The following is a 485759-nucleotide window of genomic DNA, read 5'->3' as shown; positions in this document are numbered from 1 at the left end:
CAGAAGACTCATGGGCCCTTTGAAGAGCTGTGTTCCTTGTGGAGGAGATGGGCAGCCATTGGAAGGTTGTGGGTGGAGGAAGAGCTGGCCTCTGTTCTTTCTGGACTGCTCTGGCTGCTGCATGGAGGAGACTGCTGGGGTCCCGGCGTGGGGAGGCACAGCAATGCAGGCGGAGATTGGGAGGCTACATCTGGAAAGTGAACTGATGAGGCTTGCTGGTGGATCGGATGTAGGGGCGAGGGACAGGAGTCAAGGATGGCCGCAAGGTTTCTGGTAAGACATGTTGTAGATGCTGCTCACAGGACGGTGCAGGGAGCAGGTGCCTGGAGGAAAGTCCCATGCATCGCGGGTCAGGCTGAGTTTGAGGTGTGACAGGCAGCCATGTAAGAAATGCCCGGTAAATAGCCCCCAGTAAATAGCCAGACATGTGGATTTGGCTTCGGGAGAAAAGTCAGGACCAGGGAGGGATACTCAAGACTTATTAGCTTATAGCATGGTATTAAGGGGATGAGAGTGGACAAGATTACCCAGAGAGTGAACAGAGATGAAGAAAAATCCAGACATTCAGAGGCCAGAGAGAGGAGGAGAGGCCAGCAGGAGGTGGGAAGGAACGGGCCCCATCTAGCTCACCCCACGGTTCCTCATCTCATCTGTGCCAGTTAGCATTCTCTGGCTACAACGGACAGACTTCAACCCCAGCCAACTTCAGTTAAACAGGAGGAGGAACACTACTGAATGGGTACAAGCTGAGTCAAAAGGAGAAGAAATCACACAGGTGTGGTGAGGCCAGGAGGCCAGGCAGTACTGGATTAAAGGATGGTCTCCTTAGGTTGCTGCCATTGGAACAGATCAGCCCCCCATTTCCCCTCCTTACATGAATCTGCTCAACGGTCTGTCAGCCACGCTGGTGTGGAGGAAGGTGACCACCGTCACTAGCATCACCATCATCATCCCTGTCATCATCATCGTCATCCCCTCAGCCACCTCCCGCACCACTGTTCCCACTGCCCTTGCATGTCGCCACCACCACCATCACCTTCACCTCCACCAACACACCCTCATGGTTCATAACCATGCCAACACTACCCCCGCCCTGCCATCGCCATCACGACTGTCACCAACACTCCAGACACCATCACTGAGCGAGGTTTGAGTGTCCACTACGTGACTGGCAGAAGGTTGGATTTTGTTGACACCACGATGAGCAAAGATCGCTCCTACCTTCAAGTGGGTTACAGTCTAGTGAAGGAAATAGATTTGACTCAAATAGTCACAACAAAAGTTGGGAAACTATTACTCAAATGTGCACCACAGGATGCAGAGGGGAAGATGAGCAGAATTGCCCTGAGAACAAGCTGTCAAGATCTGAAAGGGAGCAGGGGTGATCCCGGAGAGGAGCATGTGGCAGGCAGAGGGTCTGCACCTGTACAGTCCCCACAGCAGGAGGGACAGGTGATGCCAGGGCTGGAGAAGGCCACTGTGGCTGGCAGGTGGTGGTGGGTGCTGGGCTGTCAGGGACCAGATGGTGCAGGGGCTGTAGGAGTATTGTCACCTGGATGCTAAGAGCAATGGGAAATTACAGACGGGTTTGAAGCAAGGTGGTACTATCGGATTTGCACTGTGAAAAGATCATTCCAGCAGCCATGTGGAGAAAGGATGACAAGGCCAGCATGGCAGCAGGGACCAGTTAGGAGGAGTCCCATTCATGCAGGAAGGTGGCTGTGGGGGAGACAGACAGAAGAGGATGGACTCAACACTTCTTTGGGAAGTGAGATCCCAAAGGTTGTGGTGATGGGTCAGAATCTGACTAAAAGGAAGGGACAGTTGAGGCAGACCGCCAGGTGTTTGGCCCAAGCATCAGAATGAATAGTGGGGCCCTCCACTGAGACAGGGAAGGAGGAAAAGGACTGTGTTTGGAGAAAGAGCATGAGCTCAGATTTGGACCTGCTAGGAACGAGGTGCCATTGAGACCCCCACTATATTTCAATAGTTGGTTGGAGCATGGGTCTGGACTCAGAGAGGTGCTCAGGTTTGAGAACACGTTTCAGAGTCATTTGCACATAAGGAGTCAGTGAGAGCTGGAGTGGACAAAGGCACTCAGGAATAGCCAGGCAACAGGGCCGGGAATTCTGTCCTTACTGCCCAGCTGGGGAGGAGAGCCCTTCAGAGGAGACAGAGCAGGGGTCTCTGGAGGGAGGGACTGAGGGGAAGAAAACTGGCTTGGGGGGTACCTGGGAGCCAGGAGGGGAGGGTATTTCAAGAAGAAGGGAGTGTTAAACCACGCTGACCACTGCAAAGAGGGTCAAGAGTGACAAATGAGGCCTCAAGAACATTAGTTGGTTCTGGCAACAGAGAGGACATTGTTGACCTTTGTGGAAGCTGCTTCTATGGAGTGAGGGGGCAGCAATCAGACTGGGCTGGGAGTGGGGGCCAAGAGAATGGGACTGCAAACATGGACAGCACTGTCCAAATGCTGGGAGAGGGAGCCGAGAAGTGCGGACAGGCGGACCAGAAGAGGCCATGGCACCAGTCGGGCTGAGCTGAGCTGTGCTGTGGTACCAGCCTTGGGCCACACAGTCCTCTGTGCCCTTCACTTTCTGTGGACACAGAGGCTCGATTCGATTCAGGTGTGAGGCCTTGGCAAGAACCTGCATAGGTGGGTGTGCCTCCCATGGCGGCACTCAGGGATGCCTTGGGTCCACCCGCTCCTTTTTGGTTGGGTCAAGACTGACCAGTGGTTCAGGGCTTCCCAGCCCGGCCCATCTGTGATAAAGTCCCCATCAGCTTCTCACCCATGATTTCGGTGGTCAATGGTTATCATGCCTAGTTCATTATGACAGGCTGTGACGTGGTGACATCATCCCTCCTTTCTTTTTTATACATGAGCTGACATTTTCCTAAAGAGAGCTTCCCTTCTCAACTAGTTACCCTGAGAAATAGTTCATACAGGAAATGCATGACCGCTGGCCATTCTTTCCTTTTGTTTTAATATTTCTGGAATGATGAGGTGGTTTCCAGTATACTCATTGTTGACCAATGAGGTCTGAGCTCCATTGGGAACACATGGGTTTTTAGCATCTTTTCTCTCTTTCCATCTATTGAAATTTTCTGACATTCAAGGTATCTGCTCTCTGGCCTGAGTGGGAGCCCCTGCAAGCAGCTCCCATATTTTGTTTTTGTGGCTCTATGGTCTCTGATGGCTGCCCTTGTGTCTATAAGATGCTCCAGGCTCATGTTGAATATGCCCTGACTCAGACCTGGTGCCTTTGAATGGGACATGGTATTTAGAGACCATGGGAGCAGAGAACTGAGAGGAGCCTGGGAATGGAGAGGAGGAAAAGGAAGATGTGAACACTGCCGTCTGCTACAGGAGTCTGGAGAAAGCAGTCGAAGAATAACGAGGCCTAGGGCACTGTGGGTCCACTGGGAAGAACACTGTTGTGTGGAAGAGGAGGGCTATGTGTGGGAGAGAGAAGGGGCATTCATCATGTAAGGTCCTCGGAAAGGAGAGGGGCTGGGGCCACACACAGGTGAGTTCAGTCTTGGCGGAAGCAGCAATCAATTCCTCTCGCAACAGCAGGGAGGAAAGAGAGAGAGATGTGTGCTTGTTGCTTGGTCACAGGAAGATGAAGGACTTCCTGAAGCTTCTAGTTTTTCTGTAAAATTGGAGGTGAGGTCATTTCCTGAGAATAAAGTGACAGGAGAGCAGGGGAGAGGCTAGAGATTTGGGGAGGGAGACGTTTCTTAATGTCTCTTTAGAAAGTGGGAGGATTGGGCCAGGTGCAGTGGCTCATGCCTGTAATCCCAGCACTTTGTGGGGGTCGAGGCAGGAGGATCATGAGGTCAGGAGTTCAAGACCAGCCTGAACAACATGGCGAAACCCTGTCTCTACTAAAAATACAAAAATTAGCCGGGCATGGTGGCACACACCTGTAATCCCAGCTACTCTGGAGGCTGAGGCAGGAGAATTGCTTGAACCTGGGAGGAAGAGGTTGCAGTGAACAGAGATCATGCCATTGTACTCTAGCCTGGGTGACAGAGTGAGACTCCATCTCAAAAAAAAAAGAGTGGGAGGATAGGCTGGCCCTAGAAGCACAGAAGCACAGGCTGCTGGGCCTTGGGGAGGAACCGTGCAACCATCCTTAGGAATTCACCCTGAAACCAATCGTCCCTTGGGGGTTGCTTTCTCTGGGCTAAGCTGCTCTGGTGCAGGCAGAAGAAGGCAGCGGCCTCCTGGTGTCTATGCCCTGTAGAGCCCCTGCCCATACTATGTGGGGTGGACATAGATAACCAACAAGATGTTTTGGAAATGACAGACTGTGACTTCTGAAGCTCAGTCATCAAAGACACTGTGGGTTTCACTTTCTGCTCACTTGGGTTATTCGCTCTGGGGAAGGCAGCTGCCATGTCATGAGGACACTAAAATGGCTCTGTGGAGATGTCCCTGTGGTGAGGAACCAAGTCTCCTGTCAATAGCCAGCATCAGCTTGCCAGCCCCCTGTGTACACCATCTTGGAAGCAGGTCCCCATCCCCAGTCAAGCCTTCAGATGATGATAGTCAACATCTTGACTGAGTCAGAACCACCCAACCACGCTGCTCTGAGATTCCCCACCCACAAAAGTGGCATGAGACCATAGTGTCTGCTGTTGTTGAAACTGCTAACTTTTGGGATAATCTGTTACACAGCAATAGGTAACTAACACTGATTGTGACCACAGAAAGACAGTGGTGCATGCAGTGCAGGGTGCTAGCAAGCATGCTATTGCAATGCAGTCTCCATGCTATTGCAACGCAGACTCCACAGGCTCTGACTGGTGAGGTTGGGGGACTGAAGGAAGTGAGGAGGCTGATGGACTGAGGGAAGCAGAGGGGTGCACTGCAGGAGGGAGCCAGTGAAGGGGAGAGAGGCCAAACCAGGGGATGGCTGAACAAGGCAAGCTGGGCAGAGACAGAGGTTAGGATGTGGGGAGAAGGGTATCTGAGAGCACAGCAGGAGAAGGTCACTGAGGATGAGCCAGTCAGGAAAACAAAAGGCCAGGCATTGGACAGATTGTCCGAGTGGACATGAAACTCCTCCAGGAAGATGGGAGAGCTGGGATCAATGGGGAAGCCTGTGAGTCTCTTCAAATTCTTCAGTGAATGAGGAAGAGTGGCTAGGAGGTCAGGAGATGCAGCAACAAGAGTGGGAGTGGTGGGATGGCCTACTGGTGTGAGCCTCAGAGGGGAAGGCTGGACTTAGGGAGTTTGTTTTTGCATAAGGAGGAAGAGGACAAGTCTGAAAGAAAATTAAAGAACAAGTAGACTGATCCAATTTCCTGACTCTGGGATAAGGAGGATGGAGAAATTAAAGCCATTGTCAGCACCGTTGCCACCGCCACCACCATGCCCATTGCCATTACCGCTAATGTTACTGTGTTAGGCCGTTCTGGTGTTGCTATGAAGAAATACCTGAGGCTGGGTAATTTATAAATAAAAGAGGTTTAATTGGGTCACGGTTCTGCAGGCTGTACAAGCATGGTACCAACATCCGCTCGGTTTTCAGGGAGGCCTCAGGAAGCTTACAATCATAGCAGAAAGCGAAGTGGGAGCAGGCATATCACATGGTGAAAGCAGGAATGAGAGTGTGTGGGGGAGGTGCCACACACTTTTTAAACACGAGATCTTGTGGGAATTCTTTTACTATTACCAGGACAGCACCAAGTGGATGGTGCTAAGCCATTCATGAGAAATCTGCTCCCGTGATCCAATCACCTTCCACCAGGCCCCACCTCCAATACTGAGAATTACATTTCAACACAAGATTTGGAGGAACAAATATCCAAATTATATCAGTTACCATCACCATTACAGCCATAACACATTATATTGGTGTCAGCAAAATCATTACCCTTACCATGAACATCAGCATTACCACTAGTGCAAGCACTACCAGCACCACCACTACCACCACCATCACCAAAACCATGACTCCCACCGTCACCATCATCACCATGACCACCACCTCCATCATCATTACCACCACCATCGCCACCACCATGCCCACCACTATCACCATCACCATCACCACCTCCATCACCACCACCTCCGCCACCTCCATCACCACCACCTCCATCACCACCACCTCCGCCACCACCACCTCCATCACCACCACCTCCATCACCACCACCACCATCACCACCACCTCCATCACCACCACCACCATCACCACCACCACCTCCATCACCACCACCTCCATCACCACCACCACCATCACCACCACCTCCATCACCACCACCTCCATCACCACCACCTCCGCCACCACCACCTCCGCCACCTCCATCACCACCACCTCCATCACCACCACCTCCATCACCACCACCTCTGCCACCACCATCACCACCACCTCCATCACCACCACCTCCATCACCACCACCTCCATCACCACCACCATCACCACCACCACCATCACCACCACCTCCATCACCACCACCTCCATCACCACCACCTCTGCCACCACCATCACCACCACCTCCATCACCACCACCTCCATCACCACCACCTCCATCACCACCACCTCCGCCACCTCCGTCACCATCACCACCACCACCACTATCACCACCATGACCATCACCTTCACCACCACCACTGTCACCATAAACACCACCACCTCCATCATCACCGTCCCCACCACCTCCATCACCACCACCTCCATCACCACCACCTCCGCCACCTCCATCACCATCACCAGCACCACCACTATCACCACCATGACCAACACAACCACCATGACTATCACCTTCACCACCACCACTGTCACCATAAACACCACCACCTCCATCATCACCATCCCCACCACCTCTAGCACCACCACCACCATCATCGCTGCCATCACCACCACCACCAGCACCACGATCATCATTACCACCACCACTATCATCACCATCCCCACCACCACCATCACCATCACCACCACCACTATCATCATCACCACTACCACCAACATCATCACCATTGCTACTATCACCATCACCACCACCATCACCATCCCCACCACCATCATCACCACCAACACCACCATTATCTTCATACCACAACCACCACCTCCATCACCATCCCCACCACCTCCGGCATCACCACCACCACCATCATCACCATCATCATCCCTACCACCTCCAGCACCACCAACAGCACCACCACCACCATCATTGCCATCACCACCATCATCATTACCACCGCCACCATCATCACCATCCCCACCACCACTATCACGACCACCACCACCATCACCACCATCACCATCCCCATCACCTCCAGCACCACCACTACTGCCACCATCACCACCACCACCATCAGCAGCAGCACCACCATCATCATCACCACCACCATCACCATCATCACCATCTCCACCACCACCATCATCACTATCCCCACCATTATCACCATCACCACCACCACCACTATCATTATCATCACCACTACCACCACCACCATCATCACCATCAACACAAATATCAGCCTCACCACCATCATTATCACCTTTAGTGTTAGCAACAGAGGACAGCAGGGGAGAGGTTAGAGATTTGGGGAGGGAGACATTTCTTAATGTCTCTTTAGAGAGTGGGAGGATTGGGCCGGGCGCAGTGGCTCACGCCTGTAATCCCAGCACTTTGGGGGGCCGAGGCGGGAAGACCATGAGGTCAGGAGTTCAAGACCAGCCTGAACAACATGGCAAAACCCTGTCTCTACTAAAAATACAAAAATTAGCCGGGCGTGGTGGTGCGCATCTGTAATCCCAGATACTCAGGGATTATCACCTTTAGTGTTAGCAACATCATCACCACGTTATTATCACCTTTAGTGTTATTATCACCTTTTGTGTTAGCAACATCATCACCACTGCTACAGGCATCACTATCATTACTAACAGAAACCCATCACGGCCACTGCTACTGTCACCTTCTGTATCGGCAAGATCAATATTGTTGCCTTACACATCAGTATCATCAGCATCACCTCAAACATCACCATGACCATGATCATCACCATCAATGAGACACTACCATCACCTCCGCCACCACCACCTTCTCTATCACCTCACATGCACCACCAGTACTTGGACCCCCGCCTTGCCAGCCATCATTGCTCCCACCTTCAGGAAGCCTCCATGGCCACCACAAACATCCTCATTGCCACCCCTAGTGCCAGCTTACCACCTCACGCTTGCCACCTCACGCTTGCCACCTCACGCTTACCACCACCTAATACCTAACCTCTACCACTTCCAGCCTCATTGGCACCATCACCACTACCAAGTCTGAATCACGGTGGCAGATTGTCAACTGCACCTCAACCAAGTGGGGGAAAAATTATGGCATATCCATGAAAAAATAAAAGAAAATGAAATCACACTGGCAGAGCTGCTAGATGTCTGCTGCGATATCCATCCCCCTTTTCTTCCTTAGAAACAGAATGCCAGAGTCTTCCATGGCACAGGGGTGCTGGGAATAGAGATCACATTTCTTAGGCTCCCTTGCGGTTAGGTGTGGCCATGGGACTAAGTTCTAGCTGAAGGGCTCTAAGTGAGAGTGTGAGGGACTTGCAAGAAATCTTAAGGAGGGCAGCCCCTTCCCTGCTGCGGCCCAGGCAGCCACCCCCTCTTGCCCACGTTACCACGATCACCTCCTAGCGGGTCTTTCTGTTTCCTCCTTTGCCTCCTGACTCTATGCAGCAGCCAGTGTTCTGTGAAAATGTCGATTAGACCAGTTACTGCCTTACTCAAAACCGTCCAGCCAAGAATGAAATCCAAACCCCTTATCCTAGCCACAACGTTCTGCCACCTCTTCATTCCCATCTCCCACCAGACTCCCTCTTGCTTGCTAAGCCCTATGTGGCACCACTTTTGAAGCCCCTAATGAACGACTCTCCTGCTCACCACAGGGCCCTTGCACATGCTGTTCCCTCTGCCCAGAATGTTCTTCAACCCCTAACTTCTATGGATTCTTTCAGCTTCTGCTAAAATATTCTTTGTTCCAGGAGCCCTGCCCTGACTCCCCAGCCAGGTGAGCATCTTGTATACTCTTGCTTCAAGGCCCTGTCCTTGTTTGTAACAATAAATCTGTGTGTTTCCATGTTGCATGCATCCTCCCTACCAGGTGGGGCTGCCCTGGGGGCAGGGTATGTTGGGGGACGGTTGGTGCCTTCTGTTTTCTCAGTACCAGAAACAGCACCAGGCACATGGAAATATTTGTTGAAAACAATGCAAGGGTGAGGGAATTAATGCTGACCCTATGTCTAGATCTAGACTCCTGCCTCAGTTTCCTTCAGGGAAGTATTAAAGTTTTCCTTGCCTCAGTTTCCACATTTGTAAAATGGGAATAACTATAGACCCTACTTATTGCGGTTGTTTGGAAGATATGAATAACGGTTTAGAGCGCTGTATGGCTGAAGGATCACATAAGTGCCTTCGATACTGTTTTTGTTTCCCTGCCCACTGGGTCTGTTTTAATGACACTGGGGCCTCTCTTGCCTCCAGCCTGCTGGAATAGACATCGTCCCTGTCTCATCCTGTCAGCCTCTTTCCTGGGGTCTGGACCTGCTCCTGACTTCTTAGCTCCTGAAAGGTCCGGACGGTTTCCAACACCCTCCCTAGCAGATCATGCCCCTTGATGTGAACCTGGGCCTGGAGCACAGCCAGGTTTGCCTTCAGTCCACCTCCAGGGGAGCCTCCAGTCCATCTCCAGGACAGCCTCCCACCCACCTCCAGGGGAGCCTCCAGCCCACCTCCACGGGAGCCCGGCTTCTCACTCCCCCACTGTTCTCTTAGGTCACCCCTGGTTCCCATCTAAACTCACCTGACTCCAGCATTTTGGCTGAAATGATACATTCAGCAATTTTTACTGAATGTTTAAATGTTATTTAATCACAACTAAATTTGCGTACTCTAAAACTTAAACAATACAGACAAATTAAAAAACAAAATTAAATAATCACTCCCAAACCCCACTACCCAAAATAATCATCATGAACCTGAATGAGTGTAATTCCACATCCCTCTGGACCCCTAGATACCCAAGACCAAGAGAGACCAAAAAATATGTAGCTGGAATCACCGGTGTAATAATGCATCATAGCATATGTGCAGTTTAGCAGTGTGAAAAGGTTACATTGAATCAGAGTTAAAAAAGCTTAATGTGCCATAGGAGGAACTAATGTGCCATGGAATGTCGTGCTAGTCCACTCTGCTGCTGAAGCCGTGCTAAGGAGGCCTGGGAAGCAGTGTGGCATGCACCCTGGTTATCTTGGTAAGATGCATGGGGCTTGCTGTATCTGTGGGGACCTGAGGAATCCCAAGCTCTGGGGCAGGCTGTGAAATCTCTTTTGGGGAAAAGGAGAAGCTATTGCCCCTCACATCTCTTACCACAAAGAAAGAGGCACAGCATTTAGTGGGCCTTCTGGGACTGGGATGCAGCAGCTATCAGCCTTGGGGACACTGCTCTGCATTCATCAGGTGGCTCAAAGGCTACAAGTTTTGAGTGGGGCCCAGAGCAAGACAGGTCCCGGCAGAAGGCTCTGACTGTGGTTGATCTGCCCTGAGGCCTGGCCACACAATGTAATGGCAACAGACACGCCTTCGTGTGGGATCTCCGGCCAGTTCTGGTAGGAAGTTGCTTAGAGTCCCGCAGCGAGGGCGTGCTGTCCTAGAAGGAGCTCCTGGAATGCTGCTGGGCCCTGCAGAGCCTGGGACATCCAGTGACCCTGTGACAGCAGCTGGCTGTGATCAGATCCACCGAGTCGTGAGGTGGCTGGATGGCTGGCACAGTGGCCACCCATTGTGTGACAGAAGGCGGAGGCGCTCAGGTTCAGACCTGAGCAGGTCTGCGGAGAAGGCCCAGACTCCCTGTCACCCATCTCTGTTGTGCTGACAACTATTCCTGGGCTCACCTATGGCTTCATGGGAGGGTCCCCTAAGGCCACCTGATAGAAGTAAAAATGAAGGCCTGGCCCACAGAGGGGTCTGCAACCAAATATGGACCCCCATGCTGTTCTACAGTTCCCAGGAGTGCCCCTGCAGAAGAGCAGTGCTTCTGGCAGCCCTGTAAGCAGTGCCCTCGATGGCTCTGAGGAGGGAGTGGCATGAACTTGTGCGGCCAGGCTGGCTGGCCATGGACCCAGAAGGAGCGAGCTTGGGAGATCTGAGGCCAGGAGGTCTGGGGTTAAAGGACAGGTTGGGCACAAAGTGTGTACATCTACCACAGACAGATGTGACAACCAGGGGAGAGCCTGACCTGGTCAGTGGCTGCCAGTCAGCCTGTGTCCTTGGCCACTCCAGCGCTTGCACAAGCAGTTTATGAACAGAGGCACCAGGAGGGCAAGAGTGGAGCCATCGGTCTCTGCTACTGTTGCTGGGAAATAAGCAATCGCAGCGGCAGAGACAGATGCTGAGTCAGTGATTGGAGACGTTCCTTGAGACTGACAGCTACTCGATGGTAGGTTGGTTACTTTGGACCCTGCCCCCCATGGAGGGGCAGCAGCTCACATGTGCACCCACCCTGGTTTGCCTTCTGGCTGCAGAGCCTCCACTGACATCCCCATCCCAGGGCTCATGGGGATCTGGTGGCAACATTTCTCCAGCAGGGCAGGAGGCTTCTCAATCAGTTTCCCATCAGAACTGAACACACAGAAAATGATTCGAGTGATGACTTTCTCAGTGTGCCCCAGGATGATACAGAATTGGTACCATTCTAGATACCCAGGAGAGAAGTTAATCCACTATGTACAATGCAATCCTTAAGTTTAAAAGCTTACTTCTCAGGGAACCCTGGCATCCTGCACAATTGCCTTGGACTAGGGGACTGAGCTGCTCTAAGGAGGTGACAACAGGAATGTAAGAATGGGTGTCCTGACCTCACTTTATTTCACATCACTCAGAAGCGGCTGGTCTAAGAGGAGTGGCCCATGGGAGACTCAGCTCAGGTGCCCGCCTGACTAGCAGCCCAAGGGCTGGGGTCTTGTCCTGCGGGCGGCAGTGCATGCAATGAGCCCAGGCTGGGCCCTGGAACCGGAATACACACCCGGAGTTTGGGGAGGAGGCCCACTCACCATCATTCCCTTTTGCAGAACACAGACTTCCTGCCCCACAATGTTTGGCTCTGCCAAATTAGCAGTCCTGGCTTGGTGGTGGAATGGGACACATGACAAATATGCCACTGAACCTGAAGCCACAACCACAGCCCAGCAGTGAGCCTGCTGGTGAGGGTGATCAACTTGGCGACTGTGAGATGACTACTGCTGCTGCCCAGGGCGGAGAGGAGACATCTAAAACTCAGGGAAGGCTCTGGGGCTTCCCCTGGTCCTTCTGTACCTGGGGATAATGACCAGTGGGCAGCTGCAGCAACCTCGGCTGGACAAGGGCAAGCCAACCGAGGTCTCAGACCCCCTGAGGAAGACCCGGCCATCCCACCAGGAAAATGTCCCAGAGCAGCTGACACGCGGACCGCAGGTGGGGGCTTCCAGAAGAGGTGGTGAGGTGGGGGTACTGCTGAGCATGGGTTCCAGCACTGAGACCAGGTGCAGTAGGAGGGACTGTGACCCATCCAATACTTGTGTATTAACATTGAACAAAGATCCAGGCTGGCCGCCACCTTGATTTAAGCTCTGGACACACAGGACTCAGTGATACCACAAGCAGGGCCGAGCTGGTCAGGGGTGGCGTGTGGCCTTCAGCAGCTACCTCCTTCAGTGTCTGTGTTTTGATGCTTTGACACCTGGGGCCTTGCTGAGCCTGGAGGGACCACCTCTCTCAGGGTCGGTCAATCCATAGTGATAAGACATGACTCGCTCTGAGCTCACCTTTCAAATGCAAAACCACCCAACCCCATGTCCACACCCCAGCTACCTTCTTTTTTGGAATCTCACACTCCAGACCACCATCCCTCTGCCCTATTCCCGCAAGGGCCAGGACCAGACAACCAGGGGCAGCCCTGCACCCCAGAGCCCCGAAATTATTCAAACAAATCAGCCCTACACCTGCTTACCCACCTCACTGATAATTCCATGATGGAGGCTCCTGCCCTCTGGTCCGCTCTCCCTCTGCCTTCTGACCCCCCCAGTGCCTCCCAGGTGGCCTCCTGCTCTAAGGAACTGTGAGTAATAAACTATCTTTTCAGTGGCAGTCGCTGCGTGATCTGTTGGCCTTGCTATACTTCAGATTTTCTGTTTCACATCCATTATTTTTAACCGTGGACTGCATCAGACACCTCTGTGCCCACTTCACATCAGCTTGACCTGCTTGTCCCAGCCACAGTGCTGTCATTGTCTCTTCCATGTGGTCTTTGCATAGCTTTGCAACTCGCTTCTTGCCAGAGCTGGCATCCTGTGAGGACCGCCTGTGGGAACTGCTTGGCACTCACACTGTGCAACCCAGAAGCACGAGATCACTGGATGGCCCGATGGATGGATGGGAGCCTATAGCTGTGTGCCCCTCTGCCATCCCTGGGCTAGACAACGTTCAGAACCTCCCACAGGTTTCCACAGATGGTCCCTTGGGGTGGAGCGCAGAACCCCACAGAAGCGGCCGGGTTGGCAGTGCTTCCTGCTGCTTTTCCTCCTTCCCTGCCTGGCTCCCCTGTGGCTTACTCATTCCTATCCCCTGGCATTGCTTCCCACCAAAACTTCCTGCACACAGACTCCTTTCTTCCAGGCAGTCCTTTCAGGGGAGCTCAGGCTAAGGTGAGCCTTGGGTTGCCTTTCCCAAGGTCTGTGCTGAGAATGAAGGGAGATGGTGACAAGGGGAGCTAAGGGCTCCTTCCACCGGCATCCCTAGCTGGGGGTAGAGGGGGGCTCCTCCCTTGGTGAAGGGGAGAGGCATCTATAGGAAGAGAACTGAAGGCTGGCCACTGCCGGCTGTCTTCTATCCCTGGCCCAAATATTGGAGCATCCCTGGGACAGGGGAGCGAGATCCCCCGTGTGGATTGGAGACACCCACTCCCTGCCGCTGCCCCTGCTGGAGGTGTGACCTGAGGCTGAAGTGAGGAGGCAGGGCCAAGGGCAAGCCTCCAGTCTCCTCCCGCCCCACAGAGGCCTCATGCCCATTCTGGAGGCCAGAGCCCAGATGTGGAGACACCTGCTCCCCACCCGCCTGCAGTGCTCCAGGCACACAGCTGCAATCCTCTTAGCCTCTAGGGGGCTCTAGACTCCCTACCACCCCTTCCCCAATACTTCCATGAGGCTGAGGGGCTTTCTTCAGGGTGGAACAGCAGATCCAGTTAGGAAGGGCCCAAGTTTCAGTCCAGAACCACTGCTCCTGAGTGCTGATCTGTGCCTCAGTTTCCCCACCTGAAGAATGGAAATGACAAGGAGCAATTCACAGGATGGGAAGGATGGCAGCAGAGAGGATAAGCTGGCTCCCGGGATGGGGCCTGGAACCTGTCCCCTGGCCAGGGGTGTCTCCCTGCAGACGACAGAGAATGGGCTGCCTTTCCTTGCATGGAAGTCAGCACTGGGGTCAGGCTGGGCTGCAGCTGGGGGAACCCGGATGCCCCTGGGCACTGAGGGGGCACTTCAACTCTGAGCTGGGCCCAGGTCTGGGCCAGAGGCCTGCAGCAGGCCCCATGGTGGCCCAAATGCCAGGCTTTTTGGGGAGGTCATTTGTGGTTCAGCTCTTGGGTCCCATAAAGGAGGGCCCAGTGGTGAAGCGAGTTCTCTCTGAGCCTCAGTTCCTTTCTTTTCTTTTCTTTTTCTTTTTTTATTTTATTTTTAAATTTTTTTTATTTCAATAGGTTTTTGGGGAACAGGTGGTGTTTGGTTACATTAACAAGTTCTTTAGCAGTGATTTCTGAGATTTTGGTGCGCCCATCACCTGAGCAGTGTACACTGTACCCAATGTGTAATCTTTTATCCCTCACCACCCACCCTTTCCCCTGAGTCACCAAAGTCCAATGAATGGATCATTCTTATGCCTTTGTGTCCTCATAGCTTAGCACCCACACATGAGTGAGAACATACGATGTTTGGTTTTCCATTGCTGAGTGGCTTCACTTAGAATAATGGTCTCCAATTCCACCCAGGTTGCTGCGAATGTCATTATTTCGTTACTTTTTATGGCTGAGTAGTAGTCCATGGTATATATACACCACATTTTCTTTATCCACTTGTTGATTGATGGGCATTTAGATTGGTTCCATATTTTTGCAATTACAAATTGTGCTGTTATAAACATGTGTGTGCAAGTATATTTTTTGTATAATGACTTCTTTTCCTCTGTGTAGATACCTAGGAGTGGGATTGCTGGATCAAATGGTAGATCTACTTATAGTTCCATTCATGTCCTTAGCCCACTTTTTGATGGGATTGTTTGTTTTTTCTTGCTGATTTGTTTGAGTTCTTTGTAGATTCTGGATGTTAGTCCTTTGTCAGATATATAGATTGTAAAGATTTTCTCCTACTGTATGGTTGTCTTAAAAGACTCTGTTGATTATTTCTTTTTTGTCTTTTTGAGAAGGAGTCTCGCGCTGTCGCCCAGGCTGGAGTGCAGTGGTGCGATCTAGGCTCACTACAAGCTCCGCCTCCTGGGTTCATGCCATTCTCCTGCCTCAGCCTCCCGAGTAGCTGGGATTACAGGTGCACACCACCACGCCTGTCTAATTTTTGTTGTATTTTTCAGTAAAGACAGGGTTTCACCATGTTAGCCAGGATGGTCTTGATCGCCTGACCTTGTGATCCACCCGCCTTGGCCTCCCAAAATGTTGGGATTACAGGCGTGAGCCATCGCGTCCAGCCTGATTATTTCTTTTGCTGTGCAGAAGCTTTTTAGTTTGATTAAGTCCCATCTATTTATCTTTGTTTTCGTTGCATTTGCTTTTGGGTTCTTGGTCATGAAGTCTTTGCCTAAGCCAATGTCTAGAAGGGTTTTTCCGATGTTATCTTCTGGAATCTTTATGGTTTCAGGTCTTAGATTTAAGTATTTGAGCCATCTTGAGTTGATTTTTATATAAGGTGAGAGATGAGGATCCAGTTTCATTCTACATGTGGCTTGCCAATTATCCCAGCACCATTTATTGAATAGGGTTTCCTTTCTCCACTTTATGTTTTTGTTTGTTTTGTCAAAGATCAATTGGCTGTAAGTATTTGGCTTTATTTCTGGGTTCTTTATTCTGTTCCATTGGTCTATGTGACTATTTTTATACCAGCACCATGCTGTTTTGGTGACTATGACCTTATAGTATAGTTTGAAGTTGAGAAATGTGATGGCTCCGGATTTGTTGTTTTTGATTCTGAGTCAGTTTCTTCATCTGTAAATGGGATGGCTCCAGCTGCCCTAGGGCTGTGAGAGTCCTGAGGTTTACTGACCCGATCCTGGCGGGAGACATAGTCTGCAAACTAGGGGAAAGGGCTTAATGAGCCGACCACTTACCGGTGCTGCTGCGTAGGGGATGGTGACAGTACAGAGAGCAGGAGGCTGCCATTCACGCCTCTGGGGAGTCGGAGCAGGGCTGTCACTGGAGGTCTCCCAAGCTGCAGCCCAGGAGAGGGCCACCCTCCCACCACAGTGGGGGCTGTGGCTGTTTGTTAGTCAGGACATGGCCAGCCTCAACCCAGGAGGAGCTGGATGAGTAATTCTGGCCACTCTCTCCTTCCACCCTTCCAGTCTTCAGCTGGTGTCCTCACTGGTGACCCAGACCAGAGGCAAGGGCAAGGGGACTGTGGCGGCAGAGCACACAGGGCATGGAGAGGGAGGGCTGTGGTGATGGAGGAGGAAACAGAGTGTTCAGTAAAGAAAGTGAATTGCTGGCAGCCTGGGAGGCTGAGTTGTGCTCTGCCCTGGGTCCCTGGGGCTACAGCACCTACGAGAGAGACTTGCTCTCTGAACCCCTGGCCTGAGGCTGGCAGGAACCACCAGGCAGAGGGCACCCCACTGATGAGGGACGGAGGTGGTATAGGCCTGAGGCTGTACTAAGGGCTGGCAGCATGGCTTTTGTGACTGGGTCTGTGAGAACCAAGCCCATGAAGGGAGCTGGCCCAGTCAGGCCCTGGGAGCTTCTGGAATGTCAGACAGAGACAGAGAAACCAAGACGGTGCCTACCTGCAATCCAGAATCCTGAACAACCTCACACCCAGGCAGCCCCAGGTCATGCTGTCTCTGGGCTTTAGAGCCTCATCAGGGGCTGGTAAAAACTCTTCCTTGCAGCCCCACCCAGTGCTGGGCCACCTCGGACCTGTACCACCTCTCCCCAGGATCACCTCTTTCTGTGCCACCTCACTGCAGGCAGTGAAGGGAGGTTCCGAGAGGACACCTGGGTGCCTGGCCTCCAAAAGCTGGTGACAGAGGCTGGGACAAGACAGGGGCAGGTCCTAACCCCACCTGTGAATCAGGCTGGGCCAGGGCTATCCTGTCTTTGTCCCGCTTAGGTCTCCTGCCCAGCCTGGCCAATCTGCACAGACCTTATCTCAGCCATCCATCCAGGCCACCTGGACTAACCAGTCCTGCCAGAAACTGGATCTGGCCACAAATGCCCCTCCCTGGGGGAGAGGGCAGTGAGACAAGCCCCCCACCTTCCACTGGCCTTTCCTGCTGGCTGAGCCAGAGGGGCAGGGCCCAGGGGTAGAGGAGTTGGGCCTCTGGGCTCTTCTCCCCTCCCCCGCCCTCTCCTGTGACAGGCAAGGCTGGGTCTAAGCTGAGACTGACGCATGTCCCAACAGACAGACTGAGCCGTGTCCCTCTCCTACCCAGCTGCTCAGCTGCCAGGGAGTCGCAGCCAGGGCCAGGAAGGGAGGGATTGCTGCAGAGAGTCGAGGAGCCACCTAGTGAGCTCCCAAGACAAATTTTTCTTTGTTCAAGAGGGAAACTGAGGCCCAGAGAGGCTCTTCTTTATTTGTAAAGCTGTTTAATAATCCATCATATGGGACCACCAACTTTTTCCTTTATATAAATATATTGTCTCTTGTGTGCCTAAAGGTAAGCATTCTACCCATACAGCCTTATGTCTTCCTCAGACGGCCCTGGGCGGGGGTTGGGTATTGCCATTATTCCCACCTTATGGATGAGGAAACTGAAGTTCAGAGAGGTTAGGACAGTTGCCCAGAATCACACAGCTGGGCTGAGATTGGAACTCTCATCCACTTGCAAAGCTGTGCTCTTGGGGTGGCTTCCAGGTTTCCCCATGGCACAACTGGGTCTTCTTTGTCCACTCATCTTATTCGTGCCCTTTAAAGGTAAATTCAGCCTGGGCAACATAGTGAGACCCCGTCTTTCCAAAAAAAATTTAAAAAGTAGCTGAGTGTGTTGGTGCATGCCTGTGGTTGCACTATTTGAGGGAGGCTGAGGCAGGAGGATTGCTTGAGCCCAGAGGTCAAGGCTGCAGTGAGCTGCGATCGTGCTACTGCACTCCAGCCTGGGTGGCAGAGCGAGACCCTGTCTCAATAAATACATAAATTTTTAAAAATGAAGATAAATTATTCGAGGTAAGTCACTGGATCAAAGCTTCCGCAGAATTTTGAGTGTCATATTGACAAACTGCATTCCAGAAGCAGGGTCCATGGGAGCTCCGCCTGTCCCACAGCTGCCCGGCACTGCTTGTTGTCAGTATTCTTGCCTTTTACTCCAGAAATGAGGAATGATACCATGTGATTCCGTACGCATAACCTAGACTTGAGGCATCTCGTCTGTGTTGGCCATTTCTGTACCTTCTCGCGTGAATCCCAATCCTCCGTTCTTTGCAGAAGACAAGGGTTGGGAGGCCACAGGTTCCTACTGCTCTCTGGCCTCAGGCTGCTCACCTGCAAAATAAGGAGAGACGGTGCTCCTGGGATGATACTAGCAGGTGACCCTGGCAGGGGACACCAGCTCCTCCGGCCTGATTCCAGCTGCAGGAATGTTTCTCCTCCCAGGTCTCGCCCCAGGCCTGACTCCTGACACTAGGCAGTAAATAACTTTCCATTTGATCACCCCTGTTTTGGAGAATCTTTTGCTCTGGGGAAAGTGGGCGTGTGCGCCAGTCAAGCCCCACCCCAGTTACCTAGGAGGAGACAGGACCTTAGGGTTGGATCAGGATGGGTGGGAGAGGGCTGGTCTGGGAGGGTGGGGATCCTGGCATCCTAAGCATGAGTGTCATTGCCCACGAGGGCCCTGAGCTGCGGGCATCCATATCCCGGGGCCACATCCCTGCATGTGAGGCCAGACATATCATCCCAAGGCCAGCATGCCAGATGGCTGCAAGGCCGGTGGGACAAACCTGGCTCCTGCCTCCTCCTAAGCCCACCAGTCCTCTCTGCCCTGGAGCAGCCCTCATAGTACAGATGGGAAGACTGAGGCAGGAATGGGCAGCGATTGGGTCCCAGCCACCCACAGTGGGCACAGAGGTCTGGCTGGCCTAGGACCAGTTGGGAGGGATGGGGCTGCCCCCCACGTGTGCCCCACATGTGCCCCACACCCTTGGCAGCGGCAAATCCCAGCCCCTGCCCCAGGGCTCCACGTGTGTGGACAGCAGGTTCCTTTGCACGGAGTGCGAGCAAGAACACAGGCCAAGGACGCCCAGCGACTGGAGTGGGTCACCTGGCGCCGGGGGAGGGAGAAGCGGGTCCCAGGGCAAGGACGACGCGGTCTTCACGGGAGCCTCGGCATGATGTGGGAGCGGAGTTGTCCCCCACCCCCCAGGTCAGCTGCCCGAGCGCCGCGGAGCGAGGCCGGCCGCCAGCGGGCCATCTGCATGACAAAGGCGCGCCCCGGCGGTGCGAGCGGGAGAGGGGCGCCCCGAGCTCCGCCCGCCCGCAGGCCCGCAGCTGCCCTGCTAAGCCTCCACCCCGCGGCCCGGAGATTTGGGGGGCGGGGGCGGCACGCGAGCCTGGGCGCTCAGCTGTGTTTGCTCGGGGGGAGCCACGCGGGGCGGCGGGGCTGGGGCGCGGGACAAAGGCCCGGATCTGACCGACCCCGCAGGTGGCGCGGGGGAGGGGGCGGACGCTCCGGGAGAGGGCGATGGGGGAGGGGCGGCCTCCCGGCTGCCCAACGCCAGTGCCCAGAAGCTGAGACCCCCTCGGGCGGCCGCAGTCCCCGAAACCTGGCCTGGGGATCACCTGGGTCCTCCTCCTCCAGGTCCCCCGCCCTTTCCTGGAATTCCAAATGTTCAGCAAATGCGGCCACCGTCGGGGCGGGCTGCTTGATTTGTCCTCAGCTCCAACAACACTTTCTCCCTGGTGCCTCCTCCAGTGCCAGCAGGAGTGCCCAACGCCATGTCCCCGGACCACCCTCTCCTGGGAGCCTCTCTCTTCACTTTCCCACATGTCCAGGGGGCCAGCTGGCCTTCCCAGCCCCACATTCACCGCAACCAGCCCCTTCGCCTTTCCCGCTCCAGGAAACAGTCCCTCCACACTCCCTCTGCCCAGGGTTTTGCTGCCCAGGCCAAACCCGCAGGCACCGGCCTCCACGCCTCTCTTTCTCTCCGCTAGCTCCACCTTGGACGTCTCCCCAGAGATGTCTCCCCCTCCCAGTTCCAGCCGCTGGTCCCGCCGCCATCGTGCTCACCTGGACCAGTGAGCACCCTCCTTCCTGTACCCGGCTCTATCCCGCTGCAGCCCATTCTCCTGTAGCAGCCGGAGGGTCTGTTAAAGCCAAGTCAGAGATCTCCCTTCTCTGCTGCACACTGTCCCGTGGCTCCCACCTCACTCACAGGAAAAGCTCACCCCGCAGCGGGCTCCAGGCCCACCTGATCTCACGACTGCCACCTCCCCCATCTCTGGCCTGTCTTTCCACTCAGCCTCCCCAGTCTCCTTGGTTTCTCCTTGGGCAACCAGGCCTCCGGCCTTTGCGTGGCCACTACCTCTGCTTGGAACACGCTTCACGGGACATCTGTGTGCCTCACTCCCGCGCTTCCTTCAGGCCTTTACTGAAATGCCGCCTCTTCAGTGAGGCCCTCCTTGGTTTAAAATGTCAGCACGCCTTCTTCAACTCCTCTTGCCTTGCTCTCTGCCCTAGTTTTTCTCCTCGGCACTTCTTGCTATTGGCATTTCTGCACGTGGTACTCATTCCCGTTGCTCACTTTGTTTTTTGTCTTTCCCATTGACTGTAAGATGCACCAGGGCAGAGACTGTCTCCTGTTGGCTGTTGTGACCCCCAAACCTAGCATGGTCCCTGGAACACAGTAGATGCTCAGTAAATATGTGCTGGATAAATGAGTAAATTAAATTCTTTACTCCTCCACAGCACCCTTTACCCTACCTTACAGGTAGGCCCTCTGTAAGGTAGACACCCTCCTCCCCATTCTGCAGATGACAGTGCTGAGGCACAGAGAGTAAGTCACTTGCCCAGGTCTCATGGCTAGAAAGTGTGGGAGGCAGGATTTGAATCCAGGACCTCACTTCCCAGTAAGGTCTCAAACTAGTGGCCCACACACTGTTTTTGGCTCTCAGAAAGGTTTTGTGTGGCTCGAACGTTTCAGAAAAAACTGAATCAACTGTGGCCATTTAAAAATCAGGAGGCCAGGCATGGTGGCTTATGCCTGCAATCCCAGCACTTTGAGAAGCTGAGGCAGGAGGATTGCTTGAAGCCAGGAGTTTGAAACCTGGGCAACATAATGAGACGTCCCCCACCCCCATCTCTACAAGAAATAAATACAAGTCTGGCATGATGGTACATGTCTGTAGTCTCAGCTATTTGGGAGGCTGAGGCAGGAGGATCACTTGGGCCCAGGAGTTTGAGGCTGCACTGAGCTAAGATTGCACCACTGTACTCCAGCCTGGGCAACAGAGTGAGACTTCATTTGTAAAACACAACAAAACAAAAAAATCAGGATGCTTTGTGCAAAATTCCAGACCTCCAGCTTTCCTTGCAAAATCGGAACCTCTGGCCACACCGTGTCCCCAATCCCACAAGGCAGCCACTGGCAGGGGCTGAGTGGCACTGCTCCTCAGGACTGGCATGGACTTCCCCCATGCCCAGTCTCCACCCCACTGCTCCTGCCCCTGCCCCAGGCCTCCCTCCCGTGAGCATGAGCATTCTGTGCCTTTGCTCTTGCTGTTCCCTCCGCCTGGAATCCTCTCCCCACAGTTCTTGGCCTGGCTGTCCCCTTCTTGTCACTCAAGGCTTAGCCCCTCAGGAAGCCCTCCATACCCACTCTGGCTAAGGATCATGATCTGAAGTCACTTCACGAATGTATCTGATGCCTGCAAACTGTCTGTCTCCCCAAGGAGGATGGCAGCTCCAGTTGGCAGGAGCCAGTTCAGCCCATTGCTCCCATCCAGGGCAGCACCTGTGCCCACACCAGGCTGCATGCTTGTTGACTGACGGAATGAATGAGCAGATGAATGAATGAAGGACTTGCGGGTGGCAGCCGCTGTTCTGAGCACTTCCCATGCATGGAGCACTGTCCTCTGTGCACAGCAGGCTTCTGTGCGAGCTGGGGCTGGGTCACACACAGATCCCTTGCTGGGGATTCAAGCTGCAGTGGCTTCTGTCTTCCCAGCCAGGGCCTCAGGCTCTGTGACAACCTTGAGAGGCATGGGCAACCCTATCCCCCACTCCAGTGCCCAGTTCCCTGGGGGCTCGCTGCAGATCTGGGGCTCTGAGTCTTCCGGGTCAGCTGAGCTGGGCCACATGAGGGTTGCCTTCCTGGTGTTGCGGGGGCAGCCCTGCCCCCTACTTGCCCAGAACTTCCCCCAGGTTTCAGAAGGAGATAGCTATGTGAACTGGCTGTGTGCAGGCTGATTTCAGGCCCAGCTCCTTCTGTTTCTTGCTGTGTGACCTTGATCAATTTATCTGACCTCTTTGAGACAGTTTCCCCTTCTATACAGCGGGACCACTGCCCCTGCTTGAGACTTACTGTGAGAGCTCCTGTGCACAATCCCCAGTGCCAGTGCCCAGCAGGCACTCAGCACACAGGACACGGTCTGGCCTCCCCTCTGGCTGCCCAGGTGGAAGGCCCCCCCATGACGTCACTCCTGCACAGGGGCACCAGCAGCCAAGGGGCCTGGGGTCTGTACCAGCCGGCTGGTGGCGGCCCTGTGTGCGCACTCGTGTGCATGGTCTTGGGTGAGTGTATGACCATGTGGATTGTGTGTGTGCGTGTGGCTACTTGTGACTGTGTGTGAGTGCCCACACGTAGGATCATGTGTGTTGTGTGAGCCTGTGGTTGGGGATGGCTGCTGCCCGGGCATTGGCTCTGTGTCACGGCTTGTCCGTGACTCTGTGTCCCGGTGTGTGATGGTGATGGTGTAGTTGTGGGTGAGACACTGGGCGAGGGCAGGGCCAGGTACCCAAGTGGTCCAGCCAGTCCTCGGCAGCTGGGTGGGCTGGGTGGGAACAGGCTTGCCCGGCTCTCCAGGCAGCCCTTGGGTGGGGAGTGCACTGGGCCCCAGCTGACCCGGGCTGGCTGGGCAGTCTGAGCCAGAAGGGGCCGGTTGACGGGGTTTCGGGAGGCCACTGCACCCCGGGCCATCTGTTCTCAGGACCTGCTCTGCTGGTCATGCTCTGGGTCCCAGGACCCAGGATGGGGGCAGGAGGCTGCCTTGCTTATTGCAGCCCTGGGAGCCCCTCCTCTGACTATGTGTCACATACGGCCTCCTGCATGTGGCGTCCTCGCTCACCCTGACTCTACCGCATGCCCTCACTGTCTGCCCAGCCTCCTCCCAGTAGCACTATGTTCTGCACCCATCTGGCTGTGAGATGACGGCAGGGACCCCCTCACCACCCATACCATGTGGACATAGGGCCCAATATGTTCATCCAGCACAGATCCAGCTCCCTGGGGTTTGTTGATGGAACGAGTCAACTGGAGGTGGTGGCTGCTTCCACCCCTGGCCGGGTCGGCCTCACTGCTGGCCCCTGCCACCGGGGGAATTGACAGCTCCCTGTCCCCAGCTTTCCAAGGACCTCAGGGAGATGAACAGCCCCTCCCAGCAACCTCCACTTTTCCCTGCCAAGACTCCAGGCTCTGTGGTGGGTCTGGCTTGTACCCCCTCCCACACAGTTCCCCAAGGCCTCAGGTCCCCCAAGTGGAGAGACACCTGGCAACCTGGACCTGTCGGAGAAAACTAAGCCTCCGTAGGGACTCAGTTTCCCTGCTGGGCTGGCTGGGGCTGCTTGCCTGAGGAAGCTTCCCTCAGTCTATCTCGGGTTCAGAGGAGGGCTTGGCTTGCCAGGGCAGGGGCAAGGCAGAAGTCCCCAGGACCCCTGCCTGCTCCTCAGGTCCAGGAGGAAACATACGAGTGAAAGCAGACTCAGTGGGGAAACACACCCAGCCCCAGGAGGCTGCCCGCCTGGCGGGCCTCGGGGTCCTGAGCCTGGGACAGAGGTGCAGAGACAGAACCAACAGGTTAGGACAGGGAGAGAGAGAAGCAACAGACACACACATCACACACTCTGGGGCAGGGGTCATGCACCGAGGCCAGGCAGCTCCCCAGGTTTCTTGGATCTGGACTTAGAATGCCAATTGTTTATGCCAAGCCCAGAATGGCTCTGGTTGTCAATTCCCAAATGGTGTATATGTGACTGTGACTTTGTGTGTGTGCACATGTTTGCGTGAAGGTGTGTGAGGCTCATGGGTCTGGTGGGCATGTTTGCAGAGCCTCGCCGGTGTGTGTTATAGACGAGGGATGAGGATTGCCACCTGCCTCTAGCGTGTGTCCGTATGCATGGGAGGCAGCCTGCCGGCCTCTGTGACCATGCCCCAGTGTCCCTGGGCAAAAGTGTGTGTGATGTGTGGCTTCCCTCAGTGGCACTGCCAGAGCCAGGCTGGGAGCTTCAGTGGAGGACCTGCCCTCAGGGCCCCTCAGTACCCCTGACCCTGGCCCTGGCCTCAGACCTGGACCCCGAGTGGGAGCCCTGGCTGGCCCACATGGGGGCTTTTGTCCATTTCTGAAGTGACAAGAGACACACAAAAGGGCTTTTAATTAAATCAAAGGAGGGGGAAACAGGCCAGCCGGGCCGCTATTATGTTACCAAACGTGAAAATGAAAACTTATTTTTAAAGCTCTGGTATTAATTTGAGATTATTCAGATAGTTAATTAAAAGTGCAGCATGTGTTAAATATTATTTCAACAAAGATTATCATCAGGCCTCCATGTAATGTGATCCTCGGGCTTGGGAGCTTTATGCAAATGGCTGCAGCCAGGAGGAAGGGCCCTCAGCAGCAGGGTGGCAGGCAGGCGCAGGGAGGGCAGGAGCTCCGCGTAGGCCCACTCACTCGCCTCGGGTCTGGCTCCCTCAGACACAGATGGAGTCTCAGCCAGGGTCCCCTTTCCAAGCCCTAGGTGAGTAGGGGCCTGACTGTCTGGTGGGTCTCGAGCCCACCAGCCAGTCAGCAGCAGGGCCCCATACAGTCTTCTGGATGGCACTGTGGGCCATGGGGGAGGCTGGCCACACTGCCTGCCTTGAAGACCAGCACACCTGTAGGTGTGTGTGCATGGGCGTGAGCAGGGGGTCTGGGAACAGCAGTGTGGATGTGTGTGCTCCTGACACCGTCACAAGACTGGGTGTGCACAGGTGACGCTTGTGCATGAGCTGGTAGGCTGGCAGCGTGTTTGTGTTCAGGGCCTCTCCATCTTACACGTGGACTCTGGCACTGACAGTCTGGGCCCCTGCATGTGTTATGAATATTTGTGTGTAGTACACATGGGCATGGGGTGGGCACTGCTGGGTGTGTGCCCATAACCCACCCTGAGCAAGTCACGTCACTGCTCAGAGCCTCAGTTTCCCCATCTGTAGAATGGGATGGGTAATAACAGTAAACGCCTCATTGGGAGAGTTGGACAGGATTACATGGGATAACACAGGCAACCAACTTAGGCACTGTCCTGTAGAGACAGGACGCAAGCGGCAGGTGAGAGCCATCTACCTAATTTTATATCTTAGCCACAATTTTAAAAAGAAAAAATGAAATTAATTTTCATATTTTATTTAACCCAGTATATCCAAAATATTACTATTTCAGCTCAATACAAAAGGGGATGTGTGATTGTTTAGTCTCTGTCACAGAAGGCCTTTGGAAGCTGGGGTGTACTGGGCCCTGGGTACATCTCATCTTGGACGGCCACATCACCGGTGCTCAGAGCCACGTGGGGACATGGCGGCCTTTGAACCTAAGGCCCTGCCCCCCAGGCCGGCTCTCCGCAAACCCGGGGCCAGCGCTCTTCTGGAGAGACTCCCGGGGCACCTCGCGGGGTGGCGGGACTGGCGGGGTAGGGGTGGGGTAGCCCGGAGGCGGGTGGGCCCAGGATCCCTCGCTAACCCCCTCCCCTACACCGTGCACTGGGTCCGTGTCCCTAGGTCGTGCGTCCCAGACAGTCCGACAGGTGTTTGCCGCCGTCCTGAAACCACATTCGGGCTCCCGCCCGCGCTGCGCCTCGCCGGGGCCGCCCCTGCCCGCCCCGCCGTGCGCTCTCGGCCGCTGGGCGCGGGCCGCTCCTGCCCTCTGTCGGCGCCTGGCGGCAGCGCAGTACCGCGGCGGGCCGGGGAGGGGGCCTGGCTGGCTGCGGCCCTTCGGGGCGGAATGGGTGCGTGCCCACCCCACCGTGCCAGCGCCCCACCGTTCCAGGACATTTTCACACCTCATCCCACAGGATGCTTACGGCGGGCTGCGAGGCCAGCAGCGCCAGCCCGGTTTTACAGATGGGAAAGCGGAAGCTCAGAGAGGATCTGTGACCTGCCCAGGGCCACACAGCAGGACTGCAGGGCAGGGATTCGAGCTGAGGTGGGAATCTAGGTGTTCAGCGCACTTCCATGAGTCCCGCCGGGTTCAAGTGCTGGCTCTGCCCCGCGTGGCCTGTGCAGCGAGACAGGTGACAACCTCTCTGAACCTGAGTGGCTCTGCTGTAAGCTGGGGGCGACAGTAGCCCCTCCTGCGTAGGACTGCTGTGAGGATTGAACAGGGGATGACTCTAAGGTTTCTAGTAGGTCCCTGGAACTCAGTAGTCATCCAAAAAGTCGCTGAGTCACAGCATAATAACACGATTCGCCTACCTCGGGGCCTTGGCACCTGCTGGGCCCCCGCCTGGAAACCTTTCCCCCGGATCTTGGATGGGATGGCCCCTCCGCCTTAATCTCGGTTCAAACCCACCTCAGCAAGGCCCACCCCAGTCACCCTGTTAGCATCGCCCTAATTCATGCCCTTGGAGCCCTTGCCAACAGCCGGATGGTCCCGCGTGTCCCCAGGCTGCCTGGTTTCTTACCTGCTGCCCACAGGACAGGCGGGCCCAGGAGGGCAGAGCTCGTTCATCCTGGCCATTTCCGTCGCTGAGAGAACCGCGCCTGGCCTGGGTGGGTGCCCGATAGGAATATGTTGAGTGAAAGGTAAAATGCCCAGTCAGGTGGGAATTCAGACAGCAGCTGGGGTGGGAAACCGCGTGGCAGTAAAACACACGCCACACAACACAGACCTTCCACGGTGAGATGTTTACTTATGGGAGAGAAGCACCAATGCTCACACAAAACCCCACAGAGTGTTCGGAGCAGCTTTAGTCACAGTCATCCCAAACTGGAAGCAGCCCGAGTGTCCTTCCGCAGGTGAATCCATCCGCTCGTTCACAGCCACACCTCGGGGCCCTGTTCAGTGACCCAAGGAGCTGCTGGGACGTGCAGCCACAAGCATGAATCCCAAGGCCAGGAGGCCTTGCTGCAAAGGCCACACACAGTGTGATCCCACTCATGTGACATTCTAGAAAGTGTAAAACAACAGTGATGGAAAAGAGATGAGTGAATGCTGGGGCCGGGCGTGCGAGGGGGTCTTACACAGGGGCGTGAAGCGTGGGGGCGCACCTGTTCTCTCTTTTGACTCAGGTAGGGGTTACACAACTCAATGTGTTTTTCAAAACGCACAGAGCTACATGTTTAAAGGGGTGATTTTTACTGTATGTGACAAACAACAATTTTAAAAACCAGTCACAGAGTCGCAGACTCTCAGAATCATGGAGTTGACCAGTCCTGCTTGGTGAGAGGCCCTGACCACCCCGCCACTACCTCCCTGAGAAGGGCCACTTCCGCTGCAGTCCCCACCTTATACTGAACGAGCTTTAGAACTGGCCCACAGAAAATGAGAGGAGTGGGGGAGGAGATTGGGATGGGGCGGGAGACCCGGTCCTGGAGGTTGTTACTTCCATCCACTTTGTTGCGTGCGTCAGTAGTTTGTTGTGGTGGGTATGGACACATGGGGTTCACTGTATTATACTCCGCACACTTTTCGTATGTTTGAACTATTTCTTTAATAAAAATGATAAATGGCTGGGTGCCGTGGCTCATGCCTGTAATCCCAGCACTTTGAGAGGCCAAGGCAGGAAGATCACTTGAGGACAGGAGTTCACAAGCAGCCTGGGGAAGATAGTGAGACCATGTCTCTACCAACAAAGAAAAAATAGGCAGTATGATGGTGCATGCTTGTGTAGTCTTAGCTACTCAGGAGGCTGAGGCAGGAGGATCATGAGAGCCCAGGAGTTCGAGGCTGCAGTGAGCCATGATCACACCACTGCACTCCAACCTGGGTGACAGAGTGAGACTGCCTAAAACAAAACAAAACAAAACAAAAACCCAAAACACCCCCAAACCAGATAAGTAATACAATAATTTAAAAACAACAATAAAGTGAATTCCATCATAGAACCCCACTGGCCTCTTCTGCAGCCCTGGGAAGCAGGTTACTTTCTGCCCATTGAGGAGAAGAGCAGACAGGCTTGGGGAGGCACCCAGCCTGCTGGTGTAGGGAGCAGCCAGCAGCAGAAGCCAGGAGGCTGGTGGGTGCTTCCTGCAGCCTGCCAGAGGTGACTCTTGGGGCCAGGTGTCTTTGGGAATGGCTGCATTTCATCCCCCAGGAAGTGTGCGTGTGTGCACGTGCATGCATAGTGTGTGTGCATGTGTGGTGTTTCTGGGTGTCGTTTCTGTGTCTCCCGCAGCTCCAGGTCACATTCTCCCCATCACCCCCCAGGCAAAGGGCCTCTGTTCCCTACCCACCAAGGCTCTGGTGCAGAACCACCCGCTGCAAGGGTTGCCCCCAGGCATTGGCTGCAGGGCAGAGAGAATGGCCATGGAGCATTGACCAGTTTTTAAAAACAATTTTACTGAGCTATAACTTACATGCTATAAAGCTCCCCCACTTAAAGTGTACAATTCCAAACTTCTGTATGTTTACAGAGTTGTAGAACCATCACTACAATCTAAGTTTAGAACACCCTGTCCCCTGAAAAGAAACTGTCTCCACTGGCAGTCACTCCCCACTTCCTGCTCCCCCAGGCCTTGGCGAATCTACTTTCTGCATCTATAGGTTTGCCTCTTCTGGACATTTCACATAAATGGAATCACACACGATGTGGCCTTTCACGATTGGTTTCTTTCACTTAGCACAATGCCTTCACGGTCCATCCATGCTGCAGTGCATAGCAGTACTTCATTCCTCTTATTTATTTATTTATTTATTTATTTATTTATTGAGACAGGGTCTTGCTCTGTCACCCAGGCTGGAGTGCAGTGGTGCAATCACAGCTCACTGGGGCCTCTAGCTCCTGGCCTCAGGCGATCCTTTCACCTCAGCTTCCTATGGTGCTAGGATTTCAGACGTGAGCCACTGCACCTGGCCTTCATTCCTTTTTAATTTTTATTAGATTATTGCCAAATAATATTCCATTGCATGGGTAGATAGATATTTTGTGTATCCATTCATCAGTTGATAAACAGGGTTGCTTCCACTTTTTGGCAGTAACTTTATGTTAAACTTTTAAAGAAACACCCAAGCTGTTTTCCCGTGACTGCCGTGAAGCATTTAATGAGCACCTGCTGTGTGCCCGTTTCCCTCTGACTGCTACCCAGAGAAGGTGGTCCTAATATTAATTTCATTTTGCTGAGGCACAGACAGGGTGAGACCCTTCCTGCAGGTCTCACTGGATCCCAGATCTGTTTGTGCTGCTAAAAGCAAAGCTGCCATGGTTGGTGTGGGCCTGGGAAAGGTCCTCTTGGTCACATGACCTCTGGGGGGCTAGTAGCCTGCAGGTGGGGGCAGCATGATCTCCTCATTACCCAGTGCTCCCAGCAGGTCAGGCAGGCACACAAGGGGGACCTGAAGGAAGGCTCTGGTGACCTGTCCGGGGCCAGCCTGGGCTGGCTGTCCCTGGGGTAGGCAGGGACATCTGGGCCTCTGGTCTGAGTGGCAACTCTCCCACCCTCTTGGGCACCTCCTTGTTAGGGGACGGGATGTTTCAAGCTCCCTTTGGGCCCTGGCCTGGATCTGGCCCAAGCAAGGGTTCAGGAAACTTTGGTCCAATGATTGGTCAAGGGGATCAATAAACTAATGGGCCAGGGCCAGCTACTGAGAGCAGCCAGGGGGCCTCAAGGCCCGAGGAATGAGAACGAGGTTCTCAGGGTCTGGCCCGTGTCTGAGGCGTGGCCCTGCACACTTCCCTGCCTTCCTCTCAGGACCTCAACCCCCAGTACAAGGGCCCATCTGGGAAACCATCCCCCAGAAGGCCAGGACCTGTGGCATTTCTAGCTGCCCTCGAGCCTTTCTGGACAGAAACACTGCCCTCCATCCCTCTGACCCCGGGGAGCCACGATCCCCCTGACAGAGCAGTGGGGCTCTTCAGAGAAACTGAGGCTCCATTCACTCCTGAATGTATGCAGGAGCCGCCCCATGCCAGGCTACCCAAGGCCTGTGCCCAGCTTTCTGGAGGTGACAGTCCTGCCCTGTTGGCACTGCTAGAGTTCTAGGGAGCCAGGGCTGGGGCTGAGATGCCAGCCTCGGAGCACTGGCCCAGGCTCTGCAGTTGCCCCAGGGCCATAGGGGCAGGCAGATCTGTAGGTCTGGAGGCTGAACTGGGACCCCCCAGAGGGTTCAGAGATGGCTCTGGCTGAGCGCCCAGCACTGTGCTGGGCTTCACGACTTGGTCTTCACGGCTGTGCTGGGCTTCACGACTTGGTCTTCACGACTGCCCCAGAGCTGCTGTTTTTTTCCACAAACCATCTGTATGACAGAATTCTTGCGCCATCTGAAATGGAGGTATCAGTCGGCCGGGCGAGTGCGGAGGGAGCTCCCTGTCCCTGGAGGAGTAAGCGGAGGCTGCACTAGAGACACATGGCAGCCACTGGGCCCAGCCCAGCTCCAGGGTAACCCGGGCTGAGACCCTAATGTAGTCCCCTGGTCCTGGGCTTCCTGGTGCCCACAGGTCAGCCAGGCCAGAGGTGGGCCGAGGCTCGGGGGGCCCCTCAGTCCTGTGGCAATGGTGAGATAGGCCCAGGCCACCAGGCTGCCTGGAGGAATGTGCCCCCCCCCCCCACCCCGCTCATAAACCTGCTCTTCCTCCTCCCTGTGTGCACCGGGAGGTCGTCCAGAGGTCACCCTCAGGAAAAGTCGGCACAAGAGGCTGAATGGGCAGCTCCAGGCATTCACAACTGTGGGGCTGTGGCACCGGCAGCTGACCTGGGAGGGCCACAGGTGCAGGGGTGCAGGGACAGACCCAGAGTCAGGTCCCGGAGACTGTGCACAGCCCAGAGCCCAAATCCCGGTTCCTGGGACCCCCTGAAGGCCCCACTCTGAGCTTGCACAGGCAAGATCTGAGGAGACTGCAGACGGAGGTGCCGCTTCCTCCTGACCCCCCTGTTCACACCTGACCCCCCCGTTCACACTGGGACACCAGAGCAAGTGCAGGGTCGCCCCAACTGGAGAGGCAGAGCCTCTGCTGCTGCGGGCAGGTCCAGCTTGCTCAGAGGTTGTGCAGGCTCCAGGCCTCTGAGCCCGGACTGGTAACCCTGCCCTGCCAGGGCCTCAGCAGAGTGTGGGCCTGGAGGGGTGGCTGGTAAGGGGCCTTTGGCACACCTTGCTGGGGACAAGGCCCCGGGGACAAGGTGGGTGGCTAGAAATGCCACAGGACAAAGCCTGCCACGTTGGCTCCTGGGGCCCAGGAGAGGGTGGGCTCATGGTCCCTCCTGGCCCTGGCCAGCCCTATGATGCTCCCAGGCTGGGCAAGGCCTCTGTGAGGCCTGAGAGCCTCCTTGTCCCGAGAGGTGGTGGGTCCGGATGGCAGGTCCCGGGCAGGTGCCGGGGCCGCCACTTCCGGAACCTGCATATGTTTCCGAGCCTAAGGCACCCCCAGAGGAGGGGGCACAGCAGGGCCTGGGCTGGAGGGGAGCACCCTGCTAGACTCCAGTGTGTACGTCCCAGCTCAGGGAGCCCAGCCAAGGTGGCAGGAGCAGGGGGCCCTGGAGGGAGGGAAGGGAAGTATTGGGGCCCCCACTTCTCCCCTCCGGTACTGTCCTGTCATCTTCCACTGGGGCTCTGCATCTCAGACTCTGCGTCGGGAACTGGGGAGTCCTTCCCAGGAAAAGGAGCTGATGAGGCCTGCAAGCAAAGAAGGATATGGAGGGCTCGTCAAAGGTGGTAGAGGCCTGATGGGCCCGGCGTCTCGCAGTCCCATCCAACTGCAGGGACCCCAGGCGTGGAGGCCCGTGTCTGAGCAGGGTGCCCGCACCTCTGTGCCAGCCAAGGAGGTGGGTGGTCCAGGCCATGCCCTCTCCTGGGAGGCTGTGGGCTCAGGCCCTGAGGGCGCCCCCCCTGCCCCCAGCCCACCTGCCAGGGTTGAGCTTTCTTCCCAGCAGGGACCGTTCTCACATGTGCAGTGAGGAAGGAAATTGCAAATTAATCTTTATTTCCATCTTGGAAGAAAACCTTAATTCTCTGCATTGAAATGATCCTCGTCATCCGAGGGAATCAATTATGGGCTTTAATTGCAGGCAGTTCTGACCAATCCAAGCAGGCGGAGCCACGCGGATGTGCAACAGCCTCCCTCTCCTGCTCTGCGCGGGGCCTCTCTGACTCTCTGTGTCTGTTTTCTCTTTGTTACTCCCCCTCTACTTCTTTTTCTCTCTGTCTCTCTGTGTCTGTCCCTTTCACTCTTTCTTCCCGTCTCCATGTCTCTGCCCCTCTCACTGTCTCTGTCTTTCTCGGCCTTTCTCTGTGTTTCTGTTGCTCTCCCTTTCTCTCACTGTCTCTGGGTCTTGGCTGTCCCCCCTCCCGCTGCGGCCATCACAGGGCTCAGGAGTGAACTCCTAGGCATGACAAACCCCATGGGGGTGTCTGAACCACAGGCCTCCTCCTGCAATCTGTCTCTGGCCCCAGAGCTACGGCTTTTGAGGGTGGGATCGAGGGCAGCCACAGAGATGTGTTGGGGCCTCACCACACAGGGCTAGTCTTTCTTTAACTGACTAGAGACCTGGTCTCCAGGAAACAAGGGCTGGGTGGCTATGAGCAAGGAGGTGCCGGTGTGGCTCTTATTCCTGCACACCTCTGGGCTGCACAGAACTTTTCCTCGCTCACCTCTAGTCTGTGAATAATGCACAGATACAGTCTCTGAACAAAATGAAAACATAAGGCTGGAGTGCCCTTTTCCCACCATTGCCCTTCCTAACCCCCCTTGCTGGCAGCTCCTGGTGGTCAGTTTGAAGCACATCCTTGCACGCCTTTCTCCATGTGGTTAAATATCCATGCCTGCATTCACAGAGCACACAGTATCACTTTGTGGAGTTTCCGTTCAATGTAAACAGCATCATTCTGTATGTATCCTTTTGCAACTTTTTTCACCTGTTTTCAGGATTTATCCACAGGACACTCAGACTTCATTCCTTTACCTATTGTTGAGTATTTCACTCTATGGCCACACAGCACTGTTTCAGTGTCCACACCACTACTGAAGAATATTGCCATTTTTTTCTGTTTCAGGCAGGACTGCCACCAGCAGCCCTGCTCCGCTTCTTTGTGCACACATGTGAGTGAGTGCTTGTGCTCATGGTGCCCATGCATTTTTAATTTAATAGACGTGGCAGCTGGCCCTCCAGAGTGGTTGTGTGAAGTCCACTCCTAATAGCATCAAATTCCCACTGCCCTTGCTCTTCACCAACACTTGATATTATCAATCTTTAAAAATGTTTACCAGTTTGACCAATGCAAAATGGCACCTCCTTGTTGCTTTAATTTGTATGGGAATGAAGAGCATTACTGACTGGGATGGAGTCAGGGAGGGACATGTGATGTCCCCTAGTCTTGATGGGATGGCACAGAGGGGCCCAGAGAGCAGGGGCAGAGGCAGAGGTCCAGAGACAGGGTGAGGAATAGCAACTGCTAAGTTGAGGGGTGACCAACCCCAACTCAGTCCCTGCATGTGCCTCATTCCAAATCGTGGTAGCAGTGTTAGTCAGAGGTGCTAGGCATAGTCAGGGTGCTAGGCAGAGTCAGGGCACCCCTGGCCACAGGGGTGCTGGGCAGTATCAGGGATGCTGAGCACAGTCAAGGGTGCTGGGCAAAGTTGGGGGGTGCTGGGCAGAGTCGGGGTGTGAGCAGAGTAGGGGGTGCTGGGCAGAGTGGGGGCAGGGAATGGCCATCACTGACAGGCTACCTGTGGCTGTAGGTGGACAGTCTGTGGGGCACGGGGGATGCTAAGGTGTGATCCCAGGGAGTAGCCTGGCCTGGGGTGGTGCAGCAGAATGGGGGAAGGTCAGATTGGGATGTGTTGGAAGAAGGCCTGGGCCTTGCTGGTGTGGGTATGGGGTGGTGGGGGCAGGAGAGGAGTCGGGCAGAGCCGCCTGCTGTTGGGAGCACAGAGGAGGCACAGGTGGGTGCGTGGGGTCCTGGGGAAACAGCCAGGCTGGAAAGGCAGATTTGAGCCTTGGCAGAGACACTGCATCTGGGCTGTAGATTTGGAGCAGGAGGTGAAAACTGCACTTCCTGAGGGGCCGTGAGCTGGGTCATGAGAGGGTGCAGACAGGTGAGGAGGGGGTGCTGAGGGAGCAGGACGGGACGAGGGCACAGCGTAGGCAGAGGGAGGCGCAGGCCCAACTGGTCTGGGGACCCCAGTGGTGGGCACATGGTGGGTTTGGGAGGTTCCGGCCACATCCTAGAGTCCTGGAATGCCGAGGTAAGGGCTTGGATTTCACCCTTTGGGGAGCAGAGGAGTGACCCAATCAGATGGGAAGGCCCCTGGGGCCATAGGGTAGGCTGGCAAGGCTGGGGAAGGTTGGGAAGGCCTCCGGGGCCTGGCTGGGGGCTGAGATGGGAGTGCTGGCTCTGTTAGGTCAGCAGGGAGCACCGGGCACAGGAACTGGGGTGCAGCCTGGCACCTCAGCACGTGTGAACCGGAGTGCACATGCCCTGTCACTGTTGATGAAGGTCACCGTGGCCTGCAGGCCAGGACAGTGTGGCCAGTAACAGTGATGGCAATAATGAGACCAGCTCCATTTATGGGGACCCTGCATGGACCAACTCACTTAATCCCCACTGGCCCAAGTGCTCCTGTGTGTGGAGCGCCAGGCATGTGCTGGGTGCTCTGCCTAGCACTGGGACACAGCAGTGAGCAAAAGGACAGAAACCCCTGTCCCTAGAGCCCCCTTCCCATGGGAACACTGGCAGTAAATGAGGTCGACAGGCAGAATGCTGAGAGTGGGAGAGCCCAGCTAGAAAGAAGGATGAAACAGAGGAGGGTAGGAATGTGGATTTTTACTGTGGGGCTGGGGGCAATGGGGCTGCTCAATGAATAATGGGTGGGGAGCAAGCTGGGGGCAGCGGGAGCTGCGTGTAGAGGCCCTGAGGCGGGAGGGAGTACCTGGGACATCCAGGAGCAGGGGCTCCCTCTCCTGAGGCTGGAGACCTGGGAGGAGTGGGGAGATGGCAGAGGAGGTCAGGGAGGTCGTGCAGGGCCTGGGGGTCATGGTGAGGACTCTGGCAATTGCCCTGAGGAAGGTGCGGGCGAGATGGTTTACAACAGAGAGGAGGGGCCCTGACATGTTTCAACAGGATTCTCTGGCTGCAGCCGGCAGAGCAGGAGACCAGGGTGAGGCAATTGTGATGGTCCAAGCAGGAGGTGATTGGGTCTGGCTGGGCTGGCGGCCGTGGGGTGGGGGCTGACTGATTCGGGACAGGCTTTGAAGGTGAAGCAACAGGACCTGCTGCTGGTCAGGAACCCTGCTGGGACAGTGAGAGGCACGGCTGACCGCACCCACCACGATCGCTCTGAGTCACAAAGCAGGAACCCGCGGCACCAGGCTTCTGCAACAGAGGGAATGTGTGGCCTCCCATGACATGGGGGTGAGCTCCAGGCATAGCTGGATCCAGGGCTCATATGGGGCCAGCAGGAACCCATCTCTTCATTTCTCCATTGGCCTTTCTCGGCACGGCTGTCACCCCTTTGTGCTGTGGACCTCATTCCCTTCGTGGGGACAGGATGGCTGCAGTGGCTTCAAGTTCATGCTGTCCAGCTCTGCAACCCTGGCAAGAAGAGAGAGCCCCAGGGTCTCCAGCAAAAGAACCCCATGACATGCTAGGCCCCTTCCACAAGGACACACCCACCTGTCCTGTGTGTCCCCTGCCACCCCACTCCCACTCTGTCACAGCCCCAACTTCCCAGAACCCTCTCTCCTCGCCAGCAGTTCATTCTTTCAGGAACAAGCTGCTGTGCCTGGAAGAAGGGTCGGGAGATGGGCATGGCGTGGGGGTGCTCCAGGCAGAGGCATGGCCGAGCAGAGGCGGAGGGGGACAGGGCCTGGTGTGTGAGGGAACCCTGAGGAGACTGCGTTTGGAGCTGGGCAGGGCTGAGGTGGGATTGGAGCTGGCCAGGGCCGCTGTGGGGAGATCCTGCAGGGGGGGCCAGGCCGGGGCCCTGCTGCACTGTGTCGGCAGCTGCCCAGATGCCTTGGGGAGGGCTGTTGTGCCCCGGGGGGCAGGGTGGGCCCTGCCCAGAACCAGCAGCCTCTGTGTTCCCACCCGAGATGTGGGTGCTTCCCCTGTGGGCCCCTCCCCCACCTTCCGGCCACCGGGAGATGCTTGTCTGTCTTATCATTGGGGCCTGGTGACTCTGCAACCGTTTCTCCTTATCGGCAGCCCACCCAGCTGTCCATGGTGGGAGGCAGGGGTGGGCTGCAGCCTGGTCAGCGTGTCCACACAGGCACCCAGACCCCGGTCCCCAAGGCCTGCCCTGTGCCAGGACCTGGCAGGCTTGGGCTAGTCCTTCCCACAGGCATCAGCTGGCAGCAGCCACTTGCCCCCAAAGGTTCCCTGTGCTGGGGGGCTGGGCAGAGGACCAACCCCTCCCCTGCCTCAGTTTCCCCTCTGTGAGGAACTCCAGGAAGCAGGGGTCCCAAAACCGCTCCTCTCCTTCCCACCCATCCATAAGAGGCCGGCCAGGAGACCTTCCTCGGAGCAGCACTGTCCTTCGGGCGGCACAGGGCCCAGAACCTGCTTCTCTTCCTCCCACTCTGGCCATCAAGAGCCATCTGTGCGAGAGCCCCGAGGTTGAGGGAGAAGCGGGCTTGAGTGGAGCATGGGCCCTGGCGGGGAGGGCAGCATCACCAGCAAAGGCCTGGAGACAGAGCAGGGCAAGGTGGCAGGGAGACCCGGGGAGGCCTGGCCAGCGCGGGAGTGGATCCCTCCCCGGTGAGCACTGGGGCAGTGAGGCGCTGCTGACTGTTGGCTATCTTCCACCCTATCATCCGCTCTGCATCTGATTAGGAAGCAGGTTGCCTCATCTCACGCCACACCCATTACACAACTTCCACCCAGAAGTGCCCTGCTCACTTCCTTGGGAAGCCTGCCTGAGGCACCACCCCACCACCCTCTTCCCTGGGCCTGGCACCCATGGCCCATGGGCATCTCAAGCAATGCCTACCTTCCCCGGCCCTGCATGTCCCCTTGTGCCCTGCCACCGCAGAGCGCTCCCTGGGCCCGTCTCTTCTCTAGTTCTATCCCTCCCCATGGCCTCAGGATCCCATAGCCTTGCTGTGCCTGTGTGCCAATGACCCATCTCTGTGTCCACCCAGACCCAAGACACAGCTGTCCAGGGAGAGGCTTTCCAAGCCAAATTCCCCAAGGGTATCTGAGTTTTGGATTCAGGAATTCTGCAGCGAAGCTTGCCAAGGCGTCTTGCCCACCCCCTCCTCTGCAGGGTTCCCATCTCTTGTGCCCAGCAACTCTGGGCAGAGGCTGGTCAGGGACCCTGGATCCCATAAGTCTGGCAACCAGTCAGTGCCAAGGCCAGCTGATGTAGCTTTGGGATCATCTTCAAATCTCCCTCCTTCTCCTCCTCTTTACTGACTCCAGCCATGGCCCCACTCGCACCCCATTCCCTCTTGCCTGAGCCTGGGCATGACGTCTCCCTCCTGGCAAACTGTGTCATGCTCCTGCCTATTGGCCTCCAGACATGTCTTCCCCAAACCAATCTGAGCAGGTTGCTGGTGATGCTGATGATGATGGTGGTGAAGTTAGTTACGCTATGAGGTGATGATGGCATTGACGTTAGTAGTGACGTTAAATGATGGAGTGATGGTGAGGTTAGTGATGGTGGTGGTGCTGATGACAGTCTGGGGACAGTGTGGGTAACTGGCTTGGGAGAGTCTTTCTTGGTAATTAACTGGGAAGGGATGGGGAAGGGTCAGGAACTTGGCCTCTGTAGCCTGGTCTGAGCCCCAGCTCTGGAGTCCTTGGTGAATTTCCAGGGCCTCTCCCTGGGCCTCTGAGGAAGGCCTGGCTCCGCTCCCCCCTTGCCTTTCTCTACCCCCATCTCGAGGTCCTCTGGGTCCCTGGGTCCTCAGGTCCCCTAGAAGGAGCTGAAGAGCCGGGAGCAGGGAGGGCTCTGCAGAGAGTGGCTGCCACGGGGGCAGGCCCAGGGTGGAAGCTTGGGAGGGAGGGAGTGGGAGGAGAAAGCTAAAGAGAGCCCCAGGGTCCATTTGTAGGTAACCACACCCCACAGACCCTCCAGCCTGCCTCTACCTTGGTAGGTTGCCCGGGGGTCCCTGATAGACATCACTCAAGGGCTGGGGCCCCAAGCCTCAGGGCGTGGACAGGGAAGAGGTGAACTAGACGTTGGCAGGAGGCAGGGTTGTCTGTGAAGGACCAGAGAGAGGCAGAGGAAGTGATGGGAGATGGCAGTGAAGACAGGCGGGTCGGAGCTGGAGGACCAAGCGGCTGACTGGAGACTCTGCCTTGGGCCCAGCGGCCCCTCGGCGGCCCCTTTGCTGGGACACACTGTGCTGGCCACAGCTCTGTTGCCTCTGTGCCTCTTCAGGTGGCTCCACAGGACTGGCCCTGCCAACGGGGTCTCCTCCCACAGGTGATGTTGGGCTGTGCAAGCCTTGCAGGGGAGACGGATGCTGGGGCCCGCCAGGTGGTGGCTATGTGGGATGCTGGAGGCTCGGGGCCGAGTCTATGGAGTGACCTTGGGGGGGTGAGGCCTGGCTGCACCTGGCACCATGCCCCAGGGCCAGGTCAGCCTGGGCTCCCAGCCAGGCCTTGACCTAGAGGCCAGTTGTGGCTGTGGGATGTGGCCGTTTCTCTCTGCTGCACTGTCTCCCTCATGGGGGCCAGTGATAACGTGGGGGGAGCACGTGGGGACTGAGCAACACCTCAGTCAGGGCTCCAGGGGTGTGGCCATGTGACCTACAACCTGCTGGCCTGGGTGGGCCAGGGGTGCAGGGCCGGCCCGACAGCCTCCTTTGCAGAGGGGGCTGCAGGCCACACTGCGAGGTGGGAGGTAGTGATCTAGGGTCCATGCTGTCCCTCCCAGCGCCCTCTGAGGTCCCTGCACTGGTCTTGCCCCAGGGAGCACAAGGCTGGGATGCGGGCAGGGTCTCTGTCTCCCCCACTGGTGCCCCAGCACGGTGGCAGGGCCTGTACACAGGAGGCCTCATAAATATTCGAGCACTCAACTTGGGGCCTTTTCCCAAACGTACCTCTCCTCTCAAGTTTCACCTCCCTGTTTGCAATCCCTGAGCCTTCCCAAACGTCCTCTTCCTCCCAGGCCTCAGCTCGGACTGTCCCCTCCCCTCGGCTGCCACATCCAATCACCAACCACTGGTCGCAGGTCCTCTCCAACCCACATGGTCTCTGCCCCCTGTTTGTGTTGGGGGTGGGGGAGCCCTGACCTCCAGGCCCTGCCATTGGCTCCCTCAGGAGGCCAGAGGGGTCTCTTGAAACCCCAACTGGACACCATGCTCCACCCCCCTGCCTGTGCCCTTGTGGGGCTCCAAGGCCTCCCACACCCAGCAGACAGCCTTCTAGGCCTCCCTGGCTGCCCGAGGTCCGGCCACATTGTTCATAGCGCCCCCATCACCTCCCCCAGCATCACCAGTGCTCAGCAACGGGAATGGAGCCCCTGTAGAGCCTTGCGAGCCCCACTCCCAGCACGCCCTGCTGCCTCCGCCCCAACTCCCAGCAGCCAAGCCTGGTGCCGGCTGAGCAGGCTAATTAATGGCTCAACCCCGTTATCAGTCAAATGCTAATTACTCTTTTTAATCTGGGCTGCCTGTGTGGAGGCTCCTGGAGGTGCAGCTGGGGCTGGGGGGTCTGGAGCCATGACCTCATCCCTCCTTAGCAAGCAGGCACACGGGCCCCAGCGAGCACTCCCTCGCCACAGCCTTCACTCTGCTGTTCCCTCTGGCAGGTGCCACTATTCCTTGCCCTGGCAAACTCCTACTCTCCCTTCAAGACCTTGCCCATGCAGCCCCTTGGCAGGAGGCCTCCCCAGTCCCTGCCTCAGACGACAGACAAGGCTGAACTAGGAGCTGGGAGGCTGTCAGTGGGGCTGGCCTTGGTCTCCGGAAGGGAATCTGGAGATGCTAACCCCCACATGGAGGCTGCTCGGCAGAGGAGGCCAGGGCCCGGACCAACTCCAGAGTGAGCTCGGACTGACAGGCTCCTGCGCTCCCCAGACAGGGGTCTGGCCCTGGTATGCTTCCTGTAGAATAGAGTGATAAGCCTCCCTCGAATCCCACCCAGTCCTGGAGAAGAGGCCCTTTGCCCATGGGGCAAACTAGCACTGGATACACAGGAACTGAGGCACATTTTACACATGGGGACACTGAGGCATGAGGTTAGGGAACTTGCCACCACCCTGTGTACACTGGACTCGATCCTCCTTCACCCCACTCCCACACCCAAAGAGATACACACACTGACACACCAACACTCCCAAAACACACACGGAGCACACGCAGACACGTCTGAGACATCGTGGATCCATGTGCACAGACGCACACCTGACGTCAGCACAGGCCTGGAGATGCCTGGTGCACCGATGCCCGGGTGTGCACATGCACATGCATGGCCAGGGCAGGAGGCCTGGGAGCACAGAAGCTGCCCCTTCTCCTGCCCCAGGCCCTCAGGGCTTCCCGTTTACGAGACGTTATCTATCGAAAATATATTAACCCAGAAGCCTGTTTCCATCAGAGTCTCGATTCCAGGGACATTTCCAGATAAGCCTTATCTCTTCGTTTGTGCATTAGCCCTGCTGGTCGGGGGCCTGCCAATCACCGCTGCCCCTCCTGCCCCAGCCCATGGCAGGATGTCGGTCCATGACCTCACTCCATGTGGGCAGGCAGGTGAGGGGGCCCAGGGCACTGCTGCCCCATGCCCCACCTCACCCATCAGCCCACAGAGGGCCCCAGAGGGCACCTCTTTTCCAAGGACATGCCTGAAGCACTGGTGGGCAAGAGACTCTGGAAGCACCTGGAGCCTGGACTCAAACTCCAGCTCTATCTGGGGCAGCTGCAGGCAGCCAAGCCCTGCCCTGCCTGCACCCCTGGGAAACTGGCATACCACTGTGGGTAGACGAGCAGATTCAGTGAGTTTACCTGTGTCGGTGGCTGCAGTGAGCTTGAACCACTGGAACCCTCTCCTATATAAAACATGTGGGCCTGGGGTTGCCCAAGGCACCCTGGGGGACGGGGGAGCCAGGGAAGGGGACGTGCATGCCCACACCTTGGCCTCAGCCAGAACCGGGTGCTGGCTCCAGCTCCTGCCCACCGTCCCGGCTAGGCTGCACCTTCAAAGGCTGCGTGCCCTGGCCCGACCCCACTAATGGACGCTCGGGTTTCCACCGATGCCGGGCCCGATAGAGGCCTCTCCTGGGGCAGTCGGCTGGGCGTTTTCAGGCCACACAGAGCAGGTCCGCCTCATTACACACTCAGGGCTCTCAGAGGCTCCTGGGAGTCGCCCTGGGCTGCCCCTCCTCCCTTCTGTGCCTCTGTGCCTCAGTTCTTCCACCCGAGCCCCCTCCTTCCCGGGGCTTTGAGGAGCACGGTCTTCAGACCAGTGGGGAGGTGAGAGGTGGGGTGGAGGTGGACACCTGCACAGAGTTCCTGGAAAAATGGCTTATTTGGGGCTGGTGTCACTTCCTGAGGGGTTCTGGGCCTTTTGCCTCTCAGTGGGAGATGTGTGGGGCCCACCCTGGGGCCGCAGGGTCAGCAATGTGCCTGGCAAGTCTCCCATCACCAGGGCAGCCCTCTGGCATGGCTGCTTTTCTTCTTCCATTTTATACATGGGGACACTGAGGCATGAGGTTAGGGAACTTGCCCAAGCTCATACTGCAGGCAGGGAGAGGCCTGAATCTGTGCCCTGGTGGCGGCAGCCACGTTCGCCCTGTGTGCTCATCTTTCCTCCACACCTGATCTGGCCCCAGAGCCAGCTTCCCATGGCTCCCATGGGAGCCAGCTTCCCATAGAAGCTCCCATGGACAGCTTCCATGGAACCCCATGTCTGGCACAGTGGTTCCACTGGGTCACATGACCCCTCATTTAGAAAGGGACAGTGACACACCCAAGGTCGCCCTGCCCATGCAGGCCAGGACCTGGGGCTGAGCTCAGCTTTCTGTCCCAATGTGCAGGGACTTTGAGGGGGCTGGGGAGGGAGGGGTCAGGGAGGGTGTGGCCTGGCTCCCAGCTCAGCCCCACACTGAGGACGAGGGAGGTTTCCTCGCCTAAGAGGTGAGTTCCTGGAGCTGGGTTCGGACCCAGTGCTGGCCCTCACCAGCAGCTCCCAGATCTGTGCTAGGAGGTGACCAGCCTGGACAGCACAGGCAAGTGCTCAGAGGGGCCTCTCCTGCCCCCAGAGACTGACAGGCTGGGGGCTGTGAGTCCAGCTCGGTGCTGACTGAAAGCCCTCCCGGAGGTCTGCTCCCTTCTTGGGCTGCCCTCCCCTGGGGGACCAGCAGGCTAGCAGGGAGCCTGGTGTGGGCTCAAAGCTGCTGCCAGTTTCCTGGGCGGAGTGGCCTCAGTGAAGTGGCACTGCCTTCCTGGTGAAACAGTCTGCAGGGCCAGGTAGGGTGAGGAGGCCGTGGGGCACAGCACACAGGCCCCAGGGAGAGGGGCCACTGCAGTCCCAGGAGGTGTCTGCTCAGGCAGTGGCAGTGGAGGGGGAGCCGGCTCCTAGGCAGAGGGCTGTTCTGATTCACAGTGCAGACAAGCCGCCCTGGCACGCGCAGCCTGCAGCAGCCGCGGAGGCCACGCTCACCGGGGCCACACTCTCTCTCACGTTCCTCCAGGGCCAATCCCCTCAGGGGACTGAACTGGGAACCCCACTTCCCCATGGCTCTCAGCTGTTGCCCTTGCTGCCTGGGTCTGGGCCAAGGTTGACCAAGGGTGGCTGGGCCAGTCGCCATCGCTGGCATCCTTGCAGCTCAGGGGCTTTGCTCTGCTGCTGGTGTATTTAATTAACTGCCTGCTCCCCACCCACCACGTGCACACGGGACACACACACACACACGGCTCTGGGGCTTAATAGGCCCAAGTCATTTGATCGAAACCTGCCCCTGTTAATATTTTTAATGCCATTTGCAAATTAAAGCATAATGCACCGATTACTGGGATAAAAGGGAGGCCTCTGCGTCTGTCTGGAGACCAAATAAAGGAACGTTTGAACATCTGTTCATCCTACAAATGTCTCTAAAAGCTTTGATTTCCCCTCAGTCTGTTGACTCCACCATTCACCCTTTCCTGAGTATCCCACAGCCTGGGGCTACAAGGCAGGGTGGTCTGTGGGTGCAGGGGATGGCAGATGGCTCTGCAGGGTGCCCTCACCATGCTAGCCTCCACTTTCTGGGAAGTATGTGGTTCTCAAACTTGAGGGCAGGGGCTGAGGGACTCCTCATGTTGGGGTGGAGGAGCAAGCCTCCACCTGCTCTGCCTGACGCTCTGGCCAGGCACCCTGCTATTCCCCAACTCCCCTGTGGGTGCCCTCCCTGGACCCAGCTGCCCAGAGAATCCCCATTCTCCCTCAAGGCCCAGAGCACCCCAGGAGCCACCCAGTGGGGTTGAGAAGCACAGACACTCTGCAGACTCCCACAGCCTACAGACTCTGAGTTTGGGTCCCTTCCCTGGCCCCGACCTGGGCAGGAACTCTGGGCAGATTCCCCTTGGAACACAGCTGGGGAGGGCGGGGGCCCTAGTGAAGTCACAGAGAGAGAGACACTGGTAGAGTGGGCTGGGGCCACGGGACATTTATTTGTAGCTGTCAAGTGCCTGCCTACCTGGGGGAGGTTTGAGACTGGCCTGCAGGTGGCCAACAGATGGGGCAGTGGAAGATACTGGCTACCAGCCCTCTGCCCATGGCCCTTTCCTAGTTGGGCTGGGGGCTGTCCTGGGTGAGAGTGTGCAGGCACTGGAGGATAGACCCTCCTGGCCCTGGCAACCCATCCCCCTCAGCTCCTCACCAGGGCTCAGCACCAAGCCTGGGGGTGGGGGCTGCTGCTGCAGGACTGCGGGGAGAGACTGGGAGAGGCTGAGGCATGGCTGGTTGGGATTTGGCACAGCAGCCTGGACGGGGCCGGGCAAGGAGGCCCTGGGGGAGGTCACCGGACACTCAGGGAGACTGAACCATGCGCTTGTGGGTGTCGAAGACGTAACGCTTGAAAGTCAGGCTGAGCGCCACGTGCTGTGAGGGCTCGCTCCGCTCGGCGCTCTCCTCCTGCCTGGTGGCCTCCCCACGGCCAGCCCGGGCCCGCTTCTTGAGGGCGGGTGTCAGGATCTTCTTGGACTCGGGGCTGAGGCCACCTGCAAGGCACAGAAGAGAGCCTGTCACTCTGCCGTACCCCAAGCACCCGTGGGCTCCCTGCCCACCCACCTGCTGCCTAGACTCACCCCTCTTCTGCCTCCCTCCCTAGCCAATCAGCCCTGAGGCCTGTGGTCCATTCTGACATTTTGGTCCCTCCGGCGCCCATCTGATAGGTGTACAGCAGGGCACTGTGCCTCTTGGGGCCTCGGCTCACCACGCCCGTGCTCAGGCCCTGGAGGGACTGCTGCCCTGTGGCGAGTGTTCCATTGCTTTCCAGTGCACTCATGCCAAGTCCATGTCTGGAAACTCGGTATCTGAGGCTCCCTGGGTGGGGTGCTCCCTGATTGCCTCTGGAGACCCATTCTCTACTTCTCCACCCTCTTGTGTGCCTGGGAGGCTGACCCCTGCAGACAGCATGACCAGGTTTAGCAGTGGAAGCCCCAACAGGCCAGACTGTGGGAAGAGAGGGCAGTCAGGGTGTGTATCCCTGGCTCCCTTTGGCAGGCAGGACCTGGGCTGCCTTCAACCCCACCTGCCCTCAGTGGGATATGCAGGCTGCACACCCAGCTGCCCCAGTAGCAGTCCCAGGAACCACCACCCGCTGGGGCTCCCTGCCCCACGCCATTCTCACAGTGCCCCCCTCGGCTCAGTTTGCCACAGCCCTGAGAGCTTGCTCCCATCAGGACACCCCAGTGGGGACATGGGGCTCACAGAGTCAGTGGCTCATCCCGGGATCCTCTGCCAGGGGTATATGCTGCCCCGCCCCCAGACTTGGGTGGGTGCAGCCCCCACCGCTTTCCAGCTACCTCTATGAGTTGCTTTAACCAGCCCATGCCTCACTAAAGACCTTTTGTTCAACTCCCTCCAGCTGAACGCCTGAGTGGAAATTTGTTTTCTGCTGATGCCCCGACACGCACCCACTCCAACACCTCCATCTTCACCACTCTCTGCCTTTGTGCGCCGTCTCTGCAGCCCTGCTGATCACGGTCCATTCCTGGGCTCCTCATTGCACATGCAAGCCTCTCACGTTGCTGTTCCCTCTGCCTGGAACACCCTTCCCATCCTAGGCAATAGAAGGCCCACTCATCCTTAAACATGCTGCTGCAACTGCGCTTTCTCTGGGGCTTGTCTTTTTTATTTTTAAATTGACAAATGACAAACTGTATATTTATAGTGTTATATATATACATTACACTATATATAATATATACAGTGTGTATATATATGTAAAATATATATATATATATACATATATATATATATATACATATATATATATTTTTTTTGTGACAGGGTCTCACTCTGTTGCCTAGGCTGGAGTGCAGTGGTGTAATCCTGGCTCACTACAACCTCTGCCCCTGGGCTCAAGTGATCCTCCCACCTCAGCCTCCTGAGTAGTGGGGACCACAGGCTCGTGCCACCACGCCTAGCTGATTTTTTGCATTTTTTTGTGGAGATGGGGTTTTGCCATGTTGCCCAGTCTAACATGATGTTTTAATATATATATACATTTTGGAATGATTAAATCAGACTAATTAACATATTCATCACCTCATATACTTATTTTGGTGATGAGAACATTTAAAATCTATTCCCTTAGCAAATTTCATTGAATATTATACATTGTTATTAATTACAGTCACCATTCTGCACAGTGGATCTCCTGAATCGATTTCTCTGGTCTAACTGAAACTGTGAACCCTTTGACCAAGATCTCCCCATTCCCGCCCCAGCCTGCACCCCCAGGCTCCCGCAACCACCCTTCTACCCTCTGCTTCTATGAGTTTGGGTTTTGAGATACCACATATAAGTGAGATCATCAGCATTTGTCTTTCTGTGCTGTGGGGTTTGTATTCATGAGGAATCTCCTGGTGGCAGCATGGTGCAGCCTCCATGTGGGCCACTGGCCAGGGTGAGACCACTCAGCAGGCTCCTCTGCATCTGTGGGAGTGGGTGGGCCCAGGGCTCGGAGCAATTCCACCCCTGGCAGAGCACCTCAGTGTGAGCACTCACTCTGTGAGCCTCATAGCCCCACTGGGGGGTCCTGGTAGGAGTAAGCTCATGGGGCATTGTGAGAGTGGCATGGGACAGGGAGCCCCAGTGGGTGATGGCTCCTGAGACTGCTGCTAGGGGCAGGTGGGTATGAAGGCACTGAGGGCAGGTGGGGGTGAAGGCAGCCCATACCCTGCCTGCCAAGGAGGTGTCCCACCAGGATCCCCTCCCCATGTGCACAAAGGGCCTGTACAGGCTGGGAACCTAGAGGACCAGAGCGGGGAGGAAGCTGGGCAGAGGCACAGGCAGAGGGCCCAGCTTCCTATATGCCGTTGGCACCTGTGCCACTGCACCTGCTGGCATCTGAAGAATTTTCCTCCTTTTCCCAGTCCTGCCCAGTACTAGCTTTGTCCCTGAGAAGACAAGGCAGCCATAAGGCTCGCATATCAAGCTTCAGTCCGGAGGGCCCTGGCCTGTCGTCTCAGACTGGGAGCACTGGCTGGCGGGGCTGTGTGGGTTATTTCTGGCTCAGTTTCCTGAAGATGTTGGCCACCCCTTCTTTATACGGATGAGAAAATGAAGGTCTAAGAGGGCAGTGACTTACTAGAAGTCCCACAGTGAGTTCAGAAGAGCCAGGATTTGAGCTCCAGCCCTTACCCAATGGCAAAGCCAGCTTCTGCTCTCCACTCAGAGTGATGGGTGGGGGATACACCTTTCAGTGGGCTTCTGACAATGGTTCTCAAGGCTGTGAGAACATCGTGCACTGGCCCTGCAGCTCTAGATGTTTAAAAAGGTGACAAGGGCTCATGCCTGGAATCCTAGCACTTTGGGAGGCCGAGGTGGGTGGATCATGAGTTCAGGAGATCAAGATCATCCTGGCTAACACGGTGAAACCCCGTCTGCATTAAAAATACAAAAAATTAGCCGGGCGTGGTGGCGGGCGCCTATAGACCCAGCTACTCGAGAGGCTGAGGTAGGAGAATGGTGTGAACTGGGGAGGTGGAGCTTGCAGTGAGCCGAGATTGCACTACTGCACTCCAGCCTGGGCAACAGAGCGAGACTCAGTCTTTAAAAAAAAAAAAAAAAAAAAAAAGTGACAAGGGTGCTGGATAAAGAGGCCATCTGTACAGTCAGCCAGGGACAGCCTGCCTCACTGCACAAAGGGTCCAGTCTCCCTCTGGCAGGCGGAAGTGAGATTACTGGCCATGTAAAGCCTGAGTCCCCTGGGAAGACTGAGGACATGCAGCTGATATGAACGGGGCTCCAGGAGCCAGGCCCTTGCACGCCTGCCTGAGGGACATGTGACACTATGGCCTTGGGGACCTGCATTAAGGAAGTGCTCCCTGTGAGCAGCATACCTTACTTGGAGCCTGAGTGGTGTCTGCTCTGCAGGTTCCACACCTAGGTGGTCTGCCCCCGGCTTGGGATGGGGCGCAGAGTGTGCACATGAGGAGGACCCTGGCCAGTCCCCTCAAGTGAGTGCCTGACCTGTAGGTATCTGAATCCCTGAATCAGAGCCTGGCCTTCCTTCTGCAAACAGAGCAGGTAGCTGGCAGCAGACCCCGACAAATGGCATGGGCAGCCCGTCTCCCTCTGGTGCCAGGAGGTCTGGAGGCTAAGAAGGCGTGGGGCTCCCCGGCGTCTGTGCTGGGCTGGGGAGACAGGCGTGGCCCAATCGGCAGTCCATCTCGCCCGCGATGGCTCTCATTACACACAATGCATACCTCGCACTGCCCGGAGCAGGCAGAGCCGGAAAGTCTATCTGGCACTGGTGAAGATGTGGCCATTTAATTGCTCTTCTGAGATGGTCAGGCTCGTTTACCTCTGCTCTGTTATGGACTGGCCGGGAAGCCACACCTGGAAAGCCTGACCAAAGGGAGACCTGGACATGGGGCAGCATGGATTTGTGGCAAATGTCACCAGGAGCTGCTTTGTTTTCCCAGTGGCCTTTTTTTTCCTTTCTTAGCCATGTGGCGAACATAGGGAAGTGAAGAGTACCCCAGGGTGTCATGTGGTGAGAGCTGCTACCCACCCAGCCAGACTCTGCGGGTCCCGCTTTGTGCTTCTCCCAACCTGCCTCTGTGCCTTTTCACTTAAAAATATTCAGGGAGCACGCCAGGACAGGAGATAAATGGTGGTGAACGCACAGACCAGGGCCAGGCCCCCATGCAGTTTACTCATCTAAGAAGGCACAGCCAGTGAACAAGGCAGCCAGATCTCCAGACAGCAGAAGGGTGGCCAAGGAAACAGCACCGTGGTCACTGTGTGGGGACAGGGCTGCTTCAGCATGTTCCAAGGGAGGAGGAGGAGGAGGAGGAGGAAGAATGCTGGACCGAACACCAGATGACAGGGAGCAGCCATAGATATTGCTGTCACGGATCCACAGGCAAAGGGTTGAGTGACAATTCCTGGGGGTGGGTATACGAGAGGCGCTGAGGGCAGATGAAGGCGTGTGCCATGCGTGGTGCGGTACGAGGGCCTGGCTCCAGGGTGACCACAGCTCACCATGTCCACACGGTGCCTGGTGTGCCAGGCTCCCCATTCTGACTTGGGATCAGAGTGTGCGGGAAGGCGGTGACAAGGCCACGTGCTGAGTGCCAACTGCCCATCTGCCTGGTGTCTACCTCCTGCAAGCCCTGTGTCTCCAAGGCAGGCAGGACAGGGCCTGCTCTGCCACCGCTCTGCTAGGACCTACGCTGTCAGGGAGGTGCAGTCCTGCCGCCATCTTCCTCCCTGCACTGGGGGCTGCTCTGGACCTCTGGCCACTGCTTGCCCCCGGCTCACAGCCCCACCCTTGTGTCAGCCTCCTCGCTGCCCTCCTGCACACCTGGCCTGTCTCTGCCCCAGGGTTGCTGTCATTGCCAATCCCTCTGCCTGGAGACCCACCTGGGAGGCACACCTGGCCCGTCTCTGCCTCAGGGCCCCTGTCTTTGCCAATCCCTCCGCCTGGAGACTTGGGAGCTCTGGCAGCTGCAAGTTCACTTTCTTCGAGTCACTGTACAACTGTCACCTCTTGGTGAGGCCTTTGTGACCACATTGTTTAAAACTACAACCCCCTCATGCTCCCAACCCCCTCTCACCGCACTATTTTTCCTATAGCTCTTATCACCTTCTAATGTCCTCTATGATGTCCTTGTTTTGGGTTTGTTGTCTGCCTCTGCTGAAATGACAAGCTCCACCCTAGCAGAGAGTTTTGTCTATTCACTGTTGTAACCCTAACACCTGGAGTGATTGCTGGTGAGTGGCGGATACTCAGAGAACACTCTCCAAATAAGTGTTGGAGGAGACCCTGCTGGGGCTGAGGGGCAAACTGCTCTGGTTTTCCAAAAACCTGAAGGGCAGCTGTTTAAGCACTGGCTGGTGACAACCTGGGAGGGACAAGGTCCTAGATGGTCACAGTGTGAACTAAGAAAGGCACTTCCAGGAATTCACTCCAAACAAGTGGTCTGAGATACGGTAGAAGATTTCTACACAAAGATGTCACCACAGCATGGAGGTACTTAATCCTCATAACACCGTGTTGAGGAAACAGGCACAGAAGAGTTAGTAGCTTGCCCAAGGTCACACAGCTATTTAGAGGCAGAGCGGGAATGCCAGGCTATCTGATTCCCAAGCCCGTGTGCTTACTCACTAAGGGAGCGGCACGTTTTTGAGAACTACAAAGGGCCTCTAAGACCAAGGGAGGCTAGTCCAGACCCATCCAGCATCTATTTGCTGCAGCAAAATGTTCTGTGGGACTAAAAGTGATACCTGAGAAGAGTTTAAAGTTACACAAAGAAAGACCTATGTTATAATGCTGATTCAAGAAAAATGCAGCAATCAAAATTTTTGGAAGAGTTCTGCTGCAGCCCTGGGATGAAGGGAAAAGAGACCGGAAGACTGTCCATTTGGCTGTCAGGGGTCGGGAGTGGGTTGCAAGCACTGTTCCTTCTTTCTTCTTTTATGTATTTCCCAAGGCTTGTACTGTGACCCTGGGTTACTCACAGGGAGACGTCTATTACAGGCCCCCCATCACTGTGGCCTCCAGCATCCAGCTGGGAGCCCAGAGAAGGCATGGTGCCTAACGGTGCAATCTGGCTGGAACCTGCCCAATCCATGGCACACAGGAGCCGGTGGGGGTGGGGGGGAGGGAGGGCCAGGAAGCTCGCTGACATCTCTAGGCCCATGGTGCTGTCTCTGCCATGCTCCGAGTCTGCCCAGGAAGGACAGGGACAAGAGGTACGGTAGGGGTGGTGATGCTCATGACTCCTCCATGGCTGCTGGAAGTTCAAGGTCCCCACACCGCTGCTCTGCTGCTTGCATCAAGGGCAACGACTGGAAGGTGTGGGCACAGGAGTCCACTGTCCTCCAGCCCTGCCTCGCTGCCTCCTCCCTCATCCCACCTGGCTGTCCCAAGGATTGCTCTAGGGCCCGGGTCAGACATCTAGACCTGGCTCCACCAACAGAAGCGTCTATTCTCTTTCTGGCCTCTCTTTCAGCCTCACCCCTCCTCCCTCTCTGACCCCATCATGTACCACGCTTCAGCTATGAGAAGCCAAGCAGGGCCTTGGAATGTGCGGTTCCCTCTGCCTGCCATGCTCACACTCTGCTGCTGCCCCTTGGGAAGGCGCCCCTCAGCTGCCCAGCCAAGTGAGATCCTCCTGGGCGCCCTGCCCAGCACCACTGTGGCTGTCATTGCCTTATGTGCCTGCCTCCCACAGTGGCCTGTGAGGGGGTACCTCTCCAGGATTGTGTGCAGGGCCTAGCACACGGGGCTCAGGGAGGTTTGATGAAAACAAAGGGAATGAGTATGGATTCATCCTCACAAGCACTCACAGCAGGGGTGCAGGACAGCGGAGGGAAGAAAAATGCCCCAGCATGGCAGGACCCCTGCCTCCAGCACCAGAAAACACCTGTCTGCCCTTGAGTGACCCAAGGGAGAAAGAAGTCCAGGCTCAGGTCCCAGGCTGACCTGGCCCCCTGGTCCCTCTCCCATGTGCTGGAGGGTGGCTCTCTACCTGGCAGGGCGGGCTAGGGGATGTGTGTGTGCTACACGTACGTCTGTCATTCAGTAGGGCCTCTTTTTTCCCAAACCTCAGGATTCTCGGAGCCTATGGCCCTGCTCCACCCCCTGACGAACCCAAACCCCAGGATGCAGTGGGGGCAGGCGGCCATGACCCTGGGGGCAACACTGCTCCTCATGGCTTCCCGTGGGGACACTCTCCCAGGGCCAGGCTGGCCCTTTCTCACCAAGCGCCAGCTCCACACAAAGGCACAATGGGCTGCAGGCTGCTGGGTCCTGGCTCGGGCTGGGGTAATCAGGGAAGAATGCGGGAAGCACAACTGTTTCCCAAGCCCTAGCCATGGTGCCGCCCTGACATGGCCATCAAAGGCCGGCAAATTGCCTCCAATTGCTGGCGTCGCTTTCATGTTGGGGGCCAGACTGGAAGAGGGGTCTCCACGCTGGTGGGTGGCTTGCATGCCCCAGTGGGAACTGAACCCTTGCAAGCAGCTTGGGGTCACTGGCCCCCTTTGTGGCCCTGTGGGGCTGGGGCTGCTCTAGTCACTCCAGCACTACCCACTGCTGTAAACAAGCAGCTTTGGAGAGGGTTGGAAGAGAGCCAGAGCCAGGGGCAGGGGATCTCTTTGGGGTCAGCATCCTGGTGATGACTGACAGCTGGGAGCCTAAATGGCAGGTGGGGCTGATATATGGGATGGCCAGGCTGGACAGCCATAGAGGGCCTTGGATTCAGCCAGGCTCCAGTCTGGACTGGATACTGGGCCTTAGGAACAGGAGGGGCTGCCTAGCAAGGCCACCCCCCTCAGCAGGGGCCACAGGGCAGCTGGGGTGGAGATCTGTCCCTCAACAGGGTGCTGGTGGGCTCCAATGTCAAGTTCCCCGCCACCCCCCTTAGCAGTGGCCACGGGGCAGCTGGGGTGGAGCCCTGTCCCTCAACAGGGTGCTGGTGGGCTCCAATGTCAAGTTCCCCTCCACCCCAAGGTAGGAAGCTGCCCTGCACAGGCCACAGGTGGTCACGGAGGTGTATGGGTGGCACAGCGCTCCAATGAGACCTCTAAGTCAGGGCGCGGCTGGAGGCAGGCCTGGCCAAGAGGGAGCTGCCCCCCAGGCCAGGGGTGGGGAGACAGAAAGAAGGGGGAACCTGGCAAGGGCAGAAGTGGCCCTAATGTGGGGCCTGGCAGTCATGTCTGAAACGCATGGAGGCTATGGTTGACATCAACACCCCCATCTATCGGCGGCCAGCCAGGCTCATGGAGCTGCAATGACTTGCCCTGGCTTCCTGGCAGTTGTGGTGCAGCTGAGTCTGAATGCAGACCCCTCTGCCTGCTGGCAGGGCAGGGCAGCCTGGGCCCGGAGGACAGGCAGAGGCGATGAGGGCTTAGCTCTAACACAGACCCGGCTGGGGACAGAGAGGCCCAGGAGGACAGGCCTGGCAGGGCTGGGGAGGGCTAGGTGGGCAGAGAGAGCCAGTGTGAGTTCTCCCTGAGAGGGGACAGCCCTGACACCAGTCACCTCTGTGAGCAGTGACAGCGACTCTGGAATCCTCCAGCCACCTCTTTGTCAGGCTGGGCTCTTCTGTTTTCCTGGGGAGCTAAAGCCTTTAACGTCGCTGGCTAGGGCGGGCTGGCTCCTTGGTTTTCTCTCCTTCCCTCCCTGCTATGGATCCCGTATGTAAACAAAGATGCAATTTGCTTTAAAAAGATAAGGTGATTAAGTTTTTATCAGACCTGTACTCTGCTGTCCCTGCAACAAAAGGAATTAGGGGGAGGCGGGCGGCGGAGCGGGCCCTTCGCTGGAGCCTCGCTCTTTCTGAGGCTCTCAAGCGCACACTCGACGGGCTCATGCGCCCCTTTGATTGGGCGGAAGCGGAGGCAACCAGCGCCCCGCACCCCCATTTTGATGTCTTAATGTTGCCTAATTCCTCCTTTAATTTATATTAAGCTTCTTAGCAGCAATGATGAATTCTTCAAAAACAAAAAAGGGCCCTTTGCAGAAATCTTTCCCACACCATGTAAATTGAAATTATAATGCAGTCAAAGCTGTGGAGATTGGGGTGCGTGGGGAGGGAACACCGGTGCATTATGCGGACGGAAGGTTTTTTTTTTTTTTAAGGCAAAAAACAAATCCATTCTGAAATAGGCAGAAAATGACTTGGCCCTGAGTCTCAATTATACAGGGAGGGGCAGCCTCTGCGGAGGAAAGTTTGTTGTCCTAAATTCTCAGTCCCTCTGGGACCAGCTGGACTAGCTGCCTCCTGAAGGGGCTGCTGCAGGGATAGCCCCCATCCCTCATCAGCGGAGTCTCAGCCTACCCCTCTGGAATGGGATCCCCCACCCTGTGGAGTGGCTGTGAGGCCTCCGTGAGGTGCATTCATAGTGCAGCCAGCCCTGCCCCAAAGGTTACCCTCCTTGCTGTGCAGGCTAGAAGCTCAGGCTGGGGCTCACAGAGCTGCGAGTGGGGCGCCTGCCCAGCCTCTCGGGACAGCTCAGAAGGTGGTTTGCCACAGGCTCCTTGGAGGCTCCTGCTCTAGGTGTCCCTGCAGGCCCGGCAGGAGCAGGTCCCTGCCCCAGGGCACGGGCACAGGGCTCCTGCACATGAGTGGCCAGGACCCTCTCCCACCGGCCTGTCCTTAGTGCTGTTGCCAGAGATTCTTCTAGGACAAAACCCCATCATTCCTCTCAGTTCAGCTGCTCACTGAAGACCTCTTCAGCCCCTCACAACCACTCAGAAAGGGTCCCAATTCCTCTAAGGAGTCCCTCAGAAGCTGCCTCTACAGCCCTGCACATCCTTACCACACACTCCTCTTCCATCTCAGCACTGCCCCAGCCTCGGGACTGGCGCTCCCTCGGCCTGGGGAACCCATGACACTTGTCTACCTTGCCTGCTTCTGTCTCCCTTGGCTCCCTCGGCTCAAGGCTCTGTAGCATCTTGGCTTGGCCTTCTCTGATGCCTGCCCAGCCTTCCCCTAGGGCCAAGGCCCCCCACACTCTGCCGTGAGTACAAATCCAATGCCCCCAGAGATAGGGCCTGCACAGCCCAGCAATGCCAGGAAGGGGCAGTATTGGTGACCTCAGCCCGTGTGCACCCCACCTCATCTGCCAATGGGGTCAGAGCTCCCCCACCCACCTTCTGGGCTCCTCATCACCCTCCTCCAGCCTGACAGCCTCCACAAGGTCCTGTCAGTGCACAGAGGCTGGGGGCTGAGCAGGTCTGCCGACCACCTACCAGCTGGGCTGGTGGCAGAGGTGGGAGAACTGGACTACACAGACTTTCCTGTCATCCCTGCAGACAGTGAGCCTGCCCGCCCAGAACTAGGAGGAGGAATCAGTGGGGAGGCCTGGGCCTGGCCCCTTCCCTTGGGGCTCATGCCCCCCATCCATGGGCCAGGGCAGCTGGGTGGATGCCCGACTCCTCCGTCCAGAGAGAATAAGACATGCACTTGATGAGTAGGGGCCAGCTGGGCCAGAGCTGAGCTGCTTCAGTGGCAGAGTTTCCGGAAGGTGAGCCTGGGCATCTGTGCTTCTGGGGACCCTTTTGGCTGGCCCTGGGTGGGGCTGAGGTTTGACAAGTGTCTGGATGGGAAGGACACTGGACTGCAGCCCTGGGCAAGCTGGGCTCTGCAGGTCGGCAGCTGGGATGCAGCTTGGCCAGAGGTCCCCTCTGCTGCTACCTTTGCCACCCTCATAGTGATTGCCTTTCTAGCAGCATCCTCCAAATGCCTCCCACTCAGCAGTCAGGGGCTGCACAGACATCATTTTATTCCAGCCTCAGGACATCGTATAAGTCACTTTACAGGCAGGCCCAGTGGCTGCCTGGGGTCACACAGCTGGGAAGCCAGGGAGCAGCGATTCCCATCCAGGCCCCAGCTTCACAAAGCTGTCCACCCTGCCACAGGCCTGGGAGTCTGGCTGCAGGGAATACAGCAGCCTGGATGGCAGTGCCATGGGTGGGGGGCGGCAGGGGGCTGCAGCCATCTCCTGTGGAAAGAGGGAAGATGGCAAGAGACAAGGGTGTGGGATCACCTGGGGACTCCCCCCGACCAAAATGATGTTTCTTCTTACCCAGCATCTCCCAGGCCCAGGGCAGTGGGGCTGGGCCAGGTGGGGCCTTGTCTCCAGACACTTCCAGGGCGGAGGCCCAGGGTGCCTCTGTGTTGTGGGTACCAGTCGGGGGACCACTGGCAACCAGGACTGTGGGCTGCGGGGCCTTGCCACTGTGGAGACTGGCACTGAAAGCAACCCAGATGGCCAAGAGGGGGCCTGACAGAGAAAAGACCATCTTGTGTAAGGGAGGTCTGGCCCAAAATGCCCAAAAATGGGCACCAGCCAGTTCTCAACAATCACAGAAAGAACCCCAGTAGCAATCACAGCTAATGTTCGCTGCACCTTTACGGACTAGGCACCATTCCATATGCTCCACAGACAACAGCAAACCTCAGTTCACAATCATGCTATTCACACACACCAGGAAACTGAGGCACAGAGCACTCAGGAACTTGCCCAAGGTAACACAGCAAGAACGTGGTGGGCCTGAGCTCAAACCCTTCACAGCACCACAGCCTCATGCCCAGTAGGCCATCCACCCTCAGGAACCAGTCCCAACTCTCAGTAGCTCTGTGTCCAACTCCCGCATGGATGGGGGCTTCGAGAGGGCAGAGACTGGATCTCATTTGACAGCGTGTCCCAGTGCCTGGCACAGGGCTTGGGGTAGGAAGGATCAGAAAAGTGCTTTCTGTGCCTCAACTCATGTGAGGAGGGTACATTATCCACTCCACCATTCACAGGTAGAAATGGAGGCCCAGGGACACAAATTGATGTGCCCAAGATCACATAGTCAGTGGCAGAGAAGTGATCATATGTCCTCGCCAGTAGTTGGAGAAGCCCAGGTTCTTCTCCAGGTAGCTGGAGCTAGAGGAAGGGGCTGTCTCTCTTCTCCACTAGCCCCGCCAGCTGCCACCCTCTGCCTGTACTGTTGGTAAGCCAGGCCTGGTCCATGACATACATACACACACAAACCACACATAGATACACATGTGCCTCTAGAATGAGGGACCCCCTAGAGGGCAGGGCCATTCCTTCAGCAGGACAGAATGGTGGCTGTCCAGGCCATCTCAGGTCCTGAAGGCAGGCCTCGACACCTGCAGGGCAGGCAGGGATGACAGTGGTGCTGTCAGAACCTGAGCTCTGTGCTCATGGCTGGGGTTTGGACACCAGGCTTGGTGACACAGCAGCTTCATTGGCCTGCTCTGAGCTTTGGTTTCTCCCTTGGTTGGGGTGAGGGATGGTGGGAATAAGACACATGGCCCGGCTCTCTCCAGGAAGCACTTGGTAAAGAGAGGCCACTGCCATTCTGATCACGGTCGTGGCTGAGGGTGCTGTATCATTGTGTCTCCGTCAGTTCGGGGCTAACTAAGCTACAACTGAGGCTCAGCCCTCTGCTGGGCCCTGTTCCTGGCTGCTGACTGGCCTGGGTGTGCTGGGCCGTGCGCTGGACAGACACCGCCTCATTGCACGGCCATGATCTCCTGTGAGGGAGGCCCAGCAGGAGTTCCACTCTGCTGGGAGGAAGCTGGGCCCGACGAAGAACAGGGAAATGCAGAGCTAGTTTTCTCCTCTTTTTGTTCTCTCACAGGCATCTTGAGACAGAGGGAGACTTGGATGCAAACCACCCGTGACAGCAGTGAGAAGCCCTGGGAAGAAAGGGAAGGAGCTGCAGATAGTTGCACCCGGGCATTCAGAGGAGGAGGAGGAGGAAGGAAGCTGGGGTCAGGAAGACTGTGGTGGAAAAGGTGACATTTCCCTGGGCAGGTCTCAGTGAGGCAGCATGGCCTCAATGGAGCAGTGGGTCAGGCAGGAATGGGCCACTGATGGCTGCCCTGCTGAGGCCCTGGCTGAGGGCCTGCGAGCTGACCCACTCCCTATGGCTCCCATTCTGCCTTCTGGCCCGGAGGCCTCACACACATGCTGAAACCTCCTGTCTGCTTGTGACGCACGGATAACAGGCGCCTGACCTCCTGATGCTGTGAGGATGCTGGGGACGTGTCTAATGAGGGGGACAGGGCCTGCCCGGGGACACAGATGCTCTAGGGACATAAGGCCCCATGCTGCCAGCAGCACAGGGAGGACACTCCCCCCGCTCAGGGCCGTGGAGACCAACGCTGCATGCAGAAGTCCTGGCACACAGTGTGCTCGGTTAGTGGCCCTTTCCCTCTGTCCTTCCTTTGTGCCCAAAACCCAACGGCTGGCCAAGGGCAAGGGTCTGCTTCAACCAAGGGTGCAGAGGCCAGGCCAGGATGCCCTTCTGACCACACAGCCACATGCTCTCAGGCTGTCCTCTGCTCCCCTGTGGGGCTAGGACTCACCCCGGCCTGCCCCTTCCAATGAAAGAAAATGCCTTCTGCAGGCAGCCCTCCTCCTCAGACAGCCCCCCAAGGCTGCCATTGGGGGAGCACGGTTCCTGGTGGCCTCCCGTGGAGCTCCATCCCCACCAAGGGAGCTGAATTTTAATACTCCAAACACTCACTCCCTAAATGTGTATACTCTTTAACAGCAGTTAATCTTCAATTAAAATACCTAGAGCAGAAACTAAGATAACTGGTTTAAAAGGTAGAGCTTATTGACAATAAAAGTCTTCTTCCTATTGCTTTTCTTTAAAAAAATTCACATATTAAAAATGTCATTTTTATGACTTGGTGGGGGAAAAAATGTCTAGAATAATGAAGGCGAACAAAGGCCTGGGGAGCAGTCATTTTCCAGAGCCCATATGTAGCACCCTGATTACTGTATCAGCCCTGTTCCCAGAGCAGAGCGAGAGGCCGTGGGCAGGCGGCAGCGCTGGCTGTCCTCTCGCTGACAGGGGAAGGGCAGGGGTGGCGTGGCATCTCTGGTCCCCACCCACACTCCTGATTTGAAAGCTGCAGACTCCAACAGTCTATCCCTCCCTGACCTGCAGGGGCTGAGGCCCAGGGTGAGCGTGGGTACAGGGGCTGGGGCCTGGCACCCTGTGTCTGTGCTAATGGCCATGTGCCCACACACTGTCCCTTGGAGGCAGATCCCAGAGGTGGCCTGTGGCTGCAAGGCCCAGGGGAGGCAGATATGCCCATGGGCTGCCCCCTCTACCGCCCCAATGGAATGCCCACATGCTTTCTGATGCTGGGTGCACTCCTGCTGCACACGTGTCACCTCACACCTCACACATGGCCAGGCTGCACACTGGCCATGTGTCCACCTCAGCTCTCAGGCCTATGTGACCAAATGGGTCCCCAATGCCCACGACAGGGCCAGGCACAAAGCAGGTGCCCATAAGTGGCCACATCCTGGTCCCTGGCCCTGCACCTACCTCACAGCCCTCAGTACCTCCTACTGCAACTGCCTCTTGGCTCACCGGCCATGGCCTTGGGCTCTCTGCAGTAGCCCCCTGGCCCAGTACTGTCCAGCATTGCTGCTGAGGGGCTGGAGGGCCTTGTCTAGTGGCACTGTGCGTCCTTTCTTCCAAAACACAGTCTGTGCCTCTGCCCTGGGCAGGTTGCATCTCTTAGTGGCCATGGGCTCAGATCTTGCATTGTGGCTGGGTGGGGGCTGTTTTACACCTGGGAGATGCTGTCCCCAGGTCTTGGAGTGCATAGGCCTCAGCTTGGAGCACCTCCAGCCAGGTGTCCCTCTACCCTAAGAAGCCTGGGCTCCAAGGGCTGGTAAGGATGGGTCTTGGGGACATGGCCAACACCAGTGAAACAGAGCTGGTGTTTGTGTTTCTGCAGCAGCGTGAACGCCAGGACTCCCATCTGGGACATACCAGCATGTGTACCAAAAGGACAGCTGTCATCATGGCCTCTTTCCCAGGTCTGTCCCTGTAGCAGCCAGGCCAGTACCCTGGGAAGGTGCTCGGCTCTGCAGGTGCCTGGGGGGTGGTGCACTGAACTTCAGTTTCCTTATCTGTGAAATGGGTCCTGCTGTTATGATGGGGAAGGGGGAAGCCCTCAGAGAGGGCCTGAGATAGGGAGGGCCCCACAGAGGGCTCTGGAAAGAAAGCCTCTTCTTTGTTTTTTAAATAAAGTATGTGGAAGCCTTAAAGGCCAGGTGCCTGGGCACTGGGAAAAGCTGCCACCTCCTGCTCCTTCCCATGGACACGTGGCTGCCACATGTGGGCCTCTGACAGCAGGGCTGGGCTCAGAGGAAGCCCCCTGTCTTCTGAAGACCCTGAAAGCCAAGGGAAACCAGGGCCACAGGAGACAGCAAACACTGGAGGAGGTCTGGGGAGGGGGCTAGAGCCACCACCCCCTTCCCCGCTCGTGGTGCCCCACATCAGCTCGAGGGCACGTGGAGCCAGCAGACAGCGAGCCTAGGGCAGCACCTGAGCAGCCTGTGTGTGCCACGCCCAGCCTCTGTCATCTCCCCACACTCTCTCAGGTGGGCACAAGTAGGCTCAGGGGTGAGGTGGGAGCCGATGTGCACGGTGGTCTGGGCAGCATGCTGGGAAGGGAGCTTGGCATGAGGGGCAGCCTCCTGTCACTTGCTTGGCTCTGTGTGGGGCCAGGGATGCTCTGGGTCAGGGCAGCAGCAATGGCAATGAGTGCCCATGGCAGCTGGGCCCTAAGCGAGATGCCGCGTGCCTCGGCCCATGGAGGCAGACCCTGTCCAGAATACAGGTGGATGGCAGGTTCTGTCACGGGTGAGCTGAGGCACCCTGGGTCCCCTCGCCTATTACAAGGGGACAATGACCCTGCCTCCCTGGGCAGGCCCCATCTGTGCAAGACTGCATGCCTGGTGGGCAGGGCCCACACGTGGAACCCTGCTCCCCGGTGAGAAGCAACCAGCTGACACAGCGTGAATGACTTGCCTCAGTTCCCACAGCCAGGACATGGGGGGCCTGGCTTTGAACCTAGGCAGCTGGCTCCAGAACCTGCATCTGCAATGTCTGCTGCCCTCACGGGGGGCTGGTGTGGGTCTCTTCTGCCTGACTCCCACTCTGGGTCCCGCATGCCCTGGCTCAGAGCCAACAGAGGCTAGCACTGGGCATGAGGGCTGCCAGCAGGCTGTTAGGAGCTGCAGATCCCTACCCCAGAACACACAGCTCTGCCCTCAGCTGGCTACCTCACTCTTGCAAACTGGGTGAGGAGGAGCAAAGGATCACCACACTCTTCACAAAGACAGGACCCAGGGAAGCCACGGCTGGGGCACACTCAGGCACTCGCCCTTTTGGAAGTGCTTGCAGACTCCCTCCCGTGGCCTCCACAGGGCGTCCATGGTGCTGGGCACCTCCCTCTGGCACAGCACAAGCAGAAGCTCACTCCTGCATTCATTGCTTGTCTTTCTGCCCATGATTGCCCTCAGAGCACCCGCTGGGCACCAGGCACTGTCCCAGGCTCTGAGGACTGCCTGACTGGGCCAGGTGGGGCTGCTGTACTGCTGGAGTCCACAGTCCAGGGGGTGCAAGACCCACATACACGTGTAGAGAAATGTGCAAAGGAATGAGAGAGCACCTGATAGGAATGGATGCCAGGAACCAAACTTTAAAAATGTGCCGAGAGAGAAGAGCCCGTCGGTGAGGGTCAGGGAACTGGGAGCATTGGCTTGCTTCAAAGCGCTTGCTCTATCACTCACTCCTGCCATGCCTGGGCTCCCCCACACCCTGAGCAGGCCTGGAGGGCACCACCACGACAGTCGTGGCCATGTCCTCCCTGCCTTCCCCAGATGGGCTTCCCCACTTGGTCACCAGCCAGGGCCCAGAACCTCGAGGTTGGAAACACCTTTGGTGGTCATCTGGGAGGCCACCCCAAACCAGGAGGTGTGGGGATCTTCTGCCTCTGGGGAGACAAATGGGAGGCTGCTGTCCGGAAGAGCTCTCCATAGCTCGGGGCAGGAGACCATTTCATTTTTTGCCTTTTGGAATTAATGAGCACAGCACCAGCCACTGCTTTAGAGGGCAAGGAACTGTGGTTTGGAGAATGCCGTGGCTGACCCAGGCCAGGGAGTCTGTGCATTCATTTAATCAAGAATGCTAGCAAGCACCTATTCTGTGCAGGCATGCACCAGGGGCGGGGCTGCAGAGCTGAGGGAATCATGCAGGCCCAGTGTGGGCGTTCTGGTGGGAGACAGGCGATGCTAACACATCCATGTGTCATATGACAGGTGGTGCCAGCTGCTCGGGAGAGGGGAGTGTCAAGAGGGCGTTTTGCTCCTTTAGACAGTGATCAGCAAAGGGCCCAGGGTGGGATGACATCTGAACAGGGACTTGTGAGGGATGAGGACACTGGGAGCGAAGAACACCCAGCCTGAGGGCACCAAGCAAAGGCCCCAAGGGCCAGCACTGGGGCCAGCGTGTGGGGAGAGCAGGAGATGGAGCCGGGGTGATCATGGGGTATGAGGGTGTGTTTGTGTGGGTGCCTGAGTGGTACAGAAAGTGGGGTCCCCTGCTAGATCTGCAGAGGGGCTGGGTCTGGCTCCTGAGGGCAGGGGCCCTCTGGCTGCCTCGGGCCCTGGGTGCGGACCACAGCATGGAGCAGGGAGAAGAGGTAGATTGTGGCCGCTGTGTCCTGTGTAGCTTCCAGCGCAGGCCTGCAGGGCCCACTCCAGCATGACCGTCTGTGGAGAACAGCAAGCAAGGGCCTCCCTCTTTCAGACACAGAAGCCCAAAGCAACTAACATTCTGGGTTAGGTTTTTTCACTTGGCGAAGGTGATTCACATCTGTTTCACCCCCTTCTGTGGTGTTCAAAGCTCTAACCCCCTCTACCTCCCAAAATACAGTGGCAAAGAGGCGAAAAGGTCCCTTTCCCACATGCACCCCTCCTGAGCCTGGCTGTGCTTGTTCCTGGGCCCATGCCCATCTCACAGCCAGCTCTCCCCAGCAAATGCCACCTCCTCTAGAGAGTACACGTTAATGGAGCGGACAGGTGAGAGGATGAATGGGGAGAAGTGACTGCACAGATCACTCCACTGAGTGACCCCAAGTCCCACTTTTGTGTTAATCATGACTTTGAGTTGTCACAACAATGTAAATTATATCTAGGAGAAACAGTCCCAACTATGGGACTGTTCATGAGGCAAAGCACTTTCACAAGATGCAGATAAATGTGACGATATGAGAAAAATTTAGGGCCAGCGTCTTCTATTTTAAAGTAAGTTGTGTGGTGATAGCATACCCATGACACTGGGCCTCCCTGCCTCCAGGACCCAAATCCAAATCCACAGCATCTTACGGGTGCTGCCAACTCAGCCACCCCTGCAACCGGACTCCCAGCTTCTGCTACCAACATGGAAAGAAGGTGGGACTGGATCCACATGGGCTAGGCTTGACTGGCTAGGTGCTCTCTCAAGCTAGTTAGTTCACATCTGGGGCCTGCCCTGCCCATTCTGCTGGAGCAGCCTCGGTCCACACCATGTCACTCTGCTGGCAGATGAGGCTCTCGGGGTTAAGCCAAGGCCTCCCTTTCCCAAGGTCAAACATGCCATGCTCCCTGTTGGGGTGGGTCCGTGAAACAACCACGTCCAGTGAAAACCAAAAACCCTCCCGATCTTCCTGTAACCGGACTTGTTTATAAACCAGGCTTCCTGCAGCGAGGCAGCCAGCCTCACCCAGCAGTGTGGGCTCAAGGATGGTCGGGGGATGTTCCCAAGTGCCCAAGGTGGGCCTCTTCCAGGGGATAGCCAGAAACCTGGGCTCTAGGCCTGGCTTTACCACCAACCACTGTGTGACTTAGGAGGCCATGTAGGCCCTCTGGGTAGAGTCCTCATCTGGCAACCAAGGCTGAACAGAAAATCTGCCTGGGATGGCTGAGACGGTGCCAGGCAGGACCACGCTGTGCGGGGGAATGTGGACATCGGATGACCTCCTGTGTCCTGTTATGCCCGCCCATCCCCAACCAAAATGCCTGCCAGAGTGGTGGGCGGCCTGGCTTGTCTTCCTCCTCTGCAGGGCTGTGACGTCCTCGGGTGAATGTCAGCACCCTTGCTGCTCCAGGTGTCTGCACTCCCTCCTTAGCTGGGTTAAGATGCCTCGCTGCAGCACCTCTGCCTGCCTGCCTCTCTCCAGCCTCCATCCCCATGGCTCCGGCCACAGGACACCGCAGGCTGCCTTGGCCCAGGGCACACCGGCTCCCTTGCCTGGAACTCCTGCCCCACAGACTGCCCTTCAGGTGGCAGCCCCAGCTGACTACCTCTTGTGGCTCCTGGGTCCCAGCACTGCATGAGGCACAGGGACAGTCCAGGCAGTTCCTCAGGCTCCTGACCCAGAAATCAAGAGTGGGTGTCAGGTGGACTGGAGAGGCCCTGAAGAACCAATAGCAGACCTGCAGCTTGGGGACCCTCTACCTCTAGTCAGGAAAGCAAGACAGACAGCCCTCCTCCATTTCACATCTTCTGGACCGACTTTCAAAGAACACCCCTGCAAGGGCTCAGGGGCTAGAGGCAGCAGTCAGCCTCTCTGCTGGACGCTCTGGCCGGCACCACTGAAAGCACACAGTTGACCAGGAGAAGGCCTCGAAGAGGCAAAGGGATGAGGGGCGCAAGCAGACTACACCAGGGAATGGGCCTCACACAGCAGTGGCCTCACTCAGCAAACTCAGGAGGCCCGGGCCAGGCCAGTCCCTCACTGGAGAGCAGTAGGTGCTGCAGTGGAGACACAGCCCACCTGGGCAGACATGTCACAGGCAGCCGGGGGCTCAGACCCCACCTAAATGGCAGTTACAGAGCGTGGACCCTGGCCAAGCCCGCTGCTGGTGGCTGCGGACTCGTGGCAGGCAGATTGTTCCCTGTTCCCCACCCTGGAGGAGCTCGAAGGCAGAGATGGACTGTAGATAAATTGAGGGGTCCAAGAAGGGGTATCGGGAAGCACTGGAGGGGGACTTGGCATGCAGGCAGCTAGAGGAGGTGGCGCTGGAGGCGAGGTATGGAGGTGGGGGCAAGAGGCCGCCAACAGGGCTGGACCCCTTCTGTGGCTGTCCCCAAGGAAGGCGACCAAACTGGATATTAAAAAAAGGAAGATGCTAAGAGCAGGAGCAATGGAAAGAGGAACAGAACTCAGAGAAAGGACTTTTTTCCTCAAGTCGTGGTTCTGCACTGCCAGTTCAGAGTGGGGACCTGGTGGGTGTAGGCTCTGGACAGGGCACCCCAGGGGCTGGCTGGGCCGCTAGGCCTCCTTCTCCCGGCACCCTAATAGCTGCACCTTACTTGAGCTTCCAGGTGTCTGCTCGTGGCACCCTCATGCCTTAATAGCCATCCAGTGCCTGTCTGCGCCCATCCAGAAAAGGCTGGCTGAGACCTACTTCCTCCAGGAGGCGCTCCATGCTGCCTGAGGCAGGCACATCAGGTGGCGGCTGCCAGGGCTCCAAACATGCAAGCGGGGCTCCATACACTTGCAGGGCTTGAGTGGGCCTCCATATGCGCGCAGGACTCCATAGGTGTGCATTCCTTTCCCCAGCCCCAGTGGAGCCTGTAGGGAGGGGTCTTGGTGGCGCCACAGGGGCCGGCCTAGCCTGGCCTTGCCATCCGATGCTAAGCACACGTGACAAAGATCCTTCTTCCTGCCAGTCCATAGCCTCCTCTCCCATTCTGGGCTGAGCTGAGGAGAGGCCAGCAGCCGACTCAATCCAGGCTGGTATCTGTTCTCCCTGGGGTAGATTTCTTGCACCCTCAGAAGGCCCATCCGAGCCCCACTTCACGCATCGAAACTCTTCAGCGCCCCCCAGAGTCCCCAGATCTTTCTCAACATCACGACTTTTGCCAGCCTGGACTCACGCGCCTTTGTGTCTTGCCACACAGCACCTTCATTTCTGAACTTTGAAGAAGGTGTATACTTATCTTTCCTAAATAATCAGAACTATTCAGAACTGCCAGGACATGTGGATATTTTTATGAAAGCAAAACTCAAGCATATGCCGGGCAGATGGGTCTGACCAGAAGGGACAGAACACTTCCTCTGTCCTCAGGAGCCAGCTCTTGAGCCAAAGCCCTCCAGTCCATGGCTCCCATACCCCTGTGACCCCTGCAGCCCCTGCAGCCAGGTGCAGTACCAGTGGAGGAGCACAGGGCCGAGGAGGGTGGCTGGTGTTGCCAGCCCTGAGGGAGCTGCCCACGTGCCACCAGGCAAGTTGTCCATCCTCCTTACCTGGGCCCTGTGGCAATTCACAGAGCCAGGCCTATGAAGGGTGAGCACCTGGCAGCCCTACCTGGGAGGAGGCTGCAGAGGCCAGCATAAGATGTGGTTTGGATGTCTGTCCCCTCCAAATGTCATGTTGAAATGTGACCCCCAGTGCTGGAGGTGGGCCTTGGGGGAGGTGTTAGGTCATGGGCACGGATCCCTCATGAGTGGCTTGGTGCCCTCACCACAGTGATGAGTGAGTTCTTGCTCTGTGAGTCCATGTGAGAGCTGGTTGTTTAAAGGAGCCTGGCACCTCCTCCTCGCTCTCTTGCTCCTTCTCTTGTCATGTGATGCACCTGCTCCCCCTTTGCCTTCCACAATGATTGTAAGCTTCCGGAGGCCTCACCAGAAGCAGATACGGGTGCCATACTTCCTGTACAGCCTTTTTTTTTTTTTTTAAATTTTAAATAAGTTATCCAGTCTTAGGTGTTCCTTTATAGCAATGCAGACTCACACAGCAGCCATGGGGCCCGGCTGTGCCACCATGAAGGCCTGGCCTCACTACCCTCAGCTGTGGTGTCACCTGTCACTGCATCCCCCCCACCGCCTGTCTCAGCTGATACCATACCCCACAGGGCTGGGGGCCCTGGGGAACTGGAGGGGACGTGCTCAGCATGGACAGAACACCCCGCTTTTCAAGAGAAACTAGAAATCTGGATTTTTACATGAAAATTCCTGATTTTTGAGAACATTTTCAGGGCACAGGTAGCCTGCAGCCTGCTAGGGTATGGCCCCAGCTTGTAGGTCATTCTTTCTCTCCCTGGGGTAGATTTCGTGCACCCTTGGAAGGTCCACCTGAACCCTACTTCACCCATCAGAACTCTCAAATCTCCCCCAGGACTTCCCAAATCTTTCTCAGCGTCACTAGTTCTGCCATACCCATTGCCACCACTTCGACTACTTACTAAAGATTTCTTTAGTCAACTCATCTAACTCAATTAGAGAACATTCTATGCTGCCATAAGTGGAAATCCAGTCTCCCTTGTCACAAATAGAGTACCTGTTAAAATCAACATGTAACTGTGAACATTCTTTGTGGGCTTGTTTGTGGATTACCTAGAGTCATGCTGCACATGCCCAGGATGGATGTGAGCAGCCCACTTGGGGAACTGCTGCCCATGTTCCACCGTGGGATGTTCCCTCCCTTAGAACCAGACCTCCTTGGACTATTCTGGGCTGACCTGCTTATTGGTGTCGTGCCCCAGGCCTCAGCCTCCTGCCTCTTGTTCCTCTGCCCAGACTCAGGCTAGGGAGCTGAGGGCTGTGGGCAGAGGGCCAGCCTCATGAGCCAGATCGTGAGTCTGGGTGAGGCGCTTGCGCTCTCCAAGCTTAGCCAGTGAGTGGTGGAATGGAACTCATAAGTCAATGAGGTAACTCATATAAAACAGTCAGCACGTGCTGGGCACGTAGTAAATGTTAGTGGCCACTGTTGTTCTCATCAGGGCTGGTGCATGGCACAGCTCACTGAGCTGTGTGTGGGAGGACACCCTGCAAGCCACAGCCGCACTCACAATCTGCTGCCTGTGGGTCAAAGTTGACCCTTAGGTATGTTTGCTTTGGCCTCTTCATGTGCTTTAAAAATTGTGGACTAGTTGTCAACATTTTAAAATGTGGGCCTGCATTCCCAGGGCAGCAGGCGGCTTGAGGTGAGCACAGGCTGCCCCTTCAGACAGGACATGTGGTCCCCGTACACCACACTCCCCGCTCCCCACTGCAGTCCCCCAGTCGGGCTACTCTCCTGCGCTGCCTGCCTGGCCCGTGCGGCCAGCTCTGAAACCTACAGGGTTGGGTCTTATCGTGGGTCTGAGCTATAGCAGCTGCTGGGACTGCTCTGGAGAGCCTGGAGGTGTCCAGACTGCATGCCACACCTTGGGGTGGCCTGGGGACTTTCTCTGGAGGAGGAGGGAGCTGGGTTAGGACAAGGTGCCTGGCAGCTATGCCTCTGCCATTCCTTGTCCTGGGCCAGGAAGCCTGACACCTATGGGGTTTGGTAAAATCATAATGGTAGGATGGTCTGCCTGTATTGCTTTTCCCCACATTCAAACAAAACCCCATATGGGCTTCCAGGGAGATAGCAGGCGGCAACTGGGGGGTCTGGGACCTGTCCCACTACTGCTGCTTTTGTGTGGGCAAACTGGGGACAGCCCTACACCACTTTGGCTCTCAGTAATTTCCTCTGTGGAAGGGGGATAGATAATACCACCTCTCTTGGCAGACAGTGAGGAGGAGTCAGTGAGGAAACCCCCGTGCACTAGCCCAGCAAATGCTTGGGAAACAGCGGCTGAATGAAGTTAAAGCTCTGTTCCTCTGATGTGGTCCCTCAACGAGTTCTTGACCTTGGATGTGTTCCCTCTCCAGCCTCAGTTGCATTCCCTAGGGGCTCAGGGGTACAGCCGCCTCAGGCCTTGTACCCTCCACTCCATCCCCAGCAACTGGCGTGCTTGTGCATGCGTGCACGTGGGAATGCTGGGAGAGACGGGTGCCTGCCTACAGGGCTTTGGTAAGGCCCCCACAAGCTAGCAATGCCACCTGCGTATGCTGGGTCCTGAGCACTTCACCCCCACACCCACTCTGCTCTGGTCTGCTCATCTCCATCCTGGGTCACCCTATTCTCCTGGAAGCTGGACCCCACAAATCACCTCTGAACCAGTCCACTCACAACATGGCCCATGAGGTCTTCTGGAGGCTCCATCAGGCTGCTGCAGGGGAAACCCCAACCTCTTCCAGCATTTAGGTATCCGGTTCTCTTGTGTAGCCCTCCACAGCCCAGCCACTCTGGGTAGCAGTGGTACCTTCTCTCCTGGGCAGAGCCACGGACCCTTCTGCCTGGAAGAGCTCTTCCCCAGGCTGTCTCTCCACCCTCCTCCAAGATGGAACTCAGTACTGCCTCCTCTAAGAAGGCCTCCTCCTTAGCTAGGCTCTGTGCCTGGGCTTCCTGGGGCTCACCACTTTCACAAGAGATCAAAAAGAACTATATTAGCTTGGGAGTAGAATCTAGCCTCCATGGCATTTTTGAAATATTTGAACTACTAACTCACCTTTTAAATCAAGACATTTGACATACAGTTCTGAACTTCTAGTTTGTCTTGAAAAGCTAGAAGACCTCTCTTTGCATTCCTACCCTGCCACAGTGGGCTGGCATGGGCCTGTGCTGGGCCCTGGGCACGCCAGCTACTCTCTGTCACCGCTCATGTGCTGCCTCTTTTACCCGAGACTGGCTCCCCTCATTTCTGTCACCTGCCTGTCCCTTGAAGGCATCTGTATCTGAGTCTGAGCTCCTCCTGTCCCAGCCTTATGGCCCCAGCACCTCTGACTCAGGGCCTGGCACGAGGCCAGGAAGGGGGTGGTGCCTGCCAAGTGCTGGCTGATGCCTGCCAGGCCAGGGCACAGCCACCTGGCTCTCCTCCTCCAGGAAACCCAGTGTAACACACAGCCAGGAGCTCAGGCTCTGTACCCAGACAGCCAAGATCCCGACCCCAGTCCAGGCGCAGATCAGCTGCATGCCTTCACAAAAGACATGTGACCTCTCTGCGCCTTAGTCTCCTCATCTGAAACATGGGAACAGGTTTGGTGTAAGGCCCAAGCGAGTTCATATAACACAAAGTGCTTAGAACAGAGGCCGGCACAAAGCGAGGTCTAAAGAATGTTCACTATTTTTATTCCTTACCCAAATCACCCCACCCCATTCACTGAGCACACCTTCCCCATATTCACGGAGCACTTATTGTGCCCTGGGCCCTGTTCCAGGGGTGGAGGTCCAGCATGGTGTGAGTTATTTCTGCAACGGGGACAGGCTTGTAACCAATAGATGAATACAGGAAAAAGTTTCCGATAGTGCTAGATGCTAGGAAGGCAGTACAGCAAAGAGACAGAGGGATGGTGCTGGGTTCAGGGGTGCTCTTTTGGAAGGGGTGATCAGAGGGGCCCGAGGAGGCAGTGTGGGAAGTGGGGCCTCAGAGGCAATGAGATCTGAGGAACAGGGGGCAGGGATCCACTCAGGTCTTCCAGGAGGCAGGGAGGGGCTAGGGGAATGGGGGCGCCTCCAGCCAAGGCAGCCTGCCATCTCAGGGAGGCAGCAGGTGACTGCCCAGCACAGACTCCTCCGCCCACTCCCTTGTGTGGACAAATGAGCTGGGTTGAATTTCCCTCCAGGGTCGGGGGAGTTGGGAAACCTGGAGGGAGAAGAGCAGGGGTTGTTTTTTCTTCTCTCTCTCCCTCTTTTTTTTTGGGCTCATCCTAGTATGGCTCTGAGACTACGGAGGGAAAAAGGGCAAGAGTTGAGAGTGGCAGGAATTTATGAGCTCAGAGTTCAGGCTGCCTTTGGCAGGGGTGGGGGGAAGAGGGCTCCTTTTGCCAAAACAATATTTAATTTTTTTAAGGCAGCTACAAAGCCATGATTAAGCTTGGGGTCCTAAAACAAGCCCATAAAATCGAAAAATATTTATCTGGAAGGGTGGCAAGTCCAATAAAAGTTTTATGAATGTTTTACAACTGCCCTGTCAGGAAGCTGGCCTCTCACTCACCTCCCCCCTGTCAAAAACACACCACACACACAAAAGCGTGTGCATGCACACACATACATGGACACACACAGACGCAGGCACACCTTCATGGAGCTGAGCCCACACAGCTCCTGTTGGTGCCGCATCCGCTGGGTGCACATAGCCTGCTCTGAGACGAGGGCATGGGGCTGCCTCTCCCTGCACGCTCCCTGCTCTGCTGAATCCTGGCACAGCGTGTCTGCCCTGGGCTGGCTGGCACCCAATTTCCCATGACACTTGCCTCAAGGCCCAGGAGTCTGAAGGAAGCGTTTCTGATTTGAGGCCTTGGATTTCTCTCCACAAGCAGCCCAGCGGGGCTTACAGAGAGGTCATGATGGGCCGTGCTTTCTTCTTCCTAACAACGCCAGGAGCTGGCCGTCACAGCCCCCATTCTAGAGAGCAGGAGACTCAGAGAGGAGAGGGCCTTGCCTGGGGCCACCTGGGAAGTGGCTTCATAGAACCACATTCGGGCCTGTCTCTAGTGTCTCCTCCCGTCCCGAGGTAGTGGATGGCGTCCTCACGTGGCCCAGCGTACTTGCGCTCCACTGTTCTTCCACCTGCTCCCTGCTGCCCCAGCCACAGGCCCTTCTGCTCTTTCCTTTTCCGCCTCAGGGAAAGGAACATCTTTGTGCAGATCCCTCCCAGAATGCCCTCCCTGCTACCCTGTAGACTCTGAACCCCAGGCCAGGTCTCCTGGGTGCTGCTTCCTTAGAAGTGCCCTGCATTTCCTGCAGGTCCCACGAAGATGCCCCTTCCATGTCAGACCTGCCCTCTTCCTCCATGGCACGCAGCTGCACAGAAGCTTATGCTCCTGGGCCTGACCAACTACCCCTTCTGTGGAAGCTCCAGGAAGCAGGCCCAAAGCTGTCTCTCTTGCCACTGAGTCCTAGCCTGAGCTGAGGGTTGGCACGCAGAGGTGATTGACGCATGAATGCACAGACCTGGGGCTCCAGAGCCTGGTGCTGCAGATGGCCACTCTGGTGCTGTTCAGGCCTAATGGAACTCATCCTGGCCTTGACCCAAAGCCTGTTCTTGCCTCATGAGACATCATCCCACTGCATGGGGCAAGGCCCAGCCCCCAAAGCCAGTTTCCAAATCTTTGACCTGATCATTTATTTCTAGCAATCGGCAATCATCCCTTTCCAACAATAAAGATGACCACTCAGGGAGAAGGCCAACTACACACCAGCCGCACAACCCATTCATCTCCACTTGCTTCCCATTTCCTCTTTACAAGCTGCAGAGCTGTGAACCAACTGCCTGGGGCCACTTAACCCATGGTCCATTCAAACCCAAGGGTGTCTGACTCCAAGTCATGGATAGGAGGTGGTCTCTAGCAGGAAATCACATGGAGCAAGCCAGGGGCCTGGCTTTCCAACTAAATGCCCAGGTTTCCCTTCACCCCACAGCAAGAGCCAATCAGAAATCCCAGCTCCACTCTGCTCAGGGGAGGCCCAAAGATTCCCTGTCAAGGCCTAATATTTTGGGTTGATCCTAGGCCTCCAAGAAACCAGGCTGAGCATGAACTTCTGGGGAGAAAGAGGCTCTGATAATCAGATGGCTGCCATCGATCACCCAGCGGGAACGGTGAGTCAGATAACACAGTGCGGTGGAGGAGAGGCCGGCACCATCGCGGCCCCCTCCACCCACAGGTGCACATGTCCCAGCACCAGGTGACCCTACTTGCCTAGAGAAACCCTCTTATTCTGCTCTGCATTGTGGAGACGTGGACACAACTCACCCAACAGGTCACAGGTGTACAAATTGGTTAATTCGGACTATGGGATAACATATAGCAGTCAAATGTTGTCAACCAGAACCGCTGACCAGAACACCAAGTTCCACAAAGAAAATAGCAGCGTTCTAATAACACCTGGGTCAGTGTGAAACCAAGTATGTAAAACGTAAAGCACGTACGAACTCTCCAGGCTGCTTGGGAGGCCACCCTGTGCAGGAAAAGTGTGAAAGCTGCACATGCGTGTGAGGCTACCAGCCGAGGAGAGCATGGTGGAGGGCTTGAGCTGTACATTTCACTTCCCCCAAACAAGATAGGGGAAGGGTGTGAAGAGAGGTGACGAGAGATTGATGGATGTGACAAAAAGTTCACATCTGTTTGATCTTGCTGGTTACAGGGCTGTCTACTGTACTCTGTATGGTGAAAGTTTTTCACAGTTCAAAACAAATTTTATTTTTATTTTTAGAAAATCAAATAGTGATGAAGAGGGGATGGGAGAACAGAGGAGTAAGATACAAAAGCCCCAGGTATGCTCCTGGGCAGTCTCTGTCTAAGCATGAGGCTCTCGGGGCCTCGGCTCTTGTCCAGTGGGGATCGGGGTGCCCGCCTCAGGCAGTCATCACGAGAATTGGCACCAAGCACCTTGCACCCAAAGCACCTAGAGTCCAGCCAGAGCTCTGTGGTCAGGCCCTGCTGTAGACACCCACTAATGACACGAGACCAATAATCGCACCTTGCTCCCTATACCTTACATGCCAGCCTCAGAAGCCATAGGTCAGTCACCCAACACACAGGGGCTGAGGCCCTACTATGTGCCGACACAAGGTAGAGCATGTGTGGGCCCAGAGAGGCTGGCCACATGACTTGTTCTTGGGAGTCCCTGGGCATTCATCCACCTCTGTGATGGAAAAGCACTGGGTGTGTGGGGACAGCTGACGGGACCCAACCTCATCTGGGGTGAGGGAGGGGCTCCTGGAGAAAGCTCTGTGACCCCACAAAGACACTCCTTCTTGGAAAGTCCTCAATTTCCCTTTTGTTTCTGTACTTCCTTCTCAATCATTCCCAGATCACAGGGCCTCTGATTGCCGCAAGGAAACATACCCCTAGACAGCCTCTTCCTAGGGGCCCCAGAGACATGACAGCCACAGTGAAGGCCCTGGCACCGCCCCGTGTGACATGGGACCATGCCCAGGGAGAGGCCAGCCAGCAGATGGTTTCTGTCCACTAGGTTGTGTTTATGTTAATTGCAGATATTTTTAACGTATTGTGTTACTCCATCCATCTTTGTGAACGGTCCGTCTTGTAAAATTCTTTTAATTATGTTATTTTTTCTTGCCTATCTTCATCATCTACAATTATTTATAATATCATTGTCTTTGTTTCAAATGCTGGGTATAAACATTGTTGTAACAGTTCTTCGATGGGGTTCATATAATTTTTACAATTGCTTTGAAATGCTTCAATGGCCAAAGGGGGAGGAGGCTGGCTGTTCGTTTGGGGAAAAAAGGACACCCCAAAGTGCTCTCTGCGCTTGGTAAAGGTGCTCCTCCGTCAGGACGGCTTCCAGGAGAGGCTGGCCCTGTCAGGGCATTCCTGTACTAGGTGGGGGTTGGCAGCAGCTAGCTGGCTGCTGGATTAGGTTTCAGAGCTGCCGTCCCTACAGACATTGGGGCAAGATCCACAAAGGGCAGTGGCGGGCTAAGACGCCCAGGAGAAAGATGGATGGTTTGTTTTCATTTTTACAGGGATTTTCTGAAACCTCAACTTTCACCCCTCACCTCTCTTCAACTCTTTTCTCCCAACCAAGCTGTTTTCCACAGTCTCCCTGGCCGACCAGTCAGCTGTGTGGGACAGAACCCAGTGGAATGCCCAGGATTGCCTGTGGAGAGTTTGCCCTCACCTCGGGGGTCACAAGTACATCCAGGCTGCCCTGACAAAGCTGGCTTCAGGCCTCCCTGTGGGACAGGAGTGGGATGAGCTGTCTGGGAACAGCCAGCAACTTGGAGAAGTCAGCTGTCAGAGTCAGGCTGGCCTGCAGCTGGGGCCAGCAGCCAGCCTGGGGGTGTCAGGCACAGGAGAGAGGGCTGCCTGAGTCCTGTGCTGGCTTTCCCACACTTGCCATGAACTCTCAGGGGCTCCTACGAGCAGCTCACCAGGCCCCCATACCACTAGTACCACCACTGTCCACAAACACTCCTCCATCCTAGTTCCTCTGCCCAAACACCCTCAGTGGCTCCCTGCTGCCTGGAGGTGGGCTCATCTCCCTCCTTGGTCAGTGTGCTAGGCCCTGGGGATGCAGTGGTGCACAGATCCAACATGATTCCTGTCCCAGGCAGGAGGTCACAGGCTGTCCTTGGATTGATCAAAGACTGACTCTTCTTTTAAGGCTCTGAGAAACTTCCCCTACTCTTCTGGGTGGTGGCTCCATCCTGAAGGGCCTCAGATGGAGGAGGACTGTTGGAGTGCCCACATATGACAGGCCCTGGGTCTGGGCTCTGGGTTCATGACTCAGCACGGGGCCAGGCACAAAGGGCATTTGGATGAGAGATGCAGGTGCTGTGAAGGACAAAAGCCATCTTGGTAGAGGGGCCTCTGGATTGCACAGGGTTGGGGTGACAAGTATACACTGTAGAGATCTGCAGGTCAGAATCCAAGAGGTACTCTAGTCCCCAGTGTAGGAGGCTAAAGTGGGAAATTTTGACAGTCATAAAGATGCCAGGCTGTGAACTGCACCCTTTTCTCCACTTATCTTCTTCTTCTGAATCTCTTTAAAGAAACTTGGATATGGCAAAATGGTTGACTTTACTAGTTATCAAAGAAATGCAAATTAAAGACACTGAGATGTCATTTGCCATGTAGGAAATTAGCAAAGATAAATAACACAGGGGAGCCTGTGCTCGTGAGGGGTAGAGAACAGACACCTTCACCCACTGCTGACGGAAGTATAAAATGGCACTGTACTTTTGGGAATCACTTTGCCAGGAACTCTTAAGAACTTTTTAAATGTCTGTGATGTTTTCATTTTACAAATTAGAACAGTTCAGCTTCTGAGGCTCCATCTTAAGAAAATACCCTACATATTAAAAAGATTTATAGACAGAGATATTTCCAGCTATGTTATTTACAAAAGATGGAACGTCCACAGATGCTTAGGTAGCCCTTTAAGGCCTTGGCAAGGTTGGTTACTGTTACGCTGCATTGAAAACAATGGCCACATGACTGAACACAGCTCTTGCTATGTGCTGAGTATTGCATGTGCTTTTACATTTTACTGGACATTTATATCTTGGAGCATCCCCACCTAGGGCACATTCGGTATCCATTTTACAGGTGAGAAAACTAAGACTCAGCGAGGCCTGCTTGGTTATCTGGGTTGTAGACTTGGTAAGTAATGGTGCTGGGATTTAGACCAAGCTCTGTCTGAGCCCGGAGCCCAGGCTCTTAATCACTACATGGTTCAACTTCCCTTGAAGACCACAGAGTAAAACAGTAAAAGAAAAAAAAAAAGTTTGTATAATAAATATTAATTGAAAAGAATCAGACACAAAATTGTATACACCATATAATCTCAATTACATAAAATGAAGGCTTTGCAGAGAAAAGATGGAAGAAACTAAGTCAAAATATTAATAATAGGACTATGGGAGACTTCTTTTTATTTTTCTTTAACACGCAAATCTCCTTGAATGAGTATTACTATTATACTTCTAGGTTATTAAGAAAACAGTTTGTGAGGTTTTTTTCAAACCAGTTTGGATGGAAACAAAAGTCTGGGGCCAGGCCCTGACCCCTGAGTGGGAGATTGTGCCGCTGCTGGGCACGAAGAAGCCATGGGGCCTTCTGAGGCCAGGGGCCTTCTTCCCCCAGGTGACAGAGGGAAATTAGCCCACAGGGTGAGGGTTCCCCAAACCCTTGGGTGCAGAACAATCACCTATTCCTGCCCTAGGTTCTGACATTAAATCTTTCCTCTTTCACAAGGATCATGAGATACTGCTGACTCTGCTGAGACTTCTGAGTCCCAGTTAGGCACTAGTGAATCCTGATATGCTCACTGTTTGGCCAGAAGGATCATCTTTCCACCACACAAGTCAGTGTGCCAAGGCTAATGAGGATGAATGATGTATTTGCAACTGGGATGGTCACTGTTACTGGGGAGAGCAACAGTTTTCAATGGCTGAAGGGACAGAGATCCTTCAAATCCCACCATGAACATACCTGACAAAACACAGCTTACCCAGGGCCTGCCAGCTGATGGGTGGGACCCTGGAGACACTGGGAGACTCAATCCAGTCCTCAGCCTAGAGAAGCTCACCTCTGGGGAAGAAGCCCCAGCAGTCCAGAGGGCTCAGGGAGTGAAGCTGGCCCAGAATGCTGTGGGGCCCTGGGAAGGGCTATGGCTGTGCAGGTTAGGGTGATGATGATGGTAAGGCCATGCCAGTGGTGAGGAAAACCCAAGCACAGTGGGCATTCCTGCTTGCAGCAAACACCTGCTGTTTCCGCCTACTTCTAGTAACAGCCCCTGGTTTTCCTTGGGGATGCAGGGTTGCAAAAGGGTGCATCCTTGGTGCCAAGAGGAGCACGTGACCCAGGCTGGCCAGAGAACTGTGAATGCCCCAGGCTCCCGTGCTGGTTTGGGGATGGTGTGGGGCTCTAGCACTTTGGTGGGGTTACTGGGAAAGAGGCGCCCTACTCCACTGGACTTGCAGCTGGAAGACCACCTATGGAGAAGCCTGCCTGGGACAGCTGCCTGAAGGAGGGCAGGGCTGAGTCCTGGGATCAAGCACCACCTCTGAACTTTTTCAGGCACATGGGTCAATTGAGGTAAGGTTCTGTCACCTGCATCTGAGGCTTCAACTACCCCATTTCTCAGCCCCATCTAGCTTAAATAAAGGGTGGTGTTTATATAAAGGGTGTGTGGTGGAGATCACAGGGGTTTGCCCACTCACTCACTCACTCATCCAACAGTGAGCAGTGAGCATGTGCAGGCCACAGACTAACACAGCAAAGACCTTCCACTTGGGAGCACCTCCCAGCCCAGTCGTGGAATGAGTGTGGAGCCACCTGGGATTCAGAGCTCTCTGTGCAGGGAGTGGAGAAGCCGATGTGGCACTGGAAGAGATGTGCAGAGGAGGAGAACGTTGAGGACCTGCTCTGTTTGAGAAGGGCAGGGAGCCTTCCTAGAGGTGGCATCTGAGCTGAGGCCAGAGCACCCAGCGCAAGTGGCAGAATGAAGGAAAGCTGCTATGGGCTGCTGCAGGGCTAGGGCTGGAGGGTGGCCTGCGGTCCAGAGGGACAGACGGAGGGGAGGCAGAGAAGGCTGGCGGGAGACCGACTGCGAAGCATGCCAAATGCTATACTAAGAGGGCACTGTCATGGCAGCTTCTGAGCATAGTGCCTGGCGTGGATTTGTGCCCATGGCGAGGGTGGGCAGGAGGTAAGGGGCTAGCAATCAACAGCCACAAGAAGTGAAATGCTCACCAGACAGACAGGTGCTGGAAGATGGCACGTGAAGAGGCAGTGCCTTTACCAATCCCCAGACAGACACAAATCCTCTCCACCAAAACTTAGCCTACACCTGATCCCCCAGGGACTGTCTGCAGCCCCTGTGAAGAGGAAGAGAAACACACTCGAACTCATAGGACAGTTCCAAGGGTCCAGGCACTTGGTACACATTTTCTTATTCCTCTATTACAATCCTGAAGGCAGGGACCTCTTCTTTTTTTATATATGACAAGGAAACTGCAGTTTAGAGTATTTCTTTAACCACCCCAAAGGCTGGGCCAAACCAAAATGGGAACTTCTGGAATTCATGTTGGGCCCTTAGCTCAGGGCCAGGTGGAACAGATGGACAAAAATGAGAATAGTCAGAGGCAGAGAACACAGGGCTAAGAGCATGAGCTCCAGTGCCAGATGACCTGGGCTCAAGTCCCAGCTCTGGGGCTCAAGAGCTGTGTGACTTGGGGCACCTTCCTTTACCTCTCTGTGCTTCTGTTTCCTCATTTGCAAAATGGCAATTTCAATAATTATAATTCCTTCAGGTTTGTTGTGAAGAGTAAATTATATTATTATATACACTATGCTTAGAAAAGTATATGGCATATAGTGAGAAATATATTATTTTCATTTTTTTTTAACAATTTCTAACTCTGATCACTGAATCAGAAACATGGAGGAAAATCACATCTCAGTGAAACTTCTGACATTCTTTTATTCAGTGTGCGTTTACTGAGCCACAATTAGTGCCAGGAACTGGGATGGGGTCCCCAGTAGAAAGCTCCCTAGGGCTTTCTACTCACCCCACTCACCCACTGAGGCAAACTAAAGAAATCTGAGAGTGAGTGAGTGTGTGCTGATCAAATGGCCCACACTCAAAGGTTGATGGTGAGAAAAGCTCCGGGATGACTCTGAATGTTGGCCATAATGACGAAAAACAGCGGGAAAAATTGTAGGTACCTGACCAGTAGGAGATGGTGAGGTAAGCACGGTCCGCTTACACAAGTCTACAAGCACAGCCCTTGGAGGCAAGGGGAAAACGTGAACAGCAGCCTCTGAGGAAGCCCCAGGGAAAGCAGCAGTATGACCTGGGGGTCTGGTGTGGTGTCACGCCCAAAAGAGCCACACAGTCGATGACAGCATCTTCAGGCGCTGGACCCTGGGTGGGCACTTCATACTCATGGTTTCCAACTGCACCCTCCAGAGCTAATGATAGTTATCAGCACTGCCCTCGCATGCTGCAGAGGGGAGTGCAGCTCAGGGAGGCAGCGGGGCTGGTCCAGGTCTCATGGCCAGTGAAGGAGGTGGGCCTTCAACTCTCACTCCCAACCATGAGCCCTTCCCAGCCTGGCCAAGTGACATGTGGAAAGTGCTGGAAGGAAATGGAACCAAAAATCCCTTGGGATGCTACTGAGGTGAGGAGACTGTGGGTGGCTTTTTCCCCAGATTTTTAAGCTTTCTCTCTAATGGGACTGTGAAATTTTATGGGTGAGAATTGGCTTAAGATATGCACATGATACCTGGATCTTTCTGGTTAGCCCCCTCCAGAGCTGACCCACCCCAAGGACAGGAGACTGGATGAATAGAGCCCTGCTGGGAAGGGCTTGGTATAGGCACTAGCCTGTATCTGTGAGGAGGTTGTGTGTGGATAGCAGAGCTCCCTGGACATGCATGTGGTGATCCCAACCTTCGAACACTAAATAAACACCAGGTCACAGGAGCCCCAGCTAGGGGTTGCTCACCAACCAAAGGCTCGCTGCTGCTGTAGATCCCTGGCTAACTACCCAGCAGCAGTGAAACACTCTGGCCCAGGGTTAGGTCCTGTGCGGGCCACAGAGGCTCCCTGGAGACAGGTTCCAGGAGTGGCCCTGGGTGCCTGAGCAATCCAATGGTTACCTGTAGTTCATCAAGCGCCATTCTAAACTCAGCTAGCTCTGTGGCCAGGTGAGAGAGCCCAGGTGGAGGAGGCAGGCAAGAGCAAGGTGGGCCCAACATCCACACAATGGGTGCCAGGTTCTCTCAATCGTCCCTGCCTGCCTGGCTCCACATTGCACGGAACTCCACACTCCACTGGCTCCCAGTTCTCTTTCAGCGTAAAGTGCTGGGGCTCTGCAGTCAGACAAAATGGGGTAAAATCCTGGCTCCTCCTCCCTTTCTCAGCTGTGTGACCTCGTGCAAGTCATTCTGCTTCTCAGGGCCTCATCTTGACATTTGTACAGGGCAGATCAGTGAGATGCTCTTCAGGAAACACTCAGCCTTGGGACTCCTCTGTACATGTTTCCTATAGGTACAATTACAGGTGTTATTGTTATTATTACTCCCCTGCCTCCTCCTCAGACAGGAAGGAAGCCAGCAACAACTCAGAGGTTTCACGGAGGTGACATCTACAGCAGCAGTGGCTGGTGAGCACCGACCCTCGCTAGGTGCAGCTCTAAGCACTGCCATGAATACCTTGTTTACATACGGTCAGGGGCCTAGCACCCTTCACCCTAACCTGTTTGTCCTGGAGAGGGCTGCTGCGCTGTGGTCACTAAAGGCAGTGTGGTCTGTCAGACCTTGGGTGAGTGACGACCTACTAATAGTGCCCACCTCAGGGGGTGCTGAAGGAACAAAACAGTGGATTTCTACACTGTAGTGGATTTCAACAAAGCATGTCAGGTAGTCTGGCACACAGCAGCAGCTAAATGAACATCAGCAACAACAGTGGTAGTAGTGGCAGAGCATGCTGGAGCACCCTGTCCTGCCCCAGGCACTCTGCACCCCCAGCGCCTAGCCAGGAAGGGGTTTTCCTCCCCTTGCTAGTGACTGTGATGACCAAGCGTCTCTGAACACATGGTAAGTGTTGTGGTGAATCCAAATCATGGGGGAATTTGGGGCAGGGAGTTTCCTGCTGCTGGCACATGTATTTGAAGGCTTCAGGGTTTTAGGCCCCTTGACCAGCTGCCATGGCAGTCCAGGGCATGGAGTATCAGACACAAGATCCACAGAGCTGCCCAAGCCAAGATCATCCATGATAGAACATGGGCCAGCCTCTGATTTCTGGAACTTTCTCTCAGGTATCTAAGATTGCTGGTGGTTTGCTAAATCAAGACTTTCTGGAGAGACACTCCAGAGACAGCCAATCACAAGTTCCACTTTCCACTGCCTAAAATGTTAATTATTTTATCACTTTACTCTGCTGACTTTATTTAGGTAGGATAACTGCATACGGAAAAATACAAATTTTCCCTAAAACTACAAACTGCCAAATCTGGAAAGTTTTAGAGAGTCCTAAGCAAAGAGAAATAATTCCCAAAGAAAAGTTGCATTCACTGTGTAAGGGCCAGTAAAGATCCTGCACCCCTGGTCCACGCCAGGCTGGACAGAGCCTCCCTCCTCTCAAGGCCACTGGGCCCAGAGCTCAGGGCCCCCCACCACCAAGCACCCAGAGACCTCAGGATGGATGAGGCACTGCCGCTGGGCCCCAGCCCCTGCAGGACCATTCTGTCCTCTCCTTCCCCATGGCCCTGTAGGGCCCCTACCATGGGGCTGGGACTCTGGGGGCATGCCTAGGCCCTCCTTGCTGGCCAGAGGCTGCCCACGAGGCCTGAGGTAGAATCTATTCTGGACATCACCCTCCTCATTCTGCACCCCAACAGGCTATGGGGTGCATCCTGCCCCTCTGCCCTCCTCCCCATGTGCCCACTGCCCAGCCTCAGGCCTCGGCTTGCCCCCTCCAACCAGCTGCCAGACAGAGCTTTCTGACTGTTTCTCCCTGCACACCAACCACCAGTTCCTCCTGCCACTTGCTTAGACCAGTGGTTCTCAACTGGGGAATATTTTGGTCCCCAGGGGACATTTGGGAACATCTAGAGAAGTTTTTCATTGCTGCAACTTGGGCTAGGCTGTACCTAGTAAGAAGAAGCCAAGGATACCCACAAACACCCTGCAGGGCACAAGGCAGCCCCACAGTAGAGGATGGTCCAGCCCCAGTGTCAGTAGTGTCGATGAGAACCCTGTCTAGACAAAGGCCAGATACAAGTGTGGAGGCCAAGGCCTTTCGGGAGTAAGCTCCTCCTCCCTCCTCCCCATCCATCCAAGGATGAGCCTCAGGGCTGGAATTGAGGTGAACAGCAAGGAGGCTCCCCAGGGCCTCAATTGGACTTCGGGTGAAAAAACAAAGAATTCCATTGCTTTAAAAAAAAAAAAACTGCTCCAAAACCATCATTTTAAATACATCAAAGGAGTTAATAACATATACAACACTTAGAACAATGTCCTACTCATTTTAACAAGCAATGAATATTAGTTTCTATTCCATATTCCCAGAATATGCCACTCTTGCCATCCTCTGTACCCTAGCACACTCTGTTCCTTCTGTCCTGAACACCCTTCCTCCCTTTTCTCCCTGAGGAAATCTCCTCACCTTCAAGACAAGCTCAAGCCTCACTGCATCAGTGAAACTTCCCACCTTCACTCTGGAAGGGAGCAGTCACTCCATCCTCTTTCTCCAAAGCCCTGCAGGGCCCCTACTATAGTGCTTGCTCCTTTCTGTAACATCTCCACCTAAACGGTGCCCCCTGGGATCGGCCTAGAGCCAGTCCTCTGTGCTCAGGTCTGATGCTGGTCACAGGGAGAGGGGCAATGGCTGAAACAGAGCTGGGCTGGGGAGAGAGGGTGGGTGGTCAGGGAGAGGGAGAAAGAGAAGGCTCTGGGGGAAGTAGCAGCTCCTCTCCTCCCTCCACAGGCCCTGGCTTAGCCCCGTAGGGATATGGGAGAGGCGTAGGATATCCCTAGATCTGGCTCCAGAGAGTCAGCTCTGCCTCACTGCTGCCAGACCGGGGCCTTTACTGTAACTTCCCAAGGGACCTGCTGGTGCCCCTCCTCCCAGGCCACAGAGGCATCCTACATGGGGCACAGCTGCTGAGCTATGATACGGGTGGTGAGTGTGGGCCGCTGCACTCCCTCCACACAGCTATCTCTGGGCCTGGGCTCTGTCTTCATCGCCTCATTGAACCTCCTAACAACCACCTTCACTAGTGGTCAAACCTAGCATTGCCTATGACGGGCAGACATCTGGATAGGACACACTAAGGCCCCAAAATCACCTCTGTAGAATTCCTTCCAAAAATGCACAGCCTGAACCCAGTCATGAAGAAATATCAGACAGACCCAAAGAATTCACTGGGAAACAACCAACCTGGGCTCTTCAAAAACATCAGTGTTGTAAAACTTTTGGTGACAGCACTGAGCGCAGGTGCCACCTTTCACTGACTCCCCAATCATGGAAAACTTCCTAAGACACTATTGGGACAGTGGGGAATCTGAAAATGGACTGTATCCTAGACAACGTGGCATCAATGTCACATTTCTCCAGTGGTAACTGTGTTGTGGTTCTGCAGGAGAATGTCCTTGTTCCTCGGGGACATGTGCTGAGGGTGCAGGCACAGCAGCAGCACCAGGAGGAACCCTTAGCCGGCTCAGCGCACACACAAAGCAGACAAGACAACACAGAGCAATTGTTGAAGCCAAGGGAGCAACACTGCTCAATAAGCTTTCCACTCTTCAGTATGTTTGAAATTATTTAAAAAGCTGGGAGGGAAAATCCTCAAGATAACCCATCTTACTGATGAGGAAACTGGGATTCAGAAAGGGTAGCATTCTAGCCAGGATTCCAACACAGGTCTGGCTGCCTCCAAAGCTCTTGTTCTTTGAAGGTACCCTGCTTCCCACATCCCAGTGTGGGCTGAAAATGCCAAGTGTGCACAATACCAGCCCTGCCAATGTCTCTCAGTAAAAGTTAATTTGGTCCTGGCAGGGGCTACTTTCCAGGCAGCTGGCTGGTGGTGCTAATGAAATCCCAAGGACAGGTTATTGGGGTTGCCCCAGAATCTGCTCCAAACAGAGCCTCTAGTCGCAGCTGGATGGTTGGAGACAGCACATTTTAAACGAGAAGAAAACCAGTTTCATTTCAAACCCCAGAGGAACACACAGCCTCACAGCCCATTGTCTGAGGGCCTGTTATTTATGGGAACATAACAATACCCACAACCTCAGGGCTCATCGTGTCCCGTCCCTTTGGCACCAGGATGCGTTTTCACTTTTGCTCTATACTGAGTTTCCAGAAGCCTCCCAGCTAAGTGGAACCATGGGTGATGTCCACTTCCATCGGGGACTCCAGGGTCTGGTGGGCCAGTCATCTAGCTCCTCTGAGCCTCACAGTGCCTTTGGGAGAAACAGGGTGATGGCCTCCTCTTGAAGGCTGCAGCAGGAGGAAGAGATGTCACATTAAGGACCTGGTGCCAACACAGAGACCACACATTGTAGCTCAACTGAGAATGGGAAGATTTCATGTAAAAGTACAGATATCCAGGCTTTCTTGAAAAACTGGAAGTGGTAATGCCACCGTGGCTGTGCTACAGCCCAGCAATACGGGCGTGGAGTCCAGCGGGCCCATCCCCTTGGGTTTTCAGGCCTGGACTCTGGAATGTGTCAGGCTCACGCGGTGCAGGCAGATGAGGGAAGGGGCTGGCAGCCCACTCCCAGCGCCTGCAACATGCTGGGCATCCTTGCACACTGGTTTACTCCTCACAGTCCTTCAAGACAGGATTGTTACCCCCATTTTATCAGATGAAAACCGAGGGCTCCAAAGGCAGTGAGCTGACCCAGGCCTTTCAGAAGGATTAGCAACAGTGAGAAAGCTTCCGGGAAGGTGGCCCTGACCAGCAAGGCTCTCGGCTGAGCTACCACATCCAGGGAGTGATTTTAACATGCGCAGTTGTCATTGTTGTTTATTGTTTTTTAAAACTCCTCTTTCTTAAAACACAGAAAACTTCATTTCTTGTTTGTGTTGTGGACTGTACTTCTTTTTTTGTTTTTTGTTTTTTGGAGATGGAGTCTCGCTCTGTCACCCAGGCTGGAGTGCAGTGGCGCAATCTCCTGGCTCACTGTAACCTCCATCTCCCAGGTTCAAGCAATTCTCCTGCCTCAGCCTCCCGAGTAGCTGGGACTACAGGCGTGTAACCACTATGCCCAACTAATTTTAAAATTTTTATTAGAGATGGGGTTTTGCCACATTGGCCAGTCTGGTCTCCAACTACTGACCTCAGGTGATCCGCTTGCCTCAGCCTCCCCAAGTGTAGGGATTACATGTGTGAGCCACCGTACCCAGCCTGTGGACTGTACTTCTGTGCCAAATGCAACCATCATCTGCTGTGACCGGCTGTAGCTGGAGACAGGACACACTCCAGCTGACCTTGTGCAAGGGGCTATACCCAGGATCTAGGCTGTGGCAGTACCATCCTGGCCCAGCCCAAGGGCATCAGGCCATGTGGCTGGCCCCATGGAAGTCCTGAGGCACGACTCTCCCAGTGGGTGGTGGGAGGAAGAACCATTAGGCAAGTGATCGCAGGAGGCAGCTTTTCAGCAGAGCCTTAACCTGAGATGGAGTCAGCATGCATCACCAGTGAAGAACTGCTTGGCATTCCAGATGAAATGGGTGACAGGAAAAGGGAGTCTTATTGTAGAGCTGGCTTCTTTGGAGGCCTGATGGAGCCAGTGATATGGCCAGGCAGGCAATGGGGCCACAGCACCAACTGTGGTGCTTCACTCATCTCTGGGTCTGGTTTCAAGGCTGTCTCCCTCCCTGTAAGGTAGGAAGGGGACATAGGTCTATAATCGGCAGCCTAAGTACAGGTGCAGTAATGTTGCAGTCTCATGGCATCCCTGAGGTAGGCCTTGTGGAAACAGGATGTGGCTCTTGCTTACAGGCACAGGAGTCCACACAGCAGGTGGCTGGTTCGATGCGGAGGTGATACTCAGGGCCAGCAGGAATAGCCTGAGCAGCACCGCTGTGGCACCCTCACCTCCAGGGGCACCGAGACTCCAATTCGTCCTCAGACCCCAGTGCAATGCCACTTCCGAGGGAAGCCTTCCCAAGCCCAGACTCGGTTGGGGTCCTACTGTAAGATCTCATGGCATTGTGCACCTTCTGTGCACAGCATGCATGTGGCTGCCAATACACAAATGCTCAGGAGAAAGTCTGCCAGTGCCAGCATCCTAACTGTTACAGGCTGAACTGTGTCCCTTCAAATTCATATACTGGAGTCCCAACCCCCAGACCTTAGAATGGGACTGTATTTGGAGGCAGGGCCTTTAAAGGTGTAATTAAGATGAAATGAGGTCTTTAGGTTGGGTTCTAAACCAATCTGACTAATGTCCTTCAAAATAGAGGTTAGGACACAGACACACACAGAGGGACAGCCATGTGAGGACACAGGGAGAAGGCAGCCATCTGCAAGCCAAGAGAGAGGCTGCAGGAGAAACCTACCCTGCAGACACCTTGATCTTGGACTTCCAGGCTCCAGAACTGACAGGAAATGAATGCCTACTGTTTAAGCCACTGCGTCTGTGGTATTCTGTTATGATAGCCTGAGTTGACTAGTACACCAACCCAACAGCCCCATGAGCACAGGGGTCATGTGGGCTGTGGCTCGCTGTGGTCTTTCTAGAACCCAACACAAGGATGACACATAACAGGGGCTCAAAAGCACACTGTTGAACAGAGGAGTGATTAGCTGTGAATTCCCGGGGTGCAGGGACTGTGTCTTGTTTGAGCCATGTGCCCAGAACCCAACACTACGTCTGATACCAGAAAAACACTTTCCACACACAAGAGTTGGTGCTTGGTAAAGAAGAGCTAGCTAAAGTCAGGGTGACTGTGTGAGGCCAGAGCCCTCCTGTCTCTGACCCTGAAAATCAGGACCCCAGCTCCTGCTCCTCCTCCTCTTCTGTGCCCTCAGGCTGGCTGCCAGGGCACTGGGGTTGGTCTGATTTCCTCCTCTGCAGAACTGGGGTGATGACAGCCTGGCTTCCCTGGGCTGCTGGCAGGATTGAGTGGTCAGACTACACATGGGCATGCTGCCTGGCACAGGGCATGGGCTCAGGGGCAGCAGCTGATTGTACTGCTGACATTGTCTCAGCCTCAGGCCCTGCCTGCTACCCTCCGGATGGCTGTAGGCCCTCATGCTACAAGTCACCCAGGCCAATTCCATTCCTTCTGGTTGCCAGCCCATATGGACCAATGCCCCTGGCCGTTTCTTAGAACCAGAGTTTCTATTCCTAGAGTTACTTGCCTGGGACCTCACCAACACACTGGTCCCCCAAAACCACTGAAGGGGTGTGTCCCCAACTCCTGCAGACCTGGCCCAGTCCATACTAAATGACCCATATTTCTAGCAAATAGAGCTTCTGGGACTTAGGCCCTGACAAATCTGCCACCTCGTGAACCTGGGTCTGAGAGCCCCTGACAATCTGTTGCCTGGTCAGCAGAGAGGTGCATCAGCTTCTGGGCTGAGCTGAAGCACTTGCTGCTCTGCCCTGTACCGGTCCCGGGAGAGAAGTTGGCCATCCAACGGCTGAGGCAAAGCGGGGCATCTAGGGGATGCCTCTACAATTTGGCTTCTGTTTTCAATCAGGAGGGAAAGGTATAATCCTTGTTTCTGACCAAATGCAAAATGCTTTCCAGGGTTAATAAATTGGAGGGGTCCTTGTGGCACAGGCAATCCCTGCTTGAAAGGTGGCTGGTTAATCTCCTGTGAAGCAGCCTGGTGTGAATGCAGCACTGGGGCTCCTACAGGCATCGTTTCCCAGTGCTCTGTGGTAGGGACAGGGCATGGGTGGGAGGATAAAGTGGGGCCCTCAGTGGACATGTGAGCTACCCCACCAAGAGGAAGGGCTGGCAGGTGAGGGGTGGGTGCACACAGCACACAATTCCAGCCACCACTTAGGGAGCCCCTGTCATAAGTGGATACCATAGGCAGTCCTCTCCAGGGATTCTATGATTAAATTTTCAGGCTTCCTGGAAATCAGAATGACTAGCTCTGGGTTAGCACTGAAGAAGCTGAAGTGCAGACTGGAAAGTGGCTGGTCCCAATCAGAAGGGAGCCTCGGATGCCCCAGAAGACCCTCCAGGTAACTGGCCCAGCGGCCCCTGCAACCTTGGCCTTGTCTGGCCTGTCCCTCTCCTAAATCAGAGAGTGGTTCACAGGAGTGTTGTCCCACTGGGTGTTGGCCCAGGGCTCTCCATCCACTCAGGGAGCCCCCTCCCCACCCAGGCCCTGTTTCACCTCTGACCTCCTCCAGCACCTAGACAGGTCTGTAAACGGAGGGCCCAATAAATTGTGATGAGGGACAGAGGAGGATGGGATGGGATACCATGCTGAGCCCTGAGACATCTGATTCAGCACAGGGGCCACGGGCTACCAGCTGGAACCCCAGAGTCCTGGGAGAAGGCTTCAGGGCTAAGGGAGCAGAGCCAGTTGGCAGGGCTGGCACTGCCCTCAGCAGCAGGTGTGCTGTGCCCACTTACTCCTGCTGGCCCCTCTGCTCGATCTCCCTGGGGCAAACAGAGAACTCTGGCCCATTCACTTACTAGCAGTGTAGATGTGAGCAGAGGGCCTGTTTCCTGACCTGTGGGTTGGGGCCATGCTGCCATGCAGGCTGTGGAGGGCTAGACTAAATGGCAGCTCCGGACCAGGGTTTGGGAGGTGCTCTTGGCCTTCCCAGCCCCTGCTTCCTGCCAGTGCGTCCCCACAGCAGTGCTGCAGGGCCTGGGGGTCAGATGCACTCCACAGAGGAGTGGTTTGAGCACTGGCAGAGTCAGCAGGAGATGAATGAGGCTGGAAGAGGCCCTGGTGGGGCAGTCTGAGAATCCACATGCCCACTGTATAGGCGAAGGAACTGGAGCTCAGGGCAGGTACGAGGGCCAGGTTCCCGACTCCCCATCCCATGGTCTTTCCACTGTCCTGGCCTTTTCCTGACCCTGGCCATGAGGCTGGACCGACCACTGGCCACAGGGTTCTGGCGAACATCACACAGCTGATTCTAGCTCTCTACACAGCCTTCTGCTCCCCGCTCACCCTTCTGCTCAGAAGGCTACTCCTCCAGGAAGCTTGCTCTGGCTCTCCCCTCAGGATGGCCACTTTCCCCCATTCCCGGCCACACGTCCCAGTGGCCACTTGCCATGCTGACTGTGAATGGCTGCTCATGTCTCTGCCTGTCCCACAGGGTAAGCACCTTGGGACAGGACTCTGAGAAGGATCTCAGTATCCCCCGCCCGAGCCCTAAGCCTCAACTAGGTTTGCCGAGCTAAATGGACTGGCAAACCCTGGATTGATTAATTTATTTACATTTTTGTAGGGATGGGGTCTCGCTTTGCTGCCCAGGCTGGTCTTAAACTCCTGGCTTCAAGCAATTCTCTTGCCTTGGCCTCCCAGAATGCTGAGATTACAGGGGTGAGCCACTGTGCCTGGCCCCCTTGTTTTAAAGACCAGGAAACTCGAGCCCTCCCCCCAAGCTCTGTTCCTAGGCAGCAGCTTCTGAGGGAGTCTGATGAGGTTGGTGTCTGCCCGCACTGCTGAGGTTCTGGGGAAGCCTGTGGCACACAAAGCACCAGGCTGTTTGGCCTCCACTGTGAGGCTGCAGAAAACAGAGCTGAGAGTGGCCCTCGTGGGCCTGGGTACATTCATTTGTTCATTCCAGTCCAGTCTATTCCACCAAACTCCTTCATTTATTCATTCATGCAAGCAACACTTCCTATTCCATGTAAATCCATCCCCTTCTGTATGGCACACTGATGGGCATAATTCAGAGTCACAGCCCCTGCAGCCCTGGGGGTGGGCACAGGGGCAGCATTGGGTGCAGGATGGCCCAGAAGCCCTCCTCAGGACCCCCTTCAGAGGTGAGCAGCAGTGGCTTTCCTGACTCCCTCTTCCCAGGGGCCACATGGTAGTCATTTCAGGCCCTCTGTCCAAGGGCCCACTGAGCTGAATGACCAACCCTTCCCTTCTCCCGCACACCCTGAGGGAGGGAGATGCACTTCAGTGCCTCACCCCCAACCCTGCCTATAAGGCATCATGGTGTGGGAAGTCTTGAGCAGAATGGTTGAGAGTGAGGTGCTCTGGGTTCGAATCTCAGGTGCGGATGTTTTCTACCTTTGCCCAAGTGTCTGCTTTGGTCTGGCTTTCTTGCGCTGAGTGCCCACCTCTGTGGCACACCTCCCTGGACACAGACTATCCTTGCCCTGGCATGCAGCAAAGCAGTTTGAAATGGTCTGCTTGTGCAGTGAAACGAGGTGCTTGTTGCAATGGGAACACCAGCAACTGCACTGCCCATCCTGCCAGCCCCAGTCTCCTCAGCTGTACAGTGGGCAGCCCAACTGCTATACATCATAGCCCATATTTTGGGGGCTGTTTCTCCTCCTCCTGAGTGCTGGCTCCCCCTGATAATCAGTAAATAGAAGCTCCTTCTGGGGTCTTAACTGTAAGTATGGTTCTACAAATTTTTTTTCTTTTTCTCATCTGGAGTACATTAATCTGTGATTAGTAATAATCAAAAGGTTATTAAAGATCACCAAAAGTAAGATCTCTATTTTAGGGTTTGAATGAGAATTCTGGCTACTCACAAGACCAAGTGCCTGAGATATGAGTACCCTTTTGAGCTCCCGGCACGTGAGCAGCACCCACTGCTAGGATGAGGCCGCGGCTGTGGCCTTGAGTGGGCTATGTTCTCAATCACGGCTCTCTGGCTAGTATGAGGTAAGCACTTGCAGCTCTGTTCCATGGTCAGTTGTTACCTGGTGAGAATCAGTGACACACGGACACGCGAGTGGTAATAGGTGCCTGGGGCTTTCCAGTAACAAGGCTTTAAGCTCCGTGTGCCCCCCAATGCTAAAGCAGACACACACATGAGCTGTCCCAAATCAGCTGGTTCAGGAGCACCCTATGGGAGAGGGGCCACCTATCACGAATTTGGGCCATTCAAAAAGCTTGCCACATCTTGGCAGGTACACAAAACAACAGCCCTGGGAGATTTTAGATTTACAGAGCATTGTTTCAGGAGATAAGATCACGGGCACATGTGTGCCCTTTTCTGTCCTAGAGTAAATGCCCAGTGACTCAGAGCTGTCATTAGGAACAAGTCTATTCAGCTTCTCACATGATTCTTCTCTAGTTGGGAGTCATCAAGGTGTTCTTTTCTCCCTGCAAAGTGGGAACAGGAGGGGCTGCGGAAGCTGTTGTCCCACCCGCCATCCAGCCTGCCTCTGTGAGTGAGTGCTGATGCCTGGCACACTGAGGCAGAGGGGAGGGTGGCAGCGGTGGGACAGACGGCTTGCCAAGATGAGATTTGGGAGCGCAGCCTCCCAGGCACAGTGCTTCTCTAAGCACCACATGGGCCTCCCAGCTCCAGACTCTTTGAAGACATGACTGCTCTCTAGGGGCATCAACAGGGCTGATGGAGAGGTGCGGGGTGACACAGACAGACCGTGGGCAAAGCCCTCAGGCTCTCTGCTACCCGGCTCCCACCTGTGAGATGGAGATAAAAAGACCCACTCCACCCTACAACCCTTGGGAATTACAAGTGATGCTATGACTTGGACAGGAACCTCCTCCATGTTCAGCTCCTTCCTCCAACTACTCTCTCTCCACCAGCAGAACTCCCCAGTAGGTTCCTACTGGCAGCTTGCCAGGCCTCCTATCCTCCCATGAAGTACAATTCTGCAAATGGCAAGGTCTTTGAAGGGAGATGTTTTGTAAATATGGGGCTTTCCAAACTTGAGATCCCCCAAGACTCTCTGGGAAGGCTCCTTGGGTATCAGGAAGGATGGGGCCGTCCCCCAGCCCTCTGATTTCCCATAGCACATTCTGGGAGTCAACAGCCCTAGCATCAGGACCCTTGTCTCTGAGGCAAGAGTCTGTGGCTCCTTAAAACATACTGTTTGTATATTACGGTTCAGCTTCACCTCGTGAACCTGAGGGCCAAGTGTCCTTTCTAAAATTCGAACAGGAGTTACGAGTTGCTAGGGGTCAAACCAGGCCAAAGGCATGCTTTGTTTAGCACAGACAGTTGTAGTTTTTAATCAGGAGATATTACATAAAAATAAAATTAGATAAAATGAGACCCCAGGCCTACATTCCCATATAGTAAAGAGTTGGCAGGACCCACACAGCAGCTCTCCAGGTCACCATAGTCCCCACCGCTCCCTATCACCTGCCACCTGGCCTCTTCAACACCTGCTTGGCCTTCCTGGCATCTGACCTTGCAACCCAAGGTGACAGGCTGATGGGAGGAAACCCAGGGGACTCTTCATTCTGCCTTTCCCAACCCAGATGCCCTGTAGAGCCGGCAGCGAGGCCCATGAAGTGCATCTGAACCCAGCCCTGTCCAGGAGCTGCAGGCTGGGAGCCTTACCTCGCACGGCACCAAAACCCAGGCTTCCCCACCCTGCGTGTCCAGGCTGCAGCTAGCAATGCACTCTCTCTCCCTTCACCTGGCACTGGATGGCTCAGGCTTCCTGAAGATTCCTTCACAATTAAGGCACTTCAAAAAGGTTAAAAGGGAGGAATCAGCAGGGAGTGGGGGTGGGAGGGATGGAAGGTGGTGGGTGGGATGGAGGAATCTGACCAGTGATATTTAATAAAAAGCTTAAAAGCCACAAACAGGAAGCAGGCAGACTAAAAAGTCAACATTGACCTGATGAAGGAATGTGAACTCTAGTGGACTGAGGCAGTGTCCCTACACCCCTCCTCCCTCCACTCCCACCCCAGCACCCCAAACAAGACTCCTCTTGGTTCTTGCCTGCCCTGGGAATACCCCAGCCCTGAGTTTGCCTTGGGCTACAGGAAGGGAGCTCAGGGGAAGTCAGCATGATCCTAGCAGTTCCCAAAGGAGAAGACCATAAGCTCTTCCCTCTGCCTGGTCCAGCAGGGCCCCAGAGCTGTTTAGGGGAAGGATCAGTGCTCTACAGTATGGCCCCCGACCCAGCTGGAGGCATCCCGGGATCCTTCCCTCCCAGAAAGCTCACAATAGCCCGGGCAGGCATAGGCACGAGGCCCTCGGGGACTGAGGTCTGGACGCTGGCCTGTCTGGCTCATGCCCCCTGCATGCTCCCTGGAGTCCAGAGAGGGGCCCTGTGGGCTCCAGTCTCTGAGGACAACCCACAGCCAAACTGAAGCGATGCACAAAGACTCCTGTTTGGCTGAGGTGAGGACTCAGAGCCACTATGGAGAAGTGGGGAGGACAGGACAGAATTTTAGAGCTTCACCGCTGGAGGCCTCCCATGGCTGGGTGCCTCTGCCTCCCTTGCCCCAGCCCCACCTTGACAGAGGCCTTAGGGGCTGCAAACAGGGAGCACAGTGCCCTGGAGAAGCAATGCCTCTGTGACCATTGCCCTTGCTCATGAGAAGGCAGATGCTATCTCTGGGCAGTGGAAGGACTTTGAAAGGAAAGGGTTCCCTGGCAAGGCTGTCAGGAGAGGGAAGGGTGCTCATGCCACCTGTGAACACCGAGGCAGCTGGGGTCTCTGTTTTCCAGCTGGAGCCAGGGCACCACCTTCTCTTTAGGAGATTTGACACAAGAAGCCATAAACTAACCTTGGTTGTTCCCCTGATCCAAACCTCCCTACAGCTTTCCATCCTCACAGGATTAACCTTGAGTCCTGGAGTTATGTAGAGGACAGTAACATGTCAATATAAAATCAGGAGTGGGTAAAGGTGTTCCCTGTAAAATTCTTCAACTTTGCTGCATGTTTGAAAATTTTCATAATTTTTACTGTATTATGAAATACAACAGAATTGTACTGGATTGGTTGTATCTGGTACAATTGTACAGGAGATAAAAGACAGTGGGGAGCTGGGGATGGTGGCACACAAACTGAGTCCCAGCTATTCAGGAGGCTGAAGCAGGAGGATGGTTTGAGCCTGGGAGGTCAAGGCTTTAGTGAGCCTTGATTGCATCACCGCATTCTATTCCACAGACAGAGTAAGACCCTGTCTCTAAAAAAAAGATAGTGGCTCATGGCCCATTCATATGAACACAGGCTTTAGTCCTTCCCACGGTCCCCAGTGCACAGTATGAGCCCTGGCCTGTGTCCTGCACACCTCTCTGCTCAGCACGCTTCTGCCAAACAACTGACCTGCAAATGCACTTGAAGCTCACTGTCACCTCAGGACCTTTACATTCACTTCCCCCTCGCTGTGGCATGCTCTCCCTGACTACCCATGTGGCTCCTTCCCTCCCTCTGTCCTTCCCTGATCATCCTATCCAAAGCAGCATGCTCAGCAATTCCAGCCCGTCCCTGCTTTATCTTTCTACGTGGTGCCTACTGCCATCTGACAGGGCTTTCTTTAGTATGTTTATTGTTTGTACCTTCCTACAACTGTAAGCTCCATATCCCCAGCACCAAGCACAATGCTTGCGACGCAGAAGAACATGATGCAGTGTAGGCTGAATAAATGCACAAGTGATTGAAGGATGAGTTCACTGACAAAATCCAAGGGCTCTCCAGCAGCAAACACACACCCTCTGACCCAGCCCATGGACAGGCCCCAGCACAAACTCAGCAGGTGGTGCTGAGCCTGGGGGTCTGTGCTGGGCAAAAGAGGGTGATAACTCACATCCCTGGAAACCCTACCACGTGCCAGGATGGTATGCCAGGACCCCAGCAGTCTCCCTCACCTGCTCTTCTCCAAACTGCCTGTAAGCTCAATCTTAGTCCCGCCTCCACAGAGAAACCAAGGGGCGGGCCCAAGGCCCCCTCAGATGGTAAATGGTACAGTGGGAACTCAGACTCCAATCTTGACCCTGCTCAGACCAGATCTTCACTCCACATCCAGGCTCTTCCTAGAACCCATACTGGCTTCCCAGCCAGAGGCCATGCTGCCATGCAGGCCAAATCACCCCGTGTCTCGGCAAAGGCAGGATAGGAACCTGAGCCAAGGAGCGACACCTTGGCACCGCCTCTGCCATCTCTCTGTGCCCTGCACGGTGTCCCTAAACTGGGAGGAAGTGACTGCACTTACCTGGGATGTGGATCTTGAACTTGCCGCTCTGGCCGAAGGCACTGTTGATGATGCCCAGTTCCCCAGTGGACAGGTGCACCTTGAGCCCCACGAAGAGCTGGATGTTGGTCTCCTTTTTGAACAGGGAGCGGCCGATCACACTGTAGTCATCCATAGCCTGTCCCCACACACCCAGCCACAGAGAGAGGGCATTAGTGGTGCACACTGAAAGAGCTGTGACTGTGTGCCTAGCCCCGGCTCTCCCGGGCCCTAGGCATGGCTGGCTGCTGCCCGCTCTAGGAACCCTGGGGGTAGCACGGCGATGAGCCCACCTAACAGATAACGAAATGCATGGGAGCTGGGCAGAAACCTGAGACTGGCAACTGCCACTGTAACAACGGGCCCTTCAAAACAGGCATGCTGTGAGCACTTTCCACAGATAGCACCTCAGTCCCCACAGCAGCTCTGTGGCGCCACTTTACAGATGAGGAAATGGAGGCACGGCAGACTTCTGTCATCTATTCAAGGTCACAGAGCACAGGGGGTAGAAGTAGCTTTGAATTCAAGCCCCTGTTGCAGGCCCCCTCCCACCCCTGGGGGGCCACAATGACCCAGCCTGTCCCAAGGGCACCTGCCCAGAGCACTCTCCTTGAAGCTGTCACAGTCACCCAGGCCACTCCTGAGCCTGCATCCAAGGCCTTCTAGAACTGGCCTCCTCACTCTGGTTTCCCTCCCACAGGAGCCCCTGAGAGCCTGGCCTTTGTCTCCCACCCGCGGCACACACCCCTATGTATGGTGGCCCAAGGCTTTACTCTTGCTCACTCTAGCTGTGCCTGGAAGCCTGTCTTGGCCTGGCCCACTTTTCCTCCACAGCCCTACCTCCCTTCCTCCATGACGCCCTCCCTCAGTCCAGGCAGAATTGCTCGTTTCCCTGGCCCCTGTTGGCCATGGCCAGGCCTTTGCAGAGCTCATACCTCCTGCTGGCCACGTTGGCCACTGCTGTCTCTTTGTGGGTGCCTAGGCTGAGAGGAGGGACACACACATCTGTGAAAAAGTCAGCTTGGTGCAGCCCTGATTTCACCATGAGCAATGTTCATCCTGAACCTTCTCCCTAGAGGCTTGATCAGCAACTGAAAGTGTCACTCCCTCCCTTCTGAGTCTCTGGCAGCTCCAGCCCAGGTACTGCTTTTGGGATGGCAGCATGGCCAGGTGGCCTTGCCTGCCCCACCCAACTCCTCACCCCACCCCTGCTCTGTAGATCCTGCCTCCAGTAGCAAACTTGGGCCCCATGATAAGAAGTGCCCACCAGTCTGGCAGCTGTTATGGAAATGAGCAATGCACATACCATCTGGACCATCAATTTCACTTCTAGGAATGCATCCCGCTGATGTGCTTGCTGGAGAAGATGTCAGGAGAGGATGGGAGATCCACCCAAGGTCACTCACTGCAGCAGCAAAAGCTGACAATGATTTAGAAGTCCAGCCTGAGTTCAAGAAGTGGAGCACGGCCTCCAGAGATGACGATGTGACCATAGAGGAGAGTAGGCAGTGTGTATGGACAGATACAAAAACTAGAGTATTGTGTTTCACGTTAAAAAGCAGAGTGCGAGGCAAAGGGCATGTTGCAGGCTGTGTATGGATGGGGGCAGGGCAGGGGTGGATACACAGAAGGAATCAGGAGAAACTGATGCCTCCAGGAAAGGGAGCAGGGTGCCTGGGGACTTTTCACCGTACACCTTTTCTATCTTTGGCTACTGAAATACATGAATGCATCACCTGTTTACAAATAAGTTAATAGAATTTAAAAATGTAAAAACAAACCAAGAAGTGCATTTTTTCTACCCACACACCAGGCGGACCTCCCATCCTCTCCTGACATCTTCTCCAAAGACAGAACATTTTCCTTTGATGGCTTCTGGTCCAGCAAGGGTGACAATTGCAGCCCCCTGTCCCCACCCAGGCAGCTTTCATCAGCTCTCATGCATTGTGGTCACCCCAAAGAGCTACTACTCAGGCCTCTGCATAGCTAGGCCCTGGGGTTACATCTGACTGAGATATAAGACCTGTCCTCCAGCATTGCAGTGGCCAAGAAACAAAAAAGGCACAGTCCCTGGACTAACAGCTTACAACTTTCTCAGAGAAACAGCTTGTAAGAGGCCCCACCAGGACCAAAGGGATAATACAGGCAGGTGTCCTTAGCAGAGCAGAAAGTTCTCAACATGTTGATATTAATATTCTTGTTTTATTCCTATAAGAGCCTACCATGAAACAGGCCTGTAGCTGTGAACAATCACATGTACTAGAGGAAAATAACAGAATTCTCCCTCCACCCCACAGCCCACAGCCTTTGCACTTCTCAGCAACAGATCCTATGAGCTCCCCATCTCTGTGCAGCCCCTGGTGCCCAGCAGGGCCTGGCCCAGAGCAGGCTCAAATCAAGGCCTGGTGCCTACAGCGTCCCCTGTGGCCCATGGTTCCCTCTTCCTGTACTCCAGCCCCTACTCCTCTCCAATCTTCATCCTGCCCTGTCTCTCTTCAAAGCACTGATCGCCACCTGACGTTATACCTTTAACCTTATCTGTTTACTTGTTTATTGCTTCCAACCAGGCACAAGCTCCAGGCAGAAACATGTCCCTCTCCTCCATAGCTACATTCCCTGCACATAAAACAGGCGCTTACTATCTATTCCTTGAATGTGTGAGTAAATGTTGCAAGAATACGTGGTTGTAGTTGTTGGTACATTTGCAAGGCTCACTCATGCCTGTAGGCTTTTTTTTTTTTTTTTTTAACAGCTTCATTCAGCTATAACTGATACACAATAACACGAACATATTAAAAGTAAATAATTGGATAAGTCTAAGTATGTGTATACATATACATGTATATGATGCCTGTGAAACCATCACCATGATCAAGCTAATGAACATATCTATCATCCCCAGGGTCCTCATGCCCCTCTGTTATGCCTCCCTCCCTGCCTGTGTGGTGCTCCTGTAATGCTAGTCCCAGCTTGTGCACCGGGGACTCTACCCCCACCCAAGGCCCACCTTGGGCATTTCTTCCTTCAGACAGCTTCCCCGACATTGCAGGCACCTCCTCTCCCCTTGGCCCCCAGGACTGAGGCCAAGATCCCTCTGTTCTGAGAGCCTGGCCACTATGTCTTATCCCTGACAGCTGACCTATCTGTCTCCCTCCTTGGACTGGGAGTTCTGCGAGGAAAGGGTTCTGTGCACCTCCCATGGCCCTGACCCACCACAGGCCTGGTGAACGGGTGCTCACTGAGTGTGAGGAGGCCAACTGCACTAGTCCCACACATGGCATCAAGGGGAAGATGCCAGCGGGTAGAAATACATTACTCAAGTGGATATGTCCTTGGGAGACACGATTCATCTGAGAGTGAGCCAACAGCCCAGCCTGGGCTAGTTTCCTCCTGTCTACCTGGGAGAACACACTGACAGATCAATTCACGTCCCCAGTGCTGGTTCCCTCATGCTAAACACAGCAGGCCCATCACCCAGCCTCCCAGTGGGCCTGGAGGCCTGGCTCCAGGGTAATCAGAGCCTGGGATGGCAGGCATGCTACCTATTAGCCTTCCAGAACACGTTTACTGCATCTTCTCCCCTGCCCCCTCCTTTCTTTTGGTTATAAAATATTAACTTTAAAAAGCTAAATGCCACAAAGACAGCAGAGGATCCATCTTTCCCCAAGCCAGGGTCTTGCAATGAGGGCAGACTAATTTTATTAACTTCAGGGGAACTTCAAAAAGCTCCAGGGCTTTCATGCCAGACAGAGACGACTCCAAAGTTAGTTTAAGTGCTACATAAACAAAGGACTAGGGCCAGGGGAAGCTGAGGGCTCCCAGTGTTCCTTGTTTATGTTCTCATCTGACCTAGTGGGCCAGCACACAGGCTGGTTGGCCCCCAGAATCCTGCTGGTGTGTGGTGCAGCTCGGTTCACTGACCTACATTCCCACAATATTGTTTTAAGCATCCGGGATAAGGTGAGGAGTGAGTGGGCTTTTTTTGACCTTCTGAGGAGGGCCTCTGGGGCTGGAGTGGCAGTTTAGAAAGGATTTCAAGTTCAAAGGGAGTGTCTCTGTCACTCCTGCTCTCTTGTTTTATGGCTTGGCCAGAAGACACAATAGCGCTGAGTGGGTGAAGCATACTCTCCTGCAAACTTCTGTGTCTGCAGTTCCATTTGTGGGGGAGGCGCCGTGAGGGCAGGAGCTGGACGTCTGCACACATTCAGGAACCCCGTGTGGTCTCAAGAGTGCTGGCGTCTTCTGCCTGCTAGTGGTCCCACACTGTCATTTCACAGCAGCTGGGTGGGTCTTTGCATTTGTGTCGGTCCCACAGAGGACACTGGCACTCTGGGCATGGCTGCCCCAGGGGAGGGGAGGCTGGAGCAGCAGAGAGAAGTCAGCAGGTAAATCCCATCTCCCTCCAACTTTCCCAATCCTTGGCACTCTGCTCTCTCACCCCTTTCCCTGCAGCAGGTGAGCAGCAGTGTCCTCAGCCATGTCATGGGTGAGGTGTCCCCACATCATTATTTAATCTTTAGGAAAGCCCTGTCGGGAACAGGGGGCTCAGTAAAGTGAAATGATTTGCTCAAAGTCACGCAGCTAGTGAGTGTGGCAATGCCCCATTCCAACTCAGACTGTCTGGATCCAGAGGCTGGTGCTTTTCCTGCTGCAGGAAGGGCTGGGCCCTGTCTGCCAGGAGGTGCCACAGCAGCAAATGAGCCCAGACAACTTTCTCCATCCTTTGGGCTCACCAGAGCCATGTCATGACTGGCTGGACACAAATGGGCCTAGAAGTCCGGCCCAGGGGCACTGGGCAGCCCCATCCCTGCTAGTCCCAGCTGTGGGAAACCCCGTCATTGCAGAAGACAATCCCCAAGTTCAGGGACCCCAGACCCCACACCAGGTTATTTGGAAGGGAGGAGGAGAGGAGGGAAAGAGGGCAGATCCTGGCCCTCAAGATGCAGCACTTATAGTAGGGCCCAAACGCTTCACCATCACAGGAAGATGTTCCAGCCCAGTCAGCCCCTGCCACACTGAGAAGGACTGCACTGCTGTTGGAGGGAGGCTAAACTTTCCCCACCTATGGTTATAGGGGCCAAGAGGCAAACTACCCTTCCCATGAATTCCAAATACTCAATTTCCAGTAAAGTCTTTACTTCATGTCATCATAAGTTCTTAGAAACTGTTACTTTAAACAAAATAATGTACAGCAGGCCCTTAAATAATGTTGCTTCATTCAAAGTTATTTGAATATACATCAAAGTTATTTTGTTATAACATGAATGAAAAAAATAGATAGGTTTTGTTATACATCCTTTCCCTTAAACTCGTGGTTTCCAAGAAGCTAGTGACAATGTTAAGTGAGGATTTACTGTACAGGTCTCCATAACTGGAAAAAAATGGGCACACTGGAGACAACAGAAGAAGAGAAAAGGCACAGCACTGTTTACATCACAGATTAGAACTTGGACTCTGGAGCCAGACCACTGCATTCAAATCCCAAGTCTGGGTGCCTAGGGACCTGGCCAGAGGCCTAACCTCTGTGGGTGCAGGCATCTCTCCATCTATGATATGGGGAAACAGAGTTGTTGGAGGTTTAAATGGGTGCAGGGGAGCACTTGTAAACAGTTGTTGTTGGTCTGGCCTCTGCCTGCCCCCTCCCTGGGCAGACCACTCTCCCTCCCTTAGGACTCTCTCAGACACACCACACAGGACTACAGGAGCAGCAGATGCAGGGCCTGTGCACCCCCGAGACTCAATGGCTGCCACCTGCAGATCTGAGAAGACATCGCTGACTAATGGAAGGCCCCCTCTAAGAGACTGCCGGCCTCAGAACTGGGCAGAGGGTTGCACTGGGAATTGGCTACAGAGAAGCCTGTGTGCCTGTCTCTCAGCACAGCAGTGGCTTGTCTATGCCAGCCTCACCAGCTGGATGGGGGGAGGAGAGGAAGGCAGTCCTGGAAGGCAGGAGCTGGTCTGAGCACATTTTTGCATCTCCAAAACCTACACCTCCAGAAATTACCGCTGTGTGTACTGGGGGCGAGGACTCAGTGATTGTCAGCTGCATGAAACCTCATTTAATCAGAAGGAAGTCTGGCTAGAAAGAGGGAGACAGCTCCTACATTCCTAAAGGATGCTGTGAGGCCTACATCTCTGGAGAACTTCAGGAAGACCAGGGGTCATGATCTGTCCTGGGTGTCAGGAGGTGAGGATGGGGGAACATGGCTTTGCTTTATCCTGTCCATCACTAGAAGGTGTGTGCATGCGTGTGTGATGGTTGGGTTCTTCACCAAATTATAGATTCTTCCAGCTAAAGGAAAGAGACCTCAGAGATCAGACACAAGCACATCCAATGAGGAAAGACCTTCAGAGAACAGTTGGAGGGTTTTCATTTTGAAATCAATCATTGTGACGTCAAACCAAAGGCAATGCATGTGGGATCTGCTCAACAGGCCTTGCTTCTAGGGAACAATGCTGAATCCAGGCCAGCACAGTTACAACAATGGCTCTAAGTGGGGATTCTCACTGTTTGCATGAATAATTTGCTCTATTTATTAGCCTTCAGTCACTGGAGGGACTGAGCTCCTGAGGAGCAGTCACTGTGCACATGGAAGTCCAGGCGCTTGCTTACACGCCAGGTGGGTCCCCATTGTCCCTGGCCTTTGAGCAGGGACTTGGCTGCTGGTGCACATAATTATGTCATTACACGTGTGTGTCTCTCTCTTTCAGGGCTTGGCTCCTATGATGAGGCTTGGAAATTGCCCAAGCTGTGAAGTGACCATTCTAATTCAAATTGTAGAAGTGATACGAAGGAAGGCAGGCAAACATGCCATGAAATGGAGCCCTGTGCCGACTCCAGGTCTGTGGCGAGGAGAACCATGTGCGCAGGACAGGAAGGGCTTGGGAGGCCTGACTTCTGACTCTGCCTCTTACAGCTCTATGACCCTGAGTGAGGGACTTCTCTGAAACTCAGTTTCCTCCTTGAAAAAGGCTGTTGTTAGGATCAGGGGTGTTGATGTTGATGATAACACCTAAGACTTGACAGAGAATGATGACCCAGAGGAAAGAATCTCAATTAGTGGATGTCAAATTGTGGGAGAAGCAGAAGAATAAGACAGCATTTGGTGCAGGAGATCTCAGATGCACAGAAATCACAAGATCCAGTTATCTAATCTGCCCAAGAGAAGCCAGAAGAACAGAACATGTACTCAACACCAACCACATGCTTGGAGCTGCCCACAGCTCTCTGCTTCTCTCCCTCTTACCCACCCCACTAGCAAAGTCTTCTCAGAGGACAGAAGCCAGCAGTCCTTGGATCCAATGAGGAATGGGAAGAACTCAGAGGCTGCCTGATCATGGATGAGTCCCTTAAAAATGAGGTGTTAACTCTTCTAGGCCACTTGAAAGCCACCAGGATTGACAAATTCTGGAAGGGGCCCTAGGATGATGGTGTTGTTCCAGTATCATCAGAAAACTTTCCCCACGGACAGTGTCTCCTCCTCAGTGCAGGCCATGGTCTGGTGTGGTGGGAAGAGCAGAGGCCCTGAAGTAGCCCAGGTCTCATCAACGCCTGACCAGCTTTTAAAGAAGAAACAGGTTCTGGGGGAGAGTGACTTGCCCATGGCCACATCGAGCTTGTGCCCAGCTCAGTCCATCAGTTTCCAGAACTGGCTCTTTCTAGCATGTCAAGCTGTCCTGACTCCGTGTCTCTATACGGGCAAAAAAAGCAATTTTCAAAGGAAGGTGAACAAGGACTCCAGCAGCCAAGCAAGACACTTAGCTATCACACCCTGACACTGGAAGTCAGAAGAAAGGCTGAGGATTTGGGCTGGGACCAGAATACGAGGGCAGCCATTTGATCATCTCCCTGGGCAAAGAACTTCTCAACCTCTGTTTCAGGGGAACCTCTGTTTTCTCAAGTAGCCTGGGAGCCAATGTGGCCTTCAACCCTCTGGCAGGGACCCAGGGGAGTGAGGGCCAGCAGAACAGGCTCAGTGGCCAGCTAGACCACAGCATGGCTTCCTGCAAGGGCGAGGGGCCCTGCAGCTGACCCGCTAGGGCCCACCAAGCCTGCCAGACCATCCTTGCTGAGAATGATGGGGCCCAAGCTGTGCCAGAGGCAGGTCATGAGCCAGCCTGCACCCCAGGCCAGCATGCTCCCTGGTGCCCTGGGCACATTTAACAAGCCATTGGCAGTGGAGTGGGTCAGAGCCAGGAGCCAGGAGGCAGCACCGCTTCAGACTTCAAAGCTGGCGAGTGCTCCTGATGGCGTCTGCGTGTTTACACTTGGTTGGGCCGATGCTGCCAGCTCCTGTGGCCCAGCCCTGAGGCCTTCCCTGACCGGCGCCAGTGGGTGCCAGACCCAGGATGGCTGGCACGCCTGGCCTTATCCCACCACTGTGGGAGGGGGATGGCGTCTGCTATCACCCTAGCTGGGAACCCAGGCATCTGCATTTCCAGAGGAAAGTCCAAATAAATAGTACCGATGATACCCACTGTTTACCCAGGGCCCATTCTGTGCCAGGTGGAGTACTCAGCATGTTACATATAGCACATATACCTGCCATGTCCTGGGACCCAACTGCCAGCCAGCTAACATGCTAAGGTTGGGTATTGTCTTTGTCCTACAGGTGGTGTGGACCTAAAAGAGATTTCTGAGTAAGAGCTGGCAGGACCCCCTTTGTTTTGCAGAAAATTACTGGGGTGGAGCTGTGCATGCTGCCAGGGGCAAAGAGGGCTGTGGTGAGACCCATGAGAAGGTGGTGCCTTGGTGAGGTGAGGATGGCATCCTGGGGTGTGGTAACAGTGAGAAGTCTGCTGTGGAAGCCAGCAGGTATTGCAGAGCACTCACTGTCCTAAGCTCCAGACCCTCACCTCCTCCTTCATGTTCACACAGTCCTGAAAAGTCGTGATTTGTTACTAGTGGAGACGCCTGGCTCCATAGGGTGAGTGGCTGCCAGACCATTGAGCTCTGCGGCTCCAGACAGACCAGGTGACCAGAGCCTCACGGCGAGACTGGGATACAAAAGGGTAGGTGAGTGAGGCTGAGCCTCCCCTCTCTAGGCTGCCTGGGCTGGCCCTGCTCCAAGGGTTTCTCTAGCACAGGTGACCTAGAACACCCCCCATAGCCCCCAACCTGCATTACTTCCCCTGCAGAGTGAAGGGCCTAGCTTCGATGGCTGGCCCTGCCTGCCTCTTTAAGCTCCCTGCCCCTGCCCTCCCAGATGCCCAGGGCCAGGCATTGCTTGGCCTCTATGCTTTACAGAAGCAGTCCTTGGACCTGGAATGCCCCTCCTCCTCCTTCCTGTTTCCCCACACGGCCCCCAGTGTCTGAGCAGTGAACCTTCCAGTCTTACAAGATACACTTAAAAGGTCACCACTTTGTGCTTTTCCCTCACCAGCCTACTTCCTCCCACCTTGGCAGAGTTCCTTGTTTCCTCTCCTAGCCCTCTGCATATTCCTCTGATGCAGGCATGAGTCTCTGTCCTCTACTAGAAAGACCCAGTTTTCTATGAGGCTTTGGATCACTAAAGGAGGAGCAGCTGGTCTGAATCTGCATTTGGCTGAGATGCAGGTAACCTCCTGGGGACAGGAGCCAGTGGTTCCAAGCCTCAGCTTTTACATATCCTTCACCCCACATCATTTTTGCCAGATCTTTGCATACCTGACCTACTATTTACCTAATATATTTCTTTACATCTGCCTGGAAAAGAGACTTTATATAGCATCCTAAAGAAAAGAGTCACTAACCATAAACAGAGGAAGCTAATCGTAAAAGTACATACAATGCAAAAAAACCCCAAAGAATAATCGTAGTTACATACTATTGCTACTAGAAGGCTCTGGAATCTTGGCCTTGTTTTCCATTTGTTAAAAAGCAGGTTAGAATGTAATAGAGGACTGTTAAAGACACCTTTGAACAAATCTAAAGCTTTCTCTGCAAAGTAATCAAAAGATTGAAAGAACACTGAAAAAGAGAAAAATTTTATTACTAAGAGATTCAACATTCTATGATAGTATGAGAAACAGCCTTAACCAAATGAGGAGCAATTTACTAGAATATGTGAAAGAATGAACACGCACACACACACACACACACACACACACACACACGCACACTTTGTATCTCTCTCTCTCTCTCTCCATATCTGCCTATATCTATATATAACTGCTTTATTTCTCATTTTAGTGGTTCATGATTTTACTTTTTAAAATCTATTAGGGTTTTCTCTCTGTGGCCACAAATACAACTACAACCTAAGGTCCATGTGGGCAGAATTTTGTCTTTTTTATTCACTGTTACTTCCCTAGCCCTTAAGACAACACACAGTAGATGTTCTACAAATATTTGTTTAATGTCAACTGCTGAATATTTAGTTTTGTAAATGTTCCACAGGCATAGAAAAAAAACCGTATACTCTATTTAAGGAGTGTAAGAGTTTACATTTATCTAAAAATCAAGCTTATTGATTATATTCTGCCTCGTTGTCCTTATGTCTAGTAGGCCTGATTTTAAAATATGGACTCTGAAGTGCCACCTTATCATTATAATTCCATTTTTTATCAGGCTGTCCCTAGGTTTCTACTGTTTTGTTTTTATGTTTGGTGTGTACAAGTTTATAACCGAGCCTTTTATCGTTATATGATGTCCTTCTTTACCTTTGTCAGTATTTTTAGTCTTAAATGTCACCTTGTCTGAATTTAATATTACCATTCATACTTACTTTTTGCCCATCTTCTTATTCTTAACCTTTGCTTTCCGCTTTAAGTGTATTTCTTATAAACAGCATTAACTAGATTTTGCACTTTAACCCAATCTCTCTGCCTTAGCATTTAAATAGAATTTGGCCATTCACATTTAGTGTAATGACTGATACTTAATGTTGTTCCTTCTGTTATTATTTATTAACATTGTTCTTTTTTCCTTATTTTTGTTGGTTTAATCAAATTCATTCCAGTTTCTCCTCTGAGAATGTGAAAGTGCTATTACATTTTCACTGCATTCATATAGTTTCCTTCCCTTTCTCTGTACTCAAAATCTTGCACATATTTCTATATTTTTACTTTGAAACAGGATACCAGCTACTTACCACTATATGTTCTAGTAGTCTTTCCTAAACCCTCTCCCCAGAAAAATTAGCCATTTAGAACACTTTCACTTCTTTTCTTCTCCCACTCAGGTGAGACCTCTGGATGTCTCTACCAATCTAAGCTCCCTCTTCTTTTTTTTTTCTTCATTAACCCTTTATTACAAGTCACACTCTTATAGAAGTACACGTGGACTTATGTGAAAAAATCAAATGTATCCAATAATAAAAAATACAGCACATAAAGTAGTATATGCATCCCAGTGTTAGCACAGAGACAGTGGGCACCCAAGAAAAAGCCCAATTCCTAAGGACTGCTGAGAGAGTTTAATGCTTTCAGCTGCAGATAATTATTAGCATTTTCCTCGCAGGATGCTCATTCTAAGAGCCCTATTAACCATTTATATCAGGCGTTGGAAAACTATAGCCAAAGGGTCAAATTCTTCCTGCTACGTTTCTGTATGGCCTGTGAGCTAAGAAATGTTTTTATATTTTCTAATGGGTTGGAGAATATCAAAAGAATATTATTTTGTTACATGTGAAAACTATATAAAATTTAAATTTCAATGTTCATAACAAAAGGTTTTATGGGAACACAGTCATGCCCATTTGTTTACATATTGTCTATGGCTGCCTTTGCGTCACAGTGGCAGAGTTGAGTAGCTGAGTCTGAGACCTGATGAGGTGCTCAGTAAACTACAGATGGTGGTAACATAGTTACAACTTGCAGTACCTCACCCAGTGACACATTTTATTTATTTATTACTGGTGCATACCCATCACATGAAAACAAGAAAAGTGGACTTCAAATGTCACACTTTTAAGGCGCAGTGGGTATGGATTATTATTTTATCAAATTACATGGCAAAGTACTGAGTTTGTTATTAGTTGTGTTAACAGAATACGAGATACACTGACATCACAATATTCCCAACTCACAGAAAAACAATGTCAAAAAAGAGAAAACTTAAAACAGTATATTTCATCATAGCAGACACGCAAAACAATAAAAAATGGGAATGAGGATGCAACCGAAGTAGGTTTCCGGGTGGCTCATTTGTTAGCCAAGCAAGGAAAGCCATTTACCAATGGTAAGTTAATTAAATTGTGTTTGATCGAAGCAGCTGAAAGAAGAATCCAGAGAAAATAAGCTTGTTTAAGATTATTAGATTTGGGGCAAGAGCAGTTGCTTAGGTTTGGCCCATGGGCCATAGTTTGCTCAATGTAATACTAATGAGTTAAGCCACAACTGGTAGGGTACCTGACCAGCTTCCAGTGTGAGCCAGTGATGCAGAGCACAGGAAATAAAAACAGTCTGGACAGGCTTGGAAATTAGCATCTTCTGTATTCCAATAACTGTCCTCAGCATCACATATTTACATCACGCTGTTATTTTCTTTCTAGACCTTATTATAACCTGAAAATGTCTAATTTACCGTTCACTACTAGCCTCCCCTACGAAGACAAGAACTTTGTCTATCTTGTTGTATGCACAGTGCCTGGCACAAACGTAGGAGCTCAGTAAACATCTGAATATATGAATGAAGGATGCCTTTATAGGAAATGGGATCAGAAGGCCTATATGCCTTAAGCCCCCCTGGCGGAAAGTTCTCACTCAACACATAGGTATAGTGCCAGGGTCTCCCTTCGTGATGAACTGAGATAGCTCAGAGGCCCAAGCCCAGGTTCTCAGAAGGCTAACTGTGCTTGCAGAGTAGATGTGCTGGCCTTGCCCGGAATCACAGAGCAAAGGCTGGGTGCTGGCTCACCATGGTGGTGGAGATTCTGCCCAAGAGACTGGATTTCACCTTTTCAAGATTCTCTGATCTCCCAGAAACTTCTTTGAATAGACATGTCCAGAAAGCTGACTAGTAGCTGTGATGTGCCCAGGAATTTTTAGAGTCAGCCAAGCACAGCGGGGAAAGAAGAGCACAGGGCACTTCTCTGGCTCCTGCGCTGGATAACGACACCCATGAGCCTACCTGACTCTTAGCCCCTCCCTCTTCAACCAAAACTGAGTGGCTCCTGATAGGGACCAGGGGGATTGGCTCCTGTGCTTCAAAGAGAAATAATGGAGTCCCAGGGAAAAGAGTGGACTCACGCTCTAGGCATTATTATTTTGACTCTAAGAGCTTAAACATTAATAATGATAAAACAATAAGGATGCAGTAGGAGACAAGCACTGATCTCAGAACCTTATGTGCAATCCCCCATCTCACCTTCATCTAACCCTGGTGCAGCACTGTGAAAATTCCCACTGAACATGGAAGTCTCATGGTCTGCTCAACTTTTCACACTAGCAGGTGGTAAGGCTGGGAGTAAAGCCCAGGCTTGCACATTGGACCAGTCTGTCGGATGGCCAAGCCCCTGGTCAAGCAAGATGATCTGAAAAATCTCTGGGTGATCTGGGGCCTACTCAAAGCAAACAGGGCTGCCCCTTTGGAACAAACTCAGCCAATCACTCACGAGCTGCAATAGGAACACTACCTTCTTGCTTCACCTGATGAGAGTTGGCTCTTACATGTGAAGCCACAAGCTATGATGGCTCTTTCAAAACAACCTGATGAGGTCAAGACCATCCTTCAAAGGAATGAACAATTGAGATTAAATGGCTGCCCAAGGCGTACAGCTGTTTTGTGGTACAGCAAGGGCTTGAGCCTACTCTGCATGATCTCCAAGTTCCACCTTACCAGGAAGGAAAGTCTCCCACCAAGGAGATTCGAGCTTTTCAAGAGAACGCAGACTCTTTTGACACACTGGGCAAGAATCTGTCTGACAAAGTGGAAATTTCATGACTCAAAAGAGACCAGCTAGTCCTGAGTTCAAACTCCAGCTTTACTACCCTGTGACTTTGGGCAGGTCACTTCACATTTCTTGGGCTGGTTTCCAGTCTGGCTGCCTTTAGGGAGGGGACCTGGGTTCGTAGGAAGAAAACTTCCTTACACTGAATAATTATTGTCTTGTTTGAAATTTTTTACCATGTGCACGTATTACTTTTCCTAAATATTTGCACATAATTTGATTGATTTAATTGGGGAAAAATGTACATAGGAAAAATAATGACCTCTTCCTCAGGGTTATTAAAAGGTTTCAAAATAAAGTATGTAGCTAGTAAAGGCGCATAGTATATGCTTAATCAATAGAGTGGTGACAGAGTGGAGGGAGGCAGGAGGCAGGCTCATTCCTGCCCTGGGGCCCAGAGGAGAGCATGTGGCACAGAAGCCCCAGCCTACAGCCAGCCCCTAGCATTAAGGCAGGTGCCCATTCAGCTAGAGCCTCAGGGGGTTGCGAGTTGGGGAAGCTGCTCCTAGCCTGGGCACCCATGCCCTCTCCTCTCTTGTGGAGCCTCAGGAAGCCCCTCTTCCTCGACCAAAGCCCTGGGCTCATAGGATCTCACCTCTGCACACATCCACAGTCACCCTGTGCGGCTGTCCCTGGTTGGAGACAGCCTGTCTCTCCTCTGGGTTGTCTATATGGGATTTGGACTCAGCTTCTGTGGACTGCCTACAGTTCTTGTGCTTCCACTTCCAGCCTCCCTGGACTGAGCAGGAAAATGCTGGTGGCCCCAGGGATGCCCCAGGTTGGTGGCAGGACATAGGCCAGGCATGTCTCCTGGCCCCTCCCTCAGCTCTTCGGAGGCATGAGTCATTGCGGCCATATGTTTACTTGCTCCTCACAGACCCTCCCTCCCAGTTCTCAAAGGAAGTGACTGCTGCACCGCTGTTGACAGGCCTGAGTGGGAGCAATTAGACCCAGGAGCCACACCAATTGGGATATTACTCTCTCATAGATATTTTACTATAGAATAATTATACTCCAAACACTGCTAATAAATCAGGCTAGACAAATGAGTGACACACACTTCATCAACTTCATCTTCAATCAGCATCTTGGGGCTAGCCTAACCTAAGGCTGATGGAGCCCTGAGATCAGGCCCCAGCAGCCCCCCGGAGCTAAGGGTCCAAGCTCTGGGTCTGGGGAAGGGAGAGGAAGGGGTTGCTCCTCAGTCCCCCACTTGAGGGCAGGTCTAGGTACAGGGGCAGGAAAAGAAGAGTGCCAGGGTGGAGCACCCAGGAAGAACCTAAGACAAGGAGAAAGGGAGGGGAAGGGGCTGCAGTGACAGAGAATCCCAGACGAGAAAACCAGTGGATTTTCTCCCAGAGGAGAAAACCTGTGGACGGAGATCTGGAGCGGAGGGTGGGCGATGGAAGCCCACCACATGTGACACCGTGGATGGGCCAGATGTTGTGCTGGCACCTGCACTAAGCCCAGGGGACCTCATCAGGCTCCTGTGAGGAACTGAGGCCCTTGTTGAAAGCCTCAGGGCAGAACCCTCCTGCTAGGAGCCTGAGCCCCCGACAGTGGGGTTGCCAGCACTCCGTGCTTTTTAAGCCAGTCAAAGCCCAGTCATGTCCCGGTACAGCTACTGCTGATCTGCTTGGACCCACAGCCAGGGAGCCAGCCACAAGAGACGGCGAGGTTTGGCTGTCCATCCATCCTGCCTTCAAGGCCCGATGGGCATGGATTCCCACTCAGCACTGTGTGGACAGCTGCTGGGGATGGATGCCCCATGGGAGGAGGTGATTCCACTACTTTGGGGGAGACCACCATGTTCTGTCCACCCTAGTGGCAGGCCTATCCCACCCAGCACTGGGCCCAGGTGCTGATGCACCACAGGACCAGCCGAGGGAGGCCCAGGGCCCAGTCAGAGTTTCCTGGGACAGAGCAGGCACCACCCTGAAAGCACAAGGCCAAGGGCCGCACAGCAAGGCACAGCCAGGGCCTCATCCTACTTCAACTAGACTGGCTCACCTACATGACTAAGGCCTGCATCCAGCGATGGTGAACTTCCGGCATCCTAGGTAGCCAGGGGCTGGACCTCCCACTGTGTCAGCTTCCTGTACCTTCCTTCCTCTTGCTCTCTGGCACCCTTAGCCCCTTCTCCTCAGTCCACAGGCGAGGAAAGACCTGGCCTGGCACCACTGATGGGCAGTGATTCCCTCTGGACATGAGCAGCTTGCAGGGGCACGTGGGCAGATCCCAGCTGGATGGAGGTACAGTGCCCACCAAGGGCAAGAGTGTGGGGCCTGGTCAGGGCAGCAGGCCAGGGAAGCCAGTGCTAACTGCTGCCATCTGACACTGGCTGTGGGGGAGCCCAGACCTGCTCAGACCCATGGGGGCCACATCTACCATGTAAATAAGCGGGGGTGGGATAGCCGGGTGTGGTTGGGTACAGTGGGGGTCCCCCTGCCCAGGTGCTGGCCCTGGCTCTGTGACTGACCAGCTGAGAGAACTGTGGCCACCTGACCACTCTGGGCATCACATGCCTTGTCCAGAAACTACAGAGGTTGGCACCAGAAGGTCTCTGAGGGCCTTTCTGGCTCTCATCACAGATGTCAGGCCATGGATCCTGGCTGCCTGAGAAAGAGGGGAAGGGGTGTGGGGCCAGGTCAGGGCATGCTCACCCGCTCCACGAGGCCATGCTTGTGCTTCAGCTTGTACACCTTCAGCCTGGGCAGGAAGCTGTCGGCGTAGTTCCTGTCCTCTAGCCCGTGGAGCAGGATGCCATGGAAGGCTAGCCGGCACGTGTTGGTGTGAATGTCCACATCTAGCCTGGAGCCAATCACCAGGCACAGCCGAGGGCAGGTGACGGGCTTCTCAAACTCCACCAGGGCCCACTGCTGCCGAGGACAATGGCCCTCTGTGGCCTGGCCAGCCTTCTTGTCAGCCTCATCACTGTCTGTCACTGCTGGTGTCAAATCCTTGGACAGGTACTGCTCCTGGAAGAGGTATTCTTGAGAGAAGTCGAAGGAGTCCAGTATAGGCTCCTGGTCAAAATTATCCAGAGCAGGGCTGAAGAACATCAACCGGCCCATGACTGTTTCATGGCCCACTGTAATGTGGAACTTGGCCTTGGTTTGCAGGGGCCCCCGGAAATACGGTATCTTTTCCACAGAGATGAGGGCCGCATGGACAGTGTGCAGGGACTCGGGGGCACACACCAACCCGCGCTCCAGCAGCTTAGGGTCAAACTGGGTGACGCAGATGCCCAGCCGATCTCCTTGCATGGCTGAAGTGATGGGCATGTGGAACATCTGCATGGACTTCACCTTCTTTACCACCTGATGGGGAGTAAGCAAGAGAGCACATGAAACCAACAAGCCTCGGGGCTGTGGGGAGGAGAGGGGAGCTGCAGCTAGAGAATCCTGTGCTTACCACCACCTGCAGGCACCGTGAGGACCAGCCAAGGGGGGTCTGGGGCCCAGGCACACTCTCCTGGACCAGAGCAGGTACCACACTGAAAGCACAAGGCCAAGGGTTGCCAGCAAAGCAGGGCCAGGGCCCCACTCTCCAAGTCTCACTGTTCTGTGGGGAAGGCAGGGGTCATAGCAGCCAAATCCCTGACTACCTTAGTTGCCTTCACCCCTGCTCTAATCCAGCCTCCAGTCCCTCCAAGTTCTTCCCTTCCATCAATCATGCTAGCATTTTTCAGCCCTCTGTCCAGGTTTGCCTGCCTCCTCCCCCCAGAATGCCCTCCCCAGCTGCTCAGCTGGCCAAGCGGTGCCCATTTGCCCTCTAAAGCCTGGGACAAACACCACTGCTCTGGAAAGCCTGTCCCAACTCCCAGTGGCAGAACTTGTCCCTGACTCCTTAGTGGTAACCCAGCCCCTCTGAATCCCACAGCCTGCTGCATGGTCACTGTCTATTGTGTATCTGCTGCCTGCTGGCTTGTTGGTAGCCTAGGGCAGGATCTCTCTTCATTCATTCAACACATATTCCCAGAGTGCCTATTGTGTGCCAGGCACTGTTCTAGGGGAAGAAATACAGTGACCTCTGTTTCCAAAGAGCTTAATATCTAGAAACAACAGCAACAACAAAATTACCTATATAGGAAAAATTATATATATTAATTCAATTCATATCAATATAAAATTAATATATAAATTACATGCATGCAAATATATATTAATATAATTTTATATACATATATTTGCAGACAACGTATGCTATAAAGAAAACAAGGCCGGTTGATGTGATAGAGAAGGTCTGGGTGGGGTGAAGTTCTCGCAGAAGTGAATTTGAGCTAAGACCTTAGCATAAGAAGCAGGCAGCTGTGTGAAGACCCAAAGAAAGACAGCTCTAAATGGGGGAACTGATAAGTGCAAGCCCTAAGAGGGCAGTAGCTTGGTGAGTCTGGGAATACACCGAGGCAGGAGGGCTGCAGCAAGGGTGGGGAGGGAGACAGCAGGGAGGGAGGCTGATATGGTTTGGCTGTGTCCCCACCCAAATCTCATCTTGAATTGTAGCTTCCTTAATTCCCATGTGTTGTGGGAGGGACCTGGTGGGAGATAATTGAATTGTAGGGGTGCTTTCCCCAATACTGGTAGTGAATGAGTCTCACTAGATCTGATGGTTTTATAAGGGGAAACCCCTTTAACTTGGCTCTCATTCTCTTTTGCCTGGTGCCATGTAAGTTGTGCCTTTTGCCTTCCACCATGATTGTGAAGCCTCCTCAGCCACGTGGAACTGTGAGTCCATTAAACCTCTTTTTTTAAAAAAATAAATTACCCAGTCTTGGGTATGTCTTTATCAGCAGCGTGAAAACGGACTAATACAGAGGTCAAGGCTCGGGCCCCACAGTAGAGTGCAAGGCCCGGAAGTCACTGGAGGAGTTTAGGCAAAGGAGTAACCTGATCTTATCTCTGTTTCTAAAATACCACTGACTACTATACTGGGCAGATTTCTGCATTCACAGTTTGTAAATCAGGAACAGACATAGAAAAGTCTCCAATAAAAGTTCCTGAAATGAACGAACATTCCTACCTATGATCCACTGTCTCTGAGATGAGAGGAAACTGTGTTCATGGATTTGAAGCAGAGAAATATGTAACATATTTCAGAAAACCTGCCATCAAAAATAGTTAAACTAAAGAGAATTTTGACACTTAGGTTGCGAGCATCCCTGTCTACAGAGTCAGGGTGTACGAACACTCATTTTCTCCCTGGATAAAGGGAGAGTGTGTTGCTAATGGCCCATGAGCCCAGGACCTTTCCTGGAGAGCCATAATACTCAAGTGTTTGTTTAAAGATCATTAACTACCTAACCAGAGGTCAGGGGGCAGAGAAAGTGAGACGCACAGTGTCAAAAGCCACAGCCAAGATCAATCACAAAGAAACAGAAAACATCTCTGAAATGGTCTGAAAAGGCAATAGGAGAATGAGATTTTTGGGAACATTACTCAGAGTCACTGGAGAGTATCACCTTACACTAAGCGTCGTCTGCCCAGTGAGGTGGGGCCCAGGTCACAACTCTTCCCTCCCAGGCGCCTGCAGCAGCCTGTGCGGCTTTCTAAAACGTTTCTCTGATAAAGCAATTATTTGTCACCACCTCCTATGTGGGCTCCCATCGTCTACCTCATGGCTTTCAAAGCTTGTCATGGTCCTGCCATGAGCAGGAAGATCCTCTGGTCAGCTGGAATTCTATGGGGACTCCCTGTGATGGGTGGGGGTCTCCTGGTACCCCCTCCACCGCCCCACAAGGCAATCTGCTGAAAAGCCTCACTCACAGGGCTAAGCCCCCACTCCTTAGCTCAGCCACCAGGAAGCCTCCACCACGCAGCCCAACTCCACAGCCTTTTCGGCCCCACATTCTCCCCAACCCTGAAAACGTAGCCAAGTGACTCTTGAATTATTCCTTGTAAACGCTGTGCTTCTGAATGTCTCTGTGCTTTGCCCCTGAGGCTGCTCCCTGGGATTTCTTCCACTGGCAAATTCCCATTCATCCCTAACCCCTGCTCCCACGGACCTCCTAGAAGGGCTTCCCTGATAACTCCAGACACAGCTGACCACCGGAACCTGACTCACTGTTTGGTTACCACTGCTTTACAGGTCAGCCCCTGCCTCTGTGTGCTGACAGATTTAAATTATATACGAAACACCCATGAGCTCATTGCCCCCTCCGCCCCTGAACTACATTATCGATAACTCATACCTACCTGTGTGGTCCTCCCCACTCAGCATTCCCACCTGCCCCAGCGGGAGGGTGCCACTGCCTTGAATTTGGCGCACAGCATTCCCTTTCTTTTTATACACAAGTGTGTATGATTGTGTAGAGGCTCACTACATATGTAGTACACATTCCTAATCACTAATTTGCTTTGTTGTATAAGTTTCTGAACTGTATGAATGAGGCATCGTGCCAGTTATGATACTAAAAATCTGTGCACATAGTGTGTGCACCTGCAGCTCATTTGCTGCCGATGCCATCTGCTGCACCTTGTGTATTTAGCACAAGCTGGACTCCTATTGATGTGCACTGAGGGTGTTTCCAGTTCTTTGCTGGAAAATGCTGCAATGAATTTCTTCTGTCACAAGGATCATGCATGGGCACATGTGCAAGGGCTTCTCAAGGACACAGTTCCGGGAGTTGAACTGCTGGATTGCAGGGTGAATGGGTGTTCAACTTTGCTAGGTAGATAAATCAACTTCTACCAATAAGGCCCAAGACACCCTATTGATACACGTCTGCTCCAACATTTGGCACTGCCGGATTTCTTAATTTTGGCCTATCAAATGTGCATCTCTTCCCTTCTAAATCCCCAGACAAGGACTGTGCTCTCCCTATGCTGCATCCTCAGTGCCCAGCACAGGAGCTGCTGAGAAACCTGGTTGTGACAGGTCTAGATAAATGCACAGCCCCTCTGAAGAGAGTGACTGCATCAGGTTCTGGAAGAGAAATGCCCCTTGTGGCAAAATCATACCTGGCAAAGCACCGAGCTGAGATTCCAGACCTGCCGGGGCTTGAGTGAGATCCTTGTGTTTATGAGCCTTCCTGTGAGAGAGGGTGGCCAGGGGCCTCATGCTGCCCTGATGCCCCATCCCCCTCCTCCTCCCCATCAAGCCGAACGTCAAGCAGGCTTTATTCAAAGCATGTTCTCTTTTCAACAGGGCTTGTGTTCTCAGGACTGAAATCATAAAGAATGCCTTACCCAGGGCACCATGAAGAGCACAAAGATAAATAACTGTGCAAATCAAGATTTTAAGGGCCTAGACAGGAAATTGTGAAGCAGATAAAGATGGGGACAGGGCAGCGTGGCACTCCCGTGTGTTCTCACAGGCGCATGCAGACAGCATTGCCACACGGGGTGGTCAGTGAGCCCACGCTCACTGAGGGATGCTTCAGAACAGAAGACCCATTTAGAACACCAGAGATAAAGAAAAGTAGATAATTTTACCAACCTAAGAATGAGAAAAACAGGCTTTCCTTTCAGTCATTTATGTTCTAGCCAACTTTGAGGGCCTCTCTCCCTCTACTGAGTAACTCACTCCTCAAACATTCGCTAATGTCCACGGGGCGCAGCTGAGGTGGCACAGGCACATTCTCTCAACACGTGGGTAGCAACCTTCTCTCAGGACCAGGCCCAGGCTCTGGAATGCCAGCAGGACGAGCAAAACAGATAGTTTTAGACAGTTGGGTTCTATAAAGTCTGCTGTCTTCTAGAGAAGAAAGATGTTAATTAGATCACCACTGAATACATAAGGAATTATGAAACTGTGGGAGGTACTGTGAGAAAAAAGGATGAGGCTCTATGAGAGTGAACAACTGGAAGACCTAATTCATTGTGGGTAGTCAGGGAGGACTTCCCTGAGGAGGTGGCATTGGAGCCAAGACCAGATCGGTAACAAACCACCCACAGGGATTCCAGGCAGAGGGAAAAGCAGAGCAGGCCTAAGGCCCTGGGCAGGGGAAGAACCAGGCCCCCAATGGAACTGCAGGTGGCAGGGCTGGCTGAGGTGGGGTGGTCCAGGGAGACAGCAGGTTGGAGACATGGGCCAGCCACCATTGCCAGGGGACAAAGCACCAGGAAACCACCAGTGGTGGGGCACAGGGGATGGCAGAGGAATGACACTGCCAGTTTGTGGTTTTAAAAGATGCAAACTAGCTACACAGTTTGGAGAATAGATTCAGGGGAGGTAGAGAAATAAGAAAGGAAACATGGAAATTAGCAAGGAAGATACTCAGAGTTCAAGACATATTTTGGTGGTGACAGACTAGATGTGGGGACAAGAAGAGACTGGTGTGTAAAGAACAGCTGATGTGTAAAGAACAGCTCCCAGGTTTCTAGTTTGAGGATCTGCCTCATGCTAGGTGGGAGCAGGGAGGAGCCAGCTTCAGGGGAGGGGAGCTGGGAGTTCTGCAAGTAGGAGCTGTCTCTGAGGCTGCCAGAGAGACACAGACATCTGAGTTCCAGGGGAGGTGGAGACTAGAGCTGGGAGCATACAGACTTACACCCAACTGCCTCTTTGAATGGCTGACAGGCATCCCAGCTTACTACGCCCAGAACCTAGTCTCCTTCAGCCTTCTGCTTCTCCAGGGCAACGCTCCGATGTTAGGGGAAAAGCCGGGGCTTCCACCCACCCGGACTCTCCTTGTCCTCTTGTAGCCATAACCAGCCATCAGGAGACAGGGTCGGCTCTACCTTCCAAGTAGGTCCAGTGCCTGACCCCTTCCTGTCCCTGCACTGCTTGCCCTGGTCCCAGCCTCACCTGGCTTGGATTGTTGCCCTCTCCCCCGCAGCCTGTGCTTCCAAGAGCCTGTTCCCCCTGCAGCCTATTCTTCCTGTTCTTGGAAAAACACAGATGATGTGACCCTGGGGTTTGCCTCCAGGCTCTCCATTGGTCTCCCATCTCACTCTGTAAAAGCTGAAGTCCTTTCCAGGACTCACAATGCCACACAGCCCCCGTGATGTCTCTGACTTTATTTGCTGTGACCCCGACCCACTGTTCACATCCCTTCAGTCATGTGGGCCTTGCTTCCCATTCCCTGAATGTGCCAGGCATGCTCCCACCTCAGGGCCTCTGCACCTGCAGTTCCTCTCTTCCTCACTTCCTTCCCATACCTGCTTGGATGCCACTGTATCAGAGCCCCTCCTCAGCCACCCAGCAAGAGACAGGCACTGGCCTATCCCTGTCACTCTCTAGAACCTTGCCCACTTGGTTTTTCATCATAGAGCTTCCCACCACTTGGCATCCCTTTGTTCACTGGCTGTCACTCCCGCACTGGAATGGAACCTCCATGAGGACCAGGCTTTGCTTTGTTTTTTTCCATTTCTATCTGCAGTGCCCAGCACCATGCCTGGAATGTGGGAGGCCTCAATGCAAGTGGGAAGAGTAACTGAAAGGAGCCAAGTCACATAGGCCCTCTTTTGGGGAGCTCCTCCTGGGCCCAAGCTCCACATCCACAGCTGCAGGAATAGGGTGGTCCTGGGGCTGGCTAGGCCCTCAGAGGATCCATAAAACCCCAAGGGTAAAGAGTCTACCAAATGGGAGGATAGGGCTGGGGCCTGCTGCCCAGGGGCCCCCAGTGTCCCAGGCGGGGTACGCAGTGAGAAGGTCAGCAGCAAAGGCTGGGAAGTGGAATGGGGAGAGGTGCTGCTGCCCTATACCACCATGGTGGCCTCTGGGAGGTCCGTTCCCTCAGCCCAGCTCCCCAGAGGGCATGGGTGGTTGCAGAGGCTCTCCCTCACATCCTTCCCATCCCTCCAGCACCAAGCACTTCTGGGGAAGGAGGGAGGGAGGAACACATCAAACAAGCAAACACTTTTTAAAACTCAAGTTCATGCTTGCTAAGCAGTTTGGTCCTTTCTGATTAACAAAGAAGCTTTGCCATCCTCTGGGTCAGTTATTCTTCATAAAAAACCCCACAGGCAGGTCAATATTTTGACATTCAATTTTATGGATGAAGAAACAGAGGTTTTTGATGTCTCCAAGGTCACAAAACAAATAGGCTGAGACTTGGGACGATAAACACTGGGACTGCAAGGCAGGCCTGATGTTCCATGGCCTCAGCTCTGACAGTCGAGCAGAACCACACCCTGCCCTGCCAGGCTCGGGGCTCAGCCAGTCAGGGTGCTGGCAGCAGGCAGCAGGCAGCTGTGGCTCCTGAGTGATTGAACATGTAGGGCCCACACAGCCTGAGCCCAAAAAGATGGCTCCTGGGGCAGAAGCAGAGAGGGAAGACTCAAGACGGGATTCCACGCCACCACTGTGACTCTCACATCAATGCCAATGGGCAAATAAGATGAGTCCCCTTTCTCAGGTGAGAAAGCAAAGCCCAGGACAGTCAGGCCTGCCTCGAGACTCAGATGTGGCAGAGGCAGGTTCAGTCCAGGCTGTCTCACCTGGAAGCTCATGCCGGCAGCTACCCTGGGGAAGGTCAGCAGCAGCCCTCTCCCTGCTTGACTAGCCCATGGAGTTTTCAGGGCTAACTCTCAGCTGCATCCCTCCCTCCCAACCTCCCATGTTTCCTGTTTTTGGGTAGCACAATATGCCCTGTTTGCTGATCAAGTGGATGAGAGAACAAATGAACACCCCCTTCTGACTGCTCCCAGGCCTGATGAGCTTGATACTCCTTCTGGCTTTTTGACTGTCTTTCAACTTAGCTTTCTGGTGTTTTGAGGATTCTGCATGGTAGTGTGCCCAGCATGATCTGGTTTCCCTTTACCATGCACTTTCTGAGGCTACTGAAAACGTCCAGCAGGAACAGTTTGAGGTGGAGTCATCCTGTGCTTATCTCTGTTCTCCACAGCATCTTGCATGAAATAGTAGGCACTCAACTGACGTGCACACGAGCTGCATTATGTTACCACGGGGCCGATACAGAAGATGGAGAAAGAGCTGGATACCTATGATGGGGAAAATCTTTACACACCTGATTCCATTCACTTCTAATGATAGTGGCTAATGATGATCTCACTTTACAGACAAGGAAATTGAAGCCCCCAGAGGTTAAGACATTTATTCAAAGCATGCAATCTGCCTGTCATTAAAGCACATATTCTCTTACTACATCACACCAGAAAAACACACTCCACCACAGAAGTCCAAGATGAAACACAATTCAGCACAGCGATGTCACTAACATGGGCACTCCTTCTGTCAGGTAAGAAATGGACAACCCACACCATCACAACAAACTGTAAAGGAACAGCAGTGTTGGGGGTTCCCTCCAGCATTTTGCAGAATCAACAGATGCTTGAATGAAGCAGGTAACAGACTTGTGCTTAGCAGCCTTTCTAATGTGCAGAGATTTTGTAATAATGTACCAGCTATAATAAGATTGGACCTCTATTATCCATTTTGTTCCACTAATGAGCCTGGAAGCTCCTGGTTGTGCCAAGGGCTAGGGTTGGGACCTTGCAACTTCATCATTACTTAATAAAATGTAAATCGGAGAGGAAAAGAAACACACAAGGTTTGACACTAATAAGCTTACAGCAGGATCAGTTACTTTAATTCAAAGAGGTTCAGACTGGAGGGGAAAAATGAAATAAGCTTTTAAAGATCAGTCTAGGTTTGGCTCCATCAGACCTAACCAATTTTGTTTAATAAGGTTCAATTTGGCTGCTCTTATTTCTCCCTCTTCTTCGACCTAGGCTGGGTACAGATAAGACATTTTCCCCCACCTAATGCATTTAATCACATCTCACACACAAGAAGTCAAACCTAGGGCTGTGCATTAGGACAGAGCAGTATGGGCCCTGGAGACCGCCAGCACTGCCCCTGCGGATTGAGATCCCAGCTCCCCAGCACCACCTCTGGGGCTGCGAGAGGGAACCTCAGGTCACCTGTTCAAGACCAGCCTGGCCAACATGGTGAAACCCCAACTCTACAAAAGTATAAAAATTAGCCAGGCATTATGGTGGGTGCCTGTAATCCCAGCTACTCAGGATGCTGGGGTGGGAGAACCACTTGAACCCAGGAGGTGGAGGTTGTAGTGACCCGATATTGCGCCACTGCACTCCCGCCTGGGCGACAGAGCAAGACTCCGTCTCAAAAATAAAAAATGCTCAATAGAGCACTTTGGATTTTGGATTTCTGGATTTCAGATACTCAACCCGTTAAGTATATCATGCTAATATTCCAAAATCCGAAACAATCTGAAATCGAAACACTTCCGGTCCCAAGCATTTTGGATAAGGGACATTCAACTTGTATAGACTTATTAGTGTATACAGTGGCACCATGTTTGTAGTTAATTTACTACTTGCCTCCCTCCTGCAGCAATATATTGGTGACATCTATTCATATTTGTGTGTGTGTATATACATATATATACTACCATACACATGTATGTGTATATAACATGTGTATATATATACACACATATATGCAGCTGTCAAAAGACATACAATAATACCATAAATATATATGGTATTATTTTTTGACAGCTGTATAGTATTTCTTTATATGTCATTTATCCATACCCTTAATGGACATGTGAGTTGCTATTTATACTACTAGAATGATTTCACAGTGGCCATTTCTTTATATATCAAATTGTATATATACATAGGGTTTTTCTAGCATAGATATCTGGATGAGAAACTGTGGTGTTGTGGGACACAGTTTCGGTTTTACTAGATCTTGTAGACTTTTCTCTAAAGTGGCTGGTTACACTTCCACCAGCAGTACAAGAAATAACCTCTTCCTCACACCCTCCCCAGCACTTGAGGCTGCAGGCTTTTAAATTTTTGCAGTCTAATAGATAAGGTGTGCTGACCCATTGCTATCTTAGTGTGCAGTTTCCAATTACCAGGAACAAGTCCCTCCTAGAAGGGGTCTCTGGGGTCTCTCCAACATCTAGTGTCCCATCCACAACTCCTAGGGGTGGCAAAGTGCATGTACCTCAGCCACTATGTGAGCCAGGTGCTCAGTGACACACACAACTCTTTAGGAAGGGGAGATGCGTGGAGGAGAAGGGGAGAAAGGAAGGGGGATGCATTGAGTAAGGAGAGGGAAGAGGGGAGATGCACCGAGGAAGTGGGAAAGAGGGGAGATGCACTGAAGAAGGGGAGGGAAGAGGGGAGATGCACTGAGGAAGGGGAGGGAAGAGGGGAGATGCATTTAGGAAGGGGGGAAGAGGGGAGATGCATTTAGGAAGGGGGGAAGATGGGAGATGCATTGGGGAAGGGGTGGAAGAGGGGAGATGCACTGAGGAAGGGGGAAGAGGGGAGATGCACTGAGGAAGGGGGAAAGAGAGGAGATGAATTGAGGAAGAGGGGAAGAGGGGAGATGCATTGAGGAAGGAGGGAAGAGGGGAGATGCATTGAGGAAGGGGGAAGAGGGGAGATGCACTGAGGAAGGGGGAAAGAGAGGAGATGTATTGAGGAAGAGGGGAAGAGGGGAGATGCATTGAGGAAGGGGGAAAGAGAGGAGATGCATTGAGGAAGGGGGGAAGAGGGGAGATGCATTGAGGAAGGGGAAAGAGGGGAGATGTATTGAGGAAGGAGAAAGAGAGGAGATGCATTGAGGAAGGGGGAAGAGGGGAGATGCACTGAGGAAGGGGGGAAGAGGGGAGATGCAATGAGGAAGGGGGAAGAGAGGAGATGCATTGAGGAAGAGGGGAAGAGGGGAGATGCATTGAGGAAGGGGGGAAGAGGGGAGATGCAATGAGGAAGGGGGAAGAGAGGAGATGTATTGGGGAAGGGGGGAAGAGGGGAGATGCATTGAGGAAGGGGGGAAGAGGGGAGATGCACTGAAGAAGGAGGGAAGAGGGGAGATGCACTGAGGAAGGGGGGAAGAGGGGAGATGCACTGAGGAAGTGGGGAAGAGGGGAGATGCACTGAGGAAGTGGGGAAGAGGGGAGATGCACTGAGGAAGTGGGGAAGAGGGGAGATGCCCTGAGGAAGGGGGAAGAGGGGAGATGCATTGAAGAAGGAGGGAAGAGGGGAGATGCAGTGAGGAAGTGGGGAAGAGGGGAGATGTATTGGGGAAGGAGGGAAGCGGGGAGATGTACTGGGGAAGGAGGGAAGAGGGGAGATGCACTGAGGAAGGGGGAAGAGGGGAGATGCACTGAGGAAGAGGGAAGAGGGGAGATGCACTGAGGAAGAGGGAAGAGGGGAGATGCACTGAGGAAGGGGGGAAGAGGGGAGATGCACTGAGGAAGTGGGGAAGAGGGGAGATGTATTGGGGAAGGGGGGAAGAGGGGAGATGCATTGGGGAAGGGGGGAAGAGGGGAGATGCATTGGGGAAGGGGGAAGAGGGGTGATGTATTGGGGAAGGGGGGAAGAGGGGAGATGCACTGAGGAAGGGGGGAAGAGGGGAGATGCATTGAGGAAGGGGGAAAAGGTGAGATGCACTGAGGAAGGGGGGAAGAGGGGAGATGCATTGAGGAAGGGGGAAGAGGGGAGATGCACTGAGGAAGGGGGGAAGACGGGAGATGCATTGAGGAAGGGGGAAGAGGGGAGATGCACTGAGGAAGGGGAGAAGAGGGGAGATGCATTGAGGAAGGGGGAAGAGGGGAGATGCATTGAGGAAGGGGGGAAGAGGGGAGATGCATTGAGGAAGGGGGAAGAGGGGAGATGCATTGAGGAAGGGGGAAAAGGTGAGATGCACTGAGGAAGGGGGGAAGAGGGGAGATGCATTGAGGAAGGGGGAAGAGGGGAGATGCACTGAGGAAGGGGGAAGAGGGGAGATGCAATGAGGAAGTGGGGAAGAGGGGAGAAGTATTGGGGAAGGGGGAAGAGGGAAGATGTATTAGGGAAGGGAGGAAGAGGGGAGATGCATTGGGGAAGGGGGAAGAGGGGAGATGCATTGGGGAAGGGGGAAGAGGGGTGATGTATTGGGGAAGGGGGGAAGAGGGGAGATGCACTGAGGAAGGGGGGAAGAGAGGAGATGCATTGAGGAAGTGGGGAAGAGGGGAGATGCACTGAGGAAGGGGGAAGAGGGGAGATGCACTGAGGCAGGGGGGAAGAAGGGAGATGCACTGAGGAAGGGGGAAGAGGGGAGATGCACTGGGGAAGGGGGAAGAGGGGAGATGCACTGAGGAAGGGGGGAAGAGGTGGAGGAGGTCTAGGCACCATGCTATCCTGCACATCGGGCTCTCCTCCTGGGCTCTGCTGCCTTTGGGAACCCTTCCAGACATGGGTTCCTGGCAGCCCCTGAGACACTGCTCTGCCCACCTGGCCTGGTCCTTTAGGGCCCCTCCACATGATGGGGAGTTGTGCTGGGCAGGAGTCTCTTCTATCCAAAAATCCCATGAGGCCTCAGACAAAATACCAACTGTCCACTGGGGAAGGCACCAGGAAGACCAGTGCTCAGGGATTCCTGCATAGCCATGAGAAAGGCTGCTGGGCGCAGTCACCCACAGGTCAGAGATGGGGAGGAGCTCTGACTGTCTGTCCATCTGATCCCTGCCCCTGCCCCCTTGTGCCCAGGCTGGGTTCGGATTCCCAAGCGTCAGTAAGGCCCTTGCACACAGCATGGCTAGTGTTACCTAGAGCCCCACGGGAACACTGCTGCCCTGCCCAGCTCTCCTCACCCCTGTGGCACCCTGTACCCAGCTGAATCCCACTCACTCTGAGACCTCAGGGGTCCCCCGACCAGCTCACAAAACCTGCTCTGAGTCTCCAGGCAGACTAGGACTCTCCTTAAGTCCCGTAACCTGTTAGCATCTGTCCAGTGTGTGCCTGTGTGCTCTGTTGTTTCCTGGATGGGGCAGACAGCCCCAGGTAGACAGGCTGGGTTTATTTTGCTCACCACCGATCCTCAGCACAGTGCCTGCCACATGGGGCACACTCTGGGAGGAAGGGAATGATCTGGCTTTCTACCATGTGGCCCAGCAAAGGCCCCTGCCCATCTGTGGCGACCTTACAAACAAACCCTCGTGATTAACCTCCCAGTCACTGCAACAATGGAAAACCATAAAAGTGACAAGGGGCCTACCAGGGAGCTTCACCAGGGAGCTTTACGCTCCTCCTCCCAGCCACCCCAAGTATTTGTCATCCCATAAAACTTTAAATGAATTACACCAATGCTGGATTCTTCTGTTTTCTATACAACTGGGACTTTGTTTTTAATGACATCCCTGGGCTTTTTAGAGGGTAAGGAATCCTTGGGAGGTAAGCCAAGGGATCCAACTCTGTTTTCAGGGCTGAGCCAGAAAAGCCATCACCGCCATGGAGCAGCGAACAGGACCTCACCTGTGGGCCCTGGGCCTGAGCAAAGAGCCCAGGTGGGTCTGGGTCTTAAAGGAATGGATCCAAGGTGGACAGAAAGATCCCCACAGTTCCAGGGCTACCCTGTCCTTCAGCCAGGTTTATGAAAGCCCAGCACTGGCCATGTTCCTCCTATGTGTGGCTCCCACAGCTCCCACCCCTCAGGGCAGGCTGCTGGATGGGCACACAGGCCTGTGGCCATCTGGCTGGCTCCTGAGCACTCCTCAGCACTGCCCTCAGCACCTTATGCTTGGGCCAAGTCCAACTCATGGCCTAGATGCCAGATGGTGCCTCCCAGCCCTGTGCCTGGGCAGAGCTGGCTTCCTGACTGCCAGGCCCCTCCTCGTCCTTCCAGCCTTACTCCAGTTAGAGCAGGCCATGCTGCCTGCCCACCTTGGCCCCCACAGCCCCCGCCACTTGACCCCCACTTTATCTCCAACACTTGCTATGTAGCCATCTCTTTAGCTCCTGCCTCCTGTCCAGACTGAGAGCATCAGCAGGGGTGGGGGGGTGGGGCTGGGTGGCACTAATCTCCATCCTTGGCACAGAGGAGCATGCTCAGGAACGTCCGTCAGAGTCAACTGATGATCCCCTGCACCCCAGTGCAGCTGTGCAGGGGCAACATCACTTGGATTCACACCCTGCAGGAGCACCGGCCTGTGGCTGCTGGCACCAGAGCATCAGCAAGGCCAGACAAGGGTATGACCAGCAAGCCAAGGGGAGAGACAGGGGCCCCAGGGAAGCTGCCCAGCAGCTGAGCCTGGGCCTTGCTCTCCCTCCGTGGGTGCTGGAGGGGGAGTGGTTGAAGGCATTTGGGTCCATGACAGTAATGATAAGAAGAAATAGGGAAGAAGAAAAGAGAATGATCACTGTGACAGTGAGCGAGGAGGGTGAGAGCGGGGTGCCAAGGATCACACTGGGACTCAGTCATCCAATTGAGCTGCCATTGCGAGCCTCCTGAGACACAGGGTATCCCATTCCAAACCCAAATCCCAGGGACTGAGGTGGCTGCAAAAGGGGGCTGCTAGGTCTGGGATGTATTTTCAAATTCAACCTGCCACTATTTCTTGAGGTGGATCAAAGAAAAAGGAATGCCATCTACATTGTTAATCCCTGTAAAATGGCGAGGCACTCTCACCTGGCATGGTGCTGTGGGGCCTCAGTGGACACTGGATACAAGGCTCGGAGCCCCAAGAGGCCAGCCCCACCCCCTGAGGGGCAGTTCCCTACGTGTCACCAATATGGCATAAAAGCCCTTGTAATCCAAGGGATGTAAAGCAGTGGTGACCCTAAGAACTGACTTTCTCTCTAGGTTTATTCTTTTGCTCATAATTTTTGTTTATTACAACTTTAGCCTTACAGACAAGAAACTACAACAGCTTGATGACATTCCATTGTTATCCTTATAACTTGCTGGAAGGGCAGGCATGCAATGGGCTTACGGCCCACTCCTTGGTCCTGGGGTGCACCAGGGCATCTAATTTGCACACCACACCACATCCCATGGCCTGGACCTTGCCCACCTACATTCTGAGATCTGGACGGCGCATGTGGCTTGAGGCATGGGCTCCTTCTATTCCACAAGATGGCTGTTAGACTGTGATTCTGTTTAGAGCCAGAATCACCCCTGCACTCACCTCCCATCCCACTTAGGCCTGGCCCACTTCTGTGGGTGCCCACTGTCAGCAGTGAGCATGCTGGACTTGGGGCCAGATTCACTGAGATTGGAGCTGTGGCTCCAGCTCTGAGCTGTGGGCAAGTTCTGTAACTTCTAGACTTCAGTGACCTCACCAGTAGACTAAGGGTACCAGGTCCTAGCCACAGGGATTCTGTGAAAATTGAAGGAGGCAGCATGTGCCTAGGGTCTCCCTGAGCCCTTGTAAGTACCAGGTCCTCAGTGAACTGTGGTGGCCCCCAGCCCTTGTTCACAGTTCAAGCCTCAGCCTTTGGCTCCTTCCTCATGGGCCCCATTGCTGTGGCCCACGAGCCAACAAATCCCGGAGTTCGCCTGCCTCACACCCACAGTCTCTTTCTGGTCACTGGGCCTCACTTCTTGCTCAGACACCCATAGCAGCCGCCCCCTCCTCCACGTACTGCCAGGCCACTTCCCTAGTATAGAGCCCGGGTCAGGCTAGGTCCTTAATGAAACCTGCCAGGGCTCCAGGTGCCCTGGTGCTCACGCTTGGCCTTCCTCCTTCATCTGTGCAGTGCTCTCCAGAGCTCTCGGCTGGTCTCCCAGCACACTCCCTGCCTCTCCCCTGCTGTTTATCCATGTGGAATGCCCTCCTGCACATCTTTCCCAGCACTCATTTTTCAAGGCCCATCTCCCTTATTCCTTCCACTGGCTTTAATTCAACATGCTCATGTAGCACCTACTCCATGGCAGGCCATGTGCTGGCCTTGGGATGTGGGGGAAGCCATGGCCCTTGTCCTCCAAACTCCAGACTCACTGGGGAGACAGATATATAAAGTATATTTAGAATACGATGTGTTGAGTACTGTGAGGGAGGCAGCAGAGAGGAGGACATCTGAATTGGGTCTGGAATGACAATGACATACAAATGAGATCAGGAGAGAGGGGGACAACCTTGAGGGGGGAATGGGAAAAGTGCAGGGAGGTGCCAGGGCAGGTCTGAGGCAAAGTTCTTGATACCTCCCAGGAGAGCACTGTGCAGGTGTACACAAGAAGATGGTCAGTGCAGCACAGGGAATAATCACAAAGACAGGGCAGCAGTCTGAAAGTCCATCAGTGGGGACATAGCGATGTGTGACATGAGGTGTCCACACTGACGAGCACATGTGGGGGGCAGGCAGTGTGGTAGCTCTGTGTGTAGTGATGAGGCAAGGTCTCTGAGAATCCACGTGGGGCATGGCCAGAAAAGTGCAAACACTGCTCAGAATATGACGCCACACATTTACACAACAGTGCTGTGCATTTCTGTGAGCACAGTGCATAGAAAAGGGTTTGGAAGGTTAAACCCAAAAGAATTAACAGGATCTCCTCTAGATGAGAGGCCAGGATGGGGTGTGATGCAACAGGCCTCCTTTTCCCTTAACAGAAAGGTTTCAGTTTTGCTACAGGAAATTCATGAATTGGTTGTGTGATTAAAACTTAACTATTTAAGAATAGAAAGACAGATTTTCTAGTCAATTAAATGTAAGAGAATCCAGTTCCAATCAGTTTACTTAATATAGACTGACAGTCTACTCTGAGGCAGACTCTGGGGGAGGCCAGCCCTGGGCTGAGAGGAGGAAATGGAGGGGTCCGGTGCTGGGAGGAAGACAAGCACTTCTGAGCCTCCTGGCTGGGTCTGTCACACTGCTGGCTTGAGTCTCGCCTTCCCCAGCAACACCTGGAAGCCACCACCATAGGATGAGGAGCCAGAATGCCCAACCCACACGAGAAAATTGAGGTGCCCTTTGCTGAGGTAACTGGCCCAGGATGGGAGACTATCTTTTCCCTCCACCTACAGAAACAGCTGTACCACCTGCCAAGATGGGGTAGGCAAAAGAGATGGTGGGAGTCTCTCAGTTCTCCACAAAATAACAAGGGCAATGCAGTAAAGTGTGAGGTGCAATCCAAGCTTCACGCAGTGCCTGGCCCAGCAGCCAGAGAGCAGGAGGGCACCCCAGGCTGGGCCCAGGAGCCAGGCACTCTGAAGACACCAATATATTTTGTACTAAACTTGAGCACACCAGCCCTAACTCTGAGGTGCCTGGGGGCAAGCATCTGTTCCTCACTGCAGTTGTCTGGAGACAGTGACAAACCCCTCATGCTTCTATCCCTCAACACCCCCTCCAGATGCTCCCCCAACACTACACAAGATCACACTGGTCCAGCCTTTCTGGAATGCTCGCATCATTCCTACATTTCTTGTCCAAGAATTCCACCTCTGGGAAACTCTCCAAAAGTCAAAGGTGGATCACTGGAAATATTCACCTTAGTATGATAAAATATTCACCTTATTTAGGATAGGCAAAAGATGGAGACAATCTAGCTGCCCAACAATAGAGGAATGGCTAAATAAAACAGCAGGCAAGGTGTTACATAATAAAATATATGAAGTACTTTTATCAGCATGGAAAATGCTTTCTCTGTAATATTGAACCAATAATCAAGGTATAAAAAATGTATTTAAAATACAGTCTTAACTATAGTTAAGGGGGAGATTTTTTTTCAGTTTCTTTATACTCCACAAAAATGTCTAAAGTAATCATACATTGCTTTCATACATGAAGAAAAGGTTCAAAAAGAAATATCTAAACTAAAAGAGAAAGACTATCCCACCAGGTTGTAGCTTGGTGTGCCTGGCTCCTGAGGCTGCAAAGACTCTTAGGAATTCCTCCCCATGCAAACATCCTTCCTGGAGAGCCTGTTGCAGAACAGGCCTTCTACAGGGCACCTGAGACCACCCTCTCCAACCCTCACCACCACCTGACACCTGAGGAAACTGAGAGTCGATAGCCTGCCCAAGGCCCCTCAGCTGGCAAATGGTGAAACTCGGACTCAAGCCTAGCAAGGCCTGACTGAAGTGGGAGCTCATTTGGCCACAGCACTGGCTGGGCCTGAGGCACAGAGGCTTGGGTCCAAATCTGGAGCAAAGTGAGGAAGCTGTCACAAAAGACAACTTGGATGTCCTCAGCAAGGCTCAACAAGGAGATCACTTCCCCCTTCCCCAGGAACAAAAGCCTGGCTGGGTCTGCACAGACTGTATGGCACGAGGAGCAGTGACAGCTCTGGGCTCCACGTCCACTCTGGGATGATGCATCCCACCTTCAGGCAGACAGTAGGCCAGCGAGGGATGCTGGGGGCCTGCCCTGCCTGTGTGAAGAACAAGTGCACGGACTGGCCGTTATCTCTCTTTGTTATGAAGCTTCTTTCTAACCATGAAATAGAGGTCAAGGTACAGTCTGTCTGGGACGGACAGGCAGCTTTGAGTTTGAGGTCTGGAAACAGCAACAGGAAGGTTACCCTGTGCTAAGGATGTTTTTCTCCTCTCTATTTTTCTATTTCTTCTTCTTCATTTTCCAAGTTTAGCCTTTAATATTAGCATATTTAAAACTTAAAGGAAACATTCAGTGTCTCAATCTTAAACTCAAACAAATCACCTGGAATTAACTGCACCAAAAAGAATTGAGGGCCTGGTACATCCAGACCATGCAAAGCCCTAGGCCTACAGCTGTGCCCCACAGGCGGGCAGAGCAGCTGGTAGAAAGTGCACTCTTCTGTCGTGCAGGATGGAATGGGTTGGAAGTTGGCTATCAGAAAATAAAAGAGCAACTTTCCCCTCCTGGATCTCTCTCCCTCCTCCCTGGGATCTCTCAGGGAAAGCGCTTAGTTACTCCATGGAGTAACGCACTCAGTGAACCACATGAAATCTGTATTTTCCATGGGACCTGGAATCCTCAAGTGCAAACAGTGTGCTGACACCCCAACACATGGAGGGCCAGGAAGTCCTGAAAGACAGCATGATGTGTTTCTCTTTCCCACAGAGAAGCCCCCCACTCCATGGCAGAGGAGAATAAATCCCTGAAGCTGACTGCTAGAAGCACAGAAATTCTTTGAAATACCAAGTTTTGGACTTTAAGATTCATGGAAACTTTGCATTCTATGCCATAATAGATTCATGTTTGTTTTAACATAAAAGTGAAGTTTGGAATTAACTGCCCTTGGGAAAACTGACACTGTAGAAAACTCATCTGCTGGCCCTTCGGCATTCAGTCCTGGGGCACATGATAGCATTCACCCCACTCGCAGACCCAGACCAAAGAGTATGCAAAGTGAGGATGAATTCAGCTGAAGGGACCCAGGCCGTGAGAGGTCCGTGTCCATGGCTACACGTGCCTCCTTCCCCAGAGCGGATGGAGGCCAGTGGGGAGCCCACCGCCCCTTCAACGGTCTGGTTTCTGCAGCAAGCCTCAGCTGAGGGAGCCCCTGCCACAGGGAGGGAGGTGCTCAGACTCAGAGATATGCCTGTACCTTCTGATCCTGCATCCTCACTCTGCTGAAGGAACACCAGGCTGCTCCAACACAGGCTGACCCTACGGAGAGGATGGGCTGGTATTCAACATGGCAGCCGCCCAAGTGATTTTCCAGGGTCATGTTTACTTTCCATGATCTGCCCTGGGGGCTGGCTCCTTCAGGGGAGGAAGTGCTCCAGCTCTGGAACGAATCATGCTGGCTGGTTCTACTGCCTCCTGGCTGGCCAACTTTGGGCTCTTTACTCCTGAGTCTCAGTTTCCTTGTTAGTAAAAAGGGGATAATAACACCCGTGGGGCTATGGCGAGAAGTCAAGGCCAAGCACAGCACCTAACACTCAGGTAAGAGTAATTCTTGTTAGGATTGACAGAGTGAAATTAAAAGACTAGGGCTGGAAGGGCAGCGAAGCACTGCACCTGCAAGGTGAGGTGTGCTGTTTCCAGCACTTCAAATAACAAAGGTCAGTTCCGGGCCAAAGCCAACAGAATGGCATGGCTCCACCACAGCCCAAGGAGGATCCCTTCGTTCCACTGTGTCTGACCCTCAAGGAATCCGCCTGGAGAAGATGGCTCCAAGAACTTGGGTGACCAGATGGACTCAAAAGGAGGCTTGGCTTCTGCCAGCAGTTCCCATTTCCCATATACAAGAGATCCCTCCAAAGGTACAAGCAAAGCTCAGGGCTGACAAGTGTTTTCTTGGTTATCTGAAGAGATTTAGCTAACTAAGTATGTGAACTACCCCTAAGTGCAGAAACCAGTATACAACACTTATGTGACAGCTCTTCCCAAAAGCTGTCATGCATTTAGAAAGTCATTACCCTGAGGTTGGGGTGTCAATATTAAATATCTTAAAACTTTATCAGTTGTAGCTAAGGTTAATGGAAATACTTTAAACATGTTAAGCAAACACTCTGAATGGGAAAATGCCAGGAAATACTCTGCCCCGGGGTGGGGTGGAAAAGCAGCCCCCACCAATCTGTAGAGTCAGAGGGTACTTCCCATCAAAGTGACAGCTGGATGTCAGTCAAGCAAAGAAAGACCAGAGGATCAGCAGGGGCAAAGGTGGGGACGGGGTGGCAGCAAGGTCCAAACCACCCCTGTGCTTCAGGCTGCAGACCCCAGCTCTCCCACAGCTCTCACTGCCCCTGTGGCACCTCCTGCTCCGGATCTAAAGCCTTAAAGGGCTCAGGGAAGGTGACCAACCATTAAGGGCCACTCTGAGTCTCTGCCCCATCAGCTCAGCCACTGCTCTCATGTCTGAACGGCTCACAGTCTCACATGTTCTGGCAATGCATTAACGGATGGGACTTTTGGCCAAGGTGGGCCCATTCAGGCCACGGATGCCACAGGAAGCTGATGAGTGGCCTTTAGTGTCTTTAGGTTCTCAAGGCCCAAGAGTAAAGCCTCAAAACCCCACCAGGCTGTCAGCCTTGCTTCCTTTGGGAGCAACACTTTCCCTGGAGGGAGTTGGTGACAATTGTGATGACCGTGATGATGATGTCAGCAGCAGTAATGACAGCAACTAACATTGACTGAGCACTTGCCCCATGTGGGCACCACACTGAGGGGCTCCCAGGTAGGGACACGGTCCCTCCACAAGCTGCAGGGCAAGTGGGCGCAGCCATGCTGGCTTCAGTCACTTGCCTGCCGTCACCCAGCCAGCAGGTGGCAGAGCTGGGATTTGAACCTGGACCGGCCGTCATGGCAACAGCCCCAGGAGAGAAGAATGCAAGCTCCTTCCCTGACACATGTGCCCCAAGCTAGGCACTGGGGATTCTCAATTCATGGGGAAACTGCTCCTGCTATAGAGGGGTACCAGTCTGGGGAAAGGCAAAGTAGCCCTAGAGTACCAGGACGGAAACTCAGTGAGGGGACAGAGAGGAGTGGTGCTGCTGTGTGAACGAGCACTGCCACTCCCCGGCGCTGGCCCTCACTCACTGCTTCTCCCCTCACTGCCAATCTGGACATCTTCAGCTCCCAGCTCACTGCCTTGGGAGGCTCCCCGGTCTCCTCTAAACCCCTGCTGTCTTCTCACAGAGGCTGCTCCTCAGGTCAGCCTCACCACTTGTGGTGACAGGGCCCACTGTTGTTTAAAGTCTGTCTTCCACATGGCACTGGACATTCCATCAGGGCAAGGACGGGCCACCAGTGCAGACCCAGCAGGCAGCCCAGTGCTGGCACCTTATCTTACTGAATGGAATACATGCTCCTGGGAAGGCCTTTCCTGGGTGGAAGGTGGACGAGTGGCACAGTAGGCAGGGGAAAGCCAGTGCAGGGACAGGCGGGGGCCCATAGTGAAAGGCTAGGAGTGCCATTGCCTGGGGAGGCAGCAGGGGCCCCTCCAGCCTGTCAGGACAGTGTCCTAGCTAGCAGGATGTACCCCATGTGGTCTGCCCAGAGACTATCCTGGGGGAGTGAAGCCTGGGACAGAGGCCTGAACAGGAAGGGAGAGGGACAGGTCATAGAATCCTTGCCTGGGTCCTTCCCCCTCTGCACCCACTGTGGCTGCCCCCTGAGGGCCAGCTCATGGAGACAGAACTTGGCAGCAGCTGGGGCAGCTCTTCTTCCCTCTCAGAAAATGTGAGCCTGGCACATGAGAGCAATTATAAATCCGAAAACACACAAGCAGAAAGCCAGTTCCAAGCCAGCTCTGCCAGGGCCCTGGCTCAGCTCCTTGCCCCAGCCCATCCCAGGAGCACAGCACTCTCCCCGAGAGCTTCCCACCTGTCTCCCACCTTGGCCTGCCTGACCCTGCCTCTCCCAGTCTGTCTGAAGCTCCACTGCCTCTCAGCAGCCTTCCAAGGCTGCCTGGCACCCCCAGGGCCTCCCACACACATTTGTGCCATCCCTGCCCTTGTTGCCACCTCCACTCAGGTCATCAGCACTGGGCAGTGTTCTATAAGCTCACATGGATTAACCTACTCAATCCTCGCAGCAAGCCTAAGAGGTAGGTCCCGTTATGTCCTGCATTGTACAGGTGACCAAACTGGGGCCCAGAGTTTGGGTGAATAGCCAGAGGCCACTAGTCCAGCAGTGACAGAGTGGGGCATGAGCCCAGGAAGCTCCCGTCCAGGAGTCTGCAAACCTCCCATCTTCCTCATAGGGCCAAGCCAGTTCTAACACTTATATACTGGTGGAGTGGCTACCGCCTTGCTTGTTTGTCCTACAGGGACCTCCTCGAGAGAATGGTCACTCTAATTCATCTTTGCATCTGCCATACCCAGAAGAGGGCCTGGTACGCTGCCAGTGCTAACAACAGTTCAGTAAATGAGCAATTGATGGCAAGCAACCTTTTCTCCTCATAACACAGTGGTTAGGAAGGCAGGTTTTCAAGTCAGACTTCTTGGGTTCAAATCCTTCATATTAGCTATGTGACCCCAGGCCAGGGATGTCACCTCTCTAAGTTCCCTTAAATGGAAAATGTAGCTAACTAATTGGGCATTTGTGAGGTTATACTGAGATAATCCACATGAAATGATTAGCATGGTATCTTTAAAAATTAGAAGTTGTTCAATATAAATTAGTGATTAAAACTACTACTGCTACTATTTTATTATCAATAAAACAGAGATGAGCATCCCAACTTCATTTGGATTACGGTGACAATGAAAGTAAAAGAGATAAGCTGTGTGCTGCACTGGCATCAAGAAAAGACTCAGAGGAGTGGCGCTCTGCCCCAGTGCCCTTGAAGCCTACACGCCAGGGGGCAACAAGCTCTCCTGGAGAAGGTGACAGTAAGCAGTTTAGGCTTTGGAGGCCACACAGACTCTGTTGCAACTACTTGACTCTGCCATTGCAGCGCTTTATTTATCAAAACAGGTGGCAGGCTGCAGTGCGCTGACTCCTGCTGTGCACCGAGGCAGGACACTGTAAACAGTGTCCTATGAACAGGAACACTGACCTGCCCCTGTTGGAGCCAGACACCCAGACAATCAGCAGGGCCAAACCTGTGCTGCCAGCAGCGGGTGCTGTGCACACGCCAGGGGCCAGCGGCAGAACTGAGTGTGTCTGCAGAGCAGGCCTGCAAGAGGGGCTACCCCCCTGATAGCCATTTCCTGAGCACCTATTATGTTCTGGGCACACAGGACAGAATGAGACACCATCCCTGCAGTTGAGAGGATGGCAGCACAGTGCGGGGACAGCCACATAAACAGAACATGGTGTGGCATTCAGATCCTCTCCTCCTCTGTGACCTGGACCTAAGAATAGTGCCCACAGCTTGTAAGGCAGAGAGAGGAGTGCATGGAAACCCCTGGTTGGTCACTGGTGTGCTTATTATTCTGACCTGTCTCCTAGGAGGCAGAAGGCGAGTGGCAATCCACTTGAGATGACTTTCAGAAGCTTAAGGGCATACGCTTTGTGCAAAGTCTGTTTAGGGTAGAACCTGTAACACACAGGCCAACGTGAGTCATATTATATCGCAAATAAAAATCGGCCCATGAATATACATAATCCCCCAGGTAATTCTCTCAATCTCAGAATGGTAATGGAGCCACCCTCGTTCACTGAGGCATGAATATTTACTGTCCTCTGGCTTTACTGCTCTCGATCTGGCTTCAATTTTGCAAATTAAAATGAGAGCTGTGCGGATAGAGAGATTACAGGAGAGCCTCTGAAGCCTGCTGTCCCCTGGTGAGGCAGCAGGCAGGGTAAGCTGGCTCCTGCCCGCTGGCCTGCTACTTCTGCCTTGAGGGTCAGGAGCCACAGAAAATGGGACAAGGGGTTGTAGGGGGGTCAGGACCTCGGAAAAACACAGTGGGGAAAGGAATGGCACTTAACATGACACACGTTCCAGGTGGGACAGGTGTTAAAATCCCCAGGCTTTTTCTTTCTGATGGTTGAGAAGAATTCCCGAGGAGCCAAAAGGGCAGAAACTTCATTGTTGCACCCTGTCTGAACCTAGATTCAGACCCTGTCCAGGACTTGAACACTGGCAAGTCATTTCTCTTCTCTGGGCCTCTGAGTCTTCATGGTACAATGGGGTAAGAACCGCCTTACTCCCGCAGGTGATGTGAGGATAAGGAGCTGCTGTACATGCAGATGCCTGGCCCAAGTGCTCCCTCGGTGGCGAAGCCAGGCATCAACCGCTGCTTGTCTACACATCTGCCATCTGTTACCTGTTAGTACACAGCCACTCAGGAAGAGGAGTGGGATACTGTCTGTGACACTCCAGGCAAGACCAGAATGGCTTGCTAGGGGCAGCCATGCTGGCAAATAGGTGATGCTGACTTTGTTACAAAGGGAGCTGCTTGCAACCAGGGCCACTGGGGACAGCAGTCCGCAGTCTCGCTGGACTTACAAATGGCTGTGGAGAGGTTAGGGAGGGGCCTGCCATTTCTAACTGGGTCTCTGCCATTAATTAGAAGGAGAGAGAACCAAGTGTCCTGTACCTTCTGCTGTCCTGGGTGAAGGGTGCAGGGAGAAGAGCATCACGTGCTGGAGCAGGAACGGGTGGGACAGGGAGCTAATGGCTACTGCCTGCTGGCAGCTGGCAGACCAGGACATCTGTCCCCACTGCACGACCTGGCTCTCTGGAAACCAAAAGCCAGAGACGGAAAACAGTCACTCAGTCCACCTCAGTTAAAAAACCAGCTGGAACACAGTCTATGAGAAAGTTGTCCCAGCAAACCTTTGCAAAGGACAGCACTTGCCACTAGTCGAGCAACAACTATGTTCCGGGCATTGGCTGAACCCTTGCTAACCCCCCTTGCCTCGCAGCAGTCCATCACGGGAGGGCGCCATGCCAGCTTCATGCAGTCTCACCGCCAGCAAGTGCTGGGCCAGGGCAGGCGGACAGCCTGGCTCTCCCCACTGTGCCAGATGGGCTCCTGTCCATGGAGCCTGTTGTATGCCTTGCACTATGCCATGTCTAGAGAAACAGGGAACCAGGCACAACTCCATCCTGCCTCTGCCTGGAGTGCACACTCACCTAACAACCAGTTCCCGTGGCCCACATGGCAAGGGCTGCCCCGGTGTGGCAAGGAGGGTGGGGGAGCCCTGAGAAAGGAACCATGGTTACCACCTGGCAGGGAACTGGTAGGAAACCTCAGAAAGGAGGGGACATCTGTGCCAGGCCTGTGGATGCATGGAGCAGATCGAGCAGAAGGCTGAAGGGGGCAAAGGCCCTGAGGCCTGCCGAGTGCCCAACTGGTCAGCAGCCGGTGAGAGTATGGTGCGTGAGCACAAATGGCTGCAGCTGAGGCAGGACCAGGCCGTGCAAAGCCCGAGGGTCAGGCCAAGGAGCTAAACTCTCCTCTGCCAGCAGATGAATACCGTGAGATGCCACACAGGGGTGAGGAGTGATGAAGTGCAAAAGTCAGAACGACTCTAGTGGTAGCCCAGGTGGAAAGAGGACTGATGGGGAAAAAGACTCTGGGCACAGAGCAAATCAGAGCAAACTGTAATGACAGGAAGAGGACGCCAGCCCCAGAGGGGCCCTTGTGCTGATCCCTGAGCATGTCCACAGTTCTCACAGTGTGCCTGGCATGCAGCAGCACCAAGCACACGCTGAGGGAAGGAAAGGCCAGAGTGAGCGTCTGAGCTCCAGCAGCGGGGCGGAGAACAGACCAGGCTACAAGTCTGGGGACGCACTGCATGTGAGCACACCATGTGTATGAAAGAAGAAAACGCACGGTTTCTCCTGGCCTGGCAGCAGACAGCCACAGACCTCCTGGGAATGCTAGCTGTCGTCCCCCAGACAGCGGCACACACTGCTTCTGCGGGGCCCTTGCTGCCCTGTCGAGGCCTGGTACCAAAGGGTTACTGGCTCTGCTTGGAAAACTCTAACCCCCAGCCTGCCAGAACGTCTTCTATTTTTCTTTCTGCTTTCTTTAAGACCCCAGATGTGCTCTTGCACATCAAAAGAGAGCAACTTATAAAGTTAAACTAAATCAAGGGCTTTTGTTCTGAGGCATCGCGGCTGAACTAATTATTCCTGTATGTTGTTTAATGAAATAGTGGTGCCATATATTAAACCAGTTAACAGGATGAGCACATGAGTTACAAGGAAGGTCGGGGCTGGGATTATAAATTTAACTTTTTCTTAAGAAGAGATGAAACAAACCACTCAACTCCCTGCTGTCGTATGTCATGGGAGGGGAAAATGATGGCACTGAGCAGCACAGAGGGAGGGCTGTGCCCCGGTTCACGGTGCTGGCGGCACCGAGCTGGGCGGTAACTCCATGCTGCTGGCTCACTGCCCCAGGTCCTCTGTGCTGAGCTCCAGGCAGGCTCAGGGCTCGCTCCTCATCCCCCACGTGCCCTTGGTCCCCAGACCTTCAGCCCACGTGACAGTCCTCTGGAAATTCAGAAACAGCCCTAAACCACGTCACACATGCTGAGATGCTGTGCAGCACACTTTCCCATAGCCAAAAACACTGGAAACCACATGCCTGTCGATCATAAGGGGATGGGGCAAGAGTGCAGGAGCGCCCTTCTGTAGACCAGGATGCAGTAAGTGAAGAGAGGGGGAGAGCGGTAGGCATCGGTATGAGACCGATGCCTGCTACATGCTAAGTGAAAACACTGACATAACAAACAATGCCTATGACAGAAGCCTGTTGTGCTTTTTATTCCTAAGTGTGTATATTAGGGTGTGGTGCATTTGTGTGCATTAAAAAAGGGTGAAAGGACACAGAGCATGCTCTTAACACTGGCTTTCTCTGGGAAGTAGAATTTTAGGAAACTTTAACTTTACCTGATAGTGAATTAATTATTCACAACAAGCATGTATTTCTGTTATAACTGAATAAATATCATACTCTTTGAAAAATAAATCCACAAACAAGCAGCAATACCTCTGCGCCACAGACTAGAACTAGAAGGGTGATCAAAAAGGACTTGGTCTTTTCTGGGAATGCATAAAGTATCACAATAAAAATATATTTCAAGTACTACTTGCATAATAATTAAGAAAACATTTAATATTATGCAACCAATAAAATGGCAACAAGCTAAGAACTTTTGAAGATATGAGGACATATGAAACAGTGGTACCAGAATGCATCAGAAATAGTGACATTATATTTAGAGCAATTAAACATAATGATCTCCACTATACAAATATATAACATACAGTATAGGAAGGTGAAATAAAGGAAATTCATATAAAAGTTATCACTAGAATTATGGTCAATTTCTTTCCTTATAAACCCTGCCAAGGTGACACCACTGGCCCTGACGAGTATGCAGGTTTCAAGAAATGGAGCTTCACACTCCATACCACTGACAGTGTGCAGGGACTTCAAGCCCAAGGACGGCTTCTGACAAATAACTAATTGGCTACAACACAAGGTACCAATGGTAGACTCCCTCCCTCCCTCCTGGGCCTCCCCAGGAGCTCAGGCCCTGGCTTCTGGTAGAGGCCATAGCAGCCTCAGCATGGCCCTCGGGGACAGGCTCTGCTCAATACATCTTACTGGCCGTGTGGCCTTGAGCAAGGGCATTACTCTCTCTGAGCCTCTATTTCCTAAGTATAAAGGCATGGAGAGTCCTACTGCCCATGATTACAAGCAAACTCAATCGTGGTCATCAATTCGAAGATCCTGGCCCACACAGAGGGCTCAGCAGTCATTTTATTTTTCTGCTGATAATAATAGTGATATCTGACATGCATGGAGCACATACCACATACCTCACCCTGGGCCTAAGTGCTTACATGCATTAACCCATTAATCTCCACTACCAATGAGGCAGGTACTCTTATTATCCCCCACTTTACTGCTGAGAAAAGTAAGTTCCAGCAGACATAAATATCTTACCCCAAGTCACATAGCAAGGAAGTGGTAGCATTGATAAGTCTGGCTTCACAACCCAGCCATAATACACCACACTATATTGCCTCTTTGATGTAAGTGTGGGCTCCTGTGTGTGCGTTAGGGAGAGACATCGGCTTCCCAAAGGCACACTAGGAAGCAGCCCTGAAGGGCAGGTGGTGTGGATGTTGATGGCTCCAGGCGACCCCCATCCCTGCCTTCTCAGCCACAGGTCTGCCCCAGGACTAAACTCCAGAGCTACACATTTGTGCACAGCACTGCTCAGCTCTTCCAAATCCCACTGGAGTAGTGGTTCTCAACCTGGGGTGATTCCCCCACCTCTGGGAAAGTTGGCAATGTCTGGACCCGGACACATTTTTGGTTGTCACATGGTGGGTGGGGGTGTTATTAACATCTACTGGGTATAGACAGGGATGTTTCTAAACATCCTACAATGCCCAGGACAGCCTTCATAGCAAAAAATTATCAGGTAGAAAAATGTCAACAGGCTGGGTGCAATGGCCGATACCTGTAATACCAACACTTTGGGAGGCACAGGTGGAAGGATCACTTGAGGCCACGAGTTCAAGACCAGCCTGGCCAACATGGCAAAACCCTATCTCTACAAAAACGACAAAAATGAGCCAGGTGTGGTGGTGCACACCTGTAATTCCAGCTAATCAGGAGGCTTGGGCACAAGAATAGCTTGAACCTAGGAGGCAGAGGTTGCAGTGAGCAGAGATTGCACCATGGCACTCCAGCCTGGGTGATGGAGTAAGACTCTGTCTCAAAAAATAAAATAAAATAAATATAAATAAAAAATAAAATGTCAACAATGTTGAGCTTCAGAAATCCTGCACCAGAGGGAAAAAAGAGTTTCTTATTTGGTAAACATTTTCTGGATAACTCCCTAAAAACTGCTCTCAAGGACACTGAGCCATTGAAACCTCAAAGCAGACAGGATACACACAGCTGTTCTTACCAACAGTTGGTTAACGTGCTCTCCAAACAACTACTCTATGCCTCAATGGGAGGGAGAGAGAGAGCAGCATGTCCTTGCAGTAGATTCCTAGGCAGAGGCTCAACAGACATCCACACGTACAGATGTAGAACTATCTTGCAATTAGAGTGGAGGAGATAAAAGCAAGGGGTAGCACACTGGGTAGGGGCTAGTGTAAGAAAGACGGGGAGATACATAAGCTCCCACATGCAGAGGTATCACCAGAATGGCAGCAGCAGTGGCTGCCTAGGAGGGAGAGACCAGGGACCCAAGACAGGGGGGTGTCAGGGAAACTTAACTCTAATCACTGCATAACTTTGGCATCTTTTGCCTTTTTAACCATCTGCCAGTATTACCTTTTCAAAGTAAACTAACAAAAATGTGCTACATTCATATACGTCCACATGAGGGGACTTCTCACACAGCATCTCATGAGAGCCTGGGAACAGTTCTCTGCTGTGCTCATGAGGATGTTCTGGTTACAAGTGCCCTGTTAAAAATGGAGACGCCAAGAGCCTGACTTGCCAAAGCCCCGTTACCAGGCAGCGGTGAAGTCAGGTTCCCAAAGTGGACCTCCTCATGCCTGAGTCCTGGGTGGCATCTATAGACTCTGGGAGTGGGAGACCTACCTGCCAGACCTGGCTGGCTGACCAACTAGGTTAGATGGTGACAGGGATGCCTGGGCTCTGAAGATGCAGCCTGGTCACTAACTGAATGCAACATGCCACCTGTGGCTCCCACATGGCATGGAAAGGCAAGAAGCACAAAGCTTCATCGACCAGAAACATGAGTGCAACCCTGTTGCCAGGAGGATAAACCCTTCCTTGCATCTCCATTTTGCCCTGTCCTTGGCTTTCACAAATGGTTACCCAGACAACTGCCCTTTTCCTGGACTCCCCCAACTGGATGTTGGCAGGAGACATCAATTTCTCTTTCAGGGAGAGGCACACTATCAACTGGCTGGGAAAGCCAGGATGTAGCCTTTTCCAAGAGCTGGCAGGAATAGGAAAAACCAGTTTCTACCCAGGTTCTACAACATCCCAGGTGCTTCCCATGGTCATCCTCATCACAATGCTATGGCATGGAAATAACTTACAGACAAGGGGGCTGAGACCTACGGAGGCTACTTGACTTGACCAAGTTCACACGGCCAAGAAATGGTAACCCTAGATTTTAACCAAGGGCTGTATGAGTCCAAAGTTAATGCTCACCCTCAAACCAGACCATCTTCCCAGGGAACTCTTTCCAGAAGTTTAGAATTTTCTACATATGGTAATGCAGAAAAACTGTCTTCTGGGTATTCTTTTACTAAAAGATACAGCTAAATGGTTAAGGAAGAGAAAAGGGAAGAGAAAAGAAAAATTGCAGAGGGCCTTCTCCCTCCTCCCCACAGCCTGGCCCAGGTCCCTTTGCCAATCCAGCTAGAGGAAGCCACACCTGCTATAGCCCTGCCTGTCATCTGTACCTTGACAAGCAGGTCAGGACACAGGGCCTCCCACAAGGATGGTGGCCCACCCATCTCTCAACTGTTTCTCATTAGCTGGAACATTCCGCTTTTCAACAACCATGGACGCCTCTGTCCTTCCTTGGAGGGTAAAGGCGGAGCCTCTTCTAAACACTGGTATTCTGAACCCTGGTGGGTGCTCACACCAAACAAAGGCTCCCCTATTCCAGCGCAGTCTGCTGACACAAAGGCGGTGGGATCCCGCTACTCCATCCTCTGCGCATGGAAGTAGCCAGCAGTTGGACAGGACCAAAACTCTAGGAGAGAGAGCTGGCCTAGGTCCAGGTGCTTGGGGCAGCAGGGGGGACCCTGCCTGTCTGAGGCCCAGCACTGCCCACTTCTGTGTAACTCAGGAGCTCTGGTTCTCTCATCTCAGAGAGAGATAGCAGTCCCTACTTCACAGGGTTGTCTAGGGTTAAATCAGAAGAAAAGGCATGTAAAATGCTTGGCTTTGTATCTGCCACACAGTGGGGTCTTTCCCTTTCTCAAGTTCTGTCTCAGAATCTTCTCAACATGGAACTCTTGATGGTACAGCCAATCCATCAGAGGTGGAAATGGGATGAAGCTTTTCTTATCCCTCATGTGAATTCAGGGACAAATCAGCATTGATGAGCACTGACTGTGGGCCAGGCACGGTACTAGGTGCTGGGGATTCCAACATAGAGACGTTGGGAGCCTTCTCTTAAGCAGCACAGAGTCAAGCGGGAAGAGGGGTAACTGGGCTATGATAAGGAGCAGAGCTCAACTCCATCCTCAGGACAGACGCAGCTCCCAGGAAGAGGTGGGACGTAAGAGCTGGATTTTGAAATATTTCTAAGAGTGTTTCAAATGGTCAGGGCTGGAAAGGGCGTCCCTTGCAAAACAACAAGGAACACTCCTGAGTGCCCACTCCAAGCACATGAATAATCAATGTATGCTCAGAAACACTCTGAAAAGAGATGGAGGCACAGAAAGGTGAAGTCCTTGGCCCCAGGTCATAAAAGAAAGAGTGCTACTGAAGCCTGAAAGGACAAGGCAGCTGCTGGACAGGGAACCAAACTAGCTCCGTGGGCCTGAAGCTCCCCATGCATGGCTGCAGAGGAAGACAGGCTGCCAGCCACACACTTCAGGTTTGGAGCTGTGCCCTGAAGGTCATGGGATCATGCAGGCTTTTAGTGGGATGTAGAGGGCTAGCCCCATCAGCTGGCACTCAGAACACAACTGTGGAGCTAAAATCCTTCCCTCCTTCCCTACAGGAATCTGGTTTCCAAACCTTTAACGTGTCCATGCTGCTTCTGACCACCTTTCAAATTCTCTCCTCTGTAGTAAAATGGCAGACCCAGAATGGGGCTCAGCATTACTGAAGAGGAAGGTGAACGCTATGAAAGGATAATTAGTTACACTTCACATGGGTCCACAGTTGAAAATTGCAGAAAGGTCAAATTTCTGTAAAAATAACTACATTTTCAATGAATGAGGAGACCATGCAATTAGAGGGAATCTCATGGTTAGTCCTTTTCTAAAACACATTGGTCTAAATCTGAATTTTAATTTTAAAAATTTTCTTAGAAGGATATCACCTGCATTATCTTTTCTTACTTTTCCAGTTCATTCACATTGTTGTGTAGTTTGTTTCCTCACCTACACTCCTTTTAAGTAAAACCAAACAGTTTCATCAAGTGGGGCTTTCCCCACACAGAATGTTGCATCAATAGAAGGCCTCCCCAGCCACTGCCACTGTAATAGTCACCTGCAGCCAGTACTGCTGAGACCAGCTGAGGGGCAGAGGCCTCCAGACCTGCTCGCCAGGTTGGCAGGGTGGGGCAGCAGAGCACAGGGGCCTGACCTCCAGAGCCTGAGCACTATTGCAGGTTTCCAAACTGAGGTGGCAATGCAGTGCATTAAGACCAGTAGTTTTCAAGTGAAAAGGAAAATAAAAAATTGGAGTAGAATGCAATGCAATGGAAGTCAGGAGGTAAAGATACTGTTTCGTAAAGCCTTTCACTTTCTCCACCTGCATGTGCATTGGGTCGTGATATAGTCTATCTGTACAGTGATTATGAGGAAAAGGTTGGAAAACACTGTTCTGTTGCGTGCCTACAAAGAAAACAGCAGCATGACTCTCTCTGTGGGCCTCCTGCAAGTGTAGGAGACCAGGGGATAGGCGCAAGGCCACTGGCACGAGGTTGCTGAGAGGCAATCTCTTGGCTATGACCTTGTACAATTTTAGAAACTCTCAAGAAGCCAAACTAAAAGGGTGAGTAAAAGCCACAACCTCCAGGAGTCAAGATTACAGGGCAGGAGCAGCCCTGCCAGTGGTCTCCAGGGCAGGCCTAGCATCTGCAAGCACAGGCGGAGCTGTCAAAGCTGAAAGATGCGGAGATGGTTGTATGTGGCCCCTTGCTTCCAGCGGGAAAGGAGAGAAAAAGGAAATCCTGTGACTTTCTCCCTACCCTGAATTAAATACACAACTACGGTGAGTTCTAATTTCCTAACCTTGCCAAAAGGCTCATCACTAAGCCACAGGAATATTCTTGGTGGTGCCTCAGATGGTCTAAAAATGCTGTGGCCAAAGGGCATCCAGATGATAATGGTGACAACCTGCTTTTCTCCCTGAAAAGCACAGATACCGCACCTGTCTTTGGTTCTGTTATGACTTCATTAAGCTGCACAAGGTGTATGAGATTGGAAAAGCAACTGCTCCTTTGTTTTGCTTTTTGATTTCCTCCTCCAAGTGTGTCTATTTTAAATGGGTCATTGAATGTTAATACTAGGAAAAGCTGACATTTGAATAAGATCACAGAGTGTGGCATCCAGCACCTCAGCAGGCCAAGCCAGGCTAGGTCAGGAGAGTGGGGAACTCTGAGGCCCCAGAGGGGGTGCCAAGAATTGGTGTGTCCAGGCCCTTCCTGCGAAGCACCTCTGCCCTTCTTGAGTAGAGAAGGGTTTCCAGAAGCTCCACACCTGAAGGAGTAGGGGTTTCTCTGGCTGGGCACAAAACTCCCAAGTGATTCGACTTATGCCTCACTCCCTCGGCATTAGCCTTTCTCAGCTTGCTTTCACCCTCTGCCAGCATCCTCTAATTTGAATCTTCACAGCTAAAGTCACTATGACTTATGGCCAGAACCAATGGTCTTTTACTTACTGGTAAAAGTTTCTCCTTTGAACCTCAGTTTCCCCATCTGAAAATAAAGGCTTAGGTCCTACTCAGTGGGTACACTGGTTATGTACATGGCCCCAGTAAGCGTTCAGCAGACAGCAGCAGGGTCCTCTCTCTTCTCTCCAGCCTCTGTGCGTTGACTCCTCTCATCCAGAAAGGACATTATCCTTGATTTTCCTGCTCTAGGCTTCCTCCTTTCCCATTTCTTCCTCTAACTCCAAACTCCAGCTGGCCCTCTCTCAGCTATCGCCTCCCCTCTGTCCTCTTTGCACCTGCTCAGTCTCCTCCAGGTGCTGACAGCTGTTCAGGGCAGAGTCTCTGTCAGCTCTTCCTCTCCACTTCCACAGCCACCCACCGGAATTCAGGTCCTCTCCAAGCCGTGTGCCAGGACTACACTTACAGTTTGTGACAAGCTGTTCCATCACCCTCTCATGAACAAATAAACCTTCACTTTCACACTCTTGCTCATGGGCAAAGGCAGTCTTTCCGAATGAGATCATGTGTACAAGCATCTAGTTGACTATCTGGCAGCCAGTAGGTTCTCAACCAATACTATTATTAGTTGAAACACCTCAATTTTCAGCTCAAAAGAACACAACACAAAACAAAACAAACACACCTCACGGACTCTCTTTAGCAGCCTGCAAGACATGGATCAGCAGCTCCATTTCATAGATGGGGAAGCTAAAGCTCCGGCTCTATGCACCTGCAGACAGCAGGGGCGGTGTCTTGAGCTCTCCCATCCATGGTTCTAGGGCACAGGACCCATTTCCAAACTGGATTCCAAGGAGCCTTGTGTTCCCAGGGAGTCCTGGGGCTGCCATAGGTGTGAGGAGGGGCAGGAACAGAAGGGCCCAAGTCACCCATTTGCATTTCAGCCAGACTGGCTCCCTTTCTATAGGTTGTATTTGTGAGGGTTCTTCATAAAATTTGATATTCAAGTTCTTTAGCTAAAAATGTTTAAAAGCTATTGGCATGAGGGGTAAAGCTTAGGTTTTGGGGGACTGGCTTACTGGTTCTCACACTCAATAGCTGTGCGATTAAATGGCATTTGGCTTCAGTTTTTCCAGCTGCAAAGAGGGGATAAGAGTCCCAGCTTTGGAAGATTCCTGAGAGGATCAGAAATTAGTACTTGGAGAGCCTAGCTCAGCACATGGCACAGAGTAGGTACTTAAGGAAAGCTATGTCTTCTCCCAATTCTTCCTCCCCCGACACATCCAATCCAGCCTGGCACACACACTAAGCTGGCACCAAGAAGGACTGAGGTCAGAGCCTTGGCCCCTGCCAGGATGACTTGGCTCTTCCAGTCTGAGTGGTCAGGAACCTGGGCCACTGGGCACCATATAATAAGAGCAGAGCTATGACCAAGCTTAGCCTCCAGCCTCTTCTGAGGCCTGCTCCTGGGTTTGAATGACAGAGACTGAGGTCACTGTTGAGAGCACCACTTTTCCAACTATACTTATCTGTGGGTGCAGAGCATGTGTGCAAGTTGCCATCAGTTCCAACTACTTAGTCTTTCACCCTTAGCCACACAGTTCAACTGACAAGATGGGCACTGTTATGCCCAGGGGACCCCAGGGAACCATGCACTGCCTGGGCCTCACAGAGCTCCAACAAGCATGTGTTCTCACCTGCCACAAAGCCCAGGAGAGGCCTACAGGGAGAGGGCACAATCAAAACCATCTTCATCATCCTTGAAAATGGCACAAGGTCAGGGCCAACTCCACAGTCAGCATCATCTCCACTTTACAGAGAAGACCCTAGGAGACTTAGTGATGGCCCCACTCACACAGTTGAAAGTGTTGCAGCTGGACTGATACCCTGCCCAATGTGTGCACAGGCTGAGCACTATTTCTCTTAATGCCCAGTGCCAGATGCTGCAGGAGTCAGTCTAAATACACTTTCCTGTCTGTTCTTGTTGCGAATAAAGCAGCTCAGTCAATACTTTGCCCAGTTCATCCAGCCAATATTCGCTGAACCCCTACTGGAACCACAGGCCTGGAGGAACAGAGACCAAGTGGACATAGGGTATGCCTCTAGATATTTTATAAAGGCTCATCAGGCACCCTGTGGGAGCCAGGCCTTAACTTCCAGGAAGTTTTCATGCTAGCTGGGCCCCCCGGGTCCCTCTTCCTCACTGATACCTAGACATAATCACCACAGGGAGAGGGTACAAGAAAAGCCCCTGCTAATCTCCACCCCCAACAATAAACCAAGCCCTTTCCTCCACATTCAACACTGGGGTCTGGGCCCCAGGAAACATGGACTCTGAACTGGGTGTCATTTTTCTCCAAGTCTTTGGCTCCATCTGCTGTCTCTGACTGTCACATGGAGCTGAGGCTAGAAACAGTGCTCAGAGGGTGCCTGCCAGCCTTTGGAAAAGCTTGGAGAGGGCAGGGGCAGGCAAGGCTCCATGTGTGGCCAGGCCCCACACCCAGCAGCAGAGCTGCTCTCATTCTGGGAAGGTGGGGCAGGTGGGAGGTACTGGTGAGAAGACTGCTAGCCTGACCCTTGAGCCCCCTGCAGTCTGGTTCCAATGAAGTCCAAAAGTGAGCCTAGTTACCAGGTTACCCTGCTTGCTACAACTTGTCTTAAAAGCTAGGAATCATTTCACGCAGGGTGACCTGGGGTTTCACCCATGGTGCGATGCTGCTGTATGGGCTAAGTAGAAAGATTTTAGAATTTAGAAAGCCTTGGATTGGGGATGAATCACAGCTCAACCAATTAGCAATTGAGTGACCTTGGAAAAGTCACCTTCCTAAGTCAGTTTTCTCATCTGACAAAAAATATAAGAAGTACCTTGAAAGGATAGCTTTATGTGAATTAAATGAGAAAATGTATGTAGTGAGTAGCACAAATCTTGTCTTATCCAATAGGTACTTTCAACTACCCATTTTACAGATGGGGAAACTGAGGTTCAAAGAGTTTTCTTAGAACTTTAAAAAATGATTTTGATTTTAAAAAGCTACGATATATTGTAAACAAGAATCACATCTAAAACAAAATGACTCAGAAAGGTGAAAAGTAAAAAAAAAAAGATAGATTACGTTAACAAATAGAAAACTGGATTGCCAAATTTAAATCTAACAAGCCTGAATTCTAGGCAGAGGAGGTTAAATGAGTCAGAGGCTGCTAATGGTTAATGAAGGGCTTAATTTACAGTGAGGATATGAATAGTAAATATTTATATATCAAAAGGCAGAGCAACAAAATATGTAAAGCGCAAATTGTAGCCAATGCAAAAACAAACAATTTATAAAATAAGTGATTAGTTTGAACTAAGACCTATAGTATAAGGTGGGGGGTTTATCTCAAACTTTATATTCTTATAACAGAATAACTCTTCTTTTTAAAAGCCATTGGATCATTTACAAAATCATATATTAGGTCACAAGGAAAACTCAATAAACTCCAAACAGCTGACATGACACAGACCATATTCTCCCCTCACAGTGCAATAAAAACTTTAAATGCATGACAAAACAAAGAGGGGAAAAAAACCAAACAACTTGGAAATGAGAAGATTTTCTCATTAAATAACTTGAGTGAAAGAAGGACGCAAAAGAGAAGTTGCAGGATATCTAGAAAGTAACATATAGTGGAATGCAACTAAAACGGTGCTCAAAGGACATTCACAACCTCAAAGGACATTCACACAACCTTAAACACCTAGGTAACTATTATATGATCAATGCATTTAGTCTTTAAGTCAAGGAACTAGCAAAAAGACAAATTACCCAATGAAAGAAATACATAGCAAATATAAAAGCACAAATTATTCTATTAGAAAATATGGAATAATAGAATTGATAGATAAATGCAATTGCAAGTTCTTAAAAACCAGTAAAGCCCACATCTAAAACAAAATGACTCAGAAAGTTAGAAATTTTAAAAAAGAAAATTACTACATATAAAAAAGTTTACTTCGCAAAACTCGATACAAATGAATTTGAAGATATAACTTAATAGATAATTTTCTAGGAAAATGTTATGTCAAAATTATCCCTGGCAGAGACTGAAACAAAAAAGACTAATAATACAAAGGAAAACAGTTTAAGTTATTAAAGTGCTACCCCTAAAAAGTATCAAATTCAGATGGTTTGAGAGACAAATTTCTTCAATCTTCTAAGGAATAGATAACTATTTTAACTGTTTAAAAAGAATAAAGGAGAAAACCTTCCAAATCCTTTTTGTGAGGCTGGCATACTAATACCAAGATTTGACATGACAAAAATTGCCAACCAGACATTTCAATTATGACATAAATATTACTGAAAGAGTAATATAAATATTATTGAAAGACTAGAATACAACTAAGTAGGATACCTTCCAGAATGCAATACTAGAAAACATATTAATATAAACACAGCATAGTAAAAGGTCAAAAGACAAAAACCATAAATCACTCCAAAATATGCCATGAAGGTTTTTCCAAAATTAAAAATAATTCTTGATTAAAAAAATAAAAATAAATGAGTATTTCCTTATGATGAGAGAAAAGATAAATGAGATCGAAAAGCCATCACCTTACTTAATGATAAAACATTCGCCACGTTCTCATTAAAATTACAAACAACAGGCTGGCATGGTGGCTCACGCCTGCAATCCCAGCACTTTTGGAGGTCAAGCCAGGTGGGTCACTTGAGCTCAGGAGTTCGAGACCAGCTTGGGCAACATGGTGAAACCTTGTTTCTACAAAAAAATACAAAAATTAGCCAGGTGCGGTGGTACATGCCTGTGGCCCCAGCTACTTGAGAAGCTGAGGTGGGAGGATCATCTGAGCCTGGGAGGTCAAGGCTTCAGTGAGCCCTGATCGCACCATTGCACTCCAGTCTGAGTGACAGAGTGAGACCCTGTCTTGAGGAAAAAAAAAAAATTACAAACAACGAAAAGATGCCTGCCATTTAACATTGTTCTGGAACTACTAAGCAATGTAATAAGATAAGCAAATAAAATTGAAGGTCTAAACATTTAAAAGGAAGAATGGAAATTGTCACTGTTTGCCAATGATATAATTATATACCTAGAAAACTCAAGAGAATCAATGGAAGAGAATAAAAACAATACTGAAGTCTGTTTTGGGAAGGTGGCGGGTTACAGGATTATATTTTAAAATCAACAGCTATTCTAAACAAAGAAAAATTTTAAATTATAATGAAAATAAAAATCACATTAATAATAGCAACCAAAATGCCTAAATATAAACTTAAGAAATGTACAGGATCTATTTTGAAAAAACTCAGAAACTCTTCAGTAAGTGGAAAGAAAGACAATCCTCTCAGGAAAATTAGATATTATAATGATGTAAACTCTCTTTATATTACATCTATATTCAACTCAATTCCAATTATAATACCAGAAATTATTTTTTGGCAATTAAAAGTAATATTAAAGTTCATCTGAAAAATGCACCAGTAGCTACAAAGACACTCAGAAAAAACAAAAGGAGAAATAGGGAGGGTTGAGAGGCAGGGACTAGCCTTTCCAGAAAAAAAAAAAGAACCTATTATGAAACTATAATAATCAAAAAGAAAGAAACACTGGCATGGAAGAAAAAATCTGGACAGATCAATAAGACAACAATAAAAAAAGCTCAGAGATGGACTTAAATTCTTAACAAAGGTAGCATTTTAAATCGGGAGTAAAAGAAGGATTACCAACAAGTGGTGCTGGTGCTACTGGTTAACATGGGAAAATAAAGTTAGATACCGTGCTTTCTCCTTGTGTCAAAATAAAGGTAGGCTACATGCAAAAGAATGAAAGAATGAAAACAATTTCAGAAGAACATATGGGTGAATTTATAATCTTGGAGGCCAGTTTAAGCAGGACAGAAAACACAGAGGTCATAAAAGAATGACAAATTAGTCTCTGTAAGTATGTAAAACTTCTGAATGGATTAAAAAAAAACCAAGTCAAAAGTTTAATGAGAGAAGGTACAGTAGTTATTTACCACACAACTGACACAGAGCTCATTTCCTCACTCACAGAATTTATATTAATTAATGAGAAAGAAACAGCCTAGTATAAAAATGGGCAAAGACCATAAAGAGGTAATTTATAGACAATGAAATGCAAATGGACAATAAACATATGCAAAGATAACCTCATTCAAAAATTAAATGCAAATGGAGTAGCAAGGAAATACTACCTTGTTTCACCTGTCACGTCAGGTAAAAATTGAAATGACTGATAATCCTTAATTTGGGAAGAAGTCTGGGGACATGGGCCATCTCACATATTGTTGTAGGAATGTAACTGGACACCACCTTTCTGGAGGGAGATTAGGCAATATTTATCAACATTATAAATGCAAAGCAGTCAGGCGCAGTGGGTCATGCCTATAATCCCAACACTTTGGTAGGCGGGAGGATTGCTCCTGCTGTCCAGGAGTTTGAGACTAGCCTGGACAAAAAAGTGAGACCTCCGTCTCTACAAAATAATAATAGTAATAATAATAATAATGTTTAAAAAAATGCAAAGCAATAGATCATTTGATGCAGTAATCACAATTGCTAAGGATTTACCCATGGATATACTCACACAAGTCCATCAAGTTACATACAATGGGATGTTTATGCAGCATCAACTGTAATTTTTTTAAAAAGCCAACAGTCCATCAATGGCACTAAAATACTGGTTAAATAATATGGTACAGCCATATAACAGGGTACTTATGAAACACTGAAGTGAGACAGATGTAAATATACATGCTAAGAAATATTTGTAAGATCACAATAATAAAACAACCATTTCTTGTGAGTATAATTTTTAAAATAGCTTTATATAGTTATATACATGAGTATATGCATAAAATTGTTTCTGGGAAAATTCAGAAAAACTGTTAATAATGGTTATAAAGAATGGGTTTGGGGTAGAGGAGGAGAGGCTCCTACTCTTCATTTTGTAACTTTCGTGCTGTTAGAATTTCCCAACCATATATATGATTTACCTCCTTAAAAAAAAAACAAAACATGATTATCTGATTATTTTTTCTTCTTCTGTATAAAAATTAGAAATGTTTTTAAATATTTTGCTTATAAGCCAAACTTTTTTAAAAAAATAATTGTTTTAGGATATTTATTTCTAACACTTTATGACTGGATATGAAACCTAAGCTGGAAATCAGGGCATTAAATCAGTCTGCCTGCAGGATCAACCTCTCCTACCATCTGAAGCACCAGACAAGGGGCACTAACCCAGCTCTTCCCTTCGCCCTCCTTTATTAATATGGCCACGGGTTTTGTCCTGCTTTGAAACCAGGCGCAGTTACAGCAAAATGTACACTAATATTATAAGTGATAATAAAAATTAAACATTATTAAAATAGCATATTTCTACCACAAAAAGAATAGGCGTATCACTGTATGCATTACATTCCTGCCCTCTTCCCAGCCCCACGCCCCCGACTGCCTTTGGACCAAGATGATAAATGTCATGCCAAGAAAGTTATCATTATAACCAATCCACTAGGAAGTGGAGGAAAATGATTTAATTTTGACAACTAAATGAGCTTTGACAAATGGTTTAACTAACACTCTAACCAACTTGCCCTGATAAAAATCAGCAGTTTTTCCACTTCAATGAGAAAAATTCATCTTCACTCCATTAGGTAACTTTGAGTAGCCCCCCAGGTCCCTTCTGCGTGGCCTGACCACACTGGTCTGTCTGCCAGCTTCCCAGTAGGGTCTTCCACTGAGCCTCATTTTCTGCCCCCCATGAGAGTTCTTTCTCCCAGGAACTGCTGCTCTACCCCTCCTCATTAAATGTTGGGACATGTGTAAGTCCCTTCTGCACACCAGTCTCTTTCCTCCTGCCCCATTCCCAGGCTCACCCCTCAGGACTTCTCCCCTCCAGTCTGTTAAAAGTAACTCCACAGCTCCAGGAGAGAAACAAAGTTGCTACTAGGGAAAAGGAGAGAAGGAAGAGGACACTGGACAGGTAGAGGGTGAACAGGATGGAGGGAGGAAGTTCTGAGTCTCTCAGAGTATGTTTAGCAGGTCTGGAGTCCAACACCCGCCTCCCCTTGACATCCTGATGGCCTCCTGGGAACCACTTCCTGAGGGCCAGTTGGACTTTCTGTGACTTGCACCAGTAAAGTCCCTGACCAGTTCACACCACATTTCAATTCTGCAGCCCACCCTGTGTCCCGCCCATGTGCACAGCCCCAGGCCCAGGAGAGATTCACAGCCTAGGCATGATCAGGCTTCACAGGGGAAGTGAGATGTACACCAAGCCTTTTTACATATGGGTAGGAGCTGCCCAGGTAGATGGAAGAGCTGGAACAAGCGTGCACACTGGAGGAGCTGCGTGGGTGCAGCTAGGGGGCCTCCCAGCTATGTAACCTTTCACCACCACTGGCAAGTCTCCACGGCTCCCCTGGCTGCTTCAACTCAGCAAAGACCCCTTTAAAGCATGACCCCCCCCCCAGGGACGGAACGTTGCACATATCACATGCTGTAGCCTGGGGCTGGAGAGTGCAAATAACCACATTACCACTTGTGCTGATAGGTTCTTCTCCATCGATGGAGCTTGTTTGAGGATAAAGGATTTTACATTTATCCCTATTTAACTATAATGATCAAGTGCAAAAACCTGAAATCAGCTTAAATAGACAATAAGAGAAAATAATTTAGGCGTATGTAGGAAACATGCAAAAAAAAATACCCAAGCATAGAACAATAAGCACAGTATAGTCCTACTTGTTTAAAAAACACTATGTATCTATTTATGCTTATATATGCACAGGAGTTATCTGGAAGAGTAAATTTTCAAATTGTCAAACTTCTTGGAAAAAGGTACTGAAAGGTATGAAAGTTTTATTTTTCATATTGCATTAGGATTATTTCTTCAATGCACATAGTCTATACATATGTATGCGCTGTTTTAAGCTACTAAATTAGTGGTACCAAAAACTTAGTGGTAATTTATTGTAGAAGCCATGGGAACAGAAATAAAAATAGAAAACTAACATGATTGCCATTAATAATATATTAATAGTATATTTCATCGCATTGGCTTTTTTTTTTTTTTTTTTTTTGAGACAGAGTCTTGCTCTGTCACCAAGCTGGAGTGATTCTCCTGCCTCAGCCTCCTGAGTAGCTGGGACTACAGGCACGTGCCACCACGCCTAGCTAGTTTTAGTAGAGACAGGGCTTCACCATATTGGCCTCGATCTCTTGACCTTGTGATCCACCCACCTCAGCCTCCCTTAAGTGCTGGGATTACAGGCGTGAGCCACCGCGCCTGGCCCGCATTGGCTTTTTACCATCATTCCAGCCTATCAAGATCCAAGAATGAGATAAAAGGCCAGATTCCTGCTTACAGTGTTGGAGTCAAGAATGGGAGATGAAAGAAAGAAGTTAAGATGGGGGAAATTCTGGGACAAAGAGAAAGGCAGCTGGGGAGGTGGCCAGAACAGCTGTTCCAGAATCTCTAGGCCAGTTCTAGCACACCCAGACTTGGGGAGAACACACTCTCCTTTTCCAAGCTGGGGGTCTGCTCTGCCGGGGAGCTGACTACCACCAGTGAGCATCACCTGGGGAAGAAAACCCCTGCCCAGGCCTAGACCCCAGCCAAAGAAAGCCACAGGGCTTACCTGCTGGGAAAGGGGCAGAGCCAAAGTCAGGGCCACAATCAGGACACACAGGAACCACCCCAGGACTTGGATCACACCTCAAAAGTGCACGAGGTGCTCCTGACATTTTTGCCTTTTCTGATTTAATTCTCACAGTAACTCTATGAAAGCAAGGAAGAAGAAGGCTAAGGTTTATGAAATACGTGGTCATCTCTGAGGAGCAGGTATTACTTATAATCCTTATGTTAGGGCTGAGGGAAGTAAAGCTCATAGAGCTGAACAGGACCAAGAACACATAAGTGAGTCAGCTGTTGGCCTGGACCTGAACCCAGGTCTGTGCTCTGGGTTTCCCATGCCTTCCTCCAGGCCTCCCCCATGTGTCAGGTGGTCATGGACATCAAAATATTTTTGTCTTCACAGAGCACTCAACAAGTAGTTCCTGAGCACATGCTATGAGCCAGAAAACAGTGGTGACTAGAAAATATTTGCAGGCTATCCATCTGACAAGGGATTAATAACCAGACTATATAAGGAACTCAACTTAATAGCAAAAAAAAAAACAAACAAAAAAAAAACAAAAAAAAAAAACACACACAAATAATCTGATGAATAATGGGCAAAACACCTGAATAAATTTCTTTAAAGGAAGCACACAAATGGCCATCAGGTATATGAAAAAATGCTCAACTTTACGAATCATCAGGGAAATGCAAATCCAAACCGCAATGAGTTACCACCTCACCCTAGTTAAAATGGCTTTAATCAAAAAGACAAAAAGTAATGGATACTGGTGAGGATGTGGAGAAAGGGGAATGCTAGTACACTGTTGGTGGGAATTTAGATTGATACGGCCCCTATGGAAAACAGTATGGAGGTTCCTCAAAAAAGTAAAAATAGAAGTACTATATGACCCAGCAATCCCACTGCTGGGTATATACCCAAAAGAAAGGAAATCAGTATATCAAACAGATATCTGCACTTCCATGTTTACTGCAGCACTATTCAGAACAGCCAAGATATGGAATCAACCTAAGTACCCATTGAGAGATAAATGAATAAAGAAAATGTGCTATATGTACTCAATGGAATACTATTCAGCCATAAAAAAGAAAGAAATCTTGTCATCTGCAGCATCATAGATGGAACTAGAGGCCATTATGTTAAGTGAAATTAGCCAAGCACCAGAAGACAAATACCATATGTTCTCACTCAAATGTGGGGAAGTGGGTCTCATAGAGGTAGAGAGTTGATTGGTGGTTACCAAAGGCTGGTGGGCAGGGGGATGGGATAAAGAGAGGTTGGTTAATGGTTACAGAGTTAGACAGAAGGAATAAGATCTAGTGTTCTAACGTACAGTAGGCTGACTATATAGTTAACAATAATGTATTGTATAGTTCAAAGTAGCTAGAAGAATTGGAATGCTCCTAATATAAAGAAAAGACAAATTTGAGGTGATAGATACCCCAACTACCTTAATTTGATCATTACACACTGCATGAATGTATCAAAATATCATACGTGCCCCCAAATATGTACAACTATTATGTATCTATTTAAAAAAATGGCCAGGTGTGGTAGCTCATGCCTGTAATCCTAGCACTTTGGGAGGCTGAGGCAGGATTGCTTGAGCCCAAGAGTTTGAGACCAGCCTGGGCAACCCATGCAGACCCCATCTCTATAAAAAACTTTAAAATTAGCTGGGCATGGTGGTGCATGCCTGCGGTTCCAGCTACTCAGGAGGCTGAGGTAGGAAGATCGCTTGAGCTGGGGAGGTTGAGGCTGATGGCGCCTCTGTATTCCAATCTGAGTGTCAGAGACCCTCAGAAAAGCAAAAAAACAAAAAACAGTGGTGTCATAGACTGGCACAAGGGAGTAAGAGAAGGTGATCCAGGTATATGCCCCCATTTGTTCCAAGGGGAAAAGGTGACTTCTTGAAGCCTGTGTCAGCTTATCCAGCAAAACATTGCTATAAACTGGGAGGATTCCCACTCCCTGCCTGAAGGCACATGTGATGCACCCTCCTTGGCTGTCCCAGGGCCTACTGACTGGCTTCAGCTCCTGGACTGCAGCAATGTGTGCCCCAGAGGCATCCAGGAAGTACTTGGAGAAGTCAGCAGAATTGGCCAGGAGCCAATGGACTATTTCAGCAAAATTGAGACAACTACCTAGTTTGAACCTAAGATTTAGGAGTGTGGTGAGAGTAGCTTAGGCAAAAAAGTGCCTAATTTTATAACTTAACATGTTGATATTTTCAATTTTTCAAAAAATGTCTAATTTTTAGCATGGGAGAGCCACTGGGAACAAGGCATGCAACTGGAGCCCAGAATCAAGGGCAGGCTGCACAAGACTCAAAGCTCTGCTGGAGCCCTCCCATGAGGCTATCCGAGACATCAGAATGAGGCAGGAAGCTCTGGGACATGTGGAGTAATGCAGAACTCAGCATGATCGTGGGGTCCACAGAAGGGTGCGTGCCAGAGTTCCACAACCAGACACTGCTCTCATAGCTGGGATTGGGCTGGGCTTTCCCACACCAGCTCCTTTCCTCCTGATGGCATCTTGACCCACAGGAAGTCTGGAAGGTTCTTTAATCTCTCCTTCCACAAAGGAAACTACAGCAGTGAGGTTCAGGGGCTCAATCCACAAATAAAGAAAGGGGCACTGGTAGAGCCAGTTCTCCAAAAGTTATCATCACACTTGATGGTAATCAAGAGAAGGGTAAGCATAAATCCTCAGCTAGACTTCTCCTGTGTTCCTTCGGTGAGCCCTCACAAGCTGTCCTCCCTTGGGGGACCGGGGCCTTCACTTGGTGTTCCCTGTACACATCTCCCTGACCACCCCTCCCTCTCAGGCCCAAGTTGGCACCCCTGATTCTTACATGCTGTTCATCCCTGGTATGTGCCTATGGTCTCCCAGGAGGACAGAGGCCAGCTCTATGCTACTAACTCATCAGTGGGTACTCACCACCTCAGATATCATGCTTCTTTATTTACTCTTAACAGAAAGACTGCAGGGAGCTTTGCCAAACCTCTGGGACTCCAGGAGGTCCCTCCCTGTGTGATGCAGAGCATGAGGTACAGCTTTGGTGTTGGCTAGCATTGGAGTAGCATTGGCTACAATTCCTCTACCCCACTCCAAGGTCACAACCGTCTGACCGCCACTGGGGGCCTTCTGGCCAACACATGCAGAGTACTGACTGTAAGCCACACCTATGCCAACTGGGACAAATCCAAACCGTGTCTTTCAGGCCATCTCAGGGGCACAAAGGCCAATGGATAGTTGCAGCAAGGTCACAGTGGTAGTCACATGCCAGAGAGACAGACGGCGGGGCATATGTGTGTAGCGTGGAGGGGCAGGAAGGTCAGTGAGGAGGTGACCTTCGAGCTGCTTCCTGAGGTGCCCACATGGATACACCCCTGTGCGGATGACGAGGAGACACAGGCCCTGCAGGTCTGTGCATGGCCATGAAGGTGAGTATGCTGAGAAAACAGGAGAACTACAGTTTGCTTTATCAGTGGAAGAATGAGAAAAGCTGAGGCTACAGAGGAAAGCAAGGGCCAGCATCAGGATGGCTTGCAAATGCTGGACTTGGTAGGAAGGGAAAGAGGAGATAAGAAAGGCTTATGGGTGGCTAGGACGAGGACAGAGTGGCATTGGACTGTGTTAGCTACACGGGATGGCCAGCTCAGACACCGTCCTTCCTCCTGCCTCCACTCACCCTTTCTGCATACGAGGGGCAGGAAGCCCCATCCTGCTGGTCATATTTCAAGATCCTACGTGGATTACATTTTCCAAGAGAAGAGCTTTTAGGGTATTCCAACATCGGGACATCCCAGTGTGGGCTCAGGATGATGAAATCTCATGCTCTGCCAGGGCCCTCTCCCACCAAAGGCAGCCAGGCAAGCTCAGCTCTCAGTACCAGGGCCTGGATAATCTCTCACTCTCTATCCTTCCATCTCTTCTGGGATAAGCAGGTGATTTCTGGACCATGGTAACATGTGCTTTCTCAGGGGAAAGGTTAAAGCTGCCCTATAGGTCACTCAGTTACAAGAGCTGAGGCTGGGGCTGGGGACCAAACCCACCACATCATGCTGGAAAAGCATTCCTTTTTTGCTTTTCTGCTAGTGCCTATGCACATACTTCCCATGGGGACTCTGGGCAGGAGGATGAATGGGCTGAGGAAGGTTCAAGAATTTCCTGGGTTCCCACCACCCCACTGAGACCCTCACATAAATGAGGAAAGCAGGGTCCAGGCCATGCTGGGGTGTCTGCCACCCCAGCTGACTGCTGGGTCACCTGCTTGGGACTCTGGCAGGAAGCAGGCATGGAACCACGTGACTTCTCCCAAACTTGAGTCCTTCTCCATCTTCCCACCACAGTTCCAGCCCCAAGGAAGATTAAAAAAAAAAAAAAAAAAAAAAAGAGCCTCAACTGTTGGAAGGCCCTGGAATTGTTTATTTTGTAAACAAACCAATGGCAATAAATTATGCTGAACTTTTAATAAGGCACACATATCATACTAGGTCTGTATATTTGCCAGCAAAAAAAAAGTAGGGGGAAGTACAGAGAGAAAAATGCCTTGAAGTAAAGATCACAAAAGGGGTTTCCTGTTATGAGATACGGATGCATTTCCTTGACCAAAAACAGACTGATCAAAATGCCAAATCAAAAATTATGAAAACTACAAACAGGTGACAGATTTGAACTTGCTTCCTTTGCTTCCCAGGCCCCAAGAGGCAGCCAGAGGGCCATCCCAGCTCCTGTAGTTGGACACCACCAAAGGCAGGGCTGAGGGGACATCGCACTGCTGCCAGTGTTGAGTAGAAAACATTTTGGGGGTGCCTGGAATCAGTTGCAGCTTTTTGCATTGGCCTCTTTTTGTTTCACCTGAGCCTGGATGACCAAATGAAATAACTCCCCTCAACTGAGCACATTCCAGCGACGGACAAACACTACACATGGTGCAGCCAGCGAAATGTCCCATGCTGGTCTGTGGCTGGCAGAGACATAGCCATTTTCCCAGGCATCATGGGGACAGCCCTCCCTGACAGGCACAGCAGAGGCCTGGAGGTACATGCAAGAAAGAGATTGATACTTCATCAAAATGGCAGCAACACACATTGGAGGTATAATGTGTTTCTGTTTTTTTTTCATGAAAATTATAATTCAAACAAAAATGTCAAATATCAGAACAGTCTGCCATTCCAACTGTCTGGAATGGCATCTTCCAATCCTTGCATATGCTGTTTCCTCTGATGGGAATACCATCCCCTTACCTTTTCCACTTAGTAAATCTGTTTCTTTCTTCTCAGAGCCCTCCATGTCTCCAAGAAAGCCAACCAGACCCTCCCTTGGGGTCCCTCCCTATCTCAAGTGCCCCCAGCGTACAGATGCTCTACTTCCTTGGCTCTCTCTGTCCCACAAGATCACAAGTTCTGATGGTGGAGTCAGTGTCTGACTTAGGTCTGGGGCCCTGCTGCTTAGTCCAGAGGGGGCACTTGGCACAACTTCTGAAACTCTCCTTTACCTGTTGTGCCTAGCAGAGAATTTATGTGTCATTTCTAGAGGCTCAATAGCTGACATTTTAAAAACACTCAGATATGATAGAACTTAATTCACTTTTCCCCTCTAAATTCCCCTTCCCAGAACAAACTTTCAGGAAGAGGCAGGTCTTCCTGTATGTACTTCAACTGTCAGCCCCTAACAGGGTCAGCAAACTCTATTCCTGGCAATCTTCAGGGCTAGGAAGACAGAAGGTCCTCCACCCTAGCCCTAGGGGACCCTATGGGAAGGAGGGATATCTGGGCCTCACCAGGTATCTGGCCTAAGGCACCCCAGCGAGGAACCCTAATGGCTCCCACCCACAATACCCCTACAAGAGCACCAGCATGCCAGTCTACAGAAGTGCTGGCTCTGAGCTGGCTGTCTCCTCTGGATCTCTGAGGGGCCAAGGGCACAGCAGTAGGTAGGGAGCAGCCTTCTTACCAAGAGTAGAACAAGTGCCTCTGACTACCGTCCAAAGGGGGAGAAGCAGCCACCTTTGTGTGTAAGCTTCCCTAACTTCTTTGAGTACTGCTACCACTAAAAATATTTACCATTTACAAAGCCAAGAACTGTGAAAGGCATTTTGTAAAATTTCATTTAATTCTCCCAACAACTCCACAGGGAAGATATTCCCGTTACCCTTTTAGAAAAATTAACTAAGGGTCAGAAAGGTAAAGTCATTTGCCCAAGGTCACCAGCCAGAAAGTGACAGAGGGCATTCTAAGGCAGCACTTTCTGACTCTGCAGCTCGGGTTATTAATGTGATCCTGTAGGGTAAGGTTTCTTTTTTTTTTTTTTTTTTTTTTTTGAGATAGAGTCTTGCTTTGTTGCCCAGGCTGGAGTGCAGTGGCGTGATCTCAGCTCACTGCATCCTCCACCTCCTGGGTTCAAGTGATTCTCCTGCCTCAGCCTCCCAAGTAGCTGGGACTACAGGCACATGCCACCATGCCTGGCTAATTTTTTGTATTTTTAGTAGAGATGAGGTTTCACTGTGTTAGCGAGGATGGTCTCGATCTCCTGAACTTGTGATCTACCTGCCTCGGCCTCCCAAGGGAAGTTTTTAAAGGCATTAGCAAATATAAATATCTACTAGGAGAGACAGACAGAAAATTAGCAAAAGAAGGAGAGGATGTCCTTATAGGAAGCTTCTCTACTCTGAACTGATTCTCTATGCATCCACAACTGCCTTCACCTAGGCCAACACCTGCTATCATCTGCCTATACACATTTTCAGAGTCATCCTATAGGTCTGTATTTTTGCCAAAATCCATAGGCTACACCATAAAATAATTATCAACAAACTTCACAGGACAGAAAACATGAAATGTGTATTCTCTGACCACAGTGGAATAAAAGTATAAATTAACAACAAGTTAACTGGAAAATCCTCAAACATTTGCAAAGTAAGAAGAACACTTATAAATAACCCATGGGTCAAAGGAGAAACTCTATAAAAATTTTTGAAATACTTTTAACCAAATGATTAAAAAATGGCACATCATTGAAATAAAGCTAAAGCAGTACTTATAGAAAAATTTATAGTTCTAAATATTATATTAGAAAAGAAGGTTGATAATTAAGGATCTCAGCTTTCATCTTAGAAGCTAAAGAGCAGCAGAGTAAACCCAAAGAAAGTAGAAAAAAGGAAATAATAAAGAGGAGAAATCAATGGAATAGAAAACAAGAAACAAAAGAAAAAAAATCAACAAAGCCGAAAGCTGGCTATTTGGAAAGATTAATAAAATAAACAAACATCTAGCAAGACTGATCAAAATAAAGAGAGAAATTACAAATTACAAATATTAGAAATAAAATGAAGATATCACTACAGATTCAAAAAAACATTAAAAGATAACAAGAGTATATTACAATTAACTTTATGTCAATAAATAGACAAAAATAGGCTAATTCCTTATAGAAACACAACAACACACACACAAGAATAAAAATCTGAATCATATATAATATATATCATATATATATTTAAATACATAATTAAAAGACTTCTCTTAAAGAAAACTATATGCCCTCATAGCTTCATTGGTGAATTATTCCAAACTTTAAAGCAAGAAGTGATACCAACTTTAAACATATTATTTCAGATAAAAAAAAAAGAGCAAAAACTTCTTCTGTTTTTATGAGGCCAGAATAATGTTGATACTAAAACATGACATAGACATTATAAGAAAGGACAATTAAGAGCAATATACCTCATGAATTCAAAAATGCTAAAATGTTAAATCAAAATCCAGCAATATATAAAAAGAATAATATTTCATAACAAAATAGGATTAACCCTAGGAACGTAAAGTGGGTCTGACATTCAAAAATCAATATATGTAACTTACTTAACAATAAATGTAACCTACTTAGCAGTAAGTGTAACTTAATTCACAGAATAAAGGAGAAAAACTATATAATAATTTAATAGAAGCAGAACAAGCATTTCAAAAAATTCAACGCCCATTTATGATAAAAGCTTTCAGCAAATCAGAAACAGAAAGGAACTTCTTCAATCTGATAAACGATATGTACAAAAAATCCACAGCTAACATATTTAATAGTGAAATAGTAAAGATTTTGCCCCAACATCAGCAACAAGGTAAAGATATCTGTTCTTACCACTTATATTGAACATTGTACTGTACTTCCTGGCAAGTGAATTAAAGCAAGGGGGAAAAAAGGCAAAAAGTTTAGAAAGGGATTATTTCCAGATATCATAACTGTTTGCAAAGAAAGTACTCAGAAATTCACAAAATAACTACTAACTCTAGTGAGAAATTTTAGCAAGGATCTAGTGAGCAATTTAGCAGGAAAAGATTTTGCAGCATATATGTCTTAGTCCACTTTGTGCTGCTATAACAGAATACTTGAGACTGGGTAATTTAAAATGAGCAGAAATTTATTGTCTCACAACTGTGGAGGCTGAGAATTCCAATATCAAGGTGCTGGCATCTTGCAAGGGCCTTCTTGCTGTGTCAGAACCTAGCAGAAGGCTTCAAGTGGCAGAAAGGCAAAGAAAAGATGAAAGAAAGAGCAAGAAAGGGATAACAGTATTAGTTTATTCATGAGGGTGGAGCCCTCAAGACCTAAACATCTCTTAAAGGTTGTACCTCTTAATATTGTTACAATGGCAACTAAATTTAAACATGAGTTTTGAAAGGGACAAACATTCAAACCATAGACAGCAACATGTGCTCAAAATATATAAATCAATTGTATTTCTGTATACTAGCAGTAAATAATTGGAAAATAAAAAATATTTTCAATAGTGTCAAATAATAAAATATATAGCCTGGGTGACAGAGCAAGCCTCTGTCTCAAAAAAGTAAAATAAAATACTTAGAAATACCTAGAAATAGGTTTATAAAAGAAGTATAAAACTGCACTTAAAATTATAAAACAGGCCGGGCACGGTAGTTCATGCCTGTAATCCCAGCACTTTGGGAGGCTGAGGCAGGCAGATCACTTGAGGTCAGGAGTTCGAGACCAGCCATGGCCAATATGGCGAAACCTCATCTCTACTAAAAATACAAAAAAATAGCCAGGTGTGGTGGTGGGCACCTGTAATCCTGGCTTCTTGGGAGGCTGAGGCAGGAGAATTGCTTAAACCTGGGAGGTAGAGGTTGCAGTGAGCCGAGGTCACAACCATTGCACTCCAGCCTGGGCAACAGAGTGAAACTCTGTTAAAAAACAAACAAACAAACAAAACAACCCCAAAAAACAATAAAACATCACTGAGAAAAACTAAAGACCTAAATCAATAGGAAGATATACCATGTTCATGGAATGAAATACTCAATACTGATATCAATTGTTCCCAATTGCAGTCTACAGATTCCATGCAATGCCAACCAAATTCCAATACTTAAAAAAAAAAAAAAATTAAGTTAGTTGACTTGGAAATTTATATAGATGCAAAGGACCTAGAAGAGCTGAAATAAAAGAACAAAGTTGAAAGATTCATATTACCTCATTTCAAAATTATAAAACTACAGCAATCAAGATAGCATGAGAAGATAATAAAAGTAAACAGGGCACTGGCACAGAAGTAGACCCACACATATTCAGTCACTTGATTTTTTTTAAGAGATGCTAAGGCAATTCCAATGGGAAAGACAAATTTTTTCAATAAGTAGTGCTGAAACAATGCATACATATATGAGAAAAAAAAACCTTCAATCCTTTCTTCACACCATACAAAAAAATTAATTTGGAATTGAACACAGACCTAAACATAAAAGCTAAAACTTTAAAGCTTCCAGAAGAAAACATTAGAGACTATCTTCACAATTCTGGGATAGGCAAAGGCAAAGATTTCCTAGAGAGGACACAAAAGGCATAAGCCATAAAAGAAAAAATAATAAATTGAAGTTCATCAAAATTAAAAGCCTTCAAAAGACACCATTAACAAAATGAAAAGGCAATTTACAGATCGGGAGAAATCATCTCAGTATGTGTTATCTGACAAAGGACATGTGCCCTAAATATATAAGAACTCTTACAAATCAACAATAAGACAAACAACCTAATATAAAAATGTGTAAAAGAATTTAGCAGTCATTTCACAAAAGAAGATTATGGGACGGCCAATCCACACATTAAAAGGTGAGCAACATATTTCCATTCTACCATATTGGTGGCCCCCACAGCAATGAGACAGATGTCTGCCACTCTGCCTAAAGGAAAACCCTCAAACATGACAGCAAGCCTCTGCAGAAAGATGGCTGGAAGGGCAGTGCAGAGAAGTGAGCAAAGGTCCCAAAGGTAGCACAAAGGCAGGATCCAGGCTGCAGACATGTTTTGTTCAACCCATACTGTGTGAAAAAAACCTCAAGCCTATATTTTAAAATGGGACATTTCACTTGAAAATCCAGATTTCCAGCTTCTCCTTAAAAATGACAAAAATCTAGGTATTCCAGTTTTGCATTCCCATGCACAGTTGGGATGAGTGGTGGGTCTTCAGTGTGCCCAGGTCTACTCACACAGTGTAAAGAAGTACAATTCTTCCCATGTGCTGCTTCCCTCCAACTGCCTCCTGCCAGGCCCTAAAAGGCACCTGAATTTGTGATATGGCTCTAGAGCCTGCATCTTGGCAAGAGTCTGGAAGGTACTGAGAATGTGCAGGATGCAGAAAGAAAGGCATGAGACATAGTGGTGGCCTGCAGGTCTTGGTAAACTGGTTCCTATAAAGCGGGGGTGGGGAACCTATACTTGGAACTGTCCCAGGAATCAGCATTTAGGCCACCGGGGAGAAGTTCCACAGAGCTGAGTGGTGGTGTCGCTCTGTATTAGCAGTATTTCTCAGAGTGGCCCAACTGGCTAAGGCACAGCTGCCTCAGGTGGGAAAATGTGCAGATACGAATTGAAAAGCGTGTTCCCTATGCTGGGCGAGGAAGCTGGCACATATCCCTGTAGCTCCTTAGCAATGCCAGACTCTGATCAGAGACAGCGATACTCTAACTTCTGCAGAACATTACTCCAACTGCAAAGACCACCATTTCAAGGACAATCACAATAACCTCTGAATAGCCCTATACCTCCAGGCACCAACGGACCCATGAGGAGCTGCAAATGTTTTCAAATAGGAAATGCCTTGACCAAAAATAACTTAACTGAAACTGGAAAATGCCTGTGCTGTCTTCATTGGCCCAGTCCAATAGCACAGGCCTTTGGGTCTGGCATCCAAGTTATTCTTCTTAAAGGAATACCACTTAAACTACAGTGATTGGGCAAGACATTTCCATTTGGAGACTTCTGGTGGTTAAGGCAACATGTTCACCTGCGAAGTATAAAGTATAGGTCCTCTACTCCAACCAATGTACCAGCAGCTTGCCGTATCCTAGGAGAACTCCCTGAAGTCAATGGCCACAGTGAGCCCCAAATCTCAGGGCCCAGGGTGCACATTTGTTCAACAAGGGATTCCTGACTCCTGCTCTGGGCCTGGCCCTATCTTGGGGTCCCAGAGACAAGTCACAACAAGGAAAACCCCACTCAACAGACCCTGATTTGCAGATCACTGGTAAAGAAAGGCAGGAACTCAGTCTTTTGCTGTGGCACATACGACTTATATGTGGATTTATATATTCTTTCTTCTTCTGGTCTAGAATACAGTGAAAAGGACACTGGAAGTGGAGTAAGGAGACCTAAACTCAAGTTCCCATTTGGCAACTCTATTACCTTGACCAAAACACATCATCCCTCAGAGCTGAGTTTTGTCTGCCAAAGCCATCTCCTAGGGATCCTGTGAAAACAAAAATCGCTTACTCGAAATAACTGAAAAAAGCACCTGTGCCAAACATTTACACTTTAAAAGAAGAAATACAGAAGTCAAGCAAAAGACTAGATGCAGCAGAAGTGTTCGTCACTGGAAGACCAGTACAAATGAATGATGGCGTACCTTTATTATCACTAATGCAGCAGTGAAAAAGAAAGAAAAGCAGGTCTATCTGTTCTCATACCAGAGTATCTTCTAAGACAGAGTTTTTTTGGAGGGATGAGTGGGGGAACGAGGTACAAAACAATGTGTATACTATGTTATCATTAATATACAGGAAAAAAGGGGATAACGATATACACGAATATGCTTGAATGCACATAGACTATTTCTAGAAAGAAACCAGAAATGGTAATAGGGTAGGAACTACACATCTTTTACAGTTTGAATTTTTTCTCCCTATCTTGAGATTCCATTACCTATTTTTTTTTAACAATTAAAAATTTAAGTTAAAGATAAATGCTGTAGTTATTGCATCCCCAACTGATGATAACCCAAGGGGAACCCTATTCTTACCGGCACTTTGATGTCTCTGGCCTATGGGCTTTCCCAAAGAGCAAGTCTCCCAGTCTAACTCCAGGAGACTCAGTCTCTGGGGTTTTCTCAAACTACAGCTCATCACATCACCACCTCATTCTTTCCTCCTTTTGTCTACAGCTAGCCTTGCTTTGCATATTTAGAATCCAGTGCATGTTAAGGCCTTAAGGAAGCCAAGGCTAGTAGGAAGAAAAGTGTAGCTGTTAAATGATTTCCATCCCCTCCCCAGCCTCCTCACTCTCTCCCATTTAGTACAGTTTGTCATGCTGGGACTCCAACTTCCCAGGGCCCCCAGATTCCATTCTTGATCTCATTCCTTCCTCCCCCCATGGCTGCACAAACCCGCCTGCCCCCTCGGAGCTGCATCACTGTGAGTTCTTTCTGAGCCCATCTCCACCTCAGCCTGACAGCAGGAAGGGCTTCACGCTTCAAGACAAAGGGGGACATTTCACCACTTTATTTGCCAAATTGGCCCTAAGGGTTCACTCTTCCAAATAATCTGTCTGAACACCAACATTCTTGCTTCCATAGATCAGGGGCTCAGGGACCTGTGGACAACCACAGTAAAAAACCACCCTTGTTCACAGGCTTCACAATCTTGTGTCAGTGGTAAGGGTGAACTGTGATGGAACAAATAAGTGAGTGAATGCTGGTGACAGGAGCCAAATATCATATTGTTGGAGGGAGGTCACAGACAAGCAAGGAGGCAAGCCTAGAATGAGCCATGTGTTCTTGATTAGAGTCAGAGACAGAGCATGAGCTCATGTTCAGCTTGATGTAAATGCAGATAGCTAGATGCCTCTGTATCTATAATGGTAGATATGCACATATGTGTTGCTATATATACATTTCTTTCCTAGCTTTATCTGCTAAAAGGACCTAGAAGCAATGATGCCCCAGCAGCAAGGAGCACACACCCTGTCTCTAATACCATTCTCCTATAGAAGGCGTCAGGCTCCTTGGAGAAGTAGCTGATTCCAGGTCTGGGGCAGGAAACAGGATGAGCCTGGGACACCTTATAGTGCCAGAAAGTGCTCAGAAAACAAAAGGATGGGCCATGTCAAGAGGACACAGGAGCTGGCCTCATAGAGCTCCATGGTAAGGCTGGAACCATTTGAGTAGCACTGGATTATAACCCAAAGTATAAAATACATATCCAAAGTCTACCCTGATAAAAACACATGACTGAGTTAATAAATTGGGAGAAGAGACGAGTCTCCTGTAAGGAAGAATTCCAAATAATTACACAGATACTCTTTTCTCAAGGAGGTAGAGTTTAACTCCCTCCTGCTTCCCACCTGGATCAAGCTCTGTGTGCAAGGAGACTCCAGTGAGGGAGGGGCAGTGGAGACAGACACTAAATAGATGACCAGTATGTGTGCCAGAGCCACAAAGGGAAGGGTGCAAAATGCTCTGGGAATGTCCCTCATGAACTATAGTCAAGTCATGTAATAGGACCCCATACAGCAGTAAAAATTCATGAACTGAGACTGTACATATCAGCAAAGAGAAACCTGAAAATCATAGTGCTGAATGCGAAGAGCAAGCTTGGCATAGGGTACACACAGAGTGTCACCATTTATCTACAAGACGGAGCAAACAATGCTGTACACACATGCATGACTACAAACCCATGTGGGAGATGTACTTATATCAAATTCCAGATAGAAAAAATATAACTAGCAGAGCAAACTCTTGAGTTCACAGATATTATCAAGTTCTCTTTTCACATAAATTTGAAAATGTTTTAAAGAATGATGGCTAAACGCCTAAGGTGAAGCACACACAGCGCAGGTAAAGCACAAGAGTGCAGCGTAGACATGGGGATGGCTGTGAAGGGGGAGTGAGTGGCAGGGTGCTGGCGGCTCCAGGAACGTGGGACTGGCCTGATGCTGGACAGGAATGGGCTAAGGGAGCGTGGGCCAGGGTAGCTGGGTTGGTGTCCATGATGGCTGTGTGAGGGAGGAAACCATGGCTAAATTTTTGAAAACAACTACAGATTGGGGATGAGTAGGGAAGCACAAGAGGGTAGACCCAAACACAGAGAATCCTGCAGGTTGGACAGAGGAAGTGGACATGCTACAGGTGGTGAGGAGGAGGGGACACGGCAGTGCTCCAGCCCTGGCCCTCCTCACTCCCCTCTACCTCTCAGGCCCGGCCATCTCTTTCACAGGCCTGTCCCTGCTGCCCAGCCATTACGTGCTACAGTTCTCCAAAAGCAAGGCCTTCTCCCAAGCTGATTTCCCCAGCCCCACAGTGTCAGCACCCAGGGGGCCACTCTCGACTCTGGCTCTGACAGCACTGGGCTCTCTACCCCATGCCTCCCAGGCTCTGCAGCACCATGGCTCCCACGCCAGAGGCACCTTCTTCCCCACCCATGATTTTCTGCATCCACAGCACCATCACCCATCTCATCATGTGAGCCAGAAACCCAGAAGTACCCATGGCCCCGCCTCTTCATCTTGCCCTGTGCTCAAGGCATCATGAAGACTTGAGGCACCCTAGGTACCTCTTAAGCCCAGCCTGTTCTCTCCCACTCTCCCAATAACTCCCTAGACCAAGCCGTCATCAACCCTCACCTGGACCCAGCCAGCTTCCCACACCCACTCTGGACCCCTCCAACCAGACTCCCATCTGGCCAGGGGTCCTTATTCCCTACCCTCTTCCCCTGCTTAAAATCCTTCAGTGGCTTCTCCTTACACATTGCATTAAAAAAAAACTGTTAAAGCATGCTGGTTAAACGCTTAAGGTTAAGCACACATAGCTCAAGTAAAGCATAGGAGTGCAGTGCAGACATGGGAACAGCCGTGTAGACATGGGGGAGTGGCAGGGTGCTGGCGGCTCCAGGAGCCTCCCCTGTGACATGTACAATCTTAGTTCATGAATTTGTACAGCTGCATGGGGTCCTATCAAATGACTCAACTATACTCCATGATGGACATTCCCAGAGGATTTTGTACCCTTCCCTTTGTGGCTTTTGCACATACCCTGGTCATTTGTTTAGTGTCTCTCAGGGGAAAGGCAAGTGGGCAGAGGCTTTCCCCTCATCAGGTAACCCTGAGTGCCCAAAAGCCTGCTCCGACCCTCTGCTTGCATCTTAGCCTCTCTGAGGCTCCAGTAACTGAGGAAGAAGCCTTGGTGGCCTGCACAGTGCCAGGAGCCCCATCCCCCACCCCCAGCACTGGGCAGGCCCCCAAGGCCCTCCAGCTTGCAAGAAGCCATTTAGTGGAGAAGCAAACAGATCATGCATTTCTATAGCTCCAATCCTATAAAATCAACTGGTTCATCAAGCAAGCTTTAGTCATCAAGAAAAGATGGAATTATATGCAGTATTCTAGGAAGAATTGTGTAGTTCGAGGAAAGGGGGGAGTATGAAATACATTTTAGAGGAAAGGGGGGAGTATGAAATACGTTTTAGAAAGATTCCCAAACTCAGATAAAACATAATTACTTTTGTGTTTTACAGTCAGCTTCATGACTATAGGATCTTCATTATTGAAAGAGGAGAGACGTCCAGGTTGTGTGGGGGGTGGAGGGCTGGAGGTGCCACAGCAGCACAGTGGTATGACTCTGCCAAGGCTCATGCCATGGTGTAGCCGTGTATGTTACTCACAGGAACTGCTGGAGGGAGGCTGATACATGGCAGCGTCCGTGCTCTCCAGCAAATGGGGAAGGGTACATATACCTCCTTCTTAGTAGTGTTGAAGTTTAAAGGGGAAGTATTTATCATTTTTAAAATCTGAAGATAATGTTAAGATATTAGATCTCCCTCTCTCATTTGGGCGGGGGCAGATTTAGCTTCCCCCAATCCCCCTTTGTGGATGCCTTTGTTGGTCTAAGACTGGAAACAGAACAGGGGTTCTTCCTGCAGGCCAGGGGTGAGGGCAGCCTCACACAAATGTCACCAGCCACAAAGACACCCAGTTCTGCCAAGGTGTGGACTGCCCTATGAGCCAGCAGGGCTGGGGCTTGCACCTGCCAGGGCACTAACGGTGACACTTGACTCCTAGGGGAGACAGTGCTTGAGTGTCTATACCAATTCGGCCCCAGGACAAGGCTAGATCTCAGCACTTGTGCAGCATTGCTGGGCAGGAGGAACTGGATGGAAGCACAGAGGCCAGTCTGGAGCTGCCTAGGGTTCCACAGGAGGTGGGCTGCGTGGGGGTTAGAGCCACACATAACAAAGTAAGTGCATGGAAGGAGACAGTCCTGAATGCTTCCAAGCCCCAGACTATCATACTTGGAGCACGAGTACCCTGACTTTTCAATTGTGGAAGCAAGTAAATTTCCTTTCCTTCCTTATGCTCATCTGAGTTGGTTACTATCACTAGTAATAATCAAACGAACGAACATAGCCACCCCTCTGGACACAGTGTCCTCCCTTCAATGAGACCTGGAGCTGAATCAGTACCCTCAAGCTTTCTGCTGGGCTGTCCTGGGATGGGAAAGAGGGCAAGCCTTAACCGCCTAGTCCTTCTGTGTGTTTCCAGGCACCACAGGGCCCCAAAGGGGCAAGGGAGCAAGGCCCAAAGCCAGTGCCTGAAAGGGTTCCTCTGAGCAGCCTGCTTATACACAGCAGGTCCTGATGGGGAGAAAGAGCTGTGTTTTCAGAAGAAATCCACTGCAGGCCTCCTGGCAGGAAGCACCCAACCGTGTTCCCAAGAAAAGGCCACTCACTTAAAAGGGAGGCACAGCTGTATGGAGCCCAGTGCTCTAGTCCCTCGCACTGGCTGACTTCCGGCCAGCCCTGCTTGCTTCCCGAAGGCCGTCGGCCACAGCCTGGCACGAAGCCTGTGAAGTCGGGAGATCAGTCACAGAGAAGGAAGCCAGGCCAGAGCAGGGAAGGATGACAGGCAACCAGCGGCAGAGCCAGCCTAGCCCCAGGGTACTCAGACTCACCAGGTTGCCTCTCCCAGGAGGTAATACTCCCTAGTTTTTCCCCACCTGAAGTCTGTCAGTGCTGGCACCTAGATGACGAATCTTCACATACCAAGTCCCTGGTGAAATGGGTGGCTTCTCCAGTCCCCCTTCCTAAGCTGTGTACACTCTAGGGCTCACGATGAGATGCCTGCCACATATTCTGCATGTGCGCGTGTGCACATGTGCGCGTGCCCTGGCAAGCAGCTCCAGTGCGTGTCAACATGTGGGTCTGCTTTCAATTGCGCTGGAACAATTCTACCTGATAAACAAAAACAGATCCAAAATAACCTTTGGCAAGCAGCATATTTTTAAAAGAAAGAGAAGGTCCGAATGAACTGGCAAGAGCAATGCTTAAGCAAACAAATTTGGTCAAGCCAAACATCCATGGTGCACATCAAAAAGCCCCTCAAAGGGCTCCCTGTGAACCGAGGCCGGCAGGGGGAAAGAGGCTGGAGCTGATGCACTCCTGGCCTGGAAGAGACCAGCCACCCACTTCCCACCACTAGTGGCTGGCATTTCATGTGGGTCACAGGGTTAGACCAAGTCGGGGTCAGGAGGTCAGAACTCTGCTCACAGCAGGGGAAGACAGAGGCCCAGGCCAGGCACCCTTGCTCCAGGTAGCTCCTCCTCTGGGCCCTGGTGGGCAGGTAACTGTAAGGGCATGTGGGGAGCACGGGACCTATGGGAGAGTCTCAGAGCTCCCACTTGGTGAAGCAGCCAAGTTCCCAAGGCAGGCTGGACAGCCTCAGCTTCTCCTGTCAGAAATTCATTCAGGCTCCAGAGCCAAAGCAGGATCAGGTCTGCAACTGCCTGCTCAGATCCCACGACCACCACTAACTCAGGGGAACGCCCCAGCTTCCCACACACTGTCAACTACAAAACAGCTGAGAACCAGAGAGTGCAAGTCGCCAGGCCCCCATCAGCCATAAGGCTCAAAACCCCTGCACAGGGCCCAGAGGAGGACCCCTGAGTGCCTGCCTCAGAGGTTCCTCCCCTAACTGTCCTTAGGACAGACATGCTTGAACCAGCCAGGCCCTGGAGCGGATCCCAGAGGTGGCATGCTGGTTCTGTCCTCCCTGGTCCATCCAGGAAGACAGTGAGACCCAGCCAAACCCCATCCTGGTGAAACTCTCCAGGAACTTCCTGGAGCCAGGCCCAAACCCCTTACTGCCTGGCGTTTTGGGATTCTAGAATCTCCAAGAGGCTGGTATCTTCATGTCTCACATCCTCATCCACCCCATCCCCAACTTACCCAGGTCACCTCTGCATACAAAGTCAAGTTTCTAGAACATACTCTTACTAGAAGTGGGCTGGAGGCTGCCACACCACACCAGGCCCCTTCTCTCTCAAGACTCCAAATCTCAGCTAAAATGGAAAGTGACCCTGGAGGGGCTGCAATCACTCCTAGGGACCCCAGAGCAACTGCATGCAGAAAGCTGGGCCACGGAGGAGCCAAATTAGGGGCCAGCTCCAGGGATGTTATAAACCATTACTGCTTACAGGACAGGCACAGAAGTATGCTCAGAAGGAGGGTCCGATCCACATTTAAAATATGTGACTTAACTTCTCTGGACCTTGGATTCCCCTCACCTGTTAAAGGGAAGAAGATCCTGCTATGGTGCTGTGGGGAGAGCAGGCTTCCCACGGACAGGAAATTATCACTGTCACCACCTGCAGAGACCTGTTTGCCTAGGCTGAAGCGGAGGGGGTAATGAAAGAGTCAGAAAAGCTGGCAGCTGCTGTGAAAGTATTTGTATATGATAATGTGCAGGCAGCCTGGGATAGCAGGGAAGGTCACCAAACAATGCGGCTTCAGCCTCAGGCTGCATCTCCGAGGAAGGGAGTGTGAAGGGGAAAAAAACAGTGAGTAGGCGAAAAAGGGCTGAAAACTTCAGAGAAATGAGCAGAAACAGCTGGGAGGTGAATCATGCAGGGCGGCTAGTGAAGGAGAAGGGGGTGAGGGTTGGTGCCCAGAGCTTCCCCAATAGAGTAGAGGCTGCCGCTTGCTGTGTGAGCCCCCGCTTGAGGGCCCAGAGGGAAGACCGTACAGAGGCAAGGAGGGCACTGCCATGTGGAGGGCAAATGCCAACTGGTGCCAGGGAGCTGCTGGAGGGCTCAGGGAGGCCGGGGAAGCCCGGTAGTGGCATCCATGCACAGGGGCCAGGAGGAGGGGCCCATTCCAGCTTTCTGAAAAGGAGGTGGCCCTCAGCAGAACAGTGCCAGGCCAGATCCCTGGGCTCCCTACACAGAGGCCTCCCTAGCAGAGAACAACTTTCCAGGCCAAAGCCGAGTGAGGGCACAAGGGAGGTGAGAGAGAACAGGGAAGGACAGAACAAAAGTTGCTCTTTTTCCAGTTCTTTATATTTTTTCTTTCATAAAAGCCACACAAGAAACAGATGAATACCAGCTCGTTGTAAAAGATTTAAACACCAATTAAATAGACTGAAACATGAAAGCTCTCTTTCAGCCCTCTAAATTCCACTTTCCCTCACTCCTTCAAGATGTGGCCACTGTTCTCAGTTTGCTGTCTCCTTCCAGATTTTTTGATGCATTTGTATACAAACATATGCAGACAGTTTTCCTACATAATGGGACCAAATCATACATATTGTTTTGAGATTTGCTTTTGCAATTAGCATTTTATTTATTCACAGGACATTTATTAAGGGCCTAGGAACATGACTGACAAAAGTATCTGTCCTCGCGGATCTGATGATTCTAATGGTGGTCTTTCCACATAGATCTGCACCATTGTGTTTGATGGGCACGTGGTATCGCACGGTTTAGAGAACCAGACCCACTGCTGGACACTGAGCTCGTGTGCACTGACTCACGGTATAAGAACACTGTGGTAAACACCCGTGCCATATTCCCTTGGGCAACTGCATGTTGAATAGGCAGAGAAGGTTGGCATAGGAATTAGTCCCCCCAGGAAGCCAGTCAGGGGCAGGCTGCACACCTCCCACTTAAAACCACAGAAACTGATGGGGTCCATGCCGGGGAGCAGGGGAACAGGGAAGGTGTGGAGCAACACCAATCCTGGACCCTGGATCCTACTGGCATACAACTCTGGGTAGGTCTCGTCTCCCCTCCGACCCTATGGCTGCCTGCTTCATGGGAAAACGACCCCCACATGCTCAGCCCCAGGCAGCACTCCAAACATGGATGTGGTGTGTCTGGGGCAGGACCCCTGAAGGGTGCAGGCCCATCAGAGTCCAGGCAGGCCCAGCAGCTGAGGGGGCCGCCTGTTCTAGGCCACTGGTTCTCCGCCAGGGATAACTTCCCCCCAGGAGGCATTTAGAATGTCTGCAGACACTTGTGGTCATCACAGCTGGGAGAGGGTGCTATTGGCATCTAGTGGGTAGAGGCCAGGGATGCTGCTAGACATCTACAGTGCCCAGGACAGAGGATTATTGGCTGAAACATCAATGTGCTGAGGTGAAGAAGCCCTGCTTATAGCTCAGCACCAGAAGGGTTAAGTGGCCGCACAGCCCAAGCTGCCTTCCTGCCTGCCTGCACCCCTGCCCGCAGTAAGGGCTGTACTAAGCTGGGCGGGAGATGGCCGCCACTGCCCAACGCCGCCGTATGGTTCACATTAGCTGCGCTCTGCTTGGCAGCGTTCCCTCTGGCGGCCGGCCTTCCCTCCCTGCCCCACCACTCTCCTCCCCAGCTCAAAAGAAAATACCAGGATCCACACAGAAAACCAGCTCACTCCCCTCCTGTCTTTTACCCTAGTCTTGAATCAAACAAGCTCTTAAACTCCTGACCTTCCGCCCAGTCACCCTGGTTTGTTTCGCAGCAGCAGCCGCCACAGCAGCAGCATTGGAGGCTGCAAGGGGGTGGGCAGGGGCCTGCCCTCTCTGTTACCTGGAGATTTTGCAGACTGGCACTAGCACCATGCAGGCTGGGCAGCTTCTCCCAGAGTGTCCCTAGAAATACCCTCCCCTGCACCCTAATATGCCAAAGCTGGAGCCACTCAGACCCTTACCTTTCACAACTAGGAAGGCTCCCCCACCATGAACAAGAAGAGGGTTGGGAGCCTTTAAAGCATTGGAATTATAACTTTAGATGAAACAGCTGAAGCTTGCTTTTTAACTTTTCTTTTCTAGCCAGAGGCCCCAACTACCAAGGTTGGAGCCACCAATAGCATGCAAATACATGTCCTATCCCAAACTTCTCTGAGCTTCAGACAGTTATGTCAGCTTGCTTCCTAGACCTTTCCAAGTGGGTTCCCCAAACGTCCCCAACTTAGTGAAGCCCAAGCCATACTCCTGGCTCTGTTCACTCTCCCCTCCAGATTGTTCTGGATTCTCTCTCACCAACGGCTCCTCCACCTGGCCTGTCACTGAAGCCAGAGATCTGCGGTCCATTGGTAATATGCCTTTCCCCTTCACTGTCCCTATATCTAGTCCCTCACAAAGCCTTGTTAATTCCATCTCCTGAATGCCTTTAAGGCCCATTGGATTGCTGCCAGCTTGATCCAAGCCACCTCAATCTGCCTGGACTATGGCAACAGCCTCTCCACTAGTCCCCAGAAAGGTCCTGACTCCCCTCAAATCTGTTCTCCAAACCATCTGTCTTTCCCTCAAACACAAAAATAAATTGCACACACACTACATCACCCACCCTGCAAAACCAGCTGCGTCATGAGAATAGACAGAACTTGAATTGGCCTTGCATGGTCTGGTGCCACTTACCTCTACAGCACCTCTCACCCCACATTTGTCTCTGGGCTCCAGTCCAGATGCCAAATGCCTTCCTTTTAGGTTTTCAAACACTTTAGGCTCTCTCCCACCACGGGGCCTTTGCGTTTGCCCGGAATCCTCTCTACCCACACCTTGCTCATCTTCTCCTAGTAAGTCTTCCTCCTCCTTCAGACCTGAGAAGCCTCCCCTGACTTCAGCCCAGGTTGGTTCCCTTGCTATCTGCCCTCAGAGAACTCTCCCCTGTCTTGGGAAGGCCCCATCTCAGGCCATATGTGCTCACGTGCAGAGCTGTCTGCCAGGCAGTAAGTCCAGCAGGCAGGCAAATGCGAGCACACAAATCGGGATTCACCCTAATCTACACATCCACGATTGATAGCTTCACAAACATCACAGCTGACAGCAAGCTAAGGTGGCTGTGCTGCTCCAGGAGTGCAGGGGAGCCACAGCTGTCACTCACAGACAGCTCTGGCTGGCTCACTCTGTGAATCACCCTCATCTAGAATCATCTCATTTAAATACTTTTGAAACACACACACAAAAACAAAAACAAAAACAAAAAACACCCAAACTTTGAAAGGCTGGAATTTATTTATAAACAAGAACATGTTATAATGAAGCATTTTAGCAAAACTTCAAACAAAAGCAGGCAAGGGCCTTTTTTAAATAAGGCATCTCATTGGCCCTTTCCCCGTGATGATTACAAGTTGACACCTGTGAATAATTAAAGCAAGGTTTATGGTATTTTTATTATTGTTTTATTTCTTAAAAGAAAGAATTATAAATACTCAGTTTAAGTAGTACATTGGCTTTACGCACACTCAGGAAACACTCAACTTTCCTTTAAAAACAAACAAGAAAGTCCCAGCAGAGCCCCAGAGTGATGCCAGGGCAGTGAGGGGCCCGACACAGACTGCAGGTGTGGTCTGCCCTCCCTGAGGTGCCAGGCCAGAGGGTGAGAGGGGGCGGGCAGAGCTGCTCTGCCCAGAAGGGTCTGCTTCCTCAAGAAGAGGTTGGGAGGCCAGGCTCCCCAGTACTTGCTGTTCTTAGCCCAGACGCATGCCCTGGCCTCCAGCCCTGCTGACCTCCTGCCTGTCCCACAGCGTCTCCCCCTCCCTCCTGGTGGCAGAATGTGCCCAGCATTCCCACACTCTTCTCCCAGGCCTCTAAATGGCTGTACCCCTTTGTTGCTCAAGATATTCATATCTCCACCTCCAAGAGAGCTCTCTTGGCCTACAGAACCCCTCCCATTCTCAATCGCCTCACTGTAAGGTAAATAAGGTGATTCACCAACTCATACCCCTACTGGTAGAAGCTGAACTGTAAGAACAGAAATGGGACCTGCCTTACTCACCCTCAACTCCTATGACCTAGCCTAGCATCTGGCTCATAGTAGGTGCTCAAGACTATGTGCTGAATGAATATGTTGGACACTGATGTAAAATCATTATTTTCTTTTCCTTCCCACAATAACTCTACAAAGCAGGCTCTGTTATTAACATTTCCATGTTTTGCAGATAAGGAAGCTGAGGCTCAGAGAGGTTAATCACCCAGGCTGCACAGTACGTGAAAAATCAGGGGCAGGACGTGAGCCAGGTTTGTCTAACTTCAGAGTCCAACCTCTGGCCCATGGTTTCCTCAAACTGCCGATAAAGGGAATCCCTTTGGATGATTTGATTGTCACAAATGTTAATTCCTTGGTTCCTGCTGACTGGAATTCAGGGACCCGGGGTGGACCAAGAATGTTTAACAAGAATCTCAAGCAACCCGCCCTAACCCCCAGTTGAGTGTGAGAAATAATGAATTAGACCCTGCTAGGCAGCCCTGACTTCCACTGTCAAGGGCAGAGGCTGCCTACAGGATTTATTCCCACCCTGCACAGGAGGCTGATCCTGGGACTGAGCCCAGGAGGGTGAGGAGGGCCAAGAAGGGGCCTGGGGAAAAGCTGGAGTGAAATCACAGGGTCCTGGGACTTACAGGCTGGCAGGGCATGAGAGGTAGGAGCGGGGAGCAGCAGCACCCAGGAGCCTTGAGACCGTGGGGGCCCCTGGAGGGGCTCTCTTGCCTGATTCCAGGGTGCAGCTGTGCTTCCCCAACACGAGGCGTGGCCTACAGGACCTGACTCCAGCTGGAACATCTTCTAGACTCGGCCTTCCAAACATCCTCCCTACTGCCCTTTCAGAGATGACCACAACCACCTACCAACCACCCCACTTCTCAGACTCTCTGCAAGGAGTTCCATGTTTACCTCAGTCATGCCAGACACTCTCTCACCTCTGGGCTTTAGCACATACTGTTCCTTCTGCTCAGAATGCCTGGGCAAAGCCCTCTGCCCTCTCTGAGACTCAGCTCTAGTTGCCTCGCCTGGGAAGCAGGGTTGGAGCCCTTCCAGTGCCCCCACCACACTCTGGAAGCCATGTTCACCCAGTGCCTTCCCCATACGAAGAAACAGCTGCCTGCCTGACCACCCCAGCTCCACTGAGGGCTCCCCCAGGGCCAGCTTGGGCTCTGATACCTGTCAGGGACTCCAGTCCCCAACATGACACGCATCAACAGTATCTGGAAAGGTTGTGGGCAGGGCTGGCTTCATGGGTGTGCAAGCTGAGGTCACACAGCCCCACATGGCCACACTTTCATCTGAATCAGAGCTTGCTTCCAACCTAGAAAGGCAGTGGTCTTCAGACAGTCAAAGACCAGATACTCCTTTGTGGACCAGGCAGCACCCATGCTTGCATTGGGCACAACCTGGCACTGTCAATTGCCATTTACACAGCATTTTCTGCACCAAGGCCACTCCCAGCTGGGGCTCTGACACTGGCTGGGCACCCACTTCCCAGAAGAGGAAACTGCTTTGGGCCCCAGTGTCGAGGTCCTGCCAGTCCTCAGGTCACTGCTAGACCCCTCGATGACATGCGCATTCTATTCCAAAGGCACCGCAGCCCACAGCTAGAGGGAGGAAATGACTGCACCCCCAGAGGCCTACAGGCATACAAGTTTCGGTAACCCCAGCAAGCCCGCATACATCTCACCCCCTGCTTCTGCATCTGACAATTCCATTGGCCTGAGTCACAGTTTCCCCTTGAAACCTAACTGACCACTGAAGGTAAACAAGATTGTGAAAGCAAATGGCCCTCGGGAAGAACCATTCCCACCTGAAGGCTGTTCTTACTTATTTAAGAAGGTGGCCTGGCCATACAGAGGGGCGTGTCTTGCCACAGTCACACAGCTGGCCGTTTACACCTGGGACCCAAGACCCTGTGTTCCTGCAGGGCACAGTGGATGGGAACCAGCCCTGGCATTCCATAAATGTTGTTTCTAATCAAATCCCTATCTTGTCCTAGAAACAATAAAACTCATTTAATTCCACCCAAAAGCACGTATAAGTTAGAGTGGTTTTCATACTACAACTTGTAGAGTGCTACAGCTGCCCTGGGAGTGTCCTGAGGCCACCCTGGGCCAGGGCCCACACCGACCTAGGTTCCCTCAACATGTGGCTTCTACAGGTGATGTCCAGAGGCCAGCCACATTCCCTACCTGCGCCACATCTGGCACCTCCACATCTGCTCCCCCAGCAATCACTGAGTGCTGCCTGACCGCCAAGGCTCCACCTAGAGGGTACAGGGGCTGAGGCTTCTTGTGGTGACTGTGCCCACATGCGTGCGTGCTCTAGAGCAGCTTGACCCTTTCCTCCTCCCCTTTGCTGCGACTCAGAGGAAGGCAGCGTGGTCAACCCCACTGATAGACAAGGGCGCTGAAGCTCAGTGTACTCAGGGAACTCGCTTGAGCTCACAGGGCCAGCACATGGGTACAAACCCAAGCCCAGTTGCTCTCGAAGCCCTGCTGTCACTTCTTTGTAACACTGCCCCTCAGCTGGAAAGGGCAGGGTACGCTTGAGTGGTGGCTGCACTCAGGCTTTGGGGTGAGCAGGGGAGAGGCTGAATCCTAAGACATCTACCCGGTCTAAGAGCAGGAAGCTGCAGTTAAGGAGCCTGGTTGGGCTGGGGCAGGGCTTGATTTGTGGTCTTGGGCATTAGAGCCCCATCAAAGGGTTGGGAGGCTGCAGGTCAACCTGGGCCCAAGTGGGACTCTAGATGCTTACACCAGGCTTGAAACACACCAAGCATGACCAGACTGAGCTGGCATCTCTATAAAGGGGGCCTACCTCAGCAGTGGGGCAACACCACTCCTGCCTGTCCCCTTCCTTAAGAAGACACCACTTGGGTTAAAGCCGCCATTTTTCCCCTGCTCCAACAATGCCTGGGCCACCCAGTGCCATCCTTGCAGAAGACTGTGTGAAATGCTTAGGCCTATCAGGAGCACAGACAGACCCACTGTCGCAGGTCCAGGCCGCTCTCAGCACAAGAAGCTGGCTGTACCCTCTGCCTGGACAGCTGACTGCAGGTCAGGACTCCAGCCAGCCTCTTAAATGAGGCCCCCTGGAAGCCATGAAGAAGGATAAGGCAGCATGAATCAGCAACTCTAAAAGCAGCTCCATCAACCTTGAGTTGGAGGTGCCCTAGGCCATCTCCACAGCTGCTTCATGTCACAGGGGCAGGTTCCAGGGGCTCTGCAGCCTCCTCACACCCACCCAGGGAGCTCAGGCAGGGTCAAGAGCACATGCCTTGGACTCTGGCTGCCACAGCTTGAATCCGGGTTCCTTCACTGATTAGCCTGAAGAAAACTTTTAACATCTTTGTGTTTCTGTCTCATCCCCGATAAAATGGGATAATCGTACCGTCCTCAGAATGTTGTTGAAAGCCCAGAATGAACATATGTAAGGGTCTCAGAGCAGAACCTGGTACATGCAAGAAAATGGCTGACAGACACTCCCCAAGCTGTTGTCCACACTGGGGCTCACTCCCTATGCCATGCAATCCCTGACTCCACTTCAGAATTCACTGCTCCTACAAACCATCAAATGCTAAACTAAGAATACTTGACCCCCACTAAGCCAGACATAGCAGCCTTCTTTATCCACCAGCATCTGAGCAATCAGGCCCCTTGGGCCCAGTGTGTGCAGTGGGCATTGGCACCATCTCTACATATAGACACTCAGCAAAAACAGCCATTCTCAGAAATTAAAGGAGACCCACACACGAAAGAACTAAAGGGAAACAGGTCTTCTGGAAGCGCATGTTGGTAGCAGTTCGTCTAGCTGCAGCAGATTCTCAGGGGCCTGATGGAAAAGGGCATGCCATTCACTTGGGGTTTGGGGGTTAAGAAAAAGCTCCAAGCTTCCACAGGAAAAAGGCCTGCAGGGGCAGCATCGTCCAACCTGCCAGAGCCTTAGGACACTGAGCATTGATCTCTGACAACAGCACCTGCAAAGAGAAGTCTTCCTGAGTTCCCTGCCTCCTGTAAAGGTCAACCTTCCATCTTTGCCTGTTGACTGTCCTTCCTCAGCTGTGCCTCCTTAGGGAGACAACAGGATATTACAACTTGGCTGCAGGTGTGATTCAAATCCTCAAGCCAGGAGAAAGGCAAAACCTCACAGAGGCTCTTGGGGTCCTGGGTGCAGGCAGGAAATGCAGAGCTCAGACCACCCCACCCCAAGTCTCTGCGCTCCATGGGCCAAGTAAAAAGGCCCATTAAAGAAAAGACAAGATGCAGAGTTGTACAGGGTGGTGATAAAGACAGTGAGGCTTACATCAAGCCCTGCTGCAAGCACGCTATGTGGCTCTTGTCAAATCCTCATGACAACCTCTGGAGGAAGCCAGGGGAGGTAACTGCCCCAGGAGTGATGGGGCAGGACTCAAACATAGTCCATCTGTGTCCAGCACCTGAGCTGTGATGGTGTGGACACTGGGGAGCACCAAGCCAGTGGATACCTCTCAGTTTTGCCTGCCTGACATCTATTCTGCATTTCCTAGGAGTAACCCAACTTTCTTAGTGAACCATCCCTCCCACCTTGTCCCTTCTAGCTCCAGGGGTGGACATGTAACCCAGCCAGCCCAATTAGAGCACTGTACTCATCCACAGGGATGAGCTCCCATCCAACCAGGCCAGGAGCAGCCCGTTCCTTAATTGTGTTCCTAACAACTAGGAAAGAGATGCCATTTTACTCTCATATCATAAATGATACTTTGGTCCAAAAGTAACAGATAGCCCTGACTGGAACCGTGTGGAGATAGAGCTCTCACAAAACACAAAGTTCTGAGGCGGGGCAGACACACAGCAGCCCTCAGGTGCAGGCTCTGCTTCTGGGCAGCTCTCCTGCCTCCCAGCCTCTGCAAACCTCCAGGCTGGGAGTAAGGTGGCCGTTCAGCCCCTGAGTCCAGGCATCATATCCTTCCTCCCTTCAATGTCCAGTGAAGGAGAAAAGCTGTCTTTTCCTGTTGAGTTCCAAAAAGCAGAAAAGCTTTTCCCCAAACCCCTAGGAGATGTCCCTTCACATATCATTGGCCAGAGTCAGGTAACAAGTCGCTGACAGGGGAGGGGTGTTCCACTGCCAGGATGGATCCTTCGATAGTGTGGTGTTCAGGAGTCAACCACAAGTAGCACTGCATCTTGGATTTGAAGGAGAAAATGGAAAGCCAGAGCTGTGGGGATTATGCCAGGGAAGGTGCCACCTGAGTGTGTGGCCCACACACAACAGGGCAGAGCCAGTTCTTGAGCCAGCCAGCGCTCCTGATGACATCCAGACATTTCCACCCCTGAGCCTATCCGTTTCCTATCCTGCTTAAGGCAATTGAAGTTGGGTTTCTGTCCTTTGAAACCAGAGTACTGCCTGATACACAGAGAGCAGTGGGAGATCTTATGAGGCTTTAAGACAAGAAACTGAGGCTGGAGAGGTGATAATGAAGAGCTATGCTCTGCCTTCCATGCCATGCACTTTAGATTTTATCCTGGAGACAATGAGGACCCACAGACAGATGAGCAGAACAGCAATAAGGCTTTTCTGTCAGCAGGGCTGGGCTGGACTCAAGAGGAAGACCTGGGAGGCAAGGGGAGGAGCAGCATGCCACAGGAGCAGCCCTGCAGGGCCCAGGAGCTTGAACCTGAGCAGTGGCCATGGGGCTGCAGAGGAAGGGCCTGATCTGCGAGGCCCCTCCTGAGGGCGACGACCAAGGGTGGGCTGATCTGCTCAAAGGGCCTAGCATGGCTTCCTCTGGCTTTCCCAAAACCTTCCTGGTTTCCTTCTCTGCCTTCTCTCCTTCCCAGGGGAGCTCCAACCCTGTCCATCTGGTGCACCACACATGGGCACAGAGAGCAGAATCCCGTAAGCTTCCACTGCCAAAAGCCAGACAACCATGAAACATCAAATGCACAGAAACTGCCTTTCTTTATGTATCTTCTGGAACAGAAAATAGTTCAGGATGAAGGTCACTCAATATTTTCTAGATAAAAACACATGGCAGCAGAGGGAGCTCAGCCTTGAGAGCCAATGTCCACAGGTGTTAGAAAGCCAGCTCTGCAGCCTTGGGCACCTGATTCACAGTCACCGCTCCCAGAATGAGGCAGCACAGGGACACAGGGAGCATCTCCACTGCTGCTTACTGATGGAGCATCAGGACGCAGCCTTGAAGACACGGGCACAGCCCCAGCAGGGAGTGGCGGGCTGCCCAGCTCTGGGTTTCGGCAACTGGCCCCAGAGTGGCAGTGACTCCAAACACAGCCCTCTCAGGTCACTCATTACCTATTTCCAATCAAAATCCTACTGAAAAACAACTTGTTTATTTGCTTTATTGGCTTTTTCCTATTATTCCTTTCACCAAATATTTTCTGGGCCGAGCCCAGGATGGATGCCGAGAATACAAAGATGGAAGAGACTCAGCCTCTGTCCCCAGGGAGACCAGGGTCCACAGGAGATGCAGGCACACACAAATACAAGCAGCAGGCAGCACAGAGGACGGGGCACACCTCTACCCAAAGGATGTGAGCCCTGAGCTGTGCTGGAAAGTGAGCATACTGTAGGTAGGGGAAAGCCCGGAAGGGCTCCAAGGAGAGAAGCAATGCAGCATTCCTCTGGGAAGGAGAGTGCGCAGCGTTGCTGGAGGTGCAGGAAGGGCAGATCTGGAAGAGTCAAGACTGCAGGCTTGTTTGGGCAAGAAAATGGATTCTTTCCAGATGTCATAATCTTATCTCACCCTTGTGATTAGCTTCAAAGAGCAGAGGCAAAGGTAAAAGTAAAAACACCTATCAGTATTTAAGGTTTTCTTTTCCCTTTCTTGGGGGTTTTCAATGAAGAAGAAAATCAATCTGAATATAGACTTGATTTGGGAGGAATATGCTATCAAATTCTGAACTCTTCCCTAAAAGCTTTATCAACTAAATAGGTATCCAAATATATCTAATAATGTTTGTCATCATTATCAGAACATTGATTGGATTCATAGTGGACCACAGTGGGGTTCGAAAAGCATATTTGCATTTCAATAACTCACTTAGCAGCCCTGAACAGGACCTTACACCCAGGAAGGTGCCCTGCCACTTACTACTTCCGGAACCCACAACAAAAATTCTACATGAGAATAATATCAAATGGCAATAATAAACATGACAAGAGTATCAGCTAAAGCTTGTGTCTCCTAGATGCCAGGAACCTTATATACATTATCCCTAGTCCACACCACACCACCCTGACCCATCTTCCAGAGGTCCTGGACAGAGCCAAGCACACAGGGGTCATCCCAAGTTTGAGCTGAACCAGTGAAACACGAAGAGGTTGACTGACTTGCCTGTGGACACAGAGCTGGTACATGCCTGCCTTGAGTCCCTCTGCACTCCCAGCCCCTGCTCTCTTTCCCCATGGTCTGTGGCTTCAATAGTTTCTGATGTTACAACCCCGATAGCCAATCATCACCAGAAACATCACTAGCCTGAACCCCCAAGATCAAATCTTATCAGAGGGATTTCTCAGGCTGAAGATCGAGAGAGCCAAAACGCCTGAGCAGAAAGCTGGTGACTCTTAGGATAAGTGGCCTTTAAACTGTTCTAGGGACTAAATGGAATTTTTTTCTCCTTTACTCCCTGTTCCCCAACATTTTCTTGCTCAGCTAATTGGCCCCAGCTGGGAACAGACCTGGGCAACAGAAACAGGGGCCAGGGTACGGCAGGCTCCGCAGGCCAGCCCAGGCTGGGAGGGGAATGTGACTGTTTATTTGGAATGGCTGTGCCCTGCCTCCAAGGGAGTTCAAGCGGTCAGATGTGTCCAAGTCTATTAGTGAAATCTGACAGGGATGTCGCTGTGTTTGGAAAGAGGGCCATGGCCCCCCATGTCCCGGTGCCCAATAGGCACTGGCCACCAATCATGGCTGGAAGAGGGCAGGGGTGAGAGGAGGTCAGGAGTTCTGAACCTCAGGCTCTGCTACAATGGGCTCTCGTACATGCCGCAGCCCAGGCAAGGCCTCAGCAAAGCACAGCAGCATGGCCACAAAACTGCCATGGGGCCTGCAGGCCCTGCCCTGGAGTAGAGGCACCACTACCAGCCCAGGCATCTCCTCTGGGGCTGCCGTGGCAGCAGGGCACACGGCCAGGGCTGGGTCTTTGGAGCTGGATGAATGACTTCAAGTCCCAGCTCTGCTGTCCAGTTGCTTAAGTTCCCCGGGTCTAGGTTCTCTCACTTGTGGGATGGGCACGCCAGGAAAGAAAGGAACGGGCAGTGCTGGCCATCAGTATGCAATGGTTCTGACATGTTGCCCCCAGAAGCCCAAGATGGTGAGCACGGGCAGCGATTCCCTGTGAGGAAGCCAAAGCTCAGAGTTAAGGGACCTGACAGGATCAGAAAGGACTTAAGGCTTTTTCTGATTTCAGTCCTTTCCATGCAAAATTCATAAGTTTCTTAGGGCTGCCATAATAAATTACCACAAATTTGATATCTTAAAACAACAAAATATTTCTTCTCTCACAGTTCTGAAGCCAGAAGTCCAAATCAACGTGTCAGCAGGGCTGGTTCCCATGGAGGCACCAAGGCAGACTCATCTCCATGCCTCTCTCCTGGCTTCTGGGGGCTTCCGGCAACCATGGGCACCCCTTGGCTTGGAACAACACAGCTCCAATCTCTGCCTTGGTCTTTACATGGACTTCTCTCTGTGACTCTCCTTGTCTTCTCCTTGTCTGTCTCTTATAAGGACACCGGTCATTGGACTTAGGGCCCACCCTAATCCAGGATGATTTCTTCTTAAGATCCTTACCTTAATTACATCTGTAAGACCCTTATTCCAAAATGGTCATATTCTGAGGTTCTGGGTAGACATATTTTGGGGGACCACAATTTAACCTACTATAATCTACCCTCTGGTACCCAAAATTTACATCCATCCCACATGCAAACTCTCAGTCCATTAAACCATTAACTCTAAGTCCAAAATCTCATCTAAATTATCAACAGCTCAAAAAGTTGCTAATGTCATCATGTAAGTCACCTAAGCAGGTAGGGGTGAGACTCTAGATATGGTCTATCCTGGGGCAAAATGCCTCTCCATCTGTGGACCTAGAAAACAATTTACCTACTTCTAACATTCCAAAAGGGAGACGGTGGAAAAAATACAAGGGTCATTGGTCCCAAGCAAGTTTAAAACACAGCAGGGCAAATTCCATGAGGTTTCAATACCTGAGACTGACCTCTGTGGCTACTCCCCTAGCCTCGCTTCTGTTTCCACAGCACTGCTCTCAGAGTCATTCTTCCTTTTTTAGTTTTTGAAGGATAACATGTGTTTGTAGCTGAGTTGTTCTATCAGCCTGTTTCTTGTCTGTAGAATCCCAGAAGTCTGACAGCTTTTTATTCATTTGTCAAGTCTCTCTCCCTTTCAGTCCAGTATTCTTGCTGGTATAACATTCTCAAAATCCTTGAGGGTCTCTTATATACATCAAGGGGTCCATGCCATTAGCCAAGACGACTCTCCGCATATCCTTGCTATAGAAGTCCGTCTCTATTTCTGGCTGCTGCTAAGTTGCTTGGATCTGTGAGTCACACACCTCCTCTCTTCAACAGAAGGTTGTCCAGGCTCACCTTTGGCCTTCTCTCCAAGGTATGCTTTCTCAGCAGTGAATTTCCTAATCTTAACGTCCTTTGCAATCTAGAGGGACTGAGAACCTCCCAAATCATCAAGCGCTGATTTCTGTTTGCTAACAGTTCCTTCCTCAATTCATTCCTTTTCCCTCATGTTTTACTAAAAGCATCAATGGAGAAACAAGGCAGCATCTTTCACACTTTGCTTAGAAATCTCCTTAACCAAATGTCTCAGTACATTGCTTACAAGTTCTGCTTTTCCTGACTAGTAAATTAGATCATCAGGTGGTAGACACCAAAAGTGTTAAAAAGTAGGCTGGGGAAAAACAGGTGCACAAAAGTAAAAGGAGAATTAAATTTGTATCTGCCAAGCACCTGCCATGTGCCCAAGTACTAAAGATCAGTAACTGGCATCCTGATAGGCAAGTTCCACCTTTATAAGGACAAAAAGGGTGGCCAAAAAGCTCAGAACAGGACCCCACTCGAACATCCCTGCCTCCTTACCACTACTGACTTCTCTGCCTCAGCCCTTCTCCATGCCCTCAGCCCTAACATTGCAGCCACTGACTCTTATCAAAACCCTTTTTCTCCCTCTAGAACCTCAGGTACCCCCAATTCAAAGTCTACCCCACCCCCCAGAGAGCCCTCTTTTGACACCTCTTTCATACTCCCAGCTCCTCTCCCAAGCTGCAAGCATGTCTTCTCCCAGAGTGGAAGGGATGCCAGGTCAGAGTGGCCCCCAGAGGTCTGACTTAGGAAGCACAGAGACTGGAAAGAAATTTAGTACTGATTCATTTTCTGTTCTAGCAAAGAATCTGCAAACAGTCACCAAAGTAATCTTAATTTTGTTAAATATAAACTGAATCTACTTTTACACTTTTGTGCTTTATTTTTGAAGATTTGCACTTTTAGTCCCTGGCTTAAACTAGATTTTATTCAAGTGGTCTTTTTCTGGGACCAGTGGTCTTCAGAGGAGGATATGACAGCAGGTAGAGGAGGGGACTGTGACTCACAGTGTCCAGGGGACATCCTAACACCCAGCTCTGGCCAGATTCCAGGGCTCCTTGGATATGGTAGGGCCCTGCCATTCGACTCCTCCCACTAGATCCAAGGGGCTCTGGAACCTGGCCAGAGCCAAGTCCTTTCTTTTGTTTTGTCCTTTCTGATCAGGAGACTCTTCCCTAATACCCCTGGCTCCTGCAGGAGGAAGTAATAGACACACTGCTGTAAAATGAGCTGGAGGGTTGAAACCTCAGGTTGCCTTCACTTGGGGGAACCCTGTTCATGCCTGCACTCCATGAAATGCCCCTTCCATATATCCAACCATGCTGCTCTAGACCAGGGATGGCACACACAAGACATGGGTGCCAGTAGGGACCCTCTCCACTTCCCTCACTCAGGCCAGGTGCTGCTATCATGGCCTTCTCACCCGGTGGGTGATGTGGTTCATTTTATGTGTCAACTTAGCTGGGCCACAGTGCTCCAACTTTATTCTGAGTGTTTCTGTGAAGGTGTTTTCAGACGAGACTAACATTTAAATTGGCGGATGTTGAGTAAAGCAGATGACCCCTATAATGTAGGTGGGCTTCATCCAATCAGTTGAAGGCCTTAAGAACAAAAGGATTAACCTCCTCAGAGAAGAGGGGATTCTGCCAGCAAATGGACTTCAAGCTGCAGCTCCTCCCTAGGCCTCAATCCTGCCAGCCTACCCTGTAGATTTTAGACTTGCCAGGTTTTATAATAATATAAGCAAATTCCTTAAAAAACATATCTATTTATCTATCTGCATCTAATACTAGGTGCATTAGTTGGTGTTCTCCAGCAAAACAAAACTAATAGGAGATACAGATATCTACATATTTACAACTATGTATCTTTACCTATGTATCTATAGATACCTATATATCTGTATCTCCCATTGGTTCTGTTTCTCTGGAGAACCCTAACCAACACACCTAGTGAGCCAGACAACCTTAAAATGCCTCAATACAGCCTCCAGGTAGCCACTCCCAATTAACATGCAAATTGAAATCATGCACATCCAAGCCTCTCTAGCAGCTAGCTGAGTCCACAGGGCTGAGCGCCTCTACTTCCCTGCACTCTAGGCTCCTTCAAGGATTAGAGAACTGCCCTAGACCCCAGCATTCCAGGCAAAGTCTCACATGAATTCTAAGTAACCTGTGTTCCCTACCTTTTATTCTTGTTGAAGGGGAGGGCAGTCAATGAGGCTGTAAGTTTCTCTTGTTGCATAAAGTAAAACTATTAAAAATGCCTTCTGAATAAGGGGAATATCAAGGCACTAGATATCTTTTAAATCAGAGCCAGGCCATCATAGTAGAAGGAGGGGTGATGGGAAGGCACCAGCCACTCATCCTTCTCACAGGTCTTCATAAGGATAATGCAGCATCTGTCGATGGCCACCAGGAGTGCAAAACCAACCTGGATTTCTTCCAGATTCTATGACTCTGAGCACCACAAGATTCACATCGTGTTTAATTTGAAATTACTGTGGTTAAGAAAAAGGTACTCAGAAATAACTCCACACATACTTGCCACCCTGACATACAGTCAGTGTCCAGAAAGGGAGGTTTCCCCTCCAGCAGCCCCACTTGTTAACCATGTGATCTCAAACCCACCTCACCTTCTGGAGCCTCAGTTTCTTTATCTACACAGAACACCTACTTGGGAACACCTCCTAGTGGCACATCATAGGCCTCCAATAAACAGGGGCTATGAGAATTAGGGAGAGCAGCAGTCCTAGAATCCGAGGTGAAAGACTTGGAGCTGGGCGGGGCCAGGCAGCCAGAGGGGAGGTGGGGTGGAGCAGGCAGTGGGAGTCCCAGGGCAGGCACAGCAGGCTCAGCAGCTGAATAGACAAAGGGACAGTCCCCCTCCCTTGCTGCCAGCGAGGAGGCCAGAAGGGAAGACAAGGTAAGACTGACCTTGAGGGCAGGGATCTCCACACTGTCACCGAGGCTGATGGAGCCTGAAAGGATGGTCCCTGTCATCACAGTGCCTTGGCCTTTGATGGAGAAACAGTGGTCCACAGACATGAGGAACGGTCCCGAGGGGTCTCTCGTTGGGATGGAAATCTGGGACGTCAGGAGCTAGAAAAGAGAAACTGGTGCCATAGTCCGTGGGGAGAGGAGCCAGATGGGGCAAGGCAGAGGAAGGCAGAGGATGTGGCCAACCAGCAGTTCATCAAGGCTGCCAAGGTGAACTCAGCTCAGAGGTCCATGCCCTGCCAAGGTGGCCAGGAGATCAAAACCACCTAACTCCCTGACTGCATTCCAAGCTTCTGTCATGCTCTCAGCTCTTTCCACTCAGTCTGAAGGAAAGGGCACCTGGAGAAGCCTCGTCTGTCTTCTCCCGTGGGACTGCTACAATGGTCTGTCCTGCCAGGCCCTCCATGCTGCAGCAGAGTAGCCACTAAAGGACACCCTGTCGCATTGCTCCCTGGCCTCATGCATTTCCCCAGCCTCCTGATGTCTTCAGAATTTAAAACTCCTCATCATCTAGCCCCTAGGTACCTTTTAGGCCTCATCTTCTGCCACTCCCTGACGTATGCCAGAAGTCAGCCACCGGCAGGCCTAGAGTTTTACCAGCTGGCTCTGCCTCACCTGTACTGCAGCAATACCTCCTCTGGACAGGCTTCTCTGTATGGCCATGTTTCCCCTGCCCCCATCACCACAGCTAACACTCTCCTGTGATCATCTCTTTATTGTCTCCCCCATAGGGCTATGAGGGCCAGGTATCTCCAGTAGCTGGCATCATGCCTGAGAGAATGACAAGTGAAAGAAGAAGAAACAAGGGGATGTGGGGAGAGGGAGGAGGAAAGGGTTGTTCCCAGGGTCCTTCCTTCTCTGCGGACTCCACATGCCTCAGCCTCACCGGCCAATTCTCCTCATGCCACCTGTGTGCCGGGAGATGCTGTCAGGGCTCATCACCAATAAACAAATGAAAACAAAGACTAGGATTCCTTGTGTTTGCTACTTTTTCACTTCGTAAGGGAACAGGCTGTCAAAAAAGTATTCAGTGGTGAATGTTCCAAAGTCTTAGTCTTGTGATAACAATTCTTTTGGAAAAACACTAGAGATTCAAACAAAACAGGCTTGGTCTGAGATTTATGTAGAGGCTTCTTAAAGGAATATACAAACATCTTTCATAGCAGCATTTTTGAGGATTTTGCTTTAACAAAAACAACTATCTCAGGCTCCCAGACAAGTGCTCTCAGGAGCCTGATGAAAAAGTAACAAAAGCCTCACCCAGAAAACATTTGTTTTGCTAAGCTGACAAGATCAGCACATGTGAATCACAGAAATGGTGGCAGTGCATGTACGTGGTCACACCTCATCTTGGCTCTGCGGAGCCAGGTGCAGGGGGGCCGTGAAGCTGACCCCAATGATCAACCTGGGTCTCAATTCCAGCTCCACCGTGTAACTTGCTGCGAGACATGGGTCAAGTTATTTAACATCTTTGAATCTCAGACTCTTCGTTGCTATATGGGGATAAATAATTTCAGCCTCCCTGAGTTTTTGTGAATGTCAATGATCCTGTATGTTAAGAACTTAGTACAGTGCCTGGCCTGTAAACATCAACATCACTGTAATAGTAAGCACTGACATGGCACTGTACCGAGCACATTATACACATTAACTCATTTAACCCTCACAACTCCACGAGGTATGTGCTATTATCTTCCAAGTGAAGGAACTGAGGCAAGAAAGAGTAGATCATTTGCCTGAGGTCAGAGAGAGTGGTGGTGGAGCTAGCACCTGAACCACAGTCCAGCCCCAGAGCCATGCACGTTGCTACTCCACCCTGCTGAACTGTCCTGAGCACTCTGTGGAGGAACTCTGTGGCCCCATTCTCACTGCTACCTTCCTTAATACCAGCACCATCAGCACCCACACACACCCTTCCTGATGGATGACTGGGCTCCCTCCCTGACTACCAGCACAAGTTAGGAAGAACAACCTGGGCCTCAGCCCCACAGCTTCCGAAGATAAGCGTCCCAACTTTGGTGGAGGTGCCCAGGATGGAAGCTGCACTGCCTCTGCTGTTGGGCTCATGTCTTTCACCCCTGCCTCACTGGCCCCCAGCCCAGGTGGGGTACTGGAGGAGCTGATACAGTCTGAAGGACTGGAATGGATGTCACGGTCCCAGGGTTCCAGACGGGTGGGAGCTGCTTTGTCTGAGTGGAGGTATGACAAGAGAAAGGAGAAAGTGAGGCACAGCAAGGTGTGACGAGCTCTGCAGAGTTTCTGGCTGGAGGGTGAGTCATGGGCTTCAGTGAACCTTAGGAGCCCTAGTTTGGGTTTACCTTTTTGAGGGAGGTGGGGGAGTTGTGCTAAGGTGTTAGCAGGGAGGTTAATGGAACCAACTGAGTCTTCTTGCTAGGGCTGCCTCTCTTTCTTTCCCAGGGGAGAGAGGGACACAAAGAGGCTGGCCTGAGCAGCGCTGGGGCTAAAGGGCAACCTGGATTCAAGATGACAGTACCTCAATGAGCTCTGGAATGCCCTGTGGAGCTTCAGTTTCGGGGGCTTCTGGTCCCCCTGGCTTGGCCGCCACGGGTATAATCGGTGCACCTCGGAACCTGAAATGGAAAATAAGTCCCATCACCGTTACAGAGATCAGCAACATGGACACAAAGCACGTCCATGAAGCACCTGGCACAGTACCAAGTTCAGTGAGTGTCCTCTTCTCTCCCCTCATCAACCAAGCCTAGAAGACAGCACCACTGTACTAGCATGTGGCACATGATGCAATGGAGGCCCCAAATTTCCCCCTTTGGGGGAAATGTACCTGCATTGGACATCAGAATTTTAAAGGGCTCTCTTAGATATTAACCTCCACTTTCAGAGCTCTCCCTAGGAAGGCAGCAGTGATCCTGGCCCCAGGCTTCTGAATAAAAGACCTCCTTGAAGAAGACCAATAAATACATCCCAGCCATCTGAAGAGATGCAAGAAATAATAGTGACCAAAAAGTCTCTGCAGATGTACCTGGAAGCACATCTCTACAATCTCAGTTTGTAATGCGGAGCATTCTTGCCTAAACTCTACCGGGAAAGCCCCTGCATCTTTAAGAAGACATACTTATTCTGTGTGGACATTTATCTTTCCCATTTAAAAAAAGGAACACTGTTAGGGCAAAAAAAAAAAAAAAGAAGGAAAGAGAAAATAAATAACCCATAATCCCATCATTTGGTGTATTTTCTTCCAACCATGGTTTTCCCGTGCTTTGCCAAGGGATTCTTTTTTTCAGATTTTGGTTATAGTACACGTACGATTTCATATCCTGCTAATTTATTTACCATTATATCACAAAGAACTTTCTGTTGAATGAGAGCAACAACAATAACAACTTACATGGCTGAGCCAAGCCTATAATGTGAGGTTTAAATGAAAACATCTACAACATATGATGGAGTTGTTGCCATCTTACAGATGAGAAAATGAGGCTTAGGGAGTCTAATTGATTTGCTCCAAGTTGTTGGCTATAAGCCTTAGAGCCACATTTGAACCCAGCCCATCTGAGTCTGAAGCCAGGGCTCTCAGTCTCTTTGTCACACTTCTCCCTGCCTGGGCCTGTTCTTTCATTGTTGACACCTGGACAATTGTACCACCCAGAATTTACATACTTGTACATGCTTTCCTCCATTACTTATTTGTGATATTTCAAATTTTTCACTATTATAAATTACACTGTGATAAACATGTCAGTGGGCATGAATGATTTTTTTTTTGCCTCGGCTTTGGGATGAATTCATGGGGTACACATCTAAGAGTGAATACACACTAAAAGATCAGCAAAACGATAGAGCAAGGACATCTGAAAAGCCCTCTTCCATGGAAACAAAGAACACTGGCAAAAATGATCAGAATCAACTTGTTCAGAACTCTGGAAATTAACCAAAGGCTTGAGCAATCTGTGGAGTGTTTATTCAAGAAGAGTCTCAGTAAAACCAAGTGAGCTTTTGATGTTTTAACTTGCCCTCTTCCTATGCTAACTCTGCAGCAGTCCTGAAAACCAATCATGGTGAAAACCAGTAGCCTGCCAGGCACTGAAAGGGGCAGAATGGGTTTGAGTTCCTTCAAAGCCCTTCTTCCAGAGAACGATCATGATTTTCAGTCTGGTGGTTCCCTGGAAGGCCCTACTCACAATGCCATATTTATTTAACCTGCCTTGGAGCTTGCTCAGTGCAAATAGCCTTTTCCCTGGGGGAGTTTGTTGAAAATAATCAGAGGCAATTGTTTAACATCACAGCTGCCTGAGGGAAGCTGTGAGGTTTAATAGCCAAAAACTTCTCAAATTTCATGGAAAATATTAATCTACACTTTCAAGAATCTCAATAAACTCTAAGTAGGATAAACTCAAAGACACCCACACCTGGCACATTACAATCTAACTGCTGAAGGCCAAAGACAAAGAGAATCTTGAAGCCATCAAGAAAGAAGTGACTTAACTCATCTACAAGGAATCCACAATAAGATTAGCAGCTGGTTTCTCAGGAAAAATCGTGGAGGTCAGAAGGTATCAGGATAATATACTCAAAGAAGTGAAAGTTAAAAATAAAAATAAAAAAAACTACCAACCAAGAATTTTATATGCAGTAAAAAATGTTACAAAAATGAAGGGAAACATGGGATCACCACATGATCCAGCTATTCCACTCCTAGATATATATCCAAAAAGAACAGAAAACAAATACTCAAAGAAATACATATCCATACATGTCCAGAGTAGCACTATTCACAATAGCCAAAAAGTAGAAACGTCTCAAATGTCTATCAATAGATGAATGGATACACAAACTATGGTGTGTATATATACACAACAGAATATTATTCAGACATAAAAAGACATGAAGCATCAATACATACTTCAGTGTGGATGAACCACAAAAACACTGTGCTAGGTGAAAGAAGTCAGACACAAAAGGTCGCATATTGTGCAATTCCATTTATATGAAATACCAGAATAGGTAAGTCCATAAAACAGAAAGTAGATTAGTAGTTCCCAGGCTGGTGGGGCACAGAGAATGAGGAGCAAAGGGCTTAATGAATACAATTTCCTGTTGGGGTAATGAAAATGTTCTGGAATTAGATAGTGGTGATGGTTGTACAATTCTTTCCACATTGAAAGTATGAATTTCATGGTATGTGAATTCTATCTCAATTACAGAGAAAATAGATTGAAAGGTATGCTACCTTTTCCACTACCACAATGAACATCTAAGATGCCTATTTCACTGCACACATAACAAAATAGTCTTTTAAAAATTATTTTAAATATATACTTCATTTTAATTTGTATTGCCTTAATAAGTAAGCCATACAATATTGAACCACTTCCAACTGTTTGTATACCCAATGTATTTTCAGGAGACATTTCTGTAGCACTTCTAGTTCTGGAGTTTGTTTCCTCCAGGAAGAGCCACCCTTACCTTCCTGACACTGAGGCCTGCTGTAAGTGCTTCTCTGTATATAGTCTAGCATGCAACACAGTGGGAGTGACAGAAAGAGACAGGACCTTTTACCGAGCACCAACGGTACAAGCAATTGTGCAAGAAGCTTTCCAATCCCCAGCTCCTCATCACAATCCTGTAAGGTGGGTATTATTCTTCCTCCCCCTATTTCATAGAAGAGGGTCCTAAAAGTTTGGCCAGCTTTGGTAGCTTGCTCCAGGCCACAGGCTAATGAGTGGTGGGGCTGTGATTTAAAGCCAACTCTGAGTTTACTTTAAACCTGAGACTATCATGAGAACAATCCTCCATCAGCCTAGGCTGGAGGCAGGGGCATGTGTCTCTTTTCAAATCCATATGACAATTTGGAAAGTAGCTGATCTTCAAGGATCAGGGAACATATATTTAAGTCCTGTAGCCAGATTAATAAAACCCTTGCCCTTAATTACATACATTAAATATATGTAATTTTAGTTCTCAAACCAATGAAAAAACGATATGATAGCTATAATTATAGTACCCAATATTATGACAGTTTGCTATCATTTTCAAATCGCAGACATAAATTTATTGAATTCTTAACAACCCTCTGAGGTAGGAAGAACTTCTGTCATCATTCTCACATTCAGAGTCATACATTCATTCTCCAAATATTGGTGAAGCACCCACCATGCACACAGCACCTGGCTAGATGCTTTCACATGACTCCATTTAACCCTCACAGCAATGATGTCAGGTATTATATTATCATTTTAGAGATGAGAAAACTGAGGCACAGAGAGGTCAAATGATTGCTAAAGGGTCACACGTGAAGCAAATAGCCGAAGCAAGGAGGAATCCAGAGCTCAGCACTCTGGTCCCAAAAGCCCTATTCCAGAGCCCTGTCCTTCCCACAGTGCTGGGATCCCCAGAACGACCTCCAGCATCCCCTCCCTAGGGACACTGACCTGGAAGATGGCATCAATGGTCTTTCAAAACACAAAACCAGAAGATTGAGCCCAGTGCCAGCCTGGGCACAAAGAGGGGATGACAAAACATCAAGGTCGCTCTGCTCCCTCCCTTCCTCCTCCTCTGTCAGGGTTGACCTGCACATAGACCAGTTGTCCCACATCCTCTTCACAAGCTTTGTCAAATTTGTGTGCCACCTGAGCTATTCTTTGCTCATTTATTTTCTTTAAAAGAATTAATGTTCTTACTTAAATATATTTATTTTAAAACACAATTTCATGTCACTATCTAAATGGAAAACCACCACATTCCACAAATAAAAGGTAGAGTAGAAGCCCTCCCACCACTGGCCACTTTAAGGACATCCATGAGGCAATGCTCTGCACTCCCTCTGCAAAACCTGCTCCTGGCTCCTAGCATGCCAAACCCCCATGCTGGGGAGACAGCTTGACGCACACAGGCCATGCTCAAGGGGTGAGTACTTCCTGCACTTTTGCCTCCTGACCTTTATGCTGAACCTGGTTATGCTGTAAAGTTGGTAATGCCCGTTATAAGTTTCACTGTAACAACATAATTTAATTTAGTATCATGAAACAACAGTATAAAAATAGCTGTTTCTATGAAAACTAAATTGAATGCTCTGGAAAGGTGTGATAAAGACAAATCTCCTTAAAATCTGGTGTTAAATTAGGTGTGGATAAGAAAACCATAAAAGACCTGCAGGGAGGTTGTGTGAAAACAGAAAAATTCTGTACTCAGACTTGCTTCACTGAAATTGTGGGCAGTGCACTGCATTCCGGAGTGATTTATAGATGAAAGGTGACTTGGAGCTCTAGTTAGTGGGCTCATTCTGGAAGAAAAGACGAGCTGGGCAGAACATATCCCAGCAAGTGGCAGGTGGAACAAAGCTGTGGAGCCCCTCTGGAGAGCATCCGAGCAAAGAGAAAGGAACTGCTGCTCAAGCACTCACAACAGAATTAAAGTCAGTCACTGAGGCTTTCTCTGGGAAATCTTACTAGAGAGCACCTCCACAACACTGAGAAAACCGCAAAAACCTAGAAGATGTGACCAAGAGAAACAATCATATGCAAAGAAAAGTATGCCACACTTGGATAGAAAAAGCCAGAATGATCACAGTTGCTGCCCACAGTGATGCAACTGGAGCCTGCACGCTACAACTTTTCCTTATTGTGAAATCAGTAAACTCTAGAGCTTTCAAAAACATAAATTCTGGGCCAGGCATGGTGGCTCATACCTGTAATACCAGCACTTTGGGAGGCAGAGGCAGGAGGATCACTTGAGGCCAGGAGTTCTATACCAGCCTGGGCAACACAGAGAGAACCCATCTATAAAACAAGTGTTAAAAATTAGCCAGATGTGGTAGCGCATGTCTGTAGTCCCAGCTTCTTGAGAGGCTGAAGCAGAAGGATTGCTTGAGCCCAGGAGTTCAAGGTTATAGTGAGATCCAGACTGGGCAACAAAGTGAGACTCTGTCTCAAAAATACATACATACATACTGACCAATAAGAACATACAGAATATAGCTTACTTAACTGTATTCAGACCAAATGAATTAAAGATAACATATAGATTATAAGTGATCATGCATGGAAAACTGAAATTATAAATGACACAAAAACCAAACATTCTTCAAAAGCACAGCCTGAAGAAGTGGAGTCAGGCCCGAATTCAGAACTCAAATCCACATGCAGCCAAGAAGCCCCAGACCAGCCTGGCCCGGCTGCCAGTGTCTTGGTGCTGATGAGGAAAGGGAGGCACGATGCTGCGAATGTCGTATTTCTTCTGTAACAGCTTTTATTGTTGATTTTATTAAATAAACATGCATGTATATGTTTTAAGTTAAAATATTATGTTTAAGGCATGAATGTGTCATTTTTTATGATTCTCTGCTTCAAGGGACTTTTTTGATTAACCAACCACAGTCCAATCTCAGGGGACAAGAAATCTTCTACTACTGTAGCTACAAAAATAAACACAAAGAAAACAAAATAGAGCTATTAAATTCTAGCTAGATACTATTACCTGCTGAAGGCGCTGAGCCTGGTTAAAAAGTTAGGGAAATCTTTAAGACACAACAGTACCAATTTGAGACATTTTTCTGACTTAATAAAAGAGATTTAAAGATAACTGAAGAAGGATTAACTTTCATTACAATTTTGCCACATCCAAGCACAGTCCCAGATGGATCTTGTGTGACATGTGGTGCACGTCCCTCACTCTGAGTAATACTGCCTTCATCTTCCTCGGACCCTAGGCCATCCCCTCACATTCCCCTACTGTAGCCCCAAACAGAAGCCAGGCGAAGGATCCAACCCAAGAAGAGGCACCTGAAGGGAAGAGCCCAAGCTTGCTGCCAGGTCTATGGGGGCCTTCCAGGAACCCATGCTGACAGCCCAGCCCCGGCCCCACTCCCCAGCCCCTCCATGCTCTTCCCTGGACTCACATCCAGAGACTCCTACAGCTCCAGATTTCTCTCCTCTTGGGACAAAAGCCCTCTTGCTTGACATCCCCACCCTGCCACTTTCAATCAACATCCGATTTCTCCTTCTCATATTTCAAACAAATCCCACTTCTGTTTACCCATCAGAGCTTATGGCTGATTTTCTTACAAGGTCACCTGTCTCCTTCCCTTTTAAGTGCAGGACATTTACTAAGCACTTCCTCTGCGCCAGTCTCCATGGAACATGCACGACGAATACACAAAGGGCTCCCAAGAGCAATGGGGGTGAGGGGCTGGGGCACCAGACCAGGGTGCCAATTCCATGTGACACTAAGAGGAATGGGGGCCAGGCTTTGGGGAAGCATGGCAGAGAAAGAAGTTCCTGAAGGTCAAGAGCAGCTCCCAATGGTCAACTCAGTGCTCTTCCCTTGCACTCGCTTTCCTCTGTGGCATCTGACCAGGTGACTGCCCAGTAGTGGCATCCTTCCCTCCTCCCTGACAATCCCATACCTTTATTTCCATGGCCCTTGACTATCCTTCACGTCCCCGAGAGGCCCTTCTTCATCACTCATGCACCCACTGCAGGCCTCCCCAAAGAGCGGCCGGAGAGGTCAGCTCTTCCCCTGCATGCTGACCGTGGGGGCCACAGCCCCCTTGTGGGCCGCTCCCAAACTGCATCCCCAGCCAAGCCCCCTTCCCAGCACTCTAGTTCTACCCTGCCATCTGCCATCAGGCTGCCTCCTGGCCTCTAATTCCTGGCCTCTGATATGGGATGGCATTGCCCTGGCCTCTGAATTAGTCCTCTCTGACTGCATGGTCACTGATGTCTCTCATCAGTCACTGCATCTAATTGGTTCTCCTCTTAGGATCTTGCTCCAATCCATCCTGATTTTCATTCTTAATGGGTTCCACTCTGGGTCAGGCTCTTCTCACCCCAAGCCTCCCAACTGCCCTCCAAAGTGTGTGCACAGACCACAGCTGTGAGAACCTTCCAGCAGCACCACTCTGAGGTGCTGGCCCTCTCCCCTCCCCACTCTCAGGACTCTGTGACTGTCCCGGGATGAAGTGCCGGCCCAGAGTGGTACACAAGGCCCTCTGGGGTCTGCTCCAGTCTCCCCACACTGATTCATCTCAGCAAAAGCCCTGGGTATCTGGATTTTTAAAACTCAAGCTCACACTGTTGCCCTCAACTCCTTCCCCTCCTCTCCTAGGCAAACCTCACCCAGGCAATGGCAGCCTGAGGCAGGATTCCAGCTAGAAACCTAGGACAAATTTCCATTCCACAGCTGGTTTATGCTATTTCACCTCACTCAGCCCCCATTTCCCTGTCCAACCGGAGATGGCATGACCTAAATCACAGGGTTGTCTCCCAGACTGAATCGGTTAACATGTGTAAAAGTGCCATTTGGAACTCACGAGGAGCCCTGGGAACTGCTGCAACCACCAGCCGTCTGTACCAGCACAACAGCCACAGATGATGGCACCCCTTCCCAGTGGCCAGTTCTTGGCCTGTGCTCCATATTTTGAACCTCACCCCTGCTTAGTCATCACATACCCTTCTAGATTTAGTCCTCATTCCTGACTCCCCAGCCAGAAGCAAACTTGCCTTCCTCAGAATCCCCTTGCTACTCTGAGGAGCCACTTCAGCTCTGGCCTTTAACTCCAACACAAAGCAAATTCCCTAGCTCACCTTCGTCATCGTCCAGGTACTCAGGCTCTCCTGCCCAACTGCATGGGAAGCTCCTCAGTTGGGAGGAGCTTAATTCAACTGGCCTTTGAAACCTCACCCCACTGCCCTGGCCTGGTTGGGAGCAAACCTTTGAAGAAAATCAGATTTTTTTCTTTTTTAAAGACAAGAGAACTAACTCTGAGGAGGCTGCAGTTCCCTAAAGAGCGACTTAAACAATCTCAGGGGCCACTCATTGCTCCAAAGTTCAGTGTGACACAATGATTTCAGTTCAGTAAGGAGATTCCAAAGAGGGCCAGAGACCTACCTGTCAATCAGTTCTAGAGTAGCTCAGACATGACACACTGCCCCCACAGAAGTAGCGGGGCTTAGGTCTTTGCCTTGAGAAAGGCAATACCCAGAAGGAGAAAAGAGAGCTTGGAGAGGGAACGAGGGAGGGAAAAATAATTCACAAAGGAAGGAACAGTGAGGAGAGGGAAGGAAAGAGGAAAAGGAAAAAATAACACTGAGGAAGAGACAGAAAAGAAGAAAAGAAACACAAGAGAGAAAATGGGAAAGGCAGGAAAAGAACTCAGACTTCTCTGCGATCTGCTCTGTACCAGGCACCAGGCTTGGTGGTGTCCATACCATCTCAATAGTCCATGGGCAGGGGCTCAGGTACCATATTCAGAGAAGCTATGACTTGCCCAGGGAGCCAGGGAGTAAGTGGCTGGTCTGCAGGAGTCCAGAGTCCAGAGTCCAGAGTCCAGGCCTCTCCCATAGGAGAAAGAGATGGGTAGGAGAAAAATCTATTCTTAGCACGAAGGCTCCATCTGCAGAGCTGACGGAGTCAAGACCCAGCCATGTACACTGGCTCTGCTTCCATGCCCTGAGCCTGAGGCTCAGAGGGACACAGAGTCGTAGGAACGTGCATGGGGAATTCCAGAGATTACCTATAAAGCTTTTGGAAATTCAATTATCTTTATCCAAACCCTTTTGGGCAATATATAGTAATAGAACATAACAGTGTGTTGGGCCAGGTGTCTGGCCCTTTCCCAGACTCAAGAGAAGCTAGCCTTCCCAACACCCTGAACATGCTACACACTAGGGCACCCTGGCTTCTGGCTGTACAAGGGAGACCCAGCTCCACGGAGCCCTGGGGAGTAGAGTTTAGCAACCACTGGATTGGTGTCTGGGTTCTAGGAGTACAAGGGGCTCCAGCCAGAGACGGCAGCTGCACAGCTCTGTAGTGCGGGCAGGAGCTGACCCAGAGCTCATTCAAGGACTTCTGTCCCTGCCATCCCACTCTCTCCTCCAGACTTCCCTGGCAGCTACAGTACGTTGCGGTGCTTGCTGGGCCTAGACGTGCTGATTGTGTATGCAAGCTGACGTTCGTTAGCACACAAAAAAAGTTTCAGATAAATATATATGTGTATATGTGTGTATATACATATATATATGAATTTATAATCCATATAAAGATATATAAACAAATAGAATATAAATTTTAGCTTTGGGACAGTAGATTCAAAACAGCCAACATTTATCAAGCCTCACTTTTCTCAATAGTCAAGCCAGACACAAAACCTACCTCTTAGGAAACTGTAAGGATCCGACTGATTCCACGAACCATGTATGCGAAACCCCAGTACAGTGCCAAGTACACAGCAGGTTCTCCACATGTTACAGCTATTATTCCTACACATCCATGGTGTGCCAGGCTCCATGTGAAATGCTCCCTCATATTAAACGCTATGAGACTGAAATTTTCAGCTCCCATTTTACAAAGGAAGAAATAGCAGCTCAGAGAGATGGAGTGAGTCGCCCAAGCACACAGTCAGCCACAAAGCTAGTATGGAAAACACATCTAGTCAAAGTCCACTCAGTAGCAGAGAAATTCCTTGAGATTGGCATTCAACCCATTCACAGGGAGGGAGGCAGGATCAATGGAGTCCCTGGTGGGCTCCAGACAGAGGGCTCTGGCTAAAACAGACAGAAGGAAATAGAAAGTGTTTAAAAAGCCGGAAGAAACACAAAGGGAGTCTGGGGGAATGATGTATCAAGGATGCTGTCAGATGATAACATTTAGTGGAAAAATAAACAGAAAAGCCTAGAACACAGAACAGTGTCAATGCTGTGATAACAACTACCTCAAATTATGTACACGCAGGAAAGACTGACAGGGATCCTGGAGGAAAAACACTTTAATCTGATGCATTGAGAAGATTGTGGGTACATTTTTATCTTCTGTTTTGATTTCTGTTAACATTGATAAACGCTTATGCAAGAGTAATTTTAAATGCTTTCAGAGATAAAGAAATCACAAAGAAAAACAAAGAGTTTGACTATATAAAAATTAGAAACTTCTACATGTCAAAAAAAGCAACTAAAATGGAAAGACAACAAATGCCAAAGACTTATTTGTAGCAAATATGATAGAAGGGTTAACAGCAATATCTTTACTAATATTAAACACTCCCAAATATTAAAAAAAAATTAAAATTGCAAGAGGCAAACAGACAAAATTTTTACATGGGCATAATTCACACATACAAAAGCACAACTGTTCAAAACACTTAAGGAAATAAAGAACCACAAATTAAAACAGGAATAAAATACCATTTCTACTAAGTTACCACTTCTACTAAAACACTATTTTCTACTAAGTTTCAAGTATACTTTAAAATTATAAACCAAAGTAATCTGCTGACACCTGTGTAAAATGGTAGAACACTTCTGGAAAATAATATGGCAATGCACAGCAAAAAGTTTAGAAATGTTCAGACCCCTTGATCTAATAATCTTACACCTGCAAATCTATCATGAGGAAAAAAGTGAAAATACAGTTTAATGATGTACAGAGATGTTCACCTTAAGGCTTTATTTTTAAGAACAGAAACTTAAGCCAGTCTAGTAGGTCAACAGAGTGGTGGTTACATGAGCAAATGCTATGTAAACTGTTACGTAATAAAAGCAGAAATAAAAATGTACATGCCTCATGACTACAATTACATGTAAAGAAAAGGTGGGGGGAGGACTCAGCAAGGTTGCAGGGTACAAGTTCAAAAATCAGGTGTGTTTCTATCCACCAGCAATGAACAATCCAAAATAAATTAAGAAAATAATTCCTTTACAATGGCCTCTAAAAGAATCCAATACTTAGGAATAAATCAAAGAGACAAAAGCCTTGTACGCTAAAAACTACAAAACATTGCTAAAAAAAAAAAAAAACTAAAGATGACTTAAACAAAAACATATCTTATGGTTCATGGATTAGAAGATTTAATGCTGTTAAGATGTCAATACCACCCAAAGAGATCTACAGATTCAATGCAATACCTCTCAAAATTCCAACAACCTTTCCACAGAAATGGAAAAGCAGATTCTCAAATTCATGTGGAACTGCAAGGAGCCCCAAATAGCCAAAACAATCTTGAAAAAGAACAAAGATAGAAGAGTCATACTTTCTGACTTTGAAACTTACTACAAAACTACAGACATCAAAGCAGTGTGGCACTAGCCTAAGGACAGACATATAGACCAATGGAATAGAAGAGAAAGCCTAGAAATAAACCCACACATATATGGTCAATTGATTTTTTACAAAGTTAAAAGGGGAAAAGACAATCTTTTCAACAAAAGTGCTTGGAAAACTGGATATCCACATGCAAAATAATGAAGTTGAACCCTTAACTTACATCGTATACAAAAATTAACTCAAAATGATCAAAGACCTAAATTTAAGAGCTAAAGCTACAAAATTCTTAGAAAAAAACACTGGATAAAAATCTTCATGACACAGGATTTGGCAACAGTTTCATGGATGTGACTCCAAAAGCACACGCAATTAAAAAAAATGAGAAATTAGACTTCATCCAAATTAGGAAGTTTTGTGTATCAAAGGACACTATCAACGAAGTAAAAAGACAATCTACAAAACAGGAGAAGATATTTGCAAATCATCTCTCTGACAAGGGATTAATGTCCAGAATACATAAATAACTATTACAATTCAACAACAACAACAGAAAACAACCCAACCTAAAAATGTACAAAGGACTTGAATAGATATTTCTCAAAAAAAGACACACAAATGGCCATTAAACCATGAAAAGATGCTCAATATCATTAGTAACTAGGGAAATGCAAATGAAAACTATGATGATATACCACCTCATACCTCCTAGGATATACCGAGAGGAATTGAAAGCAGAAAATTGAATAAATATCTATACATCCATGTTCATAGCAGCATTATTCACAATAGCCAGGAAGCAACCCAAGTGTCTACCAACAGAAGAATGGATAAATAAAATGTGGTATATAGACATAATAAAACACTATGCAACCACAAAAAGGAGTGAAATTCTGACACATGTTACAATATGGATGGACCTTAAAAACATTATGCTAAGTGAAATAATCCAGACACAAAAGGCCAAATAGTATATTATTCCACTGATAAAAGGTACCTAGAACAGGCAAATTCATAGAGATGAGAAGCAGAATAGAGGTTCCCGGGGTGGGGGGAAGGGAGAAAGGGGAGTTATTGCTTAATGGCTACCGAGTTTATGTTGGGGGTCATGAAAAAGTTTGGGGTATATATAGTGGGGACGGGTACACAGCACTCTGAAGTATTTGATAGCTCTGAATTATACACTTACATGTGGCTAAAATGATAAACATTATGTTATATGTATTTTACCACAATAAAAAAAATGTGGAAGAAAAAGTGGGGGCAATACTACACATAGTTAAAAAGAAAAAAGAAAAGAAAAAACCCAAAAGTGCCAGCAGCTGCCATTTGAGAAAAGAAATCTTTGGGTGGGCTCTTCTTTCTTTTAACTACTTTTCTCTATTTTCCAAGTTTTCTTTCAGTTACTCTTTGCACAGAAAAAATACATTTAATGTTTTGAACACTTTTTGGGTTTTTATAGGGACATGGTTTACCAGTCCACATTTTCCCTTTATAGACAGAAAGTTTCTTTGCATCTGGACTGGCATTTATGAAGGGTTTACTTAACAAGGGAACATAAGAAAACGAAATAGTCACTTAATTTAAAGAAGTTCTTTGCTTCATGGAGGTAAAAGCTAATGTTCAGTAGGTCACATACCCACTGATTACAACCCCTCAGGGTGACAGTCCTCTCCTTTCCCTACCAGCCTGCTGGTGCTGGATGAAGGCAGGAGGGGCTTCCAAGGACACTCAGATGGACAATTTCCTCTGGATGTGTGATAAAGTCCATAATTTGACCTTCAACAAATACACTAAAATAGAAATAGTAATTTTCACAAGCAAATGAGAATTTTCCTTAAATTTAATTAATCAAAACTATTACTATTAATTAGCCCTTAAAGGTATCCTAAGCCCTTCCCTGAAGGTCCCATTTCTGTAGTAAATGATACTGAGGTTGTATCTGAGTACTGAGGTTGTACTGGGTTTTTATGTGGGAGTCCAAAAGACCTGTTCTTCCTTTTCTGACAAGTAAATAAAACGACAGGGAGATCAAATAACTCACTAAAAAGAAGATATAATTTTTTATCTTCCTTTTTACAGTCTCATATCCACTTCCGCTGGGAATAACAAAGTCTGCATTCTTATGCAACACTTATCTAAATATGTCGATTTTATCGGATTGATGAATTTTGCTAACAAAAGGCAGCGCTAGGAAATCTTTTATGACATATTTGGCCCATTCACAGGGCTGGAGCTTTAATTTAACCAACTTGAGAATTCTGAGGGAGAGCTGCAGGTGTTGGATCTGAAAAAAAACATCATAAATGGGAAGGCATATCAATCTTTATGACAGGGAAACAAAAACGCTCTCTACTTGCTTGCCCTCCATGGGCAGAAGAAGGAGAGGTGGAAGTGGCCGGATATTGTCTCAGGCTGCATAGCAAAGAGGAAGCATCCCTGTCTCCCAGTGACCGCTATTTAGTATTGATCAAAAGGGACTGGCCTAGAGAGGAAGAGAGAAATTGATAAAACAATGAGGTCTGTCAACACTGTGCTCAACAAGGACATTTTCTCATTTTCTTGACCACATCAGAATTAGTCATTCCTGTGGCCGCCTGAGCAACCAGGTGGCTTTCTGTCTCACAGTCCCCCTGTGCCTCCCGCTCCCCTGCCCTTCTCGGTAGCACTGCCAGCTTTCTTCCACACTTACTGTGATCCAGGCGAATTGCTTCACCAGGGCTGTGGATTCTCCTGCTAGATATCTCCCCAAGCCACCTCCTCCCTCCATGCTCTGCCTCAACTCAGAGCAACACCTTCTCTCCCTGGTAAAACCACTACAGTTCAGTAGCCTCTGCTGCTCCTTCTCCTTCTCCTCTCTGCTGCCTCCTGGGTCCTCTTCACCATGCCAGCCTTCCACCTGCAGCCAGTGATCTCCTAATGAAAAACTTCATCTAGCCACCCCTTGCATAAAATTCCTTAATAACTTCCTACTTTCCACAAGATAAAGCTGTAAACTCCTTGGCAGAAGATGCTAAAAAGGTCCTTTGTGATTTGGTGTTTCCTAGTCTGGCTTCCAGCAGCAACAACCATCTGTCTGTCTGTCCACCCAATCTTACAAGCTTCTGTAACAGAAACAACCAGTCATCTACCAAAATTCATCTTCCCCTTTTGATAACCAAGTTGTAGAGAAGCAGATAGCAAGAGAACACAGTCCTAGCATCTCTTGCACCAAAGTATGGCCAATATATGTAGGCGGGACTAAGTTTTTATCAAGACAATCTAAGTAGAAAGGATCTGAACCCTTGCCGGTCCAGGCATTGCACACCGGGCACAGAGTCCCTGTGTTCCTTCTCTTTCCTGTGAGCTGAGACACAGAAGTGCTTGTGCCTCATCAAATTCTAGTTTCTTTATGCTCCTGTGGTTTTTGGCCTCTTTTAAAAACACGTTAGCCTTTACCTGATTTAATGCAGCCCTTATGTGAGCAAATGCCAGGTTGAGATCCCACTTACTAGGATGGGAGGCTGACACCTGCCTGTCCAATTCATGTTTGTGAAATGAACATGGGAGGCCCCAGAAGCCTTCTTATGCAGTGAACATTGCTCTCATTAGCAGACCTACTTGGTGTTCTCTAGGGTCTTCTGCATTTTCTTGGTCATTTTATCAATTGCTGCCTGTCTCTTTCCTTCAGCTAAGAGGTCTATTTTGTTCAGCACCACGACCAGCTTCTGGCAGGCAATCTGGCCGATCACAAGGCATTCCGCTGACTGGGTCTGCATCCCCTTGGTCACATCGATGACCAGCATCATCAGATCAATGATCTGGGCCCCTGGAATAAGAGAAGAGAAGGTTAGAAAGGGAAAAGGGGTGGTGAGCCCCACAGAAAGTTGCCCAATGCCCCAGGTCAAAGCACTGCAGTAAAAGTGAGCAAAGTGGAATAAATGGTGACTACACAGCTCCTGGCTGCAGGCCGTGTGCTAGGCACTTGGACCTGAAGCTTCAGAAGTGCCATGGCAGATGAGGAAACTGAGGCCCACAAAACACAGAGAGCTTGCCCAGGATCGCACTGCTAACACGCAGCAGGGCTGGGTTTAGGTATAGCCTCGTCTAACTTCAAAACCCATGCCTTTCTATTGCACCAATCCTATCACTTTCATTCCATTTGACAGAGGAAGAAATGTCTCAGCAGGGGGAAAAAAAAAAGTTTTGTACTAGGCTTGGCAAATGGCTAGATACTTGCCTTTGCTAAGAAATGAGAGAAGACTGAGAAAGTAGAGGGGGTGGAAGGAGGAGGATCAGGGAATGGACAGCATCTTTTCCTCACAGTGCTATGGCTCACTCCTATTCCTTCTGGGGTGTTAGGAACATCTAAGTTTCTGTGTCATAATCGCTAAGTACTGAACGTTTGTGTGCGTGTGTGTGTGTGTGTGCGCATGCACGCTTGTGAGCATCATCCTACTGTACAGCACACCTAAGCTGAACAACAGCAGGTAGAGAGACAAGTTACAAAGTGAATGAAGGGAAACTGCTATAAATCATGTCAGGAACATAATGTTAGCCAGTGAAGTGACTGTTTCCTTTTTACCGGGATTTGGAGTCATTTCAATAAGAAGGGTGTAACTTCGTACTGCAGGAATATACAAACATTTTCCCTATTAAAATGAAGAATAATTATATTTTGAGCTTATAAGAATGCCCATGAAGCATTTTTCAGGATCGGATTATGGTCATTGGCAATGCAGAGGAGACTGCTCTGTGAATGACTCGGATGATGCTGATTCTATCCCACTGCTGGGGATAGAGGGAAGGCATGGAGGAGGGAGGGCTTTTCTTTTTTCAGGCACTCTGACTATGCACACTAGGTCAGCTTACTTAATCTCCAGTAACCTTATGTTTCAGATGAAGAAACGGAGACTCAGAGACATGGGTCTAGGTCATGTGCTCTAGATCACACAGCCAACTAGTATCGAAGACACTAGAAATTAGGGCTCCTGACACCACTGCTGAAGAATTCTTCCCACTGTTCCAAGAGGCCTCTTGGTCACCCCTGTCCTGTGACACTCCTCCGGCCTCCCACAGAACGATGTGTCTCTCTGACTTCAGGTAGACCTAGGCATGCCCCAACCCTCCTGTCTCCCACTCTGCTTCTCCCTGTCCAGCCTCCTCTCCTCATCCTGCCAGCTGGGGCCACAGGGCTAGGCTCAGGTGCACGCAGCAGCAGCAGCAGCATCTCCCCTGCCAGGTCAAGGGGCAGGAGGGCCCAGGTCTCTGCTACAGCCACAGAGAGGATGGACACTGACTCTATCATCTACCATGAACAGGATAGACTATTAAAAACAGACTCAACTCATCTGATAGACTCCCTCTCATAGCTACTGAATTACCAACTCTCCTCTGGACTCTTTCTCTGTTCCAGCTCCAGTTCCCATAGCCCATGGCAGGCTCATGTTGGCTAGTCCCTAATGGGCTGCTGCAGCTCAGAGGTGGCCCTCCAAACTCCATCCTCCAAACAGCCTTCCCAAAAGCACTTTCTAAAAATATATAACTGATTCATATACTGCTGGGCAGGAGCGGGGGTCAGGGGTTAACTGGTATAACCTCTGCAGAGGCACATAATCTTTGACCCAGCCAAGCAGCATGTTTGTTACAGCTAACGTTGGAAACTGGGTAAATGTCCATCAGCAGGGGACAGGTTGAAAATAAGAATATAATGCTATAATGCCATGACAGAATACTATACACCCATTTAAACGAATGAAGAAGCTCTTTATCTACCACTATGGAATGATATCCAAGGCGGAGTGAGTGAGAAGGGCAAGGCACAATGTGCAGAGTGTGATTTGTGTTGAAAAGGGGATAAGGTATACGTGTGTGTGTATGTGTGTGCACGTGTGTGGGTGTCACATATTGAATAAGTATTTGCTTCTACACACATAAAATATCTCTGAGGGAATGCAAAAGAAACGAATGACTTGGTTGTCTGCTGGGAGACAGAAGATGAGTAGGAAGGAAATTTTCTGTACATTCTTCAGTTCCTTTTCATTTCAAACAGGGATGTGTAGTATCTGTTCTAAAATAAAATTATAATTTTAAGTGCATAAATAAATAAATAATACAATAAAACACAGACCTGACCATGCCCTTCTCATGCTAAGAGTCCCACTGTCCACTGAAAAAAAAAAAAAAAAAAAAAAAAAGACACCCCAGTGTGGCTTTGGGAGGCTCCCTGTTTTTTAACTACCAGTTGCTTCCCACTCACCTTGTGCCAAGCCCCATGCTGTGTGCTCCACAAACCCTTTCCTGGGCTTTTCGCCCTCTCCCCATGGCCCCATGACACTCATGCCTCCCTCACACAAGCTGAGCCCAAGCCTTCCCTACCCAGAAGATACACCCAACTGTCTTCCGGGTCCTAACCATCAGTAAATCTGGGAACTGGCCACAGGGCTGTGAGACTGGGTCTTGAGGCAGGATGAGATAAAGCCCAGCAGGGAACAAGGAGGGAGGAACATGTTGGGGGCCCAGCCTGTTTTCCAGTCTCCACCTTCACAGCAGAATGGATCCTGCACCGGCCCCACAGGCCTCCCTCTCTGGTGGGCGAAGCTGTGCCCACAGAACCAAGGCCACTCAATCTCATGGCTTCCTTAAGGACTTCTCCAGAGTAATTTTGACTATCCAAGTTCCCTCTAGAACTTAAACACCTGCCACTACCTAGCCCCTACTTTACAGATGAGGAAGTCGAGGCTTTAGGGAAGTCTGTTGACTGCTCATGGTTATACAGCAGGTAGGTGGCAGAGAAGAGATCTGAACCCTGGTGCCCAGGTTCTTAACTCCCACGCCACACAGCTCACCCTGCCTAGTGGGGACCCAGCCCACAATCTCCTACTCCCATCCCCACCAACTCTCCCACTTCCCATCTAAAGATCAAGGTAGGACCCAGGTGGACTCTCGCCCCTTTCCCTTCCTTGCCTTTGCTCCTGCTCCTGCTTTGCCCAGAACACCTGCCCCAGGTTCACTTGCCCCTGATCCTTGATGCCCCACCCAGCTCCACGCTGAGGGTTCATAACCAAGGCCTGGGTTTTCAATCTGTATTCACAGCACAAGACCCAGCTTGGGCACAGCTTAATACATCATTGCTGGACTAATGCAGCAAATGTCCATATCCCTGCCTCTTCCACTTTATTAACCAGGAATCTGTTCCTCTTCTTCAACAATCAATTTCCTATTGGTATACACAACTATCCAGTTAACTATCCAGTAGGGGAATGACTCATGTGCTCCACGCATCAGGCTCTCTTGCTTCTCACGCCTATTGAGATCCTGTGGATGGGAAATGAAACTGATTGACAGACCCAGAAAACTAAGCACAGATAGGACCCAAACACTCAGGAGCCAGTTGGGATTTCATCTGCAGCCTGATCCGGCATCCACAAGCCATCTTTGTTCCAAAAGGCCAGGATCTTGAGCAGACCCTGTGCAGTGCAGCCAGCACCAGGGACTTCTAAGGAGCCCAGAGGTCAGAGGGACTTGACTGGCCACACTGGGAACCAGAGTAGCACTGGAAACCCGGGGTCATCACCAGGCAACTGCCTGCTGCCTGGCAGCAGCTCTCAGTTACTTTCTTTTCTTCGTCAAACTTTTGATCAGACGACAGGAAGTGACACAACTGGCCCGTCTTGCCTTTTTCAAAATCCCTAGTATTTTCATAGAATGAATCAAACAGTGTCCTTCCCAATTCCCATGAACCCAGGGTAGGAAATCGCTCTGAGACTAGAGGGACATAGCAAGTGAGTGGGTGGGAAACACAAGACAAAAAAATCGAGGCTTATAAATGATCCTCTATATTTCCCAATCTATCAGAGTTTTTCATCTAGTTGTACTGACTATAGTATCCTTAAAAGATTTGCAGAATAATTATAATAGGGTTAAAGTTTCTCAGTACATTTAAAAATTACAATTTCCAATTCTGTAAATTATATATCTTAATCATTTCAGAAATAATGAAAAACTTACAAGGGTCAGCATTTAACAAAGTATAAGTTATTTGTGAGGTGTAATTTTCCTTTTGGGACTGAAAGAATAAAGTATGCTCAGAAAAAAAAATTTTAGCTGGAGAAACTTAACATTATACTTTAAACATATTTTAGCAACCTCAAAATCAGATTTCTTTAAAAAAAAAATCAAAGCTATGGGCATTATAAGAAGGAGAAATACTATTACATTTAAAATAAAGAAAAAAAATTTATGTCCAACTTATATTTTAAGTTCAGGGGTACATATGCAAGATAACCAGGTTTGTTATGTAGGTAAATGTGTGCCATTATTTGTTATTATTATTATTTTTTTTAATTTTAGAGGCAGGGTCTTACTGTTGCCCAGGCTGGAGTACCGTGGTGCAATCATAGCTCACTGCAGCCTTGAATTCCTGGGCTCAAACGATCCTCCTGCCCTAGCCTCCCAAGTAGCTGGGACTACAGGTGCATGCCATCATACCCAGCTTATTTTTAAAATTTTTTTGTAGAGGCAGAGTCTTGCTATGTTGCCCAGGCTGGTCTCAAACTCCTGGCCTGAAGAGATCCTCCCACCTCAGCCTCCCAAAGTGCTACTAGGATTACGGGTGTGAGCCACTGTGCCTGGTCAAAATTTGTTTTTGACTGGTGACTTTTTAAATATTCATTGGACAATGTAAAAACATTTTATCAACAATATAAAACTGCAGTGGCAATTAATATCCTACTATTATTATGACCATTTGCCAAATACATTAACTCTCTCTGTGCCTCAGCCTGTTCATCTTATACAAGGACGATGATACTGCCTATGTTATTGGAATGCACTGAAGATTCAATGAGATCAGATATGTAAAGGGTTTAGAACAGTGCCTAGACATATGAAATCCTCAATTATATTAGCTGTTACCATGGTTTTTACTTCTACATCTGCTATTATGACATGCACAGTGGTGGTCTACATGTCTTCATCTCTTCTTACCTACATCTCAACACCAACTCTGCAATGTGGGTATTACAAATGGGAAAGAAAACAGGCTGGGTCTGTAACCCCAGCACTTTGGGAGGCTAAAGTGGGCAGATCACTTGAGCTCAGGAGTTCAAGACCAGCCTGGGCAACATAGTGAAACCCCGTCTCTACAAAAATACAAAAATTGGTTCAGCATGGTGGCACACGTTTGTAATCCCAGCACTTTGGGAGGCTGAGGTGGGTGAATCGCTTGAGCTCAGGAGTTTGAGACCAGCATGGGGCAACATGGTGAAACCCTGTCTCTACAAAAAATACAAAAATTAACTGGGCATAGTGGTGCATGCCTGTAATCCCAGCTACTTGGGAGGCTGAGGTAGGATGATCACCTAAGCCCAGAGAGGTCAAGGCTGCAGGTCAAGGCCTGATTACACCACTGTACTCCAGCCTGGGTGACAGAGTGAGACCCTGTCTCAAAAAAAAAAAAAAAAAAAAAAAAAAAAAGAGAGACAGAGAGAGAGACAGAACAAAGGCTCAGAGAGGTGAAGTAACCAAGTCAGGTCAAGGAGCAAGAATTCAGAGGGATTTGAACTCAGTCTACTGATTTTGCTCTACAACAGTACCCTGAAACTCTGAGCAGCGAGATCTTATGTCCAGAATAAGACAATTGCTCTGTACAAGCCCCCTGTGGGTGTTCCAGGACAAAACGGGCAGGTTTCAGAGGTCCCCACCTCAGAATACAGCTTCTCAGACTCCAGGGTGAGAGCCTTATAATCACAAGATGATACCATTATTGCAACTGTTTTTATTCATTTATTCAATGTATTGCCTATCTCCTCATTATATAGGTAAGAAGACTGAGGCTGAGGCAGGTTAAATAACTTGCCCAAAGCCACCCAACTAGGGGCAAGAACCCAGGATTGATCAGGCTCCATCCAACACAGGTTGCAGCTGTCCCAACCCTGACTCTCTGCCAAGGGCAGGGGATGGGAAGGCAGCAAGACTTCAGTCACATTGTAGCCCATTCTGCAGAGAAAGCAAGGAGAAAGTCAGTTTTAAGGAGAATTAGTTTTCCTCCTTCTGCAGTTTTCCTGAAACAGGGTAAGCCTGGACTTTCCCTCTCAAATTCCTACTGATACCAGGAAGGTATGGGACTAACCAGCAGTGTCCAGCCTGTCCTCCTCAGCACAGGCTCAGAGGATTTGGAAATGGAAGGGGCTTAGACAAGAGGGTCATTTTAAAGACCAAGGAAACAAGGACCACAAATAAGAGGAAGTGGCAAGAGCAGGGCTTGGAGGTCCCCAGGCTTGGATATGTTCAAATCACAACCTTATCAGGAGCTTCAATTTCCTCATCCACAATTAGGACCTAAACAAAGATGCCTCCTGCAGAAGATTGGGAGAGACTCAGCCCTAAGCACCCTCAGTAAGCGGGAGCTGGTACTAACAGCTGTGAGCACTGAACCTGGGCCCCACCACTCTTGGTCGAACTGTAACAAGGCCTGCTGTCCCCACTAGTCCAGGCAGACCCCAGGCAAACACAAGTGGACAAAGCCTGCTGATGGAGTTGGGGAAGGGGAAAGGGGAGGAGAGAAGGAGGGTGGTCACGACCAGGCCCTGCACAGTGCCTGTGACCTAGCACCCACCTGGGCACAGGGCAGCATGCCACATTCATGCACTCTCTCTCAGCCTTTCTGCTTAGCCCTCTCACTGACGCCAAACATTCATGCTGCCCATGCTGCTAACAACCACCAGGTTACTCCATCGACTGCAGGAGGTGCTAGGAGTCTAACAGGCTAGAGGCTCCTGGCCAGGCCCAGACCCTCCAGTGGGGACCAGGTGGCCAAAGGAGGCCCCAGTCACAGGAGAAGGCTCCGGGGACCCTGGTCCTTGTTATCACCAGATAACCATTTTCATGAACAGTTTCAGATGGAGGGGAGTTTTATAAAGCTATTTACCCTCTCTGTGCTCCATCTCCACATCTGTAAAACAGAAACAATAATTGCATTTCTGTTTTCTACTGACAGTGGTGTCTACCGCCCTAGTTGGAAACTCAGGTTCCTGTAGAGGAGACAGCCCAGAGGGAGGGCATGTTTTGATCTGAGGCATGTGATCAATTCATGGAGAGGGGTGCTGCCTGTGGGCAGGAGGAATGGGGCAGCAGCTTGGAAGCCCACCTCAAGTTCTGAGGCAGGCAGGGGCAGAGGGTAAGCATCTCGCTCTGCCAGCTGCACAGTCTCAGGCAAGTACACCTCTTGACTTCCTGGAGCCTGGGATTCCTCCTTGGAAGATGCTGATGCCAGAAACAACACCTTAAGTTGGAGGAGGGCACCTTGCCCAGCACCTGCCACATGCCCCAGACTCACTAAATGCAAGGTGCTGCAAGTATTACTATGCCAGCACAGTAAGAGCTCAAGAACTGGCCTCCTCCTTCCTTTAGGACTCACATATACCCAAAGGCCTTGTGCCCTCCAGAGGAGGAAGAGGAAGAGTATTAACGGCAGCATGGAGCAAATACAAACAGTGCCTACCCCAACTCCTGTGGACCCAGGAGCTGGCCCCTCACAGGGTTTCTTGGTAAGTGCCAGCCAACAGCCTGGAGCACTGTGTCCACCACTGGGCAGGACATCCTTATTGTTTGAACTGCCCTGCAAAGGCGGGCTCCTCCACAAACATCCTGGCCAAATCCCACCAGACTTGCAGGGAGACCCCTGAGCAGGAGAAGCTGACCCAGCAGAACTAGACATTGCTGTCCTGGTCCCACGATGCATTAAGAGTCAAACCCTGGCTTCTTCGTCTCCAGGTAAAGGATATGCCATACCAAGTGGACCAGAAGAAGTTTAAGAACTCCAAGAACCGGAAGTAACACGTGGGAACAGAGTTGACCCAGCGTCCAGCAGGGACACTGCAGGGTGCTGCCTGACTGACAAGAAACCCAAAAGCAGCAGCCACAATCCAAATAACAGCCATTACACACTTTGGGAGGCTGAAGTGAGCAGATTGCCTGAGCTCAGGAGTTTGAGAACAGCTTGGGCTAACATGATGAAACCCTGTCTCTACTAAAATACAAAAAATTAGCCAGGCATGGTGGTACGCATGGAGGCTGAGACACGAGAATTACTTGAACCCAGGAGGTGGAGGTTGCAGTGAGCCGAGACTATGCCACTGCACTCTAGCCTGGGCGACAGAGCAAGCTCAAAGAAAACCCCAAAAAACCCCGAATAACAGCCACTGTGGATTGAGAGCTGAATTGGAGCCAAGGACTTCACATCACTGGTTGCAAACTGACAACTTAAAGATGCCTGAGGATCTGGAATGGGCATTGTCTAGCCTGCGTAGTGCCTGTTAGAATATGCATGCACTGCCAACATTTACAACTTGAGAAATGTCATATAAAAATCTCCATGAATTAGCACATGTGGTTAGACCGGGCCTTTGTCTGATGTGGCTGAGGAGCAGCTGTCTCCTGGATAACAGGCATGCATTCCCAACTTTACCCTGGTTCCTGCAGTTCCCTATTGCCTCACACCCCAGCATTTGTACTAACTACCAGCCTGGCTCCCAACAGGCACTTGAGCTTGTGACTTCTGCATTAGTTCTAATCCTCACCACTATCCCCTGGAAGAGGAGACCTCCCATTTCCATAAAGAGAAATCTGAGGTCTAATTGCCCAACAGTCAACAGCAGAGGCAGCGCTAGTACCAAGGGCTGTCTGACTTCAAAATTTCTGCTTTTTCTATTACCAGCTGCCTCTTGGCCAGAATCATGCATTCCTGAGTGCTCTGGGAACCCTAAGGCATCCCAAAGAGCAGGTGGGCAAGGCCCTGAGGATAGAGAGGAAGGAGAACAAAGTGCACAACCTGAGGCATAGTCCTGCAGGAGGGAGCCAAAGGAGACATTCATCACCACCTGAAGAAAGGCCAGGGTGAACAATGAGAGCATGTCAGCACTGGAGGAACAGAACGAACAACAAAGAGAGTCCATGTAAGACATCAAGGCAAAAAATAAACGGCCCTGGACAAGATAGCAGACAAATAAAGGTGCTGGACCCCCGCCAAAAGGAAAGAAAGCCAAAAAAACAAGAAATGCTAGAGACTTATGGCAAAACACGCGCAGAGCTGAGAGAGGGGAGCAGGGCAGGATGCAAGTCCATTTGCTGGCTGCATAATCTTGCGTAAGGATCTTTCCCTCTCTGACCCCAAGGTCCACATCTGGAAACAGGGACAATCACATAATTGTGATAAAGGGACAATGGGTAGCCATCTAGATAAAAATAAAATTGGAATAAATTCCAAATGAATCAAAGTTTCAAACATAAAAACAGAAAACCAAAAAAGTACTGAAAGAAAAGGTGAGAAAAAAAATTTTTATAATCTTAAAAGTAAAAAAATACCTAGGTAAGATACAAAACCCACAGAATAAACATAAAAGAAAATAAAAAGGAAACACTGACAAATTCAACAATATAATAAGCAAATATCTCTCTATAGGAAAATACGATAAAGTCCAGTGACAAGGGAGAGAAGCTTAAAATGCATACTACACACAAAGGACTGTTTTCCTTAATATTTCAAACTGGAAATACAGAAATGGATTTTTTAAAAAGAGCGACAGTCCAATCAAAAATGTAAATGGTATCAACAGCTAGTTCACACGCAGCACATTTACTGAGCATTCCCTCATGCCAGACGTAGAGTTGGTGGCTGGCACACTTGAGAGGCCAGACAGACAACAGTCCCTACCCCTTGCAATCGAGAACTCACAGTCCAGTAGGGTAGAGCAAAAGCAAAAATTAAAACACAGTAAGTGAATTTCACAGTAGGGTCAGAGAGGCTAAGCATCCTGGGGAGAAAGAGCAGAAGTAGGCTCTGAGCTGTCCGGGAAGCAGGTGGCCTGCAATTTTAAATCAGGTTGTCAGGAGAGGCCTCACTGAGAAGGAGCTATCTGGGCACAGACTCAGAGGAGAAGGAGTTGGTAGGCAACAGAGGGAGGAGCCAGTGCAAAGCCTCCACATGCGTTTGAGGAAGAGGAAGGAGATGAAGTCAGAGAAATAAGCAAGGGCATAAAGAAATAAAAATAGCTCAAACATGATAAGACATCCCACCTCACTAGTAACAAAGAAAACGCAAATTAAAACCACTGTACACTGAAATTCTGTTTTTCACCTACTGTACTGACAAAATAATACTGATGATAATACAAAGAGCTAACGTGTTGAGTGTTTGGCCTGCCTAGCCCTGACATTCTGGGAGCCTGCTGACACACTGCGTCACCGCCACCCCCGCCCCCCGCCATTTACAGATGAGGAAATTAAGTCACAGGTCGCAGAACTAGAAAGATAGGGAGCTAGAATTCAAAGTCAGGCTATGTGGCTCCAGAACCCAAGTTTTATCCAGGAGGCCAAGTCACCTCAAACATTTGGCAACACTCTTGGCCGGGCACAGTGGCTCACGCCTATAATCCCAGCAATTTGGAAGGCCAAGGCAGGCGGGTTACTTGAAGTCAGCAGTTTGAGGCCAGCCTGGCTGATGTGGTGAAACCCCATTTCTACTAAAAATACAAAATTAGCCAGATGGGGTGTTGCATGCCTGGTGTTGCTGCGTAATCCCAGCTACTCGGGAGCCTGAGACAGGAGAAACACTTGAACCCGGGAGGCGGAGGTTGCAGTGAGGCGAGATTGCGCCACTGAACTCCAGCCTGGGTGACAGAGTGAGACTCCGTCTGAAAACAAACAAACAAACAACACTTTGCCCATCCACGCAGGGGAGACAGATAGTCCTGCCTGTCACTGGAGTGGGGTTGGGGGTAGGAGCAGCACATGCTGGCAAATGGCCGTCAAACACTCCTGGGGACTAGCAGTGACCCACGTGCACATGGGGCACATATGTGGACACTCACTGCTATGTGTCTGGAAGAGCAAAAACTCAGAACCAGCCTGACTGCCTGTTGGAAGGGAAGCAGTTAACTAAACTATGATATATACATAAAACAGAACATGACCCAGCTATTTAAAAACACCAAGGTAACTATCCACTGAATAGAGCTCTAGCGGAGCTGGTGTGTTCACTGTGTGCACGATATATTGCCACTTCTAGAGAATCCGTGGGAGAAAGAACATGCTAAAAATCATGAAGTGTCTTTGGAATCTTTAGAAGAAACTGGTTATAGCAATTTGCTTCCAGGAAGTAAACTAGGTAAGCAGGGGGATAAGAGGAAGATTTACTTTTTACTGTGTACCTTTTTGTACCTTTAAGATTCTGAACTACGTACATACATACATTACTGACTCAAGAGCAATTTATTTTTAAAAGTAAAGCTTCAGGCTGGGCACGGTGGCTCAGGCCTATAATCCCAGCACTTTGGGAGGCCGAGGTGGGGGGATTGCTTGAGCCCAGGAGTTCAAGACCAGCCTGGGCAACATGGAGAGACCCCATCTCAAAAAAAAAAAAAAAAAAAAAAAATTAGCTGGTGTGGTGGTGTGCACCTGTGGTCCCAGACATATGGGAGGCTGAGGCAGGAGAATCACTTGAACCCGGGAGGCAGAGGTTGCAGTGAGCCGAGATCACACCACTGCACTCCAACCTGAGCAACAGAATGAGACCTGTCTCAAAAAAAAAAAATAAAATAAATAAGTAAGTAAAAGTAAAGCTTCATATCACTGGAAAACCAGAATAATTTACCATAAGTGAAAGGTTTAAAAAAAGAAGTACAATAAAAATAAAACACTGTTATTAAGTTCTAGCCAGACATGGTTACAGTAACAGGCACTGAGCTTACGATGTTAAGAGAAGTATAAGAGCTCCCAGCACCAACCTGAGATCTCCTTAAAGTCATCAGAAGGACTTAAAGAATCTTGAAGTGGGAATAACTTTCTCACTGGGATCGACGTCCCTTAACACCATATCTGTGCACACATCAAGTCATCTCAGACACAACTCTAGGTATGTACCTATCCTATTAGGAAACTTGTCAAGAGGCTGGCTTTGATCTACAAGTTAGACAATCCACCTAAGGCAGGGTGGGAGGGTAGAAGAGAGAAGACACCCAGTTATGTCTGCTTAGTGGTCATAAAGATTTTCTGTTAATGAGGTTTCAGCCTTCTGCAAGACCAGTGGAGGAATCCATGGAAATGTCCTCGCACCATAGTCAGCCTTGCTAGAGAGCAACTCCTAAGTCTCTGTCTGGCTGTACCCAAACCATGCTGTCGTACGCAAGGATGGTCACAAAGATGACTCAAGGGTGATGGGCATACGGGAGTCCTCTGTACCATTCTTAGAGCCTTTCTCTAAGTTTGAAATGACTTTGAAATAAAAAGCTTAAAAATGAAAAAAATGGGCTGGGAGCGATGGCTCACGCCTGTAATCCCAACATTTTGGGAGGCCACGGTGGGCAGGTCACTTGAGGTCAGGAGTTCAACACCAGCCTGGCCAACATGATGAAATGCCATCTCTACTAAAAATACAAAAATTAGCCAGGCATGGTGGTGCGTGCCTGTAATCCCAGCTACTCACGAGGCTGAGGCACGAGAATTGCTTGAACCCGGGAGGCGGAGGTTGCAGTGAGCCAAGATCACACCACTGCACTCCAGCCTGGGCAACAGAGCAAGACTCTGTCTCAAAATAAATAAATTAAATAAATAAATAAATAAAAAGATGACTACAGGTCAGGGAGTTGGGGAAAGGAAGGAAGAGAATGAACACATATTGCATGCCTAAGAATGCATCAGGCACATTATTTCAATTAATCTTAATAGCCCAGGAAGGAAACATTTATTATTATTCACACACACAGGTGCAGAAGCTAAGACTTGAAGAGATTTGAAGGATCTGAAGTGACTTGCCCTCAGTCACACAGCTAACAAACTGGAGGACTGGATTAGAACCCAAATCTCCAACTCAACAGGAGAACTTGTACCATGATACTAAGCAATATCGCCTGTCTGCCAGAGTCTAAGAGCCTGCATGCCCACCATGAGGCTGAGGGAAGAGGAAGTTAAGGAGATGCTCAAGGTCAGAGGTAGGGACCTATCTAATGTAGGATGTTTCCTATCTAATGAAAATACAAAATAAAGTGATCTTCAACAGAAGCATGAGGGAGCTCAGGTAGATCTGTAAGAGAACTTCCTGAGAGCAAGGGCTGGTAAAGATGTGGATGGATAACTGGAGACATGATTAAAGAGCTCTTTGGCTAGAAGTTTTCAAGACAGCTGATCCACATCAGGGAAGAAGTATGAATTAAGCCAGGGTTCTCTATCCATGAGCCACCTTCATGATTTCCGCCAGGCCCATGGATACTACCTCTACTATTATTTACTCACATGTATGTTTAAATCACATCATTTTTAAAAATTCAAATGCACTTATATTGAAAACAACTTTACATGACCATAAGTACAACACTCTTAAATTTGCGTTAAGGAGAAATTAACTGTAAAGATAAATAAAACGTTATTAGATGTTAACTGGATAACATGGCCTGCTGAAGCACTGAGCCTGGAACTCACTCTCTGCCAAAAAGGGGTCAGTGAGAGGTAGGGAAAGGCATGCTGGCACTAAAATCCAGGGACTGGAAGAAAACTGGAAAATGCATGACCTTCAGTCCTGCTAAGCCAGAGTATCAATGATGCGCCAGGCATCAGCTCATAGCATCCCCTTATCATCAGCCAGAAGCGGCCCACCCCTAGGGAGGCAGTGAAGTAGACACTGATCACTGGGAGGACAAGAGGCAGAGTCAGCCTCATACAGGAAGACACATGAAGAGCGGAAGTTTCCAAGCTCCTGTCAGGGCCAAGGAGTCCGGAGGGTGATGGCTGCTTATGTCGCCTTTCCAGATGGAAGCAGACATGAGGGCTCTATAGGGCCACAAAGCTCCCAACCTAACCACGGAGTTTTGCCTTTTTGCTTCTTTAAGCTACCGTGTCATAGTCTATCTAGGGTAATCTTTTTAGCTGACTTTGCACAACAGTACAACTCCTGTTCAAGAGCAGTGAAAAAGAGCAGAAAATGGAATTTGAAATGTAGAAATAAAATAATTGTGGGCCATAAGCTATAATTTGATTTCATGCTTTACAAGGAAATGAAAGAAGGCTTCCTTAAAACGTACAGTTTCTGTTCTCTCCTGCCTCAGTCCCCTTCCCCCCATTTTAACCATTTTAGGATTTCCTCTAGCACCAAAGAGAAAATAGGATTGTGGAAAATGTTCAGTTCTCAAGTGTCACTACCACTCAGGGCAAGCTCGATTTTAATGTGAACTTCCCATTCCGGGTAAGAGGAAATTCTTCAATTAATAAACCGGGTGTGCGGAGGCCAGTCTTTAAGGTTTAATCAATTTCATCTGTACTTAGGATAAAAAGACTGACTATTCTACTTTTTTCCCGTTTTCCTTCTTTAAAAAAATAATAAAATGAATGTTTTATTTTAAATTCTTTGAGGTTCGTATCTCCTGTTTCAGGAAATATTGTCTATTTCATGCAGTGAGTATGAAAACTTTCCCCCACCCCCTGCCCAACTTTTTTACTTTTCCTCCGAATCTTTATTCAAAAATAACTAAATTATCCTTTGCCCTCATATACTATAACAGCTTGGGAGACGATACGAATTATACAGGATTTTGGCAGACACCTTGAGGGGCTTGGGGGTGGGGGTGGGAACAGAGAGACAAATCACCAAATATGGATACAAGAATTTTTGGACAAAACAGTAAGAGGTAGACACAGGAATGTGAATTACAAAGAAAACCCTGAGCACACTTCACCATCAGCGACGCCTGAAATCCAAACACAAACCTCACCCAGGGAAGAGCCCCTGCCCTGTGTGTCCTCGTGTCTCTCCCAGTTCTCTCAGCTGGGGGAGTGGGGGCAGATGCGAGAGGATGGCTTGGAATCTCAGAATTAAGCCAGGGAGCTTTCCCAGCAGTGCTGAATAAACACTCAGACTTGCCAACCAACCAGGAACAACAGGCCCTAACAGGGCACCAAGAACCCCTGACTCTTTCGTTACATGACATGGACACTGAGTCCACCTCGGATCCTGGGGCAAGGTTGGGAATCAGGCCCCACAGGAAAGGGCTCAGGGCACAATCCCTGCGGAGGGCCAGCTTGAGTTGGAGCCCCCGCTCCACTTACCAGCAGTATGATCTTTCACAAAATGCCTGGGCTCTCCAGGCCTGTTTCTTCATCTATCATATGGAGATGAAACTATTACTAACCTTTTAGAAAGGTATGTGATGTGCCTAGCAGACTGCTTAGAACAAAGAAGGTACCAGATCCATGAGACGGGACAGCCAGAGTTACAAAGATCTGTGCAATTCAGTGTCATCTCAGCTCTTCCCACAAGGTGCCTTAGGGAAAAGGCTATTTTTTAAAGTCAATATTTTTCACAAAAATTCTGTAACTCTGGGGTCCTGTCAATGTGATTTCCGTTGTGAAAATGAGTGGAAAGCCTCATCATTCATAACAATGGCTACCAATTATCAAGGTCTCGATTGGGCTGGCCACAGTGCCAAGCAACAACCCATCCAGGTATGAGAAATCTGAGGCTTGGAAAGTTAGACACAGAGCCCAGTCCACAATGAGGGCTCACTAAAATGAGTGAGGGGGAGGAGGCGAGGGAAGACAAGAGAGAGGGGATGGAGGGGAGGAGAGGAGTAGGGGGACAGGGCAGTCCTATAGCTAGAACGTGGTGGAGCCAGGAGCCAATTCTGGCTCTGCCTGATCTGAGGCAACATAAATTAGTTCCACTGGCCACCTACCTGGAGGTCACCAAACAGGATTTCTCTTGGACAGCACTCAGTGATCTCCAAGGGAAACTGTGAAGGAAACTTCCTGGAGTCCTCCATCTCTAGATTTCAGGGCATGCCTACTGATGCTTGGGCCACCTTGAGAGTGAGGGCAAGGTGTGTGGGGAGACAGATAGACTTTGAGGGAACATTCTGGATTCTACTTCAACTTCCCCAATCTGCATGCTAAGCGAGACCTGTCTAAAGGCCCTTACCTATTTGAGCCTCAGTCTCTCCTACCTGTAAAATGGGGATCATATACTATAAGCAGAGCAGTGTGAGGCTCATGGATACTTGCTAACCAACCTCACTTGGGTCTGGAAGACAGCAGGTGCTTCATCATGAAAATGATCATTATGAGCGCTCTTGAGCCTGAGTTCCCGTTCTCCCTAACAAATGCTATCATTTACAAAGGCCTGTCCTAAAGTAAACGAAGTGGAGAGCAGTTGTCCCAAATATAAAAGCCTCCAGTGGCCAAGTACAGTGGCTCACACCTGTAATCTCAGCAATTTGGGAGGCTGAGGAGGGAGGATGGCTTGAGGCCAAGAGTTTGAGACCAGTCTGGGCAACACAGTGAGACCTCCATCTTTATAAATAAATTTAAAAATAAAAAATTAGCCAGGTGCAGTGGCACATGCCTGTAGTCCTGGCTACTCTGAAGGTTGAAGGAGAGGATGGCTTCAGCCCAGGAGTTCAAGTTTGCAGTGAGCTATGATCGTGCCACTGTATTCCAGCCTGGGCCACAGATTACGATCTTGTCTCAAAAGAAAATAAAGAGAAGGAAGGAAGGAAGGGAGGGAGGGAGGGAAAGAGTGAATGAATGAAAAAAACGAAAGAATGAAAGAAAGAAAGCGGGCGAGAAAGAAAAGGAAAGGAAAGGAAAGAAAGGAAAAGAAAAAAGAAAAGAAAAGGAGAGATAAAGAAAGAGAGAAAATAAAAGAAAGAACGAAAGGAAAAGGAAAGGAAAGGAAACCCTCCAGGGCTGGTGGGCACCTCACATGAGCAACATGGGTTAGGCATAAGTCAAGGTGTGAGACCAAAGGGAACAGAAACTCCCGCACCCCATTTGGAGGGGACCGTTTCTCCTCAGCTCCAGTACACCATGGCCAGACAGGAATGTAGGCCTCAAGTTGCCAGATCCTCCGATTTTTTAAAAGATGCCAAAAATCTGGAATATTATATGAAATTCGCCAATGTTTAAATGTTGACAACCAATTGAAAAAAATGTTTAAACAGCATGGCCCAAACAAAACATGTCCATGGGCCAAGACTGGCCTGTAGCTCCCTAGTGTGAGAACTCTGGAGTTTTCGCTAGAAAGGAAAGTTCGAAGAAACAGAATAAACATCCAGCCTTTTTGGCCTATAACTATTGGAGTCAGAAAAGCCCTCAGGAATCAGTCCACGATGCCTGGGGTAGGGCATATTTGACAGCCCAGTCCTTCTTTCTCCCATGAGACATGTTTTGCCCTTGGTGGGGGTGAGGAAGGTGGATGCCAGGAGGGTCATCCTGGAGGAAAGGACAATGGGCTCTCTGGGGTCCAAATGAGAGCAGATGAATCTCACTCAGCCCTTGCCCCTCCAGTGGGGCCACGTGGGGAGAGCACTTTGCTCTCTCGCCTTGGCTTCTTCCAAAGCTGATGAAAAGGCTGTGCAGAGTCTGCCAAACACTCGCTCCCCAACACTCTGGACCGAGGCCCCACACCTAGTATCACAGCCACAGTATACATATGCTGTGTAAAAACAGGGCCTACTTCATAGACTGTTAGGAGGACTGAAGGAGTTAACGCATGTGAAAGCTCCAAACAGTCTCTGACATTATTTTCTCTCTAGTGGGGATTTTCCCTAGAATTTCAAACATAGGTTTTCATACTGAGTCTCAATATAGCCTCAGGAGGTAGAAAGCCCAGGAATAACCTAAGACAATTATTTCTCTGGATCATGAAGTAGGAAAACCTCAGAGACACCAGGCTGGAATTTCCTCTGGGACAGAAGTTATTCTTCCCAAGCCCTTTCCACAAGAAATGAGCACTGTCTTTATAGGTGACATTTAATGTAGTGTTTACTATAACTAGGCTCTGTTCTAAGTGCATTGCATACATCAGCTCATTGAACTCAGTCCTAGGATATAGGTACTATTACCAACACTCCCATTTTGCAGATGATCACATCAAGGCACAGAGAGTTTGCATTGCCTGCTTGCCCAAGGTCAAATTGTCAGGTAAGTGCAGGGACAGGATCAGACCCCACTCAGGCTGGGGACCTGGTATCTAATAGTGCCATGTTGCCCTCTGTGGAGAAGAGAGTGAGGGTCATAGGAGGTCAAGGTCAGAGATCGACTCCCCAACCCTGACCCTCCTCCCTGGGCAAGGAACAAGAAGGGCAGTGTGGTTGGGCCCCTACCTGCACCACCTGATGGCCTCACACCCACCACCCCCATCTCCTTGCAATCCATGCTTCAGCTCCTCACTCAGCCATGCTCTCTATCACCCCAGGACCGTGGCCCATGCACATGTACCTGGAGTATTCTTCCCACCTTGTCCTTTCTCTGGCAACCCAGCCTTCAAATTTTGGCTAGATGTCACCTCCCAGGTATTTTCCAGGCTCCCTCTCATCTGGAGGTGACAGCCCCTCCTCAGAGTCCCACAATCCCCACTGCCCTAGGAATAGTGCTGTTTGTGACTCCCAGGCTCCTCTGCAGCTTCACCTACTGGGACAGGGACCTGGGCCGCCTTATCCCACAGAATCCCTTGCCCACGGCAGCACAGAATAGGTGCTCAACAAATATGTATGAAGTGAATGAAAAGCACTGAGAGGTCAGAGACGACCGGGCCTGTTCAATTACTTTGAACACCCCCTCCAGCAACAATTAATCAACTCTTCTCTAGTCCTCAGTGGTGGCATCCTAATAACACTTAAAACGGTTATGTGTACTTGTTTAGAAACAGAAAAAAGGGGAGAAAAGTTGAACAACTGAAGTGGCTGTGCCAAGACAAAATCAAATGCTGTGAAGATCCGGTGGCCCAGGGCCAATAGAGAGATGACTCAGGGGCTGCAAGGACTGCGTCCACTTGGAGAAGACCCCAGTAATCTGAATGAGGGGAGGATGGGCCCTCACATATCTGCTTTACAGATTAAGAAAGTGAGACTCAGAGAGGTCAAGGAACTCTCATCCAAGGCCCCACTGGCAGCAAAGGCAAGCACTGGGACTGAACTCGGGCTCAATCCACCCCCGGACCCAGACTCCTCCTCCCCTATCATGGAAGCAGGGTCTGTCCTCACAAGGCCCCTGAGGCAATGCCGCTCTCACCAACTCTCACACTATGGGTTCCAAAAAGCAACAGTTGTCTTAGACCCTTATAGAAATGGGTCCCCAAGCCACAGAGAGCCCCTCCTCTGAAGCAAAGAAACCAAGGCAGGACATTCTTGACTAACCCTAAGCTGAAGGTGCTGGAAGGGCTTGGGCCAATGCTCAGGGCCCTGACTCAAACCCATCAGGAGCTTTGCCCCATGAAGTGTCCTGAGGGCACTGGGTCACAGAGCCTGCGAGAGTGGACCTAAGAAACTGTTTACTGGGAGAGCAGGAGACCAAAAAAAGAAGAACGGAGCGGGGGGGTAGGGGGAGGAAAAAAAGTAAGTAAAATCAGCAGAATTCCTTCATGAAAAGGGTGGAATTAGCATATGGGCTCAGCTGCCAAGTGAGGCCATTGAAGCAAGCAATGTAAATGAATTCAAGATACAATTAGACATTTTTCTGGACGGAGACAGAGGGACTGAAGAAGGCATGGCAGGTCACATTTCAGAAGGAGCAGCAGGAACACACTGCACTGTAAAGCAGCCTGCAGAGTCCACCATGTCCTGCAAGCCCCAAGCAAGCAACCAGAGGGACAGGATGCAATGGCCCAAGAGGGGCCAGGGGCAGGGGGGCCCCCTGGTGGAGGCGACAGGCAGGCCAGCATCCCCACCTTAGTGGGCTCTCCTTCCCCACTATTAATTTCTCAAGATGCCTCATACTGTACCTGCAAACCAGCCACCCTCTGTGCACCACACAACCCTCTGTGCACCACCATATCCGGGCACAGAAATAAAAGTTTGCTTCTGTTCCATTCTGTAAGGCTGTCCCTAGGCTGGGTTCTGAACTTCAGAAATTAATCCAACCCAATCCCTGCCCTCAAGGAGCTTCAGAGTCTTCTGGGGGAAACACACACACACATACAGACAACATCAACACAGTGAAGTATGTAAAAGTTAAATGAGAAGTTTCTGTTAAGCAAGCATAGAAGAGGGGAATTTAGCAACTGGAGGGACGGAGCAGGCCGGAAAGCTAAGGGAAGGGGCCATTCAGGGCACAGGACACAGCAGGGGGCTACGGAAGCCCCAGCTGCCAGTGCTGCACAGAGGATGCTGAGCATGCACTTCCCTGGGATCTTTGGGGAGATGGCCAGATCACCTCGAGCTTTGTTAGAAAAGGACGGAATGACCAGAGGCGCCAACCGCTGGCCCCTGGACCAGATATGACTCAATGGCAACAAGTCAGTACAGCTGTTCCCAATCTTCTCAAGAGCACATGTGGCCCACCCAAGGAACAGAAAATGCTGGGTCCTTGTGAGGGACACAATTTATTAGGCCCTCTCTAACCCAATTGGTTCTGATGTCCTCCTTTATGTGGCTTACGGCATGGGCTGTCTAGCTTCGTCAAGCTCCTGGGCCTCTTCCTGAAACATTCATTTCCTTCAAGGTGAAATAAATGTTTACTCCCAGTCACTCTAAAAGGATCACAAAAGCATTTCCTTTGTGTTCTCAGCACACTTGCTGGCATCGAGTGTTTCCACAGCCCCTGAGCTCCTGCCCCGATTCTTATTGGGGCTCTGTTCTCCGGCATATCCTGAGAGTCAATCTCTTGCGTCAATGAACTAAGTCTCTTCAATTGAAACTAGAAATAATTGGTAACACTCTGAGAAGACAATAAGGCACATCTGCCTCTGTCCCCAGCACCTTGGTCTGTAAAGCAGCATGAAACCAGACCACCTGAGGAGTGACAGGACACTGAGCAAGTGCTCGGCAGTGTCCTTCCCTTCTCTCCAAAACCTGCAGGTGCTCAGAGCTGGTGTCCTCTCAGCTCCAATGCCCTGCCCCATAAAGTCTGGGTGCCTAACCATCCAGACCAGAGGAGAGAGGAAGGGGACGCAGAAGAGGTCTTGGGGCCAGGGGACAGTGCAGTAGAGATGGAGAGGTGGCTGGTGCTCTGTCCTCCTCCCTGGCAGAGAAAGACAACATTACGTTTGCATTTATGAACAGCTACTATGTGCCAGGCACGGTGCTGGGGATGCTTACATCTGCATTCACATCATCTTCACAACAACCCTGCAAAGTAAGCACTCTAATTCCATCCTCCAAAGGTGGAAACTCAGTCAGAGAGGTCAAGTCAGGCTCAAAACACACAGCGAGTGCATGGCAGAGCTAAGATCCCAAAGGCCATATAGTCTTCCATAACCTTCAGAACTCCCTGTAGCCATGTAGCCTCATTGTAGGGGGCCTTGGCACTGCCTGTGTACCAGAAGCACCTCCTTAAGAATAGACACAAAACCAAAAAAAGACACTGACCCAGGGCTGGGACTGGACTTGCCTCACTGTGGCATCCAGCCCTGTCTTCCAGAAAAGAGCTCTTCTGCACTGGTGGGAGGCTTCCTGGAGCAGTGCTCATCTTCCTGTCTGCTTCAGCCCCTACATCTTGGGCGAAACTTGAGGTTGAGGTTACATGCTTCATCCTACTCGGGGTAAGCATGCCTGGGCAGCCAGGTGTAGTACATAAAATATAAAGCTCACTAACAGCGGTGTGGATTCAAATCCCAATACTAGGGTCTGACCTGAGGAAGCCAATCTACCTCTCTGAGTCTCGGGCTCCTCATCGACATGAAGGACTTGGGGATGTATATGTTCTTATATCCTTCTGTGGAGGGAGGAGGTAGGGAACCATATTTGAAGAATATTTTTCAAGAAAATCAAGAAAATTCTAAATATAGATAGGGTACTGAATACCAAAGAATAGTTATTATTAGCTGTGCTAATGACATTGATTTATGCAAGAAAATGTCTATATTTTTAAAAGATATATACATAAGTATTCAGGGGTAAAATGACTCAAGATCTCATAAATTTGTTTAAAAATACTTCAGCAAGAAAAGCAGGGGAGAGAAAGATGAAACAAGCACGGTGAAATCTTAGTAACTGTTCAGTCTGCCTGATGGGTACATGAAGGTTTGTTCTCTTTGTCCTGAGTATGTTTGAAACATTTCACTTTTCACATAAAAACTCCTTGAAGGCAGATCTAATAGGAACATGATAAATGTTAAGTGAGAACCTGGGGATGAGGATGCATGCATGAAAAGACCCAAGGGTGACCACAGGAACCATCTGAATACAGAATTAAGTCTGGAGAACTGTGACGTTTATTCTTCCATTAAAATGATGGGCCCCTTATACACCAATTGCATTTACTATCATTCTTGAAAGAAGAAATACATTCTATGAAAATTATTTCACTAACACCAACTAAAAAAAATCCTGAAGCAGAACTACCAAAAACAGGAGGAGAGGAGGTGTCACAGAGTGGTGTTTCATTTCTCAAGGTGATAGCTTGGGAAATCCAGGCTTAAGCAGTTCATTTAAGATTTAAAAGTAACCCTTTGTAGAACCATTTTTAGCTCTAAGGTAAAAACAAAAAAACTGTCGACCTACACAAATGAAAAAAGAATGAGAAACAGAAGATCACATAGAAAATAACAAAGAGAGCAAGAAAGGATAGAAAATGTTTTTTTTTTAAATGGAACATGATGATAAAAGACCAAATATATAATAATAAATGTAAAAGGGAAAAGCCAACCTATTTAAACAATGAAGTTTTCAAAATACAAAATATCCCGTGTTTATATCTTTGATGTCATTTCAAATGATTTCTTCTTTTCCTGTTTTCTTTGCTTTGTTTTCTGGTTTTCCCGCAGTGCTCACACAACATGCACGCACATGTGCACATGCTCATGGCCATCCTATGACTGCTTTCTATGCACCAGGTGCTGGTCCCAGGCACTTTATGAAGATGATCACACATTTCTGTGTTGTTGTCACTAAATTTCCCATTTTATACATGAGGATACTGAAGCCCAGTGGTGTCAACGTTACTTAAAGGTACACTCTTTTGTAATTTTGTACATAAACTTTATAAAACAATTGGAAATATGTATCACAAGTTGTATACCATAATTCAATAGCGACACAAACCACCTAAAGTCAATGGTCAGACCCCATAGCTTAAGGGTACAGTCCCCAACAAGACTGCTTTCACTTCAGATACCAGTTCAGGGGTCCCTAGGCCACCCACACTTCTGACCAGCTGGCTGCAAATCCAGGGGGTTCCCATGACCTCCTCAGGTTAGATAATTAACTAGAACAACTCATAGAACTTATGAAACCACTATTCTTAGATTACAGTTTTATTATAAGGGTAAGAATCAGGACCAGTCAAATGAAGAGACACATGGGATGAAGCCTGGGAGGGCCCTAGATTCAGAGCTTTGGTGCCCTCTCCCTGAGCAGTCAGGGAAAATCACCCTCTGGGCATATCAATGTGTTTACCAATCAGGAAGCTCCCTGAACCTCAGTGTCCAGAGTTTTTACTGGGGTTTCATTACATAGGTATGACTGATTGAATTACTGGCCATGAGACTGAACTAAATTTCCAGCCCCCCAGAGGTCAGGAGGTCAGCCTGATATCATATGGCCCATAGGCCTAACCCTCTAATGACATGGTTGGTCTTTCAGGCATGACCAGTCCCCATCCTGAGTCATCTCCTTAGCCTAAACTCAGGTGTGCCCCAAGGGCCCACCATGACTAACAGAGACACTGTTATCACTCTGGAAATTCCAAGGGTTTTAGAAACTCCAGGAACCTGGGACAAAGACCAGACAAATTCTTTATTATATATAATAAAGCTAAAAAATGTTCATATATTCCTGTCCCTTCCTTCCTTTACAGAATATAAGGCCCCACCCATAAATCAAGCCATCTCATTTTTGGTAATCTGCTCTAAAGAATAATCTAAATAATAATCTGAAATGCAAACAAATGTTCAACATGTTGTGGTTAAAGTAGGTAATATTGTACACAGTGCATACATTCATCAAGAGTAGACAGATAAAGTATGGTAGAGTAGAACAATAAAATAATACAGAGCCATTAAACACGTTTTCAGAGAAAATGTAATTATGATATAGAAGAAGGCTCATGGTTCAAAACTTTGCTTAAATAAGGATCTAAAATTTTATACCCGGTAGAATCCCTACTAGGAAAAAAATGCCAAAATAGTTAACCCAAGTAACAGGTTAACAAATTATTCTTATTTCTTTCCTATAAATTTGCTCTATTTTCCAGATTTTCAACATACATGAGTACTTCTATAGTAAAAAAAAAAAAAAAAAATACTTTAAGCTGGGCGCAGTGGCTCACATCTGTAATCCCAGCCTTTTGGGAAGCCGAGGCAGGCAGATCATCTGAGGTCAGGAGTTCCAGGCCAGCCTGGCCAACATGGCAAAACCCCATCTCTACTAATATACAAAAATTAGCTGGCTGGGGTGGTGTGCACCTGTAATCCCAGCTACTGGGGAGGCTGGGGCATGAGAATCGCTTGAACCCGGGAGGGGGAGGTTGCAGTGAGCTGAGATTGTGCCACTGCACTCCAGCCTGGGTGACAGAGTGAGATTCTGTCTCAAAAAAAAAAAAAAACTTTGAAAAAACACAGGAAGAATAAAACTACCTACCCTAACTTCCATGAAGCATTAATAAGATAATTAATCTGAAAGCACATGGCGATGACTGCATTTTTAATACATTTTTAATACTTAGAATTTCTTTTTGGTTTGTTTTCAAATTTATCTACTCTCTTTTCATAATGTCCTAATCTTGCTATAATTTCTATTCCTTTATTTACATTTCAAATATTCTTATTTTAAATTCTCTTTCAGATTGTTTTATGGTTTCTAGTTTCCAGGATCTGAGTTTTCCCACTTGAGAATCCATAGATTCTCTTTCTCATGGTGGTAATTTTCCCTGTATGCCTTGTAATTTTGTCTGTAAACTCATCTTCAGCAAATGTTGTTTTCTGTGGGGGCTTGCACATGTGTGCAACTGTAAAGGTGCCCCTATAGGGAGATCAGGGGCTACGGCAGCCCAGGGCCATAAGGAGTCACCAGTTTCTATGTTAATTTCTTGGCTCAGGATTTCCATTAGCACCAGTGATGCAGATATGAGGCCTGCATCTGAATCCATGCAATCTCAGGAATTCTGTCCTCTCCTGGGTGAAGGAAACTTTCTCAGCTCACCTCGCAAGGCAAGCAATTTAATCTCCACCAGTTACAGGCAACTTCTTGTCTTTTTTCTTAATTTACCAGGTGAACCTCACATCTCCAATCTGGATACCCCTGGAACTAACTGGCTTCCATTCATATTCCCTGCTGAGAATTTGACCTCCTTTTCTAGTCTAGCTCTTGAAGATGCTCCTTTCTTGCTTCTCGACCTAGCTGCATATTTTTTCTTCTCTTAGTGTTTCCTCACTTTATCCAGCATTTCAATGTGTTTGGGACACAAGGCTTCCAGCAGCAGCATGGCCCACCATGTTAACTGGAAGTCTGAAAGAACATGGTAAATTGCAAGGTACAAGTGTGGCACACCTGTGATGTTTCTGAAAGTTCTCCTGTGAGGGACATGTACCATCATGTTATTTTCAGCACTCAAAACACTGATAGAAACCAAATGTACTGAGAGTAACTAGAATTCATTTTGGTGAACAGAGAAATATAAACAGAGTTGTGTTGTAGACTCCACATCAAAAAGACTTGGACTTGAACCCTGGCACTGCCAGCTGTGCCATCTGGGGCTACTCATCTGTCCCACCGCCCAGCCACAGGGATAGCATGAGAACGGGCAGCAATGCACATACAGCACTGCAGAGGAAACACAGGCTTGAAGCCGGGTCTGCTGCAGGATACTCCCGGGAGGTTGGCCCTTTCTCGCCTGATCTGACAGCACACATTAAGGGACAGGCTGGCATCATTCTGTACTGGTTCCCTCAGGCAGGCACACAGTCAGGGCCTTAGAACAGTGAGTTAGAAGTGGGGAGCAGAAGGGCATAACATCTCTATGGGACTGGCACAGGGGGCTTCTTGCATGTGGAGTAATCCTCAGACTGCATGGCGGGTAACATCCATAGCCATACTTCACCAGGGAACGGGGGGAAGCTGGCCAGCTGCACCTCTGAGAGTATGTTGTGTTGTCTCTTGTTTCCTGTGACTGTCTCTGTGAAGCCCCATCATTTGACAGTAAAGACACTTTATGGTCTCTACGTCTGCTGGGGCTTTGGTGTCAGTGATGGCACTGTCCACAATGAACAGCCACATAAACACCATGACGGAGCACTCAAGAGTGGGAGTAATTGAGATTATTCCTGGTTCCACCTCTAGAGAAGCAAAGTGTTCAATTCATTTAACTCCAAAGATATTTCCTGAAAGGAACTCAGGCACCTTTGCTTGGGAGCACAGACTCTGGAGCCAGAATGACTGGGTTCAAGTCTCTGCTCCACCACTTATAAAGCTAATGACTTTGTTAAGTTACTCTCTCTGTCCCTCAGTTCCCTCATCTCCAGGAGTTGTAATCCTATAACTAGGACTAGATTTGTAGAGCTACCACATGGAGTTGTGGTCAGAAATATCTGTTACCGTATTAAAGTGCAGAGAACAGAGCTGCCACCGCAAGTGCAAAGAGTTTACCATTTTTATTACTGCTACTCATTCTTCCTGCTCATACATGATATTTAGGAACAATACTGTGTTCCTTGGACACAACTCTAAGTATAAAAGGGATAATTTTTTCACTAATGACTTCAGACAGTAGGGTAGCACTGGGTCCCAGGGACACACTAGAAGGGCACTCTTTCAAGATTCATTTAGCCAAGAATTTTTTGCTTTTTTTTTTTCTAGTGTCTATTACATGCCAAGCACTATTCTAAGGGAATGCAGCCATTTAACAAAACAAATAAGGTCCCTGTCCTCATGGAGTTTACATTCTAGTGTGAGATACAGATAATGAATAAATATTTCCTACATAGCTTGTACAGAGAGATAAAAGCTGCACAGAAAATAAAACAGGATTATGGGATAAAGTGGTGGGATGTGATGAGGATATTATTCCAAAAAGGGGAGTCAAGAAGGTCCCCTTGGAAAATTAAAGGGATGGGGAAACAGCAAGGAGAAGGCCCAAGTGAGGAGCAGGTCTGAGGGGGAGAAGGAAGACCCAAGTGGCTGCAGACAGCAAGCCAAGTGGGGGTGACAGGAGTGGGCTGGGTCACCAGGAGCCTTGAAGGCTGCAGTATGGAGTCAGGATTGTATTTTACTGTTAACAGAAGGCCAAGGGCAGTTTTTCAAGTGGGAGAGTGATATAACCATGATGGATGTTTTAAAAGGTCACTCTGTGCTGTGTGGACAATGTATATCAAAGGACAGAATGGCAACAGGGAGGCCAGAGGGCAGTTGCTGTCATCACTCCAATGGGAGATGAGGTGGCTGGGGCCAGGATAGCACTGGGGAAATGGTACCATTGCACCAAAGCACACTGCCTGAATGAGTCCACTCAGCCATAGAGGGAGGCAAAGGCCGAGCAGAGGCATCCAGCACAGAATGTCCACTCCTCTGCTCAGGTCTTGGCATAGTCTCCTCTCGTGGTCTCTTCCAAGGTCCATCTCCCTACTGCACCGTGAGCTTCCTGACAGCAAGCGCTGGATATTATGTACAGAGCACAGTGCCCCACCATGTACTGAAAGTTCTGAGGGAATGCCTAACTGAAGGAGGACATAAGAAAGAGAAGAATTCTTATGTTCCTTAGCAGGAAGTCTACAGATAACGTCTAAAGCCAAACAAAAAGTAGCACAATAAACATGGTGTAAAGATTATATAAAAATAATAAGCTAAGAGTTGCAAATGATTGCCTTTGGGGTAGGGGAGGCTCTGTTCTTATTCACTTGCTTGTCCAGCTTCTTTACTAGCCCGTCAGCTCCAGGAGGGCTGAGTCCCTGCTCCTGACGCACGCAGCACACATAAGTGCCGAAACAATGAACGAGCAAACCAACGGCCAGTCCAGAATCACTCCTTCAAACCACAAACCCAAGCCTCTGGAAACATACCAAAGGAATGCCTGAATGGACACATCTAAAGCAAGAATTAAACATAAATCAAGACGGCTGAGCAGCTTGAGTAGTCCACTCTAAGACATGGACACTGCGCTTGGCCCAGAAAGCTAGCCGCATCTGTTCACTTAAAGCAACTAAAACAAAAATTGTTTTAAGTTACAGCTGGTGTCTGGCCACTCTATCAAGCACTTAAGATATAGAGCTGATTATTTTCTGGCAACAATGAAGAAAGAAAGGCTGAAAGTACGGTGTCCTGTTACCAGCTGTTTCCGGAGTAGTTCTTACAGTCTATGTCTGTGAAGGGGCCAGAGCCAACTGAAGAGGCCTATACATGAAACTTGTTGTGGTTTGTCTCTTTTTTCTTTCATTTTTCCCCTTACTCACTTCACTTACTTGAATCACAAAGAGTATAACCCTTTGGAGAGCACCTCTGTGTACTCTCACTGCTAGTTAAAAAGCCCCTTAAAAGGGGACTTGAAAAACCAAGAAAAGAAACATGTATCCACTGTGGTCTCTTGGTCTTTATCCATTTACTTGGATTCCAACACACGCTCTCCACTGACCTGCTGTGTGGCCTTGAGCAAACCCCTTAACCCCCTGAGCCTGTTTCCTCTTCTATAAAGCTAGGATGATGAAATGTACCTGAAAGAGTTGTGCAGCCAAGTGGAAAAATGTTCGCATAGTTCCAGGCACAAACCCTGAAATATAGAAGATGTTCCCTAATTAATATTTGACACTTTCTCATGACTCACACCTCCCTACTCCCCATGATGCTGAAGTTTCCCCTGAGGACTGTCCCAGGACAATAATCACAGTAAGTGTGGAAAAGAAGACCACAGCCAAGGCAAGTTATATACATGGGCAGTGGGGGACCAAGGGGAGCTGGTGCTATGCCCCAGGTGCTCGTGTATTCCTTTAATTCAAACATGTCAAATTAATTTGAACATGTTCAGGCAGGCCCTGGGGAAGGGAGCAGGCCCAGAGGGTCTAGGCCTAGGGTCCTGAGAACCAAACCAATGGCCAAGGTGCATGTGAACACATTAAAGGGTCACGGGTCCTTAAGCCCTTCTGCTGGGAGAGTGAGGGAGGCAGGATCCTGTCTTTCCTGTCTTTGGTTCTGCTATGGCAGCCTAGGGTGAATGAACAGGACACCACTACTACCCAACCCCACTTCACCCTGGGATGTCCACCAGTGAGCACATGGTGGACCCTTGGGTGACACTGAACCAGGGCTTTATGGCAGCCCCACGCAGGCTAGGTGTCCCTTCATCCCTCCCTACCACTACCAACACAGACCTTACCTCTGTCCCACAGTGAGGGATGAGGATTACATTACTCTCTATCCTATCTCACCCTATTGCTCTAAGGATCAACAAGTATGCATAGAAGGCCCTTAGAATGGTGACACACAAAGCAAAAGCTATCAGCTCTCATCACTAGCATCTATAGAGGTGGGATTAAAGGGTAACTTTAATTTTCTTCTTTCTATGTTATTTTCCAAAATTGGGATAAGAAAATGTACTTCATGATAAATATAAATACTTATAATAAAAATTATTATCTACTATAATACTAACGTATGAATACTTGAGCTACATATGTACATGTCCAGCCCAGGCAGCCAGAGTCTCCATCTACGACGTCAAGTATCTGAAAAGTTTTCAGGATCACTGCCAAAGCCAAGGAACAAAGACTGTCCCTGCCTGCATCCCTTCCCGAAGTATTCTGTCCTACCTATAGCCCACTGCCCTCAATCAGTCACAACTATGGGGACCACACAGAGATCTGTCCCAAGAGTGCTCTAGTCAGAAACTGACCAATGTCCTGTGACCTCTGTGAGCAGGGCCAACAGGGCTCCCCTGAGGCTCTTGCAAGCAATTCACTGGGCAACAGGGCCAGTGAGCTGGGCACTGAGGCTAAGGGTGTGACAGAGACCCCATGTATGGGCAGCCATCAGAGGCCAGTACAGGCGTGAGTGGGCTGGTCGAGGGGCAGAGGGGCAGGTGGGTGGGTAGGTAACCTGGCTGAGGCAGGTGGAAGGCCTAGCAGGGACATCACTGTGGCCGTCTGGTATGGATAGCCACCTGCTCCAACTTGGGCTTAGCATGCCCAGCCCAGGCACAGCTCTGCTGCTCCCAACAAATCCTTTTACTAGAGCCACCTTGAGCTCACTTTCGGCTTTCTACAACCAATCAAGCCTAAACTGCAGCTCCAGATCTGCAGACTGGTTAGTGGACTTGAAACAACCCCTCAGTGGAAAATGAGCTTGGTGACTGGCCAAGCTTTGATGTTCCTCCATCCCACAACTGGCCCGAGTCTCAGATTTGTTTATTTTTTCTGTATAACTTTTGCAGTGTTTCAACTAAACGGGACAGTTTTTATCAACAGTTTCCTGAGGAAGAAAAATAGCAGAATGCTTGGTTTGAAATGAAGACTGGTAGATCTGCTGGGCTGTGTGATGTATGAGAAATGCTCCTCCTCTGAGAGATTTGGAAACCCATGCAAGAACTATGCATTCCCATTGTTATGGAGACCTAGCACTCCACTGGCACAGGGTCTCTTTCCCTTTAGGATCGCCTCCCTCCCCTTCTCAGTCCCTAATGTTTAGACAGTGGGAACTCTAATCCCAGCTCCAGGGATAGGCGTGGGGCCTAGAGCTGGCCACTCAGTCTCTCCTGTGCTTTTTGCTGAACTCCTAGGAAATATCTCTTTCTGTGAGAGAGGCAAACTTGGCAGAAAGCAAGCAGAATGGACGGCAGCTCTGCAATCTCACATGAGCCGGGTGGCCTAAGAATTAAGCCAGCATGAGGGAAGCAATCTGGAAAATGGGGCAGTGTCCTAACAACATCATTTGAGGCCCTGGATCCAGCTGTGCTTAAAGCTAGTCCTCACGAACTTCCTGGTTTTAAGAATCAGTTTGGGGTGGATTTTTGTCTTTTATAACCACAGATTATACACTAATACAGTGTATTAGCCCATGTTTTAACAATGCAGTTCAACTCAAGCATCATTTTAATAGCTTTATAGCATGTTCCATGCCAGTGAACTGACTACTCACGTGCATCATCTCATCTGATCCATCGACGCTGTCCAAGGTGCACTATGACTACCCTTACTTCACAGACAGGGTCCTATGAAGTAGTTAACTTCTGCCATCACCATCATAATCATCATCATTTTATTCAAAGTCACACAGATACTAGCCAGGGTCCAAACCCAAGTCCTCTGAATTCAAACCCACGTTACTTCCCCCCAGGGAAGGCCATGTTGCCTCTGTGTGCTCAATCTCATCTTAAATGCAGGCAGAGAGACATAAAAGGAGCTTTACCCCCTAACACTCAAGTGCATGCAATCACCTTCAAATAAGACATATATCCATGAACCAATTAGGGTTGCTGAGAGCCATAATATAATTGAGATCCCAAATGTGTGGTCCAGGTACTATTAACATGGCAGAAAGGCAAGGAGATGAAAAGACTACACTTCAGGGCTGGATATTGGTGTATAATCTCACCAACATTATTACAACCACAATAATGAAACACTACGTCTTCTAATTCAGTTCCTCACCAGCCACCTCAACTTTCCCACATCCATCTTCAACAAAGTTTTCTGATATTACATGATTTTGCTGTTACCTCCTCCTCCTCAGGAAAAGCATTTGCTGGTATCAGCGCACCCAGAGGAACACCAGATCGCAGCTGTTAAGTGTTGCCCACCACCACCTTCAAAGAGCCTTCCTTATAGCTTTCAGGTGGCACACAGCAAGATAATTTCCAGTTTCCCTCCTGGAAATGAAGAGATCCCAGGTAATTCTATAATCCTATCATACATCATTAATATTCTAGTGTTAACTGATGGCCTCTGGGCCTGTACTAGGTCGTTTTCTATTGAATACGTATCTTAACTGGTGGCCGCAAATGGTTACTCAATGATTTCTGCCTCATTGAGACAAAAATTGCAATTTAGCCATCTCATTTTATATAACTAAGAAAACTGAATTTTTTTATCTCATATCATATTTTCTAACCAAGTTACATTATATTAGTATGTGTCACTGAATGATTTTTCTTAGGTCAAAAATTTTTCTTATCAAATTATAATACAAAATTAAAGATATGTTCCAGAAATGAAAAGTCAGCAAGGACTTCAAAAGGACTTGAAGGAAAGTCCCATAGCACAATGGTTCTCAAATGTTCATCATTCCTGGGCCACCATTACAAAATTAGCTGAAAGAACAGAATACTGAACACAGCACAGCCCTCACCTCACTGCTGCCAGCTGTTAGCAGTATGCTACATTTGTGTGCATTCCTGCATGTTCTCGTTCTCTTTCCATATACATATATGTGAATATATATAATGCTGATATATAAAAAGGATTCCCAAACCATTTTAAAGCAGGTTACAGTCACAATGACACTTGAGCCCTTACCATCTGTCTTCTAAGAATTAGGACATTCCCCTACCCAAGAAATTTAACACTGACTTATACCATAATATTACTTAATCTACTGCCTATATTCAAATTTCTCCCAATTGTCCCCATTATGTCTTTCAGAGGTGTTCTTTATATCTAAAACTAAAACTAAAGATTTGTTGTCTTTAGTTTCCTTTAATCTAGAAGCATCACCTGCTCTTTACTTGGCTGAAGTTGGGGCAGGGGGGTTAGTTCTTTTGTGACTTTGACATTCATGGAGAGTCTTGCCTGGTTTATTACTTACTTAATATTTTCCTTTAAATTGACTTTTTTTAAATACTAAAACTATAAAACCAAAAAGAAAGCAAAAACTTCCATAAAATCTACAGGTTCGATGTACTACTTATTTGATTTTTTTCTAACGTACATTAAAATAAGTATGTGAGTTTAAAACTTAATGTGCCTGTCCACTGGTCTTCCCTCACATGGCCCTGCACTCCCTGTGAGACATGACCTCAACCCTGCTGGGTCCTGCCCAGCATCACCTGACTCCCCCACAAGCAGGAGCTCAGCACCCGCAAGGGCCCTGGCACTGTGTAAGGCAGTTCCTGGGCTACAGAGCCCCTTCTTCCTCTGGATCATTCAGGACCTACCTGCCTGTGACCTCTACCATGTTTTGTATGGCACTGGGCCAGGTATCTGAAGTGTCACATTCTTCAGGTACAGACAAGAAAACAGGCTCACAGAGATTAAGCAGCTTGCCCACATCCTCCAAATCAGCTAGACTGCATTTTCTACTATGCCAACTACATGCCAAGGACATGCCAAGCACTTTCTTCCTTCACAGCTAAGGCTCCCCAGACCCTTCACCTGGTATCACCAACGAGGGGTATCACCAACCCCATGTTCCAGGTGAGGAGCCTAAGATCCGGAAGACGAAAGGTTTGCCCAGGCCACACAGCCTGTAAGTAATGCAGCAACTGCCACAACCCAGGTCTCGGACCTAGAGTCCTTGCTCTCCCTCCCACTCATCCTAGCCAAGGCTTACCTTGGGAGAAATACCACTCTTGAGGCAATGCAGAAGGTGTGGTGGGCAGCCAACCCCCACTCAGGGTCAATGAGAATTTGTCAGATTTGCTATTAAAACATGAGACCAAGGATGGAAGCTGGTGCTGCAGATGTGTGCTAGCAGAGGACTGCTGCTCCCCGGGGTGTGGCTGCCGTGCTCCCAGGAAGGCAGCCCTGGAAGGAGCTGGCTGATGTGGCAGCGCCAGCCCATCACTGCCTGACGAGGCTGGTGGTCGGCTTGAACTCCCAACACTCATCCTGTTTATGCTTGCTTCATTTCATCATGTTGGCTTTGGCTCACTGTCCAAGCCCACAGAGACTATCTGAATTTTGATTCTGCTATCTCAAAGAGGGTAGAAACCATACCTCCAAACATGCTTTTACTCCTCTCGAACGCCATTTTTAAAAACATTGAACAGAAGGCCAAAGCAAAAGCCCTGTTTCTAAACCAGATCTTCTCCATGTTGACATAGGGCTTTTAACCAATGTTCTTAGGATGTGACTGCTCAATCGGCTTTAAATCCTTCTCCTGGGTGGCCCTCACTCCGTTACTTTATGCACTCAATATCAGGGAGAGGTAACAGCAGCTTTCCTGAGGTGAGGATCAAAAGCAGGGCTCTGAGTCCAACAAGAGCCCTCTGGGGCCCTTCCAGACCAGAGCACTTCTGTGAAGCAGAGGCCCAGAGGTTCACAGGCCAGCAGAAGCATGGTGGCTGGTCTCTAAGGAGCAACACATGAAGTTCACTCTGGTACTGAAGGCAGTGGCAGGAACACCTCTGATGAGGGTCAGCCCCTGTCCAGATATGAGTTGGGGCAGCTCCCCAGCCTCCCAGGGGCTCCCACAGCCTCCAAAGAAATCATAGACATTTCCAAACTCCCATTTCACACCAACATTCTCTGAGTGTTAAGAAGTATATGTATTTCTGGCTGGGCGCAGTGGCTCACACCTATAATCCCAGCACTTTGGGAGGCCGAGGCAGGCAGATCACGAGGTCAGGAGATCGAGACTATCCTGGCTAACACGGTGAAACCTCGTCTCTACTAAAAATACAAAAAAAAGTAGTCGGGCGTGGTGGCGGGCACCTTTAGTCCCAGCCACTGAGGAGGCTGAGGCAGGAGAATGGCATGAACCCGGGAGGCGGAGCTTGCAGTGAGCCAAGATCGTGCCACTGCACTCCAGCCTGGGCAACACAGCAAGACTCTGTCTCAAAAAAAAAAAAAAGAAAAAATAAAAGAAGTATATGTATTTCTTGCCAGGTGTGGTGGCTCACACCTGTAATCCTAGCATGTTGGGAGGCTGAGGCGGGCAAATTGCCTGAGCTCAGAAGTTTGAGACCATCCTAGGCAACGTGGTGAAAACCAGTCTCTACAAAAAATACAAAAATTAGCTGGGCATAGTGGCATGCACCTGTAGTCCCAGCTACTTGGGGGACTGAGGCATGAGAATCACTTGAACCAGGGAGGCAGAGGTTGCAGTGAGCCGAGATCACACCACTGCACTCCAGCTTGGGCGACAGAGCAAGACTCTGTCTCCAGAAAAAAAAAGAAGTATATGTATTTCTCTTTTGGTCATTCTAAATTTTTTTTTTTTTTTTTTTTGAGTTGGAGTGTCGCTCTGTCCCCCAGGCTGGAGTGCAGTGGCGCAATCTTGGCTCACTGCAAGCTCTGCCTCCCGGGTTCACGCCATTCTCCTGCCTCAGCCTCCCGAGTAGCTGGGACTACAGGCGCCCACCACCACGCCCGGCTATTTTTTTGTATTTTTAGTAGAGAAGAGGTTTCGCCGTGTTAGCCAGAATGGTCTCGATCTCCTGACCTCGTGATCCACCCGTCTCGGCCTCCCAAAGTGCTGGATTACAGGTGTGAGCCACCACGCCTGGTCGGTCAGTCTAAATTTTTACATGTTGTATTGTCAAGTAACAGTATGTTATCTCTAGATACCTCATATTCATAACAGCCTTCCTAGAGCTTGGTGGGGTGGCTCACACCTGTAGTCCCAGCCACTCAAGAGGCTGAGCTGGGAGGATCCCTTGAACCCAGGAGTTCAAGGCTTCAAGGAGCTGTGATCATGCCACTGCACTCCAGCCTGGACAACAGAGCAAGACCCTGTCTCTAAAATAGATAAAATAATAATAAATAGCCTTCCTACATTTCTGTAGAGGTGAGAGGAGGTTAACACACAACAACTAAGGGCAATAGCACCCATATTTTAGGCATATAGTATACCCTGGGCTAAGGCAGCTCTCTATGATCTCGTCCTCCCAAACACTCTACAAATATAGAGACTTAAGGACATGCCACTGTCCAGGCTTAAACAGCCAGTAAGCGACAGAAGATGTCTGACCACCAAGCTCTGGCTTTCCCACTACTCCTTTCAAGGCCATTTGGCAGTTGGCGAAGTCAGTCTAACAGATTGGCAGGACACTTTGATTTCTGCTGCCTAGAAAGCAAACAGAAATGGGCAGGAAAGAATGCCAGTGATGCCCAGCTGGCCTGATGCCTAAGCCTCTGAACCCTGACAGAAGGAGCTCTTCTGCAGAAGACAAAAGGTCAGCAATCAGCATTTTCTATACCAAAATTCCCACCAAACACAAGAATGCTCAATGTCATGACACGTGTGAATCAAGGCTTCTTTCACTCCAGGGGAAATCCGTAGAAATCGACTGAATCTGAGGCTAGCTTTCTCCAAAAAATTCAGAGATGTAATTGGGAAGCTAGAAGGAACTTAAAATAAACATTGCTGATTCTGGGCTCTGCCCTGTGCCACAGTTATCCCAGGCACTCTACCACTAGTAACCTTCCCAATCATCCTTAAGGTTGGGGTTTACAATTTTTCACTGTCCAAAAAGGAAACCAAGATCCTAGATGTGAGGGGTGAAGCCATGTCATGCACAGATTTACCTGGCTCTAAAATCAGTTCTCTTTCCACCCACCAGAGATCTGGAGTTACATTCACATAATCCCCTACTCCTCTGGACACCTCCATACTGACTTCCTGCAGAAGCCTCAAGTCAGCGTGGCACTCTGCCAGCTACTCAATCTGCCTCTCTGCCAACCACCAACCTCAGTTTGAGCTGGTATGACCTCTCCAGGAGACCAAGCCAAGTCATTTCTGGGACCCCCTTCTCTGTTTGTCCCCTAGTCCTGCCATTCTCTCTACTAAATAACTTAACAGTCTCTCCTGCCATTCTATGGGCATAGCCCCAAAGCCCAGACCTCTGCATTTCTCCCCGAGCTTCTTTTTTTCTTAAACAATGGATTTCCTGCCTCCAGTCTTACCCATTCGGAACCACCACCATCCATAGAAGTACACAAACTGGCTTTCTAAAGCAAAGAAAGGTGCTCCTGTTTACAAGCCTTCAGTGGTTCCCCACTGCCCAGAGCAAAGTTTCCCAAAGTGGGAGATATTTTTGATGGCACACAGATCTGGCATTATATTGTAAGAAAATTATTAACATTTTGGTTATCTGTCCATTTCTTTGATTGAACGATGAGCAAGTCTCAACTGGGGGCATAATCTACTTATTACGTCTCTAAAATACCTAAATCTCCCTTTATAACAAAAGTGAATCATAGCTCAAGTTCATAGCTTGTAGCTAGAATTTGACAACTGTTTGGTTTTCAGTGTGTGTGCGTATATATATGTGTACTTGTGTACATACGTGTGTTTACTCTACTTTTGCAAAGGCTACTGGTTTTCCACTTGCCTTAGTGATGCAAAATTTCCTTATGATTATCTGCAATTTAAAAATTAGATTATAAAAATATATTAAATCAGAATATATATGGCACTGAGCCTGTAAGAGAGATGTGAAGATGGTTCTAAAATGACTGTAGTTTGAGTAAGACTGGCGCCTAGCATTACCTAGCACCCAAAGGAGTTCTCCCAGAAGCTGGCCCATACCATCCGAGTTCCCCACATCTCTTCACTGTCTTCCCCTCCTACACTCCCCCTCTACTCAGACACACAAACCCACCATTTCCTGAATTAGCCATGGTCTTTCAAAGCTTCATGCCTCTGCAGGTGCTTGCCTAAACCAGGTTTCCAAGAAAAGTCTCACCTAGTACAAACACTGTATCTCACTCTTTTAAGATTCACGATACACCGAAGTGTATCAAGGATGAAAGGCTCTGAGAAGTTCTTTAAGGGGTGAGAGCAATTGCTGAACTGAGTTTAACCAGCATCTCTCAACTAACGGATTCTCTTCTTTCCCCACATTAACATGCCATGGAACACATGTTCTACAAAGTATGCTTTGGGAAACACTGGCCTAGAATGTTCTCCTTTCCCCCGATCTGATCGAATTCTACTCTGAACTTATCCTTCAAGAACTCACTCACGCGAAGGCCCGCGGCGGGTGTTGATGCAATGTGATTTCTGCCCAGTGCTCTGAATGTCGAAGTGAAGAAATTCAATGAAGCGCGGGTAAACGGCGAGAGTAACTATGACTCTCTTAAGGTAGCCAAATGCCTCGTCATCTAATTAGTGACGCGCATGAATGGATGAATGAGATTCCCACTGTCCCTACCTACTATCCAGCGAAACCACAGCCAAGGGAACGGGCTTGGCGGAATCAGCGGGGAAAGAAGACCCTGTTGAGCTTGACTCTAGTCTGGCACGGTGAAGAGACATGAGAGGTGTAGAATAAGTGGGAGGCCCCCGGTGACCCCCATCTCCGCGAGGGGGCGGGGCGGGGTCCGCTGGCCTTGCCCAAGCGGACCTAATAGACATCTACAGAACTCTCCACCCCAAATCAACAGAATATACATTCTTCTCAGCACCACACCACACTTATTCCAAAATTGACCACATAGTTGGAAGTAAAGCTCTCCTCAGCAAATGTAAAAGAACAGAAATTGTAACAAACTGTCTCTCAGATCACGGTGCAATCAAACTAGACTCAGAATTAAGAAACTCACTCAAAACCGCTCAACTACATGGAAACTGAACAACCTGCTCCTGAATGACTACTGGGTACATAACGAAATGAAGGCAGAAATAAAGATGTTCTTTGAAACCAACGAGAACAAAGACACAATGTACCAGAATCTCTGGGACACATTCAAAGCAGTGTGTAGAGGGAAATTTATAGCAGTAAATGCCCACAAGAGAAGGCAGGAAAGATTCAAAATTGACACCCTAACATCACAATTAAAAGAACTAGAAAAGCAAGAGCAAACACATTCAAAAGCTAGCAGAAGGCAAGAAATAACTAAAATCAGAGCAGAACTGAAGGAAATAGAGACAAAAAAAAGACCCTTAAAAAAATTAATGAATCCAGGAGCTGGTTTTTTTGAAAGGATCAACAAAATTGATAGACCGCTAGCAAGACTAATAAAGAAAAAAAGAGAGAAGAATCAAATAGATGCAATAAAAAATGATAAAGGGGATATCACCACCGATCCCACAGAAATACAAACTACCATCAGAGAATACTACAAACACCTCTACGCAAATAAACTAGAAAATCTAGAAGAAATGGATAAATTCCTCGACACATACACTCTCCCAAGACTAAACCAGAAAGAAGCTGAATCTCTGAATAGACCAATAACAGGAGCTGAAATTGTGGCAATAATCAACAACTTACCAACCAAAAAGAGCCCAGGACCAGATGGATTCACAGCCGAATTCTACTAGAGGTGCAAGGAGGAACTGGTACCATTCCTTCTGAAACTATTCCAATCAATAGAAAAAGAGGGAATCCTCCCTAACTCATTTTATGAGGCCAGCATCATCCTGATACCAAAGCCTGGCAGAGACACAACAAAAAAAGAGAATTTTAGACCAATATCCTTGATGAACATTGATGCAAAAATCCTCAATAAAATACTGGCAAACCAAATCCAGCAGCACATCAAAAAGCTTATCCACCATGATCAAGTGGGCTTCATCCCTGGGATGCAAGGCTGGTTTAATATATGCAAATCAATAAATGTAATCCAGCATATAAACAGAACCAAAGACAAAAACCACATGATTATCTCAATAGATGCAGAAAAGGCCTTTGACAAAATTCAACAACCCTTCATGCTAAAAACTCTCAATAAATTAGGTATTGATGGGACGTATCTCAAAATAATAAGAGCTATCTATGACAAACCCACAGCCAATATCATACTGAATGGGCAAAAACTGGAAGCATTCTCTTTGAAAACTGGCACAAGACAGGGATGCCCTCTCTCACCACTCCTATTCAACATAGTGTTGGAAGTTCTGGCCAGGGCAATTAGGCAGGAGAAGGAAATAAAGAGTATTCAATTAGGAAAAGAGGAAATCAAATTGTCCCTGTTTGCAGACGACATGATTGTATATCTAGAAAACCCCATTGTCTCAGCCCAAAATCTCCTTAAGCTGATAAGCAACTTCAGCAAAGTCTCAGGATACAAAATCAATGTACAAAAATCACAAGCATTCTTATACACCAATAACAGACAAACAGAGAGCCAAATCATGAGTGAACTCCCATTCACAATTGCTTCAAAGAGAATAAAATACTTAGGAATCCAACTTACAAGGGACATGAAGGACCTCTTCAAGGAGAACTATAAACCACTGCTCAATGAAATAAAAGAGGATACAAACAAATGGAAGAACATTCCATGCTCATGGGTAGGAAGAATCAATATCGTGAAAATGGCCATACTGCCCAAGGTAATTTACAGATTCAATGCCATCCCCATCAAGCTACCAATGACTTTCTTCACAGAATTGGAAAAAACTACTTTAAAGTTCATATGGAACCAAAAACGAGCCTGCATCACCAAGTCAATCCTAAGCCAAAAGAACAAAGCTGGAGGCATCACGCTACCTGACTTCAAACTATACTACAAGGCTACAGTAACCAAAACAGCATGGTACTGGTACCAAAACAGAGATATAGATCAATGGAACAGAACAGAGCCCTCAGAAATAACGCCGCATATCTACAACTATCTGATCTTTGACAAACCTGACAAAAACAAGAAATGGGGAAAGGATTCCCTATTTAATAAATGGTGCTGGGAAAACTGGCTAGCCATATGTAGAAAGCTGAAACTGGATCCCTTCCTTACACCTTACACAAAAATTAATTCAAGACGGATTAAAGACTTAAACGTTAGACCTAAAACCATAAAAACCCTAGAAGAAAACCTAGGCATTACTATTCAGGACATAGGCATGGGCAAGGACTTCATGTCTAAAACACCAAAAGCAATGGCAACAAAAGCGAAAATTGACAAATGGGATCTAATTAAACTAAAGAGCTTCTGCACAGCAAAAGAAACTACCATCAGAGTGAACAGGCAACCTACAAAATGGGAGAAAATTTTCACAACCTATTCATCTGACAAAGGGCTAATATCCAGAATCTACAATGAACTCCAACAAATTTACAAGAAAAAAACAAACAACCCCATCAAAAAGTGGGCAAAGGATATGAACAGACACTTCTCAAAAGAAGACATTTATGCAGCCAAAAGACACATGAAAAAATGCTCATCATCACTGGCCATCAGAGAAATGCAAATCAAAATCGCAATGAGATACCATCTCACACCAGTTAGAATGGCAATCATTCAAAAGTCAGGAAACAACAGGTGCTGGAGAGGATGTGGAGAAATAGGAACACTTTTACACTGTTGGTGGGACGGTAAACTATTTCAACCATTGTGGAAGTCAGTGTGGCGATTCCTCAGGGATCTAGAACTAGAAATACCATTTGACCCAGCCATCCCATTACTGGGTATATACCCAAAGGACTATAAATCATGCTGCTGTAAAGACACATGCACACGTATGTTTATTGCGGCACTATTCACAATAGCAAAGACTTGGAACCAACCCAAATGTCCAACAATGATAGACTGGATTAAGAAAACGTGGCACATATACACCATGGAATACTATGCAGCCATAAAAAATGATGAGTTCATGTCCTTTGTAGGGACATGGATGAAATTGGAAATCATCATTCTCAGTAAACTATCGCAAGGACAAAAAAACCAAACACCGCATGTTCTCACTCATAGATGGGAATTGAACAATGAGAACACATGGACACAGGAAGGGGAACATCACACTCTGGGGACTGTTGTGGGGTGTGGGGAGGGGGGAGGGATAGCATTAGGAGATATACCTAATGCTAAATGGCAAGTTAATGGGTGCAGCACACCAGCATGGCACATGTATACATATGTAACTAACCTGCACATTGTGCACATGTACCCTAAAACTTAAAGTATAATAATAATTTAAAAAAAAGGAACTCACTCAAATGTCATTTCTTTGAGAAGTCTTTCCTGCCTCCCCACATAGAATCAGTTGTTCTCTCTCATCTATGCTCCTATAAGACTTTGTGAATTCACAACGTATGGTTTAATTCATGGGAATTCAAAGGTAAGCATTCAGTGAGAAGTAGTGCAGGAGCTTTTGCCCAAAACTCCATTTAATAAGCCGATGTGCCAAAGAGACCCCTGAATTGTTGCAGTTCTCACAGGCCCCTCCCAATGTGACCATCTCACTGGGTGAGCTGTGACTCTAACATCTGATAGAGATTTTTCACAAAACATAGCTACTAAACATCAACCAACTGCTTCAGCTAGGCCCCACCTCAGACACAGTAATCCACTCAATGCCAGAGGAAACACTGGCCCCATGTGGAGCTCACTGAGGAGCAAGGCATTCATCTTCAACACAGCCCCTTCCCAAAGAATTTTCAAGGTCAATTCTGGCAACAGATTGCCTTGGGCACTAACACTACACCTGAACATTCTTCAGGTTGAAGGTGTGACTCCCTCCAGCACTCACTAGAAAGAGTTTGTCTACAGTTTCAAGTCTCTCCCTCTAGACTATAAGCCCCATAAAAGCAGAATAATTTGGTCATTTTTCCTGAGCCTAACTTACATTCATCATCCAATATCTATGACATCATGGACGGAAGGGAGAAAAAGCAGCGCAGGTCAATAGAGGTCAAGTAACTTTGGTGCCTATTAGAGTGAAATCTGCAACAAAAAACTCTTAGTGTGCTAACAGGACCAAAGAGGTTCCCCATCCAACCATCCGCCACTTACAGGCAGAGACCAGCCTGTGCTGGAAACTTGAGGCAGCCCCACACTATGTGGGCTGCTCCATTTTAAATCACTTCCTTATTTGGACTGAGCCAAAATCCAACTTCCTGTAGTTTCCATAGCAGTACTGATCCAGACTCCCGGGACAGAAAATTTCCCAACAGTGGGGACAAGAAATCTGTCATTTACCAAAGGAAAAAAAGAAACAGGCAGATAGGCAACCTTCCCAGGTGATTCTGATGCTACCAACAGCCTAGCACCCCCTGTCAGAACTGAAATCTGGGGGTGCCACAGACAATAAGCCCTGAAGTCAGACCAGAAGTTCATTTGGCAGCCAGATGAATGTCGAAACTCTCTCTAGAATCTTTCAAAAATACTCAGGAGTCTGTGATTATTAACAGAGATCTTCTCATCTAGAATTTTACTGAGCTGTCTACCCATTATCAGTCCTGGCTTAGTAAACTCCAAATGGAAATTCTGAACAGCAAGGAAGAAAAGCTTTGTCAGATAGCACCCTGTGTTCCTGCTTTGAATGCCAACATGGAACAAAAACATTAAGTCAAAAGAAAGGTCTAGTTTACGTTATCCTTATCTTGCTTAAGCGTGTGTGTGTGTGTGTGTGTGTGTGTGTGTGTGTGTGTGTAAGCAATGTGTCTGTGGGAGAGGGGAAAGGCTTAAAGATGCCATGAGATTTTGACCCAATTTTGCAGATCTCAAAATTGGATCCTCACCTTAGCGACCCAAGAGTCCAAGCCTCCCTGGCAATTTATAATCGAGTGGGTGTTAAAAAACAAACAAGGTGGCTCCTCTTCATAGTTCACAGTTAACATAACCTCCTAGGGGAGCCACAAGACGGCAACACACTCCAGAGACCTGCTTTCACAGAGCCAAGGGAAACTGAAGCCAGATAATTGAAAGCAAGGAGTCAGGAAGATGGAGGGAAGAAAATGGAGGGAGGGGGAAGATGAGAAAGAGAGAGATGGAGGGAGGAAGAGAGAGAAGGAAGAAGGGAAATAGAGGGAGAGAGGGGAGCAGGAAGGGAGGGCCGACCATCTTTAAATACTGTTTTACAAGACTCTTACTCAAATTGAGCTAGGTTAGATGGTTCAGAATTAAGCAAGAAGCCCTGAATTATAGCAGCAGAAGTATTCTTCTTCACTCTGATATCCAAAGATGCAATTTTCTTTAACTAGGGCTCTTAAGGGACCCCCTCAGCTGCAGGCAGAAGTGCTGCACGGGCCAGTCTGGGTCTGGAGAGTGAGCCTGTGTTTGGTGCAGACTCCTGACTGTCCACCCACTGCTCTTCCTACAACTCCAGCTGCTCCCTTCTACACCTGGGCTTATTCTGTCTCCGGGCCAGCCGTGAGAAGTCGGCAGGGCAGCAGAAGTAAAGTCCCCAACCCAGCTCTGCACTGTCTGTGTCTCAGCATCCTCATCTGTTAGACAGAGAGGAGCCCACTTACCTTACAGGTCACTATGAGGATCGAAATAATATGTTGAGCAACCAACATTAATAAGCAAATCATAAAGGTGATTATTATATCTACCCTCTTTCTCTCAAATCAAAAGGTTTTCACCTCTTCACACAGATCCATGGCCACTAAGAGAAACTACTGCCAGCAGCTGTGTTTTATACAGCTGTTTATATGTCCTATTCTCATCATCTTTCCTTCAGGTAGGTCCAGTTTTCAAAACAGATTTGTGTTCTGTGCTCACACAGACAGAAGTGACTGGCTTGCTCCAAGCCAAGTTAATCCCACAGCAGAGATGGAACCTTTCCCAATACCCTTTCCTCTAATGCCTAGATTCAAGTTCAAAACGTGCCTGATAAAAACAAGGGTAATTTTGGAAGGTTAATGATTGGTCAAATGCCTCCAAGCAAGCCAAGCACAAAGAGGAGCTCCTGCCTCTTCCTGGAGGCCTAGGAGAATTCTAACACAGGGTTGTTTATAAATATTACCAGATTTTGCCCAGGGCCGATGGATCTAAGCTCTCTGGACAGTCTCTTCCCAGAAAGATGTTCCAGATTGTGCCTCACACAATCCTGCTCCACACACCCACCATCATTCTCAGTTCTATGTCCCTTACAAGAACATAGGATATAAAATTAAATACCAGCATGATTTGTGGACTGCATTTATCCCCTACATCTTAGCAGATTCTGAAATCAACATTATATTGCATTGTAAAATACTTAAAGAGTCGTTATTTTAACTTGAAAAAGGAGGACACAGACATGTTCCAAATGGGTTGCTACACTTGGGACACCCCACTCCCAAAATGCTGTACTGTCAATAATTCTTTGCAAGAATAGTTTTTTAAAGGCATATAATTGTAATGCACTAAAGAATTCCTTAGCAGGCCAGGGCCTCCTGAAGTTATCTAGCCCATCTCTCAGCTCCAGGAAAGCCCTCCCTTTCAGACAACTATCCCAGTCACACAAAGCAAGCCAGATCTGTGGGATGAGGATTCAAGATAAATTAGGTCAGAGAATAAGCCTCCGGAAAAGCAAGAGTTTTCATAAAAATGGAAGCCTATGCTCAGCCTGCTCAGGCATTAGTAAATGTGGGAGAGGCTGACGGCAACTTAATGGTCTAATAAAATGTTTACACAGGGCGAAGGATTCTTACAGACAAACATTGCCTGAGATCAGCAGACCATTTGCTGGGGTCTGGAGATCCTATTATTAGGCAGATTTCACTGTGATGGCATTAATTGTGGGAGGGAACACACCCTCATCCTCATCGCCCTGGGACTCTTCCTCAAGGGCACCCCCACACCAGGAATTCAGCCTTGCTTTTCCCCTCACTAGGCTCAGCTTGGCACCCTCTTTCCCTCCCTCCATCTCTGCACTGCTCAGAGGCACTGAAAAGGGGGCTTCTGTGTTTGTCTCCCCAGTAGACTGGGCAGGGGTCTTCCCAGATACATCTGAGTCCCTGAGCTCCACACAGGGCCTACCTGGCCCAGAGGAGGGTCCAATAACATTCAGGTGACCAGATGAGTGAGCATACAAACGAACCAATCAATAAATGATTAAAGAAGGGAATAACTGAATGAAGGAAGGGTGCCTGTCCTCACTTTAATTAATTTTAACTAGTTTCTTCAACTAGTTAAAATTCCTTCAACTTTTTGAGCACCAACCTTATATCAAGTCACACAGAATTAGTAAACAGTGAATCAAACCTGCCTTATAACCTACAACTTTACAACTTCAGTTTGAACAACTCTTCTAGGGAAGCCTGTCATGCAGCAGACAAAAGTACCTAATGGGGAAGTGTAACAACTGGGCTCCTTTCTTTTGTATTATCATCCAGGTAAGTAAGTCTTTTATAATTAAGTTTTGAACCATTCTGTCACTTAATCAGGCAAAAATGGCTGGGTGGGTCTCAGTGAAGCACCAACTTGGGAGGGTCTCACTGAGCTCGGGAGGGTCTCACTGATGCACAGACTGCTCAGCACACTTACCATGCCCTGGGGAAGGCGGCACCCCAGGAGGGAACTAACACACATCCTGCTGCTGTCCAGGCACTGTGCAACCTGGCTTTGAACGTGGAGATGCTCCCAGGAAAGGAGTGGCTGGGAGCAGCGTATTTGTTAACAAGAGATATTGATTCTTAAGAGCAACTCTAGGGAGGCCAGCTGAACACAGAGTAGTTAGACACTGCGACAAACAGCAAAACTCTGAAAGAACCCTACCTCAGACACAAAGAGAGGTAGGGAAATACCCAATCTTACGGCAAGCTAAAACAAGCAAGGAAATTCTGCCAAAAATTAAGAAATAAATGTCATAATTAAAGCAATACAAATATTAGTAACCATAGCAATAATAACAGTTAATATTTATTGAGAGCTGACTATGCAACAGGCTTTGTGTTAAGCACTTTACATACTAATTCATTAATCCTTACAATGACTGTCATAAGTACATACAATATTATTATCCTTACTTTACAGATAAGAAGCTGAGGTAAAAAGTGGGTAAGTCACCAGCTTAAGATCCCAAAACAAGCAAGTGATGGAGCCAGGATTCAAGTAGTATGGTGCTAGAATCTGTGCTCTTAATACTTTTATTCCATGACACTGTCCAGAATCTTCTATATTCCTTCCTTACAAAAGTTAACCACTGTTTACAAAGGACTTGTTCCTTGGGAATACATCACTTAATCTTAGAATACGGAAGTCACTGAGAAAATAGGACTCACTTCACAGAGCTGCTTTGCAGCCCACTTAGAGAACTATCTCTCTAATACAACACTCCTACAAATAACTCTAGTGTTTCATTTACATTTGGTAACCATGTTTCCTGTTAAGAATTCCTGGGATTATTGATGTATTCCAAAACCAGGTTTCCTATCTAATGGAGTGCCAAGCTTGATATTCAACTGGCCAAGTATAACAATGGCTCAATTATTAAATCAATAAGATAGGTGGCATCAATTAATAGATTATCCTGGGAACTTCTGTTACAACTTTATCCTTAAAGCTCACACTCACTCCAAAATGTAGATATCCTCATGTTGCATGATAAAAAAAAGGTAGATACTGCCTGGGAAAAGTCCACCAGCTTTGAGGGCTAGCAGACCTGGCTTCAGCCTCGTTTCTGCCCCTACTCATGTCACCTGCAACAGATGATTTACTTCCTACAGACCTCCATCTCCTCAGTGCTCTGAACTCACACCTAACACATGCAGGTGATCTAGGCCAGTGCCCGCACACAAGGGAGGTGGCTGACAGTGCTGGCTGACATTCGCCTTCCTTATTCCTGGACTTGTGTCCATCCCCTTCCTATGCCATCGCCAACACTCATCATCTTCCTCTGCCCAGGTGGAAACAATGACATCACTTTAAGGAAATAGCCTATCATGATTTAAGATCATGAATTAGAACATACCTGAAGGGAAACGTGAATGGCTTGGACTTTGCCATGATATAAGCATCACTAAATGGATAAAAATCAAATCACTTCCATCAACAAATTCCATTAGGAAGTCGCCAATGAAACAAAGACTTTGCCATTCCTGCTGTTTCACAAATTGTCTCAAATTGCCAACATTTGGGTGTAACCATTCATTTATACTATCTACAATCTGTATTCTACCAACTGGTTGATCCATGGGCCAAATAATCAACTCCTGGAAAAGAAAAATCTACATGAACATGTTAAAACCATGTTAAAAAATGTATTGGGTGAGGCTGGGGCAATGTTTAGAGGGAAATTTATAGCTTTTTGTGTTTAATATTCAAAAAAATCAATCAGTATAATTCCCCACACTAACGGAATGAAGAAGAAAAACTATAAAATCATTTCAGTGGATGCAGAAAAAGCACTTGACAAAATTTAACAACCACTCCTGATAAAACATTCACCACACTAGGAACAGGAGGAATTTCCTCAACACAATAGATAGAGGATGTGTATGGAAAAACCCACAGCTCACACCATACTTACTAGAGAAATATGAAATGATTTGTCACCATGATCAGAACGAGGCAAGGATGTCCACTCTCACCACTTCTACTCAACATTTTACTGAAAGTTGTAGCCAGTGTAATAAGTCAAGAAAAAGAACATAAATGTTAGAAAAAGGTATAAAGAGTAGAAAGAAAGAAGTAAAACTATCTTTATTCATAGCTGACATGATCATTTATGTAGGAAATCCTAAGGAGTCTATAAAACAACCACCAGGACTAACAAGAAGGTTTAGCAAGGTTGCAAGATACAAGATGAATATATATAAACTAATTATGTTAATATATTAGCAACAAATTAAAAATTTCATTTATGATAGCATCAAAATACATAAAATATTTAGAAATAAATTTAAGAAAATATGTACAAGACCTCTATACTAAAAACTTAAAAATACATAAGTGAAGAGATGTGCTAGGTTCATAGATTGGAAAACTCAATATTGTTAAGAGTCAGTTTTCCCTCGATTGAGCTATAGTATAGATTCAATGTAATCCCAATCATAATCCCAGGATTTATTTTTTTTGTAGAAATTGAAAAGCTGCTTCTGAAATTTATATGGAACTACAAAGGACCAAGAATATTCAAAGCAATACTGGAAAAGAACAAAGTTGGAGGACTTACACTACTTGACTTCAAAACTTACTTTATAAAGCTACTAATAAAGACAGTGCGATATTGGTGTGAAGACAGACAAACAAATCAAAGAACAATAGAGTCCAGAAATAGACCTACACTTAAATGGTTATGTGATTTTTCACAAAGGCAACAAAACAATCTAAAAAACTTTTCAAGAAATGATGAACTGGAATAAATGAATAGTCATATGGAAAAAAATCTACTTTGACCCCCATCTCACACCACATACAAAAATTAATTCAAGATAGATTACAGGACTAAATGCAAACACTAATGCCATTAAGCTTTTTAGAAGGAAACAGAGTAGAATGTCTTCATAACTTGGTGGTAAGCAAAGGTTACTTAAAACATAGAAAGCAGTAACTACAACAGAAAAAACTGATAAATTAGACTTCATCAAAACTTTTGCTTATCAAAAGACACCATTAAGAAAACAAATAGGTAAGCCATAAATTGTCAGAAGGTATTCACGACACATATATCTGACAAAGGACTGATAAGCAGGTTAAAGAACTCCTATAACTCAACAACAAAATAATTTTTTAAAACCTAATAAAAAATAGGCAAAAGATTTGAAAGCTGCTTCACAAAAGAAGATCTACAGATAGCCAATAAACACATTAAAAAGTATTCAATATTATTAGTCATCAGGGAAATGCAAAATAAAACCACAATTAGATACCACCACAGGATCTCCGCTATGAGATTCTTTTTTTTTTTTTCTTAAGCACACCCAGAACTCTGGGTCAGAGACGCCTCACTTCCCATCTCCTATCCCTGCCCCATCCTGTACATGTACTCATTCCCTAGTACCCTGGCAGGAAAGTGAGTGTAGAGCAATTAGATAGAGCATGGTGTTGCCCAAAGTATAGGACATACCCTGCCAGATTTTAGGTGACACACACTGTTGCCCAAAGTATAGGACATACCCTGCCAGATTTTAGGTGACACACACTTTTTTTATTATGGTAGTTAGGTGTTTATTTTAATATGCACTGAAGGAAAATGGAATTAGTATTTTAAACTCATTATTTCAAGGCTAATATTACTTAGGAGAAGGTTAAATAAATAGTCTGTTTAAAGTAAACATAATAATAATACTAATAAAGGTGGTGCATGGATAAGATGAAAATTGCAAAGGTGGGGACTGTGACCAACTCAAGTCCAGGATCACCAGCAGCACAGATCACCAACAGTTAGCCACATAATCAACAGCAAACTGTCCCATTCTAGGGCTGTGGGGAACTTTAACTTCTCTCTTCATTGAGCCCTCCACTTGACCCTACAGTGTCACATTCACATAAGTGACCATAGATGTCCTGAAAAAAAGACATCCTAATGAGACAATCTGGGTGGTGTAAAACCAGGACTCTGATTGCAAAGAACAAAGGCTTATTCCATAATAGTCTCACGATTGTTCTGCGGGAAACCTGCGTCCAATTCATTTTTGCCCAATTCCATACTGCCAGACATAATTCTCCCCATCGTTTCAGCTAGCATTCTTTCCTTACCTGCCCAAGGCATGGCTGGGGATCTGTAAAAACATGGCCATAAAGAGATTCATGTTAGAAGGCCGGGCGCGGTGGCTCATGCCTGTAATCCCAGCACTTTGGGAGGCCGAGGCAGGCGGATCACCTGAGGTCAGGAGATGGAGACCAGCCTGTTCAACACAGTGAAACCCTGTCTCTACTAAAAATACAAAAATTAGCCAGGCACGGTGGCACATGCCTATAGTCCCAGGTACTCGGAAGGCTGAGGCAAGAAAATCGCTTGAACCTGGGAGGTGAAGGTTGCAGTGAGCCAAGATAGTGCCACTGCACTCCAGCACGGGCGACAGGGTAAGACTCCACCTCAAAAAAAGAAAAAAAACAAAAAGTCTTTAAGAAAAAAAACACACATGTGAAAAAATGTCTCCTTCCTGGCCTTCAGACCTGCACCTCTACATCCAAGTGATAGGTTCCCTCCCTCTGCATTGTGTGGCTCTTCACAGAAAGGTGCCAGCAGCACTCTTAAAGAGCATTCTTTTTGTATGCAAGGAGCCTTCTTCAGAAAGGAATATCCCCAGTGTCTCTGCAAAAGAGAGGATGGTTTCCTAATGCTCCCTGCCAGCCAAGCTCATGGCCCTGTCACTGGTTTTTACATCCAGCATTCTCTGGCTGGCCTTGTGCAAGAAGACACTGAGAACCACATGTGCTGCCGGAAGAGTGCCCTTTCTGAACTGGAAGATGTTGTTGTTTTCTGAGCTTTCTGGTTGTGTTTTAAGGGGGTTGGGGTGAAGATCCTTTCTTGGGACTTTTGCTTTTATTTAGACACACATATACATAATTCAACCACAAGAACTACTTCTCAGGAAGAAATGCTAAAAGAGGCCACTGTAAGATGTAACCTTATTAAGCCTAAGCAACTCAGAAACGGTACAAGTCTACCAAATTTGAAAATGGGGAGAGAATGGAACGGAGGCACTCCTCCACTCCAGAGCTATGTAAAAATAGTTTTGGCAAAGTTCAAATGATTGCTGGAGGCAAGAAGAGCTGACCTCTCTTCTCCTTCCCTTTCATCCCCCCCTTGCCTACCCTGAAACAACATCACTCAGGGCTAAAACCATCTGTAGCTGTCAGGGGAAGCCACAGTACATTCAGAAAGTCTTGGACCCACGTATCCCTGAGCTTGGAACTGCACAAACAAAAGGTTAAGGGAAGGGGGATGGGGTAAAGGGAATAAAGGCTTAAAGATTAAAGTCACAGGCAGAGACAGACGGCTCAGTTTTTTAATAACTGAAAACACGAGTCGGGTCTGAATGTGTCCATTGTTTAACAGAGAGGGCAATCTATGCAGGCAGGACTGGCTGGCGACAGGACTGCCTTCCCATCAGAAATAAGATTTACCAAAACCGGGGGATCTGGGGCAGACCTCAACCCTGAGCTCCATTTACTGATGATGATGTAGAACACAGCATCCAGGTGAGAATCAGATTGTTGCTACCCTGGGCCATGACAAGAAACGGGGCTTGAAAGAAAGAGGCCAGTCATGGAGTCAGTGGCACTGGTCTTCTCATTCAGTTGCTGGTGGGAGTGTAGATTGGTACAGCCTTCTGAGAAGCAATTAGATCAGAGATGTAAAAATGTGTATTTCCGGCCGGGCGCAATGGCTCATACCTGTAATCCTAGCACTTTAGGTGGCCAAGATGGCCAGGTCACTTGAGGTCAGGAGTTCGAAATCAGCCTGGCCAATATGGTGAAACCCTGTCTCTACTAAAAATACAAAAAAATTAGCTGGGCGTGATGGCATGTGCCTGTAATCCCAGCTACTTGGGAGGCTGAGGCAGGAGAATTGCTGGAACCCGGAAGACAGAGGTTGCAGTGAGCCGAGATCGCACCACTGCACTCTAGTGCGGCAACAGAGCGAGACTCCATCTCAAAAAAAAAGAAAAAAAAAAGCGTATTTCTGCCTCCAGGATTCTAGCCCCAGCAAATAATCCAACCTAGGACAGACCCTGATGCACTAAGATATTCTGTGTAGCATGATTCACAATAGCAAGAAATCAGAAACAACCTAAACATCCAACACTAGAGGGAATAGTCAATGTTTATTTATTTATAATCTGCCTTACTGCAAAAACGACGTAAAGCAACTTACAAAAGTACACAGAACAAAGAGAAAAAATGCAGAAGAAGAAATCACAGCAGTAAGAGAAAAAGAAAGTATTCATTTAAAAACGAGGCCAGAGCCAGGCTGCAAATTCTTAACATACTGCGAGCATCCAAACTCTCCCTAGAGGGGCCACAAGACAAAGCTGCCACTGCTGTCACCAACAATAATAATGGCAACTATTTGCTGAGTGCATGCCCGACACTGTGCGAGGCTCTTTGAGGTCTCTCAGTAACCCAAGGTACTGTCATTCAGTCTCCCTTCTGCAGACAAGGAGACTGAGGCTCCAGAAGCCATCCAGTGCCAGTAAGTGACAGACACAGGTTTGGGACACATTTCTCCAAGTCAGAGCTTATGTGCTTTCCACACAATCAAACACTTAAATTGTGTATTCATACAATGGAACTCCTGCAGGCATGAAAAAATGATGTTTACAGAAAGTGATTAATGGCATGGGAAAAATGTTTAGGATATAATGTTAAATTTAAAAGCAGCCAAAAAAAATTACATGAAATGTATAATTTCCATCAAGTAAACCAGATGATTATTATTTTCTTCCTTATACTGTTATTGTCCAAAGTTTCCAAAATAGGTCTGTATTAGTTTTATAATCAGAAAAAAGTGACTTTGTATTTAAATATATATAAAGGGCCACTGTGTTTGTATCACAGCACACATCCCATGATATGCACAACAACTCACTTTTGTTTTAAATAAAAATCTTACATATATAGTAGAATCAGAAAATACACATGCCAAATCTTGAGCAAAGGAAAATCTTCTGTTTCTTGTGTTTATCATTTAATTGATCATAAACGAATAATTTCATTTGGCTCAGAACCTTGTCTTTACACAGTTTTTTGGAGTTATATGTCAGAAGACAATTATTATAAATTAGTTTCATTTCTTTTTTATTTTCCTCTTCACATACAGACTCTCACACAATCAAACAGCAGAGAGTCACAGACACGCTGTCTCAGGCCTTCCTCCTGGCTACAGCACAGAACCACACACGTGGACAAGGGCCCCGTTTTACAGGCCCTCGCAGAAAGGTGGTGGGGGCAATACCCACAGGGTCATGCCATTGCCCAAGTCTAGCCAGGCCACAGTTGCTTCTTGAAGAGCAGTTCTTCATCTTGGGTCCAAACACTTCCTGAGATAGTTATATGCGTTCTGCTTGGGAGAAGGGCCAGAGCTCTCCCCAGTTTCTCAAAGAGCTCTCTAATCACTAATCTAGACATGCCAGTCTCACTCTTGCCATGAAGTCTGGGACAAATCCCTTGTCTCTACCATCTTGACCTCAAGCCCAAGCCCCAACCTATCTTCCAAGGATATTATATAGGAAGGTTTAGCCATTGAAAACTGACAGAGGGAAACACTTATTCGATAACTACACTTGTGAAGGGGAGGCACCTTCATCTCCATCATGGAGAGAGGAGATGAGGCTCAGCAGAGGCTCGCAGAGCCTGGATTCCCCTGTGTCTGTCAGGTCCTACGCACTCCGCCAGATAAAATGCATCTGGTAGATGACAGTGGCTCCAAGTTTGGCTTTGGAGTGTCCTTTTATCTGTTGATCACCAAATACTGTGCTCAGCTGCAGACACAGGCCTGGTTTTCTACTATGAGACAAAAGAATAATGATTTTCCAAGACCTATTTAATTATTTCTTTAAAACTTGCCCCCTCCATCGCCATGGTGTTAATCACCCACATTGAGAGCTAGCTTTCAGCACTGTGCAGCAATAGCAAGTCAGCTGTGTTTTGGTTATCTGAAAGAAGGAAAACATATTTTAAATGCTTTAATATTTAAACAAATAGAAAGAAAGCAGATTTCTTTCATGTTTCCACAACTCCTAAAGCCATAGAACAGCCTGGGCCCTAAATCTGAAAATGAGTTTAGACTAAAAGAAGTATCTCAAACTACCACCAGACTTTAGGCGAAGATCGTGTAAAATATTAATTGTACTGCTGCTACTGGGAACCAGCCTCAGTGCTCGGCTGGGAGAAGGGGAGGGGTGGGAGGAGGAGAAAAGCAGCACTGGCTGACCAGCTCCAAGGAGGAGGAGTGAGGAGGGAGGAGGGTAACTATTCAACTAATGTTCATTGTAGAAATTTTAGAAAATAACATTGGGAAAGAAAAAGCCTTGGGAAAAAAAAATTCTTTATAAAAGGAAATTAAAAGTCACCTAGATTTTAGCCCCTAATGTTAGCTACTGTTAACATTTAATGTCTTTCTTTCTAGTCTTTTTCTTGTGCATATGTATTTTGTATATTATTGAACTCAAAGAGTTCCTTGCCCTGCTTTTTTTCACTTAGCATATGTAGTATGACTTTTCACATTTTTAAATTTTCTTCATAAATATCATTTTAAAGAAGGGTGCACAAAGTACCTTATTTTGCTTCATTTGGGTGGCTCCCAATTTTTTGCTCTTATAAATAATGCTGTGAAGAACATTTTTGTGCATAAAGCTCTGGCTCATTTCAGATTATTCCCTGAAAGAGGAATTATGAAATCACAAAGCAGAACTTATTTCAGGATCCAAATAGATTTCCCAGAATTAGTTCCCTGAAAGGCAGGGCCAAGCTGAAGTTCTCTAATAACTTACTGTTAAAACAACCATCCCATTCCCACCCAGCCACTGCTGCACCCTGCCACCCCAAAGGCATCTGACCTGCAGATGCCTCCCAGAGGAGCCTTTTCCATCCTGTGCTGGGAAAAAGAACAATGGCCTCAGGACAGCACAGATCCTCAATCCAGGTGGGAGCTCAGCACCCTCCAGCTGGGAAGGCTGTGGCGTCCAAGCTCTCCAGAAGTCCCAAGAGGCTCAGACACCTCCCAGCCTTATTTTCTCCATTAAAAACACCATGCGGGCACCCTGTCTTTTTTATGAGCTGAAAAGATTTCACATCCCAAGAAGGAAGAGAGGAGAAATTGGGGTGCAAAACTTACCTCCATACCAGGAATATTGGGTAAGTGCAGCCTTTGTGGCAGCTTAGGTTTATGTCATTTTTGGTTGGGTTTTTTCTTCTTCATTCAAGTTGAGGGATGGGGGGAAGATGGTCTTCCCTCTATCCCCCAAGATAAGATTTTACTTGCACAGAAAACCGCTACTCAGTCTTCATGGCTCATTCTCACTTAGATAACTGCACTGTTTCTCCTTCCTTGTTCTCCCATGCCAGAGGAAAAACACATCTGCTGATATCAGAGTCCCTCTTCCTCTGGAGGGAGGAAGGCAAAGAGAGGGACAGCAGAGCAACTAGGAGAAATGGCTTTGGAGTTGTACAAGCTATGTCCAAATCCTGGCCTGCGAATTAGTGTGTGACCCTAGGCAAGTCACTTCCCATTGCTGAGGCTCAGTAATAGGAACTGATGATATGGTCCTTACAGGGTCATGGTAAGGATCACAGAAAGTGACCTATTTGTAAAACACATAGGTATGGTGGCTGGTACAAAGCAAATAAATCAATTCATTTTTAAATAATATTTTAGAATCATTATTACCACCCAAATGACCAGGCAAATGATCATCTGAAGGGGAAAAATTACGTAACTGGATAAATGAATGAATGCAGAAAAATGGGCCCTTGCCAATAGCCAGGCTACAGGCAGAGGGCAGCCTCTCCCCTGAAGTGCCAGTAGGTTAGCTCTGTCACAGCTGCAGGAGCCTGCTCTGCAGAGAGCAACACCCTCTCAGATGCACCCTGCTGGAAAACAATGCTGAGCCCTGGCCTCCTCTGCCTGGTATGGAGGGCACTTTCTTTCTGGGGTATGTGGCTATACAACAGGACCTGTGTCTGGGCCCACTGGTTTAGAGCATCCCCTGATTCCCCCAAGTCCTGAGAGGGGAACTTCAGTGATACATAAGGACAGCATAAGTGAGGTCTGGGGAGACCCACTCCTTGGGAGGAGGACACAGTCACTAACAGCAAGGTCCCTGAGTGTGGCCACCGTGCAGAGCATTCATGCAAGCCATCCCATTTAACCCTGAAGGGACGTGATGGAATTCCCATGTTGTCATGTAAGATCATGTAGCTGGTAAGGGACAGTGCTAACATTTGAACCTAGGCTCTAAAACCCAGGCTCTTTTCTACCAGTGCTGTACAGTCCCTGTTTAAAGCAAGCAGGCACCCCCCTGCCCTGAAGCTTGGATAGTCTCCAGAAAGAAAAATACCTGTTAGGATGCTTTACACTTTATTACCACTAACCACTAATTTCAAGAATGTCTTCCTTTTCTACCCAAGTAGACTAAAAGCATTGGGGGTAGGAGGTGTCTTCTATATCTTTTCTGTACCTCCTCCCCCAACAAATATATGTTCCTCCTTCCAATATCACAGGTGTCCAACAAATACTGTGGAAAGAGTTAATCAATCAATTAACTGAATGAAAGGGGTCAAAAGACAAAGAAGTTAAATAGAAGAGGGGAAGAAAAAGACAAGCTACAGACAAAATTGGCAGAAGAGTGTAAGCACTATAAAAATAAGTTTGTGAAGTCCAGGAAGAGTCCTGATCTTCTGGGGTAATGTTCTAGGTGTCACAGTAGCAGGCGGCCAGGGTGACAGGAAAGAAAGTGATTAGAAAACAGCCAGCTGAAGCTCAAGAGCCCAGCTCGGAACCCCACAGGCACAGCCTTGAATGAACCTGCAGGAGAAGAGCGGGTCCAGGGCCTGCTGTAGCCACCATGGTCTCTAAGCACACAGAGAAAAATCGGGAAAGGGGCACACCTGAGAACCAGCAGGCTTCTCACACCCAACCGTGTCAGGTTTACATGGCAGCCTGGAGAGAAACGAGGCATCAGCCCTGTTTTACAGATGGATAGGCTGAGACCCGGAGTGAAGTCACAGCCAAGGCCACACAGAATTCTGCCAGGCTGGTAAGACATTGCACACTGCACCGGCCATCACTCCAGGGTCAGCTCCATCATTTCTACTCCATCACAATGCCACACACAATATTACTTTATATTTTTCTTTAAATAACTAATTTTGTCCTGCCCTGTTTTATAAAACCCACTTTTTTCCCTTAAAGGAACATTGATACCACTTTATCCAGTAATTCCTCTCCTAGGTATAAGAATTCTCGAAGGACTTGAAAACAAGAATCAAACAGATACTTGGACACCAATATTCACAGAAGCACTATTCACAACAGGCAAAAGGTGGAAACAACCCAAGTGCCCATTAATAGATGGAGGGAAAAATAAAATGTGGTCTATCTATATGCTGGAATATTATCTTTCCCTTAAAAGGGAAAGAAATTCTGATCCATGATACAACGTGGATGAACCTTGAGGACATTATGCTAAATGAAATAAACCAGTCACCAAGCCTGTATGATTCTGCTTATAGGAGGTCCCTAGAGTGGTCAAATTTATAAACAAAAAGTAGAATGGTCGATGCCAGGGACTGGGAGTAGGGAGAATGGGGAGGTGGTGTTTAATGGGTACAGAGTTTCAGTTTGGGGTGATGGTAAGTTAGAAATAATAGTGGTGACAGTTGCACCACAATGTGAATATACTTAATGCCACTGAATTGTACATTTAAAAATGGGAATGGTAAATGTTATATATTTTTTACCATAATAAAAAAAATACCCCCAGGCCAGGCACAGTGAGCTGAAGTCTAAGCTATTCAAGAAGCTAAGGTGGGAGGATTGCTTGAGCCCATGTTGCAGTGAGCTAAATGATCATGCCACCACACTCCAGCCTGGGAAAGAGAATGTGACCCATCTATAAAATAAAATAAAATAAAATAATTTTTTTTTAATTTTGTAAACATAAATAAATTTAAAAATAAAAAATACCTCCCCAAAAAAGGAAACTTTATATGGCAGCCATAGATGAAACCACGACATGGCAATATTAGAAGGCAACCATTAAAAATATACATATTAATCTATGTTGGTATACAACCATGCATTGCTTAATGATGAAGACACATTCTGAGAAATGTGTCATTAGGCAATTTAATCTTTGTGCAAACATCATAGAGAGCACCTACACAAACCCAGATGGCAGAGCCTACCCCGCACCTAGGTTGTATGAAATAGCCTATTGCTCCTAGGCTACAAACCTGTACATTTAAAAATGGAATGGTAAATGTTATATATTTTTTACCATAATAAAAAAAATACCCCCACGCCAGGCACAGTGAGCTGAAGCAGGTGACTGTAGTAAATACTGCAGGCAATTGTAACCCAATGGTATCTGTGTACTTGAACTGTATCTAAACATAAAAAAGGGACAGTAAAAATACAACATAAAAGATTAAAAAGGGTACCCCTATATAGAGTACTTAGCATAAATGGAGCTTACAGGACTGGAAGGTGTTCTGGGTGAGTCAGTGAGTGAGTGGTTGAGTGAATGTGAAGGCCTAGGGCATGACTCTGCACTCCTGTAGGCTCTATAAACAATGGACACTTAGACAACACTAAATTTATAATAAAAACATTTTTCTTTAATAATAAATTAACCTTAGTTCACTATAACTTTTTTACTTTATAAACTTTAAAATTTTTTAACTTTTTGACTCTTGTAATAATACTTAGCTTAAAACACAAACACCCTGTACAGCTGTATAAAAATATTTTCTTTCTTTGTATCCTGATTCTATAAGCCTTTTTCCATTAAAAACTTTTTTCTTTTACTTTTTAAACTTTTTTGTTAAAAACTAAAACACAAACATGCACATTAGCCTAGGCCTACACAGGGTCAGGATCATCAACATCACTGTCTTCCACCTCTACATCTTGTTCCACTGGAAGGTCTTCAGAGTCAGTAACATGCAGGGAGCTGTCACCTCCTGTGATGACAATGCCTTCTCCTGGATACATCCTGAAGGACCTGTCTGAGGCTGTTTTACAGTTAATTTTTGTTGTTAGAAATAGAAGGGGCGGTGGGTGTGGTGGCTCATGCCTGTAATCCTAGCACTTTGGGAGGCTGAGGTGGGTGCATTGCCTGAGCTCAGGAGTTCGAGACCAGCCTGGGGAACACGGTGAAACTCCGTCTCTACTAAAATACAAAAAATTTGCCAGGCATGGCGGCATGCGCCTGTAGTTCCAGCTACTTGGGAGGCTGAGGCAGGAGAATTGCTTGAACCCAGGAGGTGGAGGTTGCAGTGAGCCAAGATCGTGCCACTGCACTCCAGCCTGGGCAACAGAGCAAGACTCCATCTCCAAAAAAAAAAAAAAAAAAGACAAAAAAGGAAGTAGAAGGAGGCTGGGCACAGTGGCTCAACCTAGCACTTTGCAATGCCTTGGCAGGTGGATCACTTGAGCCCAGAAGTTCGAGATCAGCCTGGGCAACATGGTGAGACCCCTGTCTCTACAAAATAAATACAAAAACTAGCTGGGCATGGTGGTGAGGACCTTAGTCACAGCTACTCAGGAGGCTGAGGTGGGCGGATCGCTTGAGGCAAGGCGGCAGAGGTTGCAGTGAGCTGAGATGGCGCCACTGCACGGCAGCCTGGAAGACAGAGCCAGACCCTGGCTCGGGAAAAAAAAAACAAAAAAGAAAAGAAGTAGAAGGAGTACACACTAAAATAATAACAAGTCTAGTATAGTAAAGACATAAACCAGTCATGTATTATCATAATAGGTACTACAAGTAACTATATGTGCTATAAGACTGAGCACAGTAGGTTTGGTTACACCATCATCACCACAAACACCTGAGTAACCTGCTCTACGATGTTACCACAGCTATGACAGCACTAGGCTATAGGAATTTTTTGGCCCCACTATAATCTTATAGGACCACTGTCATATATACCTTCCATCATTGACCTAAGCTGTCATTATGCAGTGTATGAATGGAGTTTTGCCTTCTGTGAGGCGCTTGTCAAGGAGGGAGATAAGCAATGTCCAGAGAGCCAGTGCTCATAGGCCTCCTCCTCGACATGGCCAGAGGGGCTGCCCACGGACTGAGAAAGGAAGGACTTGCTCAGCAGATAATTCAGTGTCACTTGATCTGGGCAGCCCCTAACAGCAGTGCCTGTCTTGCTGTGCTGGGAGTATCCAACTTTGGGAGCCCTGCCATGTAAAGGTACTGGGCACCAAGCCTGGGCTCCATCAGTGCCTGGGAGTCTACCCCTACCTGTCCAACTCCCCTACAGACTCACAAGGGAGGAAAGGCAGTCCATGCTGAACCATCCTTTGCACACAACAGCCCCTCTATCAAACTCCCAGGTGAGGAGGGCTGGAGGACAACAGGTGGGCAAGGCTGGGAGGGGAATCCAGTAAGATCACCATGCCCCCTCAGGCACAGGGCTCCCAGGCAGAAAGGAACCAGGAACACTGGGAAAGGAGGGTGGTGCCAGCAAACTTTGCAGATGAGGCAGCCCCGGCAAAGTGGGGCTGCTGGAAACCTACTTTGCTTGTACAGTCAAAATATACAAGAACATTTAGAAATAGTCAATTAGATGCGATACTGTGGAACAATAATACCAACGGTCTGGAGTGGAACGCATTAGCTATGCATTCCAAATACCTGATTCCAGGGCCTGGTCTGCAAGGCAGATACTTTCACCATCTAGTACAAAGGGTCAACAATACCAAGGCTGCCAAACTTTTGCCTGAGGGCAACATGGCAGCTAGCCAGGAATCCAAAAGCTGCACCTGATTGGCATGAAACAAAGGCAAATGGACCCCCTTTCATCTACCCCACAAAAAAGAAGCCCTGGGGCTGCTGCACGCCTGCCACCCCCTCAGCCTGCCTGCCTGCCAGCCCTAATCATGATCGCAGCAGCATCCTCATCCCACACCCATACCTCATACCCATTCTGTTCCAAGTACCTCTTTCGTTCCCTGTCTCCTTGAAACTGCACTGTACCCTCTACCTAGAGCTAGTCTCCCAGTCTGGAGAGTCTATTTCCTAACTTGGGTTTCTGCCTTCCTTCCTTTCCGTCCCTCCCTCTTCACCCTAACCACTGGCACTGCCCTCCAAAATGGTCTCCTGGCCTCTCTCTCCTCCAACCCATCAATGCCAGGGTAAACTCTGTAAACCACAGACCTGTCTGCTGCCCCCAGAACAAAGTGTAAATGTCTTGGTCCAAGATACAAAGCCCTTCATAATCTGCTTCCAACCTGCTTCACCAGCTCATCATTGGCTGCTTACACTTGTGACCAATCACACAAGCCTTCTCTGGATTGTCCAAACCCTCCAAATCCTTCATGCTTCTAGGCTCCCTGCAGTCAGTGCCCACTTTCTGAAACTGAATCTCTCATTGCTACCAGGCAGACTTCAATCATCCATGAAGACTCCACACAAATGTCACTTCTTCTGTGAAGTCTTCCCTGACTCCCACCTCTGAACCCCTTTGGTGTGTTGTATGGTCCTTGATGCATCAATCTCATATTCAGTACATCTGCTTTATGGTCTATCCCCTACCCTCCAACTCATTGAACAGTGAGTCCCAAGGGGCAGGGCCACCTTTTATCTGCCAGGTGTTCTCAGTGCCTAACATTCAGAATGTCCTGCTCTCAGCAGTTGCCAAATGTACACTTGCAAAAGAAAAAAATAACAAAAATGACATCCACCCTTCACCAAGTGAACACATTCACTGATGAAGAATTTTTTTTTCTTACAAGTAACCAACTGGCTGAAGAATTGTAAACAAAAAGGAGGGTTTACAAGAAGGATTCTAGGTACCTCACAGAAGCTCTGGGAAAGCCCAGAAGCAGAACAGCTCCCAGCCTTCTCTCTGGTCTAGCACACTATTTCTATCAACATGCTGATTTCCAGAACTCCTAGTGTCCCTGCCTCTCTTTCCCTAGTTTCAAATTCCCAGAGAAGAACTTTTTTAGTACATCTTGTCTCAGGTATCTATCCCTGAACCAATTAAATATCAATGGGGCTGGAGGCAGTCAGGGTGCCCGGGTTCAAATGTCGTCCCTGGGTACCCACTCCTGTATAGCAGAGTATTCAGAGATGGGAGACTTGCTGGGTAGCTACACCTTCCCAGTTGGGATCTCCAGCATCTCATATTCATGTTCAAGGTTTGAAATGTTCAAAGTTTGAAATGTAATGGCATTATCAGGCTGAAAACCTGGCTTCTACCACTCCCGTGGCCATGAGCATCAGCACTGTCCTCAGACACTGTCCCTAGGGTGTGCCATGGAGCTCACACAGGAAGACAGGCTGGGAAGGTAAGCACAGGGATATCTGAGGAGCTGGAGAAACAGCCCTCCCCATGGCTCAGTAGCAATCTACTATTACTACCTAGTCCCTAAGCCACTGGGGGAAAATGTGTTTCAGAATTCAGAACTTTAAAAAAAAATAGTTCAGAATAAGGCTAGACATATAAATCAATGAAATATTGAGAATCTAGAAAGAGACTTTCACATTTACAGTCAACTGATTTTTGTTAAGAGTGCCAACACAAATCAATAGAGGGAATAGTTTTTTAACAAAAACTGGGACAACCAGATGTCCACAAGCTAAAGAATTAAGCTGGACCTCTACCTCATGCCATATACAAAAATCAACTCCAAATAGATGAAAGACTTAAATGGAAGAGCTAAAACTATAAAACTCAGAAGAAAACACAGGTATGCATCTATGTAACCTTGGATTAAGCACTTATTTCTTAGATATGACACCAAAAGCACAAGCAACAAAAGTAAATAAATAAACTGGAATGTTTCAAAAATTAAAAGCTTCTGTGCTTCAAATGACACTACCAAGAAAGTGAAAAGACAACCCACAGAATGGGAGAAAATATTTGCAAATCATATATCTGATAAAGAACTATCTAGAATATATTAAAAACTCTTATGAGTCAACAATAAAAAGCCAACTCAATTTTTAAACAAAGAGCTGAATAGGCATTTCTCCAAAGAAGATATATTAACAACCACATGAAAAGATGCTAAATATCACTCACCATCAGGGAAATGCAAATCAAAATCACAATGAGATAGCACTTCATACCCACTAGGATGGATATGATCAGACAGACAGACAATAACAAGTGTTGGTGAGGATATGGAGAAACCAGAACCTTCATACATTGCTGTGAGAGTGAAAAATGGTGTACCAGCTGTGAAAAAGTTTGGCAGTTCCTCATAAAGGTAACATAGAGTTACCATATGATCCAGCAATTCCTGGGTATATTTATACCCAGGAGAACTGAAACGTATGTTTACACAAAAACATGTACATGACTGCTCATGGTAGCATTATTCATAATAATCAAAAAGTGAAAACAATCCAATGCCTATCAACTAATGAATGGATTTTTTAAATGTGGTATATCCAGGCATGGAATATTATTCAGTCTTAAAAAGGAATGAAGTAGAGACTCAGGCTACAACATGGGTGAATCTAGAAAATATTACACTGGCCAGGCGTGGTAGCTAACACCTGTAATCCTAGCACTTTGGGATGGTGAAGCAGAAGGATTGCTTGAGCCCAGGAGTTCAAGGCTACAGTGAGCTATGATCATACCACTGCACTCCAGCCTGAGCAACAGAGCAAGACCTTATTTCAAAAAAAGAAAATATTACACTAAGTGAAAGAAGCCAGACACGAAAGGTCATAAAGTATATATAATTCCATTTAATTCACATCATTGCATTCCAGCCTGGGTGATAAGAGTGAAACTCTGTCTCAAAAAAGAAAAAAAAAGTTTCTAAAAAAATATGATATGGTTGCATACAAAAGAATATTCTATTATAAATTAATGTCACAGAAAAAGTCTGTTTTATTGCTTAGTAAAGAGAAGCTATATATGAAGTGCTTCATAATATTAAGTTATAAAATGATGAATAAATTAAAATAATTATCCCCCCAAAAGATAATTCTGTACATACATAAATATATCACACATTATATAACACCCCAGCGGGGATGGGGCCATTCCTTATAATCAAACATTAAATATTCACACTAAATGGGAAAAATAAAAGATTCAGTCAGTTCAGATGGGGTTTTGCATCCAAACTCCAAAAAACTGCTTTCAGTTTACAGAGCTATTTGAATTTTCAAATTTATGGATAAGGTATGGCAGACTTGTATTTGTTTTTTTCCTTCTTTCAGGATCTCACTCCGTTACCCAAGCTGGAGTGCAGTGGCACAATCATAGCACACTGTAGCCTCAAACTCCTGGGCTCAAACAATCTCTAGCTTCAGCCTCCCAAAATGCTGGGATTACAGCCATGAGCCATCATTCCTTGCCAGACCTGTATTTCTTACCATGTCTGGGGTAAGGTACAAAATACAATCACTGCAGAGTTTGTGATACAATCGAGAATTTCTAAACTGTCCCTTGGAAATGTCAATTCTAGAAATATGCAAACAGTGTAATGCAGCTAGTTCAGTCTATAAGAGATAAGGAAAAAAAAGTCCTTCATTTTAAACAGAATCAGAACAGTAGGGTATCACTAACAATACTCACAAAATTTAAGTAATAACTTGAAAAATACACGTTAAGCCAAAACAAAATACAGAACTATAGAGATGGCTATAAATAAATATACTGAGATACTTACATACTTACCCTATACTTTTAAAACATGGGAAAATATATATACAAAGGAATATTATTCAGCCTTAAAAAAGGAAATTCTGACACATGCTACAACATGTATGAACTCTGAGAACATTATGCCGAGTGAAATAAACCAGTCACAGAAAGGCAAATACTGTATGATTCCACTTAGTAGTACAAGTCACAGAGAGAATAGAATGGTGGTGGCCAGGAGCTGGTGGGAGGGTGAAATGAGGAGTAAGTGTTTAACGGATACAGAGTTTCAGTTTGAGAAGACGAAAAGGTTCTAGAGATAGAGAGCAGTGATGGTTGCACTAAAATGTGCATGTACTTAATGCCACTGAACTGTATACCTAAATATGGTCAAAAAGGTAAATTTTATATTATGAATATGTTATCACAATTTTTTTTAACTTGGAAGAAAATAGGAAAAAACACTAAAAGTAGTTGTTGGTGGAATTTGAGGGTATTTGAAAGGCCAGATCAATCAAATCTATGAATTGTTTGGCTTCGATGCCTCTCCCTTTATTCTTACCATCTCTCTGGAACACTGAACACTGGGTCCAGGGCTACAAAAAGCTGCTCAGTGGTCTGCACTGCTGTTCCTGCTGGTGGTCTATTGTATCCTCTCAGGCAATGCAAAAAGCATGTTTTCACAGTCACACTAAACCTCAGAACACAAACTGTGCCCACATTCACCCAATTTAATACTCCAGAACATCACTCCTTACACAGACAAGGAATGGAAAGCAACTTATGCCAAGCCATTCTGCGAACACTTGAGGAATTCTCGAATGTCTCTCCAGTAGTCTATGAATGAGCCAAATGAGGAAGAAAAAGACAACAACACATTAACTGAGGACCCGCTATCCACCAGGCAGTTACTATGTAGGGTGCCCTGCATGCATCGGTTCTCACAATACCATGAGAAGGTAAGTATTGCTATCAATGTTTTACAAAGATGGAAACTGAGGTGCAAAGAAATGATGCATCTTGTTCCAGGTCACATTTCTAATAAGCACCGTAAGAAGCAACGTTCCAAAAGCCTTCCTTAGGAAGAATGATGATCTCTAATATTAAAATGCACGAAAAGAGCTTAAGTGTCACTAGAAGTAGAATTCAATGATTAGACAAACATACAGTATACACAATCAACTGTGACTGCATTTATGGGAGGCAGCATAGCCTAGTGGTCAAGATCACTGGCTTGGGAGCCCAACAGGTTGGAGTCAAATGTTTACTAACATTTTTAGATTTCAAGTCACATATAAGAGAAGGATAGGAACAGTGTCTAACTCATTAGAGGTTTATCAGGATTAAATCAGATTAATACAGGTTAAAGGGTTTAGGAAGTACCTGACATAGTCAAAGCTCAATAAAGTACTAGCAGTAATATTTATTCTATCTTCTTGAAGCAACTCTAACAGGCAGGTATTCTGAGCACCATTTTTACTCATGGTAAGCCTTAATACTCATGGTAAGCCTTAAGTTCAGAAGGGTTAAATAAGCTGACACAGATCACTCAGCTAGTAAAATGGTAGAACTAGAATTCAGGCCTGGATCAGCGGGATTCCAAAGAAAAACAAGATTATGGCATACAAAAAGAGGGTAAGTTGAAAAGAAAGGCCTCTTCCTGCTCCTTCTCTCTGGCAACCGGCCCACCCTCACTACTAGACCAACCACCCCGCCCCCCGATCTCTGTGGCTGGTGGGAAGCAGGCCAAGTGCCAAAGCCACAGTGGTCGCCAGGTCTCTGCCGGCAGCAGGGCTGGTGGGAGCCCTCTGGCTCCTTCTAGGCAAGGGCAGCAATCCTAACCCCTACTGCACAGGTCTGGGTGTGAGGACACCCAGGTTCCAGCAGGCACTGTCTCTAGGAATTGACCCTGTGACATGTACACACAACCATAAAAGACAGAATAACCAAGGCCTTCCAGACACTACTGTTCGAGATAGCACAAGTCATCCTGAGAGCGGAACAGTATGTTGTCAATACAAAGAATGAGGGGAAACTATTATAAAGTAATATGGACCGATCTCCAAAACATGCTCACAAATGAAAACTGATGATGTGTGTTAGCAGTGCAGGGAGTGTAAGGAGACTGAAACACAGAGACAGAAGGAAGGCATACTTTTCTTTGTATATCCTTTAACATTATTTAAGTTTTCTACCATGTACATATATAACCTAATCCAAAATGTAATACTTTTTTAAAATCCTGGATTGATCACCTTCTTACTACAGAGTTGTTTTTTTTTTTTTTTGGATAGTTACTTAACCTGTCTGAGTCACCTTTTCTTCATTTATTTAAAAAACTAAAACCAAAACAAAACTCTCCTCCCAGATTTGCAGGAGCATTAAACAAGATAATTTAATAGGCCCTCAAACATGGAACTTGATTATCATTAGCTGTCGTCCATAAACTTAATCTGGGTACCTTTCCCCATCAAAGAAAACAAAAACAAGCCAGGCACAGTGGCTCACGCCTATAATCCCAGCACTTTGGGAGCCCAAGGTGGGCAGATCACTTGAGGTCAGGAGCCAAGACCAGCCTGGCCAACATGGTGAAACCCTGTCTCTACTAAAAATACAAAAATTAGCCGGGCATGGTGGCACATGCCTGTAATCCCAGCTACTCAGGAGGCTGAGGTGGGAGAATCGCTTGAACCCGGGAGGCAGAGGTTCCAGTGAGCTGAGATCGTGCCATTGCACTCCAGCCTGAGCAACAGAGCAAGACTTCATCTCAAAAAACAAACAAAAAGAAACAAAGAAAAACAAAAACAAAAACAAACATGGCTTGACAACATTAACCCTGTATTGCTCATGTTTCATTTCTTATTCCTCAGGACATTTCTGAAGTTAAAGAAACCCAGCCTCAGTGTGATGAGGACCGCCCCCAACCAGCCCAGCTGGGGCATGCACAAGGATCAGACATACCGGGGGAGCAGTGCTCCAACAACAAAGACCTTTCAAAGGAGAGACACTTCAAAACTCCTTATCGCCATCTCCACTAACCAACGCCAAGTTCTACTTCCATTTTATATCACGGCTTCTCTTTTGTTTTTGTTTTGTTTCTAAATCTGGATCAGGATGGAGGCTGGCAGTATCCCTTGAGAAATGAGGACCATGGCTGAAAACACAAAAAAGTGTTCAGAATGCCCACTTGTGTGCCAAGCACATGTGATCTGCTTAGAAGAATGTTGGCATAGGCTGTAGGTCTTGATGGGAGGACAGTAAACAAACAGACAAACTCAGAATGCTCTCCACACACAGAAAAGGATTTGGGAATGGGAACAATGAAAGTTATTCTACCAAGTATTTTATCATACTTCATCTGAAATAGAAAGGCTGTCCCACTGGATGGAAAAGATGGGGCCCCTTAGGAAACTGTGGCAGCCCTTTGCCAGGGAGCCAGCCACACACCCACTCACACCCAGGCTGTCTCCCTGTGTCACCTGCCAAAGGACATGGTCAGTCCCCATGCCATGTCCTGAAGTGCCCCCTGAAGCAGCCAAGGCTAGATGCTTCTAAGGGACAAGTACGCCCTGGCAAAAGGGCAACTTGCTACACAGGAGTGATCTCTCAAATTACCGAGGTCTCCAAACTCCTGAAATGAGGCAGATGGTCAAATCAAAGCTTTCAGAAGAAAAAGATCTCCACAATAAATACAGAAATAAAAGCCTTCAGGACTTCATGAGCCCCCTTTTTTTAAATTCATTTTTAAGTCACATCTGATTTTCAAAGACTATGCTTTCCTGCTGTACCACCAGGTTCCCTGTCTTCTGGAGTAAAGCAGTAATTCCCAGGCCTCAATGGCACACTAGCTCGCAGGTTCTGCTGGCTCTGGACCTGCTGCTCTGCTCCTTTCACAGGCCTGCCTGGTCCCATCAATGCAGGGCCTGGAGTCTCTTGCACTGAGTCAAGGGCAGAGGAAGCTGCATCTCAATGGCACTGCACATCTGTAATTCACTGCCCTTGGCTCCCTCCAGCTGTTGTTCCACACCATCCTCACAACTCTTTAAGGTTTTACGTTCTTACTTTCCCCATTTTAAAGTCAAGGAAATTGTGTTAAGTGACCTCTTCTCCCCAAGATTGCACAGCCACTTGTGTGGCTGAGTGCCACACAATAAAAATACACCTCATGCCTCTGAATGCTGCCTGCCAGGTGGGAAAACAGGTGTAAGGGTTCTGGCTGTGTAGAAAAGGAAAAACGGTGTTGTCAAAGGAATAGCTGTTCCCCTGGCCAGGTCATTATGGTCAGGATGGAGTGTGTCTAGATTCACAGAGCACATGAGAAGTTAACCATATATCGAAGTCCTTCTTAGTTTTGTCTTAAGTACTCGATCTGATGAGACAAAAACAACTTCATGTGTTTTGAGCAGTTCAGTGAATGATTTTTTCAAGAAAGAAAATTAAGTTTCCTCTCAATCTATGCTAACAAAATGGCAAAAAAACAAAAACACGAGGAAGGAAATTGGGGTCTCCTCTATGCTAAGCATAATGCAAATAACAGATCAGAGATTTTAAATGCAATTATTCCCTCCTCTGTGTTTTAGTGGTTAAAACCTGGCAATTTGAGGTGGTCACTCCCAAACATGAATCTCAAACAATGGAGTTTTTATCTACCTCCAAAAAAGTATGGATCTTGGAAAAAGAATTTTTTTTTACTCTGATAAAACAGTAATCTCCTACCTTGCTGACTCAAATGTACTTGCATATTAATTGCTTCAGACCCCAAAATCCCTGCTGAACTGGCTAAATTGTGGGCCAAATTCAATAATCCAGCAACCTCCCATTCAATGCCTCACCAAGATAACTTTGCATGTTTAATTTAAAAGTACCGATCACTTTTAAATGAAATGCTAACGCAAGCCCGTCTGCCGGCCCAAGCCACGACTGCATCTCTGAGGGACAAGCTGCAAGTTGGAGAGCTGAGACTTCAGTCTGAGCAGCCTTCGGACAACGAGGTAAAAACAGCCTACCATCTCTCTCCTAAATGGTATCTGTTTCCCAAAATCAAACTTTTAAAACTTGCCTCTTTAGGTTCATTTCCCTGATATAGAGGCAATGAGATCTAGCCTCAGATACTCAAATATTATCTGCTCCAATTGTATCTGATTAGCAAGAAATACACAACTGACCCTCTAGCCAATGCGAATGCCTACGCTATTCTAGCTGAACTGACCTAAGGCATTTTTTCCTTTCTCTTTTGCAACTGTGTTCCATGTTTGACCCTTCAAATTTATTTTAAGTAGTTTTGCAAACAGCTTCCTCTCCCCCTTCCTCCCCTATGCAGCCAGCATCTCACATTTCGCCTGCACAGAACATGTTTTGTCCACCTTGGGAAGTGGCACTTTGGGAAATGTAGAGACTGCTTCAGAAAAATCAGAATCAGAAATAGGTTCCATTTATTTAAAAGAGTATCAACGGCTAATTTTTGTTTATTTTAGTAGACTAAATCAGAATTAAAGCTGTGACTCCCAAGTGTTAAAATTCACAGCAATCTTTCTAGCCTGTAAAAACAAATATCTTACTCCCTACAATCACAGTAAAAAATGCCCTAAAAATATTTATAAAATCTCTGCATTGCTTCACTGCTTAGCTATGCAAAGGCACTAGTCATCATAATCAAAATACTTGATTGAATCTTTTCAAACCAAACATCTAAAGCTTGTTCAATAGTAGTAACAACAATAACTGTTACAATAAAATAACAATTACAATAGTAGTAACAGGTATTTGGAGATTAAAGGAGTAAGGCACAGAAAACAGTGAGAAATAATTTCTGGTCTGTGGTAAAGTGAAAAGGTTTTGATAGACTGTACAGAAAAAGAAGTCAATCTAAATTGATTTGGGGTTCTGGGCTCCTAGACTCACAAATGTTTCATTGTAAAGATTCAGTATGAATTTTTGAAACAGCAAACAGCAAATGAGTTTAATAGAAAAAAAACAAAGTGCCATTTTGTCCTTGGGTTTTATATATTAATTCTACCGATCTGCCTGCCCTCAAAAGAATGACCGTTAAGAAGTTTCATTTAGAAATTTCTCTTTTAAACTAACTTTGAGTCTAAACACAATGGTAGCAAAATCTGTTTACGGTTTAGAAAATATTCACATGATAATTTGTCTGGAGGCTATTGACATCTCATGAAGAATGATCTTTAGGAGCTGAATTTTCTAGTGCTTTTCCTCAGCCCCCAAAATACAAGTTACTTAACAAAACTACTTCCAGTTTCACTTTATATACTAGAAATTTTCATGAGAAAAAAGGTATTTAAATGTTTCATTTTACATGAAAATAAGATGACTTTCATATTTCAAATTTTCCTAAAAGAGAGTCTTTTAAGGCAATTAAAAAGACCTCATTCCAAAATAATAAAACCTTCATTGAAAATTACTTAGTTGATGCATTTTTACCACATAACTCGACTCTGAACTATGTTTTATTTGCTGAACTTGCATTTATTATGGTACATTATTTTGCCATGAGCTTCTACACATGTACCAACATGCACATAAACTAATCCAAAAGTCTGAAATTCACCTTGAGGTCTATCATGTTTGTCAACAAGCATTTTTTTGAGAACCAGATGGCCTACCCATTTATATAAAGAATGTGTGTCTACTCATTCTTTATGGCTATGGTTTCTCCAAATTCTAAATGTGCCACATGTCGTCTCCTGTCTGATACTCTGCCTTCATCTCTTTGCAAATCAATTTTCCTATTTATAAAAGCAAACTTGAGCCTGCTCCTTCAAGACAAATTTGACAAAAATGAGTATCTCTAAGTTTTAACAAACTCACAGCTATTTCTCACTTGGTTTAAGCAATCTATGCTGCAGCAAAACACAAAAAGAATGAACGGGGGAGATTCTTTGGAGTTTAATGAACTCCTCAAATGGAGTTCTTTACCATCTCTAAACAGAGGTGTGTTTTGGCTCAGCTAGAGATGCAGAGAAAGCTTCCAGAAATTTCAGAGACCTACAAATCTGGGAAAACTAAAAGTCAGCAAGACCTTTTTAAAACCCTTGTGAAGGTCTAATGCTTTATTGATAGTTTAAAAACTTTAAAATGCATCATTTGTATTTGATGTATTTGGAAACATGTGTGCCAAAAAATAAACAGTAAAATCCAGAGGTGGGGGTGGGGGTGGGGGTGGTGTCACTATTTCTCCAATTGAAAGGAGGATACCCCCAACAAGTCTTTAAAAAATCTAAAGCTTTCTGAATGTTTCCCTTTCTTCCCCAGGCCAACACATAGGCCTGGCTCAGACCCTAAAAATATTAAGCTATTAAGGCTTTTTTAATCCTGGTTTTAAGATAAGGAATCAACAAAAAAGAACTTTCCAAAACTTAATCATATAAATTGATTTATAAGCCTCCCCACAACATTGAATCAATAATCCAGTATGGCCTGTAATCCCAGCTACCTGGGAGGCTGAGGAAGGAGAATCACTTGAACCTGGGAAGTAGAGGTTGCAGTGAGCTGAGATCACGCTACCACACTCCAGCCTGGGTGACAGAGTGAGACTCCGTCTCAAAAATAATAATAATAATAATTATCATCATCATCATCATCATCATCATCATCCAGTATATTCACTTAAACTGCAGAAAAAAATTATAGCATTTCAGGGAAGACCACATTTATAGCTGGCAATGGAGTGTCATGTGAGGCCAGGAGTCTTTATTATCAGTAGTAAAATAGTGGTCATAATAGTAATGATGTTTATTAAAAGCTTATCATGTACTAGATATATATTCTAATCCTTAAAATAGTTCTTTCTGATTTTGCAAACAAGGAAGTTGAGGCCCAGAGAAGGTAAGTAATCTACCCAAGATCATATAGCTAACAAATGTTGAAGCCAGGATTCAAATTCAATTTCTCAGACTCTAAACCTCAAGCTTTTTCAATTATACCATGTTTGCAATTTATGCTGTTTTGTGCATTTTTTTCCTTTAATATTAATGCATAAATTATTTCAAGAGAAGTTTCTGTCATCACATATTTTTGGGTACATTTGCATGTAGCAGTGATTGGTACCTATCAGTTTGCAAACATAAAACAAGCCACTGCTTCCAGCAGACTGGTCTCTCCTGGCAGACAAGGCGTGTGGCTTGCTAACACTCCACCCACATTTCTCTTCTGGTGTGTGTCCTCTGGTTGGGTCTTTTCCCTTCGTGGCCTTCTTTGTCTTAACTCTAACTGCACTCACAATTTTACAGCCGATCAACACAGTTAAGCTCCAATACTCTGATTACTTCAATTATATTAATTTAGTTTCTCCCCAACCAGATTATCACCAATTTAAAAGCAGAGACAAAAATCATATGTTACATATGGTATCAGAGACCATCCATCTAGCCTGCCTTCCCAACCAAAAACAAGGAAAATAAGATTTCTGACAAATGGTTTATTTTTATATGAAGTTGTATAAAGATTAAAACTTAAGTCATATTAAATTATGATCACAATAGCTAACACCACTTACAGAGTATAGGTTCCATACACTGAGATAAATACTACATTTAGCTTATCTCATTGGATTCTCACACACACGAAAACACTTGTAAGTTTATTCTCCCCATTTTGAACATGAGAAAACTGAGGCTCAGAGCTGTGCATTCTCACAAGCTGGTCCATCAGGATTCAAATGTGGACCAGCATGCTGAGCCTCAGCTCTTTCTACTGCTCCACTTAACTGAGCACAGCTATGGGTGTCACAAACCTCTAACTGAAGGACAGGGTGCAAATCCAGGCCCCATGCTGAGGCCTACCTGCAGGCCTAATTAGAGGGCTCACTACTAAACCCATGTTCTCCCTCCTTCTGAAAAAGAGGCCCAGCAGGCTTCTCCCAGCACTATGAGTTCCTCCAATAGCAGGGACCACGTCGTTTTCATTTGGGCTTTCCAAAGCCTGCACTCTGTTGGGCTGGCATAGCCCATGTATCTGGGACTCATTAAATGGTAAGGTGATGTTGAATTTTATCAGCCTCCCCTAGAGAACTCCCTCAGCATCTGCCAGCCTTCATGTTGCCTGGGATCCCAGGCCAGTTTTACCGAGAAGGTCAGTCTACATTTTTTCCACCTACGCTCATCTTCCCCAAACCTTGTTCACTCCAATGCCACCCTGTCACCACCCACTGCCCAGGCTGCACAGCAGTAGGACTGCTGCACGCTGGTGTCGCAGCTGCTTTACAGCATTCCTCACTAGCCAAAACTAGCCACAGGGCCAGCACCTGGCACCTCCCTTAGAAAGCAACAGGAAACCTGAAGGAAAGACCAAAGACCACAAAAGAGGAAATAATTCCTAGCATTAGAGTATCTCCAGAGCATAAGATTTAATCCCAGGCTCAGGACCTAGGGCTGACTTGGAGAAAAGGGGGGGGTTTGTAGCAGTACTAGTAAGAAGAGGAGGGGAAGGAGGAGTGGGGGGAGGCGTGGGAAGACAAGGGAGGAGAAGGAGTAGAGCAGAGGGGGAGGAGAAGGAGGAAGAGAAGAAGGAGAGAAAAAGAGAGAATGCCGATGATGGCATTAGACAGGAGAGAGGCCAGCTTTGTCCTGCATCCTATTGAATAGCCAACTAAAACAATAAATCTATTTTCCCCTCCTCTTCTTTGCCTTAAAATAATTCAAGAATTTCATTTCCTTCTTTGAAACATAGCTCTTGCATAATTGCAATGCTCTTTCCTGCTGTCTGCAAGGCTGAGGGAAGAGGACTTTTGACTGCCCCAAGGACTTCAGAAGTGGCTACATTCTGGTGCCAAGCCTGCAGTGCACTAACCCTATAGTAAGGCCTGCTTCCATTTACCAGGCATCTACCTTGCACCCAGAATGATGCTAACTGTATCGCAGTTACTGCTAACTCTAACAGCAAACCCGAACGTAGGCATTATTCCCTTTCTCCCTTTCTCTCCTGTTTTAAACAGGTGAAGAAATGAAGGCTCAGAAAAGCTACACGTCCACAGTAATACAAAAAGCCAGCAGAAGGGCCAAGATTCCAATTTCAATCATCCTGACTCCAGAGCCCAGGCCTGTTGTGCTGCAGCTTCTCCACTCTCTGGAAAGTTCTTTGAGGCAGTCTGAAACCTCCTCTGCGTTTCGCAGAGGCAACTATTAATTAGGCACAATAAGCAAAGCACCAAAGCTTACAGAGTGTTTGCAAACATAAAAAAAACTTACTGGCTCCAAAATACAAAAAGAAAACTGTAAAAACTGAAATTACTCAAAGTTCAATTAAATGCCTACTACAATGCAAGAGAACGCCACCTAGTACACTGGGATTCAACTCTGATGTAGGTATTGTAAACTGTATTTTCTGTGTGATGGCAGCACAGTCTATTTGTGTTAGTCTGCTTTCCAGGCTGCAGCGCAGGCCTTAAACCAGCCCTGGGTTTCACTGGCCTTTTTCACCAAAGGGCATTCCTACCAGGCCATGGCAGTCAGAGAGCAGGATCTGTGGAAACAGAGGGGAGGGCCTCTGAGAGCAGCCGCCAGAGCAATGTTTCCTCCTCCAGGTGGCAGAAATAGCTTTTCTAGCCTTGTCATAGTGCCCAACCCTGAGAGATCGCCTTGCAGTTGGGTCCCGACTGGTCCTCTCACTTATCTGTGCGAGAATGCGGATAGGGCTGGAAGAGAGCAGGCCATCCACGTGGCAGGCCAAGCCCCTGAGGCACTCTGCCATTGTACACACAAGGCCACACACAACCCCTCCCTACTATCTTCACTTCGGGCACCATTCTCTCAGCAGTATTTCCTCCATTTTCAACTCTTCCCCAGTATTGGTAAATATTGATAATTACCTCCAAACGCAAAAGTGAAGAAGTTTGTGTTTTGAAATATGATCATAATTCAAACTGGAAGCTGACACTAATCATTTGATGTTCACTTGAAAAGACCAGATAGGCTGTGCAGGAACATTTCAGTAGGGGAACCGATAAGGAGAAGGGAAATAAAAATTATTGGTATTTACTCAGCCTGCAATGCTTGTGGAAGGAAACTCTTTTAAAAGGGGAGCACTTCAGAATGGTTATTCAATCTGAATTTTACAGATAGCACTGGAAATATTTTCTCGCAGAATGCACTCTATCTCCACCATCATATCTCTCCGGTGCGCCGTTCACGTCGTTCATTGCAGGAATTCTCACTCAATTTTGCTCCATTATGAGCTGATGGTGACCCAGAGTATAGAAGGCATTCAAGAATCTGACTGGAAATTACTACCACAAAACATCTGTCCCATTCCCTGCTTGCCAGCCCTGCCTTAGGGAGTGAAGATGGAAAACAACCCAGAATCCACACGCAGGAACAACTTTTCATTCCCCTCACAAACCAGGCTCCTTTGGAAACTGATGGTTCCAGCATTTTTTCAGAAACTATGTTCCCAGAAAAACATGGCGTGGGCCTCTTTTGAAAACCTTCAGCTCAAAACCCTTCTTTTCCTACCCAGACCCTTCTAATAAAAGCCAGGACAGGAGCTTCATGGGGAAGCAAACAAGAAGGCCACCCAGGGTTCTCCCTACCCGGTGTGGTCAGATTCAAATTTTGCATTAAATGCCACTGATCAATTAAAAGACCACAGGGATGTCACACATACTAATACATTCCACAGCTTATGTGGCATCTATCTTATAGACATACTCCCTTTGGAAGATTTATGTTGCGATTACAAAAGATTAAAAGAAGACATCTGATTTCATATAGGGCTAAGCCTCGGAACCCAGCTTTTCTCCTCGACTGCTATCAGAGGATCGAGGCGGCAGCACGGCACCTCCCATCTAGATTGCATTTCACTTTGCTGCAGATGCTCGAAGGGGCCAAGCAATGGACATGCTCAATGAATCAAATAAATGAATAATCTGGAAAGAACTGGTTTGTCTGCAATCAAGAATCAGTGTCTGTGTCTCCATCCTCATGTCCAACAGTGCCCCACCACCTCCATATGCTTATAATTCATCAGGGGTCAGAGGGATCATTGGCACAGTAACTGCTCCCAGCCAGTCACAGTGGTTCACACCTGTAATCCCAGCACTTTGGGCAGCCAAAGCAGGAGGATCACTTGAGCCCAGGAGTTTGAGACCAACCTGCGCAACACAGCAAGCGCTTGGCTCTACAAAAAATAAACAAAACAGTAACTGCTCCCTACTATGTTCCTGAAGCTTTATTTATGGGCATCTTTGATGCAACCACCCTGTGAGATAATCATCTGCATTTGAGGTGCACAGACAGGCTCAGAGAGGCCAGGTGGCATTTCCCCTAGACCCAGGCCACCCCTATGCATGGGTTCCTTCGGCCTGACCATCACTATGTCCTTAATGTGCTGGGCCTTGCTACCACTGCTGTTTTCAGTTAAATTCTCTTGGGTGCTAAAGTTATGGAGGCACCTCAAATCAGAAGGACCAAATCAGAAGTTCCAGGTTTGAGGAAGAGGGAGCAGAAAGATATGAGATCCCAATTCTTGCATAGGCTGGAATCTGGTGGGACAGGAGTTGTAAACCAATGCCACTGTCCTTTGTTATCTGTGGGGGATTGATTTGAGGACCACTGAAGGACCAAAATCTGAGGATGCTTAAGGCCCTGATATAAAATGACAGAGTATTTTCATATAACTTATGCATATCCTCCCGTATATTTAAATCATCTCTAGATCACTTGTAACTAATAAAATAAAAATGCTATGTAAATAGTTGCTATACCGTATTGTGTTTTTAAACATATCATTTTTTTGTTGTTGAATTGTTATTTTTGTTGTTTTCATTTTTTTTTTCAAATATTTTCAATCTTCAGTTGGTTGAATCCACAGATTTGGAGGGCCAGCTATGTCTTTCTGGCTTAAAAGTCTCTATAGAAAAACACCATGGAAGAACTGAAAATAGGCAAATCATTATACAAAAGCAGACATGGCCTATGGTTCAGATACAACATTGTGCCTCTGGAAGGCAGGGAGATCTCCTTTTTTTCCTCCTGGAAGGTCTTTGCTTTGGTTAATACTGTGAACTTGCAGAAAAAGAAAACTGAGTATAGAAGGGTTGATGACCGAAGCCCACATCTTCAAATGCTTTAAAAGTTAAGTCAGATAATCTTTACACTGATGTGAAAGGGGGAGAAAATACATTTGACCCCTTGCTTCAAACAAAAATCTTCCCATCTGGTTTTTAATTAGAAAGCAGTTGTTTTGCTTTTGCAACACTTTTTAACCTCTGCCATTGTAGGTACAAGCCTGCAAACCATATTTTCATTGATTAAAAAAAAATTAAAAATAAACCTTGAAAGAAACAATATTTTCCTTTTTAAGGAAAAAAGATAGCAAGCAGCATTTTTTTTGGAGGGATCAGACACTTAAAGGCATCTATGGGAAGCCATCATGGCTGTGGCCTATAGTTTATTTTGTCTTGAAAAAGTCAGAGGTCATTTTAACTATGCTGACCTGTGAAACTACACATTGATCATCCCGATCCAAGACTGTAAGCAAATACTGCCCTCTTGTGCACCAAATAGTTCCGGAGTCGGCATGGAGATGATTTCCACCCCACCGCCCTGTGGACAGCTTGCGATTGTACAGCTGGGTCTCCAGGGCTGGGAGATGTGTCAGGAAGAGGATGACACACATCTGTTACCAGAGTGCTTGCTAAAGTGTCCCCAGATTGCCTTATGAGATAGATTTCAAGATAAGAGGAAGAGGGAAAGATTCAGCTGAAGAAATCAGACCAAACATAGCTGACTCTTATCTTTCCTAGAAAATATTCATTCCTCGAAAAGAAACTTTATTGGTTGCCATAACAAGTTTTCTTATTATGTACTTTTAAAAACTTTTAGAAACTATTAACGAACCTACAAAAATGACTAAGTAGTACCTCTTTTTATCTAGGAAATCTTTGCCAGGAAAAGAGATTCTATTTGATTCTAGAGGGAAAAAAAGCAGGGAGTTGGGGGGATGCCAGGTTGCTGTTTTTCAGACAAATCCTCAGAAGTTGGCAACATGCCCTTCTTTCTGAGATCCCCCAAGCTGGGGGTGTTACTGAAAGTATTATTTCCTCTAACCTGTGGACAAGGTTCTATCACCAGAAGACCAAACTGGCATCCCAAGACAGCTTTTTTTTTTTTTTTTTTGAGACGGGGTCTCACTCTGCCACCCAGGCTGGAGTGCAGTCTCACGCCTCAGCCTCCCAAGTAGCTGGGATTACAGGCGCTCACCACCATGCATGGCTAATTTTTGTATTTTTAGTAGAGACGGGGTTTCGTCACGTTGGCTAGGCTGGTCTCGAACTCCTGCTTCAGGTGATCCACCCACCTCCGCCTCCCAAAGTGCTGGGATTACAGGCGTGAGCCACCGTGCCCAGCCTCAAGAAAGCTTTAAAGGATGTAAACTACTGTTCCCTTGTTAAAGAATTTGAGAAAATCAACAGCAGAAAAATATGCATGCAAGTCTGAGGTTAGGCCATGCCTGCTCAACAGGAACCTCGGGCCAGGTGGGGGAGGCAGGGCGGGGGGTGAGGAGCTGGTCTTCCCTACAGTGAGTGTCCAGTTCTGGTTCTGAGGTACACAAATTATCTCAACATCTGCACCCATGCCTTCACACTTCCAGGCACAGATCAAGACTGACCAAGTCCCATGCCAAACTTGTTTCTGGAGGAAAAAGAAAAGGCAAAATATGCCGCCTGCCCCACTGCCATGCATTGCCTTCAGCCCAAGAGGCAGCCCCGCAGGAAAGGGGATGGAGAGAAGCATGTAGGGCCTGTGCTCTGTGAGGCTATGCAGGGAAAGGAGCACTGACCAGGAGCGAGACGGGGTCTAGGTGTCAGGGGAATTTTATTTACAATTCTATGATGTTAGATACTTAGTATCTCTGATGTCTACTTCTTGAGTTAGTGGTTCAGGAATGTGTCCTTAACCTCCACGTGGCCTTCAAGTCATAAGCAGCCAGTGGGCCAATGTTTAATGACCAAACACAATCACAGAGTTGTGAAAAATGTCTAATTCACTTTCTGCCAGGATTGCCTGCCAACCCTGATTCCACATCAGCCCATCCCTCTACCATGGAAATAAGGGGTTACAGTGCCAGAAATGGGACTAAGGACAGATAAAGGCCAATAGGATAGCCATAGTGAGACCAGGCATCTCTAGAAGGCTGGCCTGCCTTCTTCTGTCTCACCGTGTCCTATTTCAGAATGATAGGATGTGCCATGCTTATCTTTCAGCAAAACTGGGACTTCCAGAGAGTCCAGATATACACATCTGTCCAAATATACCTGCAACATGAGGTCTGCTGTGTGAAAACCAGCTGATACCCTCTCACTTGTAGCTAGCCCCAGGAGACCTCCAGCCTCAGGACCCTCATGTGTGCTACGCCTTTGGTCTGGAACACCTCTCAACATTCCAGGGGTGGGCTTTTGCGCCATAGTTTAGCTTCAACTTTATTGCTTCAGAAAGGCCTTCCCTGGCCTCCAAACTAAAGTAGATGCCCCACATCCATTAGTCCCTATCTGGGCATCCTGTCTTGTCCTGCTTAGCACTTACATAATTTATAATTCCGCATGTTTTGTTTACTTCTGTACCATCTGCCTCCCCAACTAGACAGGAAGCTACATGAAAGCAGAAGCCACTTCTGCTTTGCTGACCACTGGAAATTCAACCCCTGGCAAGCAGTAGTTGCTCGGGGTTTGTTGAATGAATTAATGTCATGATCCACCTTTCCTTCTATACCATCTGAGCTTAAGGAATAAGATCGCCTAACCAAATCTTCAGGACACTAAGAATCCTGGGAAAATAAATCAAAGAAAACCACGGAACCAAACCAGGTGTTCAAACAACTCTCAACCTGTCGCAAAGAGTAAGTGACAGAACCAGCAAGGAGCTGCCTGGGGAGGTACCAGAGAGCCTCCCCTCTTAGGGTCCAGTCTCAAACACTGCACACCCATGACAACAGCCTCGAAGCCCCAGGGGGCCTATGACTGTGACATTTCACATTTATGGGTGTCTTGGGCTTCCTGTGAAAAGACACAAGAAGAACTGAAGGGTGAAACTGGCTAGCTGATGGAGGTGAGTGACCTGGTCTACAGAGGGACGCTCACTCAGAAAGGCTCAGGACAGCAGCAGAGCAAATCTCTACCCTCTTGCCTCAGAGAGCCTTCCTCTTTCTCCCCAGAAAGTTTCTTACCACGCAAGCACTTGGTAATGGTATATGGAGCCCCAGGTTCACCTCCGGCCTCCCAGGTTCTTAGCAACCTGGCACTCCAGGAATTTTACATTCAGGAGGAACTCTGGACCCAGAACTGGTGATCAGAGACAGTGACCTCTTTTTGTCATGTAGTCAACAAACCCTGGGCAAAGCTGTGGCCTCCCACTGGACAGCTGGCACATTCTTCTGCCTCTGGAGGGCCTCTTCTCCCTTCACCCTCGCAGACTATTTGCAGAACAATTACTGGCATCAGCTACAGGCTTGCATTACGCTCATTTCCCCATCCCCAAGCTCTGGGGCAAGTTTAAAAGTGCTCGTCCTGTCTCAGAATCAGGTCTGAATTAATACCCTTCCTCAAAAGAACTCCAGTAGCAAAGTGAAAACAGACGCCCTAGACAATGCCCTTTGAAAGCCCCAGCAGGGACGACTGGTGACAATGCAGCCCTGGCTCGAAAAGCAACCCCAAGGTTAAAGGTTCACAGAGGCAGAAGAATTACCAAAGTACAAGTTTGTTCAAATTTCCTCCGGCAGATTTAAACAACCAGGGTCAAGCTGAAGATTGCTGGCAAAAACCTATGAGACAACTCAGCCCCTTTGAACTGCATGGAGAAAGGAAAATATACGATCTGGGAGGGATCTATGTTATAGCTTTTTAAAATGTTCTTGAAAGGGTCACCCCTGTTAACTCAAAATCAGAAGGATGTTTGAGAACTGCTTCTCTAAAACAACAGGGCCGCTGGGCCCTCACCGTGTGCGGTGAGCTGCACTGAGGTCGCCGTGTTCCCGGCATTAGTGTGCTGACCCTCTGTGGGCCATGAAATTAACCATCAGCACAGCAGAAATCTGCTATGAGTTAAACTACTTTGCTACGCAAAGTGGCCTGAAAATGAAATATGAGGATTGAATTTCCATTGAAAGATTAACTTGTCTAACCTCAAGGCAGGCTTCCTCCACTGTTGAACTCTATTTGGCCAGTTGTTTAAAGCACCATAAGAGCATGGGTAATTGGTGCAGGCAGTGGGAAATGACCTCTTCATTCATTCATTCATTCCGACATGCATGCACCAAATATTTACTCTGTGCCAAGGCCTCTCCTGGGCCCTTGGACATAGAGTTGAATGATAACAGGCCCCTACCCTCAAAGAGATCAAGTCCAGTGGAAAACAGAATCCAGTAAACAGAAAAGGGCATAAGATGGGGAGAAAGTGAGATCATAGGGTTATGTGTAGGATGTTACAGGCCCTCAAATGAGGGTGACCTAATCTAGCCTGGGGAGGGTGGACAATGACGCTTCCCAGAAAAGTGCATGTAGCCAGAATATGCAGCATGAGAGAGCACGGTCTGTCTGTCCACAGACCTGCAAGTGGTTCATTCAGCCTGGAGTCCTGAGATCCCAACCCCTCAGGAGGGGCCTCGTCAGCCAGCTAAGAAGCTCAGGCTTTATGCCAGCAGAGAGCAAACAAAGACTTCTACACAGGGAAGTAGTTTTTAAACTCTCTTCTATCCCTATACCTTCTGCGGGGGGTTGGAATCAAGGAGACTATGTGAGGGAATGCTGTACTCATCCGGCCAGGAACTAGCAGAAGCCTGTCTTCAGGTCGCAGCTGCGGTGATGGGAAATGCAAAGGCAGAGAGCAAGCAGGAGGGAGAAGGCGTGGTGATGGATCCAGAGGCAGGTGAAGGAGGAGGACACACTGAGGAGCATTTCAAGGGCCACACCTTGGGAGAGTGGAGGTGTCCTTCACTAGGAAGGTGAAGAAGCTGAGAGGGTGGAATCTAAGGGCCTGTGGTAGTCACCCCAGGCCAGGACGTCTCAGGAAGATGATAGTTCTTATAACCAAATCACATGGAGGGGACAGCTCAAATCCAAATCTACAATAGGGACACAGAACCTAGCCATTCCTCAGTCCATCCAGCCCTGTACTGTCAAATACAGCAGCCACTAGCCACCTGTGCCTATATAAATTTAAATTAATTAAAATTAAATAAAACTAAAATTTCAGTCTTTAGTTACACTAGCCACAGTGCAAGTGCTCCAACAGCCATGAGGCTCGTGGCTGCCATGTTGGACCGTGCCACTGTAGAACATTCCTATCATCACAGAAAGTTCTGCTGGAGAGTACTGATCAAGCCACTGCAGAGATTTTTTAAAACACTGTTTTTCGCAGCCAAAGTGTCTGTCAGCCCTCTCTGCAGGGGCTGGGTGCTGATGGGAAACACGGCTGTGCTGTAAGCACCTCAGGGCTCCCTTCCAGTCTTCCTGTGGTCTACTTGTCTGTGAGGCCAGACAGCAAGTGCCGAAGCAATGGAGTCCTTCTTATGTAAAGTCTTTCCTCTCTAGAGCGCAGTTCTGAAGATCATCTCTGAATGTGCCCTGGATCATCTTTTTAGAAAATAGAGAATGCTGAGAACACACACCCAAGGGCCTTTACTGTTCATGGTGAAAGATCCTTAAACTCATCTGGAAATGACCACGAACAGGGCAATTGTTTCTTCAAGTGCCACACTGTCATGTACCTGGGAAGACTGAGCTCTAGTGCCAATGTCAAATGACCAAGGACAAGCCACTGACCCTCCGGAGCTCTAAGCAACCCAAATAAATCTATGGTAAAGGATGTAGCCACCAGGCCAAGCAAGGCAAGTTCCTGCTGCCAGACAGGGCAATGCTAGCAAATTTCAAGCACTAATTTTAAAAGAAAAAAGTCAGGTTTATCTTTAAGCAGCACCTGTGCATGGCACCAAATAAATATCCTCAGGAAGTAGGTTAAAGACAAAGGAAATTATTTTAGTCTTCCTGAAGGCCTCAAGACAAGAGAGGAATCATCACAACACAAGAGATATGGAAAGAGGGAAAGTCAACTTCTCTCTCAACAGCAAAAGTTGTTTTTTCTCCTGCCAAGAGAGGATCACCCACATTAACTAAGTCCTCCCTACCCACCCAACAAAGGCCACTTCAAAGCAGCAGGAGCCTAATCACACAGCACAAGAAAATAAAAGACCCAATTAACAAAAGACAAAAACTCAAATAATCCAGGGGAGAACAGAAGCAGAAATCTCTATTTTTGACAATTTGATTTATATATAAAGTGTTCCTCAGGAGCCACAATTTTCTATGGAAGCAGGCATGTGCTAAGGTCTGAGAGCAGCTTCTGGGCAAAGCCAGGGCCTCTGAAACCAGAGCCTGGCACTGGCTACTTGTGCACCCTGCAGCAAACTGCCTACTGCTCAGAGCCTCATTTCTAGTAGCTGAGCAATGTAGATGGAAACGCCTCCCTCAGAGACTGGCTGGGAGGATACAGCAAGAGCCACGGGTCTAGAACAGTGTCCAGCAGACAGCAAGGGTTCTCCAAAAGTCCATTCTTTCCTCTCCCTCCGAGAGGCAGAACTATCTCTTGACCACTGCTCAGCACTGCCATGTCTGCAACCCCAGAGCCCCACTTTCCCTGCTGATGGCGTCCGCCTTGCCTGCCTGAGGTGTCCTTCCTCTTCTCCTTCATCCAGCTGGGTCAGAAAGCTGAAGCTGGAATGAGGAGAGGAATGCTAGGCCCTAGGACCACTTGTCACAGTCCTCTCCTCAGACTCAGGGAGCTCACTAAAAGCCACCAGAAGCTTAAAACCTACCAGCCTTCCTCCCAGAAGAGACTCTCCCGGCTCCTGAGATCCGGTCCGGGCCACCCTCTGGAAGCTTGGCCTGACACCCCAGTCACACTCCAGCCCTCCCTTTGTCTCTAGATCCTTTTTTACTCTGAGTCCTCTAGCTGGAATGCCTCCCATCTTCTAAAATGTAATATTTCAACCATCCTTCACAATTCCCACAAGCCAGTTGGACTGGCCTGTGACCCAGCCAACCTGGCCTCACCTCCTTTCACACCCCCGTGTGCAAGTGCCAGCCACCCTGACCACTCCCCTTCTTTAGCCAGGGCTGCTTCCATGCCTCTGGACTCTGCTAAGGCTGTTTCCTGGATTTCTCAGCCTGGACATCCACAGGTCATCCTTCCAGGCCCAGCCGTGTGTCTCCTCCAGCAGGATTCCCTATCTGCTACCCCAGGCAGGTACTCACATTTCTATGCCCATCTTAATCAAAGCCCTTACCACTCCGCATCTTAAACTGGCTGCTGGCACTGCCTGGCTTCCTCCCCCCTATTCGGGACTGTGAGCCCCTTGAAGACAGGCACGACTGTGTATCTGCCCTCACGTCCAAAACAAAGCCATGCAACGTGTATGTGTAGAATCTCTGAGTGAGTGGAGAAAAACACTAAATGCAGCTCCATGTGGTCCTCTCCCACCACACAAGCTGCCAAAAGCCCTTAAAACAAGGCCTACCAGCCCAAATGTCTCCATGGGCCAGGCACATCACAGAAAGAAGAGGCAGCCTGAGGAGCACATGCCACACACTGTACACTTAAGATGGCTAAGATGGCAAATTGTACATTATTTGTACTTTACCACAAGTAGAAATCAATAGTTTTTTTTTTACAAAAAAATGCAATACTGGTTCACACTACAACGTGAATGAACTTTAAAAGCATATGCTCGCTTTGGGAGGCTGAGGCAAGAGGACTGCTTAACTCCAGGAGTTCAAGACCAGCCTGGGCAACATAGTGAGGCCAAGCAAAAGTCACCAGACAAAAAGGCCACATATTGTGTGATCTACTTATATGAAATGTCCAGGACAGGTCAATCCAGAGACATTAAGTAGATTCGTGGTTGCCTATGCCCGGGAGAGGGGCAAATGGGGAATGACTACTGGTAGGGATGTGGTTTCTTTATGGGGTGACGAAAATGGTCTAAACTGAGATTGTGTGATGATAGCTACACAACTGTATGAGTATAGTGAAAACCACTGAGTGTTCACTTAGTGTACACTCAGTGAAATGGGTGAATTTTACGGTATGTAATTTATATACCATAAAATTATTTTAAAAAATTATATAAACACTATATAAAATTAAAAATGTTTTTAAAATTATTATCTGCTGTATGCCAGGCTCTGGGTTGGCCCTAGACCTACAGAGATGATTCAGATATTGTCTCTACCCCATCATGCTTCCAGGCTAATGGAAAGAAGAGACACGGAAACCGGCCATTGGAGTAAAGTGTTCACACCAAGAGGGATGCATGCTGTGCAACCAAGTCCAGAGCCTAGAAGAATGAGGACTCACTCCAGCTCCCTATCCTACCATGAGGTTGCCTCAGAAGTGCCAGGCTCTACCCTCACCAAGACTGGGCCTCCAAGATACCCAGAGTACCAGAGCTATACATACCATCATTTTCCACACATCAAAGCCTTTACTGGTAAAGGGGACACAGAACTGAGCTCTTAAGGCAAGAGTATCTCATCCCCAGCCTGGTTGAGGCTCCATCAAACAAAAGAATGACAGAAAGAGGAATATGTCTTAGGGCTTAATTTATGGGTTGTTTCCTGGGATGCCTGCCCGAATCCTATTCCAACCTGGATGGAATGATTCCGAAGAAAAACCCAAGAGACATGCTGATAGAAAACAAAGGGGATGCTCAGTGAAAAGTTTAAAAGCAATTAATTTTAAATGATTACAGCTTTACCGAAAGCTGTGGCTATGATTTCCTTCTGACTTTGATTATAACCTTCCAGCAAAATATTTGCCTCAAGAAGCCAGAGTCTTTGCATTATTTTCTATTCCTAGCATGACTACAAAAATATTCTTTGATTTAACATTTGATACGTTTTGTTCTCAAGGGCAAGCCCCATGAGAAGAAAAATGTACCCCAACAGAATGAAATATGACTACCTGCTTCCATTTTTCTTTCCTGTTGGTTCCTGCTCAAATATTCTGCATTAATTTAAACTCAAGGCTGTGTCTCTGATGTTGCGCTACTCCCACACTGTCACCCAAGCTAAAGCAAAGTCACCCGCTGTCCAGCACCAAGAGAAGATGCCGCAGACAAAGCTCAACTTGAGTCTCCTGGAGAGAGTTAAAGGCACTCCAGCGTATGGGGAGATCAGGTGGGGTCAGAGAGCGATAAGGTACCAGGCAAAACAAGAAAATTTGTACTTGAATAGTGGTACACTTTAGGGCTGAGTGGGGCAGACTCTATTGAACATAAGAGGCTTTGAAGCAAGTGAAGGCAAGCAACTCCAGTGTCAGCCTCAGCTTTAGTTGGTGGTAGAGGATGTCAAAGAAGCAGTACTGGAAAGTAGAATCTTCTAGTTATGGTGTGTACCTTTCAGTGAAGAAGAGAAAGAAACAGCTCTCACTGGATGGGCACAAAGAAACAGGGAACTAAGGCCTGATGGATACTAGGAACTAAAGAAGTAAAGCTGAAGGAAGCATTTCCACTTAGAACTCCTTCAAATATGCTTCAGTATTTTAGGACAAACATACATAATTACCACAATTTCACATAATATATTCCTACACAGATTCTCCTGAAAAGACTAGGGGTAAAGAAAACCAAAAGTGGCGTTTGGTTTGTTTGCTTTTGCATTAGAGTAACACTCAAATTCCTCAAGGACACCAAGGCCTACCTGGTCAAGCCCCCAGTACGTTATTTCTTCCTGGAGCAGGCTGCTTTCCGGGGATATGTGCAGATGCCTAACGGGTATCACAAAAAAATCTGGTTGAAATTCATTCACACACACGAACCCCTTGTTTCATTTATGAGTCCAGAGAGGGCATCTTCAGAAAGAATGAAGGGCGCACACTTCAATAAAACAGATCAAAGGGGAAGAGCCTTCTCCACATGGGCGCCAAGAACACAGAAGGCTGGAAAAAAAGGCAAAGTAGCTTAAGTTTTACAAAGAATGTTCTCTCCAGGCTGCAGAGACAAAAATCTTGTAGGCTCTTGGATGTTTCTCTCCTTCAAGGAGAGTAACCTGAGTCAGACTTAGAAGTCTTTTGCAGCCCTCCTCAGCCCCGGGCAGGAAGGGCTCAGAGAGGGTCAGACCCACACAGGAGGCACCGCTAAAATGGTGTGTACAGAAGGCAAGAGGTCCAGGCGACAAGTTGCAGTGCTGTTCATTAACAACAGAAACAAAAGACTGGGAGACAATACACTGTTAATCCTCACAGCCACCAGAGGACTATAAATTGCCAAGCCAAGATACCAGCATTTTTCAGCCCTCCTCCTTCCTGCCAGAGTTAGATTGAAGATGAGTCTAAGTCCCTCACCCCCACCCAAGTCTTTAAAACATACATTACTGAATCTTTTTGAAGTTGTAACCCTGAAAGATTTATACTCTAAAATGGATTCAAGAAAAATACTGCTCTGAACCACTACAGGGGGCTAGAATGAACGGGTACACTTTTTCATTCACACTGAGAATGCCAGCGTATGGGCTGTGCAGTCAGATCAATATGGGTTCAAACCTAGTTCTGACACTTACTAACTGGGTTCCCTGACCTCTGAGCCATGGTTTTTTTTAATCTGTAAAATGGGAATATCAACTCTTACCTCCTAGGAATCATGTGAAGATTAAACAAACAAATCAAAAAAACATCATACGGACAAGCACTAAATAATGGTAAGTACAATTATCACTGTTAACCCCACAGCACCACTTAGTTTTATCTGTGGCCACATGCATCAAGGGAGATAAAACCCAATTTTCTCTAAGTTAAGATAGGATTTGTGTGTGTGTGTGTGTGTCTGTGTGTGTGTGTGTGCGCGCGCATGTGTGCATGCACAGTGGAATTAGAGCCAGCTTTAATTTAAGATATATTGAACTTCAGAGATGTCATCACAGAACTCAGACAACTGTTATAATTTCCTTCTCCTGGGGATAACATATTCCACAGGGGGTCTAAATCTTTCACAGTAGCAAGGAACTCTAACAAGAGCCCGATCTCCCAGGGATGCCAGGTGCAGGTGCAGCGAGAGAAAACCACACCTGCTGCCAGTGGGAATCCCTGTCCAGCAATCCTGCAACTTTCTATCAAAAGCTCGGCCCAATCATATCACACACCTGCTTTAATAGCCTTCCAAGGAGCTCCAGGACCCTTAGGAAAAATCTACACTAAAGGGCCATTCTCTAGGGTCTGTCCCTGCCAACCCTTCTAGCTTCATCTTTAGCACACCTCCCACACACCACGCCGATTTCCAGCCATGCCTAAATGCTGGCAGTCATCTCTGATGTTGAGACACAATGGCATGTTTAAGGCTCAGAGCCTTGCCCTTGCCTAGGAAAGGTCTTCTTTTCCCATTTGCACCCTATACTCCACCCCCCAGCAAAGTGAGTTACTCCTGCTTTTGCCCTTGTGCAAAGAACTCCAGAAGATCACTTTGTACACAGCAGTATCTTCTCCTGGGTTCTGATGTAAGCTCCTAAAGGGGAGGACAAAGAACCAACCTGCATAGCTCACTACAGGCCAGGCCCTAAGCTAGTTGCCTTCTGTCCACTAACCCACAAAGAAGGTTCTCTGCTCACTAAAACTGGCTAGCCCAGGAGCTGGTACACAGGCTTCATTCATCCAGAACTTACTGAATACCTATCCTATGCCAGGCTCTGGCCCAAGCGCTGAGAACACTGGTGAATGAGACAGACAAGTTTCCTGCTCTGGTCTCATGGAGCTCACATTCTAGCAGAGGACAGATACTCGACAAGTAAACACATGAAGAACGTCAGGTAGTGAAAAGGGCTGCTGGGGCAATGAAACAGGGACATGAGAAAGCATGAGGGGGTAAGGGCTGAAGAGACAACTTTAGATAGGTGGGGCAGGAGAGGCTGCTGAGGAGATGCCATTCAAGCAGAGACTTAAGGAGCCAGATGTACCAAACAGAGGCAACAACAGGTGCAAATATCCTGAGGGAAGCAGCCGCTGGGCCCACTGGAGGAAGAGAAATGAGGCCACCGTGACTGAAGGTCAGAGCGGGGAGCAGTCGTTGATGGGATCGTTGATGGGATCAGAGGAAAGCAGAGCCAGACTATTGTCCTATGGGCCATAAAGAGGCTGGATTTTACTCCAAGCACAATGAGAACTCACTGGTAAGTCTTGTCAAGTGTAGGGCTGACTATGATCTGATGAACACTTGTAAAAGGAGAGCAATGCTCACTGTGCAGAGAATGAATCAGAGGGAGGAGGAGAATAAGCAGGCAGGGGGCAGAACTGTAGAAGTCCAGGTGCCACAAGCCAGGATGGCCTTGGGGGCCATTTCAAGAAGGCAAAGATGCCCATGAGTTTGTGGACCATGAGGTGAAATGAAGGTATTAACCAGATCCAGGTTAGGGGCGGCAGAGTTAGGTTCCAACACCAGCCCAAGGCACTTCGCTTGGGTTTCCTCATCTGAGAAATAAGGCTAACACTCCCACCACGCAGGGTGGTTGCATAAATGCAAGTTCCTGGCAACAGGCCTGGACCAGAGCAGGCACTCAATGGGGAACAAATTCTCTTTACAAGAAAAAAATTGTTTTTTCTCAATTCCCTGAAAAGGAAGGTGGGTCTCTGATCTATTCAAGGAAGAATGGTAGCACCCTTGGTCTCAGCATTCCATTCCACTCAGGCCACATTTTAAGAAGATAAATCTCCCTACTCCAGAGATGAGACAAAAGATAAGCAACAATGTACATACAAAAATAAGTTCTTCTTCTACGGTTTTAGTCTAAATAAAAAACTTACCAAATTCTTCAGGGCATTACAATTGGTTATATAGGACCAGGCAAGTGCTGAAACTTTTTTGCAATATGAAGAGCTTCTCTATAAATGAGGCATACCTCAAAGATATTGTACATTCAGTTCCAGACCACTGCAGCACAGTGAATATTGCAATAAAGCAAGTCAAATTTTTTGGTTTCCCAATGTGTATTAAAGTTATGTTTACATGACATGTCGTCAATTAAGTGTGCAATAGCAGTATGTCTCAAAAAACAATAAACATTCCTTAATTTTAAAATACTTCATTGCTAAAAAATGCTAATGATTACTGAACCTTCAGCAAGTCATAATCTTTTTGCTGGTGGCGGGTCTTGCCTCAATGGTGATGGTTGCCGAAGGTTGATGAAGGTTGGGGTGACTGTGGTAATCTACTGAAATAAGACAATGAAGTTTGCCACATCAGGTGACTCTTCCTTTTACAAAAATTTATCTGTAGCATGTGAAGCTGTTTGATGGCATTTTACTCACAGAATTGTTTTCAAAACTGGAGTCAATCCTCTCAAATCTTGCCACTGCTTTATCAACTAAGTTTATGTAATATTCTAAATCCTTTGTTGTCATTTCAACAATGTTTACAGCATCTTCACCAGGAGTAGATTCCATCTTAAGAAACTACTTTCTTTGCTCATGCACAAGAAGCAACTCCTCATCCACTCAAGATTGATCATGAGATTATAGCAATTCAGTCACATCCTCAGGCACCACTTCTCATTCTCTCTTGCTATTTCTACCACATCTGCAGTGACTTGCTCCACTGAAGTCTTGAACCCTTCAGTCATCCGTGAGGGTTGAAATCAACTTCTTCCAAATTATTGTTAATGTTGATGTTTTTACCTCCTCCCATGAATCACAAATGTTCTTTATGGCATCTAGAATGATAAATCCTTTCCAGAAGGTTTTCAATTTACTTTGTCCAGATCCATCAGAGGAATCACTATCTAGGGCAGCTATGGCCTTATGAAATATATTTCTTAAATAATAAGACCTGAAAGTCAAAATTACTCCTTGACCCATACACTGCAGAATGGATGCTGTGTTAGCAAGCATGATAACAAATTAATCTCTTTGTACATCTCCATCAGAGCCATTAGGTGACCAGGTGCATTATCAACAATCAGTAATATTTTGAAAGGAGTCTTTTTTCTAAGCAGTAGGTCTCAACAGTGGGCTTAAAATATTCAGTAAAACATGCTATAAACAGATGTACTGTCATCCAGGCTGTGTTGTGCCATTTCAAGAGCACAGGCTGAGTAGATTTAGCATAATTCTTAAGGGCCCTAGGATTTTTGGAATGGTCAATGAGCAACGGCTTCAGCTGCATTAGCCCCTAACAAGAGTCAACCTGTCCTTTGAAGCTTTGTACCCAGTCATTGACTTCTCTGTAGCTATGAAAGTCCTACATAGCATCTTCTCCATATAAGGCTGTTCCACCTACAGTGAAAATCTGTTTAGTGTACTCACCTTCATCAATGATCTTAGCTAGATCTCCTGGATAACTTGCTGCAGCTTCTCTATCAGCACTTGTTGCTTCATCTTGTACATTTATGTTCTGGAGATGGCCTCTTTCCTCAAACCTTATGAACCAACCTTTGCTAGCTTCAAACTTTTCTTCTGCAGCTTCCTTATCTCTCTCAGCCTTCACAGAATTGAAGAGTTATGGCCTTGCTCTGGATTAGGCTTCAACTTAAGGGAATGTGGTAGCTGGTTTGATTTTCTATCCAGACCACTAAAACTTTCTCTATAAAGCAATAAAGCTGCCTTGCTTTCTTATCATCTGTGTGTTCACTACAGTAGCACTTTTAATTTCCTTCAGGAATTTTTCCTTTGCGTCCAAAACTTGGCTGTTTGGTTTGATGTAAGAGGCCTTGCTTTCAGCCTATCTCAGCCTTCAACATTGCCTTCATCACTAAGCTTAATCATTTCTAACTTTTGATTTAAAGTGAGAGACTTGCAACTCTTCCTTTCCCCTGAACGCATAAAGGCTATTAGGTGGATGAATTTTAATATTGTTGTGTCTCAGGGAATAGGGAGGCCTGAGGAGAGGGAGACAGACAGGGAAAAAGCCAGTAGGTAGAGCAGTCAGAACACACACAACATTTATTAAGTTTGCTGCCTTACATAAGCATTGTTTGTGACATTTCAAAATTACAATAGTAACGTCAAAGATCACTGATCCCAGATCACCATTAACAGATGATATGTGTTTGAAATGAAGTGAAATGTTTGATGCTTAATATTTGATGAAAAGTTTGAAATATTGTTAAGAATAACCCAAATGTGGCATAGAGATAAAAAGTAAGCACATGCTGTTGGATGGGTTGCCTTGAACCTTCGATTTGTAAAAACCACTATCTGCAAAGTACAATCAAGTGAAGCACAATAACATGAGGTATGCATGTATGTTGGAAGGGGATGGGGGAACTATACGGTAACCTGGGAAAGCATGCAAAGGACTCCAGCTTTGGAGTCAGGCAGACCTGGACTGTTTCACTAACTACCTGCCTCCCTAAGTCCCAATTTTCTCAACTATTAAACGGTAACCACCAAGCTCCTTGCAGGGTTTGCCTGGTAAGCAGCAAATACACAAGAAAAGTCAAGCCAATAAATAGTTGTGTGGTTACCACTATCTTCCAGTTGAAGCAAGGTCCAGAATTAGGTTCAAACATCACACAGCTAAGGAAGAAAGAAAGCTAGGCTTCAAGCCCAGTTTTGCCTGACTCCAAAAGTATGTCCTTCACCACTCATCTATCCTATTTACTAGAAAACACTAAAAACTCGCCGTCTCATTTTTTAACCTCTGCCTTCCACCTCCAGTCTGGACTGGCTCAGAGTCCATGTTCTAAAATGTATTTTGATGTGACCAAACAGAATTCAGTTATAAGAGGGCGGGGAGGAATGGGTAGAGAATTGTGTGCCCCTTGAAATTCACCTTACTGAAACATGGATTGAGGAGAAGACTTTAGACAGTGTGACCCTGGGCAAGTCCCTTCACCTCTTCAAACTTCTATTTCCTCTACTGTAAAATGGGGAAATGATCTCAGACTGCCTGTAACATGAAACAGTTGGGAGGTAACAAAGATGAAGTACTGTACTTAATAAGCTCACCATTATAGCTGGGACCCAGAATGCCCAGTGACCAATGAGGCCATCTGCCACCAAGCCAATTATCATCTGCCCAATATATATTCCCATGTGTGGCATACAGAATATTGCTGGAAGGAAACACAAGAAAATGGGAACAGAAAGGTAATCAGGTACTGGGGTCAGCAGTGAGAAGTATACTTCTTTAGCTATATACCCTTTTAGACCATGTGTTTATATTATTGTATCATTTTTTCTAAAAACAAAACATGTTTTAAAGCTCTATCCATATATTTAAGTGGAGTTAAGTGGGTTTGGAAAAGTAATCCACAAAGGTATAATAATGGTCTTTTCAGCCAGGCACAGTGGCTCACGCCTGTAATCCCAGCACTTTGGGAGGCCGAGGCAGGGGGATCACAAGGTCGAGATCAAGACCATCCTGGCCAATATGGTGAAACCCCATGTCTACTAAAAATATAAAAATTAGCCAAGTGTGGTGATGTGCACCTGTAGTCCCAGCTATTTGGGAGGCTGAGGCAGGAGAATCGCTTGAACCTGGGAGGCAGAGGTTGCAGTGAGCCGAGATTGCACCACTGCACTCCAGTCCAGCCTGGTAAAAGAGCGAGACTCCATCTCAGAAAAAAAAAAAAAAAAAAAAGCAGTGGTCTTTTCATTTGCAGAGATAGGAGGGGTACAGAATTTACGACAGAGGAGTGGGTAAGGGAATGTTTGTCTTATTTGTGATGTTCTATTTCTTCACAAGTAGCATGTATTCATGTATTACATGTCTAATTAAAAATTAACGGTACCTCTTCGTGGGGCATTTTGGCAGTACCTACCACGACCGAAAACACACATGCCCCTTGCCCCAGCCAGTTAGTTCTATTATCCTACATATATACGAACACACCAAAGACTTCCGTTCTAGAATATTCACTGCAAAATGGTTTGCAAATACTGGAAACAGCATAAACGTCCATCATCAAAAGATTTGTTTAGAAAATGTTGGTACAGGCCGGACGTGGTGGCTCACGCCTGTAATCCCAGGACTTTAGGAGGCCAAGGCAGGCGGGTCATGAAGTCAGGAGTTTGAGACCAGCCTGACCAACGTGGTGAAACCCGTCTCTACTAAAAATACAAAAAAAATTAGCCGGGCGTGGTGGCGCACGCCTGTAATCCCAGCTACTCAGGAGGCTGAGGCAGGACAATCGCTTGAACCCGGGAGGCGGAAGTTGCAGTGAGCCAAGATAGTGCCACTGCACTCCAGGCTGGGCGACAGAACAAGACTCTGTCTCAAAAAGAAAAAAAAAAAGAAAAGAAAATGAAAATGTTGGTACAAGTGTGCAATTGAATCCTATGTGAGCTTTAAAAAGAATGATGTAGCTTTATGTGTACAGATATGGGGCACTCTCCAGACACAACGTTGAGTGAAATCATGTCTAAAAGGAAGAGGGAAAGAGGGATTTATACATACACACAGATATGCTTGTATTGACGTGGAGCCTTTCTGAAATGAGACAGAAAAACTGGTAACAGCGGTTGGCTCTAGGAACGGGAACCAGGAGACCAAATGACAGGTGAATGGAGACAGCCTTTGTATGTATACCCTTTTTGTGGCTTTTGAGTTTTCTTATTTTGAGTTTTCTTTACTTGACCATGTATTATAAACACATTTGGTAGGGATTTTTTGATTTTTTTTTTAAGGAAGGCACCTTGCAGCTCGGTTGTGCTGGATGGGAAAAGCGGAATCTCAAAGCCTCCGCTCGCTTGCTGGGGGGCCCTGGGCAAGTCACGTCGCCTCTTGGGGCCTCAGGAGCCCCACCAATGAGGTGGGGCAATTTCCCGTCCCGGCAAAGCCTTGAGCGAATTCGGACAGGGGGCCCGGCCGCTCCGCCCGCGTCCCTGAGCCCGGCTCCCGCCCCGGCCCGCGCTCACCGCCGATGATGGTCCGGATGAGGGAGGCGTGCCCGGGGCAGTCGACCAGCGTGACCTGAAGCAGTGGCTCGCCGGGCTCGGGCTCGGCCTCGGGCGCTGCCTGGAACTCGGGCAAAGACGACCGCAGGCGCGCGGGCAGCGGCACCGAGAAGCACGAGAAGCCCAGATCGAGCGTGATGCCGCGCTCGCGGCTCTGCGGCTGCTTGTCAAAGGCGGCGGTGGAGGCTGTGGTGCTTAGCGCCCGCGCCAGCGCCGTCTTGCCGCTGTCGATGTGACCCAGCACGCCCACGTTCACGTTCACCCGCCGCCCTGCCATGCCGCCGCCGCCGCCGCCGCCTCGGACACCCGCCCGGCCCGCCCCTCACCTCCCTCGGTAGTCGCCGCGGTCCGGCCCGTTAAGTTGCCCCCCCGTAACCGGCGCACCGTGCACACCCGTTCCGGCCCGGAAGCTTCCGCCCTACCGAGGCTCACGGGCACAGCCTAGCGCTGTGCTCCGGGTGGGTGGTCTAGGAACGGGAGGTCACCGCAGGCTGGGTTTCTCTCTCACGTGGCTCCTGCCTGAAGCCTCTAGGAGCCCGAGATCGAGGGATTCTTCTGAGAAGTGAAGCCATTTGGACATCCTGGGTGAGTGGAGACTTGGAGAACTTTTCTGTAGCTAGCAAGAGGATTGTAAAATGCACCAATCAGCGCTCTGTAAAACGCACCAATCAGTGCTCTGTAACATGCACCAATCACCGCCCTGTAAAATGCATCAATCAGCAGGATCCTAAAAGAAGCCAATCGCAGGGAGGATTGAAAAAAGGGCGCTCTGATAGGACAAAAACGGAACATGGGGCGGGGGGAGCGGGGGGGTGGGGGGGCGGCAAATAAGGGAATAAAAGCTGGCCACCCCCGCCAGCAGCAGCAACCCTCTTGGGTGCCCTTTTGCACGGCAGAAGCTTTTTGCTCTTCACAATAAATCTTGCTGTTGCTCACTCTTTGGATCTGTGCCATCTTTAAGAGCTTTAACACTCACGGCGAAGGTCCGCAGCTCCATTCTTGAAGTCAGCGAGACTAGGAACCCACTGGAAGAAACCGACTCCGAACACACTTCCAGTCATTCATGCATTTCAGCAAGCTCTTACCAAGTGCCTGGTGGGTACCGCTGGGCTACAGTGCCTGCTAACATTACATTCTAGGGGGTGAGGGCTAAGTCAAACAATACAGCCTGAACCAGACCATTTCAGAGAGCGAGAAGTCTCCTAGGGAAAATAAAAGCTGAGATAAAAAGGAGCGGGAGAGGGAGGATCGACAGCTACCTAACTATGGGTCAGGGAAGACATCTAGGAGTTGCTGTTTGAGTTGAAACTCCAGTGTTGAGAAGGAGCCAACCGTGGGAAAAGATTGTTCGAAGATGGAAGAGGACAACATTATCTCTGACTCAGAAATTCTCACCCTGAGAGTCTGTAGCCTGGGCTTAGGAGAGGCCACAAACCTCTAAATTGAACGCACAATGAGTTGTGATGTGCTCTTGCTAGAGAGAGGGTCCACAACTCTCACTAGATTCTGAAGTGTCTAGAACCACAAAAAAGGTTGTCAGCCACAGTCACCAACCAGAGGTAACAAACCTAAGTGTCTGCTGTGGCCGGGTGGTGGGTAAATCAAAGAAGAGAAGTTAACAGAATCTAAGATGGCAGGGAGTGGTGGGGACCTGGGAGAACTGGAGAGCCCTTTTCTTGTGCAAAGAGGGAAGCCACTGCTCAGCCTCAGCCAATGATACCAGGCAGGAATGCTAGCCCAACATTGCCTCATCCTTCCATTTTTCTAGAGAAGAGAGTGTTTCTGTAACACTGTGGCGGTGGAGCACAAAGTTCACGGGATCTTACCTTTGCCCTCTGTGATGAGCCAGATCATGTGCTGATGTATTCATGCTTGCAGTAACTGCCTCCTTCATTCCACCACTCTGCACTAGGAACAGAGTCCATGTCATAGACTGAATTGTGTCCCTCTCAAATTCATATGTTGACACCCTGACCCCCAGTGTGATGGTATTTGGAGATGGGACCTTTGGGAGGTTAGATGAGATCATGAGAGTGGGCCCTTGTGATGGGATTAGTGTCCTTACAAGAAGAAAACAGAAACTTTGTTTCCATTTTCCCATCTTGCAAATAGGAAACAGTAAAAATATGTCTTCCATTAAAAAAATCTAGTAGTAAAAGCAGTAAACGTATTTAAAAGGGAGGGTTAGTAAATAGGTAATAAGAGCTTTAGAGGCTTTATGTACCTCTGAGAAACATTTCAGCTAACAAAAGATTTTGTACAGGGCCTGGCTTCAAATAAACCTCATTACTTACCTCTGTTTTAAACAGAGTCCTGAAATGGTAATGAAAAGAAAAAAGGTTTGGCTGGGCACAGTGGTTCATGCCTGTAATCCCAGCACTTTGGGAGGCTGAGGCAGGCAGATCACTTGAGGTCAGGAGTTCGAGACCATCCTGGCCAACATGGTGAAACTCTGTCTCTACTAAAAATAGAAAAATTAGCCTGGGGTGGTGGCAGGTACCTGTAATCCCAGCTACTCGGGAGGCTGAGGCAGGAACATGGCTTGAACCCAGGGGTTGGAGGTTGCAGTGAACCAAGATTGCACCACTGCACTCCAGCCTGGGTGACGAGCAAAACTCCATCAAGAAAGAAAAAGAAAAAAAGAAAGAGAGAGAGAGAAAGGAAGGAAGGAAGGAAGTTTGTGTTTTAATGTTGTATTGGCCTCAGAGACTCAGTAGTGAACTTTATGCATTGACCTCTGAAGTATTGATTGAAACTTGGGACAATGCTAAGCGTGGGGAGATGCAGTTTCTACCCTCGAGATGCCCACAGTCGAATGTGAAAATGGGAGGGGGACAGTCAATATAATAATCTGGTATTTACAGGGCAGGGAAGTGCAGGTTTTGAGTGGAAGTGAGCTGTGGGCATGGGGGATGTGGTCAAGACACTTCTTAAAGGTAGTGACACCTGATCTAAACTGGAATAAAGTGCAGAAGCAGAGGGAACTGCCTAGCAAAGGTCGGAACGGGTGTGACAGTGTGGGATGGGGGCAATAAACATGGCAGGGAAGGGAAGTGATAAGAATGGAATTGAAGAGGACACTTCAAAGTTACTGTCCCAGGGCAAAACTAATCTGAACAAGACTAGAGGGTGCTTCTGAGGGGTAAGGGATTGGTGGCAGTTAACTGGAAAAGGGCTTAAAGGCATTTTCTGGGGTATGGGTATGGTCTATATCTTGACAGAGGTTTGGGTTTAGAGAATATACACTTAAGATTTGTGCACTTTACCGTATGGAAATTTTATATCAAAAGAAAAAACTATAAACAAATTTTGAACTCTAGTTGACAGTACATGTACTAGAGTGTTCAGGGGAGTGTATTGGTTCTGCACCTTTCTTTAAAATGCATCCAAAAACCTAGATGAACTGATGGGTAGCTAGAGGGATAGCTCAATGGACATATGCATGATAAACAAATGTTATTGGCAGAATCCATGTGATGGGTATGTGGGTGATCCATGTAAAATTATTTAAACATTGCTATACTTTTGAACATTTTCATAATAAAATATTGGGAGAGAATGAAACAATTCTCTAAACTAAAAAAAAAAAAAAAACCTTTCTGTCCTACAATCTCTTATCCATACTATTTCTAAAATCTAAAAAGCTCTGAAAACAGCAAGTTTTCTGGAACTTTTTGGCAGCAAACCATGACCTGAACTGAGAAGAGGCTAGCTGTAGCTGTGTAACTGCCTTTCACAAGCATGCACATATTTCACTGCAGATGTTCGACTGCGAAGTGCTTGCCCATACTCCACTGAGGGAGTCATGTGGTATATAGTTTATCCTCTGTATTGCCTCTCAGAAATCTGAAAAATTCTGAATTCTGAGAAACACCTGGTCCTAGGAGCTTCAGGTAAGGGACTAGAGTCTCATAAAGATTTTTCAGGACAAGATTTTGTGACTAATTGGATGTGCAATGGGGGAGAAGGAGGACGCTGGGATGATCTCTAAATTTCTAGCTACAGACCTTCATTTTTTCATTTATTCAGTCTTGTGATGGTTAATACTGAGTGTCAACTTGATTGGATTGAAGGATACAAAGTATCGATCCTGGGTGTGTCTGTGAGAGGTTTCCAAAAGAGATCAACATTTGAGTCAGTGGCCTGGGATAGGCCAGATTAAGACCCACCCTTAATCTGGGTGGGCACAATCTAATCAACTGCCATCGCAGCTAGAATATAAGCAAGCAGAAAAATGTGAAAAGAGAGACTGACCTAGTCTCCCAGACTTCATCTTTCTCCCATGCTGGATGCTTCCTGCCCTTGAACATCAGACTCCAAGTTCTTCAGTTTTGGAACTCTGACTGGCTCTCCTTGCTCCTCAGCCTGCAGATGGCCTGTTGTGGGACCTTGTGATCATGTGAGTTAATATTTAATAAACTCCCACATATAACAAACTGTCTCTCAGATCACAGTGCAATCAAGCTAGAACTCAGGATTAAGAATCTCACTCAAAACCGCTCAACTACGTGGAAACTGAACAACCTGCTCCTGAATGACTACTGGGTACATAACGAAATGAAGGCAGAAATAAAGATGTTCTTTGAAACCAACGAGAACCAAGACACAACATACCAGAATCTCTGGGATGCATTCAAAGCAGTGTGTAGAGGGAAATTTATAGCACTAAATGCCCACAAGAGAAAGCAGGAAAGATCCAAAATTGACACCCTAACATCACAATTAAAAGAACTAGAAAAGCAAGAGCAAACACATTCAAAAGCTAGCAGAAGGCAAGAAATAACTAAAATCAGAGCAGAACTGAAGGAAATAGAGACACAAAAAACCCTTCAAAAAATCAATGAATCCAGGAGCTGGTTTTTTGAAAGGATCAACAAAATTGATAGACCGCTAGCAAGATTAATAAAGAAAAAAAGAGAGAAGAATCAAATAGATGCAATAAAAAATGATAAAGGGGATATCACCACCGATCCCACAGAAATACAAACTACCATCAGAGAATATTACAAACACCTCTATGCAAATAAACTAGAAAATCTAGAAGAAATGGATAAATTCCTCAACACATACACCCTCCCAAGACTAAACCAGGAAGAAGTTGAATCTCTGAATAGACCAATAACAGGAGCTGAAATTGTGGCAATAATCAATAGCTTACCAACCAAAAAAAGTCCAGGACCAGATGGGTTCACAGCCAAATTCTACCAGAGGTACAAGGAGGAGCTGGTACCATTCCTTCTGAAACTATTCCAATCAATAGAAAAAGAGGGAATCCTCCCTAACTCATTTTATGAGGCCAGCATCATCCTGATACCAAAGCCTGGCAGAGACACAACAAAAAAAGAGAATTTTAGACCAATATCCTTGATGAACATTGATGCAAAAATCCTCAATAAGATACTGGCAAACCGAATCCAGCAGCACATCAAAAAGCTTATCCACCATGATCAAGTGGGCTTCATCCCTGGGATGCAAGGCTGGCTCAATATACGCAAATCAATAAATGTAATCCAGCATATAAACAGAACGAAAGACAAAAACCACATGATTATCTCAATAGATGCAGAAAAGGCCTTTGACAAAATTCAACAACCCTTCATGCTAAAAACTCTCAATAAATTAGGAATTGATGGGACGTATCTCAAAATAATAAGAGCTATTTATGACAAACCCACAGCCAATATCGTACTGAATGGGCAAAAACTGGAAGCATTCCCTTTGAAAACTGGCACAAGACAGGGATGCCCTCTCTCGCCACTTCTATTCAACATAGTGTTGGAAGTTCTGGCCAGGGCAATTAGGCAGGAGAAGGAAATCAAGGGTATTCAATTAGGAAAAGAGGAAGTCAAATTGTCCTTGTTTGCAGATGACATGATAGTATATCTAGAAAACCCCATTGTCTCAGCCCAAAATCTCCTTAAGCTGATAAGCAACTTCAGCAAATCTCAGGATACAAAATCAATGTGCAAAAATCACAAGCATTCTTATACATCAATAACAGACAAACAGAGAGCCAAATCATGAGTGAACTCCCATTCACAATTGCTTCAAAGAGAATAAAATACCTAGGAATCCAACTTACAAGGGATGTGAAAGACCTCTTCAAGGAGAACTACAAACCACTGCTCAAGGAAATAAAAGAGGATACAAACAAATGGAAGAACATTCCATGCTCATGGGTAGGAAGAATCAATATCATGAAAATGGCCATCCTTCCCAAGGTAATTTACAGATTCAATGCCATCCCCATCAAGCTACCAATGACTTTCTTCACAGAATTGGAAAAAACTACTTTAAAGTTCATATGGAACCAAAAAAGAGCCCGCATCGCCAAGTCAATCCTAAGCCAAAAGAACAAAGCTGGAGGCATCACACTACCTGACTTCAAACTATACTACAAGGCTACAGTAACCAAAACAGCATGGTACTGGTACCAAAACAGAGATATAGATCAATGGAACAGAACAGAGCCATCAGAAATAGTGCCACATACCTACAAGTATCTGATCTTTGACAAACCTGACAAAAACAAGAAATGGGGAAAGGATTCCCTATTTAATAAATGGTGCTGGGAAAACTGGCTAGCCATATGTAGAAAGCTGAAACTGGATCCCTTCCTTACACCTTATACAAAAATCAATTCAAGATGGATTAAAGACTTACATGTTAGACCTAAAACCATAAAAACCCTAGAAGAAAACCTAGGCATTACCATTCAGGACATAGGCATGGGCAAGGACTTCATGTCTAAAACACCAAAAGCAATGGCAACAAAAGCCAAAATTGACAAATGGGATCTCATTAAACTAAAGAGCTTCTGCACAGCAAAGGAAACTACCATCAGAGTGAACAGGCAACCTACAAAATGGGAGAACATTTTCACAACCTACTCATCTGACAAAGGGCTAATATCCAGAATCTACAGTGAACTCCAACAAATTTACAAGAAAAAAACAAACAACCCCATCAAAAAGTGGGCGAAGGACATGAACAGACACTTCTCAAAAGAAGACATTTATGCAGCCAAAGAACACATGAAAAAATGCTCACCATCACTGGCCATCAGAGAAATGCAAATCAAAACCACAATGAGATACCATCTCACACCAGTTAGAATGGCAATCATTCAAAAGTCAGGAAACAACAGGTGCTGGAGAGGATGTGGAGAAATAGGAACACTTTTACACTGTTGGTGGGACTGTAAACTAGTTCAACCCTTGTGGAAGTCAGTGTGGCGATTCCTCAGTGATCTAGAACTAGAAATTCCATTCGACCCAGCCATCCCATTACTGGGTATATACCCAAAGGACTATAAATCATGCTGCTATAAAGACACATGCACACGTATGTTTATTGCGGCATTATTCACAATAGCAAAGACTTGGAACCAACCCAAATGTCCAACAATGATAGACTGGATTAAGAAAATGTGGCACATATACACCATGGAATACTATGCAGCCATAAAAAATGATGAGTTCACGTCCTTTGTAGGGACATGGATGAAACTGGAAATCATCATTCTCAGTAAACTATCGCAAGAACAAAAAACCAAACACCGCATATTCTCACTCATAGGTGGGAATTGAACAATGAAAACACATGGACACAGGAAGGGGAACATCACAATTCGGGGACTGTTGTGGGGTGGGGGGAGGGGGGAGGGATAGCATTGGGAGATATACCTAATGCTAGATGACAAGTTGGTGGGTGCAGCGCACCAGCATGGCACATGTATACATATGTAACTTACCTGCACATTGCGCACATGTACCATAAAACCTAAAGTATAATAATGATAATAATAATAATAATAAAAGAAAAAGAAAAAATAAAAAAATAATAATAATAAAATAATAAATAAAAAATAAAAAAATAAAAAAAAAACTCCCACATATATATGTATATATATGTAGGATTCTCTAGAGGGACAGAACTAATAGAATATATATATATATATATTCCACATGTCCATGGCTAAGAGGGCTAAGAGGCACAGAGCTGCTCACCATATATATGTGTGTGTATATATATATATATATATATATATATACAGAAAGAGCCTCTCATTACATATATATAATGGAATATATATATATAATGGAATACATATATATAAAATGGAATACGTATATATAAAATGGAATACGTATATATAAAATGGAATATGTATATATATAATGGAATATATATAAAATGGAATATGTATATATATAATGGAATATATATAAAATGGAATATATATATATAATGGAATATATATATAATGGAATATATATATAATGGAATATATATATAATGGAATATATATATAATGGAATATATATATATAATGGAATATATATATATAATGGAATATATATATATAATGGAATATATATATAATGGAATATATATATATAATGGAATATATATATAATGGAATATATATATATAATGGAATATATATATAATGGAATATATATATATAATGGAATATATATATAATGGAATATATATATATAATGGAATATATATATAATGGAATATATATATATAATGGAATATATATATAATGGAATATATATATATAATGGAATATATATATAATGGAATATATATATAATGGAATATATATATATAAAATGGAATATATATATAATGGAATATATATATATAATGGAATATATATATATAATGGAATATATATATAATGGAATATATATATATAATGGAATATATATATAATGGAATATATATATATAATGGAATATATATATAATGGAATATATATATATAATGGAATATATATATAATGGAATATATATATAATGGGATATATATATATAATGGAATATATATATATAATGCAATATATATATAATGGAATATATATATATAATGCAATATATATAATGCAATATATATATATAATGCAATATATATACACAATGGAATATATACATAATGGAATATATATATTATATATATATATATTCCAAGATGGAAGAGGACAACATTATCTCTGACTCAGAAATTCTCACCCTGAGAGTCTGTAGCCTGGGCTTAGGAGATATATATATATATTCCATATATATTCCATTAGTTCTGTCCCTCTAGAGAATCCTGACTAATACAAATCTTCTAAAAAATATTGATTGAACACCAGCTGTGTGGCAAACATGATATTTTGGAGGGATACAACTATGGATGTATAAGGCAAATAATGATGAAGTGCTTTGGGAGAAATAAGGCAGCATGGCTGAGAGTTACTGGTGCAAGGGAGGAGGATGCTCATTAAGGGAGAGGCATTTGAGCTGACAAAGATGCAGGAGAAGGGCCAGGCTGCACAGAACCGAGGGAAATTGATGAAAGAACGTGCTGCACAGAGGAAACAGCAGGCTCAGAGACAGCAGCAACCTGAGCCATGTGGCACGTGGCGAGGTGGGGCTGAAGAGAAGAAGCTGCATGCTAAGCATATCCTGAAAATGTCTTTCAAAGTATGGTTTTAGCCTGGTGATGTGGCCTTCTGAAGCATCAAAGGCAGAAGCTCTGGAAAGCTGGCCAGAGGCCAAAGCCAGACTTCCCCAGAAAACAGGATCTCACCAATGCTGAGATTGGTGTTGCAACATCACCCAAGTCTCCCTCCCTGTGTGGGCTCTGGTTGCGTGGCTGGCCCAAGAGTCTCAGAAACAGACTCCCATTGAGACAAACCGTTGAGACTCACTCCTTCCTCCAGACAGTTGCTCTGGAAGCGTTTCAGGCCCCAGCCTCTTGTCCTTTTGGGCCCCAAGGAAAATAGTCTTCATGAAAAGGCATGTTCTAGTACCAGGTATTTCTTTTCTATATTGTATGTAGTAGCAAAATATTATAAACAAAGTAAATGTCCTTTAAAAGAATAATTATGGTAAGTTTGAAATTATATCAAGACAAAGGCCAGGCATAGGCTCACGCCTGTAACCCCAGCACTTTGAGAGGCTAAGGCGGGCAGATCACTTGAGGCCAGAAGTTCGGGACCAGCCTGGCCAACATGGCAAAACCCCGTCTCTACTAAAAATACAAAAATTAGCCAGGCATGATGGTGCATGCCTGTAATCCCAACTACTCGGGAGGCTGAGGCATGAGAATTGCTTGAACCCGGGACGCAGAGGTTGCAGTGAGCTGAGATCGCAGCAGTGCACTGCAGCCTGGGCAACAGAGTCTTGCTCTGTCAGAAAGAAAAAGAAAGAAAGAAAGAAGGAAAGAAGGAAAGAAGGAAGGAAGGAAGGGGAAAGAAAGAGAGAGAGGGAGGGAGGGAGGGAGGGAGGGAAAGGGAAAGAAGGGAAAGGGAAAGGGAAAGAAAGAAATTATATCAGGACACAAAGCTACCAAAAATCATAATTTAAAAGAAGAGGAGTGTGTGGCAGTCTAGACTGGCCCTGAGTTGATCATTGTTGGGTAATGGATCTTGGGGGTTCATTATTCTGTCTACATTTTTGATATGTTCAAAGTTTTCCATAATGAAAAACTGTAAATAGAAAAAGAGAGATCATGGTCTGTCTATACTGTGGAATATGATGCAGACTTTGAAAAGAACAAAGAAGCTGTTTGTATACTACTTGGGAACAATCTCTAAGATATATTGGTAACTGAAAAAATAGGGTGCACACTAGTGTGTGTATCATGTTTGCATTTATGAAAAATGCACTCTTTCTATATATGTGCTTGTATAAGTATAGAATAGCCCTACAAGGATACATAAGAGATGGGTAACAGCAGACACAAGAAGTTCCCAGGGCTCAGCCCTCCAATTTTCTCTCTATGTGTTTACTCCCTGGTGATGTCTATGTCTCTTGGCGTTACAAGCCATTGACTCCCAAATTCAGGTTCTGTGTGTGAGCCTGCAGCTAGGAGCCTCCCCCTCCTAATTGCAGGCTCACATACACAACCTGAATGTGTAATAGGCATCTCAAATTTACATGTCAAGGTCAGAATTTCCGGTTTTACCCTCCACTCCACTCCCATCACAGTGAATGAGAACTGCATCCTCCCAGTTTTTTAAGCAGCAAACTGGCTCAGTTCTTGACTCCTCTCTTTCATACACCACATCCAATTCATTAAAAAATTCTGTTGGTTTTACCCTTAGAATCCAACCCCCTCTGAACATCTCTACCATCAGCACTTGATCTAAGCCATCATCTCTAACCTGGATTACTGCAACAGTAAAATTCACCCTTGTTGGTGTACGGCTCTGTGAGCTTTGGCCAATGCATAATATCAGGTAATCACCATCACAATCAAGATACAAAACAGACTCATAACCGCCCAGTGCAGTGGCTCATGCCTGTAATCCCAGCACTTTGGGAGGCCAAGGAGAGTGGATCACGAGGTCAGGAGATCGAGTCCATCCTGGCTAAAACGGTGAAACCCCGTCTCTACTAAAAATACAAAAAATTAGCTGGGCGTGGTGGCGGGCACCTGTGGTCCCAGCTACTTGGGAGGCTGAGGCAGAAGAATGGCGTGAACCCGGGAGGCGGAGCTTGCAGTGAGCCGAGATCGCGCCACTGCACTCCAGCCTGGGCAACAGAGCAAGACTCCGTCTCAAAAAACAAACAAACAAACAAACAAAAAACAGACTCATAACCCTCAAAAAAAAAAAAAAAAAAACCTTTGTGATCAACCCCCTCCTACACCTTTAACCTCTGGCAACTACTTATCTATGTTCTCTGTCTCTACAAGCTTTGCCTTTTCCAGAACATTATATAAGTGGAAGCATACAGTAGGTAACCGTTGGGGTCCAGCTTCTTTCATTTAGCATAATGCATTTGAGATTTATCCATGTTGTTGTGTGTAACTGCAGTGTGTGGTCTTTTTTATCACTGTGTAGTATTCCATCGTATGGATGGATCATCATTTGGTTGCCCAGTCACCTGTTGAAGGGCATTTGGGTTGTTCCCAGGTTTTGGCTATTATAAAGCTGCTCTAAACACTTATGTACAGGTTTTATGTGAACATAAGTTTCACTCGGGTAAATACCAAAAGTGAGATTGTTGGGTCATATGGCAAGTGGGTTTTAACTTTATAAGAAACTGCTAAACTGTTTTCCAGAGTGGCTGTATCATTTTACATTCCCGCAGCAATGTATGAGAGTTTCAATTGTTCAGCATCATCAATTGTATTTGGTATTGTTGAGTGTCTTGTTTTTGATTTTGTTTTAGAGGTGGGGTCTTACTCTGTCGCCCAGGCTGGAGTGCAGTGGCATCATCATAGCTCACTGCAGTTTCAAACTCCTGGGCTCAAACCATCCTCCCACCCCAGCCTCCTAGGTAGCCTAGCCAATTTTTAAAAATTTTTGTGAAGATGGAGTCTCATTATGTTACCTAGGCTGTTTTGTTTTGTTTTTAATTTTAGCTTTTCTTGCAGGATGTGGTGGCTCATGCCTGTAATCCCAGCACTTTGGGAGGCCAAGGTGGGAAGATCATTTGAGCCCAGGAGTTGGAGACCAGCCTGGGAAACATAGTAGGGCTCCATCTCTACGAAAAATACAAAAATTAGCCGGGCATGGTGGCACATGCCTGTGGTCTCAGCTACTCGAGAGGGTGAGGTGCGCGGATCCCTTGACCCAAGGAGGTCAAGGCTGCAGTGAGCCATGATCGTGCCACTGCACCCCAGCCTGGGCAACAGAGCAAAACCTTGTCTCAATTATAATGTTGGCCTTTCCAATAGGTGTGTTGTGGTATCTCGTCATGGTTTTAATTTACTGAAGCTGCTCTTTTACTAGGACTCCCTGCATCTGCTCGTGTTCTCCTACAGCCTGTTCTGCTTACAGAAGCTGGAGTGAGCCTTTGTCTCCTCATCTCACTTGGAGGAAGAGCCACAGTCCTTACAGCAGCACAGCGGCAGGCAAATTGGGCCATGCACACGCACAGAGACACAAACACACACACGTGTGCACACAGATGCACACACACACACACACACAGACACACGGACACACATGTGCACATGCACAGAGACACACAGATGTACGTACACACACGTGCGCACAGCGGCAGGCAAATTGGGCCATGCACATGCTCAGAGACACATGTGTGTGCACACACAGATGCACATGCACACATGTGCACACGCATGAGACACACACGCATACACGCATACACACACATGTGCACACAGTGGCAGACAAATGGGGCCATGCACACACATAGAGACACACAGACGCACATGCACACACCCGTGCACACGCACAGAGACACACACACAGATGCACGCACACACACATGCTCACAGCAGGGGGCAAATGGGGCCATGCATAAGCACAGAGACACGCATGCACACATGCACATGCACACACACAGACTCACGCACATGCACAGAGACACACACACGCACACATACACACACCATGCTACCTTCCTGAACTCATCTCCTGTTTTCTTCTGGCTCCAGCCACACTGGCACCCTTGCTGTTACTCAAAGCCCCCAAGCATGGACCAGAGCATTTTTCTTCCAAACCTCTAAATGGCTCACCCCTCACCTCCTCCAAGTTCAACTGTCACATCCTGCATGAGCCCTGCCCTGGACAGCCTCTCTAAAAGTGCAGCCCCCCTCCCTATTCTTGATCCCCCCTTATCCTGCTCCAGTTTTTCCTTTGCACATATCACCTTTGAACATACGTGTATGGTTTATTTCCTTATTATGTTCATTCCTCATTATCTGTCTCCCCGTGGGTTTAGCACAGTGCATATAGGTGGTGCTCAATAAATGTTATCTCCAGGGAGGGGAACAGGTTGGCTGGAGGGAAGACAGGAAGGCATTTTACTTGAAATACATTGGCATTTTTTGAATTTTAAATCATGTGAAAGTATTACCTATTCAATAGATAAATTCTTTAACATTTAAAAAAATGTCCTAAAGGCACCAGTGGGACTAAGATTCCTTAGTTTGTAGTCCCCAAGGGAAGAGTTACAAATGCTTTATCACTGTCACCTGTGGATAGACTGACTCCTCACCGCCCCCCAGCCCACCCCGCCATGCTCCTCTCTGTTTCTCTCCCTGTGCCTGGTGACCCTGAACGTGTGCAATCCTGCACACACACCGTGCCCATCCACTCCACCCCAACACTCACCCGCGGGCTACTTCCTTGGGCTGGCACGCCCTCTGGAAGCTTCCTCGGACCTCTGGGGGCTGGATTGGCTACCTCTATGTCATGTTCTGCATAGTCATGCTTTTTGAGGACAAATGACAGAAACTCCCAGTGAAACTGACTTAAGCAAAAAAGGGAACATGCTGGCCCATGGTGTAGTGAAAAGCACGGACACTGCTTGTGTCCAGTCCTGCTCCCAGCAGCTGGAAATTGTGGAGCCTTGGTCACATTACAAAACTGCTTTGTGCCTCAGTTCCTTCATTTGTCAAATGGGGCATAATACTTCCTAACTCACAGGGTAGTGATGATTTTATGAATTGGTATGTCTATAGCACTTAGAGCAATTCCTGGTATATTAGTAAGTGCTATATCAGTGTTTGTGAATTTAAATAAATAAACCTAGCTAAAAAGTCTGGGGGAAGAGCTTGCTTCATCCAGGGGCTCAGATGACAACATGAGGACACTGACTTTGTCTCTTTCTCTCCGTTCCTCCTTCCTCTGAGTTGTCTCCATTCCCAGACAGGCTCCCCGCTCACAATGACAAAGTGGCTGTCAGCAGCTCCACAAAGTCCCCAAATCAAGTCTCCTTGGCCCTGATTAAGTCATGTGCCCCTGCACCAAGAGAGAGATCCAGTGCTGTGCCTAGCCAGGTGTGGGTCATAAGCCCACCCCAAGAATGGGGGGAAAGAGGGACCAGGGGATCCCCTACAGGAAATGGAGAGCTGTTCCCAGCAAAATGCAGGTTGCTTCACGCCTCCTGTAGCGTACTTTGTCTCTGTCCTGCCATCCCTCCCACTAAGCCGAGTTTGCTTTAGACCAGGCAGGTGCTCCAGAGCTCTTCCCCATCCCGGTAGCTGAGGATGCCTGGAGAGCAAGAGCCTCACCTTGCATATCTTTGATAGCCCTGGGCCTGGCACACGCAAAGCCCCACAACTGCTTCTTGAAGGCACTCACCCCCAAACCTGTAGCCCACGAAGACATCCTCCTCTGCAACAGACTCCCTGGGCCCCCTACAGTTCCACAGGCTGGACACAGTCCCTGGGAAAATTAGTGACGGGAAACAGCCTGCAGAACTGCGATTATTTGGGATTTGTTCTTCATGTTAATGCGATGCTGGTTCTTTTCTGTTTCTTTAATGCCATTTTGTACTAAGGTAGTTCAAAGTTCTTTACAAACAGCTAGTAATTAATTCAACTTCATTAAGGCCAATTAATCCAGGATTAATTATAAATTTGCCCAGAGGAAGTTATTATACTTTGCTCTTTGATTTGAGTTTTGGCTTTAAAGAGTCTTTCAGGAGTGAAATGGAAATTTCCCTTTTCTCTGAGGGTATCTACCTTGCCAGTAATTGTGTTAACCATGTGCCTTCCTCAATAGGTCCCATGCTAACCTCTAAGGAGGCTGCCACCCAGGTCAGCTGAGCTACATAACATTCCAGCATTAATCAGATCTGCCAATGCCACATTTAGCCGGGGGTCAAGGAAGCCTGATAGAGTGACAAGAACTCCTCCATGCGAGTTCAAATCATGGCTGTACCTCATGCTGGCAGTGTGACTTCACCATCTCTTCCACCTGCAAAACGGGCATCACAGTGTTTCACAAGATCATTGTGGTCGGTAGTGGTCAGCACCTACTCCCTCTTCTTTTGTAAGAGCTCCTCAATTCTCCTTGGAAAGTTCTCCTCTCCTTTCTTCCAGGTCTCTAGGGGGCTGACCCCAGTCTCAGTTCCAGGGATGAGCCTGAGACTCAGTACTAACCAAGCAGCATGGTCCATCCTGCTGGCCGCAGTGACTGGATTGTTAGTGAACCTAACAACCCAAGTTGGCCTAGTCACAGCCAACCCCGGCATATTTCCCAGGGCAAGCAGTACGAAAGTGTACTCTTTGCCACTGGACTGAAATCTGGGGCATGCAGGCCTGGGCTATGATGGGACCTCAGGAGAGGAGCCCAGCCGTGGCAGAATAGTGGCCCCCCAAAGATGTTCACATCCTGGAGCCAATGAATGTGTTACCTTCCATGGCCAAAGGGACTTCACAGATGTGATTAAGATAAGGGTCTTGGTGGGGCACTGTGGCTCACACCTGTAATCCCAGCACTTTGGGAGGCCGAGAAGGGCAAATCACAAGGTCAGGAGTTTGAGACCAGCCTGACCAACATAGTGAAACCTCGTCTCTACTAAAAATACAAAAATTAGCCGGGCATGGTGGCCCACGCCTGTTGTCCCAGCTACTCGAGAGGCTAAGGCAGGAGAATTGCTTGAACCCGGGAGGTGGAGGTTGTGGTGAGCCAAGATTGTGCCACTGAACTCCAGCCTGGGCAACAGAGCAAGACTCTGTCTCAAAAAAAAAAAAAGATAAGGGTCTTGAGATGAGGAGATTATCCTGGAGTATCAGGGTGGGCCTGGTGTAATCATGAAGGGAACTTATAAGAGAGAGGCAGGAGGGTCTGGGCACTGTGGCTCGCGCCTGTCATCCCAGAACTTTGGGAGGCTGAGGTGGGTGGATCACCTGAGGTCAGGAGTTTGAGACCAGCCTGGCCAACATGGTAAAACCCCGTCTCTAATAAAAATACAAAAATTAGCTGAGTGTGGTGGCATGCGCCTATAATGCCAGCTACTCTGGAGGCTGAGGTGAGAGAATTGCTTAAACCCGGCAGGTGGAGGTTGCAGTGAGCCAAGATCGTCCCTCTACACTCCAGCCTGGGCGACAGAGCAAGACTCCATCTCAAAAAAAAAAAAAAAGGAGAGAGGCAGGAGGGTCAGAAGCAGAAAGATGACATCATAAGAAAGACTCAACTGGCCATTTTTGGCTTTGAAGGTGGAAAGAGAACTTGAGTCCAGGCATGTGGGCAGCCTGGAGAAGGCGAGAAAATGGATTCTCCCCCAGAATCCCCGGAAAGGAACATGGCCCTAACAACACGTTCATTTTAGCCCAGTGAGACCCATTTTGGACTTCTGGCCTCCAAAACTGTAAGATTATTGATTTGTGTTGTTTTAAGCCACTAAATATGTTATGGCAGCAATAGGAAACCAATATAAACATTTAAATAGAGTGTCAAATCTATGTTCGTATTATTGATTAAATGGATGGCTCCTAATTCCACCCCATCTCATCAGAGCTCTCTGCAGGGTCTTTACCAGGCTTATTCCACATCCTAGACCCAGGACCACAATTTGACAGTTAAGATCTTCACCAGAAGAGACCTCAGTGCCTGCCCTCTTGTCAGACCGGCTGCATTCGTCCAAGCTACCCTGATTGACCTCTGACCCCACTACCATGTGCTCTAGACAGGACCCATGGGAGCTCCAGGCTTGGCCACATTCCCAGGCAGACTCTGGGAGTCAGCGGATGTGGCCAGGTTTACCCATTGCGTTGGGACGTGTCTGCTGAAACGGAAACACTGCTCCCAGCAGAGGACTTTATGGTGGGAGGCATGGGCTTTGCCCTTGCTAACCTGACCTCTGTCCCCAGCCCAACTTCCCGTCTGTAGGCTCCAAAGCAGTTCCTGTGAGTGCCCAAGGGTACTGTTTCCATTTAAAAAGTATGGCAAGTGCTCTCTTCAGCAGCACATACACTAAAATTGGAATGAGACAGAGACAGCATGGCCCCTGGGCAAGGATGACACACAAAACAAAAATTAATTAAAAACATAATCATGAAGGGGGAAAAACATGACACAATCTACTGCTAAGGCCAGGACACACGGAGAGAAGGCAACTATTAAGAAAAGAAAGCCGGGCACGGTGGCTCACGCCTATAATCCCAGCATTTTGGGAGGCCGAGGCGGGTGGATCAGGCCAAGGTGGGTGGATCAGGAGTTCGGGACCAGCCTGACTAACATGGTGAAACCCCGTCTCTACTAAAAATGAAAAATTAGCCAGGTGTTGTAGTGGGCATCTGTAATCCCAGCTACTCAGGAGTCTGAGGCAGGAGAATCGCTTGATTTGGGGAGGCAGAGGTTGCCGTGAGCCGAGATCATGCCACTACACTCCAGCCTGGGTGACAGAGTGAGACTCCGTCTCAAAAAAAAAAAAAAGAAAAGAAAAAAAGTCCATGTCTTCATACTCCAAGGTGCTGACACCATGTGTTATGCCCCTCCCAGTGCTAGAGTCCCTTGTTAAGATCTCATTTAATTATCTTAATAATCCTGTGAGTGTTGTCATCGCTGTTTTACAGCAGAGGGGAATGAGAGGTAACTTACTCAGAAAAAGCAGGATTTGAACCTGGGACATTTTGTGAGGTAAGGGTTACCAGGCCACCTGGAGCATCAGGACAGACCCCTCTGTTCCCAGATGAACCTTGGTTTATGTCAGATTTCCCCACCCTTGGTGATATGAAAAACCATCTTCAGAATTTCTGTGCTGTCTAGGGAACACCTATGACTTAATTACCATTTTTCTTTCAATTGACCTGCTTTTTTTACTTAATGAAGTATTTCCCCATACATAGAAAACCATTATAACTTACCAGAAATAGTCAGAAACCACAAAAATAAACACAATAAAAACAACAGTAGGCTTTCCAAAGAATCTTTAATAAAAAGGAAGTCTAGCAAGTACAGTCATGTATCCCTTAATGCCAGGGATACTTTTTGAGAAATGTGTCTTTAAGTGATTTCGTCATTGCATGAACATCATAGAATACACTTATACGAACCTAGATGGTATATATACTAGTACATATACATTTTTTTAATCTGGAAAACTAAATGTCCCAACATCTTTACTGAATATCGAATATCAATTATTTCCCCTACTTGATCTGAAATGCCAATATCAAGTTCCATAATCAGGTTTTTATATATGCTCCATGATAATCTTATGAGACGACTATCTTATATGTGGTCTGTCATTGACCAAAATGTTGTTATGGGACACATGACGGTATGAGGACGGAATTAAAGGCACACTCCAGCACACTAAAAATTACTGAAAGAAAACTAAAAAGGCAATAGTGTTCTCACTACATAAATCAATGTTAGTTACTTTTATGACTTTGTACCACCTATAAGGTGTCAGCAAAATCACCTCTATTCCCTTTGGCCCCAGAAGTCAGCCTAGGTCTGAGATAATAAGCATGCCCATTAGCTTGCCAATAATTAGAAAAGTGGATAAGTCCAAATGCTGCTGAAGACGTGGGAGCAGGTGCAGGGAGTGTGCCTATAATCTAAAAGCCAGCAGCCCCACCCCTGAGTAAGCTTTGTTCTCAGGTCTATTAGTACACAAGGATGAGGATGTTCATTGCAACTCTGTTGTAATTGTTGGGAGTTAGAGGCAGTGGAAGGTCTAACACTGGGAGAAGAATAAGATGTGGTGGATGCTTAGGGTGGGACTTGAACAACAGCAGGGATTACCAATCTGGTGGGGAGCAATGAGAAATAGAGAAAATGTACACACACACACACAAAACATACACATACATCACACCCTCGGTGTTGGGTGAAAAAGGTAACAAACAGAATGAGATCTGTAGTACAAGGGCATGTATGTACTTCCTTATATAAATGAATGCCACTTATTTACCAGGGATAGAAAGCCGGCCAGGACCTGGACCAAATGCATTAGAGTGGCACCTCCATGGGGAAATGAAATCAGAGTGGAGATTAGGGATGGAGAGGGGAAATATTTAAAATAAAATAAATCAAGAGAGCTTACTGGCCGGGCACAGTGGCCCAGGCCTGTAATCCCAACACTTCGGGAGGCCGAGGCGGGCAGATCACTTGAGGTCAGGAGTTCGAGACCAGCCTGGCCAACGTGGTAAAACCCCATCTCTACTAAAAATACAAAAACATTAGCCAGGTGTGGTGGTGTGTGCCCATAATCCCAGCTACTCAGGAGGCTGAGTCAGGAGAATTGCTTGAACCTAGGAGGCAGAGGTTGCGAGGTTGCGGTGAGCTGAGATCACGCCACTGTACTACAGCCTGGGTGACAGAGCGACACTCCTTCTCAAAAAAAAAAAAAAAAAAAGAGCTTACCACTGACCTCCCATTTACCCAAAATGATAGTGACTCATGAAACTGAAGGGAAGATGAACTCAACTCTCTGCACCTGAGATCTGGAAGAAAGAGAAAAATAAAATAGACATAGGCAAGGACCTATGAATGGGGTGATGTGCTGCAGTGCAGGGTGTCAAAGGAGTGGGAGATGAGGCTGGAGTGACAGAGAGCCAGGCCATCCCCAGTGCTGGGTTGAGAATTCGCACTCTCTTCTGAAAGCACAGGGCGTTACTGAAAGTTGCTAAGCAGAAGAATGATCTAGTGGAGTGGTCTCTCTGGTAGCCAGGAGGGAGGAGGGTGAGAGATGGGGTGGAGCCTCCAAGCGAGCGGACCATTTACTCATTGAACAAATATTTTCTGAGCATCTTATATATGCCCGACACAGGCCTGGAGCCTGGGGGTTCCGTGGTGAAAAGAACAAACAAGAATCCCTACCTTGGTACACACCCAGTTATGGTAGGGAAGGCAGGCAATAAACAAATAAGCAATAGATGTATAGTGCATGTTATGTGGTGATGAATGCTTTGGGGACAACTGTGGGGAAGGGGAAGAGCTGATTAGGGTAAGGGAGAAGTTTCAATTGCAAATGTGGCCAGGGCAAGTCTCCCCTAGAGAGAATCCTGAAGAAAGTGAGGAGTGATTATATAATAATTATCGGGGGAGAAATACTGAGGCCTCATCAAGGGATGGGGGCCAAGCCATTGACGGGCACCGGGCCCTGTAGGTGTCAAAATGTTCTAGAATCACATGGGAAGGTGGTGCCACTTAGGTTTCCACACATGACTCCATATCGAATCTGCAAAATGTCAGTTGCTCTTGTTACAGTATCTAGCCCCCTCAGGTGGAAATTTTAAAATCACTCCTTGCTAGCACCAACTATTTTGTTTTGTTTTGTTTTGTTTTGTTTTGCGTTTTGAGACAGGGTCTTGCTCTGTCACCCAGGCTGAAGTGCAGTGTCACAATCATGGCTTGCTGTAGCCTCCACCTCCTGCGCTCAAGCCAGCCTCCCACCTCAGCTTCCTGAACAGCTGAGACCACAGGTGCATACCACCACACCCGCCTAATTCAGAAAAAAAAATTGTAGAGACAGGTATCACCCTATTGCCCAGGCTGGAAACCAACTATTCTTGTTACCTCTTTAGAGAGCTCTTCGAGGTTATCCTACTGGAAGTAGCCTCCCATCCCCACTCTCCTCTGTCACAGCATCCTGCTGTGGAGTCTTCTGGTGTCACCAGTTGGAACAACCTGCTTAGTTGCTTACATGTTAATAAACCCTCTCCCTCACTTGAAGGTAAACTCTGTGAGGGCTGTTGCTTCCTGCTGTATCCTCGAGGCCTAGAGGAGTGTCCAGCTCATAGAAAGCACATCATAAACATTTTTGGGTGAATGGACGAATGTGTCTATAGCTCAGGCGTTGGGTCAGGTAGAAGTTATGTGTGTGTTTGGGATTCCCTGATGAGGGGTGGTAGCTGAAAGCAGGGGCTGGGAGGTGCATGGGCTCAGGGAAAGAACCTAGAATGAAAAGGGAAGAAGGCCGAGGTCAGAATATGGGGAAATGCTGAATGGTCAAGGGTGAGCCAGAGGAAACAGTAGTGAGAGAGCTGGAGAAGCCAGAATCAGGGGCCAGGGGCACCCCTGAAGCCAGGGGGCAGCTTTTGCCAGCGGCCTCCTCATTCTCCACTCTTCTTTCTTCCTTTCTGACAGAGCTCCATTTAGATTTTGGGAAGAGGTGTGCTCAGGTAAAGCCTTTTCACACTCCCATCCTGCTTTGCCATTAGACAGGGGTATGTGACCCGGTTCTGGACAGTGAGATGTAAGTGGGCATCACTGGCTGGGTTTCCTAGAAAGCCCCTTAGAGAGGACAGTCTTTGCTGGCCAGGATCTTCAGCATTTAGCCAATGGCTCTTTCTCTGTCCTTATTTTTCCTGCCTGGGATGTGGAAGTGAAGCCTGGAGGTGCAGCAGCCATCCTTGAATCATGAGAACCAAAGCTGTATGCTAAGGGCGAGGGAGCATCAGACACAATCCCCTACTTGCTGAAGCTACTATGTGTCTTGTTTTTTGTTGCTTGAAGTCAAAAGCATTCCTAACTGACACCCTAAGTGAGTTGAGAGTTTCCAGATAGGGTTGGTGGTCAGTGGTGTTAAATGTTGCACAGAAATCCTATAAGCCTGGAAGATATCTGGAGGATTTGGCTCTTGAGAAGTCAATTTTACCTTTTTTTTCTTTTTTAAAATTTTCTGGTAAAATATACATAACATAAAATCTTTTAAGCTATGGTTAAGTGTACAATTCACTGTTATTAAGTACATCCAAGATGTTGTGAAACCATCATCACTATTTCCATAACTTTCTTATTATCTCAAAAACAAAATACTCATTGGTAATAACTTATCACCTCTCCCATCTCCTGTTAACCTCTATTCTACTTTCTGTCTCTATGAATATGCCTATTATAGATATTTCATATAAGTAGAATCATACATATTTGTTCATACATATGAACAAATGTCCTTTTGTGTCTGGCTTATTTCACTTATCATAATGTTTTCAATGTTCATCTGTATTGTAACATGTGGCAAAAGAACCTCATCCTTTCGTTTTTTTTTTTTTTTGAGACAGAGTCTTGCTTTGTCAGCCAGGCTGGAGTGCAGTGATGCGATCTCAGCTCACTGCAACCTCTGCCCTCCAGGTTCAAGCAATTCTCATGCCTCAGCCTCCTGAGTAGCTGACATATTGTTGTTCATAGTATTTTTAGTAGAGACGGGGTTTCACCATGCTGGCAAGGCTGGTCTCGAACTCCTGACCTCGTGATCCACTCGCTTGGCCTCCCAAAGTGCTGGGATTACAGGCATAAGCCACCGTGCCTGGCCTAAGAATGTCATCCTTTTTATGGATGAATAATATTCCATTGCATGCGTAGGCCACATTTTGTTTGTCATTCACCCATTGATGAACATGTGGGTTTTTTCCACCCTTTGGCAATTGTGAATATTGCTGATATGAACATGGGTACAGAAGAATCTGTTTGAGTCCCTGTTTTCAATTCTTTTAAATATTGAAATAGGAGAGGAATTGTTGGGTCATATGGTAAGTCTATGATTAACTTTTTAAGGAATCAATAAATTTTCCACAGCAGCTGCACCATTTTGCATTCCCACCAACACTGCACAAGGGTTCCAATTTCCCCATATCCTTACCAACACTTGTTATTTTCCATTTTTAAATTATAGCCATCTTGGGGGGTATGAAATAGTATCTCACTGTGGTTAGTATTTCCATTTCCCCGATAACTAATGATGTTAAACATCGTTTCATGTGTTTACTAGCCATTTGTGTGTCTTCTCTGGAAAATTGTCTATCACATCCTTTATCCATTTTTTAATTGGATTTTTTTTTTGTTTTAAATTGTGGGAGTTCTTTATATATTCTAAATATTAAACCCTCATGGGATATATGATTTGTAAATATTTTCTCCCATTCTGTGAGTTGTCTTTTTACTCTTTTGACAGTGTCCTTTGATACACAAAATTTTAAATTTGATGAAGTCCAACATATTTAGTTTTTCTTTTGTTATATGTGCCTTTGGTGCCATAGTTAAGAAACCATTGCCATGACACAAGGTCATGAAGATTTCCTCCTTTGTTTTCACCTAAGAGTTTTGTATTTTAAGCCCTTAAATTTAGGGCTTTAAAAAACCCATTCTCAGTTAACTTTTATACATTGTGTAACATAAGGCTCCTACTTCATTCTTTTGCACCCAGATATCCAATTTTTCTGCCAGCATTTGTTGAAGAGATTCTGCTTTCCTCATTGAATGGTCCTGACACCCTTGTCAGAAATCTGTTGGTCATATATGTGAGGGTTTGTTTCTGGACTCTCAATTCTATTCACTGGTCTACATGTCCATCTTTATGCCAGTACCACACTGTTTTGATTAATATTGCTTGTATTAAGTTTTGAAATTACAAATTATGAATACCCCACCTTTGTTCTTTTTCAGGATTATTTTGGCTATTTGGGGTTCCTTGAAATTTCATATGAATTTTAGGATGAGTTTTTCTGTTTTTGCAAAAGCATACCATTTGGATTCTGATAGGAATGTGTTGATTCTGCAGACCACTCTGGATAGTATTATCATCTTAACAATATTAAGTCTTCTAATCCATGAATCCAGAATGTCTATTTATTTAAGCCTTCTGTAAATTCCTTCAACTGTGATTTGCTTCCACCTCCTTTGATGTACAAGTCTTGCACCTCCTTAGTTAAATTTATTCCTAAGTATTTTATTCTTTTTGATACTGTTGTAAATGGAATTTAAAAAAATTTTTTTAGTGTTGTTTTTTGCTAGTGCATAGAAATACGATTGATTTTTTTGTCAATTTTGCATCCTGCAACTTTGCTCAGTTTGTTTATTAGTTCTAAAAGGGGTTTTTTTTGTTGTTTGTTTGTTTGTTTTAGAGACAGAGTATCACTCTCTTGCCTAGGCTGGAGTGCAGTGGCACAATCATAGCTCACTGCAGCCTTGAACTCCTGGGCTCAGGTGATTCTCCTGCCTTGGCCTCCTAAAGCTGTGAGATTGCAGATGTGAACCACTGCTCTTGGCCTCTAACAGTGTTTTTTGGATGGATTCCTTAGGGTTTTCTACATACAGGATTATGTCATTTAAGACAGAAGTAGTTTTACCTCTTTCTTTCCAATTTGGATGCCCTTTAATTCATTTTGCCTAATTGATCTGTGTAGAATTTCCAGTAGTATATTGAGTAGAAGTAGTAAAAGTGGACATCCTTGCTTGTTCTCGATAGGAGGGAGATTTTAGGTTTTTTGTTTGTTTGTTTGTTTGTTTGTTTTGAGCAGAGGTTTACTAGGCAGAAGAGAAGAAAAAGAGAAACAGGCCGGGCACGGTGGCTCATGCCTGTAATCCCAGCACTTTGGGAGACCGAGGAGGGCAGATCACGAGGTCAGAAGATTGAGACCATCCTGGCTAACACGGTGAAACCCCGTCTCTAATAAAAATACAAAAAATTAGCCGGGTGCGGTGGCGGGCACCTGTAGTCCCAGCTACTTGCGAGGCTGAGGCAGGAGAATGGCGTGAACCCGGGAGGCAGAGCTTGCAGTGAGCCGAGATGGCGTCACTGCACTCCAGCCTGGGCGACAGAGCGAGGCTCATGTCTCAAAAAAAAAAAAAAAGAGAAACAGCTCTCTCTACAGACAGGGGTCTCCAAGTGGAAAGAACCGGTGGGTGGTGGATGCACAGGATTTTATAGTCAGGTTTGAGGAGGTGTGTCTGATTTATATGGGGCACTCTCATACCCAAAGAGGATAAGAGATATGGCGATCACGGACAGGAAAGGGGAAATTACCATAGGAAAGTTGGAGATCCTGTTGCTGACACTCCATGGTGGTCAGAGGCTGGGGTCAGTCCAAAAGCCTTTGGATAACACTGTGGAGTAGCCCAGCCAGAAATTCTCAGTTGCTCCAAAACCTTCTCCAGCCCCATGCCATGGCTAAGTCCTCCATGAAAGGAAGCTGATTCAAACATAGCCAATATGCCCAGCAACCCATTGGTACTGGGGGATTCTCCATGTTCTCCCCAGCAAGCCTGTCCCCCAAGTCTTGTAACGCTGGCAGCCATGCTAATCGTTTTTAAATGGCTGAAGGGGGCCCAGTATTTGGTTTGATTTAGTTCTAAAATGGAGGCTGAGAGCCTTGAAATGAAAGGACAGAGTTGGAGTCTGCTCCTCTACTCACTGTTTCGATGAATGTTGTACCTTGGTATCCCAGACAAGGTCCCCAATATGAAGCGGCTATGTACCCTGGGATTCGTTGTCTCATGCCAGGAAAATTTAGGACATGGACACACACAAGGAATTTAGGAGCAGAGGTTTAATAGGCAGAAGAGAAGAGAAAGAGAAATAGCTCTCTCTGTATAGAGAGAAGGGTCTCAGTGCGGAAAGGACCCGGTCTCCTAGCATTATGATGTTAGCTGTGGGTTTTTCATAAAGAAGTTTATATCATTTGAAACTGGGCACGCTGGCTCACGCCTGTAATCCTAGCACTTTGGGAAGCCTAGGTGGGCAGATCACCTGAGGTCAGGAGTTTGAGATCAGCCTGGCAAACATGGTGAAACCCCGTCCCTACTAAAAATACAAAAATTAGCCAGGCATGGTGGTGGGTGCCTGTAATCCCAGCTACTTGGGAGGCTGAGGCAGGAAAATCGCTTGAACCCGGGAGGCGGAGGTTGCAGTGAGCCCAGATCACGCCACTGCCCTCCAGCCTGGGCAACAGAGGGAGACTCCATCTCAAAAAAAAAAACCAAAAACAAACAAAAAAAAACTTGTATCATATCATATTGAGGAAGTTTAAAAAAATTTTTTAATTATATGGGTACATAGTAGATACATACATTTATGGAGTACATGAGATATTTTGACACAGGCATACAATGTATAATCACATCAGGGTAAATAAAGTATTCATCATCTCAAGCGTACATAATTTATTTGTGTTACAAACAACCCAATTATACTCTTAGTTATTTTTAAATGTACAATAAATTATTGTTGACTATAGTCACACTGCTGTGCTATCAAACACTAGATCTTATTCATTCTAACTATAGTTTTGTGCCCATTAACCATTCCCATTCCCCATCCCCACTACCCTTCCCAGCCTCTTGTAACCGTTATTGTACTCCCTATTTCATGGGAGTACAATTAAAAATTCTTTTAATTTTTAGCATCGACAAATAAGTGAGAAAATACAAAATTTGTCTTTCTATGCCTGGCTTATTACACTTAACATCATCACCTCCTGGCTTATTACACTTAACATCACCCCACCTCCAGTTATATCCATGTTGTTGCAAGTGACAGGATCTCATTCTTTTTTATTTTCTTTATCCATTCACCTGTTAATGGACACTTAGGATGCTTCTAAATTGTGGCTATTGTGAATAGTGCTGAAGTAAACATGGGAGTACAGATGTCTCTTAGATATACTGACTCCTTTTTTTCCAGATCGTCGCCAGCATTTTTTATTGCCTGTCTTTTGGATAAAAGCCATTTTAACTGGAGTGAGATGATACTCATTGTACTTTTGATTTGCATCTCTCTGATGATCAGTGATTGTGAGCACCTTTTCATATACCTACTTGCCATTTGTATGTCTTCTTTTGAGAAATACCTATTCAGATCTTCTGCCTGTTTTTTTTTAAATTGGATTATTAGATTTTTTCCTTTTGAGTTGTTTGAGCTCCTTATATATTCTGGTTATTAATCCCTTGTCAGGTAAATAGTTTGCAAATATTTTCCCCCATTCTGTGGGTTGTCTCTTCACTTTGTTGATTGTTTGTTGAGCAGAGGCTTTTTAACTTTATATAATCTCATTTGTCCATTTGTGTTTTGGTTGTCTGTGTTTATGGGGTATTACTCAAGAAATCTTTGCCCAGACGGATGTCCTGGAGAGTTTCTCCAATGTTTTCTTTTAGTGGTTTCACAGTTTGAGGTCATAGATTTAAATCTTTAATCCATTTTGATTTGATTTTTGTATATGGAGAGAGACAGGGGTCTAGTTTCATTTTCTCTCGTATGGCTATCCAGTGTTCCTAGCACCATTTATTGAAGAGGCTATCCTTTCACCAGTGTATGTTCTTGGCACCTTTGTCTAATGAGTTCATTGTAAATGTATGGATTTGTTTCTGGGTTCTCTATTCTATTCCATTAGACTATGTTTTTGTTTTTGTTTTTCATGCCAGAACCATGCTGTTTTGGTTACTATAGCTCTGTAGCATAATTTGAAGTCAGGTTATGTGATTGCTACAGTTTTGTTCTTTTTGCTCAGGATGGCTTTGTCTATCCTGAGTCTTTCATGGTTGCATATAGATTTTAGGTTATTTTTTTCTATTTCTGTTAAAAATGTCATTGGTATTTTTATAGGGATTGCACCAAATCTGTAGATTGCTTTGGGTAGTATGAACATTTTAACAATATTGATTTTTTCAATTCATAAACATGGACTCTTTCATTTTTTGTGGCCTCTTCAATTTCCTGCATGTTTTATAGTTTTCACTGTAGAGATCTCTGACTTCTTTGGTTGTTTATTCTTAGTATTTTATTGTATTTGTAGATATTGCAAATAGGATTGTTTTCTTGATTTCTTTTTCAGATTGTTCACAGTTGGCATATAGAAATGCTACTGATTTTTGCATGTTGACTTTGTATCCTACAGCTTTATTGAATTTGTTTATCACTTTTAACAGTTTGTGTGTCTGTGTGTTTGTGTGTGTGTGCATGTAATCTTTAGATTTTTGTAAATATAAGATCATATCATCTGCAAAGAAGAATAATTTGACCTTTTTCTTTCTGATTTGAATGCCTTTTATTGCTTTGTGTTGTCTGATTGCTCTAGCTAGGACTTCCAGTACTATGTTGAATAATAGTAGCAAAGGGGCATCCTTGTCTTGTTCCGGATTATAGGGGAAAGGCTTTCAGTTTTTCCGCATTCAGTATGACACTAGCTGTGGGTCTGTTGTATATGGCTTGTATTGTGTTGAGGTAGGTTCCTTCTATGCCAAGTTTTTTGAGGGCTTTTATCATTACAGGATATTGAATTTTATCAAATGCTTTTTCAGCACCAATTGAAATGACCATATGGCTTTTGTCCTTCATTTTATTGATATGATGTACCACACTGGTTGATTTGCATATGTTGAAACATCCTTGCATCCCTATGATAAATCCCACTTGGTTATGATGAATGATCTTTTTAATGTGTTGTTGAATTCACATTGCTAATATTTTGTTGAGGACTTTTGCATTAATGTTCATCAGGGATATTGGCCTGTAGTTGTCTTTTCTTCTTTTGATATGTCTTTGCCTGATTTGGGTATCAGGGTAACACTGACCTCATAAAATAAGTTTGGAAGTATTCCCTCCTCTGTTTTTTGGGATAGTTTGAGGAGGATTGATATTAGTTCTTCTTTAAATGTTTGGTAAAATTCAGCAGTAAAGCCATTGGGTCTCAGGTATTTCTTTGCTGGGAGACTTTTTATTACAGCTTCGATCTTGTTACTTGTTATTGGTCTATTCAGGTTTTGGATTCCTTCATGGTTCAATCTTGACAGGTTGTATATGTCAAGAACTTATCTATTCTTCTAGGTTTTCCAATTTATTGACATATAGTTGTTCATAGTAGTTGCTCACAATCCTTTGAATTTCTGTGGCATCAGTTGTAATGTCTCCCTTTTCATCTGTGATTTCATTCATTTGGGTCTTCTCTGTTTTTTTCTTAGTCTGACTAAAGATTTGTTGATATTATCTTTTCAAATAACCAACTCTTCATTTCATTGCTTTTTTGTATTTTTTATTTCAATTTTATTTATTTCTGCTCTGATCTTCTTTTCTTTTACTAATTTTGGATTTGGTTTGTTCTTGCTTTTCTAGTTATTTAAGATGCATCATTAAGTTGTTTATTTAAAGTGTTTCAATTTTTTTTATGTAGGCACTTATTGTTTTGTGGCCTAACATGTGGTCTGTCCTTAAGAATGATCCATGTGCTGAGGAGAATAATGTGTATTCTGCAGCCGTTGGAAGAAATGTTCTGTAAATATCTATTAAGTCCATTTGGTCTATAGCAGATTAAGTCCCATGTTTCTTTGTTCATGATCTTTAGGTCTAATACTATTTGCTTTCTATATGTGGTGATCGAATGTTGGATGCATATATATTTACAATTGTTATATCCTCTTGCTGAATTGGTCCCTTTATCATTATATAATGATCTTCTTTGTCTCCTTATATAGTTTTTGTCTTGAAATCTATTTTTTCTGCTATAAGTATAGCTACTCCTGCTCTTTTTTGGTTTTCATTTGCATGGAACATTTTTTCCATCCCTTTATTTTCCATCTATGTGCCTATCTTATAGGCAATAGATCATTGGGGTTTTTTTTTTTTTTTTTTTTTTTGATAGGGTCTCACTCTGTCACCCAGGCTGGAGTACAGTGGCATGATTATTGCTCACTGCAGCTTTGACCTTCCAGGGTGAAGTGTTCCTCCCACCTGAGCCTCCCAAGTGACTGGGACTACAGGTGCATGCCACCATGCCCGGCAAATTTTTGTATTTTTTGTAGAGATGGGGTTTCACCATGTTGCGCAGGCTGGTCTCAAACTCCTGGGCTCACCACCCACATTGGCTTCCCAAAGTGCTGGGATTACAGGCATGAGCCACCACACCTGGCAGGTCTTGTTTTTTCAATCCATTCAGCTACTCTGTGTCTTTTATTGGAAAGTTTAGTCCATTTACATTCACTATTATTACTGATAAGTAAGGGCTCACTACGGTCATTTTGTTATTTGTTTTCTGATTATTTGTGTCTTCTCCTCCTTCCTTTTTTCCTTCCTTCCTGTTTTTCTTTTTTTGATGGTGATTTTCTCTGGTGGTATCTTTAAATTTCTTCCTTTCTCTTTTTTGTGCAGGTGTTGTAGGTTTTTTAATTTGTGGTTACCATGAGGCTTGCAAATAACATCTGCATAGTTTATTTTCAACTAATGACAACTTAACACTAATTGCCAAAAAAAAGAACAAAGAGAAAACTAATTAAAAATTCTACAGTTTAACTTCATCCCCCTGCTTTTTAACTTTTTGTTGTTTCTATGATATATATCTTATTATACTGTCACGTCTTGAAAAGTTATTGTAGTTATTTTTGATAGGTTCATCTTTTATTCTTTCTTCTTAAGATATGAATAGTTTACACACCACAATTACAGTGCTACACTAATCTGTGGTTGTCTGTGTACTTACTATTACCAGTGAGTTTCGCACCTTCAGGTGATTTCTTATTGCTCATTAACATCCTTTTCTTTCAGACTGAAGAATTCACTTTAGCATTTCTTGTAGGACAAGTCTGGTGTTGATGAAATCCTTCAGCTCTTGTTTGTCTAATTAAGTTTTTATTTCTCTTTTATGTTTGAAGTATATTTTTGCTGGGTATGCTATCCTACTATAAAATATTTTTTTCTTGAGCACTTTATTTACTTATTTACTTATTTTGAGATGGAGTCTTGCTCTGTAGCCCAGGCTGGAGTGCAATGGCACAATCTTGGCTTACTACAACCTCCGCCTCCTGGGTTCAAGCGATTCTCCTGCTTCAGCCTCCTAAGTAGCTGGGACTACAGGTGCATGCCACCACACCTGGCTAATTTTTGTTCTTTTAATAGATATGAGGTTTCACCCTATTTGCCAGGCTGCTCTCGAACTCCTGACATCAGGTGATCTACCTGCCTCGGCCTCCCAAAGTGCTGGGATTACAGGCATGAGCCACCATGCCCAGCCTTCCTTTAGCGCTTTCAATATGTCACGCCACTCTTTCCAGGCCTGTAAGGTTCCCACTGAGAAGTCTGCTGCCAGATATATTGGAGCTCCTTTGTAAGTTATTTGTTTCTTTTCTCTTGCTGCTTTTAGGAGCCTTTCCTTATTCTTGACCTTTGGAAGTTTGATTATTAAATGTCTAGATATAGTCTTATTTGGGTTATATCTGGTGTTCTATAATCTTCTGATACTTGAATATCAATTTTTTTCTCTAGGTTTGGAAAATTCTGTTTATTATCCCTTTGAATAAACTTTCTACCCTGATCTTTCTTTCTACTTTCTTTTAAGGCCAATAACACTTAGATTTACCCTTTTGAGGCTATTTGCTAGATTTAGTAGACATGCTTCATTCTTTTTTTAAATTTTTTCCCTCTTTGCATTTTATTTTCCTTTTCATCTTCCTCTTCTTCCTCTTTTTTTTTTTTTTTTAGACAAAGTTTCTCACCCAGGCTGGAGTGCAGTGGTGCAATCACAGCTCACTGCTGCCTTGACCTCCCAGGCTCAATTGATTCTCTCACTTCAGCCTCCCAAGTAGCTGGGACTACAGACATGTGCCACCACACCCAGCTCATTCATTGTTATTTTTATTTTTTTTTTGTAGAGATGGGGTTTCACCATGTTGCCCAGGCTGGTCTCGAACTTCTGGCTTCACTTGGTCTGCCACCCTTGGCCTCCCAAAGTGTTGGGATTACAAGCATGAGCCACCATGCCTGGCCACCTCTGTGTATTTTCAAATAGCTTTTTTTTTTTTTTTTTTGACAGTTTCACTCTTGTTGCCCAGGCTGGAGTGCAGTGGCATGATCTCTGCTTGCTGCAACCTCTGCCTCCCAGGTTCAGGTGATTCTCCTGCCTCAGCCTCCTGAGTAGCTGGATCAGGTGCCTACCACCGCACCCAGGCAACATTTGTATTTTTAGTAGAGAAGGGGTTTCACTATGTTGGCCAGGCTGGTCTCAAACTCCTGACCTCAAGTGATCTGCCTACCTCAGCCTCCCAAAGTGCTGGGATTACAGGCATAAGCCACCACGCCTGGCCAAATAGCTTGTCTTCAAGCTCACTAATGCTTCTGCTTGATCAGTTCTGCTGTGGACTGATGCATTCTTTGTATATCAACTGAATTTTTCAGCTCCAGAAGTTCTGCTTTATTATTTTTAATTATTTCAATCTCTTTGTTAAATTTACCTGATAGGATTCTGAATTCCTTCTCTGCATTATCTTGAATTTCATTGAGCTTCCTCAAAAGAGCTATTTTGAATTATCTGTCTAAAAGGTCACATATCTGTCACTTCAGGATTGATCACTGGTGCCTTATTTCATTTGTTTGGTGAGGTCATGTTTTCACAGATAGCCTTGATGATGTGGATATTTGTCAACATCTGGGCATTGAAGAGTTAGGTATTTATTATAGTCTTTGCAGTCTGAGCTTGTTTGTACCCATCCTTCTTGGGAAGGCTTGCCAAGCATTCAAAGGGAATTGAGTGTTGTAATCTGTCTTTGGTCACTGCAGCCGTATCTGCACTAGGGGGCACCCCAAGCCCAATAAAGCTGTGACTTTCAGCTGCATAGAGGTACTACCTTGGTGGTCTTGGGTAAGATCTGGGAGAATTCCCTGGATTACCAGACAGAGACTCTTGTTCTCTTCCCTGACTTCCCCAGGAACAAACAGAGTCTCTCTGATAAGCTGTCTGAAGCCGGGGGAGGGATGATACAAGCACCTCTGTGGCAACACCACTGAGACTTTGTTGGGTCAGACCCAAACCCAGCCCAATACTGTGTCTCACCCAAGGGCCATGGTGACCACTGCCTGGCTACTGCCAATGTTCACTCAAGGCCTGAAAGCTCTAAAATCAGCATCTGGTGAATCTAGCCAGGCTTATGTCCTTCCCTCAGAGTGACAAGCTCATCCCCCAGCCCATGGCAGGTCCAGAAATGCCATCCAGGAGCTGGGGCCTGGAGTCAGAAACCTTAGGAATCCATTTGGTGCTCTATTCTACTGCAGCCAAGCTGGTGCCCAAACCGCAATACAAAGTTCTTCCCACTCTTCCCTCCCTTTTCCTCATGCAGAAGAACTCTCCCTGTGGTCACCACCAACCCAGGCCCATAGCAAGAACTGCCTGGCTACCGCTGATGCTCACTCAAGATCCAAGGGCTCTTTAAGTTGTGTTGAATACTGCTGGGCCTGGGTCTCTCCCTTCAGGGCAGTAGGCTCCCCTCTGGCCCAAGGCAAGTCCAAAAATGTCATCCAGGAGCTAAGGCCTGGAATTGGGAAACACAAAAGACCACTTGGTGCTCTACCCCACTGTGGCTGAGGTGGTATCCAAGTTGCAAGACAAAGTCCCTTTTATTCTTTCCTTTCTTCAAGCAGAAAGGGTTTCTTTCTGTGGCCATCACAACTGGGAATGTGCTGGGTCACCTGAAGCCAGCATGGCACTGGGTCTCACCCAACGCTCGTGGTAAATACTGTCTGGCTACCACTGATGTTTATTCAAGGCCCATGCACTCTACTTAGCAGATGATGAATCCTGCCAGGTCTGGGTTTTTCCCCTTCAAGACGGTACATTCTCTTTTGTCCCAGGGTGTGTCTAGAAATTTCGTCTGGGAGCTAGAGCCTGAAATAGGGGCCTCAGGACTCTACCTGGTGCCCCATTCTACTGTGGCTAAGCTAGTATCCAAGTTGCAAGACAAAGTCCCCTTTACTCTCCTCTCTGCTCTCCTCAAGCAGAAGGAAGGAGTCTCTCTGGGAGCTGCAAGCTGCGCTGCTTGGCTTTGGGGGAGTGGTGATGCAAGCACTCCCTTGACTGCCCTGGGTATTGTCTTGCTAGGTCACATGCACCCCACGTTCACTGGCTCCAAGCCTAGCAGAGCACCAAGATTTGCCCAGGAATTGCAGTCCTCGTGACCTACACTGCCTTCCAAGTTTCTGTAGAACCCCAGAGCATTTTAGCCTGTGGTGATGAGGCTGGCTGGAACTCAGGTTCTGACCACTGGGATGGATGATTCCCCTCTGGCTAGGGCTGGTCTAAATGCTGTCTGCGTGGGTGCTGGTTGAATTCTGCCTTGTGTTGCTTTCTGCTGTGACAGGGCAGCACTGAGTTCCAGTACAAAGTCCCATAATCTCTCTGCCAAGTACATAGATTCTCTCTCTGTGCCATGAGGCCGCAGGCAGGGGATGAGAGAGGGGTAGTGCAGGTGAGTCAAGACTGTCTTTCCTACCCTCTTTAGTGCCTCTTTCTTTGGTGTGATGTTAAAACTAGGGACTGTGATTGCTCACCTGATTTTTGGTTCTTATGAAGGTGCCTTCTTGTGTGGATAGTTTTTCAATTTGGTTTCCTGCTGGCGGCAGGTGGGGGCAATTTCTGCAGGGTTCATTTGGCCATCTTGCTCCGCCTCCCTCTCATAGGCAACTCCTAGTTGTCTTTTGAATCATGAAAGTGTACTGGATTTTGTCAAATTTTTTTTCTGAATCAATTGAGTTGACCATGTGGGGCTTTTCCCCTTTGCTCTATTAATATGGTATATTACATTGATTTTTGTATGTTAAACCACCTTTATATTCCTAGAATAAATCCCACTGGTCATGGTGATAATCCTTTAACATGCTGCTAAATTTGGTTTGCTAGAATTTTGTTGAGAATTATTGCATCTATATTCATACAGGATCTTGATCTGTTTTTTTTGTTGTTGGTGGTGGTTTGTTTTACAGTGTTTGTTTGTTTTGTTTTTTGAGATGGAGTCTCGCTCTGTGACCCAGGCTGGAGTGCAGTGATGTGATCTTGGCTCACTGCAACCACCGCCTCCCAGGTTCAAGTGATTCTCTGCCTCAGCTTCCCAAGTAACTGGAATTACAGGCACATGCCACCACACCCAGATAGTTTTTGTATTTTTAGTAGAGATGGGGTCTTTAACTCCTGATCTCAGGTGATCTGCCCTCCTTGGCCTCCCAAAGTGCTGGGATTACAGGTGTGAACCACCACGCCCAGCCTGTTTTATAATGTTTTTATCTGGCTTTGTTATCAGGGCAGCACTGGCCTCATAGAATGCATTAGAAAGTGTTCTCTTTAGTTTTTTGGAAGAGTTTGAGAAGGACTGCTGTCTCACTTTTTCACCCAAGCTAAAGTGCAGTGGTGTGATCACAGCTCACTACAGCCTCAAACTCCTGGGCCCGAGTGATCCTACTGCCTCAGCCTCCCAAGTAGCTAAGACTACAGGTGTGCACAATCAGGCCTGGCAAATAAAATTGAAAAAAAATAAAGGCCGGGTGGGGTGGCTCACGCCTGTAATCCCAGCACTTTGGGAGGCCGAAGTGGGCGGATCACGAGGTCAGGAGATTGAGACCATCCTGGATAAGACGGTGAAACCTTGTCTCTACTAAAAATACAAAAAAAATAGCTGGGCGTGGTGGCAGGCGCATGTAGTCCCAGCTACTTGGGAGGCTGAGGCAAGAGAATGGTGTGAACCTGGGAGGCGGAGTTTGCGGTGAGCCGAGATCGCGTCACTGCACTCCAGCCTGGGTGACAGAGTGAGACTCCGTCTCAAAATAAATAAATAAAAATAAATAAATAAAATAATTTTTTTTTTTGGTAGAGATGGGGTCTTGCTATTTCCCAACCTGGTCTTGAACTCCTGACCTCAAGCAATCCTCCCACATCAGCCTCCCAAAGTGCTGAAGTTACAGGCATGAGCCATTGCGCCTGGCCTGGTGTTAGTTCTTTAAATGTTTGGTAGAAACCAGTGGTTAAGCCATTCGGCTCTAGGCTTTTCTTTATAGGGAGACTTTTGGTTACTGACTCAGCCTCCTTACTTGATTACAGTAAGATTTTCTACTTTTTCTTGAGTCAGTTTTGGTAGTCTGTTCATAGTTTGTTTCCACAAATTTGTCTATTTCATCCAGATTATCCAATTTGTTTATAATATTTATAGTATTATATTCCTTTTTATTTCTGTATAGTAAATAGTAATGTTCCTGCTGTAATTTCTGATTTTATCATTAGTCTTCTCTCTTGTTTTCTCAGTCAATCTAGCTAAAGATTTGTCAATTTTGTTATTCTTTTCAGAACAAACTTTTAGTTTTTTTTTAATTTTCTCTGTTTTTCTGTTTCTCTATTTTGTCTCCATTTTAATCTCTTTAAAAATTTTTGGTAAAAGATACGTAGCATAAACAATACCATTTTAACCATTTTATGTGTACAATTAGGTGGCTTTAGGTACATTCACATTGTTGTGCAACCATCACTATCATCCATCTCCAAAACTTTTTCATCTTCCCAGGTGGAAACCTGCACCCATTGAATTAGCTCTCTCTTTTTCCTTTCCCCAGCCCCTGGCAACCACCATTGTACTTTTTGTCTTTATGAATTTAACTACTTCCTCATATAAGTGGAGCCATACTGTACTTGTCTTTTTGTGACTGGCTCATTTTACCTAGCACGATGGCTCAATATTCATCTATATTGTAACATGTCAGAATTTTCTTCTTTTTTAGGGCTTAATAATATTCTATGTATATACCATCTTTTAAAAATCAATTATTTTTAATGGATTTTTACTGCCTCTTTACTATTGGGAATACTGCTACTCTCTAATCTTTATTGTTTCTTTTCTTTTGCTAGTTTTGGATTTAGCTTGTTCTTTTTTGTTGTTGTTGTTGTTGTTTTTCCTGGTCCCTGTAGGTGTACAGTTAGGTTATGAATTTGAGACCTTTCTTCCTTTTTATTATAGATGTTAACAGCTATAAACTTCTCTCTTAACACTACTTTTGCTGCATCCCATAAGTTTCGGTACTTTGTTCTTTTGTTGTCGTTCATTTCAAAGTATTTTCTGATTTCCCTTATGATTTCTTCTTGACCTATTAATTATTTAAGAATGTATGGTTTAATTTCCACATATTTGTGAATTTTCCTTCTGTTATTTATTTCAAGTTTTATTCCATTGTGATTGGAAAAGTATTATGTATGATTTCAATTTTTAACATTTATTAAGACTCATGTTGTGGCACCCTGGACTTTTGAGATAGCAGATTCACGGAAGCAGCAAGAATAAAAGCTACACTGCACTGGGCTAAAGCCTGGGAAGGGAAAGGGGGGCACTTGGCAAGATGAGAACTGTGCTAGGAAAGAAATGCAAGTGATGACATTGGGAGAGGGAGGAGGGAGAAAGATGCACATATCCTGTGGGAATGATCAGGGAGGATAGATGGAAATACAGGAAAAGGAAGGTAATGGGTGGAGCAAGGCCTTTGAGAGATGGAATGGGGCCCAGGTTGTTATCTGAGACCCAGATAGTAGAGATGCCTTGGCTAGAAGGAAGGTCATACCTGCGTTTGAGTCAGCATACAAGGAGAATCCAGCAGTGCTTGGCACGTAGTAGAAGCTTAGGGTAGGGCCTGAGAGTTGTTTCCCAATCTATCTTCTCCTCTCTTTACATAGGAATTGAATTTTTAACTGGGCACATACCCATCCAGTGTAAGACTACATTTCTCAGCCTCCTTTACAGCTAGTTCTATCTATTTGATTAAGTGCTGGCCCCTGGGATATGAGTAGAAATGATGGTGCAACTTCAATATCAAGGTTAAAGGGAAGAAGCATGTCCTCTTCTTCCCCTTTTTTCCTTCTAGTTGGTGCAAATTCAGCCCTTTTGGGAGGAGTTTGAGCAGCTATCTTGGAACACACAATAGACAATGTGTGTGGGGAGTGGCAGAGCCACATCATAGAAGGACCATAGGCCCTTACTGATTGTAAAGCCAGCCCACCTGCTGGCATGCCTGCTTGGACTTTCTGTGAGATAAAGTGACTTCTCTCTTGTTTGATCCACTGTTATTTTAGATCTCTCTGTTACTGCAGCTGAACTAATCTTTTAACTAATATAACATTTACTGCTGGGTGCAATGGCTCATGCCTGTAATCCCAGCATTTTGGGAGGTCAAGGCAGGAGGATTGCTTGAGTCCAGGAATTCAAGACCAGCTTAGCCAACACAGCAAGACCCCCATCTTTACAAAAAACAGAAAAAATTAGCTGGGTGTGGTGGTGCATGCCCAGCTACTCGGGAGGCTGAGATGGGAGGATCACTTGAAGCCCCCCAAAAAACTAACACAACGTTTATGTATTTATTTATTTATTTATTTATTTATTCTTTTTGAGACAGGGTCTCACTCTGTAGCCCAGGCTGGAGTGTAGTGGCGTGATCTCGGCTCACTGCAACCTCTGCCTTCTGGGTTCCAGCAATTCTTCTGCCTCAGCCTCCCGAGTAACTGGGACTACAGGTGTGTGCTGCCATGCCTGGCTAATTTTTGTATTTTTAGTAGAGATGGGGTTTCACCATGTTGGCCAGGCTGGTCTCGAACTCCTGACCTCAAGTGATCTGCCCACCTCGGCCTCCCAAAGTGTTGGGATTACAGGCGTGAGTCACTGCACCTGGCCGAATAACAACATTTAATCATTACTTGGGTTGCTCCAGTTGAGGCTGGAGACCATGACTGTGCAGTGGTTCCAGGGCACTACTGGGTAACTGCATCCTGCCACACACAGTAGCCCTCAGGAGGCAGTGGAGAAGGCAGAGGGAGGCTTGACCTGGGCTTGTGGGTTCAAAGGTCAGGTGTGATAGAAGTCAAGGTAAGGAGGGAGCAGAAGAGTCAGGAAACAAGTGATTGAGATAATCAAGCTTGGGCTGGAGAAAGAGAGGTCAAAGGCCTGGAGGTGAAAGAGCAAAGGTCATGGGAGTAAGGGAATGAGAGGGTCGTAGGAGTGAGGGAATGAGAGCTGGCAGGTCTAGGGCTGTCATAGCACAATTCTGGAATGTAGTAGTCCACACAATTACTTACATATGTGTCACTATATTGATATGGATTTTCAGTACCCACAGATAGAAATCTAACTCAAACATCTTAAGCCCCAAAGTAAATGCCATGTTACACTGCAAGTAAGGCGAGGATGATGCAGGGATATAAAGGATTTCATCAGGAATCTCTTTCTGTCAGCTTTCCTTTCCTCTGTCTTGGCTTCATTCTCAGGTAGAGTCTCCCCATGAAGTAACAAAGAAGACCAGCCTGCAGATCCATGACCTACATTTTCTCTCCTGATATGTCCAGTAAATTGCCAGGACTGACTGTCATTGAACTAGCTGCTCACATTTCTGAGCCAATTACAGTGTCTGAGAGGATGGGATACCCATAGGTCCGGCCAGGGCCACGTGTTTACCACTGAAACAAACATGGGGTGTGGGGTCAGTTCATCCAAACTACCTGGACTCAAAGTGGGAGAACGGTCATTTCCTGAAAGAAAACGAGAGTGATGGTGCACAGAAGTGGGATGGACGCTGGTCAGGAATAACCCTGTCCACTGCAGCAGGCCTCACTTGCTGTTTATTGGACTTGTGTAGCTTGGATACTGGCCTGCCACATTGTTTTCTGTTGAAATGAAAGAAATCGTCTGACTTTGCAGCCAGGTCCAGCATCTTTACACACTGGATCTGTGTCAGGCATTTGCTCAATTTGTGACCTCGGACAAACCCTGTCCCTTCCTGGGGCCTCAGTTTCCTCACATGTAAAATGAGAATGCTAGGCCAGATCGATGACTTTTTTTTTTTTTTTTTGAGTTGAGTCTCACTCTGTTGCCCAGGTTGGAGTGCAATGGCACGATCTCGGCTCACTGCAACCTCCACCTCCCGGGTTAAAGCGATTCTCGTGCCTCAGCCTCCTGAGTAGCTGGGGTTACAGGCGCCTGCCACCACGCCCAGGTAAGTTTTGTATTTTTAGTAGAGATGGGGTTTTGCCATATTGGCTGGGCTGGTTTCGAACTCCTGACCTCAGGTGATCCACCTGCCTCGGCCTCCCAGAGTGCTGGGATTACAGGCATGTACCACCGCACCTGGCCCATCAGTGATGTTTGAACTGTTATTTAGCACACACACACACACACAAAAAGGAACTCTGGTGGAAGTGGGGGCATGGAGCTGCTATCCTACACTCTCAGCATTCCCTGTCCCCACCCGTACTGGCCAGAAAAGGATTCCACAACTGCTGGGAATATGGTTTGAAAACCACTAGACCAAGTAATCCAGGGGATATTCCTCTGTGCTCTAAAATCCTGATTCTCCCTTCCTCTTTTTGGACTAGAAGGAAATCCTTCTCTCTGTGCCAAAAGATACAAAGATTAGGGCTGAAATAATAAGTGTAAAAAAGGTCTTTTTCCCTAATTGGACAATACACAAAGAAGTCAGTCCCATAGAATGCCTCACTTTGACTACTAGTTGGTGGAAAAGTTTCCTTCTCCATACAGAGAAAGGAATTGCTTCTTATCTAAGAGTAATGACCAGGAACAAGTCAATGAGGGGCTAAGCAACTTTGTGGGGTGCTGTCTCTAGTGCTGATGAACCACATGCCCTAGTAACAACCTCAGCCTTCCAAGGCCTGGCCTCTGTTCTTTTAGGCCCTGAAAATGCCAAAAGATTCCATTCACTGATGGAAATCATTACCAAGTCCTATAAAAGCCAACGTGTAAAATACATGCAGCAAAACTGATGAATTCAAGTGTATGTGTTTGTGTGTGGTCTAGAACCTTAATTGAATTCATGAGAAGCCTTAATTGTGAGCTGTGTTGTAGGCTGTGTGCCAGGCACTTAGGTTAAAATGGTAAACAATCAAATGTGGTCTACACCCTCAAAAGGCCTGCAGTTTACTGGGAGAGACAAACATTGACCCAGTAATTATGCAAATCATTAGAAACCTAGATTCAAAAGAAAAGAAAAAATATATAGAAACCTAGATTCAAATGTTAGAATCAAGATGTACAAGGAGGTGTGAGACTGTGGAACTACTGTAATTGGATTTGATTTCAGGTCTGTCTCAATTCTAACATAAACTCTCCTGCACTCTGGGCAAGTCCTTCCCTTCCTCTGGATGTTAGTACCCTCTTCTGTAAAAATGGTGTCATACCATTTGCTTCTAAGGAAATCTCTCCTATTTGTTGGAATTCAGCCACGGCAACATCACCTTCATGATGCCTTCCCTGGCTCTCCAGGCTGTTCTGGGGGCTTCTCCTCTGGTCTTCTTGCCACCTGGGTGTACCTGTCTCAGCACATCTCATGTTGCAAGTTTTCTAAGCAAGGAGTAAGCTCATCAAGACTTTTATCCCTGTATCCCCAGTGCATTGTGGTGTCTGGCTCGTGTTTGTTGAATGGTTGGATGGATGGATGGCAAGTACAATTGTGGTGCAGGTTGTGCTAATATCATTAAGAAACCTGAAGGGACAATTTGCTGGCTGATTGTCTCAGCTGGAGTCATGGGACGGGATAAGCATTATTATATAGGTTTTGAAGCCTGAAGATTTCTAGTTCTGATTATTTGTGGTGCTTTCTTGGGCGGATGGGCCTCTTTCTGCCTGTTTGTAGCTGCATTCGTAATTACACTACCTTACAGGGCTGTGGAATTTTGAAAACTGCAAAATGTTACTTACAGTCAACTGAACTTAGCAGGAACCTTATCTCTCGGTGGAGGATGGAGGATAGAAGCAGGGGAAGACAATTCCATGGAAAGAGTGGTGGGTTGAGCTGGGCCTTTCCAGGGAGATGCAAAGGTCTGGGAGTCAGAAAACATTGGTTAGTAACCAATCCCAGTTTAAGCTCTGAACCTCAGTTCTTCTGTTGCCAAAACGGAAATAATAACTTGAGCTTCGCGTAAGAGTATGACGTTCAAATGTGCTAAAGGATAGGGCGGAAGCATTAGGAGTGGTACCCGGGGGCCACTGCCTCGTGCAACGCCCCAGCCCCAAATCAAATCCGGGGCGTGGTCCCACTGTGCTCCCGACCCCAGCCTGGGCAGGAAGCGCCGGCTGCGGGGGAAGCCAACCCAGAGACACAGCCGGAAGTGGGTGACCGGAGCTCTAGCAGCAGCCGCGATGGGCGCAGCCGTGAGCCTATGGAGAGCGGAGGCGTTCCCGCTTCCACCAATGGAAAGCCGACTAGGCGGGCCTTTGCAAATTGCCCTAGTAACGGCCGCATGGTAACTCAGGCGCCGGGCGCACTGTCCTAGCCGCTGGTTTTCCACGCTGGTTTTAGCTCCCGGCGTCTGCAAAATGAAGATTGAGGAGGTGAAGAGCACCACGAAGACGCAGCGCATCGCTTCCCACAGCCACGTGAAAGGGCTAGGGCTGGACGAGAGCGGCCTGGCCAAGCAGGCGGCCTCAGGGCTCGTGGGCCAGGAGAACGCGCGAGAGGTGTGGCCAGCGGACCAGGGAGTTGGGGGCTGCAAGCAGGGCTGCTGCGGCGAGAGAGCTGCTGAAGTCGGTGGCTCGGGGCGGGATGCGCGCGCCAGGGGTCTCCCGCCATAGTTTCCTCAGGGAAGTGAAAATGGGCCAGGGGCTCGGGGAGGGGCGCCGCCCTGGAGCTGGGTGAGGGGCCGCCCCAGGATAACTAGTGACGACCCACTGGGGCAGTTAACGGTTTGCCAACTCATGGACAAGTGCTGATGTAAACCCACACAACCCCGTCCCCTTAATTCGTACCAGGCTCTATTCGCGACACTGGGATACAGCGGGAATTAAGATAGGAGCTTACATTTTAGTGTAGTGAGGGACGATAAACGTGTACATCAATAAACAAAAATAATTATTTTATCTTGTTGGGGTTAGTTACTGCAGGGCTTTTTCGGCCACGGTCAGGAAATTGGATTTTATTGTGAACGCAGTGGCAGGCTATGGGACGGTTTAAAGTAGGGAATTGACTAAACTTTAAAAGCTCATTTTGGTTCCCAGGACCCGGGAGCTGAGGGAGAGAAGTGGGAATTATGGAGAAGAGCAATTTGGTTTATCCACCCCTCCAAGCATCCTTTTTGACCATTCCAATTAAATCTCCTTTTTCTAAGTGCTGGTGATGCCAAGTACTTTCACATACATTATTATTTTTTGGCAGGTGAAAATATTGAGTTGGGGAGAGGGCACTTCACCTATATGCTTGACACTCGTTTTAGTAACGTTACGCTGGGGTTTGCACCCACGTGTATTTCTGACTCCCAAATCAGTGCTTTATGATGATATAGCCACCCTCTCTGCCTGCTGTTCTCTAAGGTCACAGCCATGCCCCTTGGCCTTTGGAAAGCCTTAGCTTCTACAAAAATCTTCACTTAATACAAAGTTAAGCTACTGCCTCTTAGCCTGATTTTTCTAAATAGAAAGGGCTCAAAGAAAATCCTCAGGTTTCCATTTTGAGCATCATCTTTTCAAAAAGTAAGTGTTTGACCCTGGCTTACTAAGCAACTAGTACTGCAAGTAGCTAACATTGATTGAGTGCTTTCCATGTGTCAAGCACTGTGCTAAGTAGCTATATGTCCATTGCCTTGTCATATCCAACGTATTAGTTGTCCCTTCCCCGCTTTAGTATGACAGTTTTCAGACATACAAAAAAAGTTGAAAGACTTGTAAATGCTTGTGTGCCTAAATTCTATAATTAACATTTTACTCTGCTGCTTTATCATATATCTTTTCATCTGTTCCTCTCCCAATCTACTTTTACATTTCAAGGTGAATTGCAGGCATCACTACACTTTACCCCTACACCCTTTAACCTGTGTGCCATTGACTAGTATGAACTCTGTTCAAGTGAGGAAATTCTGGTTCATAGAGGTCAAGTAAGTAGGTCCAAGGTTACTCATCTGGTAAGTGCGAGAGCCAGTATTTTAACTCAAGTCTATGTATTTAAACCCAGAGTCCATGCTCTTAACTGATGCTGTATGCCTAAGACCCACCTCAGCTACCAGGTTCTTGTGTGACTCTGGTCACATCAGTAACCTCCCTGAAAAATGAGAGTTAGACTAGGTGATCTTTTAAAGACCCTTCCAATTCTTTTTAAAAGTTAGAATTCAAGCTTATCTCACCTGAGAGAAGTTGGAGTGGAAATTGAGGGAGAATGGATGGAAGAGGTCCTGGTCTGTAAATAAAAGCACATATCCAAGGTTTGTAAAGTCTCCTCTACCTTGAGTTTCCCAAAGAGCTTCAGTGCTGAGGATTATGATATGACAGGGTTGTATGGAAAGACCATAGTAGTTTTTTTTTTTTTTTCTTTTTGAGACGAAGTTTCGCTCTTATTGCCCAGGCTGGAGTGCAATGGCGTGATCTCGGCTCACTGCAACCTCTGCCTCCTGGGTTCAAGCAATTCTCCTGCCTCAGCGTCGTGTGTAGCTGGGATTACAGGCACCCATGACCACGCTCGGCTAATTTTTGTATATTTAGTAGAGGCAGGGTTTCACCATGTTGACCAGGCTGGTCTTGAACTCCTGACCTCAGGTGATCCACCTACCTCAGCCTCCCAAAGTGCTGGGATTACAGGCATGAGCCAACGCACCTGGCTAGGTTTTTTATCTATTCAGAAATACAGCATCTGGGCTGGGCGTAGTGGCTCACACCTGTAATCCCAGCACTTTGGGAGGCCAAGGCAAGTGGATCACCTGAGGTCAGGAGTTCAAGACCAGCCTGGCCAACATGACCAAACCCTGTCTCTACTAAAAATACAAAAATTAGCCGGGTATGGTGGTATGCGCTTGTAGTCCCAGTTATTGGTGAGGCTGAGGCAGGAGAATCACTTGAACCTGGGAGGCAGAGGTTGCAGTGAGCTGAGATCGCGCCATTGCACTCCAGCCCGGGTGACAGCGAGACTCCATCTGAAAGAGAAAAGAAAAGAAAAGTAGCATCTGAAGAATATCTTCTAGGTTCTATTAAGGGCAGTGTGCTTTGGTAACTGAAGTGGAAATGGGATGGATATAGCATACCCACACACATTCCTTACATCATTTTTAAAATTTTTTTTGAGAGGGAGTCTCGCTCTGTCACCCAGGCTGGAGTGCAGTGGCGCCATCTCGGCTCACTGCAAGCTCTGCCTCCTGGGTTCACGCCATCCTCCTGCCTCAGCCTCCCAAGTAGCAGGCAGATTACAGGGTCGGGAGATTGAGACCATCCTGGCTAACACGGTGAAACCCCGTCTCTACTAAAAATACAAGAAATTAGTTGGGTGTGGTGGCAGGTGCCTGTAGTCCTTACATATTTTTTGAGGGGCTGCTATAAGTGTGGGACCAAGGTACTTCACAGTCCATGAGGAATAGAGGTAGAAGAGATAAGATGTATTCACAAGACTCTGGCACAGTGTGGTCACTGCCCAGAGAGAAGAGCACCTTTTAGATAGTCACATATTCAGTTATTAAATCAGTGTAGCAAACCTTATATTATGTAGTCCTGAGATACAGATGCTCAGCTAGTGTAACTTTCTCAGTGTTCCCCCCTTATAGTCAAATATTCTAAAATATATGAAGATCCATAGCCCATTTATGGAATATGTGTGTGTATATATACATACATATGTACTGCAAATGGTTAATAAAATTCAGAGATTTATAATGTATTTAAAATATACTAACAGATGATAAAGTAATTTAACCTTGAGGATTCAAAACATATTCAATGGATCTAATAGTGCCGTAGGTTTAACTTCACATTCAATATTTACAGTGTTCACTGATGGCCAGCTAGTACTCTGTGTCATTGATTCTTACCCCTTAGTAGGTTACTCTGGGAATTTGATGAAAGCTATGGATCCTTTCCCTGGAAAAAATGTGTATATGAACATAAACACAGTTTTGTTGCCAACTTCAAGAGGTATTTGGGCCCCTGGAGTCTATCCCTGTACCCTGGGCCAAAAATCAGTGTTCACACTTGTGCTCATACTGTGCATTCTTCACACAGTAGTAGCCAGCACCATCTTTTAAAAACAAATCATAGCATGACACATAGTCTTCAAGACCTTTTCAGTGGCTTCATACTTATGTAGAGTAAAATCCAAACTTTACCACAGACTGTAAGTTCCTGTTCTGCGTTCTGGCCCCTGCCTACCTCTTCAATATCATCTTCCTGGTCTTTTTCACTATACTTTGGTCACTGCAACCTTTCTGTCCCTTGGATATGCCAAGCTTGTTTCTGCTTTGGATTTTCTGAATTTACTGTTTTCTTTGCCTGGAACGCTGACTCCTGCTCCTCCCAGAGGTTCACATATCAAATTAAATGTCATCAGAAAGACACTCCAGGATCACTTTCTAGCCATTCATTCTCTCTCATCCCTTTTTCTTCATAGTAGTGACGAAGATTACGTATGCAATGTTTGTATGTTTGTCTCCCTCCCTAAAACATGAGCTCCACAATTACAAGGCTTTTCTGCCTTGCCTCCGTTACCCTTGTCACCTAGAACAGTGTCTGCAGTGCACTGGCACTCAGTGTTAGTTGGATGAGTGTGTGAATTGTGTAGGCCAGGGACTGAGTTTTTTCCCCTTGTGAAACATTTTAATATTGATTTATTATTTCTTTCCATTGTGGTGTGTAGGCATGTGGCGTCATAGTAGAATTAATCAAAAGCAAGAAAATGGCTGGAAGAGCTGTCTTGTTGGCAGGACCTCCTGGAACTGGCAAGGTACTCATTTTCTCTCATTTTTTAAATCTACCCAAGAGAATGATCCTAGTGTCTAAGCCAAATTGAATTCATGTCTTCACTAGTCTTTGTTTAGCTAAATGGGTTATATGTATGTTTTTAAAATTAATATGCAATAATACAATTGTGTATCTAAAATCCCTGCTTCTAAAATTCAAATTATCCTGGCCTACCTCCAGAGAAGAGAGAATGAAGTCCTTGAAGTGGTCTCATTGTCTCTAGAATTTGTCCTTTATCTCTTTCTAGTCTCCTTTGCCGTGGAAATACATTTCTGTTGGCCTAGGCTTCATAAAGATCTTCTGAGTGACGTCTTACTTGAGGGGACAAAAAAATGAGTCAACAAGCATTCTTCCAAATGCTAGCTTTACCCATCGCTATTGTGGCTGTGTGGGAGATGAAAAAAAGGAAAACAAGAATTAGAGACATGATTTTTATCTTCAAGGGGCTTACAGTCTCTCTGGGGCAGAAAGAAAGGAAATCATGACAGCACAGGAGGACTCAGTATGAGTGCTCAGCTTTGAGGTATTGACTAATATTAAATGCAGCTGGAATTTAAGGAGGCAGCACTGCGGGCTGGTACAGCTGGAAGGGTTGAGACTTGACATTTTCGCATCAGAGCTGGGAGAGGATTTGGCTTTGCAGGGAAGGTAAGGGCCTTTCAGGCAGAGGACACTGTGTGGCTTCTTGGGGTTTGTGAGGGGACTGGCCAGATACTTGAAACTCACCAGAGTTCCCAATTTGAGCTTGCTTATTCTTCAAGAGGGCCGCTTGATTTGGGCGAGTAGGAGCTTGGGGTTGTGTGTGAAAAGAAATGGGCTTTAAATTCCAGCTCTGGTATTGACTTGCTATGAGACCTGAGGCAGGTCCCTTAACTTTTCTAAGCAAAAGCATACTCTACCTATTTCAAGCAATTATTAAACTGATCGGTTGTAAGATAATGACTTGCATTATAATTTTGAAATGATTCCTGATTGTGTATCTTGTATTGGTATCTTACAAGAGGAAGAAGTGCTATATTTGTGAACAGTTTTTTCTCTTCCTATATAAAAGCAAATTGTGAACAGTTTTTTTAAACTGTAAAGTGCGATACAGATGTGAGCTTCAGTTACCTCACTCCAGGCAACATTAGCTTGTCCAGTGCATTTACCATTTATTTGCTTGCTATTCCTTTTATCTTAGACCTTCTCTTTCCCTCCATTTTTCTTCTTCCTAAAGTAAATAATTTAGAAATTCCTTCTAGAAGTTTGTTGGTGGGAAAGTCTCTCAGGTTTGCATTCATTATGTTGCCCTTGTTTTGAAAAAGAGTTATGTTGGCTGTATAATTGAGTTGACAGATATTTTTTTCAGTACTGTTTCACAGTAGTTCTCTCTCAATGTTATTTGCTCCTTTGGCTTCTGTTGTTTTTGAGAAGTCTAATTTTGAGGGTTTTGAGTCTTCTTTCTGCAAGTTTTTGAGATATTTTTGGTTTTGGTGTTTCACTATGATATGTCAGAGTGGATTAATTTTTGTTTATCCTGCTTAATGCTAATTGTGCTTCTTGAATCTGACTATTATGTCTCTGCTCAATTCTGGAAAATTGTCAGCCTTAGGAGAATTGCTTGAACCTGGGAGGCGGAGGTAACAGGGAGGCAAGATCACGCCATTGCACTCTAGCCTGGGTGACAGAGCAAGACTACGTCTCAAAAAAAAAAAAAAAAAAAATGTCAGCGTTAATCTCTTCAGCTGTTGCCTTTCCCCATTCTCTTTGTTCTCTCCTTCTGGAACTCCAGTGAGATGAGGTTAAGATTGCAGTGGTTTTCAACCTGGGGCAGTTTTGCCCTCCCAGGGGACTTTGACAATGTCTGGAGACATTTTTGGTTCTCACGACTTGGTTGGGGTGCTACTGGCATCTAGTGGGTAGAGGCCAGGGATGCTACTAAACATCCTGTAGTGCACAGAGCAGTTTCTATAATAAGGAATTATCTGGCCACAAACGTCATGGAGTCAAGCTGAGAAACCCTGGGCTAGAGCTTCTTGTTTTGGCCTCTTTGTCTTTTAGCCTCTCATATTTGTTATCTTTTTGACTCTGCTAAATTATGGGTAATTTCTTTTAGATCTTTGTTCCAGTCTAATTGTCTCTTAAGCTATGATTAAGTGACTGATTAATCCAATCTATTGAATATTTTTTTCCTTTTCATTTTGAAAAGTTTGGAACCTACAAAAAAGTTGAAAGAATAGTGTGATGAGCCCCTCTATACCCTATACCTAGATAGCCAGTTATAAATATTGTGTGACATTTGCTTTTTCTCTAGTTTATTTCTGAACCACTTGACAGTAAGTTGTAAGGATGTTTTTCTACATGACCACGATGCCATCATCAGACCCACCTTGCTAATGCTATTATATTCCCCCAATTTTTGTCAATTAAAAATTAAATTAATTAATTTTTAAAAAATGAGGAGCAGAGCCAGGGAGAGAATAGTGTCTCAGGAACCAAGAAAGGAGAACCTTTAAAGAAAGGAGTAGGTAACCATATCAGCTGCGGTAGAGAAATCACAAAGATGAAGGAGCCTGGCAGCTCATCATATGATTCCATGAGCAGTTAACAAATGTGCTTTCAAAGACAACGAACTTAAATTGTTTTAATGAGAAGAAAATATAGATGATAGAAATCAGAAAACATCTTTCCAAGTTGTTTCAGTTTTTGGCTTTTTAAAAAACACCAGAATATCAAAATGCAATCAAAGATTACACACTGCATAAATTGTTTTAAGTTATAATGTCTTTTTTTTTTTTTTTTTTTGAGATGAAGTCTCGCTCTCTTGCCCAGGCTGGAGTACAGTGGCGTGATCTTGGCTCACTGCAACCTCTGCCTCCTGGGTTCAAACGATTCTCCTGCCCCTGCCTCCGCCTCCTGGGTAGCTGGGATTACAGGTGCCTGGCTAATTTTTGTGTTTTTAGTGGAGATGGGGTTTCATCATGTTGGTCAGGCTGGTCTCGAACTCCTGACTTTTGGTAATCCACCTGCCTTGGCCTCCCAAATTGCTGGGATTACAGGTGTGAGCCACTGTGCCTGGCCCCCAGATGTATTTTGTTATGGCCCACCTTCTTTACTCATGTGTGGCCCTTCAAGAGTCCTCTTTTATATTTATTTTTTTAATTGTCAGGTTTTTGTTTGTTCGTTTTTTGAGACAGTTTCAGTCTGTCGCCCAGGCTGGAGTGCAGTGATCTCGGCTCACTGTAGTCTACCTCTTGGGTTCAGGTGGTCCTCCCACCTCAGCCTCCTGAGTAGCTGGGACTACAGGTGCACACCACCATGCCTTGGCTAATTTTTGTAGTTTTCGTAGAGATGGGGTATCGCCATTTTGCCCAGGCTGGTCTTGAACTCCTGGGCTCAAGCAGTCCACCTGCCTCGGCCTCCCAAAGTGCTGGGATTGCAGGCGTGAGCCACTGCGCCCGGTCCCGGTTTTATTCAGGGGTTTCTATCTTAAGTGCTATACCTTGCTGAGCTTTCCTGTATCCACAGTCTCTGAACTTTCAAGGCAAATAGTTTACTGCTCTGAACGTTATTATTTATTCAATTCTAGGTGTTTTGTAAGAGGAGAGGTTTTCAGTGGACCCAGTGTGCCATATTGCTAGAAGCATATATGTCTTTCATTTTTTTTGGTGATATTGTATTGCTTTCCTCCCAGGAAATTTGAGAAGTGCTCAGCACTGTGGTGTTACTTTATAAGTTTGTCCACTTCCTTCCAATGTGTATGAAGGAATTTGGTGACTTCTGCTTAATGATTTGCTGCAGGGTCCCAAAGTTTAGGCAACTTACCTGGGTGACAGGCAGAAATACTGCTTATTTTAGAGATGCAAATGCATGGTTCATATGCATTTCCACTCTTGAGGACCTCACACTGTTAATAATGGGTTTGGGTTTTAGAAAAAGGAGATATTCAGATGAGATTGAAAAATAGAGATTTCTTCAACCTTCTTTTGGCAGCAACCTCTTTTTTTGTGCCACTTGTTGCTCACGTGGGGTGAGTACAAAAAAATAATGGCTTTGGAGATTGGGGTTTGCATCCTGGTGCTGCTGCTTGCGGTTTGACCTTGGGTGTGTTGGTAATTTTTGAGTTTGTTTCTTAATCTATAAAATACAAACTAGATGATCAAGGTCATAGGCTAGTTGGGGAGATTCGATGAGGTCTATGCAGCACTCTGTAGTAGGTGTAGGAATAGTAGCCATGTCATATACTTTCCCTCTGGAAGTCTTTAAATGGAGGAAGTGAGACACACGTGAAGCTTTTTTTTTTTAACCAAGTATTTATCATATTTTAATGGAAGTATGTTCATCTCTTCTGTATTAGGTAAAGGGAGGGAGAGTGCCATTGAATTGGATGTGGTCACTGTCTTTGAAGTTCAAAACTGAGGGTAGGGAATTGGGGCTGGCAGAAATACAAGGAAGACAAAGAGGAGTGACTGGGAAGGGGTGGTCCTGTCCAGCCTGTGGCCCCACGGGGAGTCTGCTGTTAGAGTGCTGCTCCTCTCATTGTGCCCTTTCATGTTCCAGAGATTTTTTTCCTTTGCTCTTAGAAGGATACCAGTTTTCAAGGTGTCAGCCTTGAGCTCACAAGTGCAGATGCCTAATGAGGCAGGCAGCGGGGATGAGGGAAGTGGCTGGGTGCACTGTGGCACGTCTGCCATGAGCCCCAGGTGCTCGGCCTTGCTGAAGGTCACCGTGAGACTGCAGGCCGAACAGAACCAGGCTGTGAGCAATGAGTTTGCCACTTGTGATCTAGCATGGCACTTTAGTACTTTCATTTGACAGATGAGGAAATCGGGCACCTGAGATTTGCCGAGTGCCCAAGGTCACACTGAAAATTAGTGGCAGAACCAGCACTAAATCTTTCTGTTCCTGGCTAGTGAATTTTATACTATGCTATACACTGATTCTCTACCAGATTTTACTACCTCAAAACTATCACCAAAAGGGCATAGAAAAGAAAATCTGAGAGGAACCTTGACTGTTAATTTTAAGACACCGTCTCAGAGTTTCACTTTGTTCTTCAGTAACAAGCTTGTTTTCTGTCTTAGCCCATATACCTGGGGAGCTGGCCTTACTTGTGCTCCTGTTTCAGAGTTGAGGAAAGATGAAAATGGCATTCAAAGGTCATGGCATTGCCCAGTTCTGTACCAACTTTAAAGCATTTGCTTACCATACTTGACATTTGACCATACACCTGTGAAGTCTGGTTCTGTTTAGCATTTGCCAGCTGTAATTAGCTCATCAAAAATCAATTTGTAGTTTACCACAGGGCGTGTTTAAGTGTAACTCGTTAAGACCAACTCATAGCTTCAAAATCCTACTTGAGGTATCCTTCTTCACTCTTTGTGGGCTTCATAATATAAAATGAACAATCCATTCATTCATTCCTTCATTATTTCGGATGGGTTGTAGATTGGTGTTTTCCTGTATTTGTAAAAAGAGAAAGCAGGTATCTCAAAGATCCAGTGGTGTATTCTGAGCAATTAGGTCAGAGCCACGTATTGATATTGAGAGAACAATTTTGGATGACTATAAAGTTGGCCCTTCCTATCTGTGGGTTCCATGTGTGTGGATTCTGCCAACCACAAATCAAAAATACTCAGGAAAAAAACAATTAAAAATACAATAACAAAAATAGTACATACTTAAAAATACAATATAATAACTATTTACATAGCATTTATATTTTATTAGGTATTGTATGTAATCTAGAGATGATTTAAAGTAACAGGAGGATGTGCATAGTTTGTATGCAAATACCCTGCCATTTTATACCAGGACTTGAACATCCATGGATTTTGGTATCCCTGTGAATACTGAAGAGTAGACTCTTCTAATTATGATAACATGATCTTTGGAGTCCTGCTGCCAGAGATTAAATCTGCGCTGCCATTTTCTAGATTATGGTACTTACGTTGCGTTATTTAACGTCTCTCAGTTTCTCATGTGTAAAATGGGGAGAATACTAGTGTCTATTTCATAGGCTGGTTGTGAGGATCATGTGAGGCATTTGGAGTTGGGCCTGCACTGGGTAAGTCTGAGTGAATGATAACTTGTAATTATAGGGAAGATTAGAGATGCCATTTATGATTTAAATTGACTGTCCACAAAAGTCATCAAACGTTTATTGTGTGAAACATGCTAAATGGTAGGACTAGATGTTCAGCTGTTCCTAGTTCCTGGTGGTTCTGTAGCATGTGTTTCTGAACTGTCATGTTTTCAGGACTGTGAACTGTGTTTCCGTTGCTTTCTTTTGTAGACGGCTCTGGCTCTGGCTATTGCTCAGGAGCTGGGTAGTAAGGTCCCCTTCTGCCCAATGGTGGGGAGTGAAGTTTACTCAACTGAGATCAAGAAGACAGAGGTGCTGATGGAGAACTTCCGCAGGGCTATTGGTAAGTAGTGTCACATTTGTGGGAAGAGTTGGTCTCACTTCCTGAAGCCTGTGCACCGAAGCCTCTTTGTGGTGAAGATGCCTTTATGACTGGTATTCGTGGCACTGCTGTTTCTCTTTTGGCACTTAGTAGTGCGTTATTTTTCAAACAAAACAAAACCCCAGTTTTTCTAATTGAAGTGCGTTAGCAATTGGAGCAACTATGGACCCTAGCTGTGAGCCTGGGCTTCTTCATGCAATAAATAGATGTGTCTAAAAGTGTTTTTTTAATGAGTCATATTTTCCTGGAAGTCTTATTTTGCCATTAGAGATGACTATCCACTGAAAAGGTTTTGGACTCAAGCCAGAATCTTTGTGTGCCACGTGGCCAGAATGCCCCTGGTCCTGGATGGCGAGCCGTAAGAGTTGTGGCCTGTCATAGAGTGAGGAGACTGTGTGGGGACTGGCAGAGCTTAGAGGCTTATGGTGCCTAACCCTTAGGGCCTCGGGCTATCATAGTGAGTGCCAGTGATGAACCAGGCCTTCCCTCCCCTGAGGGGAGATTAACAATCTACATTTCACATTTGAAGAAACAGTCTCAGAAGGTTAAATAACTTGCTAGGGACCCAGTTGGTAAGTGGCAGAACTAGTTTGATCTGACATCTGTCTCATTTCTAGAGCCGTTGCTCTGAAGATTGGCTGTGAGAAGAAAATGGCTTCTCTTTCGAATTTTTGCTTTTTGCTAGCTAGGACTTCTGGGGCAGTCTTTTGGCCCCATTTCTGCTGGTACAGCACTGGGCAAATCCTAGTTTCCCTCAGATCTGCTTATAGAAATAGCTTATTTCTTTTAATTGTTGCGTAAAAGTCCAGTTATTAAGCCATTTCTGTTTTTTGAACATTTAGATTTATTTTCAGCTTTTACTCTTAAAAACAAGGCTACTAGGAACATCCTTTTATGTGTCTTTGTGCACATGTGCGAGTATGTTTCTAGGATTTGCCTGCTGAGTCGTGGGTTATGAACACTAATCAGAGTGCCTGTACCAATTTCCCGGCCCTTTCATTGTCAAACCAAAGTAAGTATTCTTAAGAAGGAAATTTACCAGAAAACTTTGAGGAAATGATGAAACTTAAAAGACTGATGAAGTTTAGTTTTGGAGTAAGATCAGGTAGGGCCATGGTTAAGGCTTTTGATTTTACACTGAACAAAAGGAGAAGCAGTTAGAGAGTGCTAGTATCCCTGGGCTCTGGTTTTGCTTTTACCAGACCCCTCCGGCTGGGTTGGGAGTGGATAGTAAGGAGGTTGAGGGCAGAGAGGAGTCTGAGCAGGACAAAGTAGTGGCTTGGACCAGGGTGGTGGCAGTGGAAGTGCAAAGTGGTTGGGTTCTGGGTGTGTTTGCATGGTAGAGCTGACAGGATTTCCTAAAGGGTTAGATGTGGGGCTGAAAGAGAGGAGTTGAGGAAAATTCCCAGGTTTGGCCATTTTTGGAGATGGGGAAGAATGAGAGGGAGCAGGTTGGGTGTTTACTCAGCTTCTCCTGGGGATACAGTGGTCAGTGTTTTTTTTATCTTTGTAGACACAGTTCCTGGCACATAGTGGGTGCTCAGGAAAGTTCTTCTGAGTGAGTGAGAGAAGTGGGTAGACTTCGAAGCAGTTAGAAAACAGAAGTCTTTTTTTTTTTTTTTTTGAGAGAGAGAGTCTCTGTTGCCAGGCTGGAGTGCAGTGGCGTGAGCTCAGCTCACTGCAACCTCAGCCTCCTGGGTTCAAGCGATTCTCGTGCCTCGGCCTCCTGAATAGCTGGAATTATAGGCACATGCCACCATACCCAGCTAATTTTTGTATTTTTAGTAGAGATGGGTTTTCACCATGTTGGCCAGGATGGTCTTGATTTCCTGACCTCATGATTTGCCTGCCTCGGCCTCCTAGAGTGCTGGGATTACAGGCATGAGCCACCGTGCCCGGCTCATGCCTGTAATCCCAGAAGTCTTTAGCTAAAAAATATAAAAACAGAAGTCTTTAGCTAAAAAATATGCCTGGGCTATAGGCATATGTTGTTTGGTTTATGAAGTATTTTTTATAAATTTGGAGCTAGTTGTCAATATTTAGCAATAGGGAAGTATCATAAAGTGCTCATTTCTGCCGCCTTGAAGCAGCTTTCATTCCCACAGCAGGCGGAGCTGAGCGGGTCCTTCTGACCAGGTACTCATAAGCATTGAAGTTTGTGACTATTGTTCTAAACCAGAGAGATTATGAACTGTGTCCAGAGGCTAAGTTTTGTGTTACTTGGAATATATTTATTTTTATTTTATAATTTTAACACTTCCTCAGTGCCATGATTTGAATATTTTTAAAACTGCAAAGTGTTTCTGACTGGAAATATATTATTTTTACCATGAAATATTGGATTTTTTGGTGCTTATTTTAATTATTTTATTTTGTTTTAGTGCCATGGTCTCACTCTGTTGCCCAGGCTGGCCTTTAACTCCTGGGCTCAAGTGATTCTTCCACCTCAGCCTCCCAAGTAGCTGGGGCTATAGGTGCACACCATCGTGCCTGGGTTTGGTGCCTATTTTATTTAAGTTATCTATTTTTAAAACATTTTTCTCTTTTTAAATTTTTTTTAGAGACACGGTCTTACTCTGTTGTCCAGGCTAAAGTGCAGTGGTGTAACCATAGCTCCCTGCAGCCTCAACTCCTTGGACTCAAGAGATCCTCCTGCCCCAGCCTCCCAAGTAGCTAGGACTGCAGGTGTGCATTACCACACCCAGCTAATTTTTAAAAAATTGTATGTAGGCCGAGTGCGGTGGCTCGTGCCTGTAATCCCAGCACTTTGGGAGGCCGAGGCCGGTGGATCACCTGAGGTCAGGAGTTCGAGACCAGGCTGGCCAACATGGTGAAACCCCGTCTCTACTAAAAATGCAAAAAATTAGCGGGGCATGGTGGCATACGCCTGTAATCCCAGCTACTTGGGAGGCTGAGGCAGGAGAATAGCTTGAACCCGGGAGGTGGAGGTTACAGTGAGTGGAGATTGTGCCATTGCACGTCAGCCTGGGTAACAGAGAGACTCTGTCTCAAAAAAAAAAAAAAAAAAAATTTACAGAGAGGCCAGGCCTGGTGGCTCATGGTGGTGCCAGTAATCTCAGCACTTTAGGAGGCAAAGGCAGGCAGATTGCTTGAGCCCAGGAGTTCGAGACCAGCCTGGGGAACATGGCGAAACCGCATCTCTACAAAAAATACAAAAATTAGCTGGGCGTGGTAACATGCGCCTGTAGTCCCAGCTACTTGGAAGGCTGGGGTGGGAAGATCACCTGAGCCCAGTAAGTCGAGGCTGCAGTGAGCTGAAATCATATCACTGCACTTCAACACAGGCAACAGTGAGACCCTGTCTCAAAAAAAAAATCGGGAGGCTGAGACATGAGAATCGCTTGAGCCCGGGAGTTGGTGGTTGTAGTGGGGTGACATTGCGCCACTGTACTCCAGCTTGGGCTACAGAGTGAAACACCATCTCAAAAAACAAAAAATTGTTTTTGTAGCGATGGCGTCTCACTGTGTTGCCCAGGTGGTCTCGAACTCCTGGCTTCAAGTAATCCTTTTGCCTTGGCCCCGCAGAGTGCTGAGATTATAGGAGTGAGCCACTACACCCATCCCAGTGCCAGTTTTAAACGGAGATATTACAAACTTATAGAGAAGTATGTAAAACATTAATTAATTATGAAGTAAAGGCTTATACAGTCACCACCGAAAGAACAGAGCACGGCCAGCACCTCAGACATGTGTCCCTCCCTGGTCACAACCCCTTCCTCTCCCAGGTGGGACCCACAATGTGCCATAATTGTGTGGGAATGGTTTATGTGGTCATCATAACCTTGTACACCCATGTGTGTATCTCTAAACCATGGGGCTTAATTTTGCCCTTTTTAAAGTTTATCTAAATCATACTTTATGTGTTCCTTGTGTCTTGCTTCTTTAGCTCAGCGTCTATATCTGTAAGGTTCAGCCCATGTAATTACATGCAGTGTACTTTGTGGATTTTTACATTGTATTTGGAATAGCAGTGGAAATGACTCGCAGGACTCCTTTAAGGTTTAAAATCTTCTTAGTATTTTTTTTTTAAACATGTGCCCATGGTTTTATTTAACTCATAATAAAGATGAGATGAACAGTAAGATGTTACAACTAGTTCAAATGTCTGAGTACTTTTTTTTTTTTTTTAATTGAGACAAGGTGTCACTCTGTTGCCCATGCTGGAGTACATGGCACGATCTTGGCTCACTGCAATCTGTTTGCCGGGCTGAAATGATCCACCTACCTTGGCCTCCCAAAGTCCTGGGATTACAGGCGTGAACCACCACACCTGGCCCCTGAGTATTTTTTTAAAATGTTCTTTCTATTTACTTAAAAAATGTGTTTCTGATATTGATAAAATCTGTGAAAACTGGCTTTTACATGGGTGTATGTGTTTGCATTGCTTAAAGGTAACTTAAATGCTTTAAAATTTAGAAAAATAGAGATAAGTTCCTTGGCATCTGTTTTGTAATTTGCCATTTTAGAGGGGGAGGGGACAGTACCATTCTTTTGATGGCAGCGAGGTGAAAAGAAAATTTCTTGATCCTACCAGAGAATAAAAAGGCAGGCCATTGACTATCTTCAAAAAGGAACCCTGCCCATCTTCCCCTGCCTTTGAATTCTGTGAAGCTGGGAGAGGGGGTGGGGAGGAAGCAATAAGCCGACCAGAAATAAAAAGCAGGGAGTCTGTGCTATTTCCTTGATGTGATGAAGGTCCCTGTCAGGGATTTAGAAACCTGAGCCAGCAGATGAAACCTGTGTCATTTGTGTTGTCGTTGCCAGAGATAGCGCCAGCTCAGCCCCTTTCCTGGCTAACAGCCGGTTTCATTGTCCGTCACCCACGTCCCCCGCCGGCTTGTCAGCACAGAGCAACTTCTAAACAAATGTGGGGGCTAGTGAGAGATGGGAATGTCTTTCTTCCCCTCCTTGAGGAATTTCATGCCACATTCATCTAACAGTAAATATAAGTAAGCATTCCATTTGAAGGAATTTATCGCTGTGGGATATAAAAGGTTTGATTTTAAAAAATCAAAGTTCACTTTAAAAGTACAGGATTTTCCAAGTTTACCACAATGTTCTGATATATTCATGTTGTTTGGAGAATTTTTTTCTAAGATTAATGTTAAGGAACTAAGAATTTGGTAAAGCACAAATGAAATGGGTCCTCTCTTTTGGGGCTATTCCAAAACTTCCATTTATAAGCTATCAGATAGAATGAAGGTAGAGTAAAACTTTTCCTTAACTTTAATATCTGAGAGTCTTTGTCCTGACTGGGTTTCTGGGGTAGAGAAGGCAAACAGCCCAATGATAAGATAATGACGACATTTAAAAGTGAGAAGTTACAGAGCGTACCTGACACTATAGGTAGTGTTTCTTAGTGCCATTGGAATATTTCCATATCAGAATGGAGGTAGCTTAATGGTGAGAACACCAAATCCTTATCAAACCACCCTGCCATCAGAACTAGTTTATGTCTCCACATTTGTGAGTTGAATAGTTTTTCATTTATTCTTTAGATAACTGGATCTCAACTGTGTCTGCACTTTGGAATCATGGGGGGAATGTTAAACTAATAGTGATGGCAGGGGCCCGTCCCCTGGGATTTGGAAGCAAGTGGTCTGGGTACAGCCAGGGTGTGATTCATTATAGGGGCCCCCTCAGGTGGACCTAAAGGTTGAGAACCATGACCGTAGGCTCCAGCAGAGGTTTAGAGCAGTTTTTCCTAAACTTAGGCCATCAGTGGTCTTACTTCACCGGGTCCCACTGGTATTATTTACTTAAAATTTTTTTTTAAAGTAGACTTGGTAATTTTGTGCATATATGCAGAAAAGTGTGCAGAACATAAATGCATAGCTTGGTGGATTATTGTAAAGTAAAAACCTGTGAAACCAGCAGCTAATCAAAAAAGGGAATGTTGCCAGAACTCCAAAGTACCCTTCATGTCCACTCCCAGTTGCCATCCTTCCTTCCCCAAGTTAATGGTAGTCTTGATTTCTAACAGTATAGTTCATTTATGCCCGGCTTTTAGTGCTGAGGTTGAGGGTGTTACGGTGATACAGGCTATAACATTACATGGCTGACTCCTTAGAGTTCTCAGGCCATTACCATATAGAACATGTAAATGTTTCTGCAGGTTCGTTTCCTGGCTGTTATTAATAGATGATCTGCCTAATGACAACCCCTTCACTCTTAGTGACTTCATTCATTCATCCATTCACTCTACCTGCCGATGTGCTATGCCTTCAGCTCAGGTGTGGGCAATCTGCAGAGGGGTAGGCAAGGTCTGCAAGTTATGGCATTGCCGTGTGCTGCGGCTATGCCAGTGGAAACACAGGTCACCATGGGGACAATTTGGAGGATGAGGAAGAAGAATGTGTGAAGGGGGAGGGGATAAGTTTTAAACTGAGTCTGCAATGAGGAGTTGCCTAAGCTAAAAAGAGTGGTTCAGGGAGCAGAACCATTATATGCAGAAGCATGTAATGAACATAGAGATCACGTTCTAAAAGTTAACAGCGATTCTTGGATAATGAACAAACGTTTATTAAAGAGCTAATATGGATGATGTTTAGAATTTGGAGAGAAATTTACCTTTATTTGCAATATTCTAATGTAAGGTGCTTTGGAAATTGGTTTTGTTATTATGGCCTTAGAAAAATCGTAGAGCAGCTGGGCATGGTAGCTCACACCTGTAATCCCAGCACTTTGGGACGCCAAGGTGGGTGGATCACCTGAGGTCAGGAGTTCAAGACCAGTGTGGCCAACGTGGTGAAACCTATCTCTACTAACAGTACAAAAAAACCCCAAAAATTAGCCAGATGTGGTGGTGCATGCCTGTAATCCCAGCTACTTGGGAGGCTGAAGCAGGAGAATCACTTGAACTCGGGAGGCGGAGCTTGCAGTGAGCCAAGATCGCACCATTGCATTCCAGCCTGGGTGACAGAACGAGAGTCTATCTCAAAAAAAAAAAAAAAAGAAAAAAGAAAAAAAAAAAAGAAAGAAAATTGTAGAGCAACTCATTGCAAATAATGCATGACAACTGGGTATTTCTTCTTGGAGTATGCAGTGAGAGCCAGAGGCCCGTAACACCTGGCAGGGTTGAGTGTCACCCACTGTTGACATAGATACCTAATTATTTTAGTATGTCCTGCTCAGGTTTTGATAGTGTCATAGGGTGTGTAGTGAGTTATTCCACTGGTTTTAAGATTTCCTTTGAGAGTCAGAAATTCAGGAAACAAGGCTACAGGAGTTTTGATAGCCACTGTTCTGGTAGAATAGAATAGCATGGGTTCAGAGACTGGATTAAAGGCTAAAGGTAAATTTCACCCCCTTGGAAATGGAGCAGACAATTTTGAGAATTATAACTTGTCTATCTAGTTCTGGATTTGAACCTAGAAAGTTCCCTTAAAAAGTTGCATTACTAGGCTGGGTGCGGTGGCTCACGCCCGTAATCCCAGCACTTTGGGAGGCTGAGGTGGGCAGATCACGAAGTCAGGAGATCGAGACCATCCTGGCTAACATGGTGAAACCCTGTCTCTACCAAAAATACAAAAAAATTAGCCGGGTGTGGTGGCGGGCGCCTGTAGTCCCAGCTGCTCGGGAGGCTGAGGCAGGAGAATGGAGTGAACCCGGGAGGCAGGGGTTGCAGTGAGTTGAGATCGCGCCACTGCACTCCAGCCTGGGCGACAGAACGAGACTCTGTCTCAAAAAAAAAAAAAAAAAAGTTGCATTTCTAATAGTGCCTCTAATTTACATTGATATGTTTGTATTGCCTTTTTACCCATCATGACACCCTGGAATGTACATTATTAAGGTTGATTTGTCAGTTCTGGTGACATGGAAGTTTTGGGCTTTCAGTGTGAGAGAAAAGATTCTGCTTCTCACCATGGTCCCTCTGCCACCTCTTCCAGGGCTGCGAATAAAGGAGACCAAGGAAGTTTATGAAGGTGAAGTCACAGAGCTAACTCCGTGTGAGACAGAGAATCCCATGGGAGGATATGGGAAAACCATTAGCCATGTGATCATAGGACTCAAAACAGCCAAAGGAACCAAACAGTTGAAAGTGAGTACATGTTTGTGGCCTCTTTTCTCTTGACCCTCCCAGCACTGTGTGGCTTTGGGGAGGTGGTGTAACCTCTCTGCATCCCAGTTTCCTGACCTGTGCACTGCAGGTGTTGATTTCTCAGAGAACTGGTTGAGGATGTTGTGTGTATAAAGCGGTACCTAGCATAGGGCTTGCACATAGGAAGACTCAAGGAAGATAGCTCTTTTCTTACTTACTCCTAAGAAACTCTGCATGTTAAAATGTGAGCTGTGTGGTTAAGTCAAGAAACTGCCTCTGCCATTCCATGTCCCATATTATGACCATGCATCAAATACCCTGGGCTGGGTCTGAACCTGGGCATTAATTTTTCCAGTTATCAGTGCCCATGCTCATAGAAAGAAACAGCATTGAGTAATCAAATAAGAGTGATATAAAGATGATGAATGGACTTCCCAGGGGCCGCATGCAGAATCCTGACTGGAGTTGCTTGTGTCAGGAACCTGTGGTCGCTTCAGTGGCTGGTTCTGCTTAGTACAGGGCTTTGTGGAGAGGCCAGAATGGTGACACTGGATAGCCCTCAAAGACACTCCTCAGCCACCTGTCCTATAAGTCTTTAGGATGGAGGCAGTAGAGTTTCTAGGGGAAGAGCATGGGTTTTGGAGTCTAAGTCCTTAAGGAATCCCTGGCTTTGTTACTTACAACTGTGTGGCATTAATCTCTGAGTAGTAGTTTCTTTATTTGTTGAATGGGAATAATAATTGCCTATCTTTCAGGGTTATGCCTTTGGGTGTGGCACCTAGTTACCTAATGAATGATAGCTGTTAATGTTATCGTGAGAGCCTTCACTTGGAGAAATGGAGCAGTCTGGATTTTAGGCTTTGCCTTATTATTATTAATAAATATTATCATTATATCTCTCATTTATTGTATGTGTCAGGCCTTGGACTAAGTGCTTCAACAAACATTTCATTTATTGTCATTCATAACTTTATATGTGTATATGTTTGCGTGTGTGTATGTGTGTATAATTTCTCTCATGTTACAGATGAAGGCTCATAAAGAGGTTACATGGTTATCCTGGGATCATCCAGTGAGTCACGTGGCAGAGCTGACTCTCTGAGTCCTAACCGTTGTACTGTCTGCCCACCAGCTTGCTGTGTGACCTTTGGAAGTCAGTTGAGCTCTCTGGGACTCAGTTTTCTCATCTATAAACTGCAGGAGATTGACCATATAATTTCTCCATTTTTATTCTGTTCTACGATTTTATGGTTCTTTGATTCTCTAAGGTTGTTTCTTGGTCACTGCTTTATGGAGATCATAAAAATGTCACTTCTTCAAAGGGCCATTTTTCTTTTTCCTAACAGGGTTTCCATCTCAGGAGCTTGCCTCTGCAAATATCTCTTTTATACCTACCCCTCGTCACTTCCATTCTGAATTAATTAGATTTCTCAGTAGCATCTGCCACCTTTCCAGTAATTACATCTTCAGTCAATTCATTTGGGAAATTAACCGGTATAAAAATGCTTGAGGCAAAAAAGAAGTATATTCTCCAATGTAGGACAGATAAAATAAGGCGTACAGTTTAAATTTCAGCTATTTGTAACGTTGCTTTGTACAGTTTCTTTACAAAAATAATGTAGAGGAGAAGATGAAATTTTTCTTCCAAAATGAATACTTTTAGGTATTTTTAGAATATGTACAAGATATCTGGATAGAAGGTGCTCAAATACTTGGTGGATATTCAAGTCTGAAGGAGTCTTCTGAGTCCTAGCAACGAGAACGCCATTAGTACTCATGACCCCTTCCTGCCAGGCCTTACCTGGGGGCCTCACCCACTTTTGTCCTTAGGCACGCAGACTCACAGCAGTTCTGCCAGGGGCTGCCGTCCCCACCCAGCTAAGGAGAGGCAGAACCCTGGGTTTGCTGCTGTGGTGGTAGTTTTTTAAAAGCTTTATTGAGATAGCATTTTAAATAAAACTCACCCATTTTAAGTATACAATTCCAGGAATTTTAATGTATTTTCACAGTTGTACAATCACCACAATCTTAATTTCAGAACATTTTTATCGCCCCAAAAAGAATCGTCGTGCTCATTTACAGTCATTCCCCATTCCAACTATAGCCCTCGGCAACTACTAATCTACTTTCGGTTGCCTTCTTTTGGACATTTCATATAAAGGGAACATACAGTGTGTGTCTTTTTTTGTATCTGGCTTCTTTCACCAAGCCCTGGGTTTTCACTTTTTAATTTTGTTTGGGCAAAGCCCAAGTTTTTTTTCCACCATAGCTACATTATATAACGTAGATCTCCATGAAGACCTCGAGAAACTTGTGTTTAACTACAGAATCCTTACAAAGGCAGCTGTCCTAGAATATTAATCACTGGGGGTCACCAGAATCTGGAGAAAAGCAACAGTTCCCCAAATCTGCTTATTTCCTTTCCTGGAGATATAAGCAGGTAGACCCAAGGGCACAAACACTGGGATGTGAATCAAAAGGCTTGGGAAAGATTCCATTTATGCTTTTCTTTGAATTACTGTATACATCTGTGATTGCACCTGGGTGCTGTTGTATAGATGAGGAAACTTAGAGCTGAGAACCTTATCCAAAATCATAGGCCCTGCAAGATGCCAGCCTTGAGATTGGTAAGCAGGTGCTGGCAGGTACTTCAGTTGCGGAAAGTTCCACCCCACCTGAGGTGAGGCGAATGAAGGAGTGAAGTAGGGATGATGATCTCAAGAGGGGTGATAGGGCCTGTGGTCCTGTGGACAGTGGGGGTTGGGCCCACCCATCTTAGGGCAGCCAGGACCATCCTTATTAAAACGCTGCTGCCAGTTTACAGCCTTTGGAATCAAGGGAAAGAGGAGAGTAGGTGTCCCTTGTGTCCCTCGCATGCTTGTTACATAGGGATGCAGGTATGCTGGCCCCCCTATTTTCTCCCTGGTGTGCTTAGTCCCCCAGCCAGTCTGTTGTGTGGTACTCACGCATTCACACTCCTGCAGGTCCCAGTATACATGCACACGCAAAACAGGCTTTCTCCATGCACCTGCTAGCTACCTCAGATCCCGTACGGAAAGGTACCTTACATGGTGTCAGAAGGAAATGGAATATGTATTACACTTCTGATTTACATTTTTTTTTAGCTGGACCCCAGCATTTTTGAAAGTTTGCAGAAAGAGCGAGTAGAAGCTGGAGATGTGATTTACATTGAAGCCAACAGTGGGGCCGTGAAGGTAATGCCTTCCTTGGGACACAGCATTGTCCCTGATTTGTTTGCCATGAGAAGACCTAAGTGACAAGGGAGTTGCTTTCTTCAGAGGGTGTGGGGTGTGTGGGGAGGGGCTGGTGTCTGTTATGAGGCTGATGGAAGGTCAACTAGTGGCCCTTTGTGTATAATAAAGTTTGCCTTCCCTTTATCTTCATTCTTTAACCTTCTCACGATTAAAACAGACAGTCTGTTAGAAAAAATACTAAAACCTGTTCAGAGGGGGAGGACAGGGTGAGAAACCAAAACAGCTTTAGTCACTTTCAAATTGAAATGTGCAGTGTATTTAATCTTCCTTTTATCTCTTTGGTATTTTCTTCCCAAGATATATGCATGTGGGAAGGAACGCTGCATTCGTTGGCATTCTTTTCTATCTGATTTTCAGGGTCCTGTACAGTGTTCCTCACTGTTTAATGGATGGGCATAATACTTCATATCATACAATAAATCACCCACCTACAAAAGAGTCTGAGCAGCTCCTCCGCCTCCAGTTAATCTACTGGATTTGCCCTTTATCAGGAATTGCATACAGTTAAAAGAAAGAAGGGAAAAAGGATTTTGGGAGACAGTATCAGGTGTTTTTCAACCCAGTTTTTGGAGCCCAGCGATGAGCAGATAGCTCCCTTCTCTTGGCAGCAGGGGAGTGGGGCATATTTGGAGTTTGTCAAGTAGGCTCTCAGGCCTGCGGTGGGAAATGAGACCTTTATCTCACTTAGCCCTGTGCCATTTGGGGACTTGGCAGTGAAAACTCACCAGGCACTCATGTTTCTCTCTTTTTGCAGAGGCAGGGCAGGTGTGATACCTATGCCACAGAATTCGACCTTGAAGCTGAAGAGTATGTCCCCTTGCCAAAAGGGGATGTGCACAAAAAGAAAGAAATCATCCAAGATGTGACCTTGCATGACTTGGATGTGGCTAATGCGCGGCCCCAGGTACTGCCTCGATGTCTGGGTGACCTGGCACATTAGCCCTTTTGTATGTGTGTGGAGGTCTGGGAATGAATTATCAGAGTCTTGCTGCCTTTCTTGAGGTAGACGGTCCTTTTCTATCTGTAATGTTCAGCAATTAACATCGACATGAGCTACGAGGGACTCCTTTGTTCCCGTTCAAATGCTCTAGTCACAGATGATTTCATGTGTATTGTTTCTTATCCCAGCCAAGCCTCTGGCCCTGAGCTAGCCAGCTTCTTCCATGGCTTCACTCCAGCAGTGGGCTCACGCCTGGGATTCTCTGGGTGTTAATGGCAGGAGGGCAGGAGTGTTCTATGAGCCCTTTACAGGATTTCAGAAAGCCTAACAAAGCTCTTTCTTTCCCCCTGCTTAGCAAAAGCCACAGTGTTTTAGCTTTGAGCTGGTACTGTTGTCTGCTTCTCACGCAGATGGATACTTATGCCTTGACTAGTAAATTGTAGGAAAGGTGTTATCACTATATGACATTTCTAGGAAATAGTGAAGAGTCACTATTAGGGAATAGTTTGTTTTCTGACTTGAAATTTGATCCGTGGGTGTTTTGTTCCTTGGAGCTTTGGTCAAGAGATTACTGAAGACTCATCTTGGACCAACAGGTCCCCTTAGTTGGTGAAATGGCCATCCCCAAACTGACCTCCTGGGAGCGCTTGACCTGAGGAGAGTGCTGGGCTGGGAGTCAGAAGTCAGGAACTATGTTGCTCCATCACTGACCAGCTTGGTTAATTTGTCACTTTGGGTCTCTGGATTTTCTGTGGTTTAGGGTTCTGTTTTGAGTTTCCTCCTACCTGGCAAGGCAGTTTTGAGGACCAGACAGGAAACATTGGCTGCCTTTAGCTGTTCAGCGTTCAGTGAGCCCCTCTGTGTCTCAGGGCCTGGTAACCAACAGGTGATCACTAAATGCTGAACAAATGACCAAACACCAGCCTCTTCCTCTTGCGGACTGCACTGTTAGGAGCCCGCAGGAGGATGCAGGTGAGTGGTGAACCTGTTATGGAGTCAGCCATTCCACAGGGAGGGGCCCATAGACTGAGCAGCTCCAAGTTAAGTAAGGACTAGGCTGATGCAAGCCTGTGGTCATATCTAGTGAGAGGAGGCACAGCAGTATAATCATGGTATATTTATACTTGCTCTTTATACTTACTCTTATAGTCCATGTGTCCCCAAAGGCACAGGAACATTTGGAGGAAGTCCTGAGTCCAGTTAGGGTCAGATGCCCCCTAGAGGGCATTTGACTTGAACTTTAATGACGGGGAACTTCCTAGGAAGGAGAATGGCATTCCTGGCAGATGGAATAGACTCAAAAGCGTTGAGTCATAAAAAAGCTTGGGGGTGTCCAGGGCAGGGCTGGTAGTCTTGTGTGGCTAATCAAGGAACAAGGGATTGGAAAAAGATAGGGCTGGACAAGGAGGCTGGGCAGGCCCCATGGAGCTTATACTTGCCATGAAAGGATTTTGTTTGATTCTTACAGGTCAGGGGAACCTCTAAAAATTCCTCTGTGTTTAGAAGCTCCTCAGGCTTTGAGGAGGGGTCTCCATACCTCAGGATCCCATGTTGAGTTGATTAGTGGGATGCAGGGGGATGAGGCTTCTGTAGTCACCTTAGAAAGCAGCACTGACTCTAAGTCTTCTCTTATGCAGGGGGGACAAGATATCCTGTCTATGATGGGCCAGCTAATGAAGCCAAAGAAGACAGAAATCACAGGTAGGAGAACCAGCGTGCCCTGTGAGCAAGCAGCAGGGTGGAGGGCCCCACGTTCTGAGATGCTCTTGCGGCTCTGTGAGCACATCCGCCCTGAGGAAATGCCTCAGAACAGTTCCTTCTTCCTCATAGCTCAGAGCTTGACTCTAGCCTAAGTTTCTGGCGGCATTTAGGCAGCCATACAGCACACTGTGTGCTATCTGCCCCACTGCGGTCACAGTTTCTGGCCCCTATGAGGCCCCAGAAATATGGATTTGTGTTGCCCAGCTCTGCTGGAGCACAGGCTCTGGAGCCTTGGTGCTGTCAGCCCCCTCCCTAGTAGAGCACAGGGCAGCTCCACAGACCAACTCCACATACTGCCCTGCCCAGTTTGTGGGTACTTCCCAGAGCTCCACAGGGGACACTGCTGCTGCTCCCCTGTGAACCTTTATTTAACCTGCTGCTCTTCCCAGCTTTCCTGTTGCTGTTTTTTTCTAATTCCACCTACAGTTTCGTCACCTTAAGATGTTAGTTAAACATTAAAGCAAATATTATCTTTAAAGTTTTAGCCAGGGCAGCAATCTGAGACCTTTCTGTTGGAGTTGTCAGAAGCAGTTTCTTTCTTTTCACACGGTTTTCGGTGTGCATCCTCTTTGGACAATCCCTGCCTCCTGCCTTTGGTGGAAGACGCTGCCTCAGATCTTCCAGTTTTCTATTTGTGAGCTGCTCCCTCCTGATGATAACACAGGAGCTGGTTTGGAAAATGAGCACTGAGACCTTAGCTGGGTTATGTAACTTTTAAGAGACTCATCCCTCTAGGAGCTCTGAGATTGGGCCTTTACTTCAGAGCCTTTCATTCCTGGAAGGTTTCTGCTCAGGATTCTAAAAGCACCCACTTCCTTAGTCCAGGCACTTGATTGAAAGTTAATTAACCTAAGCATTGTTGTATGGGACCAAAAGAAAGGGTCATTTACTGTGTATAGAACAGGAAAATTTGCATGTGAAAACTCATTTCACTCAGGGCTCCCAAACTCCAATGTCTCCCAGATCAGACAGAGCTAGATTGGGTATGTGGGAAGTGATAAGGCATGGTAGGGAGTGTGACAGCAGTGAGCGTGTGCTGTGAAGGGATTCTCATGCAGAACACCTGTGCAACCTTTTTACATTTAACTAAACCCATCTTTTGGGGGAGGCTACCAATTTTGTGACCTTTAGGTGTGATTATCTCTGTGTTCAGATGACGACACTGAAGCCTGGAGTGGGGACACACCCTGTCTGGGATCACATAGCTAGTAGGAAAACTAGGCTCCTAGCATGGGTTTGGATTGAATTCAGGTGGAGGAGAAAAGGTGATAGTCTCCCCCAGCCCTGTGCTGACCTTGCCTGCCCATCCTTGCATCTCCTAGACAAACTTCGAGGGGAGATTAATAAGGTGGTGAACAAGTACATCGACCAGGGCATTGCTGAGCTGGTCCCAGGTGTGCTGTTTGTTGATGAGGTCCACATGCTGGACATTGAGTGCTTCACCTACCTGCACCGTGCCCTGGAGTCTTCTATCGCTCCCATCGTCATCTTTGCATCCAACCGAGGCAACTGTGTCATCAGGTAGGATGGCTGCCTGCCAGCCACAAGGCTTTTTTACCTTCCATCTGGGCTCATTTGTTCCTCAGGATCTCTCTAAACCCCATGAGGTGGGACAGGGATGAGGGGAGGTCATGTTGTTTTTGAGGGAAAATGTGCCAAGTGGCTTGCCTCTGGCCTCATTTCCCTAGTCACCAAAGGCAGCAGCTGCCCTGTCACTCATGATGAGGGTCTCCCACGTGATCTCTGGGGTGTGATACTACAAGTTGGTCATTCAATTGGAGTGTACAAAGGTGAGATCAGACAGGGCTAGCCTTTGATGACATTATACACATGAATGTCTTCAGTCTTCATCTGCACTCTGAGAGGCAGGCATTATTGGCGTCATTTTTCAAATAAGGAAACTGGAATCATAACTTGTCCCTCATCGTAAAGACAGGATAAGAACCCAGCTCCTTCTGATAACAAAACCAGCATTTTCTGTTTTTTTTTTTTTGAGACGGAGTCTCGCTATGTCGCCCAGGCTGGAGTGCAGTGGCACGATCTCAGCTCACTGCAAGCTCCACCTCCCGGGTTCACATCATTCTCCTGTCTTAGCCTCCCGAGTAGCTGGGACTACAGTTGCCCACCACCACACCTGGCTAGTTTTTTTGTATTTTTAGTAGAGACGGGGTTTCACCGTGTTAGCCAGAATGGTCTCTATCTCCTGACCTCGTGATCCGCCCGCCTCGGCCTCCCAAAGTGCTGGGATTACAAGCGTGAACCACCACGCCCGGCCCCAGCATTTTCTTTCTATCCTAGACCTCTGAACCACACTGGTGTCTTTCCATCCTCCCGCTCCGCTCCTTCCCATCCCTTCGGCCTGCCTTTGGGAAGGGCAGATGTTGACCCCTGGAAGACAAGTGTTCATATGGTGCTCATCCTGCCAAGATTGGCCCAAAGCTGGGCCAGGAGCTTTCCTGGGGTTGCTTTTTCTCCTAAGCACTCTCCATGCTCGTGGTCCTGGAGAACACCCCATCTTCCCATCTCTCAAGCCCAGTGTCAGTATTCCCAGTACCTGGTAGTTTTATTGCTCTTTTGGTTTTCTGTGATCCTGTTTAAACATTAGTGCCTGGTCTCTGCAGTGCTGGGGGCACAAAGGTGGGTGATGAGGGGCCTCTTTTCAAGCCTGCAATAGAGTAGTGTGGGGACAAAGTCCCTGAGGCTGCATGCTCAGGGCAGTGGAGGCAGTGGGAGTTAGAAAGACACCCTGTGGCCCATGAGTATCTCAGGACAGAGCTGGAGCCAAACTGAGTTTGAAATCAAAACTGCTGATTTGCCTAACTCAGCTCTGAATGATGGTGGGCCCTATCTAAGATTTTAGTTTGCTCTTAATAGAGAAGCTTTATTATTAAGACTGTCCAAGCTGGGCACAGTGGTATGCACCTGTAGTGTACTCTTTGGGAGGCTGAGGCGGGAAGATTGCTTGAAGCTAGGAGTTTAAGGCTGTAATGTGCAATGATTGCACCTGTGAATAGCTATCGCACTCCCACCTGGGCAACAGTGAGACCCCATCTCTAAAAATAATTTAAAAAAAAAAAAAAACATGCAAACTCTGGTGTTGCTGGCTCTGGGTAAGCCCCACAATGGGGGTTCTGTAATGCTGTGAGCACTGCAGTATAGCAACAGGCCTTCCCCCTCAGGTGGTTTCTTTCACTTGCAATTAGGAATCGAATGCATGATTCAAGTCCATGTGGCAGCATCTTGTAGCTACTCTGAATCCCCGTCCGTGATGCTCTCTGGACAAGACCACTGTCACAAGTGCTTCCTAAGTCTTGGAGAGAAAGTGTGTGCCATATCCAGCATGGCTACCTGGGCAGCTTCTGGAGACAGATGCATGTGGGCCTTATGCCTGGTATGCCTGGCATGCCTGTGGCTGGCTAGACTTGCTTAGCCTTGGCCAGGCCAGGCTGAAGCCTGACAGTGCAGCTGGTGAAAGGGCTCAGCCTTGGACAGATGGTGCCCCCTGCTGGGGAGCTCTGCTAATAGGCTTCCCTCCCTTCACAGTAGGGAACCCAGCCCAGCCCATACCTGCAGAGCCTGGCATCTCTCGTCCCCAGAAGTAAGGTCTCTCAGTCCCATCCCACTCAGGACTAAGGTGCACAGAAAGGTGGCCTTGATCTCAGAACCTGCTCAGTGGAGACAAAGCTCTGGTCAGCCTGAAACCCGAGAGATTTGGCCCTAGCCCCATGTGGGCTGATTTGATCAAGGGCTGCTAGAGGTTGTGGAGACTCCTTGCCTGACTGTAGTTACTCAAGTGGAAGGAAGACGCTCAGAACATGGATGTTTAGGCAGGTCGGCTCAGGTAACGCAGATTCGGTTGTTTGCTTTGGAAGAGAATTTTGGCACTATGTTCTAGTAGGAAATTTGTTGTAGTGGTGATAATAATGTCAACATGGTAATGAAAAAAGTAATAGCCAACAATAATAGCCATCTGATGTGCTTCCCACAGACTCCACCCCTAGAGGGGAACTACAGGGCTTCCTTACCCCCCAGAACCACATCTGATCTCTAGAGCTCTGAAGGAAAGGGAGGGGGAAGGGAGGTGACTAACTGAGGGCTTCCTCTGTGTCAGAAACTATACAGAGCGCTCTACATGGGCCATCTCATGTCCTCCCAGGACACCCTGACAACCCTGTGAGCAGTTGAGGTTATCTCCAGACTCAAATGGGAGGTTACCTGCCCAGGCCATAGGCTAGAAAGTGTTGCCACTGGAACCTGAGCCCAGAGGAACGTCTGGGTCCAAATTCCATGCTCTCACTGCTCTCCCACACCGCTTCCCAGTGGCCCGTGGGCTGTGAGCGGGGATGGAGCTTTGACGGGGTGCTGCCTGGAGGTGGCAGTGGGGAACTGTTGAATGCTGACAACAGATTGCTGTGAAAATGCAGCCTCCTAGGAGTGTTCTTTCCCAGGTAGTGTACGCTCCGTCTCGGCTTCTTGCGGCTCACCCCTCCCTGTGTAAATGACCCTTGTGGATTGAGCCTCAGAAGTGAGCCCACTCTCTGAGGGCCGTTGTGTTTTATGGAGCATGAATTTCAGCACTAGCCTGGTTCCAACATGGAAAAATTACAGGCATTGGAGTCATGTGGAAGCTCATGACCCAGGCGAGTTCCTTCACCTCTCTGAATCTTACCGTCCTCATCAGGAAATGGGAATATCAGCATCTTTTTTGCAGAATTATGTGAAGAGTAGAAAAAGTGAGTGCAAAGTTGTCACCAAGGCCAGCCCTAGAGTATTGCCCTCTTGGAAGCTGATTTCATGCCCCTGCCTGGTCTGCCCTGTGGACATGGCTTGGCCTCAGGGATCTCTGAGAATCCAGCAAGGCATGAAGCCTCTTTATAGCCCCTCCTGACCTTGACGAGCAGCCCCCAAGTCCTTGAGGTCACCTCTCCCTGTGGACAGCTGATGTGGGAGCCGTTCTAGAAGAAGCACCTGTCCCTGGTCCTCTTGATGCTCCAGGCTCCTTCTGGGAAGGGTCCATCCATGGATGACAGGGAGGCAAAGCTCTGTTGCCTTCTTGCCTGGCTCCTCCCTAACTCGCCACCATAAGAAGTCCCTTTCCTTCCAGGCTCAGGATCCTGAACTGTTAGATGAGAGCCCAGCACTGATCCCAGCTTGAAAACTGGGAGATTTTCTTTTCATATTGAAGTATGAAAATCCCAGGGAGCTCCCTGGGATTAGGAGTTCTTGTAGGAGTTTCTCACTGAAAGTCACTTTGTTGCACCAAAGCATCAAGACTTAAGAAACAGTATGGTCTCTGCTCAGTGTAACCCTGTGGCAGATAGTGTTCCAAAAAAAAAAAAAAAAAACCAACTCTATGGAGACATAATTCATATAAAATACAATTTTTTTTGTGGTTTCTAGTGTATTCACAGAGTTGTGCAACCATCACCACAGTCAATTTTAGAACATTTTCATCACCCCAAAAAGAAACTATACCCATCAACAGTCATCGTCCCCTTCTGCACCCTTACCCCCATCCACTGGCAACCATTAATCAATTTTGTCTCTATAGATTTGCTTTTTCTGGAAATTTTGTATAAATAGCACCATATAATCTGGTCTTTTGTGACTGGCTTCTTTCACTTAGCATGATGTTGTAGCATGCGTAGTACTTATTTCTTTTTCCAGCTGAATAGTATTCTATTATATGGAATATTTAATAGTGTATCTTATTTTAACCATTCATTAGTTGATGGACATTGGGTTGTTGGGTTATTATGAATAATGCTGCTCTGAACATTTGCGTACAACTTTTTTTTTTCTTTCTTTTTCTTTTCTTTTTTTTTTTTTTTAAAGTAGAGATGGGAGTCTCACTTTGTTGACCAGGCTGGTCTTGAACTCCTGGGCTCCAAGGATCCTCCTGCCTCAGCCTCCCAAACTGTAGGATTACTGTGAGCTACCACACCCGACCTATGTACAACATTTTTAAGTGGACATGGTTTTTATTTCTTTCGGTTATGTACCTAGGAGTGGAATTGCTGGGTCCAGTGGTAACTGTTTAACCTTTCAAGGAACTGCCAGCTGTTTTCCAAAGCCAGCTGCATCATTTGACATTCCTACCAACAATGGATGAAGGTCCCAGTTTCTCCACATTCTTGCCAACACTTGTCTGTCTTTTTGATTATAGATATTCTAGTGGGTAATGAAGTAATATCTCATTGTGGTTTTAATTTGCATTTCCTTAACGACTAAGGATGTTGAGCGTCTTTTCATGTGCTTGTTGGCCATTTGTATATTGTCTTTGGAGAAATGTTTATTCACATCCTTTGCCCATTTTTTTATTCAGGTTCTTTGTCTTTCTGTTGTCGAATTGTAAGAGTTCTTTATATATTCTGGATACTAGATCTTTATCATTTATATATGATTTATAAATATCCTATTCTTTGGGTTGTCTTTTCAGTTTCTTGATCATGTCTTTTGACACACAGAAGTTTTAAATTTCAATGAAGTCCAATTTATGTTTTTTCTTTTGTTGTTTGTGTTTCTGGTTTCATATCTAAGAACCCATTGCCTAATTTAAAATCACAAAGGTTTATGCCTGTGTTTTCTCCTAAGAGTTTTATAGTTTGAGCTTTTATGTGTAGGTTTGTGATCCATTTGTAGTTAATTTTCATGTAGGGCATAAGGTAGGGGTTGGTCCAACTTCATTATTTTGCATGTGAATATCCAGTTGTCCCAGAACCATTTGTTGAAAAGACCGTTCTTTTTTAATTGAATTGTTTTGGCAGCCTCATCAGAAAATCAAATGGCTGTCTTTTTAGCACTCTTACTGTGTGCCCACTGAGCCAAGGTTAAGTGGATATTAGGTGAGTTACCCATCGCATTACCCAGAGAGGTGTTTTTACTGTGCTTTCTGTCAGCAGAAAAGCTTTGTGTTATCTGTGTCCCTGTAGTTACAGGATTACATAAAGAAGCATTTATGTAGTGATTCTCAACCAGGGGCAAATTTGTTCTGCTGGGGTCATGTAGCAATGTCTGAAGACATTTTTACTTAACATGACTCAGAAGTGCTGCTGGCATCTAGTGGGTAGAGGCCAAGGATGCTGCTGAACATCCTGCAGCGCATAGGACAGCCCTTCAAAAAGAGTTAATTTGGTCCAAAACATCCACAGTGTCACAGTTAATGTAAGTAAGAGTTATTTTAAGAGGAAAGTAGTCACAAATGAGTCAGCCATGTTGCACATGTGGTGGTATATCTATGGGATACTTTTCCAGAAGTACATTTGTCTTGCTCTTATAGATACGCTGTATTGGATTCCAAGGAGATTTGGGTCTGTGGCTTCATAGCTCCAAACTGTCTATCTGGAGGAAGCTCACTAATGGCCGAGTTTGGACAATTGCTGAATGGCAAAATGTTAAAATTAATAGTAGACTGAGGCCAAAGCCAGAAATGAACTTCTAAGATGCAGGAATAAATCTGCAGATTTACCAGAATGTAATTATTATCCAGCTTCTTATTAGCAGTTTTATAACATTACCATTATGGCTGCCTTGTTAAACTGTGATCCTCCCGACCCCCCGATCCCCCAGCTCCTGCTGAGGTCAGCACATGGCCCAGCACCCCTGCTGGCACATGAGGGCTCCACTCAGCCAGCCCACTCAGCAGCATCACCGACTGGAACTGTCTCCCACTAATATGGTTTCTAGAAGAAACTTTCTACTTCAGATTCATAGCTTGGACAAATCTCAAAAATGTTTGGTCTTTAATTCCTGAAAAATGCTTAGCAGTCCTCAGCAGCCTTTTCTTTTGTTTTTCTCCTCAAATTCCTTTTTACCACTTGGTAGCCTTTTAATAGACTTTAAAAACTATGAGAAATGTTATTAATGTGTTTCTGTAAATTCTGTTCTTGTGAAGTTTGATTCCGGAGTACTTTATTTTTCTCTAACCTTTTCTTCTTTAAACTTTTTATGTTTGTTGTGATTTATCATGGGTGGTGTAGAATTTTGGATATTTTTGTCCTTGGGATATTTTAATGTGGCAAAATTGAGATCTTAGGATTTCCTCAGAATTCCCAAAAGAATTCTCAAATAAGACTTAAAAAACACTTATGGCCTAAACAGAATTAAAAAACTAAAAATCAAATGTAGTTTTAAAAGGTTATTTTGCTTAATGTGAAGGTTCCAGGCACACCAAATACTGAGATTTGAATCATGATAGAATTTCATCTTTATAATTCTTCCTAATTTTAAAAAGACATTCGTTGCTGGAAAAAGATAAGTTTTCTCTAAAGTTAACTTAATACTTGTATTTCCTATTAGTTTGTTTCCATATTTACTTTGAAGATTTTAATTTTTTTTTTTTTTTGAGACGGAGTCTCGCTCTGTCACCCAGGCTGGAGTTCAGTGACACTATCTCGGTACACTGCAAGCTCCGCCTCCCGGGTTCACACCATTCTCCTGCCTCAGCCTCCCAAGTAGCTGGTACTACAGGCGCCCGCCACCACGCCCAGCTAATTTTTTGTATTTTTAGTAGAGACGGGGTTTCACTGTGGTCTCAATCTCCTGACCTGGTGATCCGCCTGCCTCAGCCTCCCAAAGTGCTGGGATTACAGGCGTGAGCCACCGCGCCTGGCTGATTTTAATTTTTTTACATTAGATTTAACAATTCATTAATGTAGCATTTTATTGTCTTTTTGAATTGTTTTTATTGTGGCAAAATGTGTGTAACATAAAATTTGCCATTTTAACCATTTTTAAGTGTACAATTTATTGGCATTAATGACATTCACAGGGTGGCATGACCATCGCCACTATTTCTAAAACCATCACCACTATTTCCAAAACTTTTTCATCACCTCGAAAACAGAAACTCTGTAACCATTAAGCATGAAGTCCCAACCCTCCCTCCCCTTAGATCCTGGTTACATCTCATTTATTTCTGTCTTTTTTTTTTTTTTTTTTCTTTTGAGATGGGGTCTCACTCTGTCACCCAGGCTGGAGTGCAGTGGCATAGTCTTGGCTTACTGCAACCTCTGCCTCCTGGGCTCAAGCGATTCTCATGCCTTAGCTTCCGGAGTAGCTGGGATTACAGGCACACACCACCAGGCCTGGCTAATTTCTGTCTCTATGAATTTGCCTACTATAGATATTTCCTATAAAGAAACCGTAAAATATTTGTTCTTTTGTCGGTGGCTTATTTCACTTTGCATGTTTTCAGGGTTCATCCTGTGCTAGCATGTATTTTGTTTGCATTTTATTTTTGCACTCATAAATATGCATTTTTATACCTCAATTAACTGGATAGAATTTAAACAGGTAGATTTTGTTTTTACTAAAGTTAAATTTTTAGCATGCTTGTTTTTGAAACCAAATATTCAGATACTGACAAATCCAGTTGATATGACTAATTCTTTGTTATATTGATTACTTATAACCATAGACTGTACAATCCTGCACAAGTTTAAGAATGCCAGAAGTGTAGCCTTTCTGCTGTTATGACCCCCAGCGGCCAAGGCAGAAGCCCACAGCACATGGGGCCTCCAAACACTAGCTGAAGGCTGGCCCCATGTGCCACCAGTGGCTGCGCAGGGCACCTCAGGGTCTGGTGGGTTGGCAGGGTTCCTCCCCGGGCTGTTATTCCTATAGCTTGGCTAAGTGTTCAAGAGAAAAATAGGCAAAAGATGGGATTGGACCCTTCTCAAAAAGAAGTAAAATAATATATATAAGGGAATACATTCAAATGCATCATTAGTAATCAAAGAAATGGAAACCTAAGGTGTTACCTTTCCCTCTTTTTCTAAAGTGTTGAAATAGCAAAATATTTCAGAATGAGAATACTCGGTAGTACTATGATCCTGTGAGATTAGATAACTCATGTAGCTGTATAAATTAGGATAGTTATTCATTCAAGTAGCTATTCAGGGTTCTGTCAGGCACTACAACAGTTGCTAAGGAAATGCTTATGGCTGTATGCATCAAATTATCAAAATATCAGTAAAAATAATAGCAACAATTGGAAACTACCTAAATGCTCAACAATTTGGGTTAAGTAAAATATTTAATGGATTGTTAAGTAAATATTAAACATAATTATTAAGACTGTTGCAAGCCAGGTGCAGTAGCTTACACCTGTACTCCAAGCTACTCGGGAGGCTGAGGTGGGAAGAGCCCTTGAGCCCAGGAATCCAGGGCTGCAGTGAGCTAGAATCATGCCACTGCACTCCAGCCTGGGCCACAGAACAAGACCCAGTCTCAAAAACAAAACAAAACAAGAAGACTGAAGCAACATGGAAAAAACAAAAAAAAATTTGCATACTTAGTATAATTTGTAAAATTATACTATAATCAGTATATACTATATATTATACTCTAGAGTATAATTAGTATATACTATATTATAGTATATATACTCTAGAGTATAATTATACTCTAGAGTATAATTAGTATATACTATATTATACTCTAGAGTATAATTAGTATATACTATATTATACTCTAGAGTATAATTTAGTATATACTATATTATACTCTAGAGTATAATTAGTATATACTATAATATAGTATATACTATATATTATACTACATAATTTGTTTATATATGAACGTTTGGCAAATATCTAGATGATTATTTTTGAGTATGATTTTAGTTATTGTTTTTTCCTCCTTCCCAGTTTTCCTCTGATATTGATGATTACCAAGATAAAGAGGTTTTTGTTTTTTTTTTTTTCTTTTTGGAACAGAGTCTCACTCTGTCACTCAGGGTGGAGTGCAGTGGTATACTCTCAGCTCACTGCAACCTCTGCCTCACGGGTTCAGGTAATTCTCACGCCTCAGCCTCCTGAGTAGCTGGGATTACAGGTGTGCACCACCATGCCCAGCTAATTTTTGTATTTTTAGTAGAGACGGGGTTTCAACATGTTGGCCAGCCATTCTTGAACTCCTGACCTCAGGTGATCTACCCACCTCTGCCTCCCAAAGTGTTGGGATTACAGGTGTGAGCCACCGCGCCCAGCCTGAAGTTGTTTTTATGCCACTGGAGGTTAGTCTGTTTATTCTGGTCCTGGCTCTGATTCTTAGGCTGCCTAGCCAGCTGCTTGTGGTGTGAGTGTTGGATCTGTATTTCCAGTGTCGTTTCTTGTCTAACAGAGGCTTAGGTGATGGGATTAATTTTGCCCCTTACAGAGGCACTGAGGACATCACATCCCCTCACGGCATCCCTCTTGACCTTCTGGACCGAGTGATGATAATCCGGACCATGCTGTATACTCCGCAGGAAATGAAACAGGTGAGCCTCCCTTCTTCCCTCCTGCTCTCTACTCTCATTTGCTCCCAGTGTTCACTGATGGCTGTGCAGAAAGGTATCTGTGGCTTGGATCTGGCTGCCATTCACCATCTCACCACTTAGCTACTGGCCTCGAGCAAGTCACATTATTCCAGAGTCTCAGTCTCCCCATCTGAAAGATGGATTGGTCTAACTAGACATTGCCGCAAGTGTCAACAGAAGCTCAGCTCCCTGTCTTGGCTGTTCGCTTTTCTGCTGTTCCCCTTTTGATAAGCTTTAGGAAAAGGATAGTGAAAAAATCAACTTGATGATAGCCATTAGGGAGGCTACCAGCTCTATAAAAAGGAAGCAATAAAATATGATTTAGTGATAGCCTTTTGGTGACCAGGCCAGACTATGCCTGTAGCCTTTTCTACTCAGAGGACAAGGCCAGGCTCACTGTTCCACCTGAACCAACAGCAAGCCAGCTCCAGCAGGGTACAGAATGTAGCCACCCTGACCTGGAAGAGGCCAGTGCCTGTGTCCTAGCAGAGCCTGTCTGCTGTAAACAGCATGACAAGTTTCTCGGCAGCTTTGGAGGCCGCCCCTGGGCAGGTCTGTGGCTTTGCAATAGAGTCTTTGAGGGCTTCTGCCAAGTCCACAGAGGTGATGGCGAGACAGCATCATACAGCTTAGAAGAGCACCTGAAGGAGGGAGTTTGTGAAACTGATCATATAATAAGAGGCTTCATTGGAGAACCCATGGAAGCATCTAGCTCAGTGGCTGGCACACGGTGCATGCCTTGAAGTCTGTGTGAGCTGAATCTGGGTTAGACTCAGAGTTGGGAGACGACAGGGATGTATGAGCATGGGCTTTATCCAAAGGGCCACAGTCCCAGTTGTCCTTGTAGGAATTGCCTCTTGCTTGGTTTGGAGCTCAAGCACAACTATGTGCCAAGCATAGGAATACCATTGGACTAGGAATTTCTAGTCACCTTCATGGTATTTCCAGGTATTCCATGTGATCACCATCTATTTTATTTTTTACATTTGAGTCACGGAGCTGTAAGTGCAGGATGCAAAGCCAGGCAGTGCCCTGCAGAGCCCAGGCCATCTTCAGTGGTACATACCCTGAGTTGGTGTCTCCGAGGCAGCATGTGCTGTGCTCTTTCCTCTGCCCTGCCCACCTTTGCCCCAAATGTTCTCTTGTGATGGGCTCTGGCATGCAGCCATGGTTGGAGATGCTGAGCAGACTTGGGCTGCAGTAACGTCTCGATGCACTTTGCCTGGACCTTGTCTTTTCACCAGAGCATGGCATCTTTGTTGAGCATCGTGTTGAGCAGGACATGCCTCGCCAGTTTGATTCCATTTGATCCCCAGTAACCCATGAGGCAGGGAGAACTACTGTCATTGCCGTTTTAAAAGATGAGGACATTACCTCATGGTGACTCACACCTGTAATCCCAGTACTTTGGGAGGCTGAGGCTGGAGGGTCACTTGAGCTCAGGAGTTTGAGACCAGCCTGGGCCACAAAGTGACACCCCTACTCACCAAAACATCAAAAAGTTAGCCAGGTGTGGTGGTGTGTGCCTGTAGTCCCAGCTACTTGGGAGACTGAGGTGAGATGATCGCTTTAGCCCAGGAGGTCGAGGCTGCAGTGAGCTGTGATGGTGCCACTGCACTCCAGCAGAGTGAGACCCTGTCTCAAAAAAAGACAGATGAGGACACTGAGACCTAGGGTAACTAATTCGCCCAAGTTCATAACATTAGTCAGTGGCTAGCAGGTAACGGGACTGGCTGTAATCCAGGCTTTCTGATCCGGAAACCCGTGTTCTTAATCACCGTGCCACCCAGCTTCCCTCTTGCTAGAAATCTCTCATCTCATTGTCATTAGGATTCATGAGGTGGCTTTCCTCTGGCAGTTTGTGAGCAGGACCTTTCCTTTGGAGCAGTCAGGGCCTCTCTTGGGCCTTTCCCGGCACTTCCGCTGCTGTCCCGTGGCTGGAGGCCCAGCCTGGGCCTGCCAGCATCTCTTACCACATGCAGGAGTGCTGTGGGGATGCATCAGGAGAGTCACGGATCTCCCTTCGTAACCAGCATTGGCAAATTACTGAAGCAGTTATGGTTCATGGTAGCAATTGTATATGTTACTTAGGAGATGGTGTCAATGGCCGGGGGCCTCATTGCCACGTAAGGGTGTCTTGCCAGGTGACTTGCAAGGGTGACTGCCAGGTTGAAGCCAAGGCATTCACTGAATGGAGGCAGAAGCAGAACAGAGTCCCAGGCAATTCTTGGAAAACTGGCCCATTCTTACTGCGGGACATAGCACCTTATGTTGGGTCCAAAACCCCATGTGTCCTGCCAAAAAAGGCAGCCCAGCACAGATGTGTTCAGGGCCAGAGACACCATTTGCCTACTGAATGACTTGAGCAATTTGGTGTATCTCACCGAGCCTCCACCTTCTCTGTTAAATGGAACATCTGCTCCCTTCTTTGCAAGACTGTCATTAGGATTTGTGAGGTATTGGCAATAACGGGCCCTCCCATCCTTCCCATTGCTGTTGTTATTAGTGTATTCATAGCTTTGTGTGCTTCATAGGTACCCTTTAGGGTCCTCTACGTACAACATACAACAGCTTCGCAATAGCCAGTGTTGGAGGCTCCAAGAACGAGGGTCCTGTGGCTGTGTGGAGAGTAAGCAGCAGAGCCAGGACTGCCACTCAGAGCTAGTTCACCCTTGCTGCCGCCATTCGAACCCAGAGCTCCTGGCCCAAACAGTCTGGAATGTTCTGCACTGTGCTTCTAGAACAGTGACTTGCCAGGCCAGCTTTGGGCTGGGGCTGTCTTGGCTCAGTCAGGAGGGCCTCTCCTCAGCCTTGCTCTCAGGACTCGTGGCTTTGTTCCTGCTGGCCCAGGCGATAACCTCAGCATTTTCACTGGAGCCTGGGGCTAGGTTTTTAAACAAACTCGGTGTAACTTGTGTACTCTGCAATCTAAGCCGACACCCTCATAAACTATCCCTGCGGGTTATTAAATGATTAAAGATCTCATTTATGAACTGTCCATTTTCGAGCAGCCTGAGACGGACGCTGTCACGATTGCGCTGACCTGCTCTCTCTAGTGAGAGAGAAAGCAGAGTGTCCCTGACATTCTGGAAGCTGAGCCACAGATTCAGTGCAGCTCACTGAAGGCGAGACACTTAGGCTTAAGCTGTCTCCTGTGACCAGGCTCCAGGATTCAATATTTACATCTCCCTGGAGTTTCAGAAGGTCCTCTGGGGACATTTTTCTTGGCAAGACGTGGTGGTTTCCTCAGTCCCAGCTGTGAGTGAGAAGCCCTTTTTACCTTGAAGCTGTGTTCAGAGGGGAGTTCTGTTGTGAGTCCCTCCCAGCTCCTTTTCTTGGTTGTCCTTGTACCATCCAGTAACTTCAGAGGGCCCCTCTTTGCCCAGCTGCATTTAGCTTTGGATTTCAGACAGTGGAGCCCCTCCTGAACAAGCTAAGATTGTTTCAGTGGAGCTCACACCCTGGCAGTTCACCCATGAGCCCAGCAGATAAGTTTCATGTGGCCTATGCAGTGTTTGTGAAATGTTTGAACAAGTTGCTGACATCTAGACATCAGGACATTTCTTTTTTTTTTTTTTTTTTGAGACAGAGTTTCTCTCTTGTTGCACAGGCTGGAGTGCAACGGCGCAATCTCAGCTCACTGCAACCTCCGCCTCCTGGGTTCAAGCGATTCTCCTGCCTCAGCCTCCTGAGTAGCTGGGATTACAGGCATGCGCCACCACACCCACCTAATTTTTGTCTTTTTAGTAGAGATGGGGTTTCGCCATGTTGGTCAGGCTGCTCTTAAGCTCCTGACCTCAGGTGATCCACCTGCCTCGGCCTCCCAAAGTACTGGGATTACAGGCGTGAGCCACTGTGTCTGGCCAAAATCAGGACATTTCGTACAAGGATCTGAGTTCTGAGCCTGTCTTGACAAAAGGGAAGACTGCAGATAGCACCTTGCAGCAGTGGTGGCCGCGGGTGGAGGGGCTGCCTCCCCAGGGTGTTTGCTGGCCAAGCACTTCACCCTCACCTGGCTCATCACAGCCGCTCTGGCCTGCTGGGGCTTTCCAAGGCCTTTCCCATCTGTGGGCAGCCGACGTGCTGTCCCCCGAGCCCAACCACGATCGTCAGAGACTGGGCTCCTCCTGCAGCTCCTGCCCGCAGGGTCCCGGCCTGGAGAGCGGACAGGCGAGGCTTGATGTGGCCACCTCAGTAAACCTCTGGCTCTCCTCTCTCCTGGAAGGCTGAAGCTGGGACTCAGTCTTTCCCAGCTCTTGTGCCTCTACACTGGGTGTGCTTTTATGGCTTTAATTTCAACAAGGGCTTCTTGATATCTTGTTTACGAAGCTGCCAAAGTGAAAAATTCCTGTATTATATGCGGCTCGAAGTCCTGCAGTTATCTCAGCTCCACAACACACAACATCATTATCCTGGCTGCCCCTTATCACTCAGTGCTGGTACGCCTGCAGGATCCTGGTCCACCGTGTTACAGCATCCTCGCCACCGGCCTGCCTCCCCTCCAACTCTATCAAGATCTTCAAACTGCAACAAGCGTCAGCCTCTTCTTGATAGATAGATATCTCCCGGTGATGTTATGAGGCCTTTAAAAGTAACTTTTTTGATTTATTTAACCATCATATTTATCAAGCAAATAAAAAATGTCTCTTCTTGCCTGAATGCTTGTAGGCGATAGTGCCCATGCTGGAGAGGAAGGTTAGAGCCCTTGCAGGAGCCCAGGGTAGGTTAGAAGAGGCCCCAGTTCTCTGCCTGGGGACAGGGGACGGAAGGACATGGAGGCAAGAATGAGCCACTTGGGAAGCCGTATACCTCCTTGGGCACCGGCCACACTTGAGTCAGTTGAACACAGCACACTGGCCGTGATGCTATTCATGCATACTGCGGGGCCACACATGCCTCCTGTAGGGTGCCAGGTCGGCAGTGCTGGGCGGGCATTGGCTCCCTGCCCACCAGCCTAGGTCTCGGTTTCTCTTATGCTGCACAGTGAGAAATCTGAGCAACATTGTCTTTAAAGCACTTTAGAAATGGGGCACTTGAGGTCAGTCACTGTTGATCATGTTTTTTCTCCTTTAAAAGATCATTAAAATCCGTGCCCAGACGGAAGGAATCAACATCAGTGAGGAGGCACTGAACCATCTGGGGGAGATTGGCACCAAGACCACACTGAGGTGAGCCGGTACCCTGGGCCCGCCGGGGCCTCCCCAGCACAGCCAGGGCCCTCGCTGGGGTCATTCTGGACAATAAAGGCAGGTCCCTTCCTAGGGCATGGGACTCTATCCATCTGCTCTTCCTGGCGCGATGGGTGCCAGGGCACTTGAGTTTCAAATGCAGAGGATCTATCTGATGGTTTTTAACAAGCTAGAGTAAGGGTGAAGTCCCCGTGTCCTGTAGCAGATGCTCCCCTCTGGTGGAGAGTGCTTTGACCCTGGGCCTTCTTGTGGCAGAGAAGATGCGCGGAACTAGAGAGCAGGGACCATGTGGCAGCTCATTAGCCAGGGTCCTGGCTCCTGTTCTCCCAGTGGTGTTATGAGGCCTGGTAAATCTTTAACTTTTTTGATTTATTTAACCATCAAGCAAATACAAAATGTCCAGGTGGTGGGTATGGAGAGCCAGGGAGGAGCGCAGACATAGACAGTTCTCCTAATTGTTCTCCTCCAGCGGCTCAAAGGCAGGACCGGCAGAGCATGTCCCTTCCCAGTGGCCTGACTCATTGTAAAATCATTGCTTCACAGTCCTCAGCCCTTCCCTACATCCCTTGAGTCAGTTCTTGCTCCTGAGGTTGAAGGCAGAAATGCAAGCTGTGAGGTTTGGATGAAGGGGTACTTTTTAAAACAGCAGAGTCTTCATGCCTTTGGATGGGCATGTACTTCCAACTGGCTGTGTTTTCGTTTCCGTGGCATGTTAAATATCCCTATCTGTCGGACACCTATATACATCTAAGTTTGCAGTCCTTTTCCAGTAGCAGTGACGTTACTTCCTACTGGAGGATTTGTAGACTGTACTAAAGATTTGGGGAGTAGCACTTATGTCTTCTTGGTGGCTCCTGGCCCCTCTCTGATGGGATAATGACTGCAGCTCTCTGAGAAGTGACAACTTTGTCTCCCCTTTTCTGTGTTTGTATCAGCTGGCACAAGCCTAGCACTGGGCTCTGCTCCTGGTGCCAGTGCTGCCTACTGGTGTGGGGGGAAGGGGCTTTCTTCGGTGGCCTCAGTTTCACTCCAGCCCTGGCCCCTGTCCACTCTAGGTACTCAGTGCAGCTGCTGACCCCGGCCAACTTGCTTGCTAAAATCAACGGGAAGGACAGCATTGAGAAAGAGCACGTCGAAGAGATCAGTGAGCTTTTCTATGATGCCAAGTCCTCCGCCAAAATCCTGGCTGACCAGCAGGATAAGTACATGAAGTGAGATGGCTGAGGTTTTCAGCAGCAAGAGACTCCCCAGGTGTCCCTGGCCTGGGTCCGGCCTGTGGGCGCTTGCCCCTGGGCTTGGGGCTGCCATCCCCACTCAGGCGTGGTCTGCAGCGCTGTCAGTTCAGTGTGGAAAGCATTTCTTTTTAAGTTATCATAACTATTCCTGTGGTTGCTTTGAAAGAACCCTTCCTTATCTGGTGTGTTTTCTATAAATCTTCATAGGTTATTTTGATTCTCTCTCTCTCTATCTTAAGTTTTTAAAAAATAAACTTTGCAGAACAGTTTTAGATGTACAGAGTCATTGTGAACATACAATAGGGAGTTCCCATGTATCTTGTACCCAGCTTCCCTTCTTGTTAACATATTACATCAGATAGCACATTTGTCACCGTGAATGACCAATACCGATGCATTATTATACTGCATTCACATTTTCTCAGTTTTACCTAATGTCCTTTTTCTGTCCCAGGATCTCATCCAGGATAACCCGTTACAACTAGTTGTTATGTCTCCTTAGATGCCTCTTGGCTGTGACATTTTCTTAGATTTTTCCTTGTTCTTGATGACCCTGACAGTTTTGAGGAGGACTGATCAGGTATTCTGTAGAACATCCCTCAGTTGGGGTTTGTCTGATGCTTTTCTCATGAGTAGACTGGGATTGTGGGTCATGGAGAGGAAGACTACAGAGGTGAAATGTGGTTTTCATCACATCGTATCATGTGTGGTTCTCATCACATGCTAGCAACATGACTCATCGTTGATGGTGACCTTGACCCTTTGGCTGAGGTCATGTTTGTCGGGTCTTCTCACTGTAAAGTTACTCTCTGCTGCCTTTCCATACTGAGTTCTTTGGAAGGAAGTCACTATGTGCAGCCCACACTTAAATGGCAGGGGTTATGCTCACCTCTAGAGAACTGAGTATTTACCGAAATTATTTGGGGTTCTGCATGGAAGATTGTATCAGAATGGACTTACGGAAGTTCATTGTATAGTAGATTTATTTTGTTGCTCAAATTGAGCCAGCTTTGGCCAGTGAGAGCTCTTGTCAGTTGGCTCGTGTGTCCCTCCGAAGTGTCCCTATCTCTCTGGCTACATCTCTGGGTTCGCCCACTAAGTAAGCAGCAAGGGCAAGTGCAGCACTGGGCAGTGCACCTTACTGGAATGTACCTTCCCAGTAGGATGAGCGCTGCGTTCTTGCCCTTGCCAGGCCTGTCCTTCCCTGCTGGCTCCATGGTGCCTGAGGTGGGGCTGAGCACCTGGACGCTGTTCCCAGCACTTGCTCCTTGTGCTGGTTCAGACTGGATCTCCGTGCTGTTATGATATGGGAGGCAGGGCTGACCGGGATGGTCATCTTGGTCCAGTGCTTTAGTTCAGACTAACTATGAGCTCCTTGTGGGGCAAGCAGAATTGTCCTTCCATTAGGGACAGTCCCCTGTAGTCATGTCAAGGGGACAGTGAGAGGGGGCGGAGATGATGCTGGGGATTCCATCTAGCCTGAGAGGCCCCAGCTGTCCCTGCTGCCAGAGTGAATCTTCTCCCTTGGCCTGGCCCCTGAGGAGACACTGGCATGCACAGCAGTGGTGGTGGGACCCTTCGTGAAGTCAGCTGTGCATGTAGCCCGTGCCGGCTGCCAGTGTCCTCTGAGGCTGCGCTTGTCTTTAGCCTCCCCACTCGAGCCATGTTAGACAAACAGAAGAGAGATGCAGCAAGAGCTTATTGCACCAGGGACTGTGTTCACACTCTGCGTTCCATGTCGCCTTCACAGTAGCCTGTGAGACTGGGATAGGTATGTTAGCCCACTTCCAAGTCCACTTCTACAGAGGAGGAGGGGACAGTTCAGGCAAGTCCCTTGCCCAGCTAGTGAGAGATGGAACCAGGATTTGAAATCAGGCTGCTTGGAACCTGTGTTCCTAACTCCTGGGGGCCATACTGCCTCCTTCTGTGTTGGCATTTAGCAGCAGCTAGGAGCTGTCAAGATCTGACCTTTGTACCAGGCAGGTGAAGGAAGCGGGGTCCGGTGTGGGGAAGGTGACCCGCCTAGAGGACCAGAACCAGGCCTCTGCCCTGGCTGGGCCTCTCACTTGGGCTCCAAGCCTTTCATGGTATTTAAGGAGCAGGATGGGAAGTGGCGCTGACAGCAGATCTCACAGCCGCGGGTGGGGACAGAGTCTTCTTCAGCTGCTCAAGGTACCAACATCAGATCAGCCAGGTGAGGAGGGGACCATGGTCTTGCTCTTCCTAGGCCACAGACCCCTGGTTCCTGCCCCTCAAATATCCTAGCTGAGGTGGTGCCCAGAGAGATGGCCCAGTTCGCTGGTCTGTGCTCCAAAGTGAGGGAGATGGTTCTGGATAGGTAGGAAGGTGGGATTATTTTAATTTCCCTCCTGTTTTTTCCAGCAAGGCCTGTGATTATTACATTAATCTTCCAGGCGAAGTTTTTACGACTGATCCCTCGCCAACTATGAGAAGTTTCTCCATCCATTACTAAGAGGGAAACAGACCCTGGTGGGGAGGAAAATATTTGTTACATCTTATCAGGCTGACACACAATCTAACAACAATTACAGCAGCCTCATTTTTTGCACTATTTCAGCTCCAGTGTGAAAAATTGTTGTAATATTAAAGTGAGGCAGGGTGGGGGCTGGTCATCGGAAGTGGTTGAATATTCCAGGCTCTCAGCCCAGGCTCTCTTGGGTGCCACCCAGGGAGCTGATTGGGTGGCTGAGGAGAGGGAGGGAGGAATTTTCACATAAATCCCAACGCCCTGTCTCCTGTGCTAATGGCCCCAGAGATACTTGCGAGACTGGGAAGGGCTCTTGAAAGACGCGTCCCTGGCCCTGGCAGGGAAACCACCTTGTGCCTTGCCTCATTTTCTCAGTGCAGACACCTTCTTACTGCCACATGTCTTAGGGTTGCACCTGCCAGATTGATTGGTAGGATAGTTTGTTTTTTAGGACTAAATGAATCATGCTCTCACACCAGAGAGTGACTGACTTCTTGGTTAGCAAACCTTTCTTAGCTATTTATGTAATAAAATGGGGGTACAGAAGGGGGGTGGGGTTGCACTCCCAGTCGACCTCTATCTCTCAGAAACTGTGGCCGGCCCTGGGCGGAGCAGCTGGAGTACCCTAAGAAGGCCTTGCTCTGGAGGGCTGTGGGCAGAGGAGCAGTGGGAGGGGACCCAGGGGTTCTGGGGCTCAGCAGGGCATGGTATTGATTGCATTTTCCTCCTCTGTGTGGCCCTTGGTCCTAGCCCCGTGAGTCTTTGGTTTCCTGGTGTATGAGTGGGAAGTTCATATCCCATAGACCCATGTGAGGACTTGGTGAAGTGACCCACATGTGGCTGTATCAGGTACCCAAGAGACTAAGAGGCACTAAAGAGTTCCTGATTCCTGGCCTACTTGGAAAGAGGTCACAGTTTGTCAAACTAGAGGAAGCAGCCTGCTAGGCCTTGCCCCTCCCTATCTCAGACAGCTGGCACTTGGAAGGACCCTTAGGATCCCCCTGTGTTTGGAAAAAGCCCTGCAGCCCAGAGGGGCCAGCGCTGGCTCAGGGCCACACAGCCCAAGAGCAGAGCGGGTAGCATGGGGCAACTGCCAGAAACAACGCACTGCTTCTCACTGGGGCCCTAGCATCCCATCCTGGGTGAGGCTTAGCTAGGGCTGAGGCAGCCAGAGGGGGCGAAATGACCACCCCCTTGTCCCAGCCAGTGCTGGTGTTTGTCAGGTCAGACCTGCTCTCATTTGGTGTCTGGGAAAGAGGTCCCTCGGGAGGTAGAACAGTGTTCACCCCCTCCATCCGTGGTCATCCATTCATTCTCCACACAGAAGTTCCTCTTTCTTGCTTCCTCCAGTGTGCGGCCACTCCCCTTCCATTTGTTCTGGGGAGAGCAGGCCATACGAGGATAGGGGGTGAGGGACGCCTGGGCAGGGGGGCTGTGGAGCTTAGGGTACAGGGCGGGCTACGCAGCAGGGCCCCGGAACGGTGAAGGGGTGGGCCGGCCACGGGGGCTGCCTGTCGTCCCCTGCTGCCCTGCCGCCCCTCCCGTCACTTGGCGGCAGGCACAGTGATTAATGGCCAGGCCGTGCCGGCCGGGCCGCCATCAGCGCGCGTCTCGGCGATGGATGCGGCTGTCAGGCCGGCCCGGCCCGCGCTGACCCCTGGGCAGGGGCCCAGCGCGATCAATGGGCGGCGCGCAGGGGGCGGCGGCTGGGCCGGCGCGATAAGATGGGCCGATGGGCGCCTGCCGATTGCCCGCTCCGTCACCCGCCGTCACCGTCACCGTCACGCCGCCAGCACGCAGATCAGCGCCGTCAGCGCCGCGTGATTAATGGGGACGCCGGCAGCTACAGGGAGGGCGCGGGCATGCGGACCCTGCACCCAGAGGGACATGGTGGGGTGCGGGGTGCGGGCTGGGACGCCGCACACGGCACGCTGCACTTACACTGGAGCCGCGTGCAGGGAACGGGGGACACGGCGGAATGCGGGCTGCAGGTCTGGGGCACACGGCGCAGGTTTCCACGGGGCTGCGCGTGCGCGCGTGTGTATGTAGTGGGTGGAGGTCCCGGTGCCACCGTAACACAAGGGCCTGAGTGACTTAGGCCTGAGGGGTGGGGGGAGGAGGGACCACACCTACTGTGACCTCCCCACCGCGACCCCTGCCTGGCCTAGGCCTCAGCCACCAGGTCCACCAGCCTCTTCGGTCTTTGCAAGCCTGCCCAGTGTCCCAACCATCTTTGAGAACCCAGACTAGACTGTCAGGACCCCGACCAAAACCCTTCCACAGGTCCCATGGCTAAATCCCAGGTTCCCCACCCTCCCGCCAGGCCCGCAGGAATGCCGGCCCCGCCTCTCCACGCCGGCCGCCCCTCTGTGCTCCTTTAGCTGTCATCGCAAGTGGTCCCGTCCCCCAGAGCTTCGTCCCTGGGTCGGGTCATGCTGTTGGGGACGTCCTGAGCGCTCTCAGCGCACCGTTGGCCCTGCTCGCGCCCCACGGGGTGACGAGGGCAAGAGCCGGCTTCTCACTCCCCTCCTCCGCGCCAGAGCGCACAAATCCCCACTCGAAGCGACCCGCCTCTTAGGCACTGCCCCTCTAGAAGAGCGCTGGGCCGCCGGGACCCACTCGGGACTCGGGAATCGGGAGAGAGAGGCTCGCCCAACCCAAATACCCACATGCCGCCAGGAAGGTGCCATGTGCCAGGTGTGCAGAGAGGGGGCCGGAGGGCTTCCCAAAGCCAGTGACAGGAGCGCAGCAGGGACAGCCGGGCGCGAGTGTGGGACTGACCCGAAGCCCGAACTGCCCAGGAGAGCCAGACGAGGGGAAGGGCGGGGGGGCCCGGCTGGGTGGACTGGGGCCTATCCCGTGGGCAGTGGGGATCTCAGGGCCAAGCGGCAGCGGAGGCAGGGCCAGCCACTCTCCCTTTTCCCCTCGAAAACCACAGCCTTCCAGGGCCGTGCGGCACCCCGCGGAAGCTTGCGAGGACACAGCGCCCCCGCGTGGGCGGACGCGCACAGAGTCGCGCCCGTGGCGTTTCGGGCCCAGGCTCCGCCCCCGCCGCGCTGCCCCTCCATGGGGGCGTGGCCAGGCCTAGCCCAGGGATCCGAGATTCCAAGTCACACCTAGCACGACTTGGGAAGTCGCGACGAAAGTGCGCGACTTCCCAGCAAGCGAGGTTGAAGTCCCGGCAGGCAGGGAGGAAGGCGTGTGTCCCCACGTGCATGCGGGGAAGGAGCAGTGGGGGAAGGCTGAGTTGGGCTTTCAATTAAAAAAAATGTACATACACTGAAGTTTTTTGATGGAAAATTGCCAAAGGCATGTACTGTGAAAAACCTCCCTCGACACCTGCCCCCTGCCTCCTGTTCCCTCTCCGGAAGCGCCTGCCTTACACCAATGTGTTCCTCTAGAGATGGCCAGGACCTGGGTGAGGCAGCATACACTCACAGGAACTTCCCAACACTCATTATGAAACATGTCACATGGAAAACTGCAAGAATTACAGGCGATTGCCTCTCAGCCTTTGGCTAAGATCAAGTGTAGTGTTCTTATCACTTTAATATCTGCTGAGGACAGTATATTAAATGGATTTTTGGAGCAGGGAGATGGAATAGGACCTTGCTCCTTCCACTCCGTGCATCCACCTGGTATTCCTGGAGGCAGTACCTCCAGGAATAGTGCACCCCCTTTGGGGGAATAAAAAAAAAGGATTGCAGGTGAACCCCCATATCCCTGTCGTCTAGGCACTGCACTGCCCATCCCCGTCTGCCTGCCAGTCAGTCTTGTCAGTCTTCTGTGCATTTCAAAGTGAGTTGCAGACACAACAACCTCTGTAAATAGTTAAGCATGTGTATAATTATCTAGAGTTCAGTACTTGATTATGGTTTTTTAATTTTTTTTTTTTTTTTTTTGAGACGGAGTTTCGCTCCTGTTGCCCAGGCTGGAGTGCAATGGCACCTTCTCAGCTCACTGCAACCACTGCCTCCCGGGTTCAAGTGATTCTCCTGCCTCAGCCTCCGAAGTAGCTGGGATTATAAGCGCATGCCACCACGACCAGCTAATTTTGTATTTTTAGTAGAGATGCGGTTTCTCCATGTTGGTCAGGCTGGTCCTGAACTCCTGATCTCACGTGATCCACCTGCTTTGGCCTCCCACAGTGCCGGAATTACAGGCATGAGCCACTGCACCCGGCTGCTTATGGTTATTTTTAAACGTTAAAAATACAGTGAAATGTACAAATCCTAAGTGGAGCACTCCATGAGTTCTGACTAATGAAACCCAAACCCCAGTGAAGGATATTACTATTGCCCAGAAAGTTCTTGTGCCAATCTCTAACACACTAGAGGCAACCACTGTTAGAACTTTTTTTTTTTTTTTTCTGCAATAGATTAGGTTTTCCTGCTCTAGAATTTCATGTAAATGGGATCATACAATATGACTTGTTTCTTTCACTTAGCTTTTGAGCTTCGTGAATGTTGTGTGTATGGATAGTTTGTTATTTTTTATTGCTGGGTAAAATGCCACCCTGTGGATCCACCACATGTATCCATTTGCCTGTTGATGGCCATCTAGGCTGTTCCCTATTTTTCAGCTATTATGAACATTCTTGTACAAGTCTTTGTGTAGGCATATATTTTCATCTTGGGTTTCAATACCCAGGAGTAGAATAGCTGGGTGTAGGGTAAGTGTATGTCTAGTTTTATGGGAAATTGCTACACCTTTTCCTGATGTAGTCTATTAGTCGCTTCCCACCCCCCCTTTTAAACACAAATAGTAGCATACACTATTGTTTCTTGCTTTCTGTATTTTTCCTTGACAGCATGTCTTGGAGATTCTTCTAACTCAGCATATAAAGAATGTCCTCCTAGTTCCTTTCCATAGGGAGGAGCTGCTGTAATTTATTCAGCCCCCTCTGATGGGCATTTAGATGTTTCTAGCCTTATTGAGCTGTGCTTTGAAGGATGACCAGCAGCTTGTCAGGCAGACAGCAGAGGGAACAAGGCCCACAGGTTTGACAGACACTGCAGAACCCTTACTGCTGGGGCATGAGCTTTCGAGAGGAGAGGCACCTTCTGTTCCATTTCCCCATAAGGCTCAATAATGTTTGCTGAGTGGAAGGGAGTGGGTAATGTGGCCCTAGAAGGTATTGGGGCAGGGGAGTGAGGTGGGCACTACCACTTAGGGGCACACCTGGCTCTCCAGAACCAGGCATTGGTGGGTGCTGAAGTTCAGGTTGGGGCTTTTGCTGACTCTTGGACAGTGCCACATGCCCATCTCCTGGCCCTCGTCAGTAATCTGTTGCTCTTCCCCAGGCCATGGGGCTCAGACCCCTCAGGAATGAGATGGGAGGCTCACCCCAGCCTTCCTGAGGATTTCATGCTGGCCTGGCTTCAGCAGGAGCAGGCTGGGGGCGGGGTATGGGGTGGGGCATCAGCAGGTCCAGGGAGGCAGTGGTAAAGCAGCACCATGGATGGAGCGGAGTGCCAGTTGAAGCGGGTGCTGCCCCTGAGCTAAGGGCAGCAAGGGGAAGCTCCGGGGGTGGGGCCTGTTTCCCTAGACCCCTCATTCCTTGCCCCAGCTAGGTCCTTAGCAGAAGTACCTGCAGGCAGGACCAGCAGCCAGACAGGGACTTGGAGTAGGAAGTGAGCCTTAGGCTTTTTGTCCTCCCTTTTTGTCGGGAGCTAAGTGACTTTTGGCCGCACTCTGTTTCTCTGGGCCTCAGTTTCTTCACCTGTAAAATGGACGGACTTGTTTCCTCCTGGGCCTCTACTGGGGTGAAGTGAGAGCACATGTAGGAAGTGGCTGGGACAGTGCCTGCCCCAAGGGAAAAAGAAGAGTAAGCCTTACCCCCCATCACTGTGCATTAGTTCCCTGTGCACGGGGAGGAGCCAGGTGGAGAGAACGCCAGGGCCTGCCATCTTGAAGCATGTGTGGCTGCTGGAATGTGGGCTCCGTTTGCTCTCAGGCGAGAGGGGCCATGGCCACAGGTGCAAACAAATACCTGAAGCACGAGAGATGGCCTACTGCTTCCCTGGGGCAGCAGGTTTTCTAACACATTTATATTGGCAAGCACCCTGCCTGCCTCAGCAATTCACAGCGCCTGGCTGGTCTGGAGCCTGAGGCCACGTGCTGTGCTCCTGTCCAGGGCTTCCCTGAGCCCTGGGGCCAGCAGGTACAGAGGGAGCGCGGGGCAGACCTGGCTGCACATGTGTCCTGGCAGTCTGAAAACACAGTGCTGAGGTGTGGCTTCTGCAAGGCCAGGCCCACACCTGTCCATCAGGTGGTCTCAGAGGGACCCTCCTGCTCTGACCCAACTCCCCTTGGAAATCAGTTTCCAAGACAAGGTCTAAGACTACAAGGAAATACTGAGGCTGAAGCCCAGCTAAGGAGTAACGACCTCCCACAGCCCTGGTCAGGCCAGCCCTGGTCAGGCCTGCCCTGGGGCTGCCCGCCCACCTGCCCCTCAAGTTCCTGAGGAAGCACTAGGCCCAGGTGGTGGGGACGGCAGCAGGTTTGGGGTGAGGCCCTGTCCAGGACTGGGGAGAGTGGAAATGTGGCCTACCACTGGGGGCTTGGTGTGGAAACAGAAAGACTTCTAGACACGTTCTAGGGGAGCAGCTACAAGCCTGCCACTCCCACCCACACAACACTGGGTCCTTCTGGCTTGGCTACAGGTCGGGTCTGAGGCCAGCCTCACAACCAAGTTAAGACTTCTCCAATCACCAGCTGGGTACTGGAGCTGAGGCTCGAAGGGCTTCGAGTTATGGGGCCCTAGGGTCCTGCTAGAAGGTTCCCGCTCTTCCACGGGGTGGAAGGCCCAGCGGAGGCCTCTGCATTCTCACGGGACAGCCAGTGCACTCTGCCTCACGGGCAGAGAGCCCTGCAGCAGGTCCACATGTGGCCCAGCACCCATATCACTTTATCACAAATGTAAGCACCAGGTTGACATGACCATCAGAAGGGAACTTTTCCAGGCAAAATGCCTGAGTGCCCCAGCCAAGCCTTTGACACATAAAGTTGCAACCAAGCTTTGCGCCTCACTGGCCTTTTTGGGAATAAAATCTAATTTAAAATTAAGAGAACATGACCAAGTACCTTGTAAAAAATTGGCTTTATTTGTCACTTATTCACCTTATCTCAGTTATGCCATTTTGGCGTCCACAGTGACAGTCCCCCGGAAGCTGGGGTCAGCCCCCACCCACCCACCGTGACCATCACCCACAGGGCGTGAGTGTGGGCCTTGCAGGGCCCAGCCGATGGTTACAGGCTGCAGGCAGGACTATGGGGCTTCTCCTGAGGCCTGGCGCCCTCCAGCCCCCAGCCCACCAGCTTGGGTACAGCTGCCTGCCTGCCAGAGGCCAAGCATTCCTAAGCATGGGCTGGGGGAGGCCCTGCCCCTCTGTAGCAACAGAGCAGACAGGGCAGTGGGAGAACCACGTGGGTAAGAGAGCATCAGGTCTCAAGAGCCTCTCCCCTGCTCAGGACTGGGTCTAGACAAGGCCACGTGTGATACGGTGGTAAGCCCTGGGCCATATGGAGGAGCCTGGGGCCCATCTTGGTTCTGCTGCTGAGTTGCTGGGTGGCTTTAGGCAAGTCCCTTCTTGTCCCTTGGTCACTCTGTTTCCTGGCTAGCACTGCCAGCGAGGTCTCCAGAGTGTGCCCCTCTGCCGGGCTGTGGCGGTGGCCCTGTGCTTTGCAGGCTGCTGTGTGCCCACTGTCAGTGTGGGGTCTCCCCAACAGGCTGTACGCACCCCCAAGGCCCCCTTCTTAGGATCAGGGCATCCTGCAAAACATCCTTGGTCCCACCAATGTCTAAAGCCAGCTCGAAACCTCGAGCTCCTCAGGATCTTAGCACCCAACTCTGCTGCCCTTGCTGCTGGGCAGTGCCTGTCCTAAGAGGGGACTCCCTAAAGGCCAGAGAGAGGGTGCTCATCCCCAGGACCTAGGCCACCTGTCAGCACAAACAGAACTTATTCCAGACATAAACATGAGTCTTCTTATTTCAAACACTGGAGCAACTGATCAATACCACCACAGCCCATGCACCCCGAACCTGACTTCACTACCAACCTTGAGCCTGTGCTGTCCTCTCTCTGCTGACGACACTGGCAATGCAGAAAGGAAGTCGGTGGCGTCTGCTCACTTGCGTGCAGTCCTAAGCACAGTAAGAAAACTGAACACAGCTGGGTGATCTTCAGCCCAGAAGGTGTAGGGGCTTGTGAGCACTAAGTCAGTTTCTGTCCATGTCTGATAGCTACCACAATGTCTCCCCTTGCTAGGGCAGCTGTGAGGAGACGTGTCCAGTGATGACTGGCAGAATCTGGACAAACGGACATCACTGCAAGGGTCTGTCCACCTAGCTTGGCCAGGCTCAGCTTGGCAGAGCTGATGACCCAAGCGGACTAAACACAGAGCTAGCAGAAACAGGCAGACTCTAAGCCCAACCAGAAGAGTCAGCTAGAAGAGCCAATAGGGCACAGACAAATCCACAGATGGCCAGGAGTGTCTTCTGGGAAAGCCATCCCTCTCTTTTGGAAGAAGTTCTGTCCTTAAAAAATCATTTTTAAAATAAGGGAAAACAATGGTGTCTTAGAGAGAAACAGTCCTAAGCCAGATATTCCCACGCCTGATTGTGAAGGAGACATGCCAGCAAGGTCCCACGTCTCCGGGAAATACATGATCTGCTCCCAGCTTCACACCCTACTGCCAAAATGAAACGTAGACATTTCAGTGTTTGTGCTTCCAACCAGAATGAGAAATTCCCTTTGTGGGGAAACAGGTGAGACTGCTGCAGCCGCATATGGCACTGAGAAGGTGGAAAGGTTAAAACAAAAGTTACATGGACACTTGGGGACAATCCTATACCATTCCCACTTCTCTGGCAGTCGGCTGAATAAAATTTCACTTTCACAGTTCTTTTTGCCAATGCCAGGATAAAAAGCAAAATTTTAAATTGGAAAATGTCTAGCACTTTACACAGTGGAATGAAAGAATACGAAATTCAAAAACATTACTAAACAAAAGTCCATATGCCGCAGCAGCACGCGCCATGATGAGAGCTCCCCTTCCGAGGCGCTTCTGGAGCAGCTTCCTCAACCTGTCCGGGAGACGGGCTCAGAAGAGCAGGGCCCCCATGCTGCCGACCTCGCTCTGCTCCTTAACGAAGATCTCAAAGTACTGGTAGATGATGGTGACTGCGAGCAGGATCCCGGTTCCGGACCCAATGGCACCCAGGAAGTCAGCCAGGACTGAGAGGGCCCCGATGCACAGCCCACCGAAGGCTGCAGCTGTGGGGATGTACCTGGGGGAGGGGACACAGTCAGCTCCCGGACACCCACAGAGCTCCCCGTGAGCCAGGCGGCCAACAGGCTCACCTGAGACTTTGGGACCTAATGCCTCAAAGGCCCCTCTGCTGTCTCCTAGAAAGTCATCTACTAACATGCTAGCGCTCTAGGCCAAGGTGCTGCTGTCCAGGCAGTGGCCACACTGGCCACACGTGGCCAGGGGACTGTGACTAGACCAAACTGAGATGTCACACAAGATTTTGGAGATTTGAAGACAAGGATGTAAAATATTTCATCATGGTTTTTCTTAACATTAATTATAATGTTGAAATGATACTTTGGATATACTAGGTTAGATTAAATATATTAAAATTGATTTCACCTGTTTCTTTTTACTTTTTAAATGTGACTTCTAGAAATTAAAAAAACTACATGTGACTTGAATTCTGTTTCTACTGCACAGTGCTGTAAATCCAGCAGCTTAGTATTAAGAGAATGAACAAAATTGCCTACCATCCCTGCTAGGGATTAGAAAATGATCTGAAGTTTGCAATTCTGGCTTTTCCTGTGGTTGCTTCCTTTAGGTAAGGCCCATAGGACAACCTGGTCTGCAGCTGACTTTGTAGCCAGCTTTGTAGGAACACGGCCGTGCTCATTTGTCTGTGTCTGTCTGTGGCTGCTTCTGAGTGACGATGGAAGAGATGAGTAGTTGTAATGAGGACTGTGCAGACTGAAGAGTGCTGTGGCAGCATCTAAGGTCACCTGGACTTTGCCCTTCCTTACCTAACTGCTCCATCCCCAAGGGGACAGCTGTATCTGGCACCATCACCTCTGGCCCAAACTCTCACCACAGCCTGGCAGGTATGTGGCCTCCCCCTCTCCCTCTCTAGCGTGGTTTCGTGTATTAGCACTGACCTTCCTAAGAGACTGCAGGCTCCATCCCTTCTGCCCTGCTTCAAATGCACATCAACCCCTTCCGTGCCCAGCCACTGCCAGCCTCTCTAGCCTTACCGCCACCGCAGGCCCCAAAATGCGCTCAGAGGCCAGGACCTGCCTGCTCTGAGCTCAGAGTGACCCTCCTCCAGGGCGCTCTCTTCAGCACCCCACTGGCATGAGCCAGGGTGAGGGTCCCGCTGCCGGTCACAGCTGTTGCTCTCAGAACCCTTACCGCACTGTCTCCTACCCGCCTGGCCACATGCTTCCATCTCCTTACCCAGTGGCTCCCTCTGGAGGAAAGGGGCTGTGTTTATTTTTACGTCTCCAGTGTCCAGCACTTAGCAAGTTTATAAATATTTAACATTTAATTCTGTCCTGTAACCCAAGGATAAGATTTAGTGACCCAGTAAGTGCTAGGGCCTATCAGGATGCCCCGCGTGGAAAGAAACAACACATGTCCACAGACGGGAGGTTGGGGACCTGGGGCCGCCACTCACCGGTTGAGTTCATGGACCATGGAGGTCTCTCGGTGGCCTCTCATCACCATCTGCTGCTCCTTCAGCTGCTTTGCAACCTGCAGGGTGCCCACAGGGGAGAAGTTGGAATTGGAGGCTGAAGGGGAAACAGGCATTCCAAGTGGTACTAAACAGTTACAGATTGCCTCTTCCAGCACTGACAATATTCATACAGAGAACTTTAAAACTGAGGCAAGGAAGTCATATGACGAAGTCTAACTTTACAGTGTGGATTCAGATTCTCATACCCACAGCTGATCTACTGCTGGACTCCATCTGTCAGCCCTTAAAGCTTCTGAACTGCCCCCTAAAGGATGATCTATCTGCATGTGTCACAGACCATTATTTATGATGAGGTGACAAGTCCACACCCCTTATACCAGTCACACTTTCATCACCCTTCCAGAAAGTTTTGCTTCTACTTACATCTTTGGCAGAGGAACCGGAGACCTCAATCCACGTTTTGGAGAAGAATGCACAGGAGCCCAGCATGAACACTATGTATACAACTGCATGGACCGGGTCTTCTAACACGGAGCCAAAAGATTCTGGAGGGGACAGGTAATAGCAAAGGCCACCAACTGGATAAGCACGTGCTGGGCCCCCAGAAGATGTGTCCTGGGGAAAAAGAAACCAAACGCGTGTGAGTGCTCCCTCATTTTACTTTAGCATCAAGACAAAAATAGTTCTGAGCAGATGAAAGAATGCAATTTTACTCAGTGCCCACAGTACAATTTTTTTACTGAAAAGATAATTTAATGTGCTGAATTTGTAAAAGGCACGGCGGAAAATATCTTTGGATGAAACATCTGTTCATGAGCAAGACACTGATAGAAAGCACTGCAACTAGCTGCATTGCTAGCTCATCTTCAAAGAGCCTACTTACCGACCAGGTGCCCAGCAGGCTGACCAGCAAGTTGCCACTGAAGCGAGCTGAGAGCATTTGGGAGATGACATAAAGGTTGGACACCAGGGCAGACTGCAGGATGATGGGGATGTTGGACGTATAGAAGAGCTTGATGGGATAGGTGTTGTACTGGCCACGGTAGCGGGCCGACTTGATTGGCAGGTCCACTCGGAAGCCCTGAGAAGCCAAACAGAACCAAATCCCCTTCACTGCCTCATTCCAGCCTGCTGCACAGAAACACAGCCCAGCCAGGGACTATCCAGTGGGCCACAACGGAGGAAATCCTGTGTGCTGGTTCTGGGGCTCCCAGTTCTGAGAGCTCGTGCCCACTCCTTACCCACCACTGCACTCCTGCACTTAGGGGCACATCCAGAAGGGGCCCAGAAAAGCTGGTTTAAAAATACACTGAAGGCTAGGCGTGGTGACTTACACCTGTAATCCCAGCACTTTGGGAGGCAGAGGTGGGAGAACTGCTTGAGCCCAGAAGTTCAATACCAGCCTGGGCAACACAGTGAGACTCTGTCTCTACAAAAAATAAACAAAACTGGTCAGGTGTGGTGGTGCGCGCCTGTAGTCCCAGCTACTCAGGAGGCTGAGGTGGGATGATCACTTGAACCTGGGAGGTCTAGGCTGCAGTGAGCCGAGATCATGCCACTGCATTCCAGCCTGAGCACACAACGAGACCCTGTCTCACACAAAACAAAACACGGAAGCAAGCACGGTGGAATGATCCCCACCGCCCCCCCCTTTTTTTTTTCCCAAAAGACAGAGCCTATCACATTACATCCACATCTGTGTGGAATATGGAGAAAAGCCTGGAGGCCACACACCCAAATCCCAAGGGCACTTCTCTCTAGCTGGTGATGTTTCCTGAGCTTTTACACTGGCTCTGAGGCAGGGTCACTACAGCAGTGGCCTCACACCTTACAATAGTTCCTTACAGCGTTTTTAATCATAAACAGAAAAACTAAACTTTTCTAGGAATACAGCTTCTCCCTCTGAAACCCCTGGAGACTAGAAAGGGTTTATTTTTGTGAGCTCCCAGTACCTATAACAGGGCTCGGAATACAGAGGATTTAAAAATCAAATATTCTTAAGGCCAGGTGCAGTGGCTCACGCCTGTAATCCCAGCGCTTTGGAATGTGGAGGCGGGTGGATCACAAGGTCAGGAGATCGAGACCATCCTGGCTAACACGGTGAAACCCTGTCTATACTAAAAATAAAAAAAAATTAGCCGGGCGTGGTGGTGGGCACCTGTAATCCCATCTACTCGGGAGGCTGAGGCAGGAGAATCGCTTGAACCTGGGAGGCGGAGGTTGCAGTGAGTCGAGTCGAGATCGTGCCACTGCACTCCAGCCTGGGCAACAGAGCGTCTCAAAAAATAAAATAAAATAAATTCTTAATGATCTGACTGCAAATTCTGGCAAAGCCCCTAAAGAGTTAGCTTTTTATTAAGCAGGAATCTGGCTTAGTCTCAGCAGAAGGAATAGGAAAAGCATGTAGCTGGTATAAATACCTTTCACAAACATCAAACTGCCTTTCATCTCTGTCCCTTCTTTTTAATAAACACCAAAATACAAAGTGGACCATTAAAAAATACAAAGATCAATCCAATTACAGGAAAACAATAGCAGTTCAGGTCTCTTACTCAGAAGCAAGTTTAAGAGATGGAATACTTTTAAAGGTAAGACAGCTCAAGAAGATAGGCCTTTTCCGAGATGCAGAAGTTACCTATAAACATCCTACAAATTTTCTATAAGAGAGCAATGCGGTTTCAGAGCTAGAGTACTTTTTGCTTCTCTTGAACTAAGAACTTAAAAATGTATCTTACCTGTCGATAGGCCCAACCCAAAGGAACATGATTTCACAAATGTTAGAACTGCCTTAATTTTGTTTCATTAATGGCAGGTCCCATGACTCAATGAATGTGCTTGTCCAGCTCATCTGGAAACCTGCTGCCTTCAAATACCATCTCATCGTTTCAACACAAAATGATGACAGTGCACCCCACAGAGTGGGGGACTGCACACAAGGCATTCTGAAACTTAAATCCAGACCACGGAAACTCCCTGGGGTTGGATCTGGACGCACCTGGAAATAGATGACCACTGCAAAGACAAAGATGGTGGCGATGAGATTCATGAGGTTGGGAAGATTCTGGCGGTAGAACGCCTCCCGAAGGGCTCGGACCTTGTCTGTGCGTGTGGCCAGCAAATGGAAAAGTGCGATGATAGCACCTTCAAATTCCATTCCTGTTGGCAAAGGAGGAGACAAATGTGAAGGAACAAACAGGCAACTCAATTTGCTTCTAGCCTTCTTAGCAGACAAAATAAAAAGAGGAAAACAAACTTATTAGACTCATGGTGCCCATAGCCAGAGGGATACAGCATGTATTCTCATCCCTCCCTTCTCTTCTGTAGAGAATTCAAACTACAGAAACGGGCTATTCTGGTTTGTTTTTGATTTTTTTTAGACAGGGTCCCTCTCTCTCGGTTGCCTAGGCTGGAGTGCAGTGGTGTGGTCGCAGCTCACTGCAGCCTCAACCTTCTCCTCCTGGGCTCAAGTGATCCTCCTATCTCAGACTTCCGAATAGCTGGGACTATAGGCGTGCTACCCCGCCTGGCTAATTTTTTATTTTTTATTTTTGTACAGTTGGGGTCTCACTATGTTACCCAGTCTGGTCTCGAACTCCTGACCTCAAGCAATCCTCCCGCCTCACCCTCCCAAAGTGTTGAGATTACAGGTGTGAGCCACAGCACCCAACCACTATTCCACTTTTTAAAATTAACTGGTCTCATTTCTTAGGCACATGAGTCAGTGGCCACCAGAGGTGTGGAATGATGATAATTTATAAAAATAAAAGCAGACTCTGCTGAACTCTAGCTGAAAGGGGTCATCCACTGAAGAGGGGGCTCAGAGCTGGCAAATCTACTTTCCTGGAAAATCCTGAGAAGTACAAGTACCCATTCAACAGCTCTGAAGCGCAGGCTGCCCCTGGCTGGTGAGTGGGGAGGCTCCAGCTCTCTGCTTCTCACACCAAGGATACAAATACAGAGGATGTGCTTGCGTCCACCATGTGGTCCCATCCAAATGACCCCCTGCCAGGAGATGCTCCTGAGGGAGGCAGGCCTAGGGGTGGAGTGAGCTTACTGAGGGACTGAGGGATATGGGAAAGGGACCCAATCTGAGAAGCAGACAACACAGTAACAAGTGAGAGGAAGGTGGGGAGTGTGGTGCATTATTAAGGCCTAAGTTTTAGACATTAGCAAGAAATTTACTTACATTAAAAAACTAAAAAGTGAAAGAAAGAAACAAGTGATAACCTCTGCCGTTCCAGGACGGCATAACCATCCCATAATGGAAGCCTGGCAACTCACGCTGCTTCTACTGGCAGGAAGCTGGCATTACTTCCAGAGACAGGGTCTCTGTGGGCAGTGTGGGGTCATGGTATTGGTACTCTGAGGAGCGCTTTTAAAAAAGTCAAATAGGAGTCGGGCGTGGTGGCCCATGCCTGTAATCCCAGCACTTTGGGAGGCTGAGGCGGGCGGATCACAAGGTCAGGAGTTCAAGACCAGCCTGGCCAAGATGGTGAAACCCTGTCTCTACTAAAAATACAAAAAAATTAGCCGAACATGGTGGCGGGCGCCTGTAATCCCATACTCAGGAGGCTGAGGCAGAGAACTGCTTGAACCCAGGAGGCGGAGGTTGCAGTGAGCCGAGATAGCGCCACTGCACTCCAGCCTGGGTGACAGAGCAAGACTCCGTCTCAACAACAAAAAAAGTCAAATAGGGACTGTATTTGATGGCCACTTTGGAGTACAATTTATTTTACATGACAGATTAAATAGGAAAACTGAAACTGAAGGTCAGACCGTACTTAGAGGACCCATCTAGTACTGTGGAACTTGTCAAATGTGTCCATTCCCTTGTGCCTAACAGTGAAATAGAGTGAGATGTAAGAAATGAAGACATCCTACAAAAAGGAAAGCTTCTATTCAACCAAAATAACTTGGTAGCTGAGGGAATGGGAAGAGTAACCAAACTGATGATATGTGGGGTTTGCCTTTTAAAAGCACATTAAATAAAAACTTGAGAAGGGATCACTTTAACCCAAAGGTAATCATTCTGTCCTCTGGACCCAGACCTGGATGGTGAGCCTAGAGAGATGGCCCAAATCTGTAGTTCAGCTCATGAGCCATCCAGACCCCAAGTACCTGACATTGAGTTTGGGTGCTGCAGGTGTGACATCTCCAGATTGTGTCTCTGGATGCTGTCAGGAGTAGGTTCTGCTCCCTGATTTTCCTTTCATAGAACAAATCTTCCAACTTTCACTTTTACTCCTCCCATGACTAAAAAGCAAGTGAATCTAGGAAAAGGTGAAACTAAAGAACTCGAAAGCACTGTTCCCAAGTTTCTAACACATGATAGCTAGGACCACCTGCTACATCTTCCTGGACCATTCAGAGATGACATATCAGGTAGACCAACCAATGTGACCACTGACCTCCTCTGCTGTGGCTTCTGTGAAAGAGACACCATGTCCTAACTGGCCATCATGTCCTCATCTCACCCTGTGGTGGTCTTTCGTCAATTCCCATCCTTTCCACCTTTTGGTCCTGTGTGACAAGACTGGCCTGTTTCCCCACGGTTTCAAATTTGGGACTAATTCCCAGTTCTGGATTGTTCCTGCTGCCCAGGGAAGCAGCAGTGATTACTCTCTCTGCCTGTAGAATCTCATTCAACAGCCTCCCCCGTCCCAAGCCAAGCTGCAACATCTCCAGGCACAGCTACAAAGCTGCCGTCCCAGCTGTGCCCTCTGTGTGGCTCTCCCTGCCCCTCCCTAGGCTCTCCCTCTAGCACCACTCACTGCCCACATGCAGGCCATGGGGCACAGCCCTTCCTGAATGCATCTCGTGTCAGCCAGGTCCCAAACAACATGAGCAACTGACATTTAGACACACTGACTTCAAGGCCAGACAAACCCACCTTTGCTTCTTAGTTCTCCCCCACCTTGAAAGTGCCTCTCTGGTCCCCTGTCTTCACTTGCTTCCTCCAAATGCCCTCACACAATGCTCTCCTGTAGGATGGCTTGGTTGGAGCTGGATTACTGCTGTACGCACCTAGCTGCTCTCTCTGCCTTTCAGTGCAGAGCAAATCACTCCTTCCAAACTCTGGCTCCCATTACTCAATGCCCTGCTGCAGAACGGAACATGAGCCTCTGGCGGCTACTACTGGGCTGCTAAGCCACCAGGGGCTCCCCTCTGACTTCACTTCCTTCCCACTCAGGCACTCCCCAAAGGCCAGTCACCATGATGGTCCTGACAAATACCTGAACTCCTACAGTGCCTCCCGCCTCCTGCCTTTTTCACATCCTGTCAAACTTTGCCTTCTGGACCTGCTTCTCCCAATTTACCCTGGATTTCCTAAATTTATACAAAGTACTCAAGGAAGCATCAAATGTGATCTTGCCCACTCTTCCCTATGGCTCCCTACCTCAAGCTCCACTCTCCTTTGCAACCTGTTAGGCACATGCAGCCTTCACTTGTTTGGGGACCAGTTTTCCATCTCATTAATGAGATAATATGGCCTCTGGAGGCCAAGGACTCTTGTTTCCAACATTCAATTAAAAGAAAACTCTCAAGTATGCATGATTATTTCTCCTGGAATGCTCCTCAGTAAAGAAGATATTTAGTGCCAAAAAATGTTTATTTCCTTTCCCTAATAAGTCACACTCTCTAAGGCTTCCCTTGTATGTTTTGAACTTTTTATTAAAAACACGCTGTTACAAGATTTCCACGGTACTTGGTGGATGTAGCACAGCATGCTAATATTTGATATACATCTACCAGGAGCCAGGCATCACATAATTTCATGTTGCTTCTCATTGCATCCTGGTAACCAAGATTCAGTGGTGCAGGAATCTGCCCAAAGCCACATATGTATGACTAACAGGAACAGCCAGGATTTGAACGCAGGTGCTAAGCTCCAAGTTCAGGCCTTTTTCAGAAAGCTGCCCCTTGCATGACCAAGTGCTTTGGTTTAGGAATTTCATTTTTAGAAACTTATTCACTGAGAGCAGCTGCCAAAATATACAAAGATGAACATATGAGGACGGTCATAGTTTCAATGTTAACAATAAAAAAACCTGGAAATGACTTAACGTTGCTTTATCGTTGCAATATAAGCTTATACTGTGCTAAGAAAAGTGAGGCAGGATTGTGTATTCTGACATGCCAAACGTCCAGGAGATATTTTTATATGAAAAGTGCAAGTTAGGTATCATTATAATTATAAGCCTATTTGTGTTTTTAAAACTTTGCAGATGGACCCAAAACTCAGAATAGATAAACCTAAAACTGACATTATTTTTCTGTGGAATGGGGGCGATTTTTGTCTTCTGCTTTGCATTGCTCAATTTTTTTTCTGAAAGCTGTCGCCACCAGGGGAGCACAGGGCCCTTACCTCGGCCAGTGTTGACAGTGGTGGGGCTGAATGCCTTCCATACGATGGTTTCACAGATGTTAGTTGCAATGAAGAGAGAAATACCAGAGCCAAGGCCATATCCTTTTTGCAGGAGTTCATCCAAAAGTAGGACAATTAAGCCAGCAACAAAGAGCTGTAAAAATTCAAAAATACAAGACTATGTGTTACTGCTCCCCATGGACACGGTTCCGTCCTTCAGTAACTGGGTTCTCTGATATAAATGCTGAAGATGGAGTGAGATCACATCCTCAGCCCCAGACAGTGGTCAGTAAAGCCTTTCTCTGCTGAATTCAGAGGGCTAACCCAGAGTCTTAGACTTCTGCTTCCTTTCAGTAGGAGTTCCTTTTAGGTGTGCTTGAGATTCGTTATGTGAGAATTGTAGGTAAGTGTGAGGGGCTACTCAAAGGGAGATGTTAGCATAATAATTACCTGAATGGTGATTAGCAGGCAAATTCCAGCACCCATTTCAGAAGGGTCCCCATACATCCCGGTCATCACATACACGATAGACTGGCCGATAGTAATGATCATGCCAAATACTAGAATTGAAAGAAAGAAGTGTTTTCCAAGTGGGTCACTACACAGAACAAAAGAAACAATTAAGAAACACCCATTCAATGCCAGGCACGGGGGAGAACAAAGATGAAGAGCAGTGATACTACCTCCAAGGGGCTCGGCTGAGAACGCGCTAAACCATCACATCAGCAAAGTACATGATGAATCAAAAGCCTTTTAACAAAAGCACACTTGTTCTTTAGTTTTACCTTTTCCTAGATTCACTTGCTTTTTAATCATGGGAGGAGTAAAAGTGAAACTTGGAAAATTTGTTCTATTCAAAGAAAATCAGGGAGTAGAACCTACTCCTGACAGCATCCAGAGATACAATCTGGAGATGTCACACCTGCAGCACCCAAACTCAATGTCAGGCACTTGGGGTCTGGATGGCTCAAGAGCTGACCTACAGATTTGGGCCACCTCTCTAGGCTCACCATCCAGGTCTGGGTCCAGAGGACAGAATTATTAGCTTTGGGTTAAAGTGATCCCTTCTCAAGTTTTTATTTAATGTGCTTTTAAAAGGAAAACCCCACATACCATCGGTTTGGCTGCTCTTCCCATTCCCTTAGCTACCAAGCTATTTTGGTCTAATAGAAGCTTTCCTTTTTTTTTTTTTTTTTTTGAGACAGAGTCTCTGTCGCCCAGGCTGGAGTACGGTGGCGTGATCTCGGCTCACTGCAATCTCCACCTCCCAGGTTCAAGCGATTTTCCTGCCTCAGCCTCTGGAGTAGCTAGGATTACAGGCACGTGCCACCACATCCAGCTAACTTTTTGTATTTTTAGTGTAGAGAGGGTTTCACTGTGTTAGCCAGGATGGTCTCCAACTCCTGACCTCGTGATCCACCCACCTCGGCCTCCCAAAGTGCTGGGATTACAGGCGTGAGCCACGCCCGGCAAAAGCTTTCCTTTTTGTAGGATGTCTTCATTTCTTACAACTCACTCTATTTCACTGTTAGGCACAAGGGAATGGACACATTTGACAAGTTCCACAGTACTAGATGGGTCCTCTAAGTACAGTCTGGCCTTCAGTTTCAGCATTCCTATTTAATCTGTCATGTAAAATTAATTTTACTCCAAAGTAGCCATCAAATATAGTCCCTATTTGACTTTTTAAAAAATGCTCCACAACAATTAGTTCTTAATGCAGGAAAACATTCAAAACATTGTCAAGACCAAAGAGAAAACAGCCAATTTGTGCTTGTACTTTTTTTGTTTTCTTTGTGTTTTTTGTTTTAAGAGACAGGCTCTGTTGCCCGGGCTGGAGTGTAGTGGTGCACTAGCAGCCTCAAACTCCTGGGCTTAAGTGATCCTCCCACCTCAGCCTCCCTAGTAGCTAGAACTACAGGTGCATCACCACACTTGGCTAATTTGTTGTTGCTGTTTTGTAGAGACGGGGTCTCTCTCACTGTGTTGCCCAGGCTAGTCACGAACTCCTGGCCTCAAGCAATCATCCTGCCTTGGCCTCCCAAAGTGCTGGGATACAAGTATGAGCCACCTCACCCAGCCACATGTGTGTATTTTAAAATCCTAATTTTTATCTACAACTGACAAGTTTAAATAGATGTATCTCTTGGCTGGGTGCTGTGGCTCACGCCTGTAATCCCAGCACTTTGGGAGGCTGAGGCAGGCGGATCACGAGGTCAGGAGATCGAGACTGAGACCATCCTGACTAACACAGTGAAATCCCGTCTTTACTAAAAATACAAAAAATTAGCTGGGCGTGGTGGCGGGCACCTGTAGTCCCAGCTACTTGGGAGGCTGAGGCAAGAGAATGGCGTGAACCCGGGAGGCGGAGCTTGCAGTGAGCCGAGATCACGCCACTGCACTCCAGCCTGGGCGACAGAGTGAGACTCCGTCTCAAAAAATAAAAATAAAAATAAAAATAAAAAAAAAGATGTATTTCTCATTCAATTATTCACCATACTAATTTAAGATCTGTAAAACATGCTGGTGTAGGCAAAAAGACGACTGGGTAGGAGACTGTAAATATCATTTCCTAATTAGTTTTTCAGCAAACAGAGGCTAAATATGGCTAATTTTGATGACTAGTAATTGTTACTAGTAACACTTATTATTAGATATGAGGCAAATACCATTATTATCCCCATTTTTACAGATGAAGAAACTGAAACATAAGAGCTATCATCTAACTTTTCCCCAGATCACAGAGCTGGTAAATTATACAGCTGGACTGACAGGATCACCTTTTCTTCAGTTAAATTCTTTTTTTTTTTTTTTTTTTTTTTTGAGAGAAGTCTCGCTCTTGTCCCCCATGTTTGAGTGCAATGGCTTTATCTCGGCTCACTGCAACCTCTGCCTCCTGGGTTCAAACAATTCTCCTGCCTCTGCCTCCCGAGTAGCTGGGATTAAGGCACCTGCCACCACACCCGGCTAATTTTTGTATTTTTTAGTAGAGATGGGGTTTCACCATGTTGGCCAGGTTGGTCTCAAACTCCTGACCTCAGATGATCCACCCGCCTCAGCCTCCCAAAGTGCTGGGATTACAGGCGTGAGCCACCGCACCCAGTCAGTTAAATTCTTTTATAAAACGCTTGCCAAATAACTACTATGTGCCAGGCATTGTGACAGTGATTATTTAATCCTTACGACAGCTCTGAAGTAGCCATTACTTCCTTCTAAGTAATAATGAAATGGTGGCCAAGGGTGCTAAGACTTCCAAGCCTTAACCTTCCCCTCCATTACATGGCCTCAGGGGCACTCCAGACACTCTTCCCTGCCTTGCCCAGCCCATCCCCAGCACCCAGCACCTACCACCTCTGCTCTACCAGAAGTGCTCTCTCAAGCTAACACAGGCCATGGAGCTCCTGCAGGGTTGGCAGGCCAACGAGGTTGCAGCACAAAAGAAAAACTGTTTGGTCTGGGCATGGTGGCTCACGCCTATAATCCCAGCACTTTGGGAGGCCAAGGTGGGTGGATCACAAGATCAGGAGTTCAAGACCAGCATGGCCAATGTAGTGAAACCCCGTCTCCACTAAAAATACAAAAATTAGCTGGGTGTGGTGGCACGTGCCTGTAATCCCAGCTACTCGGGAAGCTGAGGCAGGAGAATTGCTTGAATCTGGGAGGTGGAGGTTGCAGTGAGCCGACTGCGTCATTGCACTCCAGCCTGGGCAACAGAGTAAGACTCCATCTCAAAAAAAATAAAAAAATAAAAAATAAATAAAGAAAAACTGATACCAAAATCTTATAGCAAATTCAAATTTTCCAACTATAGACATCAGATTATTCACAATCTTTCTTACACTTTTGGGCTCCGTTGAAGAGAGCTCGGTCTTTTGGGGTGTCACCAACTTCAATTATCTTGGCGCCAGCCAAGAGTTGCATTATAAGGCCAGACGTGACAATAGGAGAGATCCCCAGCTCCATCAATGTGCCTTGAGGAAACGGGGAAGCAAAACAGTCAATATTAGCTTGGAAACGTAGTACATTATTTTAAAAATGAATAAGCAAAATTTGACTGGGTACCCCTTATATAAAACCAACGTGTTTCAGTTTCCTAGCTGTGTTTAATTTAGAGAACCCCAAAATATCAACGATTAGTATATAATTCAATTCATTCTGTTCAGCCTGCCAGGCAACAGCTTATTCTGTTTAGGAAGTCACATGGTGTCTAAACAGACTGCTGCATTTAAATTCACCATAAACAGATTCATTCTGGTTTTAGAGATAAGAAATGTTCGTCTCTTCATCAGTTAATAAAAAAAGGATAACATTCAAATAATTTCCAGAGTCTGGAAAGGGAGCCTGTACAATTGTATCTAGTTGTGAATAAGCCTCTACTTCCCATTATGTTAAAATGAGCTATACTTCCAACTGATTTGGAATTTAATTGAACTATATTTTTTAAATGAGTTAATCAAATGCAGTATCAACCTACACATTCAGAATCCTCCCCAGTCCCATAAGTAACTGGTTAGAGTATACAAAACACTGTTACATATTTTTTGACACTATATGTAACCTATAGATATGAAAAAGATACAGCTGAAAAACAAAATTACATATTCTGAAGAATGTTATCAATGGAAATGTCATCATTTCAGGTATTCAAAAAGTATTCTAGTTTTTCCATGTTTTTTATTCTTTCTATAGCATAGACTTATCTTGTCATTACAGGTTTTGTACTGCATTCAAATACAATTCCAAATATGATGGTATGCCTTGGTGCTGAACTCAGCATTTAATAAGGCTATTCAACACAGCACACTAACATTCTTCACTCTATTTTCCAAGTCACTCTCTAAGTTCCATATAAAGCCAAAGCCTATAATTTAACTAAGTGAAGCTAGGTAACCCACACTCTACAGAGAAAAGACAGAGAGAGCCAGAGTCCTACCTCTGTTAGAGGCTAGAATCACTCTCATCCAATAGAAAGGGTCAGCTGAATCTGAAGACATGATCCCAAACAGGGGAATCTGGGAACAGGCAAAGAGCAAAACAGTCAGCACTCCTGTTTCCAGCCACTCTTATCCCCCTCCCCAATATGAAATACAAGCCTGAGCTTACCTGGCAGCACACTAAGAAGATAAAGAGGGTGATAGCGGTCCACAGCACTTTCTCCTTAAACTGAATCTAGAGTAACAGAGAATGAATTGAAGCAGGGAGTTACTTTGAAAAGCAAATTAATAAAAATGGACTCCAATCAGACCCCTTTCTCTAAAAATGGACTCCAAACAGACCCTTTTCTCTGTTCAGCAGAGAAGCTAAACCATGTACCAAACACAAGTACCATGTACTGCGTAACTTCCTCTGCACAGAGCACAATGCAAGGACCTACAGGCATCACCCCAGCTCACCTCACACCACAGAGCATTACCTTTATTTTACAACTGAGCCTTAGAAGAGCTAAATAATTTGTCCCAAACCCCAATGCTAAAGTGAGTTTGAGTCCTGAACTGTGCTTTTAACCATTAGCATTAACAGTTAAGACTCAAGATCAAAGAATGTCACAATAGAACATGACTTGTAAAACACACGAGCAACCACTTTTCATTTGAGTTTAAGTCACAAAACCTTGTTATTCTAGAGTCAAGTAATTTGGAATTGCTCAATAGTGTATTTTCTATGAATTAAGGGTAAAACAGTGTAATAAACAATATTGGGGAAGGGCAGGAGAGTTGCACGTTTAACCTACTAGTAACATCTGTTTAAGGATTTTCATATCTTCTCAGGTACACAGGTTGCATAGGTGACAAGAATCGCTGTAAAAATGACTATTAAGTATCATTAGAAAGGTTTAGACCTCCCACCCAAAGCCTCTGTCACTAAAGAAGAGTGGGAACTCTTCCAGGTTTTCTGCCTCTGAAACTGAGTGTCTTCACTAGTACCTGCTGCCTACACTACATTAATGGCTTTAGAGGGCTTAACAAACATTAATTATTGTACAGACGGAAGATTCTGAGGTTGAAATACCTTGTGAGAGACTGACAGTATTAAGTGAACAAAACTGTGTTCTTTAAAAACACTTCTAGGCAGGCACTGAGTCAGCATTCCTGGCCCTCTGGCCAGAACTGGAGTCACAGTCCTCTAACTATACATGCAGGCAAAGTAGGACACAGTCATGCGGCCATACAAGGGTGGTGTGAATCAGTGTTCAGATACTCCATCCAAAGCTGGGGGCATTCACAGGACTCTTCTTCTCTTGAGAATGCTCCTCTCTCCACCTACCATCCCACCACACTAAGAAATTAGAAAGTGGCCAAGAGAAGGCAACGCCATTTCAGACTAACCTGTCTGAAATGAATCTTGATGGGAAACAAAGAGCAGACAATTTTTTCAAGACTCCCTTTCTAATCACCAAGTCCTCTCTCCTAGTTACAATCAAATTTAACATCAAAACCCCAAAAGCTCTTTATCCAAGTCCTGTCTCCTCTGCTTCTTAGTAGCCCCTAAATCCATTCTTGCTCAGTACCACAGTTCATTCTCTGATGTGAAAAGCCTCTAAACCAACTGTAGTCCTCTCCTTTTCTTCCAAAGTGACATTCTCATGTCTGGCCCTTGTTATTCATCTCCTAATGTTCCCCACCTACCATTATGTTCTATCAATAGGAACTACATCTAATAACCTCCCATCCAAACGTGCTACACTCTTGTCACCAATGCCTTTGCAAACTATATACTCCTTTTATTTGGAATTCCTTTCCATCCCTTCAAGGAGACTTCTATTTCTCCTTCAAAACCACCATAAGACATCATGTCTCCCAGAGTTAATCCCTTCCTGAGCCACTGCTATACCTTGCACATATTTCCCTTGTTCCATCTACCACACTGAGTTACAAGGCCAAGGTCACATAGCTATTAAGGCGTTATGTAAAGGGTGGGACCTAGGCTTGCCTGCTTCCAGAGCCATGCCCCTTTGCTACACTGGAATTGAGGGGGTAAAGCTTTACAAATTCGTCCATTAAAAGCAGCACATGGGCATTTATATGAAACTATTTTAAGTAAAAAAATGAAAGTGGATTCCAAGCACCCAAGTTTCCATGTGAATGCTTTAACAACAGTTTGAAAAATAACGTGAGGACACAAACATTTTATTCCCCACTCTCTAACCTAGGAACCTAACGAAACTTTTTTTGTTATTTGACAGCTGTAGTTACACTGGCAACACTCACTCCACATAATTTCTGATTCAACACAGCTCTACATTTAATCTTTCCTTGTTTTAATACACCGGCTGTGAAAAGCAGCAGACTTCACAAAAGAATAGCCTTTATTCCCCCTATTGTGACAGCCTACATAAAAGGTACAAAATCATTTGTAAATACTAAAGTGACAGCCCTTCCCTTTAGCAGCTGGATACAAAGGGCATCTCCTGGAAAAAATACCAACCCATGATCTGCTCCCGTTGGAGGTGAAAAAGGGAGGGTAACTCAATCTGCTATTCTAACTGAGGCCTTATTCATTCATGGCCCGGATCGATTTTTGGGACAGGGCAACCGGAGGCTTTGTTCTCGGAGCAACATCCACCAAAGATGCTCCAAATAAAGCACAGTGATTTCAGTGGAAATTTCCACACAACCAGGTCACCTTTCGACAGCTCTCCGGAATAACAGAACACAACCAGACTCCAAGGGAAGAGAAGGGAAGAGTCTCCACTGCCGTGCTGAAGCCATTTTTAATCATACTGTAAACTTCCAGAGTCCAGACAGTTTCCTGAAACCTTCTTTGTTGGCGATTTGGGGTACTTACCTTCCTCTCCGGCTTCTGAATTTCCGGCAGGATGACACAGAAGGGCTTGATGACTTCCAGAAATTTGACTTTGATGGGAGAAACAAAACAGGAAGAGTTGGGACACAGAGGAGTAACCTTCCGCGCTACCCAGGGAAGCCTTCTGCCCAGGACGAGTGAGAGGAAGGGCCAGGGGAGCCGGCCGCACCCGGGACTCATGGGGATACTCGAGAAGGGCCGGGGGCACGGGCCGCGTTCTGCAGGGGGCCGGTCAAGGTTGGCTGGCGGGCGCCCGACCGCACGGGTGTGGGGAAGGTGGATCTGTTCCGTCCCGGCCTCAGTAGGGCTGCCCTGCAGGACTCACTTGCCATGGCGGCGGCTGCTCGGGCTCCGGGTCCCGCTTCAGCTCAGCTCTGCTCCGCGTGAGGCGACGCTGCCCGCGGCCCAGCGCGTTCCACCACACAGCAACTCCGCCGAGAGACACGTCAGTGCTAGCCCGGTGGCAAGCGGCACGGCACGGCGCGGGGCGGGGCCGGGGCCGGGCCTCGGATCGCTTCCGCTTCCTGCCACGCGCGCCCGGCGGCCGCCGCGCTTCGCCGCGCCGCGCCGCGCCGCTTCGCCGCGACCTCAAGTCCCGGCATGCAGCGGGGCTCCTGGGGCCTGTCGGGAAGGAGCCTGGCGCGCGGGGCCCGCCGGGACTGGGGGTGTGCGGCTGCGCAGACTTGGTAACGCGAGAGCTCGTGGGGAGGGTGTGTTACGCCTCCGGAGACTGGGGCAGTGTGGTCCCACGGAGAAACTGAGGCAGGCGCCAAGCGTCGAGTGCGCGCGTGGCCCTGCAGGCAGGCGGAGACCCTGGTGGCTCCCATACACGAAACAGCACTCACTGCTCTTTGACGTTAGTGAATAGACCGTAAGCTCCCTGGAGCAGGGACCTTGTCCCAGCGTCTACCGCAGCGCCCGTCACCTCGTAGGTCTCCGTCATTACCTGCTGAGTAGGGCGCGGGCTGGTGGGGCTTACCGAGCACGCTCGCTGTTTGAGTCATTAAGCAAACCCGGAGGCTTGTCGTGGGTGTGGGTCCCCTTCCATCTGAGAACGAATGGGATGAGTTTCTGGAGAGACTTGGCCGGAGAAGGGCCGGGGCAGCTCGGGAAGTAGTCTGCCTCACAGAAGAATTCAGGAAGGCCTCTTGGGAGAGTACTTTTGTGCCGAGCCTTGATAGATTCTGGCGAGAAGGAATGAGGGAACAGGTTGAGGAGACTGTTGTGGGCAAGGCATGGCGGTGTGATTGCCTAAGATCGGTGTGGGAAAGGGAGATAACGGGTAGGGCAAGGAATGCTGGGGCGGGGGGTTGGAATTTACTTTCAGGCATCTGTAGTCAGTAGGTATGATGTCATCTAAGAGAAACAGACTTCATGCTGTGAGCATTTAGCAGGGAGGAGGTGGGCACGCCTTGTGGGATCAGGCAAGGTTTCATGGAACTAAACGTTGACCAGGACAAGTAGAAGTTGGGGGTACATATGTGGCAAGATGCTTTTTTGCTTTTAATTTAGGTGTCAACTATTTGGATTTTTCCATTCTCAGCCATTTCTAGCAGATAATCAGGTTTTGTACATCCTTGGCTCAGAAAGTTGGACAGGACAGGAAGTCTTTTTTCGAATACAAACCCACTGGTGGAAAATTCAAAGGACTACTGGGAACAGGCAGGTAACTTCAGTGAAGTGGTCTAGGTGTGACATCACTTGATATCCATCCCCCACCAAAAAGGGGAAAAAGAAGACATTGACTGTTTATTCAGAGTCTGAAATGCAACCCATCTTCACTTCCAGGACCCACTGGTGATCTCTTTTGGAGTTTTGGCCTGAAGCTAAAGCTGGCAGCCCCTGGACTAAGTTCAGCATATAGACTAGATCCGATATTTAGCCATTATGCACCCTGCACCATATTGATGGTTAAAATGTTTAAATATTTCGAGGGTAAATAGTATAGTAATTACAATAAATGTTACAATTAGTTAATAATAGAAATTTTAATATAAACTCATTGGTTTGTGCTAATAGTTGTAGGATGTCAGTACCATTGATAACAGGCCTCCTGTTGTTTCCATATTATGACACAATCTGGCCTGTGTCACTGCAGGGGCTGCAGCCAAGTTACATGTGTTAAATCACTGATTGCTTTAGGAGAATCACTAGTTTAAAATACTTTTATTGGACTGGGTGCAGTGGCTCACACCAGTAATCCCAGCACTTTGGGAGGCCAAGGCAAGAGGATCACTTGAGCCCAGGAGTTCAAGACCAGCCTGGGCAACATGGCAAAACCCTGTCTCTAGAAAAAAATTAGCCAGGCATGGTGGCACATGCCTGTAGTCCCAGCTACTGGAAAGGCTGAGGTGGGGGGATCCCTTGAGCCTGGGAGGTCGAGGCTGCAGTGAGCTGAGATCTCACCACTGCACTTCAGCCTGGGTGACAACAGAGTGAGACTCTGTCTCAAAAAATAATAAAATACTTCTATTGTAAGCACATACATTAATTCTTCGGAAAATAGTAGGTATGCAGTGTTTTATATTTATACATTTAAGATTTTATTATAGAATATTAGAAACATCCACCTAGAATGAAAGAGACCACAAAAATCTGGATGAATTTTCAATACTTTTAAGTATAATAAATGTAAATCTTGATATCTGCAGAAGAACAAACAAATTTATAATAATAATGAATCCCCGCCTGGGACTTCTTTTGATACTGTTTAAGAATCAGCACAAAATAAAATTTATAATTTATAAGATAAACTTTATTACTTAAAATCTATAGTTTTGTAGTGAAAAAATAATTTTTTTCAACCAAAAATTTGAGTGACATCGCTAGTGACAGAAGTGTTGGGTACTTAGTGCTCAGAAGTTCTATTGTTAAAAGATCAAAGTGTTAAACATATATTTCATCAGAATGCTCTTAAAGCTTGTGCGAGTGAAGAAAATTTGTGATTAATGATGAGAAAAGAACTTAAAAGAATATAATCAGTTTCATAAATTAAGTATTTGAAACTTAGAACTCCCAAAAAGGTTATCAGAGTGAGGATAAAGCAATCAAAAAGATTTAGGGCCAAGCTTGGTGGCTCATGAAATCCCAGCACTTTGGGAAGCTAAGGTGGGCAGATCACTTGAGGCCAGGAGTTCGAGACCAGCCTGGCCAACATGGTGAAATCTCGCCTCTACTAAAAATAAAAAATTAGCCCAGCATGGTGGTGCATGCCCGTAATCCCAACTACTCAGGAGGCTGAGACATAAGAATGGCTAGAACCCTGGGGGGTGGAGGTTGCAGTAAACCGAGATCTCATCACTGCACTCCAGCCTGCACTCCAGAGCGAGACTCTGTCTCAAAAAAAAAAAAAAAAAAAGATTTAGAAGGTACTGTCAGAATTTAGAAGGTACTGTCAGAAGTGCAGATCTCATCACTGCACTCCAGCCTGCACTCCAGAGCGAGACTCTGTCTCAAAAAAAAAAAAAAAAAAGATTTAGAAGGTACTGTCAGAATTTTTAGCACTACTATATAGTTAAGTATAATTGAGCATTTCACACACATTTACTAGAACTTCAAAAGGATTAGTATTGATATGAACATGTCATTGTATTCTGGACCCACCTGTTAAAAACCAGATGTACCCAAATGAGAAAACAGCTTTTTGAAAAACATGTAAATCAAAGAGGTGTATTTAAAATCATCATCTAAGAAGCTTCATTTTTTTATGTGAATGTGTTTTAATAATTAAAATGCAAATTTAAAGGTTTTTGAATGTAATGGTTTTTGTTGATCTTATGACACTGGGAAACATTTAGTACACCGTATTGTCTTTATTATGAGTAGACAAGAAAGAATTACATTTGAGATATAGTTCCATAAAGATGTAATTGAAATATTGTACCAAATAAGAAAATTGTCATTGGATTTTATACAAAAAATGCTAATGTAATTCTAGAGAGAGTGTGGAGTTTCAGCCAAAAGTTTAGGAAAAATGTGGATGTTTTAATTTGGCACTAAATTATCAAATTCAATTTTGGATAAACCAATAGAAGTCAGGGAACTCATGCTTTTCTTGATAAACTGTATTTACTACCACACACCAAATAGCAGAAATAACTACATTAAGTAATGCAAATTGAACCTTGATGGACAAGCCTGCAGTGCTAGATCTGCAAAAGCAATGTGGAAGTCAGTAAGTTCTGCATTCAGATGCTCTACCCCTGAGCTATATACCCCCTGTGGTGGAAGTCAGTAAGTTCTGTATGTTCACTGTAATGGAAACAAATGCAGTGGCTGTTTGAAAAATATATTTTAAAGGGTTTGGGCCTTAATAAATGATATTTTAATGGAGATGTCAGTATTTATTTTAGGGTTTTTTTGTTTTGTTTTGAGATGAAGTCTCGCTGTGTTGCCCAGGCTGGAGTGCAGTGGCGCGATCTCAGCTCACTGCAACCTCCATCTCCTGAGTTTAAGTGATTCTCCTGCCTCAGCCTTCCAAGTAGGTGGAATTACAGGCGTGCGCCACCACACCTGGCTAATTTTTGTATTTTTAGTAGAGATGGAGTTTCGCCATGTTGGCCAGGCTGATCTCAAACTTCTGACCTCAAGTGATCTGCCCACTTCTGCCTCCCAAAGTGCTGGGATTATAGGCGTGAGCCACCATGCCCAGCAGTATTTATTTTAGCTTTATAAGAAAACATGTTTTAGCTATTAGAGCTGACATTATTTCAATAAACTGTAAAACAGTTGGACATATGTAAACAAAGGGAAGTTTGAAACAAGTGGAAGTTATTATGGATAAGAAAAAATAGGTATCCTGTTTGAAAAAAAAAGTGAAGTATCAATTCCAAGAGAAAAATTACTGGATTTTCTAATAAATCAATGTATTTGGTGACAAAAGTGAAAAATGTAATAAACTTTTAAGCCCTTTCAATTTTTTGAATCTTGGAATAAGGCCCCCTGGTTTGTGAAGTTCCATGAATTGAGAGTGAACAGAACATAATGAATAAGCCAGTAAGTTAAAAGATATTTCAATAAGTGATTTGTGTGACTTAGTCAATAACAGATATTGAATCAGTTCTGTATGTTCTTAGACTTCATTATAAAGTCTATAAAATGTTTAAATTTAATTGCTATTAATAAGAAACTGAGGATTCAACACTAAAAACAGTATCATTGATGTTAGGGAAATTCTCTGCTTAGTTCATTTAATGATTATCCATTTAATGAGGAAGTTGTTGGAACAATTCAATGTTGCTTCCTATGTCAAATCATCACCCCATACAGGGGCAAAATCTAGTGACAACTGTATCAAAAGATTCATAACTTCCAAAAACCAAGAAATGATTTAGACATACTAGAAAGATCTGTCAAATTATTTTTGCTACAAGTTGCATTGTCATTTTATGATATTTATTTAGAAATAGGAGATATGTTTTTAAATTTTTGATTTACATATTGACCAGTTCAAGATGACTTCTTGTTTTGTTTGTAAAATCTAGAGAGATCACATAAAACATAAAATCTAGATTTTTTACTTCTCTTGGAAGATCAGAAGACCCGACAGCACTAGACTAATATTCCTACATGCCAGAGATCAGCAAGTTGTGGCTGCTTTTTTAAGATTGGTCAGCAGCTCTTTGGCTCCCCACAGTTACCACTTGTCCCTTGCCTCTTGCCTTGTCTCTAAGCATTTGAATTTGTGGCCTCTGCTGTAGTTTTAAGCCTGGGTTCTTGGCAGGATGGTGGCGTCATTTATTTCATTTACCTAAATAAGGAAATCAAGAAGAGAACAGGTTGCCTACTTACCCCCATGGTGAGTGTGTGTGTATGTTTGTGTGTGTGTGTGAGAGAGAGGAAAGTGAGTTTTATTTTAAACATGCAGAGTTTGAGGTACTGGCAATTGATCAATGAGAAGTCCAATAAGCATTCCTGGTGCTCAGAGATGAGTTAGGATTAGAAGCATGTTAAGTCATTTTCCATGAGAGTGGATGAGATTTCTAAGGGAGAAAGCATAGAGAGACCAGATTCAAGGAGAGACCCAGTGGGAGAGGGGGTCAACCATATTTAAGGGTGGGAAGGAGGAGGAACAGCCAGGTAACAAGACAATCCGATATAATAATTAGGTTGGGGAAGACAGCAGGTTGGGGGAGCTGGTTATTCTTTTGGCCAGTTGGTGTGTTGGTTAGGATATAAATTTGGCTGTTGGCCGGGCACAGTGGCTCACACCTGTAACCCCAGCATTTTGGGAGGCCGAGGCGGGCAGATCATGAGGTCAGAGTTGGAGACCAAAAATTAGCTGGGCGTGGTGGCACGCACTTGTAATCCCAGCTACTCAGGAGGCTGAGGCAGGAGAATCGCTTGAACCTGGAGGGCAGAGGTTGCAGCAAGCCAAGATTGTGCCACTGCATTCCAGCCTGGGCAACAGCGCGAGACTCCATCTCAAAAAAAAAAAATAATAAAATTTGGCCGTTGCTGCAGAGATTAAAAAAAACAAAAACAAATCAGTATCATAAACCAGATGGAAGTCCAGGTAGCAGTATAGGTCTGAAGCTTGCTCTCTCTTATTTCTCCACTCCCTTTTGGGTGGTGCTGTGTGTGGCCCACAAAATCCAGTATGGCCCATCATTGTGTCTGTATTTTGGCCATTTGGAAGGTAAAAGAAAAGGGAGAGGTGGGACTGCCCTTCTGTTAATGCACAACCTGGAAGTTGGACACATTGCATCTATTCTATTCCTTTGGCTATAACCTAGTCACACTTATCTGAAAAGGAGTTTGAAAAATCTCGTCTTTATCCTGTAAAGTCATGGGCTGGCTACTGCCGTGAAACAAGGGGAGAACGGGTATTGGGAGACAGCTCTCAGTCTGTCTAACAGGTGGTGAAGAGAAAGTGGGACTTGAGAAGGAGAAAGGGGAGGGAATATGGTAAACTTCTGGGATTGGACAGAGATAGCTCCCTATGGCTAAAACAAAGAGCAAGGCTAGCAATAAAGCTATCATTGGAGAAGCTAGGCTTCATTACAGTTGTTAATATCTAGCAAATGCATGACGAGCTAGACAGATGAAGGAAAATGGTGCCCTTCAGAGATAGAGGCCTTCCAGATTTCTGAGATAGAAGCTCTCCAGGAGGAAGAAAAGAAAGGAAGGCAGGCAGGCCTGACTCCCAGGGAAGAATTCAGGAGGCTTTTCCCATTCTGGAGATCAGAGAATATCCAAGAAACATCCAGGGCATGGCTGATTGTGTCAGTCAGGGTTCTACCACAGAAACAGGACCAGTAGTAGGAGATAGGTACAGTCGTCCCTTGGTATCCGTGAGATGTTGGTTCCAGGACCCCCCAACCCTAGCACCCCCACCCTCTGCAGATATCAAAATCTGTGGATGCTCAAGTTCCTGATATAAAATGGTATAGTATTTGGTTATAACTTACCCACATCCTCTTGTATATTTTAAATGATCTCTACATTACTGACATCTAACAATGTAAATGCTATGTAAATAGCTCTTTGTATTTATATTATGTTTTATTTTTCACTGTTTTTTAAAAAACATTTTTTTTTCTTTGAGACAGAGTCTTGCTCTGTTGCTTAGGCTGGGGTGCAGTGGCATGATCTCAGCTCACTGCAGTCTCCACCTCCCAGGTTCAAGCAATTCCCCTGACTCAGCCTCCCAAGTAGCTGGGATTACAGGTGCCCACCACCACGCCCGGCTAATTTTTGTATTTTTAGTAGAGACAGGGTTTCACCATGTTGGCCAGGCTGGTCTTGAACTTGTGACCTCAGGTGATCCTCCCGCGTGGGCCTCCCAAAGTGCTGAGATTACAGGCGTGAGCCACCCTCCCCAGCCTAAAAAATATTTTCAAACTGGTTGGCCGAATCTGCAGATGCAGATATGGAGGGCCGGCTGTAAATATATCAGAGAGATATATATGGTAGAGAAATAGAATGAGAGAGAGAGAAAAATAGGTGTATTTCAAGGAATTGACATAATATGATTGTGAAGTCTGGTTGGGCGTATCTGAAATTTCATGCAGTAGGGCCGACAGTCCAGGAAATTGGGCAGGAGCTGATGTGGTGCCCACAGGAAGAATTTCTTCTCCCTCAGGGAAACCTCCATTTTCTAAGGCCTTCCAGCTGATTGGATGTGGTCCACCCATGTTATTGAAGATAATATTTTTTAAGGTAATTGACATCTACAAAATATCTTCAAGGCAACACCTAAGTTAGTGTTTGACTGAATAACTGGTTACTCTAGCCTAGCCAATTCGATACAAAACTAACCATTACACTGCTTAACCCAAATACGAAAACCTGTGGCACAGGGTGTTAACGTGAGAATTACACCAGATACTCATTCAGGTATTAGGTTTTGGATCTGAGAGATACTGAACAATTTGTGTTTTTTCCTTTTCTGTGCTGGAAACTGATCTGTTTTTTTTTTCAGTGCTGTTTTCATTACCTCTTCTGATCTTCTTATGAGGTTAAAAGTACAGAAAAGTTTAAAGATTAATAAGATGAACACTATATTCCCACCACACAGGATTAACAATAGTGAACAGATCATCTGTAGACAATGCTTGGTGCTTATGTGGATTTAAGAACTGCCTGTGTTAATTTTGTAACTCCTCTTGAGAAAAAATATACTGGAATTTTTTGGCTCCTGTAACTGAAAAGTCAAAGGGTAGATCTAGCTTTAGGCAAAGATGGATTTAGGCAAGGCTCAAAAACTGTTGTCAGACTCAATTTCTCCACATCTCTTTGCTTTCTTTCATATTCGGGCTTCCTCCTTGGAGGGACCCTCAGAAGTCCCAGGCTTCATAGTGTCAAGTTCAACAGAAAGAGCAGTTTTCATCTTTCCACAGTTCTTAGAAAAGTCCTGAGACTGAGTTTTACTGGGTAAGTGTTCACCCCTGAACCATCTCTGTGACTGTATAAAATAGAATGAACTTGCCAGGCCTGAGACTAGCCTTACCCAAATCACATGGATTGAGAATGTGGGAGGGGTGGCTCTATCATGGAAAATTGATGTGCTGTTTCCATAAGAAGGAGGAATACATGCTGGTGATAGGGACAGGAGGCAGCCAAATGCCCAGGCAGATAGGGGTAGGTACCCAGTGAAACCCCACCTCCAAGCCAAAGACAGTTGAAGGACTGAAAGCCAAGTTACAAGTTAAATCCTTGGACTGGATTGAGAACTTGTCTTTCTGTTTGGTGTACTTTCCTCTGATTGATCATCATCCTTCACCTATTTTACACATACCTACCTTTTCCTAATTGGTTTTTTACACTGTCGTGCCTACATTTGAGTGATGTCTTCGCTTTAACCTTTTTTTGCATACTCACAAACCAATCAGCCTGCACTCCCCATCCTGTGCCTATAAAGACCTAAGACTCAGTTGGTAGAGATGAGATAGCCTGACTTCGGGCAAGACAACCTACCCTTCCTTTCCTCTCTCCAGCTCCCCTCTCTGCTGAGAGCCGTTTCCATTGCTCAATTAAATTCTCCACCTTCACCATCCTTCAATTGTCCACCTGACCTCATTCTTCTTGGATGCCGGATAAGAGCTCGGGACCCACCAAGTGCCAGTACCCAGAAAGGCTGTCACACCAGCCCTTTGCCCTCTCCAGTGGAGGGCAGCTGCTCCACACAATGAGACAAGGGGCTAACTGAGCTGCTACCACACCCCCGTCCATGGATGGCAAAACTAAAGGAGCACTGTAATGCCCCCTTGGGCTTCGGGGTCACAGGCACCCTTACCTGAGCGCTGCCCCGTTCCCCTTGAGATGACACACCTGGTCAGGCTGTGGCCTCACATAGAGCTTGCTCCTGTGTTGGTGCCTGGAGCATCTGGCCAGGACCCACACTCGCTTGCTCATGTGGTCCCTCCCACAAGGGGTTGGTTGAGTGGGGTCAGCCAAGTAGAGGGGGTGCCCCTTCTGCAAGTCCAGCAGAGGGGCTGAGAAAAATCCTGCATCACTGGGTGAGCACACATTCCCACCATTGTGGGAACAGCAATGGATTTGGAGTCCAGCCGACTCACAATCCTTTCTGGCTTGAATATTTAATAGTGACATAACTTTACTCATTTAAAATCCCTGTATCTTAGGCCAGGTGCGGTGGCTTATGCCTGTAATCCTAGCTCTTTGGGAGGCTAAGGCAAGTGAATCATGAGATCAGGAGTTCGAGACCAGCTTGGCCAACATGGTGAAACCCCATCTCTACTAAAAATACAAAAATTAGCCGGGTGTGGTGGCACATGCCTGTAATCCCAGCTACTCAGGAGGCTGAGGCAGGAGAACTGCTTGAACCTTGGAGGCAGAGGTTGCAGTGAGCCGAGATCATACCACTGCACTCCAGCCTGGGCGACAGAGCAAGACTCCATCTCAAAAAAATAAAAAAATAAAATCTCTGGGTCTCAGTTTTCTAATCTCTCAAAAAGAGGTAATAATATCCTTTTGGGGATATGAAGAGTAAATTAAATAGCACATATAAAAGCACCCAGAGAAATGCCTGGTCCAGAAAGCTCAATTTTGCTAATTTCCTTTCTGTTATTAACCCAAGCCTCTTTGTGGCACTCAGGGAAGTCCACCTTTCTTGCAAGAAAAAGTGACTACTATAATAACAGTAATTATAACAGCTACCACTTCTTGACTGCTGGGTACCATGTGTGTTGTTAGGTTAGACCCTTCTGTGGCCACGGCAGCTGCACAGCTCCAGGGGGCCAGCCACATAGACAGCAATGCACGTGGCACACTGGGGAATGTGCCAGCAGTCCCGCTTCACATGCACTCACTGACTGTCCTCACACTGACACTGTGAAGAAGGTCCTGTAATTTTTTTTTTTTTAGATGGAGTCTCGCTCTGTCGCCCAGGCTGGAGTGCAGTGGCATGATTTCAGCTCACTGCAACCTCCACCACCTGGGTTTAAGCGATTCTCCTGCCTCAGCCTCCCAAGCAGCTGGGACTACAGGCACATGCCACCACACCTGGCTAATCTTTGTATTTTTAGTAGAAACGGGGTTTCATCATGCTGGCCAGGCTGGTCTCAAACACCTGACCTCCAGTGATCCACCCGTCGGGGCCTCCCAAAGTGCTGGGATTACAGGTGTGAGCCACTGTGCCTGGCCAGAAGGTCCTATTATTAACCCCATTCTACAAAGGAACCTTGTAAGCTAGGTTCAGGAATTTGCCTAAGGTTTTTTAGCTATTAAGTGACATGAACAAATGGGAACCATACCCTTTGGGGATACTTTGCTGTGGCATTTTAAAAGTAACTAGTCTTGGGATACAGAATTACTGTAATCCTGCAGTGGCAGAGGGCAGGGAGCTGTGGGGGAGGACAGACCATTTCATTTTGAAAAACTGTCTCCAACCACACACCCCTGGCTCCTGCCCGCTGCCATATAAAATGCTTACCAGAACCCAAGAGCTGAGAATACAACCAGCTGTCTCATTTACTATTCTTACCCTCTAGGAAAGGGACAGAAAAATAAACAGTCTGGAGTGTATTTTAACTCCAAATAATTTGAATTAAATATAGCAATTGTGAAATGTGTCATATGGACAAGCTTTGGAACCAAGTGGTTTGTTTATTTACTAAGTAGATATTGTCTGAATGTGGTAACAGAAGTTTCTTCTAGGGACCTGTCAAGGTACAAAGGGACTGTTCCTTGGATTTTTTTTCCTATGAAATTAAATAGTGGTAATACTATGATAAATGCTCATTATTCTGGAAGGACTTCAGGCTCATTTGCTCCAATCACCTCAGCCTCATAGAGTATTAGTAGTCTGCTGTCTCTTACTGTAGGATGTTTTTGCGGCATTGGAACATCTCTCTAAAGGCTAAGAGCCCTCATAAAGTTGCTTACTTCAAAACTATGAATTTCGGATACTTTAAAAGAAATTTGATAAATCACAAACCCCATTTTCCCTTTGATAGGCTTTCATGATAGGTTTTGCCAAAACTTGCTGTGGCTGGCTGTGGTCTTGGAAATTTAGATTTAGGGAAGCATTTATTGTCACTATGTCTGAGCCAGGTCACTAGGCTGTGTGTGGTAACCAACATTATTCTCATAAGATACTACTCCTTGCTCAGATAGCTTAACAGCAACCTCAGCTATCAAGAGTACAGCCTAGAGGAAGTCAAAGGAGATGTGCTGTAGCTTCCCAGGGCTCATGCCCTTTACTCTTGAAAAAATTATTTCAGAAACTATTTGCTTCATAGAGGCACAGTTGAATGTATGTATAGATTGTTTTCTGAGAAATAATTTGAATATTATCAAATTCACCTATTTAAAGAGCACAATTCAGTGGCTTTTGTACAAACATCACCACTATCTAATTTCAAAACTTTTTCATCAACCCAAGATAAACCCGACATCCATCAGCAGTCACTATCCATTCTTTCTCCTTCCCAAGTTGCTGGCAACCACTAATCTTTATTCTTTCCATGGATTTTCATTTTCTGAGCATTCCAGACAAATGGAATCATATAATATGTGGTCTTTTTTCACTTAGCATAATGTGTTCAAGGTTCATTCATGGTGTAGCGTATATCAGCATTTCATTGCTTTTTGTGGCTGCATAATATGCCATTGTGTGGACTGTAGAATGGGACATGGCACTTACCCTTTCAGCAGTTGCTTCCACTTTTTAGGTATTATGCATAATGTTGGTATGAACATGCACACACAGGTTTTTGCGTGAATTATTTGCTTTCAATTCTTTCATATATGTAGGAGTAGAATTGCTCGGTAATAAGGTAAATCTATGTTTGACTTTTTGAGGAACTGCCAACTGTGTTCCAAAGCAGCTGCACCATTTTACATTCCCACTGGCAATGGAAAAGGGTCCCAGTTTCTCCATATCCTCAACAATACTTGTCACTGTCTGTTTCTTTATTATAACTAGTTTAGTGGATGTGAAGTGGTAACTCACTGAGGTTTTGATTTGTGTTTCACTAGTGATGCAAAACTAATGATGTTAGACATATTTTTGTATGTTTATTGGTCATTTGTATATTTTGTTTGGAGAATATTCAAATACTTTGTTGATTTTTAAATTGAGCTATTTGTCTTTTTATTGTTGAGTTGTAAGAATTCTTTATATATTCTGAATATAAAGTCCCTTGACAGATATATGATTTGTAAATATTTTCTCCCATTCTGAAGATTGTCTTTTTACTTTCTTTTTTACCACGCCCAGCTAATTTTTGTATTTTTAGTAGAGATGGGGTTTCACTATGTTGGCCAGGCTGGTCTCGAACTCCTGATCTCGTGAGCCACCTATCTCAGCCTCCCAAGGTGCTGGGATTACAGGCATGAGCCACTGCGCCCGGCCATCTTTTCACTTTCTTAAGGGTAAACTTGGAAGCATAAAAGCTTTTAATTTTGAAGAAATCCAATTTATTTTTTCTTTTGTTGCTTGTGCTTTAGGTGTTATATCTAGGGAATTATTGCCTAAGCCAAAGTCAAAAAGAGTTACACCTATGTTGTCCTCTAGAAGTTTATAGTTTTAGCTCTTACATATAGATCTTTGATTCATTTTATTTTTTGTATATAGTGTGAGGTGGGGGTCCATCTTCATTCTTTTACATATCAATGTCTAGCTGTCCCAGTGAGAGTTGTTGAAAAGACTGTTCTTTCCCTCATTGAATTGTCTTGGCACCCTTGTCTAAAATCAATTAACCATAAATGTATGGATTTATTTCTGTATTCTCAATTATATTCTATTTACTTATATGTCTGTCTATCTTTATGTCAGTACCACATAGTCTTGATTATTGTACCTGTGCACTATGTTTTGAAATTCAAAAGTGTGAGTCTTCCAACTCTGTTCTGAGATGATTTTGGCTGTTCTGGGTCCCTTGAATTCCGTATGAATTTTAGGTTCAGCTTTTCAATTTCTGCAAAGAAGCCAGCTGGAATTTTTGTGGTAATTAATGAATATTGCCATCCTAACAATGTTAAGTATTCTAATCCATGAACACAGATGTCTTTCCATATTTATTTAGGTCTTCCTTAATTTATTTCAATTATGTTTTATAGTTTTCAAGGTCCAAAAGAAGTCTTATACTTCTTTTATTGAATTTATTCCTAAGTATTCTGTTTTCATGGTATTATAAATGGAATTGTTTTCTTAATTTAAATTTCAGATTGTTTATTGATGGTTTATAGAAATATAATTTATTTTTGTATACTAATCTTATATCCTGCAACCTGGCAGAATGTGTTTATTAGCTCTAATTGCTTTTATGTAGATTCCTTAGAATTTTCTATGTATGAGATTATGTCTACAAATACAGTTTTGTGTCTTCCTTTCCAATCTGGATGCCCATTTCTTTTACTTCTTTTAGTTTCTTTTCTTTCTTTTTTTTTTTTTTTTTTTTGAGATGGAGTCTCGCTCTTGTCGCCCAGGCTGGAGTGCAGTGGCACAATCTTGGCTCACTGCAACCTCCACCTCCCGGGTTCAAGGGATTCTCCTGCCCCAGCCTCCCGAGTAGCTGGGACTACAGGCACGTGCCATCATGCCTGGCTAATTTTTGTATTTTTAGTAGAGACAGGGTTTCACTATGTTGGCCAGGCTGGTCTTGAACTCCTAGCCTCAGGTGATTGCCCGCCTCAGCCTCCCAATCTTTTATTTCTTTTTATTTATCTTTCTTGCCTAATTGTCCAGCTAGCACCACAAGTACAAACTTCAACAGACGTAGTAAGAGTAAACATCCTTGTTTGTTCCTGTTCTTATTGGGAAAGATTTTAGTCTTTTGCCATTAAGTATGATTTTAGCTGTAGGCTTTTCATAGATATCATTTTAAGGTTAAGGAACTCCCCTTCTAGTCCTAGGTTTTTGAGTATTTATATCTTGAAGCGCTGTTGAATTTTGTCAACTTGTTTTTTCTGACTCTATTGAGATGATAATGTGTTTTTTTTTGCTGAGGATCTTTGCATCTATATTCATTAGCAATATTGGCCTGTAGTGACTTTTTTTCTTTGGATATCAGGGTAACACTGACCTCATAAAGTCATAAAGTGTTGAGAGGGTTTTCTTTCTTTTTTTTTTTTTTTTGAGATGGAGTCTCGCTCTGGCTCTGTCGCCCAGGCTGGAGTGCAGTGGCGCCATCTCGGCTCACTGCAAGCTCCGCCTCCCGGGTTCACGCCATTCTCCTGCCTCAGCCTCCTGAGTAGCTGGGACTACAGGTGCCCACCACCACACCTGGCTAATTTTTTTGTATTTTTAGTAGAGACGGGGTTTCACCATGTTAGCCAGGATGGTCTCGATCTCCTGACCTTGTGATCCACCCGCCTCGGCCTCCCAAAGTGCTGGGATTACAGGTGTGAGCCACCGCGCCTGGCCAAGAGTGTTTTCTTAACTTTTTTTTTGTTTGTTTATGAAAAGTTTTTGAGGTACTGGTATTAATTCTTTAAACATTCTATTGAATTCACCAGTGAAGACTTTGGACCTAAATTTCCATTGGTGGGATTTTTTTTAATTACTAAATTAATCTCTTATAATACATGCATTCATTTTCCATTTTCTTGAGTTAGTTTTGGTAGTTTGTGTTTTTCTAGGAATTTTTCCATTTCATATAGGTTGTGTATTTTTTTGGCCTACAGTTGTTCATAGTATTAGTTTATAATCTTTTTTATTTCTGTAAAATTTGTAATTATGTTCCTGTTTCATTACTGGTTTTAGTAATGAATTAGTAATTAGTAATTAGTAATTAAGACTTTTTAGTTCTTAATCAGTCTAACTAAAGATTTTTCAATCTTGTTAATCTTTTCAAAGAATAAAATTTTTGATTCTGTTGATTTTCTCTATTTTTATTTTATTTTCACTCCAATATTTATTATCTCTTTCCTTCTGCTTGCTTTGAGTTTAGTTTGCTCTCACTTTTCTAGTTTCTTAAGGTAGAAGATTAAGTTATTGACTTGAAATATTTCTTCCTTTTTAATGTGGGCATTTATAGCTGTAAATTTTTCTTTAAACTCTGCTTTGATTGCACCTATATATTTTGGTATGTTGTATTTTTATTTCATTCATCTCGAATTATTTTTTCTTTTTTTTTAGACGGAGTTTCACTCTTGTTGCGTAGGCTGGAGTGCAATGGTGTGATCTTGGCTCACTGCAAACTCCACCTCCTGAGTTCAAATGATTCTCCTGCCTCAGCCTCCTGCGTACCTGGGATGACAGGCGCATGCCACCACACCCGGCTAATTTTTGTATTTTTAGTAGGGATGGGTTTTCGCCATGTTGACCAGGCTGCTCTCAAACTCCTGACCCCAAGTGATCTGCCCGCCTCCGCCTCCCAAAGTACTGGGATTACAGGCGTCAGCCACCACGCCTGGCCCTCAAATTATTTTCAGATTTCCCCTGTGGCTTCTCCTTTGACTCATTCATTTTTCTTCATTCGTTTTTCTGTCGTTTTTTTTCATAACGAGTACTGTCAATTGGCTTATACTGAAGTTTGCTTTTCTTTCTTTCTTTTTTTTTTTTCTTTTTTTCTTTTCTTCAAGACAGAGTTTCACTCTTGTTGCCCAGGCTGGAGTGCAATGGCGTGATCTTGGCTCACTGCAACCTCCGCCTCCCAGGTTCAAGCAATTCTTCTGCCTCAGCCTCCCAAGTAGCTGGGATTACAGGTGTGCATCACCACATGTGGCTAATTTTGTATTTTTTTTTTTAGTAGAGACGGGCTTTCACCATGTTGGTCAGGCTGGTCTTGAACTCCTGACCTCAAGTGATCCACCCACCTCAGCCTCCCAAAGTGCTGGGATTATAGGCGTGAGCCACTGCACCTGGCCTGTTTTTCTTTCTTCTGACTGCTGAAAATCTGCTGTTGAACCCCTCTAGTGAATTTTTCATTTCAGTTATTATAATTTTTTAACTCCAGAATTTCTGATGGAGTTTCTCTCTTGTTGCCCAGGCTGGAGTGCCATGGCGCAATCTCTGCTCACTGCAACCTCTGCCTCCCAGATTCAAGCGATTCTCCTGCCTCAGCCTCCCGAGTAGCTGGACTTACAGGCATGTGCCACCACACCTGGCTAATTTTACATTTTTAGTAGAGACAGGGTTTCTCCATATTGGTCAGGCTGGTCTCGAACTCCCGACCTCAGGTGATTTGCCCACCTCGGCCTCCCAAATTGCTGGGATTACAGGTGTGAGCCACTGCGCCTGGCCTAACTCCAGAATTTCTATTTTTAAAATATCTCTTTCTCGATAGTCTTTATTTGGTAAGATAGTGTTCTCATACTTTCCCTTAATGCTTTAAACATGTTTAACTTTAATGCTTTGTACATATTTAAAATTGATGATTTAAAAATATTTTCCTAATAATCCAGCATCTAGGTTTTCTCAGGAATAATTTCTGTTGATTCTGTTGATTTTTTTCTCCTTGTGTATGGGCCATACTTTTTTGGTTTTTATTTATTTTTTGCATGTTTAATAACTTTTTGCTCAAAACTGGACATTAAAAAAATACAGTGTGTCAACTTTGGAAATCAGATTTTCCCGCATCCCCAGGGTATGTTTTTGTTGCTGTTTGTTATTTGTTTGTTTGTTTAGTAACTTACCTGCACAAATTCTGTAAACTCTGTATTCTTTGTTCTGTGTGGCCACTGAAGTCTCTGTTTGAATAGCTTAATGTCAGCTAATGATTAGACAGATTTCCTGAAACACTTGAAACCAATAGGTCTCTTAATGTTTGCTGAGAGTCTCTGCGTATGTGTTCAACACTCAGCATGCAGTTGACAGCTCTGCCTTAGCCTTCACTTTCTGCTGGTGTAGATCCTCAAGGTCAGCCTGATGTTAGAGTTTAGGGTGTTCTCAGGTTATCCCAACCATGTGAACAGCCATGGGCATAAATATGTGCTCTACCAGTGCAAATGGCCTTCTAGATTCAGAGGAATATTTTGGAGCTTTTCCAAGCCCCTATGGATGCCCGTTTCCCAGTTGAAAAAAATATCCTTTTGGGTAACCTATTAATTGTCCTAAACATTACTCACTGCCTGAGGCAGTTGTGAAATTAAATAATTCCCTCTAAATGTTTTTGAGAAATGCCTCCGGGCAAAGGCTTTTTGCGCTGGGTGAGCTCTGAGTTTCAACTCAAGTCAAATAAAGACAGCCTTGCAAGTGGGATCTTCCAGAGAACTTCCAGACAAGTCAAATAATAGGACTTCTGTTGGAACAGAGCACTGAAGGAACTCTAACCCTATTCTGCTTCCTCTAGAGACTGCCAGGCTGCTGGTATTCAGGGTAACTGCAGAACTAGGAAACAGGGAGAGGATGAAGGAGGACAAAGCTCACTGTTCTCATCATGACTCAAATGTTTTTCCAGAATAAATGCTCCTAGACTGCTGCGAGCCTTTGGTTACTTTTCAGAGTTCTGAATACGTGATTTTGACCATTTTTGCTAGGCTTCATGTTGCTTTTATGGAGGAGAGAATTTTCAGAGGTCCTTTGCTAATTTCACTGATGTCACTAAAGTTACAGTTTTAACTCTTGTGGGTATCTGTCTTTTCAGGCAATGTCAGTTTAGTAAAAGGGACAGGACGTTAGCAAAGGAAGGCATTACTAGCAATAAGAAGTGATAGCTGCCACGGGAAGCAAATGCAGAAATAGCAGCCTGGGCCGTTCCGTGCAGGGGTAAGTGGTGGCTGTATATGAATTGCTCTTGAGTGTACTCATATTTAACCCAGGTTATATTTGTTTGCTAGGGCTGGGGTATTTTCTTACAGTTCTGGAGGCTCAAAATCCATGATTAGGTGTCTGTGGGGTTGGTTTCCGCTGAGGCCTGTCTTTGGCTTGCAGATGGCCCTCTTGCTACCTCTTCACATGGTCTTCCCTCTGCACATGTGCCCCTGGTGCCTCTCTGTGGTGTCCAAATTTCCCCTTCTTACAGGGACACCAGTCATATTAAATTAGGACCCACACTAATAGCCTCATGTTAACTTTGTCACTCCTTTAAACCCTATCTCCAAAATACAATCACATTCTGAGGTACTAAGGGCTAAGGCTTCAACATATGAATATTATGGGGACAAAATTCAGCCCATAATACCAGTATATAAAACTTACTCATATTGATGTCCATGAGACCTAAAAAGGGGAGGAAAGTTTTCAGTTTGGTGTAGCAGTCCTTGAAGGGAATTGTAAGGTGTATTTTATATGTATTCCATTCTCATTATAGAAAAGTATATAATGATCATGGGATGGACTCTGGGCTTCTAGAACAACTAGTCTCAATAGTTTTTTCCTGCAGGGATGTCTGTTATGGGTGACAGTTACATGTGCAAACAGTCCCTTGGGCTTCTGTACCACCTTCATTCCCTTTTCAGGAAACCACTTTAAAAGGACAAATGATGGCTCAATCTGATTTCTACCGAAGAAAACCATTACTAAGAGCTTACTCGCAGTGCACTTCACTATGATCTAGTCACATATATGATTTTATGTATTTTGCGACATATAGTTAAATACTATTGGTTGGCCAGGCATGGTGACTCACGCCTGTAATCCCAGCACTTTGAGAGGCCAGGGTGGGCAGACCACTTGAGGCCAAGAGTTTAAGACCAGCCTGGCCAACATGGCGAAACTCGTTTCTACTAAAAATACAAAAATTAGCTGGGCATGGTGTCATGTGCCTGTCATTCCAGCTACTCGGGAGGCTGAGGCACAAGAATCACTTGAACCCAGGAGGCAGAGGTTGCAGTGAGCTGAGATGGCACCATTGCACTCCAGCCTGGGCAATAGAGTGAGACTCTGTCTCAAAAAAAAAAATAAAATAAAATACTGTTGGTCTAGAAATTATACATATTAGGAAATCTTGGCTGGGTGCAGTGGCTCACACCTCTAATCCCAGCACTTTGGGAGGCCACGGCTGGTGGATCACCTGAAGTCAGGAGTTCGAGACCAGCCTGGTGAAACCTCGGCTCTACTAAAAATACAAAAATTAGCCAGGCATGGTGGCACACGCCTGTAGTCCCAGCTAGTCGGGAGGCTGAGGTAGGAGAATTGCTTGAACCTGGGAGGCAGAGGTTGTAGTGAGCCGAGATCGTGCCACTGCACTCCAGCCTGGGCGACAGAGCAAGACTCTGTCTCAAAAAAAAAAAAGAAAAAAGAAAATCTTTATATTCCTTGTTGAGAGATAAATGACTGACTTGTACTACCAGAGCTGTTTTTGATGAACCGTGGTGTTAACTTGTATCTGTCTTCCAGGAATTCAGCTCAGGTGGGCAAAACCAGATAACTGACATGAACAGTGGAACAATCAGTGAACCAATACAAGGGTTAAATAAGCTAGCAATTAAAAACTGTATCACTGATCTAAAGATAGAAGATCAAGTAGAAAATCAGCGCAAGAGGAAAGATATACGAAAACTAATGATCTTCGAGGTTTGGCTGAACAGCTGAACTGCGGGATGGATGGGAATGCCTAGAACCAGAAACTCAGCCATTGCTGAGGTTCACTGCTTCTCATCGCTGCTGCTTTATACACACAAACTGCATTCTCTCCCACTGTTTTGTCTTCTTTCATAAAGCAGGAAACATAGGTGCTCATCACTTGTGAGTTTTAAGTCTTACTCTAGAGTTTACAAATGCAAATGCCTCTAGGTCCAGGAAAGTGACATAAGTAAGTGAAGCAAGCTGAATGTGCCAGTCCTGAGTGGTGGGGACTCTGGCAAACTGGAAACCCCATGTCCTGTCTCCAGAGTCAGCCATGACTCACTGCCAGTCTATTGCCAGGTAGGAATGTGGGCTTAGACTTTCAGATTTTTCCAAAGAAACCTGGCATCTAGATTTTTATGTGAATATCCTGATTTCTAATGCTGGCAGTGAATTCAAACTAAAAACCAACACTGTGTTGTCCAAACAAAACACATTTGTGGGTTACATTTGACCTCTTGATTCATGTGTTACTTTTAGAGTTAAATAACTCGAGGTCTGAAAATTGACCACTGAGTTTGGCCACATCAAGCTTATTAATGACCTTGACAAAGCCAGTTTCAGAAGATGATGGGGTGATGCCTGAGTAGAGAGGGTTCAGTAGAGAACTGGGGATGAGGAAGCAGCTATGACCCATATGGACAGCTCTTTAAAGGATTTGGTGTAGAGAGGAGCAGAGAATTGGGGTAAGAGCTGGAGAGCACAGGAAGTTGCTAGGGGATCTTAAAAGATGGGACAAATGACAGAATGTCTGTCGATGCTGATGGAAATAATCCACTACAGGGTGAAAATGTCATGAAAAAGGAGGATTATGCTAACACACGAGGAATTTCATGGGCAGGAAGAAATGGGGACTGGTTTACAAATGGAGGAGTTGACCCTAGATAGGAGCCCTTGAAGCTCGTATGTTGGAACAGGACAGCAGAATATATGGGGGCAGATGCCTGTAGATTTAGTGGCAGCAAGATGAGGGAATTCTCTTCAGATTGCTCTAATTTCTTGGGGTGGGGGGAGGGGGGAGGGATAGCATTAGGAGATATACCTAATGCTAAACGACGAGTTAATGGATGCAGCACACCAACATGGCACATGTATACATATGTAACAAACCTGCATATTGTGTGCATGTACCCTAAAAAAGTATAATAATAATAAAATTTAAAAAAAAAAAAGAGGCAAGATCACCATCAACTGAGGGTGAAGATGGAATAGGAAGGGACAGGAGAGGTTGTGATTCTGTCATCTTGGAGTAGGCCCACCTCTGGGGGGCTATCTTGGGGTGCTATGCCTTACTCCTCTTTTCTGAACATCATTAAAATGTAATTTTGTATTTTTGCATTTAAAGCTATCCCACAGGCCCTGAAAGATGCCTAAAAGGCAGCCTTCCCTCAGGTACCATTGTGCTGAGGTCTGCCACCCGCATCTTCTTGAGACAGCCCCACTAAGACAATGAGAGTGTGTCCTGACCCATTAATGTGCCCAGGTTCCCAAACGCCTGTCAGCCTGTGGTCTTGACTTTGAAGTAAAACCAGTCGCCTGGTTGCTGTTTCCCCAGCAACATTAACTTTTGGGGTGCAGAGTGAGGCAGGAGGAGAGTCAGACTTAGCCAGGCTTTGAGTTGTACCAGGCAGGTAGTGTAGAGGGAGGGGGGCAAGTCATACTTTCCTACTTGTAGAGTAGTGCTTACTTTACAGAGTACCTATGAAGGTTTGTAAAAATGCACACTTGGCTTCTGGCCTAGCACATAGGTAATCCAGTCATTACTTGGTGAAGGACATGAATAATATATGTAAAATATCTGGCCATTAGAAGAAGCTTGGAAGGGCTAACAGGACGTATGAGAGACTGCTTCTGAGTCTTAATGGCCAGGCATTGTGCTGAGGCTGTGGGCCATGGAGGAGCTCCCGTCTTGGCACAGGAGAAAGAAATGTGGACACACCGCTACCGTGTAGTGTGATGAGTCTAGGAATTAAGATATACCAGTGGTAATTAAATCTCAAAATAATAGTGTCTTAAAAGAAACCCATGCATAAATGGTTGGTTGACTTTGACAAAGTGCCAAGTGCACACAATGGGGAAGGACAATGGTGTTGGGACAATTGGACATCTACATGTAGAAAAAGGAAGTTGGATCCTATCACACCACATATAAAAATCAACCCAAATGGAGTGAAGACTTAAATGTAAGACCTGAAACTATAAAACTACTGGAAGAAACATAGGAGAAATGCTTCATGATGCTGGTCTAGGCAATGATTTTTTTGGATTTGATCCCAGAAGCATAGGCAACAAAAGCAAAAATCGACAAATGGGATTATATGAAACTAACAAGCTTCTGCACAGCAAAGGAAACAATTATCAGAGTGAAAACACAGCCTATGGAATGGGAGAAAATATTTGCAAACCATATATCTGATAAGGGGTTAATATTCAAAATGTGTAAGGAACTCAATAGCAAGAAAACAAATAACTCTATTAAAAATGAGCAAAGAAGGCCGTGCATGATGGCTCACACCTGTAGTCTCAGCACTTTGGGAGGCAGAGGAGGGAGGATAACTTGAGCCCAGCAGCTGGAGACCAGCCTAGGTAACATAGCGAGACTCTGTCTCGACAAATAATAAAATGATTAGCCAGGTGTGGTGGCATGCAGCTGTAGTCCCAGCTACTTGGGAGGTTGAGGCTGGAGGGTTGCTTGAGGAGGCTGAGGCTGCGGTGAGCCATAATTGTGCCACTATACTCCATCCTGGGTGACAGAGAGAGACCCTGTGTGGAAAAAAAAGACACAGGACCTGAATAGACATTTCTTAAAAGAAGACATACAAATGGACAACAGGTATATGAAAAAATGGTCAACATCACTAATCGTCAGGGAAATGCAAATAAAACCACAATAATGTATTACCTCACATCTGTTCAAATGATTATTATCAAAAAGACAACAAGAGAAAAGGGAACTCTTGTACGTTGTTGGTGAGAATGTAAATTAGTACGACCATTACAAAAAACAATATGGCAGGCCGGGTACAGTGGCTCACACCTGTCATCTCAGCACTTTGGGAGGCCAAGGTGGGCGGATCACCTGAGGTCAGGAATTCAAGACCAGCCTGACCAATGTGGTGAAACCCCGCTTCTACTAAAACTACAAAAATTAGCCGGGCGTGGTGGTAGGTGCCCGTAATCCCAGCTACTTGGGAGGCTGAAGCTGGAGAATCGCTTGAACCCAGGAGGCGGGGTTGCAGTGAGCCGAGATCGCACCATTACACTCCAGCCTGGGCAACAGGAGCGAAACTCCATCTCAAAAAAGAAAAAAAAAAAAAAAAAAGAAACCAAAAAAAACAATATGGCAGTTCCTCAAAAAACTAAAAATAGAACTCCCTATGACCTACCAATCCTACTGCTGGGTATAGATACAAAGGAAATGAAGTCAGTATGTGCAAAAGATATATCTGCACTCCCATGTTCATTGTAGCACTATTCACAATAGCCATGGCCGGGTGTGGTGGCTGATGCCTGTAATCCCAGATGTTTGAGAGGCCAAGGTGGGAGGATCACTTGAGGTCAGGAGTTCAAGACCAGCCTAGCTAACATGGCGAAACCCCTCCTTCTACTAAAAATACAAAAAGTAGCCAGGTGTGGTAGTGCATGCCTGTAATCCCAGCTACTCAGGAGGCTGAGGCAGGAGGATTGCTTGAACCCAGGAGGCAGAGGTTTCAGTGAGCTGAGATCATGCCACTGCACTCCAACCTGAGCGACAGAGCAAGACTCCATCTTAAAAAAAGTAAGTTCACAGTAGCCAAGATACTTATATGTGGAATCTAAAACAGTCAAACTCACAGAAGCAGAGAGTAGAAGGTTGGTTGCCAGAGGCTGGGGAAGGAATGGGGAGATGTGGTCAAAAGATACAAAGTTTTAGTTAGACAGGAAGAATAAGTTTTTGAGATAAATTGCACAGGATGGTGACTATAGTTAATAATAATGTATATTTCAAAATTGCTGAAAGTAAATTTTAATGTATACTCACCACAAAAAATAACTGAGGTGATGAATATATTAATTAGTTTGATTTAACCATTCCAGAATGGGTACATATATCAAAACACCGCATTGTACCCTATAAATATATATAATTAAAATTTGTCAAAAACAAAACAAAATCATAGTATCTTGGACAAGATAGAAGTTTCTTTCTTGGGCATCAGTCTGGATATGAGAAATCTCGGGTTGGTATGGCAGCTCCATGATTATGAGGCAGCTCCTTCTAATGTCGCACCACCATCCCTAAGGTTGCCCTAAGGTATCCCTAAGGCATCCCTAAGATGTTATCTTCTTGTGGCCCAAAACAGCTCACCATCACACGTGCATTCCAACCAGTGAAGGGAAGAAAAGGAGATGCCTGGCACAGTGGTTCCTTGTGCTCTGGACATCACCCACGCATATCTCTTTAGTCAGAACTTAGTCCACTTGGCCATAAGGGAGGTTGAGAAATGTAATCTTTATCCTAGGCAGCCATGTGCCTGTCAAAAAATGGCAGGTTCTGGAACTAGGAGAAACTGGATATCTGGGGACAACCAGCAGTCTTTGGTAAGCTGTAACAGTCGTGGGAACAAAGTGCTTTGGGAAATCGGGGAGGGGAACTGTGGAGAGGGTGGAGAGGAGGATTAGGAAGACCTTGGAGAAGAGGGGAGGGTGAGCTGGATTTTGCAGGATGATTGCTAGTTGAGCGTAGAGAGCCATGCAATCTAAGAGAGGAGGTCCAGAAGATTGCAGTGTGTATGGTTCTGTGGTTGCCCCACAATCCCTGAAGACCTCTGATCCTTTGCTTTTGGTGCTCCTTTCGTCTGGAATAATTTCTTGTTTCCACACATGGAAATCCTTCAATTCTTAGCTCACAAGCCACCTCCGCCGTGGAGCCCTTCCTGATCCCTGACCACTGAGATCGCTTTCCCTACTCTGAATTCCTGGCGTTGGGTTTCTTTTACAGCTTTTGTCTGATTTTTGCCATACTTGTCTCTTCATTCATCCATTCACTTATTTATTTATTTATTTATTTATTTAACCTTCCCTCTCTTCAACATTAGATTTAAACTCCTTTTTGGGTGTCTATAATAAATGTTAACGCAGAGACTGGGGCATCCCCGACGCAAACAGGGAAGATCCTTTTGGGTCAAGGCCCGACTCTGGTCTGACTTCCCCATGGCTCTTCTGTGAAGCTGTAGCACTTTTTCCCGTGGCGAGGTCAGGTCTCGTGTGTAAGTCCATAACTGCGTATTGTCTTGCATTACTTCCTGTGTCTTGCCTTGTTTGTGAATCTCCCTGGCTGGGTCATAAGCACCTGGAGGGCGATAGCCACTGCTTTCTTACACTTTTCTACCACCCCAGCACCCAGGGCACTTCCAGGCAAGCAGCTTTTTAGTACGTTTTCAGGAAAAGGGCCTTGGTGAGGGCAGCACGGAAAGGAGGAGAAAGTCCTGACTCAGTAGGTTTAGGGTGACGCCCAGGAGCCTCATTTTGTTTTGTTGGTTTTTTTCCTCCCTCCAGAGTCTCTCTCTCAATCTCTCTCTCCCTGCCACCCCTCTAGTTTTTCACTTTCTTCTTTTTTTTTTGGTGGTAAAATACCCATAACATAAAAATAGGCTATTGGGGCTGGGTGCGGTGGATCATGCCTATAATCCCAGTACTTTGGGAAGCTGAAGTGGGCAGATCACTTTGAGATCAGGAGTTCAAGACCAGCCTGGCCAACATAGTGAAACCCCATCTCTACTAAAAGTACAAAAATTAGCCAGGTGTGGTGGTGGGCACATGTAAACCCAGCTACTCGAGAGACTGAGGGAGGAGAATCGCTTGAACCCAGGAGGTGGAGGCTACAGTGAACTGAGATTGTGCCACTGCACTCCAGCCTGGGCGACAGAGTGAGACTCTGCCTCAAAAAAAAAAAAGGGGGTCTACAGTTCTGTGGCATTAAGTGCATTCATACTGTTGTGCAGCCATCACCACCATCCATCTCCAGAACTGCAGCCTCCAACTCCTGGGCTCAAGTGATCCTCCCACCTCAGCCTCCTGAGTAGCTGGAACTACTGGCACAGGCCACTGTGTCTAGCTAATTTTATTTTTTACTTTTTGTAGAGACAGCATCTCCCTATGTTGCCCAGGCTGGTCTCAAACTCCTGGCCTCAAGCAATCTTCCTGCCTTGGCCTCTCAAAATGCTGGAATTGCAGGTGTGAGTGCCCAGCTGCTTGTTGTGTTATTATTGAGCTTTAAGTGTTCTTTATATATTCTGGTTACAGATTCTTTATCAGATATATGATATGTCATTATTTCTCTCAGTCTTGGGCTTTTCTTTCATTTTCTAAACAGTGCCTTTTGAAGAGCACAAGTTTTAACTTTTGATGTCCAATTTGTCCAATTTTTTTCTTATGTGAATTGTGCTTTTGGTGTCATATCTAAGAAATCTTTGTTTAATGCAAGGTGTCAAAGACTTTTCTTCAATGTTATATGCTGGAACTTGGATGGTTTTAGCTCTCACATTTAGGTCTATGAAAAATCTTGAGTTAGTTTTGGATTATGCTATAAAGTCACTGATTCTGTATTTTAGTTTAATTTTATGCAGTTCATACATTTACAAGGCTTGAAAAGTCGATGTGTCCTAAAATGAAAAGCAGCAATCCTGCTCTAACTTTTTACTTCACACCTTCAGTGCTCATATGCAGTCATTATCAACTCACTTATATTTTTTCTTCTGGTATTTACCTCCAAGTAACCACTGCATATACTACTACTGATTGATTTCTAACTTTAGACATTATCTACTGATTTGCTACCATTGAAGAGTAGCTTGGTTTTCTAACACCTTCCCACAGTCCCCCCAACCCTACCATGATCCCAATAGAGATATCTCACAAATCTCAGCTGATTCAGTGTTTAGTGCTTATGTTACTATGATTATGTACAGATTACCCACAGTGAAGCAAAATAGCATATTATACTGACATTTCCTTCTTTAAACTTTTTTTTCTCCTATAGCTAATAATTCGCTTTTTATTTTGTTTGGCTTTATAAGTACCAGTCACTAAGTTATTCCCATGTTCTCTGACAAAACTCTACAGTACCTCCCAACACAGTGAAAACAATCAGGCTGTCTCTCAGTATGTCTGTTCTTGTGTATTTGATTTTTGGATCCTCTCTTGCTTCTTTGGCTCCTGTCTGGACTGGTGCCCTCTATGCCCGCAGCCCACATGCTGTTCTGGGACTTCTCTTCACCAGGGATGTTCTTTCTTCCTGTGTGTTGAATCTTGTTTCTTGGACATCATGTCTTCTTTTTTCTCGGTGGATTCTCTGTTTTGGTGGAGCACTTCCCCTGTAGCACCCTAAAGCATGGTGCATGGGAGGGGAATTTTCTAAGATCTCGTTGACAGAATTGTCTTTATTCTACTTCCAGCCTTGTGTGAGAGTTTGGTTGCATATAAAATCTAGGTTGGAAATCATTCTTCTTCAGAATTTTAAGGTCAGCACCCATCATCATTACAGCTTTGCTGGTGCTGTTGAGATGTTTGAAGTCATTCTGATTGCCAGTTCTTTGTGTGTGTGTCTTCTCTTTTCCTCTCTGGAATCTTTAGTGAAGCTGTGGAGGGCGGTGTGCAGGCCTGGCTACTGTGGTCTAGGAGTTGAGTGGGGAGTCTTGGAGTTTCCACTTTCACTCACACCCTCTCCCAAACACTGCCCTGCCTTCAGCTGGGCCTGAGTGCCCCGTACAGCATCTCCTGTTTCATTTCTCCAGATGTAGGATTGCCTACTGATAAAACACAAGACCCCCGGTTGAATTTGAATTTCAGATAAGCAACGAAGAAAGTTTTAGAATAAGTATGTCCCATTGCAACATTTAGGATATACTTTTACTAAAAAAAGAAATTGTTGTTTATCTGAAATTCAGATTTAGTTGGGCATCCTGGTTGTTTTTTTTTTTTTCCCCTTCTCGAGACAGAGTCTTGCTCTGTCACCCAGGCTGGAGGGCAATGGCACAATCTTGGCTCACTGCAACCTCCACCTCCTTGTTCAAGCGATTCTTCTGCCTCAGCCTCACAAGTAGCTGGGATTACAGGCATGTGCCACCATGCCTGGCTAATTTTTTGTATTTTTAGTGGAGATGAGGTTTCATCATGTTGGCCAGGCTGGTCTCAAACTCCTGACCTCATGATCCACCTGCCTTGGCCTCCCAAAGTGCTGGGATTACAGGCGTGAGCCACTGTGCCCTGCGGGGCATCCTGGTTTTTTTTTTTTTTTTTTTTTTTTTACTGGCTAAATCTGGTAACCCTATCCAGATGGAAACCTCCCTTTTCCTGTGAGGGAGGGACAGTCACCTAGCTGGGAGTGCTGGGGGAGGCATCTATGTTTAACTACCATAGTGACTTTGATTTCCAACCCAGATTTCTATACAGCAGCCAAACTCTCACACAAGGCTGAAAGTAGAACAAAGACATTTCGCTCAGACAAGATCTTACAGACCGACCCCTTCTGATTTTAACCTATCCCCATATACCCCTGCCTTCACAGGTGTTTGACATCTTTAGTTCCTGAGCTTTCCCCTCCCTGAGCCCCACTTTTGCAAGCAGTTGCCAAAGAGAGGAAAACTAAATCACTTCATGTTTGTCTGTTGTCCAAATTCTGAAGTTCCTATGACATCTCACACCTGTTATTCTCTTTCCTTCTCTTTGACTTTGTGGGTTTTTACCTTTTTATCCTTAAATTATCATGTCAGGGGGGTGTCTTGAAGGAGAAGAGAACTTTAGGGGCAAACTTTTGCTAAAAGACATATGGCAAAGTGTGTAAATCATGAGTCTGAGCTCATTGAAGTTTACAAAGTGAACACAACCATGCAAGTAGCATGGGGATCAAGAGGAAGAACATGACTAGATGCCTCAGATGGTAGTTCCAGTTACTACCCACCTCTCCAAGGATGCCTACTCTCCTGCCTTCTAGAAAACTTTTTATAAGGACTAGATAGTAAATATTTTAGAGTTTCCAGACCATGGGGTGTGTGTTGTAGCTACTGAACTCTGCCATTTTAGTAGAAAAGCAGTCATAGATTATAGTTAATGAGTGGGCATGGATGTGTTTCAATAAAACTCTATTTAGAAAGAAAGGCATGGGCAAGATTTGGTCTGCAGCAGGCCTGTACTGTTAACTTTCATCTATTCCTGACCCTCTCCTCTTCTATCTAGCTACATGTTGCAGAGACTAATTTCTAGGCAATGTGGTTGAGAGGTTAGGGACTCCCATCTTCCACCCAGATTCCATCCATAGAGCAGAGGTTCTACCTCAGGCATGGCACACTGAAAACACTGGGGTCTCTATCATCATTGCCCCAGCTTGTTCATAGGGTGGAGATTCTACACCAGGAGAAACAAGCAGAGAAGACCAGAGACTTTGGCCCCTATACAGCATTCTGTCCTTAAAGCCGGATGTCACTCTGAGAGAGGTGGATCACTGCTCCTGCCCTGGTTTTTGAGTGATGGCTCAGAGGATTTGCCCAGGGAGAGAGGCAGACCATAAGTTCAGAAAGCTTATAAATTCTCCCCAAACGAACTAGCTTTATTTGCCACAAGATGTGGGGAAGTTCAAACCTAAGGGCACTCTCAAAAACAATACAGATTTTGATGGTAAGCATTTAAGCGGAGACTGGTAGCTCTATGAGAGAAGTAAGATAAACCATAGACCAGCTAGTTTTCCAAAGAGAACCAGGGACAGAGACAGATAGGAAGATCTCTCCTGGGGTCAGAAGAAAACTCAAAGGCTGGCCTCCAGAATGACTGCTGGAAAGTGATCCAGACTTAATTGAATTAGACTGTGGAGCAATTTAGGCACCAGACCATTGTGGAAAACAACAGAGTGATCAGCTAGTGGTTAGTGGAGGCTAACATTTAGGTGCTAGGTGTGATACCAACAGAGGTAGACAGCTCAACAGAGAGATCTGGAAAAGAAGACAGTTAAAGAAAGGGCTGCTGAATCTATCGTCATCCCAGGGTGACTGGGCAAGCCAGAGGCTGCAATTTTCTGAGGAGCAACATCAGAGGCTCCACACTGTAGGGAAAACAGACTTTACTAAAACAGTCAAGCCAAGCCACTAAAGAAATAAGTAAACAACAAAACTCATGGGCAGGTGCAGTGGCTTACGTCTGAAATCCCAGCATTTTGGGAGGCCAGGGTGGGAGGATTGCTTAAACCTAGGCGTTCAGACTGGGCAACATAGTGTGACCCCCATCTCTATTTAAACAAACAAACAAAGCCCCTGAAGAGAGGCCGGGAAATCAGTATGCAGAATTGGTGTATTATCTAAACTGTCCACTTTTCAAAAACAACTGTGAGAAATGGAAAGAAATAGGAAAGTGTGACCTATACACAGGAAAAACAAAGCAGACAATGGAGACTGCCTGTGAGAGGCCCAGTGTCAGATTTCTTTTTTTTTTTTTTTTTTTTTTTTGAGTCGGAACCTTGCTCTGTTGCCAGGCTGGAGTGCAATGGCATGATCTTGGCTCACTGCACCCTCCGCCTCCTGGGTTCAAGTGATTCTCCTGGCTCAGCCTCCCAAGTAGCTGGGACTACAGGCACATGCCACCACGCCCAGCTAATTTTTATATTTTTAATAGAGACAGGTTTCACCATGTTGGTCAGGATGGCCTTGATCTCTTGACCTCATGATCCGCCCGCCTCTGCCTCCCAAAGTGCTGGGATTACAGGCATGAGCGCCTGGCCCCAGTGTCAGATTTAACTTGCAAAGATTTCAAAGCAGCCATTGTAAATGTGGTCAAAGAACTAAAGGACACCATGCTTACAGAAGCAAAGGAAGGTATTATGATGTTGCATCAAATAGAGAATATACATAAAGAGGTAGAAATGATAAAAATAACCAAGTGGAAATGCTGGAGTTGAAAAGCACTGGGAAAGGGGCCATGGGAACATTGCTGGGCAGAGTCAGCCCCCCATGGTGACGGGAGAGGTGGGGCAATGAGTGAATTGGCCTTGCTCCCCGGGACTGGGCCCCTAGCCTGCCTTGACAGTCTTTGGGGTGCAGCTATCTCGGGGGCCAATGGGGACAATAATTCCTTACCTGCCTGAGGGCCAGGGCTGGGGCTGGATCCCCACACTAGGTCCAAGTCTGCATTCCAGATGGCTGTTGGGTTTTCCTGCTCACGTTGTTACTCTTCATCCTTCCTAATTTGTGTGTTTTTGAGACATGGTCTCACTATGTTGCACAGGCTGGTCTCGAACTCCTGGGCTCAAGTGATCCTCCCACTTCAGGCTCCCAAAATGCTGGGATTATAGGCATGGGCCACTGTGCCTGGTCCCTTCCTAGTTTTAAAGGAACCAAAGAGAAATCCTCGCAGCATGACCTGTCTCCCTGAGAGCTCCTGATGTCATTAGAGTTCTTGGCTTGGAGTTCTAACTCCCCTGAGTCCCACATCCTGCAGGTGGCTGGCTCCCATCTCACCTACAGCTGCTGCCTGCAGAGCTGGACTGAGGCTGGCACCTGGCATGGGGGAGCCAGGCAAGTCAAAACACCAGACAATGTGGCCTGGTTGGGAGTGGCTCTGAGCAGACAGCCTGGGGTGGAGGGCTGCAAACTGAGCAGAAGCCAGCTGGGGCTGCTGTCCGGCTGTCCACTCACTTGGACTCCTAGGTTTTTAGGACAGAGGAGGGCTTGGCCTCGAGGCACATCTGTGTGTGAGCCCCACCCCAGTGTATTTCCACTCCGGTGACCTGGGGCAGGCATCTGGTTTCCTGTCTCTAAGATGGGAATGATCATAATAGCCTCAACCTCCTTGCAGGGCAGGGCAGGGCAGGCTGTGCCAGGCCATTCCAAGGGCGAAATGACCTCATGTATAGGGAGTATGGGGCACAGTGCTTGGAGCTGGGCTGGTTGCGTTCACTGCCTTGATTATTAATGATGTAGAGAAAATCCTCCAGCAGGCACTACAAAGGGATCCAGAATGAAGTCTTTTCTGTAAGATGATACAGTCACGTGTCATATCCCTGCTAAAAGAAAAACTTCAGCTGAATTAAATTTAAAGGAGTTTAATTGAGCAATGAATGGCAAATCGGGCAGCCCCCAGAACCACAGCAGGCTCAGAGAGACTACAGGGGTGCCTCGAGGTCAGAACAAATTTATAGACAAAAAAGTAAAGTGACGTACAGAAATTGGAAGTGAGGTACAGAACAGCTGGATTGGTTACAGCTCGGCGTTTGCCTTATTTGAACACAGTTTGAACACTGAGTGGTGTATGAGTCGTTGAAGTTTGGCTGCTGGGATTGGCCAGGACTCAGCGATTGTTACAGGTGCATACTCCTAAGTTAGATTTTCAATCTTGTCCACCTATTAAGTTAGGTTGCAGTTCATCCACAAGGACTCAAATACAGAAGTACAGAGTCCTTCTCAGGCCATATTTAGTTCACTTTAACAGTTTCCCCACTTTGGTTCATTTTCTCAATTTTGAGGGATTGACCAAAACTTTAATTATTGATGTTACTATCACCATTATAAATGTACTTATTTGGTTTTGAAACCCACTGGGAAACAGTAGAACAGTGGGTTCTGGAAGGTGGGAACAAAGACTGAGTAGTGGGTACCCCCTTATGCTGGAATGTCATGTTTACAGGAGAAAAAACAAAACCTGGTCTGTTCTAGGATCTATGTGTTTCCTTAAAGTCTTAGTTTGATTATGTTATATTTTGCATGAGCAATGCCATTTTTGTTTCGTTTGGTCTGTTAATGGCCTACTGCATCAGCTTAGTATAAAACAATGGTCTCCCATAATTTCGTTTTTAAAAATTCTCCTCTTTTGTCCAGGTTCTCACTTATGTGAGAGTATGAAAACTTAAGGCCTTAGCACCACTCTCAATTACCATCATTTTGAGTTTCTGGTCTCAGCACATCATTCATAGGTTACAGTGTTTTCATGGTTGCACATTTCTTTCAGCTCTTGACATTCCAGTTGAAAACAGACCATTTGACATTCTAAAGATGGCTGCATGCGAACATTTAAAACCTTCAAGAGAATATAGCGCACCAGGGAGACTATCATTATGACTATTGGGAAAATAATACCAAGAGTTCGGAGTATGTGCCTTACCCAGGGTCCCCACAAACCAAACTACCTAAAATCAAATAGATCAAAGAATGAGTTAAAGAGTCCACTCACTTAAATAGTCAGTCTCTTCATTAATCCCCTACAACTGAATCTCTACAATACCAGATGTTTTTTCCATAGGCCATAAGTGCCAGCAGCTGCACAGATACTTTTCTGTTTAGCCAATTCTATTACCTAGCACAACTTACTTTTTTTTTCTTTTTTTTTTTTTTTTGAGACAGAGTCTGGCTCTGTCGCCCAGGCTGGAGTGCAGTGGCATGATCTCAGAGGCTCACTGCAACCTCCGCCTCCCGAGTTCAAGTGATTCTCCTGCCTCAGCCTCCCCAGTAGCTGGGACTACAGGTGCGTGCCACCACGCCCAGATACTTTTTTGTATTTTTAGTAGAGATGGGGTTTTACCATGTTGGTCGGGCTGGTCTCGAACTTCTGACCTTGTGATCCACCTGCCTTGGCCTCCCAAAGTGCTGGGATTACAGGCATGAGCCACTGCACCCAGCCCTCTAGCATAACTTTCACAAGAGAATTTAAAGTCTGTTGTGTAACCATAGCCTTTACAGTAGAATCTGCTATAGTACCTATTATGAGGGATACATTTCTAATCATTGCCTCTTTTATTCCAAACCATGTAAACAGGACCTAACATATAATCTCCTTCTATCATAGAAGAGTGAAGGCCTCCTAGCAATGTTCTCTTTAACCCATGATGTGGGTTAAGAGGAGTGAATCAGTGTTCTGTTTCTGACTGATTATGAAGCAACATATGTACCATTAAAGTTTCTATCTACATTGGACCTTCATCTTTTACCTGTGAAAGTATAAGTTTATCCCTGTATAAGACTGGCTGTAAAATCCTTCACAAATAAAAGTATACCTAATAAGTGCACACAACAGACCCCCTTTTCATTCCTATTGTTCATAGAAGCATAAACAAGAAAAAATATTCAAAGATAAGCATCTCATGATACTAGAAATCTTGATTCCTGATCTTAGGAAAAGCTGTTCACATCAAGGATGCCATCTTCTTCTGGGGAGAGACTTTCCTGGCTAGTTTTACCTTAAGAGTTCCAATGGGTGTACAGAGTATGGAGGCAGCCTTCTCAATTGTGAGATTAGGAACCCAAAGTTCAAGGTTCCAAAATTTTTTGTGGATGGCAAGGACAGTCTTTCTCTGATGTTCTCAGAAGACCCAGTCTTCAGGTTCTAGACTGTGAAGGGTTTGATTGTCCTCAGTGAACCATAAAAAGCTTTCTTTGGTGAAAATACACTGTAGCATAATAACTTAGTGTTATAACATCAGCCTTCTTGCATGGGAGAGCTTTTATACAACCAGAAAACATGCATTGAAAATAACCATGGATGGCTGGGCGCAGTGGCTCACGTCTGTGATCCCAGCACTTTGGGAAGCCGAGGCAGGTGGATCACCTGAGGTCAGGAGTTTGAGACCAGCCTGGCCAACATGGTGAAACCTCGTCTCTACTAAAAATACAAAAATTAGCCAGGCATGGTGGTGGGAGCATGTAATCCCAGCTACTCGGGAGGCTGAGGCAGGAGAATCGCTTGAACCCGGGAGGCAGAGGTTGCGGTGAGATGAGATTGTGCCACTGATCTCCAGCCTGAGTGACAGAGTGAGACTCCATCTCAAAACAAACAAACAAACAAAAACCAAAAACAAACAAAACAAAACAAACAATGGAATGAAATCCGTTTATAAACTGTTTAAATGGTCCATCAGGTGACCAAATGTACCTGAAGCTTTGATTGTTGTCTCAGGAATATGAGACCAAACATTGGTTATAAACTACGTTAGCAATTTATAAGTCACCACACCAATATATTCAACTTGGATCATTTTATCTTTTCCTTGATGAGTCATAGAATGCAGAACTTTTAATAACAAAAGCTTTAAGGACTCAGGAAGGACAAGGCAGCCGTCCTGGTTATCCATGAGTCCATGCTTAATTAACATTAGACTTATATCTTCTTGAATACCAGTTGTTTTTCCAAATTAGGTGCATAGCACTGTTAACCAATGGGTTATCATAGGTAATTTGACTTAGACCATGGAGTTCATTCAAATTGTATATCTAAACAATTTCAGTATTAGCTGATTTAGCATGAAAATCTGGCAAAGTATTTTCTTGGTATTTAATTAATTTTTGTTCTACTTGGGTTAGCAGTTTTATAACTCAGTCAGTCTTTTCATTAAAGTTCCAGGAATTCTTACCCAGTTAAAATGATATGATTCTAAATTTATTAGAAATCTGTATTCAAGAGTGTTTTTTAGGGTCCTTTTTATCCTTTCATGGATCTCCTAAAAGACACCATATTCTAGGATTTTGCAGGCTTGTGAAGTTTTCAGAAACTGCATCAGCATTAACATTAATGAACTGTGGAAATGAATTTAAATAGTTACAGTTTTTTTGTTTGTTTTTTGAGACAGAGTCTCACTCTGTTGCCTAGGCTGGAGTGCAGTGGCGCAATCTTGGCTCACTGCAACCTCCACCTCCCAGGTTCAAGCGATTCTCCTGGCTCAGCCTCCTGAGTAGCTGAGATTACAGGTGCGTAACACCACCACCAGCTAATTTTTGTATTTTTAGTAGAGACAGAGTTTCACCTTGTTGGCTAGGCTGGTTTTAAACTCCTGACTTTAGGTGATCTGCCTGCCTCAGTCTCCCAAAATGCTGGGATTACAGGCATGAGCCACCCTGCCCGGCCAAATGGTTATAGTTAAAAACACAACTGACAAGGAAATTTGGATATTTCTGTGGTGTATAATAACATAACCATAATTATTATGGATAACATATACTCAAACATATTGGAATTTTAGAAATCCCATATAATTTTGGAACATATATTAATATCATTCACTAAAATATAAACTGAAGTAGATTAAATATTTTTTTAAAATTTTTGACAATGTTTCCCATGTAATGAAACATGTCAAATAATCCTATTTACCTCTCTTTTGGATGCTTCAGGGGCCCTCTATAGCATCTTAAAGCTAGACATCAGAAAAGACCATTTTGAAGCTGAAATTTGATTTCGGGAAGGCTATCAAATATGTTAAAGGTTTAAAACACTTGATATTATGAAATAGAATTCCAGGTTTCCATAAGGCATTCATTTAGCCACAATGATGACTCAAATATTTTTTTAAAGGCAAAACCTTTACTCATTGATAGAGGGAAGACTTAGCTTTCCAAACAATCTGTCTCTCGTCTTTCTCTTCTTTTGTTCAGCAGTTTATTCAACAGGCAAATGAAAAGCTTCGTTACCTGTTAATATGCATGAAAATCTTGTTCAAGAGAGAAAGCTAAACTTCACTCTTGCATTAGTGTACTATTAATGTTAACCCCAATTTTTAATAAAACCTTATAGACAAATCTTTCCAATTTTAATCAGTTTGACCATAAGATGAGATTATCGTAAATCTTTTGTAACCATTCATAAATTTTTGTTAAAGAGCAGATCAGGCAGGGCACTGTGGCTCATGCCTATAATCCCAGCACTTTGGGAGGCCGAGGCAGGCAAGTCACTTGAGGTTGGGAGTTCGAGACCAGCCTGACCAACATGGAGAAACCCCGTCTCTACTAAAAATACAAAATTAGCCGGGTGTGGTGGCACATGCCTGTAATCCCAGCTACTTGGGAGGCTAAGGCAGGACAATTGCTTGAACCCAGGAGGCAGAGGTTACGGTGAGCCCAGATCTTGGCATTGCACTCCAGCCTGGGCAACAAGAGTAAAACTCTGTCTCAAAAAAGAAAAAAAAAAAAAGAGCAGATCAGTGATTTAAGGAAACCCTGTCTGTGCCTTTATTTTGATGTTCAATTTTTGGAAAAACTGGAAAATACTCCTTTAAATTTAGTCAATATATTCACATACAGAATTTTTTTTAACAACATTAATTTTTACAAACCTTCCACAACTTGTTCAAACCTTTAGCTTATTCTTATCTAAAACAATCTTTTAGCTCTCTAAACTACGCAAAAATTTACATTCCCATGCCTTCTTAGACTGTTTTACCAAAAACACATTTCATTCTCCTCACACACCTTGCATGTAAAACTATTTCTTCAGTAGTCTCAATCACATGTTATAATGGTAACTCTTAGCAACTTTTACTTTTGGTGCATAAATTTTCTTTCACAGATCCTTTCTTTTATTTATTTTTATTATTATTATTATTATACTTTAAGTTTTAGGGTACATGTGCACAATGTGCAGGTTAGTTACATATGTATACATGTGCCATGCTGGTGTGCTGCACCCATTAACTCATCATTTAGCATTAGGTATATCTCCTAATGCTATCCCTCCCCCCTTCCCCCACCCCACAACAGTCCCCAGAGTGTGATGTTCCCCTTCCTGTGTCCATGTGTTCTCATTTCACAAATCCTTTCACAATGTGCAGAAGCCATCTACAACATGCATGGACTTTCTGACTTGTCCTAAACATCCCTCTTTTTAAACAACAAGTTATTTTACTGGTTGTCCCCAGGCCTTATTTGGAATTTTTTTTTTTTTTTTTTTTTTTTTTTTTTTTTTTTTTGAGACAAAGTCTCACTCACTCTGTCACCCAGGCTAGAGTGCAATGGTCTGATATTGGCTCACTGCAACTTCTGCCTCCCAGGTTCAAGTGATTTTTCTGCTTCAGCCTCCTGAGTAGCTGGAATTACAGGTACATGCCACCACACTCAGCTAATTTTTGTATTTTTCATAGAGATGTGGTTTCTCCATGTTGGCCAGGCTCGTCTCGAACTCCTGGTCTCAAGTGATTCACCTGCCTTGGCTTCCCAAAGTGCTGGGATTACAGGCATGAGCCATGCACCTGGCCCTTATTTAGAATCTAATGCTCCAAAGTAGGTAAATTGAATAATTTTCAAAAGGCTAAGAAGCAGTTTATGACCTTAAAGCATTTAGCAAATCAAATATCTAACCTGCCTAATTTAGACCAAATGTCTTTATTTTACCAATAATCTTTAAAGCTGTTTTTATTTCCCCAAGATTACTAAAGTTATGTGAACTAAGACATTACAGTTTTTACTTTTCTGCCAAATTATTTGACTTAAGTGCTTATTTTTGTTAAAGCCAATTAATTAGAGCTCTTTTATATAAACATCACACACACAGCACATATATAACTACACAGACAGAAGTAGTTGCAGGATTTTTCGTTTGCCAATTTTTAAGTTGTGTGTATGTGTGTGTGTGTTTTTTGTCTTGAGACAGAGTCTCGCTCTGTCACCCAGGCTGGAGTTCAGTGGCGCGATCTTGGCTCACTGCAACCTCTGCCTCCTGGGTTCAAGCGATTCTCCTGCCTCAGCCTCGTAAGTAGCTGGGATTGCAGGCGTGTACCACCACGCCAGGCTAATTTTTTGTATTTTTAGTAGACGGGGTTCCACCATGTTAGCCAGGCTGGTCTCAAACTCCTGACCTCATGATCCACCTGCCTCAGCCTCCCAAAGTGCTGGGATTACAGGCATAACCCACCATGCCCAGGCAGTTTTTAAGTTTTTTAAGTTGGATTACTGGCTTTAGAGTGGAGTCCTAGGGTGGACGAACAGGGCCAGGAAAGCCTGCAATTTCTAGAGCCTAATAAGCAGGCACAGTTGGAAGGGAAAAACAGATCCCATTTTTATACCAGATCCTGGATCCTAAAAAGAACAGAGTCTTAGATTTTGAGGAGGATCTATCCATTTCCAATTCCTGACGTTCCATGAGGAAAACAGATTTTTTTCCAAAACAGGTTTCTGGAGCCTCCTGTTTTTCCCAAGGAGTCCCAGGCTGTTAGAGCTTTAATATCCAGTTTTAATTAAGCTGACTTTTAACTATAGTGCTATTTTTAAAAATTCCTTTTAAATCTTTTATTATGCAACCTTGCCTAGGCCAAATGCACAATATTTCTGTGCTCAGAGAAAGGAAAATTTAAGATGGTTCTTGGAGGGGAAGAGAATCAACAAATGGTAAAGATTACACAGATATCAAACCAGAAAGTACTCATTTCCTAAGGGAGTTGAACCCTGAACCTGGGCCTCCATTGTGAAAAGGGAAAGCACGGCCGCATGGTTATAAGGTCAGGTTCCCAAGGACATGACTGACCAGTTTTCTGGGCCATCTTGAACAGTGGGTTTATGGTGTCCTAGACACATGCTTTATCCTAAGGTACTCCCTTTCATGACAGAACAATACAGAAAGACACATAAAGCACACCAAGTTCACTACTGCTTAAGACCAGCCTCGGAATTCTTTTTTGTGTTAATCAAAACTTTAGAGAGGAGATAAACAGTGATTTTTACCATTTATTTAGCCAGTTTTCACAGAGAGAGAAAGGCCAGAGTCCGACAGGTAACAAATTCTTACCCTTTTGCTGGCATGCCAGGCTCCTGGGTTCCCTTTCCCTGAGAGACTGTAGTGACCCTGCTTGCCACACTATAGCCCTGGGGGCCAACCCACATCATAAAGGAAAATCATCTTTTTTTGTTTTATGGAATCACAGGCAAAAGCCTCTCAATTTTGCAAGTTGCTGCTCAAGGGGTTGCATGGGGTAACCCAATTAACATTTTTCATTCTGGCCAGAGGAAAATATGAGTGACAAAACATAGACATTAGCCACTCTGTTTAGCACCCAATATTGAACTGGCAAGGCTTGCCCTCAGTTGGACCCTGTCATCTTTAATCCATTTTTAACCAAGAGGGACTTTACTGAGGGGAGGCCCTCTAACCCAATCCCATCCTTTACTCAAGTAAAATGTACCCCATTACTTATCCAAAGTCAGCCAATTGGTGCTGCAGTGTATTTCCTTTGGATTGGGATTCCTGTGCCTAATATATAAACTGGAAGGAACTCAGTTTTTCAGAAATTAAGAATCCCGGCTGGGCATGGTGGCTCATGTCTGTAATCCCAGCACTTTGGGAGGGCAAGGCGGGTGGATCACCTAAGGTCAGGAGTTCAAGACCAGCCTGGCCAACATGGCAAAACCCCATCTCTACTAAAAATACAAAAATCAGCCAGGCATGGTGGTGAGTGCCTGTAATCCCAGCTACTTGGGAGGCTGAGGCAGGAGAATCACTTGAACCCAGGAGGTAGAGGTTTCAGTGAGCCGAGATGGTGCCGTTGCACTCTAGCCTGGGTGACAGAGCGAGACTGTCTCAAAAAAAAAAAATTGTAAAAAGGTACCCCTGTATAGGGCACTCACCAGGGATGGAGACTTGTGGGACTGGAAGTTGCCCTGGGTGAGTCAGTGAGTCGGTGAGTGAGTGGTAAGTGAACGTGAAGGCCTAGGGCAGTACTGTGCACTATAGCAGACTTTATAAATGTGTGTACTTATGCTACACAAATTTATAAAATATATTTTATTTCTTCAATAACAAACTATGTTTAGCTTACTGTAACATTTTTACTTCAGAAACTTTTCAATCTTTTTAACTTTCAACTCTTTTTTCTTTTTTTTTTTTTTGAGACGGAGTCTCGCTCTGTCACCCAGGCTGGTGTACAGTGGCACAATCTCAGCTCACCGCAACCTCCACCTCCAGGGTTCAAGCGATTCTCCTGCCTCAGCCTCCCAAGTAGCTGGGATTACAGGTGTGCGCCGCTATGCCCGGCTCATTTTTGTATTTTTAGTAGAGATGGGGTTTCACCATGTTGTCCAGGCTGGTCTCAAATTCCTGACCTTGTGATCTGCCCACCTTGGTCTCCCAAAGTGTTGGGATGACAGGCGTGAGCCACCGTGCCCAGCCACTTTCAACTCTTTTGTAATAACACTTAACTTAAAACACAAACACATGGTACAATCATACACAAATATTTTCTTTCTTTATATTCTTATTTTATAAACCTTTTTCTATTAATTTTTTTTTTTTTTTTTTTACTTCTTGAACATTTTTGTCAAAAACTAAGACACAAACACACACATTAGCTGAGACCTGCTACACAGGGTCAGGATCAGTGATATCATTACCTTCCACCTCCAACTCCTGTTCCACTGGAACGTCTTCAAGGACAGTAACACCAATGGAGCCATCACCTCCTGTGATGACAATGCCTTCATCTGGAATCCCTTCTGAAGGACCTGCCTGAGGCTGTTTTATCACTAACTTTTTTTTAATAAGTAGGAGTATGCTCTAAAATAACGATTAAAAAGTAAAATACAGTAAATACATAAACCAGTAATGTTACTGGAAAGGGGTCATGATCCAGATGCCAAGTGAGGATTCTTGGATCTCGGGCAAGAAAGAATTCGAGGCGAATCTGTAGAGTAAAGTGAAAGCGAGTTTATTGGAGAAGCAAAGAAACAAAAGAATGGCCACTCTGTAGGCAGAGTAGCCCTGAGGGCTGCTAGTTGCAAATTTTTATGGTTATTTCTTGATGATACGGTAAACAAGGGATGGATTATTCTTGTCTCCCCTTTTCGACCATGTAGGATAACTTCCTGACGTTGCCATGGCATCTGTAAATTGTCATGGCGCTGGTGGGAGTGTAGCAGTGAGGACGAACAGAGGTAACTCTCATGGCCATCTTGGTTTTGGTGAGTTTTGGCTGACTTCTTTACTGCAACTGGTTTTATCAGCAAGGTTTTTATGACCTGTATCTTGTGTCGACCTCCTAATTTATCCTGTGACTTAGAACGCTTTAACTGTCTGGGAATGCAGCGCAGTAGGTCTCAGCCTTATTTTACCCAGTCCCTACTCAAGATAGGTTTGCACTGGTTTAAATGCCTCTGACAGTAACACGGTTGTTTGTTAATAAAATCAAGTATTACGTACTGTACATAATTGCATGTGCTGGGCTTTCATCCGACTGGCAGTGCAGTGGGTTTGTGTACCCCAGCATCACCACACACGGAGAGGAATGTGTGCGGTGATGTCATAGCTGAAGTGACGTCACTAGGTGAGGGGGATTTTTAGGTCCTTTTTTAATTTTTTTTTGAGACAGAGTCTTACTCTGTTGCCCAGGCTGGAGTGCAGTAGCACGATCTCGATTCACTGCAACCTCCGTTTCCCGGGTTCAAGCGATTCTCCAGCCTCAGTCTCCTGAGTAGCTGGGATTACAGTCTCACGCCACCACACCCAGCTAATTTTTGTATTTTTAGTAGAGACGGGCTTTTGCCATGTTGGCCAGGCTGGTCTTGAACTCCTGACCTCAGGTGATCCACCCGCCTCGGCCTCCCAAAGTGCTGGGATTACAGGCGTGAGCCACCGCGCCCGGTCCCATTATCATCTTATGGGACCACAGTCATAGATGCAGCTCGTTGCTGCGTGAACTGTGATGCAAGGCACATGTACGTGCTTAGTTCTGTTGCTACACAGAGTGTATAGGAAAAAACTGGTTTGTCCCTCCCATCCCCGATTCCAGCTTCAGTTCCACCAGTCCTAGGGGTGTGCACTGAACCGGCTTTTTAGGACACTCTCCCGCTCCCACCGCCGCCATAGACACATATCTTACACACATATCATTGGGAAAATGATTAAAAACAAAATCTGTCAACCCAGAAAACCTCTCCACAAAGGTAACAGGAAGTTAGTTTTGCTACAACTAGACTGCAGCGTGCATCACAGACAGTCCGCTAAAGAGATTGCAAAGAAAAAGAGATTTCATAGCCTGGCAGACACCACCCACTCCGTAAGTGCTAATTTCCCAAATGCCTCCTGTCTTTTGACAAGAAGTTTACTTCCTGAAGCGAGCACCTGGGCCTCACACTCCTGAGGATGGGGGAGATCCGGCGCCACCTCCTGGCTGTTTCCAAGGCGGAGAGAAGGAGCCCGGGGCTGCAAGACCTGTCAGAGGATCTCAGACTGAGGCGGACTCAGGGAGGTTTCCCACGCCTACGATTTCATCCCCAACCAATCAGCGATCACCACACTTAGGCCCACTCCAAAACCCTTGAAAGCCCTCCCCCAACTCCTCAGCGAGATTGAGTGATGACTCAATCTCCAGGGTGGCCGGCCTTGGGTCATAAACTATTTCTTTACTGCAATAATAATAATACAGACAAATAAATTTACATACATCTCAAGGAGACAGAGGTAGCATTTACAATTTCGGCTTTATTAAAGTGAGTAGGAAATGAAATGGGGGGGGGGTGCCTTATTCCCTTTCTTTGCACCAGAAAAAATACAAATTTTTTTCTCTATAGATTTGTGTTTACCCTAACAACACACACACATACTCATATACACACATATGTACCTATACCCCATTCACACACACATATACACAATATATGCACACTCATGAACACACACACACGTATGCACACCAGTTTGGGTCATAGTACCAAAAGACATAGTCCCAAATTCCACAATCCTGAATGCTGAAATCCTGAAAGATCAAAATCCCTAGAGTATAGAATCTTGAAAATCAAAATTTCAAAAGATAAAAATCCCCGAAACATAATTCTGGAAAAAATAATTTTAGAATTCTCTAAAAGACATTTATTAACATTTTTAAAAGGGGATTTATCTGCGCAATAAATAAATGTGCCTGTTTACACCGAGAGCAGATCTTTCCCCTGATCCAGTCAGACTCACGCACTCGTCTCCCCTGGAAACGCCCTCACAGACACCTCCAAAATAATGCTTACCAGGTTTCTCAAGTCTACAGCAGAGCCAGGCTTGTCAACTTGGCACCCAAACACACATCTCCTTAAACCACACTGAATTTCCAAACAAAGATAACAAGGCAATAGTTCCACCCAACATGCAACCAACATGATGCAATGATCCTGAAATGCACTAATCCTTTTCCTAGAATTTGACTTTCAGGATTTCAACCTCTGTAGTTTTGATCTTTCAGGATTTCAACCTCTGTAGTTTTGATCTTTCAGGATTTCAACACTCGAGATCATGGCATCCGGGATTGTGTCATGGGAGATTATTATTTTCACCGATACATACCTACAACTATACATACACACATATACACACCTGCCACACACAATGTGCACATGCCACAATGTGCACACACTCATCCATGTAGCACCCCCTCATACATTCACACATGGATGTGTGTGTTCAGGGCCTTGTCCGCACCCCACCAGCAGAGCCAGGGTGTGAGCTGAGTTCTTCACATGCCTTTGGCACTGGGCATTGCACCATGGAGGCTGTCTCTTCTCAGTGGAGGGGAGGAGGATGGTAATGATGCGCTTTATCTATATTAATGCAGGGGACCCTTACATAGCCCACAAGCACTAGCACAGCCTCATTTTACAGATGGGGCAACAGGGCCCAAAGGAACTCAGCTAGTTTTGCTTTACTGTCTGTAGGCAGCCACGCATTCTGCTGTGTGTGCACCAGGGCGTATTTCACCAGTTCCACTCTCTGCTGTGCAAGATTCCGGCACTTACACCTGTAATCCCAGCACTTTGGGAGGCTGAGGTGGGCTGATCACTTGAGATCAGGGGTTTGAGACCAGCCTGGCCAACATGGTGAAACCCTGTCTCTACTAAAAAATACAAAAAATTAGCCAGTGTGGTGGTACACGTCTGTAATCCCAGCTACTTAGGAGGCTGAGGCACAAGAACCACTTGAACCCAGGCGGCAGAGGCTGCAGTGAGCTGAGATCATGCCACTGCACTCCAGCCTGGGTGAGGGTGACAGAGTGAGACCCTGTCTCAAAAAAAAAAAAAAAAAAAAAAAAAACAAAGATCCCGGCACAGAAGGGATATCCTGAGGTCCCCAGCCTCCCTGGCCCTCTGAGCACACCAGAGGAAAGAGCACCAGACCCAGAAGTAGGGTGGGTTTGCATCTGGTTCTGCTCCAGCTCCAGGTGTGGCCTTGCATAAGCCTACTTTCTTGGGCCTATGGTATGTGAGGCTGGGCTCCAAGGGCTGCTGGCTCAGATGCCCCTGAACTGGACAGCCATCAGCACCCAAGCAGCGGGCCACCCAGCGTTGCCCTCAGTGGCTCAGGAGGCCAAGGAACGTTCCTGTTGCAACTGAGGGAAGCCGCTGGCCTTAGGAGCATGGAGGGCCTCTGCTTCCTGAGGATACAGTTTGTCCTTGTCCCTCCCTTGTCCTGGTCCCTCTCTCCTTTTAGTTATTAATTCTGGCTCAGAGTTTATATTATCATAAACCGGTGTAAACACAAGGCATAGCTGCGCCATATGGTAATCTATGGTTACCTTCCCTCTCCTATGTAGCATTTTATTTTCTCTGGGGTTAATAATCATATGATGATTATTATTTTTCCTTGCACTTCACCTCTGTGTTCCGAGAGACTCCAGAGCAGTGCCTGGAATTCGGTAGATGAGCAGCAAAGTTGTGTGGCAAAGAGGAGCGAGTGCTGGCATCAGAGCCAAGCTGGGGCACGCAGGTGATTGGATGCTGCTCTCTGCGCATCTCCAAATGCCTCTTCTCCACAACAATCTGTGAGACTCTCCTCATCCCTTTTTTGTTTTGCAGAGAAGGAGACTGAGGCACAGGCAGAACCAAGGTCATACAGTGAGTGCCTGGCAGAGCAGGTGGTACTACTGGGTGTGGTCCTGCCCCAACCTCCCAGGTAGCTGGAACTACAGGCATGTGCCACCGTACTGGGCTAATTTTTGTATTTTTTGTAGAAACGAGGTTTCGCCACATTGCCCAGGCTGGTCGTGAACTTCTGGGCTCAAGTGATCTGCCCGTCTTGGCTTCCCAAAGCACTGGGATTACAGGCGTGAGCCACCGCACCCAGCCTTGCTCCATTCTTTTTAACAGGTCTACAATAGTCTGTGAAATAGGACAACATGACTTATTTAGCTAATCTGTTATTGATGCTCATTTAGGCTGGACAAATTCTTTCAAAGGTAGCTCAGCCCGAACTCATTAGCAATTAGAGAAATGCAAATCAAAATAACAAGGAAGTGTCATTTTACAGCCATCCTATTGACCAACATTAGAAAGGTGGGTAATGGCCGGCGCGGTGGCTCACGCCTGTAATCCCAGCACTTTGGGAGGCTGAGGCGGGCGGATCACGAGGTCAGAAGATCAAGACCATCCTGGCTAACACGGTGAAACCCTGTCTCTACTAAAAATACCAAAAAAAAAAAAAAAAAAAAATTAGCTGGGCACGGTGGCGGGTGCCCGTAGTCCCAGCTACTCAGGAGGCTGGGGCAGGAGAATGGCGTGAACCCAGGAGGTGGAGCTTGCGGTGAGCCGAGATGGTGCCACTGCACTCCAGCCTGGGCGACAGAGTGAGACTGTGTCTCAAAAAAAAAAAAAAAAAAAAAGGTGGGTAATGCAGAAAGTGGAAAGGTGTGGAGCCAGTGGACCCGTGTGTCCTGAGGGCAAATGTGGCCAGTGCAGCCATCCTACAGAGGGAGCTGTCAAGCCACAGCCAATTAAGTTTGAGCCAGCCACCACTGCCCTAGGGACGTACCCAGGAGAGAAACGAATTCACACCCTAGCCTTCCAGGAGGCATGTGTGAGCATGTCACTGCTGCATTGTTTAGCGGGGAATTGGGGACAATGTGAGTGTTGGTCCATAGGGGACTGAGCTCTTGAGATGTGGTTCATCTGAAGTGAGACGTGCTGTGAGTGTAAAACACACACTGGATTTCGGGGACCTAGTATGAAAAAAAGAATGCACGATATCCCATCATATTTATATATTTTATATAGTTATTATATGCTTATATATTTATATTGGTTATGGGTTCAAAGGACAATATTTTGGTTACATTGAGTCAGATAAAGTATATTATTTATAAAAGTATGTAAATTAACTATAATTAATATAAATTAATTGCACTCATTTTCTTTTACTTTTTAAAATGTGGCTACTGCATACTTTAAAGTCGCAGACGTGGCTGAGATTCTGCTTTCCTGGACAGCACTGGGTGAGAACTCTGCTCCATGAGGAGCCCGGAGAGACTGATCATAGGATCCGTGGGTGGAGCTTCCACACGCAGGGAGCAGGGACCCAGCCAGAGGCTGGGCAGGACTGGGCCCTCCTTCCCCACGGAAACCAGTAGGAACAGCCTGAAATAGCTACCGGGCACTCTGGAAGGCAGTCACTGTGTGGGCAGGGGGTGGACCCTGCTATGGAGAAGAATACACCAGCGGGAGGGAGAGGACCTGCAGCATTGAATCCTGAGCGCATGGGTGGGGAAGGGCCCTGAGAAGGGGGAAGTACTTGGGAGAGGTGCAGGAACTGGTATTGGGATGTCTGGGGGAAGGTTCTAGAGAAAGAACAGCTAAGCCGCACATGGCGGCGGAGGAGCAACGAGAGGAATCCGGATAGTGGGGTGAGGTGGGGCCAGAGTGCTGACGGCCTCACACACCTCCCTAGGGACCTCGGCCTCTGGGAGCCGGAGCCCTGGGACCTGCTGCATCGTCCAAGATTCCCTCTGGCTGCAGTGCGGGAAACCAGGGAAGGTGGGAGGCCTCTGCCATGGTCCAGGCAACAAACAAAGGTGGCCGGGGCCTGGCTCTGAACTGGCTTTGCGGATGCTCCACCTGGCGCCCTCTTCAAGGAAGGTTTGTTGCCCGGCTGTTGGCAGGCTTCCCCCAAAGGTCAGGGCTGGTCCTGGCTCAGGACCCATCCGGAGCTCCCTGAGGGGCCGCAGCCCTGTTCATTCCTCCCTCAGCCCATCCCACCTCCTCCTCAGCCCTTCTGCAAGCTCCCTGCTCACCCAGCTCCATCCCAAAGAGGGCTTCCCACCCCACTCTTCCAAGTGCCCAGGGGGAGGGGGGGAGGGGGCGGTGGCGGAAAAGGAGGTGGAGTGCCTGGGAAGGAGGGTCAGGATGACGCTGAGACTTTGTCCTGAGCTGCCATCAGCTGAGCTGCCTGGGGGCCTCCCCTCCCGCCTGCCTCCCAGCTGGTGATGAGGTGGCCTCAGCTCCTTTCTTCCACTTTTATTGATCACAGAGGCACGATGGCCCCAAGGCTGGCATCATGTGTACAGCAAGGGCTGGGGACTGTGTCTGCCTGAGAGGAGGGCCAGGCATAGCTGGGTTTCTCAGCAGGTGTGTAACACTCCTCAGCAGGCTGGGCTCTGTTTTGTTGTGTTAAAGGGTAAAGCCCGGTGCAAAAGGTCCCGGTCCCCCGTCCCTCTGGTCCCAGCATTTGGCCCTTGCAGCAGGCAGCAATTTGGGTGGGCTGCTTCTTGGAGGGCCGCCAGGAGGTGCCCCTCCCCTCAGTGCACCTGGGAATCACAGTGACAGCGTCGGTCCTCTGCCCCTCAACCTCACCCCATTGCCAGAGGGCAGAAAGCCCAGGCTGTGCCTAGGTGTTTTTTTTTTCCTTTTTTCTTTTTTCTAGCATTTGTGATCCCTCCTTCCTGACCCAGCAACAGGGGATGCCCCATTCCTTTCTAGGTTTGCTTAGTGTATGGAAACGCAAACAAACGGGGCTGCCTGCCCCTTTTTCTGTGTCCCCACTCCCTGGGAAGGAGCCTGTACTACTTTCCTCTCCCTCGCTTCATCCTTCCAAGGGTTGCAAACTGATGCCCCGTGGGCCAAATGTGGCAAGAGGGCTGTGTAGTATTACATTTGTAAGAATTCATTGTCAACACTTAAAAATTGGAATGTTTGGCCACGCAGAGTGACTCATGCCTGTAATCTCAGCACTTTGGGAGGCTGAGGCAGGCTGATCACTTGAGATCAGGAGTTTGGGATCAGCCTGGCCAACATGGTGAAACTCCATCTCTTCTAAAAATACAAAAATTAGCCGGGCATAGTGGCGGGCGCCTGTGATCCCAGCTACTTGGGAGGCTGAGGCAGGAGAATTGCCTGAACCCGGGAGGTGGAGGTTGCAGTGAGAAGAGATCGCACCACTGCACTCCAGCCTGGGGGGACAATGCGAAACTCTGTGTAAAATAATAATAATAATAATAATAATATAATAAAATTGGAATGTTTGCCTTAGGCAATCCCATCTTGGGGTCAGAAACCTAGAAATGGGATCTCCTGGGACAGACTCAGGCATGGTTTCCAATGAACATATGGGCGTGGCATAGTGTGGTGGGTCAGGACTCCGATCCCAGAGTTCAAATCCCGGCTCCAGCAGTGACTAGCTGTGCATCTTGGGCAAGGGACGTGATCTCTCTGTGCCTCCGTCTCCTCACTTGTGACTTGGAATTATTGTTAGAACTGCCTCTTAGAGTTCTGAGGATCAAATGAAACAATGCCTGCCCCAGGTGCAGCGCAATCGCCACTGCATGAACCTCAGTCATAGGTGTGCCACGGCTGCTCTGAGCATGCAGCACTGCCTTCTCCACCTGGTCCCTGTGGCACCTGCGTCTCTGATCCCAGGCCTAAATGTCTCCTAGGCCTATCTCTGTCCATCCATCGCCACTGCCTGGTTTTGAGGCGGCGCTGACCCCAGGACGGGGCTGGGTAGAGGGCAGGCTGGCCCTCTGGCAGCAGCTGTGTGTATTCAGTCCTGGCAGTTGGGCTCTGGTCCAGCCCCTGTTCTTGCCTGCTGTGGGTGCCTGACTGCCCTTTGCTTGAGAAATCCAGTATTTTAGGATTTAGGCTAAGAAAATCATCAGAGTTGGAGGCAAAGCTTTATACGTAAAGAAGTTTGCTGTGGTGTTACTTGCAAGTGCAGGAAACCAGAAACCAGCAGAACAACAAGCATGAGGATGACCATGATGAGGATGACGGTGGTGACGATGGTAGCATGTCAGCATGCACCGTCAGCTCCCCTCTCCAGGAGCCAGCACATGTGCTCTGGTGTAGGACCCTTTGAGTCCTCACAACACCACTAGGAGGCAGCTCTATGTCACACATGAGGAGATCAAGGCACAGAGAGGGTGAGTTGCCTGACTGAGAACCTCAATTCCCAACCACCCTGCCCCACACCTCTCTGAATGTGGCCGGATTCCAAGAACCCACATGAATCCACGAGGCAGTCTACGCAGCTGTAGAGAGTGCTTATGAGGAGGAGAAAGTGCCCAATGTGATGTGGAGGTTATATTTTATGCTCCTTTTATTCTACTGAAATTTTCAAACATAGAAGTAGAGGGACTGTATAATGCGTGTACCGAGCATCTGGCCCCTAAAGTCATCATCCTTGGCCAGTCTTGTTTCGCCCGCACCCACCCATGTTCAAGTCTTCCAGTCCATGAACATGGCGTGTCTCTCTATTTAGGCCCTTAGAAATCACTCTCAGTAATACCTTGCAGTTTTCAGTGAATAGTTCTTGCTCATATGTTGTTAAATGTATCCCTTATTATTTTTTGTGTTTTTGATTCCATCTAAGGGCTAAAAGTTTTAAATTCCATTTACCAATGGGTCATTTCCAGTTTATAAAAATACATTTCTTTGTAGATAGACCCTGTTATTTCATGATCTTTCTAAATTTACTAACTGGTTTCACTAATTTCTTACCCTTTTCTAATATAAGCATTTATTTATTTTGAGACGGAATCTCGCTCTGTTGCTCAGGCTGGAGTTCAGTGTCATGATGTCAGTTCACTGCAGCCTCTGCCTCCCGGTTTCAAGTGATTCTCCTGCCTCAGCCTCCCGAGTAGCTGGGATTGCAGGCGTGTGCTACCATGCCCGGCTAATTTTTGTATTTTTAGTGGAGAAGGGGTTTCACCATGTTGGCCAGGCTGGTCTCGAACTCCTGGACTCAAGTGATCCAACCACTTCGATCTCTCAAAGTGCTGGGATTACAGGTGTGAGCCACTGCACCCTGCCATGATGTAAGCATTTAAAGTTGTAAAGTTCACTATAAACACTGATTTAGCTGCTTCTCATAAATTTGATAGGCTATGTTTTTATTTTCACAGAGTAAAAAATATTTCTAATTTCTCCTGTGATCTCTTCTTTGACCCATGGGTAATTAAAAGTGTTTTGTTCAATTTCCAATTGTCAGGGATTTAAAAGATATCTAATTGTTATTGATTTCTTTTTAAACTATGTTTTAGTTAGAGAACATACTCTGCCTGTTTTTAGCGTTTAACATTTATGAAACTTGTTTTGTGGTCCAGTATATGGTTTATTTTGATGGTGGCTCTATGTGCGCTGACAAGAATGGACATTCTGCCATTGTTAAGCGTGAGATGGTTAAATTGGCTGACTGTGTTCGAGTCTTCTGTGTCCTTACTGGGAGAGGAGTGTGGGAATCATGCATGAGAATTGTGGATTTGTCTGTTTTTCCTTTCAATTCTGCAGGAGAATCACACATGAGAATTGTGGGTTTGTCAGTTTTTGTTTCATGCATTTTGAAGCTTTGTGATTAGGTAGATGCACATTTAGGATTATGATGTCTTTGTGATAAATTCACACCTTTATAATTATGAAACATCCCTATCCCTGGTAATATTTGCCCTGAAGTCTACTTTGTCTGACAAGAATATAGGCACTCCGGCTTTTGAAAAAATGACTAGTGCTTGCATGATATATCTTTTCTATCTTTTTATAGTTTATTTGTGTCTTTATATTTAAAGTAAGTTTCTGGTAGAGAGCATACAGGTAAGTCTCACTTTTATTGTCCAGTCTGATATCTGATTTTCCAAGTCCCTCGATAATTTATACTGAATGCATATATCCTTATGTCTGTATTTATACCTGCCATCCTGCTCTTTTTTGAGATGGAGTCTCACTCTTTCGCCCAGGCTGGAGTGCAGTGGCGCCATCTTGGTTCACTGCAACCTCTGCCTCCCGCGTTCAAGTGATTCTCCTGCCTCAGCCTCCCGAGTAGCTGGGATTACAAGCACGTGCCACCGCGCCCGGCTAATTTTTGTATTTTTAGTAGAGATGGGGTTTTATCATGTTGGTCAGGCTGGTCTCGAACTCCTGACCTTGTGATCTGCCTGCCTTGGCCTCCCAAAGTGCTGGGATTACAGGCGTGAGCCACTGCACCTGGCCTTCAACAACAAATTGTTAACAATTTTACCTTCCAGAGCCAATTATGTGCCAAAGAAATTCAAAATGAGAAAAGGGTTTTCATATGAGTGATGCATTTTCCATTTCCCAAACTCTTCATTCTCTCCTGTAGTTCCAGGCTTTTCATCCGGTATCATTCGCCTTTGGTGTGAAGAACTCCTGTCAACATTTCCAGTATTGCAGGTCTGCTGCTGGCAAAATCTCTAGCTTTGGTTTGTTTGGAAAAGTCTCTATTTTGTCTTCTTTGGTTGCAGGATATAGATTTGTAGATCCCCGGCTTTTTCTTGCAGATGCTGTTTCATTGTCTCCTTGCCTGCAGAGTTTTTGAGGACGTGGCCATTCTTGCTTCTGTTTCCCTTTACCTCGCATTCTCAGCCATTTCATTAGGATGTGCCTTTGCTAGTTGTCTCAGGCTGGCTTCCCTGGAAGCAGATGGAGGAGTGGAGTCTGGGGCACCAGGTGTTTCACACTTGTGACAGGAGGAGGCAGAAGCAGGCTTGGCAGTGGAGTTCAACCTCGGTCAGGCCTGCCCACCTCTGCCCACCTGGTGGGGGCTCCAGAGCAAGGCCTTCCATCAGCATGTTCTGTGCTGAGCTGAAATGGCCAGATCTTTACATTCCCTGCCTGCTCAGTCACCTGGGCTGTCTGGGAAGGTGTGGCCTTTAGCCAGTGGCTCTCTCTGCAGGTGAGGAATGGGGAGGAGCTGGTGGCTGAGGGCATTCTGCAGCTTGCGCTCCCCACAGCCTCTAGGCAAGTCCTTCCAGGAGGGGATGCTGAGTGACAAAGCTTCCTGCTTCTCAGGCTGGGGTCCTTGAGCTCCCTGGAACTCTGCATCTGTGATTTTCATCAAATTTAGAAGATTGTCTTCCAATATTTTTCTTGTCTCCTTCCTGGTACCCTAATGATACATGTATTGTTTGATAGTATCTCACAGATAACATTTCCAGTTCTGCTCATTTTATTTCAGCATTTTTCTCCCAGTGCTTCAGTTCAGTTTCTGTTGCATTGTTTTCAAGTTCATTGATCTTTCCTTTGTCAGTGTGTGATATGCTGTTAATCTCAGTCAATAAGTTTCTCATTGCAGGTATTGTGTATTTCACCTGTAGAAATTCCATTAGGTTCTTGGTTATATTTTCCATATTTCTCCTTATTATGTTCATGTTTTTTTCTTTAAATTCTTGAGCATATTGAGCATATGTCTAATAGCTTCTTATTTTATTATTAGTTTTTTTTTTTTTGAGATGGATTCTCGCTCTGTCCCCCAGGCTGGAGTGCAGTGGCATGATCTCGGCTCACTGCAAGCTCCGCCTCCCGGGTTCACGCCATTCTCCTGCCTCAGCCTCCTGAGTAGCTGGGACTACAGGCGCCTGCCACCACGCCTGGCTAATTTTTTGTATTTTTTTGGTAGAGACGGGGTTTCACCATACTAACCAAGATGGTCTTAATCTCCTGACCTCATGATCCACCCACCTTGGCCTCCCAAAGTGCTGGGATTACAGGCGTGAGCCACTGCACCCGGCTATTATTAGTTTTTGAGACAAGGTATTGCTCTGTCACCCAGGTTGGAATGTAGTGGCATGATCATGGCTCACTGCAGCCTCAATCTCCTGGGCTCAAGTAATCCTCCCACCTCAGACCCCCAAGGAGCTGGGACTACAGGCACATGCCACCACTCCTGGCTAATTAAAAAAAATTTTTTTTTGAGATGGAGTCTTGCTCTGTCACCAGGCTGGAGTGCAGTGGTGTGATCTCGGCTCACTGCAACCTCTCCTCCTGGGTTCAAGCAATTCTCCTGCCTCAGCCTCCTGAGTAGCTGAGATTACAGGCACATGCCACCATGCCCAGCTAATTTTTGTATTTTTAGTAGAGACGGGGTTTCACCATATTGGCCAGGATGGTCTCCATCTCTTGACCTCGTGATCCACCCTCATCAGCCTCTCAAAGTGCTGGGATTACAGGCATGAGCCACCGCGTCTGGCCAATTTTTTAAATTTTTTGTAGAGATAGGGTCTTGCTCTGTTGCCCAGGCTGGTCTCAAAGTCCTATCCTCAAGTGATCCTCCTGTTTCAGCCCTCCAAAGTGCTGGGATTACAGGTCTGAGCCACTGCACTTGGCCAGTAGCTGTTCTAAAGTCCTTGTCTCCTAATTCCATCATCTCTGCATTCCTGAGTCTGTTTCTATGGACCGGTTTTTCTCCTGGTAGTGGCACACACTTTCCTGCTCCTTTGGACATCTGGTATTTTTTAATGGCCATCGTGGTGAGTGCTACATGCCCTTGTTTTTCTTTACACATGACTGGGCTTGGTTCTGGCAGGCATTACATTTCTTGTAGATCAGCTTGGCTCTTTCAAGGCTCTTTTTTGTCTCCAATACAGTGGGTTGAGAGTGGCCTTTCCTCTCTGGCTCGTCTCCTAACCCTGCATGATCCCTGGGAAGTTTTCAGCTTAAGTTCCCAGCTGTTCTTTGTCCAGCTCAGCAGAATTTGCCCTACACACACACAGCTTAGCGTTCAGCAACCGACCCAGGCGGACCCCTGTGCTGAATGGGCAGCTCCATGTCTGCCCATTCTGTGTCTTCCCTTCTGTGGTTTGTCTTGCAAACTCCAGCTCATCACTTTCCCCGGTGCCAGTCCTTGCTGTGCTTGGGCTTCTACCACCTGCACTGAGGCAGGGAGCTGGGCCAGCCATTGGACCATTCTGTTTGTTTCCCTTCTCTCAGGGATCACAGTCCAGAGACTGTGCCTGTTGTCCAATGTCTAAAAACAGTTGTTTCAAATAATTTGTCCAGTTTCTAGGTATTTACGGCAGGAGGGCAAGTCTAGTACAGATATTCTCACATGACTGGAGGTGGAAGCCCTTTAAATATATACATTTAAAAAATCGTGCTAAGGAAGAGTCCATGTTTTTCTATTTTATTAAGAGTTTTAAAAATTGAGAATGTATGTTGAATTTCTCAAAATCTCTTTTTGCCATCTATTGAAATGATCATGATGTTTTACATTAAGATTTCCTAAAATTTGAATATTTTACTCGCAATTATAAGACATTTCATATACATTTATTATTATTATTTTTTTCTTGAGAAAGAGTCTTGCTCTGTCACCCAGGCTGGAGTGCAGTGGTGCAATCTCCGCTCACTGCAACCTCCTCCGCCTCCCAGGTTCAAGGGATTCTCCTACATCAGCCTCCAGAATAGCTGGGATTACAGGTGCACGCCACCATGCCTGGCTAATTTTTATATTTTTAGTAGAGACGGGGTTTTGCCATGTTGGCCCGGCTGATCTTGAGCTCCTGACCTCAGGTGATCTGCCTCTCTTGGCCTCCCAAAATGCTGGGATTATAGGTGTGAACCCCCATGCCCAGCCTACATTGCTGTTTTTTATCTACACCATAATCCTTAAAGTGGAGCCATTTTAAGGATGAGATAGGACGTTGTTTTTCTTCATTTAGAGACAAGAAAGTGGCTCAGGAAGGGCCTGCAATGAGGAGGTGGCCGGGACACAGAGACAGATGCCATGGGCAGCCTGCCTTTAGAGCTGCACTCTCCCTCCTGGGCCCCTAGGACAGCTTCCACAGCCAACCTTAGGAATCCGGGGTCCTAGAATGTTCTGCCAGTTCCTGCCCCAGAAGGCTTCCATTTGGGGACAGCCCTGACTCCTGGCAGATCAGCCTCGCATTCACATGGGGTTGAGGGTTGGGTGACCTTTACTTTGGAGCTTGTTCAAGACCCAGAGAAGGAAGCCTTCTCTGTTCAGTGGTCACCTCTAGGCTGAAACAGAGTTCAGAGACCTCTTCAGTTGTGAAGGGAGATCATGAGAACCACATTTGCAGGTTTTCTAGCTGCTTTTGGCTCAGTAATGCATGTTGGGAAGACATCCAGGTGGCTGGGAAGACTGGGATTGTGAAGTCACAGCTGGTGCACTTGGGCAGACAACCTCATCCTTCTAAACCCTGGTCTCTCCATTTGTAAAATGAGAATAATTATCCCAATCTTATGTGGGCAACTGTGATGGCGGCATGAGCCCACACATATGGCAACTCCAGAATCCTGCTTAGATAAGAGAGGCATTTGCCATCTACAGAACAAGGACACCAGATCTCGATCTCTGCCCTCTGCCTGGGCCTCCTCTTCCCTTCCGGATCCTCAGTGGCTGGTGAGCAGAAGCTGACATGCACGGATGTGTCGGTTGCCTCTATTAAGAGTATTGACTCAGTTGAGTGCAAACACAGCAAGCCCATGGGGTCAGCAGGGAGCTGATGGCTGTCTGGCTCACCTGTCACGGCAGCATTCCTGGGTGCTGAGGGACAGAAGAGCGTTCAGTTCTGCAGTTGTACAGGCAGTGGCTTGTCCTCAACAGCTGCTGCCTCTGGCTTGCTTCAGGGACAACAGAGGACTCCACTGCAAATATCTAAGTGGCCAGGTCTTAGGCCTCACAGAGGGGGCAGCGGCTTTTCTGTGGTGGAAGCTATGGGTTCCCAGAATCATAAGTCTTGGCTTTGGGGGAAGAAGGAATCCAGCATGGAGACTGGGCTGCCTCAGACGGGTGGCTTCCCTGGAGCAGAGCTCCTAGCTGGCTTCCAGAATTACTCAGGAAATGTATCAGCGAAAGACTTTTTATTGCAGTGAAATATACGAAACATAACATTTACCATCTTAACCATTTAAAATATATAATTCAGTGGCATTAAATACATTCACATTGTTGTGCAGCCACACCACTGTCCATCCACGGAAGCCTTTTCATCTCGCAAACCCCATCCCCGTTAAACAACAGCTCCCCATTCCTCCTCCCCAGCCCCTGACACCCACCATTTGCTTTCTGTCTGTATGAATTTGACTACTCTGTGTACTTCGTACAAGTGGAATCATATAATATCTGTCCTTTTGTATCTGGCTTATTTTAAGTTTCATCCATGTTGTAGCATTTGTCAGAATTTCGTTCCCTTTTAAGGCTGAATCATATTCCAATGCACTGACAGGCGCATTTTGTTGATCCATTCATCCGTTGATGGATGCTTTGTTGCTTCTACCTTTTGACTGCTGTAAATAGTGCAGCTATGAATACTGGTGTACAAATCTGTTTGAATCTCTGCTTTCAATTCTTTTGGGAATACACCCAAAGTGGAATTGCTGGAACATATGGTAATACTAATTTAAGTTTTTGAGGAACCGCCAGATTAGTTTCCACAGTGGCCGCAACATTTTACATTTTACATTCCTACTGGCAGTGCACAAGGGTTCCAATTTCTCCACATCCTCACCAACACTTATTTTTTTTAAAATCTTATGTGCATGTTAAAAGGCCAAACAGTTCAAGTGGATGTACACTGAGAAGTAAACCACCTTCCTACCTTCCTACCCATGTCTGTATCTCTCAGTGTCTTGTTTCTTGTATGTTATTCTAGAAGGTTCTGTGCATATAAAAGCTCATTTGCATATATATATCTCCTACCTTTTTACACAAATGGTAGTTTCCGGTACAGACACCTCCTCATCCTGTTTATCGGACTTAACAGCTTATCCTGGAGTGAGTCCCACAGCTCTATCCATCAGCCTCGTCTGTTTTAGTTCCTGCAGGGTATGCATGGCACAGCTAACGGCATCATTTGTGGATGGGCAGTGAGCTTGTTTCCAGACTTTGCTGGCATGTTTTGGTGATGCCTTTGTGTGCCCGTGGGAGACTGTAGGATGCTTTTACAGAAACAGCTGCTGGGCAAAGGGTATGGGTGTTTAAAACGTATCCTGTTGTCAAATTGTCCCCCCAGAGGTTTTGCCAATTCCTACTGCACCCACGGCGTCTGAGAGGGCCTGTCTCCCACCCCCAGCCCAGCCTCTGCCATTTCAGCCCCTGCCCTTTCAGCCCCTCTATCTTGGGGCAGATAGCAGGGCCTAAATGATCAAGGCCATGCCCGCTTCCCCAGCTTGGGGGCAATCCTGAGAGCCCCTGGGATTCCTGTGCCAGCCCTGTGCTGAGAAGAGGCAACAAATATTGTCAAATGAACTGGCAGTGACATTTGAAGCTATGGAGGAAAATGGCTTCTGAGGGCCAGGTCAGTTGCACACTTTAAATACAAGGGAATGGAGGCTTCACATCTCAGCAGAGTAAATCAGGCTTTCTGGGAACAGCCAACCCTGGGGCCCCAGGACAGATGGGGGTAACTCATACCCACTCCCTGACTAAAAGTGACAGTGAACTGGCCTGGTTATGCAGGCAGCAAAGCCAGGAGAGAAGAGGCCCAGGGCTTAGGGACCAGACTCCCACTTTCAGAGTCAATGACGGCCCAGCCTGATCTGGTTATCTGTCCCACAGGCAGCAACCATCTGATCAATAGGTCACTTCATGGCTAATTAATTACACTCCTTTTTCTTCGACCTTTGGTGTTCCTAGCCATGTGGGGCCATCTGAACAAACATCAGGGGGTGATCAGGACACACACTGCTGGGCTCAGCGGACGTCAGCATTGCAGGGATGGGCTCCTTGTTAGCTCCAGTAGTCTCATGCCGAAGTCCCTGTCCAGTCTCCCAATGCTGGTGAGGCTGGTGACCTCCCAGGAGAGCATCTTTAAGGTCCTGTCTGGCCCAAAGAATCTATTATGCTAAGGAACCAATGAGACCCTTTAGACACCCCTTTATTTTAACATCTTTTAAATGTCAAACACTTAGCATTTTACAAACTAGTACATGCAAGGAAAAATTCCAAAAAGCTGATAATTACACAGGTAGCCCCTGCCCCTGCCTCTGTCCAGGCCCCTTCCTCAGAGGCAGCCAAGTGAAATTTTTAGCTGGGTTTTGTTGTTGTTGTTTGGTGGTTAACCCATGTTTCTGAACAATAGGTTTATGTTGCTATTTCTTGGTTTGTTGATCTTGGGTGTTATAGGTTGGTTGGCTGACGATTTCTTTCTTTACACCCCATTCCTCCTCCACCCTCCCCAAAGAGTTAATTTTTTAAGAGTTATATGGTGCCTAGATATTATGGCTATGTAAATATTCATTTCAGACCCAAGTGGTGCACTATGATTGTTTCCATTTGTTTACCCCCCCCCTTTTTTTTTTTTGAGACAGGCTCTCACTCTGTCACCCAGGCTGGATTACAGTGGTGCAATCACGGCTCACTGCAGCCTTGACTTCCCAGGCTCAGGCGATTCTCCCACCTTAGCCTCCCAAGTGGCTGGCACTGTGGGTGCGCACCACCATGCCCAGCTAATTTTTGTATTTTTTGTAGAGACCAGGTTTCCCCACGTTGCCCAGGTCTCAAATTCCTGAGCTCCAGCGATCTGCCCACTTTGGCTTTCCAAACTGCTGGGATTACAGGTGTGAGCCAACGTGCCCAACCCTAGCCCATATATATTTTTTTTATTATTATAGTCATAATTTGCCTCATGTTTTCACTGCAGAATTCTCTGTTTATATACTTAATTCCTTTCCCATGTTCTGTCATTTCTTCAATAACCCATCTAGCCTCTAATTGTTTTTGTTTTTGCTTTTGTATTGAACTCCTTCATGGAGTTCTTTCTCTTTCTACCACCCGGAGTGGGTGCTCTCTGGCCCACAGTGAGTTGGTCAGCCTGAGACTTCCCAAGACTGTCCTAGTAGGATCCACTGTTTCCTGGTCCATGTCTTCCTTTTCCTTGGTTTACTACCTTATTCTGCTTGAGCACATCCTCAAGGAGCCTCTTAAGAATGCATGGATGGTATATGTGGCAGTTTTGAAACATGGCTGCACATTTGTTGCCTCTTCTGTCATTGAGAGGTGAGTCTATGTCCTTCCCCTTGAGTCTGAAACTTGTGACTGCTTCAACTAATAAAGTACAGTGGAAGTAATATTAAGAGACTTCTGAGGGTGGGTCATGCAAGGCCATGCTGCTTCTGCCTTTCGTGCTGGAACACTTACTCTTGGACCTGTGTATCCACCATATTGGAGGGCCACAGGGACCCAGTTGAGCTCACCAGGTTAAAGAGCCATGCGGTGGCAGTTAAGCCCACCATGTTGGAAAGCCAGGGGGTTCCAGTTGAGCTCACCATGGTGGAGAGGCCTTGGAGTTCCAGTTGAGCTTGTAATGTTGGAGAGGCCATGGGGTCCCACTTGAACCATCATAATGGAGAGGTCGTGGCGTCCCAGCTGAGCCTGCATTGTTGAAGAGGCCATGGAGTCCCAGTTGACCCTGCCATGTTACAGAGACCATGGGGTCCCAGTTGAGCCAGCCATGCAGGAGAACCATGGAGTTCCAGTTGAACCTGCCATATTGGAGAAGTCATAGTGTCCCAACTGGGCCCAGCCTTATAGCTATCCTCCCCACTTACCAGGCCTATGAGGGATGCTAGGCCTGAAAACCACCAAGGACCTCCATTGATGCCATATAGAACAGATAAATCTATATGACAGGATGAGCCATGTCAGAGTTCCTGGCCCACAAAATCATAGGTGTGATAAAAGCGTTGTTGCTAAGTTTGGGTGTAGTTTGTTACACAACAATAGACAACTGGAACAAAATGTTTTCTAGTTTTTGCATGTCTAAAAATGTCTTTGCTCTGCTCTCTTGCTTGTTGAATGGTAAGACTGGGAATAAGAATATAGTTTGAAAACGAATTTCCGACAGAATTCTAAAGGTTTTGTTCCTTTAATCCCCAGCATCTGTTAGCTTTTTTTTTTTTTTTTTTCAAATAGAGTCAGGGTCTTGTCCAGGTGCTGGAGTGCAGTGGTGTGATCACAGCTCACTGCAGCCCCAAACTCCTGGGCTCAGGGGATACTCTTAACTTAGCCTCCCAGGTAGCTGAGACTACAGGCACACGTGCCACTGTGCCTTGCTAATTTTGTTTTTATTTTTAGAGATGGGATTTTGTCATCTAGCCCAGGCTGGTCTTGAACTCCTGGGCTCAACCAATTCTCCCACCTCTGCCTTCCAAAGTGCTGGGAGTGTTAGCTTTTGAGCACCTGATGCCACTCCAGTTCTCATCACTTAATTTAATTTATTAATTAAATTAAATTTATTTTGACAAGGTCTAGCTCTGTTGTTCAGGCTGGAGTGCGGTGGCACGATCATAGTATACTATACCCTCAAAGTCCTGGGCTTAAGCTATCCTCCTGCCTCAGCCTCCTGAGTAGCTGGGATTGCAGGCATGTGACACCACACCTGATTAATTTTTAATTTTTTGGTTGAGATGGGGTCTCACTATATTTCCCAGGCTTCTCTCAAAGTCCTGGCCTCAAGTGATCCTCCCACCTTGGCCTCCCAAAGTGCTGGGATTACAGGCATGAATCACTGCACCCCGGCCCAGTTCTCATCCCTTTAAACGTTACCCACTCCACCCACCCAACACCATTAGGGCTTTTACTTCATCTGGAAGTTCTGAAATTTCCCATGAGGAGCCTCCTGTGGGCTACTGCACACTTGTTGTGAGAGGTGAGTCCTGGGGAAAGCCTGCCTTTTCCTGGGCCTTTTCCTTTCTTTTGGTCTCTGTCCTCTTTTTGGACTCCCAAGTGCTGGCTGTTGGTCTTCTGGGTTGATTCTCTAGGTCTTTCTTTTCTCTCTCTCTGGTCTTGTAACTTCACTTTCTGGGCCATTTTCTTGCACTTTTTTTTCCTACCCTTCCATTGAAACTTTTATTTTGGCTCTCATGTTAAAACCTTTCTAGTAGTTATTTTTCTCTATTCTTTTTCATAATTCATTTTCATTTATTTTAGGGAGGAAATATCTTCTTGGAGGGTCAGACTTATCTGTGGCTGCAATATTATCTCCTGTGGAGCCCCCCCATTTTTGTTTCTACTTTTCCAGACCTTAACTTGAGGTGGAATTAGGATGGCCACTATCGCGACCTAACATTTTGGGGCACTTACTATGCTAAGCACTGTTTTAAGAGTGTAACATGTATTATCTCATTTAATTACCATAATAACCCTATTAGGTACTACCATCATTATTCCCTTTTTGTAGATGGGAAAAGTGAGCAGCAGGGTGTCTAAGTTCCCCAAGGTCACATAAGGAAGGAGTGGAGCCAGGTTAGGAACCCAAGGGCTCAGGCTACATGATCTTAGTTAACATGTTCCTGCCAGAACCCCGAAGGGGCCAAGGATCTGTTTTTACTATAGTCTGTAGGTAGAAGGCGCCGGGAGCTGTTTTTACTATAGTCTGTAGGTAGAAGGGGAATCTCTCACTCCCCTTTCAAAAATTATTTTTTTTTAAATTGAGATAGTTGTAGATTCACATGCAGTTATACAAAATAATACCAGAGAGATCCTCAGTAGCCTTTACCCAGTTTCCCAGGAAGGGCATCTCCTAATAAGCATATTTTTTTTCCTTCCTGTTTTCTAATGGACCACTTTCAAAGCAGCTTGTTTCTGCCCCATAGGGCCTTATTGGAGGTCCCGTGAGACAGACAGTAAGGCCCCATGAGGCAGCCTCACGCTCCAACATCAGGAGTCTTTCTTAACAGGCCCTTTTGAATGTTAAGCCTCCATCTGCAGTGGACCTCGTCCCAGGTGCAATTGACACAGCTTAGCTCGTGACAGCACAGTCGCAGAGCCTGAACGCCAGCTTCTCAGCCTGGAGTGTGGTCTTGGGCACCCTCCACCCTGCTCCCCACATCCTGCCCATAACATCCCACGTTTTGCACCATCCTCAAGATATCTTGGGATGTCAGAAACAAAAAACCTACCCACAAGGGAATGTGATGTGTTGGCTTGAAACCTGGGAGTGCCAAAGGTAAGGCAGGCTTCGGGCCTGGCTTCCTTCAGGAGCACAGTGATGTGGTCAGTGGCCTGAGTTCTTCTTGCTTTGCTGTTTTCCTTCCACGGTGTGAGCTTCACCTGTGGCTGGAAGAGGGCCACCGCCAGCCCCAGGCCTGTGTGCTTCCTCCAGCTCCTCCACGGAGCAGAGGATCTCCCAGAACCTCTCAGCACACCCCTGTTGGTCATGGAGGTCCCAGAGCAGCGGGCAGCATATTCTAAGGACCAGGCATCTGTGTATGTGCTCCTCTTTCCCTCCTCGCTGGGGTTCCCAACCTCGGTGTGTATGTGAACTCCTATAAACGCCGCACATGCACATCTGTGATGACCGTACTTTATGGGGATTTGGGGGTTGTGGTAGGCAAAATAATGGTTCCCCTAAAAGGTCCGCAGAACCCAGAACCTCCCAAGTGGGTGGCATCACACAGGAAGGGGGCTGGGCTGATGGTCAGAGAGAGCATCCTGGGCTGTCCAGACGGGCCCAGTGTAACTCCAGGGTCCTGAAAAGTGGAAGAGGGGTCAGAGGAGAAGGTGTGATGATAAAGCAAAGCTGGGTGGCTCAGCTGCTGGCCTGGAAGGTGGAGGACAGGCCACAAGCCATGAAATGGCGGCGGATTCCAGTGGTTGAAAAAGGCAATGAAGTGGATTCTTTTTAGAGCTTCCAGTGGGACTGCAGCCCTGCAGACACCTTGATTTTGACTCACCGAGATCCATTTTGGGCTTCTGAACTACGGAACTGCAAGAACATAAATTTGTTTTAAGCCTCTAAATTTGCGGTCATGTGTTCTGGTGGAGGCAGGAAGTGAACACAAGTGGGGACAGTGTGGCATTCTGCCTGCAGTGTCACTTCTGTGTCTGCACATTTCCTCTCCTCCAGAAGGCGAGCTGGCTCAGAGCAGGGCCTCGTGTCTCATCTTTCACCTCTCTGCCCAGTGCAGTGCTGGTGCCGAAAAGGGCTCAGAAAATGCTGAGTGTGTGACTGGTGCCTTGAGGTCATCGCTATGACTGTCCTCCCCCAGACCATCCTCCATGGTAGGGTGGCCTCCTGCCTTGTTCTGGGAGTCCTGATCAGCACCAGCACATGCTCTGCAGAGCTGAAGGGGGAGAGGCCTGCCCCTGGAGCTGGGGCTGCTGATTCCCAGCCTCAGGGACACTTTGCTCCCTGCCATTCCAAGGCCACCCTCATTATGGCTCAGCGCTCAGACGCTTCACCTTGAGGATGCTGGGCGCCCTGCAGGCCCGCGGCTGGAAGAGGGCAGACGCGAGGCTGCGGGCTGGCTGTGGGTCTTCCCTTTGCCTCCACCCACGTCTGGCCTTGGAGCTGGAGGCTTCGGTTGTGGTTTCGGGCTGTGAGTTTCTCCACTGCTTCACGGCTGGTAGAGGATCATGGGCTCCTGAGTGTCTCAGTGCTGCAGGGCCAGTGTGGCTTCCAAGAGATGCTGGCCTGTGTCAGTTCTCCTCTCCGTGCCAGCTGTCCACTCCCTCCCTGGGCTCCTCTCTGCAGTGGAGACCAGGCTTCGCATGAGGCTGGCCTGCCTCCTTGCTTGGCTACCACTCGCCACATCTCTCAGTAAGCCCAAGTGCCTCCAAGTGGCTTGAAGCCACTCACAGCACAAGGGGAGCCTCCCAGGGCTGTCTCTGGTGCTCCTGAGCGCCCACAGAAAACGTAAGTGCACTGTAAAGGCCACCTTCTAAACAACCGCCAACCCTTAGCAACAGAGGGGACGATCAGACGCCCCTACCCCTGCGGCCCACCAAAACAACATCTGTGGGAAACAATGGGAATTTCCAGCTCTGGGTGACTTGTTAACAAAATTCTGCTACACCTATGATGGAATACTGTGCAGGTGTTAGAAACTAGCAGATCCACACGCTCCCATATGGAGCACTGTCTTTAAGAGATATTGTTGAGTGAAAGAATAAGTTAGAACCATGTCTTGTATACATATATGTGTGTATGCATGTGTAATATATCATAGAGGAATATGCATATATATTCCTTTATAGTACATATATTCCCTTAGCTCAGTATTTTTCTTCCATCAAAAGAAAATTTGATGGAATACACCAGAAGTTGGCAAGCTTTCTCTGCAAAGGGCCATAGACAATACAGAAAGCAGCCACGGATGGTGCAGAAATGAATGAGCATGGCTGTGTTCCAATAAGATGTTTACAAAAGCGAGTGTCGGGTGGGACTTGTAGTAAACAAACAAATATGCTGAAGATCTGAGAGAAAAAGCAATACTGGATAAATAGCTAAGAAGTGACTCAGGCTCATAAACCATCAACTTTCAGTAGCCCTGCAGAAACTACCCTACTGCCGTGAATGACAACCTTGTCACCTGACATCCCAGGGACCAGGGACTGTCTGAGTCCTCCTCTTTGGCAGGGGTAACAAATGCCATCCCAAGAGAAGGTGGCATTGTGGGGGAAGATTGGAGTACTACTTAGGAAATCCTGAGCTACAAGTAACTCAAGGTGGCCTGAACAATAAGAAACATTTATTGTAACAATTAGCATCTGGCAAAAAGCCTCCTACCTGGTTGGTTTAGTGGCTCAATTACATCACCAAGGCCCCGGATTCTGCAGGGCCCGTCTCCCTCTATGGATCACCTGTGGCAGTCTCCAGCCACCTCTGTCACCACTGCAGGGTGGTGGCTGCAGTTCCAGGGGGCAGGCCGACTTGCTAAGCAGAAAATAGCCCATTTCTTCCTCAACATCACTTTTAAATGTGAGAGAACCTTTCCCTAGCCCCTCTGCAAACTTCCCTTTATGTCTCTTTGGCCGGGATTGTGCCACATGGCCATGTTTAACTAACCCCTGGTAAAGGAATGGGATTGTTATGTTTATTGTTATGCCTGGGTTGTGCTGGGCATATAAGCTTGGTCAGGGTCCTTGTCTCTGTAAATGAAGAAGATCAGGGACACACCCGACTGTCTGCTAGGTAGGCGAGTGGGTGACGTGAATCTACACCCCAGGGCCTCCTCTCCTCTCTTGGTGACCCCAGGTGGGCCAAGGGTGAACAGCCGAAGCCACTGGGTAGTGGCTCTGTTTTAGGAACACTGATGGAGGGGAGGTCCCCTTGCCAATAGGGTACTCCCTGTAAGATTTTCTGGTCTTTGATTTTGGCTGACTGGCCATTCTTTTCTGGCCAAAATCCTGGCCTGTCCCTGCTCTTTGAATCTGACAGCAAACACAGACATCCTCCATCCTGGGCTCCACCCAACCCACACTGTTCTTCTGATCCCACTGTTCAGGTTCGCCCAGGCTCCCCCCAACTTGGCCCCCAACACGCGTCTTGCTGGACTGGCAGGCCTGCTCCACCCTGCTCAGTGGCTCTGGGCTGTGGATGATGTTCTTAGAAGACTTCCTTGCCTGAGACCGTGTTGCTGGGGCGTAAAGACCCAACTCTCGGTGTGGCCTCAGGTCTTTTGTGAAAGGCGTCAACTTTTTTTTTTTTTTTTGATGGAGTTTTCGTTCCTGTTGCCCAGGCTGGAGTGCAATGGTGGGGTCTTGGCTCACTGCAGCCTCCGCCTCTTCGGTTCAAGCGATTCTCCTGCCTCAGCCTTCCAAGTAGCTGGGATTACAGGCATGCACCACCACACCGAGCTAATTTTTGTATTTTTAGTAGAGACAGGATTTCATCATGTTGGCCAGGCTGGTCTTGAACTTCTGACCTCAGGCGATCCACCTGCCTCGGTGTCCCAAAGTGTTGGAATTACAGGTGTGAGCCACCATGCCCGGCCTCTCTCCAGTTTCCTGGCTGCCCTCCTGTGCAGCACCCTGGGGATGCCCCTGCTGCCCCAGCCGTCTCACAGCCCTGCCCCGGGCCTGCTGCTTGTCCCCTGGCCATCACTCCCCAACTCAAGGGACCCTCAGCATCTCCTGGAACTGCAATGTGAAAAACAAAATGAAAGTGATCTTTTATTAGTAAAAATTTATTCCTTAAGTTCAAATGTGAAACATTTGCTCGTTATGAAGTCAGGGAGAACAATGCCACCGTGTTGAACACACTGGGGCAGGCTGTGGTTGACAGCTGCAGGCTTCTGCCAGCCTAGCATCCAAATTACTTCCTTATTGTGTTTCCTTGCTCAGTGTCAAACAATCCTGTCACAAAGATAAGAATTAGCAAATAGTAGAAGTTTTAAGCCCATCGTGCAGTACTGCAACAGCCTTCTATTAAAGTGAAAACAGGAGTGATAGGAATATATTTCAAAGTTGAATTTCTAACGATATCTGGCTGCAGGTGGGAAGGGTCATGTTGTTTTTAATTGCAAATACAGAAGTCAGACAAGAAGCACCAAGAACTTAAAATAAGCACTAACCCAGGCAAGCAATCTGTTGTATGGAATCAAAGAAAAATCAAGGTCAGACATCTGAAATCTGTGAAGCACCGGTTTCAACCTCGGGGATTCCTCAGAAGAAGTTTGAGAAATCCTGCCCTTGATGCCTGCTTCCCTTCAGTGCTAAGCCAGCTCCTGGCCACTGCCCTCCTGGCTCCAGCAGAGGTCATGCCCCTTCTCGGTCCTCCCTCGGCACTCTCTGGAAAGTTCCACTGGGACACTGCCCAGACCTCGCATTAGACAGGAATGATGTTTACCCATTTATCTTGCCTCCCACAGGCGGGTGATGATCTCACCTAGTGTGACCCTCAAGTGCCTCTGCTGAGCTGCCGCGGGATCCTGAATGTGTCCATCGAGGGCATTGGGGGCCTCAGATCCGAGTAAACCTTGCTTAACTCTCAGCTGCCAACTGGAGGAGCCAAGCAACAGGGTATGGGAAATTAAGAACCATCTCAGCCAGGTGCAGGGGCTCATGCATGTAATCCCAGCACTTTGGGAGGCCGAGGCGGGCAGATCACGAGGTCAAGAGATCGAGGCCATCCTGGTCAACATGGTGAAACCCTGTCTCTACTAAAAATACAAAAATTAGCTGGGCGTGGTGGCAGGCGCCTGTAATCCCAGCTACTTGGGAGGCTGAGGCAGGAGAATCACTTGAACCCGGGAGGTGGAGGTTGCAGTGGGCCGAGATCGTGCCACTGCACTCCAGCCTGGCGACAGAGAGAGACTCCGTCTCAAAAAAAGAAGAAAAAAGAAAAAAGAAAAAAAGA

At 47.4% G+C, this 485759-nt stretch overlaps 4 protein-coding genes, 1 non-coding gene and 1 pseudogene across 8 annotated transcripts; 3 read left to right on the top strand and 3 right to left on the bottom strand.

The window, feature by feature from the left end:
- Positions 1 to 44164: 44164 nt before the first annotated feature.
- Positions 44165 to 304417, bottom strand: EEFSEC (eukaryotic elongation factor, selenocysteine-tRNA specific). Of its 4 annotated transcripts, none has more exons than XM_054482127.2 (7): positions 304003 to 304417; positions 208054 to 208261; positions 192938 to 193034; positions 190381 to 190545; positions 111028 to 111684; positions 94476 to 94632; positions 44165 to 44742 (listed from the first exon to the last, which is right to left on the bottom strand). In XM_054482127.2, the coding sequence occupies exons 1-7, from the start codon at positions 304316 to 304318 to the stop codon at positions 44552 to 44554; spliced, it is 1791 nt and encodes a 596-aa protein (XP_054338102.1). In that variant the 5' UTR covers positions 304319 to 304417; the 3' UTR covers positions 44165 to 44551. The 4 variants fall into 4 exon arrangements, with proteins under 4 accessions (XP_054338102.1, XP_063518679.1, XP_054338105.1 ...); XM_054482130.2 differs by lacking the exon at positions 44165 to 44742 and adding an exon at positions 82818 to 83878 and having other exon boundaries at positions 304003 to 304386; XM_054482128.2 differs by lacking the exon at positions 44165 to 44742 and adding an exon at positions 82818 to 85261 and having other exon boundaries at positions 304003 to 304379.
- A 17277-nt stretch (positions 304418 to 321694) lies between these two features.
- Positions 321695 to 321797, top strand: LOC129034347 (U6 spliceosomal RNA). The gene has a single exon (XR_008501847.1). It is a non-coding gene; the product is annotated as a U6 spliceosomal RNA (small nuclear RNA).
- Positions 321798 to 346352: 24555 nt separating this feature from the next.
- RUVBL1 (RuvB like AAA ATPase 1) lies at positions 346353 to 389441 on the top strand. The gene is made up of 11 exons (XM_054482131.1): positions 346353 to 346714; positions 350859 to 350945; positions 357237 to 357369; positions 365319 to 365470; positions 368596 to 368685; positions 369500 to 369649; positions 371323 to 371386; positions 372769 to 372967; positions 382607 to 382709; positions 387825 to 387916; positions 388993 to 389441. The coding sequence occupies exons 1-11, from the start codon at positions 346574 to 346576 to the stop codon at positions 389150 to 389152; spliced, it is 1371 nt and encodes a 456-aa protein (XP_054338106.1). The 5' UTR covers positions 346353 to 346573; the 3' UTR covers positions 389153 to 389441.
- Positions 389442 to 391339: 1898 nt separating this feature from the next.
- LOC134739138 (uncharacterized) lies at positions 391340 to 398564 on the bottom strand. Its single transcript, XM_063661419.1, has 4 exons — positions 398494 to 398564; positions 396721 to 396787; positions 394330 to 394744; positions 391340 to 391659 (listed from the first exon to the last, which is right to left on the bottom strand). The coding sequence occupies exons 1-4, from the start codon at positions 398562 to 398564 to the stop codon at positions 391340 to 391342; spliced, it is 873 nt and encodes a 290-aa protein (XP_063517489.1).
- Positions 395160 to 395339, top strand: LOC129034483 (U2 spliceosomal RNA; annotated as a pseudogene).
- Positions 398565 to 398743: 179 nt separating the features above from the next.
- Positions 398744 to 418171, bottom strand: SEC61A1 (SEC61 translocon subunit alpha 1). The gene is made up of 12 exons (XM_054482126.2): positions 417884 to 418171; positions 417541 to 417608; positions 414859 to 414924; positions 414689 to 414767; positions 413595 to 413726; positions 410206 to 410315; positions 409756 to 409909; positions 405385 to 405545; positions 403273 to 403470; positions 402813 to 403004; positions 402369 to 402445; positions 398744 to 400952 (listed from the first exon to the last, which is right to left on the bottom strand). The coding sequence occupies exons 1-12, from the start codon at positions 417888 to 417890 to the stop codon at positions 400766 to 400768; spliced, it is 1431 nt and encodes a 476-aa protein (XP_054338101.1). The 5' UTR covers positions 417891 to 418171; the 3' UTR covers positions 398744 to 400765.
- Between the last annotated feature and the right edge of the window lie 67588 nt (positions 418172 to 485759).

Source organism: Pongo pygmaeus, chromosome 2 (genome assembly GCF_028885625.2).
Source record: "Pongo pygmaeus isolate AG05252 chromosome 2, NHGRI_mPonPyg2-v2.0_pri, whole genome shotgun sequence".
NCBI classification, from domain to species: Eukaryota; Metazoa; Chordata; class Mammalia; order Primates; family Hominidae; genus Pongo; species Pongo pygmaeus.
The sequence above is the reverse complement of the archived record's forward strand: the minus strand, read 5'-3'. Positions and strand labels throughout refer to the sequence as shown.

Excerpts from the sequence above, each read along its gene's own strand:
- LOC134739138 (XM_063661419.1), bottom strand. The coding sequence starts at position 398,564 with ATGGGTGCTGGGCCACATGTGGACCTGCTGCAGGGCTCTCTGCCCGTG. Across the intron at positions 396,788-398,493 it reads CAGAGTGCACTGGCTGTCCC|GGCCACATTACCCACTCCCT; the intron begins GTGAGAATGCAG and ends AATACCTTCTAG. Across the intron at positions 391,660-394,329 it reads TGGCACCTTCCTGGCGGCAT|GGTCTGTTTCCCTCTTAGTA; the intron begins GTGGGTATTTGG and ends CCTCCCCACCAG.
- SEC61A1 (XM_054482126.2), bottom strand. Across the intron at positions 413,727-414,688 it reads GATTCTAGCCTCTAACAGAG|GCACATTGATGGAGCTGGGG; the intron begins GTAGGACTCTGG and ends CGTTTCCTCAAG. Across the intron at positions 410,316-413,594 it reads CTTCAACGGAGCCCAAAAGT|TATTTGGCATGATCATTACT; the intron begins GTAAGAAAGATT and ends TTTCAATTCTAG.
- RUVBL1 (XM_054482131.1), top strand. The coding sequence starts at position 346,574 with ATGAAGATTGAGGAGGTGAAGAGCACCACGAAGACGCAGCGCATCGCT. Across the intron at positions 346,715-350,858 it reads GCCAGGAGAACGCGCGAGAG|GCATGTGGCGTCATAGTAGA; the intron begins GTGTGGCCAGCG and ends TGTGGTGTGTAG. Across the intron at positions 382,710-387,824 it reads CTCCGCAGGAAATGAAACAG|ATCATTAAAATCCGTGCCCA; the intron begins GTGAGCCTCCCT and ends CTCCTTTAAAAG.
- EEFSEC (XM_054482127.2), bottom strand. The coding sequence starts at position 304,318 with ATGGCAGGGCGGCGGGTGAACGTGAACGTGGGCGTGCTGGGTCACATC. Across the intron at positions 111,685-190,380 it reads TGGAGATCCCTGCCCTCAAG|GTGGTAAAGAAGGTGAAGTC; the intron begins GTCAGTCTTACC and ends ACTCCCCATCAG. Across the intron at positions 94,633-111,027 it reads AGCATGGCCTCGTGGAGCGG|GCTATGGATGACTACAGTGT; the intron begins GTGAGCATGCCC and ends GTGTGGGGACAG.